The sequence below is a fragment of the Ambystoma mexicanum genome, chromosome 7q (assembly GCF_040938575.1).
Source record: "Ambystoma mexicanum isolate Mex_15411 chromosome 7q, UKY_AmexF1_1, whole genome shotgun sequence".
NCBI lineage: Eukaryota > Metazoa > Chordata > Amphibia > Caudata > Ambystomatidae > Ambystoma > Ambystoma mexicanum.
The window spans coordinates 601,135,435-601,712,150 of NC_090941.1; the positions used below are offsets into that span (position 1 = coordinate 601,135,435).

The window sequence follows — 576,716 nt, forward strand, 5'->3', positions numbered from 1 at the left end:
ACATGTACACTCCTCGCTAAATCCAACCAGCCCGGACACAACTTTGTCCCTGGTTGTCTGCCTTTGAGAGACATGAAAGGTGAAATGCCAATAACAGTGTGTGGAGTCACGCAATAGTTCCAGACCATCTCCCTGAGAACTGTCTGCCACCTTAAACCTGAAGCCATGGCTAACTGTAATCCTCCCTTTAGGAATCTGTTGGCTCTCTCAACAAGACCATTCGCTCTAGGCTGGTATAGTGCTGTCCTGTAGTGTTTGATACCAAACCTATTAAGAAACTCTGTCCGAACAGAATTGTACCCCATTATCTGAAACAAGCTCTGAGGGAATCCCTCCCTGTAAAAAACCTCCTCAAAAAAATGTATCAATTGTGAAGTGGTTGCTTCTCTAATGGCTTTCCACTCAACCCATTTGGAGTGATAATCCACCAGGACAATAAGGTATTTAAAATCCTCTCCCAGTTCCTGTATGGGCCCTATTAAATCCACTGCTAATTTCCTCCATGGCTCTCTTGGAACACTGACAGGTCTTAAGGGAGCTTCCTTAATCATCTTGCTTTTGTCACTTCTCTCACATTCTTTACAGCTCCTCACACACCTCTCTACCTGACCGTCAATCCCTGGCCACCAAAAGAATTGTCTGATATGCCTTTTGGTACCCCCCATACCTAGATGGCCTTGGTGAGCTATGTCCACTAATTTGGGCCTGATGTCACAGGGAGGTACTATCTTCATTCCTTTTCTGAGCTGAGAAGCTGAGACCCATCCTCTGACATGCTCAACTCCTCTTTAATACAGTAAAAAACATCACATTTCTTCTCAATGAGATCTTTTCTGGGCCAACCTGTTTTGGTCCACAATTTGACTTGCCCCAGGGCCTCATCCTTAACATCAGCAGATCGCCATTCCTCTTTGCTTATGGCATTGTGTACCAGTTCGCAAATACCCACAGTACACTCTACACTCACATCCTTGAGACTCTCATTCTGTGCAGGCAGTCTAGAAAGACAATCAGCGACAACATTTTCTCCCCCAGGTATATACACCATTCTAAAATCATATTCCAGCAAGTCAATCATCCACCAAGATATCCTAGGTGAACCTTTAGCCCACTCTGCACTGCCCAATAACTGAACTAACGGCTTATGATCTGTCTTTACAACAAACGACTGGCCCCATAGAAAAAATTTAAAATGAGCAACAGCCCATGATACAGCTAGGGCCTCTCTCTCCACCACGGAATAATTGCTCTCCGCCCCCCACAGTGGTCGGGAGGCAAAAGCTATGACATGCTCAATGTTACCATCATACTGAAAAAGAGCGGCACCAAGCCCTAACGTGTTTGTGTCCACAGCCAGCACAGTTTGTCTGCCAGAAGCAAACCCTCCTAATGAAGGTGCTTTCACAATACTATCTTTAATCTTACTAAAGGCATTTTGACATTCTTCCGACCAAACATATTTGGTGCCCTTTTTCAATAGATCTCTCAAAGGAGACGACATTGCAGAGAAACCATCAACAAACTTGTGATAGTACTCCGCCAATCCCATGAACGAGCGTAATTGTTCTTTATCAAGGGGTTGGGGAGCACTCACAATGCTATCTACTAAAGACTTTCTGGGAGCAATACCATTGCAGGAGATCTTATGCCCCAAGTAATCCACTTCCGTAACAGCAATTTTGCATTTCTCCCTTTGTACCGTCAAACCTGCATCCCTGAGTCTGACTAACACTGACCTAAGTATCTTATCATGTTCAGGACCATCGTTGGCAAATATCAGAATGTCATCTTGGAATACCGTTACTTTCTCAAGGCCTTTGAGTACCGTTTCCATTACTCTCTGAAATACCGATGCCGCAGAGGCCAAACCAAAGGGCATTCGGTTATACTTGAAAACACCCTTAGGAGTGATGAATGCAGTCAACTGTTGGCACTCTTTAGACAACGGAACCTGATGATAGGCAGCAGAGAGATCAATAATGGAAAATAACTTAGGTTCTCCTAGTGTGGACAAAACTTCTGTCTGAGATATTCGGTAATGGGTGTCTCTCCACCACTATGTTCTGATTGAGGCTGCATAGGTCGACACACAATCTCATTTTACCATTAGCCTTGGTTACCAGGACAACTGGAGACAACCATTCAGTAGCTACAGCTGGTTCAATCACCCCTTTGCCAACCAAGCTATTAAGCTCTTCTTTAAGTTGTGCCCTCATTTTCAGTGGTACTTGGCGTACCTTGTGCACCACTGGCTGGGCATTGTTCTTAAGTCTAATGTGATGCTCAAACTCTTTAAGCCTTGCCAGACTCTCAGAAGACACCTGTGGAAATTCCTTGGTCCAGGAGTCCCCCAACTCAGCAATGGTGACAGGATCTGGTGCACTAGCCTGTACCCTTAAACCCAGCTTCCTCTGCTCCTCCCAGCCTAACAGAGAGGTCCCTTTTTCCGCCACAAGGACCGTGGCATGGCACTTTCTTTCCTTATATGTTATTTCTGCAAGAAATTCACCCAGGATATTTATATCAGAATCTGTATATCCACACACCCTGACATTGGTAGGCCGTATAACAGCATTGCTCTTCCCCAGAACATTTGTCAATGTGTCTTGGGATATAATGGCCCAAGGGGAACAAGTATCAACTTTCATTATGAGCTCAATTCCATCAACTTGAAACTTGAAATCCCATCCTCGTCGCCAATGTTAAGTTTGATGTCCAGACATGAATGAGTTCATAAGTACTTCAATAAGTAGGAGATACACAGACAGCAGGCACACCCTTGAGAGGCAGGCTCCAACTGACCACACTATAATGTACAATAGAACCAAAACACTCTGAATAGAATTTCATTACATCACAATACCTCTACTCTGCTAAGTCTTATTGTAATGTATGCTTGACTAATTAAAGAAGTATAATAAATACACCAGAACACAGAGTAGAGAAAAATAATCATCAGAGGGAAAGGAACGAGTAAGGCCAGGGAGGGGAAAAGAGGATGAGGAAGACAACTTAGCTGGAAGGTCTCGAGGAGAGGGATTGAGACATGGAAACGAGAAGAAAATAACCAAGGCTGATATGCTTCACCACTTGGGTACGGAGAACGATCCATTACAACAGCACAGCTAAGTCAAGTCCAGGGCAGAGAGGCACTGCTCTAAGATAGTTGAAGCAAGAGGGTCTCTCTTGTGAGACCACAAAGGAGGGAAAAAAGCTTAAGTATCTTGGGGTCCAATGCTGTAAATTGTGTTTGACACCTCAGCCTGGTCAGACACTCTAAGGGCGCTCGGTGTGAGCAGCCTTGCAGATGAGCTTAGAAGAACCAACGCGAGAACCTGATGACCCCACACTAACCAGGAATAATGCACAGAACTGTGTTATGTACACTAGATAATTACAGGGATTGTGAGTGACCGTTTAACATGCTGGTGAGGTGACCTTTAATTAAAGGGTGAGAGTGAAGGACTGAGGAGCATATTACTAAAGAAAGTTAACGGCCTGATTGGTTCCACCACTGGTGATTTAGTTAACTCTTACGCCCCCTTTTGTGTGAAACAAATAAAATTACTAAAGAACTTAACATCAGCCTTAAGTCGCCTTTTGATCTCTTAGTCATGGCAATATGTATTTGTTTAAGATGAGTCTTTGTTTTCTTACTTATTTAGTAATACAGGGAAGCGTTTCCGATCTCCCTTTATTCCCCAAGCTCTACTGAGAACACGTTTTTCTGCACTTGCATGCTCTTTCTGTGAAGGTATACTTTCAAAATGGCAGGATCCCCCTACTCCGAAAAAGTCTTTTCAAGCCGCCTGTGTTCTTCTCACAGGCTTTAAACCATACCGTTCTTGATCAAAAATGTTTCTCTTTTCGTTTTGAAGTACTTTACTGGTCTCATGAGGAGTTAGGCTGTAAAGCTGGCGGTAATTGTCCCAGGAGGAATTATCATTACCACTGACGTGATAACGCCACATTACAAGGCCTTGGCCCAGCCCTGATCAGCCTGGCAGAAACACAGTAATTTCGTCTGGAGGAATAACGACCAAATACCATACTGGGTGCTAATTCCACCAGTATTTGGTAGAATTACCATTACTGCATGCTTGCCATGCTGGCATAACCGAATAATAATTCAGCCAAAAATGTGCGTAATTACCATTTGGCGGAAATAACATCACAAAGGAAACAGGAAGCTGTGAATCAGACACAATTAAAACTGTAATCCAATTTAAAATCACTCCTCTATAACTGGCATAACACATCAGGAGGTACATATAAAGGCAAAGTGCCAGAATGCAGCTTAGAAAGCTACAATTCACAGAGGCAGAGCTCACTGTGCTGGCAGATCAGGGGGTAGCCCATGCAGATACGCGCTAGGAGGCCCAGAAGAGGAACGCACAGCACCAGAGCAAAAGTGCCATGTAGGTTGACATATGTGATAAAGTGGCAGCTGTGAGGACATAATAAACAGGTGAAATAACCTGAAATCCAGGGCCCAAACCCTAATAGCCCACCGCCATTGGGAGGCAGCCGGTACTGGAAGAGGTACAGTGGAGACTCTGCAACTAACACCTTGGAAGATGGTGAGCAGAAAACTCCACATGGCGGGCCTGGAGGGCGTAGGAGAGGCAGAGGTCAGAGCAGGCAATGTTAAAACCCTAATAGAATGCCATCCTGTACACTTGCTGTTACCTTCAGATTCTAGGGTAGGCAATGCACGTGCATAATGATATCATCCAACACCACTGGACCATAGATGAGGAGCCATAGCAGGTGATTTACCAAAAATAGGTCTATCACAGGGAAGCATGAAGTCCTTAAGTAGAAAACCACCACCCAGAGACAGATGTATCCAAGCACAGTTGGCAGTAGCCACCACACCCATGTATTCCCAACACATGCTGCCAAAGAGTCCCGACCCAGAATACAAAAAATGCAAATCATCCAAATGCAGGATGTATTTCGAATGGCCCGGCCCCAACCACATTGGCATGACACAGATCACAGATGCAAATATGCATTAGCAGGACGCCCCGTGTACGATTTGATCCCCAGTAAGTAGGTTTCACCCTATGACTGGTCTACCCGCAAATCACAAGTGAAAGGACAACGCAGATCGCTGACAACATGCCACTGGGTGTATATGGGCATCCATACGCACGAAGGGAAAGGTCCACGAGACCATTGGGTAGACAAAATACAAATTCCCAACACATTACAGTCCAAATAAGCATCAAGCCAGACACCACGGTTCTGTGACACTGCATGCAATTCAAACATACCTCATCAGTGACATCCCGGTCCTTCTCACCATGACTTCCATGCAGCTTATTCCAAAATGCGTAAATATTGCACACACAATTCAATTCAAGAAAGCAAACTAGAGCATGTTTAATATCTTCCAAGATAGCCAGGAACCATGGAAGGCCGCAGCACAACTGCAACTCCTGATCGTGCAAGTGACACTACAGCACCCAAAACTGCTGGACCATCCAGTTGTGCATGACCCAGAGTTACAAAGTAAGATCCTTGAGGGAGCAGGTAAGGCTTAAGTAAGTTTTCATGCTATTACAATAGAGGATAAGGAACAGGACAGGAGCTGGAGCCAAGCCCACTTGCTCCCACCACCCAGGCTACATGGCTTCAGCTGACTGGGGTGGAACACTCATTCACACAGCAACACTCCAAACACCAACGGAACATTCTCTCAATGACATAACTCAGACCCTACAAATGCAGAACAGGACATAACACCCAGGAAGTCAAGAAGTAATGTACCCAAAAAATAAAATGTGTAAAATTACAAGCTGCCATCGAGGACCTCACTGTTAGTAAGCACCACCGCAGCCACCTTTGGGGCCACCAGCAAAACTACCACTGTTGTGGCAATCACTGCCAGCACTGAGACGCTTGCAGAAGCAACCTCCATTCAGCTGCCGCCACCACTGCCTTCTGCAAGATTGTGGCGCAAACTGCTACCCATGTTTCTGAGAGAGCCTGTGTGCCAGTCCACTGCGAAGGATACCATCACCTCACTTGCCCACCTCAATGCACCTGTGCCAAGCACAATTTACCACGCTCCTGAAGCTACTAGGATGAGGCTCTTCCAAAATGACTAATTTCATTGTCCTAGCCTCCCCTCCCTGCACATCAGTACATCCCCCTTATTCTCCAGCTGTGCACTTTAGTGACAACATTTCCAGGACACGGATGGCTACACCTCCAGAGGATGATGACAATGCAGGTGAACATCCACTTGGATCGGGCGAAAGACACTGTCGTGACACATCTACCCCAGTTCCACTACACACCCTGGACATTGGGGGTAATTCCGAGTATGGCGGTAGGGGGTTAACGGCACTGGTAAGGATGCCAGTGCCGTTAACCCCCTACTGCCACATTCCAAGGTCCCTTAGCGGGTCCCACCAGGACTAGCTGGTATTACCAGCCGCCCTTATCGGGACCCGTTAAGGGACCATGGAGCTAATAACGGGGCCGCTATTTGCGGGCCCGTTATTAGCTCCATCCCTATTCCCATTGAGCCCTATGGGGGCTCAAATGGGAATGGGGAATGGTTTTCAGTATGGGGACCTACCGGGTCCTGCAAGGTTGGAATGACCCGGTAAGTCCCCATTCTGACTACCCGGACTCGGTTTGTAGGCAGCCATGGTGCTACTAGCACCATGGCTACCTCCAAACTCGGAATGACCCTCAGTATCTGGGAGAGGCTAACATAGATGGAGCAGAGGCAGGAGGGGATGGAACACATCACACAAGAACAACTGGCCACTCGCAAACAATGACAGATGCCATGAAGGGTGGAAACCGCCTTTGACCTGCGTGCAGAGGATTGCACTGCTAGCATAACACTCATGAGCCCAAGGGCGTGGGAGTCGATCGAGATCACCCCAGACAAAGAAAACATCACATGTGCGTTACCCTCACCCACCAGCACATCCGTGGGTGGGTGAAATGGCCAGTTCTGTCCTGCCACCCCCATTGAGGAATCTATGGCAAGTTCACCACCAACACGCTCCCAGTGGCAGGTCCCTCGTTTCACCACTCCAACCCAGGAAGGTAGCAGGAGGAGAAAGAAGTAGAGACTTCCATATGACTGACTGCCTATCATGAGGGCCTTGGCAGAGTAGGGATGTGGGGGTGGGGAGGGCATCAATGTTGGGGTTGGGGGCAAGGGGACGGCAGAGGTGTGTATATGTTAAATAAAGAAGTAAGCAATACAGGCAAGGAATCCAGTGGTCATTTAGTATTGGTGATAGATGTGATTTTAGTAACAGGTGCATATGTATGCAAGTAAGCATAGTTATCCATCAGTTCCTGACAGACAATGCATCCTTCCCTCACATCTTCACGTCCATCCTGAGGTGGCCTGTTGTCTCCTGAAATTTGTTCTCAGACCGGAGTGGGGGCATTGTCCTCATCTGGAGGCATCGGATTAGTCCTCCACATGCAGGTTGCACAGCAATTTACAGGTGACAGTTTTCCGCACTGTTACTGAGCTGTACATGAGTGCCCCACCTGTTTGGTGGAGGCACCTGAACCTTCCCTTAAGCAGTCCAAATGTGCACTTGTACTGGTCCTCGTGTATGCCTTATTGTTGGCCACGCCCTGGGTGTCACAGGGTTCCTCACAGGGGTCACCAACCACAGTAGCTGCCTATACCCTGAGTCACCTGCAACAGGTAGAAAAGAAAGTGCTGGATACGACTGTTGGGTGTTGAAGTGCTCAACACTAAATACTGTGCTTGTTGCCATTAAGTGTTCACGTGTGAATGCCCTCACATTACAACACTTAGGGTGTCTGTGCCTTTAAGTGAGCCTATGCATAACAGTGCAGTTTACTCAACCCCATAGTTAATGGGTTAACCCGTTTGGACCTCACAACAGGCATAACTCGAGCCCCGGTGATTGGCCATTTGCTAGCACACAGATTGTCTGTGCTTTGTGCTGTGCATTGGTGGGTTGTCCTTGCCATGCAATGCCTTGCAAGATGCGACAGGTACCTTGATAAATGCAAGCACTGTGGCAGTTACTTCCATGTATACCTGGCTGCCCTACTATGGCGTTTGCTCACGTCACACCTTGCCTGGGGAACGGGAAGAAACGGCCATGGCTTATTTCATGCATCTTCCACTAGGTATTAGGTGATACGTATTTCCATCGCATTATTTTCTCCTCCCCATCGCTCGCCGTGCCTATTCATTGCCAGTTTGAGTACTTACCCAAACTCCAGGTATCTTGTCTTCTGTGGGTGTTCATGTTCATGTATCCTGGCAGGGGGCTACGATAATGGCATTGTGGGTGGAACCCGGAAAACAGGCACAGCTGTGGCTGATGGTCAGATTGACGTCACAAGTAATCTGAATGTTGATGAAATGGTGCTGCTTGTTGTTGCAATACACTGGCTCTACTGCCTGAGGGGAACCAATGCCACGTGTGTACAGTCCAATGCTGTAATCACATTGGGGAAGTGAAATATACCATGTGTGCGCATGTCTTATGAGTGCATTCACCACTCGTTTCAGCACTTTCAAGAATGTTTGTCAGGACATGCCAAACCGCATTCCAAAAGTCTACTGAAATGTGCTTGTGACACAAAAGGGCAGTAAAGACACCAGCTTCAGCAGGCGTGGCATGGCAGTCCTGATGTTGATCCTGCTCTGGAGGCCTGTCTTAATCAGAGTCAGCAGGTCTGCAATGGCGTCCCAGTTCCAGTGGTACAGTGTGACTATTTGTTCATCAGTCAGGGACCAAGATGAAGGACAGACAGGAGGCATGGGCCGCCTCGGCAGCACACGTCTCGTCTGCTTTTCTGGTGCCTGCATCCTTGCCTGGTGCAGCCATGCATACTGTTAGAAGTCAAAGAACAATAGTTGGTTGTGGATGCCATAATTCTTGTCTGCTAGTGGACGCATGTTGCTTGGAAGTGTATTTCTGGAAGGAGGTTGTGGGCCTTATATACCCTTTTGGTACCAAATGTTGGCACCTGTGGATTACTTTTCATCACCTGGATGTTTTTACCTCCACCTTTTAGGTGCACTGTGCCTTTGTAATAATTACCAACTGTTTGTAGCTAAACTTGACCTTGTAATACTGTGGAATAATGGCGTCTTGTATGGGGCTACTTCCACCAGAGGAATTATCACTGTTTTTTTTACACTAATTCTCCCAGCGCTAATTCCTCCGCCGGAATTACTGCCCAGTTTCTGTTACCTATAATTTGGCGGAATGGTATTCCATTACTTTTTTCCATTAATGCCAAACTCCTAATGAGACCCTAAGTGTTTTAATTAAATATGATTAAAGTCCAGCTATTTTTGCTTGCTTCAGTTTTACCTTGTTTTCACTAAAAGTTATTTTTAATCTCTTCATGTTTCGTGTTCTTCGTGCTTATTCTACTGTTTACCATTTGAAAGTACTTCAATCTCCTCCTAACGCCCCTTCCAGTTGTAAAAATGTCGAACAAAGGGAAAATGCTGTTCCTATTTTTACATTCTATGTCAAAAAGATAGAACAGAGATTGATGTTGACCAATGTGTGAGATGCACCTCCTATGTGTGGCATTTTATCTTTTCTTTTTCATAGTTATTTGACAGCTGACTCAAACTTAAACTGAAATCTACGTTCATTTGCGAAGGAGCCTGTGTTGTGATACATTGCTGCACCAACCATACTGTGTTAGTGCACCAAATGCGATGCACCCTTTCCGCAGGGTTTTTGATTTTCACTGGCACCAGTTTGCATATTGGAGAAAGTCTGCCCTATGCACGTCTCCTAGCGCAGGGTGCTATTCTGTATGTCATTAAAAAAAGAAAAAAGAACAAAAAAATGTCCACCAAGAAAGGGGGAACAAAGTCTGTTCTCCCTTTCCATAACGGCCATTGAAAAAAGTAAAAACAAGTAAACAAACAAAATGGCCACCATGGAACAGGAAAGGGGACTACACGTAGTCCCTTCTCCCTTTCCATGGCGGTCATTAAAAAAAATAGGAAAAAAGTAAACAATGAAAATGGCTGCCATAGAAAGGAAGAAGGGACTACACCTATTTGCTTCTTCTTTTCCATGGCGGTGTGCCGAGGATCGGGAGCAGATGCGCTGGGGACAAAAGTGTTCCCTGTGCATCCGCTCCCGAAAAGGATCCAAAAGGTGAAGGTAAGTGGGGGAGGACAGGGAGGATTATGGGAGGGAGCAAAATGTGTGGATTAGAAGGTGGAGGAAGGGGGGCACCTACCTTGTTCCCCGGCAGAGAAGATGGCAGCCTCCAGCACTTAGGTGGCTCAGAGTGGCAGGATTGCTGTCTAGTAATGCCCCTGTTCAGAGCCTGCCACACCCCCACACACACTGTGTACTAGTCTGTATGATTTCAAACGCTGCCACACCAGTCTAGTCCTTTTAATCATTCTCTGCAGTCCTGTCACGATGAGATTGTGCATCTGTGCATCTTATTTCTCTCGAGTTTTAATAGGGAGACTTTTGCCGCAAGCTTGCTATTACCCACAAATTAATTTGCACAAAAGACCACAAAACAAGTTGCTTATCGTGACAAGTGAAGTTTCTTATCACTGTGGTGTGTGATACACTTTTAAAAACATATTACAGGTATTTTGGAAAGTTGCAGTTGGTTGTCCAGAACTGTGGTGATTATTTGCAGTCATGGTCGCTGTAAATAATGCACTGTAATGCACTTTTCTGCTGTGGTACTGTGAGAACGTGAAACAAATCTGGTTTTAGACAATCTCCTGGGTGGGTGTGGATCACTATACCCACCCTTCGTTCATATCTCAGGGCCTATGTGCACTGTGTTACTCTTATCTTACGCCTAACATACACCTATCTTATTCCTATGGACACAAAACACAAGACACAAAGAATACACATGAATCAATTCAATTATAACAATAGAATACATTTATTTAGCATAACAAGGCATGATGCAAGCATTACCAAAACTATACAAATCTCAACTTTGCACCTTTTATGTTTCTGGTGCAAATCTACCATGCAATAACTATAAGCCTTACAGGCTTCGAATGCAAGCCTGTTATTCTAATGCAGTCTAATGCAAGCGTCAGCATTCCTCTCCAATCCACACCATACTTCACTCTATCTAAGACAATCCCTGTCTGATTTCCCCTTTCCCAAACCCAAAGCTCTTTGTGTGAGTGTGTGTTCCAATCAATCAGTTTAGGCCATAAACCATACTTCCCATTTGCATGTGCCTCTCTCCCCTCTCCAGCTCTGTCTTTGTCAAGTCTCTCCTCTATGCACAACTCTGCAACCAGCCAGTCAGTGTCTGCCTTGGTCTCTCTCTGCCAGATAGATCTCATCAAGGCCTTATCAGAATGCTTCCCCAAGCTCTCGATCTCCCAAAGCCATCAGATTCTGCTGCACCAAGACACCTCTCCCTCATCGAACTCAAACTCCAACATCCAACACCATCTCCAACAACAACTAAAAACAACTCCACATTCAACTCCCCTTTCCCCTGGTTATACTATTCCATGACGTACTCAAATCCCTATGGTTACTTCAAGCATTCCTTCGTTACTCTGTGTGTCAGCATTATATATTCAGGCAGTGCCTGAATGTCTGTGTATGCATGTAGTTTCACTCGCAATCACTCCGTGTTCTTGTTGTGTTCTGTGTCAATGTGACATTGGCCTATCTTTCTCATGGCCTTCTGTCTCTGCCTGTGGTGCAAAACACCATCTATTCCTCCATTCATTCCACTGTTGGCTTCATGAAATCCTCTTTCCGTGCCTGTGTGCAAGACCTCTCCCTCCTGCAAAAGCACACTCTCCCATCTATCCATGTGGCGCAGCCTCCATGGTTATCTCTGTCTCTGCGAAGCTAACAAGCCATGCTGATTAGTCTTCCTTCGCCCTCCACTCGGACAAGGGTTGTGTTAGTTGTCTCTGCCAAGCATGAATACTTGTACTCGGTGTAATTCAAAACAATCTTCGCACACCGTGGCGCTCCTCTGTGTCATTCAGTGTAATGGCTTCATACTGCCATCTAAATGCTTTCTCTATTCTCGAATGTAGTGCCTAACGCAATCAAACAATACCAAGCACTATACTCAAAGCTCAATGCATATTTCTAAGGGCACACTCACAATGCGTGATGTCTCTACAATGCATACATGTGTACATGTAACTACATGTGTAACTACAAACATACTGTGTCATTCTAAATGGCTCTACATGTCATTCCAAATATCACAGTGTGTTATTCTAAAAGCAAGTGGCTAATGCATACAAAGTGGCAGTCTAATATGTGATGTGGATAATATAATGATGCTACTTCTTCATGTACTAATCAGAACTAAACAGGATGCCATGAATAACTGGATTCCTAATAACTGGATTCCTAAAGGGGTAATCATGGATAACAATGAGTAATTATTCTCTAACAGTGAGTATAACAGAGTAATGACAACAATCCAGGGCGCTCCATTTTATCAGATTCTACAGTACCATATGTTAAACCAGGTGCATGAACAGCTTAGAATAACTTTTTAATGTTTGCAAATAAATCCAGAGCTGCACTCCATTGTCCAGAACTATTATTTCAATGAACTGCGTGCTTTTTATTTTAAAACAGTCGCAAACTATTCACAATATCACACTGTGTTTGCACCAACTAAAAGCCACAAACATATTCAGAAATAAAATATAGATACTAAATCATATTATATATACATATATTTATATACAATAGAAACCTCTCTCAGTTGTACAATTGAAATTCTGTTAGCCGTTAAATGCAATACTACACTCGTGGCAGTAGTAAGCACACTCTCGACTAAGAGACCGAAGAGATGGCATTATGCGGAGAGCCCATTTGTGTCAACACCTTATCCAACCACTGCAAGGGCCCATGCAGGTGAATTTCTATCCAACAGGGAGTGCTGGTGACGTCTTGTCGGTGGTACTCTGCTCCCCAGCCCTAAAATAAGCGAATCCAAAAGAATTAGGAAGCCATTAGGGCAAAGACCAAACCATGTCACCGTTGTGTAGTAGAAAATGTGAGTAGATGTGGGGTACAGGTTCAACAAGAGCTTTCATCAGAGAATTCAAGCCAAAACATGGCAAATACAGCACTGTGTGGCAATAACAGGATAACAGTAATGAGCATCAGATCAAGAAACAAGACTGCACTGTCCTGTACACAGACAAAAAAAATACAAAATATGACATACTGTATGATGACTAGTAGGAACAAGTTACTTACCTGTAACTTCTGTTCAGCAGCATGGGTCTTACAAGGATTCACATGCTCATGAATATTCTGCATCATCAGACTGGGAAAACTCTGTAAATATTAAAGCAACCTTAAAGCTACAACTTCTTGTTGCTTCTACAGCCTATTGCTGTCATTCTGGGTCATACTGCCCCAGCCAATGACATTCTTCCTCCCAGGCGCCACCCCTGGTGGCCATGTTCAGATTTGGTCATGCATGTAGCACGTAACGTTGCAGTAGGAACCAAGAAGAGCCAGAGTTGAAGGAGGGAGGGTTCGCATGTGAATCCATGGCGCTAATGACGGGAGGATAGCTCTGTGGCAACACGCGGCTCTTGGAAGCAAGAACACGCTGAGCAAACACAGGTTTGAATCCCGGACCCGCACTTGGAAAAAATAAAAACGAGCGTGTTATAAATAACCTGCCCTTCCACAAAGAAATTAGCGCCTAGATACCTATGGGTTATGTGCACTGTAAATAAATGCACAAATAAATAAAATAAATAAATAAGACCGATGTTGGAGAACAGGAGTTACAGGCAAGTAACTTGTTCCTTCTCCAGCACGGCGTCTTACATGGATTCACATGCTCATGAATACGATTGGACAGCAGTACATATAAACAACCATGGGAGGTGGCTAGGCTCACAGAAGCAATACACTTAACTCTGGAACAGGCTCACATCATGCAAACAGGTTGCGAATCATTGCTTGGCCAACCCGGGACTCTTCCCTGGAATCACTGTCGATACAGTAGAATCTTGTGAAGGTGTGGGTAGACCTCCACATAGCAGCTGTGCAGATGTCAAGCAGAGTAACACCAGAGAGAAATGCTGTAGTTGCTGCAATGGCTCGGGTGGAATGGGCTCTCGGCCAGTTGGTAGCGGTCTGTTGTCCAGATGATGGCAATGCATGATACAGCTGGAGAGCCACTTGAAGATGAAAGCCTTAGACAGGGCCTTCCCATGTCCCACAGGTCCAAAAATGATAAAAAGCTGGGAAGTCTTTTGGAAGTCTTTCGTGTGTGCAACATAGAACTTTAAGGCACACGCATCGTCCAGCAGTTGCAAAGATCTTTCAGCAGGTGGAGAAGGGTTTACAAAGAAAACTGGTACAACCAAAGGTTTGTTTAGATGAAAGTCTGATGGAACCTTTAGCATGAAGGAAGGATGAGTTCGCAGAACCACCTTAGCTGCATGGAACGACAAATATGGACACTTACAGGAGAGAGCCTGCGTTTCCCCAACCCGCCTGGCCGAGGTGATTGCCACTAGCATTTAGCTCACACCTAGGGGCAGGAGCCTTCACTGGAGGGAATGTTCTGAAGGGGCCCTTGAGGAACTCCTTAACAAGCCTGTGCGATCACGGGGAGAGCGTGCCTGGAGCCCTGGTGTACCGGGATATGGCGGTCAGGTGTACTTTGATAGATGCATGGGCAAGGCCAGACTTGGTAAGCGAGAGCAGGTAAGGAAGAAGCTGTGGCACCATTACATGCAGCAAAGAAATCTTCTGTGACTGGCACCACACTGTAATACGCTTGCACTTGTGTTTGTGGCAGGCATGTGTAGAGGGTGCCCTGGCCTTGGCAAAAATGTTCCTGCATTCCAAAGGCAGCAAGTAGTGTCCAAATTCTAGGGCTGCAGGAGCCAGGCTGCAAGGCTCAGAGCCACTGGGTCGTGGTGCAGGATTGACCCATCAGGTCTGGAAGGGGAGGCAGTATGATGGCTAGGACCACTGACAGATGGAGAAGGTGTGAGTACCAGACCTGCCTGGGCCACGCTGGAACAATGAGGATCATCTTGCAGTGGCAACATTTGAGTGTGTTTATAACTCATAGCAACAGAGGAATCGGTGTGAAAGCGTATAGGAAGAGACCCTTCCAAGGGAATGAGAAGGCAGCCTCCAGACGCCTGACCTGAGGATACCTGCTGGCAAACCCCTGGCACTTGGCGCTGGTAACTGTCGCAAAGAGGTCGATTTGAGGGAGACCCCACTCGTTGAAGAGGCGAAACATTTGTGCTTGGTGGAGCTCCCATTCAATGCAGGACCAGAGAGTTCACAGTGATGTTCTGAATGCCTGCCAGGTGAAATGGGACAAGAAACATCCATTGTGCAATGGCCCAATGCCACAGATTCTGCGCCCCCCAAGAGAGAACAAGTTATCACGTCCCGCCCTGCTTCCTGATGTAAAACATGGTAGTGGTGTCCGCCAAGACACGCACCACCTTCCCCTAGAGCTGAGGCTGAAAAGACTTCACAGCCTAGAAAAACGCCTGTAGTTCCAGGACGTTATGTGCGATTCCTTGTCTTCCGGGAGCCAGAGGCCTCTGGCGTATGAATGTCCTGTGTGGGCTCCCCAACCCTCTAGCGCCAGTTGTGACTGTCGCCTGATAAGCGGGAATCTGAAAGGGAGCACCCTGTGAGAGATGCAGTCAAGAGACCACTATTGCAGGGCCCGATTGAGTGATCGATTGAGAGTGATTTTGTCATTCTATGCGCTAGTGACTTGCTGCCATCTGGCATCCAGAGACTCTTGAAGGGGTCTCATCCGTAGTCTGCAAAGGGGAACTATTTGGATGCGGGAGGACATCATCCCCAGCAGGGACTTGATACATCGGACTGTTGTAACGGAAGCTGTCGATAGCCCTTCGATCTCTCCCCGGATGGCCTTCACTCTCTCTTTACTCTCTCTTCACAGACTCTCTTGCAACGCAGGTGTGCTGCCACCGGAGCCAAGTACTTGGTGAACAACCTTGGGGCCGATTTCAGGCCGAATGGCAGGGCTTTGAACTAGTAATGTCTTCCCTGAATGACAACATGCAGGAACATCTGGTGTTTGCGATGAATGGAATGCGGATGTGGAAGTAAGCATCCTCCAAGTCGAGGGTCGACATGAAATCTCCTTCCTCGAGTTGATCGAGCACATGCTGCAGCGTGAGACCATCCTGAATTTTTGAGACTTGAGTAATTTGTTGAGGTGTTGCAAGTCTAGAATGGGTCTCCACCCTCCTGGCTTCTTTCGTACCAGAAAGTATCTGGAGTACACTCGGGAGCCCCGGAGGCACTGAGGGATGGGCTCTATTGCCCCTTTGTTTGGAATGGCTTGAAGATCTTCAGTAGCAGCGCTACGTGCTGTTTTTGTCTGGGGAAGGGAGAAGAGGGAGGGCTTTTATCCTGGAATACCAGAGTTTGACCCCGTTGAAGGATATCAAGCACCCATTTGTCTGTGGAGATGTTGCGTCAATGGTTGACAAATTGTCATAATCGGCCACACACTGGGGTGTGGAAGTGAGGGCGCAGGCCCTGCACTGGGTCAGGCTTGTCTTGGTGTCTGCGTTCTAAATGCTGGAGCATAACAACGCTGCTTGCCACCTCTGTAAGCCTGGTAACGTCCCCCTATTTGCCTCCTGGGTGGTTGAATGGGAGGGCTTGCGATAGGGGGAGGTAAACCCTTTGGAGGACCTCAAAACTTTCCCTTTTGAGGAGCGAAAGGACAGCCCCCTCTGCTGGGGAGTGCCCAATGAATGTGCCGTTTCTGTGTCTGTTTTTATGGCCTGTAGGGTGTTGTTGACTGCCTTCCCAAAGAGGTAGTCACCATCGAATGGCATGTCTATGCCTTTTGTCTATACATTCACGCAGATGTTTGTGGCCTTGAGCCAACCTTGGGGGCAGAGGGCCACTTCACGACCCATCTGACGAAATCCTGAATCTGCAATGTCCAGGGCGATAGTAACTGCAAGGCTACGTCTCCGTTGTGGAATAACTCTAGGGCCTCAGCCTTCTTGTCCTCATGGAGGAAGTTGAGGATAGGTCCCAACTTATACCAAAGCTCACTGTCATATCTCGAGAGAATGGCTAAGGCGTTGGCGGCCATGATAGTAGACGCTGCCATCATGATGATGCGCTTCCCAGTCGCATCCAGCTTCTTACCCTCCTAACTAGGAGGAAGATGGGCTAGAGGACCTTTTCCTAGCCACTGCTGAGACCACCAAGTCTGGTGATGTTTGAGATATAAGGCAATTCTGGATGTGTCCTTGACTCAGTAGTACTTCTCCAAACGATCCCTTTTTGCCGGGGTCGTGTCAGGGGTCTTCATGACCAACAGACCATCCTCCCAGATGTCATCCAGAAGGAGGACTTCCCGCTCGAAAAGGAAAACTTCCTTTTTCTTCTCCTGAGGAGTGAGGTTGAATAGCTTTGCTGCCTGTGAGATCATTGAATGTAACGAACCGATCTCGTCTGGTGGAGAATCCCTGGAGCGCACCTCGACGTCAGGAGGATCCCCATCTGCGGAAACGTAGTCATTGAACTCAGTTGCACCTCGGTCATCTGGCCTAAGCCCCGCCCACCTTCTTAGCCCTGCCTCTTCCCTTCTGCTCTCAACTCTTAGATCAAGGGCGTCTCTCGCTTGGGCGTCCGAAGCAAAGGGCAGATGAAGAAAAGGGCAATTCCTGTTTGGAGCTGTATGCACCAGGAGGACCCAGGGCCCGAACCCCTGCTCAGACAGCAAGTAAGCATGCACCAACATGTATTTTCTCCCTCTGTCCCCACAGACCATCCCCACCATTAGGCAACGCCAACTTCTCCGGTACTGGGGTGAGGACAGGTGCTCCGTGGCACAGTAAGTTGTGCATTTGTAAAAGTTGTATTCTCGCGCCGCAGCGCGTGTGTGCCTGCTCCCCCTTCCTTTTGTCCCGGTTGCTTCCTTGTTTGTTGTCCCTCCCCATCCCTCCCTCACACCGCGCTCCCATTGGTTGGCTGGCCCTTTAAATCGACCACCCAAGGCACCCCCTGCCTTGGCAGCCCCCTCGGCCAAGGACCAGGGGCTAAGGACAGCTCAACTGGTGCCTGCCGGTGTCTGCCATAGTAGCACCTCACATGTAGCAGTCGACCTGCTGCGACTGATCAGGTAAGTCGAATCTGGGTGTGTTGTATTGTGCTGTGCTAAAAGACGTAGCCCACAAATTGGCACGCACAACTTGGCCGCATGCGCTCCCATGCCTCTCTAGCCGTGTGCGCTCCCTCGCACCATAGGTCCCTGCATCCTGTTCCATTTCCTCCATTCTGTGTTTCCCTTCCTTCCTCTCGCATCTCAGCCCTTCCCTCTTCGATCTATTGTGTACTATTCTGACACTGTCTCGTGCTACACATTTTTTCTGGCATTACATTTGCATTGCCTGCATTATTCTTCTAGGTTTCTGTTATGTTCTGTGCCTTGTTGACTGTACTGACTTTATGTTTGCTCTGTATGGTTCATGATATTGTGTTGCTATCCACGGTTTGTGGCATCACATTTCCATTGCCTGCATTCTTCACTTCTAGGTTCCCTGCTGACCTCTGTGTTTTGCTTTTGGTCCTGTATTGCATCTGCATTTCGTACTTCCAGGTTCCCGGTTCTGCTTTGCCTTGGTTCTGTACTACATCTGCATTTTCTACTTCCAGGTTCCCTGTTGTGCTCTTTTCTTTCTAATGGTTATGTACTGCATCTGATTTGTAAGTCTGTTCTGGTTCTTTGTTGTGCCCCCCCCTTCGTATCCCCCTTGTGCCTCCCTCTTCTCTGCCCCCCTGTGCGACCTCCCCTACCCCATCCCCTGCCTCGGCTCCCCTCTCCCTACCCCCCTCATTCCTCCCTGCATCCCCTATGGTGCTCTATGTCTCGCTGCTTTTCTATCGACTATCCTATCCCTCTCACTAAGTCTGGTAGAAAGAAGCCCAAAAGGGACATCCTTGTCTCCAACCCAGGACTCCCTTATCGCTCATACCTATACCAGTGCTTCCTCCAGACAGACCCTTACCGACATGTTCTTTGTCGTTTCTTCGCCAGACCTATGGACCCACCATATGGTCTCTGTTCTCTCTCCTTTTTCCTCTTCTTCCATTAATGGTGGCACCTGATGGGAGCCCGTCCTGGCACCCTTCCACCCCACTAAAACCATCATTAATGTCAACTTAAATGGCACTGTTTTGGTCCAGGGCCCTCAGGCCAATCTCCACCTCTTTGATAGATGCTTCCTGCGCCTCATCAACTTCCTTTCCTATCCGGCTATCCCTTCTTAGCCCTCTCTGGGTCCTCTGCTGCCACCTCTTCGGCACCCCCTTATGCTTCTCTGGCCACCCTGTTGCCTCCTTCCTCTGCCACCCCTCTGGCATGCTCGTCTTCCTCTCTGACTACCCTGCCTTCTCTTTCTTCCTCCTCTGCCCATCCTCAGGCACCTCCAACACTTCCGCAGGGTGTACCTCTGGCCTGTACCCCTCTCCGAAGTCCTTCAAATGTGGCAACCTGCTCCACATCACTACTCTCAACTCTCGTGCAGCTGTCAAACACTCCTCTTACATCTGCCGTCTCCTGGAAGAGCTTGAGTTGAATGTGCTCGGTCTCACCGAGACTTGGTTCATGGCCAGCTCTGTCACGAGTTTCGACACTCTCCTTCCCGATGACTACAAGATCCTCTCCGAACCCAGAACCAACCGTCCTGGGGGGTTTATGGGGGTAGCCTTGATTTTCCCAGAGTGGATCCCTGTTTCCATCATTCCAATGCAGCACTACTCCTCCTTTGAATGCCTGGTCTGCAGGCTCTCTATCTCTCCTGGCCTCTCCCCCACTGTGGCCACTATCTACAGGCCGCCCTTTTCCTCTCTGAGTGGGCTGACCTCTTCTCCTTGCCTCTACCTCTCAACTTCTCCTCCACTGAGACTTGAACATCCACCTGGACCCTACCAGCCCTTCTTCAGGATCAGGAGATATATATATGGGATACATTACTCACCGTAATCGTATTTCTGATGCTTGTATCTGCTTAGATTCACATGCTGTGCATAGGCCGACATCTAGTGGAAGCTGCGGAGTATTACAGTTTGTTTTTCGAAAATCGAAAAAGGGCGTCGACACAAGGCGTGCCAGTAATACTATCCCTAGTGTGACGTCCACTGTACCCATGATCCCTCACGCGTCTAGGATCCCCAGATTGTGTTTTTCCTGACATGAGGTAGCATGAGGAGTAGCGCGAGTACAGATAGTCCAAGCAGATAGACAGAAAGGTAAGACTACAAGCAACCATGCGCCTTCTCTCGGAGGGGAGGAAGGGTGGGTCGCATGTGAATCTAAGCAGATACAAGCATCAGAAATACGATTACGGTGAGTAATGTATCCCTTCTGAGGCTTGTGGAATCTGCTTAGATCACATGCTGTGCATAGATTAGCGAGCAGTACCAGAAGAAGGAGGTGGGATGTGAGAAGGGTCATGAGCAAACAGGTGTCTTAGAACCGCTTGTCCCACTTGTGTATCTGTCTTGGAATGAGTGTCAATGCAGTAATGCTGAGTAAAAGTGTGAATAGAGCTCCAAGTAGCTGCTTTGCAAATGGTGTTGAGGGGAACATTTGCAATGAAAGCCAGAGTGGCCCCAATGCCTCTAGTAGAGTGGGCCCTTGGTGTAAACGGCAGAGTCTTTTTAGAAAGAGAGTAACACAGCTGTATACAGTTGATAATCCACTTAGAGATAGCGCCCTTAGAGACGCGATCCCCCTCTCTGCCTGTAGCTACGGAGACAAACAGTTGATCTGTTTTCCTTAGCGGTCTGGTTTTATTTACATAGTATAAGACCGCCCTACGCACATCTAGGGTGTGTAGTTTCACCTCAGCCGAGCTTTGTGGGTTTTGGAAGAAAGCCGGAAGCTCGATGGACTGGTTTACATGGAACTTGGATATGAATTTTGGTGAGAACCTAGGGTGTGTGCGTAAAACCAGTTTGTCCTTGTGGATAGTAAAGAAAGGATCTTGCACTGACAGAGCCTGAATTTCACTGACCCTTCTTATGGAGGTAATGGCTACTAAGAAGGCCGTTTTATAAGTCAGGTGTTTGAGACTACTTTTATGCATGGGTTCGAAGGGGGGGCCCATGAGCTTAGCTAGCACCACGTTGAGGTCCCATCCTGGCGGTGGGTTCGAAATAGGAGGGTGAAGTCTCTTTACTCCTTCCATGAAGGCTTTAACCACTGGTACTTTCCACCACGAGACCCTGTTATGGGATGTGGTATAAGCCGAGAGGGCTGCCAGGTGTACTTTCAGAGAGTTAAAAACCAACCCTGCATCCAGCAGGTGGAGCATGTATGTTACAACGTTGGAAGGAGTGCAATCAACCGGGTTGATTTGTTTATTCTGGCACCAGATAACGAATCTTTTCCACTTGTCAAAGTAACAGTGTCTTGTATTTGGTTTCCTGGACTCTTTTAGAATGTCCATACACCTCTGTGGTAATTTGAGATGTCCAAACTCTATGACTTCAGGAGCCATGCTGCTAGGTTCATAGAGTTGGGTTCCTGATGCAGTGTTTGACCTTGTTGCTGGGACAGCAGGTTGTACCAGGCTGGGAGTCTGATGGGCTCGCACACCGCCATCCTGCGTAGGTGTGGAAACCATGGTTGTCTCGCCCACATGGGAGCAACTAGGATGAGCGTCATTGATTCCTTGTTCATCTTGTACACCACCTTCCTGATGAGAGGAGTTGGTGGAAAAGCGTACGCAAACATCCCTGACCAGTTCATCCACAGGGCATTCCCCTGGGAGTCCGTTTGGGGGAACCTGGATGCAAATCCTGGGCAATGTTTGTTTTCGCTTGTGGCGAATAGGTCTATAGTGGGGAAACCCCACTGAGAGAAGAGATCTTCTACTACGTCTCTGTGAAGGACCCATTCGTGTTCTTCTGGGAGGGGGTCTCTGCTTAGAGCATCCGCTAGGGAATTGAGCTCCCCTGGAACATGTTGCGATGACAGGAAGATGTTCCGTCTGAGTGCCCATATCCATATTTTCTGGGCAAGCTTGGACAGATTTGGCGAACGAGTCCCTCCTTGCTTGTTCAGATAGAACATGGCTGTCGTGCTGTCCGTCCTGATCTGCACCGACAAGTTCAGTAGATGGGGCTCGAACGCCTGCAGCGCTCGGAATACTGCCAGAAGCTCTAGCAGATTGATGTCGTTCTTGGCTACTGAGTGAGACCAGAGACCCTGAGCTGTGTGGTGGAGATGGTGAGCTCCCCACCCAGTCAGGCATGCATCTGTAGTAACCACTGCCTGTACTTCGGGATCGTAAAAGGGTTTCCCCTTTGCGAGATTCTCTCTTGTCCACCAGTGTAGGCTCTGTACGAGTGTTGGCGAAACGACCACTAGATCGTCCCACTGACCACTTGCCTGAGACCACTGTTTCGCCAACCATTCCTGCATGGGACGCATGCGCAGACGCGCGTGGGGGACCAGGTAAATGCATGACGCCATCATGCCCAGTAACCGCATAGCTTTGCGTACTGTTATCTGTTGACCTGACTGATAATGCGGAATTTGCAGAAGTATATTCCGAATTCTTTCTTCCGAAGGGAAGGTCAATTCTCTCTGAGTATCTAGGATAGCTCCTAGAAACTGTTTTGAGGTGCTTGGCACCAGACTTGACTTCTTCTCGTTGATAGAGAAGCCTAATTCGTGGAGGAGGTCGATAGTCCTCTGAATGTTTGATCTGCAGATTCCTGGGGTTTCCCCCGTTATGAGCCAGTCGTCTAGATAAGGGTACACTGGGATTGCCTCCCTGCGTAGGTGTGCAGCTGCCACCGCCAGTACCTTGGTGAATACCCTTGGTGCTGAAGCTATCCCGAAGGGCAGTACCTTGAATTGGTAGTGGCGACTGTCCACCTTGAAGCGCAAGTATTTTCTGTGCGCCGGGAGCATGGAAATATGAAAATAGGCATCTTTCATATCCAAGGTTGCCATGTAATCCCCCTTTTTTAGGAGTGGGATTACCTCTTGTAGCGTGGTCATACGGAATTTTTGGGGCTTGACATACTTGTTGGCAGGCCGTAAGTCCAATACTGGGCGCATTGTTAAATCTTTCTTTGGCACAAGGAAGTAAGTTGAATAGATACCCTTGTTTACCTGGTGTCCTGGGACGAGTTCTATCGCGTCCTTTAGGAGCAGATTGTAGATTTCCTCGAGGAGGATCTTTTGATGTTCTAAAGAGTGGACTTTTTGTCTTGGAGGGTGGTTTCGGGGACGTTGCAGTAGTTCTATACAGTACCCCTTGGATACCGTCGACAGCACCCATCTGTCGGATGTTATCCCTTCCCATGCCTGGGTGAAGCTGGATATTCGTCCCCCTACTGGGGTTGCATGGGAAGGGACCCTGAAATGAGCGTCACTGCTTTGGTGGAGGCGTGCCGCCTCCTTTACTGGGGCTGCCTCTGCCTCTACCACGTCCTCTTCTACTAGCCCTACCATACCCCTGGGTAGACTGTTGTGAGTTGGTGTTCCACTGTGTACCCTGGGTGTGGGAATAGCTATTTCCTCTATTGGAATTTTGGCCGCGGGGGCGACGAAAATTGCCGTTCCCTCTTTGGTTAGGTGGTTTTGTAGTTAACTGGCCAAGGGATTTGAGGGTGTCGAATTCCTCCTTAGCGTTTTTTAGTGCGTCCTCGACTGCCTTTCCAAACAGGAGATCACTTTCCACTGGTTTGTCTAAGAGTGCAGCTTGTGTTTCTGCTCTGAATCCCGACTGCCTCAACCAAGCATGTCTTTTGATGACAGTCCCCTCTGCTATAATTCTACCCGCATTGTCTGCGGCGTCTAAAGTTGCTTTTAAAATGCAGCCTGAGACGTTTCTTCCCTCTGCACAAATGCGAGATAGCTGGCTCTTAAGGGGTTCGGGAGCGGAATCTATTAGTGCTGCCACTTCTTCCCACTGATGGCAGTTGTAGCTGGCCAACAGTGTGGTGGAATTCGCGATTCTGGTTTGGTAGGCTGCCGTGGAAGCTACTTTTCTACCAAAACCATAGAGTTTCTTACTTTCCTTGTCGGGGGGAGCCTCCGAGGAAGATAATGGGGTTCCAGCTCTCTTGCGGGTGTTAGTTACGACTAGAGAGTCTGGCTTAAGTTGGCCTCTAATATATAGAGGGTCCGACTGGGCTGCTTTAAACAGCTTCTCTACTCTCGGGTTTACAGGTCTTGTCAGGTTTGGGTTGACAAGGGATGGTGCTATTCTGCGTTGAATAGATTTCAGGATGGGAATGGTCTGGGCTACTGTCTTCCTTTCCCCTATTAGTTCCTCCGCGAAGTCCCTCTCTTCTTGGACACCTTGTGTGTCTATGTGGAAGTGGTTAGCTGCCCGAGAGAGCAGTTCATTCAGGAGGGGCTGATTATCTATTGGGGAATCAGACACTGGGGCTTCCCTTTCGACTGGTGAGTCCATTCTGAAAATATCTGGGCTATTTTCTGGCTCATCCTCGTCTTCGTCCTCCCCGTAATAATCTGACACTGCGAGATCTTCCGGTGTCTCAAAATCCTGGCCCTCTATAAGGGAAGAGTCTCCTTGGCCTGTAGGGAAAAGGCAAGAATAGGGTTGGACCTCGAAGGGGTCTGAAGCCTTTACTGGTGTCTCGACCCGGGGCCTTTTATTTGAAGGGATAGGGTCCCTTGAACCTGAGGGAGAAGATTCCTGAGGGTTTAAAGCTAGTAGTTGGTCAGGGTGTCTTTCGAAGAAATTTGCTAAGGAGGACATCCTTGACATTACTCTGTCAATGTCCTCGCATGACCAGAGTTTTGAGCTTGGGGTGACCTTGCTGGAACTCTCTATGGACTGTCCCTGAGAAGACTTGGACGGGGAAGTCAGTTCTATTGTTGTGGGGGATTGCAAGGGTTGTTTCCTTTGTTGCTTACCCCCTTCCCCGTGGGTGGAAGTGTGTTTACCCTTTCCCTTATCTTTCGACGCCTGGCGTCGAGGATCGGAGGTGGAATCCCTGTGTTTCGAACTAGGCTTCGAAACTGGGCCCTCCTCACTCCCAAGTGATGTACCCTTTCCCTGGGGTGCAGGCTGGGGATGGAAGCCGTGTTCGTCTCCGGACGAGTGATCTTCCGTGATGTTAATGGGCGAGGCACTATGTGCAAGTGTGGAGGCTTGCCTGACGTCGTGCGGCGACCTCGACCGGGACCGCCCAGAGGACGTCCTTTCGGACCGCTCCTTCTGTGCCTCTTTCCGAGGTTTCGACGACGTCGAATCTCGGGTGGGTTTTTTGTGTTTAGCGTGTGTATGTGTAACGCTCTTGTCGCCGGGGGACTTCCCCATAGTCGCCGGGACGGACGACCTTCCGAGGCCGGGGACGTGCGTTAGGCTGTCTTTCGACGCCTTGGTGCCCTCGCCGTCCGAAAGTCCGGCGTCGCTGCCGTCGCTGAAGGTACCCTCCGCCTCCATAGCTGCTAGCTTGGCGTGGTGGGCCCAACGCTTGGTGGAGCGGTCCTTAAGAGTTTTGGTTTTAAACCTGCTACAGGCCCTGCAACCCGCCTCGGGGTGGTCTCTGGGCAGGCAAAGGTTGCACGTAGCGTGCTTATCTACCCAAGGGTATTTCTTATTACACTTGGGGCAAAACTGAAAGGGCGTACCCTCCATACGCGCCTGTGGGCAGCGGGCAAGTGTGTGTAGGTAAGAAGGTGTCTATAACCGAGTGTGGAAGTGTACCACCCCCCACTCTCCCTACTTGTAGGGCCGAGGCCAGCGGCCCAGGCCCGAGCCGAGGCGGAAGCCTCAAGGCCCAATCCGTCGGGTTTCGACGTTGATCTCCTCCCCGGTTCGGCGTCGAGATGCTGGTCGACGTAAGGGTGACAAAACGGGGCAAATTAGAATTAGTTTTAAGTGTAAATATGGCAAAGCCAGGGAACTCCGATGAAGTGCTTCCGACCAGAATGGCGGAAAAAAACAATCTGGGGATCCTAGACGCGTGAGGGATCATGGGTACAGTGGACGTCACACTAGGGATAGTATTACTGGCACGCCCTGTGTCGACGCCCTTTTTCGATTTTCGAAAAACAAACTGTAATACTCCGCAGCTTCCACTAGATGTCGGCCTATGCACAGCATGTGATCTAAGCAGATTCCACAAGCCTCAGAAATATATATATATATCTCTCCTTCCCTCTGGCCCGACTCACTCTGCAAGGCACACCCTGGATGTTTTGATCTCCTCAGACCTCCCTTTCTCTAACCCTCTCACCACTCCTCTCTCTTGGAGTGATCACGTTCTCCTTTCTTCCCACCTCTCTCTTCCTCGCAGGTCAAGCCGACTCCAGCACTGCCACCTACCTTCTCGGTCATCTGACCCATGAAGCGTGTGTCAGTTGATGCTTTCGCCGCTACTTTCTCTCCTCCTGCACCTTTGGCTGACTCACACCATGACACAGCCCTCTATAACCTCTCTATCTCTAACACTCTGGATGTCCTTGCCCCTGTCATGAGGATCCGCTTGAAGCCCAAATCCAAGTGCAACTCTTGGTACGATTCTGACCTCGGCGCCCTTAAACCAAGTGTAGGGCGGCGGAGAGGAAGTGGAGGGCATTGGGCGCACCCCCTGAAAAACTGGCCTGCCGCCTACTCCAAAGGCAGTACAGACCCTCCGTACTCTCTAAGAAGAGAGCCTACATCCAAGCCTGCATCTCTGCAGCATCTAACAACTCGGCCGAACATTTCAAAATGTGCAAGGAGCTGACTTATCCTGCTGCAGTCTCTCCCTCTCCTGTTCCCTCCGAGGCCCTCTGCACGGTCTTGGCCTCTCATTTCACTACTAAAACTCTGGACATCCTGTCCACCCTCTCTTCCTCTACCTCCTCTTCCTTTTCTTCTACCACTCCTGGCACTTCTGACGCAGTCTCTCCTCCTCTGTCTCAGGAGGATAGCTCAGCTGCAATGTGCTCGCCTTGGAAGCAAGACACGGAGCAACACAGGTTCGATCCCCGGGTCCACGCTTAGCAACCTCTGGGTATTAAGCGGATAGGATAAATAACCTATCATATCCTCCTTTCTCCCACTTTCCCCTGTTCACCCGTGACGATGTTTCTAGACAAGTCAGATCTATGAAAGTCTCATCAAAGAAGGCTCTCCCCTGCTCATCCAGAACCAACAAGGACCACATTGACACCCTTGCTCCAGCCTTGGCCGATTTCTGCAATCATTTCTTTGCCACAGGAATGTTCCCCTCCCTCCTTAAGCACTCTCTTGTGCACCCCTTTCTAAAGAAGCACTTGGCCGATCCTTCCTCTCCGGCTAACTATCGCCTGATCTCAATCACTCCTTTCCTGGACAAACTCTTGGAAAAGCTGGCCATCCACAAGCTTAATCTACATACTGAATCTGCTGGTTGCCTCCATGACCACCAGTCTGGCTTCAGAGCTGCCAAAAGCACAGAAACTGGTCTCCTGAACACCTGTGAAGACTTGCTCTCGAATCTCGACTCTAATCTCCCTTCTGTCCTCCTTCTCCTCGATCTATCTTCTGCTTTTGACACGGTCAAGCATGCCATCCTGCTCAACCGCCTACACGACAACCTTGTTATTATTGATCAGGCCCTGGCCTGTTGACCTCCTTTCTCACTGACCAACCCTCTCAGGTGCAACTGGGGTCTTTCCTCTCTTCTATCTCTTTCTAACCTCTCTCCCTGGCTCTTCAACCACTACCTGGCACCTCTTGTCCACCGCATCGCTACATTCTGCTCCAAATTTCAATGTTATGCAGATGACACTCAGCTCTCTTTCAGGCTCCCCTCAGCCACCTCTGCTTCTTCTCTCATACCAGACTATCTGGCCGCAATTCATGAATGGTGTGCCACCAACGATCTCTGCCTTGATGCCAGCAAGACTGAGATCCTCCACATTGGGACACCTGCTTCTCCTCTTCTTTTTTTTTTTTTTCTCTCCCTCTCTCCCTCCCTCCCTCCCTCCCTCTCCCTCCCTCTCTCCCTCCCTCTCTCCCCCTCCCCCCACTCTAGGCCCTCTTCCTGCTCCTTCCTGTGAGGCTAAGAACCTTGGTGTCATCTTCGACTCCACCCTCTCCTCACATCTCTGACGTCTCGAATCAGCTGCACCTCCTCAGAGGCATTCTTCCTTTTCTCACTTTCCCCTAGAAGCTCACAGTCTCCAGATCTCTGGTCCTCTTTAGGCTGGACTATTTGAACAGCCGAAATCCTCCTGCCTCTACTCTACAACTTATCCAGAAGAGGACTGCAAGACTTGTCCTTGGCCTCAAGCCCAGGGATCATATCTCTCCAGCTCTGAAATCTCTTCACTGGCTCCCCGTGGCTGCAAGGATCAACTTCAAGACCCTCTGCAACATCCACAAGGCTTTCTGGGTCCTGGGACCGCTCTACCTCCAACTTTCTCTTCCAAAAACATCCTCCTTCTCGAGCACTCCGCTCATCCACCTCCAACTCTTTCCGAGGGTCAGACGCTTCTCCAAGCAGAGACTTGGGGGCAGATCTATCTCCTCGGCTGGAGCCTCCCTCTGGAACAGCCTCCCTGCCTCTCTCAAACTTGAGCAGAACCACCTCTGCTTCCAGAAGCAACTCAAGACCTTCCTTTTCTCTTCCACTTTGTCTCTCTCTTGCTGATGCACCTGACTGCTCCGTGCACTGGTCACCTGGCCCAGGCTTCTGCATGTCCAGTTGCTCTTGAACTGCCTCTGGCGGTGACGACAAGTGTCTCTAAGACCTGGGCTCTGCAGCCCCAGTGACTGTCGATGAAGAAGTCAGAGCATAAGACGACTTAGCTTTTTTTGGTATCTTACGCTGGAAAGTGTCCTCAAAAGATCTCGACCTCTTCTTGTCAGAAGGAGCACGCTCATTGGGCCTACCGACCCTGGAAGAGGCATGACTGCGGACGGAGGCTGAGTCAGAGACCTTCCCTTCCTCAATCCATGCCACTAACCTTCGATGGCGATCCTTTCGAGTCTTCAATAAAAATGTTTTTCAGGTCGCAATGAAGACCGCCATGGTGTGAAGAAGGCCCAAGCTTGGGCCTGTGGCCACCCATGGTCCAGAGATCTGGCGATGGAAGGATCTTGTCCGGCAACGGGTCCCAGCCGCCGGTAATCACAACGTGAGTGAAGATGAAGAAAACATGTAGATGATGTCTCATAAAAATAGGATGAAAAGTTATCTATATTTCGAGGAGCGAAACACAAGGGCTCCCAACACGAAAACATGCAGTAAAAATCTGAAGATGGTCACCAGGGGTGGAGCTAAGTAGGAAGAATGTCATTGGCTGGGGCAGTATGACCCCAATGTGACAGCAATAGGCTACAGACGCAATGAGCAGTTTGAGCTTTAAGTGAAACTGCTTTAATATTTACAGAGGATTCCCAGCCTGAAGACAGGGAATATTCATGAGCATGTAAATCCATGTAAGACCCCATGCTGGACAATGTATCCTACACGCAACTACATTCTCTTTTCTGTATTCTCCACTACCCTTTGTACGGTTGTTAGGTGGGAAGTCCTCTTTTTCGTTTGGGCTTTTAGGTGGCCCTTCAGTTCCACCTATAAGCAAAAACTATTACATTAGAGTACAGACAGAGGGGAGAAATGGTATATAAGGAGGATTACAAAGGTTGTAGGTGTTTTTGGGCTATTTGGCCATCCATTGACTTCCCATTGCCATGCTAATTCCTATGGCCATTCCCACCCAGTTCTTGCCCTTCTCCGCCCAGAACACCACCTCATGGGAACTCTGAGCTAAGTTTCTCAAGCCCTACCATCAAACTGAATGGAAATGCTCGCCAGTGTTTTCTCAAAGCAGTCTTCGGAAACACAATGACTTACTTGGAGTTGCAAACGAGCTACTGGTGTAATACCATGTTTAATTAGGATGCCTTTATCCACTCTATTTATAGGCCCTATGTGTATCCTTCCCAGAAGTCCTGTTAAAAACAAGCATTGTCAAAGCCAACAGTTTTGACTTGTGTATAGGTATTAGGCATTTGCCAGTCACTCCTATTAAATGCCCAGGTACTCGCACCATTTTGCACCTGCTGCCATCAATGGCCAGTTAATACCACTACGGTAGTGCCTGGTAAGTGCCTTTCCCATGCCTACACAAAAGCCCATACTGTTGGGATTGCAAATGCTTGCTTTTTTACCTGTGACTAGGCCCAGCCAAGACCCCATAAAGCAGTGCCACGCTTTAGCAAATGAATATCGGAAGACAAATTTACAGGCGGGGTTGAATGAGAGGCAGGTTGGACACGTTTTCTGTCCGTAGCTACATTCTGTATTGAATCGACTCAGTTAGAAGAGCACTAATACATTGGCAAGGGGGTGAGGGAGACGAACGCTGACAGCTGTGTTCCTGTCGATGCTGCTAGCCCACTGAAAAGCTTCAGAAACAAAGCCGTGTTGCCTAAATAGGCTTCCATTACACCTTCAAATAAGAGCGTGAAAAACATGCTTCTGAGTTCATGTTTTTAGCACTATTTCGATTACTCTTGGGAATGTCGGTTTGGGGTAATTACAACGTGACTGATTTGAACACGTGATAATGCTGTACATAGGGAATCCTTGCTCTTAAAGCGTTCATCGAAAACGGAAATAGCACTGCAATTGTGCTTTTTGGGGAATGTCATCTTACGATACTGTTAAATTCCACACAATGGCACCGTTGCACATCGTGTGTAATTTGACAGTTTCGTAAGATGACATTTGCAAAGCTGCATAATGATTCCCAGACATTTATCCCCTGGAATCCTTCCAATGGAAGCGCGGGTCACCCCTGCAGCCCCCAATCCCATTCTACCAGACAAAGGGAGCGGGGGACACCCCTGCAGCCGACCTCTCCATGTATGGTATAATATATACGTTTTCAAGATATGCAAAAACAATGTCAGATATAACTTGATATCGGGATGCGATGATTTCGTCGTGCCCATGTCTGCAGTAATCATTATTCGCCGGAATGTCCGGTTTCCCTCTGGAAAGCGGTCATGAGAGCCCCAAGGTGTCTCTGGTACTCATATCAGCAGCTCGCCTGACTTTCACATTTTTTTTCCAACACTGGCTCTTTGATTTCGACAAATCACCATATAATTGTCAGCATTTTTCTTAAATGCTGTACTAGGCACCATGACTCTTGTAGGAGTGGCGCTTTCCCTATCCTCCGCTCCTATGACGTGTTATACGTTTTAACAGGATGAAAGGCTGAGACTGCCCTGCCATAATTCCAAGATATGCATGCAGACTACAAAAAGATGCCTGGAAATCTACACACAGGTTCACTAATGGGTCCCAACTTTTGATTTTCCCTACAGGGCAGAAGAAATCTCTCTCAGCCCACCCCTCCCTGCACCCAGCCCACATAAGAGCAAGCAACTGAGCAAAGCAAGGACCCCACATTTTCTGAAGAAAGGGTTTTAATTAATGTGCCCAAACTGCATTTTGCATCACGTTTTTCAGAAGAAATTGGAAAAAAGCTGTGGGAGTTCAAGGCAGTTCTGAACATATGATCCCCACAACAGTCACTCAATCCTCGGAGCTACCATTCCAACTTTGCTCCTCAACATCCATGACTCAAATTTCAAAATACTCAACATTGGATTTGGATGCCCTGTTAGTAGACAAGATTACTACTATTACTACTACTTTACTAACATGTAGTTCTTGTAATTGACGTAAGTGAAATGTATTTCATCATCAGCACATTCGTTTAGAATATAGTTGGAAACTGAGAACATCAGTATGGATGCAACATAAGATTCCTCCCCACCTTACTAAACAATGGGCTTCATTGCCTCCATGTAGAATGTATCTATGTATGTAGCTGTCCCCATGAAATGTATCCACTTTATTGGCAGAAGTAAGTTTTCTCTTCTGCCGCATAACAGTAAGGATGCAAAGTAACTGCTGAGCAAGCTATTAATGCACATACACCAATGTTGGTCACCTAATCTCACTATTGTGTTCAGACTATTACTTCTTCAGCAGAGCTCTCAAATCATGTTCTGTAACTTTTAGCTCATTAGAGCATGCCATTTTGCCACATAAATGCACAAAAGTACCAGAAGGTAATATCAAGGAAATGTTGTGATCATTTCACCACCTGATATGTAGCAATTTACGACCTCTGAATCGGATATAGTAGTTCTTACAAGCATGCACCTCACCTGTCTGAAATCCCCTTTTGACACAGGCATGAATCTTTTGAACCATAATGTGCATAACATTTCCACTCCAAATAATCAACAGTAACATGAATGCCATTTTGTTTGGTAATGGTAACATGATCTGTCATGGTCCGCTATTCCCAATGTTACTGTAACTGTTGCTATGCAGTTTATGGACTGTAATGCTATTAGAGTTGAACGAATGCTATTAGAGTTGAACGAGAGAGCCCAAGGAGATGGCTAGCTAGGACTTGCTTCCTTCTTTGACCAGAAACTTCCCCAAAAATGTAACTTCTTCCATTGTTCGTCTCCCCATCTTACCACACTGGATACTCCCCTCTAATGTCCTTAATGTTAAGTGTTAGATTTACTGTCTTCAACTATTCCTGTGTGGCTCTCCAACTTGGAATTTCATATCTTCTCTGATACTAACTTTATGAATGTATCAGAAATGGATGGGGTGCGGGAGGCAATTGATTCAGAGACCATGGAAACCGCTCACAAGGAGAAAGATTAGGAGAGAGAAAAAGGGTAGATAGAGAACACGTATTAGAGGAGAGGCAGGAAGAGAGGAGAGGCAGGAAGAGAGGTGAGGCAGAAAGTGAGGAGGAGAGAGGACAGTAGGAGACAGAATGGGGTAGGGTGAATGGCTTTTTCAATAATAATGGTTAAAAAAACTGATTGAGAGTGAAGAGGGCAAAGGAGAGGCAGAACACAGGTAAAGGAGAAATATCACATATTGTCCTTTGTTTAACAAAAGAAATCTGCAGTTTTAAGCCAACCATTTACTTCACTTAGCTACGTACTTATGCCAAACAATAGCAAGCACTGAAGGCTTGGTAATAAAATAAGCGCTGTGATGGGTCAGAACGAGGATGCAGACACAATGATGACATTTCCAAAATTATTAAGAATAAGACTAAGGGCTCTCTTTCCCCATCTCTATGTTCGACTTCCCTACCTATGTAAATAACTAAGCTTCTCGTCAGTCGTCAGGAAATGTCCAAATGAATAAGTCAGCTGTTCAAAACTAATACTAACTGACCCTACCACTATTTTAACAAACTAAGATCAGGAGAATGGCTCCTTTCTCCCGATTGCTGTTTCTTGCATTAATCTCCTTTTACTTTCTTATTAATATGCAATTTTCAGATAGTCTCTGGTCACCTTCTGTATTAATTCTTCTCTCTTACAAGGCTTTTGGCTTTTCCCTCCTCTGTAGGGATTGCTTTCCATACTTCCCTTCTTGATCTTTGTTGCATCCTTTGGTCCAGATAAAGGGGCCCAGGCTAGCCTTGTGAAGTACTTTGCTTCCCGTTAAGTATAGTTACCCATTTCTGGTTTGGTATCTCTCGTGTCTTGTGCCCCTTTTATCTTATGGACTTTGCTTTCTGTGTGATAATAGATCACTCTTTTCTGGTTTGTATCCCCTCTTCCTAGGGTAGTGTTACCCAACCTTTACTGATATCTCAATCTCTCTCGATCTCTCTCTCTCGAGAGAGAGAGAGAGAGAGACTCTCTCGATCTCGATCTCTCTCTCTCAGTTGTGTTACTCTTTCTCACATTAGTACAGTTAAAGTTCCATCAACTTTTCTTTTAAGGTTTCATCATTTATACTGGGATGAGTCTCTCGGATTACATAATGAGTCCTCGGTGGCCATCGATCCTCCCGCTCTCCCCGCTACCACCAATATTGCAGGGCAATGTCTCTGGAGCCTGTAGTTGCCTAAGAACTTCTCTTTCATTCTGTTTCTCTCTTGGTTCGCTCTCAGTAGCGCCCTCTTCTATCCACGCTCTCTCGCTGTCTATATCCCTTCTGGCAACTTGACCGTTAGATGACTCTTCAGCATTGTAGTATCATCATTGTTATGCAGGCCAGCCTCCCTACCATGACTTTCACGTGGTCACACCACCACCAAGTATTGGCTTCCTGTTTCCTTGGCTTCTCAGGATCTGCATCCACAGAGCAGTTCTGAATGTTGCGGGCTCTGCATCTCTCTTTAGTTCTGCCACCTTCAGGTGTTGCGCTTCCAGGAGCCCTCACCTACCTGCGTATGCGTTCCTCTTGCTCACTTCCTTGAGTGTATACTCCTTCTTTAACCTCTGTGTCGCAGTCAATTGGAGGTTTTTCTTTAAAGGGATAGATTCTCTTTCTGGCTTATAATGGTACAAGTTGGTTTTCTCTTCCGTCAAGTCTTGTAATTTAATATGGTTTTGCACATCGTATAGTCTCATGTATGCCATCATCGGGAATGGCAGAGTGAGTTTCTCAGCGGAATGGCCCGGCCCCTAAGGGGGAGTCTCTCCCAGTGAGGTGCCATTTGTCCAATCCCCTAGGGAGGTCTTGTGAAGTGGTCTCACCTCTCTAGCCTCAAAGGGGGAGGCTTCCCTTTAGGGAGAAGGGACGAATTCGGTCGATTCTTCACAGGGCACACACAAACTATTTAAAGGTTCGCTGATGCTTTGTTTTATCGGAAGTAATGATATAAACACTGCTAATCATATAAGTTAGGTTGCTACGGAGGGGCGTGGCCTGGAGCTCATGCTGTAAGGCTGTTTGCATTGAGCTCCAGTGTTCATCCTACAAAGATCCTTGAAACAGCGATTAATAGCCTGTTTTCTGGTTGCTAGCCTGCTGAAACGGTTGCCTCGCAGCCTCTACCGCCTCGATTGAGTGGAGTGGAGCACGTTTGTGACTGCGGAGGTGTTGGGAGACCGACTGGAGGCCGGACGAACGGATCGGAAAAGAAAAGCAAGATGACGGCTTGTGCGCATAGCTCCACTGCGCTGGAGCTGCTCTGAGAAAGAACTGCGGAACGATAGCGAGACACTAGCGGTTGCTGAGAAGACTGCGGCATGCTGGAGTGACTGCGTGAGTCGTTCTTCCGGGCTTGCATAGCTTTTGGTGCTGGCGAGACTGGACTCTATGAACTGGCGGGATACAACTCAGTGTACCGCCTCGAGATTCCCCTGAGAGGGGGCTCTGGACCCTACCCCAGAGTTTGGTGAAACTAGCCACTAGAACGAGCTGCGCTGAGGAGTCGATTCGTAGATCAAGTGGGAACAGGTTCACAGATACCAAAGCATTGAGGACGAGAGACTGCACCATAAAGGAGCACGGTGGGCGAATTAGAACAAAGACCAGTCACTGGCCGGGCGACAGCGGGCGCCCCTCCCCCTGCACTGGAGACATATGAGAGCACTACCAGCCCAACCCTATTTCTGCAGTCGGCATGCACCCGCCTGAAGTTCAGGGGCTCCTGCTATATGATAAGTGGACTCAACTGACAGACGGAATTTTAATCTAAGGCATACCTGCTTGCTGGGGAGTCGAAAATGGACTGCCTCTACTGGAACACTCAAAAGGGCACAGAGAAGAAGAGGTAGACTACAGGATCACCGGTATATGCACACTAGAAACGGAATATGCAGCGATTGAGCCTGCAGTGACAAACTTCTCCCGCTACATTGTGCAGTATCCAGACCTTCCTTGCTAGTGCATACGGCAGGGCTTCCAAGCCGACACTGTTGCAGGTCGGCTGCAGGGTGGTGACAGTGTATGGCCAAGATAAAGACACTGCAGCCCGGCGGTCCAATCAAGTAAGTGGCCGCACCGCCTGCCTCTGAATAGACATTAGGATGGGCCCTAAATGCGACACCTGATAAGCTCTTCAATACCTATAAAGCACACTAGGCCAACGTCTTGGCACTGGTGCACAGTGTCCTAAACAGGACCAGACAAACTTGCGCCACCCCGACAACTATCAGCGCGTGTGCTGCCTACATTAAGGCCCACACATCAACAGACCTCTCTGGGCCTGACTCCTCGTAACCTAGCCTGTTACAAAGAAGCACATGGAAATTAGTGGATCCCATACTTCTCCATGCAGAAACTAGTTTACACTGCGGAAACATTGCTCCATGAATGCCTGGCCTGACCCTGCAGATAAACAGGTCAAGGTGACATGTGTCATCATACCCCAACCAATCGCACAAGATTGAGGCAAACACTTAATTAATTGAATTGCAAGACTAGAAGTGATAAGCACCACTGCGCCAGTTGAATCACCCCGACAGACAGTAGGCCCCACACCACGTTTACACAGACCGGCGGGCCCAACAGAAAGTGCAATTGCAACCTAAGAAGAAACCCTCCAAGTGCAGTATCTAGGCGACAACACGCAGCAATCCTACGGGACAGACAGTATGCCCTCTTCCAAGAACAAGCAGAAAGGCAACATAATGGACTCTTTTGCAGGACTCAGGAAGACAAGCGCCAACAGCAATAGAGAGGGTGCAGGAACAGCAGATAAAGAAGTTTGCTCTGACCCACAGGAAGACAAGGTGCTTGCGGCGATTGCAGCACTTTGAACCTCTCTAGAATACAAGATAGATAAGGTCAAAATAGATGTACAACTATGCCACGATGTGCGGTCCCTGGCAGAGCGGGTCACGAATGCTGAGGCAAAGCTGAAGGAAACAACTGATATTACCACAGACCTAACTGCCAGGATGAAGACCCTGGAAACTAAAAACCGCTTCCTGGAGCAGAGGGCCAGAGATGCGGAGGGTCGTTCCCGCAGGAACAACGCCAGAGTTCTTGGCATACCAGAAGACATAGAAGGCAGAGATCCTACAAACTATATCGAAAATCTGTTCCTACATGAGGTGGGCCCAAGCAAACTCACACAAGGATTTACAGTCGAGAGGGCACATAGATCCCTTCAAAAGAAGCTCCCACCTGGGTCACATCCACATCCAATTATACTGAAATACTGAATTTACAAGATTGTGAGGTACTACTACAGTTCTCCAGAGAGGGTGGTGTGATTGAACGTGGTGGCTCGAAAGTAGCCCTCTACCCGGATTATACACCTCTAGTACAGGACAACAGAACCAATTGATTTCCGTCAAAGACAGGCTGCGGAAGAAACAGATAAGATATATGCTCACGTATCCTGCGAGACTCAAATTGATACATGCAGGCAGATCATGGTTCTTCGAGAGCCCTGAGGCAGTAACGATGTGGCTGGAACACAACGACATGGATACATATGAAGACCCGGCATACCAGGGGACAGCGACTGTAACCACCTAGACGCAACAACTGGCAAACATTTCATCCCACTGTAAAGGAACTTCTGGACATTGAGAGGAGGATGCCTACAACTACACTACAACTCGTGTCAATGTACCAATGATGCCATAGAAGCAGCAGCCGGTACACCGGAGCTGGGGAGCCAGACCACTGAGCTCTGATGGAACCCACCCCAATCCATACAGACAAATCGGCAGGGAGTACCTGTCGAGTTTCTTGGCTGGTGTCTGCCTGCGGAAGCATGCGCCAGTAGGCCCGAGCAGACCTTATCTGTTGGGCATAGTTGGAACCCCATGTTCCCTGGGTTGTTGTCTAAGTTTAGCCAACCAATGAGATTCCTAATACCTCCAGTTCTCCATAATGTATGAAACTTAAGGGTATGCGAAAATGGTCACTGTTTGAAATATGCACAACACCTCTTGCAATTCCACATCTATGTGCACCCTGGAACACTGGACACGAAAAAACCACCACCTGCAAGATAGCACAGTGAGATTTTACACTGGCTTGTTATCGGCAGGGCACAGTTTCAAATCCCCAGTAGGTGAGATGTTTAAAACATACACACAAAAAAAAGCTGCATCCTGGAACGGTAACCGGGACACAAAGTAAGGGAAAAAAGACGAATGGTGCCAAAAAGTAATGGAATGTTGTACCCTTTAGTTCCCGCCCACTTTGAACCCTGCCCCTAATGTCTTTTATGAGACAGTGTACAGCCCTGTGTAAATCATTAGGAATACCAACAGTCTTTGCATTTGCAAAGAATGTAAATAAGCTATCAAAAGCTTGTTTCATTTTAATTACATAATGCTAAACATAATGCTAATGTACACTTTCCATTTGCAAAGCATCTAAAAATATTTAGATATGTGAATGCAAAGTGTACATTTGTATAATGTTTCGCATTATGCAATGAAGGGAAGTGTCCTGAAAATTAGTGTGCCACACCCTACCATCCCCTATGGGCAAGCCGCCCCTGTTGCTCACAAAAGGGAGAATTACAAAATGTGTCCCCTTGCACAGGGAAATTTAGACTGTATTGTTGGCTGTCAGCCACCACTGTGGCCAGAGTAAAGAGAAATGCTTCTAATTTATCTTGTACATGCATACGATTGATGTGCCAAAGAGGCTACTATTAAACACCAGAAACGTAAGAATAGGTATTATGGCAAAATAAATTGAGGGGAGGAAAACTGAAATGGAGGTGTGTGTGTGTGTATAGAATTGACATTTAGGTTTACTGCCTTCACATAGTCATTAATGAGCACACATCTTGCTCTTCTTTTCCATTAGGTATTCTCAATGGATTCATAACGTTTGATTGCATGCTAACTACACAGAGTAACATGTGACGAGTCAATATAAATTAAAACGACTGACCAAGCAAATACATTCTGCCAAAAAACTGCAAAGTTGGATGTCTCCACTGTATTTGATAGTTACACACTAGTGTTTGCAGAATATGTGCAGCGATGACCATGGCAAAGTTCTGCCTTACCTTCAACAACATTATCCCCAATGCCTTCAGCATCAGCACACCTGGAATTCATTACATGTTCTATTAAGTGTTTCATTAAATGTTCGGTGTCTCATGCGGTAAGCCTAAGTGGCTCTAGGCCTCTAGGGTTCAGGCATGTAATTGACACAGAGGCAGGGGAGGCCCGGCACCGTCTTTCCCTTCATATCCCACTCTGCTTCTCTTATCCTCTCATCACCTTTTCCCCTTTTCCTTTGCCACATAAAGCATGACCTGGTTCACCCTAGGTGGGGCGCAATACACCACTATCCGGACAAGTCTCAGTGATAAAAGAACACTGAGGTGGTGATGGGCACAGTATAAAATCTTATTAAACTAACACTCCCCAATACAATTAACAAGCCAAAAGCAACAGTATAGTCATGACTATTAAAAGGCCTGCACAACAGTTGAGCCCTTAATGTAGACTTAGAAAAAAGACAAACACTGTCAAAGCCCTGCTGCACCAGATTTCCTTAGTTCCCTTTTCCAACGTTAATGTATGGGGCCTTGTAAAATACACAGGCAACAATATTTACTCATTTAACTGATAGTTTGTCGCAATATTCTGTTCCAAGTCTGTACAGACAAAACACTATTGTGGCACCTTCAATACAAGGTGCATATTACAAAGAGAATGCAGCTATATGATTTTCTTTGCTGAAGCAACAGCAAAAATAAAATATCAAATGGCCTCAGGAGCTCAAGGAATATCTTGTGGCAACATGAACAGAACCATGATGAAGGCGAAACAAATCAAACATGTTGCTACTTATTAGTGTTTTATCTTATGCCAATTTCCCAACCAAAAACTCATCAAACTAATTTTTAAAATAGTTTTTCATACAGGTGCTACCTATCTCGCCTTCCGTATCGACAACTGTGTCATCCCAGTTCTTTCCTCTGTCAAAACGCTCAGACTCCACATTGATGCTACACTATCCATGGACAAACAAGTTAGCGCCATTGTCTCGGCCTCCGCATTGAGTACTAAACTCATCAATGCTATAAAGCCTTTTCTAACTAAGGACAACTGCCTCTCTATTGCCAGAGCCAGTATAGGAGCCAAATTGGACTACTGCAATGCCCTCCTAGCCGGCACCTCCAAAAAAATACTAGCTAGACTCCAAATCACCTAAATCAACGGTCTTAGAGCAGCTTTTAGTATACCCAAAAGAGAACACATTACACAAGCAAGAAAAACGTCTCACTGGCTCCCAGTTAAAGACTATCACTTTCAAAATACTCTCTACCACCCACAAATGCATCAATTTCTCTGCACCCCCATACCCATCAGACACACTATCCAGAACACTATCAACTAGGCCCATCAGACTAGGATACACCAACCAACTCGCAGTGCCCCGAATTAACAGGGCCAAGGCAGGAGGAACAGGCTTCCCTCATCTTGCCCCTAAGCTATGGAACACGCTCCCTACCGCCCTCAGAGCCGAAACATCTCTCAATGCCTTCCGAAAAAACCTTATTCACGTCCTATATCTTGGATTGTTATGCCTGTATGCTAATTTCTATTATGTCTTTGTATTCACCTAGGCTATTTTTCTTCCACTGTAACGAGCGCATCATGTCGATTGCACTCTTCAGTATGTTTTTATGTAACTAAGCTGAGTAACCACTGTAACCAGCGCCACAATGCTTACGGGCTGCTGTGCGCTTAACAAATGTGAATAAATAAATAAATACAGCCTTTAATAGCTCACAATTGTAGTATTAGTACTAGCAGTAATACTACCACTAGATGTGTGACTAATTCTATGACCATTTGCAAAAGTAGTACTGTAGTGCTGGTAGCAGAAGTACTACTGGTAATACTGCAATTAACACTGCTACTACTTCTACTACTAATGATCTGAGATAATTCCGGTGATAGATTGTGTGTACGGAATACGGGTTTCGAAATGTTACATGTTTTGCATGAGGGCTAGCGATGTGCCCTGCTCTTGTCAATGCATTCTTGTAACAGTTACGTATGCCCAAGTGTGTAGCAGCAGAGATTGTCCGGTGCCGATGTAGTGCAAGCAACAATTCTGGTCAAGCAGCATAGTTCACACAAGAATGTGCATGGATGGAAAGGTGTGGATACAATAGGTTTGTGATTGGCAGATAGCGTAAGGCAAAATGCGTGAAGACCAATAATGTGATCTGGTCATGGGGCTCCATTTATTTTGCGATTTCAAGAGGCAATACTAGGCATTCAAAGCTCAAGCCATGATGAGACTTACTTGTTTAGGTTACCGTTCCATGGGCTAGGGAAGGGATTTACCAGTATTTTTTCATAGTGTCTATTGATGGCAGGTGTCCTCTTTATCATAGCTCTGCATTGTTGATCCTCAATGACAGGGAGGTGGAAGAGCATCTTTTGGGAGTCTTCCAGACATTGAGGCAAGCCTGTACTCAAATTCCAATTCAGTAGACAATTCCAGAGTTTTACATTTAGGGCTTGTGAGGGTATCCCCTGCCTTACTCTGAGGACCACTGGGGTGGTGACTCAGGGACTGACTGGCTGGCTTCCTTAGCCAATAGATGATGGGTCTGGGTGTTGCCTGGGGAGATCCCTGGTCACCCTCCTTGGTCCCAGTAGTTTGGCAGAGGTTTGTCACTATCGACCCACCAACGCTCCTCAATATCCTCCCTAGTGGCCCAGGGTCTCAAGAGGAGGACCAGTGTTCTCAGAAAACAATACTGAAACAGTTTCTGGGCCCCAAATTGCCCCATGCCTCCAAACAGGCTTATACGTTGCTCGGGCCAATGCCCTGCACGACTATGACCTTCACAAGCATAACCATACAAATCTGCTCCTAATAAAGTCTGCTTACCGTCTGGATTTGCTTGTAAAAACACGCATTTGTTTTTTCTTTTTAAACTTTTCTTTATTGGCAAGAAGCAGTAGCTGGCGCGTGACATATTACATCAACATCTCTTATTACATAATAAGGTATAGATAACAGTGCAAAGACTCAACAGAAGACCACACAAATTCATAAGAACAAATTAATTACCACATGGTCCATCGCAAGTCGGCTTATTCAGCCGCCATCTCAGGAGACGAGGAGAGGACAGAAGCTCCAAGTCTGCCCTGGCGTTCAAATAACTACAAAACTCTGTCCATACGTTTTTGGGGCGAGCATTAACAGGCAGCGTGTTAATATAGTCCTCCTCACAGATTTGTGTCCAAGTATGGGCCTTTAGCCACATCTCCAGTGAAGGGGGGGGGGGGGCGTCTCTTCCAACACTGCAAAATGCATTTCTTGGCCACCATCGCCCCTATATTCAGGAATTTAGCGGCCCGTCTAGCCTCGGCCCCCTCCCACAGCCCAAACAGAAGAGCAAGGGGGTCAGGGTCAATCCGGAACCCCACCATCTCAGAAAGGGCCTGTAGCACAGCCTCCCAAAACGGAGCCAGTGCCTCACAGGACCAGAACATGTGGGCATGGTCCGCATCACGAGGTCTACATCTCGGGCAAGGGTGAGGGTGGTCTTGAGCAAATTTACCCACCACGTGAGGAGTATAATACAGGCGGTTAAGTAATTTGAATTGCATGCATCTGAACCTAGAGTTGAGGGAGACCTTGCGTGTGTGTATGCACATTTTGGCACATATACCATCAGTAATGTCCAACCCCAGTTCCCGCTCCAAGCATCTCGGACCGCAAGGGGAGGGTCCACAGCATGTGTTATCAACATTTTATAGGGAGCGGACACTATGCCCCTACCCCCGGCAGAATTAGCAATGTAGCAGATCTCGGGGGACTCAGGAGGTTCTTGCGGATACGAAGGCCACATGCCTTGGACTGCCGCTCCGAGTCTAAAGTACTGGAGCAACTCCAGTGAGGACTTGGAGTGACCCGGCCTCCACGTCTGCGGGGTGATGAATTTCCCATCAGGGAACAAGTCAGAGAATGAGTGATATCCCAGGTCTAGCCAGTGGCGCAAAAGGAGCTTATCCTGTGTGAGAGCAAGGCTCGGGAATGACCACAAGGGTAGCCATTTGTAGAACGGGGGGGGGGGGGTCTGAGTGGGGTAGTAGAACCTGTTTCCATGCCCTGATGGTGGCGGCCACTAGGTCGGCCGGGGCGTCCGAGTGATACGAGTGAAAAAGGATCAGGGACATAACATTTACCTCCTCTGTCGCAAGGATCTCAAGCTTAACATGTGGGGGAGAGGGGGGTCCTGATGACAGTATCAGTGTGTAGCGTGTTGAGCCTGAGCGGCCGTCCAGTACAATGTAAGATCCGGTGCGTTGAATCCCCCCTCTCATAGGGTAATGTCATATGCTGCCACTTCCTGCGTACGGCACCGGAGTGCCATAGAAAGCGGGCGAACCCCTCATGCAGGTCCGCGAAATATTGTTTCCCAGGCCAGATCGGAACATTAGCAAATATGTAAAGTAGTTTCGGAACTATGATCATTTTGATTAACGATAGTCTCCCAGATAGTGAGAGGGGGAGGTTGGACCATCTCCTCATCTTGGCCTCAGCATATTGCGCGGCGGCCACGTAATTATCGGCCAGTAGCAAGGGTTTTTGAGAGGGATACATGGACCCCCAGGAGCCCACTTAAGTGGGAATTCGCCTGCCGGATGGGGAGTTGCGGGCGTGAGGGGGAAGATCTCCGATTTGTTATAATTTATAGTGAAGCCCGAGAATGTGCCAATTTTGATGATTTCACAAATTATTGGGTCAAGATGGACCGAGGGGTCCCTAATGTAGAGAAGTACATCTTCCGCATAAAGTGATATACTCTCGGGGGCATCTCGAAGTCGTATCCCTTTGCGAGTATGGTTGTCCCTTACACTATCCGCCATGGGCTCAATAGCCATCGCAAAAAGAAGGGGAGAGAATGGGCATCCCTGACGTGTTCCTCTGTGGAGGGTAAAGGAAGCTGACAGATGAGAGTTAACCAGAACCTTGGCCACAGGGTTGGTGTATAGTAGCTTGATATAGGACAGCATGCGCAGGCCGATTCCCATCTTCTCAAGCACTGCCCAAAGGTATTGCCATGAAACCATGTCAAAAGCCTTTTGGGCATCAAGTGTCACAGCAACCGCGTTGGCTTTGGGGTCAATTCTGGAGATAACATTGAACAGTCGCCGAATGTTTAAGGCAGTGGAGCGGGCAGGGACAAAACCACTCTGGTCAGGGTGAATCAGGTATTTCATGATGGGGAGGAACCTATTTGCAATGATCTTGGCAAATATTTTGGTGTCGGTATTCATGAGGGACAGGGGCCTATAGGAGCCGCATTCGTCAAGAGGCTTACCCGACTTGGGAAGCACAGTGATAACAGCCTCGCGCAAGGACCGCGGGAGGGTAGCGAGGCGTAGCGACTCATCCCACACCTCGTACAGGCGCGGGGCCAGCAAGGCGACATGCTCTTGGTAGAATTCCATCTGGGCCAGGAGCTTTCCCTTAAGGGAGGGTAGAGATGACCGCTGCAATTTCATCCAGGGTGATGGGTGAGTCTAGTTGCTCTTTAGTGGCCAGAGATATAATGGACATGCGGATACGGTCAAGGAGCATATCCAGATCATGTGGGCTGTGTTCGCACTGCTGGGCGTAGAGGTCTGCATAGAAATCTGCAAATGTTTCAAGGATGGGTTGGTCGGACCAATGCCGAACTCCATCCTTGTCGATAATGCTTTCAATGCGGGCTCTGCCCCCTTCAATCCGGGAAAGGCGGGCTAGGGTTCGGCCAGGTCTTTCTCCTTCGCCATACTTCAGAACCGAAGCAGGTCGGGCAAGATATCTTATCTCGCTGAGGGAGAGGGACTCAAACGTGTCGAGTTCAGTTCGTATCTGCGCTAACTTGGGTGATGAGGGGGCTGAAGCGTACTCACACTCCAGTACCTGGAGTCTGGACTCGGAGCGACGTAAGGAGTTCCTAATGTCTTTCAAGACCCCAGCCTCCCTGGAGATACACATGCCTCTGATGAACACTTTGAATGCCTCCCACCTCACCCCATCTGTTGTGTCATGGCGTTTGTTGTTATCGAAAAACGAGGTGATATCTGCAAGTATGTCAGCCTTGAAGACAATATCGTGTAGCGCCTCCGATTTAAAGCGCCAGTTGGAGTGGCAGGGAAGGGCAGGCTGCAGGGAAATGTCCAAAGTGACCGGGGAGTGATCGGAGAGCGTGCGCAGTAGTATCTGCATGTCGAGTGTTTTGCCAATGAGCCCGCCGAAAGGAGAAAAAGATCGATTCTGGAATGGGCAGAAGAGTAGAATGTGAATTCCCTGGTCAGTGGGTGGAGTGCTCTCCAGGCGTCAATCAGGCCAGCTGGGCACATGTGTGCCTGGAGGCGACGGGCGGCCCTGGACATTATTCTGGGTGCAACGCCTGATCTGTCCAGCTCAGAGTCCATTATGAGATTCATACCCCCCCCCCAGATGATTGGGACCCCAACATATCTCTGGAGCATGACATTGATGTGGTCGAAAAAATCAGGTGTGTCTATACTCGAGGCGTAAGTGTTAACAAGGAGGCACTCTGTGTTAGCAAGCAGACAGTGGAGGATCACGTACCTACCATCTGGATCAATGTGGCTGGTACGCAAGGAGAATTCCACAGATTTATGAATTAAGGTGAGGACACCCCTGGACTGGGAGGAGTAGACCGTGAAATACTTGTTGGGGCCCCATGTCAGGGCGAGAGAGGACGATAGGTGTGCAAGGGCATGTGTTTCCTGCAAGAGGAGTATTTTGACCCCGTGTCTCTGGGCGTATGCGGTAATCCTGCGGGCCTTAGTGAAGTTGCTGAGCCCTCTAATATTCCAAGACATTAGCCCAATAGCCATCATGTAGACCTAGGGGACATCCCAGCAGTGTGTGGCGTTATTTGTTGAATATGAGCTGAGTGTCAATGCACCGAGACGCTGCCTCGCAACCAGAGCTACTACTGCCCTGCCATTTTTGTTATAACATCCCACAACAGTACCCTCCCCCCTCCCTCACTGCCCCCACAACACGGTAGTGGCCAGTAACCCACCCGATGATCCAATGCGAGAGTGCCAAACCCAACAGGGCAACGCTCGCCTGTGCGCCCAACTGGGGCGCAACCAACGACCATAACAAGCCAAATTCGGCATTGCAACTGCAATGGGGGTCGCTGCTGCCATGAACCCGACTTGAGTGGAAGAACGGTGCGATACACCATAGGTAGTACAGCAGTATAACATGTTAAGTTTCTAGGAGACATTGCAACAAGTTACACCTAGCAATGGATATACAAGATTTAGGACTCATGAAATAACAAGGAAAATGCAACTGTCGAGTGCGCCAGTTGTACAGATGGAGGCGCAGACATTGGAGACCAGACAGGGGGCCTCAACCCTCATCCAAAGGCTCGTCCACCGGACCGGGCAAGGGAATATGGGATTCAATTAATTTAACCGCCTCGTCCGGGACAGTGAAAAAGTATAATTTATTGCGATGGGTGAGTTTCAGCCTCGTGGGGAACAACATAGCGTATTCCACTTTCTTCTCTCTGAGCAACTTTTTCACACCGTTGAATTGTCTGCGCTCCATTTGAACATTGACAGAGAAGTCAGGGAAGATTCGGATAGTTTGAGAATCCAGTTTCAACTCACCCCTCTCCCGGGCCAACCGCAGAATGTGATCCCTGTCCCTAAAGCTGAGGACTTTAGCAATAATTGGCCTGGGGAAATCGCCGGGCCTGGGGCGGGGGGCCAGCGCTCGGTGGGCTCGTTCAATCGTGAAGAAAGGGGAGAGCTGAGGATTGCCCAAGAGGTCTCTCAGGAGGTTTTCAACAGCTTGTTCCATTTTGCCTTTGAGGGCCGTCTCTGGGACCTCCACAATGCGTATATTGTTCCTGCGAGATCTGGACTCCAAGTCGTCGCACTTCGCCTTGACTTGCTTCATATCATGCACCAGGTCAGAGACCGTGTTCTGGAGCACGTGGACCTCATCCTCATTGGCCCCGATCCTGGTCTCGGCCTCGACCAGCCTAGTGCCGTGCTGGTCCAGTTTGGTGCGCAATGAGGCTACACTAGCATTGATATCATCTAATTTTTCGTGGAATGACGCAAAGTTTTTGGCCATAGATTCCATCAGTGTTGGAAGATCTGGCTGGGGAGAACTTGAGGGTGCATCGGGATCGTCCTGGGGCAGGGCAGCCACCCCCTGCTCCTGTCTTGAGAGCGCCTTGGCATACTTGTCCATCGCCCCAGCTTTGTTGGCCCCGCGTGATTTGTTGGACATGGTTGGGGATACCGAAACCCCGGAAGGAAGTCTCGCGAGACGTTAGCAACAGTCCTCAGGCTTTGGGGGCCAGAAGGGTCAGGAGGGTCCCCAAATTCCCGTCCAACAATGGGCCGGCCGCTGTATAGGGATTGGGGCAAGGAGTACACCAGCCGGGCGTGCTACAGGGCGCCAACACCACCGTGAAAGATCAGCCCGAGCGACAGGCCGTCCCAGGCGGCAGGGCAATCTGATGGAGGCAAGCAGGGGGTGGTGTTGACAATGGCAAGGCGAAAGCGGACGGGTGCGGATGGGAGAAGCTGACAATGTGCCCCAAGCAGCTGAGCGATAGGGAGTGGATAGTGGTAAAACACCCAGGAGCGAAGCTGAGCACACAGACCACCAGGGGGGTAACAGAGCCTCCCAAGGCTGAAAGGCGCATGGGCTTGAGGCAGCCAGTGGTCTTTGGAAGCTATAGCCCCCGATTTGTGAGTTCCATGAGTGTAAAAGTATCAAGAAGCAGAGGGGGGACTTAACCTCCCGCTGAGTAGGAGGACAAACGCAGTACTGGGGCAGGGCGCCAGCACTTTCGTGCAGAGATGGTCGGTACGTCCACTGGTCAGATATGGCGGCGCAATCAGGGCAAGTATCCAGCAGGCGAAGCGCTCCGGGGGAATAGGGGGGCCCCAGGATCTCAGCATCAAAAGCGTTGGGCACCCCGATCCAAGGCCACTCAGCAGGTGCAGGGTGTGGGTGAGTGAGAGCAGATTAAGCGGGCGCCGGGGGGCAGAAAGGATGTGGGGAGGGCAGGACTCCGCCGGCGGTGACCGCCCAAGTCCAAGGACACCGCAGAGATAAGTAGGGCAGGAGGTCCCCAGGAGCAGGGGAGCCCAAGCCCCAGCAATGCCGGATCACACAGGGTAGGAGCGGCTAGGTCCCGGGCCAGGAGGGCCCAAAAGATGCGATGGGGTCAGTGGGCCCGAGGCAGTTGGAGGTATGGAGTTGTGTGCCAGTGGGGCAGGAGCAGCCGGGAGCTGCCTGATGTGTGCGGGGGCTCATAGAAAGTGCCGTGAGCCAGCTGCGTGCACAGTCAGTATGCAGGGGCACAGCCGGGTTAAACTCCGGGGGCCGGCTCTTCACCTGGAGATGCTGCGTGTCACCGACGCCGCGGAGGCCCCCAGCTCTCACCGAGCCGCTCCGGATAGTTGGAGGCACAGGCAGCAGCGAGCAGGCGCCCAAGCCGCCGCTCGGAGGAGGCAGCCCGCAGGGGGAGCCCAGCCGACCTCAGGGCCCGGAGGGGGGAGGGAGCTCGGAAGGATCCGCAAGGTGAGTCCGGGCGGCGCAGAAGTGTGGCAGGCCACTCCGAAGCCCTGGCGGCGCAGAGCTGATCGATGAATCAGGCTCCAGCAGCAGATAGGAGTAACGCCCCCGCCCACTCAGAGTCCGGGCCCGCGGCAAGCCCGGCCGCCGCTCCCCCACAGGAGGCGTGGGCTGAGGAAGAAGTGCCACTGTAGGGACACCGATGGGCCAGAGGCGCAGTCAGCACGGTGAGGGGGAAATCAGGTCCGGCCTCCGCATTGGCAGCTCATCACGCCGCAAGCTATCGTAGGTCGGTTGCCGGCCACCAGGAAATGACACGCCGCGGCCTCAGCAATCCACGTGTGGCAGGGCCCGCAGTAATGTAAGTGGCTCCGCAGGCCTCAGTTGGCGGGTACTCGGCCTGAGATGTAAAGCGGCCCAGCGTGGCACCGGAGGACCGATTCTCATCCAAACTCGGAGGTAATGTTGACCTCGGATTAATCAACACGGAGCACTCGTTCCTAGCGCAGGATGGTGTAGTAAACCACTGATTCAGGCGGATAATTAGTCGTCAGGTCACAGAGCTAACGAGCTAGCCAGCTATCTTGCAGGCTGCTCAACAGCGCCCCCCATAAAAACACGCATTTGTGAGCATAGATCGAATATTCACACAAAACGGATTACAGCACCATTAGTTGAACACTACATCCAAGAGAAACACTCTGAAAATTATCTGACTTGGGCCATTTTAGAAAAAGTAGTGGTTCCAAAAAGAGGAGGAGCTATGGCGAGTCTACTCCTGAAATGAGAACAAATGTGGATATATAGACTAAATAGCCACCAAATTGGATTAAATGAAGAGATATGCCGGCTAACCCTAGCAAAATTATGAGGGGATATGATCAATGAATGTGCTTAATCAAAAATCCATATCCATTTAGTAGCACCAGCGAACAAATATATAGCCATTAGGCATATAAGGTGGACCATGATCCCCAGTAAGGGACTTGAATTTCTGAGAGGAGAGCATCAGAGAATATGGCCATGTAAATATCACAGCACATTTGTTGTACCAACAAACAACCACATAGTCATTAAGCAGACTAGGTGGATCGTGGTCCTCAGTTTAAGTCAAAAAATGTCTGAACCTATATAAAATCAGGTGACAATTTGACATATGACTAATAGATGAGAAAACAGTGCAACCGACCTGAACAACACTGAATGTATAGCCCCATAAAAACATGGAATTGATTAATATGAATAGGTGCTCTGTTTCAAATACACTAAAGCCGAATAACTACTCGGCTACACCCATTCGATGTGCGATCACAAATGCATAACCGATAAGACAATGGGTTAAACGTTAAAGAAAGAAAGGAACACTGTCCATTTAGATCTGTTACCTGTAATCGCAATAGAATTTTTGGATTGAACATATTGTCCGCTGGAAACTAAAACTACAATCCCCATAATTCTCGTGAAACATGTAGTAAACACGTCATCACGTATGCACATACATATAGAATATTCAAAATGGCACCCACGAGAAGAAAACAACCGCGAAAGGGAGCACAGCTGCGGAACTAGGGTAAGCAGAATATTCTGTGTGTGATATGTTATGAACTTGGGGAGCAACGCTACCTGTAACACTCTATTGCAAAAACGATCGGCACTAATGTGACAGATTGAATAAAAGATTGAACAGTCGAAGTAGACTCGATATGGAATAAAGATTTGTAAGCACTACAATATGCCAGTAAATGGTAGCAAACAGAATACAATCCACAGTTAGGAACTAGTAGTGGAAATAGTAATATAAAGGATGGCATACTGTCCATTTAGAGATGGCTCACGACCAACGATATGCCTGTAATGCGGTAAAACGAAATTAGTAATTATTGCTGAAAACACGTTATTCCTTCTAGATAACGTGACGAGCGATTGAGAACAAATGAACCATTGGGGGACTTCATCGAGACAGTCTCACTGATTTGCCAACACCATATAAACCACGAGGTAAGAGCCTCACAGGGCGCTATGTTAGTCTTTGCTAAACTAAGGAAATGGAGGACTAAAAACATCCCTCTTTATTCCACCGAGACTCTTACTGAAGTCTATATTCCACCTATTATAGACACAAGGAAGAGAATGTAACCCGAACCAATTGGGAACCAAAGTGGAAAGGGAACAACTAAGAAGTTCCACCAATCACTGAAGTTAAGAGATGTACCCAGAGTTTACCGAGAGGCAAGAACCCCCAAAAATCCTGAGGAATAGGATCTATTGGAAGTACCCACATAGACTATATAAGTCTAGCCACTAATAAAGGCCCCCTTTTGTATTATATCTCCCATTTATTACAGATAAGTGGAAGAAGAAAACCACGCCCGGCATAGATACGCTGAGACGCTCCCCCTGAAGAAATGAAGAACAGACAACTGATTTGATCTTTGTCTTTTTATAAATCTAATAAGAGTTTGCACACTATTTGTCCTGAAGAAAGCGGGAAAGGTCACGAGAACCGCTGAAACCGGTTGACAGACAGAAAAATAGACTTGGGAGGGCTGGTCCCAGCTGTGAGAACTATAGAAACACTGAGTGAGATCTCGGTGACAACTAAATAACAGCAAACTCATCTACTGTTATAATCAGATTTCATCAATATCTGTTTGTGTTTTTATAATAAGAACTGAGCAAACATGGATGTTTTAGCAAATAAAGACACACCTACTGGTAGCGATACAAATAAAGTTATATACAATCGACTACCAGTGAGTGCGCAACTTTTGGTATAGTGAAAGTAGTGAGAGAGTTAGGGCAATTTCTCATACTATCCCTCACCCTTGATAGGCGTCACGTACAGCGCCACCTAGTGATAGGAAGAATTGTGTAAGGGACGAATAGTATCTTTAAAGGGACGTGTATTTAGGGGTAAGGAAACTAAGGTTGAGGAATAACTTTTTAATTAAAAGGTTTTGTCTCTTGTGTTACATTGATCGATCAGGTAAGGGACAATGCCCGACTACCACATGACTCCTATTTTGTAATAGACCATACATTCCACAGGGCCATGAAGGGGACACAGTGATCAAATTGTATTCAGTATGTAAAATTAAGGGACAATGTAATGTGGTCCCTAGCACTGAGATGGAGAAGGAGTCTATCCTGTGTCTTTTGCATATGCTGGATTTTCCAGAACAATTACACAGGTAAAGCCAGTTTGGATAGTCGACGCAGGAAAGGACTATAGACAAAACGGCTTCAACCGTTTGAGAAAAGCCCTAAGAAATAGAACATATGTCATCTTTCCATAACAAATGTACTTGCAGTGCTAAGGGGAAGTTTGACAATGAAATAATAAGCAATTGTTCTTTCATTTTTTGAGGTGATCCAATTTAAGGTTTGGTTTTGTCAGTAGAGGTTTAATAAAGGAGATTTTAGGTAGGGTTGGATGGTTCCATGGGTCAAACAAGGTGTTCAGAAACGCAGGGACCAGTAATTCTTCTGGGCAAGAAGACATGATTTCCTTGTAAAGAGCCTGGTGGGATGGGTATGCAGGTGAGCTTCCCTTCATTCCAATTTTTACTTTCATGCTATTTTAAATGTAATTGTACAGCACTTTGGACCCAAGCTTCTTAAAGCACAAAATGTAGGACGTTGAAAAGATGTATTCTTCAAAATTAGCCGAGTGCCCCAAAAGGGACATATTTAGCTTTTCAAGTGAAGTTGACATAGACGAGTCTTTAGTGATCTTTTAGACTTACAAAGGCCACCCTCCTGCCTTAATGGCAGTAAGAGACAATTACAGTTTTGTGAACCTTGGACTGGGAGTGCTTTCCCACCTCCCTGGTTTAATTTGAACTTGGGTAGAACCTGCTAAACAGCCATAGAAGATCGAAGGGATCTGGTGAATTGTAATAATTGAATAAAGATTCCAAAAAAAGAAATGTTCTGTGCAGGATACAGCGATGCTACTGACAGTTTTGTGACAGTTTTTGTGGAATTGAAGAAACCCATGTGTAAGAGGGGGCATTAACTATCATAAAGGCCAGTTGCACAGAGAACACTTCATCATTTGAAAACATTTGGAACTTTGCCGTTTCTTTTTTTTCCCCCTCGGAGCGCTGTGCAGTGAGCCTGTTCCCTTAGGGCTACAGAGGAGGAGCTTGAGGCTGCCTAACTCATCACTCAAAAGCACCTTCTTCCGCGTCAGCGGAGCGGAAGTGGTGCGTAAGTGGTGTTGACGGTGTTGCTGGTAGAGCGGTGTGGCGGGGGCCGCAACCTAGGCCCCCTGAAGACAACGATACTCACCGCCTACAACTCATTTGCCCCTTTTTCCTACGCAGAGAGGAGCTGCACTACGAGGGACATGGGTCGCCTAAAGAGCGACTCAACGGACCCGGGTGCAGAGGAGAGAGTGAAAACCAGACAACAGGTAAGGCAGCGAGTAGCATCCTATCCGGCTCCTGCCGGAAGTCTATCACCGGCCATGGGATGCTCCAACAAAGGCCCGCTGCCTTTGATACAAAGCCGCCTCGGCTTTTTAAGTAAAACCCAGGTCATGGGGTCACCTTTAACATTCACGGCAGACTCTGCAGGAGAGTTACCCATACATGCAGGGGTTAGGGGGTCAGAGTTTGACACATTCCCCCCTCCCCGTAGTAAGTGAGCCAGTGACACCTCCAGCCGCGGACAGGATTCAGACCGACTCAAGTCACTATACTCCAATGAAGGACACGAGGGACAAGCCGAACTTGCATAGGCCACCAGAGGGGAATGACGACCCTCAGGACATTACCCATCTTAGGGGAGACCAGGCAGGAGGGCTGACCTGCCTCTGGGAGGAATTGCATCTGCTGGACTCGACTAATAAGCCGCAAAACCCGGATGCCACGACACCCAAACATATGGCTGGAAAGCCGGCTGGTGGGGAATTGCAATTTCTGGAACCACCGGCACCAAGTGCAGCCATGAATGATCTGATGGCATCGGAAGAACTCTCAACACAACTCAAGGGAAGGATGGATGAGTCCTTTCTGAATGACCAGGTGAGGGGGAGGGCAATAGAAACTCTTAGTACAGAGAAATGCCTGTTAAAGACGCAACTTGCTATCCAAGATAGCTACCTGCCCCCCTCCCCCCCCCCGAGAAGAGAAGGAGCAGGCCCATTCAAAGCCATCCACGAGTAGTACAATACTCTCGGGGTACTGCAAAATAACTCAGGTGCTTCAGACACCCCTAACAACATGGAGGAAAGTGCGGTTGACTCTTGGGAGAAGAGGAGCCGGTCCCTGGAAGGGGAAAGAACGACTGCCTCCCAAAAGAGGCTCAAGGACTCGCTTCACGAAAACCCAAGTAATGCAAGCCTTGCTTCCAAATTAATTCAGGACATCTCAAACCTTACGGGTAAAATTGTAAGGGAAAAAAGGAGAAGCCTTTCATTTATTAAGGATACATTGGCATTATTGGACGTGGAGGACCCAATAGATCCCATTGATTTAAACCCAACACGTTCATGGGGTCAAGTATACCTAAACCCAAGCCCCAGACAGATGGATCACAGAAGCTGCCTCCCCCCAGTAGAGTCAAAGGAGGCCGAGAAGTGGGGGATTGATGACATCAGCCTGGGGAAAATAAGTGACTTGTGCAGTAAGGGTAGGATGGACGATTTTGTCCACACCCAGAATGTGGTGATGGCAGCGTTGAACATCACGCTTGCCCCTTTTCTGAAACTTTACGAAACCACCAATGAAACCCTACAGTCACTTCACACACTTACCCTGAAAACAGACGAGGGGCTGGGGGAAATGGTAAGCTTCACGAAACACCTAGATGCGAGACTGCAGAAGGAGTAAGACCTGTTTCATCAATGGAAGAATCGCCTGTGTGACCTGGTGCGTCAAGAATCGAACGACAAGCAACTCCTGATGGAAAAGATTCTAGAAGACCATAAGTGGATAAGAAAACTCAATCAGCAAGCCCCTCTGATCACAGACCCTAAACAGAACCCCAGAAGAAGTCAAGACCTCGAAGATCAGAGGATCAAGCAACTTGAAATGGAGAAAGAGAAGCAAAGATCGGGGGGCCCTTCAGTACTGGGGAAGGGCATAAAGGCCCCCAGGGTTATTAATTCAGATTTCTTGTTGAGTGTGGATGATGAAGAGCTAAAAGCGAGTTACGCGATTTTCCAAGACCCTACTCAGCAATCCAAGAAAATGATGACTAGCCTGGGGGATACTATACAGAAAGAGGGTATGGAAAAAACACAAAAGAAAACAAAAAAACAGGCAACTAAGCGAAGGGCAAATGGCTCCAGAGGGTATCAAGTAATAATATCGCCATATATATGGTCTCCGTAAATAATATCGGTGGGAAAATGTTGTGGCAATATTATTTGGGTGACAATATATATGGGGACAGGGGCAAAAAAAAAAAAAGTTTGGGGGTTGCGGGGGTGCCCCCCGCATGTTCCATACAATAATGTCGCCACAAAAAACGGCAATTTTCAGCGATATTTTTGCATGGCGAGATTTTTGTGGTGACATTATTACATGGAACCCTCCAGAGCCTTTTTAAGAAACATGAAATTGCCTACAAAGGAGATCTTAGAACCTGTATCAAAAAAACCTAGGAGAGAAATAAACTTGTCCAATGTACAGAAGGAGAAAGTCATAAACAAACCTACCCCAATATGGGTGGACTCGGAAACAGATAATGAGAAAGAACGGGATAGAAGTGACTGCCTAAGCCACCTCATAGAAATAATTGAAACACATAAAGAGGATGAGCTGTGGGATAACATTAGCCTATCAGATTGGCAAGTGATAGATAAGCATTCAGGTCGAGCTCACACAGGAGAAAGAGGAAAATCAAAGGCAGTCCACCACAATAAAAAGACTCTGGAAAAAACAAAGGAAAATGAAGACGGCAAGCAGGCACATCAACTCTCTCAACACCTGAGAGTTGAAAGAGTGAACTGTAAAAGGAGTACACTGGCGAGGAACCAAAAAGATACATCATATCGGAGATCCAAATCTCGTGAACAATGACTAGAAGATAAGCGAGATATAATAAGAGACTCCAAGAACCAAGATCACCGAACAACGAGTTCAGACAAAAGCAGGACCCGTTATAGATCCACAAAAAGTCCAGATCTCCCAAGACAGCTAGAAGCCAGGCGAAGAGCAAGACTCTACATGAGTGCTAGACACTCACAGAACTCGCAACGGCACAAGAACTCAAGACACAGGAATTTCGAGAAGCCTAACATGTACTACCAGCAAAGGGCAAATCGGGAAGAAAAGGGACCACATAGTCAATTCTTTACATTAAAATTGGAACGGATGGGGAGAGATTAAAAAAAGGATCTTGCTGAACAGGAACAGGCTGATGGCAATCCTGAATGACCTGCCCCCGGCTTTAAAGATCGACAGTGATGACGTGGCAATCGTCGAATTCATTGATGAACAAAGAACGGATGCAATCCTATTACATTTGAGAACAAGAAAAATTAAAGAGAGACTGTGGCGTGCAAGGAGCATGCTAGCGGATTGGGGTTTTATGCTCGCCGACCAACAGAAAAATAAGGGATGGCGAAAGGCACGGGCCCCCAGACCTACAGAAGGTAGGTGGGCAATAACCAGGAAAACACTGGAAGGAGGCTCTACCAAGACTCGGCAGGGTGCAAGGTCAAACCAAAAGCCAAAAAGTGACCAACATCAGGTGGCAAAAGAAGAACCCAGTAAGGATCAAGTGAACAAAACAAAAGGTCATCAGAAGCCGACAGACAATCGGTTAGCAAACCTGAGATTTACAGTTGACAAATCAAGCCAGAAGCCTAAAGGGGGAGTTCAGAGTGAGAAGATTCAAAAGAAATGCGAGACGCGTCCCCGTATTCTAAGCACCAGGATGGAGAAAAAAGAGGCAATAGATTGCTGCAAGGGAAGATGGAAACAAATCTTTCCTGGCCTCATTCGCAGGATTCTCAAACTTAGGTGGCCTCTCCACTGGGTACCTACTAAGCATTTACTGTGTTACTGTAGTTGTTTCTGAAATGTGGTAAACTAGGGCTTTTTCTCCCATCGCAGGATTCTCAAACTTAGGTGGCCTCTCCACTGGGTACCTACTAAGCATTTACTGTGTTACTGTAGTTTCTGAAATGTGGTAAACTAGGGCTTTTTCTCCCCTCGCAGGATTCTCAAACTTAGGTGGCCTCTCCACTGGGTACCTACTAAGCATTTACTGTGTTACTGTAGTTGTTTCTGAAATGTGGTAAACTAGGGCTTTTTCTCCCCTCGCAGGATTCTCAAACTTAGGAGGCCTCTTCACTGGGCACCTACTACGCATTTACTGTCTTACTGTAGTTGTTTCTGAAATGTGGTAAAGTAGGGCTTGCCGCTCACTTCCTGTCCGCTTGCTCTCCCTTCCCCCTCACTCCCTCCTATTCCATGGTGCTCTCTATCTCAACTATCTTCTCTAACTGCTTCTCCATTGACTATCCTGCTCTCCTCACTAAATCTGGTAGGAAAAAGTTTAAAAAGGACATCTTGGTCTCCAACCCAGGCATCCCTATCGCTGATACCTACACTAGTGCCTCCTCCAAGGAAACTCTCACTGACATCCTCTTTTTCGTGCCTTCGCCTGACCTATGGACCCTTTATATGGTCTCTGTACTCTCTCCTTTCTCCTCTTCTCCCATTAATGGTGGCACCCATTGGGATGCCCTCTTGGCCCCCTTCCACTCCTCTAAGGCCATCATTAATGTCTACACTAATGGGACCATCTTGGTCCAAGGCCCTCAGGCCAACTTTCACCTCTTCCCACACCTCTTCAACTTCCTTTCCTCTAATGCTGTCCCCCTTCCTCGGTCCTTGGTTACCTTGCCTCCACCCTCCCTCCCTGCCCCCTCTCGTGCTCCTTCACCTCCGCAGGGCGTACCTCTGATCTGTACCCCACCCCGGAAGTCCTTCAAGGTTGGCAACCCTCTCCACATTGCAACTCTTAACTCTCGCTCTGCCATCAAACATTCCTCTGATATCTGTCGCCTTCTTGAGGAAATGGACCTTGACATCCTCGGTCTCAATGAGACATGGTTCACGGCCAGCTCTGTCACCAGCTTTGACACACTCCTACCTGACGGTTACAAGATCCTCTCCGTGCCCAGGCCCAACCGTGCTGGTGGGGGTGTGGCCCTTATCTTCCCTGAGTGGATTCCTGCCACTCCTACACAGACCTACTCCTCTTTTGAATGCCTTGTCTGCTGACACTCTCTCTCTCTCTCTCTCCTAGCCATTCCCTTACCGTGGCTACTATCTATAGGCCACCTGGTCAAATTTCCTCCTTCCTCTCAGAGTGGGCGGACCTCTCCTCACTCCTGTCCTCAACCACTCAACTCCTCATTCTTGGAGACTTCAACATCCACCTGGATGCCTCCTGTCGCCCCTCTGGACTCTTTCGCGACCTCTGTGACTCTCTCTCACTCTCTATTCTCCCGTCTGGGCCGACTCATTCTGCAGGGCCCACCCTCGATGCTCTGATCTCTTCTTACATTCCCCTCTCCGTCCCTCTCTCCACTCCTCTCTCCTGGAGTGATCACTTTCTCCTATCCCCCCACCTCACCTTCCCTACCCCACAGGCAAAGCTACCCTCATCACTGCCACCCTCCTTCTCGGTCATCCGACCCATGAAGCGCTGTCAGTTAAGGCTTTCGCTGCCACCTTCTCACCTCCCTCCCCCTTTGGCTGACTCCCACCCTGACACAGCCCTCTCCACGCTGCACTCTGCTATATCTGATACTCTTATACTCTTGATATCCTTGCCCCTGCCATGAGAATCCGCCTGAAGCCCAAAGCCAAATGTAACTCCTGGTATGACTCGGATCTTGTCACCCTAAAACGCAAGTGCAAGGTGGCAGAGAGGCAATGGCGTGCTTCATGTTCATCCTCTGACAAACTGGCCTGCCGCCTGCTCCAAAGGCACTACCGTCTCTCCGTTCTCACCAAGAAGAGAGCCCTTATCCAACCCCCATCTCTGCGCCATCTAACAATTCGGCCAAACACTTTAAAATCTGCAAGGAGCTGGCCAACCCTGCTGCAGTCTCCATCTCTCCTGTCCCCTCCCAGGCCCTCTGCACGGCACTGGCTTCTCACTTCATCTCTAAAACTCAGGACATCCTGTCCTCACTCTCCTCCTATCACCTCCCTCCCTCTATCCCCTGCTCTGCCTCTGGCCCTTCTGCAGCCACCCCTCCTCCCTCCTTCTCTGCATTTCCCCTTTTCTCTGCTGACGAAAAGTCTGATCTATGAAAGTCTCGTCAAAACAGGTTCACCCCTGTTCCTCCAAAACTATCAAGGACCACATTGACTCCCTGGCTCCTGCCCTGGCTGACTTTTGCAACCACTCCTTCACCTCTGGAGTCTTCCCATCCCCCTTAAGCACTCCCTTGTGCACCCTCTTCTTAAGAAACCCTCTTCCGACCCCTCCTGCCCGGCTAACTATCACCCAATCTCCATAACTCCCTTCCTGGGCAAGCTCCTGGAGAAACTGACCATCTCCCAGCTTAATCTCCATGCTGAATCTGTTGGTAGTCTTCATGACCATCAGTCTGGCTTCAGAGCTGCCAGAAGCATGGAGACTGCTCTCCTGAACATCCATGAGGACCTGCTCTCGAACCTTGACTCCAACACTCTGTGTGTTCTAATTTTGCTCGATCTCTCTTCTGCCTTTGATACGGTCAACCATGCCATCATGCTCAACCGTCTCCGTGATAACCTGGGTATCACCGGTAATGCTCTGGCGTGGCTGACCTCTTTCCTCTCCAATCGACCCTCCCAAGTCCAACTGGGGTCCTTCCTCTCTGACATCTTTTTCTCTACCTGTCGTGTCCCCCAGGGGTCTAACCTCTCTCCCTGACTTTTCAACCAGTATCTGGCACTCCTTTCCCACCGCATCGCCACTCTCTGCCCCAACTTTCAGTGCTATGCGGATGATACCCAGCTAATTTTCAGGCTACCCTCGGCCTCCTCCTCCACCTCCCTCATCTCCGACTGTCTGCTATCCAGGAATGGTGTGCCGCCAATGACCTCTGCCTTAATGCCAGTAAGACTGAGATTCTACTCATCGGCACACCCACTCCCTCCTTCCCTGCAGCTCTCTGGCCGGCCTCTCTTGGCCCTCTTCCTGCTCCTACCTGCAAGGCAAAAAACCTCGGGGTCATCTTCGAAAACACACTCTCCTTCTCTCCTCTCATATCTGACGTCTCTAAGAAGTCACACTACCAACTGCACCTCCTCAGAGGTATTCTTCCTTTCCTCTCCTTCCCCCAGAAGCTCACTGTCTCCCGAGCCCTGGTTCTCTCGAAACTGGACTACTGTAACAGCCTCTATCTAAATCTGCCTGCCTCTACACTCCGCCCTCTGCAACTTATCCAGAACAGGACTGTGAGACTTGTCCTTGGCCTCAAGCCCAGGGACCGTATCTATCCAGGACTGAAATCTCTACACTGGCTCCCAGTGGCTGCGAGGATTAAGTTCAAAACCCTCTGCATTGTCCACAAGACCTTCTGGGGCCTAGGGACCAAATACCTTCAACTCTCTCTTCCTAAATATCTTCCTTCTCGAGCACTTCGCTCATCCGCCTCCAACTCCCTCAGGGTCAGCCGCTTCTCCAAGCAACGAGTCGAGGGTAGATCTCTCTCTACGGCAGGGACCTCCCTCTGGAACAGCCTTCCTGCCTCCCTGAAACTTGAGGAGAACCATCTCCGGTTCCGGAAGCACCTTAAAACCTTCCTCTTTGCTTCTGCTTTCTCTCCCCCTCCCCCTGCTAATTCTTGAACTGAAACTGCACTGAATCTGCAACTGGGCCACTCTCACCGATCTCGGTCCTTGGCCCAGCCACTCTACACTTGCACTGCCTCCCTGGCAACCCCAGCACTGCAGGACTGTCTCTGTATCCCTACAGCCCCCTTCCCAGCACTTGTCTGCACTTACCTTGCACTTGCCACCAGTTGGCCCTATTATTTATCTATTATTGTGCCCTGTACTGTACTTTCCCCCCTCCCTTTTCCCCATGCACTTTTTCCCCTTCCCCCTACCCACCCATGCACTTGCGTGATCTGAATGAAACCTGGCCTAGTAGGATCGTTGTCTGTCTTCCCTCGGTTCCCCCCTCCCTGCCTCGTTGCGCCTTGAAACACTTGTGTATAGGCGCGTTACAAATGCCATTTCATATCATATCATGGAAAACACAGGGATTTGGCCACCTCTATTCCGGTGAAAGTAAATTCCTGGGAAAATTGGAATTAATCTGTTTACAAGAGAGCTGGATTAGAACAACCCCGCTGTGCGAAGGATACCAGGTTTATATTAACCCGGCGCAGAAAGGACCCCTGGAGAGACCACGTGCGGGACTTGTAACATTCGTTAAAGATGACTGCGAATTACAAGTCCTGGACCACCGGACTCCGAACGCTCTTGTACAGATAATCAAAATAGTGAAAAATAGAGGATGGCATGAAAGTAGATTACTACTAATTAATACATACTGGTGCACTAAAGACTCAGAAACCAGAAAATACCTGGCGGACATTATGGCGGCCATTGATGCCTCAATGGCAGAGCACAAGAACCAACGAATCATCATTTGTGTTGATTTGAACCAACTAATCATCATTTGTGGTGATTTGAACATCAAGCTATTGGATAATAATGGCCTGTTGAAAAGAAGAAATACCCTGGTAGCCAATGAAAAACACTGGCTACTCGAAATGGATAACAGAGAGATGTCAATGCTGAATGGTCAAACAACAGGTGATCTCCCAGGGTCCATGACTTGGGCGGCAAATTCAACAAGCGCCTGCATGGATTACTGTTTTGTTGCCAGTAATATCCTAGCATAGATCAACTCCCTAAAAGTAATCCCTCAGAAAGCAAGTGGTCATGCTCTACTTGAAGTGGAACTTTGTTGGAAGACTGAAGAGCAGAAGTATCGAGCAGTCCCAACAATGGAACTAACATGGGGAAGGAATAGGCTAAAAATAAAAGCACAGGCCATTCCTGAACTAGCAACCCGGTTCAAAGATAACCGTGAAACAGTAGACTATGGATGGCTACTAAAGGAGTTTGAAGTCAAGAGTCACACAAATCAAAACAACGATTTGGTAAGGAAACATGCATATAATAAAGACCTGGTGGGAAAAAGGAGGGAACTCCGTGCAGCACTCAGACGCCTCCATAAAAGCACACATCCCAATAAAGAGGAACACTTACGACAACGTAAACAGTCTTATAAGAACTGGTTAAAATCCTCTAGGGTGTGGAGAACACAAGCAGACGCGGAAAAAATGCTGGCGGCAATAAGTACATCGAATACTAGATCCCTATGGGAAATAATTAATAAAGGAGAGGACTTCCAGTCAGCCCTAACATCAAGTCAGGTTTCAAAGGACCAATGGGTAATATTCTACACGGACCTCTCTCAGAAAAAAGAAGCAATTATGATAAAGCAAAGATCTAGAAGCCCGTGGCTCATCGACATTGACAGGGATGACATACTATCAAGGATTAAAAAGCTGAGCTCTTCAAGAGTGGCAGGACCAGATGGTATATCGAACTGTATGCTGAAAGAAAATGGGGAAGAGTGGGCGGATTTCATTTTAGTATTATTTCAACAGATACTAAAAACAAGAACAATCCCGCAATCCTGGAAGGAGGCCCTAATTGTGCCGATCTATAAGAAAGGGGAACGTACAAATCCCAGGAACTACAGGCCAATTGCTCTCCTCGATTCTATAGGAAAGCTGTTCTCTTCTATCATCCTAAGAGATCCTAAGATGGGCAATAAGGACAGGAGTCCTAGACAAACGACAAACAGCATTCAAGAGTGGCGTCGGTACATCATTGAACTTATTCATTTTGAACATGTTAAAACTCTGGGCACTGGAAATATCTGGCCTTCATCGACTTTGAACAAGCCTTTGACGGAATCAGCAGAGAACTGCTTTGGGGCAAGTTAAGAAAATGGAACTGTCCAGACCATTTGCTTGAGGCCATTCAAGAACTCTATACTAACACCTCAATCAAAATACTGGTCTCCAAAGGAGGAGATGTGACAGAAAAAATGTTGACGTCAAAAGGTATAAAGCAAGGTTGTGCCATGGCACCCTTTATGTTTATTCTCTATCTAGCAGACATTAAGGAACACCAGGCACATATTCAAGCTTTTCCACCAGTGTTTCAGGATGAGGCCGTGCCATGGATTTCATATGCCGACGATGTCGTATTCATGGACCAAACCCCTATAGGCCTACAAAGACGCATGGCAGAATTTAAGATCTACCCAAGTAAAAATCACCTGAAGATCAATGTTAAAAAATCAATGATCTTAATAATGCAGTCGGCCCGAGGGCTCAAGGCCTCACAAACAAATGCATTCACTTGGTCACTGGATAACCATCCTCTGGACATAGTTGATTCTACTGTCTATCTCGGGGTCCGAATTAACAAAAATATCAACGAACAGGCTCAACAGAGTTTTATTAGAGAGAAGCTCATAGAACTATCAAACCAAGCCCGTGCCCTTCTTTGGCGTTATGGATCATTTTCAATGATGCCAGTAATCCTATTTTATAAACAAAAGGTTGCGGCGACCTTGACCTATGGAGCCGAATCACTGCTAAATCTCCATTGGAAGAACTGGGCGGTGCTAAAGGGCCTTTTTTGGAGAAGGGTTCTTAGGCTCCCCAACTGTCTCTCAGTATCAACAATAAGGCACAAACTGAGGCTGCAATCACTGGAATAGATAGTGTTGTGGAAGACAATCTCGCTATTTCGGAAGTGAATCCTGGATAAACCTTCGATTTCATTTGAACTGTTGGCTAATAAAGACGTTAGAAATAAGGATCCTAACTTCCAGACCTGGAAACAGAATGGTCTAGAAATCCTAGAGCACCACAATATTAAAACGGATACGTTGAAAGAAAACCCAGAAAAAGTTAAGAAAATCCTTCATAGAAAGGACTGGGAAGAAACGGATATCCTAAAGAGGCAGAATACAAACTGCCACAACATCATTTGGGAACGAAAGGCTCTGAATGATCCTCCACCATATCTGCGAAGATTCCCCTCGCCTAGACCTAGGGATCGTCTGATGAGATGCAGGCTAAACATCTTGCCAACTAGGGAGGTACAATACCTAAGAAAATAAATTCCAGCTGAAGAGGCTAGATGTCGTTTTTGTAATAACCCGGATATCCTGGAATCAATAAAACATTGGATGCTGTCATGTCCAGTATTGACAAGCCAAAGGAGCCAGTTCTTGGGAGAGTGGGTGGTTAACATAAAGACGTCAACAGAAGGGGACTACTGGGAGAGAATACTGACTGTACAAAGAATCCGCTCCACCCTGGAAGCCCTACGATTCATAGAACTAATCCTAAAGGGACTAAGGGAGGACAAGGAAGAACTCAGTAGGCGGCGGGAAGCCGCTTGAGGGGGCTTTGGACGGGAAGAGAAAAAAAGAAAGGGGTAAAAAAAAAAAAGAAAAAGGTGGACCTAATTGTTAAAGGTTGACATTTCTTTTTTCTATTTAACCAATAAAACAATATTAAAAAAAATAATGGCAACATTGCTTTGGAGTCTGTGGAGTTCTTAAAAGATTGAAAGTATGGTTTTAGATGTGCCAACATAGAGTGAATTACAGTAATAATATTTGATCTGACAACTAGCTTTCTAGCTCTCGAAAGTGTGTGGGATTGTGAGAGTTATCTTAATGGGGTTCTGCGGATAGGGGTCGGAGCAGAGGGGTTTGGCAAAAGGAGACAGAATGGTTAGCTATTTAGCAGCAACTTTATGGCAGCATTGTCCACAATTAGGGATTTCCAATACAAATGGTCAGGAAGGATATCACACTATGAGTGAGAAGGGATTATAGTAATTGCACGTGATTAGGTTCTGGACGTCTGAACAGGGAGAGAATAGCAGCTACGCCCTTTGAATAATGTCTTTGTTTATTTTATTTAGTATAGCGCTCCAGACCCAGGGGTAAATGGGAGCATAAGGACATGTTACATAATTACAGTATATATAGCAGTTATACAGTTGTGGCGGTAATATGCCATATATGGTATGTACAGGAAGGCAGTAAGATTTTGCGGTTAAACATTTCAGAGTATGTACAATATATACCGTTACTAATGAGATTAGTCTATCTGAGGATTGCCTTCTCCAGAAGCCAAATAATTACTAGTTTTCTGAACAGTTGGAAGGATTTGGTCAATTTAATATTCAGCGGCAGGGTGTTTCAGAGTTGAGGGGCAAGGACAGTGAAGCTCGAGCCCCCCGCTCTTCTGGCGGTGAATCTAGGCACGGTGAGGCAGAGATTATTGGAGGATCTATTGATTCTTGTGTTTGGTTTTAAAGTGAGTTTGTTGGTGAGGTACTGGGGGGCTAGGTGGTTTAGGGCTTTATAGGTAAGGCATATGGTTTTTAAGTCGATTTTTTGTTGAATGGGTAACCAGTTGCAAGATATTCTTATATGGGAGATGTGCTCTCTCCTGGGAATATTTAAAGCTGCTCTCAGCGCATTATTTTGGAGGATCTGAAGTTAATTGATTATAGCTTGGTTGGCACCAAGGTAGAGGCTGTTGCAGTAGTCAAGCTTCGATTGGATGAGGGCCCTCGCCAGAAGGAGGCAACTGTTCGTAGATAGAAAAGGTCTGCAGGCCCGGATTAGTTTTCCAGTGTAGGCGGTGGCTGAGGCGGTCATATTAACTTGTTTGGAGAGGTTGGTATTGGCCTCGAGGTAGAAGCCTAAGGTTTTCACATTATTCACAACTGGTATGATGATGCCATCTATGATGAGTTGGAGTAAACAGGGCTGAGTTTCTGTAGGTTATTGGGGGATCCGACTAGGGGGAGCTCGGTCTTCTCATCATTCAGGCAGAGGCCGTGTGTGGCCATCCATGCCTGAACGATGGCGAAGATTTTGTTAATCCTGGTGGCGTCTGTGTTGTAGTTGCCAGTGATGGTGAGGAGTATCTTGGTGTCATCTGCGTAGATGGTGTAGGTGACACCCAGATGGTCCAGCTTGTCAAAGAGAGGCTTTGTAAAGATGTTATAGAGGGTGGAGGAGATGCAGGACCCTTGTGGGACACCGCAGGTGATGGGGATGGGGTCTGCTGCAGCCACAGATGAGAAAACCCTCATGGTTCTGTTGGCTAGGAAGGATTGTATCCATGTGACAGAGGGGGAGAAGAGGGCCGCAGAAGAGAGGTGGTTGCAGAGTATTTTGTGGTCAACGAGGTCAAAGGCTGCTGAGAGGTCTAGGAGGAGTAGGATAGCTGCTTTGTTTTTGTCCTTGATGTCATCAATCTGACTTTTGAGGTCAACAAGGGCAGTTTCCGTTCCGTGTTGAGGACGAAAGCCAAATTGACGCAGGCCTAGCAGTTGATTGGACTCTAAGTAATCTTGAATTTGCAAGTAGGCAACTCTGTCGAGGATTTTTAGCAGGAAGGGGACCGTGGTGATAGGCCTGTAGTTGGTGGGAATGGCCGGGTCGAGAGATTGTTTTTTTTTTTAGAAGGGGGAGAAGATTGTTAGGTACAGAATTGGTCGAGAAGGATAGGTTTACTAGTTTGGAGATGAAGGGGGCTAGGTCTCGCGCAGAATCTTTGATGATCTGGGCGGGGCAGCTGTCCCCTTTACAATTAGAAGGTTTAAGGGATGCTATGATTTTTTGGATTTCGGGGATTGTGACCATTTTGAATGTGAAGCCGGAAATGTTGCTGGTCGGGGTGGGTGTACTAGGTATGAAGGCGTTACTGTTTGAGAGCTGTAATCTTTTGGACTCGATTTTGTTTTGAAGACCAGTGATTTTGTTAGCCAGGGCATTTTGGATACTGGTGCACCATGGCTTGTCCTTCACGCAGGTATCGGTCGGAGGGTTCGGATTTTCTAATTCCTTCAGGATGGTGAAGAGTTCTTTAGCAGAGGATTGGGCATTATTTATTCCAACATTGTAGGCTTCTTTTTTGGTACGGATTATCTCCTTCTTATAGTGGGAGGAAATGGTCATTAGATTGGATTTGTTTTCTACCTAGGGGTTGGTTTTCCATAGGGTTTTCATCTTGGCTTTCTTTTTTCTAAGAATTTTGAGTTCCGGTATGTACCAAGGGTTCAAGTGAGCTTTGGGTTTGCCTTTGCGTAGCTTTAGAGGGGCAACGGCATCAATGGCGCTAGTTAGGGCATCATTATAGGTGTTGACTAGAATGTTAAGGTTGGCGGTGGCTGGGAGTGTGTTTAGAAGGGGGAGGATCAGTGGTGTGAGGGTCTCTGCAATGATGTTGCACTTGTTTCTAGTCAGGCAGGTTGGTTCGTGGGGGCGCTGCTTGCGGTTGGGATTGTTTGGGTTGATGTTGAATATTATGAGGAAGTGGTCAGTCCATACAAGAGGTTGTGGGACTTTGCAGGCGATATTGCAGTTATGGGCTGCGACCCAATCAATGGTTCTATCTTTCCGGTGGGTAGCTAGTTTAATGACTTGAGTGAAGTCGTGCTCGGATAAGGCTTAGCCAAGGAGCTGGCTGGAGAGTCGTTAGGGTCATTATACCCTAGGTTAAAGTCTCCTAGAATAATATTTTGGGAGTGGGGCTTGGAATTCTCTGCTATTAGAGTGGTAATGTCTTCCTCGAAGGAGCCGTGGGGCCTGGGGGCCTGTATATTAGTTGCAAAGTAATTGTACTCTTAGGGGTAGTTTGTACTTTGATGGTGAGGGTGCTCACAGGACTTTAGCGGGGGGGGAAGTGATCGGTCTGAGGTCGAATGAGGATTTGAATATGATTGCTACACCTCCTCCACGAGCATTAGGTCTGTCCGCTCTGAGGATGGAGTAGTTGTCGGGAATAGCAAGAGTAAGGTAGGGTCCTGCTGCTTCATGTAGCCATGTTTCTGTAGTAGCAAGGAAGTCGAGTGTACAGTGACCCCATAGTGTCTCATCTGATACTGGTGAGACAGGTTTGTCCACAAGGCTTAGGGCATTGCACCGTTTGTGTGCCAGATTGCAGTGGCTGCCGTGCAGAAAACGTGTCGGAGAACGAGGCGAGAAGCAGTTATCAAGCCGTGGGTCTCAGGAGTGAGAGGGCTCCTTAATCGAGTGGCCGGACAAGAGATACCTTCAGCGAGGAAGGGTGTGGGTCCCAAGGGGCCCAGAAGCAGTAGAAGTCGTGCAACACATGGAAAGAGGATCACAGAAGACGCTGAGTCAAACCTGGGGTTCTAATCCTATGCACGATCACTGCCGGTAACAGTATCCGGCTTAATATTAAATTGCGTAGAAGCAGAAGCGAGTTGAAGTTGTTTGTTGAAGTTTCTAACAAGGGGACAATGGAAAGTAGCACTTGCGTGTGATTAGAAGTGGTGCTTTTACTCCCGTGAATGCAAATGTTGCTGAAAGCCATTGTTAAGCCCTTAAACTATGAAGAAGTGGTCGCGTGTCTCTCATTAAGCAGAATGAATATTGCGGAAAGCATTGTTGAACATTTGAACCTTGTTAAACCTAAGAAGTGCTCGCCTGTGCCTAATTTCGATTTCTAATTGAAGAAGTAATGTGACGAATCAACTTCCAGGGCACCAGTGGTCCAGGGATGAATATCAGTTTCTAACCATCAATCAGCCCCACGCCTCTGGTACACTAGAAGGGATCCAAACAGATTGGAAACACAAGTAAATTATAAACCTCTGTGTCCGATTTTGGTAACGTGGACGGAACGGCAGGCTTATCTCCGCAAGGTCATGGATCGTTGGTTAGTTGCAACACAGCGAAAATACAATTATTACCCAATGATAAAAGGGACTGTCCAGTTAAGAATGTATGAATCTACTTAATTATTATTAGAACAGACAGTTCTAGCACACTACAAAATACATCCCACTCTGAAAAGGAACAAGGGGAACTAACAAAGTTACTCACCGGAATGACTACCTTACTCCTAAATCCATCGTCCCCTTTCCTCCATACTTGTGGGACATTCCGTTCTTCGGGACGGGACCAGAGCACTTTTGTTAAAAAGCATCAAACATTTTATTTTTGTCCTTCTTTAATTTTACGCGGGGCCACCGCAAGTGGCCGTAACCCCACCCTCCTGAGCTCCGCCCCGTACATCACCCTTCAGTCCTTTTCCATCAACAGGTCTGAGACCATTTAAGCAATAATAGAGGATACTTTTTAGGGGACGGAAGGCGGGCGTATGGAGGAAAGGGGACTATGGACTAGGAGTAAGGTAGTCACTACGGTGAGTAACTGTTTACTCCTACATCCCGTCCCCTTTCCTCCATACTTGTGGGAGATTCCCAAGCACACACCATAGGTAGAACAGGTAGATGGAAAAACCCCTTTAGTGGAATAAGTTCTGAAGAACAGCCTGGCCAAATTGGGCATCCTGGAGCTCAGGTAAAGCCGATGGGGAGGCCCAGAAAGCCACCTTGGCGATGGACTCCCAAGGGACCGACTTTTGGAAGGCAACAGTAGCTGCTGTCCCGTCCCGAAGGACGGAATGTCCCACAAGTATGGAGGAAAGGGGACTATGGACTAGGAGTAACGTAGTCACTATGGCGAGTAACTTTGTTAGTTCCCCTTGTTCCTTTACAGGGTGGGTTGTATTTTGAAGTGTGCTCGAACTGTCTGTTGTAAGGAGTCATGAACAGGAGAGTGCAGTTTGATGTGCTCCTGAGCTTGCAGAGCGACCAATGGATTAGAGGCAATGGAGGAAAAGCATAAGCTTTCATGTTGTCCCACAAGTTCTTGAGGGCGTCCCCAGGGAGGACGCTGCAAGCCCTTCCCTGGATGCTTTAAGAGGAAGAATCGTGTTTGAAGAAATTGCAAAGAGGTCCACCTCTGGAGTGCCCCATTCATGGAAAATGTTGGAGAGGACATTGATGTTCATCTCCCACGCGTAACTGCTGCCGACTGGCGACTGAGTGAATCTGCAGCCACATTGATGTGACCCGGGATGTGTACAGCTTGGAGGCAAGAATTGTGCTGGATGGTCCAGTCCCAAATTTGTATGGCAAGATCCACAAGGAGAGGAGATTTGGTGCCGCCCTGCGTGCTGATGTAAAACAACACCACCAAATTGTCCGTGCAAACACGAACTACACTGTTGCTGTAAGGGAGGTATTCAAAATGGCTGCCGTGGTTCGCAGAGGTTGGGCTGCCATTTTGTCAACGCCTAAGGCAAACAGCAGCACAGGAGCAAGTTAGGCAATAGTATCCTCAGGGGAGTCAGGGGCCTTGTGTGCCATCTTAGCCTTGAAACAAGGAAGCTCGGCAGAGCCGGTACTGGAAGGCTTGTGGTGCATGACTGCCTTCTTTACCCCTCAACAGAACTGGTATTACCACAGACGTGTGCGTGGGAAGGCTGAGGGATATACCTTACAGCAAAGACCCTCAATGAGGGACTCTCAGTTCTGTTGGTGTCCGATTTAGCCCCAAGAAAGGAAACCTCAGGTTTAACCCTGGTACGTATAGCCACCTTGAGAGGGGCCTCGAGCCGAGACTCTGTGTGGTTAGCTGCAGATGCGGAAGCCTCAGGGCGATGTAGAGCCACAGAAGAACTGGGCCCAACCTATGCCCCTAAACGGGGAACCTCGGAAGAAGATCCGGTTTGGGCAGACGCGCTGCGGGGGCCCTCGGAGGACTCTCCGGTGGCCTCGCCGAGATGAGACCAAAAGGGAGCACATGGAACTGGAAGTGTTCCTCTCCTAGGGAGAACCGCAGATATTTCCAATGCGGGCTCCAGATCAGAATGTGCATGTATGCGTCCTGGAGGTCTACTACGCTGAGCCAATCGCCGTTCCAAAGAGAGGACTTTATTTGGCAAGGCGTGATCATCTTGAATTTCTCTTCGGGAAGAGATAGATTGAACTGGGAAAGATTGAGGTAGTGCACAGGCCAGCCTGGTTGGGTTTGGGTACTGTGGACAGACAGGAGTAGAAGCCCTCCCCTTGCTCCCTGAGAGGAACAGGATCCACCACTCTGAGATCTAGTAGCTTCCGTACATCGAGTCTGAGGGAGGGTGACCTGATCTGCTGGAAGGGAGGGTAGGTGCAAGCGAAAGCCCGTCCGAGCGATGGGAAAAAAAAAAAACCACTGGATGAGACGAGATTCGTCCTCCCACCAGAGTCTTGTGCGACTGACAAAAAATATAATTTGGAAGATTTGTCAGCAGGGAGACTACCTGTCCCTGTAGAGGAGGCTGATGGGCGAGAGAAAAACCGACCACCTTGCCGTTGTTGCTTTGGGTGGGGCCCGCCAACAGAGCTTCAGTTCGGCGCGCACAGCGACCCTGAAACCAGATGAACCCAGAGAAGGACTGGGTTTGGGACCCTGACCTCTGTGTCTAAGGGGCCTTACCTGGAGCTTTTGCCAGGACCAATAAAGATTTGGCGGTTTGGGTACTAGCCTTAGTCTTTGTGAGTTCCTCATCGGTGGTGGAATGGAAAAATTCCTTGCCATCAAAGGGAAAATCCAGTACCTTGTCCTGCACTTCCTTTGAGAACTTTGTCGCATGGAGCCACGCTTGGCGGGATATGTCAACTCCGACCATAAGGCCTCGACCGGAGGCATCTACGCGGTGTGCCGCAGCTTCCAGTAAAGCCTATGCTAGCACTTTGGCGTCCGACAAACCGGCTTTGAAGTCGTCTAACCTATCCGCATGTTACGCTCACCTGGCTCCCACAGAGGCGTTGATCGGAACTGGACAGCTGCGGTCTCCACCAATGTGACGCGTAGGGCCGAGATGACGGACTGGACTGGCCCACCTAGCTTTGTTTGCTTGGCCCGTAGGAATATTCTTCTTGCTGTTCTTGTCTTCTCCTTAGGTGCCGGAGTGCGGCGGATGCTGGATGCTGCGTGTGCTGCTCTTCGGGCGTGGTTTAAATAGCCACCAAAGTAGTCCCAGGTAAGTATTCCTCCCCAGCCCCGCCCGAGTAAAAAATAGTCCCCAAGTAAAGTAGTCCCTTCCAAGCTTCTTTTGGCTTGGAGCTCTTGCAGCATGGTCTGCATCAAGTAAGTTTTAATCTATGAGCCTGGCGCCTATGGTGCCAGGACTGACTCTCCATTTGAGCCTGGCGCCATAGGTGCCAGGACTGGACCCAAATGGCCCCTAGCAGGGGTTGTTGGGCTTGCTTAGGATAACTTGATGCCTGCTTCCGGGGTTGCTGGACGTGGTCTGGGTCACCGGGGGTAGGCATCATGACAGCACTCCCCCCCAAGGCCCCTCCTAAAGTCGTTCTTCCCTGTGGTTTCGGTTTGTCTGGGAAATTTCGGTGGAATTATTTCACCAATCGAGGTGCATGAACATGGTCACTAGGTTCCCATGACCTTTCCTGTGGTCCGTAACCTTTCCAGTCGATTAAATAAGAGTTTTGACTTTATCAGCTTGGAGTCCAGGATGTTCTTAACTTCAAATTTGGGTTCTCTGTCTCCAAGGATAGGGTCTGGTGGCTTGGTTAGTCTTGTCCCTGGTTGCATTGGCTTCAAAAGTGACACATGAAAGACAGGGTGAATTAGCATATTAGCAGGTAAGTCCAACTTGACAGCCACCGCGTTGATAATGGCCTTAATAGAGTAAGGTCCCAAATTTCTGGGTTTAAAGGTCTGTGTTCCCTTTAGAGGTATATGTTTTGTGGCTAACCATACTTGGTCCCCTATCTGGTATTGTGGAGTATCACTTCTATGCCGATCAGTATCTTTCTTGTATTTTTCTTTCGCCTGTTTTAAATGTGTAGTTGCTTCCTTAAAGGATTGAGTAATCATAGCGTGCAGATGGTCCACTGCGGGCATTTCTAAGTGTTGGGGTGAGTCAAGGTCTGAGGATCGAGGATGGTGCCCGAGGATGGTATAAAAGGGGCTTTGTCCAGTTCCAGAGTGTACTGAATTATTGTATGCATATTCGGCGATCCAAAGAATGTCTTTCCAATTACTCTCAGTCTGATGTAACATACAACGCAGGTATTGTTCGAGAGTCTGGTTGGTCCTCTCCGTTTGACCATCGGTCTGGGGTGGTGACTGGTTGATAACCTCACATCGATTGACCATCGGTCTGGGGGTGGTGACTGGTCGATAACCTCACATCGATTTGCACCAATTGACAGCATTTTTTCCAAAAATGTGAACTGAATTGACTGCCCCGGTCAGAGACCAATATGGACGGAAATCTGTGTATGCGAACAATGTTTTCGAGGAACTCCTTGACCAGGATTGAAGCTGAAGGTAATCCCTTTAAAGGAATAAAGTGGGCAATCTTGGAAAAAAGATCCACAATAACTAGAATGGTGTTAAATCCATTGAATGGGGGTAGATCATTAATAAAGTCTAACGATAAGGTGTGCCATGGTGTAGGCGGAATGTCTAAAGGTTGTAAGAGTCCAGCTGGTTTTTTCTTTTGACTTTTGTTTTGGGCGCAAATGCCACAAGACATCACAAATGATTTAATATCCTTTCGCCAGGTGGGCCACCAGAATTGTCTTTTAATTTTAGATTCAGATTTTGCAATACCTGGGTGCCCCTCCATTAGGGTATCATGATAACGGGAAATGACTAGCTCTTGTAGTTCCTGTGTGGCAGAAATAGCCGTCCTTGGTAATAAGGCAGATCATTGGTGACAGAGTAGTCCTGAAAGGAGCCCCTAGGGGACCCTGACGTCTATGGAGACAAGACGGGTCATCACACACGATAGAGACGCCAGACACGAGGTTGTATTCCCAAAGCTAGGGTTTTATTGCAAAGCAAAAGTCTCATTTGGCCAACTCGGTCTCAACGCCCCGCGACGTGCATCTCTAGACCTCGAGGGACGCAAGAGAGTGAAGTACGTACATCAGTTACATATATACAAAATGCATATCAAACAATCATCTATGACATGGATAACACCCCTCTTCATTGGGTTTCTTTGAACTTGGTGCGATGATGGACATCTCCGACCACTATGACACCTTCAAACATCTATTCTAGTAACAATTTGCAATTTGTGAGTGCGTAGGCATCTTTCGGTTATCGAATAGAACATGGAGCTTCTGTTCTTGGAAGCGAACTACATACAGAGGGGGTTGCGTTCCGGACCTTGCTATCTATCTTGTGCTATTTGTGTCCTGGGAGCCGACATGCTCTTAGCGGGCTCAGCAAAGGGGGGCCGTTAGAAAAGCATAATTCAAGCCTTTAGCGGTATTATTCTAACATATTCTACCACCTAACGAGACTGGCTGGCAGCTGTGAAATGATTAAATGCCCTGCGGCTCTGCTTCAAGGCTACATTAAGGAGGGAGCCGGGCATTCTTCCTGGCGCTGCCTACGTTTGTGTTTCAGCGAAACTCTTGTTATCCTCTCGGCCCTGTGGCCTTGTCCTTCTCATATACAGACAACAATGTTCCACAGTCGAGCAGTGTAAGCGGAAAATATACTGTGAAGCAATAGGAACAGAAAGCAATGAGCAATGGTTAAAAAACAAAATGGCGATTCTTGTTATATCAAAATGGCTGTTCATTAGAAAACTCGAAAACCTATATTCTGTCGTATCGTGCATGAGACGGTTGGCCCACGGCCACCAAAATGCGTTTGCGGTCTCAAATTAGATTTCTAGACTGACAAACCCTCCTTTGGTCGTATGCCAAACGTCTCATCTATTTATTGAAACCTCCTCTGGTGATGATGAGTCTGAAGTACTTATGTCTGAGTCTCGCATGCTATAGTGGTCATCATTGCCTTCATTAATATCTATGGCCACCAACTCTTTCATTACTCTCATCTCATTTGGGTCTGGGCTAGTTCGATCATGAGGTTGTTTTTTCTTCGTTATCATTTTCATACATCCTTCCGTACATCCCTCAGTTACCTCTGCACAAACTATGGGTACACAATGTATACAACAACAACACGTTAGGAATATTCCGAACACCACTACTAGTATTGAGATCAGCTTCCATCCCCAAGATCGTAGTATTCCCCAAAACCAAGATCCTATTTCCCAGCTCCCTTCTCCCGTGGGGAGTTCAGAGCTTAGAACGTGCATTTTCTTTATTGCTTCAAAAATCGTGGGGGAATAGTCATCGACATAAACGCAACATGCTGATCCCACTATTTTGCAAATTCCCCCAAGATCAACCAGGATCACATCGAGAGCCATTCTCTTTTGCAGCGTCATTAACCTGATTCCTCTTTCTTCCAAGGTCATGTTAAATAATATATCTGTTGTGTTTATTGTATTCTTTAGGATTCTGGACAATTGCCTTATATTATAGGAGTTCTCTATCTGTCCTAAGAATGGAATGAATGATTTCGCTACATCAGTTGCTATTAAAACACCTTTGTCAGTCCTCTTGACTCTAGTTCTGGATAATTTGGCCATGGCTGCTGTTTCCAAGAGGTATACTCCTGGGAACAATAGCCCGAGATAACATGTACCTCCCCAGTTTCTGGGCAACCAAGGGTATGCTTTCTCTCCACATATAAAATAAACTGGATCACCTACGTATACTGGTTCTATTTCCCATTTTAGTACCACCGTATTCATACAACCAGTATATGTTCCGACCAAAAAAGATCCTTTCCTTTTCAGGCAAAACGGGACAGTTCTTGGGCTATAATTCACTGTGTAAGATGGGGGAATCGCATCTTTGTTTTTCTGTTCTTACATGAAACGTCATTACAGATGTTTTTTCTGGCGGGGACAATCTATCTCGTCTATTTTGTCGTGTTATCTTTCGTGTGCTTTTCCTCGTGGGCTCTGGGGCTATTACTTGTGCTTTATGAAAAATGGAACAACCCACAGGCTTCATTATTATCTCCTCAAACTCATTCCTGTTGGTTCTGTCTAATTGACCCGTATTACTCTCATTCCACTTCCCATAGAACACTGCACCTAAAGATGCACTACATGCAGAACTTAATGGTAATGGCTGCACATACCACCCTATTCCTTTTCCGGCATGCTGTGGTAAATGGGCACATACCCAGCAGTTTGTTTTCTTCAGGATTGCATGTGCCATGTTCATTATTAGAAGTAAGGTGTTATTTCCAAAACCTTCCCTGTGTTTTTCTTCCATTGGGGGTAGGGTATAAGTGATCACCTGAACCGGGCTTTCAGTAGTGGATATATTAATTATCGGTAAAAACATTTCTAATGGGTATATTGTTTCTACCCACCATAATATTAGGGCTGTCGATATTGGTGCTACCACGCTCATAAAGCACATTATTATCGTTAGTGTCAGCATACAATTTGTTTTACCATGCGTTTTTCTTAAACTTATAGTCTTTATAACTGACTCATTTACAGCAGTGGTGGTGCAGGAGGAGGCTGGAACCGGTCCCGGCATGTTTCTCATCGTCCTTCTTCCTTATCACAGTTCGTTGTGGATATCTCTCTTCGTTGCGCTTGCTCTGATGTCTATAAGTTCAATGGAATTCTCACAGTTCAGTTTTGCCTGTCCTTTTTTTTAGCCTGGATTCGATTATTCGTTTTTAGGTGAGATCACTTGTCCCTTCTTATACTGCTCAGAGGACCTTTGATCAGTTTTCGCCTCAGTATCATGTGCGCCCAGCTTGTCCGCTCTGGTTCCGGACACATGTACTTTTATGATCGCACCGAGGAGCTGGGAGTCTTGAATTGTCCGACTTGCACAATTCTCACGCTTCTCTCCTCTACAACCCTGGTTCCTTCTCCGTCCATGAACTGAACCAGAGGTTAACATAAACACCAAAAGAAAAAGAATGCGGATCACTTTGTCTTCCGAGGCCTCAGGTTGTATCGCCTTGCTCCTGGTATCGTATGATCCGTGAACAGTGCCGGTGCATTTTCAGATTCAGGCTTGAAGTCAGCCTGTGGCGCTTCTGCAGGTGCTGGTGTGCGCCGCGCCAATGATGCAGATTCGGTCTTTGGCGTGCTGGCAAGTGCTGGTGGGCGCCAAAGGAGTACACGATTTGGTTTTGCTGGTAACTGCAAGGCAGATTTCACGTCGGTCAGCAGTGATGTTGATTCTGCTGGGCAACGTTGGGGGCACTCTTTGCCCTTCCCCCTCTTTGGCAATCGTCTGAGGCTTTGTTTTGAGTTTCACTTCACGTTTTGGCAGATCAGGTGGCTGCACACTGGCAACAGTTTCTTTCGTTTCTGCGACCGCTGTCTCTTTCCGGTCATAAGTGTCAGGCAAGTCTTTCAGTGTAGTTGGAATCTTCTTGGCATGGATCCAAGACTTCCTTCCATCCACCCGTATTGCCGTCTGCGTCGCCAAAAGTACTTGATAGGGTCCGCGCCACCTGGGTGCTAATGATGACTTTCTTTCGAAGTTTTTTAGCAGCACCCAGTCTCCTGGCTCCAGCGCGTGCCCCAGACCGGTATACCGCACGGGTAATGCCTCCTGCACCTGCTGATGAATCAAACGCAATTTGTGCATTAAAAGGCCACAATAAGTACTAAGCACAGGATGTTCCATCTCACTGAGTCTTTTTTGGCTGAGGTGCGCACCATACATTTGCCGGCCTCCCCATTATGATCTTGTATGGGGAGAGCCCAGTTTTAGCCTGTACAGACGTACGCATGCATAATAGTGCTATTGGTAATGCATCGACCCAACTCAACTTGCTTCCCGCACAAATCTTGCTAATCTTTGATTTAAGTATCCTGTTGTGCCTCTCCACAAAACCGGCAGAACTTGGATGCCTTGAACTGTGGAATCTCTTATCAATCTGGAGACCTGCACATATCTGGAACACCACTGCACCCACAAAATGTGGTCCATTATCGGACCATAGGACACGGGGCAAGCCAAATCTGGAAAAATACTCCTTCAGCATTACTTTTGCCGTAGTCATCGCTGTGCAGTCTTTTAAAGGCTATGCCTCCACCCACTTACTGAATGCACAGATCACCACCAAGACGTATTTTAAGTTTTGGCACCTTTCCATCTCTATGAAATCAAAATGAACTACCTCAAACGGCATGGAGGGCGGTCCAAAACTTCCTGTTGGTGTCACTGTTCCCTTTCCTACATTGTGTTGTAAACACGTGATACAGTTCTGCACCAACCTTTCTGCATTCTTTTTATGTTTGCATTTTGCCATACTGTAGAAAGGTGCTGTATCATTTTCTTGGCACAGATGTGCGTAGGGCTGTGGGCCATTGTGACCATTGCAGTCACATATGAATTTGGCAACATCCAGTTTCTAGTTCCCTTGTCCACCCATCAACCCTCCAAATCCAACTCCGCAGATCCCTCTGCCCATCCCTGTATTTCATCGGCCGTAGCCTCGGCCTGCATTTCTTTGACAGTCGCAACTCCATCTTCTATCATACAAGGTACTTCCTCTGTCTGAACCGTCATCATCTTGGTATTCAAATCAGTGGCAGTTTGTTTCGCAATCCTGTCTGCAAACGTGTTTCCCTCTCCTATTTTGCATGTTACTTTATGTGCCTCGCATTTCACTATTGCTAGGCGCTTTGGAAACGTGAGTGCAGACAGCAATCGTACAATCAAAGGGCCTTGTTGAAATCTGTCACCATGTGATGTCAGAAACCCTCTCTCAGCCCAGAGTCTTCCAAAGTTATGAACCACTCCAAACGTGTATTGACTATCAGTATATATATTCACATTCAAATTTTCAGAAATATCGCAGGCTCTGGTTACTGCTATTATTTCCGCGGCTTGTACTGAATTATAGGGGATTCTTTTACTTTCTACAACACTCTCTAGGGTAGTGATAGCGTATGGGGAAGTTGTCGTGCCATCTGGTAATTTAAAACATGAGCCGTCACAAAATAACTCCCCATCCGGCTCTTTCTGTGGAATATCACTTAAATCAACTCTCCCCTTGGTTTCTTCCTCAGTGACCATTAAGCAATCGTGGGGGGGAGATTCATTCTTCCCAATTTCTTTTATGGTTAATGGCATTAATTCTGCAGGATTCAAAGCGCTACACCTCATAATTTAGATATGGGTCGCGAACAAGATAATCTCATATCTTGTCAATCTAGCAGAGGTGAGGTGTTGCGTCTGTGTCCTATTTAATAGAAAGTCTATGGCATGTGGCACCATCAGAATTAAAGTGTGCCCCAATACCATGCCTTCCGTTTGTTTCACTGACGCAGCAGCCGCTGCGACAGATCGCAAACATCGTGGTAGTGCGCGCGCTACAGGGTCCAGCGCAGATGAAAAATAGCTGCACGGCCTAGTTCTTCCACCTTGTTCCTGTGTCAAAACCGTCAATGCACATCCTTCACTTTCACACACAAATAGTCTGAAAATGTTCTTATAGTTCTGCGTACCCAGAACTGGAGCCGAGCATAATGCAGTTTTCAATCCATCAAATGCTCTCTGACATTCCTCATCCCACTGCAAAGGCATAACCGCATCTTTTCTAGTCAAATTCACTAATGGTTTCACAATCAACGCAAAATTAACAATCCATTGTCGGCAATATGAAGCCATGCCTATTATGGCTCTGACTCCTTTTTGTGTCTTTGGAATAGGCATACGAGAAATACTTTCTATGCGTTCTGGCGTTACTCTTCTCCCTCCTTTCGAAAGTAGGTAACCCAAGTATACTACCTCCTTTCGATTATACTGAAATTTCTTCAAACTAGCTTTATGGCCATGTGCCGCTAGGTGTAACAATAGTAATACAGTGCCTTCTTTACAAATCTCCTCTGTGTCTGCAGCTAGCAATAAATTGTCTATGTATTGCAAAAGTACACATCCCACGGGTAATTCCAGCATGTCTAGCTGCTCTTTTAATGCTCTACTGTAAATACTTGGACTTTCCGTGTAACCTTGCGGAATCCGTGTAAATGTAAATTATCGTCCTCCTAATGTGAACGCGAACAAGTATCTACTGTCCTTGTCGACTGGAATACTAAAGAATGTATTCTTCAAATCTATTACACTAAAATAGTCTGCTGAAACAGGTATTGTCAATATTGTAGTGACGTCTGGCACTAGAGGAAATTGCAGATGCACTACCTTATTTAATGCGCGTAGATCAATTATGAAACGGTATGGTACCTCATTACCTCTTTTTTTATAAACCGGAAGGATCGGGCTGTTAAATGTACTGCCTGTGATTTCCTCTATTACCCCTAATTTCACCAAATCGGTAACAATACTCTTCAATCCTTTCTCACCTTCAACCGAAATTTTGTATTGGGATATTCGTGGTAGGGTAACACCTTCTTTTAAAATAATCTTTACTGGCTCTATCTTTAAACACCGTTGTCATGCATTGCCCATATACAGGTTGGTACTTTACTTAGTTCCCCTGGTAACGCTTCAGACATGAATTCTGACACAGGGGCATTGTGTGGCCATATCGTTAGAAACACTCCGTCTGCCGTGCAATGTATAACAGAACCTCGTTTTTTCAACAAATTCAATCCCAACAAATTTTCTCCACAATTTTCTGTTAGAAGGAAAGGACAATGTCCGGTAAATGGTCCTATGGTAACTGGGACTGGTTTGGACACTGGGTTTATGACTGGTGTACCTGCGAACCCGACGGAAATATTCTTTTGCCCCGACAGTGGTATATTCGGAACCAAGTGATGGTCTATTGAACACTTCTGTGCTCCTGTATCTACAAGAAAGCGGTGTTCCTCATTCCCGACTCTCATTTCTACATAGGGTCCTCTCTGATTCAGGGGAATAGACACTGGTTCCGACCCCTGTCCTGGGCTGTCCTATTGAGGAAATAACACATCGTCCGATGTGTAATCATTACTATTACTGTAATACGTGTTTGGCTGTGTATCGAAAACATTGCCACTCTTCCCTCTATTTCCCCCATTCTGATTTCCATATTGTTGATTTTGCTGTCCCTGACTCTGGTTTGGGTCATTCTGGTTTTGGCCTTGGTTTTGATTACCTCCATTATTATGATGCTGCTTCATACTATTCCTATTTGGTCCATTCGCTCCTGGGTGTCCTCTATGCTGTCTCCTCTGACCAGACCCATTTCTGTTCTGTAGATGCAGGCATTGCGCTCGCCAATGTCCTTCCTCTTTACAATATGCACACTGATTCGGCTCCACTGTTCCCCCATGCATATTCGAACTACTCCTTACTTGTGCGTTCCCTTGCCCTCTATTATGTCCTACTACTTGCTGCATTAATACCTGTGTTCTAATTAGACATTCCTTCAAGTCTGCCCCCACCTGTTTTAGCAACGATAATTTGTTCACCATCTCCTTCTGCCCCAGCGATGGTAACTGCCGTTGTTTATTATGCAACCCCTTTTCGCCCTTCCCAGGTCTCCCGATATCCCTACTCCTGTACATAGTTCTAGTAAACATTTTGGCAGGTGCACTAAACATTTCGACATAGTCATTATCCAATTCATCTTTTAGCTCAAAAAGTGTATACACATGTTCTCTTACTTCTTCATCCCTCTCCCTACAGCGTGCTAATGCATTCAAATCTAACAATCGCTGCGGTGGTAATTTCCCAATTAGCTGTTTCCATCTCTCCACCAAATATTCACCCATGCATTCCAACACTACCTGTCTTTCGTTGTTTCTACGAAAGACATATATCGAAGCCAATGTTGCCGTCCCATCAATCCTGTCTACATACATCTCTGCCTGTTGCTGCAATTCCACCTTCCTTTCCTTGCTGATTGCGCTGCAGGTTACCCTTGTGCACTGCCGTTGGTCAGTCCCGCCTCCTGTCCCCGTGGTTTCAACTTCAACCCAGGGAGGAACAGACGGTACAGAGTCTGTGTCTAAGGCGGGAGGTGCGGATGGGACAATGGGAACAGCGAGTGTCTGTTGTGGGCCTGGTTGGCTAGTAGGAAGTGTTACGTGCGCGGTCTGTGGCTGTGGGAGGGCTTGAGCTACCGGAGGGGGAGCTTGAGCTACGGGCGGGGTGTGGGCAATAGTTACTGATGTATCTGGTCTTACTTCTGATCTTGGGCCTTGTTTTGTATGGGTCAATATATTTTCTATCAATTCATCTGTCATGTGTAATTCTCCTTGTGGGTATATCTTTTCTATATTCAACTGGTCACTCTTGCCTGCCCTTCTTAGACTCTCAGTCCACTCCTCCTCTTCTTTTTCTTCCGCTACCTCACCTTTTGATTTATGCCTGTGCGCATGCTTTGCTCTGCTTTTAAATCAGAGCACTGCTTCCTTTCTCCAGTCTTTAATAGTTTCAAATGCCGCAGAAAACGCTTTCTTTCTTATCAACACCCTTTCCAAGTTATCTATCCTCGCCATCTCAAAACTACCATTAATCGGCCACTGATGGTCTTGTTGCTTTCTGGTTTGTCTATGCCAAGTCTCACAGAATATTATCGCACAGACTCCATACTTCACATACATCTCATACGCCAGCGTTCCCCCAGGTGGTACAGTTTGGCCATTTTCCAAAGATTGTCTATCGCAGCGGAAAAATCCTGCTAAGGTGGACAATACCCCAGGCATGTTTCAACCTTCCCCTTGGTTAATCAACCTTACCTAGGGCGTTTGATTTTGCAAAGTCAACTCTCAACCAATATCAGGATGCTTTGAATCGGGGAATGACTCACCTGATAAATCAAGTCGTCTGTATACTGACGCACCAAAGGATGTCGTGTCTGCGTTTCTTGGCTTCCGCCTCGTTTCGGGACCCTTGCCTCCTTGTTCTCTAGCCAGGCACGTCGATCAGGGATCAGATGTGTGCAGATCTGCAAAGGAGTCTCTCATCACTTTTACAGGGTGCCCCGAACACCTCTTGATCCCGGCTCGATCATCCCGTTCTCGCGTTCTCTGCCTTTCTCAATTACAACGTTACGCGAAGGAACAAGTGGGGGAGGGTCCCTATTCAGGCGCCATCTTGAAAAGGGCCCCTAGGGGACCCTGACGTCTATGGAAACAAGGCGGGTCACCACACACGATAGAGACACCAGACACAAGGTTGTATTCCCAAAGCTAGGGTTTTATTGCAAAGCAAAAGTCTCAGTTGGCCAACTAGGTCTCAACGCCCCACGACGTGTATCTCTAGACCTCGAGGGACGCAAGAGAGTGAAGTACGTACATCGGTTACATATATACAAAATGCATATCAAACAATCAGCTATGTCATGGTTAACACCCCTCTTCATTGGGTTTCTTTGAACTTGGTGTAATGATGGACATCTCCGACCACTATGACACCTTCAAACATCTATTCTAGTAACAATTTGCAATTTTTGAGTGCGTAGGCATCTTTCGGTTATTGAATAAAACATGGCGCTTCTGTTCTTGGAAGCGAACTACATACAGAGGGGGTTGCATTCCGGACCTTGCTTTCTATCTGGTGCTACTCGTTTCCTGGGAGCCGACATGCTCTTGGCGGGCTCAGCAAAGGGGGGCCGTTAGAAAAGCATAATTCAAGCCTTTAGCAGTATTATTCTAACATATTCTACCATCTAACGAGACTGGCTGGCAGCTGTGAAATGATTAAATGCCCTGCGGCTCTGCTTCAAGGCTACATTAAGGAGGGAGCCGGGCATTCTTCCTGGCACTGCCTACGTTTGTGTTTCAGCGAAGCTCTTGTTATCCTCTCGGCCCTGTGGCCTTGTCCTTCTCATATACAGACAACAATGTTCCACAGTCGAGCAGTGTAAGCAGAAAATACACTGCAAAGCAATAGGAACAGAAAGCAATGAGCAATGGTTAGAAAACAAAATGGCGATTCTTGTTATATCAAAATGGCTGTTCATTAGAAAACTCGAAAACCTATATTCTGTTGTATCATGCATGAGACGGTTGGCCCACGGCCACCAAAATGCATTTGCGGTCTCAAATTAGATTTCTAGACTGACAATCCGGGCCTTTTTTTACCCAGTCCTGCAGGGCTGTAGGATCAAAGAGTTGCTGGATCTTTACCTGAATGTCCTCTAGTGTCTGTAGAGTAGTCATGCCAGGAATTCTTTGCTCGGAAATTATAGGTACTGGTTCTGGGTTCACTTCTGCCTCTCCCATCCCTATTCGGGATAAGGCGTCTGCTTTACCATTCTTACAACCTGGTCGATAGGTTATTACGAAATCAAACTCAGCAAAGAACAATGCCCATCGGAGTTGACGTGACAATTGGGCCTTGGCTGTCTTTAAATACTGTAAGTTCCGGTGATCAGTGATCACAGTAATGGTATGCCCGGCGCCGAGAAGATAGTGCCGCCTAGCCTTGAAGGCAGATTTAATGGCTAATAACTCCTTGTCGGTAACCACATAGTTTAACTCGGGTGCCGAGAACTTTCTGGACCAAAATGCTACTGGATGAAGCTGGTCAGTTTCAGGGTCCTTTTGAGACAGGACAGCTCCCATGGCTAGACTGGATGCATTGGTTTCCACTATGTATGGAAGTTCAGGGCGCGGGTGCTTTAATACAGGTGCAGACGAGAATTTTCGCTTTCAGCTCTTGGAAGGCATTTTCAGCTTCTTCAGTCCACATAAAGCGTTTATTTTTTCGCAAGAGTGCTGTGATGGGATGTACAACATGTGAAAAATCCGGGATGAATCTGCGGTAGAAATTGGCAAGGCCGAGCATGCTTTGTACTCCTTTAACTGAACTTGGTGATGGCCACTTAAGGATTGCGTCCACCTTTCGTGAGTCCATTCGGACTCCCTTTAGGGTCAGGATAAACCCCAGGAATTCAACTTCTGTGGCATGAAAAACGCATTTTTACAGTTTTGCATATAGTTTGTGCTGGCGCAATTTCTCAAGGACTGCTCGGACGTGCTTCACATGGACAGATTCTGAAGAGGAGCATACTAGAATATCATCGATATATACGACAACACAAACGTCAATGAGTTCACGAAGGACATCGTTCATGAAGTATTGGAAGGCTGCTGGTGCATTGCACAACCTGCAAGGCATCACCTGGTATTCGAATAACCCATACTTAGTGCAGAAAGAGTCTTCCATTCGTCGCCTTCTTTTACACGTACCAGATGGTATGCCCCCCCCGGAGATCTAATTTAGTGTATATACAAGCGTCCTTCACTTGGTCTACTAGCTCAGGGATCAGAGGCAATGGGTATCGGTTCTTAACAGTTATCTGGTTCAATGCGCGGTAGTCTATGCACGTTCTGAGGTCACCTTCCTTTTTGGGCAAGAAGAACAAAGCTGAAGATGCAGGGGACTTGGATGGGCAAATAAAGCCATTGGCAAGGTACTGGTCTAAGTATTGTCATAGGTGAAGGTTCTCAGGATCCGTAAGGGCATAGATCCTGCTACAAGGGGGTTGTGCACCGGGTATGAGATCGATTTGACAATCGTACGATCTGTGAGGAGGTAAGGTGTTTGCCTGTTCTTTTTGGAAGACATCCTGGAATTCTTGGTATTCTGGAGGTAGTTGCATGACTGCTGTGGTTACTGTGGCCAAGCCTGCGTTCTGACCTTTCTTTGGGTAACAGGTTTTTGCACAATCCGGGAAGGTTATTCTCTTCTCTCGCCAATCAATACAAGGATTATGTGTTTCCAACCAAGGTATCCTCAGTATTATTTGGAACTGTGGGGCTTTGATTCGATCAAACACAATAGTGTCTCGATGCCCATCCTGACCCAATAGTGTCATCTCTGCGGTGGAATGAGTTACAGGCCCAGAGGCAATTTCAGTTCCATCGACTGTGGTGATGACATCTGAGATGGTTTTTCGGCAGAGAGGTAGATTCATCCTGGAAGCCAATTCATAGTCCACATAGTTTCCTATGGCCCCGCTATCAATGTATGCCCTTACTGCGTGCATACGCGATGGCTGCCCTGGATCTACGAGGACCATTGGTATGATGAAATGCGAGGTCTGAGTATCCTTCTACAAGCTCGGCAAGCGGACCTCTACGCTTGTCGGGCGTGGTCGTTCCCCGAGACTCCATATGGCTTTTATCAGCAGCTCCTACCACCTTCTTGGGTGGCTTTACAGGCAATCCCGTAGAAAATGCCCAGAAGTTCCACAATATAGACACAATTGCATTTGCCGTCTACTTTCGCTTTCTTTCTGAGTTAAGGATCCTTTAACCCCTCAGATTTGCATGGGTGCTGAAGCATCTGCTCCTTTGGGGTTAGCGTGGGTGTTGACCAACACCCGATTCTCAAACTTGGCTCGATCAGCCTTTCTGTTCTGAAGTCTGATCTAACTGGACCACTAAGTCTGTATATTCAGCGCAGTCTTGAGGTGGGTTCACGACTTGAGCCAAGACATCCTTGAGTTCTCCTCGAAGCCCTCGATGAAATAACGTGATTCGTTTTACCTCAGGCCATCCAGTTTCCACTATCAACCTATTAAAGGTTGCGATGTAGGATAGAAGGTCCTGGTTACCCTGTCGTAGGGACAAAAGTTTGTTATCCAGGGCCTGTCCTTGGGAGTGCCGGGCAAATAGTCTTTCCATGCTCGTTTGAAAGCCCTGAAAATCCCGAAGAATTGGGTCATCCTGAGTAACTAGTGGAATTGACCAATCATCTGCACTGCCGCTGAGATATGACAATACAAAGGCTACCTTGGCTTGATCATTTGGGAAGGCTACAGGTGTGCATATAAAGTGCAAGCAGCATTCGTTCATAAACACGGCGAACATTTTGGGATCTCCGGCAAAGCGTTCGGGTGGAGCTAATGGAATATTTCCCGGTAGGTTTTTTTGCACAGGGTTACTCGATAACACAGGAGCTGGATTTCCCCCGGAACCAGGTAGGGGTGCTTGTCCAGCCTGGCTTTGCAATAGTTGCCTAGCAAGGTCATCAGTTGGTTCCTTTGACAAAATCAGTTCTCTCCTAAGAGCATTGGTTTCTTGACGGGCGGAAAGCACTTCAGCCCTCAGTTCCCCTAGTAATTGGGCCAATTGGTCAGTCTCTGGAGGTATCCATAACGCCCGGGTGGGAATTTGTGGGTAGGCTTCGCGTTCTGTTACGCTCACCTGGCTCCTACAGAGGCGTTGATCGGAACTGGACAGCTGCGGTCTCCACCAATGTGACGCGTAGGGCCGAGATGACGGACTGGACTGCCCAGCTAGCTTTGTTTGCTTGGCCCGTAGGAATATTCTTCTTGCTGTTCTTGTCTTCTCCTTAGGTGCCGGAGTGCGGCAGGAACATGCGGGAGGATGCAGTGGAATGTGAAGATGCTGCGAAGGCCGGCGAGTTCAGCGCAGCGCTGCAGCAGGCGAGGCGACGCGCATAAAATAACTTCTTTCTTCCAGCTCGAAGGCGCGATGGATCGGGAATTCAGGTAAAGATCAAGGTATTGCTCTTGTTCTAACCTTTTCTCCTTCTTTCTCCCTTTTTCTAGGAGCTCCAAACTCGAGGCGGGCATGGCAGAAGGCTGGATGCAGACTTGCAGACACGGTGAGCGTTACGTTGCTGGATGCAGAATAACGTGAAGCGTGTGCTGCTCTTTGTGCGTGGTTTAAATAGCCACCAAAGTAGTCCCAGGTAAGTATTCCTCCCCAGCCCCGCCAGAGTAAAAAATAGTCCCTAAGTAAAGTAGTCCCTTCCAAGCCTCTTTTGGCTTGGAGCTCTTGCAGCATGGTCTGCATCAGGTAAGTTTTAATCTATGAGCCTGGCGCCTATGGCGCCAGGACTGACTATCCATATGAGCCTGGCACCATAGGCGCCAGGACTGGACCCAAATAGCCCCTAGCAGGGATTGTTGGGCTTGCTTAGGATAACTTGATGCCTGCTTCCGGGGTTGCTGGACGTGGTCTGGGTGCCCAGGGGTAGGCATCATGACACCGCAGGAATATATTCCTGGAAATTGGCTAGCTCCTTCCACCGCCTCAAATTGGCTGCTGACAGAATGAGCTCGGTGTTAGCTTGACGAAGTTGAAGTGCCGAATTAGAAAAATGTTTTGCCAAAGGCCTCAAGGAGCTTATCCTCTTTGTAGAGGATTTGGGCCGCTGCAGTGGATGATGCAGAGGCCGGCTTGGACTGAAGGGTGGCTGCTGCCACCATCGTTGATGAAGGGAACGAACAAGCTGATAAGGCTATATCTTCCAAGGCATGAAGCTTGTATCGAGCGTCAATACTCTTGTTGAGATGCAGCCCGGTATGGGGTTTATCCCAGACCTTACGGGCCTCAGCCAAGACGTCCTTCTGGAGGAACAGGCCGGTGCGCTCCTGAGGTGACAGAGTAAAGGCTACAGATAGCACCCATTCCTGTGGAGTGGGAGCCTCGGGTACTGGAATATCAAGAAGGCCCATCATATCCAGCACCCGGTAATGGAATACTCTAACTGAGCGGGGCTGTTCATTGCTGTCCTGGTCCTCTTGAGGCTCATCCAGCGAGGCAGGGACAGAAGACTGTTCCACTGCGCTTAGCGCCTCAGGTGTTAAAGTGCTATCCTGCGCCGCCGGTGTCTTCTCTATCAGAGGCAGAAGAGCAAGTTGTAGAGGAGGTCCGGCAGGAAGAGGTGGAGGTTGCACCACCGCGACCTGCGTAAGAATAGCCGGGACAGAAGGCGGTACAGGAGGTTCATGGTACATTTCCCTGAAAGACCTTTAAAATATGCCCTCATGGGAGATCAGAGTGCATGAGCATCTGAAACATCCCAAAAAACACATCCTCAGATGAAGGTCTAGGTGCTGGAGCAGGCAGAGGCCGCTCGTGAGGGGTATACCCCCATGAACGCAATGTTGATGGTTGCCAGGAGGGCCCACCACCAGCCGGATCCACATAGATCAGTGGCACGGAACCAGGAGGGAGCGGGACTGTATAAGGCAGCGGTGTCCAAGCACACCAATCAAATGAAAGGTGGAACAGGTTTTTTGTGGTCTACATAACGTGGAAAAGGCTGCTCAGCCCCAAAGGAAATGCTCCCAGCACCAGACGTCGTGAATGTGGTGTAAGAGAAGTAACCAAAATGGCCACTGTGGACCATGGAGGTTGGGAAGCCATTTTGTCGACACCTGAGGAGAAGTGCGTCACAGGAAAAAGTGAGGCAACTGTCTCCTCAGGGGAGTCAGGGGACTTAAGTAACACTTTAGCCTTGAAACAAGAATCCTCGGGCGAGCCGGTGCTTGCAGGCCTAGGATGTTTACTGAACACTTTAGGAACTGTCCCAGAATTAGCCTCCAGTGGAGGAACCTCGGCAGAGCCAGTACTGGAAGGCCTGTGGTCCGTGACCGCCTTCTTTGCCCCGTCGACAAAACCGGTACCACCACGACCCTGAGCGTGGGACGGTTGAGGAAAGTACCTCACCGACAGGACCCTCAAAGAGGATCCCTCGAATCCATTGGTACTGGATTTAGCCGCAAGAAGAGGAACCTCAGGTTTTAACCCAGGATGTATAGCTCCCTTAAGAGGGGCCTCGAGCTGTGACTTGGTGCGGAAAGCTCCAGAAACGGAGCACTCTGGGCATACACCAGTATCAGTGTGGAAAGCTTCAGAAATTGAGACCTCAGGGCGAACCCCGGTATCCAGAGCCACAGTAGAACTGGGCTAAACCTTAACACCCAAACGGTGAACCTCGGAACAGTGTCGGTTTTGGCAGGTCCACTGCGGGAACCCTCAGAGAAACGTCCAGTGCGCCTATTAGGCCCCGTGTGGGACACCTCAGGTATGCCCCTGGTAACAGAGCTACTCGAACCCCCGCCGGTCCTGGAAGACCCTGGGAAGGAGTCCCCTGGCCGGCCGCCCTAAAAAGTAAAGAAAAAGTAAAAGGACTTTATCAGGCGTTTCTACTTTTCGTCGATGAAGAGCTGAAAATGTGGTGGAGGAACGCGTTGAAACCCCTCCTCCAACTGAAGAAGACGACGGAGTGCCCAGACAGAGAGGGAATCACAATAAAAACATGAGTCCCAGTGATGTTCCAGGCCTAGACACTAAGCAAAGAGAGTGGGGATCCGCCCTCACGAAACATTTGCATGAAGAACAGGACACGAATCCCAGATGCTCCGGCATAGACGGAGGACTAGATGACTGTGGAACCAGAGCAGGAAGGAAGGACAAAGGGAATAAAAAGACAAATTCCCAGTGATGCTAGTGCGTCCAGCCCCGACCGCGTGGAGAAAAGGACTGAAGGGCGATGGTGTGGTGGAGCTCAGGGTTACGGCCACGTGCGGTGGCCCCCGCGTAAATATAAAAGAAGGACAAAAATAAAAATGTTGATGCTTTTTAACAAAAGTGCTCCGGTCCCGTCCCAAAGGACGGAATGTCCCACAAGTGTGTAGGAAAGGGGACGGGATGTAGGAGTAAGACTTTCACAAAGGAAAGGGATGCTGACGGGATGTAGGAGTAAGACTTTCACAAAGGATGGATACTGACGGGAGGGTAGTCAGTAAAGCCATCAGTCTTAACCGTTCAAGGTTATTTGGTTTCAGCACCCGGGGAGCAATGGGTCGTAAATGTCACTAGGGGGCCTTCGGAGAAGGACCAGGGGGACAGAACCACAATGAAACTGGGACAACCGTTTGTGGTGCAGCCGGTTACGGTTCGAGGGCTCGACTGTCTCGAAAATGTCTTTAAAAGATGGGACGCTGGTTGAGGTTTGTGGCACTCCTCCTAGCTTCTCGCAGGGCTCGTGTCGTCCTTTAAGGTGGACGAACCAAAGCTCAGGAGAGTGTTTGCAGGCAACAGCCTTGACCTATGTTCAGAGACTCTCTGGCACTTCCCACCTAGGAAGCTTACTGGCAGAACCTAGTAGGGCACGCTGTGTGCTGGCTGGGTACTGGTTCTGGAGTTTCTGGATGGGTCGTCTGAGTCCAGTATCTCCCTCTGTTCCCTGGGGAATGTTTAGGGGAGGGAGCTTGCTTCCCTCTTGGAAATCATGGCCTTCCTTCACTGGTGGAAGCCATATGGCAGACTGTACCTTCAGCCAGGGTCCAAATGAGTCCTTCTTACTCCTTTCGAAGTCGTCCGATTATCTGACAAGTGAGGTGCTCATCCCTCTTTTAAAGCCAAATGGGCCTGAGTTATTGGTGCAGGCTAAGCCTACCTTAATGAACCAATCTTGGGTCACCACCAACAATCTTCTGTTATGTGTGAGGTTATAACCAGAGTGCTTGGCAACAGGAAAGGTAGGTGGTCCCTCTCTTCCTGTCTGTTGTGGATCAAAGTGTCTCTCTGGTTAATTAAGCTCTCTGTGACTCCTGATCAAAGCGCGGGTCTCCCTTGTAGTTTGTGGCGAGAACAGACTTCGTCTCTATCAAATCACATACTTCTTCCCTCTGAAAGGGGGTTCCCTGCATGGGTTGCCTACTGTAAACAGTTGTCCCAGACATGGCCTTCACTGCCCTTTATACAGAGGGGTGGGAGCTAGCTTCAAGTCGACACATTGCTTATCAAAAAGGTGTTGGGGTTTCCTGCCCTTTGTTAGTTCTGTGAAAAAGCCTCTTCGCAGGCCTGCTTCAATTAACTCTCATCAGTATGCGCTGCCACCACACAGAACTTAATAGGCAGGGGGGATCCATGGATCCTTTCTCATTTTAATTAGCTTGCCCATTGCTGGAGGAAGGTGTAGCCTTCCCCCTTGAGAGATGCTTTGATGTACCTGTCACATTCCAGCTAAATGTGACAGAGAGGACTGCACCTGTAGGCTGTCCCCACCCCACCGGAGAATACTGGACTATGTGTTTGTTGTGCGGCGAGCAAAGGAAAATGTGTGCGGATTAGCCCCATACATTTTCTGAGGTTGATCTCCCATCATTCATTTTAATTAAAAAACTTCTGCTGCTGCGTCTCAATCATCTTCCCACTCTGGCCATTAGAGGTCCGGAGATGGGGCTTGCTGCAACTGAGAAGTATTGTAGAATGTGTGCACTTCCATCAGAGCTGGAAACCGCTCACCACGTATTAACATTTTGCCCTGTGATGAGAGTAAGCCATATTAAAAATCTCGGGGATTTTGTACACAACCCGGATAATATCGAGCAGATAGAGTTCTGGCGCCAGTCTATCAACACCTTAAACCCCAAATTACACATAGCTCTTTTCCAGGTGTGGCGTGAGGGTCTTATTCGTATAGTGTTGTAGGGTTGGTCAAGCAATCAGATGCCCCTCTTAATATGCAATTATAAGAGAGTGATATACAGGTGGGATTTTCTTCTTTCACCACTTGGTATTAACCTGTATAGTTGTAGATATAATACCGGTCATTGAAACCCCTTTTGAATTTGTCAAGGACGTTGTTAATCACATGATGATTTTAGTTGGGGATTAATTTTCCCCTTTCTCTTCTTTTCTTTTCTCTTTTAAATGCTTTTATTTTTCATTTTAAAGGAAGAAATAGATTGTTTGTTCTAGTTTCTATGATAGTTGATTATTTGTACATACTGAATATTTAATTGTGTTTCTGTTATTAATTTTGTGTAGATATGTGTAAAGTTTTTTACGTATGTATAAAACTATCACATTAATAAATTAAAAAAAAATAAAAAACTTCACTCCCCATGTGGATGGTCGAATTCCTCACAGAGGTGAACTAGACTTCTTAATTCACACAAATAATTATTATGCATAGAAGAAGTTGAATCTTTAAACATTGTATTTGCAATTGGAAAGAGCCCAAGCATTGCCCAAGCCAAGAGTATTCCCTTATTAAGATTGAAAGCAGCCTTTCTCAAAGCCAGAAAACGGTCTAACTATTAGTGTGTGCCCAGTAGAAGTTCAGCCTTCGCTAAGATATAAGTGTGCAAGCTTTACCTGAGCCAAGAGAGTGGCACCAAGGTTTCTGGGTAATAATCTGGCTAACAGTTGGCAAAGAGGTGAAGGCCACGTTGGAGAAGGGAAACCTTGTTGCTTGTACACATTACTTGAAGTTGACATAACCTATATTAACAAAGACTGTTGGCGAAGGAGAGAAGTGGGCCCTAAAGGCAATCTTGGGTTGTTGCTGTGCGTGGCAGACAAGAAAGACAAAGAGGCTTCCCCGCTGTTTAGAGGAAGGGTGCCTTGTCTACTTGAACGAGTTCAAGTGCCCGACAGTGAATTTTGTTCTACCTGAAAACTGTTATAATTTACAAAATACTGAAGTTGTAGTTGCAGACAGACAAGAGAGGCAAAGAGGCTGCCCATTTTGAAGAGAGATATTAAGAGGCAGAGTGCCTTGCCTAATGGAAGGTGAAGCAGTGCCTTAATGTGAATCTTGTCAGAAGCTGTCTTGAATCACAAAGTACTGAAGCTTTGGTGGTCTATTTGGTTGTCAGTAGACGCAAGACTTCAGTAGTACAATGAAGTTGAATGCTATGAGGCAAAGGAGAATGCCCTCATAGTAAACTCAAGTAGAAGGGAAGTAGTTGAAGTAGAAGCAGCAGCACTGTGAAGATATCCTGACAAATATACCTATTGTGATTCCTAATCCTGTGAATGAAGATATATTAACTGTTAACCAACACTTGTGTTCCACTAACATTTCTTGAAATTGTATTTCTTATGAACTGTGCCAAGTTCTTGGATAGCTGGAAGTGGTGGCAAAGCAGTGCGGCTGGGAAAACCATTGGTGCTATTTGGAGGAAGTGTAGAGTCTGTATTTCACCAAGAAGAAGATATTTGTTGTTGTTGGAACTTTGGTTAACAACACTTTACCAAGGGGCGTGACTACATGGCCACGTAGGAGGTGGTGTTTCCCGAGAGCTCTTGAAGATCCGGCCATTATCCTGAAATAAAGTGCACTTGAAGCTTGCAGGGAAGCCTCATAGGACACGAAAGGATGTATGAATGCATGGGGCATGCAGCGCATGCCAGCTTATGGACGCCTGACGAACTGGGGGCTGACTGAGCTCATTAGAAGACTGGGGACCCTTTGTTGCGAGACCCCAAGATGGCGGCTTAAGGACAAAGGAAGGCTGGGGCAGCGAGACGTGAGCGGCGAGCTTTCACCCAGCTGGTAGTACTGGATCGCCGTGAGATGAACAGCGGAGCCGGAGCTCTGCACAGCGTGGGCGCGTGTGAAAGCCCCCGTGCGAGCTGCAGATCGGGCTGGAGCAATGAGTCCGGGACACGCGGCGCCCATGTCGGAGCTCCCTGTAACGGAAGACGCGAAAGGGCGAGCTTAAGGAGAGCGCAGGTCAAGCTGTCCGCACAGCGGATTCATGTGTGTGGGGCCCGAGGCGGTTACATAAACAGTGGAGGCCGCGGGCTTTGGGTACATAGAAGAGACAGGGGATGTGAAGCGGATGGCAGCTGAAATTAAGACGCCGCGCACAGCTGATCGAGAGGCGGAATGGATACATTGAACGCTCCATAGAAGGATACAGTTACAAGCAAAGTGCGGACCCGTACAGCGCGAGCTGCAGCAGTGAAACAGACGGACACGAGGAGGTAGGCTGATCGTGTATGCAACAAGGCCCATTGGAATATTTGTGAACATCGCTGTGCTGCCTGCACGATAACAAGCGAATGAAATGGGAATGAGCAAACAGTTGCAGGCGTACTGAAAGAGGAGCGAGATACGCTCACAGGATATGAACACATTGAGTTTGCAAGGGAGGGCACCAACATAATAACTTGGGCTGCTGTGCTGTGCGGTGCTGGTGTGGGGAAGTTAACCCCCAGGAAATTCTAATTCGCCCCAGAAACGGATAAAGGGGAAGAAGCGGGCTGATTACGGACGCAACGCAGCCCATTATCAGTAGCTTGGGAGCCTTGCCATACAGCCTGCACAACAATAAGCGGGCGAGTGATAATGAATAAACAGCTCTAGGCGCATTGACAAAGGAGCGGGACATGTCATAGGGTATAAGCACATGAGGTTTGCATTGCAGAACACCAGAAGTTGGGCAGCAGGACCAGATAGTGCCTGTATGGTGAAGCAAACCCTTTGAAGATCCTGATACACTCCGGGGACGGACGAAAGGGAGGAGGCAGGCTGGGCAGGGACGCAACGCAGAAACGGATCACAACACGCGACACGCAAATAGCCACAGGAAAGATCCGGAGCAACGGGCCGCCACGGAGACATGTGTGAGCTGGGCCCTGATATTTTGGGCAACTTGGCACACCCCAAAAGAGACCTGTACGAGGTAAGCCCACTTGCCCCTGAGGCATTAAGATGTCCAACAAGCCCCTTAGACAAAAACACAAACAGCCCACACTGGACGATTTTGCTAAAACACCACCAGGCGCAGAAGGGGCCAGGAAGAAAGACAAGACCCCTGAAGGGGGTCCGGATCCAATGAGCAACAAGAAGGTCCTAGCGGTGATAGCAGACCTAAAAGTGGCCTGGGAGACTAGACTGGGCCTGGCAATAAATGAACTGAAAGCCGCACTAGAGTTGAAAGTCGGAGAAGTGAAGGACGATGTGAACCTACTACGACAAGACGTAAGATCGCTGGCTGAGCGCACGGGGACCCTGGAAAAAGAGGTGGCCCCGAACACGGCGGCCTGTGCGGCCCATAAGTCGGAAATTCATGCCCTAGTGCAACGTTTAGGCAACCTGGAAAACAGGGCGGAGGAGGCAGAGGAACGCGCTTGGAGAAACAATGTCCGCATTGTCGGGTTGCCAGAAGGGGCTGGGGTAAGAACCCCATGGAATACATTGAGACCATGCTATTGGAGGAGATACCTGGAGGAACCCTGTCCCAGAGGTTCACGGTGGAGAGCGTGCACAGGGTTCTGATGAGAAAGCCGCCGCCGCCAGGAAACCCTCCTAGGCCAGTGATTGCCAAGATCTTAAACTATCGAGACCGGGAAAGGATCCTCGAACACTTTTGGAAGGGTGGTACGATTCAGAGAGGGGCAGCGAGCATAACGGCATACCCGGATTACACCTTGCAGGTACAGCGCAGCCGCATGAACTTTGGGTCGGTGAAGAGAAGATTGTGGGAAGCAGGCCATAAATACATGTTGCTCTACCTAGTGAAATTAAAAGTATTCCACAAGGGCAGGACTTGGTTTTTCGACACCCCAGAGGATGCCATGGGATGGTTGGATGTGCAGAACAGCCCCCAGGACCGGGGGTCGAGGAAGAGGAAGACAGAGATAAGTAATAAGCGGCTGGAGCGCTCTATGTGCTGCAGTTTATGACAATGGGACTTGAATATAGTATTGCATATAACTGGTGGGGAAGTAGGCTTGGAGACACAGTTATAAGTACGATCCGGTAGCACTATAAACCTTGCTATTATTATAAGAGCTGTACGGAGCATGACCTCACACCCCCATAACTGGAAGTTCAGTTAGGTCACTGGTAGTCCGGTGACACCCTGCTGGGTTCTGGGCCTGGGACTCCTAGGGCAGAACCAAATGCGGGAGGGCCTGAGATCCAGGGATGGAGCTGGGTATTTGTTGGGGTCGAGGTTGGGGGGGTGGAGGGAGGGCAGGGGGGTGTGCAGTGGTTTGTTGTAGTTGGGGAGGGTAGTAAATTGGGATGCAAGCCTACACCCCGAGAAAAACTATATGAACCATGGGAGACCTTAAGATAGTCACTTGGAATGTTGGGGGCTCAACAGCTATCTGAAAAGGAACAGGGTTATGCTGTACCTGCATAGGCAGAAGGTGGACATAGCTTTGTTACAAGAAACTCACCTAACGCATGAAAAACTAGAAGAGCTAACGAAGAAGTTGAAAGAGCTATAGTATGGACATCATACTCGTCCTATGCTAGAGGAGTAATTACATGGGTGGCCCCGCATGTCCCGTTCCAGCTGTTGCATTTGGCAGCGGAGTCAGACGGCAGGATGGTGGTCATGAAAGGGCTGGTGGAAAATAGACGGATATGTATCATAAATACGTATGCCTTGAACCAGGACATGGCAGCGTACTTTAAGACCCTATATGGTAAACTCAGTGGCAGTGTGGGGGAGGCGGTAGTATGGGGGGTGATTTCAATTGTGTGCTAAACCCCAAAATAGTCAGATCGGACACTAAGGTAGACCGACCCACTCCGGCTGCGAAGACATTGCAGTCATTATTGGCAGACTTTGGGCTAGACGACGCCATCCACAAAATAGACAATATTCACACTATGCGGCCCCTCAAGGCCTCCATACTAGGCTAGACTACGTGTTTGTCACGCATGAACTAATGACTGAAATAACAAATACAGAATATAAAGCGAGGGTCCTCTCGGACCACTCGCCGCTAATGTTAGTATGGCAATACCGACCCCTGAGGGGAAGGATACCCACATGGCGCTTGCGAGCTGAGGCGTTGAAAGATAACGTATTCAGGGAAGATATGCGAGAAGTTACTTACCAACTGTAACGTTCTTTCGACTGGATGTTCCTCCCACGTATTCCTCATCTTGTGATAATTTGTTTCGCCAGCTTCGCTGCATCGGAAAACATTTTTTCATCAGAGGGCGCTGTGCTCGAGGTCGTGGTGTTGAATGTCCCTCGACGGGCTTCGTACCGTATCGATGTCACCGCTGGTATAAATGGCTCGAGCCGCGCCCGTTGGCTTCAGTTCTGTTTTTTTCAAGGAAATACTCATGGAACATATAGGAGTATGCTATGACTGTTAGGCCCACCGTGAGAGGAAACTGCAAAAAAGTATAAACTATACTGTGGGGTAGGTGGGAGTGATGAGGAATACCTGGGAGGAACATCCAGTCGAAAGAACGTTACAGTTGGTAAGTAACTTGTTCTTCGAATGGATTGTGTCCTCCCACGTATTCCTCACCTTGTGATAGACTCCCATAGCAGTGATCAATCTGGAGGCGGAAGTACTAGTTTTTGTTTTCATGTACAGAGTGAAGTACTGCTCTGGCAAATAAACCCTCATTTGAGGATGCGGTATCCAAACAGTAATGTTTGGTAAAAGTATGTATTGATGCCCATGTTGCAGCTGAGCAAATATCTTTTGCCGGGACTCCCCTCTTCAAAGCCGCAGAAGTGGCCATTCCCCTTGTGGAGTGAGCACGTAGCCCATCCGGTGGGTCTTTCCCCGCTAGTCTGTAGCATTCCAATATAGCAAGAATAATCCAGTGGGATATGGTAATTTACGACCTGTGTATCCCACGAAAAGCTGGTCATCTTGGCGTAATTTTGTCAATCTTGAAATGTAAAAGCTGAGGGCCCTTTTGGGGTCCAGCCTATGTAATCTCTCCTCTTCTTTTCCCAAATGAGGAGGAGGATAAAATGTTGGTAAAACAATTTTCTGCGACAAACGGAAGTCGGAAACTACTTTCGGTAAGAAAGATGGTTTAACTTTCAGAATTACTTTGTCCTTATAAAAAGTGGTATATGGAGGTTTACATGAGAGAGCCTGTAGTTCACTAACCCTGTGGGCTGATGTTAATGCCACCAGAAGGACAGTTTTTAATGTCAGAAGCCCCAATGGGCATGAGTGCAGAGGCTCAAATGGTATACATGTCAAGAATTTAAGAACTAGATAAATCCCAAGTTGGAACATGGAGTGGTATTGGTGGATATACATTTTTAAGTCCTTTCAGGAATTGTATAATTAATGGCATTTTAAAATAAGAAAACTCTTCCGAGGTACGCTTAAAAATGGAAAGCGCAGCTAGGTATCCTTTGATTGTTCCTATCTGAAGCCCCAGATTGGCTAGATGTAACAGGAAAGAAAGCACCACTGGTGTGCCACACTGAAAAAGGTCCACATCTCTATCTATGCACCAGTTACTGAACTTATTCGAACGACACCGGTACAAGGTCTTTGTTGCTGGCCTTCTGGCCGAAAGCAAAATCTCCATAACTTCATCCGGAAGATCCCAATCCTTATATCTCAACCTCTCAGAAACCATGCATGAAGGTTGAGCGTTTTTGACCTCTGGATGGAGAACCAGACCTTCCTCTTGCGAGAGAAGATCCTCTCTTTGTGGAAGACGTACTGGAGGGCAGATGGACATGTCCAGAAGGCATGGGTACCACGTTCTCCTGGCCCAATCCGGGGCAATTAGGATCATGGTTTTCCTGAACTTTCTCAACCTCCTGATTACTTGAGGAATCACGGGGACTGCAGGAAACGCATACAGCAGGGGAAAATCCCAATCCACTACGAACGCGTCTCCCAGAGCTCCTCTCGGAGGAAATTCCCTTGAGCAGTACTGATCGCACTTTCGGTTCACCGAAATTGCGAACAGATCCACCTGAGGGGTTCCCCAAAGGGCGAAGATCTCCAGAAGGACTTCCTGAGCTAACTCCCACTCGTGGGAGACTGTGCTCTGCCTGCTCAGAGAGTCCGCCGCCACGTTCTGCTCTCCGCCTAGGTGAACTGCTGATAGAGCGATTCATTCTCGTATTGCCCAGAACCAGAACTGCATTGCCTCTCTGCACAGAGGTAGTGATCCTACGCCTCCTCTTTTGTTGAGGTAGTACATGGCCACTGTATTGTCCGTCATTATCAGGACATTCTTTCCCTGTACGGAGGGCAGGAAGGCCTTCAGAGCCAGCCTGATTGCCCTGAGCTCCAAAAGGTTGATGTGTAGTTTGGACTCCGATGGAGACCAATGTCCGCTGATTGGCAGATCGTTGGTGTGTGCTCCCCACCCCGTGAGTGAGGTGTCCGTCAGGAACAAGTTACTTACCTGTAACTGTTGTTCTCCAGCATGGGTCTGGCATGGATTCACATGCTCATGAATATTCCCCGTCGTCAGGCTGAGAATCCTCGGTAAAGAAAAAACCAGTATCAGTTTCGTTTCTGATCTGTCTTTCGTAGTAGTAACCAATCACTGATCTCTGCGTCATACGGACCACAGCCAATGACTGCCCTCTACCTAAGCCCGCCTCTGGCAGCCATCTTCAGATTTGGTAGCACGTGAAGTGGCAGTATGACCAAGTGAAGAGCCGCAGAGGGGTAGGCGGGAGGGTTCGCATGTGAATCCATGCCAGACCCATGCTGGAGGACAACAGTTACAGGTAAGTAACTTGTTCCTTCTCCAGCATGGGGTCTGGCATGGATTCACATGCTCATGAATAAAGAATACATAGCAGTACACACATGCACAACCATGGGAGGTGGCAAAGGCTCAACATTAAGCATCACATCAAACTCAACATTAAGCAAATCTTACCTCCTCACCAGGCTCACCTTAGGCGAACAGGTTGCGCAGCACTGCTTGGCCGACCCTGGACTCCTCCCTGGAATCCCGATCGACGCAGTAGAATTTCGTGAAGGTGTGCGTCGACCTCCATGTAGCAGCCCTGCAGATGTCCAGCAAGGGCACACCAGATAGGAACGCCGTGGTAGCTGCGATCGCTCTGGTGGAATGGGCTCTCGGACGGCCAGGCAGGGGTCGGTTTGCCAACCGATGACAGTACATGATACAGCTGGAGAGCCATCTGGAAATGGAAGCCTTCGAGAGAGCCTTCCCCTGATTGACAGGTCCAAAGTTCACAAAGAGTTGTGACGTCTTCCGAAAACCCTTTGTGCGGTCCACGTAGAACTTCAGCGCACTAGCCACATCCAGTGAGTGCAAAGTCCTTTCAGCCGGCGACCAAGGCGACGGGAAGAAAACAGGCAACACCAAGGGTTCGTTGAGGTGGAAGTCCGACGGCACCTTGGGCATGAAGGAGGGGTGCGTCCTGAGCACTACCCTCGTGTCGTGAAAAGTCAAGTACGGGGCCTTGCAGGAAAGGGCCTGGATCTCTCCCACCCGTCGTGCGGAGGTGATGGCCACAAGAAACGCTGTTTTCCACGACAAGAACTTCACCGGAGCCGAGTGCAGAGGCTCAAACGGAGGTCCCATGAGCTTGGTCAGCACCACGTTGAGCTCCCACGCCGGGGCCGGAGCCTTCACCGGCGGGAACGATCTGAACAGTCCCTTCATGAACTCTTTCACCAGACGATGAGACCACAAAGACGTCCGCCCCGTGGTTCTGGTGTATCGGGAGATCGCAGCAAGATGAATCTTGATGGACGCGTACGCCAGTCCAGCTTTGGCCAGCGTCAGTAGGTACGGCAGTACTTGGGGAGCCGTAATCCGCAGAGGGTTAATCTTCTGTGCGTGGCACCAGACAGAGAACCTCTTCCATTTGTGTCCAAAGCATTTAAGAGTTGAGGACGCCCTGACCTTTGCAAGAACCTCTCTGCAGTCGGCCGGTATGTCGTATCCTCCAAACTCTAACGCTGCAGGAGCCAGGCCTGCAAGTTCACCGACTTCGGGTCGTGATGGAGGATAGCGCCTCCTTCCCTGGAGAGCAGATCCGCGTCCACTGGCAGCTTGAATGACGGGGACGCTGACAAGTCCAGAAGGTCCGGGAACCATATCTGCCTCGGCCACGCAGGTGCGACGAGGATCATCCTGCACCGTGACCTCTTGAGCTGGTTGATGAGCCGGATCAGCAATGGCAATGGAGGGAACGCGTATAGAAACAGGCCCTCCCAGGGGAAAGAGAAAGCATCGCCCATGCTCCTCGGCTGGGGAAACCTGCTGGCGAACCTCTGGCACTTGGAGTTTGTCGCCGTCGCAAACAGATCGATCTGGGGTGTGCCCCACCGTCGGAAGAGGCGGTCCACTAGATCCTGTCGTAGTTCCCACTCGTGGCACGAGCGCAGCTCCCTGCTGAGTGAGTCGGCGATGGTGTTTTTTATCCCTGCCAGATGAAACGGCACCAGAAACATCCTTTGGGCGACGGCCCAATGCCACAGATCCTGCACCTCCCTGGACAGGGCTGGGGACCTGGTTCCGCCCTGTTTCCTGATGTAGAACATGGTGGTGGTGTTGTCGGTGAAGATCCTCACCACCTTGCCCTTGAGGGACGGAAGGAAGGACCTGAGGGCCCAAAACACTGCACGGAGCTCCAGGACGTTGATATGGAGGGACTCTCCGTCGGGATCCAAAGGCCTCACGCGTGCAGATTTTCGGTGTGCGCTCCCCACCCTTCCAGGGAGGCATCCGTGGTCACTGTCTCCTGGTGGCTGGGGGTCTGGAAGTCCATGCCCGCCGTCAGATGTGCGCGGGTGCCCCACCACCGGATCGCTCGTCGGAAACTCTCGTCGAGTGTGATCCTCTCCTCGAAGCTGCCCGTCGTCTGGATCCAGCGCGCGTCCAGGAACTCCTGCAACGGGCGCATCCGGAGCCTGCAAAGGGGGATGAGGTAAATGCAAGAAGACATCATTCCGAGGAGGGACTTGATGGCCCTCACTCTGGCCGCGTCCGCAACCAGCATCCGCTGCACCTTGCCCAGAATGGCCCTCGTCCTTTCCTCCGACGGAGAGGCCAGAAGCGACACTGTCGAGCTTCGCTCCCAGAAACAGTGCTTCTTGTGCGGGCACCAGGTGGGACTTGGCGTAGTTTATGGAGAATCCCAGGTCCGTGAGAAGTTGGACGGTTCTTGCCGTGTGCTCCACGGCGAGCTCCCTCGTCTTGGCTCGGATGAGCCAGTCGTCCAGGTAGGGGTAGACATGGATCCCCTCTCGGCACAGCTGCGCCGCCACCGGTGCGAGGCACTTGGTGAACACCCTGGGTGCCGACCTTAGCCCGAAGGGAAGGGCTCTGAACTGATAGTGACGCCCTTGGACCACAAACCTGAGAAACTTTCGGTGTCCCTTTAGGATGGGAATATGAAAGTAGGCATCCTCCAAATCCAAAGACGACAGGAAATCGCCCTCCTCCAGCTGACCCAGGACGTGTTGGAGGGTGACCATCCGGAACTTCTGTGCCTTGATGAATTTGTTCAGTCGCCGTAGGTCCAGGATGGGACGCCATCCTCCCGTCGTCTTCTTCACGAGGAAGTATCTTGAGTAAACTCCGGAGCTCCGAAGCCTCTTTGGGACGAGCTCGATGGCGCCCTTCCTGAGCATCGCCTTTACCTCCAAGAGAAGTTGAGGGACGTGATGTTCTTTCCTGGCCACAGGGTGGACGCGCGGGCACCTTTTTTGAAACTCGAGCGCGTGACCCTGGGCTAGGGCGTCCAGCACCCAACGGTCGGTGGAGATGGACTCCCACACGCTGACGAAGCTCGCCAGCCGGCCTCCCACTGGGGTGCTTCGGTGGGGGCCTGACCCCACGGCCGGTTCAGTCCTGCTTCGACGAGGCTTTGCCGCCTTGACCTCCTTGGCGACGACGGCAGGGTCTGCCTGACTTGCCTCGTCCCCTGTAAGCTTCCTGCGACGACGAACGGGCCGCTTGACGGTAGGCGGAAAATCCGCCGCCGGAACCTTTGAAGGCACCCTGTTTGCCTCCGCCGCTCCGAAAGGGCGGCCGCCGTTGTTGGAGAACCCCAAGAGCCCGGGCCATCTCCGTGTCTGCTTTGATGGCTTGAAGGGAATCGTCCACTGTTTTCCCAAACAGGTTGTTTCCATCGAACGGCATGTCCAAGACTCTGGTCTGCACGTCTTGACGGAAGTCAGTAGCCTTGAGCCATCCACGCCGCCTAAGGCACACGCCGTTGCCCAACTGGTGAAACCCAGTGTCAGCGATGTCCGTCGCAATCGTAATGGCGTGGTCCGACACCACCTCTCCTTCCTGCAAGATCTCCAGGGCATCCGCCCTCTTGTCGTCCGGTAGGAAGTCCAGCAGGGGGGCCAGTTTGTACCACAGCTCCCTGTCGTAGCGGGCTACGATAGCCAAGGCGTTGGCCGCCTTAATCGTCGTCGCTGCAGACGAGATGACCCTGCGTCCCATTGTATCCAATTTCTTTCCCTCGTCGTCCGGCAGGGAAGTCGACGTAGAGGCCGCACCGCCCCCCCCCCCCCCGCTTTCTTCCTGGCCGCCGCGGAGACGACGGAGTCCAGGGTCGGCTGTGCCCAGAGGCACAAGGGGGCCACGTCCGGGACCCGGTACTTCTTCTCGTACCGATCCCTTCTAGCCGGCGTCGTGGATGGGTTCTTGAGGAGGGCGAGGCCCTCATCCCAAATATCGTCCAGTAGAGGCACAGAGAGGACCGTCTTCCTCTTGGCCTCGCGCCGTTGATAAAGGAAACCCTCCTTCTTCTCTTCCGGGCAGAGCTGGAAGAGCTCGGATGCCCTGGCGATCATGGAGTGAAACGATCCAATCTCGTCGGGCGGGGAAGCCCGGGTGGGAGGTGACGACGGCAGATCCTCGTCGTAAACATCGTCGTCCGTACCCGTCGCGGCCGTGTCAGTCCCCGTATCATCCCCACGAGTCGTGGACGGGGAGGAGGGCTGAACAGGGCGTGATGGCTGAAAAGGAGGTGGAGGATGAATCCTTCTTCTCTTAGGGGGAGGGCTCCCAGAAGGGCCTGGGTCCGGGTCCCCGTCGGGAGCGGTTCCTCCGCTGGCGGTAACGGCAGTCTCGTCCTCATCTTCGAGCATAAGGACTGTATAGCCAACAAAATGGACGCCGAGTTGTCTTGCAGCGCTGGTTGAGGGGAGTCCGACGGGCGGTCAGGGGCCCCGTCGGCACCCTCGACGTTATCGTCGTCTCCTACATCGGGATCCCTCCCGACGAGCTGGTCTTCGCCCACGCCGTGGCTTAAGACCTCGATCAGCTCTTCCTCAGAGGTTGAGGCCGAATCCATGACGACCTCCTGCCCCCCCCTTTTTCTTCTCTGTCGGAGGTTTCATGGGGGTCCTGTCGATGGGCATAAAAGAGGACTCCCTCTGCGGTGGCATAGAGATTCTGAGCCCCGAGGTCGCCACCACTGGTGTAGCCTCCACAGGCTGAGCCAGGGCTGCCGCGACTGTCTCGATAGAGGCCTTGGCCGGATGGATTAAGGCTTTCACCACCTTAGGTGCGCTCACCGCCTTCTCCTTGGGGGGAGGGACACTGCCTCGCTCTCACTCAGATAGGGCCTTCGAGGCCTCTCCAGGAGCTTCGCCGGGTACTCGGCCTTCCTCTTACCCGAACCAGAGCGTTGGCTCGTGGTTGATGGCGCCGGGGAGGATGCGCCCTGCCTGGCGCCCGTAGAGCCCGACCGTTCGGCGCTCCCGGTGCCAGCGGACTCGCGGTGCTTGGGCTTGTGTTGGACCCCCGTCGCCGGGGCGTCCTCAAAGGTCTTAGAAGACCGCTCGGATTTCTTCTTCTTCTCGCCTGACGGGCTCTTCCCTTCCAGCCAGTTGGCGAGACGTTGATGGCGGTCCTTCATGGTCCGCTCCGACATATTGCCGCAAAACGCACAGTCCTTCTCCACGTGCGTCTTGTCCTCATGTAGGCAGTAAAGACAAAAGGAGTGTTCGTCCTCAAAGACATTCTGAAGCTGGCATCCAGGGCAGACCCTGAACAGCTTTCCGGGCGTCGAGCTTCCCTTCTCCTGGGCCATGTCCGAGATGGAGTCCTCCAAAAGCGTGGTTCGACGAAATCTTCACCCTTGAGGGGCGAAGACGAATCCGACACGGGTCCCCGTTGATCGGATGAAGAAACGGTGGAGCTTGAAGCTCTTTTTGACCGAAAAATCGAAGTTTTTGAGAAAAAACGTAAAAAAATAGCACTAACGCTCAAGAGCAATAGCACGAGGATCCCAACACTTGAACGTGCGGTAAAAATCTGAAGATGGCTGCCAGAGGCGGGGCTTAGGTAGAGGGCAGTCATTGGCTGTGGTCAGTATGACGCAGAGATCAGTGATTGGTTACTACTACGAAAGACAGATCAGAAACGAAACTGATACTGGTTTTTTCTTTACCGAGGATTCCCAGCCTGACGACGGGGAATATTCATGAGCATGTGAATCCATGCCAGACCCCATGCTGGAGAACTACTGTTATCTCTGGCCATGGTTGCCAAAAGGATTCTCCCTTGAGAATGTTGTCTTTGCAAGCCCACCATGATAGATCCTGAGCAACTGCGCTCGGGACTTGCAGAAGATCTGACATATTCCCAGAGAACTGGGACCACTGTGTTCTTAGGGCCCATTGGAGAGATCTCATTCTCAATCTGGCTTCTGGCACCAGAAAAATGCAGGATGCCATGAGGTTACCATCTACTGGATGTGGCGAGCTCTCATCTCGGGCGGCGAGGCTTTGCCCGAGGAAGTGTCCAAGACTGCTCGGATAAACTGGAGTTTTTGGGATGGTATCATGTAGGACTTCTTGAAATTGAGGGAGAAGCCCAGGTTGTGGAAGAAGTGGCAGGTGATCGACAGGTGTTCCTGAGCTTGTTCTGGGGAACGTTCCCTTATTAGCCAGTCGTCCAGATAGGGGTAGAAGTGAATCCCCCCACCACTGCCATCAACTTGGTGAAAACCCTTGCAGCGGAGGTCAGCCCGAATGGCAGAACTCGAAACTGAAAGTGAGATCCGCCAACTGCGAACCTCAGGTATTTTCTGTGCTTGGGATGCATCGGCACATGAAAATAAGCATCCTGAATGTCCAATGATACCAACCGGTCTTGAAGCTGGAGAGCTTGAAGGATCTGAGAAAGGGTTACCATCAATCCTCCGTCCTTTTTGGGGATGAGAAAGTAGGGGGAGTACCAGCCTTTGTTCCTCTCCACTACAGGTACATGTTCTATTGCACCTTTCTCTAGCAGGGTTATAAATTCTTGCCAAAGGAGCGGGTCTGGAATCTTGGTCGAACTGGCTCCCGGTGGATGATCGGGAGTTCTTTTTAGGAAAGGAAGGCAGTAACCCTGAGCTACTGTTTCCAGTGCCAAAGCATCTGAAGTAATGCCCCGCCATTTTTTCAGATGCTGAGAGATCCTGCCTCCCACTGGTGTTTTGTAAGATAAGACCTCAGAGAGATTTGGAGGCGGCTGTAGGACCGGCTGAGGGCATAGATGCCGTTCCTGAAGATGGCTTTGTCGTCTTTCCTCGTCCACCACGAGTGATATTTCTTCTGCCCCTTTGAAAGGCCTGTCCTCTTCCTCTGCTAACAGAGGAGTAGTATCGAAAAGGACGACCCCTCCAGGATGATGTGCCCGAATAGGGTCTGTGGGGCTGTCGCATAGAGGCACTAAGGGACTTTGCTGCCGCTTTCGAGGTCTGTAGTTTTTCTAGGCTCTCATCAGCCTTACTACCAAACAGCCCTGAGCCATCAAAGGGCATGTTGAGGAGCCTGTTCTGCACATCCGGTGTGAACCCAGACTTCCTCAACCACGCACACCTGCGTAGTACCGTGCTTGAAGCCATGGATCTACTGACAATATCAGCAATATCCAGTCCAGACTGGAGACATTCCCCCATTGCCTCCTTACCGTCATTGACTATATTCAGGAAGCCTTCCCTTTCCTCGCCTTCCAGAATATGGTCAACCACCGCCGAAATACATTCCCACAGGGTATGTGCGAACCTGGACAGGGTACAGGTTACATTGGTAGATTTTAAGGCCATGCTACCCGAAGTAAAAACCTTACGAGCCCAGGCACAAACCTTTTTATCCTCCCTGTCTGGAGGTATGGTTGGGTATGCTGTCTGCCTGGATGTATTAGCTGCCTGAACTACCAAGCTTTCTGGAGTAGGGTGTCTACTCAGGTATTCTGGATCAGAAGACGAAGTTCTGTACTTTTTTGGAAGATTGTTATCTATTGCAGCAATGCTATCTGGTTTCTCCCAGTTTCTCTCTACTGTTCTCTGTAATGCCATATGAAAAGGAAGAATTGGATCTTTCCGAGGGCCTCTGACTATAATATCCATCATGTCATCTTGTTCAAATGTAGGGGAAGCTCTTCCCCCAACCCATATACTCAATCACCCTATTGTACCCCGAGTACGCATGGTCTGCAGGATCAGGTGCAGCAAACTCCAATTCAGGTGATGTGTCCACACCACTGGCAGAATGTAGAGTTTCAGACAGGTCTCTCATTTTAGACTGAGGATCTACCAGTTCTTCTGGAACTTGTCTAGTTCCATATTTTACTCCATGGGGAGTGATTTCCTCTTACTCTGAACAAGATTCCTCAAAAATGGAGGACATGGATTTTAAAAATTTAGATCTTGGTAAAGGTGTAAACCTTCTCTCTTCCTCCTCATAAGTTGTCGTTGGAATCGGATTTTTCTTCGAGGTGGTCATCGAAGGAATCTTCAACACACTCGAGGAAGTCTTCGACAAAGGCGTAGAAAATGAAGAAGGCTTCGACGACGAAGTCGTCTGCGCCGATGGCGTCGAAAAAGTTGTAACCAGCTTCGATAATTTTAATTTTTTATGAGGGATCGGCGAGATACTCGATCCTCGAGGGTCTCTCGACAATTTGTCGACTCGAGACTTATGGGTACTACTCGGTTTGGCCGTTGTAGTTCCCGACTTCCTTGCGTCGTCTAAAAGAGCAACCGGGGTCTGACTTTTCTGCAGTTTCTTCGAGGGGGTCGAGGCCGCATTCTCGAAGACCTGCAACATTTTCTTCCTAAAGCTCTCCCATTTAGATGGGGAATCTGATCTAGTCGGGTATCGAACCAATTCAGATGACGAATCGGACGATGACTACAGAGATCTATGTCTCCTCTTGTGCTTTTTTGAGGAAGACGAAGAAGATCGTGTCGACCTGCTACTAGATCGGGATCTTTTCGAGTGCCTTTTACGACCCTCTGATTCTTTAGAGTCGGATGATTTTTTATATTTTTTTGGCAAGGCTTTCGAAGACCCCTTCGACGCCTCCCACCCCACTGCCAACTTACTTTTCCTCTCATGGAGGGCCTTTTCAGTCATCGATTGACAAGAACCACAGTCGCCCGTTCAGTGGTCTGAGCCCAGACACCATAAACAAATACGATGGGGATCGGTGATGGACATCTTCGATCCACAATCACTACACTTCTTATAACCCGTCTTGGGAGTCGAAGCGGTCGAAGAAGACATTTTGTCGATAGAAAATACTGAAGCGCGCCGTTAACGAGTTGCAAAGCTATCGGAAAAACGGAACTGAAGCCAACGGGCGTGGCTCGAGCCATTTATACCAGCGGTGACGTCGACACGGTACGGAGCCCGTCGAGGGACATTCGACGCCACAACCTCGAGCACAGCGCCCTCTGCCGAAATATTTTTTCCGATGCAGCGAAGCTGGCGAAACGAATTATCACAAGATGAGGAATACGTGGGAGGACACAATCCATTCGAAGCAATTATTAGTTATTTTGAGATAAACAAAAGCAGTGTTAAGACAGCGGGCACACCCTGGGAAGCCTTCAAGGTGGTGGTGAGAGGGATTGCTATAGCCAAGTCTAGGGGACTGCAGAATGGGATCCTGACCGAATTGCAGCAGGCTGAAAAGAAACTAGAAAGGGTGTTAGAAAGGGGTAGTACTACCAAGGAAGATATGGAGAGGGTCCTGAGCCTGCAACAGAAATGTGCTGTATACTGGAAACGATTGTGTAACCTCAACTATAAAAAGTATATAGAGAGACAACATGCAGGAGGGGACAAACCGGGGAAGAGTCCTAGCATGGCTATATAAAAATGAGACCCCTAGGCCCCCATTTAGAACGATACTGAGAGAAGACTGGAGCATAACTGACACGCAAGAAGGGGTCAATCAGGAATTCGCAGAGTATTATAAGTGCCTGTATGGGGACGAGACAGGGAGCAACAGTGACGAGACAAGAGATACATTGAAAGATATCGGGCTACCCCAGATAAGCGCAGAGGAGAGGGAGGAACTAGATGCCCCAATTACCCTAGAGGAATTGGAAGAGTTAGTGAGGCAACTGCCCACGTGCAAAACCCCGGGAACTGATGGCCTCCCAAGCAAATTTTATAAAGCATATAAAACAGAGGTACTCCCCCCGCTGTTGAGATGCTTAATGAAGCTTATGAAGCTGGGCGATTACCGGAATCCCTACGGGAATGGGTCATTATACCACTTCCCAAACCCAATAAGACAGGTAGCGACTGTGGCTCCTATAGGCCTTTGTTGATGTTAAATCAAGACGGCAAAATTCTGACAGCAGTTCTGGCGAATAGACTGAAGTTCATTAATAAGCCAATACACCCAGACCAAACGGGATAGGACCGGGTTATTGAACATGCCAACGGAGATACGGCCGAGATGGCGATAAAATCACTAGATGCGATCAAGGCATGCCCTGGTTAACTGCTGCCCTAGCCAATTATGGTATGGGACCGGGATATCTCCAATGGGTCAAACTGTGCACCACTTGCGAGAGTGAAGACAGGGGCTATAGTTTCTGAAAGATGGCAACTCAGTAGAGGGACCAGACAGGGTTGCCCATGGTGCCCCATGCTGTATATCCTGGCCTTAGAACCCCAGGTGATTTATTTAAGGCAGCAATATGATGCGATAGGAATTGTCGTAGGGGAGACACCACATCTAATCTCATTGTATGCAGATGATATGTTACTATATTTGCGCTACCCAGAAGAGAACCTCCAATATATATTAGAAGCGATGGAGAGATTTGCACAATTATCAGGCATAGCAGTGAACCCAAGTAAGTCCTGCATGTTCCCGTTGGGCAGGTACAGAGGGCATTTGCCGGTTCTACAGATACCGTGGGAGGTTAACACATTCAGATATCTGGGAGTAGATATATATCATATGGTAGAAGCCGAACATAAACATAACACGGAGAGAGCAATTAAGAAATTGGAAAGTAGCATGAAGTTTTGGGCGAAACTCCCCCTGGCAATGATGGGACGAGGGGCGATGCTCAAGATGGTGGCGCTGCCCAGATTGTTGCATTGCTTCGCGAACATCCCATACTTAATACCCAGGAAATGTTTTGTTCGGCTGAGTGGCATTTCCAGAGAATTCTTATGGTACGGGATGAGGAACAGGGTAGCACTGTGGAAGTTACAAAATTCATGTGAGAAAGGAGGCATTCAATTACCAAACTGGGAGGTTTACTACGTACTAAGCTAAATGGCTCTCAGACGAGTCTCCCCTGGAACACAGGCTGTTTCAGGGGGACTGCGCCCCATACTTTCTACATCTTTGATAATACGTTTCCAGCTTGCTGGCCTCGGAAATTTTTTCTGTAGAGGGCGCTGCGCGTCGACGTCCGCCGAGTCGATGTCCTTCGACGGCCACCGTATCGGCGCCGACGTCGCCATGCCCATAAATAGTCACGCGCTGCGTCCGTTGCTCAGTTCCGTTTTGTAGCATAAGAAAAGTCATGCCTGAATTGGTTATTGACCTTGAAGGAGCGTAAGCTGCAACCACAAGGGAAGTTATCACTGCAGGGATGGTTGGGAGGGGCGATAAGGAATATGTCGGAGGAACATCCCGTCGAAAGAACGTTACCAGTTAAGAAGTAACTTGTTCTTCGAAGGGATTGTGTCCTCCGACGTATTCCTTATCTTTGATAGACTCCCATAGCAGTGGCCTGTAATTGGAGGCGGGAGTGAGAGTGTTATGTATCCCTTTAGGAATGGACCAAATGTAATACGGCCTTGCCAAATCTGGTCTCTTGAGGAGCGGAGGAATCCAGATTGTAAAATTTTGTGAATGTATGTGCGGACGACCATGTGGCAGCCGCACATATGTCCCGGACCGGTACCCCTCTTTAGAGAGCCGAAGAGGCTGCGATACCCCTGGTTGAATGAGCCCTGAGATTTTGGGGTGGCTCTTTCCCTGCTAGTCTATAACATTCCAGGATGGCCAAAATAATCCACCTGGAGATGGTTTGTTTTGTTATGGGTAGTCCCAACTTGTGACCTGAGTATCCTACAAACAGTTGGTCTGCTTGCCTGATCCTAGCCATTCTGCTGATGTAAAAGCTGAGAGCTTGCCTAGGGTCCAGCCTATGTAGCCTTTCCTCCTCTTTCCCCTGATGGGGAGGAGGGTAGAACGAATGCAAGGTAATTTTCTGAGTAATATGAAATTCAGAAACCACCTTTGGGAGGAAATTAGGCTTCACCTGTAGGACAACTTTGTCCTTGTGGAAGATTGTATGTTGGGGTTTACAGGAGAGAGCTTGTAGCTCGCTCACCCTCCTAGCAGATGTTAGTGCTACCAATAGGACAGTTTTAAGCGTTAGAAATCTCAGCGCGAAAGAGTGAAGTGGTTCGAATGGAGTGCCCATTAAGAAGTTTAAGACTAAATTTAAGTCCCATAAGGGAACCTGGAATGGTTTTGGAGGGTAAACATTAGTTAGTCCCTTGAGAAATTGTACCACTAGAGGAATTTTGAAATACGATGGTTCCTCCGCAGTGCGCTTGAAGATAGAAAGCGCTGCAAGATAGCCTTTTACAGTGCCTACTTGAAGGCCTGAGTTTGCCAAGTAGAGTAGAAACGATAACACCGTTGGTGTACCACATGAAAAAGGGTCAATATTCTCTTCCCTACACCAGCTGCAAAATTTGTTCCAACGGCAGCAGTATACAGACTTTGTTGCCGGTCTTCTGGCGGAAAGCAACACCTCCATGACGTCATCAGGGAGATCCCCATCCTTGTACCTCAACCTTTCAGAAGCCAAGCGTGAAGGTTGAGGGTTCTGGTGTCAGGATGGAGAACCTGACCTCCCTTCTGCGAGAGAAGATTCTCTTTGAGTGGAAGATGGATTGGAGGATAGATGGACATATCTAGAAGGTCCGGGTACCACGTTCTCCTGGCCCAATCCGGGGCAATTAGGATCATGGTTTTCCGGAATCTTCTCAACCTCCTGATCAATTGAGGAATAACAGGGACTGGAGGGAACGCGTAAAGGAGTGGAAACTCCCAGTCCACTACGAACGCATCTCCTAGAGCTCCTCTCGGGGGAAATTCCCTTGAACAGAACAGATCGCACTTCTTGTTGTTGCTTGTGGCGAACAGATCCACCTGAGGGGTTCCCCAAAGGGTGAAGATCTCTTGAAGGTCTTCCTGAGCTAGCTCCCACTCGTGGGAGACTGTGCTCTGCCTGCTCAGAGCATCCACTGTCAAGTTCTTCTCTCTGGTTAGGTGGACAGCCGATAGAGAGATTCCTTCTTGAATTGCCCAAAACCAGAGCTGCATCGCCTCTCTGCACAGTGGCAGTGATCCTATGCCTCCTCTTTTGTTGAGGTAGTGCATGGCCACCGTGTTGTCCGTCATTATCAGGACATTTCTCCCCTGTACTGATGGCAGGAAAGCTTTCAGCGCTAGTCTGATTGCTCTCAGCTCTAATAGGTTGATGTGTAGTCTGGACTCCGATGGAGACCAACGACCGCTGATGGTCAAGTCGTTGGCATGGGCTCCCCCCCGCCCCCTTGAGTGAGGCATCTGTGACTACTGTTATCTCCGGCCATGGTTGCCAAAACAGTTCTCCTTTCAAGATGTTCTCTGGATAGGCCCACCATTGAAGGTCGCGGGCTACTTTGTCCAGAATCCGAAGGAGATCTGTCATTCTCCCTGAGAATTGCGACCACTGACTTCTCAGTGCCCACTGAAGAGATCTCATTCTCAGGCGAGCCTCTGGCACAAGGAAGATGCAGGATGCCATGAGGCCTAGCAACCTCAAAAAGTCGAAGGCTGGGAGACGTTGGGCATTTTGAAACTTGGTGACCATCTGTAGAATATCTTGAGCCCTCACCTCTGGTGGCGAGGCTTTTCCCAGGGAAGTGTCCAGGACCGCTCCAATGAACTGGAGTCTCTGTGATGGTATCATCTGTGACTTCTTTAAATTGAGGGAGAAGCCCAGTCTGTGAAAGAAGTGGCAGACATAATCTAGCTGGGCCTGGGCCTGTTCCGAAGATACAGCCCTGATCAGCCAGTCGTCCAGGTAGGGGTAGATGTGGATCCCTTCCCTCCTTAGACTCGCCGCCACTACCGACATCAGCTTGGTGAAGACCCTCGGGGCGGAGGTCAGCCCAAATGGCAGAACTCGAAATTGATAATGAGAGTCGCAAATTGCGAACCTCAGATATTTCCTGTGTTTGAGATGGATTGGCACATGGAAATAAGCATCCTGAAGGTCCAGAGATACCAGCCAGTCCTGGAGCTGGAGGGCCTGAAGGATCTGAGAGAGAGTTACCATCTTGAACTTGTCCTTCCTGAGGAACTTGTTCAATTCTCCTAAGTCCAGGATGGGTCTCAGTCCTCCGTCCTTCTTTGGTATGAGAAAGTAGGGGGAGTACCAGCCCTTGTTCCTTTCCGCTACACATACCGGTTCTATGGCACCTTTCTCTAGCAGGTCTATAATTTCCTGCAAGAGGAGCGGATCTGAAACTTTCAGAGAGCCGTTCCCCGGTGGATGACTCTGAGGAATGTGTAGAAAGGGTAGGCAGTAACCTTGGGTAACTGTTTTCAATGCCCAAGCATCTGACGTTATAGCCTGCCATTCCGTCAGATGGTGAGTTAACCTGCCCCCTACAGGTGTATTGTGTGGAAAGGCCTAAGAGTGGTTTGGGGGCGGCTGATGCAGATGCCGAGGGTAAAGAGGCACCTGCTGCTGCTGCGGCCTTAGTACTTTTGACCCGTCCACCTCAGGTGGATCTCCTCTGGCCTCTTTGAGCCAGCTGTCCTCTGCCTTTCCCGAATGCGGAATAACAGCGAAAGGACTTTCCTCTTCCAGAGGTCCCTGAGGGGCGAAAAGAAGGTTGGCGGATAGCAGCTCCTAAAGATTTTGCTGCTGCTTTAGAAGTCTAACTTTTCCAGACTGTCACCAGCCTTTTTCCCGAATAATGAAGAGCCGTCAAAGGGCATATTCAAAAGTCTGGCCTGTACATCTGGAGCAAAGCCCGACTTTCGCAACCACGCATGCCTGCGGATTGTTGTACTTGCCGCCATGGCCCTGCTGATACTGTCAGCGGAATCAATGCCAGTTTGAAGTGATTCGCACATGGCATCCTTGCCATCTTTAATAATGTTAAGGAAGGCTTCCTTTTCCTCTCCTTCGGGTATGCAGTCAGCCGCTGATGAAGCACACTCCCATAGTATGTGACTGAACCTGGCGAGCGTACAGGTGGCGTTGATGGACTTCAACGCCATACTACAGGCAGAGAAAACTTTCTTCGCCATAGAGTCGTACCTCTTGTCATCTCTATCCTGTGGGACAGTAGGGTAAGCGGTCCTACTGCTAGATGAAGTTGCCGCTTGAACCACCAGGCTCTCTGGAGTCGGGTGTTTTGATAAGTATTCAGGGTCAGCAGCCGCTACCCTATACTTGGTTGATAATCTTTTATTGACTGCAGGGATAACTTCGGGAGTTTCCCAATTAGATGCAATTTTCCTTTGTAAGGCTGCATGGAAGGGGACCACCTGGTCCTCCTGTGGGCCTTTGCCTAATATATCTGTTAGGTCATCCTGTTGAAAAACAGGTGAAGGCGCAGACCAACCCATAAACTCAATAATTCTTGCCATCAGGGTTCTATAGGGTGTTTCGGCATGTTCCCTTGGGTCTGGCTTAACAAATTCCACTTCTGGGGAAGTGTCCAGCCCACTTGCCTCATGTAGTGACTCCTGTAGGTCCTTCAGCCTTCTTTCCTCAGAGGTGAAATCCTCTGCAATAGGCAGTGTGGTCCTCTGTAACCCGAATGTTTCCTGGTCAGAATCTTCCCCCTCTTCATAAATTGAAGAAAGTCCAGGGTACTCTGACCTCTGAAATGGAGTAAAAGCCATCTCTAAGGCAGAAGGAGCCAAACTCGTCGTTATTGGACGAGAAAACGCTGATGTCGTCGACGCCGATGTAACAGGCTTCGAAGGCGTCGAAAAAACTGGAAGGGGTCTCGAAGAACTCGAGAGGATCGGGATCCTACTCGAGGGCTTCGATGACGGTCTCGGCGTCGTGCCGGAGGCCCTTGAAATCACCGTTGGCTGTGGAGTGGCCTTGGTCTTCTCTTTCATCAGCTTTGACGTCGACGATGGCGTCGAGTCGATCGACCGATGCATCGAGGAACCCTTCGACAACGGCGTCGATGGCGCCGATCCGTGCGTCGAAGGAATCTCCGACGACGGCGTCGAAGACGGTGCCTTCTTACCCGATGGCTCATGGCGCTCTCGGGTGGAATGTTTCGCCGGGTGCTGCGACTCGCGGCGTTTTGATTTTTGGGGTTTTTCACCTGAGGTATCACCCTCAGCTGTCTTCGAGGGGGTCGAGGCCGCGTTCTCGAAGACGCTTAACATTTTCTTTCTGAATTCCTCCCACACAGCTTGAGAACTGTGTTTAGTGGGACAGGAGACCCTTTCTGGGGACACAGAAGACGAGGAATGGGACCTTCGACGTCTCTTTTTTGAGTGTCTTGATCTCGACGAATGGTGGGAGCTGCTTCGAGATCTAGAATGGGAATGTTTTCGACAGCGAGGAGACGAATGCCTCGACTCAGCCGACGAAACTTTCGAGGAGGTTTTGGTTGACTTACCTCTCTCGAGCTTCCCCTTGCGCTCCTTCAAGGCTTTCGCCGTCATGGACATGCAGTCCTCATACTCCAAACAATGGTGCTCGGATCCCAAGCACCATAAGCAGATCCTGTGTGGATCCGTTATTGACATTTTTTTACTGCAGTCTCGACATTTCTTGAAGCCGGATCGCGGCGTCGTCGGTTTTGATGAAGAAGCCATCGAGAACGATAAGGTATATTCGAGTAGAAATAGATAGTTATCCTGACTGAACTGAGCAACAACGTTCCGAGGCCCCACGATGCGCAGAAAAATGGAACTGAGCAACGGACGCAGCGCGTGGCTATTTATGGGCATGGTGACGTCGGAGCCGATATGGTGGCCGTCAAAGGACATCGACTCGGCGGACGTCGACGCGCAGCACCCTTTACAGAAAAAATTTCCGAGGCCAGCAAGCTGGAAACGTATTATCAAAGATAAGGAATACATCGGAAGACCCAATCCCTTCGAAAATATGGTTACCTATGTCGGAGTTGGAAGGCCGCCCGGGGATGATGAGCCTTGGTTGGGGGATGTGGCAAAGAGCGTGCCGGTTAATGGAAAAGCCATCCCATGCTCCCCACAGATCCCATTGGTCACAGTGGTGGGAAGAAAGAAGCAACTAAGGTTAATGAATAGGAAGCACTGGGAACCAGTGGGGATAGCAACGATGGGGGATGTGTGGCAGGAGGGGAAGGTACTAGATTTTGGGGAATTGGTGGAATGAATGGGGCTGCAGGTGGGCAATATATTATGTATCATGGGGTGGTGCAACGAATCAAAGATACCTGGTCTGAAGTGGTGCTGGCGGAGGATCTGGATATCGCTATAGACACGATATATGACATAGCAGAAGGGGGAAATGAAACGTCTAGACTGTATGAGATGATAATGTCCCAAGTGGGTAAGGAGGTGGTGCAACTCAGACTAGACTGGGAAGAAGTAGTAGGGGCCCCGATGAGTGATGGAATGTGGGAAAGGGCACAAGGATATCATAAAAATGTATCAAGAAATGCTAGGTTACAGCAGATACAATTGTATATAACCCATAGGGCATACCTGACGCCTCACAAGATAGCCAAATTTAAAAACGCTGGACGTCAGGTGTGCCCTAAATGTAATCAAGAAAATGCGGGAATGGTGCATATGTTCTGGGCGTGCCCACTGATAGAGAGATATTGGGGGGAAATAGGGCAAAAATTGGAAGACCAGGGGATCCATATGAAGGTGGATACGGCGTGGGCCTGTTTGATAGGTTTCCCCAGACTACGTAAGCTTAAACATGTAAGCAAGCTTAAAGACCTAGCATATGTCTTAGCAAAGAGAAGGATTGCGATGGGCTGGAAGGCATGCCATAGACTGAACATGGTGGAAAGATCTGCAGAAGTGGGCGGAGGCAGAAACTGTGGTATGGCAGGAAGCGTGTGCGGGGGGGGGGGTAGAAGAAGAAGCCGGAACCCTAAGGGGCTGGAGGAAATTGATTGCTGAACTATTCGGGCCTTCGTATGAGGAAACAAGTGATAGAGACTCACCGAGTACTGCCACAAGAGGGAGACATTGGAAATAAGGGGGAGTAGGCTGGGGCGGGGGGTGGGGGGAGGGAAGGGGCGATAGCTGGATCATAACAATGTAAGCTTGTGATTGACATTATGCATCCACTGTACGTTTGGTTTGAGTGGTTTTTTGTTTTGAATAAAATCAATACAAATTGTTTAAAAAAAAAAAAAAAAAAAACAACACTTTACCTTGACATTGAACTGTCAAGAGCTGAATTGAGACTTTGCTACCTACATGGATTTCCTTATTTTTTTTGATGAACATTGAAGTCGAATACACCTTGAATCTTAGGGAATGGAGATCATCCGGGTTGCTAAAAGGATATCAAGAAACTGTGAATATCATTGCTGAATTGCCATATATTTTCTTTTGTATTTGATGTTTAGTGCGAGGGCCAGACATCTTGGGTTAGAGTGTTTCAGTTTAGTTTTGTTAGGCAGGGAAGTCCTCATTAGAGTAGCAACAGTGAGGCATTTTGATATAATTTTGACCTTAATAAAATTGCATGTTCTGAACAATCATCAAACAGTTGTCCACCTCGCATTGCTGACCCTGCCTATGACTGCACAACGTTTATGTTTTTCCATTATTTTGGTGAACCTTGAAGGTAGTGCAGGCAGAGGGTCTGTGCCAACATGGCTGGAGTGGCCTCCAGCCAGCAATACTACTAGTTTATTTTTCCTTAATTGTTCCACGGTTTGGTGAGTCTTTTGTTTTACTAAAGAATAGTTGAACAGTGATTCTTACCCCAATTGACTTTTTTTGTTATTCTTAAATGACCTTTAATCAATAATTACCAGAATTCACTTCTTATTTCATGACGCTGCAGAGTTTTATATTGACACAAAACATTTTCTCAAAGAAATCAATGTAATAGAAAAAAGTTAATTGTACTTTAATGACACATTTCATGATCAAAAAGAACCATGTTTCTTTACAATTCAGCACCTGGCGTTACAGCATTTACAACTAAGGTCTTAACCTGCTCGGCTACAGGTTAAATCGACTAGTTTAGGCATCTGGGTAGATTTTACTAATGGGAATAAAACCAACAGATGTTTTAAAGTGTAAATCCTTACCTTGACAAAACTCATTCGAATAGTGCACATTTTAGTCAGCTCATAAACCACCTCAAAGCCCTGGTTAACGGACTGAGCTAGCAACTGGGCGAACAGCTGGTTGTTGAAGATTTTCAGGCTGCAGCCAGTGGGAATCTTGCAGACTGTGGCTGGATGGAAGCCATGCTGATAGTTGCAGTTGCGGCTCTGAACAAAAATGCTGCTGTCACTCACGCACTCTGCATAGACCTCTCCACCAACATAATAGAGGTGGACACCTAAGAAAAAAGTATACAAGTAATATTTTAAAGGGTTTAACACTTTGGGGGAGAAAATTAGTAGATGCAACTACATGTCTAAGAAATTCCTTTTGAACACACTAAAATATTGAGATTATTTTAACACAGACTTCATAAAAAGAGTAGTAAACAGATTGGTAACTTGAGGGCTCTCGGATGGTCAGATGCCCAGTCCAACCTTTATATTTTTTCATGTTAATACCAAATAATTTGGAATATAAAAACAAATGCATCTAATATGACAATCAAGACCAGTCAAAGACGTGCAAATAATACTGACATTAGCAGTTTCTAAACGGTACAGCACCACATTATCAGATTCGGAAAATATGCAATAAGACATCTCAGTAAGAGTTGACATAATTAAGTGCACATTTGATGATGAAACCTGAAGATATTTCATTGTGTGCCCAGTCAGTGAAGTAGGAGAAGAATTTGCTCGAAATATCTGTATGTCATACAACATCCTGCTGCCTTTAAACCAGGGTCTTTTGAGCTTTATATATCTTTTTAAATACATAAACCAACAGATCCACATTTTGCAATAAATATTTCACAATAAACTTTCTCAGTTTCTTTAGTTTTAGTGAGGGCCTCGATTCAATATTAGGAAAACTATAAACCAGCATATGGGGGTCCTATCTCTAGCAGTTAACGTACAAGCAAAAATAATTATGTACCACAAGGTTTCTGAAACTCGAAAACCACTATCTATCCTATGGGACTCCATGGGAATGGGGACTTACACAATTCCGCCTCCGGAATTCTCGGGTCACTGGGGTCGTAATCCCCGGTGATTCCGGGAATCACGGAGGCGGAATGGTAATACGAGTTCAGAGGTAACCTGTTGGTTTTTCCGGCACGGTTACCGCCGGACTCGTAATGAGGCCCAATGTGTAGTTCCAGGTTAAATGTGCAAAATTAGAAGAGGAGCTTAACATCTGTTGTTCTGGGGTTTAATCACTGAATTAAAGTAAACACTGTCCTAAAATTTCAATTGACTGAGTAGCTGCTAAGAGCAGAGAGATGCCCTTTTAGTCACTGTTGGTTAGTCAACTGATTAGCCAAGTCTGTGGAACACCAGGTTCTATTTTACTAGTTAATAGTGTGTAACATGTATTCATGTCTGCCTTTTGCTTATATGATTAACTGGGTTATTTTGAACCTTTGAGGCGAGGGGGGGGTTGGTGTAACTGAAAATTACTGACACTCCTCTTTACCACATTTATTATCTGGTAATATTGTATGAAGAGCCTCCCATCTCTTTTAGTGTTTGCTAAATGTTCACTCTGGTCTTAAATACCATACCCTTACAAAAGCTTAAATTTGGACTGAACACATCAGTAGCTTGGATGTACACTCACACGGCACCACAATAGCCATATGTCTACATATTTGAACTGTGAAGCCAGTATTAAGTGCCATAAAATCAACCACAGTGCTCCTAAGCCAACATGCAGTACCACTAATCGAGTTTAAGAGACTGCTTGAGACAAAATCCCTTGCTTTGTTCTGGGGACGTCCAGTGGAGTGACCAAGGAGGCGGGGTGTCTCCACAAGCTAGTGATGATGGTCCTGGGGGTAGTCTGGGGAGGATCCCTATGTCACCCACACTTAGTTGCCACCACTGGACAGTGACATGCTGAAGAGATGTGATATTGGTCAGGGTCAGAAAAGCAGCAAGCTCACACTGAGCAGTCAACCATTAAGGATGCAGCTAGAGACATAGCGCCATTCATTTCTAAATTAATAAATTCCTCCTTCAGAACTAGCACCGTACCCGCTAACCTCAAAGAATCCTGGGTTCTGCCACTCCTAAAAAAACAGACCCTTGACCCAGCCATCCCAACCAATTATAGGCCCATTACTACGGTCCCATTTCTCCTTAAAATCATTGACTGAGTAGTTTACCTCCAGTTCCAAAATTATCTGGAGACAAACCAACTACTAGGATCACGTCAATCTGGCTCTAGACCACTACACGGTACTGAAACGGCCCTAATCGACCTTAAGACACAAATCGACGAGTTGAAGGATAAAGGTAAAACAGCTATGCTCCTCCTCCTTGACATATCGGCGGCCTTCGACCTAGTGGACCACGCAGTGTTTTGCAACCATGTAGCGTCTGCCGCCCATTTCTCAAGTGAAGCTATAAGCATGGGTACAATCCTTCCTAGCCAACCGTATGATGAGAGTGTTCTCCCCATTAGCCTCAGCGGACCCAATACATATCACCTGTGGCGTTCCACAAGGTTCATGTGTCTCCCCCACAATGTACAATATCTTCACTATGCCACTCTTTGACAAACTTGACAGATTGGGGGTAACCTACACCAATTATGCGGACGATACGCAGATCCTCATACCACTATCTGGCAACTTTGTTGAAGACACAGCTCTACTAAACAAGATTTACCTCATCATTCAGGCATGGATGGCCTCTCATGGCCTCTGCCTGAATGATGATAAAACAGAGATACTGATACTGGGTACCGTTTCCAACCTCAAAAAACTCAGCCCCAACTATAGTGCCTGCAATATAATCAAAGTGGCAACGGAGGTAAAAACACTAGGTTTATACCTTGACTCCACTTTATCTCTCAAAAAAGTCAATTCCCTGGCCTCCTCAACAGCCTACACCTGCAAATTAATCAGGTCCTGCAGACCTTACTTGTCCAAAAACAATTGCATCACACTAGTCAATGCCCTAGTAATGTCCAAACTGGATTATTGTAATGCCCTATATGCGGGCGCCAATAAAACTGTCACTAACAAATTGCAAATATTACAGAATAATGCTCTCAGAGCAGCCTTTGATATACCCCGCAGAGCACATATATCTAACATTAGGAAAGACAACCACTGGTTAAAAATTAATGACAGAGTCCTCCTTAAAATGCTATCTCTCACACACAAAGGACTAACCAACACTGCGCCCCCATACATCTCGGCTAGACTGACCAGAAAATCCTCTACCCACCACACCAGAGCCTCTAACCACGGTTCTGTTATTTCGCCGCAGTATTTTTCATCGCAGGTTTTTTCATCGCCATATATTTAATTTTTTAACCCCCCCCCCCAAAAAAAAAAGATGAGTTTTTTTTCGAAATAAAAACGGCGAAGAAAAAACCTGCGATGAAAAATACTGCAGTGAAATGCGTGTATACCCTAACCACTCCCTACTTGAAACTCACAGATTTAGACTAACTAAAGCAGGCGGAGTTAGCTTGCCTGTTAGAGCGGCCTGCGCTTGGAATTCACTCCCCATGGCAATTAGAGCTAATCTACCCTACACTAGCTTCAGAAGTAAGGTGAAAACTTGGCTCTGGAGTAACGACAACTAACCCACTGAACCTGGCCCTCTCATTGTGCATAACCACATCTGACTCTCCCGATTCTAGACCTATGAGAGAGACCCACATTCCTGTATTTCTTGTATATTTGTATATTGGTATTGTATTTATGTTAATAACTCACATAATGCACATTCTGTATGTATCCTCTGTATGTATGCAACCTAAGCCTAAATATTCTTGTAACTGCTGCGCCCAGCTACCCCTGGGTTTTGGAGCGCATTATCAAATAATAAACTAAACCCTCCCCATCACAGGCCCAATGAGATAAAAACTATAACTGCATCAAAAACTATTTTGTGTGAAACATTAGGAAAGCGTAGCGCGGGTCCCACTGCAAATGCAGCTCTGCTCTCATCTGTGAACTCCCATGCGAATGTGCAGAAATCCAAGGTGGCGGACCAGCTTATTAAAGCCATGTTCCTGGTACCACTTTGAACAGGTACTTAGGTATATGCTACACCTGAGGGCAGTAGGCAATTTCTCACCTCCCCATCACCTCACAGCATCAATAAGGTTGCACAAATACAAACCCTACCACCCAGCCCAGCCCAAGGTGAGGACCTGAGGAATTAAAAAAGTGATGTGGAGAAGGGTGTAGGCATTTGCAGAAGGTTGTTGACGGAGGTTGGAGAGAAATGGTGATCCATGAAGGAAGTGGGAAAAGGAGCTTGGAGAGAGTGACACCGTGGTGTATTAGGGTTGAAGCCTGATAATAGGACATGCACAGTGGATGAGAACCTGTTTGCAGTGCTACATTATATACTTTTGAACACGTGTTGCCAGTAATTCACAGAATTCCTTATAGAAATCAGAGATGAACCCGTTTAGGCTTTTTTTCCTGTGATCTATTATTCTTAACTATCTCAGAAATAAAGGGTCTGTATAGCAGGGCAATAGATCTAGACTTTATATTTCCACCTGTTCCAAACTCTTTCTCATATCTTGCTGTTCGTTAACACAATGTTTACCATATAGGTGATCGGGATATGTTGCTTGACCCCATATTTTTGGTTTTTGTGACCCTGAGGCCTTGTTACTGTAAAACTGAAGTTAAACGGCTCTATGTTTTGAGCCATTTTAAGCAATACCTTAACTATGAAAGTGCAAAACAGCACAGAGGAATGCCCCCGTTTCATCCCTCAAACAAACTGTGTAGACAGTGGTTGTACACTGTAAGTAAACTGCATCTGCTACATACATGTTACTCTCAGTTTGAGGCGCGATTACCTTTTTCTCCCAGCTTGTGGGCCTCTTTTAGTCCCTTGTGTTAACTAAATTCAATATCCCCAAATAAGCCACTTACCCCCTTTAAATAAGTAGTGATTGGTCTTTGTGCTACCAGATAAAGGTGGAACACAACCTCCATTTGGATGTCTCAGAAAGAAATCCATCTCAAAAGCATGACCAGTAAGATTTGATTCTGTTTCTTTGCACCAATTCTGCTGTCCTGAATGGATAAAGATTATATTAACAAGAAGGTGACACTTTTGTCTTCGGAGGAAGCAGAAAGTGTGTAGACAGCAAAACATTTCCCTTTCTGCCTAGCTGGGCAGCTGAATCTCCTGCTAGGAAGTGTGAGAAACGTGTCAGTGTCTCCCTAGTTAGTCCCAGGGGATCTGTCATCCATGTGGCCAGGATACAGCCATCGCTACTGGATCCAGTTCCTGGGGGTGGACCAGTGAGGGAGGATCACCTGGATGGGGTGTCCTTGGGGAGTGGGACACTGACGGGTGAGACACGGTATCCCCTTTCTTTCAACACCTTTTCCCCATCCTACCACATAAGATATTCCAAAACACTGCCCCCCCCTTTTCCGACACGAACACTGCGCACAACATGAAATACAACAGACTAACACCAGAGCTGTTTACCCGACATGTCCCAATACAAGTGTCAGGCAAAGTGAGGCAATTGAACAGAATCACACACACCTGATGGCCCTTTCCTTTCCCCCACAAGGATGAAAGGTGGAGAGCGAGAGCATAGGACGAGCAAGGCAGACTGCACGACATGAGAGCTAACCCAGCAGGGCAGTTCAAGAGGAGGTAAAAGAAGGCACATACTGAGAGGGTGACAAGGAGAGAAGTGACCTTGCCCTTTTTGATCAAGGCTGTGAAACCTACGCAGACGGAAGCATAAGACTGCAAACAATAGCCAGCGTGTGTTGCAGAAGGTGTCAGCGGTACACAAGACCCTCCCCCGCTGATTACCAAGCCGGGGAGAGACGCTTGTTTCAGACGTACCAACCTTGACTCCAAAGAGAAAGAAAGCCGTGTTTCATTTCATCTTAGCCGGTGAGTCGAGGGGAGAGTCAATAAGAAACGGAACTGTGTTAGATGGAAAATAGCAAACGGCTAGTTTGAACTTTGAATGGTTTAAAGAAAAAATTGATGAAAGAGGGGGAAAACCAGTAACAGAGGCGTCCGGTACCACATGGGTGCTCACGGAGAAAACTCTGGGCGATTACCTGATGGTAGGGACTACCGTAACCAGAAGGCCTTGGGACGAGGCAAAGAGAGGTCAAAGTGGTCATACAGTGTTCTTGTAAAATCCTCTGTGCCGTCAAAAGTCTTTGACCGACAGAGGATTGTGAAGGAAAGGGAGATGAGTCCTGATTGGTGAAACAAGCCTATGAACTGTGTGTCGTAAAGGTTGGCAAGAGGGAACACTGTGGTGGGATGCTAACAAAAAGGCGCGAAGTCTAAAGTCCCAAAATACAGTCAACTGTTTAGCAAAGGTTGGCACAAGTGAACCCGGCGGAGGGATTCTAACAAAAAGGGGCGAGGTCTGGAGTCCCTATGAACAGTGTGATGACAGAAGTGAACCCGACGAAAGGATGTCCACAGTAAACTGTTTGGGCGAATGTTGGCAAGAGTGAACCCGGCAGAGGGAGACCGACAAAAAGGGGTGAAGCCTGAACTGTTAAAAAAGACATTAAGATTTGTGAATGCAAGAAGCCTAGGGGTCTGAGCCCGAGAGAGGGAGATCCAGGGGTGGACCGTCATCACCCAAAGTTCATTGAGAAAGGAAATGTTTAGTTCATTTTGTTGAATACGACTAGTGAGCGGTCTACGACCGGAAAAGGGGGACCCAGAGGTGAAGCCTTCACCCACAGTATATGTGTGAAACAACTTTGTTTGTGTTTGTTGAAAACCTCAGGCCCTCGAACGCAACAGACTTTTGTTTAAAGAAACTTAACCATCGAAGAACCTGATAGCTGGAACGGAAAGGTTGGCTCGTCCTGGGAAACTCGAGTGTGTGCTGTGCTCAGGAGATCTACCTTGTCCCGTGCTCAAAACATGGGGAAGGAAGACCCCTGCCAATCACATCCTGACTTATTATTTATGAACACTTCTTTCTTTATTGAAAACCCTATCCCACACTCTTTCTGGGAATAGTTGTAACGATTTGGCAATTGGTTATTTTTGTATAGGCCTTTTTACTTTGACAAGACGCCACAAGGACTGCCTTATTTTTCATTTGATGGTCGAAGCTTGCTCCCATCTTGGATGTAGGCTTGAAACATTTACAGGCCGATTCATGTAATTCCTCTCAAAAGTGTCGCACGCGGCTAGGCACAGCGTGCCCGTGCGAATGTCTGCGCCAGCCGCGTGCGATAAAATCAATTTCCGCGCACAGCGTATTCATGGATTCCCACCTCCAAAAGCAGACGTGGCGCAGCGACCCTGCAGCAGTGCCAGTTACGCCCCCAAGAACGCCCTCGCGCAAGGAAAAGCCATCAAGATCGCAAAACCATTGCAAAGGGCTGCGCCAACCCTGTACCAGTTTACCGGACTGGCAAACAGCAAACGCAAAGCAGGGAACGCGTATTACGGATGTCGAGAACACGCGTGCGCGAGAAGTTTCACACGCGACCTGGCCTGGGGGAGCGTGTGCGTGTATTTCAGGAGTGCGCGAGAAGTATTACACGCGAATGGCCTGGGTGCGTGTATTTCAAGGGTGCGCGAGAAGTTCCACACGCGATTGGCCTGGGTGCGTGTATTTCAGGGGCTCGCGGGTGGTTTCGCACGTGATCGGGCCTGGGGGAGCGTGTGCGTGTATTTCAGGGGTGCGCGAGATATTCCACACGCGATTGGCCTGGGCGCGTGTATTTCAGGGGCTCGCGGGTGGTTTCGCACGTGATCGGGCCTGGTGGAGCGTGTGCGTGTATTTCAGGGGTGCGCGAGAAGTATTACACGCGAATGGCCTGGGTGCGTGTATTTCAGGGGTGCGCGAGAAGTTCCACACGCGATTGGCCTGGGCGCGTGTATTTCAGGGGCTCGCGGGTGGTTTCACACGCGATCGGGCCTGGGGGAGCGTGTGCGTGTATTTCAGGGGTGCGCGAGAAGTATTGCACGCGAATGGCCTGGGTGCGTGTATTTCAGGGGTGCGCGAGAAGTTCCACACGCGATTGGCCTGGGCGCGTGTATTTCAGGGGCTTGCGGGTGGTTTCACACGCGATTGGGCCTGGGGGAGCGTGTGCGTGTATTTCAGGGGTGCGCAAGAAGTTCCACACGCGATTGGCCTGGGCGCGTGTATTTCAGGGGCTCGCGGGTGGTTTCACACGCGATCGGGCCTGGGGGAGCGTGTGCGTGTATTTCAGGGGTGCGCAAGAAGTATTACACGCGAATGGCCTGGGTGTGTGTATTTCAGGGGTGCGCGAGAAGTTCCACACGCGATTTGCCTGGGCGCGTGTATTTCAGGGGCTCGCGGGTGGTTTCACACGCGATCGGGCCTGGGGGAGCGGGGTACGTGTATTTCCGGGGCTCGCGGGTGGTTTTACACGCGATCGGGCCTGGCGGAGCGGGGTACGTGTATTTCTGGGGTGCGTGAGAAGTACCACACGCGATTGGGCTGGGTGCGGGTATTCCAGGGCTGCACGGGAAATTTTACACGCTCGCCTACAACACGTATTCATGGAAACGAACGTGGCCAATCCGGAAACACGTACGCCAGCAGGAAGTAGGCGTACGTCCACCCGCACAGCATAAAAGTGCAAACAACAAGCAAGCTCAGACGCCAGGATGAACATACCGTTCCTAGCAGCAGTGGCCGTGGGATACCGCAGGAGGAGGAGGAGGAGGATAGTCCGGGCCAGAATTTTTACACCCAGAACCAGCCTTTTTGGGATGCCTGATGACCATGTGTATGGGAGGTACAGGTTTCCACCTCACATAATACTCGACCTGGTCAGTGAGTTGGAGGATGACCTCACATCAACCACCCTGTGCTCCCAAGCACTCAGTCCCCTGGAGAAGGTCCTCAATGTACTGCACTTCCTGGCCACTGGATCATTTCAGCAGACAAGTGCCACAGTGGGGGGGGGGTGTCACAGGCCATGCAGTCACGCTGCCTACATCAGGTCTTGGCCATCATCACTGCACGCCCATCAGTCCGCTGGCACATATACCTGCCCAGAACACCTGCAGAAAGGCAGGCTGTTGCCCAGGACTTCTACAGGGTGGCACAATTCCCCAAAGTGCTAGGTGCCATTGATTGCACCCATGTGGCTCTACGTCCCCCCAGGGCAACTGAGCACATCTATAGAAACCGCAAGCACTGGCATTCCATCAACGCCCAGGGAATCAGAACCTCAGTATACGCCAACTATCCAGGCTCCAACCACGACAGTTTCATCTACAGAATGTCTACCCTAAACCTGGACATAGAAGCTGGGCGGCATGGCGATACATGGCTGCTCGATGAGTATAAATGCCACTGCGCATGCATGCATGTCAGATACTGAGTAATGTCACTAACCCACTGATGATACCCATCACCACCTCCCCAGGGGACAGTGCCTACCCTCTCAGCACCCACATGACGACGCCAATTCGGAACCCCACCACGCCATCCCAGGTAAGATACAACACAGCCCACATTGCAACCCGGGGCATCGTGGAGCGCACATTCGGAGTGCTCAAGTCACGCTTCCGCTCCCTTGACTGTTCTGGTGGGCAGCTGTTATACGCTTCCCCAGTAGTGTGCAGGATCATAGTGGCAGCATGTGTCTTGAGCAAACGTTGCAACACGCCGGGGCCTGGCCGTGGACATGGTGGTGCCCCCACATCCCCAACCACATGCATGCCCACTGCGCATGGGAGGGGAAAGGGCATGGGGTGAGGCAGCCCGTACGCAGCTCGTGGCTAATTACTTCACATAAAATCACACCCCTGTGGAGTGCACACAGCCCTGGCACATACCAGCTGACAATCAATGATGATTGTTACTGACAATTATGATGTGTCAATGGACAGTCAACTGTCACAACCATACCAGCCTGAGATTGTACATCTGAAAGTGTTCCATTGTGTGTTTCCCAACCTACACAAATAGTACCAATGCTGTGTTCAAAAGACACACTTCTATGCTGCTAAAATCCTTACCCCCTTGCAAGACACAACATGACAACAGTGCCATGTGCCCAACCCCTCCCCAGCACCGCCACCCAACACACCATGGCATGACATGCCATTTGACAGCAAACAAAGTCCTCCCCCAAACATGACACGTGTCAAAAAGTACAGTGTCCCTAATGGAAACTGGCCACACACAATATGCCCACATGAATGTAGAAACAACAACACACATGACCAAATACTTACCACAATACAATCGACATAGCATAAACATGACAGTACTAAGGCAAAGGATACGTGGTCTTACAACATGAGAATGCCAGCACATCCACCACCTCCAACTGTACAGTGTTGTTGCCACGCACATCTGGAAGTCCACTGCTCACAACATGAGCTCCATCTCCAAAGTGGACGGCCTTGTGAAGACATGAGGAATGAACCTGCAAATCAGGAGGGAGACATGGATGCACAAGCACACATCAATACACCATGCAGTGCACAATACAACAACAATATGCACTAGGAATGTATACACAGTATTGACTACAGACTGCCCACACAGCTCATGGGAGTCCAACGTCACTGTGTAATTCACTGTCACTTGGGCACACCCTTTGCAAGCCCATGGAAACGGGAAGCAGGAGGGGTGTGTGTCTCACTGACCCAAGCATCTAACCCAAACTCAGGACAAGCCTGCATGTGCCCAGCCGGAATAAAGTGGATGCCCACGGGAGCCACACAAGGCAACACACTGCAACAAAAAATCAAAAATCAAAAATGGCCATGTGTGGGTCAGGGGGGTGGGGGAGGCCACCCAGGAGGTCCGAGGACAGGGTGCCCACCAACAGCCACCTGCGTGAATTTTGCGAGAAAAAAAACACCTCCATGGGCACATGGCCTGCACGGCTACTAAATAGTGGGAGATTCACTGCTGGATTCGCTCTCCTCAACCTCTGCTGCTGCTGCCACAGGAGGTGGTGGTGCCATGGGAGGCAGCCCACCAATGCCCTAGTTTGGTCCTCTATGGCAGCAAGCATGCGGGCCTGGAAGGCCTCGTTCTGGAGGGATATGGTGCGGAGATCCCCATGCAACACTCGACTTGTTGCCTGGACCTCCACCCGCGTTGCCTGCATCTCTGCTGAGAGCGTACGGGTGACGCGCTCCAGCAGCTGTTCCGTCCTGGTGACAGTGGAAGCCTCAAGGTCCACAAGAGTCTGCCTGAGGTGCCGGACCTCTCCCCTCAGGGCATCCCTCTGTCCCTGGGCATTTATAGAAATTGATTCCCTCAGATTGTCAGGGGCCGCCTGTCTGTCCCTGTTGGACACCAACATGTCCTCCCTGACTGATTGGCAAATGGAGTCTGTTGCCTGCTGTAGTAGCTCCATCTGCCTTTCTGGGGGGACAATGGAAGTGGCCACCCTCTCCATGGCTTGAGCAATCATTTCGGATGATGCTGCCTGTTGGTTGGCCATACCGTAAATGGATTGCTCCCATGCGGTATTGCCTGGTGGCGGACGGCCACCGCGTTGGCGGGCACCACACCTGTCTGGAGCAAGGCGAACTGCGCCTTGCTGTGTCGGCACTGCCTGAGGCTGCATGAATGCATTTCCCCTCTGAACTGCTGGCCCAGGAACAGGATCAGATGTTGCGGAGTGTGGCCCTGCATCCGTAACCACCACAGGCGCACCTACCAACACTGACATCCCCATAGTGGGCTCTACCACTGGTGCAGGTGGGTCGGACAGAACAGTATCCCTTCCATGAACACATACCTGCGAATCCACATAGGCCTCATCCGAATCAACACCTGAAAAGAGTTCTGGGGAGGTACAGCCAGGGACACCCCGGGACAGTATGGCCTACATCAAGAGAGGGTTCTCCCCCACCACCAAACCACGTCCCCCACTGGTGCCTGGTCGTGCTTCAGATCCCTCCTGGGCCTGCACCATCTCCTCTCCCTCAACAGCATCAGGTGCGTCATCCTCTGCAAAAACAAGAAAGACAAAAAATGGAAACAGGCATTAGCACCATGGCACGCTATTAGGCCAGACAAGCTACAGTACCAGTACTTGATTTACACGTCCCACATGACTATAACCCTCCCATGCATGCACTGTCCATGAGTTGGAAGGGGAGGAAAATGTCAGACACTGATGACACCAAGATGGGAGAGCAACACATCAGCTGCATGCTGGCTAGCAGTGCCATCACACATTGGCCTGTGAGTGGCATGTCCAATACACATACATGACACATGCCATCACACAGATGGCATGTACCATGGGCATGTCATATATGTGACAATGGGGCAGAGTGATGCGCAGTAGAACCAGATGAATTCCTACAATCAGCCTGAATGAACACAGCTAAATACGGAACAATCTGGTAGCAAGATGCCACTTCAAGGGCAACTGGCGCAATGTAGTGCAAAACACCTACTGTGGCCAGAAGGGATACTGTAATACCCAAATCCCGGGGCGCAGAATGCATTGGATGAAGCACATGGGTGGGACAAAACACTCAGGCACACACACACACCCTGACCTCGCACTCAACCAGATCCCCTCCCACAAACTACATACACATGGATATCACACACATGCATGTGCACTCACCGGACAATGCCTCGTAATCTGGCAGTTCTCCCACACCTTGGATCTGCTCCTCTGTGACGTAGGTCCCAGCAACATGCTCATGTAGAGTGAGTTCTATGTCCTCTTGTGGAGACCCACCTCCAGTCACCAGAGTTGCGGCATGACTTGAGGCCAGCTTTTTCTTTGCCCTACGCTTAAGGTCGTTCCAGCGCTTGTAGCACTCAACAGCTGTGCGCCTCATAAACCCAAGGGCACTTATGCTGTCCGCGATGGACTGCCAGTGTGCCTGACGTGAGATTGACGTGAGATTGAACATGGAAGGTAATTTGTCGGAAATTATACTGGTGAAAAGAGGAGTGAGGCAGGGCTGTATGGTCACCCCTTTTCTTTTCAATTTTTATCTTTCAGACTTTGACGAGCAGGTTGACTCTGCAGCACTAGCACGTGTCAAAGTTTGCTCTGAAGCAATTAAATGGCTCATGTATGCCAATGACATTGTCCTTCTCGATAGAACACCTGTGGGACTCCAAAAGATGCTGTGTGCTCTAGAATCCTACATGAAGCAAAATTATCTAAAAGTGAATCCAGAAAAATCGAAAATTGTTGTATTCGGAGGAAAGGGGAATGGTGGTGGCGGCTTTTCATGGAAGATAGGCGGTCAAATAATACCAGTGACAGAGGAAATCGTATACTTAGGCTACACCTTGCATGCCAAACCCAGAATGGGCCAAACGTTGTCAGAATTCATATGCAAGACCAATCATCTCACAGCACAATTACAAAGAATTGTTGGGCAATTCTGTAAATTCTCATTATTGCCAGCATTGAGGTTTTACAAAGCAAAGATCATACCAATTCTTCTTTATGGAGTCCAGGCTAAACCATTGGCATGGACTATTGATTGGAATAAAATAGAAGGACAGATTTGGAAAAAGGTTCTAAATCTCCCGAAAAGTTTGTCAATTGCATGCCTAAGGTTTGAGCTGGGACTAAAATATTTAAAATCCCAAATGGACTGGAAATTACTCTCGCTATACAGACTTATAATCGACCCATTACGGAACTCATTATATGAAGATCTCAGAAAACAACCTGAGCAACACTCATCAGTATTACAAGAATTAAAAGATCTGGCACAAGAGATCTTCACTACCTGTGATAGTGATGAAGAGACATTAGTATCAAACCCGTTGAAGACCAAGAAGGCAATAGATACAACTGACTGGATTAAGACTATTGAACAAATGAGATCTTCACCAGTCGCAGCCTCTTTTTCTCCTACTGACAAAAACCTGGGTTATTTGCCAAGACACTTAATAAAATTTCCAGATCCCAAAACAAGGCAGAATTTTCTTAGACGCCGACTCAATTTGATTCATACAGGTGCAGTCTTAGTAAGGAAGGGCCAAGACGACCGATGTAAAATCCTATGCCCGGGATGTAACGACTCAAAACAGCAGACCCTTGAACGTCTACTACGATATTGCAAAGGAACCTGGAACGTCAGAGAAAACCACTTGGGGAGATTTATTTCCAGAATTGACTACCACGAAGGTCTGTCCTCACAGATATTTTGGAACAGACTAATTGCTGGACATGAAACTGCTCTAACGATAAATGTCAGAGTGTTCCAAGAGACTGAGTTTATTCTATCAAAATACTGCTAGAAATGCTAAGGAATTGTTTATTAATTTACTAATGAGTGGTGAGTTAATTTTCTCTTTTTTCGGTTTCATTTTAGTTCTTTTTTCTCTTCTTATTAAAATTGTGTGAAATGTAATTGTGAAAAATCAAATCTGGTTAAAACACAAATACATTAAAAAAAAAAAAAAAAGATGTAGGTTTAGATTAGGTGTTTTGCCACCCTGCATTTATAGTTTAATAAACACCCTTGAACTGTGATCACTTGTGTATGTCTTTAGTGTTGCCACCATGAGTTCCTTACAGAAGTCAGGAAGATTAAAGAGAAAGGTTTCACAGAAGCCTGCTCAAAATAATGAGTTAACTTCCCACTGTCTGGAGTTCAGATGACCCACATCGAAGAGATAACTGATCGGTGGCCTTCATGGCTAACAACTTGCACCAATTAGAAAGCCAGATTTCACTGTAAATGTTGCAACTGTTGACCATAAACTTTACTTCTGTTAAGTATACTTTATCCACATAACAGAAAGTGATTTTTTACCATTCTTGTAAGTGCTATAATTAGTTCCTGGACAAGACAGGCATACCTCCTGAGCTTTGACAGGAACTTCCTAACCATCCATGCAACATCGCTGGCATGGTAGCTCATGTCTGTTGGATGGAGTCCAATTGGGACCTTGAGATAGAATGGCCTGGCAGCTGGTTGATAAATCCCTGTATCTCAGGTTAAGAGGGTGTAAACAATTCAAAAGCCCACATCATAGAAAAGCTACTCAAAGCCCTCTTTCAGGAAGCCCCCAACATCAACCAGATCAGGAAACCAAGGTCACTATTTGGTGCCAGCTGTGTCGATGCTTTCGGCAGCTTGGGGAGTGCTGATCCTGAACCACAGCATCAAGTACACCAGGAGGAGCAAATTCAGCAACCTTGTCCAAGTATTTAGCTGGACCCAAACAACAGGATGTTTTGGAGTGTTGACTGCCCATACAAAATGAAAAAACTTAGAAAGATTATTGAATATTAACTATCCTCAGATCCCTTGCTGTGGAAAACCATCCGTGCAGAACTATGAGTCCTTATGAAGAGGATGTTTTGCACCTCATGAAGAATCCCTTTCAGAGGCCACTCATTGGTCTTACTATGTCCACAAATAGAACCAATCAAGAGCAACCGTCACATGAATCCCAGGATTGGCAACAGACGTATATACTTAGTTGGACGCCCTCAGGAGTTTAATCTTCTTCAAGGAGCATTAATGAAACATCTGCCATGCCCATCAGAGGACGTTCTGATAACATTGGAATCTGCCTGCAATCAACTCCTTTGGGTAAGTTCTCTGACCCATGCCAACTTTGAAGGGCAAAGTTAACTTTGCCAAGTGAACCCAAACTCTTCCAAATGGCAAGCAAGTACCATTCATGCCCAACCTTTGTGCATAGCCTTGTCCTTCTAAAATGCTTTTATGTTATTTTGAGCATTTTTCTAACATTATATATGATTTCTGAACCCTCACAATATACCTTTTTGTTAGGAAGCTAAGAATAAAAAAGATGGCAGTTAACCCTATTTATCACACTTCAATTGTTGTTGCTTGTTTTTAATCTTGTTGTTTTATAGGTAATCCATTATTGCTAGTTACTGAATTTTCGTTGTCTGGATATCATGGGCTAAATTACAAAAAAATGGGAAGTCATTACTGCCCGAAGAGGTTTTACTATCAGGTTATGGGGACAGCTCATTAGATAAACCATGACAAGAAGAGCAGAGGCTCCCACAGCTGTTTACCTTTCTGCCTGTTTCTCTGCCAGTGGAGTCCTCAACTCATCAGCCGAGTGGATGGCAGGTGGAGGCACATTTTCCAAGGGGTGTGCCCCTTGCCAATTTGGCCTCACCAGCAATCTCTTGATATTACGGTTGCAGTAAAGACTAGCCAAAAAACAACTTAAATGTTTTGGGCATTCATCACTGGGAGATACTGGATGGTCTAAACAAGACCTGTAGCATACAAGGGAAGAGAATGTCATGGTAACCGACAACCCATGTGAAGCCGACAAAGAGACCTCCCCACAGAGTGCGGGGAGGGCGGCAGAGTGCCACAATGCTCCCATCACCAGACATTTCCACTCATTGGACCAGTGACCTGCGAGGATGAAAAGGCTGACCAGAAGGTTGGGAAAAAGGGGCCCCTCAGCCCTTTTTACTGCCTTTCTATCTGAAGGAAGAGTTACTGTATTGCAATGTGACCCAATGTTCGTTAACTCTTGAGCGATTATGTTGTTTCATGTACACCCCACATGATCTCCTCAAAGGTTAAACCTAAGCTTAGGTGACATTGTTTGATGTTACATTTCTTTCTTTTGTTAAATTCATCATTGTATTAAGGTGTTGTATGCTAAATGTTATTTAATGTAATGGGCAGATATCTCTTTGGTATATGTTATTCTGTTTCATAAAACCAAATCAATTCTGATTCTAAAAACAAAACTACACTTACTCAGGCTACTTACAATGAGAAGAGCCAAATTTACCTCTGGAATAATTATATTCACCTCTGTAAGTGAACTTCCGAGTCCTGGGAATGTGGAAGAGCACAAGTCCCATGGTTGCCTTAATACTTAGTACTAGGTCAGTCTTAAGGGCATTTAAGTGGCCTTCTGACAACATAATGTGTCATAAACTCCACAGTGCTTCAATGAGATTCCAAATGAAAGACTATTATTCTGGCAAAGAAGGGGTTAAGCCGCTACTCTCTTTTTCACCTGATCCAGGCATGCGACTATTTACCACGAATCAAGCATTACCAAAATGTTGTTAATGAGCTTCAGATCAGTACTAATGCCACCATCCGTATCTTAAATTGTAAACACATTCAAGTCACCTTCCCATCACACCAGTGTCAACACTGCTCATTTCCTGGAAGTCAGTTTTCTATGCAAAGGTTTCACTTCCTAAGATGTGGCTGCAAAACGACATCCCTCCCCTCACCAATATCAGAGTTGAGAGACATGCATGTTCAGATTCATTAACATGGTCTCTAAATCCCTTCACCCTTTCTAAATAGTGTCAAACACAAAATACAAGATATAAGACAACCACTCCACTCTCTTCGACTCAACTCTCTCCCGTTCTCCTCACATCTCTGACGTCTCTAAGAAGTCAAACTATCAGCTGCACCTCCTCAGAGGTATTCTTCCTTCCCTCACTTTCCCCCAGAGGCTCACTGTCTCCAGAGCTCTGGTCCTCTCAAAGCTGCATTACTGCAACAGCCACTAAATCTTCCTGCCTCTATTCTACGTTCTCTATAACTTATTCAGAACAGGACTGCAAGACTTGTCCTTGGCTTCAAGCCCAGGGATCGTATCTCTCCAGCCCTGAAATCTCTTCCTTGGCGCCCATTGGTGACAAGGATCAAGTTCAAGACCCTCTGCATTGTCCACAAGGCTTTCTGGGGCCTGGGACCGCAAAACCTCCAACTCTCTCTTCTTATGCATCTCCCTTCTCGAGCCCTCTGCTCATCCAGCTCCAACTCTCTGAGGGTCAGTCGCTCTTCCAAGGAGCGAGTTGGGGGCAGATCTCTTTCTTGGGCTGGGACCTCCCTCTTGAACAGCCTCCCTGCCTCTCTCAAACTTGAGAACAACCATCTACGGTTCCGGAAGCCACTCAAGACCTTCCTCTTCGCTTCCGCGTTCGCTCTTCCTCTCCCCTGCTGATGACCCGTCTGTTCCATGCACTGGTTCACCTGGCCACCCTATGAGCCTAGGCCCAGGTCCGTGCCTGTCCAGTTGCACCTCGCACTGCCTCTTGGCTTCCCCAGCACTTGTAGTCTGTATCTGTAACCAAACAGTCCCCTCTCCCTGCACTTATTAGCCACCCGTTGGCTGCACTTTCCGATTACCTGCACTGAGCCACCCGCTGGCTGCACTTTTTGATTCCCTTCACTTTTCCCCCCCTCTCCCTTTGCACACCTCCCCTTCCCCTTCCCTGCGCTTGCACGATCTGAATGACACAAGGCCTAGTAAGATCGTTGTTTTGTTCTCCATCTGTTTCCCCCTCCTTTTCTTGTCGCACCTAGAAACACTTGTCTAGTGGTGCGTTATAAATGCTGTATCATATCATCATAGCATCAGCATCCCTTTATTATAAATGCAAGTTCTGTACATGTGATTGAGTGTAATAGATGAGGTAAGGAGTGGGGGGCAGGTTTACAATATGTGGCATGGGATGCTCTGGCCATGAGAGTGGGATGTGATGCGCTAGGGAGATTTTTTCATTTTTATGCCAAATCCCCTTCACCCGTGAGACCCCAGCACTTTCTGCTGAACTTCTGGACCTTTTTCTTCTTCTCCTGAATGAGGGCAGCCTTGGTTCCCCTCATTCATTCTTTTTGCTCTGGCCATGGTAACCCTGTTCATTGTGTTTTTACTTTGGTTTATTGAGTCTTGCGTTCCCCCATACTTTTTTAAAGCATCTGTGTTTCACTTTTGCAATACACAGCACTTTTTGTGCAGTGTTGCTGGGAACCCTTTGGGCTCTTGTTTTTTATATTCTTTTATTTTCCTTACGAACTACTGTTCTCAAGGTGAGGGGGATACTTTGTATCCTTCCTAGCTTTGCCTTTTGTGAGATCAGCACACACCACCCTATGTGGAGTGCTGGGGGGTTGCCTTGTATCCCCTTTCTCACTGCTCCTGTAACATTTCTGTTACAGTGACAGGCATACACTTATGGCTGGTGGTAGTGGATGTGTTCTACTGACTTTTGTAACATTTTTACTCGGAGGCTGTCTCCACAGCTGCGGTTATGCACAGAAGGGTGACCATTGACCCGAAATGGTGGCTTCTTTCTTTTATCGCCATTTATTGTGGGCTTGTCCTTTCTTGGTTCTTCTGCCATTTGTGATGGGAGAGGTCCTGAAGGGAGTTTTATCTTTCTCAGAAACCTTTTGTGTAGCCCGTCGAGGCTCCAGTGTGTCTGCAAGGACAGAAAGCAAGGGAGGATGTGTTACAAAAGGTGAGGATCCTGAGGCAGAGGACAAGTCGACCACTGGAAAAGAAGAACAGAAGACGATGACTAAAGACGCCTGCAGCCACTTTGTGCAACTGCGAAGAGACCACTGCCGCCCTGACCCCGTATTCAAATCAACAGAGGAGCTCCAAAGAGGACAACACCTTCCCTTTGGCTGGCGGGACCAACTAACCATAAGACCACCTGCAGGATGAGTCACCCCGCGAGGTGCTGTGACCTTCCTGGGCTGCAAACCACCAATACCCGGGGACTTACCACCATACTGCAGTGAATCGTCTTCAGTTGAACGAATCCTCCCAGAACTTTGGTGAGCTCCAGTTGGACCTCCAGAGACAAGACGCCCCTCCTCAAAGTCCCCTCACTAGAATGCAGGACCGAAGCATCGAGGCAGATGACCGGGTGGTAAACGTTCATTCTTGGAGCCTGTGAAAAGGCGCCAAAGCTGTAGACCAACATTGGAGCATGAAGAATCCTTTGCTGTGTGTCCTTTCTCCTGTCTGCTGCTGCAGCATCCCTTCCAGAGTCCCTCCTTTTGTCAAAACAAATAAGGAACAGGAGACATGGTCCACTGCTGCTGCACCGGGCAAGAATCCAGCTGCATCTTCTTCGTAACAAATCAGGCACTGTGGGACTTGTGGTAGTACATACCTCAAGTCCTTCTGTCACTCCTTTGCTGCTGGAGTGCTGATTCCAGTGTTTGTGTGTTCACTCATACCGTTCACCCAGGCCTGACGCTTGTGTACCTATAGGGAGCTTTTCTCAAGGTCCCTGAAACCATTTTGACCCACAAAAGCATCTTACTTGTAATTGAAGAATCCTCTGGAACTTTGCCTTTTCTACTGCTGTGCCTTATCTGCTTTACCTCCAATCCGACATTCAAGAACTCATACCTGGATAGGTATAGACTGCTACAGCCTTAAGGCCTCTGAAAAGTAATACAAGTCTCTTAAAGTATTGCCATGCCATTGTTGGTGCGGCTTAACCTTTTTATTCCTACAACAGAACATTTGCTGAGTTGCTAAACCAAGTGATTTTACTTACTTTGAACTGTGTTCATGAATTGTAGAATTATTTACTTATGGTTAAATGAGTTGAAGTATGGCATTTGTTTTCTATTGTGTTGATTAGTTAAAGTAGTACTTACTTACCTGAATATAACCTTACCTTGGGTATATAAAATCAATATCTATTTTACTATAACTACAAGTGTGTAAGAGTTTATTTGGGCCTAACTGAGTTCATTGTACTTAAATACAGCTCACATCTCCCTCCTAAAATAAGCCTGTTTGCGCTGCCATACCACCAAAACCTTGAATAGTACATATTTATACTAGAAGTTGGGGCCTGTATAGCAGGTAGACGTTGGGAAAACTCCCCTAACATTATATGAGAATGCAAAGAGCCTGGGTGGCACGTAGGTACTGACTGAAGAATAAACTGCAAGAGTATTGCTGTACACCAATTATTTCTGCATTAGAATTTTGAGGATTATTTTAACTGAGCGTGGTTGGAGAAAGTTTGGCAAAGATATCACACAATCCCCACACAAGGCAGGGCATTTTTTAAAATTAGGATATGAGCAATACGAGAAGATTTGAGAAATGATGAAGAAAAGACACTAACATCTGTGTGCACACATTTGCAGGCATTTACAAATCCACAGTATTCAATAATTACAACTCAGTCTTCCAGCCCATTTACAATTCTATGAGGTCTGAAATCCAAGGATTTATATATAATAGTATAACAGTTAAAGTCCCCTGGCCTTTAATATGTGTTGTAGTAATGAGCTTCACACAATTCTTAATCAGCCTATCATGCCACTGATCTTATGCGAAAACCTTTTTTTATAATGCTTTGATGCTGATCATGTTTGGTCAGCAATGCTATATAAATTACACATGCAGATATAAACAGGCTTGATATAGGACTAACAAGACTGCGTTGCTCCTATAAATGACATGTCCACTGCATACCATGCCTCAACAACATATAACATTTCCATAACTTTGCAAAAAAAATAAAACAAGTCCTCGACCCACCCTCCCGAAATGGCCAGTGACACAGCCCTACCATCATTATAAGCAATACTTAGAAATAATTCAAAATACCATGGTGTGCAGGGGGAAAGCAGCCGTCTTCACCTGGCACAAATAAGAGATGAAGGAGAATTACTTATATCTGAATCAGTCAAGATGAAAATCTTGCTGCTGGGCAACACTTGGGGTCAACATCATACCATTCAAGTTTTCCTAAATCCTAGGAAAGCATCATGACCGGTACAGACCTGTACCTGTAGTTCATATAAAAATGAAAACAGGTGTGAGGAACACACCTGACCAACTTCTGAGGTTATGGCAAATGGTGCTTAAGTAACACAAAATGTGGGGCCCCCTACGAGACGTGCTGAGGCCCCCCCCACTGCCACCAGTTTCCTCAAAAAAGCATGGGCTATGCCACAGTTGAGGCGAGACTGGACAACCACACATGTGCAATGCCCATGATGATCATTCTGCTGCAAGGGCCCGCCACGCTCTGCACTAGGTGAAAGATGTAAGTATGTTTTTTAATCAAACCTTAAACCTTTCACCTAGCATAGGAACAAGGTGGTGGAGCATGGCCCCTGGCATCTCTGTATGTGGCCAGTAATAGCGCACTTATGAGACCAGAAGAAAACATGCTCATGTTGGCTCTGTCAATATATGCCAGTATCACAACGAAAGAACATACTCCTGTTGGCTTTGCCAGTAAAAATCTCAAGCCACATGAAGAAAACATTATTGCTAGCTGCACACGTTTTCCAACCAGCCATGTAAAAACACCGTTCTTGTTGATTTTGCCCTTACATCAACACAAAAAGCCAGGCCTCAGTAAGAAAACATTGTCCTTGCTGGCTGCACAAACACTCCCCCACCCCAACCATGTAAGAGCAATCATCACGTTGACTTTGTCATTAATGCCAGTAAAAAATAGAAGACTAGCTGCGTAGATGCTCCCTGCAAAGTAATAACCCAACTGCATGTCAGCCAGGCCTTAGGATACCATGGCATTGTAGCAAAAAGCCCAGGTTGGCTGTCCCCAATCCTCCTCTTCATAATACACTCATCTAGTTGTATTTACCCAGAAATGCCAGTAAAACATACGATTTCACTCACTGTAAAAACATATCAATCCTCCAATACCCCTAAGGCCCCAGAATGCACACATTCATACCCACCAGTCACACCGATGCAACTTCTCTCACTTGGTCATTAACATTAGATTTGTATTCATGAGATTTTTAATTAGGGAAGTCTTATTGTTTCGATTAACACAAAAAGGAAGTTGTGTGGCGAGCCCCTGGTAAATGAATACATCAATCATGTCAGTTTAATTACCTCACGGCTTCTCTGCATGGCCCTATCAGATAACTTGCCCCCCCCTGTACTCAGTCTCTCTTGTTTTATCACCCCGTCTCTCTGCCACTCTTTTTAGCTCTCTGTTTTGCTTTTGTGAAAGTATTTAAATTGCATTGTGACAGTATTTAAATTACATTGTGAATCCTAGGCCTTTCTCCCACAATACAGGACTCTCAGGCCTAGGTGTGTTTTCTCCGGTATTTAAATCGCATTGTGAAATCTAGGCCTTTCTCCCACTATACAGGACACTCAGAATTAGGTGCATTTTCTATGGTATTTAAATTGCATTGTGAAACCTAGGCCTTACTCCCACTATACAGGACTCTCAGACCTAGGTATGTTTTTCTCCAGTATTTAAACTACATTGTGAAAGTAGTGCGGTCTATGGTTTTGCCTTCTTTTTTTTTTTTTTAACAAACTTTATTTAGTATTTTATCTCAAGAGCTCTGGTTACAAGCAAGCTGGAGACTGAAAGCATAATATAATACATCCCATGTCTTGTTTTCTTACAGTTTTCATACAATTACTTATGCAGTTGAGTTCTTGAGCGTGATTATTATTTAACAATGAACAATCAAAGGAATGAACAGATATCCCCTCCCCCCCTCCCTCTCCCTGCTTGTTCTCATAAAAGTAAAGTGCGGTTGAGTTTAATATGAAACGCGTCCATCTGTGTGTCTTTGCGGTTCCCGTCTTCGGGATGATTCGTCCTGGCTTTCTTGATCATATTTGTAGAGACTTTATGGTTTTGCCTTTTTAGCAAAGTGTTAATCTAGCAAACTGTTCTACTATTGTCTGACCTCTTGTTGTTTTGTTCAATTGTCTACTATTGTCTCGTCTCTCCTTGTCTTGTCTGCTTGCGCCCCTCCCTGTGTCCTTCCCTAGTGTTCTCTCCCGCCACCACCCCCCCCTCTCCCTCCCTGCCTCTTCCCCTTCTCTCTACCTGCTCTATGGTGCTCTCGGTCTCTCCTATCTTTTCAAACTGCTTCTCCATGGACTATCCTGCTCTCCTCACTAAATCTGGTAGGATGAAGTTAAAAAGGACATCCTGCCTCCAACCCAGGCCTCCCTATCGCTGACACCTATACCAGTGCTTCCTCCAGGCAAACCCTCACTGACATCCTCTTTGTCGTTCCCTCGCCAGACCTATGGACTCTTCATATGGTCTCTGTGCTTACTCATTTCTCTTCTTCTCCCATTAATGGTGGCACCTGTTGGGAGGTCCTCCTGGCCTCCTTCCACTCCTCTAAGGTCATCATTAATGTTTACCTGAATGGTACCGGCTTGGTTCAAGGCCCTCAGGCCAACTTTATCCTCTTTGATAGACACTTCCCGTGCCTAATCAATTTCCTTTCTTCTCCTGCTGTCCCCCCTCTTCCCTCCACGGCTTCCTTGACTCCCCCTGCTGCCTCCTCCTTTGCTACCTTGCCCTCTCCTCCTTCCTTCTCTGCCCCCCCTCGGGCTTCTTCTACACCTCTGCAGGGCATACCTGTGATTTGTACCCCTCCCCGGAAGTCTTTCAAGGACGGCATCCTTCTCCATATTGCCACTCTAGACTCTCACTCAGCTGTCAAACACTCCTCTGACATCTGCAACCTCCTTGAAGAACTTGACCTCAATGTCCTCAGTCTCACCGAGACATGGTTCATGGCCAGCTCTGTAATGAGCTCTGACACTCCTCCTTGCCGGCTACAAGATCCTCTCCGTGCACAGGTCCAATCGTTCCGGAGGGGGTGTAGCCCTGATCGTCCCTGAGTAGATTCCTGCTTCTGTCATTCCTACGCAAGTCTACTCCTCTTGCGAATGCCTCTTCTGCAGGCGCTCTCTCGCTCTCCTAGCCATACCCTTACTGTGGCTACCTTCTATCGGCCACCTTGTCAGATCTCCTCCTTCCTCTCAGAGTGGGCGGACCTCTCCTCTTCCCTCTTCCCTCCTGGCCTCAACCACTAAACTCCTCCTTCTTGGAGACTTTAACATCCACCTGGATGCTTCCTGTCCTTCCTCTGGACTCTTTCGCCACTTATGTAACTCGCTCTCACTCTCGATCCTCCTCTCCGGCCCAACTCACACTGCAGGGCACACTCTGGATGTTCTGATCTCTACAGACCTTCCGTTTTCTCTCCCTCTCACCACTCCTCTCTCCTGGAGTGATCACTTTCTCCTTTCCTCCTAGCTCACTCTCTCCACCCCTCAGGCCAAGCCAACTCCAGCACTGCCACCTACCTTCTCGGTTATCCGACCCATGAAGCATGTGTCAGTTGAGGCTTTCGCTGCCACTCTCTCTCCCCTCCGCCCCCTTCGGCTGACTCACATCCTGACACAGCCCTTTCTATGCTCCACTCTGCTATATCTGATACTCTTGATGTCCTTGCCACTGTCATGAGGATCTGCTTGAAGCCCAAAGCCAAGTGCAACTCCTGGTATGACTCAGACCTCTTCACCCTTAAAGGCAAGTGCAAGGAAATGGCATGCTTCCGGTACATTCTCTGACAAACTGGCCTGCCGCCTGCTCCAAAGGCAATAGCGGCTCTCTGTCTGCTCCAAGAGAGCCCTCATCCAAGACTGCGTCTATGCGGCATCCAGCAACTCAGCCGAACTCTTTAAAATCTGCAAGGAGCTGGCCAATCCTGCTGCAGTCTCTACCTCTCCTGTCCCTTCCCAGGCCCTTTGCACGGCCCTGGCTTCTCATTTCATCTCTAAAACACAGGACATCCTGTCCACTCTCTCTTCCTCTCCTCCTCCTCCCTCTACTTCCCTCTCTTCCTCTGGCCCTTCTGTTGCCACCTCTCCTCCCTTCTTCTCTGCCATTCCACTGTTCTCCCCAGACAAGGTTTCTAGACAAGTCTGATCTATGAACATCTCGTCAAAACAGGTTCTCCCCTGTTCCTCTAAAACCATCAAGGACCACATTGATATCCTGGCTCCTGCTTTGGCCGACTTCTGCAACCACGCCTTCGCCACTGGAGTCTTCCCTTCCCCCCTGAAGCACTCCCTTGTGCACCCTCTTCTAAAGAAACCCACAGCCGACCAATCCTGCCCGGCTAACTATTGCCCGATCTCCATCACTCCTTTCCTGGGCAAACTCTTAGAAAAGCTGGCCATCGCCCAGCTTAATCTTCACACTGAATCTGTTGGTTTTCTCCATGACCATCAGTCTGGCTTGAGAGCTGCCAGAAGCACAGAAACTGCACGCCTGAACATCCATGAAGACCTGCTCTAACACCTTGATTACAATACCCCCCGTGGCCTCATCTTACTTGATCTCTCTTCTGCCTTTGACATGGTCAACCATGCCATCCTGCTCAACCGTCTTCGTGATAACCTGGGTATCACCGATCAGGCCCTGGCCTGGCTGACCTCTTTCCTCTCGGATCGACCGTCCCAGGTTCAACTTGGGTCCTTCCTCTCCTCTATCTCTACCTTTGGTGATCCCCAGGTGCCTAACCTCTCTCCCTGAATGTTCAACCAATACCTGACAATTCTTGGCCTCCGTATTGCCACTCTCTGCCCCAACGTTCAGTGCTATGCGGACAACACTCAGCTCATTTTCAGGCTCCCTTCCGCACCTCTTCTCTCATCTCGGACTGTCTGTCCGCTATCCAGGAGTGGTGTGCCGCCAATGATCTCTGCCTTAATGCCAGTAAGACTGAGATTCTCTTCATCGGCACACCTGCTCCCTCGTTTCCTATCGCTCTCTGGCCGGCCTCTCTTGGCCCTCTTCCTGCTCCCACCTGTGAGGCTAAAAACCTTGTGGTCATCTTCGACTCTACACTCTGCTTCTCTCCTCATATCTCTGACGTCTCTAAGAAGTCACACTATTGGCTGTACCTCCTCAGAGGTATTCTTCCATTCCTCTCCTTCCATTCCTCTCCAGAGCTCTGTTTCTCTCTAGGATTGACTACTGCAACAGCCTCTATCTAAATCTGCCTGCTTCTACTCTCCGCCTTCTGCAACTCATCCAGAACAGGACTGCGAGACTTGTCCTTGGCCTCAAGCCCAGGGATCGTATCTCTCCAGGACTGAAATCTCTGCACTGGCTCCCAGTGGCTGCAAGGATTAAGTTCAAACCCCTCTGCATTGTCCACAAGGTCTTCTGAGGCCTGGGGCCTCAATACCTTCACCTCTCTCATCCTAAAGATCTTCCTTCTCGAGCTCTTCACTCATCCGCCTCCAACTCCCTCAGGGTCAGTCGCTTCTCCAAGCAACGAGTTGTGGTAGATCTCTTTTTTTGGCTCTTGAATAACTTCCCTGAAACTTGAGGAGAACCATCTCCTGTTCCGGAAGCACCTCAAGACCATCCTCTTTGCTTCTGCTTTCTTTCCTATCCTCCTGAACCCCTGAATGAAACTGCACTGGCCACCTGGCTACGCTCTAATCTCGGGCCCAGGTCCCCTTCCCTGTCAGCTGCACACCTGCACTGCCCCCCCCGGACAACCCCTGCACTTGGGGGCTGTTTCCATATCTCTACAGTCCCCACCAGCTCTTGACACTTGATGTCTGCACCAACCCCTGCACTTGCCACAAGCTGGCCGCACTTTCTACCTATTGTTTCTATTTATTGTATTTATTACTGTTGGGCCTATGTACTGCACTGCTCCCCTTTCCCCCCTCCCCTGAACTTGCATGATCTCAATGTCACCTGGCCTAGTAAGATCGTTGTCTGTCTTCCCTTTGTTCCCCCTCCCTTGCCTCGTTGTGCCTTGAAACACTTGTGTGTAGGTGCGTTATAAATGCCATATCATATCACTAGATGCAAGCCGCAAGCAGTGGACAGTAGTTCTTCCCAACACAATCTCATGCCTTTCCTCACAAAATATATGCCAGTATAAAAAAACATTTTCACACTGGCTGCACCCATACATTTCCATGCATGATACACCAGTATATGCCAGTCTTCCCATACAAGAGCATACTCATCTTTGCTTTGCACATAATGCCAGTAATGATACTATAAGAAAACATGTCAAAGCTGGTTCTGCCAGTATATGCCAGCACCCCCATGTAAGAATATACTTCTTTTGTCTTTGCCATTAAAAATGCAATGCCACAATAAGGAAACATGTCCATACTTGCACCAATGTAGGACAGTCTAGATACGCAAGAACACTTTTCATGCTTGCTTAATCATAGATGCTCAGTAAGAAATGTCCAAGGACAAAGCAGCTCCTCATACGTCTGAGGGGAAAAAGCATAGAGAAATAAGGGAGTACTGATAAAACTGGATCAAAAAAAGGGAATAAGGGTGGGGTGAGCCACAAGGAGATCATAGGAGTAGTGGAACTCCTCGCCCCAAACAAAAGACAGGTCCCAATAGGTCTCCCTGTTTTCACATATCCATAGAATGTTGTGCTGTCTGTGAAGCAAGAGATCATGTGAAGGGAGCCACCCCCAGATATAAGGGGAAGAACTTGGGGGTCTAATCTGTGAATATGGTATTTCCTTCTGATGATAGAAGTGTACTCACAAAGCAACCTTCTCCAGCAGAGGTTACTTTAGTGTCCCTTGGATCCTGGGAGCAACAAGTTACTGAAGACTATGCTGTCATACCAGATAATGTAAGGTGATGTAATGTAATGTAATGTAATATTTAATTATTGATTTATTTTTACATTTGTAAAGTGCATCAACCCTGAGGCACCAGGGTGCTGTTGCGTAAACCAGTTACATGATACTTAAAAAATTACAAAATATTATAATATCACAGTGGGGGGAATTCTAATGGGTGAGCAAGTGACTATAACCCTAAGTGGGTTAATCAGATTAGCTGAACAGCCAGGTTTTCAGTGCTTTGCGGGATGTCCAGTATAAGCTCTCTGCTCTTAGTTCTGAGGGGAGTGAGTTCTAGTGGTTGAATGCAACCGTTGGGCAGCTGGACCCTCTTCCTTTCGCTCTTTTGGTTTTGCGTACGGAGAGGAGGTGGGCGTCGATGGCTCTAACAGGTCTGTTGGAGTTGGCTCTTCCAATTTTCTGGGACAGGTATTGCGGGGCAGAATTCCTCAGGCATTTGTGAGCATGGAGAGTGTTTTGAAAATGATTCTCTTTTTTATAGGGAGCCAATGCACTTTTCTTCTGCCGGTGGAAATGTGGTCTCTCTTTGTGATGTTAGGGCAGCCCGCAGGGCATTGTTTTGAATGATCTGGAGTTTATTGATGTTCTTTTTAGAGGTTCCAGCGAAGAGAACAATACAATAGTCAAGTTTTGCTCCTTTGGTGGCTCTAGCGACGGTAACACAGCTTTCAGGGGTTAGGAATTGTCTTGCAGTGTTGATAAGCTTGGCTGTGTATGCGGCTGAGGATGCCACAGAATGTACTTATTTGTGAGGCAGAGGGCCGAGTCTAGGTAGACCCCCAGTGTTTTTACTGCGGCTGAGACCGGGATCTGGATGCCGTCTATGTTGAAGGCGGTGTTTTGGGGGCCAAGTTTCTGTAGCATTGCAGGTGGGCCTGCCAATAAGATCTCGGTTTTGTCATGGTTTAGACAGAGGTAGTTTGAAGCCATCCAGGATTGTATTGTAGAATAAGTTTTGTTGAGCAGATATAAGTCTTTTTCGTAGCAGCCTGACAGGGGTAGGAGAATTTGAGTGTCGTTGGCGTTGTTGGTATAGGAAATGCCTGCTTCATCCAGTATGTCGAACAGTGCTTTTGTGAAGATGCTATAGAGGGAAGGGGAGAAGCAGGAGCCTTATAGGACGCCACATGGGATGGGGGGAGCGCTGGCTGTGTTAGAGAAGACCCTCACAGTTATGTTTTCTAGCAGGTTGCATTGGTGGAAAAGTTTGCTGAGTTGATGAGGTGGTGACAGAGTGGAGTGGTTTACTAAATCGAATGCGGCCGATAGGTCTAACAGAAGAAAGATGGCCGGTTTGCCTTCGTCTCGGAAGGAGTCGAGCTGGATTTTGAGGTCTAATAGTGCAGTTTCGGTACCTTGGCCAGGCCGGAAACCTTATTGGCGAATACCTAAAATGTGGTTGGTTTCAAGTTAGGATTGGATATGATTGTGTGCTGCTCTGTCTAAAATCTTCAGCAAGAAAGGTACTGTGGATATGGGGAGGTAGTTGTTTGGATTGGAGGGGTCAAGTGACGGTTCTCTAAGTAGCGGGCGGACCCAGTGTTCGAGGTAAAGGAGGCATTAATGAATTTGGTGATGAAGGGCACAAGGTGATTGGAGCAGTCTTTGATAGCGGCAGCAGGGCATATGTCGCCCTTGCAGTTTGAGGGTTTAAGGTTATTGATGACGATAGCTGTTTTTGCGTCTGATATTTCTCTGAATTGAAAGGCGGGCACTGGGTACAATGTGGTGAGGGGTGGTGGATTAGAAGGGCTCAATTTGTTCCGTTGTTGTTCAATTTTCTTTTGTAGTAGGTCGATTTGTTTCCCTCATGGTGTTCTGAATGCTTACACACTATGGTTCGTCTTTGTCAATAGGGTTTGGGGCATTGGCCGGTGTCTCTAGTTCTCTAAGGATTTTGAATAATTCCTTAGAGTTCGAATTGGCTTTTCATTTTCTGGAGTGGCATACCTGAGCTTTAGCCGCTGTGATGGTTTGTTTATATTCGATGGCGATTTTGATGAAGGCTGTGTTTGTGGGCTTAGTAGTTTCTTTTCCAGAGTGCTTCTGCTTGTCTTTTCTTACTTTGCATGGTTTGGAGGTCTGAAGTGAAGCAGGGGTAAAGGTGGCAGGAAGGTTTAGCTTTCCGAGGGATGAGAGGAGCTACAGGTTGATGGCATTGGTAAGGGTGCCAACGTATAAATCAGCTATTGCTTGTGGATCAGTTACCTCAGGGTGCATTGTGCTAAAGGGCTTGAGTGAGGGTGCAATGGAATGAGTTCCTGGAACTGCGGACTACGGTGGGAGGGAGCATGGGTGATGGGGCATTGGCTTGTTTAAGGGATGGGAAGGAGAAGGTGATGATATGGTGATTGGACCAGGGTCAACGGGTGTATACAGTGCTCCAGATAAGATTTTGAGGTGGGAGTATTTTACTCCCCGTTTTTAAACTTTAGAGTAAATGTGAATTTAAGAGAGTAAAAATGACTTCTCCTTTGCAAGAGAGTAAAATGTATGTAACATCCAGCCGATGCATGCAAAAACTGTATGAAAATCATTACAGTATGGCAGCTTTCTTTATTGTGCTAGAATAATAATGAAAGTTGTATTCTAAGGTCTGGCCATTTGATCTCTCCTGTATATATTTAAATGTTGAAATCACAAAAACCTAGCCAATTACATAGTAAATCAAAAATTAATTGTATTGTGTGTTTTGAGGTTCGATAGCAGAATTGTCTTTTGATGAATAATGAAAGTCCTCATTTTCTGGAGCTATTACTACCTAATGGTATGCCAATTTTATGATCCAACCGTGTAGAGAGGCAAGGACTCCATGCTAATTTGATATCTAATCTAACGGTCAAATGGTTATTTATGTAGTGCTTTTGGCAAAGCGTTGTACATAGAACATATTCATCACAATTATTGCCAAACCAAAGTCGGTACTCCTTTTATCAACCTCGAAAGGATGAAAAGCTGAGTTGGACTTGCCGGGATTCAAACCTGCAACCTACAGATCACGCACAGATTGCAGCAATGAGTGCTCAACCGGCTGAGCTATCTTATTAGCTAACATCCTTCAGAGGTCAGTTAACGGAGTACCGACTGAGGTATAATAATCCTAGTACCTAGATGTTGGACGAACCATTTATGAAGCATTACATGAAGTTAAATACCTATCTGGATTATCACAGGGACAGGTGTTGCTGACTTTCTATTTCAATTAGTAATGTAACTTTCATTTGTTTGTTTTTTGAACAGCGCTTGCACTTCCTGAAGAGTCAGGTTTTTGATGTTTTAATTGTAGTCTTGAAGATTTGAGAGGCTAGAACACCTGTAATCGGTGTAATAACAATCACTCACCCTTGAGCAAAGACTCTGCTGCCACTGAACATTTTTAGTAATGTACCCCATTGACTGCAAGGTTGAATTGATGTAAACTACACTGTGCATAGTCATCATTTTACACACTGTTCTTATGCACACAGCACCAGAACTCTAAAAAATACAATTGTGCAATACTGGTTTGCTTTCACTGGGAACAAAAAGCCTATTTTGTCACAAAATATTAATTCTCAATGGCAACTTAGTTTTCCATCTTATTAATTATGCAATCCTAAAATTCTAGGAACATTTGCACAGTACTTCTGAGGCTGAATGGAAAGAAACCATTCCTTTTATCACAGTGTGCAGTTTCTTTTTTTAAAGGCTTCAGAGAAATACATTCTGTTTCAGAGGTGGCTTGCAATTACATCCATGTAGATAAGAATCAAAAGAAGCCTTCTGGTTTTTGTCAAGTAACCCGACCTTTGCACTGCCCTATGCTCTAAACCTGTGTCTAAATGTACACAGGAAAATAATAAAGCTGTCGTATTTGCAAGATTTTCATGTGTAAAAAGGCCTAGTACGCACCTTATCTGGAGGCCTAGGTGTATATAATATATAATATGGCATTTGTATAACACCTATTCCAATTGCTATGGCCTCAAAGTGCTGTAGGTGAACGCCCTCGGGAAGCCGAAGTCTGTGGAATGAGAGATTCGTCAGAAGAGCATAGAGAGTTTGTGTGCAATTAAGCCCATATGAAGCAAGGTAGGGGTGGCCAAGACACTGTTTACAACCAATGTAGAGGAGATCCCAAATAAAGCCTGCACTCCAGTCATCCATTTTGAAGTACCAGGAATGTTCACACCGAGATACGTGATTTATGAGGAGCAAATAAACCAGCAGAGAGCCGCAGTGGGGCTCTGCCCAGTACCTATCAGAAGAACACCACCTATTGAAGTACCGATAACCAGACAAACATGGACAGTAAGGTATCCACTAAGAAAACCCTACCAGCAGATAAAACGAAATGAAGATTGCCTCAGTACTGTCTCGGAAGAGACCAAAAAGGCCTTAATGGAAGACGAATGGTGACGTTACAAAGGCCCGGACTGATGCACATATAGAAGAAATGACGACCAGAGAATGACACAAAGAAACGAAAAGCCATGAATAAGGATATAGTGAACCTATCAGATGAGAACGATATTGGAATACAAAGAAGATTAAACTGTAAGCAGGATGATAATACTCGACCAGCTAACGCCTGTACATACGCTTGAAACCGCAAGAAAAGCTAAGGAACCAGTCGGCTTGCTATGCTAAGAAGAATAGAGCAGCAAGCGCCATTGTACATAATCTACCTCAAAACAAAGCACATTGTATAAGTGAAAGTCCACTTTGCACGAAAAAGCAGAACCAACACAGGTTACTAGAGGCCACAAGACAAGATTCATAGTCTGGTGAAATGAGAGGCGGCTGAATTGAAACCTAGCAGATTCAACTTGTGCCAGGAAGAGCCAAGGTCAGACCAATAGAAAGAACGAACAGTAGCTTTGCATAATTGAAACTTAAGCACAGAATATCCTGCCTTTGGAAAGTCGAGATAAGGAGGCGTAGGCAGGTGGCGGGTGAAACTAAAATCAAATATGCATGTGACCAGCCGAGCGGAGAGAGGCACTGTTTTACACCTACGCTTGGCATCCGCCCAGATAGAGATATCAGAACTTTCGAGACAAGAAGATGCAGTTTCAAGGCAAACCACAGGGAACTAATTGACACATAGCCACTAGAGGGATGATTGATTAAAGAAAGGCAGGGTGAATCAAAGGACACCCCGCACCTAGTTGACCGTTCTGCGTGCTGCTAAGCAAAGTGCAGATTTATGTCTGGAGTTGATGCCAACCCAATCACAATGGACCAAATAATCTAGGGTCTTATAGTTAGTAGAACCAATGGGACGTCGTACTTTCAGTGACGTCCACAGTAGTCATGTTGAAGGAAGGGCTTAGATGCCCACCTGACAGTGTTTTACCCAATCCCCTCACTCCGTTACTATATACAGATATAGTACCTATATTTAAGTTACCTTTTCCTAACCAATAGAATTGCATGATAACTTTTGAGTTATTCAAGTAGCGTGTGATTGCAGATGAGTTTGGGTGGGTGGGTGGCCGTGCCTACGGCTATCTTCCATTAGCATGGAGAGTGATACGTACCCGAGTGTCCTGGAAGGATTCCTGTTTCGTATGTTCCTGTCCTGCATTCTGCTGGAGTGCTTTCTCTGCGTTGCTCAGTACTTTGGTTGAGGGTCTCAATGTTGCCCCAGCTTGAATTACAGATTTTGCGAAGTTGATCGAGAATCCCAGCTTCGTGAGTAGTTGGACGGTCTTCTCTATGTGATCGATGGCAAGCTCTCTTGACTCTGCCCGGATGAGCCAGTCGTCCAGGTATGGGTAGACATGGATCCCCTGCAGGCGCAGCCGCGCTGCCACTGACGCTAGGCACTTGGTGAACACCCTGGGTGCAGACTTCAGTCCAAAGGGAAGGGCCTTGAACTAATAGTGCCGCCCTTGGACCACGAATCGCAGGAACTTCCGATGTCCTTTCAGGATGGGGATGTGAAAGTAGGCATCCTCCAAGTCCAGCGACGATAGGAAGTTGCCTTCCTCCAGCTGTCCCAGCACGTGCTGGAGGGTGACCATCCAGAACTTCTAGGACCTGATGTACTTGTTTAGACTACAAAGGTTGAGGATGGGTCGCCAACCGCCAGTCTTTTTCCTTACGAGGAAGTACCGCTGGTATACTCCGGAGCCCCGGAGACTCTTCGGGACGAGTTCGATGGCTCCCTTTTTTAGCATCACTCGTACCTCCAATAACAGTTGCCGGATGTGGTTTTCCTTCCTGGACACAGGTGGAATATGGGGACACTTCCTTAGAAATTCCAGTGTGTGCCCGCGGACCTGAGCACGGTCGGTGGAGATGGACTCCCACACTCTGACGAAGTTCGCCAGCCAGAATTCCACCCGGGTGCGTCGGTGGGGGCCCAATGCTACGGCCAGTTCAGTCCTGTTTGGCTGCGGCCTTGCCGCCTTGGCGTCGATGAGATCCACCTGTCTTGCCGCGTCCTCTGTAGGCCTCTTGCGACGAGCAACGGGCCACCTGGCGGTACGACGAGGAGCTGCCGCCGCCTCAGGCGTTCCGAAAGGGCGGCCATCGCTGTTGAAGAACCCCTAGGGCTCGAGCCGTCTCTCTGTATCCGCCTTGATGGCCTGCATAGGTTGTTCCCGTCGATGGGCATGTCCAGGACCCTGGTCTGAACGTCCTGACGGAAATCGGTTGCTTTGAGCCAGCCGCGCCGATGAAGGCAAACGCTGTTGCCCATCTGGCGAAAACCGGTGTCAGCGATGTCCGTGGCCACTGTGATGGCGTGGTCTGACACCACCTGTAGGATCTCTAGGGCCTCCGCCCTCTTGTCGTCCGGGAGGAAGTCCAGCAGGGGAGCCGTCTTAAACCAGAGCTCCCTGTCAGAGCGTGCCACAATCGCGAGGGCGTTTGCCGCTTTAACCGCCGTTGCCGCCGACGAGATGACTCGTCATCCCATAGCGTCCAGTTTCTTTCCCTCACCATCTGGCGGGGAAGTCAAGGTTGAAGCCGTCGCCCCCGCCGCTTTCTTCTTGGCCGCCGCCGAGACGACCAAATCCAGGGAAGGCTGCGCCCTAAGGCACATGGGGGCGGAATCCGGGACCCGGTACTTCTTCTCGTACAGGTCCCTATTAGCGGGAGCCGTGGACGGGTTCTTCAGGAGCGTGAGCCCCTCGTCGCAGATGTCATCCAACAGTGGAATTGAGAGGACCGTCTTCCTCTTGGCTTCACGCCACTGGTATAGGAAACCTTCCTTCTGTTGCACGGGGCAGAGCTGGAAGAGCTCAGATGCCCTGGCGATCATGGCGTGGACGGAATCTATCTCGTCGGGAGAGGGAAGCCCGAGCGGGTGGTGATGGAAGGTCTATTCCGTTGTCGCCGTCTCCGTTCCTGTATCATCCCTCAGAACGGGGGAAGCAGATGAGGGCTGTAAGGGTCGTGCAGGCTGGAAAGGAGGGGGGGGTGTATTCTCCTCCGCTTGCTTGGCGGACTCTCTAACTGTCCAGGCTACGCTGGATCGTTCGATGGGGGTAAGGGCAACCTTGTCCTTATCTCCGTACACAAGGCCTGAATCGCCATCAAGATAGCCCCCGAGTTGTCTTGTGGCGTCGGCACCGGTTGCGACGGTTGGGGAATAGGATCTCTCCGCTCGACGGTGCGCGGATCCCCGTCGGCACCGCTGTCGCTTTCTTCGTCCGCCTTGTCAGGATCTCTCCGGTAGGACCGGACATCCTCGAACTTCTTGTCCAGGATCTTGGCTACGCCAGCCAGTTCCTCTTCGGAGGCGGAATCTGTCCATAATGGCCACCACCCCACCCCTCTTTTTCCGCCCAGGGTTTCACTGGGGTCACATCGATGCACTGAAAAGAGGATTCCCTCCGCGGTGGCAGGGAAACTCTAGGCCCAGAGGTCGCCTCCACTGGGGTAGCCTCCGTAGGCTTTGCCAGGGCTGCCACAACACCCTCGATAAAGGCCTTAATCGGATGAATCGGGGCCTTCGCGACCTTGGGCGCGCTTGAGGCCTTCATCTTGGGGGGAGGGTCGCCGCCTCGCTCCCCCTCGGTTTTATCCGTCGGGATCAACCAGGGCTTCTCCTGAAGCTTACCCGGGCTCTCTGACTTTCTTTTCCCCGAGCCAGAGCGTTGGCTCGTGATTGATGGCGTCGGTGACAACCGAGAAACCAGACCGTTGGGCGCTCCCGGTGCCCGCAGACTCGCAGTGCTTTGCCTTTTGTTGGGCCTCCGTCGCCAGAGCGCCCTCAAAGGTCTTAGAAGACCGCTCAGACTTTTTCTCACCCTGTGCTGGGCTCTTTCCTTAAAGCCAGTTGGTGAGGCGGGAACGACGATCCCTCATCGTCCACTCGGACATGTTCTTGCAAAAACGCACAGTCCTTCTCCATGTGCGTTTTGTCTTCGTGAAGGCACTAGAGGCATCGGGAATGCTCATCCTCGAAGACATTTTGTAGTCCACATCCAGGGCAACTCCTGAAGAGCTTGGGTCTGGGCATCGTGTTTCCTTTTTCCTGGGCCATGTCCATGCGGGGTAGGCCTTGAAGATCTTTCGGAATCCTCAGATAAGTGAAACTCGACGGAAACTTCGCCATTGAGGGGCGTAGAAAATTCCAAAACAGGTCCCCGTTAATCGGAAGTAGAATCGGTGGCGCTTGAAGCTCGATTGACCAAAAAAATGAGTTTAAACTCTTTGAGAAAAAAAAATAAATAAATAAAAAAATAAATCGCAAAATGCAGTAAAAGCACGAGAGCAATAGCACGAGGACTCCCAACACTTGAACGTGCGGTAAAGATCTGAAGATGGCTGCCTGGGGAGGGGCTTAGGTAGAGGGCAGTCATTGGCTGAGGGATAGTATGACCCAGAGACCAGTGATTGGTTACTAGAAGAAAGACAGTTCAGAAACGAAACTGAAACTGATTTTTTCTTTACTGAGGATTCCCAGCCTGATGACGGGGAATATTCATGAGCATGTGAATCCATGCCAGACCCCATGCTGGAGAAGGATTTTTCTGTCTTCTTAATTCCTGCCTTGTAGACTTTGATCTGACTGGCGTAAGCAGCTCTATTCTGGGGAGATGGGTTGGCCCGCCATCTGTGTTCCAGTGTGTGGTTAAGCGCTTTGAGGGATTTGAGAGAAGGGGTGAACCATCTGGGGGAGGATCTGGTGGTGGTGAGCGGTCTGAGGGCATTTGAGAGCCATAAGTTAAAATAGCTGATAGAGGGCAGACTTCCCTGGAGCGAGAGCTTGGGAAGGGAGGCGAGCAGGGAGTCCACAAGATCTGGAATTACTATGGCCTTGTTTCACAGCGGCAAGCAGGTGGATGGTCCCGGGTTGATCAGCGGAGAAGAGTTGTTGCTGTCGATAGTGAGAAGATGATGGATGCATGGTCCGACCAGATAAGCGGTCGGGGGTGGAGGGGGAGCGTGGAGATCAGATTGGAGGAGTTGAAGATAGATTCTAGGTTATGTCCTAGCGTGTACGTGGCACCTGATATCAGTTGAGTCATGTTGAGGGCTTCCAAGTTGTCCAGGAGTGGTTGTGTCATGGGGTTATGTGGGGCATCAAACCATATTTTGAGATCTCCTAGAATGGTGAAGGAGGGCTGGGTGACCAGGATGGCCGCTAGGGAGTCGCTTAGGGTACCACCGAAGTTTCTGTTATAGCCGGGAGGTCTGTATATGAGTAAGAATCTGTGGGTAAGGGAGTGGGTTATGAGAAATGTCATTAGGAGGGATTAACAGTCTGCGTTGCAGGCTTGTTCCTCGGAGTGCGGCAGGGGCTGAGATCCCCTAGGGAGGCTCCATGGGGTGGGGATCAGTGTAGATCACGGGGTGCAGTGAGTGGAGGAGTGAGGGGGATGATAGGAGAAGGTGATGTGCCTCTGTTGTGAAGGGATGCGATGGGCATTCTTTGAGTGCGTGAGAAGAATGCTCGTAATGTGGAGTTCCTTAGGGGATTGGGGTGTGTGTGGTGTGTGTGGTGTGGTGTGTGTGGTGTGTGTGTGGTGTGTGTGGTGTGTTGCATAGGAGTCCCTCATCTGAGGTGTGGAGTGAGAGGTGGGAAGGAGGGCTGAAGGGGGTGTAGGGCGGTGACTGGGTTCACTGAGAGGGGTTGTTGATGAAGGGAGGCGGACAGAAAGGGAGGGTTTAAGGTTACAGATAAGGCCGGGTTGCTGATTTCTAACAGAGGGCCGAGAGGGCTGAAAGGGATCAGTGCTAGGGGTGTTGAAGGATGGGTTGAAGATTGATTTCACTGGGTTGGGTGAGTTGGGGAGTTTGTAAGGGTTTAGGTCAGAGGTGCAGGCAGGGATCTGGGGGATGATAGGGTGATGTGTGCAGAGATGAGATGGTCCAGGTGGTGCAGATTCTGTGTTTTAAAGGACTTTGGGGTGCCTGTGGTGTGTGTGTGTGTGAAGATTGGCGGAACAGCCGAGAGAGGAGTATTGGCGAGGGTAGCCCGAACAATGCTTTGGGAGTCGAAAACCTTGATGGGGAGGTGGGCAGGGAGGGTGCAATTGTGGGTGTGGGTAGAATGGGAAAGTTACATGGGAGGTCTGTGTGGGGGTGCTAAGGGAGCTGTGTGGGATGTATTGACCCAACCACTATGTTATGCGGCATCACTCTGATAGTATGGTGCAAGTAAACTGCAACAATGGCGGCAAAACCCTTGTGCGCGCCAAAAACCTACAAAAACTGCGTTCTGCAACACACAAAAAGATGGATACACAACCTGCCACCCCATGGTGCATTTGTGGTGGAATAGAGCACACACTGCAGAAAATGTGCCAGTGGGCTCCATGACCAGCAAACAGAGTGCAGAGAGAGAAGCGGTGCTTTGCAAATGAAACTCCAAAATGTGCCTATAAATGACATTTGCCTTGTTGCTAAAAACTACAAAATGCCAATAACACAACACTTCTCAACATTCAAAATCTTGTTTGGTGCTAACATCCATGTAATCTAATGAAGCATTGCAAACAGTCCATGGATCCAGCATGCGTCGAGGAACTCTTGCAGTGGACGCATTTGAAGTCTGCACAGGCGTACCAGATAGATGCAGGAGGACATCATCCCGAGAAGGGATTTGATGGATTTTACCCTGGCTACGTCCATGGCTAGCAGGTGTTGCACTTTGCCCAGGATGGCTTTTGTCCTTTCGTCGGACGGCAAGGCCAACCGTGCCACTGTCGAGCTTGGCTCCTAGAAACAGGGTGACCTGCGAAGGGACCAGGTGGGATTTGGGAAAGTTGATGGAGAACCCCAGGTCCGTGAGTAGCTGGACGGTCTTCGCTGTGAGTTCCACGGTGAGCTCCCCTGTCCTTGCTCGGATGAGCCAGTTATCCAGGTAGGGATAGACGTGGATCCCTTGTAGGCGTAGCAACGCCACCACCGGTGCTAGGTGTAACGCTCACCTGATTCCCGCAGAGGCGCCGGTCTTGACTGGGTGAATGCCGTATCTTCAAAGGTGATGTGTAACACACAGTTGGCTCTTTGGGCTGGACCTCTGTGCACTGTATGTCTGACTCGAAGAGTAAGATGTCTGCAGATAGAAAATATGGGATTAATGAACTGGGGTTATTGGGTGCCTTTCTCCTCTTCCCTTTCTCTTCTCCTGTAGAACCCCAAAGGTTAACGCCCTCACCTTAGGTAAGTGAACGCCGAGCTCTCCATCTGCCTCGGGGCAGGGTGCCGTAACCAGTTTCTTCACTGGATAAGGGTGCAGGCCTCTTGACCTCAGAGGTCTGCTGTCCGTCGTTAACTGCACGAACGGTAAGTTCTGGGCACTTCAAATGTCTTAAAAGTCTTTTGTAATGCTATCTCTTGTTTTGCAGGGTTCCGGCGATGGCGGATGGCGGGCTGATGAGAGTTGAGGATCGAACCCGCGTGAGGAATAGAAGCGCCTGGAAGCACGTAAGTAAGCGCTTGTAGCCTGCTTCACGATGCGCATTAACTGTCCCTTCTATCTTGCAGGTACAAGTTCGGAGCTTTAGAGAAGCTGAAGGGTGCTGGAATACCCACTGGATTCGGCGTGGGAAGGAGTAATGGCACGTGAGTAATAAAGTTGCCCAATGTCTTTAAACGCACCTTCTTTTGTCTTTCAGATGCGGGATGCAGCGCCGAAGGCCTCCGGAGCGTGCAAAGAGCTGGTAAGCTTTTGTCTTTCAGATGCCGGAATGCAGTGTGAAGACCTCCGGAGCATGCGAAGAGTAGGTAAGCCTTTGTCTTTCAGATGCCGGAATGCAGCGCGAGGCGTTGGTGACAGCCGATGGACCAGGTAAGAGATGCGCTGCCACTGAAGACCGTAGTGCTAACCTGTTCTTTCTTTGTCTTTACAGGTGCTGCTGAAGACTGGATTCCAGGATGGTAAGCCTTTGTTCCCTTAGGCCCAGGATCAGAAGCAGAAGACACGATGAGCGTTCTGCTGCAGAGAATGCAGAATAACGCAAAGCAAGATTCATCCATCGGGTGTGGTTTAAATAGCCTCCTGTAGTGCTTAGGTGTCTCCTTCCACAGCCACGCCTAGGTAAGAAAAGAGTTCCTGCTTTCCAGAAGAGTTCCAGTGTTCTGAACCTAGGGAGTGGCTCCTGCCCCACCCAACAGGAAAAGTAGTCCCAAACAGAAGAGGATCAGGGGTTCAACTGGCAGGTAAGTAAGCAGCATGGTCTGCTGCAGGTAAGTCCACCCAAGCATTATGAGCCCGGCGCTTCCAGCGCTGGGACTGGGCATCTTTATGAGCCTGGTGCCACTGGCGCCAGGACAGGGTCCAAAAGGTCCCAATTGGGACTGGCTGGCACTCGGAACCGGGGTTATGGGTCTGCTTCCAAGGGAGTCGGGCAAGTCCTGATCTTTTGGAAGCAGAGATCATGACACTAGGCACTTGGTGAATACCCTGGGTGCCGACTTTTATCCGAACGGGAGGGCCTTGAACTGGTAGTGACGTCCTTGGACCACGAACCTGAGGAACTTCCGGTGTCTTTTTAGAATGGGGATGTGGAAGTAGGCATCCTCCAAGTCCAACGACAACAGGAAATCGTCTTCCTCCAGCCGTCCCAGCACGTGCTGGAGGGTGACCATCCGGAACTTCTGAGCCTTGATGTACTTGTTCAGTCGCCGCAGGTCCAGGATGGGACGCCAACCTCCTTTCTTCTTCTTTACGAGAAAGTATATTGAGTAGACCCCAGAGCCCCGAAGTCTCTTTGGGACGAGCTCGATAGCACCTTTCTTGAGCATCACCCTTACCTCCAGCAACAGTTGGGGTACGTGGTTTTCCTTCCTGGCCACGGGTGGCACGCAAGGGCACTTCTTTAGAAACTTGAGGGCGTGCCCCTGGGTCAGGGTTTCCAGCACCCAACGGTCGGTGGAGATGGACTCCCACATGCTGACTAACTTCGCCAGCCGGCCTCCCACAGGGTGCTTCGGTGGGGGCCCGACGCCACGGTCGGTTCAGTCCTGTTTCGAGGCCGCCTTGACCTCCCTGGCGACGACGGCGGGAACCTCCAGACTTGCCCCGTCCTCTATAGGCCTCCTGCGACGAGGAACGGGCCGCTTGACGGTAGGTAGAGGAGTCGCTGCCAGAATCTTTGGAGGCCCCTTGCTTGCCTCCGGTGTTCCAAAAGGACGGCCGTCGTTGCTGGAGAACTCCCAGGGCCCGGGCTGTCCCCGTGTCCGTTTTGATGGCTTGCAGGGACTCATCGACTGTCTTCCCAAATAGGTTGTTCCCGTCGAAGGGCATGTCCAACACTTGGCTTGTACGTCCTGGCGGAAATCCGTTGCCTTAATCCATCCGCGCCGTCTGAGGCAAACACTGTTGCCCAACTGGCGGAAACCGGTGTCAGTGATGTCCGTCGCCACCGTTATGGCGAGGTCAGACGCCACCTCGCCTTCTTGCAAGATTTCCAGGGCTTCTGCCCTCTTGTCGTCCGGCAGGAAGTCCAACAAGGGAGCGATTTTATACCAACGTTCCCTGTCGTAACGGGCAACGATAGCCAGGGCGTTCGCCGCCTTAATCGTCGTCGCCGCCGACGTGATGACTCGTCGTCCCATCGCGTCGAGCTTCTTTCCCTTGCTGTCTGGCTGTGAAGTCGACGTCGATGCCGATGCCCCCCGGCCTTCTTCCTGGCCTCCGCCGAGACGACTGAATCCAGGGTCGGCTGTGCTCTAAGGCATAGAGGGGCCGCGTCGGGGACCCGGCACTTATTTTTGTATCGGTCCCTTTTTGCCGGCGTCATGGACAGGTTCTTGAGGAGGGAGAGCCCCCCCCGTCCTAGATGTCATCCAGTAGAGGTACCGCGAGGACCGTCTTCCTCTTGGTCTCTCGACGTTGATAGAGGAACCCCTCCTTTTCTTCAGGGCAGAGCTGTAAAAGCTTGGATGCCCTGGAGATCATCGCATGGAAGGATCCAATCTCATCAGGTGCGGAAGCTTGGGTGGGGGGGGAGGCCCACCCCGCCTTCGCCCATGCCTGTCGTGGCCATGTCCGTGTCATCCCCGCGGACTGTGGACGGGGAAGAGGGTTGAGCAGGCCTCGAGGGCTGGAAGGGTGTAGGAGGATGTGTTCTTCTCCTCTTGGGTGGTGAACTTCCCGACGGGCCTGCCCCTGGCTCCTCTGTTGGGCCTGGCTCCGGCTCTTCATTCGGGGGTAAAGGCAATCTAGTCCGTATTTCAGAGCATAAGGATTAAATTGCCATCAAAATGGCCGCCGAGTTGTCCTGCGGCACTGGCTGCGACGGGCACGACGGTTGGTCTAGGGTCCCGTCGGCACTGCCGTCGCTTCCGTCGTCCCCCTCGTCGGAATGCCTCTCGATGGGCTGGTCCTCCTCCATGCCTGCGTCGTGGCTCTCAGGGACTTCGACAAGTTCCTCCTCGGAGGTTGTGTCTGAATCCACGATGGCCACTGCCCCCCCTCTTTCTCCGCCGGGGGCTTCGTGGGGGTTCTTTCGATGGGCTTGAAAGATGCCTCCCTCCGAGGTGGCAGGGAGACTCTAGGCCCCGAGGCTGCTACCACAGGTGCAACCTCCGCAGGCTGCGCCAGGGTTGCCGCAACCTCCTCGATAGAGGCCTTTTCTGGGTGAATCAAGGCCTTAGTCACCGACTGCGTGCTTGTGGCCTTCACCTTGGGGGAGGGCTCCCCGCCTCGCTCCCCATCAGCCGAAATCTTCGAGATCGACCGGGGTCTCTCCAGAAGCTTGGCTGGGTTCTCGGATTTCCTCTTACTCGAGCCAGAGCGTTGGCTCGTGGTCGATGGCGCTGGGGAGGATGCGCCCTGCCTGACAACCGAGGAGCCCGACCGTTCGGCGCTCCCGGTGCCCGCGGACTCGTGGTGCTTAGCCTTCTGTTGGGCCCCCGTTGCCAGGGCGCCCTCACAGGACTTAGAAGACCGCTCAAATTTCTTCTTTTTCTTCTCACCTGACGGGCTCTTTCCCTCCAGCCAGTTGGCGAGACGAAGATGGCGGCCCCTCATGGTCCGCTCCGACATGCCGACATGTTCCCGCAAAACGCACAGTCCTCCTCCACGTGCGTTTTGTCCTCGTGAAGACAGTAGAGGCATAAGGAATGCTCGTCTTCCTTGAACACGTTCTGCAGCTAGCATCCAGGGCAGGCCCTGAACAGCTTCCTTTCTCCTGGGCCATGTCCGGGGTAGGCCTCAGAAACTTCTGGAATCCTCCAAAAGCGTCGTTCGACGCAATCTTCACCCTTGAGGGGCTTAGAAACTTCTGAAACGGGTCCCCGTTGATCGGATGTAAAGACGGTGGAGCTTGAGGCTCAATTTAACCGAAAAATTAGAAATTCTCTTTGAAAAAGTGCGAAAACGCAGCAAAAGCTCGAGAGCTATAGCACGAGGACTCCCAACACTTGAACTTGCGGTAAAAATCTGAGGATGGCTGCCGGAGGCGGGGCTTAGGGAGAGGGCAGTCATTGGCTGTGGGCAGTATGACCCAGAGATCAGTGATTGGTTACTACTAGTAAAGACAGATCAGAAACAAAACTGATACTGATTTTTTTCTGTACTGAGGATTCCCGGCCTGACGATGGGGAATATTCACGAATATGTGAATCCATGCCAGACCCCATGCTGGAGAAATAGGCAGAACAGTGACCCATAGTATATTTGCATTGTCTTGTCCCAATCTCAACCCATCCTATCTGTAAATTCAGAATCATAGTATTGTCAGAACCTTTCTTGCGCTGATTTTCTCTCATTTGTGTTATAAAATCACAAGTCATTAGTGATTTTGAGTAACTAAAGTGAATCCCAGAAAGAAATTGAGTATCTACCAAGTAAAGGGTTACGCCGGCCACGTAACTAGAGATTCATGTGTGGCATCCTCTGTTTCATAGTCATAATATAGTGTAAATAAAGCCCATTTGTCATTTTCAAAGTACATTTCTGTTTTCCATTCTCGCGCCTATTTTCAAAAACGACTCTTACTAAAACGTCTATAACTCCCTCAGTTTTTATGATAGAAACAAAATTTCAACTCCTACTTGTACCCAACATCCATAGCAATTCAGTTATAGCGATAATCGCGCAAGGAAAAGTTGGCCGCTAATTTAAATTCTGAAAGGTTTTACACGTGTGAAATAGCTTTAAATTGTTTCCTACTTGGACTTTGAGATTTCAAATGCTTTCTTTTGACTAAATCATTGTTTGTGATTGTGTGCAACTGTTCAAAGTGGCTTGCATAGGAATTTATCAGAATTTGAGCATTTTTGACCACATTTGGTGTTTTTGCCCAGTCAATTCCCAAGACAATTTCAAAGCCATTCTGATAGCTGAAAAGTCAATTCCGTTTTTCTCTTGTGTTTGAAGGGGGAAGGTGAGAGTGATATTCTGTTTGATTGGTGCTCTTCCTGAATAACTGCTCTCTCCTCACATCTATTTAATTGCCTATTGGGGGGTGCAGGGGTGTTGCAGGGGGAACCTCTAATCATAGTGCTCTCTGTTCTAAACCAATTCAAAAGTATTATTTTCTGTGCTGCATTTGTCTTTGTGCTCATTACTTGATTCATAGAGCATTAAAGATATTATTCAGTGTTCTGTCACCCCATTGGCGATTGTTGTTTACCTATTAAAATATATTGTGATTAAATTCTAAATACATAAATAAATATTTACCTTCGCAAACTAGCTTGGTTCCTGGTTCAGTGTGACTGGTGGGGGGGGGGTCTAAGGAGAAGGGTGTGATTTGAGTGATATATCGTTCAGAATATTGAACTTATAGACATAAATAAATAAGGGCTTCAATTGCGCACTACATGCTGGTCGAGACTTGGGTGTGTGCCAGATTGAAATCACTTACAGCTGTCTGGGGGGTTTGGGGATTTGGAGGGGAGTATTCACTGAGGGCTAGATATGTGGAGGGTGCGGAGGAGGGAGGGAGGGGGTTGGGACAGAGAGATGGGTTGGGCAGATTCCTGGTGCACCATAGTGCCCCTCTAACTTTGGAGCTGCTTGGCATGATGGATAGTCTGCTGCCTCTGCTCTGGTGGCTAGATTCACGATTATGGGCCTGCAGCACTATCAGCACACTCAAAGGCAGTTAGACTAAAAATGGTAGCAAGATTCAAAGCACAGCTTGCTTCCAAACAGTGGCTACATACAAATGCAGCTAGGTTAAGGCAGAGGCAGTATTCAGGGGGCAGTTAGATTCCAGATAGGGGTAGTATTCCAAGTGCAGCTGGAATTAAACCTCTGGCTACACTCAGATGCAGCTAGATTAAAGACGGTGGAAAGATTCAAAGGGCAGCCAGATTCAGGCCAATTGCGATATTCAGTAGGCCGCTTAATTCAAAGCAGTGGCAAAAACTTGTGAAGCTATATTCCCACTCGATCTCTATGCTCCCCCATCCTACCCCCTTCCTCCCCCGGCACGGCCAAGCCAGACGCCGGGTGTCGCACAACCACCCAGCCCATTGCCCGACTCCAACGGCATCAAGCATCTGAAGTCAGCTAACATCTTAAAAGTGCAGCTACCCGGCCCTGGGAACTGGGTCCCACTCGCGGACACAGTTGACCCCCCCCCCCCCAATCGACTCTCTAACCATACTGCATGCACCCCAATTTGCCTCTGAACGATTATCCGTGTCACTGTATAAACGCCAAATTAACCCGGTCAGATGTATGCGAAAACCTCCTAGGCAACTACTCCCAGCGGAATCAAGCATTCGCCCCACTATTCCGACTGTATCTTCCGTGCCGACCAAGCACCCTAAGCCTCTGAACTCCTCCCCTCCCGCCATCACAGTAAGAAATGGCAGACTTGCCATGAGGTGTGCTAGGCCCGAACCCCACTGCCTTCCCAGACCCACAAGCATCAGAAACACCCACCTCGGTTTCAGATTCAGACCAGGTCTCTACATTCACCTGCCTGTCCTCGTGACCCACGAGCTCAGAAATTCGCAGACAGCCAAGCACCCCCAGGCAAAGCACAGCAGTATACTCACCAAATAATCCATACAAGAGAAGCCCTCCCCTATGAACACCAACACAGACAGCTCTAAGCCCAAGTCCAGTCACAGAGCCTCCCTCATTGACAGAGATAAACATACACCTATCCGAGCTGCCAAACTACCTACTTCCACACCATGCCTCTTGATCCCACCCACAAGTACCCCAGGACCCCACCGGCCCTAATTAAATGTGCCCTTATTAACACTAGATCACTCCCGGCCCACGCCCCAGACATCCATGACTTGATAAGGTACCAAAATCTTCATATACTTGCTATAACTGAGACGTGGCTACACCAAGCCTCCGGTCCTCTGCTATCCCTAGCTCTCCCTGATGGCTTCCCCATCCTAAGAAATTATAGAGAAATATCCAGAGTCAGATTTGTCTTTGCTTAAGAAGTTGTATCAGACAGAGGTACACACTTTATGTCCGCCTACATGCAGACAATGTGGAAGGAATGTGGGGTTCCTACATGCTTTCCTTTGCATATTATCCACAAACAAAGGGGCTGGTGGAGAGATTAAACAGAACATTAAAATGAATGATTAGAGCCATTTGAGATCACCATAGAAAGAAGAAGGGCCTTTTTTTTACCATGCCTTGTATCTGCCTACTGAGAGGTGCCTGAAGAAGGGGTTGGCGTTAGCCCCTTTGAACTTCTTTTCAGACACCCTGTCATGGGCCCATTTTTCCCCGGTGAAAGAGAAGTGGGAAACCCTCTCTACATCTCCCACCCTAAATGTTGTGGACTATGTCTTGGGTGTGAGGGAAGGAATCGCTCTCCTGATGGCTGCAACTAATGACAAGCTACAGTCTGGTCAAGCATTGGAAAAACATTAGCATGACCAGAAGGCCTCACAAGACCTATGGCTTTGCAGGACAAATGATCAGGACCTTACAGAGCTGTAGATTGAAAAGGTGAGTGATCTATTTAGTTGACCTGGGATGCCCCAAAGAGGCTCCTTAAGTATCCTAAATAAATTGATTGAAGGCTTTCATCCATAGGGTAGAAATAGGTGCCCTGTCTTTAGCATCAGATAGGGAGGAAGAGTCGTCATTGGGCTTCATTATGAGGTTGGTGGTATCCCGCTGGTAAATCCGGTGGCATACCACCAAAACAGTAATACCATTCCCGGCAGAATACAAGTGTCGAGAATAACGGTAAATTCCCATTGACCATTGCATTGAGTCCTACAGGACTCCATTGGGGGGGTGGGGGGGGCAGGGGGGGTGTTTGCCGGTATTACCTCAAGCTCTTGGCTAATATGTTTAGGCATGCTATTTCTGATATGTGCATCTTTACACTGATACCAGACTTTCTTCTTTTGATGTAGAAATATTGACACATCTTTTTGCGCCAGGTGATAGATTTTTTGCTCTATTATTGTGAATTTTGTAACCATCCGATTGAGATTGAATCCTTGAGTCATCTTGTGGTAGATTGTTTGACTCCTGCTTCAATGCATGAGATTTACTTTGCTGGATTTATAAAACATTTTAAACATGAAAGCCCTGTATACATTTGGGCTATGCGTTTACAAGGAAATAATGTATCTTTAACTCTGGCAGTCACTGGATTTTTATTGTATATATTTCTATCAATATTTTTATGATTTTGGGTGACATTAAGAATTATTATGGTGTTACTGTATAGGCCTCCAGCACTTTATTGCTATTTGCACATCAATCTTCAGAAAGGTAAATGTTGTTCTACTGCGAGATCATGGTTTGCACTGTATTTAATTACTGTATATCATATTGTATTTTGGAATTTGTTGAATTTGTATTTGGAATTGATTGTAGTCTGTGAAAGGTTTGGTCTAAACCATAAAACAATTTAATGCATATTTCTTTTGCTCTTCCATTATTGAAATTTGCTCTGATGGCCTATGGAAACTATTTATACTGGCACTTTGTACTAGTACGGATTTTTAAAATTGCAGCAAATTATTAACATGTTGTTCAGTGTCCAATTATTCATATTTCTTTTGATGCATAAATATCAGTGTTCATTTGCTGATTTCTTGATGTGTCGTCATTTCTTTTGACACACTTCTATAGATAATATCCATGAATCCTCTGGTATATAATCCGACCGCTCCTCCAAATCCAGGATATTTCAGAATGCTCATGGGTGTGAACTATCCAATGGCGGGCTCACTCCTTAGGTTTGCCTGCCTACTCCAATTAGGTTAGAATATTTACGACCGCTCCATCTGCAAGTTCACGAGCCGGCACCGATTTTCACACATGGAAAAAGGAACAGATCATTTTGATGATGAACAATTATATTCATTTTCTTTATGAACAATAAATCATAGATCTACTTTTGACAATTGTTCTAATTATTTGGAGCTTTAAGCTTCTTTTGTTTTGCATATTTATTTATTTATATATATTTATGTAGGTGGTTGTAGACCACCACAAGTGGTCTAGCAGGGACTTCAAAACAATTGTCTTTCAGTGTCAAGGTTGAAGTTTGTTGTTTTTTATTTACCTATATAGCGCGCTCAACCCAGTGGTAGCTAGGCGGTTGGTCTTGTGTGACGGTTACATACATGTAAAGTTACATAAAATACTGAATTTTACAGTTCCATAATATACAGAGTTTACAGAATACAGAGGTTTGAAGTCTGGCCTCATGTTAACTTGCTGACTTCACTGTTGAAGAGGAGAGAATATTTGTACAAGTGGCAACTTACAGCCATGTCACACATCTATGCAAAACACAATAAGCAGACATTATTCAAAAACAATAATGTAATTAAGGAAACTGGGGAAACTGAGTGAGCTAAAGGTAGGCATCCTAGAAGCAGACAGCCTTTACTAGTCAGACATGCTGCCAATGTACACAAACGATATAATGTGGAAGGATGTGTTACCTTCAAGTTACACAATCTTCCAGCACCCTGGGACCCTCCTAAATCTTGTTTGCTAAATTTGCCCGTGTTGCTCTGTGTGAGCTGTAGAATATATACAATTGTTTGTTTGCTGTCCACTACTACTTGAAATTATGCATTTTTCTTACATTTTTGATTTTGCAGAATGCCCCTCATCAAGACTAGTTCATTCCAAGCATGGATTCCTGCTATATGCCCCCATGATGTTCCAGAAGATTTCTGAATGTGTCCAAGCTGCTCCCCAAGCAAGTCCTCGCCTGCTGCTTGCCCCAGGGACCCACATTACCTACCCCAGGTGAGATCTGGAGCTTGTGGCATTGTGGAACCTGGCCCAGCCAGGGTTCCCTCCAAGGTCCCGTAGTCTTCCTATGACTTAGGAATTCTTCTTGCTCTCAGAAACCTTTGCATCCTAAAGCTGAAAATGAGGTGGCATCACCAGAAAATATCCCCGTCTTTCCGTCTATGCAATATATACAAGAGGAAAAGGACAGTCATTTTAAGACGATGAATGGGCGATGGCTAGGGTGAGGTTAATACTGTAAAGCAGGTCAGTAGGAGGTTATCAGGCCTTTCCTAAGTAGAGGGTTGGATGCACAAGCCCTCCATATACACCTCTGGTCACACTTTTGCAACATGCTATTTCGTACATTATTCTCATTACTTTCAGTAGGCTAATAACTGGAAGATGGATTGGCCTTTTGTAGAGCGCAGAGCAGGCCTGCTAGGTTTTATTATACTGAATAAATAGCATTAAAACAGATTACTCCGGAGATTACACCACTTCTTACCCTTTCCGATGTGCCGCCTTGTATTTTCTATCGTTGAGTTTCTGTTTACGTTCGACAGGAGTCCAAGACAAAATCTGCTCTTGTTGTGAGAAGGGTCTGTGAATCCATCTATAAGGACGCTGCGCGATGAAGCTTGGAATGTCTCTCCAACTCGATTGTTAAGTTCATAGTAAGCAACTGAACACCAATGAAGGGGTTCTTCGTAGCACACAGGCCGGAATTCTGCAGAAAGTGAGAAAAGAAATCAGAGTAGCATACATTCGTGGTAACAGAGTTGCTTTTTGGCCAACAAAACAAGTGTTTTTTAAACATGCATGTCGTGTGTCCGATTGAAAGTATCAGCACTGCACTTCTTGAGCTTTGCTTGACTAGTTTTCCACCATACCTGCCCGCCCTCCTGATATGAGAAACAATCTGTCCGTTACTGGCAGTGCTTTATTTCATGCAAGAATAAATAGGAACTGTAAAATTACCAACTGACAATGTATTCCCATGGTCATCCTTCTCTTACCCGCAACTTTTAATCAAACCAGTGTCTTTTTGTTCCATTCCCTTTGTTTCCATCCAATATTTATTTGCTTCCCAGACACAACAAAAACATAACATTTTTGTTGCAATTCCGGAGACTATGGGGGTCATTATATGTTTGCCTGTGGGGGCACGGATTTACCTCCAGCAAGGAGCTGGAGGTAAAACGGGCCCCCACCGGGAGACAAATGGTGGAATTGCTGGAACCAGTCTTACAGGTGCCGGTAATTCAGGCAGTCCCCTCCATGGAGTCCTATTAGACTCCATGGAATGGGGATTTACTGCCCTTGCCGGCACCTGTAATATCCCAGAAAATTCCAGGATACCAGGCGCGGGTAACGGTATGGTCAGTTTTCCGGTGGGATACCGGCATACTTGTAATGACCCCTTATGCAATGTTAGCATGATACGTTATCTTAATTGACACTATTTGTCAGCACAGTTAACCAATGGCTTCCACTTTCATTCCATGTCTTTAAAGCATAATTCAAACTAAAAATAATTCTTCAGAATTCAGCCCATTTCTCCAAGTGCAGGCCTGGACCATTGGTAGTCCAAAGAAGATCTCCTTCATCTCACTTCTGTATATAGTCAAGTGTAGCTGGGCTATGCACATCAGTGAAGACCTTATGGCTTTTCCTTTTCTGCCTGTGCAATCTTTGAAGCTCCTGTGTACATTAATTACAGAGTCAAATGGTCAAACATTATTCCTGCGAAAGAGTGGGTGGGATACAAATTTTGCCATACATGTTCATGGCTACTGCTTGCCTCTAGAACCATGTTTCGGCTTAAGGGTGTGAATCCTTCTAATGTACTGAGACGAGTCCCAAAGCACAGAAGAAGACAATTACCATAAAAGCAATTGTGAGGGTGCTCTGCTAGTACTTAGTCACTGCACTTCTACCGGCCAAAGGAAACCTCAGCACCAGAGATGTCTTCCCTTGACTAGGTGGGCACAGTTGAGTCACAGGTTCTCAAGGACCTCTTGCTACCTAAGCACTGGGGAGCTTCAGCGCTAGCAGCTGATAGAGTGGAAGGACTGTGGTTGCAAGCCAATACAAAGGAACAAGCTACAACAAAAAACAAAGTAAAAAGAAATGCCATCATTCCGAAGGAGTTAATCTCTTGCCTCACTTACCTCAGAAAGACACCCGAGCAATTTCAATTCAAAGTTCCATCCTCAACAATGAGCTCATAGTTAACAATGGGACCTATCCTGTTATCATCAAGACCGGTATCCACCTCAGTCCGTCGACCCCATTAATTTCACTTTTTAAAAAAAATGTTCACAGCCCTATTAGAACAATACTTCTAACTGTAAAACAAATGTTTAGAGTTTTCATTGTTATGAACTTCATCACAGAGAAATTGATGTATGCCAAAGTGCATATATAATTACAAAGAAGTAACAGTGCATAAAACAAGGTGTTAAAAAGCTCATGCATGCCATTGAAGGAATTTTCACTTTACTTGTATGTCCTGTAAAATGTGATTTTATAGTTATTTGCGAGCTTTGTGTTGGTAACATCAGTATTATCCCTGGACCCACTTTCAATTGTGCATACAATGGAAGGTGAAAGTGTCCATATAATTTACCTACATTTGTTTTAGTGCCGGTTCCGTAAGGGGTTATTGCATTACTTCTTTATATAAAAAGAACTGCACAAATTTAAAATCTAAAAAAGTCCACAGAACATCTAGAAATATCTAATAATACAATGCACGATTATAGCTCCCATGCAGCAGGCTCTCCTGTCGTTGGTCTAGCATATGCAAAACACAAGATTCTGTTCTGTGCAATAAAAAGAATGTGAATGTAAAGGTCGGACACAAAATAATATCACACCTGTTAAATATAATATCCAGAACTTATATCTTGTAGTTTATGGAAAGTAACCACATGGGAAACATTATGTAAACTAGCCAGAGGTCAAATCAAATGATAGCTAGGCATTTGTTAAATAAAGGGTGATAACAGACAAGAGTAGTGATAGGTGGGGTAACCACTGAGCAGTACGTTACCTCTGTTTACATAAACCAGGTGGGAGCTCCCGCCAGCAGGGGCCAAATTAGCTTTCAGCCATTCCTCATACCAGTCCAGTCCAGTCTGTCCACTTGCACCGCAGGCTCTGTTCAACCTCCCCCACCCATTTAGCAACCCACTTGGGGTGGAGTTGTATTAACTATTGTAATCCCACTCTGCGTCTTAATTTCCAACTGACAGGAAGAATGGCATTCACTTAGGCGGTTGCTTATTCTTCGATAACGAGGGCCAGTTCCATAACACATGAAACCAAGTAAAACATAAGCTAAAACATCCACAGAAAACGCAAAACGGTGCGTAAAAAGTTACCTCTGTTTGGAACAGAAAGCACAAGCTGGCAGTCATCTCTGGAACCCATGGAGCGACTATTTTGGTTTCCTGGATTTTCGGATGCATTGTAAGGTGGAGGCGGTGTTTCAGCTAAGATAAGAAGACAGAATGTTATACATCAGATAGTATGTCATCAAAATCACATATGCTAGCTTAAGAGGTAAAGACAACAAATACATTTGTTGTTATAACCATTGCGAAATTCGGCCACTACATATACTTTTGCACCCTTAACTAGGTCTCAAGGTGAAGAGAAGCTGACTGATTTAAGAATGGTAAACTTTGAGCTTTGTCCCTTTCTGTGGTATCATTTGAGGTAATTAATTTTCAATACGAAAATGTACACTTTTCTTACGAAAATGTACACTTTAGGAGGTATATAATACATGAGCAGAATGAAGGTACATTTTATATTAAAACCCTACACATACATTTGTGATATTAAAATTGTGTATATTTAGGGGGGGCGCTGTTGAGCAGACGCAAAATGGCTGCTACTCTCTGAACTCCTGTACAAGGCGCCTAACAAAGTCACAATAGAGCCTGTCTAAAGTGCACCGGGACAGGGAAAACTATCAGCGGCAGATCCAAGAATACTCCCTGCACAACTTGTGAAAGTTGTATCAAGCTACATTCAGCAGTCTCCCAGATACACATTCTCTTTGCCACGCCTGGCCTCCCATATTAGGAGACCAGCACAAAACTACACAACTGGCTGAGGGATAAAGACATTGTCTCGACTGGAGACGCGCTGTGAAGACTGACTGGCGGATACCAGCGCACCAGGCGAACCACCTGCTGCTGGGGGTGGGAGAGATGGAGCGATACTGGGGTTGCCCCCCGATCCGCCCGCGGAAGCCGCAGCAACCGTCCAATATTGAAGTAATCCTGGCGAGGAGTGAAGGATCCCAGAACTGATACGACGGACACGGAGGACTCTTCATTACAGGGATAAGACACTGGGGGCATTTGGTGGCACGCTCTGGTTTAGTACGCTTTCTCTCCCTCCCCCCACTACATCCAAACACGCTTATGGGACGTGAGAGCGACTGACCCGGCAGAAGTGCCATATGCGAATACTCAATACGCTGCAGCTATCGCTTGACAACAATGTACGTTTGGCAGGCAGGGAGGAATTTTACAGCTGTAGCGAGCAGATACGGGGGACTCCCCTATACATAAAGCACTGTGAATATTTAGTGGCCCACATTGAAGTTATCCACTTTTTCCCCCCTTTCTCCACTGTCTCCAGAAACGCTTGCAGTACTTGAGTGTCCGTGCCTGCAGGGGGAGTAGCTGTGAAGCCTTAACCTCAATCATAGGCAATGTACCTGTGACTACTTTCCCTATACAAGAGACTGAAGTGGCCACAAACTCCTCACTGGCCCTTAAATGTAAACAGCTACAACGAGAATTGGATAAAACAAGAGTAGGGTCCTGCAGTAACATTACAAGACTGGTAAAGTGTGTGAAGGTCGGAAGACCCAGATTGAAGTGGAGCAACATAGGCAATGTAAACAAATTAATGACGACATTGCATGATCAGGAACTGGATGTACCTACCTTGTACTCCCTCCCTGTGGTCTCCAGCATTCACGTGGCGCAAAAACACACCTGAAACTACGGCAAATCTACCTGTAAATTCTTATCAAATGTAAGCACTGCTCCCAAGTCTATCTGACATTTGTAGAGCACTTCAGTATAGACAGGTGCCGTGGTCTCGCTGCTGCATACAAACCATCATAGGAAGCACCTAGCAAGGCACACACTATATCATGTGTTGAGGAGGGGTGAGACATTTAGGACCGCAGCTATGTCTAAAGGAGGAGGGAGCCAGAAAAATAAAATACACTCGACACGTACACATGTCAAGTAAGTCAGTCTAAAACAGGGGCACCATCTGAAAACCAAAGACCTGCAGTTAATATGGAGGAAGCTTCGGAGGCCCCCAGCCTCAAACAATTCATGGATAACATGCAGGTGGGGTTTGCCTCCCTCACAGGAAAACTTAATGATATAACAACTAATATAGCTACCCTCAATGGCAAGATGGAACATGTCAGTACGTGACTGACGGAAGCAGAATCATGCATCTGTACAGTTGAGGATGATGTACATACTCTCAAATCTCAGATGGTGTCCGATACTACAGACCTGAGAAGAGCCCTAGCCAAATACGACGACCTGGAATCCAGGTCTAGGGGAAGCAACAAACGCATACTGGGCCTCCCTGAGCACTTTGGACATGGCCCCATGGTAACGGCTATAGAAGACTTGCTGAAGGAACTACTGGGAGCCCAGCAGTTATCACCTATGTTCGTTTGGAGCGGGCCCAGAGAACGCCTACTGGAAGGCCCAAACCTGGAGCACTTCCCAAAGCAGTTATAGCGACACTCCTTAACTACCACGACAGGGATGCCATTATCAGACTGGCTAGAGAGAAGGGTCCGCTGAAATACAACAACACACCCCTGCATATATATCCAGACTTCTCGGCAGCGGTAAAACAGGAGCGAAAAACTTTCATGGGAGTCAAGCGCATGCTGCGAAAAAGATCTGTACCATATGCTATGTTTTTTTCCAGCAAGACTTTGCATACAACATCGTGGCAAGACCTTATTCTTCACAATACCGGAGGAGCCAGCCCCTTTCATCAGAGCTCATATACCCATCCAACCACAGTCGGACGAGACTAAAGGAACAGGAACACCCTCTATGTCTACCTGAATGATACAATTGGCACAGAGATGTTAACTACACCTGTTTATAGGATATTTGTTGAAAATAATAATGTTGGTATCGTATATATCCACACTAGTATCAAGAAGCAGAGATAGACTCTATAAACTTCATAGGATGCAGGATCGCAAATCCTCAGTCTACTGCCGGAAGGTGTGCCGCTTTCGGGAGGTTCATATGCAGAGGCAGCAGCCGTCAGGCAAGGTTGCAGCTGTTTTGTTGTAATATTAATGCACAAGTTGGGGTTCAGTGTGGAATTAGAGGGGCTAGGGAGTGGGGTGGCTACGGTACACATACTCCCAATTGGGAGGGCAATTGGGGAGGTGGGAGGAGAGGGATGTTGGGGGATTGAAAAAGTTGGAAATGGTCAGTCAAGCACGAAGTTCAACATTACATCTGCATATATATACATATCCATAATAGTACACAGACTCAATCATATTGGTGGTACACTTGTTATTTGCAACATACTAGGGTAGCTTAATGTCTTAAGCTGGAATGTGCGAGGTCTTGGTAACTTCACTAAGGCAAGAAGGGTAATATCCTATGTTAATCGCCAGAAAGTTCAGATTTTATTCTTGCAATAAACTCATGCAAAGTGAGTAGCAAATATTACGTTTGCAAAGGACTAGGGTCCAAATAGAAATTTTATTAATTATTCTTCGAAATCCAGAGGAGTACGGACGCTGGTTCATAAAGAAATTGCCTTCACTGTGCTACATGTACATTCGACCCGGAGGGTAGATATGTCATAGTTCACTGTAAAATATGCACCAGGGAAACGCTATTTATGAATTCATACAGTCCCAACCTAGATGACTCGGGATACAACCGGGCACTGGCCGACATTTTCATATGCAACCCACTGGACCTGGTGATGTGTGGGGGAGACCTAAATACACTACTTAACTTAGACTTGGATCGCACAGGCTGAGCACACAGATCCTTATCGAAAGCGGTGAATTGTATCACAAAATTGTTGAATAGATTTGCTCTACAAGATATATGGCGGCTACAACACCCGTCCGACCGGAGCTACACATACTACTCCACTGTACATGATTTGTCTTCCAGAAAAGATGTCTTTTTCATATCGGACCACTTGATGGGGCAGACGATAGACTCCAGCATTTTGCCTCATACCTACTCCGACCATTCCCCAATCAAGTTGTCCCAACAATGGGATGACACAGTTCGCACTCGATATCCCTGGAGTTTTAAACCACTAGCTTTACAGGATCTAGCGTTTCGCACTGACCTAGAAAACGACATACGCACGTATTTCTCTCTAAATGAAAATGGGACATTGTCGCAGGCCACACTCTGGCAAGCTTTTAAGGTATACATTAGGGGAATGGCCATGTCACGTGAATTTGGGGTGCTGAAAGATATACACAGGGACTTGGCTAAAAGTGAGAGTGAGCTTCAGAAACAAGAAGCTGAGTATGCAGGAAATCCGGACCATACTAAACTAGCAGCGATTAAAATGCAACTGGAGACATAAACAGTTAGCGGATACGGAAGTGAGGTATTTTGCTAAACCTACCATGGCCAGGCGCTACGGTCAAGGCGAGAGACCGGGAAGAGTACTATCCCCATCTGTTAAGCTAGATAAAGGGCACAGACACAGTGGTGCTCAAAGACAAAAACCACAAACTATGGTACTCTGAATCAGGGATTAATGAGGAATTTACAAAGTTCTATAGGGAGTTATATCAGGCACACAATCCAGGCATTGAGCCGGAGCTTGAGGCATTACTTGATTCTATTCACACTCAAATTGGTGCCCCATTCACAATAAAAGAAATACTCTGGGTAATAAAAGAATTGCTGAAACACAAAGCCCTAGCCCCAAATGGACTTACAGCCAAATGTTATGTGGAATATAGCTTCCACTTGGCACCTTACCTGCTAAAGCTGTGGTCAAAGGCTGCCGAGGATGAACAACTCCCGCAATCCATCCGTGAAGCGGTCATAACGGTCCTGCTTAAACCGAATAAACCACGCGATGAGTGCAGCTCCTACAGACCACTATCACTGATGAATGCTGACACCAAAATGTATGCAAAAATACTAGCTAACAGACTACTACCACACATGCCTGCATTAATACATCAAGACCAAGCTGGTTTTATACCCGGGAGAGCAACGTCACTCAATCTCAGAAGGTTGTTCAATGTCATAGCCTGCATACCCCCCCCCACCCCGAGACCCACACAGTAACTGTAGCCTTAGATGCCCAGAAGGCATTTGATATGGTGTCATGGTCATATCTGTTCACGGTCCTTAGAAGATGCGACCCGTGCAAGGCCTTTATAGACTATGTTAAAATATTGTAAACTAAACCCATAGCTTCGGTCCTAACTAACACAACACAATCAGCCCCATTCAAACTCGGCAGAGGGACGCGCCCAGGGTGTCCTCTACCCTGTTTACTCTTTGACTTAGTCATAGACCCAAGGCAGACCTAATCCAGGCCAGATATGCGAATAAAGGCATATGAATAGCTGTAACCCCAGAGATAATCTTGCTGTATGCAGACGACTACCTGCTCTATGTTAGGGACCCGCAACGTAACTGACCCCTGCTCCCGCCTTCCCTCTTTCTCTCTGGCCAACCTCCCTTGGCCCTGCACGCCCACCTACCAACGAGGCAAAAAATCTGGGGGTCATCTTCAACTCGACTCTCTCCTTCTTGTCACGCATCGCGGACATCTCTTAAAAGTCCCACTACCAACTACACCTTCTCAGAGGTATTCTACCTTTTCTCACATTCTGCCAGAGGTTCACCATCTCCAGAGCCATGGTCCTCTCTGGGCTGGACTCCTGCAACAGCCTCTTTCTCAAACTACAGAACAGCAAGACTTATCCTTGCCCTCAACAAGCCCAGGGACTGCATCTCTCTGGCACTGAAATCCCTTCACTGGCTCCCCGTGGCTGCAAGGATTAAGTTCAAGACCCTTTGCATTGTCCACAAGGCTTTTGGCGACCTGGGCCCACTCTATATGCAACACTCTCCTTCCCGAGCCCTCTGCTCGTCTTCCTCCAACTCTCTGCGGTTGAGCCGCTTCTCCAAGCAGAGACTTGGGGGAGATCTTTATCCACTGCAGGTGCCTCCCTCTGGAACAGCCTCTCTCCACCTTCAGTCGGATCTCCTTAAGTTCCGGAAACTCCTCAAGACTTTCCTCTTCGCCTCCTCCTTCTCTCTCACTCTCCCCTGCTAATCACCTCTTTCTGCTCTCTCGCTCTCTTCCTCTACTTCTGCTCAGTTTAGCTGACTGGTTGCCTGTTGTACCTTCAGAGCCTCACAGGTCCCAAGCTCCCCTCACCAATCTCCTGCACTTGCCTCCAGGCCTTGCACCTGCCGCAGGACTACTACACTTCGGTTCCGACCCATGAGAGTGGTATCTCTCTGCACTTGACCCATATCGTGACTGGGTGAACTTGGTCCCTACTGTTTCCCACGCACTTCCTGCTCTGTGCACCTGCATGATCTGAATGTGCCACGCCTAGTAAGATCATTTGTCTTGTCTTCCTTATGTCTTCCCCTACCATGCATGGTTGCGCTTTGAAACACTTGTGTATAAGCGTATAATAAATAATCAATCAATCAATCAATACATGATGTAGCCCGAATCAGGACATATTCTGGATTTACAATAAATTATGGAAAATCGGAAATGTTCCCTCTTACAGATGCTACACCCCGACCTCTGATACAAACCACGTTTAAGTGGACACCTGATAAGCTGGGATATCTAGGAATAACAGTCTCTAGATCTGAAGACGTGTTATTCACAGAGAACTATGGTGCCCTAATGAAATATGCATATAGGAAAATAATTGCATGGTTGCAGATTTCCCTTTCAATAGCAGGCAGACTCTCGCTTATTAAAATGAAACTAGTACCTAAAGCACTATACACATCTGAAAATGTACCCATCTGGCCAGGCGTCCCCTTCTTTGTAGAACTACACAACACTCTAGCCAGGTTCCTATGGTATTCTGGCGCCGTGCGGAGAAATGGGAATCAATGGCACAGCCATATACTGGGGGCAGGTTCAACGGGCCCAACCTAGAGGTCTACTGGATAGCGTCTCAAGCGCAGTTCGCTTCTTGCTAGTATGATCAAGGAGAAACCCCACCACACTTAGGGTAGAAAAGTCAGCGGAAGAAGGATCAGAAATTAGGTCACTTATAATAGACAGTACATATAGAGATGACTGCCCCTATAACCCTGCCTCTGCCACATTATATGCTTGAAAGCACATCTTTCACAGAACAGAACAGAAGAACCCATACTACCACTGGCTACCACTGTGGGACTATCCACACCTCTCCCCTACACAGGATGCTACTATCCGCAGGCGATGGGAATCCCTGGGATATAAATGTATAGGCGACTTGTTCCCTGGGGAGAAGTTCTTGACAATTGAGGAATTTAAACCAAAACATGGCAACACAAGTGGGGCTGCTACAAAACTATAGATTACGGGCAGCAACTTGGGCTAGATGAGACTCATACCCCACTGAACCACTTGAAAATAAACTGCTGGCCTATATATAAAACTCCAGTGGCTGCAGACACGTGCTTGCCACTATATACAGGGAGATACTGCTCTGAACTACACAAGACGACCCATCGAGAGAGAAATGGGCGAGGGAATTAAATCAAGAAATAAGTGACGTACAATGGGGGAAATGTGTAAGTTTACCACGTCAGTCTCTATGAATGGCCGACTGAAGCTAATGCAGTATAAAATATTACATATGCTACACTACACGCCAAACAGACTCAAGAGAATTTTCACGGATCACACTGGGCTTTGCCCGAGATGTAGGGCAAGGGATGCGGGATATCTACACATATACTACTGGACACATATATACAAAATAATGTCAGAAATAATTGGTATGAACCTGATTATTACTCTGTTGTCTGCATTATTTAGAAAGTGGAAAAACACGTTGGTAAATAAAACTAGGACCTTCCTAAATGTGTGTAATATGGAAGCAAAAAGAGGTATACTTCAGAAATCGAAAGCCAGTTGTCCACCCGTCTACAAAGGATTTAAACGTGGGTAAATAAATATGAAGAGCCATACATATAATTGGGCTTCATTACGAGGTTGCCTGTCCGGTAACAACGGTACCGGTATGCTTGCTGGTACCGTTGTTACTGGAACGGCAAACTCTGAGTTGTGTTCACAGGTGCCTTTCATTCCGCCAGGTCTGCCCTGGCGGAATGAAAGTCACCCGCGAGCACAGCAAGCCTGTAGCACCGGCACAGTTATGAATGGCGCCAGTGCTACAGGCATCCCCATTCCCATTGAGCCCTATAGGGCTGAAATGGGAATGGGGATATACCGGCAGAGGCACCCGCGAAAGGCCAATTACCGGGACCGGCAGGGCCGGAATAACCTGGAAATAGCCCATTCGCGGGTGCTGGATTTTCATGCTGGTATGCAGTGTGGGATGTATTGACCCACACCGCTATGCTATGCGGCATCACACTGATAGTTATGGCGCAAGAAGCTGCAACAATGGCGGCAAAACCCTTGTGCGCGCCAAAAACCTACAAAAACCGCGTTCTGCAACACACAAAAAGATGGATGCACAACCTGCCACCCATGGTGCATGTGTAGTGGAATAGAGCACACACTGCAGAAAATGTGCCAGTGGGCTCCATGACCAGCAAACAGAGTGCAGAGAGAGAAGCAGCGCTTTGATATGATATATATGATATGATATATGGTATTTGTAACGCGCCTATACACAGGTGTTTCAAGGCGCGACGAGGCAGGGAGGGGAGGAACAAGGGGAGACAGACAACGATCCTACTAGGCCAGGTGTCATTCAGATTGCGCAAGTGCAGGGGTGGGGGAAAAGTGCAAGGGGAAGGGGAGGGGGGGAAGTGCAGTACAAGGTAAGTGGCGTAAAGTAATAAATAAATAGGGCCAGCTGGTGGCAAGTGCAAGGTAAGTGCAGAACAAATGCTGGGGAAGGGGGGGGGGCTGTAGGGATACAGAGACAGTCCCGCAGTGCAGAGGGGTTCCAGGGCATCCAGGTCCCAGAGTGGCTGGGCCCAGGACCGAGGCCGTTTAGAGAGGTCCAGTTGCAGGATCAGTGCAGTTTCAGTGAAGAATATTAGTTGTTCAGCAGGGGAGAGGGAGAGAGAAAGCAGAAGCAAAGAGGAAGGTTTTGAGGTGCTTCCGGAACCGGAGATGGTTCTCCTCGAGTTTCAGGGAGGCAGGAAGGCTGTTCCAGAGGGAGGCCCCTGCCGCGGAGAGAGATCTACCCCCAGCTCGTTGCTTCGAGAAGCGGCTGACCCTGAGGGAGTTGGAGGCGGATGAGCGAAGGGCTCGGGAAGGAAGATATTTGGGAAGAGAGAGTTGAAGGTATTTAGGACCCAGGCCCCAGAAGGCCTTGTGGACAATGCAGAGGGTTTTGAACTTTATCCTCGCAGCCACTGGGAGCCAGTGTAGAGATTTCAGTCCTGGAGAGATACGATCCCTGGGCTTGAGGCCAAGGACAAGTCTCGCAGTTCTGTTCTGGAACTCAACTGAAACTCCAAAATGTGCCTATAAATGACATTTTCCTTGTGGCTAAAAACTCCAAAATGCCTATTACACAACACTTCTCAACATTCAAAATCTTGCTTGGCGCTAAAATTCATGTAATCTAATGAAGCATTGCGAACACACAAAGTCCTAATGTGAAGAGCAAAAGATCCTTCAGAAAAAACTGGATTGTCTGTAAACTGACAGCCCCTGCCAAAATCTGTGTGCAGTACCTTCAGCTACCTGTGAATGACAGCAGTCAGAGGAGTGCCTGATGAAACATTAAAGTGATCTAAACTAAAAATCTGCCAGATCAGCAAAACATAAAAGGATTGTGGCTAAAAGGAAGTGTGTTTTTGATCCTACAGGTTAAAGCTAAGAAAGTAATGTATTTATGTTTCATGCAACAAATTTGGTTTTTCCTGGATTTAAAAAGTAAGAATAAATTAGCTTGGCTGAGCTGCAACCCTTTGGAAGTGGAAAAGCAGGTTTCTTCAAGGGGGAGCAGAAACTCACTGGGAGATAATTGTGGGTTAACCCAGACTCTTGTCTACAGAAAGAGAATGAACAATAGCAGACCCTTCAGCCCAGGAAACAGAGGTGTGAGAGGTTTGTATATTGCTCCTGGAAGGAACTTCCCCAAGGAGGGGGATGCACTGGACTCCCAGGAGAGATAAATGGGTGGAGCCAAGCGACCATCTGCTGTTAAGTATGAACAATGTTTAAAAGACTCATAACTTGTGATTCAAAGTGGTGAAAAATATAAAAAAAGGACAGAGTTGTTAATCCAAGTTTTGGCTACACGTGTGAAGAGGCGGTAGAACTGTGTCATGTTCTGGACAGGAATGGCAATATATGTGGTTTTATGTGAAATGTATTAATGCTAAAATTGTGAAAATGTACACACACATCCCTATGTTAAACACACATATTTGTTGAAATTTGCATAACATTTGGAAATTGTGTTCATAGCGGAAAGGACAAAATTCTGTAGAAAGTTGAAACAGGATCCCACCGCTGTGGGGTTTTGAGGAACAGATGCTACATAAAATATGGAATCTTTGTGTGTGATTTGTGTAGAGGTGACCAATGTAGAAATGTATATTATATATATATATATATATATATATATTATAAAATCCGATTTTGGGACCAGTGGCTAAAGGGAGATTTCTAAAGATTGTAAAGCAAACCATAAAATAAAATGTGACATCATCCGGCCTGGATCCAATCACTCAATTGCAAGGCGGAAATGAAGTTTTGATCCAATCCCAGTGCACAGGGCAGGGGAAAGCTTAGCTAAGCCAGCCCATACACACATTTTGTGATGTCATTTGAAAGGATAAATAGAGACAGTGGACAGCACATAGGGACTCACTGATCCACTGACTTTCCCTTTTCTGGCGAAGCACTCTGATCCAGCATTCTACATCCAGCTTTAATATCCTTCCAGATACAGATACAGATCCAGATGCCAAAACTCTTGCCAGCAATAGAGAACTATTGATTTTCAGCAAGGCCCAAATACTCAAACGTATTCTCTCCACCCAGAGAAGCTCTGTGGGGTGAGAAGGCCTTTTGAACTAGTATCCTGAAACTCTCTGGCTTGCTACCACAAGGCTTGCCTGAGGAACTTGCTATCCAGCTGATTGAACTACCCACAAACAAGAAGGGCAGATCCTGTGCAAAATCCAGTGACCGGCCTAGCTGATCCAGTCCCGCGCCTTATGTGCTGTACTTCCTAGACCAGATCCAATCCATGACCAGAACTGACAGTCCCATTTAATTACAAAGGACTGTAAGTATTAATAGGCAGAACAGTGACCCATAGTATATTTGCATTGCCTTGTCCCAATCTCAACCCATCCTATCTGTAAATTCAGAATCTTAGTATTGTCAGAATCTTTCTTGCGCTTATTTTCTCTCATTTGTGTTATAAAATCATAAGTCATTAGTGATTTTGAGTAACTAAAGTGAATCCCAGAAAGAAATTGAGTATCCACCACGTGAAGGGTTACGCCGGCCACGTAACTGTGGAGATTCATGTGTGGCATCCTCCGTTTCATAGTCATTATATAGTGTAAATCAAGCCCATTTGTCATTTTCAAAGTGCATTTCTGTTTTCCATTCTCGCGCCTATTTTCAAAAACGACTTACTAAAACCTCTATAACTCCCTCCGTTTTTATGATCGAAACAAAATTTCAACACCTACTTGTACCTAACATCCGTAGCTATCCATAGAAGCCAGTTATAGCGATAATCGCGCAAGGAAAGGTTTGCCGAATTTGGTGTTTTTGCCTAGTCAATTGCCAAGACAATTTCAAAGCCATTCTGATAGCTGAAATGTCAATTCCGTTTTTCTCTTGTGTTTGAAGGGGGAAGGTGGGAGTGATATTCTGTTTGATTGGTGCTCTTCCTGAATAACTGCTCTCTCCTCACATCTATTTAATTGCCTATTGGGGGGTTGAGGGTGTTGCAGGGGGAACCTCTAACCATAGTGCTATCTGTTCGCAACCAATTCAAAAGTATTATTTTCTGTGCTGAATTTGTCCTTGTGCTCATTACTTGATTCATAGTGCATTAAAGATATTATTCAGTGTTCTGTCACCCCATTGGTGATTGCTGTTTACCTATTAAAATATATAGTGATTATTTTTAAATACAAAAATAAATATTTACCTTTGTAAACTAGTCTGGTTCCTGGTTCTGTGTGACTGGGGGGTCTCAGGAGAAGGGTGTGATATGAGTGGTATATCGTTCAGAATATTGAACTTCTAGACAAAAATAAATAAGGGCTTCAATCGCGCACTACATGCTGGGCGAGACTTGGGTGTGTGCCAGATTGAAATCACTTACAGCTTGGGGGCTCGGTGTCGGGATCCTGAATTAGACATACCACTCGTGACAGTCTAACACAGCGTGCTAGCCGACAGGGTACATACACCTTGTTGTGTTACCATACTGTGCTACACTGTACAAGCACCCCTCAAAATAAATACTCATAGGAATTGGGCCTGTTTGCAAAAGTAAAGTAACCCTGAGATAAGCCAGAAGGCAATAAATATTTCCGGAATGGCGACCCCAGTGGAAATTAATATTGCAAGGGAACACCTACTGCACACATTGTTTGTCAGGGGTGAATGGCTAGAACAGGACGAACAGGTATGGCTGCAGGAAATAAAACAGCAAATCACTGCAATCAATCTGGATACCTGGCAGGACAAGGGTCCATTACATCAAGCACTTAGCGAATTGCATATGGCCCCTAAAATAAAAGAAGAGCAGTGCAAAATTGCCACAATAGCAGCCTACCTGTACCTCCACATAGGAGTTATACAGGAAAAGTATGCAGACCATTCAGATTTAACAAAGAAGCAAGGGGAAGCACTGTAGAAAATCCAGAGCAATCTGGACTCTGCAGAGCAAAGGCTCCAGGATAGCAAAGAATCTGAAACAGAGGCTAGGCAGTATGCCACCAAACTCCAAGAGGATCTGGCTCTCTTACTGCAAAAGAATTCAGAGCAAGATGCCCAGGTACAGGCACTGCAAAAAGAGTGTCAGGAAAGGTTGGACTCTCTACAACAGAGTCAACAGAAACATCAATAGAATTATAATAGAGTCTGTGCAGAACAGCGAGTCACCTTACAAAACCGTCTAGAATCCTTAAAAGAGGAAAATAATAAATTAATCATTAAAGACCTAGGATCCCAAGCAGAGTTTGATGAGGAGCGCCAGAAAGCTGGTGCACTTAAAAAGCAGAGGGGCGACCTGGCTGCGCGGAGGGCCACTCTAAGTCAGGAGAGGGACGCTTAAGCCAGGAAGTCAGCCATTTAAAAACAAAGTTGGAGGAACGAAAGCTGGCCCTTCAGGAGTTTGGGGAAATCAAAACTGATTATGAAAAGCTGTTAGAGCACACCAGGCGGGTGGAGGATGCTTTGGCAAAGAACAATCAGACCAATAACGACCAAACTCAGGAGGTGAGTCTCCTGCAGCAAGAATTGGCCCAATACTCCCAATTCAGGCAGGAAGCATAGAGAGACAATGAGGCTCTCTGTGAAAAGAATGACAGGCTCCACAAACAGATATCCATGCAAGAACAACTCAGAGACCAGTAATGCCTTAATAGAGGAGCAAAACAGTCTGATCTTGGCATGTCATCAGGAAATAGGGGCTGAAAGAGATGAGGTAAGATGGGAAAGAGAAACCCCTGAGCATAACCTGAGGAACCCTAGCATGAGGGAATGTAATCCCTTCAATTCCATGGACTCTGCCACCCTCATGTCCACTGGCTTATATGAACCAAGGGCCACGGGGATGGCAGACTCCAACACAATGGGAAGGATGGGACTGACAGATCAGCGCCTCCCGGAAATGGATGGGCAGGCATCTATGTACAGGTTCCCAAATGCTAGGGCCAGCTTCTCTGATTAGGGAGACTCCAGTGAGGGGAGAATCAGAGAACTGGATCCACAGAAAGATCACCTACCAAGAGATCAGTCAGTCAAATTTGGTGGGGAATTCCATGAAAATAGGCCCACAAAGAGCATCTTAAAAACCTCTTCCCAGCTAGGACAGTGGGGGGGGGGGGGGCGGGGTACTCAGCCAATCCTGGGAGCAAGGGAGAGTCAGAAGACTCTTCTGAGCGCCACAGGTCTCAAGAGATTAGGCCCTCACATTCTGCCAGCCATTCCCAAGCTTGCAGAATCAGGGAGAGCGTAGAGGATCAGACAGCCACCTCAGGTAGCAGTGCCTCTGAGTCAGAGGATGAGTGGACAAGGGTGACCAAAACTAAAAAAGCCAACAAAATTAAAAATAAGAGGGCCCTACTGAAAGATCCCCTGAAGCAAATCAAGGCTATTAGGAGCGTCATAACGCCCTACCATAAAAATGCCAAATATTCCGTTTGGGAGCACCTTGAGTTGTTTGAGCAAATGATGAGACTTTCCACATGAAGGACAGCCAAAGTTGTATTCAGTATGTCAAGAGGACATTTTCACCTGAGTACTCCAGCTTCTTTGCGGGGCTGGAGGATTAGAACCATTGAAGATGGTCCACCTATAGGGCGGCCATCATAAAGCATTTTTCAATACACAGAAACCCTCAAGAGGCCCACAATGCGGCCTACAATCTGCAATGTGGGGAAGACCAGGCCCCACAAGAATTTGTCCAAGAGCTGAAACGTGCCTTTGCGCAGACCACCAGGAGGGTGCACACAGACAGCTGGGAGTTCGTCAATACCTTCTTTCATGCACTCACTAAATACATTATGACCCAGCTGGTGAGGGACTTTCATGAGAAAAGATCACTAGACTGGGTCATTGAACAAGCAACCCGCATTTACGAAGTGCAGAAGCCAGTAGAGAGTAAAAGTGCTAATAAAAGCCCAAAACCAACCAACACCCCTGCTGCCCCTAAGGTGGCGGAGGTGAAGGTTGCCTACATTTTAGATCTGGATGGGGGGCCTAAAAACATTCCTGCGCAGAATCCTACTAACCCAAGACACAGAAGACCCTCGGGCCAATCCCAAACAGGGAGTCAGGGAGGTAAACCCACAAATGGGACCCCCAACTCCTCTGACTACATCCGCCCCGTTACAAGGGCAACAGACCCATCCTGGGCTATGTGTGTACTCCTCCAGCCCAAGGGGTAAGGGGGGAATCCAACCAGGCAGCTGCCAACCCAGGAAACGTCCCTCCTCACTTTCCCCAGGAGGGCAGTAATCCCCCAAATGCTGGGCTGAGTTTCTTTCCCTAGTACCCCCAAACATCAACCCCCAAAACAACCCTTTTCTTTCCCCACTTTCCTGAGCCCAGACAACCCAATCCGGGAGAGGGGAGGCCAAGGCTGGAGGGGTACCAAAACTATCCCAACCAAGGGTCTTATGGGAGAAGGGACAGTTACCCTTCCTGTGATCAACCCAGGGTAGACCAGAGGACCCTGTATTAGCCAGATCGGGTGTCCCAACTAGAGCGCCAGGTCCAGAACTTAGCACAGGATCTGGGTCGCATGTTGAGGGCTCAGCAGAAACCTCAGATGAACATGGCGACTCAGAACCCCTCAAATTAAGGGTCTGGTGCTTCAGAGCAATCATGGGGAGAGAACCCCGGCAACAACCCACCGGTTCCCGGGGAGGAGGCAGAGGGGCAAGGGGGGTGTAAAGCCTTAGAGGAAGCTTCCTTTCCCACCTATGAAAAGCCCCTGGAAACCCAGGAACCGGAACCAGAATCGCCTGCCCCCGAAAGTCTGCCACCTAAGGAATAGAGGGCGGGTAGGAGAAATAAAGAGCCTAGAAAGACCCATTTTGTGGAGGAGGTTCAAATCTTCCAATTTGAAGGAGAGGGGTCCTCAGAGGATTCTGGGGAAAGGATCTTCTCCTTCAGGGATGGGGGAACTCCTCCCAAAGAAAAATGGGTCTCAAGATATCCTGATCAAGACTGGGTAGATGTGGGCCAGAGTTAAAACCACCCATCATCAAACCCCACATCAAACCCCAGAATGACCAGCAAGAAAATCACCTTGTTCAAACCAATTCTGGTGACTGCCTCCAAAGAGGGGGGGGGGTGCCCAGAATCAGAACCCGGGAAGCCCAAAACTCCCCCCATAGCCAATTGCCACATTTTTCTTACAGGTTCCCAAGATCCCAAACAAAATCCTGCCCAAATCACCCCTCTGTCAGATTACAGAGCAAAGAAATTAAACCACCAATTGGCCAAAAATGCGCATTATCTTTGCCCCCTTGAGGAGTTATGTACATTTTTGACACTGGTGGACACTGGATCCCAAGCCACCCTTCTGTCAAAAAGGGCCTTTGATCAGCTGAATTCGGGAAGGGGGAGAAATACCAGATCCCTCTCACAGCTCTTCCTGGACAACTTCAGAACTTCGATGGGAAGGAGATTCCTGTTGAGGGGACTGCAGATTTAGATATTAAAATTGGGCGACACAAGGTGAAGCACCCGGTCCCAGTTGTGACTCCAGAGGGCACACCATGTTTACTAGGTAACGACATCCTGCGTAGATTGTCTCCCCTCATAGATTGTGTAAACAAGGTCCTCTGGACGCAGACTAACCAACCAATAAAATTAAAACATAGTGTCAACCATGTTAGTTTAAATGGCACATGCCACATGGTTGACCAAAAACCTGACCAAATTGATTTCCATTTCCAAAACAACCAAATCCCAGACGTGACAGTAATTGCAATAGGACAACAAAATGGTGATGGGAAGTCCTCTCCATTTCTGAAAATCAACCTTCCTTCCAGTCTAAAGTGCCATTCCACACTGGAAGGGAACACTCTGAAATTCTATACAAATTCACAATCAGAAAATCCCACTGCTATAGTCCAAAATGAAGAGAAATCAGCTCAAAGCTTGGTTGACATTCAGAAAATTGGAGAACAGTTGTTCATCCCTATTCAGTTAAATGAGGGGAAGGACTCTGTTCTCGCCTGAGTGTGCGTGAACAGCGGTAAGAGCTTCATCTGTGAAGCCATGTTCCAAAAAATGCCAAAAGATCCAGCCATTCCCACATTTAAATTGATAGACAAATGGGAAATGGACCTGGAAACACCAAATTCCAAACATCTCCTGCCTAGCAGGTGTATGCTCAAAATTTCCATAGGCAACAAACGCATAGTCAATAATTGTTGGGTCATGCGAGATGTCCCTGCTGCATTTTATTTAGGGAGTGACATTCTCAATCGCTTTGCCATTAGTTTGGACCTAATAAACTTCAAAGCCTGGTCCTGATTAGCGGGTAATCCCATGGACTTTGATGACCCAGTGAAAGCATTTCGGTCAGCTCAACTGCTGCCATATGCAGTTGAAATCCAGATTGGAGAGGAAGTCACCATCCTAGAGCGGACCCGACAATTCTCACTTGAAGTAAAAATTAAAAGAGGACAGAAACTGAAAAATCCTGACGCCTATGTTCATCTCAATGCCCATTTCCAACGGCAAGGGTTGGTGTTAAACCAAACACCACTAGTCAATACAGAACACAACACCATTCCAATAGAGGTGGATAACAGCGACCTTAGGAGTATCACTCTGGGCGCAGGCACCATTATTGGAATGGCGGTTGATGACCAACATTTTTCCATAGATTTAGGTAACAAACTGATAGGACTGATCCCCAATGACTGTTTTGACAGTGATAACGACAATGACACACCACCAGACAGGATCTTCACCCAGCATGGGGGGAATTTCCTGGTGTACTCTTCCTACCCTTATGGTAAGGAATATGTGACCTGTGACTTCAGGGGGGATGAGGTGATCTTTCAAGTCCACCAGGACTGCCTTCCCCACCTGAAGCCATCAGTCCAAGTCAGTACTTTGACCAGGGACTTCTTCACCCAGCTGGAGGAGGCCGCTGAGATAGAAAAACCAGAGGTCTTTCCGGGCTTCAGGCAGATGATTGAAGAGAGAGTCAACCTAGCTGATGCCTGTGAGACTCTGGAGCAAAAACAAAAATTGAAACAAGTTTTCTTAGATTTTCAAGACCTCTTTGCGGTGGACTGATATGACGGTGGTCGCACCGCCATCCACACAACAACAATTCCCACGGACCCTGGCATGCCTCCAGTGTTTGTGAAGCAATATCGGTTGCCTCTCGCTTCAATGGAGTCCCTTACTGAAATAATTAAGAACCTTGAGTCCCGTGGGATAATTTGTCCAGTCCAAAGCACCTTCAATAATCCGGTGCTAGGGATTTTGAAACCAAACGGCCAGTGGCGACTCTGTGCTGACCTAAGGGAGCTCAACAAACGGGTCCATACTTCCCAATGGCCTCTTCTCTACATTGACCAAGGGCTGGCCCAGATCCAGGGGTCAAAGGTATACACTGCCATTGACCTGATCAATGGGTATTGGACTGTACCTGTCAGTAGGGATGACCAATACAAGCTGGCCTTTACCTTTGGGGGGCAGCAGTACACTTGGACCCGGACTTCTTTCGGATACATCAACTCTGGCAATTAATTTAACATCTTTCTGCATAAGGCCATGCCCGCCTGGGTGAAAGGGGTAACCTGGCCTATGTAGATGATGTCCTAATCAAAAGCTCAACTGTGGAGGAACACATAGCAGAGATCCGTTATGTTCTGACACAGTTGAGGGCTGCCGGAGCAAAACTCTCTTTCCAAAAGGCACAGTGGTGCAGGACCCGTGTCAATTTCTTGGGGCATGAGCTAACTCATGAGGGTCTCTGTCCCCAGGAAAAGAAAGTAGAAGCACTCCAGAAAATAAAATACCCCACAACTCTGCGGGAACTAAGGAGCCTCCTTGGACTGACTAATTACAGCAGAAAGTTAATTGAGGATTACGCAGAGACCACGAGACCCCTGATCAATCTGTTGAAGGGGGGGTCAAGTGGGAGTTGGGTCCAGAACAAGCAGAGGCAGTAAGACGACTCAAAAGAAGCCTCTCACAAGTGCCTTGCCTAGCCTACCCTGTCAAAAACAAGGAGTTCTTCTTGGAGACAGGGTTCTCAAATACATGCTTAACTGAAGTATTATATCAAAAGCATGACATGGCCAATAAAGTAATCTCCTATGTGAGTAAAACTTTATCCTCTGTGGAGGAAAAATTCAACGATTGTGAGAAGGCACTCCTGGCAACGGTGTGGGCATTGAAGAATTACCGCCTGTTTATCCAGGGGGAACACATCATAGTGGAGACTCCACACCAGCCTCTGCAATATCTTCAAAGTGACAGAATCCGGGCAGGAAATGGGAGTAATTCCCGAATTACTTCCTTGATTCTGTCAATGCAAGGCTTTCCTGTGGAGGTCTGATATGGGCAAAACAAGAAGAGCCCCTCGCGCAAGGTCTGGCTGACTTGTATGATTGTGCCAGAGAAAACTTTCTCGAGGACAAAAGTCCTAAAATCAAGGACAACATGGAGGCATACCTTAATTCCCCACACAAAGTCTATGAGGAAGACAAGTGTGAGGGAATCCCCACTGTCTATGTGGCCGGGTGCTCCTACCATGTTGACAACAACGGGGAAAAGGAACTTGTGGCTGGCGTAGGGAATGCATGGGTGAATGATGCCCCAGAACCCTCCGCTGGGAGAACTGCACAAACTGGTCATAATCACCGATTCAGATTATGTACGAAGTGTTCGTACCTGGTTAATTGGAAAACCAGCGGCATGCTATGTGCTAATAATAAACCATTAAAACACGGAAAATTAATACAAAATATTGATGATCTGGTCACCTCGAATGGGATGGCCATCTACTGGAAAAAGATCAAGGGTCATTCTAAAGTAGAGGGACCAGACAAAACTGGAAATGACCTAGCTGATCAGCTGGCCAAAACCAGAGCCATACAAGGGGATCTACTTGAGATCGAGTCCCTGTTGGGGGAAATCCAGGTCACTACTATCACTAGGTCCCAGACAAATGCTCACAATGAACTCTCAACTGCACAATGGAGTAAGGAGACCCCAGATGTTGATTTGATTATGGCTCAAAAAGGGGATCCAATAATTGGTAAGTTTTATCAACACATTGAGGACCCTGAGAACTTTCCCCTGACGAATACCGATTACATTGGGAAAGAGGACCTCAGAGTGTTGATGAAATGTCCAAAAATGTTCAGAATCCAAGACGGTTTGTTGGTGAGGAGATCCATACCTGGCCATGACCAGTGGGTGGTCCCTACCTCATTCAGAAGCCTGATGCTAAGTCGCACCCATGATGCGGCCAGAGCCGGTCATCGGGGGTTTCATACGACATTAGAAATCTTGTGAGTGGTTGCATACTGGCCACACATGGGGCAGGACCTCGACCAATACTTGAAGGGGTGTCTTGTGTGTGCACAATTTCAGCCAACATCACCAACACACCGTGCTCCCCTCCAAAAGAGGGGGATCACACTGCCTTGGTCAGATTTGCAAGTCGATTTTATCAGGCCCGTGATTCGCTCCTCTAGGGGGAACAAGTACATGTTGACCGTAACATGCTTGTTCACTAAATGGGTGGAATGTCTCCCGGACCCAAATTGCAAGGCAGAAACAGCAGCTGCCCTGAGGATCAATCACATCTTCTCGCATTTTGGACTACCTCAAAGGATTGAGTCAGACCGAGGTAGCCACTTCACTAGCGAAGTGATGACAAAGATGTGGGAGATACTTGGGGTCAAAAGGAAACTACACATTGCCTATCGGCTGTCCTCTAGTGGTGGAGTTGAGAGGTACAATAAAACTATTGTGAGCATATTAAAAATGTTTGTGGCAGATTTTGGGCCAAGTTGTGACATTCGATTACCCCTTGTCCTGATGGTCATCAGATCTACCCCTTCTTCTGCAACAAAAATGTCTCAATTTGAGCCGATGACTGGACGAAGGATGGAGCTACCCCAGCATCTGCTCTACAGAACCCAAGTGCAGACATTGATAAATGCCTCCACAACTCATGAGTATGATGAGAATCTGAGAAAACACCTTCAACATGCTTTTGCCTAAGCTCAGCGGAATCTGGAAAGATCTGCAGACAGTATGAAGACCCACTATGACCTTAAGACAACTAAAAAGGAATATCAAGTAGGAGACCAGGTCTACTTGTACAATTTCCAAAGGAACCAAGCCAAAGAGCGCAAAATCCTCCCAACCTGGTGGGGTCCTTTTGAAATTGTGGACAGAATCTCACCAGTCGCCTACAGAATCCGCATCCCCAAGGGCAGTTTGACAGAAGGGGAAGACAAGTGGGTCCACATAAACTAGCTGAGGAGTTGCCACCCCAGGCATACTTTGCGGCAGATAGAAGGGCTTACCGGAAACCCAGAAGGGGAAGTTCCGGACACCTAGAAAAATTATGAAATCTTCATTGATTGACCTGATAAAATGAGTAAAGGATCATTGAAACATAGATGGGGAATATTGCCGATTGTTAACCAATGCAAGTGTCTTTCCCACTGCTGACATCCCCCGGAAGATGTGTGGACACAGTAGTGGGAAAATGTCCATAACCACGCTCTGTTCTGTTTTTTTTAGCATTGAATTAAGAATCATCACAAGAATCACCAAGGAAGACAATTCGGGGAGCGGGAGGAAAGACCCAAGGAGCCCGGAGTGCCGCTCCATACTCCCAACCAGAACCAGCAAAGAGAGCGTGTCGCCTTGATCACTGACAGGAGAAGCGACTGGATTTCTCCACATGGACAGAAAAAAAAAAGAAAAAGAACATCCCAATCTCCCGACTTCCACTTGACGGGAGGTCAAAACTAAGTCGGGAGGGGTGGCTCTGTGGGATGTATTGACCCACCCCGCTATGCTATGCGGCATCACACTGATAGTTATGGCACAAAAAAGCTGCAACAATGGCAGCAAAACCCTTGTGCGCACCAAAAACCTACAAAAACTGCATTCTGCAACACACAAAAAGATGGATGCACAACCTGCCAGCCATGGTGCATGTGTGGTGGAATAGAGCACACACTGCAGAAAATGTGCCAGTGCGCTCCATGACCAGCAAACAGAGTGCAGAGAGAGAAGCAGCGCTTTGGCAAATGAAACTCTAAAATGTGCCTATAACACAACACTTCTCAACATTCAAAATCTTGCTTGGTGCTAAAATTCATGTAATCTAATGAAGCACTGTGAATACACAAAGTCCTAATGTGAATAGCATAACATTCTTCAGAAAAACTGGATTGTCTGTAAACTGACAGTCCCTGCCAAAATCTGTGTGCAGTACGTTGGGCTACCTGTGAATGACAGCTGTCAGAGGAGTGCCTGATGAAACTTTAAAATCTGCCAGATCAGCAAAACATAAAAGGATTGTGGCTAAAAGGAATACAGATTTCAGTGTGTTTTTGATCTCACAGGTTAAAGCTAAGAAAGTAATGTATTTATGTTTGATGCAACAAATTTGTTTTTTCCTGGATTTAAAGAGTAAGAATAAATTAGCTTGGCTGAGCAGCAACCCTTTCGAAGTGGACAAGCAGGTTTCTTGCAGGGGGAGCAGAAACTCACTGGGAGATAATAATTGTGGGTTAACCCAGACTCTTGTCTGCAGAAAGAATGAACAATAGCAGACCCTTCAGCCCAGGAAACGGAGGTGTGAGAGGGATGTATATTTCTCCTGGGAGGAACTTCCCCAAGGAGGGGGATGCACTGGACTCCCAGGAGAGATAAAGGGGTGGAGCCAAATGACCATCTGCTGTTAAGAATGAAAAATGAACAATTTTTAAAAGACTCATAACTTGTGATTCAAAGTGGTGAAAAATATAAAAAGGACAGAGTTGTTAATCTAAGTTTTGGCTGCACGTGCGAAGAGGCGGTAGAACTGTGTGACATGTTCTGGACAGGATTGGCAATATATATGTGGATTTATGTGAAATGTATCAATGCTAAAATTGTGAAAATGTACACACACATCCCTATGTTAAACACACCCATTTGTGGAAATCTGCAAAAAATGTGGAAATTGTGTTCATAGCGAAAAGGACAAAATTCTGTAGAAAGTTGAAACAAGATCCCACCGCTGCAGGGTTTTGAGGAACAGATGCTACATAAAATATGGAATCTTTGTGTAGAGGTGACCAATGAAAGAAATGTATATTTAGTATAAAATCCGATTTTGAGACCAGTGGCTAAAGGGAGGTTTCTAAAGATTGTAAAGCCAACCATAAAATGTGACATCATCCGGCCTGGATTCAATCACTCAATTGCAAGGCAGAGAGGAGGTTTTGATCCAATCCCAGTGCACAGGGGCAAGCTTAGCTAAGCCGGCCCATACACCCATTTTGTGATGTCATTTGAAAGGATAAATAGAGACAGCTGACAGCACATAGGGACTCACTGATCCACTGATTTTCCTGATTCCGGCGAAGCACTCTCTCTGATCCAGCATTCTACATTCAGCTTTAATATCCTTCCAGATCCAGATGCCAAGACTCTTGCCAGCAATAGAGAACTATTGATTTTCAGCAAGGCCCAAATACTCAAACTTATTCTCTCCACCCAGAGAAGCGCTGTGGGGTGAGAAGGCCTTTTGAGCTAGTATCCTGAAATTCTCTGGCTTGCTACCACAAGGCTTGCCTGAGGAACTCGCTATGCAGCTGATTGAACTACCCACAAACAAGAAGGGCAGATCCTGTGCAAAATCCGGTGACCGGCCTAGCTGATCCAGTCCCGCGCCTGATGTGCTGTACCTCCTAGACCAGATCCAATCCATGACCAGAACTGACGGTCCCATTTAATTACAAAGGACTGTAAGTATTAATAGGCAGAAGTGATCCATAGTATATTTGCATTGTCTTGTCCCAATCTCAAACCATCCTATCTGTAAATTCAGAATCATAGGATTGTCAGAACCTTTCTTGCGCTGATTTTCTCTCATTTGTGTTATAAAATCATAAGTCATTAGTGATTTTGAGTAACTAAAGTGAATCCGCAATTCAGTTATAGTGATAATCGCGCAAGGAAACGTTGGCCGCGATTTGAAATTCTGAAAGGTTTTACACGTGTGAAATAGCTTTAAATTGTTTCCTACTTGGACTTTGAGATTTCAAATGCTTTCTTTTGACTAAATCATTGTTTGTGATTGTGTGCAACTGTTCAAAGCGGCTCCCATAGGAATTTATCAGAATTTAAGTATTTCTGACCACATTTGGTGTTTTTGCCCAGTCAATTCCAAGACAATTCCAAAGCCATGCTTACAGCTGAAAAGTCAATTCCGTTTTTCTCTTTCTGAATACCTGCTCTCTCCTCACATCTATTTAATTGCCTATTGGTGGGTTGAGGGGTGTTGCAGGGGGAACCTTTAACCATACTGCCATCTGTCCAAACTAATTCAAAAGTATTCTTTTCTGTGCTGCATTTGTTTTTGTGATCATTATTTGATTCCTCATGCATTAAAGATATTATTCTGTGTTCTGTCACCCCATTGGTGATTGTTGTTTACCCATTAAAATATATTGTGATTAATTTTAAATACATAAATAAACATTTACCTTTGCAAACCAGCCTCATTCCTGGTTCAGTGTGACCGGGGTGGGGGGGGGTCTCAGGAGAAGGGTGTGATAGGAGTGGTATATCGTTCAGAATATTGAACTTATAGACAAAAATAAATAAGGGCTTCATTTGCGCACTACATGCTGGACGAGACTTGGGTGTGTGCCAGATTGAAATCACTTACAGAAGGCAGCCTTGCCGGTAAAAGCGGCAAGGCTACCCCCAACCTCGTAATGAGGCCCTTTGTCTCTGCGCATGTCCTGTCCCAGAGATATGTGGGGAGCGTTCAGAGTCTATCTAGCTAAAGACTAAATAACAAGGTGAAATGTATGAACTAAATAATGAACGTACTAACCACATCAATACTTGCATCTGTACTATACCATGCACGGAGTCCATGAATGTTCAATGAACGCACTGGAAATAATTATGCTTTGTACTTACTTTATGATTGCTGATCTGAAATATAAAGTTTAAAACAACAACATTGTTTATATAAACACAAATAGTGTGCTCCTACAACACACACACCTAATACACACACGCTTACTACAAATAACATGTATATGTAGGATAAGTGATCTCACCTGCCCCTGGGACACACACTCCTATGACACGTGTTCCTACGACACGAGCTGCTATAACATGCGCTCCTACAACACATGTTCCAATGAAAAGCACATTATACACGCGCCTACTATACATAACATGTGGATGTACGACATGTACTCTTGCGACACATGTTCTAACCACACACACACTCTTACAATGCACTTACCAAACACTCTTACAACTCACACTCCTACAACATGTGATCCTATGACACATGCAGCTATTACATATACTCCTACTACACACACATGCTCCCATGACTCATGCTGCTGGAAAATCCACTTATACCTACAAACTACCGCCCCATGACGACAGTCCCATTTCTGCTTAAAATTCTGGACAAGATTGCTTATAACCAAATTCAAATATTCTTGGAACAAAATAAGCACTTAGGAGCACGTCAATCAGGCATCCGTCCCCAACATGGTTCTGAGACTGCCCTCATCAATTTGAAGGCACAAATAGATGAACTTCGAGACAAATGTTAATGTTAATGTTAAAGGACATTTGTACTGCGCACTATCACCACCGGAGTGGTCCCCTGGCGCTCTAGCGGCTCTGAAAGAGGAGGGGAGGTTGAGTTAGTGGGAGGAGGCAGGAAAAGTGCAAGAGAGCAGTGATGTGCTGTTGGCGGCCTCAGCCCTGTGGGTCCGTTGGCTGGGCCTGGGGTGTTTGCAGCCGGTAGTCGTCGTGTAATGTTGTGCAAGACTATGCGTGTTTTGTTTTGTTGTTGCAATGTAGTGAAGTTTGTGCGGTTTGTTGTGCTGTAGATTTTGGTTGCGTTTGGTTTGGAGTTTGTGAGGCGTATGCAGAAAGGGAAATTGTTAGTAGGGTTGGTTAGTTTGCGTCTCTATGCTGAATTCAGGCGCTCGGCTTGCGCAGTCTCCCCTGGTGCGGCTCTGTCCTGATCTGGGTCCGACTGGCATACAAGGTTCCTTACTCCTGTGGCCCCCACCTCTAACATGCTCTCTCATAGCTCCCCTTATCCTCCCTTTATACTCCTGTGGCCAGTGCACCTGCCAATGTCATCCTCTCAGGTAGAGTGGTGATTTCCAATATCTCGACAATTCCACACCACTGTGGTACCTGGCGGTAACTAAGGGACAGGCGAAAGTGTTGGTGGGATTGTCTGGGGGAGTTGGCTCAGTCTTCGTGCGTGCCGCCTGTGTTCCAGTCTATCCGGCGTCACCCGTCCGGTGTCACAAAGGCAAAACAGCCTCCTGCTGCTGGACCTTTCGGCTGCATTCGATCTTGTCGACCACAAGGTCCTTTGCAGTCACCTAGATTCAGCTGCACATTTCTCCAAGGGGGGCTATAACTTGGATTGAGCCCTTCCTCAGTGACAGGACTAGGAGGGTGTTCTCCTCTTCGGCAGCTGCTGATCCGATCCCCATTCTATGTGGAGTTCCCCAGGGGTCCTGCGTCTCCCCCACCTTATACAACATAATTACTAAGCCCTTTTTGATGATATGGACCTTCTTGGTATCACCTACACTAACTATGCAGACGATACCCAGATTCTCCTCCCACTTTCCAGGATTACAACAAGGATTTGGCCTTGGTAAATAGGGTGTATCTCATCATCCAGGCATGGATGGCAACCCAGGGTCTATGCCTGAATGATGATAAAACAGAGCTAATCATCCTGGGTACTCACCTGAAACTTAAAAAACTAGGCCAAGACTACACTTCGTTTGAGATTGATGGCAATATCATCATGGTGTCCAAGGAGGTGAAGACACTTGGCTTTTATCTGGATTCCACCCTCTCCTTCGATAAACAGGTGAAATCCATGGCATCAACCACAGCTAACACTTGTAAGCTCATTAGAGAAGGTAAACACTTTCTCTCAGATGACAACTGCATTATTTCAGCTAGAGCCCCGATTCTGTCTAGGCTCGACTATTGCAATGTCCTATACATAGGTGCCAACAAATCGATCATCCACAGAATTCAAATCCTACAAAACAATGCCTTAAGAGCAGCTCTTGGTGTGTCCAAAAATCACACATTTCTAAGACTAGACGCCAACACAACTGGCTGTCTACCCAAAACAAAATCCATGTAAAAGTTGCATTCCTTGTTCACAAAGCTTTGAATAATGCCGCATCCAGCTATCTTCTGGACAGATTCCTAAAGAGAATTTCCACCCGACCGGCAAGAACCACCAATGCCAATAGCCTTATCATACCGCGATTCAGACTGGCCAAGGCTGGGGGAGGTAGCTTCCAGGTCCGAGCGGCCCAATTATGGAATTCATTGCCACAACGTCTACGCAAGGAGCAGCCCTTTCTGAAATTCAGATCCAACTATATCAATCTACTGAAGTCTGCCGACGTTAAGTTGCTCACTAGCTCCTTCTAGACTCTTGATACTTCCTAGTATCAGAAAAAAAAAAAAAATATATATATATATATATATATATATATATATATATATATGATACATTACTCACCGTAATCATATTTCTGATGCTTGTATCTGCTTAGATTCACATGCTGTGCATAGGCCGACATCTAGTGGAAGCTGCGGAGTATTACAGTTTGTTTTTCGAAACTCGAAAATGGGCGTCGACACAGGGCGTGCCAGTAATACTATCCCTAGTGTGACGTCCACTGTACCCAAGATCCCTCACGCGTCTAGGATCCTCAGTTTGTATTTTTTCTGACATGAGGTAGCATGAGGAGTAGCACGAGTACAGATAATCCAAGCAGATAGATAGAAAGGTAAGACTACAAGCAACCATGCGCCTTCTCTCAGAGGGGAGGAAGGGTGCGTCACATGTGAATCTAAGCAGATACAAGCATCAGAAATACGATTACGGTGAGTAATGTATCCCTTCTGAGGCTTGTGGAATCTGCTTAGATCACATGCTGTGCATAGATTAGCGAGCAGTACCTGAAGAAGGAGGTGGGATGTGAGAAGGGTCATGAGCAAATAAGTGTCTTAGAACCGCTTGTCCCACTTGTGTATCTGCTTTGGAATGGGTGTCAATGCAGTAATGCTGAGTAAAAGTGTGAATAGAGCTCCAAGTAGCTGCTTTGCAAATGGTGTCAAGGGGTACATTTGTAATGAAAGCTAGAGTGGCCCCAATGCCTCTAGTAGAGTGGGCTCTTGGCGTGAAAGGCAGAGTTCTTTCAGAGAGTGAGTAACACAGCTGGATACAGTTAATAATCCACTTCGAGATGGCACCTTTAGAGACGCGATCCCCCTCTGCCTGTAGCTACGGAGACAAACAGTTGATCTGTTTTTCTTAGCGGTCTGGTTTTATTTACATAGTAGAGGACCGCCCTACGCACATCTAGGGTGTGTAGTTTCACCTCAGCCGAGCTTTGAGGGTCCTGGAAGAAAGCCGGAAGCTCGATGGACTGGTTTACATGGAATTTTGATATAAACTTAGGTGAGAACCTAGGGTGTGTGCGTAAAACCAGTTTGTCTTTATGGACAGTAAAGAAGGGATCCTGCACTGACAGTGCCTGAATTTCACTGACCCTTCTTATAGAAGTAATAGCTACTAAGAAGGCCGTTTTATAAGTCAGGTGTTTGAGACTGCTTTTATGCATGGGCTCGAAAGGGGGTCCCATGAGCTTGGCTAGCACCACATTAAGGTCCCACCCTGGTGGTGGGTTTGAAATAGGAGGGTGAAGTCTCTTTACTCCTTCCATGAAGGTTTTAACTACTGGTACTTTCCACCACAAGACCTTGCTATGGGAAGTGGTGTATGCCGACAGGGCTGTGTAACGCTCACCTGACTCCCACGGAGGCGCTGGTCTAGTCTGGGTTGCTGTGGCCTCTTCGAGCGTGATGCGCAGAACTCGGAGCACCGACTGAACAGGACCCTCAAATCTTGCTTGTCTGGCCTGTAGGAATATCCTTCTGCAGATGAGAAAGGGGATTAACAGTCTGCAGAATAGTGTGCTTGCTCCTCCCTTCCCCCCTTCGTTCTTCTCTAACTTTCTCCGAAATCCCCGGTTGAAGCTCACCTTATGGTTTGAAAGGATGAACTCTCCATCCTGCTTCTGGTGCAGGGGCGCGTGTTTGTCCAGTTATTTCACTGGTTTTCAGAATGGCGCTGGCAAAATCCACTTGACTTTTCCGAGCGGAACGCCGTAAGTATGACGATTGCAAAAGTTCAAGTGTTGAGCCTCCTTTTCTGTTGCCTTCCTAACCTGTGATCTGTCCTTTATTTCAGGTGCAGAATGAAGGCGATGCGTTGAGGGATTGAATTGCCGATGGTAAACTCAGGTGAGTTAGCGATGGGGGCGATCCCTCTGAATGTCTTTATATTCCTCCAGTAATGTCTTTTGTCCTTTCCCCATAGGGGCCGGGGTGCGGTACCTGCCAACGAAGCGGCGCCGACCCGAAATGAGGAATGGTCCACCAACAGAAGACCGGTAAGTGTTATGGCGGAAAATTAGGCTTTCCTCATATGTTCCTTCTGCTCACCTTTTGTCTCTTCTTCTCTCCCCTAGGCGCAGAGATGTGGCGACCGGTGCAGACAGTCGCGGTGGAGCTAGAAGAACTCCCGAGGACAGGTGTGTGAAGCGCGGCGCTGCAGCGAGCAACGCAGTGTTTTTAAATTAAAGTCTTTTCTCAGGAACGCTAGCGTGAAGGTTCCGGATGCAGGTAAGAAGTTTGATAAAATTCTTGGCTTTCACCTTTCTCTGCTCTTCTTTCCTTACAGGTGTTCCAGGATCGAGGCGGGCGTGGCTGGAGACCAGATGCAGGAGCAGACACGGTGAGCGTTCAGCTGCTTGGATGCAGAAGAACGCGAAGCGTTAGCTACTGTCTGGGCGTGGCTTAAATAGCCCCCAAAGTAGTTCCAGGTAAGTATCCTTCCCTGGCCACGCCCGAGTGGCAAAATAGTCCCAATGAAAAAATAGTCCCTTGCAGGTCTCAGGGAGGCCTGAATCTTGCAGCATGGTCTGCATCAGGTAAGTGCACAAAACACCTTCCTTTATGAGCCTGGCGCCTATGGCGCCAGGACTGATGTCCAACATGAGCCTGGCGCCAATGGCGCCAGGACAGAGTCCAAAGAGCCCCTATAAGGGGCCGCTGGGCTTTTACCCGGGGGCATGATGCCTGCTCCCGGGGGTGCTGGGCCTGGCCTGGTGCTCCGGGGGTAGGCATCATGACAGGCTGCCAGGTGTACTTTCAGTGAGTTAAAAACCAATCCTGCATCTAGCAGGTGGAGCATGTATGTAACAATAGTGGAAGGAGTGCAATCAACAGGGTTGATTTGTCTACTCTGGCACCAGATAACGAACCTCTTCCACTTGTCAAAGTAACAGTGCCTTGTGTTTGGTTTCCTAGATTCCTTTAGGATGTCCATACACCTCTGTGGCAAATTGAGATGTCCAAACTCTATGACCTCAGGAGCCATGCTGCCAGGTTCATTGAGTTGGGTTGCTGGTGCACTGTTTGACCTTTGTGCTGGGATAGTAGGTTGTACCAGGCTGGAAGTTTGATGGGCTCGCACACCGCCATCCTGCGTAGGTGTGGGAACCACGGGGTTCTTGCCCACATGGGAGCAACTAGGACGAGCGTCATCGACTCTCTGTTCATCATGTTCACCACTTTCCTGATGAGAGGAGTTGGTGGAAAAGCGTACGCAAACATCCCTGACCAGTTCATCCACAGGGCGTTCCCCTGGGAGTCTGGTTGGGGGAACCTGGATGCAAATCCTGGGCATTGTCTGTTTTCGCTTGTGGCGAATAAGTCTATAGTGGGGAAACCCCACTGAGAGAAGATATCTTCTACGACCTCTCTGTGTAAAACCCATACCTGTTCCTCTGGGAGGGAGTCTCTGCTCAGAGCATCCGCTAGGGAATTGAGCTCCCCTGGAACATGTTGTGATGACAGGAAGATGTTCCGTCTGAGTGCCCATATCCAGATTTTCTGGGCAAGCTTGGACAGATTTGGCGAAAGAGTCCCTCCTTGCTTGTTCAGGTAGAACATGGCTGTTGTGCTGTCCGTCCGGATTTGCACTGACAGGTTTAGTAGGTGGGGCTCGAACGCTTGAAGCGCTCTGAATACTGCCAGAAGCTCTAGCAGGTTGATGTGGTTCTTGCCCACGGAGGGAGACCAGAGACCCTGAGCTGTGTGGTGGAGATGGTGAGCTCCCCACCCCGTCAGACATGCATCGGTAGTGACTACTGCCTGTACTTCGGGATCGTAAAAGGGTTTCCCCTGTGCGAGATTCTCTCTTGTCCACCAGTGAAGGCTTTGTACTAGTGTTGGCGAAACGACCACTAGATCGTCCCACTGACCACTTGCCTGAGACCACTGTTTCGCCAACCATTCCTGCATGGGACGCATGCGCAGGCGCACGTGGGGGACCAGGTAAATACATGACGCCATCATGCCCAGTAAACACGCATTGCTTTGCGTACCGTTATTTGGTGACCGGACTGATAATGCAGAATTTGCAGTAGTATATTCCGAATTCTTTCCTCTGAAGGAAAGGTCAACCCCTCTTGAGTATCTAGGATTGCTCCTAGGAACTGTTTGGAGGTGCTTGGCACCAGGCTTGACTTTTTCTCGTTGATTGAGAAGCCTAACTCGTGGAGGAGGTCGATAGTCCTTTGAATGTTTGTCCTGCAAAGTACTGGGGTTTCCCCAGTTATGAGCCAGTCGTCCAGATAAGGGTACACCGGGATTGCCTCCCTGCGTAGGTGTGCAGCCGCCACCGCCAGTACCTTGGTGAATACCCTTGGTGCTGAAGCTATCCCGAAGGGCAGTACCTTGAATTGGTAGTGTCGACTGTCCACCTTGGAGCGCAAGTACCTTCTGTGCGCTGGGAACATGGAAATATGAAAATAAGCATCTTTCATATCCAAAGTTGCCATGTAATCCCCCTTTTTTTAGGAGGGGGATTACCTCTTGTAGCGTAGTCATACGAAACTTTTGGGGCTTGACATACTTATTGGCAGGCCGTAAGTCCAATACTGGGCACATTGTCAAATCTTTCTCTGGCACAAGGAAGTAAGTTGAATAAATACCCTTGTTTACCTGGTGTCCCGGGACGAGTTCTATCGCGTCCTTTTCTAGTAGAATGGCGATCTCCTCGAGGAGAATCTTCTGATGTTCTAAAGAGTGTACTCTTTGTCGTGGAGGATGGTTCTGGGGACGCTGCAGTAGTTCTATACAGTACCCTGTGGATACTGTTGACAGCACCCATCTGTCTAATGTGATCCCTTCCCAAGCCTGGGTGAAGTTGGAAATGCGTCCCCCTACTGGGGTTGCGTGAGAAGGGACCCTGAACTGAGCGTCACTGCTTTGGTGGAGGCGTGCCGCCTCCTTGCTGGGGCTGCCTCTGCCTTTACCACAACCTCTCCTATTACCCCTGCCGTAACCCTGGGTAGACTGTTGGCTGTTGTTCCACTGTGTACCCTGCCCCTGGGAATAGTTAGATCCTCTCTGGGAATTGTGGCCGCGTGGGCGACGAAAATTACTATTCCCTCTCTGGTTAGGGGGTTCATTGGTTAACTGGCCAAGGGACTTGAGTGTCTTGTATTCGTCCTTGGCATTCTTCAGTGCGTCTTCGACCGCCTTATCAAACAACAGATCAGCTTCCACCGGTTTGTCCAACAATGATGCCTGGGTTTCTGCCTTAAAACCAGACTGCCGTAACCATGCATGTCTCTTTACAACAGTGCCTTCTGCTATCAATCTGCCTGCGTTGTCTGTGGCGTCAAAGGTTGCTTTCAAAATACAACCAGACACGGCTCTACCCTCTGCGGAAATCCGAGCTAACTGGCCCTTTAAAGGTTCAGGAGCAGAGGCTATGAGTGCCGCGACTTCTTCCCACTGATGGCAGTTGTAGCTGGCCAACAGGGTGGTGGAGTTTGCAATCCTTGCTTGATAGGCGGACGTTGAGGCTACTTTCCTGTCGAAACCATATAGTTTTTTGCTCTCCTTGTCGGGAGGAGCTTCGGACGATGACAAGGGTGTTCCAGCCCTCTTACGAGTGTTAGTGACAACTAGGGAGTCTGGCTTCAGATGTCCTCTTATATAGAGAGGGTCAGACTGGGCTGCCCTGAAAAGGATAGGGATGGGCTGGGCAACAGGCCTCCTTTCTCCCACTAACTCCTCTGCGAAGTCCCTCTCCTCCTGGACACCATGGGTGTCAATATGGAAATGTTCTGCTGCACGTGCGAGAACCTTGTTTTGGAGGGGTTGGTTATCGACAGGGGAGTCGGTAACCGGGGCTTCGTTTTCTACCGGGGAATCTACTCTGTAGGTTTCAGGGTCTTCCTCTTCCTCTTCTTGGTCCTCATCATCCCCATAGTAGCCCGTCCCGGTTTGCTCTTCTACCATGCCAAATTCTTGGTCCTCATCAAAGGAAGCCTCTCATTGATACAGTGAGTATGGTCTTGAGTATGGTTGTACCTCGAAGGGGTCTGTAGACCTCATCGATGTTTCAAACCGGGGCTTCTTACTCGGGGGGATAGGATCATTAGAGCCTGAGGGTGTGGCCCCTTGTGGATCATACGAAAGGAAATGTTCTGGATTTTTATCGTAAAAATCAGCCAAAGAAGACATCCTTGACATGACCCTATCTATGTCTTCACTCGACCATTTTTTGGAACTGGGAATGACTATCTCAGCAAGTCTCGGGGATTTATCTTGAGTAGATTTGCTGGTTTTAGACATATCAGCAGACCTGGTTTTGTCTGTCTGTTTAGGGGGAGTGGTGTGTTTCACAGGTGTGGAAGAGTGGAAAGGCTGCTTCTTCTGCTGTTTTCCCCCCTCCCCGTGAGTGGAAAAATGTTTTCCCTGTCCTTTTGTGGCTCCGGAGGTTTTCGACGCCTGGCGTCGAGGATCGGGGGTAGGGTCCCTGTCTTTCGAGCGTGGGGCCTCGCTGATCTTGACTGCGGTCCCCGACTCCTAGAGCGTGGCCTGGGGGTGGAAGTCGTCTTCGTCCTCCGATGATCGAACTTCTGTTAGCCTAGGGAGCAAGTGAAATGAGTAGGGAGGCGTCCTGCCACTTGTTTTTAGATCTCTTTACCTATACATTTTGGTAAAGGGTGATTATTTAGCATGCAAAAATAGGATTTGACATCAGCTTTGTTACTTAGCTAACTGTCAAAGGATATTCTAAAAAGATGAGCAAAAGAGGCCCTTGGATTGCCACATTTTTTAATTTTCTTTTTAGGAAAAAAGAATTACTTAGTGCTTAGTAGCTGCACAACATCATCTATGCAATTAATTTTACAAGAAGATGTATAGGTGTTTTTTAAGGTACATCGTTCGTCAAAATACATTCATTTTCTCATTTTTAGAAGTGCATTTGAGAAAGGAACAGAAAACAAACATATTTGTGGCAAACAACTTGAAAAATACAAAAAAATATTAATTACGTCTGGAGACAGATCAACTTATGGACGGGATTGGAGGAAATAAAGCCTTCAAACTTATTTAGTCCCGTGACGTTTCGGCTTAGAGCCTTCTTCTTGGGCCTTGACTTGGTCACCCCTGTGTGTGGTAAACGAGAAAAAGTATTAAATAGAAAATACATAAAAATGCGGGGCAAACTTGCTATTAGGTGCATCTCTGTAAAGGGATGAGTCTAGTGCTAATGTGGCCTGCATGCATTAAAATAATTAAAGACCAAGTGGGGGTACAACATTTACAGTTGTCCTGTGGCTTGCTGTAGCTCACTTACTGACCTGGACAAGTGTCCTGGGTTTAGACTGGCTCCACGTGCAGAGTCTCACCCAGTATAAAGACATGGTCAACAACCTTTTAGAAGTCACCACGAATTACAAAAAACTCAGAAAAGATCCCTCCAAGGAAATAAAGACCAAGATACAAGAAGCTACTAAACTTGCTTTTGAACGAGGGTGGATTTCAGAAAAGGAAGAAATATTTCTCAACTCATCAGAGGGCAGAACACCGGCGTTCTACGCCCTACCAAAATACATAAAAATCAACAAAACCCCCCCGGCAGACCCATTGTGTCAGGATGTGGTTCAATCTTAGAACCACTATGCAAATTTGTGGATCATTTTCTGAAACCCCTGAGCCAAGAAACCCCTACGTACTTAAGAGACACCATGGCTACCATCGCCATTTTTGAGGACTTGACATTCCAGTCTACAAGGGACCACCTAGTCACCATGGATATCTCGAGTCTCTATACGAGTATCCCCCAAGATGCAGCATTAGAATGCATCCATCAACACTTGATACACCATATGAGACAAAGCAGAGTCCCAGCGGCTTTCATAGTAGAACTTTTAGAACTGGCTCTCACAAACAATTTCTTTTCATTTGATGAAGACTTTTACTTACAGGTCAGCGGGACCGCTATGGGAGCAGCATTTGCCCCCAGCTTGGCCGTGATCTTTATGTCAGAATATGAACAACAACACATCCTGAATATACACAATCCGTTCCGGGACAAGATTGCACATTGGCACCGCTTCATTGATGACATCATTTTCATATGGCAAGATAATAACACCCCGGTGGAGGAATTCTTGGAATGGGCCAACCAACGAACGGAGGAAATTAAATTCACACTCAGCAAAAGCAACCATATGATCAGCTTCCTAGATTTAGAGATCAGGGTTAAAGACGAAAAACTGATATGTTCCCTCTACAGGAAAGAAACAGACAGGAACACTCTGTTACATTACAGAAGCAACCATCCCAGGAACCTTCGCAATAACCTACCATTTGGACAATTTCTAAGACTCAGGCGAAATTGCACGGAACTGGAACAGTATAAAAAACATGCCAGTATACTGCAACTCAAACTTCACAATAGAGGCTATCCGAAGAAACTTATTCGGAACACCACCAAGCGCGCCCAGTACACTCCTCGGGAGACTTTACTCACCCCGAAAACGCGCAATACAGAAAGTGAACAACTACTGACCTGTGTCACTACCTTTGGGCCCAACACGACCAAACTTAAAACCATCATTAAGAAATTCTGGCCACTGGTACAACTAAGTCTTCCAAATGAACCGATTCCGAGAATGGCCCTCAAAAGAGGTAAAAATGTGAAAGATATGTTAACCCATGCGAGGCTAAACAAGAAATCCCAAAGGACCAAACTTTGGAATATGAGAGAAATACTGGGACACCACCCATGTGGCACATGCAATGTATGTAGATTTACGAGAAAAACAACATCATTCCAGGTAGAGGAAAAAGAGTGGAAAATCAAACACTTCTCTAATTGCAAGACCAGCAATGTGGTATATATCATCGAATGCCCCTGTGGTCTCAGATATGTTGGCCAAACTCAGAGACAGGTCAACAAGAGAATTGGCGAACATCGCTCAAGGATCCGATGTCGGGTCCATACAGCACCACTAGTCTCACATTATATGGAATTTCAACACAGCGCAGATGACATCCGCTGGTGGGTGGCTGACACAGTAGTTAATACCACCAATACCTCTAATGCTCTTATTCATAAAGAACTCTGGTGGATTTTCAAACTTAAAACCATTACAAAGGGCCTTAATGAGGCCACACCAACCATTCATGGGCAGTAGGGATACTCCTTCTTTTCCCCCCTTCTCTAGGCTACCTGGTTCCAAACACACATCACTAAGATGCCAAATAGATACCAATAGGCCCTCTCTACTAAAGCAATGTGACCTTGCAATAACAGATGGGGGCTGGAATCCCTGAATCTAAAACGAACAAGTTGTTTGTGATTATATAATTGTTTTTGTTCACTTGGCCTTCTATCTGAAAATATGGCCCTACCAGGTCTAAGATCATAATTACCTGTGACAGTCTTGAACTCTGCATGTATATTCACAACTATGTCTGCTGTAAAACCGACTGTCTATAATGCCTGTGATAGCCACAATGTACCTTTATTTCATTTTATAAGTATGACAATATGTGCGCTATTTTGCTGAAGAGGGTGATTTCTAGATAAATGTCTGCATAGCTAGTTTGCTTCGACGTGTGAACTTACTAATAACCCGAGAGGACCCCATACACAGACTCCCCTCCAAACCTTACTTCGAGTATGCACCTCGCCACCACAGCAAAAATCTCCATGATTGCGAGTGCTAGGCTCCCGCACGTATACAAGCGGGTGCCATGACAACTTAGAGACAGAATTCTAAATGCGCATGCGCGGTTCTTAGACACTGGTCTCACGCGCATGCGCACTTCCTAAATTATACGCACAGCTCAGTCCCTCCACTGAAGCTACGCGAACAACAGTAGCTGCGGAGCGACACATAACGAACTCGAGCCAACATCAAGCGCCCCAGGTAAAGACACAAAACAATGATAGACTGACGGTGAACAGGAACAGCAGTACCTTACATTCTGCCCTCCTGTCCACTAGTCCTCCACCGAAAAACCAGTCTCCTTCATATGGACTGGACAGCCCGCGCATATCCATTCCCACGAGTCCTTAAATGCTTTCACACTAATCGATTACGATTTCTTTTCTGCTTGTTTCAGGGGCACTAAGCAGTCCCCCGTAGATGGTTCCGACGCAGATCCAAGGGCCCTAGGACTGGGAACACAACCGCGCCTCCTTACCTATACTTCTTTATCTAGGCTGCAGGCACAAGGGCTCCCCCCCTGCTACTACCAGCGCAGAACCACCCATTTGAATGCACTTGGACGTGCGCCAAGGTAATTGGGGCTCCCTCATATGGCATATGTTCTATCAGCCCACATTAGAATATCAATGAGACACACATTGTTGTCTTCTTTTTCTTTTCTCTCTTTTGCCTCTTCAAGCACATTCTTAACCAAAGAAGCTGTGACAGTAGATCCGCCCATATTCTACTATCAATCCCGCTGAGAACGGCGGTCTCACAGCCCAATTGTACACTGTGCTTCCAACCACGTGGAGCCAGTCTAAACCCAGGACACTTGTCCAGGTCAGTAAGTGAGCTACAGCAAGCCACAGGACAACTGTAAATGTTGTACCCCCACTTGGTCTTTAATTATTTTAATGCATGCAGGCCACATTAGCACTAGACTCATCCCTTTACAGAGATGCACCTAATAGCAAGTTTGCCCCGCATTTTTATGTATTTTCTATTTAATACTTTTTCTCGTTTACCACACACAGGGGTGACCAAGTCAAGGCCCAAGAAGAAGGCTCTAAGCCGAAACGTCACGGGACTAAATAAGTTTGAAGGCTTTATTTCCTCCAATCCCGTCCATAAGTTGATCTGTCTCCAGACGTAATTAATATTTTTTTGTATTTTTCAAGTTGTTTGCCACAAATATGTTTGTTTTCTGTTCCTTTCTCAAATGCACTTCTAAAAATGAGAAAATGAATGTATTTTGACGAACGATGTACCTTAAAAAACACCTATACATCTTCTTGTAAAATTAATTGCATAGATGATGTTGTGCAGCTACTAAGCACTAAGTAATTCTTTTTTCCTAAAAAGAAAATTAAAAAATGTGGCAATCCAAGGGCCTCTTTTGCTCATCTTTTTAGAATATCCTTTGACAGTTAGCTAAGTAACAAAGCTGATGTCAAATCCTATTTTTGCATGCTAAATAATCACCCTTTACCAAAATGTATAGGTAAAGAGATCTAAAAACAAGTGGCAGGACGCCTCCCTACTCGTTTCATGTACTATTAGCTCTCAAGTCCTTCCACTTATTCGTGAGCTTACCCTTCAGTTACACAAGCCTAGGGAGCAAGGCACTCTTGGCAAGAGTGGATGATTGCCTGGAGTCATGCGGCAATCTCGATTGAGAACGCCCAGAGGACACCGAATCGGACCGTTCTGTTTGTGCCTCTTTCCGAGAACTCGACGTCGTCGAGTCTCGGTTGGACTTCGTGTGTTTAGTGTGTGTGGTGTGTGAAGCGCTTGTGTCGCCGGGGGTCTTCCCCATAGCCGCCCTGCCGGACGACCTTCCGAGGTCAGGGACTTGCGCTCGGCTGTCTTTCGACACCGTAATGCCCTTGCCGTCCGAAAGTACGGCGTCGCTGCCGTCGCTGAAGGCGCCCTCCGCTGCCATGGCCGCCTGCCTGGCGTGGTGCGCCCAACGCTTCGTCGAACGGTCCTTAAGTGTCTTAGGTTTAAACCTACTACACGCTCTGCAGTTTGCTTCGGGGTGGTCCCTCGGCAAGCAGAGATTGCACGTGGCGTGCCTGTCGACCCAAGGGTATTTGCGATTGCACTTGGGGCAGAAATGAAAAGGGGTACCCCCCATACGCACCTTGAGGCAGCGGGCTGTTAAGTGTGGGAAATGTATAAGGTGTACCTATATACCAAGAGTGTAGAGTATGTACAACCCCCCACTCTCCCTACTTGCAGGGCCGAGGCCAGAGGCCTTCCAAGGCCCGGGCCAAGGCCAGAGGCCTTCCGAGGCCCAAACCGTCGTGCAGCAGCCGAATGTCGATTTCTTCTCCAGCCGGCGTCGAGTGTCGAAGTTCGACGTTGGGATGGGGAAGGATGTAAATAAATTAATATTTTAGCAAAAGTATGGCTAAGGCCAGGGGACTCTGCAAAATGCTTCCGACCAGTATGGGGGAAAAAAACAATCTGAGGATCCTAGACGCGTGAGGGATCTTGGGTACAGTGGACGTCACACTTGGGATAGTATTACTGGCATGCCCTGTGTCGACGCCCATTTTCGAGTTTCGAAAAACAAACTGTAATACTCTGCAGCTTCCACTAGATGTCGGCCTATGCACAGCATGTGATCTAAGCAGATTCCACAAGCCTCAGAAATATATATATATATTCACCATCCTGTTGCCCATTTGTACAACTTCCCTTTAGGCTAGTAACAACCTGTTCGTGCCTGTGACAACCTGCTCGTGCCTGTACATATTCTATCTTGCCTGTATTCTGTTGCTGATCTTCCTCGGACTGAATATATTTTGTTTTTGCTTGGAATCTGTAATTTACCTCCCATGGCCTGTATATATTTTGTTTTTGCTTGTAATCTGTAACCATGTAACCCTAAGCTTTGCATATTCTATAATGCTGCGCCCGCTTACCTTAGGGTCTGGTGCGCATTATAAGTGCACCTCTATAACACATGGTCCTATGACACACATTCTTACAACACATACTCCTACCACACAGGTGCATACAATATGTGCTGCAATCCCATACGCAGAACTCATGAGTTTTACAGTTTGTACAATACAAAATAAACATCTACTGAAAACTCACATCAAAGGCAAGTCATACAAACTGTACACAGAGCGTAGAGTTTTACTGTTTGTACATTACACAATTAGCATCTCCTAAAACCTCACATGAAAGTCAAGTGACAGCTGACTTTGATGTCAGTTTTAAAGTGATGGAATAAATGTATGCTTTCAATATGAAAATGTACACTCTAGGAGGTATAGAATGCATGCACAGAATGGAGGTGCATTTTATATTAAAACCCTACACGTACATTTGTGTTGTGATATTAACATTATGTATATAAAGACTAATATTGCACTTGTATTTATTTATTACATTTGTTATACGTCCAGACCCGGAGGTATCACGGCGTAGTTACAGACAGTTCAGTGATACAATCATTACAATCTTTACATTATTGACAGAGGGGGGTAAGGGGAAGGGTAACACAGAATAAGGTGAGTCAGGTCCATTATGCATAATAGGGATGTTGGGATGGGATATGACACGTGTGAACTACACATAACATGTAGATGTACGTCAAGCGCTCTCACATGCACATAGGACACATGCAACTATGATACGTGCACCTACGGCAGGTGTACCTACGACATGCTCCTATGACACATGCTCCTACGAAACATGCTCCTAAAACGCACTCTTACGACAGACACTCCTACGGCACGTGCTGCTATAACATGCATTCCTACAACAGACAATCCTATAATACATGTTCCGATGACAAGCCCACCTACACATGTACCTACTTCACATAACATGTGTATATATGACACATGCTCTTACGACACATGTTCCAAAGACATACACTCTTACGACATACACTTCTGCAACACGTGCTCATATGACTGACTATGCAGCTACTACACATGCTCCTACCACACACACATGCTCTTACGGCACATGCTCCCATAAGACGCCATTCAGAGATCGAAGGGGGTGGGAGCGGTGAGCGGTGTTCCCATACTTTTAAAAATAAAAAGTATGGGAACAGTGAAACTTAAAAATAAAGTTTCACTGTTCCTATACTTTTATTTTAAAAAGAAACCGTTCTGGAATGGTTTTGTTTTAAAATAAAATTGTAGGAAGAAATTGAAGCTTGCATTTCAGTGCACTCCACTGCACATTATATATATAAATAGCAGGTGTTTTTGTTTGGGGGTTTGGATTGTGTGTGGGAGGGGGCGCAGGGATGGGGTTTGTGGGGGGTGCAGAGCAGACCAGCAGGGATCATAGTTCCACTACTTGGTTTTGTACACTTCGACCACTGATGCCATCTGATGGCACACACTCGTATAACACACTGTTATGATACACACTCCTATAATACATGCTCCTACAATACACACTCCTTCAACACGTGTCCCTTCAACACATGCGCCTACAACACACAAAACACAATCTTACAACACAGAAATGTACAACACATGCACTTACGACACAAACACTTACGCCACGCGCTGCTATGCAACATGTTCCAATGCCACACACACACACATTTATACTACAACACACGCTATTACAACAAACACTCAAAATCAATCATGTAACTGAAATTTGACTTTTTTTATTTTTTTACAAGAGTTAAGGTTAAACCAACAAAAAAAAGTAACGTCTACAAACATCGGAACTAATAACATTAAGGTAACAAAATTATATAATCTATTAATGAAGTAATACAAATATATTAAGATCAAATATCATGGTAACCTTAACCCATACAATATTACCATACAATTATAACAATGTCAAACATAAAAACAAGTAATCACATAACATTCTGAAATCCATCAAAAGTACATTAAATGTAGACCGATAATATATGTTAAAAGAAAGTCTAATACAAAATTACTAAATAATGGCAAACTCAACATATATACACTAGCATAATTCCCCCCAAAAATTGCAGTTAAAAAAATAAACGTAATATTTAAAAAATATATTTAAAATAATATACATAAACATTTGAGTGTCATACTTTACATATACAACAATATCAATTAGCAAGGTGCATGTCATCATTGTAAATAAATACAATTTATGAAAGATTACAAAAAGAAAACATATTAACAACTATTTAAATATCATACACAGTAAAAGTTTAGTAATTTTCTTCTACAAATAACAATATTTAAACATTTGTAATTTCAGTACGCATAAAAAATTCAAACATGTAATGTGTGATGAAGAAATTGAGTAAATAATGCAAATTGTACATATTAACAAAAGCAGCACATATGTAATACACATTTAAACCATAAAGTTTTAAATTTTTATTGAAAACAAATATTCACACAACACATTACATTACTTTCACTATAAAGCATTTCGGAACAAAAACAAAATACAGCAAAACAAAAACAGGGTGAGTTAAGGTTACCATGATATTTTATTTTATGATTTTAATATATTTTTTAAATTTATTAATAAAGTGTATTATGTTGTTACCTTGACATAATTATTTCTGTTATTTGTAGACTTTACATTTTTGTTGATTTAACCCTAATTCTTTTCTAAAAAAAACCCCAAAATCTTCAAATAATAGGTATATTGTATACATGCCCCAATGCACCAACCACATGGTTATCAAAACTATAGTGCACTGATGATACATACCAAGGTTAAAACCAGGTTAACTACATTATGTAGTTGTCCAAACAGCCTTGCAAAATAACGGACTTGGGTCGATTAAGCTATGTATAAAGTCACACTTGCCCTCTAAGACAAAGACAATTGCGTGGAGAAAAAGGCTTGCTTTTGGGCTAATTTGCTAACAATGCCTTGCTGATGTAAGCTCAGAACTGGAGGTGAAATTCCATCTTATGACTCCCAGGTGGCGTTCTGGAATGTGCGACTTGGCTCAAATGGACTATCCTACATATATTTATATTTATGCATGTATATATATGGGATACATTACTCACCGTAATCGTATTTCTGATGCTTGTATCTGCTTAGATTCACATGCTGTGCATAGGCCGACATCTAGTGGAAGCTGCGGAGTATTACAGTTTGTTTTTCGAAAGTCGAAAATGGGCGTCGACACAGGCGTGCCAGTAATACTATCCCTAGTGTGACGTCCACTGTACCCAAGATCCCTCACGCGTGTAGGATCCTCAGATTGTTTTTTTCCGCCATACTGGTCGGAAGCCAAACCCTGTGTTGGAGTATTTGAATCACACTCGCATTCTGTCTTACCCTTAGTTTCTTCGTGAAGGAATGTAACACCACGTTTATCACAATCCGACCAAAGTGTTCTTTAAAATTACATTATTCAATCCATTTCGTTAAAATTCCACCATTAACCAGGTTGAAGTATAGGGGAGCAAAAGAACCTGACACGTTTCGGCACTCCTGGTGGATTGATCAAATATATTATTCAGTGAAAAAATTATAAGTTACTCACCGTAGTGACTAACGTACTCTTAGTCCATAGTCCCCTGTCCTCCATACTGTATGGGCGTCCCTTCCAAAGGACGGGAGACTGAACCTTTTTCACCAGAAAAAACCTTCCCCTCTAAATTTACAGGCGCGCATGGGCGCGGCCCGGGTAGCATGCGCTGCCCTGACTCCGCCCTCCATCGCCACACCTCAGTCTCCATTGACGTGTCGACAATAGATTTAACATTGCCTAATGACACCAGTATTAATAGGGGGGAGGTTGGTGGGACGTATGGAGGAAAGATGACTATGGACTAAGAGTACGTTAGTCACTAGGGTGAGTAACTTATAATTACTCTTACATCCCGTCCTCTTTCCTCCATACTGTATGGGCGATTACAACTGATTGTAGTCCCAGGGTGGAGAGGAGACCCTCCTTAAGCAAATAGGTTTCTGAGAATAGCCTATCCGAAAGCCGCATCAGATCTAGAGCTGGCATCCAAACAGTAATGCTTACAGAAATCCAAGGGAGAGGCCCAAGTGGTCGCCCTGCTTATGACTTGCCAAGGGACATGGCGCTGGAAGGCGATGGCCGTTGCCTTGACCCTGATCGTTTTGGCATACATGTTGGCCAGAAGCGGCTTGTGCTGGCCCTCATACGCTTCTTTGATTGCAGAGACCATCCAGTGGGATATGGAAGCCTTAAGAGGCCCGATAGCCTGATCTTAGAGCCTCCAAAAGTGACAAACAGGGCATCCGATTTGTGGAAGCCCTTGGTCCTGTCCAAGTAGAATTTCAGAGCACGCCTGACATTCAGGCAGTGCAGCACTCTTTGTGCTTCGTCCTTCTATCTCCTCGTTCAGGTGGAAAGCAGACGGAACCTTGGGCAGAAATGCCAGGTGCATCTGCATGACTACCATGTCCTTGTGAAAGGTGGTATATATGGCTCAGAGGCGAACAGCGTCTGGATCTCGCTGACTCTACGAGCCGAGGTATGACCGACCAGTAAGACCGTCTTGATGGTGACCAACCTGATGTCCACAGATGCCATTGGCTCGAATGGTTTGTGTGCCAGTGCGCCCAAGACTATGTTAAGGTCACACACCTGGCGGGTAGAGCCTAGCCAGACCGTCAGATGTTTCTTGGGAATAGGGTTGGAGGAGGAAAAAATGCCTTCCTCTGAGTTCCTGTAAGCCCCAATGGCTGCAAGGTATGTGCGGCAGTTGTCCACCTGTACGCCTGAATGAGCGAGGTGCGCCGAAAAGGAGAGCATGTCGTCCAAAGTGCAAGCCAAGGGGTCAATTCCCTTGGAGTCTGCCCAGTGGCAGAATCTGGTCCATTTGCTTTTGTACTGGGCCCTGGTGCCTTTGCTCCTTGTGCCTGGTATGGTCGCCAGATTGGCCTGTGAGAGGCTAAGGTGCCGAAGCGTTACCTGCTCAGGTACCATGCTGTGAGGTCTAGTTTCACTGGCGTAGGGTGGATGACTCTGCCCCCCCTGCTGTGCCAGAAGATGTCCTGGGCCCGTTGGAAGGTGCATCGGGGGCACCTCAGAGGCTGACTAGCTCCGGAAACCATGGCCTGGCCGGCCACCATGGAGCTATCAGAATAATGAGGAGTCGGTGAGACTCCTTGATCTTGCAAATTACCCTGTGGATCAGAGGATTGGGCGGAAAGACATAGGCTTCCATGCCGTTCCACTGGAGGTGAAATGCGTCGCCCACAGAGCCGGGGACCTGACCTTCCCACGATGCAAACTGGGGACACTTCTTGTTGTGCCAGGTGGCAAAGACATCCACGTGGGGGTGACCCCACCTGTTGAAGATCTCCTGAATAATGAGGTTGTTTAGCTGCCACTCGTAATTGTCCGCTCCAAGCCTGCTGAGCCTGTCTGCTTCCAGGTTGGATTCCCCCGGGAGGTGGACTGCTGAGAGGTGAATGTCGTTTTCCAGGGCCCATTCCCACATGCTGATTGTCAGTCTGCACAGAGGAGGGGATCTGGTGCCTCCCTGCTTGTTGACATAGTACATGCTGGTCGAGTTGTCCTACTGGATGAGGACAACCTTGCCCTTGAGAAGTGGTAGGAATGCTCTGAGCACTAGCCAGATGGCATTCAGCTCCAGCCAATTGATGTGGTATTCCTGCTCCTGTCGAGTCCAGGTGCCGTGAACCAAGAGATCGTCCAGGGTGGCTCCCCAGCCCTCGAGCGAAGAGTCTGTGGGGATGGTGGCCTGTGGAGAGGGCGGCCGAAAGGGCTTGCCCGTCCGTAGGTTGCAGTCCATGGACCACCATGTTAGCTCCGGGTGGAGAGATGGAGGAACGTTGATGATCTCGGATTGCGAGCCCCGATCCAGATTCCATGAGGCCGCGAAGTGCAACTGAATCCTTCTCATCCTTAGTCTTCTGTGCGGCACGGCTAATAGGACCGCTACCAGTAGACCCAGGAGATGTTGGTACCACCATGCCGAGGTCACCTCTTTGCTGAGGAAGTGGGCGGTGGCCGACTTGATGGTCGAGATTTTGTCCTCCGACGGGAAGACCTTCTCGCAGCACGTGTCCCAAATGAGTCCCAGGAACGTCAGTCTCCGTAGGCTGCAGCTGTGACTTCTTGAGGTTGAGCGAGAAGCCCAGATTGTGCAGTGTGTTCATAAGGGCATGGGAAGAGTGGAGAACTGCTTCCGGAGATGTAGCCCTGATGAGCCATTCGTCGAGGTATGGGTAGATGTGGAGGCCCTGCGCTCTGAGGAGGGCTGCCACGGCGTTCATGAGTTTGGTAAAGACCCTGGGGGCCGAGTTGAGGCCAAATGGAAGGACTTTGTATTGAAAATGGTAGACCATGATCCTGACAGAGCGCTGCCAAATCGGGATGAGTAGGTACTCGTCCTTCAGGTCCAGGGAGCACATCCAGTCTCCCTTGTCCAATGTCTCCGCAATAAAAGCTGGCGTAACCATCTTGAATTTTTGCAGGGAGAGGTTGAGGGACACAACTCTCAGGCCTTTCTGGTTCTTTTTCTGAATGGCGAAAATCCTGGAGTAAAAGCCAAAACCTCACTGGGAGGCTGGAACTTCCTCCAGTGCCTGGCTCTCTACGAGCAACTGGATCTCTGCCAAAGGAGTAGCTGTCCCAGCCTCTGGTAGTGGAAGGGAGGAGAGAGGAGAGGCTGGGATAGGAAGTTGTTACCCCATGGATACTACAGAGAGGATCCAGGGGTCAGGGGAATTCTGGCACCAGAACTGTGCATGGAGAGCAAGCCTGCCCCCCACCGGAGACACGTTAACCCGAAGGGGCATGTCATGCCTCCTTTCCCTTGAAGGCTGAAGCTGAGGAGGGGGGACTAGAAAAAGCCCTTACTCCCCCCCCCCTTTTTGTTGTTTGCGCTGGTTCTGAGACGACGAGCGGTCCGACTGCCTGGATCCGCTTCCTGGAAGCCGAGGAACCCTCCATATGTACGACCCTTTTCCGAGTACTGCTGAGATTGGGTGTACAATTTGGGCGTGGTCTTTGAAAGATTGGTAAAGACATTGCCGTTTGTGAGCTGTTTCTCTCTTTGTCCAGCTCCTCGTCCGTAGAGGAGTGGAAAAGGTCCCGCCCACCCGAACCATAGATCAACAATGCGCTCCTGGACATCCGGGTTGAATTTCGTTGCCCGGAGCCAGGCTGTTCTTCTCATGTCCGTGGCAATGCAGATGGCACAGCCTGAGGTATCGATATGAGCCACTGTGGATTCCATGAAGTCATACGCCACCAGCTTGGCTTCAGCTAGCCCCGCCCTAAAACGTGATTGGCACTGGGTGGGGAGTTCCAGGAGGAAGTCCGCAATTTCCCGCCATAACCTTTGGTTGGCGGCAGGCAGCATGGCATCTGCGTTGGCCTGACGAAGGTGCATGGACCCGTTGGAGTAGATTTTCTTGCTGTACGCCTCCAAGATCTTCTCCTCCTTGCCTAGCAGCGCCGCAGAGGAGGAGTCTGAGGATGACTGAGGCTTGGAGTATAGTGATGCCGCAGCGATCACAGAGGAGCGTGGCGGAGGATGGGTCGAGAGCAAGAGTTTATCCCCCTCCATCTGCCTGTACTTGGCGTCCAGGCGTCGATTGACTGGCTGGGCCGAGTGGGGCTTGAGCCAACCCTTCTTGGCCAGGGAGACTACATAGGTTTGCAGTGGAATCCCTGTGCTGATCGACCTTGTGTTGGGGGAGGCCCAGGTACTCTGCCAGGCCAGCAGGATGTTCGTGGAAGGATCCTCCTCCTTATCCGCATCATGCGGATCTGGAGGATCCTAGGGAGGAGGAGGAGGAGGAGGAGGAGGAGGAGATGGCGCCGGAGGCTGGGGTACAGGGACCGCAGCCGGAAGCTGAGGAGGCAGCAGAGGTTGCTGAGTTGGCTGTGGAGGCGGCTGCACCGGAGGCATCTGTGGTGCCGCTAGCATGGCGGGAATGACTTTCCTGATGGCGTCTTTGATGATAACCCCCATCTGAGGAGACCTCATGAGGCCGAGTAACTTCTCGAAGAGCACCTCCTCACTGGCTAAAGAGGTGGCAGGGGGTGCTGACAGGGCTGCTGGGGCCGCTGCACACCCGGTCCATATGGACGCAAAGGAAAGCTGCCCTGCGCAAATGAGGGGTTGACTGTAGGCCACGTACCTGGTTGAAGCCAGTCTCACCTTGACACTCGTTCTTTGCCGAATTCCTGGAAAGGCGTCGGACAGGTGCTTGTTTCTGGCTAGGTGGCCATTTTGTCGAGCTGCCTGCCACATGGTGCTCAGCCCGCTGGGCCCAGCCTCGTCCAAGACTCTTGCTACCCTGCTACTCGTGACTCGGCCCAGTAGGTGTGACACCCTCGACCCGGGGGTCGGTAGAGCTGCGTTTAGGTGCCCCCTCATACGTATTGCCCATATTAGGGCAAAGCCCCTCGGACGTATTGCCGGTATTAGGGCAAAGCCCCTTGGCCATGGTGCCGGTAAAAGGGCGGAGCCACTCGGGTGTAGACCCGGTAAAAGAAGCTTCCGGTCCCTCAACACTGCGCCCTCTTAAACTGTATACACAAATTGACTATGTCTTTGTGGGGTCAATACATCTTCCAGAAATCATAAGCGCAGAATACATGGGCCGCACAATATCGGACCACTCCCCGTAGTGCCTTAAGTACCCTAGATCCCCTATCCCGACATGGCGCCTACCTGTCGGGACACTAACTGATGTAGCTTTCAACAGCTCACTATCAGACTTCCCGACTAGCTTCATCGAGAATAATGTGGGAAGTGTGAGGAGTTGGGGCACCATGAGGGAAGCCATGAAGGTAGTGACCATAGGTGAGGTCATAGATAGGGCTGGTAGCATCCACTGAGCATGTGAGATCCTAAAATCCACAGAAGAGGAAATTAAAACGTTAGAGACCCAACACCCATGCCTATAGTGTATATAAAAAAAACGAATAGAGGCACAATCTAGGTGCCGCGATGGCTGACAGAAACTGTCTAAATTCGATTACACTGCCCAGACTGCCCTAGTGCATATGGAAAGGGACAAACCCGGGAGATTACTAGCATGGCTATGCAGACGTGAACATCCCAGAACACAGACCACCCTGCTACATGATGAATGCGGGACCCTGTGGAGATCCCAATGGGCGATTAAATGAGATATTTACATCTTTCTATACACAACTATACAAGCATGATGCTCCAGTCCCCCAAAAAGACCTGGACGAGCTGTTCTCCCAGATATGCCTCCCAAAGCTCTTGGACAGCCAGCAAGCTTCTGTGAACATACCGATTTCGGTTGAGGAATTGAACGAAGCTATAACTGCCTTACCTACTGGAAAGACCCCAGGTACAGATGGATTCCCCTCGGAATGTTATAAGGCTTATGCTGCTACCCTGACCCCAACACTTCTAAAGGTTTGTACGGAGGCTTACGACACAGGCTCGCTCCCAACTGGTAGGAGGGAGACCCTAGTGATACCCATTCTCAAGCCTGGGAAACCAGCAGACAGGCGTGATTCATACCGACCTCTGGCAATGGTGAACTGTGACAAAGATACTAACAACAGTACTAGCTAGATGCTTCCGCACAGTTATCACAACATTAATACACACAGATCAGACAGGATTTGTCCCTGGGCGCAGCACGGCCCTGAATCTCAGAAGACTCCAACAAATCATAGACTAGACACATACCCGCAAAGAACAGTGTGTGGTGGCATCCCTGGATGCCACTAAGGCATTTGACTTAGTTTACTGGGAGAGACTGCTCACATTGTTGGAGAATTTCAGTCTTGGAACGAAATTCATCCACTGGGTCATGTACACCTCCCCGGGCAAGTAGTTATCAGAAATGTGGAATAACCAACGTGGTAACCGTCAAGGCTGCCCACTCTCGCATATACTATACACACTGGCTGGAACCCATAGCGGCACATCTACGCCAAGAATACTTAGCAGCAGGCATAACAATAGGCAGCTCTAAACACTTAATATAACTTAACGCAGGTGACGCCCTACTTTACCTTTGTGAACCAAGACACAACCTCCCCATTATCCTAGATGTACTTGATAGATTTGCAGAACTATCTGGGATCTCGTTTAATAGACATAAATCCTGCCTTTTCCCTCTGGCTGGCCTCCGAGAAACGCCCTCACTGATTTGGGACTCCTTTGGGAGACTGAATTGTTCAGATACCTAGGTATCCGGATCGTACACACACCCAAAGAAAAACACAATTGCAACACACTCCTGGTACAGGGAGGTCTGGAGAAGTCAATGTCCTTCTGGGGCAAACTGCCGCTATCGGCCATGGGTAGAATTGCCATTATCTAAATGATAGTGCTTCCAATATTCCTTTATGGCTTTACAAATGTCCATGATTACATAGGAGCACACTTTTTTCGCCGTCTGGACTCGATAATTAGAGATTTAGTATGGGACACTTGTCGCCACAGACTGGCCCTCAAAGTGTTCCAACTACCTTACAAAGATGGAGGGATACGGATACCTAACCTCTAACTTTATTACCTTGCTGCCCAATTAAGCTTTGTTACAAAATGACTGGTGGAACCACCCACATCAGAATCAAGGTTCCCGCAACAACTAGTGAACCCGGCCAGACTAAGTGAAATCCTGTGGCTCCCAGCGGGCTGCACGAACACTAGCCCTATGTTGGTCAGAATGGGCAGGTAGATATGGCACAGGACAATTAAGCTCTTAAAAAACACACAACCCATACTCACCTAATGTCCCGATGATCACAGACGTATGCATAAACAGAGTAGACATGGGAACTGCCAGACTCTGGGAGGAATGGGGGTGGGTACATGGGGGGACATGTACGAGGAGGATCCGTTTAGAGATATTGACAACCTGTCACAGCATTCAGGCCTACCCAAGGGCCAATTCTTGCAATACATGAGAGTGAGGAGTGTAGCAAGACGCAAATGGAAAGGGTAGCCTGAGGAACCGGAGAAGACGGGAGTTCTGGCCCTGATGTACTTACTTAAAGATGGCTTGAGACCAGTGACTAGACTATATAGTCTCCTAATAGAAGGAATTAGCGTCAGAGACCATAAACTGAAACTACCATTGGAGGCTGACCAGGGTTCTGCTATCACTGCCCCGGAGTGGGAACGAGCACTTAACTCCCCTAAACAGGTATCCCGGAACGCCAGTTTCAAACTGCTTCAAATGAATGTGCTGCACCGTACGTACATGACCCCCAGCAGGGTAGCTACATTTAAAACAGAAGCTTCTTCCCGGTGCCCCCGATGCCACCAAGAGGAGGCAGACCTTATACATATATTTTGGAACTGCATTAAAGTACAGACCTTTTGGTCCCAAGTTGAAACAGCCTGCAGGGTGGCGGGAATTGTAAGGTACTCCTGGAGCCCCCTGGAGTGCCTGCTGGGAGCTCACCCAAGACAAAGTAAATATAAACATATTGTTAGAGTTATTGACCTGGCATGCAGACCTGTGAAAAGACAAATCGCTATTTTATAGAAATCACCCAAAGGTCCGCAGTACAAACATTGGCTACACAACCTTAAAATCTGGAGTGAGGCAGAGACATGGGCCTGGGCAAAATCAGCACTGACACAAGATGACAACCTTGCTGTCACTTTAGAGGCCTGGAAAGCATTGGTAGACGCTATGTTTCGCTCATCAGACGACAAACCACCATGAAATTTACAACATGATGACATACAACGAATAACAGATTATTATCCTAGGAACACTCTGCTGAGGGTCCCACCCGCCTGTCAACCGACTTTCATTGAATCCTGACCATACCCCCTACCAGGGAATCACCCTATGCCTGCACAGTAAACAAATCTGGCTTTATATGAATGTTGTTTATTGCTTAATTGTCGCACAGGTCTTCTAAGTTACTTTGCTGACGTACATAAATGTAATTAACCATCTACCTGATATCTGAAACTTGCGTTATCTACCAAGCTATACTAACATACACACCACTAAGCAAGTCCAATATTAATAAGGTGGACATGTCTTTGAGGCCCAGGTAAGCACCACTGGGTGATACACCTCCGGTAGAAATTAACCCTGCCAACCCTGCCACTACCCCTGAGAGGGGTAGAAGACTACCCCTCTCCTAATTAGCAGGCAGCCTGAATTTGTATGGAACGTTTGTTTGTTGTTCAGTTAATTGTTCTATTGGCCTTACTGACCGGCTAAGGAAGTAGCTGAGACAAGCTTGTATCACTCCTTTACTATTGTAATTGACTGTAATAATTACACTGTAATTGTGAAAAAGCCAATAAACAAAATTTAAATAAATTTGCACTTTCCATTTTTGACTTCCCCCAGGAATTAATGCGGGAATCGCTGGCATTGGGCAATAAAGAGGGCATATTTTCATTTCTGAAAAGCCGTGGAGCAGTGGGCACCCCCTTCTCTGTCAAATATGTTTAAAACTACTGGACGGGTCTACCCCAAAGTAGCAAAAGAAATACTGCAACATTTTATGCCCAAGTTGTTTCTAATTTAGTACAAATCAGTCCAGCGTGTGTTACATTATGTGAAAAATCATGCGATTACAAAAGTTCCCTCAGACATGTGCGTTTTCGTGTGATGCACTTATAATTAGTCTGCAGACACAGCGCCTGTTCTATGGACATCCAGCGCATGCGTTATGCGATTCCTGCTCAGATGGTGTCCGTGGACGGCTGTCAGGGCCGCCGACAGCCGCGGACGTCATCATGTAACCACAACCGTGCAGCGTGACAGTGGCATCCGCGAACACTGCCTGTGGCCACAGACAGTTTACAAGTGCATTTCCTGCCAATCAAGGGTGTTTCAAGTTGAAACTTTACCCTTAAGCAGCTCCCAGACACATTGTTGGTTGATCTGGCAACTGTTTACAACTTTTCAAGGCCTTTCTGCGACTCAGTACTCCGCAGACAGCAAGACTGGCCAGGGACAGTTCCTCAGAAGGGATCCACCCATTTCCTTTCCTCATTCTCAATCTGGCTATCCAGGGGAGAGCATCTTCCAGCACCTGTTTACCTGTTTTGCAGAACTTTCTTTGTGGACAGCATCATGGCATCTGCTATGGGCACTTCTGCTCCCCAACCATCCCCAACACCACCACCATCACCATCATTATCTGGAGGGCATGGACAGGTCAACAGGCACGATGATGTAGAGGAGAATCAAGAGGCAGACAAAGTTGAGGTAGTGGAAATCCCTACCTCCAGCACCCGGAGTGAGTCCTGGGTGTGGTGGTTCTTTAAGACTGTGGGTGGAGTCCCAAAGGTAGAGGCTACCTGTGTTGAATGCACCGAGTGTGGGGTGAAACTCGGTCGCAGACAACAGGGGCACTTGTCCTTCAGGACCACATCAATGCACCTCCATGTTACATTCTAACCACCCGGTTGCAATAAGAAAGGCTGTTCCTTTCTCAGGGAGGAGCGGTTTATCTTCCTCTGCGCCATCTTCTTCAAACGCTCCTGCCAGCACGCAGGGTACTCCTGTGGGGTAGAGGGTCCGACTGGCTGCCTGGCAGGCCATACAGGATGCTGTAGATCCTTATCTTTCAAGGGTCAGAGTGTTCTGCATGTACTGCGACACACCGCTCTGATGGCGGAGCAGTTTCTCAGTGCTTTTTAGGCAGTTGTCAAAGAGCACGAGAAACAGTGCCCCCTACCTTAAATTGAAGGCACGTCCAACATCTTCCCCTGTCCACCTGTCCCTCCATCTCTGTGGTTGATGCCGATTCCCTCCATTCCCCACGTTAACTTCCCTCTCCTGCAAAAAAACCTGACTTTTATATATTTTTTCGTTTTTGGTTTTACAAAGTGAACTAAAAACATTTGACTGGATTTAAATGATTTCTTCTCACTTTCACTAAAACTGCTTACAAAGCATTTTGAATGTTTTCCAGAAAAATGTGATTACCCACATCAGTTATATGGACTCCATCTTGCCGAAAAATGTTGGCCCTATCGAATTTAATGTTCTCATTATGAAACAATGTCATGCCAACATCTCAAACAAAAGCACAGGCAGCTTTATTGACGTTGTGCCTCGCTTTTTCCATTTACGTATCAAATGAACTGGAACGCATCTACATCTGCCTCTGGGCAATGCGTGAAAAACTATTTTCGAATTACAGAACATTTCCTTTAACTTTCCCAATGTCTCCTTCATTGCAAACTGCAATGAAATTTCCAGCCACGTTCCCCAAACTGTTCCCACCACAATAAACAATAATGTCCAGAGGTTTCAATTCAACCATATTTTCACAAAATGGGATCAAGTACACCCACTTCATGCCTCGCACTCCATATCAGAACACTTCCAATTCAGGGAATCCAAGATTTTTGGCTATTCCACAATGCTCAGCATACATCTTCAAGCAATGGACCCAAGAGTCCCCCAAAATCCAAACACTCTGCCTGCTGGAAGACATTGGGCCTCATTATAAGTTTGCCGGTCCGGAAACAAGGGTGCCGGTAAGCTCACCGGCACCCATGTTTCCAGACCGGCAAACTATAAATCTGTCTACCTGAGCCGCTATGCCCGAGAGGTCTGACCCCGCAGGGCGCAGCGGCCACGGCAGGCAGACTTGTCACGGGAGCACCGGCACCTATGGGACTCTATGGGAATGGGGATTAACAAAATTATCGGCGCCTGACTTCCTGGCCGCCAGACTTGGAATAGCCCGGTGGCACCAGGAAGTCAGGCACCAGTAATTTTGTATGGGTCTGCTGGCCGGACCCGTAATGAGGCCCATTGCCATGGCCATTTTCAATTCACTCACAACTCCTACTAAGAAAACTCCTGCTACCCTCTCCTCCCATACACCACACACAGGAAACCTGATTGGCTAATCCTCCGATGTCTGCAGACACCACGACTGTCCGCACTCTCAGCAGGCACCTTTCCATGCCAGGCAAACCTTAAAAGACCTGGATGTGGCACGTACCGTGCGCGGACTACCGTGGTGTCCATGGACGCTCCGGTCACTGAAAGGGATGGGGGGGGATTAAAGACAATGGCCCTCATTACAAGTTTGCCACTCCGGAATCAACGGCGCCTGTAGAACCGTACGGGCACCGTTTTACGGATCGGCGCATTCTGACCCGCGATGGTGGAAACACCATCTCTGCAAAGCGACCCCCAGGGTACTACCGCACCCAGTAGCACCGTAACAGGAAACAGTTGGACGACTCGGCAGCGCTCCCCCAATTACCGGCAAGGCGCAATACCAGGTACATTACGAGTACCACGTACATGGAAACACCACCACGAATATGGCAGTAATACCATGAACGCTGTGCCTGTAACACCGACACCGCGGACTAGGGGTTAAACAGTGGCCGGTGAGCTGCAACAAGCCCCAGGTGATCATAATTAGGCCAGTTGCACATCATAGGCCACTGGGAGACTACAAAAGGGCCACACCCACACCCAAGCCACCTTCCAACACAACCATGCTGTCAGTCGCCCTAGCAGCAATTGGGATGGGGAACCTGCATGCAGCAGTGGAGATAGAAGCAGCAATGAGGTAGTGGAGGAGGCGGCATAGGCGCAGGAGGCAAATGAGGAACCCGGTGGCCATCCCAAACATCAATGTACAGCAGGAACGACCATGCAGGAGCCAGCAATACCCCGCATCAGGGCCTCACCCTGGAACCTGACCCCCAAGTCAAATACATACATTATACCGGCTTGACAGGGCCACAATACTATCAATTGTCACCCTCATTGAAGAAGACATCAGCAGCCTCATCAACATCCGGACTGCAATCCCACCCCTGCTGAAGGTAGTCTCTGTACTGCACTTTCTTGCCACTGGAACCTATCAACACAATGTTGGGGAGCTGCACGGCCTGTCACAACCCTGTTTTTCCAGAATACTGTTCCAGGTACTGGATGCGGTGCTGCGCCATGTGTCAGACCACATTGCCCTATCCCGTACCCCTGCCCAGGTCAATGCCACCAAAGTGGCCTTCCATGCCCTTGCCCGCTTGCCCAATTGCATAGGCGCATTACACTGTACGCATGTGGAGTTGACTGTCAGACATGCAAATTAGGTGGTGTATCGCAATCGGAAGCAATTTCACCCACTGAACGTGCAGATGGTCTGTGATGCCCAACAACTCATCACGTTTCCCGGGGTCTACACACGACTCAATGGTATTGCCCAACTCCACGTTGCCAGGGTACATGGCACGTGATGCGGGACAAAGGACCTGGCTGTTGGGTACTCACAACTGCCAATGCATGACCCCTGTGTAGTTTGGGGCGGGGTGAATAGACGAGCACCAGAGTCCACGAGCTTACTGCTGCAACTGACAAATGGCACTATGCCATGTCACGGGAATACATAACCTGGCTATCATTAGGAATACCATAGCCATGGAATGGCACAACATGCAATGCCAACATGTGGTTGCGAGCATCTCCCCTGGTGAAGAAAGCGTAGCTACACCTATGTGCACGATGGGTGCACCTCGTGCTGTGCACAGAATTCACCTCATTGGTGTGATCTTCGTCTGCCTGATGCAGATCTGCCCAGCACCTTACAATACATGAGCCAACTACCATAGCTGAACACATGTACATTGCAATGATTGAGACATGTAGTTGCCTACCATCACTTCACAAATGGAACCATCAGACAAAACTGACTCTGTAGGAATGTGTGACCCAATTGTGCAGAATAATACCAGATAGGACATCTGTGTGTTGCACTGATCACTGTGCTGATTTCATACAGAGAGTCTAGACATGCTATCTTATACAAACAGTAATTCCACAAACACTAACATGTCTTCTTACTGTCACTCCCATGCAGGTGATGCAGGATATGCACTCAGGTCATGGCTCATGACGACCATCCAAAGCCACAGAACAGGCTTGAGGAGGCCTACAACCGGGCACACATACGGACATGTGGCGTGATAGAGCGGACCGTTGGACTGCTGAAAGCTAGTTTCCGCTGCCTCAGCCAATCGGGCTGGACATTGCAGTACAGCCCGGTGAAGGTAGGCAAAATTGTGCTGGCATGTGCTATGCTGCACAATCTGTGCATAAGCAGAAACATTTCACTGCCCCCGGACATTGAGCCAGCAGATGAGGATGAAGATGATGACGATGATGATGGGATGGGTGTACAACCAGGCCGGGGTGCCACTGATGGCCTACATGCACGGGGAGCACTCAGACAATTCTTTCTGATCAACTTCAAATGCACATGGTGCACTTCAATTTGTGACACTTAAATGATTACAACACACACGAAAGAAGATTGTCCACTCGTAATTTGCATTTGCACACCAGTGTATTGAATAATTAACAAATGGAACAGGTGCAATTAGGAATAAGGCCCACACGTGACCTCCCACCGCCCCAACTTACCCACCCACCGACCAGGCCCCAACTAACAAACCCCACTATGGACCACCCCCACTTCTCCAACATACCCACCCACTGACCAGGACCGCATCACGACATGTGTGACCTATGCGTCACACCGTATGCCCTATTTCTTCCCACGCTTGGGCTCATGATTGTCCTTTCCAGTTGCTCCAGCCAGCCGCGTTGACCACCTCCTGGGGCTGCTGGCCACAGAGCATGAAGGAGTGCTGCTGGCGGAGGCCAAAGCGGGGTTTGGTGGGGGCAGGCGGCCCATGATGGCCTGCAGGGCCAGTGTCGTCATCTCTGCAATGTTAGATTGGATGATGTTGCCCTCTCTACCCCTTCTCGACAACACCATGTTGGTTGTGGCAAAACGCCCTATTGCGCGTGATAGGCACTGCACAGAGGTCACGTTGCTCTCCCGCTGCAAACAAGCCTCCTCACGTTGGAGCCTTGACTCCTCAAGCTGTCGCTCCACAAGTCCTGTCAGCGTGTCCTGACGCTCTTTAATGCGCGGTTGTTCCTTAAGGGATGGTGTAGGTAAGCTCATTGGACTGTTCCGTCCGGCTGGGCTGAATGTACCGAGCTGTTCAGGTGTGGAGGTGCACCCCTCATTCCCGGACCATGGTGCCTCAGTGGCCTGATGGTCATGTACGCTTTCCACGCCATCAGACTCTTCATGGCTTGGTGGTGCAGCCGGTGCACTTGGAGTGGCATCAGGTGGATTCACCTGCGGTACATGCAGGTCTACAGGTGCTGCAGGGATGGTGGACTCCAGAGGGCGGTGCACGAGCACCGTAGTCGCAGCACGGGTGCCCGATGTGCTAGCAGTGGATTGTTGTTCTGGTCTCAAGACGACGGCACGTGCAGTCCGCCGTGGCGTCGACTGTTGACTCCTGTCACTGTCGGATGATGTTCCTGTGGGGGAATGTAAGGCATGCCGTTAGTGGTGTCACAGGATGTGTATGGGGCAATCACATGCAACACACTCCTCATGCTTCATCTAGTTGCAAGTACATGCATTGATGGGTGCTGCGCTCAGGTGTACGATTCATGGGTTGCACTCAGGTGCATGCCGTCTGGCTGTCCGGGTGGTGGTGTCCCATGGGGTGCTGGGTGTGGTAGGGTTGATGGGGAATGTGCTATGTGGCTCTGTGTGCCTTGCTGGAGAGGGTATGGGGGTGCTGGGTGTGGTAGGATTGATGGGGACTGCTATGTGGCTCTGTGCGCCTTGCTGGGAGGGTATGGGGGTGGTGGGTGTGGTAGGGTTGATGGGGACTGCGCTATGTGGCTATGTGTGCCTTGCTGGGGGCGGGGGACAGGTATACCTTCATTCACATTCATGTCTTTGCACTCTATGTACTAACCAGCGTCGCCAGGTGTGTCTCCTCCGCACTCGGCTCCACCTACCCCCTAAATTCCTTCAAGGTGCAACACGCTTTGCTGTCTGTGGGCTGACAGCAGGTTCCTGACCCGCAGCCGCAGGTCGTCCCACCTCTTGTGGCAGTTATTTACCCTCTGCCCAGTCACCCCCCCCCCCCAGCCGAGTCCTTTGGGCAGCCTCAGCCCATATGACCTTCCTTTTCTGCTGCATGGAGCGCCTCTGGTCTGCGCTGAATAGTTCATCAGCATTATCCACTACGTGCTCAATGAGCACAGTGAGTTCCGCCTCACTGAAGCGGGGCTTCCGTTGCCGACTGACTGGCACCCTTGATGTCATCTTCCTCGTGGTTTTTAGCCAGGCACAGTACCTGTGGTCCTTCCGGACCTAGCCATGCCCACAGCCACTGCAACCTAATATCCAGGCTGCTCACCGGCCGCGCCACGCATTGCTACTCTCTACAGAGTGCCTAAACGCTTCGTAAGTTCCTTTCTCATCGAATCTTCTCTCTCTCAAACATTGGGGGCACAGGCTTTCTGTCGTCTAATATATATTTTCTTTCAGCTCTCCTCCTATTCCGCCAACATCGGGCACATGACGTGCTTACCTTCGGAACCCTCTTGTTACTTCCGCATTTACGTGACTTTCACCTCAGACCTTCGGTAGGTTTGGAGAGCGGGGCCGGGTGAGCATTATCCTCAGGGGTCGATCTGGTCCATTTACTGTTCCTCAGTTTAACAGGCGGCGTGAAGGTCTGCTGGGCTTATCTCTAGGAACTCCAGCTCCCAGGAGTACTCTCTATGCGGCGACTGAACACCTTCAGATCCCGCCTTCTCCGGTACGGGTAATGGGGACCGTAACAGCCTCATTTTCCCCTCTTATGTTGGAATCTTCTTTTCTCAATTCTCTCCTTTTGCGCTCAGACAACCTGCTGCGTTCCATTCTCGCTCGCCTCCCCATACGAGGCAGTACCTAGAGAAGGGGTCACTCCAGCCATATCCGGGTGAGTTCTTCAGCTCCTGGTGAAAATCTCTATTTGGGGGTAGGTTGCTAGACGGCTGGCTAGTCTATCATTCATATTCCTCTCCCCGTGAATTCCAGATAGGAAGGTACAAGCGCTATTCCGCACACCAGCAAGGGATCCAGTGCTACTCCATCTGCCATACGAAAACACCGGAGCCAGCGCACCCTAGCAGCGCTCCATAGGGTTTTCTCCACTATACAAGGGTTTCCCTGGGAGCCCTCTCCCTGTTCATGCCTTTGTGCAGAGCCATGGAGGGGTCCACAGGGGAATTCCTTCTATCTGCACCGAAGATCATAGTACCAGGTAGGTGTCATGGCCACTGGGCAGAGGCCACAGTTTACATCCCCTAAAGGATCAAGTTGGACCCAGTCCTAGCGTATTTGGCGCCAGGCTCATGAGAAAGTGTGCTCTGCACACCATTTTCCTTGGGCACGTACTATCCCATCTCATATTGAGACTCAATGTGCTAATGGGCCGGGGCGTGGCCATAGGAAATCTTGAAGCTGCACGTGCATCATCATCTGGGAGTGGCAGGGTGGAACCATCTAGCAGAGCAAGAGGGTGTGGCCAGGATCAAGCTATTTAAGCCTGCCCCGCCCGAAGGCCAACGATTCGCGTTACTCTGCCCAAGCAGCATAACACTCACTGCCGCCTGAGAAGCATCTTGCCTGTGTTCCAGTGAAACCATCCCGGAGAAGCCTCTTACCTGTTTCCCAGCGACCGCGACACCATCTCGGAGAAGCCTCTTACCCGTTTCCCAGCGACACCATTCACTTTCTGTGCCGACCTGGGGGCTTTCCAAACAATAGCGCACAAGTTGCTTTTGTTCTTTCCTATTTAGGAGGAAGTGGAGCAGACTGGTCGATACCATTAGTGAACCAGGATGATCCTCTGCTCCGAAAACTTCGGGGATTTCCAACGGGAAATGGAAAAATGGTTTGCTAGACATACCCAAGGCCAAGCCTTGGACATCGAACTGTTGTCTCTCAGACAAGGGAGCCCGACTTGCTTACCTATATTGCCACCTTCAATCGCCTCGTGGCGCAGACAAATTGGCCGGAAGAAAAGAGGACCACGCTCTTTTAATCGGGGATTGCGTGGGGAATTAAAAGATGTGTTAGCCCAAGTGGTTAATCCTCCTGAAGAATGTGCAGAGTACATAAATCTGACGGTACAACTAGATCACAGGTTGCAGAATCGAAGAATGGACTGCTCAATGAATGAAGGGAGATCCGTCTATATGCGACCCCGGGACAATCACAATTCAGCCAAAACCCATGAACCAGTCGAACCTATGGAGATCGGAGGATTACGTGCTCCTATATCCAAGGCGAAGCAAGAAAAAAGGAGACAGCAACAACTATGTTTATACTGCGGAAAAGCAGGACATTTCCTTCGAGAGTTCCCCATCAAACCCCCTAAAAGAGTTGTAGGTGCAAAAGACAATGGTGATGAAGAAAAGGAACAAAATTCGGAAACTCCAGCGCCCGGCAAGTGTAGGGGTCCACTTGTCGAGCGAAAAGAAGGAATCTGTACAGGCCTCACACCTGGTCATCCCGATACTTTTGGTCAACAATCAGCAACCCACAAAAGTACATGCCTTGGAGGCATATATTGATAGTGGTGCGGTGGGGAATTATATTGATCAACATCTGGCCGAACGAATAGGTGTAACGCTCACCTGATTCCCACGGAGGCGCAGGTCTGGCTTCGAGTGCTGATGCTTCTTCAATGGTGAAGCGCAGGACTCTGAAGATGGACAGGAAAGGCCCCTCTACTCTGGCTTCTCTGGCTCGCAGGAAGATTCCCCTGTGCGTGAAAAGGGAGTATTACCTACTGACTGAGTTATGCTCAAGCCTCCCACTCTCTTCCAACCATCCACGATACCCTTCCACGATTCCCCGTGAAGTCTCACCTTAGGGTCAGGAAGGATGAGCTCTCCATCCTGCTTCTGATGCAGGGGCGCGTTGAAACCCAGTTACTTCACTGGATTGAGGAGAGTTCAGGTAAGCTTGACTATTCAGGTAAGGCGCTGCAAAAGTTCTGCTGCAAGTTCAAAAGTCCAAGCTTAATAATAATGTTCATTGTCCTGTTGCAGCAAGCGCTAATGCTTATGTCTTTTTCCCCTTAGGGGCCGGGGTTCGGAATGCCGGAGATATGGCGCCGACCCGAAGTGAAACGTGCAGTTCCAGTAAATGACAGGTAAATTCTGGATGAGCGCTCGGGTAATGTCTTTGCATTCACTCATTCAATGTCTTTGTCTTTTTTCCCCATAGGGGCCGGGGTCCGGAAAATGCCTAGAAGCGGCAAGACCCGAAAATGAAATGGGAATGACCCAACAGGTAAGTCTTAGAAGGAAACTGAGCTTTTCCTATTCCTTTCCTTCTCTCACCTTGTTCTTGTCTTTTTCTCTCTAGGCTCTGGGAAGTGGCTGTGGATCCGGATGATCGCTGCTGAAGATGGAGGCATCCAGGATAGGTGAGTGAAATGCAACGCTGCAGCGATCGTAGCGAAATGCTTTTAAAAATGATGTCTTCCTTTTCAGGATCGTCGGTGTGATGTCTCCGTAGTGCTGATTTAGCAGGTAAGGTCTTTTGTCTCCCTTTGCAGGTGACCCAGGATATTGACGGGCGTGGCTGAGGTCCAGATGCAGGAGCTGACACGGTGAGCGTCCAGCTGCGAGGAGCAGAACAACGCGAAGCGTGAGTTGCTGATCGGGTGTGGTTTAAATAGCTTTGGAAGAAGTTCCAAGTGTGTATCCTTCCACCGATCAGGTATGTATCCTTCCCCGACCACACCCGGGTGGAAAGTAGTCCTACAGGTAAAGTAGTTCCATTCAGGCCTCAAGAGGGCCTGGATGTAGCAGCATGGTCTGCATCAGGTAAGTGCACATTAAAACACTTGAACACATGTCTAGCTTTATGAGCCTGGCGCCTAAGGCGCCAGGACAGGGGTCCAACATGAGCCTGGTGCCTATGGCGCCAGGACTGCGTCCAAAGGGCCCCAGCTTGGGCCCGCTGGCACGCCCCTGGGGGAAATGATGCCTGCCTCTGGGGTTGCTGGGTCGGACATGGCTCCTTGGAGGTAGGCATAATGACAGTACCCCCCCTCAAGGCCCCTCCCAAGGTTCTTTCCTCCGGGGGTTTTGGCTTGTTCGGAAATCTCCGGTGAAACCTTTGTACTAATCGAGGTGCGTGGACATGGTTACTTGGCTCCCACGATCTCTCCTGAGGTCCATATCCCTTCCAGTCAACAAGATAGAAGAGTTTCGACTTTACCACCTTGGAGTCTAAAATGTCTTTAACTTTGAATTCCGATTCCCCTTCAATTTGAACTGGATCTGGAGGCTTGGACAATCGGGTTCCTGGTCGTACTGGCTTCAAAAGTGATGCATGAAAAACTGGATGAATATGCATGTTGGACGGTAGATCCAGTTTAAAAGCCACTGGGTTGATTATAGCCTTGATGGGATAAGGTCCTATGAATCTGGGATTGAAGGTTTGCGGGCTCTTGAGGGGTAAATGTTTAGTTGCTAGCCATACCTGGTCTCCTACTTGGTAAGGAGGAATTTTACTTCGGTGCAAATCAGCGTTTTCTTTATACTTTTTCTTGGCTTGCTGTAAATGACTTGCAGCTTCTTTGAAGACTCGGGTTATTGTGGAATGCAGACGATTTACTGCGGGCATTTCCAGGGTCAGAGGTGGATCTAGGTCAGAGGTCCGAGGATAGTGACCATACAAAGTATAAAAAGGGGTTTGTCCGGTTCCAGAATGCACTGAGTTGTTGTATGCATATTCTGCGATCCAAAGAATGTCTTTCCAATTCAACTCAGATTGGTGTAACATGCACCGAAGATATTGCTCGAGAGTCTGATTGGTTCTCTCGGTTTGTCCGTCGGTCTGGGGGTGGTGGCTGGTGGATAACCGCACATCTATTTGTGCTAATCGGCAACACTTCTTCCAAAAATGGGAGATAAATTGACTTTCACGATCCGAGACTAATACGGAAGGGAAACCATGTATGCGAACTATATTCTCCAGGAATTCCTTGGCCAAGGTGGAAGCTGAAGGCAAACCTTTTAAAGGGATAAAGTGAGCCCCATTGACAGGGTGTGCCATGGTGCCGGTGGAATATCCAAGGGTTGAAGTAGGCCGGCTGGCCTTTTCTTTTAAGCTTTGTTTTGGGTGCAAATTCCGCAAGACAGAACAAAAGACTTTATGTCTTTTCTTCAAGAAGGCAACCAGAAGTGGCGTTTGATTTTTTCCTCCGTTTTAGCGATACCAGGGTGTCCTTCCATTAAAGATTCATGATGATGGGCAATAACAAGTTCTTGCAATTCTTTACTTGGCAGAAACAACCGCTCCTGGAAGTAGGGTAAGTCATCCTTAACGGTGTAATGAGGACCCTTTTGACTCCATTCCCATAAGGTTGAAGAGTCTAGAAGTTGTTTTACTTGCGTTTGGATGTCCTCAATAGTTTGCAATGAAGTTAAGCCTAAGATTCTTTGCTCAGGTATGATGGGCACAGGTTCTAAGCTCGAATTAGGTTCTTCCATGCCAATCCGGGATAAGGCGTCCGCTTTTCCATTCTTGCAGCCAGGGCGATAGGTAATTACAAAATCAAATTCCGCAAAGAATAGAGTCCATCGGAGTTGTCGTGAAGATTGAGCTTTGGCCGTCTTTAAATACTGTAAGTTTCTGTGGTCCGTAATTACGGTGATGGTGTGTCTTGCCCCGAGAAGGTAGTGACGCCAAGCCTTGAAAGCAGATTTGATGGCCAGTAACTCTTTATCTGTAATTGCGTAGTTGATTTCAGGAGGAGAAAATTTTCTGGACCAAAAGGCCACTGGATGTAGTTGGTTAGTTTTTGGGTCTCTTTGCGACAGGACAGCTCCCATGGCCGAACTGGATGCGTCGGTTTCCACAATGTACGGGAGATCTGGGTGCGGGTGCTTCAATACAGGTGCAGAGGTGAATTTGGTTTTCAGGTCCTGAAAGGCTTGTTCGGCCTCAAGAGTCCATTCGAAGCGTTTGTTTTTCTTTAGGAGAGCTGTGATGGGTTGGACTGTTCGGGAAAATTCCGGGATGAATCTTCGATAGAAATTGGCAAAGCCGAGCATGCTCTGAACTCCCTTCACCGAGCTAGGAGATGGCCATTTGAGGATGACGTCCACCTTTCGCGAGTCCATTCGGACTCCTTGAGGTGTCAGGATGAATCCGAGAAACTCAACTTCTGTGGTATGAAAAACGCATTTTTCGAGTTTTGCAAATAGTCTGTGCTGGCGCAATTTCTCAAGAACTGCCCTAACATGTTTTCTGTGATCAGATTCTGAAGAAGAGTACACCAGGATGTCGTCAATGTAAACAATGACACAGACATCGATAAGTTCCCGAAGAACATCATTCATAAAGTACTGAAAGGCGGCAGGTGCATTGCACAAACCTAAGGGCATCACCTGATATTCGAAGAGCCCAAACTTGGTGCGGAATGCAGTCTTCCATTCGTCGCCTTCTTTTATACGCACCAGGTGATAAGCTCCTCGGAGATCTAACTTGGTGTACACACAAGCGTCTTTCACCTGGTCGATAAGCTCAGGGATCAAGGGCAGAGGATAACTATTCTTAATCGTTATTTGATTTAGGGTGCAATAGTCTATACACGTTCTAAGGTCGCCCTCTTTTTTCAGCACGAAGAACAGAGCTGAGGAGACAGGAGACTTGGACGGGCGAATAAAACCATTGGCTAGGTACTGATCTAAATACTGACGCAAATGCAGGTTCTCAGGTTCCGTAAGAGCATAAATCCTACTACAAGGTAGTTGAGCATTGGGTACCAGATCGATTTGGCAATCATAAGACCGATGGGGAGGTAACGTGTTAGCCTGTTCCTTCTGAAAAACGTCTTGGAATTCTTGGTATTCTGACGGTAGCTGTACAGGGGTGGAAGTTGCTGAGGCTAGACCCATAGCTGGATTTTTGGGATAACAAGTTGGTTCACAATCAGGAAAACTTATCTTCTTTGCTCGCCAGTCAATTCTGGGATTATGTGTTTCTAACCAAGGAATTCCAAGAATTACTTGAAATTGTGGGGCCTTGATCACATCAAACACGATTGCTTCCCGATGTCCATCCTGACCCATCAGTGTCACTTCAACAGTGGAATGTGTTACAGGCCCTGAGGCTATTTCGGTTCCATCTACTGTAGTAATGACATCTTGGGTTACTTTCGGGCGGAGAGGGAGCTTAATCCTGGAAGCTAATTCACGGTATATGTAATTTCCAATAGCTCCACTGTCGATGTATGCTTTTATAGCATGCAACTGCTGAGGCTGTTTTGGGTCCACGAGCACCATTGGCATGACAAAATGCGAGGTCAAAGTTTGTTTTCAAGCTCGGCAAGCGGACCCCTACGCTTGTCGGGCTAGGTCGTTTCCCGAATCAGGTGTCAATAAATCGTTATCAGTGGCTCCAACCACCTTCTTAGGTGGTTTAACTGGACAATTTCGAAGAAAGTGACCGGAAGTCCCGCAATACAGACAAAGTTGCATTTGCCGCCTTCTCTCTCGTTCCTTCTGCGTTAATGGTCCTTTAACACCGCCGATTTGCATAGGTTCGGATACGTCGGTACGCTTGGAGTTAGCGTGGGTTTTGATCGGTACTCGGGTTTCATACTTGAACCGATCTGCTTTTCTATTTTGAAGTCTGTGATCAAGTTGAACCACCAAGTCTATGTAGTCTGCGCAGACCTGGGTGGATTTACTATCTGAGCTAGAACATCCTTAAGCTCTCCGCGCAGGCCTCGATGAAACAATGTGATCCTTTTGTTTTCTGGCCATCCAGTTTCCACAACCAGTCTATTAAAGGTGGCAATGTAGGGCAGAAGATCCTGATTACCTTGTCGTAAGGATAGCAGTTCGTTATCAAGGGCCTGTCCTTGAGAGTGTCGAGCGAACAATCTTTCCATGCTGGCCTGGAAGCCCTGAAAATTCTGGAGAATGGGATCATCCTGATTTACCAATGGAATAGACCAATCGGCAGCACTGCCACTGAGGTAAGATAGTATAAAGGCTACCTTGGTCTGGTCGTTAGGGAAGGCTCCGGGTCTGCATAGAAAGTGTAAACGACATTGGTTCATAAAGACAGCATATTTCTTGGGATCCCCCGCAAAACGTTCAGGCGGGGCCAAAGGCATGTGTCCAGGTAGATTGATTTGTACCGGGTTATTCAAACCCATTGATGTGGAAATGTCTCCGGAATTAGGTAAAGGAGTGTGCCCTGCCTGGGCCTGTAATAACCTTTTGGCTAGGTCATCTGTTCTTTCCTTGGATAGGATCAGTTCTCTTTTGAGAGTGTTAGTCTCCTGGCGGGCTGAGTGCACCTCTGCCCGTAATTCCCCCAAAAGCTGGGCCAGCTGGTCAGTCTCGGAAGTCTCCATAGCGCCCGGGTGGGAAATTGTGGGTAGGCTTCGCGTTTTGTAACGCTCACCTGATTCCCACGGAGGCGCAGGTCTGGCTTTGAGTGCTGATGCTTCTTCAATGGTGAAGCGCAGGACTCTGAAGATGGACAGGAAAGGCCCCTCTACTCTGGCTTCTCTGGCTCGCAGGAAGATTCCCCTGTGCGTGAAAAGGGAGTATTACCTACTGACTGAGTTATGCTCAAGCCTCCCACTCTCTTCCAACCCTCCACGATACCCTTCCACGATTCCCCGTGAAGTCTCACCTTAGGGTCAGGAAGGATGAGCTCTCCATCCTGCTTCTGATGCAGGGGCGCGTTGAAACCCAGTTACTTCACTGGATTGAGGATTGATGGGAGTTAAGGTAAGCTTGACTATTCAGGTAAGGCGCTGCAAAAGTTCTGCTGCAAGTTCAAAAGTCTAAGCTTAATAATAATGTTCATTGTCTTGTTGCAGCAAGCGCTAATGCTTATGTCTTTTTCCCCTTAGGGGCCGGGGTTCGGAATGCCAGAGATATGGCGCCGACCCGAAGTGAAACGTGCAGTTCCAGTAAATGACAGGTAAGTTCTGGATGAGCGCTCGGGTAATGTCTTTGCATTCACTCATTCAATGTCTTTGTCTTTTTCCCCATAGGAACCGGGGTCCGGAAAATGCCTGGAAGCCGCAAGACCCGAAATGAAATGGGAATGACCCAACAGGTAAGTCTTAGAAGGAAACTGAGCTTTTCCTATTCCTTTCCTTCTCTCACCTTGTTCTTGTCTTTTTCTTTTTAGGCTCTGGGAAGTGGCTGTGGATCCGGATGATCGCTGCTGAAGATGGAGGCGTCCAGGATAGGTGAGTGAAATGCAGCGCTGGAGCGATCGTAGCGAAATGCTTTTAAAAATGATGTCTTCCTTTTCAGGATCGTCGGTGTGATGTCTCCATGTAGTGCTGATTTAGCAGGTAAGGTCTTTTGTCTCCCTTTGCAGGTGACCCAGGATACTGACGGGCGTGGCTGAGGTCCAGATGCAGGAGCTGACACGATGAGCGTCCAGCTGCGAGGAGCAGAACAACGCGAAGCGTGAGTTGCTGATCAGGTGTGGTTTAAATAGCTTTGGAAGAAGTTCCAAGTGTGTATCCTTCCACCGATCAGGTATGTATCCTTCCCTGACCATACCCGGGTGGAAAGTAGTCCCACAGGTAAAGTAGTTCCATTCAGGCCTCAAGAGGGCCTGGATGTAGCAGCATGGTCTGCATCAGGTAAGTGCACATTAAAACACTTGAACACATGTCTAGCTTTATGAGCCTGGCGCCTAAGGCGCCAGGACAGGGGTCCAACATGAGCCTGGCGCCTAAGGCGCCAGGACTGCGTCCAAAAGGCCCGAGCTTGGGCCCGCTGGCACTCCCCTGGGGGAAATGATGCCTGCCTCTGGGGTTGCTGGGTCGGACCTGGCTCCTTGGAGGTAGGCATCATGACAATAGGCTTCCCTCTTCAGCAAAAGCTCAAGTCAGAAAACGTCACAGCGGTAGACGGGTCGCAACTCTCATCCGGCTCTGTGACACAACAGACCGACAAAGTCACGCTGATATGTCAGGGCGGCCATCGAGAAGACATTACCTTCGACCTTATTGGAGCTCCCCAGTTCCAGATGATCTTAGGAATGCCGTGGCTGGAAACACATAACCCAAGGATCGACTGGCGAACAAGAGTGCTGACCTTTCCCCCAGAATGCACCAATATGTGCTTCCACCAAGAAGAGAAGAACCAAGACCTCAAAACTAAATCTATCTTGGGGCTTTCTGACTCCCTAACCCCAGAATATCTGGACTATCAGGATGTGTTCCAGAAGGAACAAGTAAATACCTTACCCCCTCACAGGCCTTACGACTGCCAAATCGATCTGGTGTCGGTAGCACAAATCCCATGCAGTCGAATTTATGCTCTAACTGAGGAAGAAAATCAACATCTGAAATCTTACTTGGACCAGTACCTAGCTAACGGTTTTATCCACCCGTCTAAGTCCGCTGCCTCTTCAGCTCTATTCTTCATACCTAAGAAAGAAGGTGATTTGAGAACTTGTATAGACTATAGAGCACTGAACCAAACCACCGTAAAGAACAAGTATCCCCTACCACTTATCCTGGAATTGCTCGATCAAATCTACACTAAATTGGACCTGCGAGGGGCCTACCATCTTGTGTGGGTTAAAAAAGGGGGACGAATGGAAAACGGCATTCCGAACCAAATACAGGCTTTTCGAATATCAGGTCATGCCCTTCGGATTATGCAATGCACCCGCCGCATTTCAGTTCTTCATGAACGATGTACTTGACGCTCGTGCACATTGACGATATTCTCATTTACTCTTCGTCCAGGGAAGATCACGTCACCCATGTAAGAGCAGTTTTGGAAAAGTTACGTCAACATCGGCTGTTTGCTAAATTGGGAAAGTGCTTTCTCAACGTCATGGAAGTCGAATTTTTGGGCTTCATGCTTACTCCACAAGGTGTTCACAACGATACCCGCAAGGTGGACACAATTCTACAATGGCATCACCAACATCCATCAAAGGAGTGCAAAGCGTACTCGGATTTGCCAACTTTTACCGACGATTTATACCCGGATTTTCGCAGATAGTCCATCCAATCACTTCCTTACTTAAGAAGAATAAAAAATTCCTTTGGTCTCCCGAGGCTGAAAAGGCCTTCCAGGAACTGAAAAAGGCCTTCCCTTCAGCACCATTTCTTCGGCATCCCCATCCTGACCTGCCCTTTGTGGTCGAAACAGACGCTTCTAGTATTGCCATGGGAGCCGTCCTATCACAGAAAGATCATAGTACTGGACAACTGCATCCCATAGCCTTCTGGTCCCGTAAATTCTCTGCGCCAGAGTTAAACTACGCAAATACTGACAAGGAACTATTGGCAATCAAAGGAGCCTTCAAGACATAGAGACACTATCTTTTGAGAGCCAGGCACACGGTCACGGTTATTACTGATCACTGAAATCTACAATATTTAAAGACAGCCAAAGCCCAATCCTCGCGCCAGCTCTGCTAGGCTCTTTTCTTTGCAGAATATGATTTTGTAATTACATACAGACCAGGAGTGCATAATGGGAAAGCCAACGCCCTATCTCGCATGTGAGAAGACAAGGAAGCCTTCGCAACATCGGAGCCTGTGGCCATTATACCCGAAGAACAAATTCAGAACCAAATCGCTGCAACCTCCTGTTTGGAGGAACTGAAAACTGATCTTCGATCTCGGATGAACCCAACCGCACAACAGGAATGGCTAGCTCAAGGAGACCAATACTCTATCAGGGAAGGTTTGCCCTATTTCCGAGAAAGGCTATATATCCAAGACAAAACCTTGCAAAGGCAGATAATGGCAAATTACCACGAATTACTAGTGCAAGGGCATCCTGGGATCGCCAAGACTTGGGCCAAAATCCAAAAGGGCTATTGGTGGCCAACCTGGAGAAGAGACATTGCCCAATATATCGCCACCTGTGGTGTGTGCGCACAAAATACATCTCAGAAACAAAGCCCAGTGGGACTATTACGTCCTTTAACGGTACCACCAGCACCATGGCACACACTGTCGATGGATTTTATTACCGACCTTCCCCCCTGCAACGGGTTCAATACTATTCTAGTTATTGTGGACCTGTTCTCCAAAATGGCCCATTTTATTCCTTTGAAAGGACTTCCAACTGCTTCCGCACTTGCCACTGTGTTTTTGGAGCAAGTTGTTAGACTACATAGCTTCCCGTCGGTGCAAATTTCAGATTGCGGAACTAAATTTGTTTCAGCTCTCTGGAGGAGATGCTGCAGAACAGCCAAGATTGACTTCCGGCTATCCACGAGTCACCATCCCCAAACCGATGGCCAGACTGAAAGGACCAACCAGACCTTAGAGCAATACCTCCGATGCATACTACAACAAACTGAAGAGCCTTGGAAAAACCTTCTTTGGATAACAGAATTCACCTACAATAACTCAGTCCACACTAGCACCGGACAGACCCCGTTTTATACAGTCCAAGGTCGTCACCCTGAAACATCCTTCTTTGATTCTCCTGCCAAAGTGGAAATGCCAGCTATCAAAACCTTTACACGAGACTCACAAACTCTAAAAGAGGCCTCAGAGACACTAACCAAGGCTAAAGAACAACAGACAAAATGTGCGGTATTCGGCAAGTGGGACACCTGATGGTGAGACATGGTATCCCCTTCCCTGTAAAACAGACTCGAGCCGTGTACCTGTCCCAATACTATGGTCAGGCAATTATCAACAATCACTCACACCTGACTTACAATACACTTCCCCATACGGATAAAAGGCAAAGCACACAAGGAAACAGCACTTCCAAGATGGAATTTTAACGAGAGGAGAGAGAGAGTGAAATTGGAGGGTGTCAAAAGGAGGAAAGTTCCCTTGACCTTTTCGACAAGGAACCGTTACTGCGTTACTGCCACGAAACCTTGAGAGAAAGTGTAAGACCAGGAAACCAGGCTAAAGAATCCTGCATTGTATGTCAGAGGTACCCAGGGCCCTCCCTCATCAGTAATCAAGGCAGCGAGAATCTCCAGCCACCGTGGTGCTGTCCTTGGCTCCAAGAACAAAGCCGCTTCAGTGAAAGCAACACAGCCGGTGAGTTGGGGAGACTGATACAAGGCAGGTCTGAAGCCAAAGTTGCAAGCAGCAACATTGTATGGCGAGCGCTGGAGCAAACATTGTTAAAACGCGTGTGAAAAGAGACACGAATGAAGTTAAACTGCTGATGAGTGATTGAACTTTAAAGCGAGCTACAATACCTTTGACAGAGTGGTCCGGCAGCGCATTGGGTGCTCAATCGAAGGCCTCTGTAAAGGTACCTGGCTGAGAAGTGATAAAAATAAATAAAATTGGTCCGAGCCCAGTGGAGGGAGATCAACTGAAAGAGAACAAATAAATGTGAATCGAAGTCAAACCCTGCGGACAGACGAAAGTCTTTGATTTCGATAAAGTAAAGAAAGTATAGAAAATTATATATTTTTGGTCCGAGCCCGACAGAGGGAGATCAATTGAAAGCTTGCTGTTAAAGTGGGACTGAGCCCGGTGGAGGGGGACCCGGGTTGAATAGAAAATCAAGCAAGAAGTTGTATATGAGAATCTTGAGAAGAAAGGAACTTTTGAATGTTTGTCACATCAGGCCCTCTGAAGTAAGAGACTTTGAATGGCAAAGATACTTTGGCATAGAAGGCCCCGGTACTGGGATTTGAACTGCATCCTCGTGCTAGAGAAGCCAGAGACTGTGCTGAGCTCGAGTGTGCCGCCTTGTCCCGTGCTGAAAACGTGGGGAAGGGAGGCCAATGGCTTGACTATCCTGACATATAATTTCTTGAATACTTTTTTTTTGCCTAACATTGTTTCCAACACTATATGTATTTAGAAGTAAGGATTGGCAATAGGTTTATTAGTATAGGTCCCTTTTATTTGGACAAGACACCACTAGGACTGCCTTATTATTATTTGATGGTTGTAGCTTGCTCCGATCTTTAGATTTTGGTTTAGATAGGCGTTTTTCAAACCCAATTGAAGTTCAATAAACACCTGTAAAGACTGGAGGGGGGTTTTCTGTACTCCCGCCCTCTACATGGCAGAGCAGAAGCACAGAAGACGACAGCCAAGATTCTCTATAGGGTAGCAATGGACGAGCAATCAAGGCTTAGCTCTCAGGAGGTGATACAGGCTGGTTCTTAAGTACAGTGTAGTCCCCAAGCCCTGACAAAGGAATGTCCACAACCTATGTTAGTGATAATACAGTTCTTTATATAAAGTTCAGAATATATACACACAAAATAACACACTTTGTGCTCAGGCAATACTAAAATGATAATTATGTACAATATCTATGTGGTACCACAATTCCCTCTTGACTCCTTTAAAAGGCACCAACTGCTGTCAGTTGCAATGACATACAAGTCTAATAGCAATGTGAACCAACACCAGACATAGAAGCGAAACAAGTCGTTAAAGAATTGGCAGAATACTTGTGCCTACCAAAGACACAGTTCTGTTTGAGGATCCCACCACCTGGGCAACCTGTAAATAAGATATACTGACAAGCCGAGTCCACATATTGTTAAGCAGAGTCTTGTTCCCTTCTAAAAATGTTCTACTACCCCAATGTACCTGGTTTAGTAGAGTTCTTTGATGGGTCGACGACGGATCCTTATTGAGTGAACTCCCTTTAAGACAGGAGCCACAAATTGTCGGGATTCCTTGAGGAAACGGTGAACAGTGTCGAGGCAGCAGCTTCGGTCCTTGCGGTGCTCATCAACGATCGGTCGTGGACATCCTGCGAAGATAAGGCGTGCGGTGCACCTCCATGACGAGAGTTTGTTGAGACAATGAAGAACGTACGCCTAGCAAGGGCGTCGGGTCGTCGGCGGTTGACGATCGGGACTCGACCACGACTGGCTTTTGGATCTTCGTCAGCGTCTTTGTGGACTTTGGGTGGCGGGACACCACCAGAGTATTCACCTCAGTTTGTCAACAACCTTGACTTTCTCGGGCGGGATAAAGCGGTCGACGGCGATGAGCAAGGGAGTCCTTGATTTCAAAGTATCTTAGTCAATGGAGCGTTGCGGCTCTGGTCGATGAGGTTACAGCGGTCCTCCGAACCTCGGTCGACGGTGATGGTCGTCTACGGCCTCGACGTTCTGGCGCTTCACTTCAGATTTCTCTGCGGTCCCAGTCTCTGGTCGGCAGCCTTTCGATGACAGACTTCCAGGGAGCGATGGTGAAGGTTAGCTGGTGCACGATGTTCCCTCATAGCTCGGGAATAGGTCTCCTAACTAGGTTCTCTCTTGATCAGTTCTTGGAGACACAACAGTTTTCGGATTGTGTCAAAAGAAAGCAGCAACAAAGCCTTCTTCTTCCAGCTGCGCTTCAAGGTAAGCATCAAGTTTAGACTTCATCTTCTGAACAATTTCAGTAAATGAGAGGTCACCAGCTATACTGTTCTGTCTCTCATTCACACTGCTGAGCCAGGCCCAGGCATCCAATCAGGCTCACAGTGCATTCAAGCCATTCTTCTCCATCCAGACACTCACAACAAGGAATGTGGATTGGGAAAAGCACCCAGCCATTCAGCACTTCACACTGCATTCATACCAGTTTCGGGCAGGGCTGTCTCAGTCATTGTGTCACACACCAGAAGCCAGACACCCATAACATGAAATGTATAGTGGAGTCAAGCAGGGCTGTATCGTGGCGGCAACGCTTTTTAACCTGTACTTGGCCGACATACAAGATGTATTTGTAAATATTGGAGCCAATCCGGTGAAGGTTGGATCAGTTGTGTTAGGATGGTTGGCATACGCCGACGATCTGTTATTACTAGACTACACACCTACCAACCTTCAGACGATGTTAGATGCACTTGTAAATTATTCCACTCTTAATGGCTTAACCATTAACATCGACAAGATCAAAGCAATGTTATTCCCAGCTAAAAATAAAACTTCTAAAAAAATATGCTTGGAAGGTGGGAAGGTGAATAATAAAAGTCTTGAATTAGTACACTCATAAGTATTTGGGAGTACTGATTGATGATAAATTAAGATGGGATTCCCATTAGAAATCTGTCAAATCCTGCTGTCAAATCGAAACTAATGTGCTCAGTGTATTTATAGGTAGAAATGTGGGGTATTCAATCTCTGCCAGTCTGACTATATATATTGCAACAACTAGAACAATTGCTTAATATGTAGTCGAAAATGGGGCCACAAATATAGGAAACAACTTGTGGTCCTAGAAGCAATGTTATTGCGGAAACTCATGAGATTACCTCAGAATGTATCAGTTGAATATTTATATTTGGAATTCAATATGAAAAATATCATGTCAGTCGATGTTTTATGAAAGAGCCTGTAAATTACAGAATGATATGATCATTGTTTCTTATATGTAGGCATACATGTGTCTAGAAGACTTTGTCAATTGGTACAATTGGTAAATTAGGCAACCTCCATGCAAAGTGGACTGTCGGATACTCTCCAATATCTGCAAGTGTGACACTTAGCACATGGTTAAAAAAGAGATTGCGAGAATTTAGCTACAAACAAAATATGATTGAACTTGCATCCAAAGCTCATAATGGTCACTATTGTCAGGTACGAGCCACCCGCACCAATTTACCTAAATATATTACAGCTTATCCTAGCGCAAAGATCTTTCAAACTTACCTATTGATGAAATTCAATGCATCTGTGGCATTAGAAACAATGGGTGCTAGGCTTGGTGTGTTCAGAGAAAGGCGTTACTGTCGTTTATGTGGTGATAACGTAATTGAGTCATTAGAACATTTAATCATTGCTTGTGAAAGTTTAGCAAAACTAAGGGACCAGTTTTTAAAATCTTATAATAATATGTTTGATTTTAATGACATTGAGAATGTATGGTGTAAATTCATGTTGGGCGATGACAATCTTATTTATTTTATTGTGTCTTTTTATCTGAAGATTGTAGACATTTTCATATGCTTGTTGGGCAAGATGTTATGTAATGGCATAAGACATGATTTGAACAGTAATTTTATTGAAGTTGCTGTCTAATATGGAGAATGTAATATGTGTTGTCTGTCCATTTACAAATCTACTTCGCTGTAAGTAAACTAATAAAAACTTTCAAAATGTATACTGGTCATAAACTCCATTCACCCAGGTCCCATCCCAGAGGCGTACCCATAACATAGTCATTGGGAAGGCTCCAGCCAGTCTGGCCTGGACTTCCCCACAATACCATATATGGAACTTCCACCCAACAACCAGTCAGGGGAAGGGATAGAGTCAGGGCTTCCCAGGACTTTGGGAAAACAAGGTAACAGGAAATAGAAAGCAAGAGGCTGCAGGGGACATCTTGTCTCCTATCAGGAATCAACTGATTCCAATGGCACTGCCTGGGTATCCCAAAATGGAGGATACTCAGAGCACCTGTCAAATTCAGCATGGAGCTGCCACCAGCCCATATCCTGCTCTGTGGGCTACACACAGGTGCCCAAAAACATACACGAGGGGTACAGGGTTGTACCCCCACCCATGGGTGCCATAAGGGTATCCCAAAGGTCTGTTCACCACAACCAAAATGAGGAAGAGCTGCACTGCCAGGAGTCCCACATGGACTCCTGTGCGGAAAATAACACAGAACACACATGATAAAAAGGACTTCAGGACAAGGACAGGGGGGGCTCTGTCCCTCCAATGCATTTCCAGCATCACAACACCCTTGAACTGTGATCACATGTGCCGTCTTATTGTCGGATACCATGCCTTCCTTACAACCCCAAAATAAAAATGCTTGGGGCTCATGTGTTACGTGCTGGAAATAGGAACCACGTCCAGTAGGTGTTTCAACCAGTGCGACGCCACCAACAGTTAATGAATCTCCGACCTTGGCAGAAGTTTCAACTCCACATGTTTGTTTTACCGTCTGAGTCTTCAAACACCTACAGCACTGTTACACTCTATTAAAAGAGTCATTATAAATGCTAGAGAGGTTCAGAGAGGAGGCTTCATTTTTTGTGGCATTGTCTTTTTAGAGTTGTCATTTTCTATTGTATGTTTTCCTCACCAGTTGGACATTTGAACATGTCTAACATTGTGCAAGGAAACACTAAGACGTGGTCCCTTCTAATGTTCCATCAGAAAACTTGGGACCATCAATCATGATAAATCATTTGGTGCGAGTTTCCTGGGATGATGCGTATTGGAAATTTCATGAGATGGTCTGGACCATGCTTGGCTGCAGCCTTTTTTTGTCTTATATGTGGTCTTATATCTTCACTGTAGCTGTGAGCGGTGGTTGTGCAGAATCAACCTCCATCCATTAAAGGTGCTGCTAGCAACTGTCCGAGTTCTGAAACACCTGCCGCATTGGAACCATCTATTTGAAGAGTCATTAGAAATGCTACAGAGGGGTTCAGGGAGGAGGCTTCATTTTTTGTGGCATTTTCTTTTTAGAGTTGTCATTTTTGTTATTTTATATTTGCGTCACCAGTAGGACATTTGAATGTGTCTAACATTGTTCAAGAAAACACTAAGATGTTCCCCTTCTAATGTTCCGTCAGAAAGCTTGGGAACATCAATCAAGATAAATCATCTGGTGCAAGTCTTCTGGGATGATGTTGATGATGCGTATTGGAAATTGCAGGAGCACCACAAAATAAAAATGCTTGGAGCTCATGCGTTACGTGCATGGAAATTGGCACCACGTCCAGTAGGTGATTCCACCAGTGTGACGCCACCAACAGTCAATAACCCCTTGACTTTGGTAGCAGTGTCAACTACACATGTTACAGTTTTACTGTCTGCCAATGTCCACGTTATCTATGATCTATGCGCCCAATGAGTAGCTGTGGGAGCTGGTGTAGCTAAGGATTGGGAGAAGTTAATACCTCAATACTAATTTTACTTGGTCTTTGTTTTTTTTTTTTTTTTTTTTAGAGTTTTCTTGTCTTCTTTGGAAGATGATAGCGTTTCTGCCTTTTCTTTCCTGGATTGCTCATGCCAGCTTTCTTTTTCCTCGACCGTGCTGGGTGAGGATATTTAGTATGATGTATTTTCCTTTATCCTTGATCTCAGCGTTTTATCTTCACTGTAGTTGTGAGTAGTGGTTCTGCAGAACACCAACCTCCACCCATTAAAGGTGCTGCCCGCAATAGCCAGTCTTCAAACACCTGCAGCACTGTAACAATCTATTAGAAGAGTCACTAGAAATGCCTGAGAGGTTTAGAGAGAAGGCTGTATTTATTGTGGCATTGTGTTTTTAAGAGTTGTCATTTTAGTTTTTTTTACATTTTCCTTACCAGTTGGACATTTTAACATGTCTAATCATTAGATCAGCAGCAGCGGTGACGATGCTGTGTAGGCCCCCAATCCATCCCCACGCAGGAAGAAAGCCACAGCAATAAAAAAGCCTGTAGACAGTTGGAAATAATTCAAGGTGAGAGAACATTGCTCCAAAGGAGAGGCAGAGGATATTCAGTGCACATTGTACAAGAAAACACTAAGATGTGGTCGTTCTAATGTTCCGCCACAAAGCCTGGGAACATCAATCATGATAAATAATCTGGTGCGGGTCTACTGGGATGATGTGGATGAAGCATATTGGAAATTGGACAAGCACCACAAAATAAAAATGCATGGGGCTCATGTATTATGTGCATGGAAATTGACACGAGGTTCATCACCTGATTCCACCAGTGCAACGCAACCGATACTAAATGAACCCTTCACTTTGGCAGCAGTGTCAACTACACATGTTCCAATTTTACCGGCTCCCAATGTCTGAGTTATGAGAGTCATCTGTGATCTATGCCACCAATAGGTAGCTGTGGGAGGTGCCGCAACTAGGGATTGGGACAAGTTAATAGCCGAATACCAAATTAATTGTTATCTTTAAAAAAAAATGTAAGTGGCAATTTTTTCCCACCTTCTTTACAAAATGAATAAGATTATGGGCCTCATTACGAGTCCGGCGGCACCCGTGCCGGTAAAACCGGCAGGCTGGCCGCTAGACTCGTGATTTTTCCAGCGCCTGGCTTCCCGGAATTACCGGGGTATTACGACCCCGGCGTTTCGGGAAGTCAAGCGCTGGAAAAATGGTTTTCCCCATTCCTATTTGAGTCCCATAGGACTGTGATCTTGGTAATGACCTTTTTCTTTTTTCCAAAAAAAGACCGATTTAGGAAGACTTCTCTGTGACCACACAGAGCAGCCTTTCTAAATCGAACTGACAGCCCCTGCGCACTGAGGAGACGAGCTGCGGGGGTCAGAGGCAAGTGTAAGTGTAGTGTGTGTGTCTGTGTACGCGTGAGTGTGAGAAAACGTGTGTGTATGCTGACGGGGTCTGGGGGCGACAGGGAGCAAAGTGAGGGTGTGGGTGAAACACCCCCGAATGACAAAAACAGTGGTGATGTCCCTTTACCGTTTTTTCTGGGGGCAGCACGAAATCGGCCTTAAAATATTGATCTTTTTAAAATGCAGCCTTCAGAAAACAGGAAAATGACATAGAACCTTTATTTTCTACGCATATTACTTTTCAATAAAAAAGAAAAACATGTCAAGAAATCAATTTATACACGGGTTTGGGGAATTAGAGTCTTTTCAGTCTAAATGTGTAATATATTGCACATCTGTGGTGCAGAAATGTATTATTTAACAATAAACCCTGAGCTGGGGGGCATTACTGCATCAGGTAATGCCCCATAGTCTTTGTTAAGGCCCTCACTTCGGTTGGCAGCTTTCAAGTGATTGGGCTTTTCCACAATGTGGTTATAGCTTTGTGCAGGTGCGTCTTCTCGTTGATCTAGGCGATTGGTCAATAATGTAGGTGCTAACACGTCATTGTGCTTCGGCGTACCTGTGCGTACCGAAAACACATTCTTGTACTCTATATCGCGTAACGGCGGTTATATCCCTCTACCAAGCATCTTTTTCCTGTTTTCTGTCATTGCCTTTTGTCTCTTGGTGGGTGAACCTATTTGTAAGACTTTTAAAAGCAGTACCTTGATTCATCCATTCCTGTGTTACCTTTCTTCTTCCTATACCTTTGTCATTTGTCTTGTACTATTTTTTTTGTTTTTTTATATTAATTGGCAGAAACCTTTTTGTGTTGTATTTTTTACAGTACTTTTCCTCCACGGTCCTGCATTTGAAACAGAGTACACCGAGCAGTGATAATGAGGTGGTGTGGGTGGCTTCAGTTTTACCACTACGGAAGAAGCAATGTGCACAAAATACAATTCTGACAATTGGCAATATTTCCACATAAAGGATCAACACATTAAAAAGGAGATTGAGGGGGTTATGTGTAATTTGTGTTGTAAGGTTTTGCGGAGTGGACCTTCACACAAGCCATTGCAAATCTTTGAAACATGCATGTTAATTCATCTTGTCTGCATTCATTGGGATCAAGTGGATGAATTATATAGGAAGGCTCATGTGAAACATAAGGCCAAAGCACATGGAGCAAGATCAACACAGCAGGATTTATCATCTACGCCACATATTTCCAACACAATCACTAGCTATTTTCCACCAACTAACACCCAACTCAGTCCATTGTGTGTGCACCTGATATTTCTAAATTTATCGTGATGTGCAAAACCTGTCACATCTTGATTGAGGTAGTAGGTGGTACCCTAGATGCTTTGGGCAAGGCTCTTTCAGATCATATAGCCAATTGCCAATGCTAGGTATATTTTTAAGTGTCAATTGCTTTTTTACCCTATTCCTTAGACAATAAAACACAAACAAATGTACTAAATATAAATACCTTTTGTTATATGAATGAATCCTAGTGTTTTTCCCTTCCAGGTTCCTAACTCTTTTTTCCTTATCTAACAAAACGGCCATTTTTAGACAATAAAAACACAAACTGAATATTATATGGATCAAAGACCTTTAAATGATCCTTTCCATGCAGTGTGTGTTAAAAAAAACTACATAGCCTTATGTATTTCATTATAGCCGCTGTTATCCCCTGTGGAAGCTGTGGGTAAAACCCCCATAGTCGTTGCTGCATTTAGCCGTGCATGCATCCTTGGTAGCCGTGGCAATAAAACTGTTTACAAACAAAATAAACATATGTACATATATATGTGGTCTGAAGACTTGTAAAGATTTATTTTAGGATATATTGAGTGCAGTGTTTGTATAGATTTACTGTAACACGTTAATCACTTTCTTTTCATCAACAATACATATAAATGTAAACACTTTTAAAAGTTAAATAAATATACAAACAAAGCTTTTTAAGAACAGGGTTATTTGGGGGGGGAAATGTGGTTGCACAATTTCTTTTCATTTTACTTTCTACATATGTATGATACATTGTTTTCATTAGCCCAATTGTCTGTAGTATTAATGTCAATTATGTATGGAATAACAATATCCTTGAAATTCATGGGAAAAACTTCAGTTGCAGAGACGTTAAGGAGAGAACTTAACGCAACAAAACCCCTGAAATTCAGCTAAAGCCACCTTAACTCCGTGCCCCCTGTTGCGCAGCCTGTGACCACAATAACATCACAGATCACATCACTGATGACATCACAAATTACATTACAACAGTAATGTGCATTAAGCATGGCCTTCAGCCATGGCCAGTGAGCATGGCCAAATATACCTGAACACATGAATGGGTACTAGTCATGGCCTTCAGTTATGGACAGTGGTCAAACCCTTGACCCATGTGCACTGAATATTTTAAAACACTTACAGGCTACCAACTATAGATTTTGGCCTTTACCACTGGATACAGCTTTGAACCGTGCCAACTGTATATTATTATACACCGATCAGGCACTAGCCATGGACTTTAGCACAATACTAGCCAGTGGCCACAATCCTTGGCTGTGCCCATTATATATTCTCACATATAAATGGCCCACTAGCCATGGCCTTTGACCTTGAGCAGTTTGTACATCTTTTGGCCATGACCACTGTATATTTTAAAATAATAAAGTGCAATAAGTTGACCAATTAGCTGGAGATTAGCAAGAGTGTGACAAGTGGACACCTATAAAGTTAGCGTCAGCAGCATTCAGGGTTGCAGATGTGCCTTAAGAGTTACCACAGGGTACATCGGGAATACCCAGGTTGTAGTGGCTTGAAACACATTGCCTATTAATACATGACACACCTTTAGAAAATGTACAGCCCCTGATGAATGTCCGGAGGTGTAAAACCTATTCAGTACAGAAACTTGTACATTTAGGGCAGAGATAAGAGCGTTGGAAAAATTGATCAGTGGATCTATGCTATGTGTCCAGGATTTAAAACATTGTATACAATTAATATCCTGGTTGATGTGTGATATGTAGTTTGTATGATTAGATTTGCACAAACCGCATTGAGCATCATTGTTTTTTTTAATACATCCTGATGTTTAAGAGTATTGATTATGTGTTGTAAATTATGTAATAAAATTGAGAACTAAAAATGTTTATAATCCAATTTGGGTATAGGTTCACATTTATTTCAAAGACCCTACCCAGGTCCCTTACCAAGTACCAGAGCAACTGACACAATTATTGGAGCCTTCCTTTTGTGTAGCAGTATTGGCTTGTCCCAGATGTGCGATTGGCCGTTTGAGAATAATGTGTATGCATTTGGTCACCATGACGAAAAAGGCGCAACCAAATATACAATTACCAAAGAGTCGTCGTAACTACTGCATTTCAATGCGCAGAACATAAAGTTAAGAATGGCTAAAATTAGCACGAACAAGTAGCTATTGAGCAGCCTTTCCACACCAGGACTTTTAACGGTTCAGTGAAAAGCCTTGCTGTAGTATTGCAGCTCGTAGGTCGTAGTAATTGTAACCATTCCTAACTTCAAATGGACATAGGACGTGTATGCCGATTCACTTCCCTTCACTGAAGTCCCTAAGTGATTTTTACTATGATCAACGGCAGGTGATTAGTACTCGTCATATGTGTAACAATAATTTAAAAATGTTAATACCTCACCTGTTATTTGATAAGGACTTCCTGGCGATTCTGGGTAGCTAATGGTACGGGGTGACTGTGGGTATATGTTGTCAGGAGAGGAGGAGAATGGAGTGCATGCTGGTTGCTGGAAGGACTCAGGGTAGGTTGCGTTGTGGGGCATCAAAGGTTCACTGTTGAGGGACGCATTCCGGAACTTGGCCAGAAGGCTGAGCTGGGAGTTGAACTCACTGTGCCTTGGAACTAGAACAGGAGGAAGAACTGAAACAAAGAAGAAGAAAAGTAAATCAATTTTGTTGTTTAGCTTGGACTACAATATAGAAATCATCACACTTTGACCTTAATGTTTCCACTTAACACTTATTATTAAAGAGTAGAAGATCATTAGGACAAGATCACCGGTTGGTTGGAATTATACATTACTGAGAATAATGGATTGATGAAATTAAAGAGTAATTTTAATATTATTTTGTGATGGAAAAAACGATCATGCAAATATCATATAAGGATGACTAATTGACAATTGAAGATACTATATTGTTTGCTGTGTATTTAGTACATTAAATGACTATATGGTAAATATATTTTGTAAAGTTATAAATTTGTAATTTTAGGAGTAGGTATTTAACCTTTATTCAAACCATATAAATATTAGTGAAAAAAAAATGCATTGTTATGAAACGCTTATGCTGCTTGAGAGCTGTTTGAAAACACTTGGCACATGAGAGGGGAAGCAGTAGATAAGGTACAGAGGTTGGCAAAGAGGTGAAGTGAAAACTCAGAACCACGCAGCATAGAAATGGCTACCATCAAGGTGATCAATGATGCCCTTAAAACACTCGATGATGGTCATCCTTGCCTCCCAGCAGAATTCGACAGTAGAACACCAGACGCTCACCAACAATCGACATCATTGCATGGGAATTAGCGAAATCATACTCCGCAGGTTCAAATCATACCTTGCTAATCGCCACCAGTTCGTACAAATGGATTCCTCCAGATCACCAGCTCTGCCTATCACATTTGGAGTCCACAAGGATCCATCCTCTCACCCATGATTTCAATCTTTACATGGAACCGCTAGTAGCCCTCCTCGCTCAACACAGCATCCTCATTCACCAATACGCAGATGACACGCAGCTCTACCTCTCAAGATCTCTTCTATTGAAGACATCCACAGGCACAAGGCATATGATATGATATGATAGGTTATTTATAACATGCTTAATATACAAAGAGGTGTCTATGCGCTGACCCGGGGATCGAACCTGTGTTGCTCCGTGTCGCCTTGATTCCAAGGCAAATACGTTGCCACTGAGCTATCCTACCGAGACTTGCCTCACATTGATCCAGTCATGGATGTCCAGTGCTTATCTGAACCTCAACCCTCCAAGACTGAATTCCTACTGCTGACCAACAACACCGAACACCCCGACATCCAGACCTGGCTCTCTGCTATGAAACTCTAGGGCCTCACAACCCAGCTGGCCACCTGCGCCAAGTCCCTTAGGTTCAACATTGACAGACACATCTCCTTGAAACAGCACATAGCAAGAAAGATACAATTGCCTTGCTATCAACTTTCTCCCCTGCAGAAAATCAAGCCCTTCATCCCAGAAAGCAACTTCAGATCTGCTGTCCAAGCCTTGGTTCTCTCCCACCTGGATGGTGACAATGCCCTCTTGGAAAGCATTCCAGGGACTACCCTGGCACCCCTGAAATGTAGCCTGCATGCTGCTGTATGCCTCATCGAAGGACTCTGCAAATTCGGCCACATCACTCGACCCTCATTAAACTGCACTGACTCCCGATGCAAGCCTGTATCATCTTCAAATCCTGCTGCATCATCTACAGGGCTGTCACACTGAAGCCCGAAAGCTACCTCCCTGTCAAGCTCTGCATCTGCGGAGGCCTACCATCAATCAGAAGTAAGGACATGTGCATACTTTAACTCTGCTGGTGCAGGAATGAAAGAGCCAGAAGACAGGCCTTCTCTGTCTACTCCCCAAGAGTCTGGAACCACCTCTCCATCAACATCGGACTCACCCCCACACTATTACAGTTCCGGAAGGAGCTCAAGACCCTATTCATCAATGAATGGCTCCTCCCTACCACCTAGGTCCTCACACCCTCCACTCCCCCTCCTACCGCAGCCTGGGTGATCTGTTCCCCACTGTCCCCTCCCCTGATTGCTTGTAGATCCCTTGCTACCAAACTGCCCAGCCTTCCCCTCCACTGTTAGCTACCTGCTCCCTTGTCTCTCGATTCCCTCACCATGTTCTACCTCGTATAACTGTAAAGTGCTCTGTTGCTTCCCAAAGCATGTCCATGCTCAATAAATGCCCTAAAAATAATAACCAAAGGTAACTAGCTCTCTTCCTTTCAAATGTTTATGTTCTTCCGTTGACTGTATTATTCCGCTCCTTCACCCTCACCTTCTACTCATATGCAGATAGCACTCAAATCCTCCTCACCCTGTACTAGTAGTCTGAGTCCACAGCCACCATACGGCATCAATGAATGTCTGCTCGAACTCAATAATCAAAAGAAGTTATCACAAACTCAGTTTTATAAAATGTTATAAAAGTAACAAAAAATAGTAGTGCCAGGAAAAGATTATGCAACTCTACCAAAGTCAAAGCAACATGCATACTTTGCACTCCATTACTCTTTTCTCTGCATAATCAAGACACGTCAAAAACTTCCCAAAAACATAAAAATATGTTTATATCAACATTTCGGCAAAGCCCTTTTCTCAAGATACACAGCATTTACACAGTTAAATGCGCTCAACAGAAATACATGTTTGATGCATTTGCTTGTAAATCTTGATATACAAATTTCTCACATTGGGCGCCTAGCACAAGTAGGACTACCATTACTTGCATATTCTCTGCATCCTGTGAGTCTTACCTCCGCATCTGAACAATTAGTGCAATCATTACTCTTTGCTGCATGACTATAAACACATATTCTATTTTTCACCAACAGGAGTATTAGACATTTGGGGACTTCATGGGTTGCACATAGTAGAATGATATTGTTATCACTTTAGGTTAAATTAATGTAGAATAGTGGTTCAGTGGAGGATACTGCCCTGCTCAAGCAATAGGGGTGCTTTGCAGAGCACCACAGATACAAATACTCACAAGCAATCAGGATATGGATCGCCTGGTACAATCTGTATGCTGATTACTTTATTATTTATCTTAGTATGGGAGCAACTTCAGACTCTCCATCTCAGCCAAAGAACTAAGAGATTGAACTCTTTAATAATTTTGTATGCATAGACAGTCACTTAATCCTAGTACATCTACTAATATGCCAATTAAAGAATTATTGGTACACATTCTGCAATATTTCCTAGTGGAATTTTTCTGCTGTAACATGATATTGGCTTAAAATAATTGTTCTGTTTTTTAGGCAGTACACGTCTACTCTTTCTGTTTATAAGGAGCAGTCTTGGGTAATGCTGTTCAATCAGGAAAGTCTATTAAAATGTTATCACATTGTGGGTATGGTAATTCAAGTTGAAGCCTTCCCTTTTTGTTTGTGCAATAAACAGGACGTTTAAATAGGCCCCAACATATATGCTAATTTCTGGTGTGTCGCAGCTTTTTAATCATAGATGGATGCTAATATTCCGAGGGCTATGTTGCAACCAGACTCCTATGGTTCTCATGGACAATTAACCATTTAAATGAGGATAACTGTGGTAATGATGAACCGCAGACCCAATAAATAGTTTTCTCGGGGAGGTGTTTAGACACTAGGTTTATAGCATAATTTCACAAATAAAAGACATTGGGCCTCATTACTACAGTGGCGGTAAGGCAACAACGGCGCCGGTAGTGCTATCGGCGCCATTGTTGCAATGCCGCCACATTACGAGTTCTGCTCACAGGGGCCGCTTTGCACACCTGGTCAGACCAGGCGTGCAGAGCGGCACCCGCGAGCAGAACATGATGGTAGCAACGGTACCATTATGAACGGTACCGCTGCTACCATCCTCCGCGTTCCCATTGAGCCCTATTGGGGCTCAAATGGGAATGTGGACATTCCGGCTCCAGGTCCTGCGAAATTGAAATTACCGGGCCCGCAGGTCAGAATGGCCCGGTAATTCCACTTTCGCGGGACCCAGAGCCGGACCCGAGTTTGGGGGTAGCCATGCCCTTATTTAGGGCATGGCTACCGCCAAACTTGTAATGAGGCCCATTATGTATTTATTTGCGTCAAAGCTGCAAGTCATTCAAGGAGCACACTCGGTTTACATTGTTGACGTCACACGCATTAGTGATGTCAACTTCTGTATGCAACTAGTTTTTTCAAAATGGCGTCCGCAGCTAACGTCCAAAGGGTTTGCCAATGAGGCTCGGTCTCTCCTTAAACGGGACACTGGATTTCTTTTTGTGCTAAATCCAACAGAGAAAGGTAGGTTTTCTTTGGGGACTCAAACTGGTTGTTGGTATATTTCTGCCTGTTCTTCTTGCTTTCCCCTCCTTGTGATTTGTCGAAAAAAGGAACTCTTGTTTCTGTTTGTGGACCTCTGCATGTTAATGGCGCTGCCTTCTTCATAAGAAATGTATGAGCAACGCAAGGACAGTGGGCGAGTGATTTTCATCAGACAAACTTTAAAAGTTACAAAAAAGTTCTTTTAATTTGTAGATCAAGATTTACATGCAAATGCTTTGAACATTTTGACCCTGTGCGAAAAGAACATGCATGAAGTCGAAGAATTAAATGAACAAGACAAGCATGAAATCTAGGCCCATTGGTATAGGACTCTCAATTCTAGACCTGGACACATATTGCCCCAGCTGAGCAACCTCACAGCCTACGGTACGTATATCTTCACACCACTAGTGTTGACACAGGCCGCAGGCACGGCCAAGCACCCATGCACGATACAACACAGCTATGGCCAAGCACATCCGGTCTAGTTCACACGTAGCCATCCAGACAGAAACACCTGACGTACCTCAACACCTCTGCCACTAGCATACAGCGACCACCACCAGAAAGGAAACCAGTATATAGCTGGCCTCAAATAGACTCTCTCAACAATAGCAAACTATCTCTAATCCTCAACAGCACCCACCCATGTGTCTGACCTCTCTTGGGCTGCTTAGGCGAGCCTTGCCGGCCACCCAAGTCTTAGAATGGCAGCATGCACACTTGCACCTCCTAAGCTAAACTCCCTAGAATTTTCCAACCACATCGACTACATTCACCAAGGGCATTCCAACCGAGGAAAAAGCACATTGAGGCCACACAAATGGGGAAAGAGCGCTATATAAATAACCAAATACAATACAACTATTTTATTTTACAGCATTTTAATATGTATTTTTTGAGAAAGGGGCTTTCCCAATACATTGAGAAAAACACAGATTTTGTTATTTAGAGAACAGATACAAAAATCATAATTAGGAATAAATGAAAGAGATTATCTTTGATGTTTTTGACCAGTATGGTGATATTATAGAAGAAATGAGTGATGGAATGCAATGACAAAACAGAAGGTTTGCATTGCCAGATTTCGTAGGTCAGACAGAGGAGGCGGACACAGAGGTATAGTTCATCACTATTTTATTGAAGAAAATAAAGAAAACCTGCTCTAGTCCGTACTTACAAGATGAGTTCCCTATGGTAAAAATAATAAACAAGGTGCTCACCGGGATGTCTCACAACTAAAGTTAGTCCTCCATCCCAAACCTATGATAACCCAACGCTATGCTATTCTATAGGAAAACACTATGCTATTCTATGGGAAAAGAAGATAGAAAGAAGGAACCTAAGCTGTGGCTTAATGAACGGTTACCTCACCCTGGGAAGCAGTAGTGTCTGGTTTCTGACCTTCAACCGCAGAGTTCAACAAAAGTCTCTTGAATAGCAAAATCAGGGAAACAAATGTAAGTTCTTGTAGTATTCAAAATGAATGTCTTTACCCAACCATTGGGTTGTATTCTTTCGCCAAAGATATGCAGAATTCCACTAAGGTTCTTAAAACCCACTGGTCCAAGAGAGTTGCTTCCTGGGCCTTATGGCATCTAACCTCTGATGTTTCTGGATGGATACTGGGCTTTCTCAATATGGTTCTCTCTTGAGCTTCTTGTGGTTTCATACTGGGTTTAGCCCTGGGTGGGCTCTGGTTGATTGTAGCCCTATTTGTGGTTCGATTTTGGTCGCCCAACCTGGGCTATATTCTCAGTTTGCCCCTGGTGGGTTAGAGGCTCCTCTGGCCCGTATTGCTACTGTGGTTTTGTTTTCCCTGTCCTTGGGGAGGTTTATGGATTTGTCTCTTGCAGAATACAGGCTTTTCTAGCCTCTAGGTTTGCGCTGTTTCGGTATGCCACTTACGAGCAATGGGCTTCTCTGGCCCCTTTGTTTGGTTGCTCTCATTTACCTCGTTGTGGGGTATGCTCTTGGTCAGCCAATCTCTGGTTGGCCCATTGGTTTCCTTCACCCATTCCCGGGGTATGTTTTTGGTTGTCTCTTCTCAGGATATGGGCTCCCCTGGCCCCTTCCTTTGTTTGGCTCGCTTCACCCCTTCCTGGGGTGTGCTCTCGGTAAGGCTTTCTCGGGCTATGGACTCTGCTGGCCCCTTTATTCATTTGGCTCTCTTCACCCCTGCCTGGGGTAAGATCTTGGTGAGCCCTTCTCTGGCTTTGGGCTCCACTGGACCCTTTGGTGTTGTGGCTCTGAGCGGTCTTGTCCTCGATTCAGGGCGCCAGTACGCTCACCTTCAGCAGTGTTGGTGTTTCCTGCCTCAGTGGCCACTCTCTGGCTCGAGGTTCCATCTTTGTCGAAGCTACAGCAGTTTACTGCTGTTTCCTGGTTCCACCCACCACAGCGTCTGTTGCGTACTCGCCTCCTCTACACAGCTCTTTGAGCCCACATTACTTGCTCTGCAGTGGCTGCTTTGCTTGTATGCCAGACTTAAGTTCCTGCCGGGGATGGGGGAAGACGCTTGATTGGTGCTGGTTCCCACGAGATGGTGATGGAAAATACAGGTCAGAAACTGGGCCTTCCGCATTAAAGGGCCCGTTCCATAATGGTCCTTTTCACGTCCCATATAACCAATTAACATGTCAGACTTATGGGGAAGGAAAGGTGAGGTGTTATTCTTCTTTGGGCATTCCTCGTCCCCAAATGGGGGGGGGGGGTCTACCTCTGTGGGCTCCTTTCCCATAGGGAGGGTGTTTCATAGTTTGCTCACCTTCCTACTTCCCTAAGGGGGTGGCTCCCCTTTGGAAGGAGGGATGAATTCTTTGAATTCATCACACAAAACGTATCCTCAACTCTGACCCCTTTCCTTTGGCCCTCCCACTCTGACCACTTTCGTTTGGCCCCTCTTCATACACTGTCAAAACCTTGGGATCGTCCACAATGCTTACATATTCTTTGTACCCAAATTCAAGGATGAGGTCAACTTCTGCCCTTTCCCACACCAGGCATCAATCAACAACGCCCTTATCTCTTCCAGACCTGACTACGGAAACATTGCTTACTCCTGCCTTCCTTATTCGTAAACCACACCAGAATGTAGCCTTCCCCTTCACATCATGCCCACATCTGCCGTTTCCTGACTTCTTATTGCCAAGTAAATTGAATTTGAATCAATATGCTATGAATAATTCAAACAAGGGTTCCTGGAGAGGCTGGGACAAGATCAGGAACAATACTGAATACATCCGAGACATCTACATTTGTGACAAGGGGAAACTCCCCAGCATAGGTCATACAACATGAGGGACCTGTTTAACAAAAGGGTAATCAACAAAATCTAAGATAAAGTCAAAGAGATGGTGTTCCTGAAGCATTTCATCGATTCCCGGTCACTGTATCTACAAAAGATTCGCCTGGTTGTTACACAAACCCGCATTGGAAGACGCATTTCAAAAAGCCAATGCACATCAGAGGGCAATGTATTCAAGAGAGTCAGATGGATGGACAAAGAAACCTACTGACACAAAACCTGAATTGAGGCGAAGAGAAGAAAGCCCAGCCCTGATGTGACCAGGCTGCACCCCATCAAAGGTACCCTTAAACCAAGACTACATCTCTTCAATAACACTATGACTACAGCCCTTGATGCCATTGCCCCTTTAAAACTACGTAAAAGTAAACCCAAACACCACCTCAACACTTGGTATACACCACAATTGAACGCCTTGGAGGGCTGAAAAAAGAGAATGTGAGACCACATGGAAAAACGTACCTACTAAGGAAAACATAGTCACTGACATTTCTGCATGTTACAAAGCAGAGATCATCAAAACAAAACAGGAAACATACAATGACAGAATCCAAAATGCCAGTTCCAGCATTAAGGAACTATTTGCAATCCTAAGGGAATTAGAATCACCCATAGCACCAGATGACTCTCACCCAAAAGACAAAGTTTGGTGCACTGGAATCCAAAACGCCCTCGCCAATAATATTACTACTCTCCAAAAGAAAATAGCCTCTAAGAGACTCACAGGCCGATTCATGGAATAATTAGCGCGGCGCAAGTGGCCAAAAACGTGCGAATCGCAGTGGAATAGCGAAAATCGCAGTGCAAGTGCGAAAATCGCACGAAAAGCAGCGCACATCGATTCATGGAAGGCCGTGCGTGAGAAAACCATCGGATGTGCGATAGAAAAGAGCGCGGCGCACGTTGGCGCACAGGCCATCTAACTGCGTGCGCCAGGTCACAGCGAAAATCACACAGGCCACAGCGAAAATCGCACATAGCGCGGCGCACGCAACAAAAGTAGGCGGAACACGGGGCGTAACACTCGGAATGGGGAACAACTTGCCAAAATGTGGGCGTCACGGGGGAAATACAGGGTACAAGTGCGCGGAACGCCCACACGCTCGCCTACAACACGTATTCATGGAATAGAATAGGGCAAAAAAGCGCACGCTCAAACCAGCGCACAGGCACAAACACGACCGCCACAAGAAAGCAGGCGGTAGCGTCTCTGCGCCTGTAAGAAATGTGTGCCAACAAATAGCACCTATATACAGCCATGATGAATGTCCTATACTGTGGCCCTCCAGGACAAATGACGTGCAAAGGGGTACCCACAAACACGGACACCCGCTGACAACAAATACGTGTGCGTGAATACCGGGGTGCGCAGGAAGTCTCACACACGATTTGTCAGGGTACGTGGATTTCAGGGGTGCGCGGGAAGTTCCACACGCGATTTGTCAGGGTACGTGGATTGCCGTGGTGCGCGGTAAGTCTCACATGCGATTTGTCAGGGTACGTGGATTGCAGGGGTGCGCGGGAAGTTCCACACGCGAATTGTCAGGGTACATGGATTTCAGGGGTGCACGGGAAGTTCCACACGCGATTTGTCAGGGTACGTGGATTTCAGGGGTGCGCGGGAAGTTCCACACGCGATTTGGCCATGTACGTGGATTTCAGGGGTGCGCGAGAAGTTCCACACGCGATTTGTCAGGGTACGTGGATTGCAGGGGTGCGCGGGAAGTTCCACACGCGATTTGTCAGGGTACGTGGATTTCAGGGGTGCGCGAGAAGTTCCACACGCGATTTGTCAGGGTACGTGGATTGCAGGGGTGCGCGGGAAGTTCCGCACGCGATTTTGCTGCGTACGTGGATTCAGGGGTGCGCGGGAAGTACCACACGCGATTTGTCAGGGTATGTGGATTGCAGGGGTGCGCGGGAAGTTCCACACGCGATTTGTCAGGGTACGTGGATTTCAGGGGTGCGCAGGAAGTTCCACACGCGATTTGGCTGTGTACGTGGATTTCAGGGGTGCACGGGAAGTACCACACGCGATTTGTCAGGGTACCTGGATTTCAGGGGTGCGCGGGAAGTTCCACACGCGATTTGGCCGTGTACGTGGATTTCAGGGGTGCGCGGGAAGTACCACACGTGATTTGTCAGGGTACGTGGATTTCAGGGGTGCGCGGGAAGTTCCACATGCGATTTTGGCTGGGCACGTGTATGACAGGGGTACGCGGGAAATTCTACTCGCGATTTGGCTGTGTGCTCCCAGGTATTCCCTGTACACCCTCCACGGCCCCTGCAGGCAGCACACACCACAGGGGACTGCCATGCACACCTGCTCATGTCACCCAGCACCCCCACCCCCCAGCATCCAGGGGCACCCTCCACCAGGCCCCCACTCATGTCTCCCACCACCCCCACCCCCCAGCATCCAGGGGCAGCCTCCACCAGGCCCCCACCCATGTCTCCCACCACCCCCACCCCCCAGCATCCAGGGGCAGCCTCCACCAGGCCCCCACCCATGTCTCCCACCACCCCCACCCCCCAGCAGTGCAGGGGCAGCCTCCACCAGGCCCCCACTCATGTACCCTATCACCCCCAACCCCCCAGCAGTGCAGGGGCACCCTCCACCAGGCCCCCACCCATGTCTCCCACCACCCCCACCCCCCAGCCACCAGGGGCAGCCTCCACCAGGCCCCCACTCATGTCTCCCACCACCCCCACCCACCAGCCACCAGGGGCAGCCTCCACCAGGCCCCCACCCATGTCTCCCACCACCCCCATCCCCCAGCCACCAGGGGCACCCTCCACCAGGCCCCCACCCATGTCTCCCACCACCCCAACCCACCAGGGGCACCCTCCACCAGGCCCCCACCCATGTATCCCACCACCCCACCCCCCCAGCAGTGCAGGGTCAGCCTCCACCAGGCCCCCACTCATGTCCCCTATCACCCCCACCCCCAGCAGTGCGGGGGCACCCTCCACCAGGCCCCCACCCATGTCTCCCACCACCCCCACCACCCCAACCCACCAGGGGCACCCTCCACCAGGCCCCCACCCATGTATCCCACCACCCCCACCCCCCCAGCAGTGCAGGGTCAGCCTCCACCAGGCCCCCACTCATGTCCCCTATCACCCCCACCCCCAGCAGTGCGGGGGCACCCTCCACCAGGCCCCCACCCATGTCTCCCACCACCCCCACCCCCCAGCCACCAGGGGCAGCCTCCACCAGGCCCCCACTCATGTCTCCCACCACCCCCACCCCCCAGCCACCAGGGGCAGCCTCCACCAGGCCCCCACCCATGTCTCCCACCACCCCCACCCCCCAGCCACCAGGGGCAGCCTCCACCAGGCCCCCACCCATGTCTCCCACCACCCCACCCCCCAGGAGTGCAGGGGCAGCCTCCACCAGGCCCCCACTCATGTCTCCCACCACCCCCACCCCCCAGCAGTGCATGGGCACCCTCCACCAGGCCCCCACCCATGTCTCCCACCACCCCCACCCACCAGGGGCAGCCTCCACCAGGCCCCCACCCATGTCTCCCACCACCCCCACCCCCCAGCAGTGCAGGGGCAGCCTCCACCAGGCCCCCACTCATGTCCCCTATCACCCCCACCCCCCAGCAGTGCAGGGGCACCCTCCACCAGGCCCCCACCCATGTCTCCCACCACCCCCACCCCCCAGCCACCAGGGGCAGCCTCCACCAGGCCCCCATCCATGTCTCCCACCACCCCCACCCCCCAGCAGTGCAGGGGCAGCCTCCACCAGGCCCCCACCCATGTCTCCCACCACCCCCACCCCCCAGCAGTGCAGGGGCAGCCTCCACCAGGCCCCCACTCATGTCCCCTATCACCCCCACCCCCCAGCAGTGCAGGGGCACCCTCCACCAGGCCCCCACCCATGTCTCCCACCACCCCCACCCCCCAGCCACCAGGGGCAGCCTCCACCAGGCCCCCATCCATGTCTCCCACCACCCCCACCCCCCAGCAGTGCAGGGGCAGCCTCCACCAGGCCCCCACTCATGTCCCCCATCACCCCCAACCCCCAGCAGTGCAGGGGCACCCTCCACCAGGCCCCCCACCCATGTCTCCCACCACCCCCACCCCCCAGCCACCAGGGGCAGCCTCCACCAGGCCCCCACTCATGTCTCCCACCACCCCCACCCCCCAGCCACCAGGGCAGCCTCCACCAGGCCCCCACCCATGTCTCCCACCACCCCCACCCCCCAGCAGTGCAGGGGCAGCCTCCACCAGGCCCCCACCCATGTCTCCCACCCCCCCCCCACCCCCCAGCCACCAGGGGCAGCCTCCACCAGGCCCCCACCCATGTCTCCCACCACCCCCACCCCCCAGACACCAGGGGCAGCCTCCACCAGGCCCCCACCCATGTCTCCCACCACCCCCACCCCCCAGCAGTGCAGGGGCAGCGTCCACCAGGCCCCCACTCATGTCCCCCATCACCCCCACCCCCCAGCAGTGCAGGGGCACCCTCCACCAGGCCCCCACCCATGTCTCCCACCACCCCCACCCCCCAGCCACCAGCCACCAGGGGCAGCCTCCACCAGGCCCCCACTCATGTCTCCCACCACCCCCACCCCCCAGCCACCAGGGGCAGGCTCCACCAGGCCCCCACCCATGTCTCCCACCACCCCCACCCCCCAGCCACCAGGGGCAGCCTCCACCAGGCCCCCACTCATGTCTCCCACCACCCCCACCCCCCAGCCACCAGGGGCAGCCTCCACCAGGCCCCCACCCATGTCTCCCACCACCCCCACCCCCCAGCAGAGCAGGGGCAGCCTCCACCAGGCCCCCACTCATGTCTCCCACCACCCCCACCCCCCAGCAGTGCAGGGGCACCCTCCACCAGGCCCCCACTCATGTCTCCCACCACCCCCACCCCCCAGCCACCAGGGGCACCCTCCACCAGGCCCCCACCCATGTATCCCACCACCCCCACCCCCAGCCACCAGGGGCAGCCTCCACCAGGCCCCCACCCATGTCTCCCACGACCCCCACCCCCCAGCCACCAGGGGCAGCCTCCACCAGGCCCCCACCCATGTCTACCTGCACCCAGGTCCTCACTATCACCAACCATGTGCGTAATGGTCAGCCTCCACAGCCAAAAGGCCCTACCAAGTAACCCATTCACCCACATGGAAATGGAAATTACATGTTACACCCCCAACGTACATAAAGCAAATGAACCCATGTCTGTCACACACAATGGTTGCAAATGAATTTGAAAACACCCAACATGACATGCATGAAACCAATGAGATGATACCACACAGTGAAGTATGAAAACAAAATTGTATTAAAAAAATATGAATGCAAATGAAATGAAACAAACTACAATGCCAATGAAAAAAGAAAAGGTGCATGTCCGTCCAAAAAAATTAAAAACACCAAATCCAAAAAAAATGTACTTCAAAGTCACATTAAAAATGAAATCAATCCGACAGAAAAAAAAATAAATCCAAACACCATTGCTCCATGGAGAAGAAATAAAAAATGAAACAATAAAACAATCCAATGAAGAACTATGTACAAAATATCCAAGGGTCCATGAGCCCAACTGAACAAAGGAAACCTACAAAAAACCCTAACAAAAATGCAACTATATACAAAAAGTGGAGCTGTGTCCGTCGACTCCAAAACGAAACCTAAAACTAAAGAACTATATACAAAGGCGGCGGGCAAGTCCAGCGGCTCACTCCGTAGTGTTCCGGGCCAGGGCATCATCAAACTCTTCGTCTATGTCCCGGAGGCGGTCCTGTTCCATGGCCCCGAGGGTCCGCAGTGACGACGCCATCTGCTCCTCCAACCCCCTGCGGATTGCCTCGAGGCACTCGGCCCGCCTCAGGGCCCTCCGCATGGAGTTCTCCGCCCTGACCATCGTGAGCCGCTCCTCTTCCGCCCGCCGCCGCTCCGCACCCATCTGCTGGCCCAACCGCAGCCACACAGAAGACACTTCCTGTCCTGGGTCCTCCTGCCCTCCGGCCGATGCCTGCCCCTCCGATGTTGATGGCCCCGAGCCATGATGCCTCCCACGTTGACTCTGCTGCTGCCTCCGACGCAACTGCCTCTGCCAGCACGACGGCATCCAGGGTGATGGAATCCACCGACGCCGTTGTGCACGTGCCCTGCCTGATGATGCCGGCACATCCTCCATCTGCTGGGGTACAGTTGCTGTGGTGTCCACCCCTGCTTGACCTCCGACTCCCGACTGTGGCAGGGATGGGATCCCCACCGAGCTGGCTGCATAGGCCAGGGCAGGTCCACAGGGGGCCCTGGTGGCATCTGGGCCGGAAGACGGCAAGGAGAACGACCGGAGTATAGCCTCCACAGAGGAGGAGAGGGCCGCCAGATTGGCCAACACATGCAGGAAACCCCCGAACATGGAAGATCCCAATTGGGCCACGTCGGCACGGTGCTCTTCGTGATGATGTGCGTGCTCCTCCCGGGAAGCACGCACGTCATCACGAATTGCACCCGCGCGCATCGCAACCCCAATCAGGACCTTCTCCATACGGACACGGGTCCCCTCGTCCGCAGGTGGAGGGGAGTCAGGTGACATGGACATCCCCTCTACCTGCGGACGGGCCTGGGACGGGGCATCCCTGCTGGTGCATGGTGGTGCACTCACAGGGTCAGGGACAGCGACATGCACAGGCCCCTCCACGGTGACCTGTGCTGCCTCCTGCCCCTGGCCCTGGACTGCACCACTTGCACCAGCAGGGATGCCCCCACCAGGCCCCATGTGTGCCCCTGTGGCGGCCTCCTCCTCCTCTGTGGAAACCACCAACCTGGATGGCTCCTCACCATCTTCCACCGTAGCAGGCCCCTGTGGGGGCTCACCCACCCCTTCTGCTGCAGCCGTGGGGGCATCCCCGCCGCCTTGCTCCATAATGCCGTCTCCGCCCTCTTCTTCACTAGCCGCTGCGTAGAGGGAGACAAAGAACACAAGCATCAGGGTACTGTACAATGGTCCCCTAGACAGGAAGCAATAGCAGATGAGTACCACTGTCAAAGTACACTTCCATCATGTCCCTCCACAACACATGGGTCAGTCCAGGCAAAACACACACAGTAACAGGCATGGTGCATGCCATGGACATTTCCATACATGTCCAATGGACTCTTGAAACATACAATGATATGGAACTCACATGCATCATGGGTCATGCCTATCACATGCACACACTTCACCTCAGTCACATCCATCTGGCCCCATACACCCCAAACACAGTGGATACAAGGGTAACTAGGCTGCATCAGTCAATCTGTGCATTGTCACACACATGTGTCATGCATCCCTGGCATGCACAAGTCACAGACACGCAGGTCAGGCACACAGACATGGCTACCATATATGTACCTGGCATCAGCACCCATCCCTCACCCCCACCCATGTCCAGGAACAGAGACTGGCATGCTCTCATGTTTAAAATCTGCATAGGGCTCCCCATGTGGCATTTAAACACATGCAACAACCATGTGGTTCACACATCACTGGTCGCACATGCATTACCATGATGTCCCTGCACACATACATGCATACATGGCCTATGTCACACATACAGGCAAGTATCAGAGAACCAGCACACCGCAACATGCCCTGTCTCACACAGCAATGCTTGGACACTTACCGCTCAACTCCAGACGGGTCTCCCTCTCAAGGATCTGGGCGTGGAGCGCTGGGCGTACGCGTTCCAGGACCCTCATCTGGATGGAACTCATGCGGCCCCGGCCCCCCTCCACGAGGCGCCGGGCCTTCACGAGGGTCCTGGACCTCAAGTCCTCCCAGCGCTTCTTGATCTTCTGGACGTCGCGGGTTGCCACCCCCTCTGCGTTGATGGCAACCACACAGTTGGCCCAGATCCTCTCCCGTCCTTCCTTGCTGGCGCGGGACAATCCAAAGAGGGCATCATACTGCCCCAGGACATGCTCCACCAGGACACCAACTTCGGTGGCAGTGAAGCTGGTGCCCCTCTGACCCTCTGGCCTGGGGTTGCCACTGGTGCCAGATGTGGAAGTGCCTGACATGGCAACCCCAGAGGCAGGTGTGGGTGGGCAACTGGGTCCTGGGGCTGGGCTGTGGAGCGATGTAATCCCAGTCGGGAGTCTTCAGTTCCAGCAGGGGTGGACACAGCAACTGGACCCCTGCAGATGGCTGATGTGCAGGCACCAAATGGCAGGGCACGGTGGCAGCAGGCAGGCAGCAGCAGATGGCACGTGGGAGGCTGCTCGGGGCACTGGGGGGCAGTAATTCGGCCTTCTGGGCAGGAGCGTGGTCTTCCATGTGTTTTCGCGTGGCCAGCTTGATACGGAGTGATTTGGCACGTGAAAATCCTGCACGCCAGCGTGAAATTCGAGGAAAGGCCCTTAGCGCGTAAGCGCGTCAGCACGCATATGCGATTCTATTGGACCAAAGGCCCTCAGCGCGTAAGCGCGTCTGTGGCGTGACCCGCACGGGTGTTTCCCACACAGCATGTGATGACGGAGCACACGTGGAAAGACTGCACGTCAGAGTGTCATCGCGTGTAATTGGACAAAAGTGCGCGTACACGCGATTGGCCTATGTACGTGTATTTCAGGGGTGCGCGGGCACTTACACACACAAGTACGTCAGCGCACCTGTATCCCGGGGTGCGCGGGAATTTCCACACGCTATTGGACTGGGTACTGGATTTCAGGGGTGCGCGGGTCACACGCTCGCCTACAACACGCACAACGCATAAATTTGCGCGCTAACAAAATAATAAGCTCAGACCCAGGATGAACATACCGTTCCTAGCAGCAGTGGCCGTGGGCTACCAAAGGAGGAGGAGGAGGATAGTCAGGGCCAGAATATTCACACCCAGAACCAGCCTTTTCGGGATGCCTGATGACCAGGTGTATGGGAGGTACAGGTTTCCACCACACATAATACTGGACCTGGTGAGTGAGTGGGAGGATGACCTCACATCACCCACCCTGTGCTCCCAAGCACTCAGCCCCCTGGAGAAGGTCCTCAATGTACTGCACTTCTTAGCCACTGGATCATTTCAGCGGACAAGTGCCATAGTGGGTGGGGTATCACAGGCCACCCAGTCACGCTGCCTACACCAGGTCTTGAACATCATCACTGCACGCCCATCAGTCCGCAGGCACATATACCTGCCCAGAACACCTGCAGAAAAGTGAGGTGGTCTAGGGGACCTAACATCTACAGCCACAGCCTAGCACTCATCCCTGCAAGGTAAAAGGACCTGAAGCTGAGGCTGCACTTGTGCCATCTGAACCATAAAATAATCTTCTTGCTGAGACGAGAGAAAGGGGATCTGTGGCCTGTGAGGATGCCTTTTATTCCTTTTATTCAATATTCGGTCTAAGGGGCACAGCTTATCCCCATTTAAAGCAGTCTTCATGTCTCCATCAGTAGTAATCTTTGTTGATGATTTTACAATATTGCACTGCACCATTTATGCCCATGCTGTGCAGTCATAAATTGGAGTTTCCTCATGATCACTTTTATCCCTCTTTTTTCTTGATTCCTTGATTACTTGTTCTTGATTCAAACACTATGTTGGGTGTTGCTCTGCACTTAGCTAATGTGGTGGATCAGAGATAGGACGTAGAAAGCTGGACATGTTTTCAAAATAATTTAGGTTTTAGTAAAGAAACACACAATCCCTCACCTATTCCTATTGAAATGAGAGTAATTTCCTGCCAATAACTCAAAATAAAAAGGTTCTCTATGTTGCTTTCACAGTTCCAATGAGTTACAAATGTTCTTATATAAAGGAAATAGAAATGTTCCTCTTGTATTTCTCATACCTGGATTCTTGTTCGAGTTTCAATGAATCATGAAGATTGCCAATATTTCCTCATAGTAGAAAGGGCAAACTCCTGTGCCCCTCTGTCCACGGCTGTGCAATCTTTACAAGTTCCTTTCCAGTATGTAGGATTTCACTGGGAACATATTTTAGTTCAAAGATTTGGTTTGGTTCCTCCCTTCGGGCCTGTTCCACACACTGAGTGGAATAACTTTCAGTGGTCCCACGTGGACCATTAGATTCAGATTCAAATGACGTCTGATATGTGTTTCTAACGTCTGTCTTTGTCTTTAGCTTTCGGTCCAGGCTTCTGCCTCTTGGCTAGGTGTCTGCACAAGAAAGACTACATCCTGCATATAATCCTCTCTCTGGACTTTCTCTTTTTGGCTCTACCCAGCTCTAGGGTATAGGCTTCTCATTCCCCTCTTTTTAGAATTCCTCATTCTCCTTGTTTCCTTTTATTTTTGTATTCTCTTTCTCCAATATCCTCCTTCAGATGTTCCTGATTCTCATTCTCGTTCCTGATTCTCATACCCCCTTATTGGATTTTCTTTCTTCTTCTTTATTAGAACCTTGCGGCCTGTGAGTTACTTGAATGGATCTGTTACTCTGAGTCTCTCACATATGGCTACTCGCCCTCTTCACTCTCCTTATTGCCTTCTGCATACCTGCTGTTCCGCAATCCCCTTGCAAGGGGGAGGCGGTCGCTTGGTATGCAGCATAACCATAAGGCACTGAACGCTGGTCTCGCGGATGCCTTTTTGGGCGCCGTGTTCTCTCAGGCGATCTCCCCCGTTGGTCATGGTTTCGGTCTTGCGCTCAGAGAGACCTTGGGTTTGTGGTTACCTGGTGAGCCTGGGCTTGGCAGTGTTGGCCACCACATGATTTTTGTGATCCTGTCGACGGGTCGTGCCGGCTCTGCACTAGCACCAAAGTCCGCTCTGTGTGGCTTCCTTAAGCCTGGCGAGCTTCACATGGAGGTCATTTAAACGCAAGTATATGTGGGGGGAGTCCCCCGCCTACTACCATAATCCCCCCACATTCATTATAACCTTAATCCACCCCCACATATATTTGCATTTATATTGGGCCTAAAATATTCTATGTTTTACTCCTTTATGTTATCTGCTGCGCAGTATTCAACGTATACCCTTCACATAGGCTCCTCTATCTCTCCAGGTAAGGGCTATTTCCTTTATATGACAATCCAGAATTTGAAGGGCACTGTCCCATTGGTCGTGGAGCTTCTACTTTAAGTAGAGTCAGCAACCAAACTAAGCTTGTGTGAATGTCCCATTACCTTAATACTTTTATCTGTTCCCATGTATGCAGAGAGTGCTAGTCTCCTAAGGGGGAGTGCCCAAATGCCTAGGTAGGGTTTTATATAGCAGAAGAACAAGTTAGTCTCTTACCTGGTAACTTTCTTTCGATGGGATGGTCCGACAACGTATTCCATATCTATGACCGTAATCACCACAGCTGTGCTGCTTCGGAAAATCTTTCGGCGTCTGCGTCCTGCGTCGATGACGTCGATACGCCGTCCTCGAGGACCTCCTCCGACGGCCGACGTCACCGGATGTTATAAGTTGGACGCACGACGCCCGTAGCCTCAGATGTAGTTTTTTCCCAGAACGTGTGGCACCCAACAACTGCCAGTCTGACCACATAAAGCCTTGCGGAAACGTAAGCTGCAATCGCATAAGAAATTCGGTAGCGGGGAAGGCAGGGAGGGAGCGATATGGAATACGTCGTCGGACTTTCCCATCGAAAGAACGTTACCAGGTAAGAGACTAACTTGTTCTTCGAGGGGATTGGGTCCTCCGATGTATTTCATATCTATGAGAGACTCCCAAAGCGGTACCAACGCAAGGAGGTGGGAAAAGAATTTAGAATATAGAATTTAGACTGCCCAATCAAATTGCAGAGTAAAGGAACGCCTTACCAAAGGCCAAATTCTGCCCACGGACAGAATCGAGGGAGTAGTGACGTACAAAAGTATGGACCGAAGCCCAAGTGGCTGCATCACAGATGTTACAAATAGGAACACCGCTCTGCAGGGCAGTAGAGGCAGCCATACCCCTGGTAGAATGGGCCCGCAAGCCTACCGGAGGGTCCTTACCCGCCAAGCGGTAACATTCAGAAATTGCCAAGACAATCCAACGAGACAAAGTCTGCTTAGTAACAGCTTGTCCCAAATGCCTTACAGCGTAACCAATAAAGAGTTGATCGTCCACTCTGACCCTGGACATGCGTGAAATATAAAAGCTTAAAGCTCTCCTAGGAGCCAGCCTATGGAGCCTCTCCTCTTCCTTACCAGGATGCAGAGGAGGATAAAATGCCGGAAGAATGACCTTCTGGCCTAAATGAAATTCCGACACTACCTTCGGAAGAAAGGAAAGACGAACTCTAAGGACAACCCTGTCCTTATGAAACACAGTGAAGGGTGGCTTAACTGAAAGTGCCTGTAACTCACTCACTCTGCGAGTGGAAGTGACCACAACCAAAAATACAGTTTTAAGAGTCAACAGTCTCAAAGGGCAATAATGCAAAGGCTCAAACGGAGCAACCATCAGAAACTTGAGAACAAGGTTCAAATCCCAACCGGGCACCTGGAAAGGTGATGGAGGGAACACATTAGTGAGCCCTTTTAGAAACTGAGAAATTTAAGGAATTTTAAAATACGAACACTCCTCAGACGCTTAAATATGGACAGTGCCGCCAGGTAACCTTTAATGGTACCCACCTGCAAGCCCCTGTGGGCTAAAGAAAGCAAAAAAGACAGAACCACAGGAATGTCACATGAAAAAGGATCCACATTCTTAACCCTGCACCAGTCACAGAACTTTCTCCAACGGCAACGGTACAGGGACTTTTTTGCCGGCCGTCTGGCCGAAAGCAACACCTCCATCACGTCTTCAGGGAGGTCCCAATCCTTATACCTCAACCTTTCAGAAGCCAAGCGTGAAGGTTGATGGATCTGACCTCTCGATTGAGAACCTGACCCCCCCCTCCCGTGAGGGCAGTCTCGGTAGGGAAGACGAGGTGGAGGGCAGATGGACAAGTCGAGAAGGTCCGGGTACCACGTCCTCCGGGCACATGCTGGAGCAATGAGGATCATCCGGGAACCGAACCTCCGTAACCTCTGCAGTACTTGCAGGATGACGGGGACTGGAGGAAACGCGTACAGCAGTGGGAATGACCACTCCACCACGAGCGCATCTCCTAAGGCTCCTCTTGGAGGAAATTCCCACGTCAGAACCTTTCGCACTTCCGGTTGACACTGGAGGCGAAGAGATCCACTTGAGGGGTCCCCCAAAGGGCAAAGATTTCCAGGAGAGTCTCCTGAGCCAACTCCCACTCGTGAGAGATCATGCTCTGCCTGCTCCGAGCATCCGCCGTCTCGTTTTCGTCTCCGGCCAGATGAACTGCCGAGATCGAAATTTCCTGCTGGATTGCCCAGAACCAGAGCTGCATCAACTCCCTGCACAGAGGAAGTGACCCTGCCCCCCCCCCTTTTGTTGCGGTAGTGCATGGCCACTGTGTTGTCCGCCAGGATCAGGACATTCTTACCTCACACAGTCGGCAAAAAGCCTTCAGGGCTAGCCTGACGGCCCTCAGCTCCAAAAGATTGATATGGAGTCTGGACTCCGACGGAGACCAGCGACCGCTGACTGTCAACTCCTTGGCATGAGCTCCCCATCCCATGAGGGATGCGTCCGTCACGATCGTCACCTCCGGCCAGGGTAGCCAAAATGGAGCCCCCTTCATCAGATTGACTTTGACGGCCCACCACAGAAGGTCCTGGGCGACCGAGGGCGGCACCTGAACGGGGTCCGACATCCTGCCAGAGCACTGAGACCACTGGAGCTTGAGTGTCCATTGCAAAGATCTCATCCGCAACCTGGCCTCTGGCACCAGAAGAATGCAGGATGCCATTAGGCCGAGCAATCTCAAGAACTCGAACGCAGGTAGACTCTGGGAATGTTGGAACTTGTGAACCATCTGCTGAATGTGATGAGCCCTCACCTGGGGAGGAAAACACTGCCCCAGGGACTTGTCGAGCACTGCTCCGATGTTCTGGATCCTTTGAGTTGGCGTCAAGTGTGACTTCTTTAGGTTGAGGGAGAAGCCCATCCGAACGGCAGGACCCAAAACTGAAAGTGCAAGTCGCCAACCGCGAACCTCAGGTACTTCTTGTGCTTTGGATGGATCGGCACATGAAAATAAGCATCCTTGAGGTCGAGAGACATCAACCAGTCCTGAAGTTGAAGGGCCTGGAGGACTTGAGAAAGAGTAACCATCTTGAACTTGTCCTTCCTGAGGAGTTTGTTCAAACCATGCAAGTCCATGATGGGTCTCAATCCCCCGTCTTTCTTGGAAATCAAAAAATAAGGGGAATACCATCCCTTGTCCCTCTCTGCTACAGGCACCAGTTCTATGGCGCCTTTCTCCAGCAGAGCTTGAATTTCCTGCACAAGGAGCAGATATGGACTCTTCAAAGAGAGGTTCCCTGGTGGATTGTCGTGAGGCCTCTGCCGGAAAGGAAGACAGTAGCCGTGGGCTATGATCTCCAAAACCCACGCATCTGAAGTAATGGCATGCCATTCGACAAGATGCTGCGCCAGCCTTCCCCCAACCGGCGAACCATGGGACATGGCCTCATGACTGAGTGAAGCGGCTGCAGCGTTGCCTGAGGGCAAAGAGGCAACAGCCCGAGTGGCCTTGGCACCTCAAGTACCTTGTTTTCCACCTCTGGTACTCCTACGGTGGCCCCTTTGACTAGCAGCTCCTCTCGCTTTACCAAAGGATGAGTAATAACGAAAGGAACCTCCCCTCCATTGCTGTCCCCTAGGACGAAAAGGCAGAGGTTGGCGAACTGCAGCGCCCAATGACTTTGCTGCAGCTTTCGAGGTCTGCAACCTCTCAAGGCTCTCGTCAGCCTTGCTGCCAAAAAGATGGACACTATCAAAGGGCATGTTGAGGAGCCGGACCTGCACATCAGGAGCAAACCCCGACTTCCGCAACCACGCAAACCTGCGTATCACGGTGCTCGCCGCCATGGACCGGCTGACACAATCTGCCATGTCCAGACCCAACTGAACGGCCTCACACATGGCATCCTTGCCATCCTGAACCATAGCAAGAAAACCATCCATTTCATCCCCTTCGGGAATATGTTCTGCCTTTAAGGAAACAGTTTCACAGAGTGTGCGTGAAACGTGATAAGGCACATACGGAGTTGACTGCCTGAAGAGCCATACCCCCTGAAGAAAACACTTTCTTCGCCCAGCCATCAAAACGCTTGTCGTCCCTATCAGGAGGGATGGTAGGATACAACGCCTGCTTTGCTGGGGCCGTAGCCGCCTGCACCACTAAACTCTGCAGAGTGGGATGCGTGCCCACTGCCGGGAGACTCTCCGGAGCAGTCCAAGCCGCTGCCACCCTCCTTTGTAGAGCCATATGGAACGGCAGTACCGGGTCAGTTGGCGGACCTTGGTCGAGGATATCCGTAAGGTCATCTTGTATAAAATCCCCTGGTGGGGCAGACCACCCAAAGTACTCGGTGACCCTAGAAATAAGGCACCGGTACGAGGATTCGGCATGGGTGCCAGGCTCAGGCCGACAAAACTCCACCTCCGGAGAGGTGTCCAGACCACTGGCGACATGCAGCGACCGACGCAGGTCCTCAATCTGGCTATGTCCCGAGGCAATCTCGTCTGGCACCGTATCAGGAACCATCGGCTTTGACACCGAACGCGGCGCCGACAGCATCAGCGGCATCGACACAGGCCTCAAGGGCGGAGCCCCGAGCGTGTCCCTCGACATCCTGGGCGCCAATGGCGTTGACGACTTCCTCGGAGGCGGAGCCTCGAGAGAGTCCCTCGATGACCTTGGCGCCACAGGCGTCGACGTCTTCCTCGAAGACATCACAGGCTCACACGGACTCGAGCGCGTCGAGGGCCGGGACCTGGAACGGGCATGCCTAGAACGATTCCCCTTGTCCGAGGGGCACCGCTCCCGCGAATTGTGCTGACCACCCGAAGGCATATGAGCAGTGTCTCTAGTCCGATCACGACCGGTCCCACTCGGATGCGCGGACGGACCAGTGCCCTGCGATTCGAGAATCGTTAGCATTTTATGACCGAAGGAAGCCCATTCCTCTGGCGTCGCATGCTTGGTGGGATAAGCGACCCGCCGACGGGCGGAGTCCTCGGATGAGGACGGGGAAGGCGACTGATGACGGTGCTTCCGGGAGTGCCTCGAAGAGGCAGAGGAGTGGCGGGACCCACTCCGGGACCGAGACCCCCTAGACTTCCGATGACGATTAAGAGAGTCACCCCTCGAATCGTCCGTCGAAAGCCCAGTGGACCTCGACTTCCGGGGCTTGGACACCTTACCGACCGGCAGTTTCTTCTTGCGCTCCTGCAATGCTTTGGACACGCTCACCTTCAGCAGTGTTGGTGTTTCCTGCCTCAGTGGCCACTCTCTGGCTCGAGGTTCCATCTTTGTCGAAGCTACAGCAGTTTACTGCTGTTTCCTGGTTCCACCCACCACAGCGTCTGTTGCGTACTCGCCTCCTCTACACAGCTCTTTGAGCCCACATTACTTGCTCTGCAGTGGCTGCTTTGCTTGTATGCCAGACTTAAGTTCCTGCCGGGGATGGGGGAAGACGCTTGATTGGTGCTGGTTCCCACGAGATGGTGATGGAAAATACAGGTCAGAAACTGGGCCTTCCGCATTAAAGGGCCCGTTCCATAATGGTCCTTTTCACGTCCCATATAACCAATTAACATGTCAGACTTATGGGGAAGGAAAGGTGAGGTGTTATTCTTCTTTGGGCATTCCTCGTCCCCAAATGGGGGGGGGGTCTACCTCTGTGGGCTCCTTTCCCATAGGGAGGGTGTTTCATAGTTTGCTCACCTTCCTACTTCCCTAAGGGGGTGGCTCCCCTTTGGAAGGAGGGATGAATTCTTTGAATTCATCACACAAAACGTATCCTCAACTCTGACCCCTTTCCTTTGGCCCTCCCACTCTGACCACTTTCGTTTGGCCCCTCTTCATACACTGTCAAAACCTTGGGATCGTCCACAATGCTTACATATTCTTTGTACCCAAATTCAAGGATGAGGTCAACTTCTGCCCTTTCCCACACCAGGCATCAATCAACAACGCCCTTATCTCTTCCAGACCTGACTACGGAAACATTGCTTACTCCTGCCTTCCTTATTCGTAAACCACACCAGAATGTAGCCTTCCCCTTCACATCATGCCCACATCTGCCGTTTCCGGACTTCTTATTGCCAAGTAAATTGAATTTGAATCAATATGCTATGAATAATTCAAACAAGGGTTCCTGGAGAGGCTGGGACAAGATCAGGAACAATACTGAATACATCCGAGACATCTACATTTGTGACAAGGGGAAACTCCCCAGCATAGGTCATACAACATGAGGGACCTGTTTAACAAAAGGGTAATCAACAAAATCTAAGATAAAGTCAAAGAGATGGTGTTCCTGAAGCATTTCATCGATTCCCGGTCACTGTATCTACAAAAGATTCGCCTGGTTGTTACACAAACCCGCATTGGAAGACGCATTTCAAAAAGCCAATGCACATCAGAGGGCAATGTATTCAAGAGAGTCAGATGGATGGACAAAGAAACCTACTGACACAAAACCTGAATTGAGGCGAAGAGAAGAAAGCCCAGCCCTGATGTGACCAGGCTGCACCCCATCAAAGGTACCCTTAAACCAAGACTACATCTCTTCAATAACACTATGACTACAGCCCTTGATGCCATTGCCCCTTTAAAACTACGTAAAAGTAAACCCAAACACCACCTCAACACTTGGTATACACCACAATTGAACGCCTTGGAGGGCTGAAAAAAGAGAATGTGAGACCACATGGAAAAACGTACCTACTAAGGAAAACATAGTCACTGACATTTCTGCATGTTACAAAGCAGAGATCATCAAAACAAAACAGGAAACATACAATGACAGAATCCAAAATGCCAGTTCCAGCATTAAGGAACTATTTGCAATCCTAAGGGAATTAGAATCACCCATAGCACCAGATGACTCTCACCCAAAAGACAAAGTTTGGTGCACTGGAATCCAAAACGCCCTCGCCAATAATATTACTACTCTCCAAAAGAAAATAGCCTCTAAGAGACTCACAGGCCGATTCATGGAATAATTAGCGCGGCGCAAGTGGCCAAAAACGTGCGAATCGCAGTGGAATAGCGAAAATCGCAGTGCAAGTGCGAAAATCGCACGAAAAGCAGCGCACATCGATTCATGGAAGGCCGTGCGTGAGAAAACCATCGGATGTGCGATAGAAAAGAGCGCGGCGCACGTTGGCGCACAGGCCATCTAACTGCGTGCGCCAGGTCACAGCGAAAATCACACAGGCCACAGCGAAAATCGCACATAGCGCGGCGCACGCAACAAAAGTAGGCGGAACACGGGGCGTAACACTCGGAATGGGGAACAACTTGCCAAAATGTGGGCGTCACGGGGGAAATACAGGGTACAAGTGCGCGGAACGCCCACACGCTCGCCTACAACACGTATTCATGGAATAGAATAGGGCAAAAAAGCGCACGCTCAAACCAGCGCACAGGCACAAACACGACCGCCACAAGAAAGCAGGCGGTAGCGTCTCTGCGCCTGTAAGAAATGTGTGCCAACAAATAGCACCTATATACAGCCATGATGAATGTCCTATACTGTGGCCCTCCAGGACAAATGACGTGCAAAGGGGTACCCACAAACACGGACACCCGCTGACAACAAATACGTGTGCGTGAATACCGGGGTGCGCAGGAAGTCTCACACACGATTTGTCAGGGTACGTGGATTTCAGGGGTGCGCGGGAAGTTCCACACGCGATTTGTCAGGGTACGTGGATTGCCGTGGTGCGCGGTAAGTCTCACATGCGATTTGTCAGGGTACGTGGATTGCAGGGGTGCGCGGGAAGTTCCACACGCAAATTGTCAGGGTACATGGATTTCAGGGGTGCACGGGAAGTTCCACACGCGATTTGTCAGGGTACGTGGATTTCAGGGGTGCGCGGGAAGTTCCACACGCGATTTGGCCATGCACGTGGATTTCAGGGGTGCGCGAGAAGTTCCACACGCGATTTGTCAGGGTACGTGGATTGCAGGGGTGCGCGGGAAGTTCCACACGCGATTTGTCAGGGTACGTGGATTTCAGGGGTGCGCGAGAAGTTCCACACGCGATTTGTCAGGGTACGTGGATTGCAGGGGTGCGCGGGAAGTTCCGCACGCGATTTTGCTGCGTACGTGGATTCAGGGGTGCGCGGGAAGTACCACACGCGATTTGTCAGGGTATGTGGATTGCAGGGGTGCGCGGGAAGTTCCACACGCGATTTGTCAGGGTACGTGGATTTCAGGGGTGCGCAGGAAGTTCCACACGCGATTTGGCTGTGTACGTGGATTTCAGGGGTGCACGGGAAGTACCACACGCGATTTGTCAGGGTACCTGGATTTCAGGGGTGCGCGGGAAGTTCCACACGCGATTTGGCCGTGTACGTGGATTTCAGGGGTGCGCGGGAAGTACCACACGTGATTTGTCAGGGTACGTGGATTTCAGGGGTGCGCGGGAAGTTCCACATGCGATTTGGCTGTGTGCTCCCAGGTATTCCCTGTACACCCTCCACGGCCCCTGCAGGCAGCACACACCACAGGGGACTGCCATGCACACCTGCTCATGTCACCCAGCACCCCCACCCCCCAGCATCCAGGGGCACCCTCCACCAGGCCCCCACTCATGTCTCCCACCACCCCCACCCCCCAGCATCCAGGGGCAGCCTCCACCAGGCCCCCACCCATGTCTCCCACCACCCCCACCCCCCAGCATCCAGGGGCAGCCTCCACCAGGCCCCCACCCATGTCTCCCACCACCCCCACCCCCCAGCAGTGCAGGGGCAGCCTCCACCAGGCCCCCACTCATGTACCCTATCACCCCCAACCCCCCAGCAGTGCAGGGGCACCCTCCACCAGGCCCCCACCCATGTCTCCCACCACCCCCACCCCCCAGCCACCAGGGGCAGCCTCCACCAGGCCCCCACCCATGTCTCCCACCACCCCCATCCCCCAGCCACCAGGGGCACCCTCCACCAGGCCCCCACCCATGTCTCCCACCACCCCAACCCACCAGGGGCACCCTCCACCAGGCCCCCACCCATGTATCCCACCACCCCACCCCCCCAGCAGTGCAGGGTCAGCCTCCACCAGGCCCCCACTCATGTCCCCTATCACCCCCACCCCCAGCAGTGCGGGGGCACCCTCCACCAGGCCCCCACCCATGTCTCCCACCACCCCCACCACCCCAACCCACCAGGGGCACCCTCCACCAGGCCCCCACCCATGTATCCCACCACCCCCACCCCCCCAGCAGTGCAGGGTCAGCCTCCACCAGGCCCCCACTCATGTCCCCTATCACCCCCACCCCCAGCAGTGCGGGGGCACCCTCCACCAGGCCCCCACCCATGTCTCCCACCACCCCCACCCCCCAGCCACCAGGGGCAGCCTCCACCAGGCCCCCACTCATGTCTCCCACCACCCCCACCCCCCAGCCACCAGGGGCAGCCTCCACCAGGCCCCCACCCATGTCTCCCACCACCCCCACCCCCCAGCCACCAGGGGCAGCCTCCACCAGGCCCCCACCCATGTCTCCCACCACCCCACCCCCCAGGAGTGCAGGGGCAGCCTCCACCAGGCCCCCACTCATGTCTCCCACCACCCCCACCCCCCAGCAGTGCATGGGCACCCTCCACCAGGCCCCCACCCATGTCTCCCACCACCCCCACCCACCAGGGGCAGCCTCCACCAGGCCCCCACCCATGTCTCCCACCACCCCCACCCCCCAGCAGTGCAGGGGCAGCCTCCACCAGGCCCCCACTCATGTCCCCTATCACCCCCACCCCCCAGCAGTGCAGGGGCACCCTCCACCAGGCCCCCACCCATGTCTCCCACCACCCCCACCCCCCAGCCACCAGGGGCAGCCTCCACCAGGCCCCCATCCATGTCTCCCACCACCCCCACCCCCCAGCAGTGCAGGGGCAGCCTCCACCAGGCCCCCACCCATGTCTCCCACCACCCCCACCCCCCAGCAGTGCAGGGGCAGCCTCCACCAGGCCCCCACTCATGTCCCCTATCACCCCCACCCCCCAGCAGTGCAGGGGCACCCTCCACCAGGCCCCCACCCATGTCTCCCACCACCCCCACCCCCCAGCCACCAGGGGCAGCCTCCACCAGGCCCCCATCCATGTCTCCCACCACCCCCACCCCCCAGCAGTGCAGGGGCAGCCTCCACCAGGCCCCCACTCATGTCCCCCATCACCCCCAACCCCCAGCAGTGCAGGGGCACCCTCCACCAGGCCCCCCACCCATGTCTCCCACCACCCCCACCCCCCAGCCACCAGGGGCAGCCTCCACCAGGCCCCCACTCATGTCTCCCACCACCCCCACCCCCCAGCCACCAGGGCAGCCTCCACCAGGCCCCCACCCATGTCTCCCACCACCCCCACCCCCCAGCCACCAGGGGCAGCCTCCACCAGGCCCCCACCCATGTCTCCCACCACCCCCACCCCCCAGCAGTGCAGGGGCAGCCTCCACCAGGCCCCCACCCATGTCTCCCACCCCCCCCCCCACCCCCCAGCCACCAGGGGCAGCCTCCACCAGGCCCCCACCCATGTCTCCCACCACCCCCACCCCCCAGACACCAGGGGCAGCCTCCACCAGGCCCCCACCCATGTCTCCCACCACCCCCACCCCCCAGCAGTGCAGGGGCAGCGTCCACCAGGCCCCCACTCATGTCCCCCATCACCCCCACCCCCCAGCAGTGCAGGGGCACCCTCCACCAGGCCCCCACCCATGTCTCCCACCACCCCCACCCCCCAGCCACCAGCCACCAGGGGCAGCCTCCACCAGGCCCCCACTCATGTCTCCCACCACCCCCACCCCCCAGCCACCAGGGGCAGGCTCCACCAGGCCCCCACCCATGTCTCCCACCACCCCCACCCCCCAGCCACCAGGGGCAGCCTCCACCAGGCCCCCACTCATGTCTCCCACCACCCCCACCCCCCAGCCACCAGGGGCAGCCTCCACCAGGCCCCCACCCATGTCTCCCACCACCCCCACCCCCCAGCAGAGCAGGGGCAGCCTCCACCAGGCCCCCACTCATGTCTCCCACCACCCCCACCCCCCAGCAGTGCAGGGGCACCCTCCACCAGGCCCCCACTCATGTCTCCCACCACCCCCACCCCCCAGCCACCAGGGGCACCCTCCACCAGGCCCCCACCCATGTATCCCACCACCCCCACCCCCAGCCACCAGGGGCAGCCTCCACCAGGCCCCCACCCATGTCTCCCACGACCCCCACCCCCCAGCCACCAGGGGCAGCCTCCACCAGGCCCCCACCCATGTCCACCTGCACCCAGGTCCTCACTATCACCAACCATGTGCGTAATGGTCAGCCTCCACAGCCAAAAGGCCCTACCAAGTAACCCATTCACCCACATGGAAATGGAAATTACATGTTACACCCCCAACGTACATAAAGCAAATGAACCCATGTCTGTCACACACAATGGTTGCAAATGAATTTGAAAACACCCAACATGACATGCATGAAACCAATGAGACGATACCACACAGTGAAGTATGAAAACAAAATTGTATTAAAAAAATATGAATGCAAATGAAATGAAACAAACTACAATGCCAATGAAAAAAGAAAAGGTGCATGTCCGTCCAAAAAAATTAAAAACACCAAATCCAAAAAAAATGTACTTCAAAGTCACATTAAAAATGAAATCAATCCGACAGAAAAAAAAATAAATCCAAACACCATTGCTCCATGGAGAAGAAATAAAAAATGAAACAATAAAACAATCCAATGAAGAACTATGTACAAAATATCCAAGGGTCCATGAGCCCAACTGAACAAAGGAAACCTACAAAAAACCCTAACAAAAATGCAACTATATACAAAAAGTGGAGCTGTGTCCGTCGACTCCAAAACGAAACCTAAAACTAAAGAACTATATACAAAGGCGGCGGGCAAGTCCAGCGGCTCACTCCGTAGTGTTCCGGGCCAGGGCATCATCAAACTCTTCGTCTATGTCCCGGAGGCGGTCCTGTTCCATGGCCCCGAGGGTCCGCAGTGACGACGCCATCTGCTCCTCCAACCCCCTGCGGATTGCCTCGAGGCACTCGGCCCGCCTCAGGGCCCTCCGCATGGAGTTCTCCGCCCTGACCATCGTGAGCCGCTCCTCTTCCGCCCGCCGCCGCTCCGCACCCATCTGCTGGCCCAACCGTAGCCACACAGAAGACACTTCCTGTCCTGGGTCCTCCTGCCCTCCGGCCGATGCCTGCCCCTCCGATGTTGATGGCCCCGAGCCATGATGCCTCCCACGTTGACTCTGCTGCTGCCTCCGACGCAACTGCCTCTGCCAGCACGACGGCATCCAGGGTGATGGAATCCACCGACGCCGTTGTGCACGTGCCCTGCCTGATGATGCCGGCACATCCTCCATCTGCTGGGGTACAGTTGCTGTGGTGTCCACCCCTGCTTGACCTCCGACTCCCGACTGTGGCAGGGATGGGATCCCCACCGAGCTGGCTGCATAGGCCAGGGCAGGTCCACAGGGGGCCCTGGTGGCATCTGGGCCGGAAGACGGCAAGGAGAACGACCGGAGTATAGCCTCCACAGAGGAGGAGAGGGCCGCCAGATTGGCCAACACATGCAGGAAACCCCCGAACATGGAAGATCCCAATTGGGCCACGTCGGCACGGTGCTCTTCGTGATGATGTGCGTGCTCCTCCCGGGAAGCACGCACGTCATCACGAATTGCACCCGCGCGCATCGCAACCCCAATCAGGACCTTCTCCATACGGACACGGGTCCCCTCGTCCGCAGGTGGAGGGGAGTCAGGTGACATGGACATCCCCTCTACCTGCGGACGGGCCTGGGACGGGGCATCCCTGCTGGTGCATGGTGGTGCACTCACATGGTCAGGGACAGCGACATGCACAGGCCCCTCCACGGTGACCTGTGCTGCCTCCTGCCCCTGGCCCTGGACTGCACCACTTGCACCAGCAGGGATGCCCCCACCAGGCCCCATGTGTGCCCCTGTGGCGGCCTCCTCCTCCTCTGTGGAAACCACCAACCTGGATGGCTCCTCACCATCTTCCACCGTAGCAGGCCCCTGTGGGGGCTCACCCACCCCTTCTGCTGCAGCCGTGGGGGCATCCCCGCCGCCTTGCTCCATAGTGCCGTCTCCGCCCTCTTCTTCACTAGCCGCTGCGTAGAGGGAGACAAAGAACACAAGCATCAGGGTACTGTACAATGGTCCCCTAGACAGGAAGCAATAGCAGATGAGTACCACTGTCAAAGTACACTTCCATCATGTCCCTCCACAACACATGGGTCAGTCCAGGCAAAACACACACAGTAACAGGCATGGTGCATGCCATGGACATTTCCATACATCTCCAATGGACTCTTGAAACATACAATGATATGGAACTCACATGCATCATGGGTCATGCCTATCACATGCACACACTTCACCTCAGTCACATCCATCTGGCCCCATACACCCCAAACACAGTGGATACAAGGGTAACTAGGCTGCATCAGTCAATCTGTGCATTGTCACACACATGTGTCATGCATCCCTGGCATGCACAAGTCACAGACACGCAGGTCAGGCACACAGACATGGCTACCATATATGTACCTGGCATCAGCACCCATCCCTCACCCCCACCCATGTCCAGGAACAGAGACTGGCATGCTCTCATGTTTAAAATCTGCATAGGGCTCCCCATGTGGCATTTAAACACATGCAACAACCATGTGGTTCACACATCACTGGTCGCACATGCATTACCATGATGTCCCTGCACACATACATGCATACATGGCCTATGTCACACATACAGGCAAGTATCAGAGAACCAGCACACCGCAACATGCCCTGTCTCACACAGCAATGCTTGGACACTTACCGCTCAACTCCAGACGGGTCTCCCTCTCAAGGATCTGGGCGTGGAGCGCTGGGCGTACGCGTTCCAGGACCCTCATCTGGATGGAACTCATGCGGCCCCGGCCCCCCTCCACGAGGCGCCGGGCCTTCACGAGGGTCCTGGACCTCAAGTCCTCCCAGCGCTTCTTGATCTTCTGGACGTCGCGGGTTGCCACCCCCTCCGCGTTGATGGCAACCACACAGTTGGCCCAGATCCTCTCCCGTCCTTCCTTGCTGGCGCGGGACGATCCAAAGAGGGCACATACTGCCCCAGGACATGCTCCACCAGGACACCAACTTCGGTGGCAGTGAAGCTGGTGCCCCTCTGACCCTCTGGCCTGGGGTTGCCACTGGTGCCAGATGTGGAAGTGCCTGACATGGCAACCCCAGAGGCAGGTGTGGGTGGGCAACTGGGTCCTGGGGCTGGGCTGTGGAGCGATGTAATCCCAGTCGGGAGTCTTCAGTTCCAGCAGGGGTGGACACAGCAACTGGACCCCTGCAGATGGCTGATGTGCAGGCACCAAATGGCAGGGCACGGTGGCAGCAGGCAGGCAGCAGCAGATGGCACGTGGGAGGCTGCTCGGGGCACTGGGGGGCAGTAATTCGGCCTTCTGGGCAGGAGCGTGGTCTTCCATGTGTTTTCGCGTGGCCAGCTTGATACGGAGTGATTTGGCACGTGAAAATCCTGCACGCCAGCGTGAAATTCGAGGAAAGGCCCTTAGCGCGTAAGCGCGTCAGCACGCATATGCGATTCTATTGGACCAAAGGCCCTCAGCGCGTAAGCGCGTCTGTGGCGTGACCCGCACGGGTGTTTCCCACACAGCATGTGATGACGGAGCACACGTGGAAAGACTGCACGTCAGAGTGTCATCGCGTGTAATTGGACAAAAGTGCGCGTACACGCGATTGGCCTATGTACGTGTATTTCAGGGGTGCGCGGGCACTTACACACGCAAGTACGTCAGCGCACCTGTATCCCGGGGTGCGCGGGAATTTCCACACGCTATTGGACTGGGTACTGGATTTCAGGGGTGCGCGGGTCACACGCTCGCCTACAACACGCACAACGCATAAATTTGCGCGCTAACAAAATAACAAGCTCAGACCCAGGATGAACATACCGTTCCTAGCAGCAGTGGCCGTGGGCTACCAAAGGAGGAGGAGGAGGATAGTCAGGGCCAGAATATTCACACCCAGAACCAGCCTTTTCGGGATGCCTGATGATCAGGTGTATGGGAGGTACAGGTTTCCACCACACATAATACTGGACCTGGTGAGTGAGTGGGAGGATGACCTCACATCACCCACCCTGTGCTCCCAAGCACTCAGCCCCCTGGAGAAGGTCCTCAATGTACTGCACTTCTTAGCCACTGGATCATTTCAGCGGACAAGTGCCATAGTGGGTGGGGTATCACAGGCCACCCAGTCACGCTGCCTACACCAGGTCTTGAACATCATCACTGCACGCCCATCAGTCCGCAGGCACATATACCTGCCCAGAACACCTGCAGAAAAGTGAGGTGGTCTAGGGGACCTAACATCTACAGCCACAGCCTAGCACTCATCCCTGCAAGGTAAAAGGACCTGAAGCTGAGGCTGCACTTGTGCCATCTGAACCATAAAATAATCTTCTTGCTGAGACGAGAGAAAGGGGATCTGTGGCCTGTGAGGATGCCTTTTATTCCTTTTATTCAATATTCGGTCTAAGGGGCACAGCTTATCCCCATTTAAAGCAGTCTTCATGTCTCCATCAGTAGTAATCTTTGTTGATGATTTTACAATATTGCACTGCACCATTTATGCCCATGCTCTGCAGTCATAAATTGGAGTTTCCTCATGATCACTTTTATCCCTCTTTTTTCTTGATTCCTTGATTACTTGTTCTTGATTCAAACACTATGTTGGGTGTTGCTCTGCACTTAGCTAATGTGGTGGATCAGAGATAGGACGTAGAAAGCTGGACATGTTTTCAAAATAATTTAGGTTTTAGTAAAGAAACGCACAATCCCTCACCTATTCCTATTGAAATGAGAGTAATTTCCTGCCAATAACTCAAAATAAAAAGGTTCTCTATGTTGCTTTCACAGTTCCAATGAGTTACAAATGTTCTTATATAAAGGAAATAGAAATGTTCCTCTTGTATTTCTCATACCTGGATTCTTGTTCGAGTTTCAATGAATCATGAAGATTGCCAATATTTCCTCATAGTAGAAAGGGCAAACTCCTGTGCCCCTCTGTCCACGGCTGTGCAATCTTTACAAGTTCCTTTCCAGTATGTAGGATTTCACTGGGAACATATTTTAGTTCAAAGATTTGGTTTGGTTCCTCCCTTCGGGCCTGTTCCACACACTGAGTGGAATAACTTTCAGTGGTCCCACGTGGACCATTAGATTCAGATTCAAATGACGTCTGATATGTGTTTCTAACGTCTGTCTTTGTCTTTAGCTTTCGGTCCAGGCTTCTGCCTCTTGGCTAGGTGTCTGCACAAGAAAGACTACATCCTGCATATAATCCTCTCTCTGGACTTTCTCTTTTTGGCTCTACCCAGCTCTAGGGTATAGGCTTCTCATTCCCCTCTTTTTAGAATTCCTCATTCTCCTTGTTTCCTTTTATTTTTGTATTCTCTTTCTCCAATATCCTCCTTCAGATGTTCCTGATTCTCATTCTCGTTCCTGATTCTCATACCCCCTTATTGGATTTTCTTTCTTCTTCTTTATTAGAACCTTGCGGCCTGTGAGTTACTTGAATGGATCTGTTACTCTGAGTCTCTCACATATGGCTACTCGCCCTCTTCACTCTCCTTATTGCCTTCTGCATACCTGCTGTTCCGCAATCCCCTTGCAAGGGGGAGGCGGTCGCTTGGTATGCAGCATAACCATAAGGCACTGAACGCTGGTCTCGCGGATGTCTTTTTGGGCGCCGTGTTCTCTCAGGCGATCTCCCCCGTTGGTCATGGTTTCGGTCTTGCGCTCAGAGAGACCTTGGGTTTGTGGTTACCTGGTGAGCCTGGGCTTGGCAGTGTTGGCCACCACATGATTTTTGTGATCCTGTCGACGGGTCGTGCCGGCTCTGCACTAGCACCAAAGTCCGCTCTGTGTGGCTTCCTTAAGCCTGGCGAGCTTCACATGGAGGTCATTTAAACGCAAGTATATGTGGGGGGAGTCCCCCGCCTACTACCATAATCCCCCCACATTCATTATAACCTTAATCCACCCCCACATATATTTGCATTTATATTGGGCCTAAAATATTCTATGTTTTACTCCTTTATGTTATCTGCTGCGCAGTATTCAACGTATACCCTTCACATAGGCTCCTCTATCTCTCCAGGTAAGGGCTATTTCCTTTATATGACAATCCAGAATTTGAAGGGCACTGTCCCATTGGTCGTGGAGCTTCTACTTTAAGTAGAGTCAGCAACCAAACTAAGCTTGTGTGAATGTCCCATTACCTTAATACTTTTATCTGTTCCCATGTATGCAGAGAGTGCTAGTCTCCTAAGGGGGAGTGCCCAAATGCCTAGGTAGGGTTTTACATAGCAGAAGAACAAGTTAGTCTCTTACCTGGTAACTTTCTTTCGATGGGATGGTCCGACAACGTATTCCATATCTATGACCGTAATCACCACAGCTGTGCTGCTTCGGAAAATCTTTCGGCGTCTGCGTCCTGCGTCGATGACGTCGATACGCCGTCCTCGAGGACCTCCTCCGACGGCCGACGTCACCGGATGTTATAAGTTGGACGCACGACGCCCGTAGCCTCAGATGTAGTTTTTTCCCAGAACGTGTGGCACCCAACAACTGCCAGTCTGACCACATAAAGCCTTGCGGAAACGTAAGCTGCAATCGCATAAGAAATTCGGTAGCGGGGAAGGCAGGGAGGGAGCGATATGGAATACGTCGTCGGACTTTCCCATCGAAAGAACGTTACCAGGTAAGAGACTAACTTGTTCTTCGAGGGGATTGGGTCCTCCGATGTATTTCATATCTATGAGAGACTCCCAAAGCAGTACCAACGCAAGGAGGTGGGAAAAGAATTTAGAATATAGAATTTAGACTGCCCAATCAAATTGCAGAGTAAAGGAACGCCTTACCAAAGGCCAAATCCTGCCCACGGACAGAATCGAGGGAGTAGTGACGTACAAAAGTATGGACCGAAGCCCAAGTGGCTGCATCACAGATGTTACAAATAGGAACACCGCTCTGCAGGGCAGTAGAGGCAGCCATACCCCTGGTAGAATGGGCCCGCAAACCTACCGGAGGGTCCTTACCCGCCAAGCGGTAACATTCAGAAATTGCCAAGACAATCCAACGAGACAAAGTCTGCTTAGTAACAGCTTGTCCCAAATGCCTTACAGCGTAACCAATAAAGAGTTGATCGTCCACTCTGACCCTGGACATGCGTGAAATATAAAAGCTTAAAGCTCTCCTAGGAGCCAGCCTATGGAGCCTCTCCTCTTCCTTACCAGGATGCAGAGGAGGATAAAATGCCGGAAGAATGACCTTCTGGCCTAAATGAAATTCCGACACTACCTTCGGAAGAAAGGAAAGACGAACTCTAAGGAGAACCCTGTCCTTATGAAACACAGTGAAGGGTGGCTTAACTGAAAGTGCCTGTAACTCACTCACTCTGCGAGTGGAAGTGACCACAACCAAAAATACAGTTTTAAGAGTCAACAGTCTCAAAGGGCAATAATGCAAAGGCTCAAACGGAGCAACCATCAGAAACTTGAGAACAAGGTTCAAATCCCAACCGGGCACCTGGAAAGGTGATGGAGGGAACACATTAGTGAGCCCTTTTAGAAACTGAGAAATTTAAGGAATTTTAAAATACGAACACTCCTCAGACGCTTAAATATGGACAGTGCCGCCAGGTAACCTTTAATGGTACCCACCTGCAAGCCCCTGTGGGCTAAAGAAAGCAAAAAAGACAGAACCACAGGAATGTCACATGAAAAAGGATCCACATTCTTAACCCTGCACCAGTCACAGAACTTTCTCCAACGGCAACGGTACAGGGACTTTTTTGCCGGCCGTCTGGCCGAAAGCAACACCTCCATCACGTCTTCAGGGAGGTCCCAATCCTTATACCTCAACCTTTCAGAAGCCAAGCGTGAAGGTTGATGATCTGACCTCTCGATTGAGAACCTGACCCCCCCCTCCCGTGAGGGCAGTCTCGGTAGGGAAGACGAGGTGGAGGGCAGATGGACAAGTCGAGAAGGTCCGGGTACCACGTCCTCCGGGCACATGCTGGAGCAATGAGGATCATCCGGGAACCGAACCTCCGTAACCTCTGCAGTACTTGCAGGATGACGGGGACTGGAGGAAACGCGTACAGCAGTGGGAATGACCACTCCACCACGAGCGCATCTCCTAAGGCTCCTCTTGGAGGAAATTCCCACGTCAGAACCTTTCGCACTTCCGGTTGACACTGGAGGCGAAGAGATCCACTTGAGGGGTCCCCCAAAGGGCAAAGATTTCCAGGAGAGTCTCCTGAGCCAACTCCCACTCGTGAGAGATCATGCTCTGCCTGCTCCGAGCATCCGCCGTCTCGTTTTCGTCTCCGGCCAGATGAACTGCCGAGATCGAAATTTCCTGCTGGATTGCCCAGAACCAGAGCTGCATCAACTCCCTGCACAGAGGAAGTGACCCTGCCCCCCCCCCCTTTTGTTGCGGTAGTGCATGGCCACTGTGTTGTCCGCCAGGATCAGGACATTCTTACCTCACACAGTCGGCAAAAAGCCTTCAGGGCTAGCCTGACGGCCCTCAGCTCCAAAAGATTGATATGGAGTCTGGACTCCGACGGAGACCAGCGACCGCTGACTGTCAACTCCTTGGCATGAGCTCCCCATCCCATGAGGGATGCGTCCGTCACGATCGTCACCTCCGGCCAGGGTAGCCAAAATGGAGCCCCCTTCATCAGATTGACTTTGACGGCCCACCACAGAAGGTCCTGGGCGACCGAGGGCGGCACCTGAACGGGGTCCGACATCCTGCCAGAGCACTGAGACCACTGGAGCTTGAGTGTCCATTGCAAAGATCTCATCCGCAACCTGGCCTCTGGCACCAGAAGAATGCAGGATGCCATTAGGCCGAGCAATCTCAAGAACTCGAACGCAGGTAGACTCTGGGAATGTTGGAACTTGTGAACCATCTGCTGAATGTGATGAGCCCTCACCTGGGGAGGAAAACACTGCCCCAGGGACTTGTCGAGCACTGCTCCGATGTTCTGGATCCTTTGAGTTGGCGTCAAGTGTGACTTCTTTAGGTTGAGGGAGAAGCCCATCCGAACGGCAGGACCCAAAACTGAAAGTGCAAGTCGCCAACCGCGAACCTCAGGTACTTCTTGTGCTTTGGATGGATCGGCACATGAAAATAAGCATCCTTGAGGTCGAGAGACATCAACCAGTCCTGAAGTTGAAGGGCCTGGAGGACTTGAGAAAGAGTAACCATCTTGAACTTGTCCTTCCTGAGGAGTTTGTTCAAACCATGCAAGTCCATGATGGGTCTCAATCCCCCGTCTTTCTTGGAAATCAAAAAATAAGGGGAATACCATCCCTTGTCCCTCTCTGCTACAGGCACCAGTTCTATGGCGCCTTTCTCCAGCAGAGCTTGAATTTCCTGCACAAGGAGCAGATATGGACTCTTCAAAGAGAGGTTCCCTGGTGGATTGTCGTGAGGCCTCTGCCGGAAAGGAAGACAGTAGCCGTGGGCTATGATCTCCAAAACCCACGCATCTGAAGTAATGGCATGCCATTCGACAAGATGCTGCGCCAGCCTTCCCCCAACCGGCGAACCATGGGACATGGCCTCATGACTGAGTGAAGCGGCTGCAGCGTTGCCTGAGGGCAAAGAGGCAACAGCCCGAGAGGCCTTGGCACCTCAAGTACCTTGTTTTCCACCTCTGGTACTCCTACGGTGGCCCCTTTGACTAGCAGCTCCTCTCGCTTTACCAAAGGATGAGTAATAACGAAAGGAACCTCCACTCCATTGCTGTCCCCTAGGACGAAAAGGCAGAGGTTGGCGAACTGCAGCGCCCAATGACTTTGCTGCAGCTTTCGAGGTCTGCAACCTCTCAAGGCTCTCGTCAGCCTTGCTGCCAAAAAGATGGACACTATCAAAGGGCATGTTGAGGAGCCGGACCTGCACATCAGGAGCAAACCCCGACTTCCGCAACCACGCAAACCTGCGTATCACGGTGCTCGCCGCCATGGACCGGCTGACACAATCTGCCATGTCCAGACCCAACTGAACGGCCTCACACATGGCATCCTTGCCATCCTGAACCATAGCAAGAAAACCATCCATTTCATCCCCTTCGGGAATATGTTCTGCCTTTAAGGAAACAGTTTCACAGAGTGTGCGTGAAACGTGATAAGGCACATACGGAGTTGACTGCCTGAAGAGCCATACCCCCTGAAGAAAACACTTTCTTCGCCCAGCCATCAAAACGCTTGTCGTCCCTATCAGGAGGGATGGTAGGATACAACGCCTGCTTTGCTGGGGCCGTAGCCGCCTGCACCACTAAACTCTGCGGAGTGGGATGCGTGCCCACTGCCGGGAGACTCTCCGGAGCAGTCCAAGCCGCTGCCACCCTCCTTTGTAGAGCCATATGGAACGGCAGTACCGGGTCAGTTGGCGGACCTTGGTCGAGGATATCCGTAAGGTCATCTTGTATAAAATCCCCTGGTGGGGCAGACCACCCAAAGTACTCGGTGACCCTAGAAATAAGGCACCGGTACGAGGATTCGGCATGGGTGCCAGGCTCAGGCCGACAAAACTCCACCTCCGGAGAGGTGTCCAGACCACTGGCGACATGCAGCGACCGACGCAGGTCCTCAATCTGGCTATGTCCCGAGGCAATCTCGTCTGGCACCGTATCAGGAACCATCGGCTTTGAGACCGAACACGGCGCCGACAGCATCAGCGGCATCGACACAGGCCTCAAGGGCGGAGCCCCGAGCGTGTCCCTCGACATCCTGGGCGCCAATGGCGTTGACGACTTCCTCGGAGGCGGAGCCTCGAGAGAGTCCCTCGATGACCTTGGCGCCACAGGCGTCGACGTCTTCCTCGAAGACATCACAGGCTCACACGGACTCGAGCGCGTCGAGGGCCGGGACCTGGAACGGGCATGCCTAGAACGATTCCCCTTGTCCGAGGGGCACCGCTCCCGCGAATTGTGCTGACCACCCGAAGGCATATGAGCAGTGTCTCTAGTCCGATCACGACCGGTCCCACTCGGATGCGCGGACGGACCAGTGCCCTGCGATTCGAGAATCGTTAGCATTTTATGACCGAAGGAAGCCCATTCCTCTGGCGTCGCATGCTTGGTGGGATAAGCGACCCGCCGACGGGCGGAGTCCTCGGATGAGGACGGGGAAGGCGACTGATGACGGTGCTTCCGGGAGTGCCTCGAAGAGGCAGAGGAGTGGCGGGACCCACTCCGGGACCGAGACCCCCTAGACTTCCGATGACGATTCAGAGAGTCACCCCTCGAATCGTCCGTCGAAAGCCCAGTGGACCTCGACTTCCGGGGCTTGGACACCTTACCGACCGGCAGTTTCTTCTTGCGCTCCTGCAATGCTTTGGACACAAGCAACTGGCAGTCGACACAATCATCCGTGTCGTGAGCCTCCCCGAGGCACCAGAGACAGGCGTCGTTGCGAGTCAGTCACCAAAATCTTGGACCCGCAGTCCCCACACTTCTTAAAACCCGGACGCGGGGTGGAAGAAGAGGAAGACATCTCGAAAACTTCTCACAAACGAACAGGTTCGAAGAACCGAAAGAACAGAAACGCCAAAGAGTCGAGGTGCGCCGAAATCTCTGAAGCGAACACGTTCGCGGAAAAAACTGAACTGAGGCTACGGGCATCGTGCGTTCTACTTATAACATGCGGTGACGTTGGCCGTCGGAGGAGGTCCTCGAGGACGGCGTATCGACGCAGGACGCAGAAAGATTTTCCCAAGCAGCACAGCTGTGGTGATTACTGTCATAGATGTGGAATACGTCAGAGGACCCAAACCCCTCAAATCACCTCCCTAATCTTACAGGGGGTAGCCCCCCCTTGGTGAGAAGGGACGAATTCCCTGGATTTGTTATACTAAGTTTACCTTCTTTATATTTGTGTTTTACACATTTTATTTTGCTAGGATGTGCTTTGGAGCGGTCATGCATCTGCAGTCTCCTTGTGTGTACATACAAAAGGCAAATTGGTTGCATGTTTTTCCTTCTTTTTTAAGATGGGCTGCTACAATGGATTCTCTCGGGCTCGGTGTTCAGGGTTTGAGGGCACTGAACAACAGGGATTCCCTTGAGGTTTTTCTCACTAACCTATTGGTAGTGATGGCTAAGCAGTCAGACAACACTTAGGAGGTGAAGTGGGTAGTTAAAGATACAGTAAAATGCAAATATAACACTGAATATGGGAATGTGCACAAATAAATGTTAAGAAAATAGTAGTCTATCTTCTGTGAAGGTTAGTAAAATGTTGAGCATTTTAAAAGGTAACTACACTATTCAAGGAAACATCTTTTTAGTGTCGGAAGGTTGACACTACCAGCTAGGATCACGGATCACCAGCAATGAGCAAGTTAAACTGGTCCACCAAGTACCAGGTTTGACTGTCAGTATCCAAGACATTGGTAACAATAGTCTCTCAACCAGGAGTTAGTGTCTCATAGGAATGAACAGGAGAGATGGGTCAGCTTCTGGTTGGCTGAGTTGGATATTGGTCCTGTTGCTGCGGTTACTCCAATGTTAATTATAGGCCAAATGTTAAATATAAACCCTAGTCATGGTTAGGTAAATGATGTTGGTCCTGGCCACTGATTGTGAAAACCTCGTAACTTTGCGTAGTCATATGTCAACATGGCATTTCTTGTCTCCAGTTGGGCAGTGAAGGTGCTGGTTTTGCAAGCTAGAACGACAAGTGAAGACCCACAGGGGGCGATGCTGATACATATAGAGACCACACTGCTGCAGCTGGAGTACAATGCACCTGTCCTGTTTGCTGCCAGAATGGTTCCTGTGCTGGGGAGAAGCAGTCATAACCCAGTACTTTCAATTCAGGCAAAACTCAGACTCCTCAGAGTCCCAACAATTCCTTCCAGTTTCTTGGTTGTTGGGCGATGTCTTTTACTGGTGCTCTGAATGTCAGGTGCTTGTGCCTCATGGTGTCAGGTCTGCAAAGGTTTGATCCCCAAGCAGGGGATGACGCAATAAAATTACATTGCCAGAGCACTAGTCTCTTCCTATCTTGAATATTATAATAGCCTTTACCTTGTGCCAAATAGGTCAACAATTCATCAGTTTAAATTAACCAGAACAGAGCAGGTAGCCGAAAATGTTACAATTGCTAACTTTTGAAACTAGGATAATGCTAGGAAATATCCCTGTCCAATGTTTTCATACTTGGTCCGAAGTACCTTTCACAATACATTAGAACGTACTGTGATGAATCCTGCAGAGTCATCACTAAAACCCAGCCTAAGATCTTCTCCCATGTGGCCAGTGGGAGGCAGACGCTACCTGATCCTGGGGGTGGTATCATGCGGGAGGATCACATGGGAGGAGATGGCTGTCATGGGAAACTGGTGACTCCTTTGGGAGAAACCCAGTATTCATCTTCTTGTGAGGATGAGTGTTCAATGATCCCTGAGTATCTGATGGCCTGTTGTCACTGGACAAGTGTTAGGTAAGTTTTGGAGAGTCCAATTGGTGTGGGACTTTACAAGACTTAATTGCTTGGTATTAGTGACCCAACTCTTAACAAAGGCCTGTACTGCACAAGTCGGTAGTGTGGCTGAGCAGCCAGGCTCATCTTAGAAGGGGTAGTGTGAGCTGTAGAGCAGTACAATGAAATCAGTGGAGACAAGTAGACAAGTTAACACTTACTCACTTTAAATGTTTTATTACAATTATGTATTTATATATACACAAAGCAAATGAACCACACTAGTTTATGCAGCAACTAATAGTAACATCAAGCAGAATTTCAGAATCAAGTTATTCAAGCAACAATAATGCAGATGAGTACATTATTTTTGTACTAAAACATTTCCAGCACACCGAGTGACCTCAGTTAAGGTCAGTAGTAGCACTTACGGATCACCATACAATATTGAATTTGGAGGGGAAAAGTGTTTGAGTAGAATAGAACACGGTCGCACTGTAACAATAGTCTTTTCTCCCAAAAGGATGTAGGCAGTCTTTTATCCCAGCAATAATAGTTTAAAACAATTCAAACCTGCAAGGGAAAAAGTACTGCCAAAGCCAGTAGGGTTCAGAAGGGATGCCTTTAGGCAGCCCGGACAGCCAAAGTCAATTAGACAGTTCTAGTACTGATGCAATCTTCTTAGAAAAAGTTAGTTGAACAATCAGCAGTTCATTGAAGAAAAATCCAGGAGCCCAAGTGAGCCTGCCTGAGGTGCACAAGCGGTTAGGCCTGCACCAGTGAATTGCAGTAATTCAAAAGGATAGAAAGGAGCACTCCCCAAGCTAGGAGGTACTACATTTGGCTAAAGGTGGTTAAACCCAAAGCCCCACAGTACCTTAGAATTGAAGCAGATGTTCCAGCTGACATCATTCTTGATGCAGCGTTGCAGACCCTTGTTCCTGGACCTTGGTGGGGGTGACGAAAGGAAGGACGTCTGGCGGACTTCTGCAGCAGCACTCTTGAGAAGGACTCTGCAGCAATGGATTCCACCAGTTTCAGTGACTCTTTGTGATTTTGGTGCCTTTTTCTCAGTGCCAAAGAGAAACTAATAGTTCCCGTTGGAGTTTCCTTGGTCCCTCGGTCCTGGACTTTGGTGAGGTGACTCTGGCCGAAAGAATTCCTGCTTCTGGAGGTAATTGAAGATGCCCCACGAAGTTATGGCCAGATTAGATCTCGGGAAGACGTTGCACTCGTCGGTGGTCCAGATACCTCAGGTATTGGGCAATTGCAGCCCAGGAAGGTCGTAGCGATACAGGGTTTGGCCCAGAATGAAGCAGGTCTTGAGGATAGTTGGTCCCACCAGCCTAAGGGAGGAAGTCATCCCTGCTGATGGGAAAACAGGTCAGCACAGCTGCAAGGCTACACCAGTGCTTTTGCGGTCCTGGAAGGGGCTGCTGGAGTCTCTCTGCATCTTCCTCTTCGGATATGATGTTCCACTGGTCGACTCTGGCTGTAGTCCCAAAACACTCACCTTATATGCAAAATCCCATTTATTCACTGCACTAAGCTTTCAAACACACAACAGGGATCGTCCTCTAGGACAGCCGCCCGCCCAGTTGGAAATGGTTTCGGTCAGGTATACAAAGGCCAGTGAAGTTTCGGGCTCCTCACTCACTTCCTGCCTTGCCATCCACACTGCAGCCTGGGCGGGCTTCATGGCTGAAACCCGCCAAAGGAAAAACACACATGGACTCAAACCTGATCTAAACGACAGAGTAAAAGCCCTGAAGTAACTAACAAACAAGAAATGGCGATAGAAAAAAAAAAAGACGACATGGGCCATTTTGGTAAAATGGTCAATCTTGGGTGCTGTACTGCAGCTGAGAAATCAGCCTGCAGATACATTGCACAAAAGGTAGTAAAAGCCAACCACTGCCACCAGGCATTCAAGTTAGTTAGTGTAACAAAAGGTTACATGAGAAGTGGGATAAGGAGTTACTATGTAAACCCCCAGCACTCCACATAAGGTGGCGTGTGCTGGACTCTCAAAAGGAAAAAGGTAAGTAAGAAAAAGGTTGTCCTACTATTCTTGGGAACTGTAGTTCACACAAGAAAATGTATTTAAACATTTAGAGGTGTGCAAGGGACTCCTCAGCGTCATTGCACAAAGTGTCAAGTGTGTCAATATAAAAAGCAGATGCCTATGGAGTTTACCAGACTCCATTAAAATATAAGTAACACACAATCTTAGTCAGAGGGAAAAGGCATGAGCGAGTAGCAAAAAAGGCCCACTCACTCAGGAGGTTACAATCAAAAAGGTCCCAGATTCCAGCAAAGGGCTGGGGGCCTCTAAGGTTAAAGGGAATTAGCACAGAAACTGAAAATCCTCCATAACAACAAGTTCCTCTCAAAAGAAAACCCAAAATACCCTGTGTGAAAAGTCATTCAAACAGAAGAAGTTGTACACCTTGGGAGTTCCTAAAACGAATGTGATTTCCTTTAATAACCAGGATTATGTTTTGTGTGGAAGTCTTAAAACTGATGTTAAGTCTCAAATCGAGTCTGTAACATTTCCTAAATCTGATAACATCCAATTCAACAGTTACAAAGACATAAATGTGCATAAAAGAATTAAACCTATTATTGACTTCAGGATTCATAATGCCTGTGGTACTAGGACGAGGAAGAGGGCCCAGGAGTCAATTAGGATTGGAAATGCCATTGAAAGAAACCTGCGGTCTAGTTGTTTTGATATGAGGCACCTGAGCAGGACCTTTAAAAAAGAAGATGAGATTTAGCTACAAAGAGGTGGAAGCAAAAGGAGAAGGAGAGATTTCACTCTCACGGGCCGTGGCTTGGGGTCAGAGAGTGTGCAAAGGGACTGGTGTGCAGAAAGGTGAGAAACCGGTGCCTGTGTGGGGAACGGGAGATCTGGGTAGCCGTGGTCACAGACAAGGCAGAAGGGGAGACTCCCGACGAGAGAGACCTAGACGGCGTCCAAGCCAGAGAGGTCCATGTGATACAGAGCCGCTAACAGGGAGTGCTGCTGTACCATGCCACTCAAGAGAATAACACCAAAGCGGCCCATAATTACCGGTGAGCCTTAGAGAAGGTTCAGGGCACTGTGGCATTTAGTATCGTTGTAAGTTGCAGGGAGAACGAGAGCCACAAGACATAAGAAGGGGGAGGCCACCAGAAGTAAATTTAAGCCTGAATTCAACCCCTAAGTGGCGAACTACAAGCAGGCAAAAGGAACAAATTTCCCTCTTTTGAGTAGTCGAATTGGGAAAACCTGTAACCCATATTGCCAACAGACAATAGGCTGCTTGAAAGAAGTGGAAGTGCAAGAAAGGGAGGTTTTTAACCTACATCGCCAACAGCCAAAAGGCTGCTTGAAAGAAGTGGAAGTGCAAGAAAGGGAACGTTGTAACCTAGATTGCCAACAGCCAAGCGGCTATTTGAAAGAAGTGAATAAATATCCATTTGTGAATAGTCCACTTGGGGAACCTTATAACCTGCAACAACCAAGAGGTAGTCCAGAAGGAGGAAGAAGGCAAAAGAGACAGCTCTCCTTTTATGAGATGTATGATTGGGGAGACCGGTAAGACATATTATCACCAAAGAAATCAACTGTAGAGATAGGAGCTTTTCTTCTTGGCAGGGGAGTGGACCAGGAAAGAACCAGTTAATATAAGTTTGTGATAAAAAGATGTTGAGGAAGATACATTGAACAAGTGGTGTTTTACCAAAGATATTGGTCGCGCTATCCTGACAAAAGCATTTTGTTGTAATGGAACCCTGGCGTGTTTACTCTTGACCAGGGTTCCACATTCTTTACTGTTCGAAGGGCCTCGTGCCTGGGCGGCCATGGGGTCCGTTTCTGAGCAATAAACCTGCATGTTCACCTACCTGTTGGCGTCTGATGTTACTTCACTGGCGACGAGGACGAAAACAAAGCGGACCCTCCAGACCCTTGCTGGTGCATCCTCGAGAGCACCGTGGTGGTCGATGCCGAGCCACATGTGAGCTGAAGCACAGCTCCAGCCCAGCGTGAACCGTGTTCCCTGCCGCGCCCTTCCTTCCAGGCACCGCAGAGCCAGTACCAGCATCCTTGCCCCCGTCCCATGTGGATACAAGGATTTCAGCAAGGGGGCCATTGCACGCACCCAAGAGGCGGTTGCCTGCATAGATTCATGCTTACAATGCGATGTGCAAGGAGAGAAGGTCAGAGAAAAGGACCCAACACTCTGACGGTTCGTGGCAACTAAAAGTTTTCATCTACTGCAACGTTGATTTCTTTTACGACAAAGGTGAAGTGCACGAGCCTAGGTGCCTAAAAGGTGTGTCTTAATGAAAATATCGATTGGAATGTCTTTATTATCTAACACACAGTCATGTTAATTAAAGTGACTGTTTGACATGAATCAGCCCTGTGTATACTGCACCACAGCAGAGTGAACTTAATCCACCCATCTGTTATTTAGATGTATTATCAGTAAGCATTTCCATGAGTTCGCTACTAAGTGTTTATTGTACCAATCATACCACACTACAATTTGAGTTAAAGACCTTTTTGACCCCCTAACATCACACTGGAAAATCTATATTCACCTTAGATTTGAAAATGGGGCTCCTGATGTGTATGTTTAACACTACCTCTCTAACATTTGACATGAGGTGTAAGACACCGCTCTAATCCTGGTTTTTGCCTAGATTTCCGCCACTCTATGACATCTTTTATATTTTTGCCAGAGTTTTGACGTCTGATACCCACGGTCAAATATATCTTGTGCTAGCATATTAGACCAGTACATACATGAATCATTACCTGTACACACTGTAATATGTGGGTTCTGCCATTTCCAATCCTCTCTGTTTTGCAGATATCTGCCTTACAGTGATTTCAACACCATTCCGTTACTATAAAGACACTGTGTTAGTATTTAACACTACTGCTATTCCGATCTCCCCTCTTGATGCGTGGAGACTACGAAGGACTACTCTACCCAGCTACACACATGCGCAGCTACGCACATGCGCACAAGCACTGCTTTCTTTTATTCCTCACTACGTTTCCCCAGGAGTGAGTTCATCAACGTTCTTCTTCCCCTCGTGAACATACACATCGTGCTTAGACCTAGTGATTGTGTAAACCCTCTTTTCCAATCCATGTCACTGACCTGTACATTCTGAGGGGATTAGTGCTATCTATACTTACACATGCATAATGCAGTACCTCACATACGCGCGGTAACCCAGGGATTAGTGTCCTTCGCTGTACGCATGCGCACACTGGGCTTATGAAAACCCATTTGCCGACCGGCGTTTTGCAATACGGTTCCCCTGACCAACTACAGCAAGAGGAGTCTAAACAATCGCAAGGACCGAGCGCTAGCTGAGCACCACTATCAGCAGGTATGTCTCACATCCCACTGTGCACTTTAGTCCGGTATCTTGTATCTCGGTACTCCTAGATCCTTACGACTTTGTGTGGCGCATGGCAAAATTTCCTCCACTTCGCTTACACAGACACGGATGGACCTGATCGAGACTAAGCTCTCTTTTTTTCCGTTCCGTTTCCACGCTTTCACAGATTTTGCAACTGTGTTATGCATGATTTACTTGACAAGAGATGCACCAATATACTCACACCTATGTATATTATTTGGGCACTCAGTCTAGTATTTATTTATTGACTTGCAGATTGATCTGCCAACCTGCCCACTCGATGTCTCATGTACTTTCACCATTACTGCAACAATTACAACTCGCATATTTAATTAGAGACACGAGCTCAGAAAGTTATTAATATATTTTTTCTAAATCAGTAATTATTATCTGTATCGACTTGCAACTATTAAAACACAAGGCTACTAGCCTGTGTTGTCAACTACCCTCCTCTTTACCACTGTGCCTTAGGGGATTGAGTACCATGTCATCTGTGTATGTCCACAGGGTTCCTCCTTTTTTGAACTGCGACTTAGATATCCAGTGCAGTATCCTGAGGATGCCTAACCGACACTGAGAAACGGTAAACCCTCTTATACATCTAACATAGTCAACTAATGAATGATGTACCTGTCTTAAAGCAACCACACTAACTAGGCTGTGGTTTGTTGTTTTTCTATTATTATTAGGTTGACACCGGATCCACTTCTTCTGTATTTAACCCAAACAAAGTGGGAGTGGTACTTCATTCAAGTACCTAATGGGATAAACCATCCAAGATCTTGCGCTGACATGCCAATTTCAACTCTTCAAGTGTCTACCTGATACCACCATAAGTTGGGCTAAGGGTGCCCCTTGACCCTGGCTCAAAAAATTCCCCTGAAGAAGTTCCTATTAATAACTTGAATCATGGAAGGAACGAAACATGTTGGGTTCGTATAGATACAACAGAGTACTATCTAAACTAACACTAATTAATCCTGATGCACTTTATGTATATTTTGACTTAGGCACCGGAACCAGAGACATTACACAATGATGGTCTCTGGATGTAATTATTGTGTGGTTTAATGTTCAGTGAAGAACCATTGTTACAAGTATTTATAAATGTTTACATCTTTGACTTGTCCACTTGATGCCATTAAAGTATCCCAGAGAACAGATACTGATCAATTGCAAATTTTGCACAAAACCCGTTGTTTTGACAATGAATATTTAGCACTGTTTGTGAAGCACTTGCCACTTTTTTAGAGTTTTGTATGTTAGTTTTTATGTGCTTTTATGTAATTACTATTTATATTAAAATGTATCTCTTTTTAACAGAAATGTTGATGAAGTTAGGTTGTATTTTCCTAGAACTTCAATTCTCTAGATTTGCATTGTTCCCATAAGTGTGAGAATCCCTTCAATATCCAGTAAAACTGTGTGTCGATAACCTAAATTAGCTTGGGGCCTCTCTTTTGTTAAAGGTTCATATACGTCAGGTTTAACCCCCCCCGCTATCCTCATTTATACCCGATTTCCCTCCTATTGTTTTTTTAGCCTAAAAGGTGTGCACCAGCTGGATCCAGATACTGTGAAAAAGAAGAACAAGTTACTTACCAACTGCAACATTCTTTCGACTGGATGTTCCTCCCACGTATTCCTCATCTTGTGATAAATCGTTATCTCCAGCTTCGCTGCTTCGGAAAAACAAATTCTCGGCAGAGGGTGCTGTGCTTGAGGTCGTGGCGTCGATTGTCCCTCGACGTACTCCGTACTCTGTCGACGTCACGATGGTATAAGTAGCTCGAGCCGCGCCCGTTGCTTCAGTTCTGTTTTTTCGATGAAATATATACAGGAGGAACACCCAGGCGTGTCCCATGACCGATACATTCTTCGTGAGAGGAAAGTGTAAGAACAAGTAAACTGTACTGTGTGGTTGGATGGGAAGGTCGATGAGGAATACGTGGGAGGAACATCCAGTCGAAAGAACGTTACAGTTGGTAAGTAACTTGTTCTTCGAATGGATTGTGTCCTCCCACGTATTCCTCATCTTGTGATAGGCTCCCATAGCAGTATCAATTTTTGGAGGTGGGAGTACCATTTCAGTTTTCGTGGACAGAAGGCAGAACTGCCTTTGCAAATAAACCCTCGTTAGAGGAGGCAGTGTCAAAACAATAATGTTTAACAAAGGTATGTATTGTTTTCCAGGTTGCAGCTGCACAAATGTCTGCTGCCGGGACTCCCCTCTTTAGAGCCGTAGAAGTAGCCATTCCCCTTGTAGAATGGGCACGAAGCACCTCTGGTGGTTCTTTTCCCGCTAATCTGTAGCATTCAACTATGGCTAATATGATCCAGCGGGAAATGGTCTGTTTTGTTACAGATAAGCCTAATTTTTGACCAGTGTAACCCACAAACAGTTGGTCATCTTGTCTCAATTTAGCCATCCTAGAGATGTAAAAACTAAGAGCCCCCTTGGGATCTAATCTATGTAATCTCTCCTCTTCTTTGCCCAGGTGAGGAGGAGGATAAAACGTTGGAAGTACTATATTTTGTGACAAATGGAAGTCTGAGACTACTTTTGGCAAAAATGAAGGTTTAACTTTAAGGACTACCTTATCTTTATAAAAAATAGTATATGGTGGTTTGCATGAGAGAGCCTGAAGTTCTCTAACCCTGCGGGCCGATGATAGGGCCACAAGGAGGACAGTTTTTAGAGTTAAAAGCCTCAATGGACAGGAGTGCAGAGGCTCAAAAGGTATGCAAGTCAAGAATTTTAATACTAAATTTAAGTCCCAGGCTGGTACATGAAAAGGGACTGGAGGGTATACATTAGTGAGCCACTTAAAGAATTGAATTATTAAAAGTATTTTGAAATATGAAACCTCTTCCGAGGAGCGCTTGAAAATGGACAGCGCAGCAAGGTATCCTTTTATTGTTCCTATCTGGAGCCCCAGATTAGCTAGATGTAGCAGAAAGGAAAGCGCCATTGGGGTGCCACACTGAAAAGGGTCCACATCCTTGTCTTTGCACCAGTTACTAAACCTATTCCAGCGACATCGGTACAAAGACTTTGTTGCTGGTCTTCTGGCTGAAAGCAAGTTTTCCATTACGTCATCCGGAAGATCCCAATCCTTGTATCTCAACCTCTCAGAAACCATGCACGAAGGTTGAGCGTCTTGACCTCTGGATGGAGAACCCGACCTTCCTCTTGCGAGAGAAGATCCTCTCTTTGCGGAAGACGTATTGGAGGGCAGATGGACATGTCTAGAAGGCCGGGAACCACGTCCTCCTGGCCCAATCCGGGGCAATTAGGATCATGGTTTTCCTGAACTTTCTCAACCTCCTGATTACTTGAGGAATCACGGGGACTGGGGGAAACGTGTACAGCAGTGGAAACTTCCACTCCACTACGAATGCGTCTCCCAGAGCTCCTCTTTGAGGAAATTCCCCTGAGCAGTACTGATCGCACTTCCGGTTGATCGCGGTGGCGAACAGATCCACTTGAGGGGTTCCCCAAAGGGCGAAGATCTCCAGAAGGACTTCCTGAGCCAGCTCCCACTCGTGAGAGACCGTGCTCTGCCTGCTCCGAGCATCTGCCGCCGTGTTCTTCTCTCCGGCTAGGTGAACTGCCGACAGAGAGATTCCTTCTCGTATTGCCCAGAACCAGAGCTGCTTTGCCTCTCTGCACAGTGGCAGTGACCCTACACCTCCTCTCTTGTTGAGATAGTACATGGCCACTGTGTTGTCTGTCATTATCAGAACATTCTTTCCCTGTACAGAGGGCAGAAAGGCCTTCAGAGCTAGTCTGATTGCCCTCAGCTCTAATAGGTTGATGTGTAGTTTGGACTCCGATGGAGACCAACGACCGCTGATTGTCAGATCGTTGGTGTGTGCTCCCCACCCCGTGAGTGAGGCGTCCGTCACTACCGTTATCTCCGGCCATGGTTGCCAAAAAGACTCTCCCTTGAGATTGTTGTTGTTGCAAGTCCACCATAGAAGATCCTGAGCAACTGCGCTCGGGACTTGCAGAGGATCCAACATATTCCCTGAGAACTAGGACCACTGAGTTCTGAGTGCCCATTGAAGGGATCTCATTCTCAACCTGGCCTCTGGTACTAGAAAAATGCAGGATGCCATGAGGCCGAGCAACCTGAGAAAACCGAAGGCCGGTAGACGTTGGGCATTCTGGAATTTTGTTACCATCTGCTGGATGTGGAGAGCTCTCACTTCGGGAGGCGAGGCTTGTCCTGATGAAGTGTCCAAGACTGCTCTGATAAACTGTAGTTTCTGGGATGGTATCATGTGGGACTTCTTGAAATTGAGAGGGAAGCCCAGTTTGTGGAGGAAGTGGCAGGTGATCGAAAGATGTTCCTGAGCTTGTTCTGGAGAACTTGCTCTGATCAACCAGTCGTCCAGGTAGGGATATATGTGAATACCTCCTTTCCTGAGACTTGCTGCCACAACCCCCAACAGTTCGGTGAAAACCCTCGGGGCGGAGGTCAACCCGAATGGCAGAACTCGAAACTGATAATGAGAATTGCCAATCGCGAACCTCAGTTACTTTCTGTGCTTTGGATGGATTGGCACATGAAAGTAAGCATCCTGAAGGTCCAATGATATCAACCAATCTTGGAGTTGGAGAGCCTGAAGGATCTGAGAAAGAGTCACCATCTTGAACTCGTCCTTCCTGAGGAACTTGTTCAAGTTTCTCAAGTCCAAGATGGGTCTCAGTCCGCTGTCCTTTTTTGGGATGCGAAAATATGGGGAGTACCAACCCCTGTTCCTCTCCGCTACAGGTACCAGTTCTATGGCACCTTTCTCTAGCAGGGTTAAAATTCCTGCAACAGGAGCGGATCCTGAATTCTGACGGAATTGGCTCCGGTGGATGATTCTGAGGCCTTTTTAGAAAGGGGCGACAGTAACCTTGGGCTACTGTTTTCAGTGCCCAAGCATCTGAGGTAATGCCCCGCCATTCCTTCAGATGTTGAGAGATCCTGCCTCCCACTGGTGTTTTGTGTAACAAGGTCTCAGAGGGATTTGGAGGCGGCTGCAGGAGTGGCTGAGGGTACAGATGCCGCCCCTGAGGCTGATTTTGCACCTCTTCCCCGTGTTCCACGAGGGAAGTTCCTTTTGCCCCTTTGAGAGGCCTGTCCTCTTCCTCTACCAAAAGAGGAGTAGTATCGAAAAGAACGACCCCTCCAGGAAGATGAGCCGGAATAGGGTTTTAGAGGCTGACGCAAAGAGGCGCTAAGTGATTTAGCTGCCGCTTTCGAGGTCTGAAGTTTTTCAAGGCTTTCATCAGCCTTTCTGCCAAAGAGCCTCAAGCCATCAAAGGGCATGTTGAGGAGTCTAGCTTGCACATCCGGTGCAAATCCCGACTTCCTCAACCACGCAAATCTGCGTTGCACAACGCTTGCAGCCATGGATCTGCTGATACTATCAGCAGTATCCAGTCCAGACTGGAGGCATTCCCCCATTGCCTCCTTCCCGTCTTTGACTATATTCAGGAAGCCTTTCCTTTCCTCGCCTTCCGGAATATGATCAGCCGCCGCCGAAATACAGTCCCACAGGGTATGGGTAAACCTGGCTAGGTGTCATGATCTCTGGTTTTCCCAACTCCCTTGGAAGCAGATCCATAACCCAGGTTCCGAGTGCCAACCAGTCCCAATTGGGACCTTTTGGACCCAGTCCTGGCGCCAGTGGCACCAGGCTCATAAATATGCCCAGTCCCAGCGCTGGAAGCGCCGGACTCATAATGCTTGGGTGGACTTACCTGCAGCAGACCATGCTGCTTACTTGCCTGCCAGTTGAGCCTCTGATCCTCTTCTGTTTGGAACTACTTTTCCCGTTGGGTGGGGCAGGAGCCACTCCCTAGATTCAGAACACTGGAACTCTTCTGGAAAGCAGGAACTCTTTTCTTACCTAGGCGTGGCTGTGGAAGGAGACACCTAAGCACTACAGGAGGCTATTTAAACCACACCCGATGGATGAATCTTGCTTTGCGTTATTCTGCATCCTCTGCAGCAGAACGCTCATCGTGTCTTCTGCATCTGATCCTGGGCCTAAGGAAAAAGGCTTACCATCCTGAATCCAGTCTTCAGCAACACCTATAAAGACAAGAAAGAACAGGTTAGCATTACGGGCTTCAGTGACAGCTCTTCACTTACCTGGTCCATCGGCTGTCACCAACGCCTCGCGCTGCATTCCGGCATCTGAAAGACAAAGGCTTACCTACTCTTCGTGCGCTCCGGAGGTCTTCACACTGCATTCCGGCATCTGAAAGACAAAAGCTTACCAACTCTTCGCACGCTCCGGAGGCCTTCGGCGCTGCATCCCGCATCTGAAAGACAAAACAAGGTGCGTTTAAAGACATTGGGGAACTTTAATACTCACGTGCCATTACTCCTTTCCACATCTAACCCAGTGGGTATTCCGGCACCCTGCAGCCGCTCCGAACTTGTACCTGCAAAATAAAAAGACAGTTAGAGCGCATCGTGAAGCAGGCAACAAGCGCTTACTTACGTGCTTCCAGGCGCTTTTATTCATCACACGGGCTCCATCTTCAACTCACTTCAGCCCGTCATCCGCCATCGCCGGAACCCTGCAAAACAAGAAACATCATTACTAAAGACTTTAAAGACATTAGAATTACTCGAAACTTACCGTTCGTGCAGTAAACGACGGACAGCAGTCCTCTGAAGTCAAGAGGCCTGCTCCCCTTATCCAGTGAAGAAACTGGTTACAGCACCCTGCCCCGAGGCAGATGGAGAGCACGGCGTTCACTTACCTAAGGTGAGAGCGTTAACCTTTGGGGTTCTACAGGAGAAGAGAAAGGGAAGAAGAGAGAGACATTCAATAACCCAGTTCCTTAATCCCATATTTTCTATCTGCAGACATCTTACCCTTCAAGTCAGACATACAGTGCACAGAGGTCCAGCCCAAAGAGCCAGCCGTGTGTTACACATCACCTTTGAAGATACGGTATACGCCCAGTCAAGACCGGCGCCTCTACGGGAATCAGGTGAGCGTTACACTAGGGTACAGTTGACATTTGCCGACTTAAGTGCATTACTGCCTGACGTGAAAACTTTACGTGCCCAGGCGTCAATTTTTTTATCCTCTCTATCTGGAGGGATAGTTGGATAAGCAGTTTGTTTTGAAGTGGATGCTGCTTGAATGACTAAACTCTCTGGAGTCGGATGTTTATTCAAATATTCAGGATCCGATCCAGCTGGTTTGTATTTTCTTGGAAAAGTGCTGTCTGCAGCAGCAATGGTTTCTGGTTTCTCCCAGTTTTTCTCCACAGTCCTTTGAAGGGCCCTGTGAAAAGGGAGAACAGGATCCTTCTGAGGTCCCTTGACGATAATATCTGTCATGTCATCTTGTTCAAAAATGGGTGAAGTATTACCCCAACCCATGTATTCAACTACCCTGGTCATAAGACCCCTGTACCCAGCATCTGCATGCTCTGCAGGATCAGGTCTGGCGAACTCTAATTCTGGGGATGTGTCAACTCCACTGGCAGAATGTAGAGTATTACTCAGGTCTCTCATTCTGGATTCCTGGTCAATAAGTTCTTCAGGAACTTGTCTTGTACCATAAGTAACTCCCAAAGGATTAACTTTGTCTTCTTCTTCTGAAGCAGACTCTTCATAAATTGCAGACATAGATTTGAAAAAGTCTGATCTGGGCAAAGGAGTGAATCTCCTTTCTTCCTCTTCCATCTGCTTCGAAGGAAATGGCAAATCTCTCGAAGTTTTCGTGGGTGTCTTCGAAGTTTTCAAAGATGACTTCGATAATGGCGTCGATGACGCATGTGGTTTTGGTGTCGAAATTATCGACGACGAGGGCGTCGACGAAGTCGTCGAAGTCTTCGACGATTTGTGTTTCTTGGCCGGCACTTGAGAGGTGCTAGACTCTCGAAGTTTCTTCGACGGTTTTACGTCGACTCGAGGTTTTTTGCATTCCTCGACGCTACTGGTCTTAGCCATAGTAGCCTTGGACTTCCCTTTGTCGTCCAATGGAGCCACCTTAGGGGTATGGCTTTTTCGAGGGGGTCGAGGCCGCATTCTCGAAAACCTCCATCACCTTTTTGCGGAATTCTTCCCACTTACTGGGAGAATCCGATTTAGTCGGACAACGAATTTCTTCGGTCGACTCTGAAGAAGAAGATGATGAGGGAGATCTATGTCTCCTCTTCATTTTTTTCGATGACGACGAAGAATGTCTTGATCTACTTCTAGATCGAGATCTCTTCGAGTGCCTATGGCGATCCGATCCCTTCGAATCGGTCGATTTCTTATGTTTTTTTGACGAAACCTTTTTTGAGGTCTCCCTCCCCACCGACAGTTTACCTCTCCTCTCACGAAGAGCTTTTTCGGTCATCGATTGGCAGGAGCCGCAGTCGTCGGTTCGGTGACTGGAACCGAGACACCAGAGACAAATCCGGTGGGGATCGGTAATCGACATCTTAGACCCACAATCTGCACACTTTTTAAACCCAGTTCTGGGTGTCGAAGGTGTCGAAGATGATGACATTTTCTTCACAGAAAATAGAAGCGCGCCGTTCTCGATAGCGAAGCGATCGGAAAAACGGAACTGAAGCAACGGGCGCGGCTCGAACTACTTATACCATCGGTGACGTCGACAGAGTACGGAGTACGTCGAGGGACAATCAACGCCACGACCTCGAGCACAGCGCCCTCTGCCGAGAATTTTTTTTCCGAAGCAGCGAAGCTGGAGATAACGATTTATCACAAGATGAGGAATACGTGGGAGGACACAATCCATTAGAAAAAAAGAAATTGTTTGCTGTATGAAAAGCGCGCTGGCTGGGGCTGAGGAGCACAAAGCCTCAATGAGTCCAACTCACTCATTAAAATCAAGCCATTTCTGGGACCAGTGGCTGGGGCTAGAGTGAACAAAGCCTCAATAAGTTCAATTTACACATTAAGTGCAGGTCATTCCTGGGACCATGCAGCAGAGCAAAGCTAGTCCTCCGCCTGCATTCTTATCAGCGCCTGGTGAGCCCCCAGTGCTGTGGGGCCTCTGGGAAGACACATTCAAGGTCTATTTGAGGGCATCTGGCGGCATCACATACGCTTATGAGATGAGGCAGCGCTTTTGCATTATTTAGGCACTGAAGGGCTGAGAGTGTTCAGACATTTGCCTGGCACAGAGGTACTAATCCCCGGCGGTAGGGAAGGAGAAACTGTGCTGAGCTTATACGAGACTGCCCTGAAGAAACTGGAAGGGCATTTCGGGGGAAAAAGCCCAACATGATATTGGAGCAATATCACTTATTTTCCAGGGTACAGGGTTTCGGCGAGTCAATTGATTCCTATGTTACAGCTTTGCACACTCTCATATCCACTTGCAAATTTACGTTGGTACTGAATGAGTAGGAACAAGTTACTTACCTGTAACTGTTGTTCTCCAGCATGGGTCTGGCATGGATTCACATGCTCATGAATATTCCCCGTCGTCAGGCTGGGAATCCTCGGTAAAGAAAAAACCAGTATCAGTTTCGTTTCTGATCTGTCTTTCGTAGTAGTAACCAATCACTGATCTCTGTGTCATACTGGCCACAGCCAATGACTGCCCTCTACCTAAGCCCCGCCTCTGGCAGCCATCTTCAGATTTGTTAGCATGTGAAGTGGCAGTATGACCAAGTGAAGAGCCGCAGAGGGGTAGGCGGGAGGGTTCGCATGTGAATCCATGCCAGACCCATTCTGGAGAACAACAGTTACAGGTAAGTAACTTGTTCCTTCTCCAGCATGGGGTCTGGCATGGATTCGCATGCTCATGAATAAAGAATACATAGCAGTACACACATGCACAACCACGGGAGGTGGCAAAGGCTCAACATTAAGCATCACATCAAACTCAACATTAAGCAAATCTTACCTCCTCACCAGGCTCACCTTAGGCGAACAGGTTGCGCAGCACTGCTTGGCCGACCCTGGACTCCTCCCTGGAATCCCGATCGACGCAGTAGAATTTCGTGAAGGTGTGCGTCGACCTCCACGTAGCAGCCCTGCAGATGTCCAGCAAGGGCACACCAGATAGGAACACCGTGGTAGCTGCGATCGCTCTGGTGGAATGGGCTCTCGGACGGCCAGGCAGGGGTCTGTTTGCCAACCGATGACAGTACATGATACAGCCGGAGAGCCATCTGGAAATGGAAGCCTTCGAGAGAGCCTTCCCCTGATTGACAGGTCCAAAGTTCACAAAGAGTTGTGACTTCTTCCGAAAACCCTTCGTGCGGTCCACGTAGAACTTCAGCGCTCTAGCCACATCCAGCGAGTGCAAAGTCCTTTCAGCCGGCGACGAAGGCGACGGGAAGAAAACAGGCAACACCAAGGGTTCGTTGAGGTGGAAGTCCGACGGCACCTTGGGCATGAAGGAGGGGTGCGTCCTGAGTCCTACCCTTGTGTCGTGAAAAGTCAAGTACGGGGCCTTGCAGGAAAGGGCCTGGATCTCTCCCACCCGTCGTGCGGAGGTGATGGCCACAAGAAACGCTGTTTTCCACGACAAGAACTTCACCGGAGCCGAGTGCAGAGGCTCGAACGGAGGTCCCATGAGCTTGGTCAGCACCACGTTGAGCTCCCACGCCGGGGCCGGAGCCTTCACCGGCGGAAACGATCTGAACAGTCCCTTCATGAACTCTTTCACCAGACGATGAGACCACAAAGACGTCCGCCCCGTGGTTCTGGTGTATCGGGAGATCGCAGCAAGATGAACCTTGATGGACGCGTGCGCCAGTCCAGCTTTGGCCAGCGTCAGTAGGTATGGCAGTACTTGGGGAGCCGTAATCCGCAGAGGGTTAATCTTCTGTGCGTGGCACCAGACAGAGAACCTCTTCCATTTGTGTCCGTAGCATTTAAGAGTTGAGGACGCCCTGGCCTTTGCAAGAACCTCTCTGCAGTCGGCCGGTATGTCGTATCCTCCAAACATGAACGCTGCAGGAGCCAGGCCTGCAAGTTCAGCGACTTCGGGTCGTGATGGAGGATGGCGACTCCTTCCCTGGAGAGCAGATCCGCGTCCACTGGCAGCTTGAATGACGGGGACGCTGACATGTCCAGAAGGTCCGGGAACCATATCTGCCTCGGCCACGCAGGTGCGACGAGGATCATCCTGCACCGTGACCTCTTGAGATGGTTGATGAGCCGGATCAGCAATGGCAATGGAGGGAACGCGTATAGAAACAGGCCCTCCCAGGGGAACGAGAAAGCATCGCCCATGCTCCTCGGCTGGGGAAACCTGCTGGCGTACCTCCGGCACTTGGAGTTCGTCGCCGTCGCAAACAGATCGATCTGGGGTGTGCCCCACCGTCGGAAGAGGCGGTCCACTAGATCCTGTCGTAGTTCCCACTCGTGGCACGAGCGCAGCTCCCTGCTGAGTGAGTCGGCGATGGTGTTTTTTATCCCTGCCAGATGAAACGCCACCAGAAACATCCTTTGGGCGACGGCCCAATGCCACAGATCCTGCGCCTCCCTGGACAGGGCTGGGGACCTGGTTCTGCCCCGTTTCCTGATGTAGAACATGGTGGTGGTGGTGTTGTCGGTGAGGATCCTCACCACCTTGCCCTTGAGGGACGGAAGGAAGGACCTGAGGGCCCAAAACACTGCACGGAGCTCCAGGACGTTGATATGGAGGGACTTCTCCATTGGGAGCCAAAGGCCTCTCGCGTGCAGATTTTCGGTGTGCGCTCCCCACCCTTCCAGGGAGGCATCCATGGTCACTGTCTCCTGGTGGCCGGGGGTCTGGAAGTCCATGCCCGCCGTCAGATGTGCGCGGGTGCCCCACCACCGGATCGCTCGTCGGAAACTCTCGTTGAGTGTGATCCTCTCCTCGAAGCTGCCCGTCGTCTGGATCCAGCGCGCGTCCAGGAACTCCTGCAACGGGCGCATCCGGAGCCTGCACAGGGGGATGAGGTAAATGCAAGAAAACATCATTCCGAGGAGGGACTTGATGGCCCTCACTCTGGCCGCGTCCGCAACCAGCATCCGCTGCACCTTGCTCAGAATGGCCCTCGTCCTTTCCTCCGACGGAGAGGCCAGAAGCAACACTGTGTCGAGCTTCGCTCCCAGAAACAGTGCTTCTTGCGCGGGCACCAGGTGGGACTTGGCGTAGTTTATGGAGAATCCCAGGTCCGTGAGAAGTTGGACGGTCCTTGCCGTGTGCTCCACGGCGAGCTCCCTCGTCTTGGCTCGGATGAACCAGTCGTCCAGGTAGGGGTAGACGTGGATCCTCTCTCGGCACAGCTGTGCCGCCACCGGTGCGAGGCACTTGGTGAACACCCTGGGTGCCGACCTTAGTCCGAAGGGAAGGGCTCTGAACTGATAGTGACGCCCTTGGACCACGAACCTGAGAAACTTTCAGTGTCCCTTTAGGGTGGGAATATGGAAGTAGGCATCCTCCAAATCCAACGACGACAGGAAATCGCCCTCCTCCAGCTGATCCAGGACGTGTTGGAGGGTGTCCATCCGGAACTTCTGTGCCTTGATGAATTTGTTCAGTCGCCGTAGGTCCAGGATGGGACGCCATCCTCCCGTCTTCTTCTTCACGAGGAAGTATCTTGAGTAAACTCTGGAGCCCCGAAGCCTCTTTACCTCCAAGAGAAGTTGAGGGACGTGATGTTCTTTCCTGGCCACAGGGGGGGACGCGCGGGCACCTTTTTTGAAACTCGAGCGCATGACCCTGGGCTAGGGCGTCCAGCACCCAACGGTCGGTGGAGATGGACTCCCACACGCTGACGAAGCTCGCCAGCCGGCCTCCCACCGGGGTGCTTCGGTGGGGGCCCGACCCCACGGCCGGTTCAGTCCTGCTTCGACGAGGCTTTGCCGCCTTGACCTCCTTGGTGACGACGGCGGGGTCCGCCTGACTTGCCTCGTCCCCTGTAAGCTTCCTGCGACGACGAACGGGCCGCTTGACGGCAGGCGGAAAATCCGCCGCCGGAACCTTTGGAGGCACCCTGTTTGCCTCTGCTGCTCCGAAAGGGCGGCCGCCGTTGTTAGAGAACCCCAAGAGCCCGGGCCGTCTCCGTGTCTGCTTTGATGGCTTGAAGGGAATCGTCCACTGTTTTCCCAAACAGGTTGTTTCCATCGAACGGCATGTCCAAGACTCTGGTCTGCACGTCTTGACGGAAGTCAGTAGCCTTGAGCCATCCACGCCGCCTAAGGCACACGCCGTTGCCCAACTGGCGAAACCCAGTGTCAGCGATGTCCGTCGCAATCGTAATGGCGTGGTCCGACGCCACCTCTCCTTCCTGCAAGATCTCCAGGGCATCCGCCCTCTTGTCGTCCGGTAGGAAGTCCAGCAGGGGGGCCAGTTTGTACCACAGCTCCCTGTCGTAGCGGGCTACGATAGCCAAGGCGTTGGCCGCCTTAATCGTCGTCGCTGCAGACGAGATGACCCTGCGTCCCATCGTATCCAATTTCTTTCCCTCGCCGTCCGGCGGGGAAGTCGACGTAGAGGCCGCACCCCCCCCGCTTTCTTCCTGGCCGCCGCAGAGACGACGGAGTCCGGGGTCGGCTGTGCCCGGAGGCACAAGGGGGCCGCGTCCGGGACCCGGTGCTTCTTCTCGTACCGATCCCTTCTAGCCGGCGTCGTGGATGGGTTCTTGAGGAGGGCGAGGCCCTCATCCCAAATATCGTCCAGTAGAGGCACGGAGAGGACCGTCTTCCTCTTGGCCTCGCGCCGTTGATAAAGGAAACCCTCCTTCTTCTTCTCTTCCGGGCAGAGCTGGAAGAGCTTGGATGCCCTGGCGATCATGGAGTGAAACGATCCAATCTCGTCGGGCGGGGAAGCCCGGGTGGGAGGTGACGACGGCAGATCCTCGTCGTAAACCTCGTTGTCCGTACCCGTCGCGGCCGTGTCAGTCCCCGTATCATCCCCACGAGTCGTGGACGGGGAGGAGGGCTGAACAGGGCGCGATGGCTGAAAAGGAGGTGGAGGATGAATCCTTCTTCTCTTAGGGGGGAGGGCTCCCAGAAGGGCCTGGCTCCGGGTCCCCCGTCGGGAGCGGTTCCTCCGCTGGCGGTAACGGCAGTCTCGTCCTTATCTCCGAGCATAAGGACTGTATAGCCAACAAAATGGCCGCCGAGTTGAGGGGAGTCCGACGGGCGGTCAGGGGCCCCGTTGGTCTTCTTCCACGCCCACGCCGTGGCTTAAGACCTCGATCAGCTCTTCCTCAGAGGTTGAGGCCGAATCCACGACGACCTCCTGCCCCCCCTTTTTCTTCTCCTTCGGAGGTTTCACGGGGGTCCTGTCGATGGGCATAAAAGAGGACTCCCTCCGCGGTGGCAGGGAGACGCTGAGCCCCGAGGTCGCCACCACTGGTGTAGCCTCCACAGGCTGAGCCAGGGCCGCCGCGACTGTCTGGATAGAGGCCTTGGCCTGATGGATTAAGGCTTTCACCACCTTAGGTGCGCTCACCGCCTTCTCCTTGGGGGGAGGGACACTGCCTCGCTCTCCCTCCGATGGGGCCTTCGAGCTCGACCGGGGCCTCTCCAGGAGCTTCGCCGGGTGCTCGGCCTTCCTCTTACCCGAACCAGAGCGTTGGCTCGTGGTTGATGGTGCCGGGGAGGATGCGCCCTGCCTGGCGCCCGTAGAGCCCGACCGTTCGGCGCTCCCGGGGCCAGCGGACTCGCGGTGCTTGGCCTTGTGTTGGACCCCCGTCGCCGGGGCGTCCTCAAAGGTCTTAGAAGACTGCTCGGATTTCTTCTTCTCGCCTGACGGGCTCTTCCCTTCCAGCCAGTTGGCGAGACGTTGATGGCGGCCCTTCATGGTCCGCTCCAACATATTGCAGCAAAACGCACAGTCCTTCTCCACGTGCGTCTTGTCCTCATGTAGGAAGTAAAGACAAAAGGAGTGTTCATCTTCCTTAAAGACATTCTGAAGCTGGCATCCAGGGCAGACTCTGAACGAGCTTCCCTTCTCCTGGGCCATGTCCGAGATGGGCCTGAGAAACTTGAGTCCTCCAAAAGCGTGGCTCGACGAAATCTTCACCCTTGAGGGGCGTAGACGAATCCGACACGGGTCCCCGTTGATCGGATGAAGAAACGGTGGAGCTTGAGGCTCTTTTTGACTGAAAAATCGATGTTTTTGAGAAAAAACGTGAAAAAATAGCACTAACGCTCGAGAGCAATAGCACGAGGATCCCAACACTTGAATGTGCGGTAAAAATCTGAAGATGGCTGACAGAGGCGGGGCTTAGGTAGAGGGCAGTCATTGGCTGTGGTCAGTATGACGCAGAGATCAGTGATTGGTTACTACTATGAAAGACAGATCAGAAACAAAACTGATACTGGTTTTTTCTTTACCGAGGATTCCCAGCCTGACAACGGGGAATATTCATGAGCATGTGAATCCATGCCAGACCCCATGCTGGAGAATATAAGAAACCAAATGATGATGAAAACGAGCAATGCTTAAGTGAGAGAGAGGATATGGATGGATAGGGATCCTCCGTTGGACAAAGTAATCAAGATTGCAAGGGCCATTGAAGAGTCCTGTGCCAGTGTACAAGTGGTCACAGAGGAAGCCGGCAGGATGTCTTAAGGGGAGTCAGTGCAGGCTGTGTTAGCACCCGAGAAAAGCGATGGAGACACAAAGTAGAGTTGAAAGGGGGGACTACCACACAAATAAGAACTGGAAAGGGTCATTCGGTGCCAGAGGAAGACAAGCGTGCAGAAAATGCGGATGGACGGGTCACTTCAAGGGTGCCAAAGAGTGTCCGGCCTGGGGAGTGGAGTGCAGGCGATGCAATACCAAGGGACATTAAGCCAGAATGTGCAGGTTTAATGGTGTGGTTGGCAGTGTGCAAGGAAAATAAGTTGTTAGGATGGTGGAGGCGGGGGCGGGGCTACGGAGCCATGCGATAGGACGTGTTTCACGAGATGCTCCTGCTGATCTTGCATGATGTGTACTAGAAACTATGCATAAAGAACGTTGAGGAACGTAATTTTGAGAGAACAGATGTATGAAGGTGCACGGCATACCAGCAATGCGGAACAGAAATGACTGACACCGGGATGCAAGTGCTACGAGAAAAAGAAGAAACACTGTAACTGGCGGCCTGCAGACTTAAAATGACGGAACGCCAAGAACAAAGAGATGTGCCACGAAGATAAGGGGCCAGAGCCGTACCGCCACTTGTGGTGGTGAGGGATGCTGTCTGAATAGCAGGAGCAGACGGGAAGTGCTGCGAATCTCCAGTGCCACACAGTGGTACTGTAAAAAGAGGTTTACGGAGGGTGGGAGCAGACAGAAGAGCAGAGGAGGAGCGTCCACGTGGAATTGGGCCAGGCGGGCCTGTGCGGTACGCTGTGGAGACCAGGAGATCTGCTCGGAATAGTTGTGTAACTGTAGCAGACCCGCTCACTTAGCCGGGGCATGTGAGCGGAACACACGATCAGCTGTTCATGAATATGCAGCATCAGCTGTTCATGAAAAGGAGGCTGCACTTTTGTCAGAACACCCATAGCGAGGGATACAAAGTAACATCAACAGTAACGTTGGAAGAGCAAGGTGTGCTCAGAAGCTACTGGTAATTGATGCAGCAAAGAGCTCAACACAAGTTGGACACAGTAGCTATTTTTTGGACGGGCCCTGCAGAGCATCCCAAACTGCGAGCACTGCTGTAGTGGCATGGTTATGGAGCGGGAGTAAGGAGAGCTTGAAGGTGTGTATTCAGCATGTGTGGTGCACATTAATGCAGGCACAAAACACAAGTGGCCAGAAAGGGACAGTTTGGGTGCAGATTGGTTAAGACCTACAGACGCAGAGAGGCCTCTTTGAGACGGATCGGATGTATATTGCAGGACGGAGTTGAGGCACCTAAACGAGGTACAGCAAGAATACATTACGCCGTGGGACCTGGAATTCTTGGTCCAGTACTAAAGTATCACTGATGCATGAGAACTAGCCACTGGGGCACACTGCGGTTAGTGGACTAATAAGAATATACAAGTACACCACTGCAGCGCCTTGTACTTTAGAGGCGGGCTGGTGATACCGAGTCCGGCTGAAGCGGAGGGAACCGGCAGATGGTGGGGGTGTGTGAGAGGTCTGGCAGTTCAGCAGCCCCCATGGGTGGAGGTCATAGTGGATGACTCGGACTCTCAACACTGTGGTGGCAAAACCGACCTCCTGAAAACACTACAGCCCTAAAGGAGCCACTAAGTAGTGAACCTGGGCAAGGGAAGGTCAAGGGACGGCTGTGGATACTCATTGAGGTGGCTGAGACCTAGAAGTGAGGACAGTGCACACTCGTGGGAAGAAACGTGCAGCGGTCGAGGGAGAAAACAGTGCAAGCAATGGCGGCATCATCAGCGATTGGTGTTCTATACGAACAGCCTGCAGTGGTGGTGGAGGCAGGAAGGACATAGGAGTGTTCATAAAACAGTTAACCACTACCTCTGGCGGGGTCCTGAAGTGCCAACGGCAGAGGGCATACCTTGTACCGGACGCGACTCTGAAGGGTGGCAGACACAGAGTCAGGGACGGACACGCTGACACGAGAGCTGCTAGCTGCTACACCACTACAGACCAGCAGTGTGCTGCACTGCTGATAAAATACAATAGCGCCATGGATATGACAATGGTGTCTAAATCAGCCAAGTCCAAGGGGAAACAGTCATCAATGGACATATTCGCCAAACAAGTGCAGAAGGAAGCTGTGAGGACAACAAGACACACAAGGCGAAGAAGCCCCCCAACGTGGTGACCAACAGATCCTGGAGGCGATAGCAGAGCTGAAATCGTCATTGGAATTTAGAATCGATGCGGTCAGTATCAATGTGAATCTCCTGAGACAGGATGTCCGAGCATTGGCGGAGCATACAGGAGTGCTGGAGAAAGAGGTGAAAGCTAACAAGAGCACTTGCAACGTGAATTCCAAGGACGTTTCTGCACTACAGCAGGTGCAGAACAGGCAGAAGGACGGGCATGCAGAAACAATGTGCGCATTGTTGGGCTCCCGGAAGTGGAGGAAGGCATGGACCTGACCAATTTAATTGAAAACATGTTGCCGCAAGATATAGGAGCCGAGTCGCTTACCCAGGGGTTCACAGTGGAAAGAGTGCACAGGGCTCTGACGAGAAGACCACCAGCCGGAGCCCCGCCACGGCCTATCATCACCAAGATATTGAACTATAAAGACAGAGAGAGGATCCGAGGATGGTGGAGGTGGACAGAAGTGCTGACGTGGTGGTGGGACATGAGAGCTGTGTGGCGCGTGAAGGGGTTCGGTTACATGTTGAAGGGGCAGCCAAGAAAGGGCCGTGGGACATGCTAACTGTAAATGGTGTGCAAATTCAAATGTTAGATTCTGGATCACCATAGATTATGATCTCACCAGAACTATATAAGAAAAGTTATGGAAAGGAAGTATCAACCATCGAAGCCCCCGACATCAACCTCAGTACCTATCAAAGCTCTAGGATATGAGTGGGCTTGATTAGAATTCAAAGGGCGCAGTACGGAAGAGAAGTTGTATGTAGCGCACACGGGTGAGAGCGTCCTGGGATGGAACGAGCAAGCAGCCTTGGAAATAGAAATACATCCTAGTAAGCTTGTTCCTGTGTTGTGTGTGGAGGATGTGGAGCAAATGCGGCCGGAGAAAAGTGTATCAGCGGAATACTTAAGTTGGCCATGTTGCGTGGTTCTTCCCATAAGATTGTACTGAAGAGAGGGGCAGTAACCCTGTATATATTCATTGTCTCCACAGACAGTGAAACCTACCCCCTCAATTGGGACCACAAAATGAAAGTATGTTCTGTGCGTTCCAAAACTATCTACTATGTGTGAAAATGACCTGGTGGTTATTGCCCGGTCAATAGGGATATTTGTTTTATCTCAAAGTGCTCCCGTGATTCCTGTGTGTTTCCGTCTGTGTGTGTGTGTGTGTGTGTTTTTTTTCCCCTCAGATATGCCATTTGTCTTCCATTTTTGCTTGTCATTTAGGTTTAGGAACTGGACCGCTGCGAAAGGTGGGCAGTGGTATCCCCCAACAGCGGGGGCAAGCAGGTGTATTCTGAAGTGATGTACTTCCGAATCAACGCAAGTCCCCCTGCAGAGATGACGCAGATGGGAGTGCCTGACAAAAGAAAAGGGATCTGCGCCAAGCGGGAAAAAGAGCGAGAGCCAGCAGAGGAGTATGAAAGCCCAGTGGGGGGTTGTCTTGTTTTGTTTCTCACGGCCTACCCAGGCCTGTGAGCGTGCCGCTTTTCAAACAGGGGGGGGGGGTTTTGTAAACACATATTCTCCTATTATCACAGAGGCTGGCTACCGCCTTCCAGCGCAGTGTTCTGGGAGCAACCTCAGTGGCGCAGGCGTCGGTGCCATCATTCTGAGGGTAGCCGGGGGTCGAGTGATCCACTCCCTCGTGTTGGTTCCACTCATCCAGGTCTCAGTGTCAGGTACAGGTCATGCCCCATATGAGGTAGGAGGGTGCCGGTACCTTATATTTTAAAACGGGCTGCCCTGGTCTGTTTTCTATTATCTGTTGCCCAGTGTGGGGCCTGGAGGTGAGCGTTACAAAGGACCATTCTAATTACTACATTTTCGTTTGTCCCAACGGTCAGGCCCAAGGAGTACTGTAGAGGTTATTTCGGCTAACTCCATCCATTATAATATTCAATTTTGGATCTGCTGTTATTTTCCATGGACAGTGTGCATGGTGTCTTAGTATCTGAACTCCGTTACTCACGGTTTATGCTGCACCGTGACTGTATAGTAATTCCCAGAGTTATTCCTTATCAGTTCGTTTCACATAAAACACAAACAAAAGTCATGTTGACATATGGCAGGCGGATGGTTTCTTTGATGTGAAGAGGGAAAATCGAGATCAAACTCCTGCCCCCCTCACCCCAGGCACATCAACAAAAAGAACAGCAGGAAGAATAAGGAGCGCACTCATCATTTTGCACCAGGCCCCAGTTCGCCCATGGGTGACAAATATGCTGAAAGACATCCACTTCACCAACACTGCAACCTACATGCTACATTAGCCCCAATGCAGCAGTACCGCCATGCAGAATTTACAAAACACAAGAATTCCGGTTTAAAGGCTTGCAGATGCTCACATGAATTGACCTAACAGCACTATAACTCATCAATTCATGCATTATCAAATGGCACAGTGTAAAGCCATGCTTCAGAGCACCAGCCGCAGTTGGGATTTGTGCTGGCTTCAGCAATACGCCTCGCAAACCCAGGAGCAGCTCAAGGCCTTGCAGTAAGATGAGATTCTTTTCTTTGAACGACAGTGAACTTTGGCAGACAAGCATTTTTAATTCTTCATAAATACGAGTAATTCAGAGCAGAACACCCAGGGCCCATTGTTGTTTCTCTGGGAACGAAAGACATTTTCGCAAGATCCAGACATCATTTGAAACATAATTGTAACAAGAATGGCTCAGCGCTGGCCAATGAACGCTGAGGGCTCAGGGGCGAAAAGCCTGCTCAGCTAAAACTAATGGGAACAAATTCACAATGCAACAATTTTAGAATTAGGTAATGGGGAGGAGCAGCCAAGCCATCCCTCTGACACGAAAGCCAGCCCTATGACACGAAGGTCCAATGATCAGGGCTCCTATAAGGGCACTATATGTCACCAACCACTCAGCAGCCAATCTCAGGATGAGATAGGTTTCTGGGAGTTGGTCCAATTTTGTGATGTCAGCCTGCAGTGTGTTTCAAAACTGGCTTGCAAGCCAGTCTCTCAGTGTGGGCCTGGATCTTCTTTGTGAACAAATCCCTGTTTTTTGTTTGCTGCCCAGAAATAAAACACAGTTTGGAACATGCTGCTGCTTGCCTGGAACTCTGCTGCATTTCTTTGGGCCAAATGGGAGGTGTTGGGGCCTCCCATACCCCGGGACCCCAGAAGCCTGGTGGGGGCGGGGGGGTCCAACTTCTCCCGAACAGATGGGCTGCAGGTTACACAATTGGAACAGTTTACGGTTCCCAAAGGGAGATGAAACACTATTTAATTCATAAGGGTTGATTATAATTAAGTTCCAGTATAGGCATAACCGGGCTAGGTACTCTGGACTGGAAATAACCAACCTGCCACTATACCAACGGGTTGCCAAGCACTGTTCTCTGAAAGGGTGCCTGCATGCCTCATATAATAAATGCAACAGTAGGATTATTGTGGAGGAAACGCTTGCCGTTGTGTTTCATTTCCTTCTTAGGGCTCTGCAGTATATGCGGCAAACATGAGGAAAGGGGATGGAAGTCAGCTGCTGTCACAGGTAGCCCAAACCCAGGAGCACAAGCCTTACTGGAGCCTTGAGAGCCTGTTTGGCAGATAGTGGTGTGTTTTATCAACTGACAGGTTGAGTTGTGGGTTATAAGTCAGGTGACCTCGCCACTAGAGTGGATTAAATGGAATAGGACGAAATGACTGACCTCACCAAAAGACCTAATACACACACCACGAAAAGTTCTAAGTACCAAAAGTTCAAACTTTTCGTGGTGTGTGTTTAGGTGTTTTGGTGAGGTCGGTTAAAAAAAATGTTTTTAAAAAAAGGCTGCAGCATAGTTAGCAGGGTTTGCGGGGAGCACCCCTGCAGCTCTCCTGACAGAAAAAAAGGACGGGGCTGCGGGGGTGTCCCCCGCATCACCCCGCTCACTACACTGTACAGTATAGTGAGCGGGGGAAACCCACGGAAGTGAAAGGGAACCAGTGCCGCAGGGACACAGCGCGAAAGTAGGGTGGTGGCGGTATGTTGGGGGTGTGGGTTGGGGTGTGTTCTGGGTGTGTTGTGGGTGGGGGTGTATGTATGTATTGTTTTGTATTGGATGTTCGCATGGGAAATGTACAAACATTTGTAGTGTGTACATTTCCCATGCAATAATTTCTGTCGCAGATTTTTCCGCCGCAGAAATATCACGGAGATCTGATTAAATCATAGAGCTGGTGGCATTGCAACCAGCGAATGGCACCCAAGCATTTCTCGGGGTAGTGTTTGGATTACAGTTCAAAGGAGCGCTTGTTTATCATTCCAGCCAGACCTGGGTTGTAGGTCCGCCATTAAGGCAAAGTTCTACGCACAATGGGATTTTGTTTGTTTAGTTACAGGCCCAGTGAGGCAGTGTTGGTCTTGTTGTGTTTATGTAAGTGAACCTTTATGTGTATGTTGTAGACTGCAGATACCCTAGGCTGGTAAACAGGAGATCCAGAGATCAGGAGACGTTAATCTGTCCTCACAAGAAGCTGTATACATACTTATATATATTTATTTCTTAATTCATGTCTAGGATACAAATGCAATCTACCCATTATTGATGAATTGATGATATGTATGTATTTATTCATTCATTCATTCATTCATTCATGTCCGGTGTATAAATGCTACCCATTGCTGGTTAACATTTTTTTATTTTTATTCACTTATTCTAGGATGCCATATATATATATATAAAAGCCACTTTTCATTCACAACAAGGGCGGCTTAGCTAATCCAAAAGATTATAGACCTATCGCCCTAATTGAGGCCATAAGCAAGGTCTTTCCCTTACTCTTATTAAGAGATTTTAACGTAGCTATGCAATAAACTGTCACCCTCTCCCATATTCCCAGAATATGGGCACGTGCCTCAACGCTACAGTTTTGGCACATTTATTAAATGGTGCTAAGTATAAGGGTGCAGGACCAATTTATATGGCTTCATTGGATATGTCTTGTGCATTTGATTGTGTTGTACGTTCTATCTTGTGGTCAAAACTGATGAAATGTAATGTCCCCCCAAGTTGGTCCAACGCATTGCACTTTTACATAAAAACTCTTCCATGAAGATTCGCCTAACTCAGAAAGATGCCATGTAAAAACCTGTTCCTTTGGAACTTGGCCTGAAGCAGGGATGTATACTGCCACCCACCCTTTTCAACGCATATGTGAGCGATGTAGATCTGTGGGAGGCTAATGACATCTTTTCTGTGAGGTTGGGTCATCTAAGACTGCATTAGCTTGCATTTGCAGATGACCTGACATTTTTTTATAGGACCCCTTTGGGTTTACAGCACAAGCTGAATTTGTTCCATCAATATGCCGTAATAAATAATTTAAAGGCTAATGGGTCCAAGTCGAAAGTGGTGATGTTCACGAGCAATATGAACCCAAAATCCATGTGGTGGTCTTTGGGTAGTGAGAGAGTGGATTGGGTACTCTCCTTAAGATATTTGGGTTACAATCTTGTGAATACTTCATTTCTAATGTGGAAGGCCACCTAGAAGGCGAAGCGGAGTACATATATTTCCCATATGAAACGTGTATTTTCCAAAATGTGCACATTTTCTATTCTACCTGCTTTGCGCTACTATCATTTAAAGATAGAGCCAGTTTTTTTTTAGTATGGTGTAGATATGTCCAACATAGATTTGGGTGACTATCTGAATGCTTTACCAGGCCAATTATGGAAAAGGGTATTGGGATTGGCTCTCTCAGTACCAAACTCAGTTATTCACCATGATTTGGCCTTAGTTTCCTTACAGGCCATTAGGGAAAATTCTCTAATTTCCCAAACCTAGCGAGTCCTCCAGCAGCTTTGCTGGATTTTTGGGGTTTATTTATTTGTCCTGCTAAGAGTGAGACTCTTTTTCTCCCACTCTTAGACATGATTTGAGATATCCTTTGACTTTGTAATGTGTTTTATGGGTTATGGGGTCTTTTACTCCATAGGGTTTCATGTATTTTTGGTAAGTGTGTTACACAGCACCCTCAGTGCAGTAACACAGGGGTGTCATAGTGACCCGCAAACATAGGCTCCATACCCTGGGACCGACTACTGTCTCCCGGGGCATGTAAAGTCACCAATGACTTTACTAGTCTTAAATTGTGAACAGAACCAGTACAAACCATCATATTGTGGAAGTACTGGTAGGGGTAAATAGATTTCCCCTGGGTCTGTTTTTCGAGGGGGCACTGTGCAGTCCCCCCTCGTCGAGTTTCTGGCTGGTGGCAGTGGTTACCACGCAAAATATTCCACCGGAATATTTCCTATGGGATTTTCCTATTCATTTTAAACGCACCACTTTTTGGTGCAATGTTAAAGATACCGCCGGGTTATTTATTTAATATTTATTCCCCGGTTGGGTCTTTTTACCAGGACTCGGTTTTAAAATGGCGTTTGTGTTCGCCTCTGTAACTCCAACCCAGGTCGAGCCCTTTGTTCCACTTTTTGGCGGGCTTCTACACAGAAGCCTCCAAAAGTGGTGCCACTGTCTGGGTCTACAGAATGTGTGGGAGGGGGGGGGGGGGGGGGTTTAGGCATCCTGGACTGAGTTGCCTCGCCAACTCAAGTCGCACTCTTGTGTGATTGGCCCAGTGGTGAGCGGCCCGGCTCACCACTTAGCATGTTTGAGTGACAGCTAGGACTGATGAATGGGGGTTTTCTGCATAAAAGCCGGGCTTTGGGGACTGGAACTTCAGAAGTCGCCACAGGACCAAAGAATCCGAAGAGGGAGAAGCTGAGCCGACCTGCAACAACGACACCACCGGTGGAGCCCTGCTGAACCGTCTCACCACTTCCCAACGACAGAGAAGACCTTCATCCCGGAGAGTCTTCTTCTTCTGAACTGGTGGGGATAACCAGTTTGCCCTCTTTTTCGCCTGCCTGGATCGTCTCGTGGTCGAATCGCCCGTGCCAAGCACCCCGGCGGCCGGATAGCCACGCTTCACCACTCCCATGAATAAAACGGTAGTACCTTTTAACCGAGAAAATCTGCGACTGGTTTCTTCCCTGGCAGTGCAACGACCTCCAGCTTTCGTCCACGTCGAGATCCTCTCTTCCTCTGGACGAAACACTGACTTGCACCCGCTGCCAGGAACAACTGCCCCCGCTGGAGCTTTTTCACCATTTCAGGTACTGAGTCCCGCCTGGTCTCTCTTGAAACAGACTGTTCAAGGTGTCCCGTAAATCCTTGACTTTCTATCCTGGGGTGACTTGGGACCTGCTAACTAACTTTTCCTGCCTTGATCCAACCCTTTTTGAACTATCTGCAAAGACTCTTTAAAAGTACTATTCAACTGTGTGATCTTGGACACATTTCGCCTTGCTCTCTCCCGGAGTGGGCCTGGCCTATGACTTTCTTGCTCCTCAGTAGACTCTACCTTATCTGACTTGCTCTGGTGCTTTTAAAGTGTTGATATTGTGCATTTTCCTAATTCTGCCTTTTTCCCTCCCTTTTTAACTAACTTATTGGAGTGCCATCTCAGGTTAAGCGCTCACCTCTGTCTGCAAATAAGTGGTGTTTTAACTAAGACTTGTTCAATAAGTGATCAGGGATGTATATATATTAATAATGACTGTGTTTGAACTTGCTTGCCATATTAGTGTTTGTAATATACACTAAGTGTGTTTTTAAATAAATAGTTATATACTTTTATACCCAAGCTCTGGTCAGTGTTTGCTTGTGCTACTGTATTTTAGGACCTATCTTGTATACTCTATATACTGTCTAACTCTTCTTGAGAGAAGTCTGGCTGCTCAGCCACAGGTACCAGGTAAATCTGGGTGGTACAGACTGCTACCAATTGGGTTTACTGCCAACGCCTGTAGTCTTAAGCCTTTTGCAGTGGTGCCTAAGGGAACTGCACAGGTTTCGGCCTAACACAGGCCCGTTATCTATGGAGGCAGCTGTTGAAATATACTAAAATATGCCAACCCCCAGAGAATTCACTTTACAGTGACTTAAACAAAATGGTGAAGGATCGCTCTGTGCACTCGTGCCTGGGAAAAGTTAAATTCAAACTTTTTAGGCATGATTGGCTGCTGACACTTGACTCGCTAAATACATATTCTTTGTACTCACGAGTATGCAGAATTTCCTCACAAAACAGATCAACACCCGGCATATTTAATCAGTTTTCCTTACAACAAACTACATACACAATATATGCGTTTCAGACTCAATCAGCTATCAACGAGAGAACGGAACAAAAACTGGAATTCAACTCATGAAACAGACATGTCGACCTGCCGTAAATGTACTGGTTCATTGGAAACTTTACGGCATTGGGTCACCGAATGTTCGTAGCTAGTTGTGAATAGGAATAAGGTATTTTACAAAAACTGGGATTGCTTTGGTACAGATTTTTCCAGGAATGTATTTATTTTGGTCTAGGCTGACGTGGGCGGGGGGTGTTTCTTTAATTATCGCTTTATGCTGCTTCTAAACTGATACTGAAACTGCACTCCAGTGATTTTTAATTGTCATCTGTTTTAATATGAACTTGGAAGTCCTTTTAATAATAGATAAGTGTTTGTCTTTTTGATATTTTGTGTAAAGTTTATTGCAAACTATATCACAATTAAAAAAATAAAAGAAAGAGAAAGCCACTCTAGCTCTCCGTGACGGTTATGGCCAATGGCTCGTCGGCATACATGACTTAGTGCCAGTTAGGTGAAATTGTCAAGAGCTGGAAGTTATTTAGGTTCTGGTTATAGCCAAGGGGAACCTTGTTAGCCTGATAACAGCAGCTACCAGGAGCTACTTTTGACTCCACAGGCAAATTGTGCTATACATACATAGCTATGTAATATTAACTACGAGGAAAAGTGTATCAAAAAGAATAAAGGACCCACCTAAGAGACATTTAAATCATATTCCATAATATTTAATCAAAAAATGGTTGTTTGCATCTAGAGCACAAGTTAGATTTTCTGCGCACTATGTACTAGCTCCTGGTTCCCCAGAGGTAGCTCCTGCTTAAAGGGTGAGGCCCGATACCCACAAGCTGCTTTTAGCTCCTGGTCAAAAAATCCTAATTTCACCCCCTGCAAGGTGTGTGGGACCTCGGAAAGCCTGAATCTAGAATAGAACAAAGAAGATTGTTGTCAACACCTTAAGCCCACCACACCAGAGTGGGAAAAGTAAAACATGGACTACTAAATTCAGCTTGGGAGGAGAAAGGACCGTCCTTATTATTGTTGTTTCTTGTGGGGGTTCCCAGTTTGCATTTCAGTTGCCCATGCATAGCATCCCCAGAAAAAACAAAAATAAAAAAGCATTGCTAATTAGTTTTGATGGCCATCTTGATCCCAGTTGTCCTATTTGATACCCCATTTCGAAAGAATACCTTGACGAATACCTGCATGAGGTTTAGTCCTAAATTGAATCCAAGATGTCCCCAGCAAAATGCTATCCCTGGGTGCTCCCCTGTGAACTCGCCCTATCTACACCATCATGACCTAGCTTCTAGATGCCCCACTGCTTTCTACAGGATTTCCCACAACATTTTTTGCTCACCACAACTCTACCCAGAAATGCCCCATTATCTCCAGGTAGAGTGATTTTGTTTCACTGTAACTCACTCATGGGTGTTCCCACTGTTGTCTACCCGTGGATCTCTGATGCCATTATCGTGCTATATTACAGTTTTCCCACTGCCGGCTACTCCGAGGTATTAACCACTGCTATCTCGCTCAGCTGTCACTTGCTAGCCTCTGTTGTCTGTTGCAGGATGTCCTCCCCCATTTTGCTCCACATCATCTTACGACAGGCACTTGAAGCAGTCCTCTGATTACAGCAGGGGTGCACAACTAATTTTGACAGAGGGCCGAAAGTACCTTCCATGGGGGCTATAGTGGGCCGAAAAGCAAATGTGGGCGGGGCGGTAGGCAGGGCGTGGCAGGCAGCTTTTTCAACCCCCAATTTGTACTAAACACATGGAAAAAGAATATGTTTTTGAGGGGTAACGATTTTTATTGCATTTCAAACTTACATTTTGTACTACACATTTTCCATTGTTATAATTTATTTCAATTTAGTTATTTTATATCGTCTGTTTAATTAAATTCTATATATTTTATTGACCTATGATTGGACATTCCGTTGTTTTGGACTGCTATAGTTTGCCGCTTGGGTTGCCCAGGAGGAGTATGGCCTTCGTTGAGTCAGGTTTCCTCAAAAAAGCAAAGGATGTACATCTCCTAACTGTGCCTGTTTTAACTTTATTATTGGGTTCACTCTTGGAGTGCAACACTATGCCCCATGGCTCCCACCCCCAACCAAACACTATTCACCATGCCCATGTCCCCCACCCCCAACCAAACAATATGCCCCATGGCTCCCACCCCCAACCAAACACTATGCCCCATGCCCATGTCCCCCACCCCCAACCAAACACTATGCCCCTCACCCCCAACCAAACACTATGCCCCAAACACACTCTGAAGCATGCACCCGAAAACCCCCAGCCCCCAACTCAGCACACACACTCTGAAGCATGCACCGGTACAGACCCAAACCCCCCACACCCCAACTCAGCACACACACTCTCAAGCATGCACCCATACAGACCCAAACCCCCACCCCCCAACTCAGCACACACACTCTCAAGCATGCACCCATACAGACCCAAACCCCCACCCCCCAACTCAGCACACACATTCTCAAGCATGCACCCATACAGACCCAAACCCCCCCAACGCAGCACACACACTCTCAAGCATGCACCAGCACCCATACAGACCCAAACCCCCCACCCTCCCCCCAACTCAGCACACACACTCTCAAGCATGCACCCATACAGACCCAAACCCCCACCCTCCCCCCAACTCAGCACACACACTCTCAAGCATGCACCCATACAGACCCTAACCCCCCCACCCCTCAACTCAGCACACACATTCTCAAGCATGCACCCATACAGACCCAAACCCCCACCCCCATCTCAACATACACAAACACTCAAAAACAAACATTCATACACATCCGACACCCCCCACCCCCTCATCTCAACATACACAACACAAACATTCAAAAATAAACATTCATGCACATCCGACACCCCCCAGGCCCCCATCTCAACATACACAACACAAACATACAGCAGAACAGACCCGACACACAAACACAAACAAACAGACCACTTACCGGACGTGCTGGAAGGCAGGTAAGCTGGAACGCTGGCGAGGTGAGTGGTACTACGGTTGGCGTGGCCAGCAAGGCTGAAATGCCTTCCGGCATCAAGCCTTACTGGCCACGCCAGCCGTAGTTCTGGCCCTCCATTGGTACAGCACACACGCACTACGTAGCTCGTAGGAGCGACGTGGTGCATGCGTGCTGAGCCAATGACGGCCAGTGTTTTGTCAGGCCGGGAAGACAACAAAGGCTTTCCTAATGGAGGGCGGCCGATGGTGCTTGCGGGCCGCCCTCCATTAGGAAAGTGTTTGTGCCTCGCGGGTCGGACAAAACAGCATGGCGGGCCGCAACTGGCCCGCGGGCCGTATATTGTGCACCCATGGATTACAGATTCCTCAAATGACTGACACAAACCAACTAGAAATGGAACTCCACACACAGTACACAGGTACTTTGAACTGCATGAATCAAAGCTATCTTGCATGTTCTCTTTGTCTCCATGAAACCAACACAGCCATTGTTTTCTGCGGGTAACATGTCGCCACGAGAACACTGAAATGGCAAGGGAGAGCAGTATAGAAATCATTAACATAACATAACCTGGATGGAATTAGTTAAGTGGCCATAAAGGGGTGATGAGGTAAGCCGAGAAGGGCCACAGGATTTTTCCCTTACAAGAGATCCATTAGAAACCAAAATCACAGTTTAAACCAAATAAATATACTTGAACAGAAAAGCCTTTTTTTTATTTAGAAACAAATAGAATAATACATTAAGGTATTTTGCTTTTCTTCATTTAAAATGTCTTAATTTTTACTGCTTATATTACTTAATGTAAAGTTATGTTGACCTTTTCGCTGCTTCATTTTCAGCCAGAGTTAACATTCATTTGATATTATTATACTGAATCAATTGAATATGTCGAACTCCCTGAGTGAAACTATCATGTGTCTTAAATCCTCTGAGCAATGGCAGGGTTTAAATTGTTTGCTAAATTTAAAATCCTGGCACTGTTTCAAATTTCCCAGCAATTACACCATCACAAATTTCAAATTGTGAGGACTGTGATGAAGAATAGGAATATGAAAGTTATCCGTAAGTAATGACAAGAATACCTAAATAAATGCTATTGCCAATTACCAAGAAGATGACTGTTAGCCCCTCATGCTTTTCTTGTCTATATCAGTTCCTTGCTTTATTTTAAGATTCTTCTTGGTTTTTGCTGTACTGCAGGCCATTTGTTTTTCAATAAACGAACTAGGTTCCTCTCCTTTCCACAAACATGGCATATTTGTACAGGGTCAAACAGTTGGAAAAGATTAAACAGAGGTAAGTTAAATATGCAGTGTGACGAATCCCCAGATGTCATAACTTCTTCCCTAGGGGCTGCCCCTTCCCATGAGGCCAGGGTGGTGAGGCAGCTACCTGATAGTCCCCCTGGGGGTGGTATTCAGCTGATGGATCTCATGGGGAAGGAAACCCCCTATGGGACTAGTGACGACCTGGGGAGAACAGGGTATTCCCATAACTCACCTTACCTTGATACACCTTCCTACCCTCATCACACCAACACTATCCCTAATATTCGTATACATTTTTGTGGATCAATATAGGAAGTACTGGGATGAGAAGGAGTGCAGGCTCCAGAAAGGAAGAGTATCTTGTAAGTACCTAGACGAAGGAGAAATCAATTGACCCATTGGAAGATCTCCAGGTTGGTACTAAGATGACGAAGAGGCACAGAGCCATGCAGATGGCTTAGCAGAACCAAAGCGATTGTTCTAGTTGCATCAGAGGAGGTATGAAACCAAGAGAAGAGGGACAACCAATGTTGACAAACCTGCCCTGGAGGAACCAGAGATTCGAAGCAGGACGGATCAAAAAAGCCAAGAGAGCACAGACCGGGATGCTTATTCTGAGGCACAGGCGTCCCTGAAGGATCCACCATGGACTGGCCAGCGAAGTTGGAAAAGCAACAGGCAACCAGCCGATCGAGGAAACTGGTACGTCCGGTCAGCTGGAGATGCGCAGCCCGGGGACAGGGGAGTGTTGCCTAGGCACTGCAGCCCCTGGAGAAGCAAGAAAGACCTGAACGGGAAGGCACAGAAGCCCACAAATGACCAGAGGACACCGGTAAGCACCCGGCAGAGCTCTGGCTGGTTGGGACGGTGGGTAGGGCCCCCAAAGGGTAGAAGATTAAAGCAAGATGGATCTGGGAGCCACAACCCATAACGAGCAGCATCCTGATCCATCTTCCTCGTCGTAGTAGCTGGCAGGCAAGTGAACCAGAGAAACATACGGGTCTGGAACTCACACCCACCATACTATAAAACTGAGCTTGAAGAAAGCCAGGAGAAGGGAGTCATTCCCTCCTGGTACTGTGCATTGTAAAAGTCAAACTTAAAGGTCAGGGGAAGAGAGTCATTCCCCCGGACACTGGGAACTTTAACAAGAAGCCAAAGAAAGGCCAGGGGAACAGTCTCAATCCCCCATAGAGTGCTGAGAATCGTGAGAAAGACGGTTATAGGTCAAAGGATCGAATCCAAAGGATCTAAATACAATAGGGTCGAATCAAAAGGACAGAAAACAAAAGTGTCGAATTATATTTTTTTCTTTTTTTTTTGGGGGCCTCCCCCACCACCCCCCCACCCCCGATCTCCCGCAACTGGTGTAAAAATCACTTTTTTGCTATATGGAAACCCAAAAAAGAAATATACATTTAAAAAAAAAAATTCTACCCTTTTGTTTTGGGTCCTATTGCCTCGACCCTATTGCATTCGATCCTTTTGCATTCAAACCTTTGACCGGACACCGAGAAAGACCAGGGGAAGGGAGTCATTCCTCTGGCGGTCTTGTAAAATACAAGAATAGTTGGAAGAGAGATCAGGGGAAGAAAGCCGTTCCCCACCTGGTGTTGTGTACCGTGAAACAAAGCCAAGTAGGTTCCCAGGGAAGGGAGTCTTTCTCCTGGCACTGTGAAAGTATTGAAAACGAGCTACCTGGAGAAGGGAGACCTTCTCTAGGAACCCAATAGTGAGGAAAACTATGGGCAATAAGGTATGATGTTTGAGTTGGAACTTTAAAGTTTGAACTGAGAACTTTACAGCATCTCAAGCTGGAATGTTGTGTTGTATCCTGGAAAGGAACCGAGACCTCGAGAAGGGAGTCATTCTTTCAGACACAGTTCCCACCTGCCAAATGGAACGATAATCCAGTGTCCCGAAGAAGGGAGTCATTCTTCTGGAACAAGAAGGTCCAGTATCTCTTTAGTTTAGCTGTTAGTTAGTGTAATGGATAGAGATAGGTATCTTGACACAAAACAGTGGACTCTTCATTTACTCGGATATTCCTACAGATGCCTTATTTCCTTAATGGAGGCAGTGAAACCCCTCTGAGAGTAAGGGAAACATAGGTTTCCTCTTTATTTTTGAACCAATAAAAGTATATGCCAACAATCATGCCACCTGTGCGTCAGTCTCCTCCTTCTACACCCTTACAGCAGACATCCCCAAAAATAAAGAATGATGTCTTCAGTCTATAGTAATATAGATTTGCGATCCATTTTGCATTAAAGATGAACTGCTCTCACTTATGCTTGCAACAGTATTTTCCCTGCACAACACAGACTTCTCTCCTCACAATGGATTCTCCTGAACGTATCCATAGCATTTTACACAGCCGACTCGTCTAATAACCAGGTCCAGTTTAGAGATTATAAGCAAAACCCTTGCATGGTTCTCCACCCATCTGGTTGACTGGTTAATTGTCTTTTTTGTTATTTGTTATTTTAATTGTGTTTTCTAAAGTAAGGACCCAGGAATAGTGGAGTGCTGCTAATTGAACAGATTGTAATAACAACAGCTTACTGTAAGCCAAACAAATAAAGAAATTGGCAAAATAGGACAGTCTTTAGGTGTTCCTTGGAGGAGGGAAGATCAGTGTTGGAATGAAACGCAAAGGGAAGCAAATTCCAAAACTCGGGACATAGAACAGAGCAATATTGACCTCCAACAGAGTGCAGATTGAATCGAAGAACAGTGAGCAGGTGATCATTTGAAGATGTAAAATTACATTTAAACATGTAACTTATGATCGATGAACTTAAATATAAAGGGGCCAAATTACAAAGACATATGCGAATGAGAACTGTGCAATTAACCAAACTTCGTGCTGAGACTGGATAACAATGAAGTTCCGAAATAAGAGGAGAAGCATGGGTAAACAGGTAGACATTACATACATGCTGCTCGGTTTTGTAACTTGACTGAATCTTCGATGGTCTGCACTTGGCAAACGTGGCCCGGACTCTACATCACGACCACCCCAGCACCACTCATTCACCTTGACGTGGGGCACACCCGGCAGACCCGGCTCAGCTGGAATCTAAGCCCCAACCCTCCCTCCTCATCATCATGCTGTATGTGGTTGCTGGGAACTAGGCAGATTGATTGTTTAACCCCTCTCCCCCTTCATCCCAAAGACGGGGCACAATCACTTTACAGACCATGCCCTCTAGCCGTAACTGAGTTTTGGGCCCGTAAACCTTGTAAAATGCCCTCCCTGCGCTCAGGCCTTTAACTCAAGTCTACAGGGCCCAAAAATCCCATTACAGCCTTCAGGCTAGATCTATAAAGCTTAAGAAGAACTGACAACTGAATGAACATACACTGACATAGCCCTTAAAGGGTCAAAGAAAACCTCTAAAGGTTTCATTTATGTTAAGAATAGGGGCCACATTGTTTTCGATCAAAAGGTGAGCATTTTCGAGATCATTTAAATTAGATTTGGTTCTGATAAAGGCCAATTCTGTTTATAGGTATACTAGCTGATATACCCAGCGTTGCCTGGGATTTTATTTTCTTACAGTAGGGTGACCAGTTTTTGAAAATAAAAAACTGGGACAGGCCACTGACATAGAAGTGGGATTGCAGTTTCAGTGGTAAAACTCTAGTCCTACTTCTATGTGGGTGGCCTGTCCTGTGTAATGTTGCAGGAACAGAACGCTTATTGGCACCCAGAGGAAGGTGGAAGATATGTGGGAGGGGCTGAAAATCGAGCGAGGAGAGCGGACGGGGTCCCAAGACCATTTTAAGTTTAAAAACCCATTTGGGATTTGGGGATTGGCTGGATACCATCACGGTTTTTGGCCAAACAGATGAAAAAAATCATGATATCGGGCCAAAAACCGGGATGGTATCCACCCGATACCCAAATCCCGGGACAGGGTTTTTAAACTTAAAACAGTTTGGGACCCTGGGACAGAGGCGCAAATACCCAGACAGTCCCGGCAAAACTGGGACGTCTGGTCACCCTATCTTATATGTGCTATTTGTTAGAAATAGCATTGGTACCTTTTCGCTTTTCGGAAACGCTCCATACAAAAGGTGACCAGAGAAATTCTCATTTTTCGATTATTTCTTATTTTAAAAATGTTGTCTCATAAAGACTACACAACACAATGTATTGCTCTTCTTGAAAAGTCATTCTGAAATGTGTAACTGTACGTGAGAACAACATGGAGATTTCTGTGCAGCATGATGGGTGGCATGATGCCGACGGTGCCAACAACCATAGACCCAAAGTTCCAATATTACTAAAGTACATCTTTGTTGTAAGGCTGGTTTACAAACAACATTTTTTGTTTCCCTTCCCGGTGAACACTGTTGCTTCAATTAAGTTGTGAATCAATGTTTTAATGCATAGCCGTGTGCTATTAGACAGTCTAGGTGGGTCGGGATTGCGAAGCAGCATGATGGGTGACCCAACTTTCACTCAAAGGTGATGTGGTGGCATTCACGGGGGTCGAGTGAGTTGAGGAGTTCTGTTGGATAGTTTATGGCTTTGTCGGCATCCACCATCGGATCAATTGAGTTGTACTCAGTAACTGTGTCCGAAAGCATATCCTGAATCTGATTCTAGGGGCTGGACCTCGAGTTTTGTTCCTCGTGTCGGGACCGGTCCTTCTTATCACCACATTGATGTTTCGCCGATTTCAGGCAACCGTCTCATGGTGAAGGTGCTGAAATCCGGGGAAAGAGGTGGCATGTACAAATGTCATGTAGCTAGTAATGTCCAGAGGGTGCGAACAGGAAACTATGAAAAATCTGGTGCAGATTGGTGAAACAGTGTGGAATTTTGTAAGGAACAACGCTTTGCCACAAATCCCGCCACAAACAAATGTTCACTTTTATATATTACACGTCCTGTGGTAGCGGCCGTGCAGTTATGTTAAGTTGCTCAACCCATAGGAAGAGCACTTTTTGGGAGGCTTTTAACTTTGAACCCCTTGGATGAATTCTCACGAAACTTTGCAAAAGAAGTACATGCCCCCTCGGATTGATTCTGCAACGTTTGGTGAGGTTTTGTGGAAGGGGGCAAAGTTATAGGGAGGTGCCAAAATGCTTGGTTTTTCCGATACATGCAATGGAAAATATATTTTGCCTATGCATGCTGCCCAAACTGCTAGATGGATTTTCACCAAATTTGCAGCAGGAGTGGCAGATTGGTCCCAAACGCGTGCTTTTGTAAATTTGGTGTAAATCCGTCCAGTCGTTTTTTTTTTTTAAGCGGCCAACAAAAATGTAGGTAAAAAAGAATGAGTGATATCTGGGTTCGGTCGGCAGACACATTTCCCTGTTCGTTCCGCAGACGGGCCTCCGATTGGCCCAGAGCGCAGCGTGAGGTCTGCGGACATCAGACCCACCCACTGATTGGATGGTGAAAAGCGTGGGGTGCGTCATATTTTTGGGCAATACCCGCAATTTCGGATTCATGGACATCGCCCGCGAACACTGCTTTGAAAACATATTAAAAAACACAACATTGCAATTGTCAAACTAATCAAACAATCTCTGGGGAGGTGAGGGGTGAGGAGGATGGGATGGGATATGGCCTTAAAAAGCCCAAAAAACAGGCGTTTTTTCAACTCTGACATCCGTGAACAGTACGGATGCCCGGGGCAGTCAAGTGAAGTTCACGAACATCAGAGATGTTCAGGGACATTTATGCCTATTTATGCCTTACAGGGCTGGTGAAAAGCCATTTTTGGATGGCTTATAACTTTGGCGCCACTCAATGAAACTGCATGAACTACTGGAATCCCATTCTAGACCTGACTCTGAATGGTTCTGCAAAGTGTGCTGCTGTTTTGTCAAGAGGGAACACAATTAGAGGGTGGGAGGGGTCTAAAAATATTTTAAAGGCTTATAAATGTGGTGCCATTTACAAATCTGTACAAAAGTTTGCAAACAGATTTTAGACATTGATATGAATGTTTGGTGGGAGCAAAATTAGACTATATTTTAAAGGCCTATAAATGTGGTGCCGTTTCACAAATGTGGACAAAAGTTGTCAGAAAGATTACAGACCCAACCTTGAATGTTTGTGCAAAGCCTGGATGGATTTTGGCAAGTGGGGGCTACGTTACATGACTATTTTATGTACGTACATTTTGACACTTTTCAAAAAATAAAACAAGGGCGTATTTGCAGCAAACTCGTGCACGAAGCATTGGCAAGGACCTGAAAGCATGGTTTTGAAAATGTGTGCGTGTCTTTTTTTTGTTTAAAGTGTCATAATGTAGGTAAAACAATTGTGAAATTCTTTGGTGACTGAGGTATAGCCTGTGGCCATGGACAGTGGTCAGATTGTCCGGGTCAGTACCCGGACAATCTGGCTACTGGCCATGACCACGAGTAATCAGCAATGGGGTTAAAGTGAGCACGGCCACCAAGGACCGGATATGTGGTAAAGGTTTTCGAAATTGGGATAGGTTTGAATGGGAAAAATAAATTAGCTTGTGGGTACAGGTTGAAGTGCTGGATGAGACTGCAGCAAAAATGCACGAGGAGGGTCAGCAAGAACTTCAAAGCATGGTTTTGCAAATATGTCACGTGTTTAATTTTTTTAAAAGTGTGAAAATGTAAGTGCACAACACAGTGATATAACACTGATATCTGGCCAATGGGCCTGGCTGTCAGCAAGGAGAAATGTGCGCTGTAATTTGCTTATTGGGGCATGCAGCAGCATGACCGAAGCGGTAGATTTTAATGGGAACAAATATTCTGCTTGCAGTTACAGCCTGAAGTGGTGGACTAGATTACAACAAACGTGCGCAAATAGCATTAGCAAGGACCTGAAAGTTTGTTTTTGTAAATAACGTCTTGTATTTTATTTTTCCAAAGTGTAAGAATGTAAGTAAAAAAAATAGGGATATACATTTGGTGTCTGGGTAGTAGGCCTGGCCCTCGGCAAACGCAAATGTGTACTCTGATTTGCTCACTGGGGAATGCAGCATGGCTGAAGCCCATGCCTCATGGATTTGGAGACTGGTCATGGCTGCAAGCCATGAGCACTGGCCATTGGTTACATTATTTATTAGGGTATAGTCGACAGTAAGCTAGGATTCAGGGTAGGTGCAGTGAACAGGGGTGGTTTGATTGGGCTGGGGTCATGGTTGAGCCTTATACCGTAGGCAATTGAACTACGATTTGCGTCCCCAGCATGCGCTGTTGATAACGACAGACATAATTATATGGTGCAAAATATGTTTCTTAAAGGAGGTTTATAGTTCTTTCATATATGTTATGTTAAAGGTATTTGTTGCGCTCACCATCACCAACGGAATTGGTCCCCAGGCGCTCTGGTGGATCTGAAACAAATGGGGAGGGGGGTGTTAGTAGGGTGAAGTGGGACTATGAATGTGAGAGTAGTGGTGTACTCTTGGCAACTTCAGTTCGGTTTTCACTGTGCGCTGAGCTAGGTTGTGATTATCAGATCGAAGTGGGTCCCTGTGTGCTGTTGGTGCGAGTTATGTGTTGTTTGTTGTTGCAGCAGCGTGGTAAAGTATGTGCGGTTTGCTGTGCGGAAAAGTGGTTGTGTTGGATTCTGTGTGAGAAACATATGAGGAAAATTGAATTGTGTTATTTATTTATTTTTTCCTACTTTATAATTTGTTTTCCCCCACATCTTAGGTTGTTCCATAGGATGGCTATTGTGGTTTGTCTATCTGGTTGATGGGTGTGATTGTGGTTTGTCTGTCTGACTGATGGGTGTGATGGGATGGCAGGGTTCTTCTGAGCTATTTGGAAGTTTGTGTACCCGGTTGAGGCAAACATTGTTCACCATCTTGGTATTGGTGCTGTATATTTCACAGGGTTCTGCTCCCTTCACTTATTTCCCTGTTGGTGATCCTTAGCTGCCTATGTTTCCTCTGTGGATTAGAGGTTATGCTTACATGTCATACTTACTCTTCCCTCCGGATTCCTCTATATTCATTCCCAGTGGGATCTTAACCTACCTACAATCCCTTTTGGTATAGTGTTATGCGTGTATATATAGGAAATGAGGAACCACTAATAACTTATATATAGTGATGCAACACCGCAAAATATTTTCACTTATAAAAGCCTATTAAATTGGTGTGGCGGCGCATGGAGGTGGTACCGTAGGAGTACTGTCCAGGTAGTCTGCGACTGAGTGCAATTGCACTAAGTGTATTTCACTTTGGTAGCTTTAGCTTTTGGTACATTCCCAACAGTGGTAAAGAACTGCCACGCCCATGATTCTCTCTGGGTGCTAGAGGTAGGCACTTCCTCTACCTCATCTTCTTGGTCCACTTCATTGTCTTTTGACGTACCGTGCTTTTTGTGTTGTGTAGTCTCCAGCTGGTGGCGGCTCTTGGGGAAGAGGGATGGCAATAGCTGATGCCATTTTTAAGATAAACAGCAGTTTGGCTAATATTCTTCCAAGTATGTGCTCTGTGCGAGATTGTTAATGGATAATGAGTAGGAATAAGTGTAGGAGCTGTGCCAGGGTAAATGTTGTGCTTGAAAGTTCCTAGATGAGCAGAAAATGCAGTTTCGAACTATTTGCAAAGCACGGATCTGTTCGTGAAGTGTGTCTGTGCCTGTGTGGTCACGTGACATTGTCCAAAATGTCCACAATGACGTCAGACGTTAGCGGACGTTGACTGACACAGAAACAGTGGCAAAAGTTGCAAAAAGTGTATAGAAGTGTTCAAAATGATGCTAGAAGGTGGGGAATGGCAGAGTTTTAAGGTGAAACTTTGTAAATTGGACACAAATTTTGCTACATTTCTTACAAATTCGCTAAAAAACGTTAACGGACATTATGGTTAAGTTGCACTAATAAAAACCTAAAAAATTCAATGAAAAAACGTTGTTAAAGGGATGTTATGGTTACAATTAAAACCGAAAACACCCAGAAATTCACCAGTTACAGTAAGCTAAGCAAGCATAACTCACGCCACCACCATGCACTGCTAAAATTAACAACCAGGCCATAAAAAATGACATCACAAATTTCATTGATGACATCACTGATGACATCACATATGAAATTCATTTTAATAAACAATCGCTACAAGGGGTTAAGTTTATAATTTTGGTAACAAGATGTTAGGGTTGATTGGGAGAGCTATCATGAACTACTTAATGTATTAAGGAATGCACATGTACTCGTGTAAACAAAACATATTCTAGTGTTGTTAATAGAGAAACGTAATCATACATACATATAGGCAATGGTTGCAGCGTGCATAGAAGTAGCATTCAGAAAAGTACAATATTTTTAATCCAGTAATTTCTGATAATACAATAATAAATGCTACCTTCTGAGGGTTTTTGGTAATGTTAAACATGAAATAGATAGGTAACAATTGAGAAATTACCACACACTTGTGTTAGTAGAACAAATACATATATAAACGCACAATGCATACAAATTAGAGGCACATATAGGGAAACTAAAGTAAGGAAGAAAGAAACAGCACCAAAAAATGACAATAACATTAGAGTTAATCATCATGTACACAAATTGTGTGTTTGAGGCGTGCTTATTGTCCCGTGCATGTGCACTGTGAGCTCAGATTAAACTATAAGGAAAGTACTTTAACAACATATAAAAAGGTTAATGTGTACATATTTAGCACTTTTTACATTTTAGAAATTCTCATAGTCAGTAAAAACAAAAACCGAACCTAATCATGTCAGTAAACAAAAACAAGTGGCCCAGATATGTGATGTCATCAGTGATGTCATCAATGGCATTTGTGATGTCATCCTACATGTCCTGGGTGTTCGTTTTAGCAGTGCACTGTGATCGCATGAGTTATGGTTGCTTAGCTTACCATAATTGGCAAATTTCTGGGGGTTTTCAGTTTTACTTGTAACCATAACTGCCCTTTAACACAATTTTTTCATTTAATTTCATAGGTTTTTATTAGAGCAACTTAACCATAACACCCCTTTAACAAAGTTTTTGTCAGTGATATATAGATGGATAGACATCCAATTTTGGTCCATCCATTGTTTAGTTAAAGATAGTGCAGAGTTAAGTTTGGTATTATCTTAAATAATGTATGTGGCCTTTTTGTTCAGCTATTGAAAGTTCCACAGGGCTCTGTCATTGGATCACTTATTCTTTCCCTCTATTATTATTATTATCATATATTTGTATAGCGTCAACCTAGCTCGAGAGTAACAGTGTGCAAGTGATCACAAGAATTTAACAAGCCATCAAGTAAACATTAGTAATTATCACAGTACAATATACAGATGGGGTGTTTGTTCATTTTGTTTCTATTGCGCCTTATGCCAAGGTGCTTTACAGAATTGGTATAATAAAGTTGGTACAATAAACTAAATGATGGGAATAAACAACATGATATAATAAAGAGAAAAAATAACAAGAGCCCAAGAATGCCAACAAAGATAGAAACCAATTAGTGAGTGCGAAACAACAGCAAAATTGAAAGTCAAGCAACATGACAAAGAGTTGCAAGACAAAAACCGGACCATCCCCTACCAAATACCATTCAAGGGGAGCAGGTCAACAAGTCAAATACCTTAAGATGTCTATATATGTGCACAAGATAGCCTGCAACTAGGTTCAAAATTGAAAGTCAAGCAACATGACAAAGAGTTGCAAGACAAAAACCGGACCATCCCCTACCAAATACCATTCAAGGGGAGCAGGTCAACAAGTCAAATACCTTAAGATGTCTATATATGTGCACAAGATAGCCTGCAACTAGGTTACACCAGGGTGTTGTTGGAAAAACCAGATCTTCAGTTCTCTCGTAACCTGAAGGAGACTTAGAGCTGCCAGGACTCACACAGGGGTGGAGTTCCAGGGGAACGGAGCATAGAGTGAGAAGGACTATTCCCTAGTTTTCTCCTAGCAAAGTCAGTACAATTTCCAGTCAAGTGAGGGTCATACTGCAAGAAGACTGTGTGCCGCCCAATGTTTTTAGTTTGGCTGTCAGGTAGGTCGGCGTATTGGCGGTAATTTCATTGCAGGTGAGGCACGCGGTTTTGAACTGGATCCTATCTGGGATGGGGAGCCAGTGTTATTTGCAAAGGATCTGGGAGATGTGGTGATATTTTCTATAGCCGGTGATGGGGCGAGTCGAGGCATGGTGAAATGCTTCAGGGTGGGCCAATGAGATGCCAGGATTCTGCGAGGAGGGCATTGCCATTGATGCCGTGCAAAATCACCAGTGTCTGCACCACTGTTTGGAAGTCCTGGGGCAGGAGGAAGTGCTTGCTCTTGCGGAGTAGAGAGATCTGATACCAAGCTGTTTGAGCCTTTATTGAAGGATAGATTACTATCCACAATGAAGCCTAGGGATTTTGCTGACTGGGGGAGGGAAGGTTTGAACCCGTCAAAGTGCATTTCATCCAGCCACCTTTGATTTGTTCCTGCTTGGAAGGTTGGCCCAGGAATATGAATTCGGTCTTGGTGGTGTTAAGTGTTAAGTAGGCACTTGTCATCTACATTTGAATGGTTGCAAGGCATGAGCGAATGCAAGCAATATCTTGTGGGCCCTTGGCCTTTATGTGCAACTTTGTTTCAAATGCATTTTGGTGTATCGCGATGTTGAGATTGTCTGCTCAGGGGTTCCATATAAAAGTTGAAGATGACTGGAGAGAGAATGGAACCCTGAGAGACTCCACAGGTCACAGGGTGTCGTTTGACCTGATGGAGTGCATCTGGACAGCCATTGTCTGTCACAAAGATAGGTTGTGAACCATTTCTGGACCATGCCGGAGAAGCCCATCAAGTGTCCAAGGATGGTGAGTAGTGTGCGATGCTCGACTGTATCAAACGCAGCAGAGAGTTTAAGGAGAACTAGAAGGAATTAGTCACTTTGTCGATAACCTGAAGGTGTTGTGGCGGTTTCTGTGCTGCATTTGGGGTGGAACTCAGATTTTTAATCACAGAGCAGACTGAGCTGCTCAATTGTTATAAGCAGTTGGTGAGCAACTGCCTTCTCAATGAGTTTGCCGGTAAAAGCAGGCTTCTAATCGGCCAGTAATTGGTTAGTTCTTCCAGGTTGAGAATGTTTTTTTTTTTTAATCATAAGTGGGCATTTAAACCCTGCATTAAGGATGTCTGAGAACTTACCCTCACTGAGGGAGGTGTTGACTATCTTAAAAAGAGCATTAAGGGAAGGACACGTATGTTTTCTTTAAAGATGGTGCCTGGGAGGTTTTTGTTGGTGTAAGAGGTTGGTTCTAATGATGCAAGCATATACGAGATGTCCTCAAGTGAGAAGGTAGAGAAGGAGGTCCAGAGTTGAATTGCCTGTGATGGGATATATAGAGGGAAGTCAGAGGATTTGCAATCCTCGATGTGGAGCCTCTAGGTGTCGGATCTTGTGGATAAAGAATGTAACGATTCCCTCATTTTTCTCCTGGGAACCTCTGGGTCTGGGTGGGGTCAAAGCAGTGTTTGACATTATGGTTGTGGTGCAATGAGTAGCATTGGCTTCGGATATTGAGCCTGATGTTTGGAATGTAATGCTGCAAAGCATAAAAGGTCCTCTGGTTTGTGGGCCTTACACCAGCATTTCTTAAGAGCTCTAATGGACCATTTGTTTATAGACTGCTTTTGAGTACACCAGGAGGCAAACGGTTTGTTTCTGGCATGGCTAATCTTTCAGAAATTAAAGTATCTGCCAACTACTCTGAGGTCTGACTAGTGGTTTCTAACAGCGAGGTGATGTTTGCAATGGACGGGAAGTTAGAAAAACTATTAACCAGTGCCTCCACTGGAATGTTTTTGAAGGAGTGATATGCAGCACAGGGTGTTTATTCTGGCCCTTGTAGGATGTCCAGGAGTGGTAGGAGAATGGGATGGCTGCATGGTTTATACAGAGGAGCGCGATGGAGTCTGTGCAGCAGAGGAGAGGGGAAGATGATAATATGAGGACAACGGTAATACCCATAATGTGTGTGAGGGCTAGTACGCTTTGGGGTATGTTACAATATTTCTGCCAGGGACAGGAAGGTGTTTTTCGTTGCTCTACACAGACAATCTATGTGACTTCTTTCAACATCACCTATACACTTATGGCACACAACATTATTTCTTTTCTACCTTTCTCACCCAATCTTAGGCACAAGTTATGGACTCCCCCTGAACTATTTATGATCATGTAGATGTGTAATGTTTCATGCTAAACCAATATAAAACTTAAATGATCCATCTTGTTGACTGTTCTGATTTCAATCCTTCCCCTATCACCAACCCACTATGCCATCCAGCCCTACCCCTGCAAATTTGAATACATCAATAGCAACATGTCCCTCTTCACTTAAAAAGGTGCATCACCATTGCTGCCCAATTCCACCTCTCAATATCCTCAGAATTCAACACCACATCTGTTTTCACTGGATGTAGACCCTCACCTTCATAGCTATTATTAGTAAATTCTACCAAGAAAATAAACTACTCCAGTGTCTTCCTCTTGCGCATCTAGAACACTGCCAGCCAAACTCTACTCCTAATAATCTACAGAATCCATCTATTATGGATGTGTATGGTACCACTCGCAGTATCTTGCTCAGCACTGGTCTCATTTCCTGCAATACCGAGCACCTCATCTCAGTGTTTCAGAGCATCCTACCTACATTAAAGGAATCTCCTTTCTCATTAGGGCTAGACATCAGCAGGTCTGCAAGACCACGTCTCTGGAGTGGTATGTGTTTTCTAATCATGATCATTATTGGTCTGCCTTTGCTCCTCTAAAACAAACAACTACACACAGGATTTACCAGTCTCCAACTTTCTTGCCATCCCCATTTCCAGCAGAGTATCAAGCGGAAACGTTGAATACTGCAGTACAACTGTTCTTACAAGGTATGAAAGCAAAGGCTTTTAGGAAGCATTTTCTTCTAGCGAGGTTAAGCATCCCACTCCTTGCCAGAAGCATGGGCCCACCTCTCTTTGTGGACAAAGTTGAAGAAGAGGAGGTGCAAAGAATAAATGGCAAATGAGGAGTACCACCCACATCTAGATGCATTCTGTTAATAGGTTAATAGGCTTTTATACTGCACCAAATCGCCACAGTAGCAGTTTCACAGCATGTAGGCTTGTCCATGGATTGGCGTACTGTGCCTCCGCCAGGGGTATCCAGACCTTAGTCTGCTGGCGGAAAGAAAATGAGCCAGGAGAAGGCAAGAGAATGGGAAAGTGGGGAAAAATTCCTACAAACACAGGGATACAGGATTCATTTCGGGAATAATATTTTGTGATAGCTTGGGTACGTTAGTGTTTGATAGACTACAGTTCTGCAAAAGGGAGGAAGCAGACATGTCCTCACGTGTTCTGAAAATTGGGTTGTATTTCCAAAGCAGATTTGGAGAATTGTACGTTAGTACACAATGTAATGTTGGATGCATGATGGGCTCAAGTGTGTGCTTGGGCCATCCTGGAAGCTTGGTGGCTTATTTGCCCCAACATCTCTTTGTGTCTTATCGCAGAATCACACTTCAGAATGTTAATCCTGCGACTGCCAGGACTGTGCTAAGAGTGAAATAGTCAAGATCCAGCACAAGTGATTAATTCAACACGTGCAGACCTCATGTGGGCCAGATCCGAATAGCTGACTTCAGCAAAACTTGGACTATCCAATGCCCCCTCTCACAAGCACTGAGAATATCACAAATATGCAGGGGCATAACTATGAATTTATCAAAGAATGCTGCATCACAAATCCAGTTCTTCCAAATTAACACCTTGGTGAGGCATACATTGGTGAGACATGGGTGCGTGAGTCTTTAGCTCAATGCATTTAGTTGGACTACATTTTCTGATATTATCCAAAGGGTGGCATTCTGGAACTGCAGGGTGCTTTACATGCAGGCTCCTTTCAAATCCTAAACTGAAACCAGGAAACAGGCCTTCTCTTCTTACAGCCTATCCCACTGGACCACCATCCTTGCCTCAATCAGGATCGCTCCAATGCTACTGTGGTTCAGGGAGGCACTCAAGACCCTGCTCTTCAGAGAATACTTAGGAGTACCTAGGACCTGCTACTTCTAGGTATATACCAACACTCTAGATAGGGACATCTAACCTCTCGAGTCACGGACCTCAGTAATCCCAGATTACTTGTATAGTGATCAGTTGCTTCCAAAATAGGTCACAAGTATAAATACAAATCCAAAATTCGACTGTTCCTACACCCTGCAACGAGAACCTTCTTTACGTACAAACTCCTTTGAAATCAAGCACTGAATCAAAACTGAAAAACAGGCCCAAAAATGTAAACTTCATTTTTAAGTGCAACCAAATTTCCACAGACCACTTCACTCATTCATTGTCTGTGCTATTGATGGCTAAACATCATCTTGCAGGCTATGTAACTTTAATTGAAGTCATAATACACAGTTCTCAATGAGGGGCAGACTCAAACTACTAATCTGATTAAATAAGATTAGCATACCATAGAAAGGTTATTTACTTGCTATACATCTATGAAGGGTAACGAGTTAAGCATTGTAGTAAGTCAACACTGTTATTGCCAAAAAGAAATCGATCTGTGGTGCCTGCAAACTAAGTGACTTACTCAAAAGACATGCTGATATCCAGGAACATGCGTCATCACTGTGCTTTCTCTGTAACTGAACCTTCGTAGCTGCTGAAATCCTCACACACAGTTGAATTCTGGAAATTAGTTGGACTAATTGTTTATTGCACAAGTGGGTGATTCGACAATGCATTTTAAACAGAATTCTATGTCAAGACACGTCGACTAGTATTATGCTTAACCATTTAATCACTACTTGAGCAGCACACATAACATCACAAGTTTCATTCCCAAAAGTACTTCTATTTCCATGAATAGACTGTCTTTCTCAATGAAACCTGACTGCTCTGCCTCAGCTGTTATGCGCTCTTGTCTTCCAATCAGCACACCAACTCCCTCATTTCTTCGCTGCTTCAGCAGCAGATAAATACACTTTATATTCCTTCTATTGATGTTGCATAGTGAGTTTATAGTGCACGAAGGGTATTTACCGCATACACGGCGCAGCTCGCTTTGCGTTGCAGCCGCGTCGTGTTATATTAGCAGTGCGAAGCTGCAGAGACCTCGTTTGGGGCCCAAACGTGCAGGGCGCCGGAACCTTCTTACAAAGTTCCGGGTGCCTGTGTCGAGTTCCCATCAGGAACAAGCTTCAATAATAGCCGGCTGAGGAACGTACCTCGAACGCCACCTTGCTGGCTATTTCTAGTCATACGGCAAAGCGCAGAAGAGCATTATTGGCTCCACTTGCTGTGTGCAGAACGACACCACCGCCATGGCCAAGATCCCAGGAATTGTCAATTAGCTGGTGATAGTGTGCAGCAGTACTCCGCCGGAGTCTCAATGTGCCCATTGGATGAAGTGAGCTGTAGCCTAGCATGCATTTATGGGCAAGTCATCTCCAGACCCCGAGTTAGCTGAATAGGGTCCTTCCAATGCATGATGGTTGCTCGATAGGCAGAAGTTACAGCAGATGGCGGTTTGGGCAGGGCTGGGGCGGCAAAGCGGACTTTCTTAGTGACTGGTTATCATTTTCTCAGGGCTTTTTCGCCCCATTGAAAAATAGAACGGCACGCAGGGGGAAGATTGCCCTGCTAAGCGCGGAGCCCACACGGCGATAAGAGCCATTACCCACTTATTCCCCTCCCAAATGCCGACATAAGAGCTCACATCACTCCAAGCAGCAAGTGCAGGCCAGCCATTGCGCTCACCGCAAGGATGTACCCTCGAGCCCAGAGGAAGAATACACCGGCTATACGGGCGATGAAGAGTCTGTGGTGTCAGTCTGCTTTGACAGCACGCACAAGCGTAAGAGGGACAAGAGCCCTGCTGATCAATCAGAAGGAGAATTTGATCCCGACCTCCTCGTGCACCCCCGAGCATCCGAGTGGGAGACCCTGCCAAGGTAGGGTGACCAGATTTCCAAAACGAAAACTAGGACGGCCAACAACATAAAAGAGGGACTACCCCATCGCACCCCACCAATTACCGCCCCTCCTCCAACTTGCCCCCACAACCACCACCCAACCATATTTCCAACACTTCTCCTTTGTGTAAACTTTATATGATCTCATTCGTGCGGTTTTGTCTGTGAATCTTGGCATGTTACTTCAAAATAAGCGTTAGGTCTTAATTGATATTACATGGCTTGCTGTACAACAATTTCCAAGCCAGTCTCTGTGGCACAGTCAGTAAATGTTGTGACTTGTACCTGAAAGGTTGGGGGTTTGAGCCAAACCTCCAACTTCAAAATTCTGAAAGTGTTGTGACAAATAATTACGATTTTAATTACCGTAGCCATGCAAACCCCGGACGGGGTTTCTAAAATGAAATAACTCCCGGGACAGAGGGTGATTTCCCCAGACTGTCCAAGGAAAACCAGGACGTCTGTTCCCCCTATGCCAAGGTAGTGACATACCTGAGTAAACGCCTCAAAACGCTGCTTAGCAAGGAAGCACTCAACAAACTAAGAGCAGAGTGCCTTAGGCCCGACCTGCCAGATAAGGTAGCCGACAACCCGGTGATCCATGCAAAAATGTTGGCATTTATGGCAAAGTATGCCAAAAACATTCGTATGGGCATAGATCAATCATGATCCGCCTGTCAAGACAAGCTACTGGACGTAACCGGTCCATTAGCCAAGATCATTGAGATGGCAGAGGAGGTCAGGGAGACAGCTACCCCCATCAACCCGCAGGTGCTGGCAGGGTGGGCCCAGCGAGCAGCTTACATTGTAGACAATGCAAACTGCGTCATCGGAGTAGAGCATACTCGTCAAGATTGACCAGAAGCTGGGAGAACTGGCATCTTCTGAGGCAGTCACTATATCGAAGGGCTACCTGTTTGAAGAAGCATTTGTCAAGGACATGACTAAGTTTGACACACCTTTGCAGCCCTGGATAAAGCGCAAGCTTCCCCCCAGAGAGTCTTTGCGCCCAGGGTTTATGGACAAGCCGGCAGAGTTAGAGGTCGCTCTGCCGGCCGAGGAAGCGGACAAAGGCCTCCATACAGAGGATCCAGGAGGGAGTAGGACTCCAGGAGACCCAACCCGTTCTTCTCCATCAGGGGAAGAGGCAGGGGTCGGGGATGGAGAGGTGCCGGTGGTGCCGCAGCCCCCACATCAGGTGAGAGCGCACGCCCCGATAGCGAGTGCAGTGTTACCAGCGATTGGCTGCAAATTAGCCATGCAATTAAGAGAGCTGGCGAGAGATTACTGGGGACACCTGGGCCTTGTCTGCATTGCAAGGGTTTCAGCTAGAGTTCTTCCAGGAGCCCAGCAAGCGCATCCTGCCCCAGCACCTAGGACTCGCGGTGCAGGACTGAGGGCTGTTAATGATCAAGCTTCTAATAAAAGGAGCAATCTGTCAGGTGACAGACGGGACAGAAGAGTTCGTATGCAACCTCTTCCTGGTGAGGAGGAAGGACAAGGGCAGGCCGGTCATAAATCTCAGAGACCTCAACAAGTTCTTAATTTACAGACATTTCAAGATGCAAGGAATCCATCTATTAGGGGACATCCTTAAAAAGCGAGTATAGATATGAGGGACACCTATATAGTGGTTCCCATTTACGAGGCCCACTGTCACTACCTGCAGTTCAACTGCGAAGGCCAGAAGTGGCAGTTCACCTGTCTTCCGCTTGACCGATCCTTGGCTCTGTGGTGTTTCTCCAAGGTATTGAAGCCAGTGGTGTCAGTCTGATGGCGCAGGATGCCTAGCTACCGAGAGAGCAAGTGGCGGAGGCAGAGGCATTCCCGGAGGATTTGGGGTTCCCAGTGAACTAGAATAAGTCAGAAGTGAACCCCTCTCAGAAGATGGAATTTCTAGGCTTCACAATAGATTCTGTGAAGGGAACCTTGAACGGCAACGACTTCAGAAAGGACCCACAGGCAGTCCTGTACAAAGACCAAATCCCAGAGGGAACCAGCAAGGATAGTGAGGAGGCTCACCTCCTCCATCCAAGTGATTTTCCCAGGGCCTCTGCACTATCGGGTGCTTCAGAGATACGGCACCTTCGAGAAGGGCTGTCATACGAGCAGCAGGTGCTGCTATTGTTGGAGGTGAAGACAGAACTGAGCTGGTGAATCTAGCACACGGAGGAATGGAACGGGAAGGACATTTTCAGGTCCCTCCCAGAGCTCATAACAGAGTCGCACGCCAGCCGCAGAGGCTGGGGAGCATGATGCGGAGCGGTCACGAATGGGGGTCGTTGGTCCTCCGAGGGAAGTTGACTCCATATAAACTGTCTGGAGCTCCTGGCAGGCTCTTTCACGATCAGAAGCCTGAAGAGGGACATGGTGCAGTGTTGCATCCTTCTCAAAAATGGACAATATGTCGGTCGTCTGCTATATCAATTGGCTGGGCTGTACGAGATCCAAGCTTTTAGCAGAGCTAGCAAAGGACTTCTGGCACCTCTGCCTAGACCGGTAGAGGAGCCTCACAGTGGAATACCTCCCAGGCTTGGCCAATCAGGTAGCGAGTTGGAATTCGCAGTATCTCAAGGACGCTGGACGCAGCGATTTTCCGCGACCTGATGAGCCTGAAAGAGCCATGCAAGATGAACCTATTCGCATCCAGGTTGAATCGACAGCTCTATCATTTCTTCAGCTGGAGACCAGACCCGGACACATCCACGACAGGCGCATTCCTTCAGCAGTGGTGTCCAGGCACAGATTACACTTCCCCCCCCTTCGCGACGATTGCCAGGACCTTGGTATATGCGAGGTGACAGATAGCAAGGCTGGTCCTAGTGACGCAGGCCTGGAGGAGTCGAGCCTGGTTCCTCGACCTGCTAGACCTCTCTTACAACATTCCGGTTCTGCTTCCCGAGAGGACGCAGGTTCTCCTAGATCCGACAGAATGGTCTCACCCGCTGGTCCATCAAGGGGCCCTCAGGTTGATAGCCTGGGGGATTTCAGGAGATCCTGGAGATGGCCAGGCCTTTCAAGAGATGATGACAAGCTCATTGGTGAGTCCTGGGCACCTAAGACAACCAGATCATACAAGTCAACATGGCCAAGTGGAGTAGTTGGTGTCTGGTGAGAGGCGTACACACCGCTTCTGCGGATGTGATCCATGTTCTTAATTTCATAGCCGCGCAGTACAGAGAGTACAGGATGATAAATATCAACAGACCGGCCATATCGGCAGAGCACGAACAGTTTCGAGGCGCCCCGATAACTGAGCATGCGCTGGTGGCGAGGTTGCTCAAAGGAGTGAAAGCCATCGGACCTCCAGGGCTGAAGTATTCAAAGATATGGGATGTCGACACAGTCCTCAGGTTCCTGCAGAGATGGCTGGATAATTCGGAACTTGCCATGCTGTTCTCCCTGGTAGCATGCAAGAGTGTTTTGGATGTAGGGGCACTCGAGATAGATGCCAGATCTTTCTTTCCGGAGGGAGTCACCTTCCACGTGAAGCGGAGAACAAAGACAGCCATCAGTTCTGTATCCTTCCCAGCTTTTTTGGCTCAACCAAAGTGGTGCCCAGTCAAGACCTTGAAAGAATACGAAGCGAGGACGGCAACCCTCCAGCTGGCGGGCGATAGTTGAATGTTAATTGCGTTGTGTAAACCATTTCAGGGAGTGTCAGTCGATACCTTAGCTCGCTGGGTGAAATAGATCATGCTCCTATGCGGCATGGATGTGTTTCATAGCACATTCAGTGTGAGGGGCCATGGCCTCCAAAGCTTTCGCTTGTGGAGCGTGCCTGCAAGACATGAGGGCAGTGGATTGGTCTAATGAGTCAACTTTTAAGCCCTTTTATTTTAAGCCGGTGGAGCAGGTAGACTTGTTGGTGGTAAGTAAGCTTTGAACAAGCATAATAGGAGCTGACGTGTTTTGACATAGAATTCAGATTTTCCATACTAATGATACTAATGTTACAGAAAGTCATAATTCTATTAAAGACACGGAGGCGAAGTATTAACCCACCCACGTAATCGCGAGCTTCGAGGTAGGCCCGGCGTAGATGTAGCAAGGTGATACGCAAAGGGCGCACGGGCAATTGGGTTGCGATTACCCACCCAATGGAAGACTGCGTTTCTGTTTGGCCTTTCCCGGTGCAGAGGTGAAGCGGACAGGTTTGTGAACAACTGACCCGAGTCGTGAAGCGCTAGGTCGACAGCAAAGCATGTCACGTTGGATGTGGACAGTTCATTTGGATTGTTTTCGTTGGGACACTTGGGCTTCAGTTTTAAGAGTTTACGAGAGCAGCGTCAGAAAGAGGAAGAGCAGGAAGGACACAGACAGTTTATGAGAGAGTTATTGTGCCGATTTGAGGACAGGGGCACATGTCAGCTGAGGCAGAGCAGTCAAGTTTCATTGATAAAGACTGTCTCTTCAAGGAAATAGAAGTTCTTTTGGGAATGAAACTTGTGATGTTATGTGTGGTGCTCAAGTAGTGATTAAAGGGTTAGGCATAATACTTCGCCTCCGTGTCTTTAATAGAATTATGACTGTAACGTTAGTTTGGAAAATCTGAATGGTTCCTCAAATTTTTTTAGTTTGTCAACAAGCAAAAATGTTTTAACGTATCAAACTTACAGACTTTTTAGAGTATACATTCTTTAAAACTTGACCCATATACGAAACTGTAAGCTGGAGGCTCGCGTTAAGATTATATTACAAACTAGTTTATATATCAATTGCATTGATTTTTGTGACGTTTCCAACCAATTCTCCAAGGAATACGTTCCGTTTGTATTCATACAAACAATTGTGCAACGGTGCTTGCCTAATCACAAAATAGAAAAGTTAAGCAAGATTTTGAAAATGACAAAAAATACAATCTACGAGGAGGTTTAGCACATGCAAATATTTGACATACATATTCACTGTGAACCTGTGAAAACCTGACTGAATTGTAATTTCGGTTGCGCATTTTCGCCCAGCTCTAATAATGTGTTTGTTTCGAAATCAAGTAATGGCAAGGTCCAGAAAAAAAAATGTTCACATGGTTTGCTCTGTCTTTTAATAGCTACAGTTCTGCAAAGTGCCACTCCTTCTGTTGACATTGCCATGGGCATGTGTTTTCTTTAACAAAAATAGCTTACAGACAAATGAAAACAAATAAATGACTGCATTTATTGGCGCCGGCTTGCTGCCTTATCTCTATTCGTCAGCATATAAACGACAATCACCTCATGTAATAAGAGATCTTTATCGCCGTTACAAAAGGCAAGCAAAAAAGTTTCATTACCTGGGGTTTCCACGCGGCGGTAATGGTAGGGATTTATGCAGACTTCTTTCTGCTTTGAACCGAAGGGAAACTCGCACATTTCGAGGGGCTTCAGCTCATGGTGGGATTGTAGGTCGGGCCACCGCCAAACCCGGCAGTAAATCACGTGGGGAAGGCCTTTGCGGTGTGACACTTGTAACCTTCCGTCTAACGACCGTGGAATGGTGACGCACTTGCTCGGCTGCCCTGGGCAACTCAGGGCTCTCTCCAGTTCCTCCATGGCGCCTTTCTTTTTCTTTAGTTTCTTTACCAGAGAGTCAACTGCCTTCTCTGCCCATTTCTCCTCTTCATCTCCTTGCTTCCAACCCAGCAGTCGCTTTACCGCTGGGCTGGTGAAGGAGAACAAAGAGCTTATGGGGGTGCTGGAGTGCATAAAGTGGCTGCCACACGCAGGGGGAAGCCTGCTTAGCGGTATTGTATTCCTTTGTGGTGGTCACGTCACAAATCTTTCAATGCTAAACAAGAGAATATAAATTCACCCAGGATAACGTTTCTTTCATGTTTTTCAAAGAAAATCTTCTGCAGAACTGGAGAAGGCTGGGTATCCGTCTCACAGCTGGGTCGTTACATTTTTCCCATCCAACCAAACGTCGATGAAATTGTGGCGGATCCTAGCAAAGCAATAGACACAGCAATTAAGATAGGCACAAATAATAAACGTGTTGGTGCAATTTGTATGTACATATAGGGCCTGAGTCACAAAGCAATTTTCAATTGGATAAATTTGTAAAATCGAGTCCATAGTCTCTACAGAAAGGCACTGCGCTCATCTGTATTGGCTTCCAGTAGCCCGCAGAATCGTCTTTAAAACATGAATTACTTTTGATCGGTACATGATCTGGGACCACATTTAAATAAAAAAAGCCTCAAGAATCGCATCCCTAGATTAAACCTTAGATTATCACCACATATCTCCTTGACCATCCCATCCTTCAATAAAATGAGAATGGGTGGGAGCTCCACATTCTCAACCCAGGCTCTGAAACTCTTTGCTGTGTCACACTTAGGACATAAAGGAATTAAGTGCCTTCAAAAAAGCTATTACATTTTCACGCTTTCCTTCAAGCGGAGGGAACATTGAGCTCCCTTGAGCAGGATCATCTATGAGTACTCAATATATACCACGAGTCATTGCAGAGCGAATATATACCATGAGCCACTGCAGAGCGGCCCTTTACACTAAACCACTCCTCACCCAAATAGTATAATTTAGAGAAAATGGAGGTCTCTGCTTCTCTCGAGCATTACTCAAGCCACAGGCAGCCACCTCCCTTCCTGGGAGATATGAAAGGAAGTCACTATTCTCTAGTTATCTGAACCTTGAGCTCAGACACCAATTACTCAATACTCACAATCACGCCTTTGTTAATACCTGCCAAGGTACTCACAACACTAATGATCCACCCACATCCCACCATCTTAATGCATGTGTAGATTTGTAAATGCTTCACCAGATTTTTTTTTTATCACAACTGGTTACCTAACTTTATATGACAATATGCCCCGTAGTTTTAACTCGTGCAAAAAAAGCTTTTGCTTAGTTTGGCCCTTCCAATGCTGAAGAACCTTTCTCTTATAGGGGAATGATGAAATGTTTGTTTGTTATCATCCATGCTATTAAATGCTACATCTATCTAGGGGTAAACCACATGTTTTGTGGTGAAAGCACTGGGCTTGCTAGCCCTTTGCAGGCCAAAAGTTCCGTTCGAACTTACGGACCTTCTAGAGGATGGACCTTCTAGAGGATGGTCCTTAGACGGAGACCTTACTGCCTTTTAATGGTACCAGGTAATAATATCCTCAACAAAAGTATCGCCGTAGATATGGCCGTTTGGTTCGCCATAGGCGATATTTTTGTTGGGGATATTATGTGGGGGCAGGGGTTGCGGGGGTGTCCCCCGCAGGGTCCATGTGTGAATTTTGCCGGAAAAATATGGCGATATTTTTGCATCGCAATATTTTTGCGGCGGAATTATCACATGGAACCCTTTTAACCTGGCAGTAGAAGCTCTGGTACTGGAACCTTTGAAAAACATGCCTCCGTCCCTGCAGTTGACGGAGACCAGGCAAAGAAACTCTGCCTGGTGGGTTCAGACCCAGCCTTTCTGTCCATCCAAAACTCGCTTGAGAGCTTCGAGCTACAGGCTGCGGTTGCTAAATTGAAAACATCCACGTTTCCATCACTGCCTCCATACACAGAAAGCAAGAGGTTCACCATAGAAGGAAAACAATGTTTTCGTTTCAGACGGGCATGCACTTAGAGCGGTTCGTTCTTCTTGTGCCCTGGCTCCATGGGAGGAAGGAATCCATTCGAAAATCTTTAATACCTCCTAGTCACAGCCCTTATCTTTGAAGTGACACCAACAAAGTGCCACTTTTCTTTCAAAATGTTATGAACAGACAAAAAGGTTTTTCTTTTTTAGCTTCCATCCTGTTTAAACCAAGCTATAACCAGGGCCGGAAATGTGCCCACAATTTCAGAGTTGTGGGAAACCAATGGATTGTGAATAGCAAGTCTTGGCTCCCCATTACCTCCTCATCCGCCTTCCCAGTGACAGTTTTTTTTTTATCATATCCCAAGCAGTACCCTTCCTATCTTGTCAAATATGAGACATGCATACTGTGCCACAAGCAGGTTTGTTTACAGAACATGTAACAAACGATTCAGATGTAACATGTTCATGTCACGACTGCTGACAAAACATTAGTTTCAAAAACATCTGAACTTGCACCACTAAGCACAATTGTACCAATGTAATATTGAAAAAACGTTTGAGGGGTGACCACATTGCAGCATTGCATATATCAGCTAATGTGACCGCCCTGGGAACACCACAGCTAAGGCCTGGTAGGCTTTACTGATGTTAAAGCAGAATCACAGACTCAAGGTTCTGACTGTGGGTTTTGAACCCCTCCCTGCGTTCTCACATGTAACAGACATGGAGTCAAAAGCGTGGAAACTGTGTGTGCCCTCCACATATATTAGCCCTGCGCATGTATGAAGCATGTAGAGAACCTTTCAGGAGATGCCAGTTGGAGTCAAATAAAAGGCAAAATTATGTCTTAAGACATATAAAAAGGGGAAACAACTTTAGAACAGAACTCAGGCCTATTCCAAGAACCACTTTCCCTGTGGGAATTCTCCAATATGGCTCTCGTCTAACCAAAGCCTGTAGTTTTTCCAGCCTTGCCCTGAAGGAAGATTTGCTTAAAGCATGAGCAACGGTACCTCTGAAAACGGCTCGGTTCGGCCTAATAAAATTGGACCCATACAACAGCTGCCTACTAAAAGAGAGGTCTGTGCCATATCCTCTCAATTCTCTGAGTGCTTGTACTGCCATGCACCCACCCCACAGGGACGAAACACAGAACGCAACGTCACAACTTTGCCTTATAAAATCTAGTATCAAAAGTGTATCACAATCATGTTGTAGCACTTTATTTTTAGCACACCAGTTCCCAAAGTATGCCTAATATCTGTTTTATACTGTCAATGCAGAAGGCCCGAGGATTGTTGGATTAACCGCAGTTTCGGAGAAGCACCGATTCCAAAGCAAGTTTACCCATTCATTCTCTAAAACCCCAGCCAGAGGCACTAAATGTTGTACTCAGTCACTCTCCTCTGGGCTCCTTCAAATGCCTTTAAGCAGAAAGCCGCTCTTCCCTCATCTTCAGATGCATTGCCCTGACATTCTACGTTGCTTAAATGGAACTCTTTCCTGTCCCCTCTTCAATGGGGTTTTGTAATGGTTATTCCAAGGAAATTGACCCCTACCCACCAACCATCTTGCCCTAAATCCCTCCTGCCTATCCCTGCAAGCTTTCATCTTTCCCATTACGTCATGACTTGTTGGCAGCCTTAAGTATCATCCTACTTTGATATGTGTTACTCTGTGAATATTGCTCTTCTTTATATGCTTCAAATAGATCAGTTTGGTTTCCTTGTCCAGTCAACACTGCTTTTCACTTGCCCTTCACTATTTCATTATCTCTGCTTTGCCCTCATCCTTTTGCTATTTAGGATACTACACTTGGTTTCATGATCCCTTATTTTTCCTGTATTGTCAATTGTATGTGGGCAAGTCTAGAATCTTTCTTTTTGTTGAATCTCACATGAACTGCACAATTCTTCAAAGCATCTGGCCACTTAAACCTTGAATTCAATGGTTTCATTTAAATAATAGCATGACATTATTTCCCCTGCCTCTCACCCTCTTTCCTGTCATTGTCCTACCTCTGTTCTATTTCCCAAGCCTCTCTTCCTCTCTCTTCTTTTACACGAAAATGAGTGTGATCTTTGATTTTTTCCCAACTGTCCCTACCTACATTGCCCGGGGTTCTCTTCTAATTCCCATTTCCTTGAAGAGCACTCTTTAATTATCTTTCAAGCAACAAAACTCTGATCCTTATTCGGGTTCTTCCTTATCTCAATTTATGGTTACCTAATTGCACTGGAATCTTACATGTACTTTAATTCCCTTTCAATGTACTCACGTTTGTATAATCTAGCTTGTTTATGTCGAGCATTATGCATTTAATTCAAATAACACTGAGTTTTTATAAGAGTTTCAATGATTTAAGTGTAAGAACTTATAAATGAATCATAACTAGAGCTGCACAGCTCATTTCTAAGCAATGTTGATCCTAAATCGTGATCCATACTGTTATTGGTATCTAAATTCTCCGAGCTCTATTTGAGTCAATTGGCTGTTTGATTGGTCTTAATCTCTTCAATTCTATCACAATGTTCACTGGACAAACTGATGGTAATGGGATAGTGGTCAGTCTCATCCCTAGCGTCAATACTCATATTAAATATTTGCCCAAAGTCAGGGCCACAGGTCATTGACATTTAAAACTGGGCCAATTGACAGCGGTGCTTTTGTCCCACAAATCATTTCTTTTACTTCCATTTGCTGATGCAATTTTTGAATTACTTTTATAAATGAATTTTTATTGTTGCAGTATGCCGGTGGTGTGGCCCCGGCTGTAGGTCAGTTGGGGAAGCGGGGAGAAGTAGCATTATTTTCAATTGGACCATACCTTTTTTTGCCGGCGCTGTGAGATAGACCCATGCATGTGACTGAATAGATGGATGATTGTTCAAACCTGCAAACATTTTAGAAGTCACCCTGCGGTCGGTGGAATCCATAGGGAACAGCGTTGTGGGCCCTCAGTCACGTGGAGTGGCTTTAAAAGGTAGTATTTTTCTCACTGACCTATAGTTACAAGCATGTTTTTCACAGTAAGATTTTTTCATATTCCAGCCATTCCCTTTGATGTGTTGCTTTGTGCAGTGATCCTTGGGTGAAATCTCTCATAAATAGCTGACAGGCACGGCTCATGGTGTAATAATAATCACAGCAGAATGTCTAATTGCTACATTAAACATGTAACTAGGTCATTTTCATCTCTTTTCATATCCACTATTTTCCTACATTGCCCTGGTTTCTCTTTTTTCTAATTCCCATTTCCTTGAAGAGCACTCTTTAATTATATTTCAAGCAACCAAACTCTGATCCTTATTCGAGTTCTTCATATCTCAATTTATGGTTACCTAATTGCACTGGAATCTTACATGTACTTTAATTCCCTTTCAATGTACTACCATTTGTCTGCTCGGTAATTTTCATTAGACTACTTATATCTCTACCTCTCTTATTTCCTTTTGCTGACTGCTACTTTACTTTCAACTTCTACAATGCTTACTTTGTATCATTTCTCAATGTACTATATTTAAATATATCCATTGTCTGGCTCCTCATTAATCATATAGCCTCTCTCATTGCCCCTTATTAAACTCTTTACATTGCAACACAAATGTTATGCTCCGCTACCGAATTCGCTCTGATTTAAACAACACCTATCTGCTTCTCCATCCTGTTTTCCTCTCATTTACCCTGTTGCGACAGTGCCTGCTTACTATCGCCTTTCTCTTCAACTTCCTTATGATTTTCAGAATAGAATATTTCATCTATTTTAGCTAGTGTTTTTAAGTTTGCACAGCATTGTAGCTGAAGTAAACTAAAAGGCCATTTGTTCATAACAAAACAAGGAGAAAATTGGCTTTTAGAGTACGTGGCTGACAAAGTTGGTGCTGTCCCCGCTCAGACTCTATACACGTTTACATGTGCGCTTTGGATAGAAAAAAAGGTGCAATCATGAAATTGTCAGAAACCGTCGTGCAGGTAAGACCGGGTTCGTACAGTCAACCAAATCTCATACCAGGGTAGGAGAGCCCAGCAGTCTTCTAGGGGTAATCCATTTCTACTGAAAGGGTGCCACACTAAGGGGTTGTTTGGGATTTCAGCCACTCTCTTGCTGCAACGGGGTGTTTTGCAACACAGTTGGCAAGAATCACTCCCTGATATAACCTGTGCACCACAGACACCAGCATTTCTTTTACTTTGAATTTCACTCCAGAACCAAGCAATGGGGATCGGCATTTTCAAGTTCATTAAAAGATCAATCTAAAGGCCGTATTATTTGTTATGCTTAGGCAGGCACCCTCAAGAGGCAATCAGCAATCCCAGAAATGCTAGGTCCTGCTCGGTGCTTTTCAGTGCATGGCAGTGAAACTTCTCAGGATAAGGAAGGGAAGCGTGGGGATGATGAAGCTCGGCTGGGGGAGGGGTGGTGATAAAACGCAGGAGTGGCTAAGACGTCAATGTTAAGGAATACAAACTAGGGGAAAACATACACAGTCATGTGCAATAGTAGAAATAACCTCTACTATAATATATGCCCTGCATAGGCTACTCCATCAATGAAACACTTTGTCTATGCTGTGAATCCAGACTAAAATTCCTTGACAGACTCCCATCTCAAGCTTACCCCGGTCTTGTGTTATTAGCAAAGCCAGTACTGTATTTTTTTATTTGACTCTGGGCACTTCTAGTCCAACTTGCATAGTAATTAAATTCAGAAGCAAAGGTGGCAAAGTGTAAAGATAAAAACATTGACAATGGAACAGATTGCCATTTGGCAAGGGTGTAGGAGCCCTGGCTGTTTTGATTTTTATTAAATTAATACATTTATCAGGGCAATTCCCTCTCTGAAAACAGAAATCTGCTAATCCGATTCCCCTTGCATAAGCTCCATGTCAAAATCATAGTGTTTACATGTGTCCTGCTGCATCAATACTCGGATTTGCAGCACCTGCCTACCAGTGGCACACGGCAGGTTCAGAGTTCACAGGTGCCTATTTGACAGCTGCAGTGACCGACAAGTCTCTGCAACGTAGGGGCTGCATTTAAGATATGCACACATTCCAAAACCCTATAAATATGTGCCTACCGTCTGTTGGCAGAATAATCTTCAAACATAAGAAATACCTGAGATAGGGTATGGTTGATGGTATTCTCATAATTATTACAGTCACATCCAATTTGATATCATACATGTGTCCGCTCCTGCGAGTCAGCTCATCTGTGGAAGGTGATGTGTATTCTGGCCAGACCAGCCGAGTCTGCCAAACGACAGGACAGGAACCTGAATGGCCATACCTCTTCTTTGATCTCTTTGTGACGGTAGGTAATGCCCTCTGCCAGAAACAGCCAATCACCCACCCACCCACCGTCAGGCTTCTAACTTATGCCTCGGGGAATTACCTGACAGGTAATGCCCCCTGCTCGGGTTATAGTGCTTAGGTAATGTACATCAGATCTTTACAATATTGCCTTTAGGCATTTTGTATATTTATGTCAACCTCACGTTTGTATAATCTAGCTTGTTTATGTCGAGCATTATGCATTTTATTTAAATACTGAGTTTTTAATAAGAGTTTCAAGAACTTATAAATGAATCATAACTAGAGCTGCACAGCTCATTTTTAAGCAACGTTGGTCCTAAATCGTGGTCCATACTGTTATTGGTATCTAAATTCCCTGAGCTCTATTTGAGTCAATTGGCTGTTTGATTGGTCTTAATCTCTTCAATTCTGTCACCAAGTAATTGTGATGACTGTTCACTGGACAAGCTGAGGGTAATGGGATAGTGTTCACTCTCATCCATAGCGTCAATACTCATATTACAGATGTGCCCAAAGGCAGGGCCACAGGTCATTGACATTTAAAAGTGGGCCAATTGACAGTGGTGCTTTTGTCCCAGAAATTATTTCTTTTACTTCCATTTGCTGATGCAATTTTTCAATTACACATATAAATGAATTTTTATTGTTGCCGTATGCGGGTGGTGTGACCCCGGCTGTAGGTCGGTTGGGGAGTGGGGAGAAGTAGCATCATTTTCAATTGGACCCTACCTCTTTTTTGCCAGCACTGTGAGATAGACCCATGTGTGTGACTGAATAGATGGATAATTGTTCAAACCTGCAAACATTTTAGAAGTCACCCGCGGTCGGTGGAATCCATAGGGAACAGCATTGTGGGCCCTCAGTCACGTGGAGTGGCTTTAAAAGGTAGTATTTTTCTCACTGACCTATAGTTACAAGCATGTTTTTCACAGTAAGATTTTTTCATATTCCAGACATTCCTTTTGATGTGTTGCTTTGTGCAGTGATCCTTGGGTTAAATCTCTTATAACTAGCTGACAGGCACGGCTCATGGTGTAATAATAATCACAGCAGAATGTCTAATTGCCACATTAAACATGTAACTAGGTAATTTTTCATCTCCTTTCATATCCACTATGTTCCTAAAATGGCAACATTCATAATAAAAATGGTGTTTCTAGTTTATGAGCAGTTGAAAATACGTGTACTCTTTTCTAACATGAAAGAAATTAAAACATTACTAGTCTCCTCCGCAATCGAGGGGGCAAACAAAAACTAGATGGTGTGTGCTTTCCACTCTTCTTTCTTCCGGAGGGCTGAAAATAAATGGGTTTTCCCCTTTTAGACATATTAAATTACTCACCGGTGACATAAGGGCAGAGCACTATTGTTGTCAGTGGGAATGGAGAGAGGGGTGTGCGTTAAAGCCAGTGCAGTGTTCTGCAGAGCATGTGACACAGCCAGCAGGAATAGCTTGTGCACTCATTTCATTTTTTATATTAGCAAATCTTCCAAATGGGAGGTCAGTGCTAATCACTATCACTTAGGAGGACAAGTGGCCGAGAGGATCACGAGATGAAAACATTGGATCCATTTCATGCAAGCCGACTTCACATGCGTGTGCAATGCATCAGTGGCTTTGTGGCATAGATAGTGTCCAGGATTCTTTACTGATCCCATTAAGTGATCACATGAACACTTTTATCCCCAGTGCATCCATTTCTTTAATATATGATGTGATATTTTATTTATATCGCGCTCGTACAAAGGTGTTTCAGAGCGCGACCAGGCGAAGGGAGGGCAACATGGGGTAAGCAAAAACAACTATCTTACTAGGCCCAGTGACATTGAGAACGCGCAAGTGCATGGGGAAGGGAAACGTGGGAAAGTGCATGGGGAAGGGAAAAAGGGGGAAAGTGCAGCACATAGGAGAGAACAAAATAAATACAAGTAAATAAATAATTAAATAGGGTGTTAGCGGTGGTAGTGCAGGCTATAAGAGGCAAAAGGTGCTAGGTTAGTCACATAGGGTGTATCAGATAAGTGCAGAGGAAAAGTGGGTGGGGAACTGTATGGGTACAGATACAGAACCCAGTGCAAGGGGTGGCCTAGAGGCAGTGCAGGAGGATGGCAGGGTGAGCAGGTACCTGGGCCCGAAGGACAGAGGGAGGTCAGGTGCACAGTGCCGAGGGAGAGGGCAGATCAGCAGGGGAGAAGCAGGGCAAAGGCAGAAGCGAAGAGGAAGGTCGTGAGGAGCTTCCGGAACCGTAGACGGTTCTCCTCAAGTTTCAAGGTGGCAGGGAGGCAGTTCCAAACGGAGGCCCCAGCCGAAGACCGATCTACCTCCAGCTCCTTTCTTTGAAAAATGACTGACCCTGAGAGAGTTAGAGGTAGAGGTAGAGGAGCGAAGGGCTCGAGAGGGAAGGTATTTACGGAGGGATAGTTGAAGGTATTTTGGACCCAGGCCCCAGAAAGCCTTGTGGACAATGCAAAGGGTTTTAAATGTAATCCTTGCCTCCACTGGGAGCCAATGAAGGGATTTCAGAGCTGGAGAGATACGATCCCAGGGCTTGAGGCCAAGGACAAGTATTGCAGTCCTGTTCTGGATTAGTTGTAAAGGGCGGAGAGTGGAGGCAGGTAGATTTAGAAAGAGGCTGTTACAGTAGTCCAACCTAGAGAGAATAAGAGCTTGGGAGACAGTGAGCTTCTGAGGGAGGGTGAGAAGTGTGACTTTAGAGACATCAGAGATGTGTGGGGAGAAGGAAAGTGTGGAGTCAAAGATGACCCAGAGGTTCTTAGCTTTGCAAGTAGGGGCAGGAGGAAGGCCAAAGGAGGCCGACTAGAGAGTGAGGGGAAAGGATGGAGAGGGTGTACCAATGAGGAGGATCTCAGTCTTGTTGGCATTTAAACAGAGATCGTTGGTGGCACACCAATTTTGAATGGCGATGAGACAGTCAGAGATGAGGGAAAGAGAGGAGGTGGCTGAAGAAAGCCTGAAAATGAGTTGGGTGTCATCAGCCTAGGGAACACCACAGGTAGAGAGGGAGATAGAAGATAGGAAGGACCCAAGTCGTACCTTGGAGGGTCGATCAGAGAGAAAAGAGGTCAGCCGGGCCAGAGCCTGATCGGTGATACCCAGGTTGTCACGGAGAGGATTGAGCAGGGTGGTATGGTGGACTGTGTCGAAAGCAGAGGAGCGATCAAGTAGGATGAGGACAGAGGGAATGTTAGAGTCAAGGTTGGAGAGCAGGTCTTCACGGATATCCAGGAGAGCAGTTTCCGCGCTTCTGGCAGATCTGAAGCTAGATTGGTGGTCGTGTCCAAGTGGATAGCTCACGAGAGAAGCTTTGGCCTCCAACACGCGGTCAGGCTTCACTTTGCAAGTTCGAATCCAGTCACTCAGCCAGGCCCATCTCCAGGAATTTTCATCTGGATGGGCCAGGTTTGTGATCAGGGGGTACTCAACTTCCATTGGGTGTGACTGGAGGAGTACCCTAAACGAAGTGTTGCCATTGATCCAGCAAAACATGTCTTCCCGGATCTCAAAAAATCCATCTACACCCGTCAATTGGTTTAGTCTGTTAGATTGCTTTAAAATATGCAGAAGCCTGGATTCAAACAGAAAGGCAGCTCATAATACTGTACCACCTCAACAGGGAGACCATTGCTGAGCTACTCACCCTGATACAGGATGACATCCAAAGCAGGATTAATATCTGACCTGCCATAGCACCAATGCTGAAGCCTGTGTTGGTGCTGCACTTCCTTGCCACAGGCACCTACCAGCACACTGCAGGCATGCCGCAACCCACCTTTTCTATTTTGCTTGGCCAGGTGCTGATTGCACATATGTGGCATGCACCACAGCACATCTCCCTGCTCACCACTCTGGCACAGATAAATGTCAGCCCACTTCCCCAATGTCATAACAGCCCTGGGCTGCACACATGTGGCCTTGGTGGGCCCAAGTCATCGGAAGAGGTCTACAGAAATAGGAAACAGTACAATTTGATGAATATACAGGTGGCCTGTGATGCATACCTCCCTGTGACATACTGCTGTGCTCATTTCCCAGGTTCCAGCGATGATTCCATCATCCTGGGGAACAGCACACTGCCTTCATGGAAACCCACACAGGGCAATGGCCATGGATCAGGGGTAAGCACAAGCGCCATCATACATCACATGCATGCATCACATGCATGCATCACAAGGGGAATTAGTCCTGGAAAGAGGGGGCGACACCCATTGCATTGAGAATTCAATGCATGCCCTGTCACAGGCCTGTGCATGAAGGGCCTGCCCTCTGATACAACACATTAGAAGCAACACCCCAGAGGACAAGGCCTTGCAGGCCAATGCTGTATCATGATAGTAATGCATGATCCCAAAGCAAGGTCATTGACTTGTGAGTCACAAGTACCACAAAACATAGGGAAACCATACCTACAAAGGCAACAACATAGTTGACCAGTGCATGATGATAGCTCAACACTGACAGGCAGTGATGGCATGTAAGCTACAAAGCATGAATGTAATTTACCTAGAGGTGGAACGCTAACATAAAAAAGTGCACAACATGAACCGTATGCCCCTCAGGGCACATGCATAAGAGACCAACACAGGACTATCACAGACAACTTGTACATTGGGAATCCAGTTACAGTGTATGACTGTTACATCTGGTGGTTTCAGTGATGCCTGAAAGGGTGATTTCCAAAGTGATAAAGCCCAGGCCTCCTCATAGTACATGAGACATTGAATAATGTAGGGATAGACAACCATGGTGTTCCCCAATGCATCACATGTACAGTAAGAAACTGTTGATCAACATGCCAGGACCAAATGCCACACCTGCTCATATTTCTGTTACTGGCACAGCTATGCCCTTTGCAGGCAACTCTGGATACCCACATTTGCTGTGGCTGATGACACCTGTCTGCAATCCATGTACACCACAGGAGGTGGCCTACAACAAGGCACACATTGGAATCAGGATGTGCATCGAGTGAACATTTGGACTACTGAAGGGACATTTCCAGTGTCTCCATCTAACAAGAGGCGCCCTGATGGATAAGCCAGAGAAGGTGGGAAAAATAGTAGTAGTGTGTGCCATGATGCACATGTGCATCAGGCAACGAGTCACACTATCCCCAGATGTCAATATGGTTCCCCCGGAGGACAACACACATGCTGGGGATCAATTGCTTCCATGCAGTGAGTGTTTAGTAGGCAGGGACTGCCATCGTGTGCGGCAAAAGCTCATTGACAATTTTTTTTTTAACAGATTTCAGTGCACTTAAATCACACATTTGTACCTAGGCACATATTACTTCTCTCGTGCCCAATTACAAATCTTAGTCCTCACCTCTGTTCTAGTGCAAATGGTGTCTTATATTTTGGTGAATCAATTGCCCATGACCCCCAACTCCCACAATCTCAAACACCCATTCCCACCCCCCCCAATCCCCAACGCCAATCCCCCTCCCCACCCAACACCCTTGTACCTGTATGAATGTCAAGTCAAATGAAGTCTCCTTTCCATGCCCTCTTGGGCACGGCAGCTTTCTCGGGTTGTGTGCGAGCCACGTTCTTCAGTGAGCAGCAACAGGGCCTGCCAGTTAGTGAGCCCTCCGTGGGGTCGCAGAGGTAGTTGTCTCAGACTCCTGGCCCCCGGTGTGCTGTAGGGTGAGTGCTGGGTGATCTGCATGGTTTCCACACCTGCAGAGAGAAAGCCTCTGTCAGCTCCCTGACCCTCTGACCCACAGCTGGGTTAGCAGCAGTTGCCACAGAGAGGTGTGGCACTGCCAGTCCATGGCCCTAGCAATTCTGTCAGATGAGCCCTGCACCGGAATCCCCCGATTGCCTGGAGATGCTGGAGCTGCAGCTCTGCAAGGTTTTCAATGCGCTCCTGGTGTTGATCGATAGTAATAAGCCTCCACCATATGGCATCCAGGGAATGCTGTGGCACTCTCTAAGTGGTGTGTCAGGGCTGGGGCCTGAGCCACATACCACCTGCATCCACTGGTCCAATGCCGTTGGCATCATTCCCTGTGTCAGAGTCCCAATGCTGGTGGCATTACATCAATGACTCATGTGAGGAGGGGGGAATTAGGGGCTGGGTGCATGGATGCCTGTGTCACCCCATGGGTGGCTGTACTGGCATGTGAATCTTCATTTGTCTCCACAGAGGTGGACAGAGGGGTGGCATCAGCAGCCGTGGGGGGCAGCTCCTGCAGGTTTGCCGGCTGTATTGGCAGCAGGTGCTGGCCCAGCAGTGGCATCACTAATGCTGTTGGAGGGATCCGGAGCCACACTTGTTGGGAGGGTACAGTGTGGCTGCTTCGTGCTGCTGGTCACAGGCGTTTTACTCCTCGGGTTCTTCCTTTGTGTGCAATGGATGCGGAGCGCAGTGGTGGAGGTTGAGGTGCTTGCGCCGGTGGATGCGCCATTTGATGTACTTGGGTCGGATTCATCTCCCTGGGTGGACTGTGCACCTGTTGGGTGATGAATGATATGCAGTCAGCCCTGATGCGTGCTTGTACATGGCATAGTAAGACACCCATGCACTATGATGGATGCTGACCGAGACACATGGTGCTGGTGTGAAGTGTCATGTGTCATCTGTGGATTGCCTGGTAGGTTGAGCAGAGGACATGGGTAGGATAGGTTGTCAGGTAGCATACGCTTCACCTGCAAGGTTGGAGTAGGGTGAGGCGGCATGGAGACTGTCCCCGTCTCGTATGCAGAACCTCATCGGAGGCTGGCTTGCTCAAATGGCATTGACATGTGTCGGGCCAGTCACTGGTGTTGGTGTTTTTTATGTGGTCTGACAGTCATGTGGACATGGTGTCCCACCTCCCCTTGAACATGCATGTTGCTGCTGTGCCGTTGGTCACATTGGCATTTGGTAGCCCATTGGCCTGGAGACTGTGCTCATCTGAGTATGCAGGCAGCCACATGCTTAGGCTAGGGAATTTGGTCATGCATTGTTATTGTAGAGGTGTCATTCATACTCACCTGCCACAAGGATCCTGCTTCTCCCCGTTATTATTCAACATCTACCTGTCTCAACTAATCAAGTTCATCAAAAGACACGGCCTCACCTGCTACAACTACGCTGTCAATACACAATTAGTCTACAAAATACAAGACATTCAAGAAGAAAACACAACATTAGAGAACTGCCTTCGTGAAATATACAAATGGATGAACTCTTAACTACCTCAAACTCAACCGAGGCAAAACAGAAATAATGATCATCACAAAAAACAGAGCAGACAACCACTACATCCCCTGGCCAAGGGAACTCGGTACAACCGCAGCCCCATCGTCGATTGTAAAAAAAACCTGGGAGTCCTGATGGACAACTAACTTATTCTAGAGCCACAAGTAAATGCTCTAATCAAGAAATGCTTCTGTAGTGATACACGAAATTGCAACCTTGCCAATCAGGGCTTTAGATGACAGCATTAGCCGCTGAAAGCCAATAGTGTATTCAAAGTATGTGCTAAAAATGCTGACAGTAGTCTGTTGTAGCACTTCCATTATGCAGTAGTGAGCTACAAGGGATATGCAGGCCTAGTATGAAATAGGTCACATTAAGCATTGTTGATAGACAGGCAGGGAGGGCCCCCAGCTATGTAGCTAATAGGTTTTTGGAGTGTTTGGAACATCATGGCACCTATATAGCGCTTAGATAGCCAGTCTTAAGCGCTATAAACACTAAGCTATGAGTGCATGCCTTTTAGAGCTTGCAGATGGGGTTAATACATCCCTGCTTCCCTTAGAATATTCAGCCTCACTAACGGTAGCCCTGGCTCCAAGCTAATCTTCCTTTTCTCTGGGAAGGTACTGATAAGACATTCCTCAGCCAGCGCAGATGGGAACCAAGGGAGGGGGTAGGAGCGAGCAGGGAGCATCTCAGAGAGAGCTGGGTTTTTTCCATGAACCAGCCTCACAGGGAAAGTTCTGGAACTATGCGTCATGGTGACTGACAGCAAGAGATTATAAAATATCCATGCACACATGGGATCAGGGGGAGATCGCCTGTGGACTTGATTCGTGTACAGTCAGGTGCCCGGAATTGGCTCTCACGGTGTCCTCCAGCCTTGTTTTTCTATGAAAAACCCAGGTCTCCCAGGGCTGAGATTAAGGGACGTAAGACTGTGTTTCTCTATGTTTCTCTATATTTCTTTATGTTTCTCTATGTTTATCTAAGTTCCATGTTTCACTATATTTTGCATTGCTCTTTGTTTTATGCTTTGTAATATTCTCTAACTTGAATCCCAAATGTATATGAAATTCACTGCTTAGAATAAATATGCTAAAACTTTGAGGGTGTCATTTGTCACTAGCATGAGATCACTGCTCAGCACAATAGAACCTGTATTTTGGGCTGAATTGGGTATTTTTGCTCTCAAAGGGCTGGCCCCGAGGAAGATTTTGCCCATATCAAGACATTTGGTGGCAGCGGTGGGATTTGTGAAGAGCAGTGCCGTGCTGACATGACAAATGGTGTGAGAGAACACAGTGTAGAGTGGGGAGCAGGCTGTCGCATTTCCTTGATGGTCTCACTGCAGCTCTGAGACTTCAAAAGGCAGCAATGTTGTGTCGGCTTGCCGTGGCCGATAGCTTGTGTGGTTAAGACTCCCTTCAGTAAATCAGTCGTGACTGACTTATTGCATGGGATTGGTGCCAGGGAGTACAAGGCAATAAACGAGCGGGAAATGGCTTTGTTTAAAGCACTCCGATGAATGGTTAAGAAAGATGTATGCTCAATTAGAAAAAGAATTTTATCATGTGGTTTCCCAAGTTTAAAGTTGTAATTTGGAATGCATAATGAGACGGAGTTCTCATCTCTATTCTGTCATGAGGGCAGGAAAAAAAAAATAATTGCAGGGATTTGACATGCAAATTGTGAATAGTGATTTAACCATTGACTCAGCCCCAGTGTGCTAGCGAGTGGGGGCTGTAATGTTCGGAGGCGAAGGTTCGTTTTTTTTGATGTATGCTTTTGAGTGTTGGCATTCCTGAAGGGGAATGAGCCATGCTTAGGAGAATGAGTAACATCTGTGCTGAGAGCCTAAAGAGTTTTTTCTTTCTTTTGGCAACTGTAAAATTCCATGTGCTAATGGTGGCAAATTCTGTTTAAAGGAAACACACTAAAATGGTTATATTGCATTTTAGGCTGTGCCATGCTTATATTGGGTGAGAGACTCACTTAAAAGGAAAGTGAGTGAATGTTATTTGGATTTTCGATTTTTGTGTACTGATTTGAAATTGCAGAATCAGTTTGCAATGGTTGGGGGGAAAAACAATTTATATTTTTCTAAATTGCCCCTGGAGTATTTTTGACTGTCCCCATGCTATGCCATGGATTTGTGCTGTTGCCTTATAAGTGATGTATGATTTGGAAATAGTGACCTGTTGACTGTGATACATGGGAAAAAAAATGTTGTTGACACATTAAACAGCCCACAAGCAATAGAGTGTGGGTTGTTCTTGCAGAAAAAAAAACGTGCAGGGAGCTGCACTAAATATGGCATTTTTTATTTTTTAAATGCACTGAAATGAGTGGTTATAGTTTGGCAATGGTACAACAGAATGAAACATCTGTGTGTGATAAGATAGCACAAAGATTTAATGGGTTGCGAGTTCTCTTGAAAGATCGCACATTACAAGAAAAGTGCCGCTTTTGAAAACAAGAGTCTTGCTGTGTGTGCAGAGCTTGTGCCTTGAAGCTGTCTTGGGCGAGGTGCAGGAAGGCAAACAAAAGCAGAAACAGTACAAGAAAGAGTTAATCTGGATGAACTGTCTGAAACGAGTACTTCCCATTGAAGCCGCCACAGTGTAAGAGTTATAGAGCAAAAAGAGATAAGCTGCGTGCTCATGGCGCTGCCAGGTGCACACGAAAGATAAACATGCCTGCATTCCTGAGGAAGGGGGAGCAAAAACAGAGAGCTGTTCAAAAAGTAAAGAATTTGCCCAGTAAACTGTGGTGGGGAGCAAAGGCTTTATGCAGGATGGCACACGGGCACATCACATCTGAACATTTACCTATGCATCTGTGAATGGGCCAAGAAAAGACAGCTGCCCATTCCAACAGACATTACTGTGCAAACCGCATTCCCATGTGATGTGATGTGAAGTGAAGTGAAACGCTATTGCTGTGCAAGCTGCATTCCAATGCTCCATGTGATGTGAACTGAAGTAAAGCGCTGTGCACTGGAGAAGAAACCTCTAGGCGCTTTGAGAAGAGAAAATACACATCTGGCAAACTGCAAGCACATTGCCAGGGATGGAGTAACTGACAAAGACATTATGGCATTCCAGATGGAAGCAAAACTGACAAAAGTGCTTAGCCGTTTTGCAAGAGACAACATGCAGAGCGGGGCTTTGAAGTACAACATGAACACTGCACATTAGCCATGATCCAGAAGCCACACGGCTTAGTGCAAGAATGAATGATTTGTTGAAGCAACAAAAGAAACTGACTTAGACTATCGCACTCAAAGGGGTGGTTCAGGAAACAGCAAACACCCTTTGAAAAAATGACAAGTGAAAAAACCAGAGGCTTGAAAAGACACTGCTAAGAAAAGAAAGATAAATAAACAAAGCTGCTCGTACAACTGTAAGCGGTATTGGACTGAAAGACTTTACCTTTGAAAAATGGAGTGATGCCAGCAGGGCAAACTGAATCAAGATCATGAGACACTGGAAGCAAGTTGGCGCCTGGCATTTGTGATCGCTTTGGTGAAAAAGAAAAGCATTGTGCGACCTGGGTACTTACTATATGGCTTTGTAAAAGCACAGATCAGTCTGAGGTACCATTGACCAGCTATGATTGCATTGCACAAATAAGTTTGTGATTAGGCAGTTACACCCCGTATGGTTGAGTGTAAATAAGCCCCCAGAAACATGCAGAAGGGTGATAAATAATTGCAGTAGCAATGATAAAGTGTGTAGTTACCTGATGAGACTTTTTGAAGATGGGGGTGGTATTATGGGAAGGGGTGGAGAATAATGATATTGAACTTTTGATGAAATCCTAACATTTCTGTTTGTATTTTGCCTAGACAAAGCACGACAAGACATTTTACAATATCAGAAAATTAATATGCAGTTTGTGGGTGACACTGATCAAAGAGGGGTCAGACGCATTCTCAGAGAAAGCGAGCCACTGCGACATGCTATTTCAACTTTAACGTGCCCTGCACCGCACTCAATGCTGTAACCTGCGAATAGTGTCCAACAGAGTAATAACTTTTGCTGAACTGGCACGATGCAGACTTGGCTAATTATCAAGTATTTGATGCTACACATTTAAATGACATGTTTTCCCCTTTCTTGTTTAAAGGACTATGGACAATGAATTGTGGACTGTAACATCAGGCACCACATACAGCTGTGTGACACAGCAATTGAATGCTAACACCTTGAAAAATGGTTTTTAAATGCACTGTTGAGATGAATCTGAAAAAACCAAATGGTTTTACTCTTCCAACTGAATGGCTTTAACCAGAGATGTTTTGTTTTTTTTTTTGAAGAAAAAAAAAAATATTCTACATTGCACGTAGGCAGGAGAATGATTTATGAACTGTTGGGGCAGCAGAATTATGCAAGCAGGAGCGTAATTTATTTTGAGATAAGATGGGTGCGCACATCAAAGTCACCTGTGCGTAGGTTAAGATTCTTAATTGAAGTAATGCTGCCAAGTGTATGAGCTATAATTTGAAATGGTAATCTTTGAAACACTGGATACTTTTACAGCCAGCTTAAGGCAGGTAAATGAAACCATGACTGACTTGATGTTTGATTTTATGACACAGAGTGTGACACGGATTTTGTTAAACCAACCAGTTTCATGTTTTTGTGGGGACAGCTGTCTCCAGCACACTAATGCAAAGAGTCACCTTTTGATTGTAGACATTTGGAATAATTCTTTGGAAAAGCGCTACAAATGAGTATCCACATGGAATTGCTAGTGTACTGGCCTGGCACATTGTCAGGCATCTTTTGTCACTGAATGGATACCATTTGTTTAATTTGTCTAATGTGATGTTTTTCTGACCAAGAACTGCAGCGAGTGTTCTCGCCAAGATTTTATGGACTATAACTTGACTAAATGAATTTGTTTAGTGTGATGAAACAGCCACTGCCGGATAGTAGTATGGTGTTTGTGGCTAAAGTTAATATTGTATATGGTAGATATCCCACTTGAAGAAGAGTATTCTCCAAGTCACAATAGGTAGACTGGTAATGCACACCTCCATTATTACAGTGATACACTTAGACATAGATTTATCATGAGGCAATGTTTCCTTAGTACTACCAAGCTGCCACAAATGGAGTCCATTTCTATGGCCCATCACTAGAGTGCGCGTAGCTAGGGAGCTAGATTCATTAATTGCAGGTGCTTTATATGCTTGTGACATAGAAACTGTGCACAATAAGCTAGCCACTATGGGTTCTGATGCCAGCTCTGCTATAGAACTTCTGGCCTAGTGGGGCCCATTGATATGCCCAGCACTGCTACAAGTATTGACAGCCAATTGAAGATGACAGAATTTTAGACATGAAGACATTTTTGTCTGCCATAGGGCAGGTCAACAAGACTGCTAAATACACACAATGCATTGTATGGCAAACATTGTTAAATCAGCAGGTGTTGGCTTTTTACTGGGTGGGGGCAACCATCCTCCACACACTGGCACGCAGAGCTACAGTTACCAGCATACATATGGATTGAATTGCTTGCTTTTTGATTGCATGAATAACACATGCCATGCTTTGATGTAAATTAGTAGAATTGTTTTTATTTAGATAACCTGGTTCCCATGGGTTCACCTTGTTCACGAAATTAGATGGTTTCTGGTTGGGTTCCACCTACCTGGGGGAAGTGTCTAGTCACACAGCCCATAGTCACGCTTGAATGCCCTGGGATCAGGGGGAGGGTAGGCCCTTAGGGTGAAAGGCTGCCAGGGTTTAGAATTGGTAACCATACATAAATGCAATAGTGCATTGTAGATTAGACTACACTGGATTGCCTTGACATTTTAACTGCATGCTGCTTTTTAACTGACAATCAGTTATACAAAATTGATTTAGGTATTTTTGTGTAGGCCATGTTTTGGCTAGAGTAAATGTCCATGTTCACTTGGTGTAGGTATTTTATGTGTAGGCCAGGTTTTGGCAAGGGTATATGTCACTGTTCACTTTGTGTACATTTTTGTGTAGGTAGTGTTTTACCTTGCATGCCACGCTAACTAACCGCTATAAGATAGTTTGCTTAAACCTCTTGCAAAGCCCCAAGGTCTTTATCGCTGCACTAAATACTATATTGATAGGTATTAGTCAGCATTTGTCGCACAAACGTTGAATAGGGGTGGAATGTAGTGATACACGAAATTGCAACCTTGCCAATCAGGGCTTTAGATGACAGCATTAGCCGCTGAAAGCCAATAGTGTATTCAAAGTATGTGCTAAAAATGCTGACAGTAGTCTGTTGTAGCACTTCCATTATGCAGTAGTGAGCTACAAGGGATATGCAGGCCTAGTATGAAATAGGTCACATTAAGCATTGTTGATAGACAGGCAGGGAGGGCCCCCAGCTATGTAGCTAATAGGTTTTTGGAGTGTTTGGAACATCATGGCACCTATATAGCGCTTAGATAGCCAGTCTTAAGCGCTATAAACACTAAGCTATGAGTGCATGCCTTTTAGAGCTTGCAGATGGGGTTAATACATCCCTGCTTCCCTTAGAATATTCAGCCTCACTAACGGTAGCCCTGGCTCCAAGCTAATCTTCCTTTTCTCTGGGAAGGTACTGATAAGACATTCCTCAGCCAGCGCAGATGGGAACCAAGGGAGGGGGTAGGAGCAAGCAGGGAGCATCTCAGAGAGAGCTGGGTTTTTTCCATGAACCAGCCTCACAGGGAAAGTTCTGGAACTATGCGTCATGGTGACTGACAGCAAGAGATTATAAAATATCCATGCACACATGGGATCAGGGGGAGATCGCCTGTGGACTTGATTCGTGTACAGTCAGGTGCCCGGAATTGGCTCTCACGGTGTCCTCCAGCCTTGTTTTTCTATGAAAAACCCAGGTCTCCCAGGGCTGAGATTAAGGGACGTAAGACTGTGTTTCTCTATGTTTCTCTATATTTCTCTATGTTTCTCTATGTTTATCTAAGTTCCATGTTTCACTATATTTTGCATTGCTCTTTGTTTTATGCTTTGTAATATTCTCTAACTTGAATCCCAAATGTATATGAAATTCACTGCTTAGAATAAATATGCTAAAACTTTGAGGGTGTCATTTGTCACTAGCATGAGATCACTGCTCAGCACAATAGAACCTGTATTTTGGGCTGAATTGGGTATTTTTGCTCTCAAAGGGCTGGCCCCGAGGAAGATTTTGCCCATATCAAGACAGCTTCTTTCTCCTGCGAGCGGTAAAAAGGATCCTACCATTCCTGTCATTCGCCAACAAAAAACTCAACGTCGTCGCTCTCGACATGTCCAGAGTAGACTATGCCAATAGCTTATATCTGGGCATGCCTGAAAGACACATACAAAATGCAGCGGCCAGACTGCTCCTCAAACTACCCTGAAGAGAACACATCACACTAGCGCTGAAAGCACTACACTGGCTACCAATAAAACAGCGAATCAAGTTCAAATCAATGTGCATAACGCACAGAGCAATCCACGACCAAGGCGCAGAGTTCCTAAGAGACAAATTAAGCTTACATCGCCCAACAAGGACGCTCAGATCAAGCAGCGACATCCGTTTGGAACGAAAACCCTACAACAAAAGAACATTTTGAGGATCTTCTTTCTCTCACCTCGCCCCAAAATCTTGGAACGAGATACCAAAGAACATACATAGCACAAGAAATCACCTACCATTCAGAAAACTCTTCAAATCCTGGCTCTTCACCCCATAACTAGAAGAATGCCTACGTGGGCATATACACAGCTGAAACAATGCTGAATGAAGAAACCGATCCTCCCGATCCCCCTAAACTATCGCTCATAAACAGAAGTTAAGGAAGAACAATCTACGGCCTATCAACTGACCAACAGAGATAGATATGACAGGACGATACCATAGAATGAACACAGATTGGGATGGATGGGCAAGAAAGATATTTCAATAACACCTTGGCCTACAAACTACAAACTACACGCATGCAACAATGGACCACCAACAGAAAATACATAGCAGCAAGGGAGTGGGTGACCGCTAATTTACGGCACCAATACCAGAGTGGGGGACAAAACACGCCCCTTCCTATTACACTAAGCTCAAAAACAACAAAGCTGGGATTGTGCCATGCCATCACTCACAACAATTAGACGGACAGGAAAGAAAAGTGGAAAATATGGCTACCTATACGACAACCGGATACATAGGACAGGATTTACAAGGACTAAGAAATAGAACCCACTAACCCTATGCTCAAATCTCTGAATACCTAACTCACACGAAAATCCACACAAACCATCTTCTCGATCAGCAAACCGCACGCACTTCACCACACTGTAACAACAAACCAACAACACGTAAACCGCACCAACAGCACACAAGGTCTTGCATCGCTCCGATATTCACACCAAAGCCGAGTGCACGGTGAAAACCGAACTGAAGCTGTCAACAGCACACCACTTCCCTCAACTCCCTCTCCACCCGACTAACCCACCCCACCTTCTTGTTTACAGATCCGCCTGAGCGCCTGGGGACCTATTCCGTATGTGACGGTGCACGGTACAAATACCTTTAACATTAACATGTTGACTGGTTGCTCCAACTTCGGCTCCTGCTATGCTCTCGATGCCTTCCAGGTGGAGGATGTTGCTCGACTTTTCCTCTGATGGTGTGAGAGTGAGTGGCTCCACAGTGTCACCTCCTGTGGCAGTTGTCTCATACCAGTGGATTAACAACAGGGTCCAAACCTTGGCCTTGGGGTCATTCCACCTCTTCTGGTAGTCCTTAATGTCACAGGTTACGGTGCCAACTGCCACCATCTGGTCCCTTGTGGCACCTCGGATGGTATTCTTCCCCTGCCCTGAGGTTTCCCTTTGGCTTGCCCAAAACAGCTCTTCTGCATGGCTGACTACATCAGTGAGGAACTGCAGCTCTGCCTCACTGAATTTCGGCTTCTGCATACGCATTTCGGGGACTTTTGACTTCCCTTGGCCCCAAGTCGTATTTGACACAGGTTTTGCTATCCGATGGCTACAGGAAGAGGATGATTCAGGATGGATTGTATTTTTAAAGTTGGCCACGGCTGGGCAACCCATCTGCAGCTTGACGCTATTTCCAACTGACACAAATTCTGCTGGTGTAATTTCTACCATTTTCCCAGAGGTAATGGTAATCCTGCAGATTTTTGGTGAAAATACTGTGAGCAGTTGATTATTGGCAGAATTACCATTACAGCTGATGGTTTGTGTATGCTTCCATCCACTTGTAGTGTGTCAGAATTCCGCTACACACCATGGTAGTAACAGTAATTCCAACTGGTGGAATTACCACCGTACTTACTGCTGAATGCGTAATGAGGGTATATGTCTGTACATTAACCAAAGGACAGTTTTATGCACACCATAAAGATAAAGGTGCGGTAACGGGAGAGAATTGATAAAGAGTATTGCATGGTTTTTCTTGAAGAAATTCTGAAAACAATGGCTGTGAGACAGGATTCTGTTATGATGCTCATAATTAAACGATAATTCACTGTACAGTACGATCAATCAGGACATATGCAGTGCAAGAGAAGCTATGGTAGGAAATGTTCTCCAGTTATTTCTGGCGGGGAGGGGTTTTGTAGATGTTCCAGTTCATCGTAAATGTGCAGAAAATGACTCAAGATTTCACTGAAGATGTAGTTGCCGCGACTCTAAAAGCCAGTATGTCTTGAAGACATTTTCTTAGAGTTTATGCATCTGATGTTATGAGGATTTTAGTATTATTGTTTTTATGTGCGGGGGGTGTGTGTGTGTGTGTGTGTGCGTGCGTGCGTGCGTGCGAATGTAATTGATAAGGAGGAAGGTTATTAAGAGGTTTCTCTATTAAGGCGATTTAAGAGTAGACTGTACGATTTACATGACTCAATAGTCCGAATCCAGTCTATCCTCCATAATTTACACTTCACAAGTAGTGGATATTGTACTAGCTTGTACGAGGAAGAGTTGAGTCTTTCCAGGGTTTGCTTATAGTCTGCTATCCACTTGTTCAAGATCTGACACAAGGACTTGATCATACAACCTTTGAGTCTGAACTACAGCGACTCCGGTGGAGGTGACAAAATATTAGCGAATATAGATAATGTTTTCCAAGTAATTACAGCAGTCAACAAAAGCAGACCTAATTCAAACCATATTATATCTGCTACAACACTCTTGGATAAAACTAGGTTAGGTTTCCACATGCCTTAGTCAATCTGGAGCCAAGACAAGCAGGACTAGATTCAGCTCCATATATAACGGAGGGTACAATTTTGCCTTTGTAGCACTTGATCAGGGGACGCACGGAAAATGGCCCGTATTTGTGGTCTATTTTGCAGAGCTGGGTCGCATAGGCAGTACCCAAAACTCCATAGTCTTTCATAGATCTGTTCAGGTTGCGATGTCTAATGGCTATTCCCAGGTACAACAAAGAAGACACTCGTTCCAGTTTTTGCTTGCCTAAAATCCACTCAAATGTATTTGGTTTTTTACACCTTGGCTCTAAAATAATAATTTTTGTCTTAAGTGCATTACGTTCTAAGTCTAGTTCTGTTAGGTAGCTACAACGCAGATCCAGTGCTCTCTGGAGACCGAAAGGAGTTATATCCAATAGGACAATATTGTCCACATAGGCGTGGTGCTGAATGTGAGTGATGCCCAAACGAGGGGATAAAAGAGGTGCTCTGGGCCAGCCTAGTGCCCAGGTCTGATATTTAGATGTTAAACATGGCTAGCGCAAATATACAACCCTGTCTCAATCCCCTGTAGGTACAGACTCTTCCAGACATCTTCCCTTTTTGGTAGCAATCACTATTCAGGCTGCTTTGTATAACGTATGTGACTCCGATTTGAGGCATGGCTACAGCAGATATGTGTTTGGTTGTGTTTTAGTGCAAGATTGTAGTGCCAGTCTGCAAAACTATGCAGGATAATGTGGGTGAGGAGCATCTTGGCTATAGCAACACATTGGCCCTCATTAGGAGTCCGGTGGAAACCATGCCGGAAAAAGCAGCAGGTAGCCGCCGGACCCCTAATGAATTACCTCCACCTGACTTGCCGGAATAACTGGGGCATTACAGCCCGAGCGGTCCGGTAAGTCAAGTGGTGGCAATTGTTAATCCCCATAGGACTCAATCGGAACGGGGACCATGGAAGCACCAGCACCGTTAATAACGGTGCTTCCATGAACTAGCGGGTGATTTAGCATTCCAAGCAGTGCATGAGACATACCATGCTGACCAGGGGGGTGGGGGGATATATATATAAATATATATATATATATATATATATATATATATGTGTGTGCGTGTGTGTGTGTGTGTGTGTGTGTGTGTGTAAGAAAGCGTGGCTGCACTACAGTAACTATACGTCAATTATGCAGCAATTGAATGCAGCGTGACACTGAATTGCCAGGAGATTCCTCGTGTCTTCAACTTCTGGGGGAACTCTGTGCTGATAATTAGACTCTGACAGACATGCTTTGGGAAGGTTGTCCGACTGTAATTCCTCGCCAAGGGGGCAGCTGCTTAAGCAGTGGTATAGCTAACAGGGTGGGGAGACCGGCAGGATGCCTCCCATCTGCCTCGCAATGACGGGAACTCACTGCTTATTTTTTTGCTGTGGGTGCCAACTATTCTCCTTTGCAGCTGTTGGCCTCCAGGTCTGGGTTTCTAGAAAGCAGTGTATCTATTCTGAATGGCAATCACTCCATTACTGTCATATTATTGCACTGCTATACTACAAGTTAAGCAGTGAAGTGGAGGATTCACCTCTGCACTAACTTCGCCCATCGGGAATTCCACACCTGCCACCCTCTCGCTGTTCCTACACTGACCCAAAGCTCCAGAAGCCTCACTAAGAGCATATTGCTACCTTGCTCAACACACTCCTACCTGAGTCTCTTCACTCCACAGACCCCAATGTGCTTGCTGACCTGTTATGACTGCAGCCATTGACACAATTGCTTCGTTAGTGGCACGCAAATCCAAACTGTGAGTACAGATACACTAATGGTTCACTCCAGACCTCCAAAAGCTCAGTGTAAGAAAAACGGCTAGCAGATGCCAAATGGAGAAAAAAAAAAAAATTAAAAAAAGAAATCACACACAGAAGCTAAGAAGCTGGTGTTCACTACAGCAGTCAAATACTACAAACAAGGCATTCTTCTTGACAAATCTACCACTTACAGTGTCCGAATTGCCAATGCAAAGTACAAAACCTGGGAGAGCTTCACCATCCTTAGGGAACTTGAAACCCCTTCTAGCTCCCCCACCCCCCCTTGCCACTATCACCAAAGATTAATCATGGTGCACTAATAATCAAAACGCCATGCTTGCCAAAATTGACACCCTTCAAAAAATTATCGACGTCTGCCTGTTATCAAGACCTTCCCATGTTTAGCTTCACCAATGTCTCAGACGCTGAAGTCCAAACCATCTTAAAAGGTCTGAAACCTTCAAGATGCAAAGGGGACGTTTGCCCAGCAGCCCTCATTAAGGACTGCTATGAGGTCCTGGCACCCCTCATCACCTCCTTTATCAATGCCTCCTTCTCCATCTGCGTAGTCTACCTAACCCTAACCCAAGCCCCAACGCTAACCCTAGCCCTGGCCCCAACCATAACCCTAATGTAACCCCTAAACTAACCCAAGCCCCAACCCAAACGCTAACCCTGGCCCCAGCCCTGTTCTAATACTTACCATTACATGTCGATGGCACCACCACATTTTTTTTCAACAAAATGGTCATTCAATGGAATGGCATTTCGACAAAAAAATTCAAAGGTTTGCCATTCGAAACTTTTACATTTGTTGGAATGACCGGATACCTTACAATCACCTGAGCCATCATCGGGTCGAAGCCCGACTATTGTAATGCACTCTATGCATGCACCTCTGAGCACAACATCCGAAAGATGCAGATTATTCAGAGTAACGCAATTCGAGCAGCTTTGAACATCCCCAAACCAGAGCACATCACCTGAGCAAGGAGAAAGGCCCACTGGCTCCCAATTTGTGAGCTGATTCTATTTTAAAACACTGTCAATCATGCATAGATGCCTCTCCAACTATCCATACCCCCCCTACCTAGCACAGAAAATACCGAAAGCAAATTCTTCCAGACCCACTAGATCAGAGGTCGCCAAACAGTCGATCGCGGGCGACTAGTAGGTCGCCTGAGCCTTTTCAGTCGCCCGCGCTGAAGATACCGAAAAATAAACATTTATCCTAAGTTATATTATTTATCCGAACCCTGATCCTCCCAATTGTGGGCGGGGAGCTTGGCTGCTGTGCCACATGGAGCTGCTTGGAAATCCACTGACAAGTGTCAGTATAACGTTATGCTTCTGCAGTCCGCCTGTAGTACCACAGTTGGCCTTGTGCGCCCCCACGACAGTCTTGCTTAAGCAAGCTGCTCTTGTTTGCCAGAGATGTTGGAGGGGCTGGGGCAGGATCAGGATCATTGTGACCACGCAATGTAAATTTCACAGTAGCACTGCCACTCGTCTGGAAATGTTCAAAATAATATTTAAAAAATGGTGCAATTTCTTTTATGTGGCTTCTTTCCAAATTCCACATTGTACATTTCCACTTTAAATCACTTCCATGACACAGGTACACCGACTTTTAGTACAATAAGCGATCCATAGACACGCTGTACAGTAGAAGCCTACCAGGGTAGCTCAGCAGGTTGACAGACCGATGCTGAGATGTTATATATTCAAAACTACAGGTTGTTAATCGTATGACTTTTTGCAATGCCTTATAAAAAAAAGTGCTGTACAATGTGTTTGGCCAGGGTATGGGTTGGGCTGGTTGCTTGCTTATATTCAGGGCTGAGGTGGGGATATTTCTGCCCCTGTAGTGAAAATCAAAAGTTGGCACCCATGAACCCACAGTTTAATTTTCTAAAAACTGCTGTCAGCATAACAGAAGCATTTATTTGTGATCAACCAGTTTGACAAGCATTTAAAATCTTTATAAATATAACTTGTGCTAAAACACAGAGAGGCACACAAATAATGATAATGATGTGTTATTTATATAGCGCCTTAATCCAAAGCGCTTTACAGAGCACATATTTACATGCAATATCACCCAACTGAAATTGGTACTCATTTATCGACCTCAGAAGGATGAAAGGATGAGTTGGCCTTGCCGGGACTTTAACCTGCGACCTGCAGATCACGCTCAGATCGCAGCAGCGAGCGCTCAACCCGCTGAGCTATCATACCAGCAAATAACGGAGTATATGTGGTGTCTGACAAAAAAAAATTTCAAAGAAAACTCGTGAACGCAAGCAACATTTTTCAATTTGGAAATTGCTTTTTTTTTATGGAAGTGTGAAATGCACATTTGGAAAACAATAATGTGCCTAGCATGTAGAAAGCCTGCATAAAACGCAAAGGAAGGGGCACAAAAATTACAGGATATTTGTGTGGAAGTCCAACAAATATCTGTCTTTTTGAGACAGCTACTAATAAATAATAATTCAACAAAGAGGTTTTTGAAGTTCTTAATATATTCGTGAAGGGATTTGTTATTCCATCTGTTTAAAGAGGGGAAATAATGGAGCCAAAATAATATTGGTAAAAATTCCGAGGTTTATAAATATCCCCACCCTGATATCGCCCGCTAGTAGCTCTCCACTGTTGGCCTCCACTACAAGTAGCTCTAGCTAACGTAAAGGTTGGAGACCCCTGCACTAGATCGACCTATGCCCACTGTCTCATCCAACCTAAATTGAAACAGGCTAGAGCTGGAGGATCGTGCTTCCCAACCATCGAAGCCAAACAATGGGGCTTACTCCTGCCAACCTTGTGAGCCGAGCATCCCTACTGTACCTTCCAGAAATCACTAAAAACATTGTTGTTCGTTTCAATGTTGATCCTGAAACTGTACATGCTCTGTTTTGTGTGTAACTCGTTATGTAACAGCGCATTGATGCCTCAGGGCTTAGTGTGCTTTACAAATGGAAAAATAAATACATAAATGTTCTTCCTTTATGGAAGGACTTAATAAGGGTCTAAAAAATATGACCCCTCTAAAAACACTCTCAAAAGAGGAAAAGAGGAAAAAGCATGAAAATAACTGAAGACCTCATTGTTTTAAAAAGAGAAAAAAAGAAACTCGAATGAACTTGGAGGCACAAATACAATCCAATAGATATAACCAAACTGTCTTCCTTTAATCAACATTACAAAAAAATAAAAATAATATTCCTGGGCAAGAAATTAGGATTACCAAAGAAGCTCCTCACAAAAGGAACTACACTGGATTATTCAGGATCCTGTTATATTGGAAAATTAGATCATCTCTTCTCAGTTGTTTTCTAATAACCGCTATGTTCTCCCATGACAAAACTGCAAAGATCTACAGATAACATTTCACAGACGTACGTAAATACCAGCTCTCCTACTCTCTGATTTTGAGCCGGTTACTCTGCCTCAGTTTCTTAAATAAGTGTAACTACTTAAAATACCCGGAAACCCTAAATATCCTGGTTCCCTAAATATTTTCAAATCTTTGGCCCTCAACAATACCTCTGCAGACCCTATGCTAGATATAATCGTTCTGCTGACCATTTCCTCCTCAACGTACCTCCTTCCCCCTGTGCTTCCTCCCGGTTCCGCTCCTTCCAACTCCTTGCTCCTCTTCACTGGAACTCACTCCCCCTCTCAATCCGCTCTTCCACGACCCTTCCCTCATTTCACACTTCCCTTACATCCCTTCTCCTCCACTCTCCTCCTTGAAGGCCTCCCCTGTTCTCTCTTCCTCCCCCCTCTTTCCCTCTTCTAACTCCTCTCTCCCCACTCCCATTTCATTCTCCCTCCCTTCTATTCTTCACTCGTTCTATCCTTCTCTGTTCCCCCTCACCAATCCTACTCCCTCTCCACTTCCCCTCCCCCCTCAGTTAATTGCTTTTTGCACTGTTTTGTTGTCGAATGATTCATTATGTAATTTTGCTCCCAATGTTTATTGTTGTTCACTGTATGAGTTGTTCCATTGTACAGTGCCTTGGTGTAAGGCGCTCTATAAATAAACAAATCAATCAATACTTCTAATTACGGCCAATTTCTAATCCGCCATAAAGGGCCAATCTTCTAGACAAGGGGATGAAATATCAAGTACAGATATTTGTGGAAACCTACGAGATTCTTAATCCACTTCAGTTAGGATTTTGTAACCTGCCATGGCACCAATCTGTCACAACATCTATTCTTGTCAGTCTTAGGTGGAGGGCAGACCAGGATGACACTGGGGCCCTAGTGCTCCTGGTTCTGGCTGCCATCTTTGATACAGTATCCCACAAGTGCCTCGTTCCAAGATTAGCAGATATAGGATGTGGGGGCACAGTTTTAAACTCTCTACATTGCGCACCGGGCGCCAAAAGATGATTATGCTACCACCTTACGCTTAAGAAATGTAATGCCTGTAGTGTGGAGTCTCTCAGGGCTCTGTAGAGCCGGTAGCGTTGAGTCCCTCAGGGCTCTTCACTCTTCCCATTTCATTGGCTACCTACTGACCAGGTCATCAAAGTGAAAATAATTAATGGTCTCCTTATCCTATAATATGGTGATGTTATCAGGAATGGTTAGCAATATACATATTTTCTGTAATGAGCTTCGTAGTTTTTGATCAACTTCGGCTTTTTATCATTGGTCTTTCTTTCCCTCTTTTTGGTTTCAAATACATTTTAAGAAAACTAAGGTAATCAAGACGAAATGAAGAGATGTTTAGAAATTGCACAAATATTTGTGAAGTATTCCGACAGGAACATTTTGTTTTCTATTCCCAGACTCTGTCTGAAATAGGATTTCCCTTATTTACAAATTAGTTCATGCACAGGTGGATGTAGGCAAATAGCCTTAATATGAACCCATTGAAAATAGAAATTCTGTTGATAAGGAGCCAATCCAGTGCCTGGCCTTTCCCTCTCTAGCCGCCGAATTTAGGATGATATCCCCATGCAACACACACGTTAAGAAACATCAACATCCTCATTGATTCCCAATGCAACCTCAAGTCGGAGCTGTACTAAAGGATATTTTACATTGTCTTCTTAGTCATATCTTTCTATTCCTAGGACTTTGATGAGACAACTCCAAAGATTGCAGAATGCAGCTGCCATTCTCTCAATGAGACTCCACACGTATGACCAGGTAACACTTACTCTGGGAGCCTTACATTGGCTGCCGGTGAACTTCAGATCAAGTTCACGTCCATGTGTATGTCGCACAGAGCATGGTATGACATTGGAAGCCCTTTCATCTCGAATGGAAATGTGTTAAGTGCATTCCACAAACTCCATTATAGTTTGCAGCCTCACATCTCTTTGTTGTGCAAAAAACCCGGAAAAAAGCAATTGGGTGATAGCACCTTCTCAGTCTGTGCTTCAAATCTAGGGAACCCCACTTTCTGCTGGAGTTCGGCCCCTAAATGATTCTCTCAGACTCAAAGCTAATGCAGTGTTTTCAACAGGTGAGGTGGGGATGGGAGGTAATATGGGTGGTCAGAGAGAATTGTAAGTGGACTGGAGAGAAAAAGCCAGGGTGGGGAGACAGCCCCACAAAGGACACTGTTTGGAATTGAATACCTATGATGCAGCCACTGGCTACTATGACTGAAGAGGTTACTGCCTGTGACTTAAGAATATAAATCCTATTTTAAACTCCTTTCCAAAAGGCTCAGTACTCAGCAAGCCGAGTTTTATTCCAACAGACCTAAAAATGACAACATATGTAGCATTGTTCTTTAAATGAAATTAAGTCTTTACTGAAATACATTCTAACCGCATTCTTCTGAATCAATACAGATGTGTCAGACTAAATCGGAATAGGCATCGCTGGGATGAAAAAAATGCTGCAATGGATATATTTAATGGCCCTGCGACAAGATCATATGACCCTTCTGGAATGACCTTCAGCTTCAGCAAATGGACATTTGATGCTTAATTCCCTCAGTATGTGCCCTCACTTGGAGCATCTAAAGCAGATACGATGCAAAATTGCATTTTGTGTTTAGCATTTAAGACTGGCAGTTAATGTCCAATTATGATCTGGCCATTGCGATGGGAAACCCAGGAAGCCTGCCACATCAAGAGCACATCCATCCATAGCCTTCAAATTGCTAGCATAAAATACTCACAGAGTAACATGGAGAAACCAAATAAACAGAGTTCACCTATCTAGTAACATGTTACTTTGCCTGGTTGTGGCTCTATCAATACCTCCTAACCACAGCTCGATCTATGGAAGTGGAAGGATTTTCTAGCAGTGATTAAGGTTTCTGGCCCTGGATGTTGAGAAAAGACTGTGCCAGCCAACAGCATGCCCATGCATACCCATCCCTGGTGATGTCATGACAGGGCTTTGTCATACTGCTGTCACTGTGACATTGTACCTTTGCTGATTCTGACAGAGAATGTGAGGTGGGGGCAAGTCCTCTCCTCTGGCTACATCCCACATCTGTCCCCAGTATTGATGTTTGTGCCTTAAACTAGGGTTATTGTAACTGAGACCAGAAAGCCAGCCACATTACGAAATTCACCTCCTTAATCCCCTCCTTCCAGTGTTTGCTATAAAACACAAACACACAGTCACTTTGACACAAAGAATAACTTGCACATGGGGGGGGAATAATTATGCTGCAACTTGATTTGGGCTCCAAGTATCAAATACTCAGGTAAAGCTTGACATAAGACATATTTTCATTTGTCGTATACAACCTCACGAGCCCAGCCACAGCCATAATATGCCAAAACTTAACCATCATACGGTCCGGCACACTTCAAGTAGCAAGGCACAATCTATGATTTTATTTACAGCACTATTGCCTGACATGGTCATGTACTGCCATCATTTGTTAGATGAGACCTCAGATGTTCAGACACGATTTATGCAGTTAAGAGTCCATTTCAGTTCATGAATAATTTGATTTATAGAACAATGTATAGCATGGCATATGAGGCTGTCATTTTTAGGTCTAGATGAAGAAAGCATTACTTGCTTTATGATGGTGGAACCTGAAAGCATGTTGGGGAGGACTGTAAAATAGGGCACAGTTTCATCTTCATATGCCCAGGTGCTTCCATCTTATGCCAGGTGCCATCTCAGATGCCATCAGCAGACATCATATGCCACTTACAAGTAGCCCGTTGCCACAAAGGGCCCGGCTAGTTGGGCTACATGCTTGCCCCCTAAGAGAACACCTGGAAATAAATACACAGACATGAGGGTAATACAAGTATTTTTTATTAAATGTGTAGTGGGTTTGATTTATGTGTGTGCTGTGTGTGTTGGAATCAAACCATCCAGCCCACTATGGGGCCGGATGGAATGATGAAAAAGAAAGAAAAGAAACAAAACAATGGAACAGTACTCCCCTGCCAAGGAGTGGGTTGGGCAGGGGAGAAAAGAACCCAGAAGGATTTCATGAAGACAGTTGAAAGAAGAGTAAAGAGAGAAGCAGGAGAAGAGAAGGAGACAGAGACCTACCTGGGGTGTGAGGGGTGCTGCCTCGAGCTACCCCCAAAGGCCTAAATCCATAAATGGCATAAGGCGTGCATCGGAGAGCCCCCAACCCCCTAGCGACTAAACCAAGGGGCTGAGCTGCTGATGCTAGGGACAGCTTGGCTGCCGCAGGGCCTTGGGGGGTGTTGACCTGGCCGGAGGTCAAACCAGGCGAGCCCAAGAATCACTCAGGGTCTGGGCGGTGTGAGTGGGGCCGCCCAGGCCATAGGCGAACAGCCCAGGCCGGGCCTTGCGTGGGGGGTTGGCCCAGATCATACTGCCCGAACATTCACCCTGTTGGCCCACCTCGTTGGCAGCGATGCAGGCTATTCATAAAAATCCTCCTGGGCTGCATATGTGAGGCGCAGCCCGGGATGTAAAGAGCAGCGATGTCCGCTCCACCCACGAGGGTGGAGCAGTGAATACAAGTCCCGGGTGAAAATGAGGAGGGAGGAAGTCCTGGGCTGCTCCGCTGGGTAGCATGCATGAAAGAAACCACTGGGCCGCCCAGCGGAGCACCACGGGTGAAAGCTCAGACGCCTGCCCACTGCGTCGCAAGGTGCATTGCAGGGGGCCGGGCCATGAACAGGCTGCGCGTACAGCGGTGATCAGTGGCAGCGTACCCATTGCACATCGGATGCCGCCTGAAGCAAAGATGGCAGTGCAGGCCGCGTGGTGACGGCAGGCAGCCCCCACATTAATGGTCACCCTGAAGATGTTAAAGAATGCCGCAGTTGCGGGCGGTGAGCACGGTTGGGCACCCAAGCAAACACAAGGTTTACAAAGTGCCACAGGCAAGGCAAAGATTGCGGGTGATCCGCAAGCCAACAGTCCACCCTGAAGCAAACCATGATGCAATAGGGGATCGGCAGTGACAACAGGTGGACCCTCAACCGCGCAAGGGGCCACGAAGGACAATTAGAAGAGCAGGGACTGCGCAGTGAGTGCGAGTGGCCCCATGTAGTGGACGGGGCTACCCAGAAGAAAGAAGAGTGGGCCAGACTCCCATCTGTCATCCTCGGGACAGGCCCCCACTCAGCTAGCCACCAGGACAGATCCACAAAGGTATTGTGAAGGGGGTGACTGATTGCAACAGTCACCCCATTGTGACAGAGTTGTATGTAGTATATATGTTGTATGTCAATGTATATATATATATGTGTAGTTATATGTATATATTTATTAAACGTTAAGTAGGAGTTGGTTTTTTTAATGGGAATGTTATTTTGTTTTAAAGGTTAAGTAGGGTAAGGACGCTTAGTGTAAGTAATGATTTTAAATAGGAAAAAATGATGTAGAGGGGTGGTATCCTGGCGTGAGGTAGTGGGATAGTGTGGCGGCCTGCCTGAGGCCACCTAGCACGATAGGACCACCCACAGTGGCCAGCGTCTGGCTTCACACTCTATGTGGGTGCTACCCGAGTGTAGGTAAGGGATATGTTGCATTAGACACACCATGAGGTTCCCCGAGTCCCCTACAAGGAAGGGTGCGCTTGCACAGCAGGTCCCCATGTAGTTGGCACTCATGCCAGGGGAATCCTAGGGAATCAAAAAGGGCAAAGAGTTGAGGTATAAGTGTTTTTTCCAAATAAAGAGGGGTCCCCGTTGGTATCCCTATAAAATTCACTCTGGCGTCTGTTGTCAGAAACACCCTGCACCCGTCCTCTTACCTACATCCTGGATAATGTTCGAGCTGATCGAGTCCCAGAGCCTGGCACCTGTACCCAAGATGGCATCCACAGGGATGGCGACAGGCTTGGGGAGGTGCTGCGGCAAAACCGCAAGTAGAGCCACTACATTCAGGTCTTGGGGTTAAGACGCACTTGAACAGACGCTCAACGATTCTGCATTCAGTTTATAAGGTTAGCCTCCTTCGATTACCAGGTAAGTCGTCTAGTTAGAGCCAGCCAGGAGACAATAGCAATATATAGAGTCCACCCCCCCTTGTCACACTATCCGAGACCCTAGCCTTCATCTAGTCCCCTTGTATGAGCAATGTTCCTTACTCTGTTTCTCTCACCCAAGACTCTTGTATAAAGCCTAATACAAATCAATGCATTTGATATCCATGTCAATTGAACACCTTCTCTTCAGTGCCCAGTCCTAACTGGCTCATACGAGTACTATGCCTATCCTGGGTAAAGGGAAGCCATACATTGTATAGATAATTTAGGTTCTCTTTTGTACTTATCAGCCCAACGAGACACTCCTTGGGATCTTGACGGGATAGGGGTGGTGTTATCCATTGGGACCTTCCCTGACCTAGGCCAGGAATGGATGTTCCCTGACTTGGATTAGGGCCAGGAAGCAGTGGCTACCTACAGTCGCATATAGCCAAGTGAGGCCGCCTATGCCTGAACACACAGACATCATGTGAAGGTGTGGCTCTACGTGCCCATGTTCTGACAGGTGACGCTTCATGTGCCCAGCCAAAGTTATAAAGTCCAACGTGCAACCTCATATAGTAAAGTATGGCCTCACCTGACCTGGTGCAGCCATTATTTACCATGTACAGCCTTCTATGCCTACATAGAGACATTGGGCCTCATTCCGAGTTGGGTGCAAAGGGATTACCGGCACTGGTAAGGACACCGGTGCCGGTAAACCCTTTGCACCCTATTCCGAGATCCCTTAGCGGGTCCCTCCTTTAACGCCTGGTCTGACCAGGCGTTATGGACGGACCCGCTAAGGGACTTTGGGGATAACTTTCAATGGGGACTTATCGGTCCCGCCAAGGTCGGACTACACCGGTAAGTCCCCACTGAACCAGACCGGTGCTGGTGCCGTTATTGGAGGCAGTCATGGCGCAAATAGTGCCATGACTGCCTCCAATCTCGGAATGAGGCCCATTGTATGCAAGGAATAGCCTTGTATTCCTAGATGATTTCATTGTACATCTGGTTGAGTCTCACCATCTCAGCAAAAAGCTGCACATGCCGAGGTGCAAACATAATTTGCCGATGTAAAGCATCACATGCCTAGATACAGTCTCACATGTCCAGCTCCTGCTACTATATTCATTGTGAAGCGTAATACAGTATTGTCAGGTATTGCTCTCTTATGGTAGGTACAACCTCTCTTGCCATCATAGAGATATCATGTGCCCAGGTAAATCTTCATATTCTAGGTGTAGGCTCAAATACACAGGTACACTCTACGAGTAGAGCCACAGTGTGCCAGATACAGCAGCCTGACAAGTCCAGGAACTATTGTCATATATCAAATGCAGTCTAACACAAAAAGGTACTTCCATCATATACCAGTTGCAGACTCGTCCCAAGAAAATAACACAGGCCAAGGTATGGTTTTATATTCCCAGGTACTTCCTCAAATGCTAGTTGAAATGTTGCCATGATACAACCATCATATGGCCAATCAGAAACTCATATGCTGAGATACAGGCTCACATGTTCTACAATCATATTCCAGGTGAGGATTCATGTGCCAATGCACAATCTAAGCTAAGCTACAGAAATCAGATGCCAAATTACAGCCATATAGATCCTTGTGCAGCATTATTTGTCCAGGTATTACCAACATATGTCAGGCATAGCCTCACGTGCCCTGCTACCGCTATACCATGCAACATACATATGCAAGGTGTTGCCATTATATGCAACATGCAGCCTCGTATTTCTAAAAGAGTGAAATACAAGTAGAGCCATCGCATAACCATGCAGAACCCTCATATGCCAAGGTACAGCGTAGTCTCACAGTTTCAGCTACTGCTACCAGGTGTCAGGTAAAGCTTCCATACTAATGCCACTCCAACTCATTTAGGGATAAATAACGATGCAAACATAATTAATGGCAAAGAGGAGCAAAGGAGCTGGAAAAACATTTTGTGTTCTCTTTCATCTTTTGCAAAGCATCAAATGCCCCATACTTGGGCCAATAAAGCTGATGTTACTGCGTGACCGAACTGTTAGGGCCGCAATAAAAGGGCTAACAGTAATGCCCCTCTATCACCCCCCCACACACACACAAACACACACGCACGTCTTTACTAATCTACCCTTGCTACTAAACACTACCACTACTACTACATGATACATTCACATCGTTTGGATCCCATGATGGGTGAGAGCAGTAGATGGATTGCGATGGGTGAAACAAAAATGGTTCCAAGTGAATTTAGGGAGAGCACCTAACTCTGCGAGCCGTACAAAGGCAATTATCAGATCTCAGTAAGGCCAGCAGGCACTGATGGTACACAATGCCAATGTAGATAGAACCGGGAACACATGTTTTTTTCTAAATAAAATGATAATTTGATTTGTAAATGCCATCTGTGATCTAAGGGGGCAAAGGAAATGAGAAAATCCAGCCAGAATAAATATGTTTGGGGAAAGAAACGTGTGTTTTCACCAATTTCATCGTGGTTATTTTAGATTTGTTGTAGGTCTTCTGTCATCTGCATACTCTAAGACTTACAGAATGTACTAGCTCAGTGAAGAACATTAAATATGGCTCAGAAAATAACAGACATGTCCCGATTGTCAGAACATTCCAGGGCGTTCATTTAGAAACAAGTTCTGGCAGCATGTCGAAGCACAAATTTTGCTGCTAAATGGTTGGCAACTTGTAAACCTTGAGAACAATGCATTCAGCGCATCCAGGACTTTAAGCGGGCCGGGGCCGGGCCCCGGCAGTCTCCTGAAAAGGCTCCCGAGCCGGGGCCATGCTGGGGCCCACCCCCGACTAGCCCCAGCCAGCCGACACCTCAGGCAGCCGTGTAGAGGCTGCACCGTTACACTAGCTGCCTGCAGGCGTTCAGCACTTCGGTTTAGAAAAAAGAAAGGACATCGCCTTTTCTTTTTTCTAAACCGAAGTACTGACAGCCGCAAGCAGCAGGCGTAACCGTGCAGTGCGGGCTGCCTGATTTATGTACTCGTAACAGGAGGAGGGCTGGACTGCCCAGCTCTCCTTTTGTTTCGAGTAACTAACTAGTTATCACCCAGCATAATGCTGGGTGATGACTAGTTACTCGAAAACAAAAAGGAGAGACTGGGCCCGCCAGCCCTCCTCCTGTTACAAGTACAGACCTTTCATTCAAGGAGCCCGTGGTTAAAGCGGGCTCCTTGAATGAAAGGACTGACTGCTGCGTGCGAGCTGGGGCACACTGGTGTCGCACCTTTTGTTGCGACCAGCCCCTTCTTTTGTTTAAAGGGAGGGGCTGGGCGCATCAAACGTAATATTGCCAGTGTGTCCCAGCTCCAACTTTTACGAGGTGCCCCCCCCTTTAATGGAGGGGGGGGGATCTTGTTAGGGGGCGTGTCCTTAAGCCACACACCCTAACTAGCCCCCCCACCCCCGATTTCCTATCCCACTTAAAGCACTGGGAAAACCTGTCTATTTAACTCCCTACAATTCGGCCAAAACTTCTAGCAAAGAGAAAAAGGGAGTAACAGGTACAAATGTTACTGACACTTTCTTTATTCACGGAACGTTTTGCAATGGGGTTTTGCCATTATAAAACGCTCTGTGAATTAGGCCCAAATGTATCTCACCTAGACTATTAAAGTGATGTTTTCAGACCAGCCTCATAAGGAATATTTTTCACAAGGAGTATCTCTGCTATAGTGCTGCCTGATGTGATAAACACACAAGAGAACCACTATCTACAAAGAATGAATCGACTAAAAGAAAAGGGTATATTTTAAAAAATGAAAATATGTTTTACTTGCCTAAAAATACACCAGCTAAAAATGTGAATGTTTTTATTTGCTTAAAAAATATAGTGCTCCCAAAATATAGTTTCCTCAAATTATGGAGCCGTGAATGTTCCGTTTGCCAATTGGTTTTTTGTGGAAGCGGTGCAAAAGAAGTGTTTGACAATATAAATTACAAAGAATTGTGACACATAGAAACATGTTTTAATTAGTACACATCTTCCCATTGGCTTTGAAAATTAAGGTACCATAGTTATGAAAAGTGTACTATTTATGAAAACTTGCAGCCTTCGGTTTTGTGTCTCGATGCGTGATGTTCATCCAGGAGCACTAAGATATGGCAAATACAATTGCATGCCATTGCTCAATGGGATGGTTCCTGTTCACTATTTACATAGAGCATGGGATGTTGCCCAAGTCCTTTGGCAGCGATGCATCCCTACCGAATTTTAATTAATTCCAGATGGAGGACTGGAAAAGTATTCAGAAATTTTTAGTGGCAGCATTCGATTATGATCTTTTTAAATAGCTGGAATCTCTATGCGCAACAGCATCCTAAAGGATTGCAGGTTCGCAAGAGAATGGAAGTGTGGTTGCCGTCATCGAAAAACAAAAATGTGAACACGAAGAGTCTAGATAGCACATTTCTTTCTTGTACATGCGGTCTCTGAGGAAACAAAGAACAAAGACAGCAAGAGTCAGAGGTTTACGGTGGGCCAAGTCAGCCCTAGGCAGTGCCAGGAGGTGGGAGGAGGAACGAGACGCAGACAAGGGGTATATGGTTGGATCAGAGAGATGAGCCTTGAGGAATCATTGGATAATTCAGGTAGACCAAGGGAACCCTCTTTTGCTCTCTAATATTTCTTGTTCCCAGCTTTGCATGTTAAGTTGAGCCCTGCTTGTACACAACTCTGAATAAAGTACATCATTGACAGTGCTTGGTCTTGGCAGCCTTCTTGATCCCAAGTGCCCATATGACACCACCCCCTAGCACAGTTTTTTCACCCAGTGCACTATCCCAATGATCCAGCATTGCAGGATGTGTAGAAGGTAGGTACACGGGAACTATAAACAACGTAAAGAAATACCTGGTTCCTTCTCCCATCACCCCAGAGCAACCCAAAAGGAAAGCGTAAAATACATGACAAGGAACATACTGTATCCCACTGTAGTGATGTCACAGCATTTGATTATGAATTGGCTTAGTAGGAGAATACATCATTCAAAAAGAGAAAGAGTTGCTGATGGCATACACAGCATATGGATTTATTGCAGTTAGAGGCCAATGTTTTTAGATTCTCATGCGAAATCTTATTGAAACCGGCATGACCACTCTTAATGATATGCACTCAGATCTATGCGTGGTTATAGTGGAAACTGTACGCTCACCATGTTCTAGACTTTTCCACACTCCCACCTCTGTTCTCATTAAATAATCTGCTAATAGTTTCAACTACTTGTGCCCCTACCTCTCTGTAGCTGCATATATCTATCAGGTTGTTCTCCCAACTCAGAATAATGTATAGAGAGTGCTCTATTGACTTCCAATCCTATTCCGTGCTTAAATACCCAAAATAACTAAAAACAGAACTTGGAAAATGTGAAACGAGCTGTGGTAGGACACAGAGTACAGAGGCAGCAGCAGATTATTTGTACATGGAACATTGACTAGAACTCCTAGGCACATCTCAGCATGGCACTATGCCCTCCTCATAAAAGCCTAACCTTGCCAAGCCCAGTTTTAGCTTCAGCCAGTTTGGTAGCCTCTTGGCACATGGTCCTGGAAGAACAAAGAGGTGGGAGAGGTGTGTGGGAGCAAAGGGAGAGGCCAGTGTTAATGGGTGAAGACCAGAAGTACCCATTTTCTGAGTGCTGGTATGTTTGTAGGTAGCTCCTGATAGTGACACTTGGGGGAGTTGTTAATGTTATTTTAAAGGACATTTGTACCACGCACTGTCACCACCGGAGTGGTCCCCTGGCGCTCTGGCGGCTCTGGAAAAGGGAGGGGGTGGGGGTAGAGTTAGTGGGAATAGGTTGGAAAAGTGCAAGAGAGCAGTGATTTGCTGTTGGCAGCCTCAGCCCGGTGGGTCCATTGATGGGCTTGGGGTGTTTAACGATCGGTAGTCGTCGTGTGCTGTTGTGCAAGTGTATGTGCGGTTTGTTTTGTTGTTGCAGTGTAGTGAAGTTTGTGCGGATTGCTGCGTTTTAGGCTTGTGGTTGTGTTTGGTTTGAGTTTGAGCTGTGTAAGCAGAGGGTTGAAATTGTTAGTGGATTGGTTTGTTGGCCTTTCTGTCCTTGAAGTTATGTCTAGGTGTGATGCTTGCTATTATTTATTATTCCACCTGGGTGTGTGGTGCTTGTTAATTCAAAATTCTGTCTATATGTGTCTATAGTTGTATCCAGAGGAGTAGCCCAGAAGTAGGTATGTTGATCAATTTGCTACCACTGAAGTTCCCCTGGGATAGTGGGTGATCTAGATGACGTGGGGTGCGTGGCAAAGTCCTATGTTGGAAGCAGAGCAAGGGGACTGGGGATAGCACGGTGGCAGGATGTAACCACCCACTCAGTGACAAATCCCCCAGAGGAGGTACACCAGCAATTCCCTAGGCTCCCCAGTCTATCACCAACCTAAGTATGTCAGAAAAGTAGGGGACTGCTACTCGCCCCAAAAATGAGATCCCCTGAGAACCTCAAGATGGCCCAGACCCCAATACTATGGGAACGGGAGAGCCAAGGATCCAAGGGAGGTTTGGAAACTGGAACTGTTGATAGCTATAGAAGCCTTTTGTAGACTATGGCGTAGTCCCCTGTCTGGTGACCATGTCAGGGGAATGTCAAAGGGTGCCCAGGCCAGATAGTGCACCTGTAAGGGCTACCCTAGAGACAGGGTCTCCCACCATGGACCGGAAGGATAATTCCAATCCTCCCCTGTAGAACCAAATGGGACAAGTAGGTGGACTCGTTTAAGGGAATCAATGAGCAGTGACCAGTGGAACTAAAAGTGTCGGCGCATTCGGGCCCCTTTGCACGGGTGCGGAAACAGCTCTTAAATCTCCAAAAAGGAGTTCAGGAGTGCAAAGAAACCCATTAAATCAGCCCCACCTCAGAACTGGAAGCCACCATCAGGTGAGGGACATATTGGGCAACGCCTATACCAGCAACCTAAACAGGAAGAAGGAGTTAGAAATGCACAGATATTCGGAGGATGCGGTCCAGCAGACAATGGAGACCCGCCCAGGTACAGACAACTACAACTGCCAAGCACTTTAGATCAAGTCTGCACACCTGAGACTATTCCCCATAAAGAGGCTGCAAGGCAGGGTCAATGCTCTATATGAATTCAAAGCCTCAATCAGTCAGTGTTGTAGTTAGAAGGAAGGAGGATAGAGGCTGGAGCAGGAAAAGGGAGTTTGGAAAGACCATAATAAAGGAGTATTTTACAGAAGTTGACAGGAGAGAAGCTGGAAGGCCAGAGGGGGAGATGGCCCAGTTTGTAGAATGGTGAAGGTAAGGAGGTGGGAGTTAGGTTGAAGTTATATTGGAGGAGGTTGGGAAATGAGCAAGGAGAGGCGTCAATGGAATCCAAGAAGAGGTGAAGGGGTGTCAGGAGATTGGCTGTAAAGTTGCAAAGGAGGAGATAGAATATTTGATGTTGTGGAAGAGGGAAGGCAATTTGTTGGAAAGGAAGTTTGAAGAAGAGATACAGGAGAATAGAAGAGAAACAGGTAGAATTAGGAGTCACAGTGATGGGCAAGGAGATTCACAAGGCGGTGGAGGGGAGATCAAGGTGGTGGAAGAGTAAAGTCTAAAAGAGACTATAGGAGAAGAGACCATGGAGGAGGAGAGTACTAAGGCAGTGGTTGGAGAAGACATTGAGAAAGGTTGTGGTGAAGATTATAATCACTAAAGAGATTCATTATAGACAGGTAGGTGAAGCTCAGAGAAGTAAAGCAGAGAGAATAAGAGACTGAGGAAGAGGAGGAGGTAGGAAGAGACAAACATTGGTTGTTCAAAAAGAGAGCTTAAATAAATGATAAAGAGTTTATGAGGAAACAGATAAGAGAAATAGAAAGAGATGAGATCAAGGAGGTAGCTGAACGAGATACACATTCGGTTGAGGAGAGTGGTGCTGAAGAGGGTTGCAGAAAACCTACCAGAGTTGGAAGAGGAGAATGAAGAAGAGGAGGATGTTTGGGAATTTGAAGAGGAGGAGAGTGTTGCATTTTCAGAGGAGGGGGTTGATGAAGAGCTAGAGGAGGAAATAAAAAGAGGTGATAGTTGTGGGAAGGAGGTAGAGGAGGAGAATTTCAAGAGGGGGAAGGAGCTTGAGAGGGAGATAGAACAAGGAAATCAGCAGGATGATGGAGCTGTAAGCAGAGCACATTAAAAGATATCAGAGGGAGACGGTGGGATACTGTAGAGCATGGGGTGCTATACAGGAGACGAAGACTTAAAGGAAAGCCAGGTACCCACATGGCATCAGGGATATTAGAGGGTCCAAATGACCCTAAGTAGGCGTTAGAGGCAGCGGAGGAACGAGCCGGTGGCAAAGCAGCAAGGATGGAGCTTATCATTGTGAGGGGACTAGGAAAGGAGTGGTTAGAATCCCGGGAAAAATTGGAAACCCCAGCAGTGAGGCAAGGATCCCCATGAGGCCATCAACCGGGTTTGAGTCAACTCTCTCCACATAAAAAACTGAGACGCTCCCTTCAAGTGGCACAGAAATAATTGTTTGGATTTCCCCTAAAAAGGGTCCTGGAATCCCTTTAAATTGCCACTGGGAAGACCAACGGAGCGATTACTGTAGCTTAAAACCCGAGAGCTGAAAGCAAGATGGAATCAGGAACTGACCTCAGGTGGGGGCTAAGGGGCAGCCTATGAACGTTGAAAGGCTTTTTTTTGTTGCCTTGATCCACCCAGATTGTTGTTTGGCCTAAATGTGTACACACTCCAGAATAAAACCTTGTTCAACTTCATATTTGATGCTAGTTATCTGTTGATTCCAAGTGACCTTCACAAGGTGTAGACCATCTGTAGCTATGAAACCAAACCCTCCCAGTTACGAGGGATACACTAATTGGTGCTGCAGGTGAAGGCGAGAGTGGAGGAGGAGCAAAGTGGTTATCAAGGAATAGTGGACACATTAACATCTTGGAGAGTGAAGAGAAGCAGAGAAAATGAGGGAAAAGAGAGGAGACATTAGCAAAAGGAGAGGGAAAAGGTAAGCAAAGGAGAGTGGATACAAGAAGAGCAAAGTTGAAGGAGGGTAGAATTCATCAAGGAGAGTGGAAAAAGAAAGGAGCAAGGAGACAAGCCAAAAAGAGGAGTTCAAGGGGGAAATAAGTCATTAAGAAAGGAGGAATGAGGTGACACCAAAGCAAGAGGAAAAAGTGACAAGGAAGGAACAGCATGTACTGAGAGAAGGAAGACATCAGGAGGAGAAGGGAATTATGGAAGAGGTAGTGGCAACAGGCAACGGGACAGTGGAAAAGAACAGGAGGAGGTTGAGTGAAAGTAATAAAGAGGGCAGACGAAGAGACACTGAGCATTGCAAGTCATTGCGGAAAAAAGGAAGGAGAAAACGTCAGTGGAGGGGAAGGAGGAAAGAGAGCGATAGGAGGACGAAAAAGTGCCTGCGACAAGGGCTTTATCCCTCAAGTGGTAGCAGAGACTGTGGAAGAGTCTGCCAATGGCTACATAGGAGCTGGGATTGCCCATTCCAGGGCCCATACCAATCTTGGCCAAGATCACCAGAAGTTGGTCTACTAGCCCACGATCTAAGGACCTTGCGACCCAAAGGTGGCAGCAAGCTGTACAGAGGAGGGTGCCATCATGACAGACACGACAAAAGACCAACAATGCCAACTGCAAGCGTCAAGAAAGAAGTGCCAGGGAACTTAAACTGCAAAGACTGATTACCTTTGCTTGACAATTGTCTTGGGGACCTTAAGGGTGATAGGGAAGAACAGACGGGCTACAGTCCTATCGCAAGTTGCATATGCATGTTATTAGCTTTTGAGTTTCTCATTAACCTGTTTCCAGTTCCCCTAGTCCCTTGGCACATGTATATTGCAAAATAAATCCCTCCGTTTATCCTTTGGTCACGACAGAAGTGCATGTGTCTGGTGGGAAGGCAAAAGTGGCATAAAGTTATTCAGAATAAACAGTGCATGGCTCTACTGGTGTTAGTGTATAGTGTGCGTGTGTTTTGAAAGTGAGTAGGTTAATGGGGAGGGTATCCTGGACTGTGAATTTGTATCTGGCCGGCTGGTCCTGGCAAGGTTTAGTTGTTTTAGTCCTATCATTGCAACGAAGACGGGTTGTAGCTTAGGCATGGTTAACTTCTTCTTGGCCCAGCCCAGTCCGGTGCTCATGGATATGTCTTGATGTCCAATATCTGTGTCAGAGGGTACATGGGCAAGACCTAACGATTTGAGTCCAGCCATCAGGCCAGCCATAACATCATTGTAATGCTACAATAGAGGACTTGGAATTCTGTGTCTGGTCTGGAGGGTGCCTTAGTGAGACAATCCGACTGCACCCAGGTCCTCGGAATTTGCACTTTTGCGGTTTGGTTGTCCTTGGCCCAGGCTGAACCTGTGTTTGTTGGACTCTAGTGTGTACCATAGAGGGTGCACTGGCTAGATCAACTCAACGTGGTCCAGCCACAGGAGCAAGCATATTGCAACCATTGTGCGCAAGAGGAGGTCTTCAATCCCATGTTTTTGTAGAGGGTGCATGACTGAGACCGTCCAGATTAGGCCTATCTTTCAGAGCACACATACCAGCACCATTTCTTTTATTGTGACTTCATAAATAGCCAAACTTTAGAACTTTTCTGAAAGTCATGTAGTCTTCCATTGTGCAACTTTGCTGGAGTATCACGATCCGTAGGTTAGTTTGTCAGACTAACACTAGAGTCACCATGCTAGATTGGAGGGTTCTGGCAGTTATGTATGGGAGGAACTTTTTCACTGTGATTTCTTGCCCCCCGTTATTGAAGGCACGGTTTTAAGCTGATGACTGCATTTAGCTGGGAGATAATGAAGTTTTGGGAATGCACAGGTGGTGTGTTCTCAACTCTTAGGAGGAGTCTTGGAGCCGAGTTCTGTACCTTTTTTTTAGAAGGCTAAGTGTGTATTCTGTGAGGGCATGGTGAAGGTTGATGTTGTTGGTGTAATCAAGTCTCGAGAGTACTAGGCCAATAACTGCCATGGTTCTATGTCTGAAATTATGTTATGGCATTACATGATGAATAGATCTTAGTTGAAAGAAGAAGCTTTTGACTGTAAGTTTAACTTGTGGCTCAACAGGGAGAGACGTATCCATTAGAAGTCTGAGGTTTATGACAGCCAAGGTCGGCTGGGGGGAAGGTTCCCATTTCTCCTAGCCAAGGAATATTTGTGGAGTGCACTGTTTTGGAGCTGCTACTCGTGGGTTTGCTTTTAGATGAGTTGAGTTGAACAACTGGTTGGTCGTCATCCAAACGGCTATTCCTGAGAGGCAATTGCTGAAATCCAATTGCTTTTGAGTTGAGGTTTGCTTTAGTCTTTAGGCAATATGAGTAATATCTGCATAACTGTAGCAAGTAAGACCTGAGTTGCTGATGATTTCCAAGAGCGGGGTTAAAGTGGAGGTGGTAGGCTGAACCCTTGAGGTACCTCACAGATAATAATGCAGGACAGTGATTTGAAAGGGGGCATGTAGGTAGCCTAAATCCTCTGTGATAAGAGGTCATTCAGCGGAGCACAGATCTCTCCATTCTAGTGTCTGTGAGCCTTTTTAGGTAGATTTCCGTGCTGATGGTGTGGAAGGCTACAGAGGGATGAAAGGGGAGGAGTGGGCTTGATGTGTCGAGTTGGTATTGTTCTTTTGTGTATCATAGATGGATGACAGCGTTGATTCTGTTCCCCTCAATGATCGGAATCCATGTTGTGGCTCCTACATGATGTTGTTAGTCTCCACATAATCCCCAAATTGTTGGTATATTAATTTCTCTAGCATTTCTTCTGTGAAAGGATGTTTTTAGTGGAGATTTGGCATATGCAGATTTGAATTTTTGCAGAAAGGTTTATTGTGTTACGGATAAATTGAGAGGTGTTTGGAAAAGGAGGGCAAGAACTGGTTTTTGTGTTGTTTCTTTGTAGATGCTGAATGGGCATGGACCATCAGAAGATTCAGCTGGGCTGTTGGGAATTTACTGTGGTCACAAATACCACCATAGAAAAGGGTTGGAAGGCTTCCAGAATCCTTTGGAGTGCTCTACTAGGTGCTGGTTTTGTTTTGTAATTGGGCGTCGATAACAGGTCATATGTGTCCAGGCAAGGTGGAATATGCAATGTGCCTGTGAATCTGGCAGATATTGAGTCACAGAATAGTTGTGATGGGATTGGTGTAGTGTTGCAAGCTAATGGTGCCTATCCAGGCTGATATATGCAGGCTGATATTCTCCCCTCAAAGGTGATTTGTTTGATATCAAAAAAGGTTCAAAGCCTCATAAACTTCAACAAATCCTTCCCTCTTCAAAATCGGTGCAAAATCCTATGGAGCTCCCAATACAAAAAAACTATAAACTGCTCTGTACAGTGCATTTGCTTTTAGGGACCAAATACGTACATTTCCAAAATATAAATTTAAGTGAGGTGAACACCTGGCAATACTATTAGTCAGCTGTGCATATATGGAACCACAGAGGCCCCTATGAACTGGGCAGAGAGTGTAGGTGGGCCCATGCGACGACAGATAGCATTAGATGTGGGCTCTCCTTGCAGTCTATATTCTAACGTTTTTACAAGTGGTGGATCTGATCCAGCTAGCTTTCCCTTTTATTTTCCCTCCTCTTGCTCTCTTTTCACTGCTTCCATGAATGTCACTATATCTGACATTGGAATACTCGTATTCAGCTTTTTGCCCCTCGGAACCAGTTCTGCTACCCTAAAACGGTTCACTTCCACTCATTTTTCTATCCTTAAACAGGAGGAACTCATCTCCTGTGGTCCTCCATTCCCTGCAAACACACCTGATATTTCAGTGGGTAGCTTCTGGTTATTCATTTTGTAAGTCTTAGCTTATCAAACCATTGCTAATGGCAAAAGCCATTTGAGCTGAAAAGGGTTGGCACTCTGAAGAGTAAGGTTACAACCTACATTAACATACCGACTGTGAACTTGCTTCTTTGCCAAGAAATTAGTATAGAATGAAGAGCATGGTGCAAGATTGAGGTCTTCGTGATTAACCACATGGTCATAGCAGAGAATAAGAGCACGGGAACCATCAATATGTATTCCAACAGTACCCTGATAGGGAGAAAATGTTGATTATAAAATGGATGACACATTGGAGGTATATGGGTGTGTACTGACCACACGTGACCTTTTTGCCCAGCTCCGACAGCCTTTGATGGTACAGTAACACACTCCATCCTACTAAAACGGTGGGTGTTTGTGGCTGCGGTCGCAAAGTCTATACTGGAATGATTCTGCCTTTTAATGGATGAGCAAGACTGGGATCCTACATATCTGCCAGTGTGAAGACAGGCTAATTAGCCGTCATGTTTCACCCACTTTTTTAAAACTATGGGCCTCATTACGAACACAGAGGCACGGTAAAAACAGCAGTAATTCAGTTACTGCCGAATTACCACACTGTTGAACTCAAGTTGCCAGTAGGGAGGTCGATTGACCAACTAAAAGTTGGAAGTAAAACGTCCTCCCTAAAACCAAAAATCGGAAGAATTAATGCAACAGAATTACCACTGGCAGTAATTCAGTCAAAATTCCCTTGAAGTTTTATGGGCTCCAAAAATTGGGACTTACCCTGCACTAGCACCACTTGTAATCCTGTGGTAAATCCGTGGCACCAAGTGGTGCTAACAGTCATTTAAATTAAACTCGTAACGAGGTCCTATCTTTTTTCTCCTTTTCAATACATTTTATTGCAATTATTTTAAGTAAACATTTTTACAAAATGAGATTTCAAAAGTCTTTGTATAAATATGAAAAAACATGTAAAGAGTAATATCAACAAGAAAAAGCATAATAAGTGATATTGCTAAGGAAATGGATATTGTTGTGTCCGTAGTGGCTACAAGATGGCGCTCTACTTATCAAAGATATCAGTTCCCGTTTCGCACACAAGGAAACATGTAAAAATTGACAAAGGCCTAAGGATTATGCCAAGCAATACTTGTGTTGCCAACGGCTTGTTCTGCTTGGCAAAGTACTTGTCACCCGCTGGCGCCAATGCACTTGGCCCCTTTTTTCCCCTTCTTGGTTTGTAGCTCTCCTGGTGCTGCTGGAAGTGACTCGGAAGAGTTCCTGGTATCCGCATTTGTACTTTTTCCTCTGCCTCCCTAGCAAACTCAAGTCTTTGTTGTTACTGCATCACCACAAGTTCCTAGCATTTCTCGCAAACAGGCCTGGAGGAGGTTTACAGGCAGGGGAAGTACTTAAACTGATGTTTACATCAGCATAGGTGGGCTGAGATTGCAGGGTCCGAGTACTCCAGGGTAACTTCCCCTCTTGTTTTTCCGCTTGTACAAAACTGGAAGGACCCTACCAGTCATGGCCAGTGGCCTGTACCTGGACCCGTACAACCATCATCTAGCACCTCAGTATCCATGAGTTCCTGCCTTTATAGCAGTTGGTGCAGAGGCTCTTGGAACCCACGGATACTCGTTTGTCCCATCTCTCTATACGTTGGCACAGCTGAACGCAGCAGATGATACAGTAAAGGTAGGTTAACACAGAAGGAAGCAACATATGCCATATATTTAATAAGTATGTCTCAAAATATAAGGCTCGTCAATTTCAGTGCCTTTGCTCCATGCCTAAGGTCACTTTAGAACGGCTACTTTGAAATAGGTTTTCACTCATATCTTACCATGTTTGTGGCTCCCCATGATCATTGTGCAATTCATCTTTTAGCACTGGGGGACTGGACAGCCACTTAGCAGGGAGAATTGTTTTTGTGATGTCCACACAAATCGGTGGAGCAAGGGCCCTTAGTGTGCCCATTCTAGTTGATGCTGGCTAAAACATTTGCTGCCAAAAAGGGGCTAAGTGACCGGAACCTAGCAAACATCGACTTTTTAAATTTGTATTTATATGGTGTTTACAGCAAAACTCCAAATAGGCATAAATTAAATACCTGGACAATAAAACAGAAATTGATTAGGGTGGGGGGAACTTATTGGAAAATATAAGCTGGAGGAGATGGTGCCCAAAGAGAATATCAGAAAGAAGAAGGAAAATGGGGAAACCTAACAGGTAAAAGAAGTACCTTCCACAGTTTGTGAGCCTAAAGCTCAAAAGAGTAAAATTTTAAAGTGAGGCAGCACGAAGCAAGCAAAGACAATTACACAGATGCGCAGAGAGGAAAGGGTTTGAAAAAGAGCTGAAGTTAACAGGGAAAAGCAACAAGGTGAGAAGACAGACAGAGTAGACTAATTGTTAACAGGAGAAACGGTCAGGACTATGAATCAATGTTATGGAGGCGTGAAAGGAGAGGAGAGGCGAGAATCTCCTGCTACTATATCGTTGGAAATGGTAGGTACGAGCCAGAGTATACATGTGAAGAGTTAAGGAAATAACAGGATCTAAGATCACATCCAGGTTTCGAGGTGAGGAAGAAAAAGACAGGGTCTAAGCAGGCAAAGGGAGCTGAAGACATGGGTGGAAGCAGGAACTACAACCTCTGTATTTGAGGGGCTTAGATGGGGGAGTTAGAGGACATCTCAGAATTCTCAGCAGGAAGGCATACAGAGAGGGAGCCATGAATTATTGTGCAAACAAGGAAGAAGCGATGAAGAGTTGAGAATAATCAACATAGAATAGACAAGAAAGAACAAAGGAAGAAATAAAAGCAGAGAAAGGTGAACTGTGGATGGGCAGCAATAGAAGACCTAGCAAAGATCCCGAGGGGCACTATACTTGAGAGGAAAAGAAAGGGATTCAACGGCCCAAGTGATCATATAAGAATGACAGGTAAGACGGCAATAAAACCAAGAAATACAATTTTCAAAGATCCCAAAATTAGAAAGCACACTGCGTAGGATAGGTTGATTGACTGTATTGAAATCCAATAGCACTCTGGTTATGTTATCCCGGCTACTTTCAGATTTTCTTCTCAGAGGGCTAGAGAAAGGTCCTGGGTCTGGACTTTCTGGCAACGCTCCTCATATTGTGTATAATTGGTTCATTGATCATTTGTTAGGCGCTTATACAATTAGCAAAACTGTTTCAAAGTGACCACAGGGCGACAGGGTGGGGAGAGGGGAGGTAGACAATGAATTACAACTGAGATAAATAATTGAATTAATAGTGCAAACAAAAAGTGAGTCTAACAGGGAGGGGAGTCAAACCTACTATGCCTTGTGAGTGTTCAGAACGTGCGAGTGCAGGGGGTAGACACTGGTAGATTAGTTGGAAAGGTCTACATTAGCCCCATTGCAAGTAGGACAGCCTGTCTTGGCAGGGGTTGTTACAGCAAAGCAGAAGACATAGGACACCGTTGTTATGGAAGCATTCTAAATATGTAATTCCAGTTAATCCTTTAGGGTACGGATTAACCTTGTTAGCGTGTTCCAGTGTTTAACCACCATAAATCCAGGACGAAGTATAGGGGAGAGGGCTTGATCATGAGGCACCAGAGTCCCATCCAGTGGCAGATGGCGGAGACAGTTGATAATGAGGCTCCTGCATGCCATCCAGTTGCAGATGTCAGACACGGTGGGTGTGGATATAAGATAAGGAAAGGAAGGAAAAAGGATTTGGGGGTCATCAGAAAATAGGCAATAAGAGACGTCAACGGAACAGATTAGTTTGCAAACAGAAGAGGTTTATAGCGTAAAGAGGAGTGGGCCATGAACAACCTCTTGAGGAAAACCCACAAGGTGGGAGATTAGATGCCAGTACTACAGATGATGGAAAGGTCTGGTCATATAGACAGAAGGCAATCCAATCCAAGGCTGTGTTGTGGAGGCTAGAGGCAGTAAGTCGAAGAAAAGGGTGGTAGAAAATGTCAAAAATAGCAGCCAGAACTCCGGGGATTAGAAATGGGGAATGTTTGTATTGGTGGGCAGAGGTGAGAAAGTTGCAGATGTGAGAATGTGATATTTCTGTCAGGTAGCTGTTGTGGGAACCAGATTGGTGTGGGTTGCAGAAGCCATTGGTCTCCAGGTAGGAAGTGATGTGATTAACACAGTGTCCGCGAGTATTTTGAAGGAATGGGGGAGGAAAGAGACGGGTTGATTGTTGGCAGGGATATCAGGGTCAGCAGTGATTTTTGCAGATGGGCAATAGGGTAACAGACATGTAGTGGGAAGATCCCATATGCAAGTGAGAAGTGAGGTGCAAGGGCGGCCATTTCCTTGATAGTTCATGGGAGCACATGATGGGTTGGCAGTCCTGAGAATTGGAGCCCATTCAGTAGGAGTAGTAGGCAAAACTGACGGAAGAGGGAGAAGAATCAGGTAGTGACAGGGAGAGGAGGATAATATGATGGTGAGATGGACTGGAGATAATGTGGAGCAAGAAAGGCCCAGGAGGAGGATAATGGTTTGTGAATGGGCTGGTTGAGAGGGAGTGAAAAAGTGAGCCGGATAGTGGTTTGCAAATGCAGAGGCAAGTGCTAAGTTGCAACCCACAGGAACTTTGCGTGATGACGCTTGCATTTGGTGGAGGGAGGGCAAAGACGGTGGGCCTGACTTCGACTAGATAGGCAACCATGGAGTCAGTGTGAATTTGTGTTTCATGGTTGGAATAGTAAGAGAGCAGGAAAACCGAGACAGAAAAGTGAGGGAATGGTCTGAGGGAGAGGGGTCAATGGAGGGGGATGGAGCGGAAGTAAGATGAGAGAAATACGTCAAGAGATTTCCCAGATTCATGGTAGGGTTGTTTAAGGAGATCACATAGAGAATAATCAGAGAGGGTGGAGTCTAGTTAAAGATGTTGAATTTTGCAGAGATTTGGGAGGTTACAGTTTTCCATGAGTACGATGGGGCCCTCAGTGAGGAGGGTGTCTGGTGTGAGGCTGAAGTCAAGAAAGAAAGACTAGATAGCACAAGGAGGGGTTATAGAAGAGGAGAGTAGTGAGAGGCTATGAAGAGAGCAGTTGAACCAAAACGGGTTCAGATGAAGAGGGGAGACAGTCAAGGGGGAGGGGAAGGGAAGCATATGGGTAGGCAGGGGTGATCAGAATGTCTACTTCAATTCCCTACATTGTCCATCAGTGAGAGTGTTATAAGGGGTGAGCTATGTCTCAGTGACCCCACAAGCGTGGGTGGTATGAGTCGGAGATGTCATTGAGGAATGAATGTTTGCTGCAGAGTGATTCGGCACTCCACAGCCAAAGGACAAGAATGGAAAGGGAGTGCACGTTTAGGGGAGCTGATGTGGGGATTTGCATGGGGGTAGATAAGGTTTGCAAGGGAAGTGTTGGCAGAGTATTTTGTGGAGGGATGGGGAAAGAGTGGGAAGAAGTGGTGGGCAGAAACAGTGGGTAGCCCATGCATAGGAAAGCATTATCAGATACGTTTTAAGCACCACAACGCGGAACATTAAGGCAGCCAAAATACTGCAGTGGCCAACGAAGCACAGAAAGAGCCTGCATTTTGCAGTTCTGTTCAGAATGTTTATTAAGGCAGCCTGCCAACCCAGCTCTTATTGCCTGAAGGACAAACAACCAGCACTGTGCAACCTGCCAGCAGACAAGGCGGAGACAGACAACAAATTAAAGAAACACAATGAGGGCACTGTGGTGAAATGGTGCCCAGAAAGCACCGGGAAATCTGGAGACAGTAGGACTATGGTGTCGAGAGTTGAACAGAATGATACGATAGGTTATTTATAACGTGCTTAATACCCAGAGGTTTCTAAGCGCAGACCCGGGGATCAAACCTGTTTTGCACCGTGTTGTCTTGCTTCCAAGGCAATCACGTTGCCCCTCACCTATCCTCCCGAGACAATGAGAATGAGTGGGAGGGCTGCCCTCAACTGCTGTCGCATTCAGTGTTTGTAGGAGACTCACAAAGCAGTCCTAATGTTATTGCTGAGTCCTTATTCAGCAATGCCCCAATATCGTAGTTCATTAGAGTATTGAACAAAATGATGGGCTTCAACTCTGTTGTACATGCAGCGTCAACGTTATACAAACGGCTGCAGTAATAGCTATTTTACCCTGCAAGTCACAATACCGCTGAATGCTGTAAGCAAAGATAAACTTGGTCAAAGTTTTGCATAAAAAATTAGAATGTCGGCCATATGGTACAACACAACTGTTGTAACAAAAGCTAGCAAAAACCTGTTTGCATTTAGCTTTTGTGCTATTGCCGCAATCTTTTTGTCTTCAGGAGCAATGAAGATTTTGGTAGCCATGTCACTACAATTTGATAGTGATGACCTTGCTATTTGGTGGACAGGAAGCAATGTTTGACAACCCCTTTTTAAACAAGATTGACAAAAGTTGCATTTGTATTTTTGTAAGGTTCTATGGGACCACCCATTATTAGAAAGTTGTGCAGATACTATCAATTAGAAGAAAGGTGACCTTGTTATGTTCCTTGAGCCCTCGTACAACAAAATTCACCATGTTGGGGCTGGGGCAGAGTAAGCAGAACACTAGTCAATTTAAATTACGCAAGGTCTCACAGGTTTGGGGCGAGATTTGAAATGGTGTAGGAAGTTTAGGATATCGCTGTTATGAGAGCCCATTTGGTTGTGCTATTGGCATGTTTTCGGGAAGAATACCTCCCTTGATTATTACTTGATTTAATTGACATGCAATTTTTACAAGAATGTATCCTTCCATTCCAGTCTCTACAAAGAAAACAAAGAAAAACGATACGTGCAGGTCTTCATATCCATAGGTTCATATGGTTTTTTGTGAGTTCCTTATTTTGGAGGTCTCATTTTTGAAAAGACTGTGCAGCTGCCATTTCATAGGCTGGTTTTTCTCCTGCCATAAGGCGACGCCACCAATCCTCTTCATTCCATGTTCCAAGATCTTTGAACAGATGACTCATAGGAATTCCTTAATGTGGTTAATCCCACATAGGATAGTAGGAGATGCCCAATTGTTTCCCGGTGCTCAGCGATCTTAGAAAATCTACATTTGTCATTACTCGACGTACCTCTTATGAATCTGATCTCATTAGTCATGAGGCTGTTCAACCGTATCTGTAGAAAGGTGTTTCTTAATAGCTTACTTGGAAATCTTTCCATGTAAGACCGCAGATCGTTCAACTTTCTTTGATTTCTGGAGGCCAGGGTGGTTGACTAAATCCAATCTCATTCTTCCAATTTCTTTTTTTATCTCGTTGGGATTTTTGATTAAATCATCTCCTCAAGGCTCCCCTGATTTTCCTGAGCCCATTTAGTCAGTGTGGTACTGTCTTTTCCTTCAATTTCTGATTTTATAACTCCAAGAACGTTTCTTCCAGTACTTAGTAGTGTTTTCCTGTATAGCTTCAATGAGTTTCTCCAATTGATGTTAATGATTGCAAAGATAGTTAACAATGTAGTGATACCATTGAAGTTGAGCAAGGCAAGTTCAAAACTCCTCCGGAATCATCGCTAGTGCATCCGATCCATAGGTCAATGATGGAACGACTTTTCCTTTATAGAATTGGATCACTGGGATCAATGAAAATCGCCCATATTTTCTATCGATCGCTTTGGCTTGTGAGGTTAACTTCTTAGCCTTTTCAATTAAGTTAGCTTGCATTGGAGCTTCACATTTGCTATTGCTCAGGATCACTCCTAGGTATTTTAACTCTTTATCTAGTTCTATCTTCTGCCCTTCCAGTTGCCATTGGAATGTCTCCTTTTTCTGGGATGATTTCTCCATAATCATGATCTTGGTCTTCTTTTGTTTATTTCCAGATTGTTCTCATCGATGTAATTCGCCAAGTTAGTTAATTGGCGTTGCAGCCCAATCAGTGTGTAGTCTAGTAAGATTAAATCATCCACTCAAAATAAGCGGGGCACGGTCACCCGCCCCCCATTGTCGGGGGGGAAAGATCTAACATTGGATTTGCAGTCTTTAAAGTCCCATAAGTAAGAGTTAAACAGGGTAGGTGCTAGGGACACCCCTGTTTAACCCCTCTTGCAGTTTGAATTTCTTTTGACAAAGATCCACCCTTGCTCAAACATACTCTCAATGATGTATTGAAGTGGAGAGATTTGATTGGTTCTAAGATATAGTCCGGGCAGTTGCTTTCTGATAGATTTCCCCATAAGTTTTCTCGGTTGACCTGGTCAAATGCTTGGACTAGGTCAACAAACGCAAGGAAAATCCTTGGTCTACCCTCCAAGATTTTTCCTTTCAGCGTGTTTAAGAGGAGGATATTAGGGGACGTTCCCCCATCCTTTACGAAGCTCGATTTTAATGGATCTTCGTTACCGGATACTCTGGCCCAAGCTTGAAAGCTGTCTAACATCAAGGACCCAAAGACCTTACCAATCACGTCCAGTAAGGCTATTGGGTGATAGTTTGTTACTATTTCTCTGGGTCCACTCTTGTAGATAGCAACTACGATTGACGTTGTCCAGCTTGACGGCCTTGACCTAGTTTTCATGCAGTTTCTAATGATTTTATGGATGATATAGCATGTTGTAATAAAGACCTTGCATTCAAGAGCAAACCCTTAATCTGGTCCAACTTCCGATTTCCTAGTTTATCTTCCAAATTTGGCCTTTCATCGATCATATGGCAACCTAAATTTCCATCTCTGGCCAGAGTGTTATTACTCATACTGTCTACAGACCAGGATAACACTCCTCCTGTTACAGGAGCTGCTACGATGTTCTCCTTGGCATTACTTTCCACCAAATTGAGAGCAATCATAGTATAGTTCTCTTTCCCAATCATACGTAGATTACTTGTCAGTTTACCGTTCTTAATAATTAAGTCTCCAGGCTCCTGATTCTCCTCCACTAGTCGACCTGAATCTGGGGTGTATGCTGGCCTGACCATTTGCCCCGCCTCCATCATATTTCCTAGAGTCTCTCTCTTAATGCTCCTTTGTTTGATATCAAAAAAGGTTCAAAGCCTCATAAACTTCAACAAATCCTTCCCTCTTCAAAATTGGTGCAAAAGCCTATGGAGCTCCCAATACAAAAAAACTATAAACTGCTCTGTACAGTGCATTTGCTTTTAGGGGCCAAATAAGTACATTTCCAAAATATAAATTTAAGTGAGGTGAACACCTGGCAATACTATTAGTCAGCTGTGCATATATGGAACCACAGAGGCCCCTATAAACTGGGCAGAGAGTGTAAGTGGGCCCATGCGACGACAGATAGCATTAGATGTGGGCTCTCCTTGCAGTCTATATTCTAACGTTTTTACAAGTGGTGGATCTGATCCAGCTAGCTTTCCCTTTTATTTTCCCTCCTCTTGCTCTCTTTTCACTGCTTCCATGAATGTCACTATATCTGACATTGGAATACTCGTATTCAGCATTTTGCCCCTCGGAACCAGTTCTGCTACCCTAAAACGGTTCACTTCCACTCATTTTTCTATCCTTAAACAGAAGGAACTCATCTCCTGTGGTCCTCCATTCCCTGCAAACACACCTGATATTTCAGTGGGTAGCTTCTGGTTATTCATTTTGTAAGTCTTAGCTTATCAAACCATTGCTAATGGCAAAAGCCATTTGAGCTGAAAAGGGTTGGCACTCTGAAGAGTAAGGTTACAACCTACATTAACATACCGACTGTGAACCTGCTTCTTTGCCAAGAAATTAGTATAGAATGAAGAGCATGGTGCAAGATTGAGGTCTTTGTGATTAACCACATGGTCATAGCAGAGAATAAGAGCACGGGAACCATCAATATGTATTCCAACAGTACCCTGATAGGGAGAAAATGTTGATTACAAAATGGATGACACATTGGAGGTATATGGGTGTGTACTGACCACACGTGACCTTTTTGCCCAGCTCCGACAGCCTTTGATGGTACAGAAACACACTCCATCCTACTAAAACGGTGGGTGTTTGTGGCTGCGGTCGCAAAGTCTATACTGGAATGATTCTGCCTTTTAATGGATGAGCAAGACTGGGATCCTACATATCTGCCAGTGTGAAGACAGGCTAATTAGCCGTCATGTTTCACCCACTTTTTTAAAACTATGGGCCTCATTACGAACACAGAGGCACGGTAAAAACAGCAGTAATTCAGTTACTGCCGAATTACCACACTGTTGAACTCAAGTTGCCAGTAGGGAGGTCGATTGACCAACTAAAAGTTGGAAGTAAAACGTCCTCCCTAAAACCAAAAATCGGAAGAATTAATGCAACAGAATTACCACTGGCAGTAATTCAGTCAAAATTCCCTTGAAGTTTTATGGGCTCCAAAAATTGGGACTTACCCTGCACTAGCACCACTTGTAATCCTGTGGTAAATCCGTGGCACCAAGTGGTGCTAACAGTCATTTAAATTAAACTCGTAACGAGGTCCTATCTTTTTTCTCCTTTTCAATACATTTTATTGCAATTATTTTAAGTAAACATTTTTACAAAATGAGATTTCAGAAGTCTTTGTATAAATATGAAAAAACATGTAAAGAGTAATATCAACAAGAAAAAGCATAATAAGTGATATTGCTAAGGAAATGGATATTGTTGTGTCCGTAGTGGCTACAAGATGGCGCTCTACTTATTAAAGATATCAGTTCCCGTTTCGCACACAAGGAAACATGTAAAAATTGACACAGGCCTAAGGATTATGCCAAGCAATACTTGTGTTGCCAACGGCTTGTTCTGCTTGGCAAAGTACTTGTCACCCGCTGGCGCCAATGCACTTGGCCCCTTTTTTCCCCTTCTTGGTTTGTAGCTCTCCTGGTGCTGCTGGAAGTGACTCGGAAGAGTTCCTGGTATCCGCATTTGTACTTTTTCCTCTGCCTCCCTAGCAAACTCAAGTCCTTGTTGTTACTGCATCACCACAAGTTCCTAGCATTTCTCGCAAACAGGCCTGGAGGAGGTTTACAGGCAGGGGAAGTACTTAAACTGATGTTTACATCAGCATAGGTGGGCTGAGATTGCAGGGTCCGAGTACTCCAGGGTAACTTCCCCTCTTGTTTTTCCGCTTGTACAAAACTGGAAGGACCCTACCAGTCATGGCCAGTGGCCTGTACCTGGACTCGTACTCCCATCATCTAGCACCTCAGTATCCATGAGTTCCTGCCTTTATAGCAGTTGGTGCAGAGGCTCTTGGAACCCACGGATACTCGTTTGTCCCATCTCTCTATACGTTGGCACAGCTGAACGCAGCAGATGATACAGTAAAGGTAGGTTAACACAGAAGGAAGCAACATATGCCATATATTTAATAAGTATGTCTCAAAATATAAGGCTCGTCAATTTCAGTGCCTTTGCTCCATGCCTAAGGTCACTTTTGAACGGCTACTTTGAAATAGGTTTTCACTCATATCTTACCATGTTTGTGGCTCCCCATGATCATTGTGCAATTCATCTTTTAGCACTGGGGGACTGGACAGCCACTTAGCAGGGAGAATTGTTTTTGTGATGTCCACACAAATCGGTGGAGCAAGGGCCCTTAGTGTGCCCATTCTAGTTGATGCTGGCTAAAACATTTGCTGCCAAAAAGGGGCTAAGTGACCGGAACCTAGCAAACATCGACTTTTTAAATTTGTATTTATATGGTGTTTACAGCAAAACTCCAAATAGGCATAAATTAAATACCCGGACAATAAAACAGAAATTGATTAGGGTGGGGGGAACTTATTGGAAAATATAAGCTGGAGGAGATGGTGCCCAAAGAGAATATCAGGAAGAAGAAGGAAAAGGGGGAAACCTAACAGGTAAAAGAAGTACCTTCCACAGTTTGTGAGCCTAAAGCTCAAAAGAGTAAAAATATAAAGTGAGGCAGCACGAAGCAAGCAAAGACAATTACGCAGATGCGCAGAGAGGAAAGGGTTTGAAAAAGAGCTGAAGTTAACAGGGAAAAGCAACAAGGTGAGAAGACAGACAGAGTAGACTAATTGTTAACAGGAGAAACGGTCAGGACTATGAATCAATGTTATGGAGGCGTGAAAGGAGAGGAGAGGCGAGAATCTCCTGCTACTATATCGTTGGAAATGGTAGGTACGAGCCAGAGTATACATGTGAAGAGTTAAGGAAATAACAGGATCTAAGATCACATCCAGGTTTCGAGGTGAGGAAGAAAAAGACAGGGTCTAAGCAGGCAAAGGGAGCTGAAGACATGGGTGGAAGCAGGAACTACAACCTCTGTATTTGAGGGGCTTAGATGGGGGAGTTAGAGGACATCTCAGAATTCTCAGCAGGAAGGCATACAGAGAGGGAGCCATGAATTATTGTGCAAACAAGGAAGAAGCGATGAAGAGTTGAGAATAATCAACATAGAATAGACAAGAAAGAACAAAGGAAGAAATAAAAGCAGAGAAAGGTGAACTGTGGATGGGCAGCAATAGAAGACCTAGCAAAGATCCCGAGGGGCACTATACTTGAGAGGAAAAGAAAGGGATTCAACGGCCCAAGTGATCATATAAGAATGACAGGTAAGACGGCAATAAAACCAAGAAATACAATTTTCAAAGATCCCAAAATTAGAAAGCACACTGCGTAGGATAGGTTGATTGACTGTATTGAAATCCAATAGCACTCTGGTTATGTTATCCCGGCTACTTTCAGATTTTCTTCTCAGAGGGCTAGAGAAAGGTCCTGGGTCTGGACTTTCTGGCAACGCTCCTCATATTGTGTATAATTGGTTCATTGATCATTTGTTAGGCGCTTATACAATTAGCAAAACTGTTTCAAAGTGACCACAGGGCGACAGGGTGGGGAGAGGGGAGGTAGACAATGAATTACAACCGAGATAAATAATTGAATTAATAGTGCAAACAAAAAGTGAGTCTAACAGGGAGGGGAGTCAAACCTACTATGCCTTGTGAGTGTTCAGAACGTGCAAGTGCAGGGGGTAGACACTGGTAGATTAGTTGGAAAGGTCTACATTAGCCCCATTGCAAGTAGGACAGCCTGTCTTGGCAGGGGTTGTTACAGCAAAGCAGAAGACATAGGACACCGTTGTTATGGAAGCATTCTAAATATGTAATTCCAGTTAATCCTTTAGGGTACAGATTAACCTTGTTAGCGTGTTCCAGTGTTTAACCACCATAGTGGATAGATCCAGGACGAAGTATAGGGGAGGGGGCTTGATCATGAGGCACCAGAGTCCCATCCAGTGGCAGATGGCGGAGACAGTTGATAATGAGGCTCCTGCATGCCATCCAGTTGCAGATGTCAGACACGGTGGGTGTGGATATAAGATAAGGAAAGGAAGGAAAAAGGATTTGGGGGTCATCAGAAAATAGGCAATAAGAGACGTCAACGGAACAGATTAGTTTGCAAACAGAAGAGGTTTATAGCGTAAAGAGGAGTGGGCCATGAACAACCTCTTGAGGAAAACCCACAAGGTGGGAGATTAGATGCCAGTACTACAGATGATGGAAAGGTCTGGTCATATAGACAGAAGGCAATCCAATCCAAGGCTGTGTTGTGGAGGCTAGAGGCAGTAAGTCGAAGAAAAGGGTGGTAGAAAATGTCAAAAATAGCAGCCAGAACTCCGGGGATTAGAAATGGGGAATGTTTGTATTGGTGGGCAGAGGTGAGAAAGTTGCAGATGTGAGAATGTGATATTTCTGTCAGGTAGCTGTTGTGGGAACCAGATTGGTGTGGGTTGCAGAAGCCATTGGTCTCCAGGTAGGAAGTGATGTGATTAACACAGTGTCCGCGAGTATTTTGAAGGAATGGGGGAGGAAAGAGACGGGTTGATTGTTGGCAGGGATATCAGGGTCAGCAGTGATTTTTGCAGATGGGCAATAGGGTAACAGACATGTAGTGGGAAGATCCCATATGCAAGTGAGAAGTGAGGTGCAAGGGCGGCCATTTCCTTGATAGTTCATGGGAGCACACGATGGGTTGGCAGTCCTGAGAATTGGAGCCCATTCAGTAGGAGTAGTAGGCAAAACTGACGGAAGAGGGAGAAGAATCAGGTAGTGACAGGGAGACGGGGAGAGGAGGATAATGTGATGGTGAGATGGACTGGAGATAATGTGGAGCAAGAAAGGCCCAGGAGGAGGATAATGGTTTGTGAATGGGCTGGTTGAGAGGGAGTGAAAAAGTGAGCCGGATAGTGGTTTGCAAATGCAGAGGCAAGTGCTAAGTTGCAACCCACAGGAACTTTGCGTGATGACGCTTGCATTTGGTGGAGGGAGGGCAAAGACGGTGGGCCTGACTTCGACTAGATAGGCAACCATGGAGTCAGTGTGAATTTGTGTTTCATGGTTGGAATAGTAAGAGAGCAGGAAAACCGAGACAGAAAAGTGAGGGAATGGTCTGAGGGAGAGGGGTCAATGGAGGGGGATGGAGAGGAAGTAAGATGAGAGAAATACGTCAAGAGATTTCCCAGATTCATGGTAGGGTTGTTTAAGGAGATCACATAGAGAATAATCAGAGAGGGTGGAGTCTAGTTAAAGATGTTGAATTTTGCAGAGATTTGGGAGGTTACAGTTTTCCATGAGTACGATGGGGCCCTCAGTGAGGAGGGTGTCTGGTGTGAGGCTGAAGTCAAGAAAGAAATACTAGATAGCACAAGGAGGGGTTATAGAAGAGGAGAGTAGTGAGAGGCTATGAAGAGAGCAGTTGAACCAAAACGGGTTCAGATGAAGAGGGGAGACAGTCAAGGGGGAGGGGAAGGGAAGCATATGGGTAGGCAGGGGTGATCAGAATGTCTACTTCAATTCCCTACATTGTCCATCAGTGAGAGTGTTATAAGGGGTGAGCTATGTCTCAGTGACCCCACAAGCGTGGGTGGTATGAGTCGGAGATGTCATTGAGGAATGAATTTTTGCTGCAGAGTGATTCGGCACTCCACAGCCAAAGGACAAGAATGGAAAGGGAGTGCACGTTTAGGGGAGCTGATGTGGGGATTTGCATGGGGGTAGATAAGGTTTGCAAGGGAAGTGTTGGCAGAGTATTTTGTGGAGGGATGGGGAAAGAGTGGGAAGAAGTGGTGGGCAGAAACAGTGGGTAGCCCATGCATAGTAAAGCATTATCAGATACGTTTTAAGCACCACAACGCGGAACATTAAGGCAGCCAAAATACTGCAGTGGCCAACGAAGCACAGAAAGAGCCTGCATTTTGCAGTTCTGTTCAGAATGTTTATTAAGGCAGCCTGCCAACCCAGCTCTTATTGCCTGAAGGACAAACAACCAGCACTGTGCAACCTGCCAGCAGACAAGGCGGAGACAGACAACAAATTAATTAAAGAAACACAATGAGGGCACCGTGGTGAAATGGTGTCCAGAAAGCACCGGGAAATCTGGAGACAGTAGGACCATGGTGTCGAGAGTTGAACAGAATGATACGATAGGTTATTTATAACGTGCTTAATACCCAGAGGTTTCTAAGCGCAGACCCGGGCATCAAACCTGTTTTGCACCGTGTTGTCTTGCTTCCACGGCAATCACGTTGCCCCTCACCTATCCTCCCGAGACAATGAGAATGAGTGGGAGGGCTGCCCTCAACTGCTGTCGCATTCAGTGTTTGTAGGAGACTCACAAAGCAGTCCTAATGTTATCGCTGAGTCCTTATTCAGCAATGCCCCAATATCGTAGTTCATTAGAGTATTGAACAAAATGATGGGCTTCAACTCTGTTGTACATGCAGCGTCAACGTTATACAAACGGCTGCAGTAATAGCTATTTTACCCTGCAAGTCACAATACCGCTGAATGCTGTAAGCAAAGATAAACTTGGTCATAGTTTTGCATAAAAAATTAGAATGTCGGCCATATGGTACAACACAACTGTTGTAACAAAAGCTAGCAAAAACCTGTTTGCATTTAGCTTTTGTGCTATTGCCGCAATCTTTTTGTCTTCAGGAGCAATGAAGATTTTGGTAGCCATGTCACTACAATTTGATAGTGATGACCTTGCTATTTGGTGGACAGGAAGCAATGTTTGACATCCCCTTTTTAAACAAGATTGACAAAAGTTGCATTTGTATTTTTGTAAGGTTCTATGGGACCACCCATTATTAGAAAGTTGTGCAGATACTATCAATTAGAAGAAAGGTGACCTTGTTATGTTCCTTGAGCCCTCGTACAACAAAATTCACCATGTTGGGGCTGGGGCAGAGTAAGCAGAACACTAGTCAATTTAAATTACGCAAGGTCTCACAGGTTTGGGGCGAGATTTGAAATGGTGTAGGAAGTTTAGGATATCGCTGTTATGAGAGCCCATTTGGTTGTGCTATTGGCATGTTTTCGGGAAGAATACCTCCCTTGATTATTACTTGATTTAATTGACATGCAATTTTTACAAGAATGTATCCTTCCATTCCAGTCTCTACAAAGAAAACAAAGAAAAACGATACGTGCAGGTCTTCATATCCATAGGTTCATATGGTTTTTGTGAGTTAGTATTTTGGAGGTCTAATTTTTGAAAAGACTGTGCAGCTGCCATTTCATAGGCTGGTTTTTCTCCTGCCATAAGGCGACGCCACCAATCCTCTTCATTCCATGTTCCAAGATCTTTGAACAGATGAGTCATAGGAATTCCTTAATGTGGTTAATCCCACATAGGATAGTAGGAGATGCCCAATTGTTTCCCGGTGCTCAGCGATCTTAGAAAATCTACATTTGTCATTACTCGACGTACCTCTTATGAATCTGATCTCATTAGTCATGAGGCTGTTCAACCGTATCTGTAGAAAGGTGTTTCTTAATAGCTTACTTGGAAATCTTTCCATGTAAGACCGCAGATCGTTCAACTTTCTTTGATTTCTGGAGGCCAGGGTGGTTGACTAAATCCAATCTCATTCTTCCAATTTCTTTTTTTATCTCGTTGGGATTTTTGATTAAATCATCTCCTCAAGGCTCCCCTGATTTTCCTGAGCCCATTTAGTCAGTGTGGTACTGTCTTTTCCTTCAATTTCTGATTTTATAACTCCAAGAACGTTTCTTCCAGTACTTAGTAGTGTTTTCCTGTATAGCTTCAATGAGTTTCTCCAATTGATGTTAATGATTGCAAAGATAGTTAACAATGTAGTGATACCATTGAAGTTGAGCAAGGCAAGTTCAAAACTCCTCCGGAATCATCGCTAGTGCATCCGATCCATAGGTCAATGATGGAACGACTTTTCCTTTATAGAATTGGATCACTGGGATCAATGAAAATCGCCCATATTTTCTATCGATCGCTTTGGCTTGTGAGGTTAACTTCTTAGCCTTTTCAATTAAGTTAGCTTGCATTGGAGCTTCACATTTGCTATTGCTCAGGATCACTCCTAGGTATTTTAACTCTTTATCTAGTTCTATCTTCTGCCCTTCCAGTTGCCATTGGAATGTCTCCTTTTTCTGGGATGATTTCTCCATAATCATGATCTTGGTCTTCTTTTGTTTATTTCCAGATTGTTCTCATCGATGTAATTCACCAAGTTAGTTAATTGGCGTTGCAGCCCAATCAGTGTGTAGTCTAGTAAGATTAAATCATCCACTCAAAATAAGCGGGGCACGGTCACCCGCCCCCCATTGTCGGGGGGAAAGATCTAACATTGTATTTGCAGTCTTTAAAGTCCCATAAGTAAGAGTTAAACAGGGTAGGTGCTAGGGACACCCCTGTTTAACCCCTCTTGCAGTTTGAATTTCTTTTGACAAAGATCCACCCTTGCTCAAACATACTCTCAATGATGTATTGAAGTGGAGAGATTTGATTGGTTCTAAGATATAGTCCGGGCAGTTGCTTTCTGATAGTTTTCCCCATAAGTTTTCTCGGTTGACCTGGTCAAATGCTTGGACTAGGTCAACAAACGCAAGGAAAATCCTTGGTCTACCCTCCAAGATTTTTCCTTTCAGCGTGTTTAAGAGGAGGATATTAGGGGACGTTCCCCCATCCTTTACGAAGCTCGATTTTAATGGATCTTCGTTACCGGATACTCTGGCCCAAGCTTGAAAGCTGTCTAACATCAAGGACCCAAAGACCTTACCAATCACGTCCAGTAAGGCTATTGGGTGATAGTTTGTTACTATTTCTCTGGGTCCACTCTTGTAGATAGGAACTACGGTTGACGTTGTCCAGCTTGACGGACTTGACCTAGTTTTCATGCAGTTTCTAATGATTTTATGGATGATATAGCATGTTGTAATAAAGACCTTGCATTCAAGAGCAAACCCTTAATCTGGTCCAACTTCCGATTTCCTAGTTTATCTTCCAAATTTGGCCTTTCATCGATCATATGGCAACCTAAATTTCCATCTCTGGCCAGAGTGTTATTACTCATACTGTCTACAGACCAGGATAACACTCCTCCTGTTACAGGAGCTGCTACGATGTTCTCCTTGGCATTACTTTCCACCAAATTGAGAGCAATCATAGTATAGTTCTCTTTTCCAATCATACGTAGATTATTACTTGTCAGTTTACCGTTCTTAATAATTAAGTCTCCAGGCTCCTGATTCTCCTCCACTAGTCGACCTGAATCTGGGGTGTATGCTGGCCTGACCATTTGCCCCGCCTCCATCATATTTCCTAGAGTCTCTCTCTTAATGCTCCTTCAGCAGGATGGTTTCCATCTCCAGACAAAATAATTCCATCCTCCAAAACTGACATTGAAATCCTGTCCTCCCCAATAATGGCAGTGCACGGCACGCAAGTCACATCATAGATATGAGAACCCTGCGAGGACTGCACCCCCACCAGGTCCCTGCTCATGCTCAGTCTTCCACTTACCTCCACTCACCTAGTTCACGTTGCACATCAAGCGTGAAGGAAGGCACTAGCAAAGCTCCAAATACAAGAGGCATACTGTCCAGACTTTCCCTTCAGCACTGATGGCACTATCCTGAGAATATTTAAAGATATGGGTTTGCCATCTCTGGCACAGGTAAATTGTATGTCGCTGAGCGACTTGTTTGTTGGTGTCTCCCTACTTTCCTTTGCGTTTTGGGCGGCAAGGTACGGAAGAGTCACTTTTTGACTTATGGAACTGTGGTTAGGAGATTGGCCACATTATGGAACAGCATACCGGATGAGCCGGAAACTACTCCATTGGTGTTGACACTCTCCTCCATAGGACTGAAGAACAACAAATACAGCCATTACACCAATCAAAAAGCCACCAGAAGGATGTATATGAAAATGGCAAAGCAAGGTGAAGGCACCAAATGTTATAGGTGTGGCGATGCATGCCATCTCACAAACGATTACAAGCGCCCTGCGAGACAGGAATAATGCACAAACTGCAGGAAGAACGGGCCCCTCACAAAATGCTGCATCTTCAGAAAAAGGTTGCAGCCTCTTCAAGTGACACGGAGAACAAAGACTCAGAAGGCCCTGTGGTCTTGGCAGTAAGCAACAGGAATAGGAAATCCAATCCCAAGCCATACTGTGATGTTATAGTCAACAGGACCGAGGTATCCATGTTGGTGGACTCATGGTCTGACCACACCATATAGCCACACAGCCTCCTGAAAGCATGCATGGGAACAGAAGGGCTACGACCCAAGCCCTCTGACATCAAACCAACAATATATAGGAACATGATCACGTTCACTGGATTCAACAGATGTGAGCTGACTTTTAAGGGAAGACACACAGGGAGAAGAGTTTATGCCACAAAAATCAGGTGACCCTGTAGTAGGCTGGCACAAGCAAAGGAGTCCACAGATACAATTAGACCCATGCAGAAGAGAACAGGTGTACTCGGTGGACTCCCTTTCCATGACTGACATACTCCACAATCAAAAATAAACATGCGTCAAAGAACTGGGAACGGTGAAGCACTACACACATAGAATACTGCTCAAAAAAGGGCACAGTACCAGTCAATCACAAGGTGCAACCTGTTGCGATGATTGCAGGAAAGAATTACAAACCTTGTTGTGAGATATGGAGGAAGAAAGTACCATAGAGGCCTTTGAAGCAGCGAGCAGGCCTGCCCAGTGATACTTACAAAAAATAAGAGACCAGGAAGCTCCACCTGTGCGCCAATTTGAGAAGTATTAATAAAAATGTAATAATGAGAAACGCGTATTATCAGGCTCCATTTCATGATGGTCCCAAGGACCTGACACCATTGATAACACTGGTAGGAGTGTACCGATTCACCAGGATGCCCTTCTGTCTCTTGTTGGCAGTCTCTGTATATCAACCTCTCATGGACCATTTACTCAAAAACGTCAACAACGTAATCTACTTCCAAGATGATGTCCTTGCTGCTTTGCGACAATAGAGATTAATTCAAAAGAACCTTAAATATGGTCCTTAGCGGACTGAACAGAGCAGGTGTGCGTCCGCACAGTGGGAAACGCTGCTTCATTGTACAGATAGTTGAGTATCTATCCAGTGAACAAATAAGACCAAAAGACCACCTGGTTTTAGCAATTAGACAAGCAGCAGCTCCTAACAACATGAAGAACAAGAATCAACAAGCTATTCATGGGGTCATACAAATACTATTTCAAGTTTGTAAGAAACTTCCCCAGCAAGATGGAACCATTGAGACAATTGTTCAAAAAAGGTGTGCCATTCAACTCGATAGACGAATGCCAGAACTTGTTTGAACTGAATAACAAACACACCATGCATTAAGCTGTTCAAAGATGACCTGGAAACAAGTGTCACCATGAACGCCAGCTCATATGGCATCGGGGCAATCCTTCTCCAATGGAAAGGTCTGGAAGAACACAATGTGGCCTATGCCTCGAAGTCACTCACAGGGTCTGAAACTAACTAGTCTGTCATTGAACAAAAAGAGATGCTAGCCATTTCGTGGCCAGCACAACATTGCTGATGTTGCCTGTGTGGAATGAAATTGAATGTACTTGCTGATCACATTGCACTGGTCAGCATTTTGCATCCTGGAAGCCAAAAGCCCTCAACCCTGAGATTAGCCAGGCTTGCATCCAGGATGTAAGAACAGTACTTTGAGTTGGAACATATCTCAACTTCAGAAAGCAAGGCAGAGTTTTTAAATTACAAATGTATAGTAGCCCTCTCCAGGACCTCAGGAAGGTTTGGGACACGACCATTAGTGAAAGTGTGCGGGTGCGTCATGACGAGGAAGATCTGGAAATTGAAAGGATCAGACGCTTCTCGACCTTGCACTGCCCTGGTGGAAGAAAACTACCAAATTTGCTGCAGCCGTATTGAAAGGTGGCAGACCATATTATGGTACAAGGGAGATTCGTATTGCACACTGCCAAATTCATCTCACCCAGGAGCTTGAGAAAGTGCGTCATTGACAAAGCTCATGAAGGCCATCTGGGGGCCATGCTGACTAAGAGAATCAGGAAAAGCTACTGATGGTCTGCCATGGACACTGAAATCAACCTTCTGGTTAACAACTGCCACGCCTGTGCCAACAGTGACAATTGACTGCACACAAGGCAGGCACCATTGAGAAGGATTAAGATTCCAGAACAGGCTTGGAAGAAAGTAGGGCTGAACTTTATTAGCCAGCTGGATAGAATGTAAGATGACAGCAAGTACGGCATTGTGAACCTGGACTACACGTCCAGGTGGATTATACTGAAATTCATGTCCAATATCACTGCAAGGTCCATTATTGAGTTTATGGAAAACCTATTTAGGAAAGTGAGATGCCTTCCTGAATTAGTTATGGACAAGAGGGTGCAACTCACGTGGCATGACATGCTGACCTTCCTGAAGACCACAACGTCAAACAATGCTGGGCAGCGTTGTACCATCCACAAGCCAATGGCCTAGTGGAGAGGGTGAACCGGTTCTCTAAAGAGAGTCTGCAGTTAGCGGCCGCCTCAGGAATTGATGGTAAGAAGTGGGTTCTGGAGGCTCTATCTGCACACAGCACTCCCAGCTCTATCACAACAGTGTCTCCCTTCTGGATAATGAGGGGCAGAAGAATGAATAATAGATTAGTCCCAAAATGGCTCTTGGATGTCAAAGATGGATTATACAAGGATATTCGTAACAGAGCTAACAAAAAACAGGCAAAGAGAGGTTCAACACCAGCAATGCTACAGTTGCTCCGACCATACAACCTTGTAATGTGGTCAAATTGAACAAACACTTTCAGACCAGCAGCAACTCATGCAAGAATGCAAGGCCCACAAGACAAATGACATTGAGACTCCCCATAGGAGATGCAAAGAATCCTTCTGTATAACCAAAGTACCCGAAGAACACAAAAGGTCACAACGGAACAGAAAGGCTATACTTTATTGATTTTCATACTATACCCAAGGAAATGAGTGGAATGCAGCCCTCTACTGCTCTCTCCTCCCCCATCAGTGCATTACGTGTGTGTGAGACAGGCGTAGTGAGTGAGATGGGGGGGGGAGGAGCATGCACGGAGGAGCGCCGGGAGAGAGGAGCGGAATGGGGAGAAGCAGGACACGGTGAGGATTACTCCGTCATGCTCTCTAAAAACAGAGAAACACTGAAGCAGCGCTTCCTTTCTTACTTGCTGCACAGAGAGATTGCGGAAACCTTCTGGCGAACTACACCCTCCACAAGTTATCAGAAAAAGGCGGTGCTTGCATGGCAGCTTAGCCCTTTGTACCCCCGCCGTTCCCAGCTTAAAACCGGATGAACAATGCTGAAGCAGCGCCAATGATGTGTGCAAAGCGCATTGCCATCACTCTGTCTCGTCGCAAGCCGGAACGGGAAGGCATGAATGAACATGACGCTACAAGTTGCAGTATGGATAATGGTGTGGTCATCGTGGCTACCGTCAACAAGACTATAGTAAGTAACACTGCCCCTTTGAAACTCCATTTAATGAGTGTGAGTCACTCCTACGACCTGAGAAATCCCAAACCCAATAAAGGAAACCACTCTGAAATAACTAAGGGCGCTGACACAGTGCCAGAGAATCCACCAGTGCTGGTAAAATTACCATCAAATTCTGCGAGCTGCCACAAAAAAAAAAAATGACTAGACCACCTAATCACCTTAATTGCCTGCTTGGGTCTGGAATTAACCGAATCCATAATTGAAGCCTTGAAGGCTGAACATAACCCAGTCAACAGGCATAGCAATTTGGGAGAGCCACCCACAACCCAGCGTTAGTGGGAGGAGTTTCCTCCGACAATGATAAGCAAGACAACTTCACTCACACGCCTCGAGTAATTATCTAGGGTCTGGAGAAATATTTGTTCACAATGAGGTGTGTGACCTACTGGATAACAGTTTACTTTGCACATCGGAATTACCCCTTTTAAACTCTACCATGGCCCAACAGGACTCAATAGGGACTGTAGAAACCAACTTAAATCGCTTGAACCAGGAGATTTTACAAAGATCGCACATACATCTGAGTGGGAGCAAGCAGGATGAGGGTAACCCTCACCCAGTACCCAAACTGAACACATACTAACCCCAAAGGCGAGAATTTACAGGGTTCTTTAACATCCACCATGAAATTGCAGGCACATGACTATCTTCTCACTTTCTTGGTCAACCTCAGTGAAAAGATACATAAGGCAACCAACAAACACACTGACATGCTTCAGATCATATGCAAGCACTTTGGAATCAAAGTGCCACTTACTTGCCTACTTCATTACAGAGGAACCTGGCTCTGCAGAACCCAAATCGGAGGCAGCAAATAGAGTAGTTGGAAGACTGCCCCTAAGCAAGTGAACTACCAATACAGGTAAAGACGCACCCCTGAGGGACCAGGAAGCAAACAAACAATCAGATTGGTGCAAGTCCTTTCACCCACGCCTCACTGAGTCACGACACTCCAAACAGACACAGAAGGGCTCTCAAAACTAAAAAACACATGTTAAAATAAAACATCCAAATCATGATCCGATCGCTCCCGTCATGTTCATGAGGATAAACATAATGGAACAGAATCGTCCAAACTGATCAAAGAACCTAAAAGGAAAAAAACTAAACAAGAATAATAAAAGCTCTTTGATTAACTGAGTCTATCTCGACCATAATCGACACCTCTCTTGGTGGAAGATTCCATCTAGTAAAAAACAACAACTAAGAAAATACATCTAAACTACCCACAAAAAAAAAAAATGAAAATAAAAATAAAAAAAATCGGAAATTGTTAAATCTAATTCTATCCATACTGAGAACAATTATAAAGTTATCCCCAACCCCAAGGACATCAGCTACAGGGACATGACATGTAGTTAAAAAAAATTGTGATATTGTCAATCAATTGGAAAACGAGAAGTTAGCCACAGCAATCGTGTATTTCATCGCCAACAAAATCAAGATTACAGTTCTGTGCCATCAACTAGAATTTATGAAGCGGGGGTAACATTGAAGAATGGTTAACATACCCCTCAGAAAAGGATCCTACATTCTGCAACAAAAACAGAAAGTCAAATGTCTCCAAAGCTCTGGTACTCTCTAGACTTGACTACTGCAACAGCCTCTTCCTCAATATTCCTTCATCCTCCCTTAGTTCCCTTCAACTAATCCAAAATAGGACTGCAAGACTTATTCTTGGCTTCAAGCACAGGGACTGCATCTCTCCAGCCCCAATGTGTCTCTGCTGACTCGCTGTTGCTGCTAGGATAAAATTTAAGACCCTCTGCATCATCCACAAGGTTTTCTGGGGCCTGGGACCCCGCTACATCCAACTCTCCCTCCCTAAATACCCACCCCCACTGCTAGAGACCTTCGGTCGGCTAGCTCCAACTCACTGCCAATTAGACGCTTCTCTAAGCAAAGAGTGGGGGGCAGATGTCTCCCTCTGGAATGGTCTCTCTGCCCCTCTCAGGCTTGAGCCGGATCTCCTTATGTTTCGGAATCTCAAGACCCTCCTTTCTCCTCCTCCTTCACGCTCCCCCCTCCCCTGCTAACACCTTCCTCTGCCTCATTGACTGGCTACCTGGTTTCCTCTGAGTACTACAGGCTCCAGGCCCCCCCGCCCAGTCCACCCCTCCCTGCACTTAGCTGCCTTCTGGCCTCCCCTTAGCACTTGCACCTCACCGCTTCACCCCTTTCCCTTCCCAACTTAGCACCTGTTTTGGCCCAGACTGGCACTTCACCCCCCCCACCACACTTCTTATTCTTCACTTGCACAATCCGAATGTCACAAGGCCTAGTACGACCATTATTGTATCTTTCTCCCTTGTCCTCCCCACCTCCTTTTTTCTATTGTGGCAAATTGAAACACCATTTGTTGTGTAGGCGCCTTACAAATATCCAATAAATTAAATAAATAAATAAATAAATAAATAAATAAATAATCGCCCAAAAAACCTGATTTGCCAACCTCAAAATAGGAAGAGGCGGAGCTCACCTCGATCAATGCACAAGGCAACATAAGAACATTGACACAGCATCAGAGTACATCCTGGCAGGATACATCACAGGAAATTGGCTTACAAATTGTTCAAAGGCACTGATTTATAAATATCTACGATCCTCCTAGATGTAACCATACCAAGGAAAACATGAACAACACCGAGTGCTTGTTAAGAACTCATGACCTCACTACTAATATCCCCATTTATATTGTTGGTGACTTCAATGCTAACATTCCCTGAGTTGTGACAGATGAAGCTGAAAAGCAACTGCATATCCCCATTGCCACCTTGAAACAAACCAGTAACAACGCTAAGGGGAAGAAGTGGCTTCAACTGTTAAAAAGCTATGGTTGCGTCATGCTAAACGGTACATGTAGGGGTGACACTGCAGGCGACTACACCAAGATCAGTGCCACTAGCTCCACTAATATTGACTACTAATGTATGCACGCCCGTTATTTCTGGGATTGGAAATTGAACATAAAGGGAGAGCGACCACTTTCCACTTATCTTCACAAGAGTTTCCCACCTGGTAGAAACAGCTTATGACTCAGCTAGCCGCATTGACTGTAACACTAATGCTAACCGTTATTATGGAAATCTGGTACACTCACTCTTGCAAATGTATACCTGAACAGTACCTGCTCCGCTCCACAGTTTCTAACTAAAAGATATGTCACAGGCCACACATACCTTGAGAATTAGTAAGCTGTTATTGCCGAGATTGTCTTTTTTACATTTCGGGAACGCCTTCAGCCCTGGTAGAAATCTCACCAAGATAGAAGGAAACTCAAACATTACCCACAAACAAGAATTTGGTGTGGAGATCCAGAATAGAAAAAGAGCACTAAGGAAGGATCTCAGATGAGCGATACCGAGCACCATTGGGGCCCATTCCACTACCTTCTGCTGCAACAAACTGAAATCTGAGTATCGACACTGGTTGTGCTAACATAGGCACTCAGGGAAACTGACTCGATGGAAATAACTGATTCAGATCACTAAGAGACAGGATTCACGCAGGTTTTGGCAGCTAGTAAATGGCAACAGGGGGAACTCGCAGGGGGTGCCTCCAAAGAAGCATGGGAGCGATACATCTTGGCACATTGGGCCTGAAACACAAAGACCCACACGATAGCCTCTGGCAAGGAGCGAAATAGAGATTTGCCTTAAATAAATAAAACATTTCAAATTACATCAGGAAAAGAAAGAATTCCAGCGTGCCAGGACCAGGTGGCACTTGTAATGCCCGTGTGAAACTCAATGTAGATGAGTGGAGCACCATCCTATAGCTCCTCTTGCAGAACATCAGCCGAACTGGTCATCTACCCGAGTCCTGGACCAAGAGCACCGTAGTTCCCAAAAATATTAACATGGCTCTTACTCAGAGCCACCTAGCTACAGGATCCTAGCCATGCTTGATGCACAGGCAAAAATATTTGCAAGAGTACTAAACGATTGGGCTGAAATCAATCAGATCCTGCCATTTAACCAAAGCGGCTTCAGAAAACCCTATTGGTACCCAGAGTGGGAGCAGCCAATCGGGCTCCACGGATCTCAGCCTGCGTTCCACGGAACCCGCAGGCTGCCTCCCCCATCCCACAGCACAATCTTCCCCCCACCCGCCTGTTTCTTTTTTTTTTTTTATGTATTCCCAACCCTCTCCCCTACCCCACTTATCCGATTGTAGCTGCGGCATCGCCCGCCGCTGCCGCAGCAGCTTCAGTTTATCTCGCTTGTGTGGCCGCCATGGTAATAGAAAGGAGCTCCTTACAGAGCACACCTTCCCATGGTGGCCATTTTGGAAAAGTATTTTCATTCATCGAACGGAACACGTGCGATGATGTTCCGTTCTTTGAATGAAAATACTTTTTTGTTTTAACACCCTGGGTTACTGCTTTGGTAACCCAGAAGGGGGGACATAATAGCATTGGCACACTGTTTCAAGGGCTGGAAATAGGGGTAACATCATTATAGGCCTGGGCTGCTGGGACATTACCCCCGTTCCAGCCCTTGGAACGGGGTGCTAACGCTATATTCTATGACGGATAACATCATTGCCCTGGTCTCTGTGATGGAAAGCGCCTGAAACCTGAGCAACTTACATGTGTGGCATTTGGCGACGTCAGTGGCGCTTTCAACAGTGTCAATAGAGATAAATTGTGGTGCAAACTAAAGGAGTGGGGCTTCCCATCTGGTCTGTTGAATGTCATAAGTGCATTATACTCCCAACACCACAGTTAGAGTGAGAATCGATGACAAGGGCTCTCTCATTGCACCCCTTACTACCTTTCAGGGCCTGAAACAAAGCAGCATTCGGGCCCCTTTGCTGGTTAAGCTTTAAATGCTGGCCGCATCACTCTCTTTGGCCACACCAGCATCTCTTCCCCTCCTACCCCCCCCCCCCAGGGCTTGGAAATACCAAAATAAGCTGATTGATGTACGTGTATGACCTTCTGCTCCTCAATTACACACCAAGAGGACTTCAAGCCCAGCTCACTAAATTATCAACCTATGCAAGATTTTATAATCATAAGATTAATGTAGTGAAAACAAAAATGATGTCCTTCATGACGAGTAAGAACAGAGCTTTGAAAACCAAATATCAATGGCCTTTGGAGGGACGCCAGATTGAACATGTTTGGACGTACAAATATCTAGTAGTCACAAAAGATGACTGCCTCACTTGGAAAGCTAACTTGGCAACTCTGGATGTGGAGATGTGTCAACTACTGGGAGCTATCAAACGGTTTTGGACTAATCACAGCGGCTTTCTATCACTTCCCTTGTCACCATATATAATGCAAAGATGATACAGAAATGGATGTATGGCATCGAGGCGTGGGGCGATAAGAACAAAAGTGTGATACGCAGACTGGAGTCCCCCTGTTTAAAATCCTTATTACAACTCCCAAATAGAATTCTGTTGGACTCCTGCCAAGTGAACTATCTGTGTTCTCCTTAGTGGCCCTTAAAACGATGCAATATGTTATGTATCACCACAAATTGATTAATGCTGGTTTTAACCGTCTACCGCTAGCTGTTTTAGAAGAAGAATCCAAGATTATTAAGTCCCCTCAAAAAATCTACTTTCTCCTATATAATTGAGGTGGGATATTAATGGAAGCACAAACTGAATATTGACATAAATAATATGATATGGCCCAACTACAAAAAATGCTCAAATGCAAATTATTGGAACTTGTCTATAGACAAAACTGGATTGACTTGGCAGCAAAGAGTTGCAGCAGAGACTATGTGGTTTACGGGAACCACAACCTCGACCAGACCTCTTCGCCCCCCCCCCCCCAATTCATTTTTTCAAACAGATCACTTAAAGATAAAATTCAATCTGGTGGATACGCATGAAGTACTGGGGGCTAGACACGGCATTCAAAATGCAGACTATGCCACACCAGCGAAGTTGAATTATCTAAACCTCTCCTCTGTACTTGCCATGAAACACAAGGTCTAAGAATCAATGTGATCCGTGGAACTGGGGACACCAGGTTTTTACACCTGGATAGTGATAGCCTGTGGCTGCAGAACACTGAGGGCAATAATACACAGCTGATCTATCATCTATCCAAATTATGGGTACATAATAAATCTTGGTTGGACATTGGTTAAGATCTATTGTAACTTTTATTTTTAAAGAAAAGCCACATGTATGGCTGGATTACAATTTTTTAAACAAAATTAATGAACAGCGTTTCTCAAATGTTCATGTAAGAAATAAATAATCTTATAAAGTATATCATACTCATGTGAGGAAGATTCATTTAAGGTTGATGCGTGCTTCACATTACTGCATACCACAATACCAACAAAGGTATACAATGAAAACCGGCCAGGTTAATCTGTCATCTGGAATGCCTATGCTAGACCAGGGTGGAAAATGTGCACTCACCACTAGCCATTGGCTAGTGATAGCTAATACCTGGCGAGTAAGTAATGGTGTGCTGTGCATATGTGTACAATAGAGGCGGTGAGTGACCTTTTGTGGCGGGTCAGTAGCTTGCAACGTGAAAGGTTTACCCCTGTGCTAGACCATTGAAAAGTCAGTCATTTTTCCTTCAACTTTATATATAAACCAGGTGTGGAATCATGACTTCTCAGACCTGCTGAGACTAGCCCGCTGTAAAAGAAGCTTCTCCATTCAAGATCACGCCATGGAGAAATACAAACTTCTTCTGCCTATATGTTGAATGATAATTCCTAGAACAGTGGAAGTGTTACGATGCCATGGCCCTCATTATGAGGTTGCCGCCAGCGACCTACCGGCAACCTCGGCTTACCGTTTCTGCCGCCAGATGTCCCGTTAATACCAGTATATTTAGGGTGGTGGAGGGACGATAAGTTCCCATTCCCGTGGAGTCCCGTTGGACTCCACGGGAATGGGAACACTGAAGCACCAGCACTGTTATTAACGGTGCCAGTGCTTCATTGAAAAATCTGCCAGGAGGGGCTTGAACTACAGGTCAGGCCTCTGGTAGTTAACTGCCCCTTCCGGCAGACTTTTAGTTTGTCGGTCCAGAAAAAGGTGCTGGTAACGTTGCAACCAGCACTTTATTTCTGCACTGACAAACTTATAATGAGGACCCATGTCTCCCTGCACCCACCATCCCCAACATCCTTCCTGCCCATGGCCTTACCCCTCTCTGCTGCTTTCCTCGGGATAGGGAGGTTCTATCATGGAAGAATCCGTCAAATTCGTTTTCAACTAATGTTTTTGATCGAATTTTGCCCCAAATATATGTGGGGGTGGGTTTAGGGTAATAACTAATGTAGAGTGAGGTTAGGGGGGCTTGTGGGGGTCTCCCCCCACATATATATCAAGCAAATTCCAAAGGAAAAAATTAGATGAAAACGGATTTGATGGATTGTTTTCAAGCAAATCACATAAAACCCTTTCTAGCTCCCTTTATCCCCCTCTCTCCGATTTCGAATATACATTTGTAGGTTATATAGCTTACTAATGTTTATGTCATATAGCTTACTGTTTGTTTTAGAGAAGTTTACTAGTAGGGGGAGCTGTGCAAACCGGTTGCCTTTGTGTGAGTTGTAGTTCAAGTATGTAATAAAGTTTGTAAAAAAAAAAAAAGAAAAAAAAAGAGAAAACTGATATAGAGGATAAATGAATCATGCTGGTGAAATCTTTGCGATTTTGTTCTGAATTAATTGCTGAGCATGCTACCAAAATCATTGCACTAAATTGTTCCCTGGTCATGGACACCTATAGCATATTGTTTTTCCCAATTAATATGGATCAACTATATTGACTGGGTATGACAAATTCTTTGAGTGGTCATGAACCTGTAATGATGCTTCTGTGTATGAAGACAGGTGGTAAAAGAGGTCTTCTTTGTGAAATATGTATTAAACATACAAAAGCATCCTCAGTTCATGCAGAACAAAAAAAAACTGTACAATAGTGTTCATGATTTAGGCCATCACTCAGTACTAATCCCATGTATGCCAGATCTGTATCTCCCGCCACGCCGAATTAAAAAAAATGTTGTATTCTTTTTTTGTGTGTGCACTTTCTTGAGCTGCATGAATCCCTCTCTTCTATTAGTCACTCCTTTCTCTCTCTTGCCACCTTCTTTGTTTGCTTTCGGTTTCAGTTCCTTCACTTCTTTGCACTTTCTCCCGATCAATTTCCGAAGGCCACAGCTCCATAGGAACAAAGACAGAAGAGTGATAATAAGAATAACTTGTAATAATTCCGTATACAAGAATGTCCCAGATGCAAGACAGAGAATGCTGGGCTGATACATATGTTTTGGGAGTGCCCGGTAGTACAGGGATTCTGGAAAAGGTGGCGGACAAAGTGGCCCAGGGAGGCATAGAATTGGAGGTCCAGGCACCTGAGGCTTGCATGCTTGGCCGTTACAAGAGGAATGTGAAAGATAAACCGCTGAACAAACTCAAGATTTGATATATATGGTGACTAAGCGCAGTATAGCCATGGGGTGGAAAGACACGAAAGAACCGAGTGTAACCAGATGGTGGAGGGAACTGGAAAAATGGTGTGTAGCGGAGACAGGGGTAGGGGAGAAGGCACTCAGAACAAAATGCAGAGGCAGGAATGGATATACAAAGATAGATAGCGTTAACTGTAACACTGTTTGCACATAAAGGAGGGGAAGAGACTGAGTCGACACCAAAGGAGGTTGGTGCATGAAGATAACAATTGTGTGACTGGGTAGGCTTTATAGGCTATGTTGGGGGGGTTATGTAGAATTAGTCAGAGTTGATGTGAATTTATGAGTTTTATATACAGTATGTCGTTGATTAATTGTCATCTATAATCTTTTCCTTATGTGAAGAACAGAACATCAATTCAGGGGACAAATTGCCATATATTGCATAATTTTAAAGACACTTAAATCATTTATTTGTGTATTTAATTTTTATTTGTTCTTGTATGCATATGTAGTGTTGTCTCTTTATATATCATGAATTGAAGGTTTTGTTTTCCTTTGTGATGGTTTTATGTATAGTGAATATTTTAAATTTTATCAATTGTTAAATATATTGAAAAGTTGATGAATTTCAGCTAAATCAATAAAAGAAAATTAAAAAAGATGTACACATGTCAAGAAATGCTGTATACTATGACAGAGTTTGTTGTTATTTGTTGTTTGTGGTTGATAAAACACAATACTTTTTTTTTTACTTGTAATCATTCCTCAGTCAGGGGGGGCGTGGCCAGCAGCCATGCAGTGAGGCTGTACTCCGGTGAGAGCTCCGGCATGATTCGGTTGAAGATAGTAATTGCAAAGTCCTAAAAGACGATGGCGACTGCCAAAATATCCCAGCAGACAACTGAACATACTGGGAGCCTGCGGCGAGGAGGTGAAGGGAGAAGGAAGGCCACAGGCAGAGAAGATGGTGGCTGCAAATGCTACGAGAGCCGCATGAGCTGAGCTGGAGGAAGACATAGAAGAGCGGAGGAAACCTGCCTGGGATCCCCACTGGCTGCGATTGACACTGCCAGGGACAGAGGACGAGAGCGCTGGCAGTGGATGCACTGTGGCGGAAGATGATCGCATATGAGGAGATGCAAGCGGCTGGTAATACGCAGAAAAATACGGCTGAAACACTAGGGGGATACGGGCGAGAAGGAGGCCACGATAGCGCGACCCCTGAGCAGCCACCCCTGAGCAGCCACAACAAAGCAATATAGAACGAGAGGGAGAGCCTGACAGCATCTCAGAATGGTTGGTGAGCGGAACACATGTGACTGGGAAAGCGGGCTTTGTGGAGTGCTCTGGGAACTCAGAAACGGCCACACGTCAATAACTTTGCCTGCAGGGATCACAGTTCCAATAAGGAGTGGGGCGCTGGACTTTGCTGTGTTGGTGACCCCTGCAGTGACTGGACCTGGGTGGTGCCTGCCCAAGGAGGCAGGGGAGCAGGGCATAGAGCGCCGGTGAGGCGCTAATAACATGGTCACTGAGGTCTGGTCCGGGGGCCCACGGCCGTGGAGGGGCCAGGAGCAGATGAGCGGTGGCAAGACTGGGCGTGTCGACTGGAGGCGAGAGGTGGAGCAGTGGGGTGGGAAGCCTGGGTTAAGACGCAGGAGGGTGCGCCGCCTACATTGAGGGTGCTCAAGTGAAGGTGACCGCCAGGGTAGGGAGCACAAAAGTTTGTTCTGGCACCTGCGAGAGCCAGGTACACTGAGGGCCAGGAGGGGAGATCAGGGGCCAGGACGGACCTGGTGAAGGGATTACACAGGGGTAGAAGAGCCCCCACGGCACCCCCCATTACACAAAGTGGCAAAACGAGCAAGGACCCAGCAGGCACTGGCAAGAAGGGTATTCCTGGCACTGAGCAAAAGGATGCTGGGCTGGGGGACGAGAACCTGGGACTGCCGATCTGCAGAGACAACTGGACAACGATGGCTCACATGTCGAGGCCATAGAGACATATACTGTTGTTAGGGACTGTCAAGGAGTGCATAAAACAAACTAAGATGGCAGATAAGCAGTGGAAAACAAGGGCAGACAAGCGGTCATGGAAGCCAACACCAGTAAGGGGGGAATATGGAAATGGAGGCCACCCTGTTGATGGTGAACCCACAGGAAGATGGACCGATCCTGGCGGCCATAGCGGCCCTGAATGCAACGATGGAACATAAAATAGATGCGGTCATAGTGGACGTGGGCCTACTACTACAAGATGTCCAGGGGTCTGGCAGACCGCTTGGGGACAGCCGAACAACAGGTACAGGACAATATGGTGCACATCGCGGGAACCCGGACGAAGGTGGAGAACCTAATCGACAGAGTTCAAGCTCTGGAAAGGCATGCAGAAGGAAGAGCCTGCAGGACAGGAACAATGTGCAAATCCTCGGCCTCCCGGAGGGTGAGAACGGCAGAGATGTGACAGTGTATATCGAAACACTGCTCCTGCAAGAGGTGGGTCCGGGAACGCTGACACAGGAGTTTGCAGTGGAACACGCACAGAGGTTGCTGGCAAGAAGACACACGCCAGCAGCCCCCCGGCCCGCCAAGGCCAATAATAGCAAAGATTATGTATTACAAAGACAGGGAGAGGATACTGGCCTTCTCCAGATAGGGAGGAATCATCACTAGGGGGTCTGCAAAACTAGCCGGAATATACGGCTCTTATGCAACGCAGGCGAGCGACGTTCGGGCCCACCAAAGAATCAATACGAAGAACGGATAAATGGTACATGCTAATATACCCAGCCAAATTGAAAAATCCTACATAAAGGTAAATCGCACTTCTTCGAGAGCGCAGAGCAGGCCGAGGCTTGGATGGACGGACAAGGAATTCAGCAACATCTGAGCAGAGGACACAATGTGCCATAACTCTCTCAGAAAAGGGAGGCAGGGCGAGGCGGCTCGCAACTAAAGATGGCAGATGTTTAACATAAGTGCGGGAGCACATGGGCCTTGGACACCAAGATGGAAGAAAGGTGCCCTGGCGACAGCCGCTGTGGGCAGCTGGCCCAGACTCCAAAGGTTCATTCCTTAGATGCCAGTTTTTGGGTATCAAGCTGCTATCTGTTACCTGGGAGGGGAGAGGAGGGAGAGGGAAATGTGGCTGCACCTGAGCAGGTATATTACTGCTGGGCAGTTAAGGTTAGCAATGTTTGGGGATTGTTGGGCCCCAATGTTTCTGTTTTTAAGTTGGGCTTGTTCACACAGTTGAAAGGGGGGTGTACCGGGGGTGCACTATTGGAATTTTGAAAGGCATCCACGGCAGGATGCAGCCGGGCATGGTACTTTGGGGCAGAGTGTGGCCTGTGGGCAGCTAGGGGGCATGACGAGTGAGAAGGATGGCTAGCGAGGTGAAAATAGTCAACTGGAATGTGAGAGGCCTCAACAGCTACATAAAAAGATTGAGTGTGCATACATATTTGCGCAGGAAGTGGGTTGGAATAGCGCTCCTGCAAGAAAGTCACCTCACCGCAGAGAGACAGAACACGTTGATGAAAAAGTGGGGCGGGAAGCTGGTGGGGGTCTTGGTCTGGGTAGTACCTACTGTCCCTTCTGGCTTTTGGAGACAAAACAGTATGACGAGGGGCGGATGGTATTGTTGCCCGGTTATATAGAAAATCATAAAGTATGCATTGTCAGCCCAACCATGATGCCGGTCCCTTTTTTAGTTCCCTGTACCCATGCTTGTCTGCATATACAGGGGCCCTTTGGATTGGGGGTCGGGGGGGGCGGGTACTTCAACTGCACGCTGAACCCCTCAGTTAGGTCCGTTGACAAATATAGAAAACTGGCGCCTAGCACCCAGGCAGGGTTACTGGGACATCTGAGATTGATAGATATATGTAGGTTAGAGCATGGACAGGCACTTGGTTCCTCGCACTATTCGGGCCTTCATGATGTGCACACGCATATGGACTATTTATTCACCGGGACAGAGACCCAGGGGGAGCTTGAGGGGACAGAATACTTGCCGAAGGTACTTTCAGACCATGCCCCACTGGTGACTGTTCGGCAGAGGACTACACATAGGCCACCGATCCCCGTCTGGAGATTGCATGCCGAAGCACTGCTCAATGACGCATTTAGGGAACACATAGTGGATGGCATAGACAGCTTTTTTGAAAATAATATTGGAAGCGTGGATTGCGTGGGTATACAATGGGAAGCTTTCAAGACGGTGATAAGGGCAGAGGCAACAGGGAGTATGGGTGGCATCAGGAAAGGCTTACTGAGGGATCCCACTGACACTGAGAAGGAGAGATAGATAGCGGAACAGAGGCAAACAGAGGAAGGAGGACACAGGGATGCTGATACAGCTTAGACAGCATTGCATGCCGCACTGGGATAGGCTAGGCAAATTTGATTACGCAAGATATACCGAGAAACTACATGAGAGGGTTGATAAACCAGGGAGATTACTCACGTTGCTGTGTCGTGAACAGGAGGAAGGGGCAATGATCTGCACAATGGAGGACGATAGCGGGATTACGCAGAGGATGCAATCAGAAATAAACGTAGTGTTTGCCAAGTACTATGAGAACTTGTATTGTCATGAGGAGGGGGGGTCATTGTGTTGAAATGGAGGAAGCACTGTCGCAAATCGCGCTGCCTCATCTTGATGTGGTGCAAGCGGAAACGCTAGATGCTCCACTGACAGCAGAGGAATTACAAGAGGTCATTAGGGCGCCAACCACTTGCAAAACATTGGGGGCAGACGGGCTGCCAGGGCAATATTATAAAGAATACTTGGGAGGCGCTGGTGCCCAGACTACTGGAGATGTTCGAGGAAGCCTATGAGAAGGGAGAATTGCTGCAGAGTTTATGGGAATCCATAATTGTACCAATCCCGAAATCTAGGGCGGCGGCTCTGAAATGTGGCTCCTATAGGCCACTCTCAATGATTCATTCGGATTGCAAAATCCTCATGGTGGTCCTAGCAAATAGACTGACTCCAGAAGGTGACAGGGACGCTGGTGCACCCGGATCAAACAGGATATGTCCCAGGCAGGAGCACGTCCTGGAACCAGAGGACACTGGATCACATGATAGACTGCACCAATCGATGGCAAGGAATGCGCGGTGGCCTCCCTGGATTCTGTGAAAGCTTGTCAGGTGGGACTGGTTGTCCCACAACACTGGGGCATTTTGGCATATGACCGGGTTTCCTAAAATGGGTATGTGTGGTCTATACAATGCCAACAGCGAGGGTACGGACAGGGAAACATGTCTCCAACAGCTGGGAACTGAGAAAGGGTACAAGCCAGGGGTGCCTGTTGTCCCCCATGTTGTTCATCCTGGCCCTGGAGCCGCTGGCAGTGTTCCTGAGGGCAGAATATGCAGAAGCAAGCATCACAGTCAAGGGGATGAAATATGTTATATCGTTGTATGTGGATGACATGCTGCTTTATCCAAGTAGGCCGGAGGACAACCTCCCTCTTGTGTTAGATGTCCTAGATAGATACGCAGCTGGTGGAGCACCCGCGCATACTGTATCAACCGGTGAATGTCCCATACGACATTCCTAGTAAGTTCTTCCGGAGAGTGGAGAGTGTCACTAGGGAATTCTTATGGGTGGGGGGGGGGGGGCGGGGTGATGGGAAATCACGATTGCGCTGAGCATGCTCCGGAGGGACTATATCAATGGAGGGATCAAGGTGCCTGATTTTGAGCTATACTATGTATAGGGACAGCTGCAGTTTGTTATTGACTGGCTGGCGGACGAGACATCACTGGACACGCAGCTCCTGCAGCCCTGGGTGGAACCATATTACTTATGAGAGGAACTTTGGGTAGAGGAAGGGAATTTACTGCAGGAATTGCACTTACTAACGCATGGTAGGAAGCTGTGGAGAAGAACTTGGAAATTAATAGGCGTCAGGGACCCCTAATCCCCACACATTCCGTTGCTAGCGATAACAGGTAGGGACCGAGCGGTGAGGAAGTCCATCAGGAAGGGAAGCTAATGGACTTTGAGATGCTACCTCGAGAGAGAGTTGTGTTCACACGTGGCAATTTCTGATGTATATGCGGTTGGCTCAGAAAGTCTTGAGGAAGTGGCCAGAGGTGCGAACCAGTATTGAAAATGATAGGACCCTGGAGACTATATATGATTATATGTCGGAAGGGGGACATGCAGTGTCTCGATTGTATGACGTATTGCTAGACCAGCAGGGCAGCAGACTTACAAGCACGCATGGGATGAGAGACAGACTTGAGCAGGACATATACTGATGTGGAGTGGACGAAGGTCCTTCTTTACACAAGATGGGTCTCAAGGAAAGCTAGGTTCAAGCTTGTGCAGTTGTATCTAACACACTGTGCCTACATGACACCACATAGGATATCTTTGCGCCCAAGAGCAAGCAGATAGGGCTGCCCCAGATGTGATGGGGAGGGGCCGGGAATACTACATGTTTTGGACAACCCTGTGATGAGAACATTCTGGATGTCAGTCACGGACAGGTTGGCCAGGGGAAGAATTGAGATGCATGAGTGGTCACTTGAGGCTTGCTTGCTGGGCTTGTTTCCCCCGGGGGAGGAAAAGGAATGAACCGGAAAAGGCTGCTGCGCACTTGGTAAGAACGAAGGATCTAATCTGTACACAGGCAAAGAGCAGAATATCCATGGCCTGGAAACTGGCAGAGACAACTGTACGACACAGGGCAGAATAATTGATCAGCATGGGGAGGGTAGATTGTCCAACTGATGTAACCCTGTGGAGAGAGCCGGATGCGCTGTGGGCAAGCACTGAGGAGACTGAAAGAATAATGGGAACCATGATTGCTATGTTGGGGCACCCAGGTATAGGCCGCTGTATAAACATTCTGAGAGGCCTCAGTAAACCTGGCGGACTTGCCACCCTATCATGGGAAAGAGATTTGTTTGGGCCACCTGAGGTCGCACCATGATATAAGACCTCCCACACTTGGATAGCTGAAGAACAATTTGTTAACATGCTCAATGAGACAAGTGGTTAATTCATGTGAAGCTTTGGTGCACCCTCGGACATGAGGTGTGGGGGGGTGGGCGGGGAAAGTGTTGACTGTATTTCATAATGTAAAAACCAAAAAAGCAAATTTTAAAAAGAACATTTCATATACAATCATTACCCACTCGAAATGTATATTTATTTTATAGACTTTGGAAGAGTCGACCTTTCTGGGAATCGAACCCACTACTTGCAGATCACAGTAATGAGCGCTCAGCCCACTGAACTATTTTACCAGCTCAAGTGATGATACAGCGATAAGCTGATGATGACCCCTTTACCTCATCTTCCAGATTTGCCTCTTTTTTGGTTATCTCACTGGTCCAATAGAGTGAAAAATTGTTTTTGGCAACTTCCGCTTCTGAACAAGGTGACCTAGAAAAGGAATTCGGTAAGATGGCATTGTGGTTTGAGTCCTAGTGAACACATGGCTCAAGTATTGCAATGTCCTCTGTGCTTGTAAGCCACCAGGGCCAGATTTGTTTACTAGGATCACTGCATGACGCACTCTGAGGCTGCGCTGCACACACCATGCGAAGTGCACTGTATTTAATAAAGGGGAAAAAACAGATGCACTGTGCAGTGCAGACTGTTGACTTTCACCGATGTGCTAAATGAGGAGGCTCGCATTGAGACGAGTCAATAGGCCCTGATTGGTTGCTTTTATAGTGGCAATCATTATGATTGACAGTGTTGAGTGACCGGTAGTTGGCGCTGTGTTTATTTTAACTCAAAAAAATCCCTTTCGTGAGTTAATGCTTAAAATGTGCCCATAAACGGCCTTCAGCTAGGTCCATTTTGTGTAGTGAACGTCAATTTAGAAAAAACATGTTTGTATGCATGTGAAACATTTTTTGGTTCCTTGATTTTTATCATGTCCCCCTGCAGCTTTTATTGCCATTTACTCCAAATATCTTGGGAAAAGCTTTATTTATGTAGAACAAAAGACGAATTTCCCTTGCCAATTCGCATTCACCTGTTTTTGAGCCATTGGAGTGTGGTGTAAAAACGCGAGCACAAACTATACCTGAAATTGCTTTTAAAATATCTGAAGTGCTCCACTTCCCTAATTACGGTATTGTGTGGTATCCTGCATCCCCATGGTAGCTTGTGGGAGGCAGTGTTCGGCAATCTCCGGAGCCACCTCACTTGGATGCCTCGCCCACCCACATGGCTACAGCCATACAAACAGCATAAAAATGGAAAATGAGAAAATACAGCGGCATAGCCCGCCCTCCAAAAGCTCCATTCCTGGGATTGGCCAGTGAGGTCTTTGTAGCTCCGCCCCTGCCCATTCCTGTCATCTGTGGGGGATGCAGAATATCATACACACGTTTATTTTTCTATCGGCAGCCGAGGCTTGTTCATTCATAATGGTGAATTTCCAACTGAAAGACCACCAGTCACCTTGCAAATCTGTTACAGTTAAAGTGAGCAACACAATAAAGCACCCTTTTAAAATAAGTTCACACCTATAACGTCTAATAGTTTGATATCCTAAAACGTAAAGTGTGCTTTCATGTCCTTAGTTTAATGTTCTTAAAAGCATACGTAACAACACTGGAGGTTTGTAACAAATCTCCAAACCAAAGTGAGGGGCATCCAAGTGAGCGTGGCTCCGAAGATTGCCGAACACTGCCTCCCGCAAGCTACCATGGGGATGCAGGATACCATACAACACCAGCAATAATAAATGTCATGGAAAATAAAGCAACGGCATCAAAATCGCAGAGCCTTCTGGCATGTTGCAAAAGACTTGCACTCCTGTCAAAGCACTATTTAGAAAATGATCCACACGTGTGCACTGGCACACATGAAACACAGTCAGGGTCATCACGAGTTGGGTGGTAACCTTTAAATGCGGCGGTAACACTATTACCGCCGCATTTAAGGGTCCACCAAATCACAGGTTTGGCAGTATTTACCCCCAGCTCTGAGCTGGGGGGAAATCCACCCGGAATTTGCCAATTTCCAGCGCTATTAACCGTGCGGTAAAACCGCCACCGGTAAAACCACCACCACCGGTAATCCCGCCGAAAATTCCCCATTGGGTCCAATGGGGAATTCTCGAACGGGCCCGATGGGTATGGGGGAAGTACTGTTCTGCCAAACCCATGATCCAGTGCTAATAGCGTCAGACTGGTTGGCAGTAGCGCTATTAGCGCAGGCGGTATCCCAGCGGGAATACAGCTGGGATACCACCCAACTCGTGATGAGGCCCAGTGTTCTGTACGTCAGAGAACTTAGTTTACTAAATCTATGCCTAGGTCGCGAGGAATACTCCAGTGGGATTAAGAAGCAGGACCATTTGATTCAAACTTGCATCAATGTTCAGATGCCCCTTGCACATGCTAGGATCTGTTTTAAACGGGATGCTTGACCCTGCTTTACCTCCAACCACCAAGCTGTCCCTGTATATTTCCAAAGTAAAAGCCAACCGCACTACATTGAAAATCTTCTGTGGGCTGATGGCCAGTTGATTGCTATGCCTCCTTGTAACCTTAAATGTCCTAGGCCTTTGCTCTTGCAGGCCTCGCTAGTTTGGAATAACTCACCAAATCTGATGATCATTTAGCTCTGGCACAAGTAAGGAAATCCCCCAGAGACTTTTCCCTAGCAGGGGTCCAGAAAGACTACAAACTTGAGATTGCAGTCCGATTGGAAAGCCATACCATCTCTAGACCCCAAAACCCCTGTATTTCACTGCCAACACACTGCTCTTCATCCTGTAGCCGTCACACCTCCCCGTCCCCTTTTTGGCTTTGGTGCATTTCGGTGGCGCAGCCACTAAAATATCACCAACACCAATGCTACAGAGAAGAGAGAGTGTAAAGGAGTGCCAGAAAGCGGACTTTGTGGTTGGCATGACAACTGGAAATGATGTGGCATGAAGGAATGGCAGCACAGGATGGAGAAAGGACAGTATGGTAGGGAACTAAGATCAGCACCAAGGGATGAGGGAAACACTGTAAGGGGAGGAATAACAAATAAATGGCAGAGCAAATGGGGTAAGCAGTGACAGCGCAAAGGGGTGGCGATGGACACTGCAAAGGTGGGCAGTGCGACAGCGCTAGAGGGGGAAGGAGCAACAGCACAAGACGGGAGGAGCAAGGAGCAACAAGGTTACAAATACCCAATTAAGCTAATGGACCCGTTGGGTATAGTGAAGTGCTTTGGCCTGATTATTGTTGGGTGCTAAGCAGTTTCTTGACTTTGGCTCTAAATGACCAAAATGAGGTGTCAGCTCTTATTGTCATGGGAAGCGCATTCCACTGTTTGGCTGCCTATACAGGAAAGCTTACTCCCCCAGCTGTTTTCAGGTTAAACTTAGGTATATTGAGTTGGGGAAGGTAAGGTGATCTGGTGGAGTTCTGCCTCATAAATTTGGCTGATAGGTAGCGTGTGGCAGTCAGGTATAGGCATTTGTGGGTAATGACCAGCGTCCGTAGTTTAATTCTATCCCGGATGGGGAGCCAGTGGGATTCCTTTCTGAGTGTAGAGATGTGGGCCTTGCGCAGGAGATTGAGAGCACAGTGGAGGGCATTATTTTGGATTATCTGTAGTCTATTCAGGTTATAGTTTGTAGAACCAAGGAATAGAGTGTTGCAATAGTCCAACTTGGACAGTATGAGGGCTCGAGCCAGCGTAAGGTGGCTGATGGTGGATAAGAATGGTTTGCAGGCATTTATGAGTTTATTGGTGTAGGCTGTGGCTGAAATGGTGGCATTAATTTGCTTTTTGGAATTTGGAAGCCTGCCCCCCTTTTTTCTTACAGAGGCAAGTGCAGTGAGGCCACCAATAGTGGCAGACCGGAGCGATACAAGGCCACTTACATTACATTACATCACCTCAGACAAAGCACTGATCTGGTCCACATGGTGCACCAGGTGGGCAACCTTCCGCTTCTAAGCGACTCTGCTGCCGCAGAGCACGAAGATGACCTGCCTCTAATGGCAAGCTTTTTTATATCCTCAGTGTTCAAATATTGTACAAGAAGGTCTGGATTATTTTCAAATAAAATCTGCTAAACATTCTTACATAAGAAAACCTGGTTTCCGCAACAATGCTGCATCAGACATCCTATCAACGCAAAAGGATGGACTTTCATTGGTATAGTGAGGAGTGGGCTGGTGAAAGTACAGAATATATGATTGTGGCATTTGCATACGGTAGCTATAGAGGGCATATTCCTGCAGAGAAGTGGTTTGAAAATAAGAGGTAATGAAAAAGACTTGTCGGCTGAAGACTTGGGAGTAGCAATGGGAAGCTCTTCACAGAAAGCGTGGTAGCGGTGTGGAACGGCCCTTCAGAAAGCAAATTCTGGAGTAAATCAGTGATCTCCTGACGGATTTGGAGAGAGGAATCAGTATTTTATGAGCATAACAGCAAATACAGGAGGTGGAGACTCACTAGATCATACCGGCCATAATCATGCAGTGAAATAGGCAGACTAGTCAGTCATGGTTGACATGTTCTACCATTTCAAAAGATTACCTGCCTCTTATTTATGTGTAATGATCTAGGCTGGCAGGATTGTAAGACGCTTACCTGGCAAGTGTGTGGTTCTCGAACACCCAGAACAACAAGATAACGATTCCATAGTCAGTTCTGTACGCTGTGCTCCTCTTAAATGTACACAAAAAAAATCATAATACATCAGCAATACAATTAGGCGCTCTGCCTCTTTAACTGTATATATTAATATCAGGTATACTTATAACTCTGAAAACATGTGTTACGATTGACTTATTAGTTCATTCTAGAAGTGTAGAGCACTTAAATAAGTGCTGAAAATCATTTGTTAATCTGGTGATCGCTTAAAATAAAATATATCTCTATAGAGATAAATAGTAAGTCATTCTTTTGTACAGTAAATTATTCGCAGGGGACCAATTTCGTCCGCACCGCCATGCAACAGGTGGGCCTCTGTGCAAATCTGAACCTTTCAAACACTGAGGGTCATTTTACAAGTCCGGTGAATAAAATAAACTGGCAGGAATAGTAGCTGTGTACTTTTTCTGATCTGCCACATTTTCTATTATTTTGCAGGCGTAGTGGGGGAGCGGAATTAACATATGTGCCTTCTTTTCTCTGCTTCGCCTGGCAAATCACATGCTGGCAGTAATGTACAATGGATTCCTATGCACGGCACCTGCTTTTAGGACTTGCCAAAAGCAGCCGGATTCCATAGGAATGCATTGTAAAAGCCTCCCAATTGCTAAGTGTGGGAGGAATTTACACTTTCCCGAACATGTAGTGGAAGGCTCAAAGATGACTTTGCCTGTGTTACAGATTTTTCTTTACCGCTACGTGTTAGAAAGGTTTAAAAATTACAAGGAGTACATGGAGGGGACCTTTTGTTTTTTATAATGTAATTGTTTCATACAGTACAATACACATTGGGCATCATTACGAGGAAGGCGGCCATGGAATGAACGGCGCCGGTAAGGGACCAACACGTTCATTCCGGGCCGCCTTATTACGAGGTCTACAGCGGTTCCCACTGAGGATGTCTGGTCAGACCAGGCGTCCTTAGCGGGACCCGCTAGCAGACCAGGATGCTAACAACGGGCCTGTCATTAACGGTCCCGTTGTTAGCATTCTCCCCATTCCCATTGAGCCCTATGGGGGCTCAAATGGGAATGGGGATGTACCGGGTCCGGGGAAAGGGAATTACCAGGCCCTCCAAGGTCGGAATGGCCCGGTAAATCCCTATTCCTGGAACCCGGTACCCGGTATGGGGGTAGCCGCTACCTCCATACTCGTAACGAGGCCCATTATATTTTTATAATGTAATTGTTTCATACAGTACAATACACATATATGTATACCATCATCTATGCAAATTGAAACCTGCTTCTGTTTGGTAAAACTATGCATAAATCATGATCCTTGTAACCCACGAGCATGTCCATTTACTCCTATAACTAAGACATTTGCTTGCAACTGCGCCTCGATGCCCCTGGGCTGTAGTGCGCTCTACAAATACAAACATAAATAAAAATAAATGTAAAACAGTGACCCCTACACCCCGCCTTCCCTCGAACCAGCCCTTCAAGCAAGATCATTAAGAAACATAGCTGATCATATATCCATTATAGAGCTATTTCCAGCAAGCTGCCCCATATCTTCTCATGAGTTTTTTCCTGTTGTTTCAGCAATACCCTCTCAAACAAAGACAACTTACACAATTCTCCCGTCTACTCAACATCAGAGGGTGACTTGTCAGATTTCCAATCTTATAATATCAATTTATTGGCAATCGTTGGACCTTTTGTAAGGACGTACAAACGCAAGTGGTCCCTAACATGCAATTTACTGTTTAAAAGAAAATGCACCCCATGTAGTGATAAAGACATGTGCAAAATACAGGGGCAATCGCCTTTACACCACGGGCCTGATTTGCTAAGTGTGTTTCTGTAGATTGTTCCACTGTAAAAGGCTTTTGCAAATCAGGCCCTATGTGATGTGTTTTAAACATAGTAAATGCTTCCCACAATGAACCATGCGGAATCCATTGCATTACCCTGGTCTAAAAGGATGACTTTATAGAGACCATCCTGGGGTCATCTGATGATCATCGAACTACACTAGAAGTCATTCCCACATCATCAGACGTCATCAGGCTGTTAAAGTCACCAGCAAATATCTCAGAATGGTGGATGATGATTTGGGGATGACTTAATGAATATGCTAACATTATCCCCATTTTAGAAAACTCTTTGTTCCTGATGCTTTTAGGATGACCTACTGATCACTTCAAGAGATTGCACGTTTGTCCTTGATTATTTGGGGATGACCTGCTGATTACTTCAAGAGCAGAGCCATGAAACATGTTTGTTCCTGATGATGTGGGGATGACTTACTAATTACTTCAGAACATCAGAGTTTGTAGGATGATATGCGGAACAATACAGATAGTCATTCTGCTTTTGCTTAGTTGTACTTATGCTGAATGATCCCCCATTGTGGCAAGTGTAAAGCTCGAGACTATGTGGGCCAAAGTAGAAGCCAGAGGCCTAAACATAGCACGCACCCGTGAGAATCCTTTGCCATCCCAGTCAAAAGCAAGCACCCATCACCCTCACAATCCCCAATGTGGCATGGATAAAGCCTGAGACTATGTTGGGCCAAAGTGGAAGAAAGAGGCCTAAACATAGCATGCAGCATGGGTGAGAATCCTTTGTCATCCCAGTCAAAAGCAGGAACCCAGCACCCTCACAATCAATACATTTCCATGCTGATTTGTTAGGTAAGAATTGGTGTTGTCCCACTGTGTTAAGCTACACAACACTTATCTGCTTGGTATTAGGTAAGCCCACCTTTTGGTATAAGTCTGAACTACAAAGGTTGGCAGAGTGACTGAGCAGCCAGGCCTATCTCAAGACGGATAACTGTGAGCTGTACAAATGAAATCTGTAAATACAAGTAGCCAAGTAACACTTACACTCAAGGTTTCAGTTATAAATATTTATTTAATTAACATCATTTTTTAAATAAGCGTTCTTTAAAAAGGCAATTCATGTAACAATGCAAATATACTTTTAAATTACTTTTCAGAATCAGAGCAAGTTAGTGGATAATCCTTGGATATGCTTCATACACAATTGCTACACCATGGGGTGACTTCAATCACAAGGACAGTAATGGCATTTATATATCACACTTGCAGATTCTGAGGTTGCAGAAAGGTTTAAGAAAGGAAAAAGGTTAAACAGTTTCTCAGTATATGTGAGGCCAAATAAATCTTCCAATGAAATCTAGACAAGCCTTTCCCAGCAGTAACAGTCTAAAACAAGTTACCACCTATGAGGGACACACCATATCACTCAGTGGGCTAGAAGAGTCTGCAGGGACCCAGGACAGAGTTTGTTAGAAAATCATTTGTAGGGTCACAAGCTGTGAAAACAGAGTTGGAATGAAGCCACTGCAATTCCCAACTGAGAAAAGCAAGGCTACAAGACAGTGAGGTAAGTACCCTAAGTCTAAACAGGACCTCTGGTTTGAAGAAGAGTGGTCCAGCTGGCTTCTGTCCTGCTACATCGTTGCAGACCCCGTATTCCTGAGCCTTAGTCGTGGGGACATCTGTAGTGCTCCTGCGTTGGTACTTTGGAGGTCGTTGACGGCTATGGGCTCTTTTCGGTTCAGCGGCACTTTGCGGGTTTCAGCGCTTAGTAAACAACACTGTTGAGGATCTCTGGTACCGGTTGGGCTTCCTTCACTCCTTGGGTCTGGTTAGGGGACTCTAGCTCTGGTCGTCCTGCTTCTGGAGGGTCCTTAGGAGACTCCTGGAGCTTGTAGCCAGATTTCAGACGTTTCACTCGACTGCGGATTACCCAACCCCTGGCACTTGGTTCTTGCAACAATGAAGAAGTACAGCCAGACAGGGAAGATGGTCCAGTGGAGTTCCATGTCTAGGTTAGTTGGCCCCCCTAACCCAAGGGGAGAAGTCCATTCCGGAGCTTCTCTGTCTGAAAAGGGAGTTTCAGCACAGCAGCAGGGCTTCACCGGGCAATTCAAAGGTCCAGGAGGATGCAGCAAGCTTTGTTCACGGTTTCTTCGTCAGGTGTTTCTCCCAGTGGTCGACTCTGCTTCTAGTCCCAAAACCCTCGACTTTTAAGCAGGTTTCTCCCATTCATGCACAGCCTAGGCTGTCAATCACACATTAGGGTCACTGTCCTGAAAGGACAGCCAGCCATTCAGGACTGGTTGCATTTAGGTATTCCTAGAGACAAAGGACAGGGGAGTTTCGGGACCCTCCCTCACATCCTGTCCTTCCAGACACACTGGAGCCAGAGGCGGGACTCAGGGCTGAAGTGCGCCAACGGCAAGACAAACAAAGGGCTTCAATCTCTTTGACGCACAGAGTAAAACCCTAGAAAGACCTCACAAACAGAAAATGGCAAAAAAAGAAGACAGGGGGCGTGTTGATGAAATTGGCACCCCTGGGTGCTATACTGCAGCTGAGCGTTCAGCCTGCGGTAGAAAAACACAATGGTAGGAACAATTAAACCACTGCCGCTAGTCATTTAAAAGTAGGGAGGGCAACATACAAATGGTAAATGAGAATGTAGGATAAAGGGCTACTAGATAACCCCCAGCACTCCACATAAAATGGTGTGTGCTGGACCCACAAAGAGAAAAGGTAAGTAAAGTCATTTTCACTTTACTATTCTTGGAAACAGTAGTTCACACAAGAAAAGGTATTTTAAACCTTAAGAGAAATCTAAAGGATTTCTCAGTGACACTGCACTGAAGTTGATGTGTGTCACCATACAAAAGTAGATTGATATGGAGTTTGTCAGACTCCCAAAACAGTCAAAACACATAATGCAGTGGGAAAAGGGTCTCACTCACTCCAGGGTTAAAATTAAAGTCCTACAGTCCAGCAAAAGAGCTGGGGGTCTCTAAGGTTGAAGGGAATTAGCACAGAAATAAGAATTCTCCCTAACAGGACTGCACCAATATATGCCAGTATTCACATGCACTCTTTCAGACAATATTCATGTTTGCTTTGCGCAAAATCCAATAATCAACAACCATAACGAAAAGTACCTCCAGGATAAAAAATAAAAAAAAATCAAAAGAAAAAAGGATCCAAAAAAGAAAGAAGCAATAAACAAACGGAACCACAAAATCCCATCAACTACCCACAACCTACCAAATACAAGCAACAACAAACCACAAACAGCAAAGACTAAACCCAAAAGACCATGAAAAACACCAATCGAAAGAGGACGCCCAGTAAGGAACACAACCCACGCATCATGCCTCGCCACAAGAAAGACAAAGAAGCCAGAAAAGACAATAGAAATAATAAGAAATCCCAAACCACTTGCGAAGGCACGGACCAGCATGATCCCACAACCCCAAAAAACACGACAAACATCAGAGATGGCCCAAGGAGACATACAAATAACAGAGCAAAGACAGACTACAATGCTCGCTACCTGTCCACATACGACAATGTGGTAAACAAAAACAGCACAGCAGCAATGTACCGACAGCCAACAAGCTTCACAAATACAGACCCAACCGGGACACCAAACGGATGACAACTAATAAACCATCCCAACCCGGTCTCCACCATGGACAATACCCCAACCAGAACAAGGAGCAAATTGGAAACCATCACACTCACTCTACACCCCCTATATCACCAAGACTGGAACAACAGAGGGGTATCGACCCTATTTACCACCAGGAAATGAACCAACCCCGCCATAAACCTTATCGGTCTACTCGACAAAGAGACTGACCAACAAAGAACCACCCCACCCAAAAGACTCAACTGGGAAAAACCAACCTGGAATGGAAACCCAACCAACAACACACTGGTCAGGACAAGCAATACTAACAACAACACAAAAGGGAAATCTAGCAAACTACATTGCAGCCTCCTCAACATTAGATCCATGGCAAAACACTCAACAGAAACCAATGACCTCCTAAGCGAAGGAGGCACAGACGTGCTCTTCCTTACAGAAACCTGGCTATGAGACAACTATAAAGCCATAGCGAACGAAGCAATATCCGACAATTATAAATTAATACACGCCAACAGAGAAAACCGAAGAGGAGGTGGAATCGCAATTATACACAAAAAACACACCTGAGCAACTCGAATCATCACAACCAACGCAGAAGACTATGAATCCCTCCTAATCAAGATAGAACTCAACGACCAATTCAACATAGTATTCCTACTGATCTACAAACCATCTTCTTACAACCCCAACTTTGCAACAAAACTAGCGGATGAGGCCGCCATGCTATCAACCCACCACGACAATCTAGGTGAAAGAGATCCCACCGATACAACAGAAGACACACTCAACAATTGGATCACCCAGGCCATTGACCAATTAGCACCAGCTAAAACATTCAAAGCAACACCACCAAAAAAACTGCAGCAAAATGGTTCACAGAAGAACTGAAAAAACACCCCGAGACAATTACAAAATGGACAGAACAATACACCAGACAAGACTAAATAAAATACCAAAGACAACTCAAACTGTACAAAGCAAAAGTCCTCAAAAAAGAAATTAAAGAAAACAACACTACTACGCCACAAGAATCGGCAAACAATTCATAGAAAGAACTCCATCACCCCAACACAAACACTTTGTGAAGGTCACTTACACCAGAGCAGGGTCTGTGTAGTAGCCGCACAGCAGTTACTGCCTCTGCGAGCATTGGCCTGCGCAGGTATTATATATGTAGGCACACCAGAGCAGGGTGTGTGTAGTAGCTGCACAGTAGTTAATGCCTCTGCAAGCATTATCCTGTGCAGTTATAATTATATATGTAGTCACACCAGAGCAGGGTGCGTGTAGCAGCTGCACAGCAGTTACTGCCTCTGCGAGCATTATCCTGTGCAGGTATTATTAGATATGTAGTAATTTACACCAGAGCATGGTCTGTGTAGTAGCTGCACAGCAGTTGCTGCGTCTGCGAGCATGGGCCTGCGCAGGTATTATGTACAGGGTTTGTGTAGCAGCTCCGCAGCAGTTACTGCATCTGGGAGCCTTAGCCCGCGCAGGTATTATATATGTAGTCACTTACACCAGAGCAGGGTCTGTGTAGCAGCTGCACAACAGTTACTGCATCTGCGAGCCTTAGCCTGTGCAGGTATTCTATATGTAGTCACTTATACCAGAGCAGGGTCTGTGTAGCAGCTGCACAGCAGTTACTGCATCTGCGAGCCTTATCCTGTGCAGGTATTCTATATGTAGTCACTCATACCAGAGCACGGTCTGTGTAGTAGCTGCACAGCAGTTACTGCGTCTGCGAGCCTTAGCCTGCGTAGGTATTATATATGTAGTCACTTACACCGGAGCGCGGTCTGTGTAGTAAGCTGCACAGCAGTTAATGCGTATGCGAGCATTGGCCTGCGCAGGTATTATTATATATGTAGTCACTTACACCAGAGCAGGGTCTGTGTAGCAGCTGCACAGCAGTTACTGCATCTGCGAGCCTTAGCCTGCGCAGGTATTCTATATGTAGTCACTTACACCAGAGCAGGGTCTGTGCAGTAGCTGCAGAGCAGTTACTGCGTCTGCGAGCATTAGCCTGCGCAGGTATTATTAGATATGTGGTCACTTACACCAGAGCAGGGTCTGTGTAGCACCTGCACAGCAGTTACTGCGTCTGCGAACCTTAGCCTGCGCAGGTATTATATATGTAGTCACTTACACCCGAGCGCGGTCTGTGTAGTAAGCTGCACAGCAGTTACTGCGTATGCGAGCATTGGCCTGCGCAGGTATTATTATATATGTAGTCACTTACACCAGAGCAGGGTCTGTGTAGCAGCTGCATAGCAGTTACTACATCTGCAAGCCTTAGCCTGCGCAGGTATTCTATATGTAGTCACTTACACCAGAGCAGGGTCTGTGTAGCAGCTGCAAAACAGTCACTGCCTCTGCAAGCCTTAGCTTGTGCAAGTATTATTAGATATGTAGTCACTTACACCAGAGCACGGTCTGTGTAGTAGCTGCACAGCAGGTACTGCGTCTGCGAGCATTGGCCTGTGCAGGTATTATGTACAGGATCTGTGTAGTAGCTGCACAGCAGTTACTGCGGCTGCGAGCCTTAGCAGCTATTATATATGTAGTCACTTACACCAGAGCACGGTCCGTGTAGTAAGCTGCACAGTAGTTACTGCGTCTGCGAGCATTGGCCTGTGCAGGTATTATTATATATGTATAGGGTCTGTGTAGTAGCTGCACAGCAGTTACTGCTCTGCAAGCCTTAGCCTGCGCGGGTATTATATATGTAGTCACTTACACCAGAGCAGGGTCTGTTTAGCAGCTGCACAGCAGTTAATGCTTCTGCAAGCCTTAGCCTGCGCAGTTATTCTATATGTAGTCACTTACACCAGAGCAGGGTCTGTGTAGCAGCTGCACAGCAGTTACTGCGTCTACGAGCATTAGCCTGCGCAGGTATTTTTAGATATGTAGTCACTTACACCAGAGCAGGTCTATGTAGTAGCTGCACAGTAATTATTACGTCTGCGAGCATTATCCAGCACAGGTATTATATATATATATATATATATATATAGTCACTTACACCAGAGCAGGGTCCGTGTAGTAGCTGCACAGCAGTTGCTGCGTCTGCGAGCCTTAGCCTGTGCAGGTACTATTATATATGTACAGGGTCTTTGTAGTAGCTGCACAGCAGTTACTGCGTCTGCGAGCATTGCAGAGTCTGAACCCTACCATAAATGAGCCTCGGAGCAGCTACTCTGTCATGCCAACAACAGGCTGCCCCGTGTAATTTCAAAACCAGATGTTTAGAAAATCACGTACTTTAATTTCAACAATTGATAAGTGCAACACAAGAAATTACAGCTTCAACGTGCACTCCTAGAGGTTGCAAAACGGCTCCTCTTAACAATATAACAACAAAGGGGTGAGAACGTCTAAGTTGATGGATGCTAAAAGAAATGTATATAAAATTCACTACAAGAGCTGGATCGCATGCACTCACCTGAGGCTGCCTGGAAAACGGGACATGAGCGTTTCGTAAAGGGTAGTTTTCTAGTTCCAATTCGGGAAACGGACAATAGCAACACTCCGCCTCCACGTCATCACGTGGGCTGCTCTGCGTCACGTGGGTGTCAACGCTACTTCATCATGTGGGCTGCTCTGCATCACGTGGGTTTCAACGTTCAAGTCATCATCATTTTTGCAAGAGCTGGAAGGCAAGTCGTTACCAGAGTGATTCCTCCTTTGCAAAGCACATTTCGTATAGTTGATTGTTATTTGGTTTCTGGTAAATCTTAACATTATCTCATGTTGATTGTCAATATTGAGGAGGGAGTATTTCTGTGTATTTTGGTGGTTTATAATGTGCATCGGGTGAGAGTTATTTCGATGTATTTTTGAGATATGTAGTAACGATGTACATCACAGGGGTGAGGCAATATTGGGGAGGGGGTATTGTGTATTTTGGGGGTACCTGTACAGTTATTTATTTCTCCTGCACAGGGGTGGAGGGGGGGGGAATTTGGCATTCCCTGGGGAGGGGATTGTTGATTCACCCCTTTGCAATGTGTGGAAGGGAAGGCTAAACCAAGGCCTTGTATTGCTTTCATTATCAATCACACATTTAAAGTCCCTATGAGACCCGCTAGTAAAGTTTGCCGATACTTTCTGAAATGACTTTATGTTTTAATGACGTGTATCTGTTATGTCGTTGTGTATCTGTTACGTCGCTGTGACGTTTTCATGTGGGACGTCTACGTGCTTAGGAAGAGGATCGCGGAGGCAGGACCGCACCACGCCGTGCACGGGCAGGTATTCATTTTTTATTGCGCCTTTATAATGCACTTATTCATCTCTGAAAAGTGCCATGTATATGTAACCCTTTAACTGCCATGGGTATTTCCCCCCCAGCGCCAAGGCCTTTTCTGGTGATTTCGGTATGTGGCCAAAAGGGTGAACATTTTTGGGTTTTTTCAAAACAATGCCAATAAAATGATGTACGAAGAAGCCTGTGGTTTTTTCCTTGTAAGAGCTAGGAACAAATGGTTTGCTGTGCTGAGGTCTCCAATTTCCTGGCTTTCAGGAACAGGTTGAGTGGAAACGGAAAAAAATATTTTGATGTGGTTATCAACTGTTTTGTGAGAGGTAGGCGATTTTGGCCATTTTTGCCAATTGGACATGCATGGATGGAATGGAAGAAAAGGGTAGGAAAGCCGAATTGGAGGACAGAAAGGCATATATTTCTGAAAAGTAGACAAAATTCCAAGTTTAGGAAGGGGTGATTTGCATATGTCAGGCAACAACTAGGTAGGGGAAAATGCCATGGATTGGAGGAAAAGCTGGAAAATGACCGAAAAAAAGGTGTGTTGGACATGGCTGGCTTGGTACGGCAATGGCTTCTATGAATTTTGAGAAAAGTAATGCTCCGCTACATTCCCCCGACTCTTCCAGTTAGGAAAGCACACATTTTTTGTAGTGTTTTACAAAACGAGCAATACCACAAGCCAAACACTGAGCCATGGTACACAGGAGTTTTATGCTCACGGCCTGAACAGACGCACTTAGCATGTGTAAATCGGGAAAACCAATGTGGTGAGGAACGGCAAGCGTCCATTTTTTGAAAGAGCACAGGCAGACCTTTTCAAGGGTATGTGACTTGTGCAGGTTACAAAAGTGTATGGTGCCTAAAGCAGCGACTAGATGTAGGTCACATTTGGGAAATGAAAGGGTTGTGTGACAAAGGGCACCAGCAAATGGGGAAAACGTTATGGAAACCACACACACACAACAAATGTTATACCTTCCCGCATTCCCACAGGTGTGCCGATGAAAACGGTACCTCACATGTGTGGGTGCACCTACCTGGGTGCCAAGGGGAAAGCCTAAAACATAGATAACCCCAAGTCTGTTTCAACACCTGAATTTGACACTTTCTCGAGACAAGCGCAACATACAAATATGGGCCTCGGGTATCCATGCCACCAAGGAAAACGGAGAACCCCATGCATTTCCGAAAAGAGGACACCCATGGAATCCAGAGGTATGATTTGCGCACATCGGCCCAGAATTTATTACCCAGACACCCCCGTCTGAAATGTTATTTTCTGCACAAGGAAAAAAGTGAAAATGGTGGAACGCTTTTTAGGGGAGGCTGTGGGGCAAGCCAAAGGGTCGGGGAATTTTCTAATGGGATGGGCCGTTAACCCCCTCATCCGCCCCACCAACAATGGAATGGGTGCCATTTCATGCAGCCTTCCCTGGGACCAGATATCTGCTCCTAGGAATGGACGCCTGAGCCCAGAGAGGAGTGCAGGACAGCCCCCCCCTTATCTGCCCCTGGGGAGGGCAACATGAGATGGGTCGCCCCTTCAATTGGGGTGGGGGTGGTGAGGTGCACCCCCTTCACATTAGAAAATTCCACAGCTGTGTAGGGGGCCCCTCCACCCCAGCTAAAGGGCAGCCTGCCATCTTGAATTATTTTCTTTGTTTACTATACCTGCCTTGGCACAGAGGGGCACATTGGTGTGCCAATCTGGCGCTGGGGTGCCCAAACATTACTGCTCCACCCACTGGGAGGACTGTCCCACAATTTTTGGGGGCCCTCCCCCCCACCCCAAATGGAGGGGGGGTGTACCTCACGCAGCCGTTTGTAGGAGGCCCAGGGAGACCTGCTGAGGTGCCCCCGCCACCCATTTGGTGTGAGGGGGGAGAGCCCCCAAAAATGGTGGGACAGGCCCCCCAGTGGGTGGGGCAGTAAGGTTTGGGCACCCTGACACCAGATTGGCACACCAATGTGCCCCTCTGCGCCAAGGCAAGTTTTGTAAACAAAGAAAAAAATGGAAAATGGTGGAACGCTTTTTGGGGGGGCTCTGAGGCACCCCAAAGGGTTGGGGAATTTTCTAATGTAATGGGGGATGACCCTCTACCCCCCCAAACCAAATGCAGGGGGGCATCTCATTCAGCCCTCCCTGGGGGCAGATGCCCCTTCCTAAAACCAAATATCTGCCCCCAGGGAGGGCTACAAGGGGTGCCCCCATTTCCCCTTGGGGTGAGGGGGAGAGGCCCACTCCCCTTTTCTGTAAAATAAATCCCTGGTGCCTAGTGCCCCCCCACTCCCCCCCAAAAGTCCCTTATTTTTATTTTTGCCCCCTTCCCTGGGGGCAGATGATCAGCCAACTGCCCCCAGGGTTTATTAGATATGTGCCCCATGCTTTGGGGGCTGGGGGGGAGGGCTGCTTACTGTAAGCAGCCCCCCCATCACAAACATTTCCCTGGTGGTCCAGTGGCCATTGATGGTCACAGATCGAGCACTCTGCGCTGATCCGTGACCAGCAATGCGTCAAAAATGGTGTCTTTGGGAAGGGGAGAATCTCCCCTTTCCAAAGACACCATTTGTTCTACAATCCATGGTGGTCTAGTGGGCCCCAGGGCCCCTAACACCTCCCACCGCCCTTCGAAATTATTTTTCTTTTCTTTTTATTTTCACCCCTGGGGGCAGATGATCACTGCCCCCAGGGGTCTCCACAGCCCTGGCGCCTTTCTTTGGGGGAGAGGGGGCAGCTTACCTAGTAAGTAGACCCCCTCCTCCCCGCTCCCAAAACAGATCCCTGGTGGTCTAGTGCGCATTGCTGCCCGCGGATCGAGCTCTGCGCAATGCTGTCACAAAAGATATCGTTGGAAAGGGGAGATCCTCCCCTTTCCAACGATACCTGCCTCGATCTCCGGCTTGAAATACAGCCGGAGATCGAGACATAGGGAGAGGGGCTCTTAGCTTCTCGCTTCACCGCGGCAGCCAAAAATGGCTGCCGCGGTGAATTTACTTTCAATTTCATGTCGGCGTGTGTCACGCACGCCGATGTGAAATTGAAGATAATCCAACCCCCGGGCCATGAAGAGGAACCTCCCCCTCACATAGCCTGGGGGTTGGATTACAGTTTTGTGCGATCCCTGCTTTGCAGGGATCGCACAAAACAGGGTGCCTGAAAGGACGAGCTATCTCGTCCTTGGCACTAATAAGGTTAAAGATGATGATGATGATGATATTTTTATTTACATCAAGCTCATACACAGGTGTTTCACAGCGCGGCAAGGGAGGGGAACGGGGAGAACTAAACACTGATGGGTTTGTTTTTCCTATTCTGATTTTAGTTGCACCAACAGCGATCTTTGTGTGTCTTCTTGGCTGGAATCCCCATCCTCGGCTCCACCCACCCCCAAACAGAAGTGGTTCATGGCCATGCCGCACACGCCGAGGGAATTTCAGGGCAGATTCGGCTGCTGCCATCTTCACCCTTATCCAGTGGTGGAAATGAAAAAAATGTGGTGGGGGTCCCACAAGGGCCAGGGTTGCGGCAGAGTTGAAGGGGCAGTGCCCAAAGAGGCGGGGTGGAGCTGGCAGTTGACCTCCGATCAAAGGAAATGTCCAAAATAATAGTTTACAACGGTGCAATTTCTTTCATGCTGCTTCTTTTCCAAATTATATATCAATTCCACTTCCATGGCACTGGCGATGAGTTACTTCACTATGCAAATAATCGTTTTGATCAGCGTTGCTGAGTAAATATTCTTTAAAATGCACAATTTGCATCCCATTTTATAAACAAACCTCCCCCCTTGGGTACTATTCAAACATGGTCAGAAAAGGAATGAATGGCCGTTGACAACTATGGGCCACATTTTCATTGGTGCACGAGACAATTTTATGGCCCAGTCCGGCCCGCACTTGTACAAGGGAGCAAACCGTACCATCCATCTGTGCACCTAAAATACCAACAGCAGTGTTAGTCTACACTGTGATCTGAGCTCATACAGAAGCAGACTGTTAAAGAATCATTAAAAGGAGCAATTACTCTAACTAATGGTGAAAGAGCAGATAATCTGTGGGGAAATCCTGGTTTAAACCGAGGGATTGTCCTGCAACCTCATTCTTAAAACCTGCTGATTTCTGTTCGCCATAAGCAACGTTTTCTTTTACTTGAACCACACCCGGCACAGCTCCTGCAGCTCCCCTCTGACAGCAGTTGGGTTGCTGCATCTTGTGGGATAGTTTCAATGATAATAGGGGTATTTATTTATTCATGCAATGTTTGACGTCTGCCTGCATATTTATTTTTTTATGCAATGTTTGTCGGATACAAGTATCCGACAAACTGCATAAATAAATGAATAATCCGGGTCCATGTATCCGACAAACATTGCATAAATAAACTGGGCGTGGCTGAGGACTAACTTCCTCTGGTGACGCTGTGCACCCTGCACGGGGTTACCAGAGGAAGTTAGTTTGGTTTTCCTGCAGCTGTGACCTGTATCAAAGTCCTGCTGTGTACACGTAGGGGGGCAGAGCCATTGGAGCGCTCATGGCAGCAATAAGATGTTCCGCCCCCCTACTCTGTGCCGCAGCGGACGCTTTCTTTTCTTTCTTTTTTTTCCAAGTAACCCAGCGCAGAGCATGGGTTTGGGGTTTGCGGCGGCTGTCTGGCCGGATCCCGCGGTCCGGCTACACATCTGGTGCTGGATCTCGGATCCGACGAGAGCCGACCCAATGACCAGTGCTGCCGTTATGTGCCCAACACGGCTTTCACTGTTATAACAGCAATGAGCTCACTACGACGGCATGCTGTTCCCTTCGTATGATTTCTGTAACTTTACTGCCTTTACGAGGTGAGGGGTTATGAATGTTGCAGGGAGATGTGCCTGACTTTACCGCTCAGTGCTGCCAGGCAGTACATTGAGCTGTACCAGCCAGAGTCTGTACCACAAGATGTCTTCCCCCCGCCCATATTTCTTTATTTCTGTATATAACCAACTTCCTTCATTTCCCTGCGACTTCCTTGATTTACCTGTGTTGTCTCACTGACAAGGTGCCAGCATGTTGCTTTGCATACAGTGAAAATGCAAACTCCTATGTAGTCTTTCCAGCAAGATAACCATGAGTATTTAGCCCTATAAAAATAGCCTCACTGTAGGCAGAGGTCTTCAATCTGTGGGGCGTGTGATCCAGGACAGCAAGGAAAGAGAAAATACATGCTCAGTCAGTGCAACGTGATGAGGGCGCGGGAAATAAATGCAGCCTGGACATGCTCGTTCCTGAATTTGGATTGCGTGTCCACGCTGCATTGTTGCTTCCTGCTGGTGACGCCAGCGTCTTATTGCCTGGTAAGGGATGCCGCTTGTCGGCTCAGACCGCCACACCACAGTTGGACGGAGTGCCGGGAAGCAAGCGTTTCATGCCTTTGTCGGTCCCTCTGCTTCCCTCTCCCCCTTTGGACCCACGAAGACTAATGTGTGGGGAAAGGTGAGCAGGGAGGCTGGATCACTGCAATGCTGGTTCCCCCTGGACCCCTCTCCCTCTGTGCCCCCACCTTGCTTGGCCATAGGGGAAGAAGAGGCGAGCGGCGATGGAAGCACGCATTGCCAGTGTTGTATGATATCCAGCTCCCCTACAGCAGATTTCTGGGTTTTCCAGCAATCTGCCGTGGGGTAGCCAGATATCGTACAACACCGGTCCCCGCTGCTTTGGCTGTGCCTCTGCCTCGTCACCCCTCTGGTCCATGGGACAGCGCTGGCCGGATCTCGGGACCTGGCCTGCCTCAGCCATGACCAGGCTTTATCAAGCCCCCAAGCTTTGCAGAGGGAAGCTGGGGGCTCAGTGGCCTAATCTAAGCAGGGCTCCTTTCCCCAGCCGTCACTCGTGCATTTCCTGGCTCTGTTTGCTCATCCCGTTTGTTTTTTCTGTCCTGAAAGGGACACCACAGAAATCAATGGGCCTGAACATCACTGTGGCGGGGAGGGGGTGTGGTCACTGTTGAAAGCATGCATTCTACATGCTGGACACATTATTGTTCAAATGTGCGTTTTACACATTCAAAGGAAAAAAGTAATTTCCAAACTCAAAAATACTGCTGAAACTTGCGTTCACTAGTTTTCTTTGAGGTGTGTGTTTTTTTTTAATTATTATTATTTTTCTTTCTCTCTGTGCACCACACCAATAGAATTTGTGTGCCCCTTGCTTTGTGTTTTATGACAGGTTATATTCATATTCATAAAGATGTTATGTTTACAAATAAATGCTTTCATTGTGCTGACAGCAGTTCTTAGGAAATTAACATGGGTGCCAAACGGAGACAGAAATACCCCAACCCATCCCTTGGCCAAACACATTTTATAGCACTTCCTTTTTTTTTATAAGTAATTGCAAAAAGCCCTATCGATTAACAAGTTTTGCAAATATTTGTATTGTTTTGGTTAAATTCAACCTTAAACACAGTCTCAGTAATGGTCTGTTAACCTGCTGAGCTACCCTCAGAGCCATCTACTATACAGCAAGTCTATGCATCCCATGATATACTAAAATCACTGCATTACCAACAGTACATTGGTTGCACCGCTGCCATAGAAGTGATTTAAAGTGGAATTCATGTATATCATCCTGCTGTGGGTGCCAGGCCTTTGCCTGCATGTGGCACCATATGTTGCAGAGAAGCCAGAGGCCCTCATGTCTAGCATGGCAGCCGCAGCAGTCTGCTGCTACGTCAGCGCTGTCACCCAACTGCAGTATAAGCTACATGGCTATTACTCGATGTTTCCGAAAGTTGGCTCTGTGAGTTAAGAACTACTGTGTCGTATTCTATGTAAGAGATGTAGATGAATGATTTTAATGCCAGCAGGCTGGACTTCACAACTGTTAAGGGTAACCTATAACAAGCTGATGCCCTTTCTCTCGCTCACTCTATTATTTTGTTTTGTCTCTGAGTAGGAGTCACGTTTTCAGGTATGTGCTCTTGACTGCTCTCTACCAGCTGGGGTGGACTGGCCTATAGGGAACTTTTGGAGATTTCCCAGTTGGACCCTGCACCCTAGGTCCCTTTTGTGTGCCGGGGTGGATGTGCGCCGACTGGCAGGGTGTAGTGCGCACATATTGGTACGGTCAATCTGGTACATTTTTATAATATTTTTTTTATTGTACTTTTTCAATTGCAGGAACACAAATTGGCTTAATCATCCCATCCTGGACAGCAAAGTCCCCAGCAGCAATGGCGCCATAAAAAATCCTCACTGTTCTCAAAACGGCTAAAAGCCACAGGTGGGGATTCACAAACTTCTTACTCCATGGAGTACTGTCTGTTATCTACAAAAAGGAGCACAAAAAGTAGAGGGGTTTCTAAGGCCACTGCAGTTTTCGCCTTTTTCAAAAGGGGTGTCTTTAAAGAACTCTCTCAGATGTACTTTGCCCATAAATTGGTTGAATTCCACCCTGAATTCAAAAGGATTATGATGTTTAGATATCACAACGTTAAGTCCTTTGTTGAGTACCTCCTCCTCTTTTTTAGACAAACTTACATCTGAGAGATTTACTATCAACCCCTGTTGCTGCGTGTCTGCATCCGCTCTGATGCCCATTGCCTTTGATTTTCTCCCCTTCCCAAAAAAGACTATTGTTGGTTATGACCTCTACGATTGTTACCTCTGGATCCTCTCCCCTGACTTGGTCAGGTATTCCCCACTGTTACTAGGGGCACTCGTACCTGGGTCACTATACTCATCATACTCCGAAGCCTCATCACTGGAACTATATGAGGTATTGCGGAAACGCACTCTCCGATTTTGATTCTCCAAATTTATAATCTTTATCGGTATAACCGAAAGCCTTCTCATGAGTGAAATTTTGTATATCTTTCTTCATCCTTTTAATACGTTCAGAAATAGTCTCAGTTTTGAACCCCTGCATGTCTTTTAAGTGTTTCTCTAGGCCTTTCTTAAAAGCCTCTGTCGATGTTTTTCTTAATTTCCTCTTCTAAATTCTTTAGATCTATTTCAATCTTTTTCGCTGTTTCTAGTGCAGTTTCTATAATAAGTATCAGCCAATCACGGCCGCACTTATTAGCGATGTAACTCCACTTTAGTTTGAATTCAGGGTTGTCTAAGAATAGACGAGGTTCGTTCCTCACTGTGAGCCCTTGGGGCAAAGCTAGATTCTTTACATATTCTATCATAATTATGGCATGTAACTCTGTGCGTATGAGTCTTTTTCTCATCTGCACGAGTTCATCCCATTGGTCGTCTTTGCCAAGGATATCTAGATCTTTATTAAGGCCTACTATATACTATCTACTATATATACTTGGATATACAAGCGTTGTACACTAATATACCCCAATTGGCAACATTCGAGGTAGTAGAAGAGACCTTACTGAACAGAGAAGATCAACATCCAGTCTCCAACTCTTTCATGAAATGGTGCACAGAAATGGCTCTCACAAATAACTTTTTTCAGTTTATGGGTCAGTTCTATAAACAGATAGAGGGGGCGGCCATGGGGGCGGCCATGGCACCGAATGTGGCTAATTTGTATGTCAATATGTTTGAGGAAACAATACTGTACTCCAACCTTAATCCTTTGCAAGAGAATATCCTATGTTGGCTACTTTACATAGATGACGTGTTTGTCATTTGGAAAGGGAGTGAAGAGGAATCCCAGAGGTTTGTACAATGGTTGAACCAACAGAACAGATACCTAAAGTGTACTAGTAATATCAGTAATTAACCGATACATTATTTAGATATATGTATATATCATGATCAAGGGTTGTTGTTACTGAAACCTTATACTAAGGAAACAGATAGAAATGCTTTATTGCACTATAAGCCACCATGCACAGCATGTGAAAAACAATCTACCTTTCTCCGATTGAAGAAGAACAGCAGTACCAATGCTTCCTATGAAAATGGAGCCAATATTCTTATTGATAAATTGGCTCACAGAGGATATCCCATCCCTCTAGTTAAAAAAGCTGCTAAGAGAGCATTTAACAATAATCGAGAAGCTCTTTTAGACCAACAAATACGCAGAGATGGAGAGCTCTTTTAGACCAACAAAGAGATGGAGAGCTCTTTTAGACCAACAAATACGCAGAGATGGAGAAACAAAAGAGACTCATGACCAAAGAAATCGGGAGCCCTATTGTAGCTTTCAAAAAGAGCACTACTGTGCGTAATTTAGTCATGAGAAATGATGTGAAGAACAAGAAGAGAGTATGTCAACAGACTAATATATGGGGACTCCCACCAGTATCAGGACATCATCCCTGTGGCAATTATACAATGTGTACGCAAAATAGAAAAACCATGACTGTAGATCTGGGTTTTGGGAAAATGTGGAAAATCACAGAACATACAAATTGTGAAATGAGTAATGTTATTTATTTAATCAAATGTCCCTGTCAACGTAGCTACATAGGAAAAACAAACAGAAAATGTAAAACAAGGATGATCGAGCATAGAAGTTGCATTAGGAATGGAATTGAACAAGCACCCATGGTGAAACATTTTATGGAAAAGAAACTAGTAACGAATTTGAATGGGTGATCCTGAAACAAATAGAAGGGGAGTCACAGGAATTGATTAACAAAAAGTTACTCCAATTAGAACAAATTGATTTTTCTGTCCAAAAGCCATATCCACGGTCTAAATGAAGGGGTGGAATGGCACAATGCCTAGGCAACCTGTTTTTTACTTGATCATCGTTGTTGAAAGTAGGACCTTTGGGTAAATGTAATTATGTAATCGTCAGAGTACCCATTTAATATTCTACCGACTGTACATTGGCACATTTGAGATGTAAATAAGAATGAGATCTGTCTATAACAGGGTTGCAAGCGTTTAGAATATATTTATATGTCTGTTTGGTTTAGAATACAGGAACACATCTGCCAGTTTGTCGTAGTTCTCAAATTGACATAAAACTCTGTATGTATATGCAATGTCAGATTCAATCACAATGTACAAATGAGGTATGGGTCCAATGAATATTTTTGAAATGTACAGGTGAGACTCCCCATCCCCCCGGTACCCACACCACCACCCTTTTTTATGTGTATTCATAGAATCACAAGCAGCTAGATAACTTCTACATATATCCAAACAGAAATAGTGCACAGAATCTCCTATGAAAGAGTCCACTCTAAGGAGATGGATATCCTTTCAAAATCAGTGCTGCAGCTGTTGGCATACAGAATTGTTGAATTGAAGTCAGGGCAGCTCTTATTATAGGTCAAGCACCTGCGTATTTGGCTCATTTAACAACCGATACGGGTTGTTTCCCGCACTACATTACCCATAAACGCGTCCGTGCGCGTGCGATGAAGTAAAAACGCCATCGGGCGACGTTGCGTAGACGTTGGCCCACGGCGTGATGACGTCATTACGTCCGCGAGAGCGATCCCGGGATTCTGATTTAAAACAGATGCTAGAGGCATATCCCGGATCGAGCTACCTGCCATTTCGAGACTTACCCAGTGAGTGTTTTATACAATAATTATATTTGTTTCTCCTTCTGGTTAAAAGACCAGTTGGCCTCATGAGGTTTTTGTTACTTTACAGCTACCTAGAATGAAGAGGACAACTCCATGTGGGGAGTGCCTGGTTTGAAAACAACAACTAGCCCTATAGGCTGGGTGCCTTGGAGATTTTCTCTCTTATACCGCTTTACAAGTAAGTGGATGCTTTTAATACAATAAGCACATTAGCGTAAAATTCAATAAGTGGACAAACCACTGAGGAGTTTTTTCGATAATTATATCTTTCAGGAAACAGACAACTTCTTGGAGAAGTGAACTTTTTGAGCAGTAGGAACATACTATGATTTGATGGAGTGACACTTTGATCATATGTTTATAACAATAAGGTAAGCCTCTTTTGATGGAACCAGGATATGATAATACAGTACGCCAGGCCAATATGAGTCTAATGCGAATATGTGTTGTATATTAGGACAGAAGATAGAGGAAACAAGGCATCAATTTCTAAAGTAATTGGAATTTTGCCGTCATGACAACCAATCAAGGTTAGAGAAGACTCCAGGATATTGAACCCTCGAGTTAGAGAGGTATGTAAATTAACAGCATGCTTTTTACCCTTATGGGGATAAGGGTTACACAGCTAGTTTAATCAATGGATTAGGATTGTGACATGAGGGAGTAATATAGTGCCTCCTTTTTTTATTAACAGGGTACATCGTCTTTACAAGAAGACGGAGGCTTGGTAATACAGTTTTATCTTGAATAGAACCGACACAAAATACTTCACACCCCTGAAGAATGTCCTACATTGTGCTAATGGGACAGAAACGTGTACAAGTTGGGAATCTACAAATTCAAAATATGCAATAGCCATTAACATCTAGGGCTAAGGGATCTCAGTGTGATTAGACTACACGGGTTTGACCCAAGATTGAATTCATGAATAGAACCCACTTAGGTTGATTCACTTGTGTTGTTTTAAGGTGGATTGATTGTTTCATGTGATATGATCATTTTTTATGATCTTTTTAATTGACTTCGTATGACTAATAAAATTTGTATTTTTTGAGGATCATAGTATTACTTGACTACTAGATAGGATACCCATATGTGTTTGGCACCTTTAAGGAACTGAACTTCTTTTTGTAGATAACAGACCATAAAAAATCCTGACATCAGTATTAGGACTTTCCGACGGTAAGAAGGTCTTTTTTTAAAACAACTGTATTTTGCTGTGGGTAATTTTAAAGGTATAGTAGGAGTCACAATCGGGGATTTCAAACCTATTTTTGAGGCTGTTCCTTTCTCATTTCTAGTTTGGGGCGGTACTGAAAGTTCACGTCTCATGTGGGAGTTGCATTTACAGTGCACTTGACCCAGTCACGCAGGCAAGTAAGGATTTCTTCTCCCTATGTAATATTGGTTGAGTAGAAGTGCTGAAGATTTATGTCGGCCCTGTGCAATGTGCATCCAGGTGTGGTTTTCGCTGCCCCATGGCCTAGTCCAGGACCACACTTCAACAAAAAATGTGAGCTAGAACTTCACGATCTGAGGGAGTCTTCTGAGACTTGTATCAATGTGGTGTTTTTTTTAAATCCAGGCAGCATTTCTGACCCATTACTGCTTGTTGTTCCCCCAAGCTGTTCACATGGTTTTGTTTTTTGACCCCCCCCCCGCCTTTTCACCTGGTTAGTTTTAAATCTTATGTGGTGTTTAAATCTTTTAAAGCATTTTTGAAAAATAACATGACATAAATTAACGTGGGGGGTTTGCAATGTTTTCAGGGTTGGTCTCCTTTTTTAGATGGATCATTGGTACTAAGTGAAGAAAATATCTTTTTCACTGTACCGATTGGGGGGGGGGGTCGATTTAGAAAGACCGCTCTGTGACCGCTCAGAGCGGTCTTTCTAAATCGAACGATCATACTTGTCAAACCCCAGTCGCACATGAGTGCATGCAGGGGCTGACAGGTGCTGTGAGACCCAGCAGAGTCGTCACAGGAGGCAGAGGTGTGTTTTGGACTGTGTGTGCGCATGTGGGTAAGATGCGTGTGTTGGGGGAGGGAAATTAGGTGTTCGGGGGGCCCCCCTGATTGACAAGTTACCGAGGGGAAGGAGGGGGGCAGTATGTGAATTCCACACTTTAAAGTCAATACAAAAACGGCCAGGAAAAAAATCTGTCTTTTTTGTGTTCAGGCTTTAAAATGCAGACATAACACATAGAAATGGATAGTTTCCTAGTGCCCAAAGGTGGTAGGAATCTCAAACGAAAAGCGGAAGGGGAGGTGGAAACGGACACGAGAAATGCAAAAACACAGAAATATGTCTTTTTTGCATTTTGGGTTCACATGGATCACAGTTGCTGACAAGTTAAGCTGCAGTGTGTGATTTGGGGCGCTACTTTAGCCAGCCTGAAACACTTGAGGCGCATTTGGAAACAAAACCTTAGCATAAAAGACCATGGATTTGTTTGTACGGCAGCTACATGCATATACAAGTAAACAACACTGTTAAAACGTGGCCTCAGTACCTGCAAATGCTTTGGAAGCTTCTTACCACATTATCTGGGCGGGGGGGGGAAAGCCCTTTACAGATGCAGAGAGTAATTCTGCCAACAATTCTCACTGTCAACCGGGTAATGCTTAGTGACGGTGCAGCAGAGAAATGCAAAATTATCTTTGTCCGACACCACAATTTTCCGCCGCATCACTGACCTGTCCTCTTCCATCAGTACAGAATTGATATTGTGCTTGAAATATTTTGTAAACCAATTCAGGGCAGAGCAACTGCATCTATAGTCATTGACATTGTGAACTACTTCCTAAGTTCCCACTGCGTAAAGTGGGAGGCGTGTGTTGGTATTTGCTTGGATGATGCTCCTTCAATGTCTGGTGCTAGAACTGGTGTTTGCCCCCCACACCCCAACTTTCATGGCACACCATTCTGTCTCCATTCATTTGGTTGGGGCACCTTTTCTTCAGATGTCATGTCTCAAACCCCACCCCCCCTGCCCGCCGCCCCCAACATTGTCAGCAAAGTTACTCCACTGCTGACTTGTACTGTTAGCTTACTATGGTGACCTCTTTGAAAAGCTACATTTTTTAAACCTCTCCCTGCAAGGCACAGAAAAGAAACCACATTATTGGCTATGAACGCAAAAAATGTCAGCATTTAAGAAGAAGTTGGAGCAATTGACCGCCTACTGGAGAGTCAATTCAAAACATTGTCCTTGGGTGGATTTTGGCAAAATGCTGTTTCCTCCTTTTATCCAAATGCAGTCAATTTACTGTTACCTTTCAGCACCTCGTACCTTTGCAAGATTGGATTTTCAACTTTTGCAGCCCTGCAGACTAAATAAAGCAAACCACAGGTTATTGCAAAAATTTAACCCAATAGTGATGGATGGCTGGCTGCTGAAAGGCAGGCACACCCTTCACACTAGCTCTCCAGTATGCCACTGTCCAACTTGCAAGTGACTGCATTGATAGTAATCAAGTTTTTGTACTTAAGTGTGTCCTACGTTACTCTTTGAAAAAAAATATCCAAGTCACATCCCCTGTAGCAAAAAATTCTGAATGCTGCGTTTACAAATATTTGCCCTCTAATTAATTTGAGTTATTGCAAGCAATGATTTTGAAAGAATGTTGTTTGGCACCCACACCTCCATTTGGCACCATTGTACGCCAGATAAACATTTTGGAGTCCATGTGGATAGAGGGGCCCAAGCCAGGTACCTTTTTGTTAGGGAGAGCTTGGGGGTCAAACAAGTTTGAAGACCACAAGACCACTGCCTGTAGAGTGACTATCTTGTTATCAAGAAAATGTTTTTGTTTAAAAAGGCAAAAAACCTAATTGCTATCTTCCTGGCACAGCTATATGTTAACATATATTTTGATTGCTAGTTTGGATGAGCACTTATCCTCCCTGGTCCCTAGGGGACAGTGCACGTGTGGGCTTAAACAGCAGAAGCTTAATGCACTAAACAAGCCTTTGCAAAATCCCTGGTTGCTTTAAAGTGGTCCATTATCCACGTGCTTGCTGTGTCCTTGTGTGCGACGTTGCTACGTGTCTGGTACGGTGCATATACAACTTGTACACATGACCGCACCTTCAGTGGGTAGGAGCAAAATCATTCCGGTGCTTTACTGGGAAGGAAAGAGTTGAACGGACCCAGCGATACTCAGGATTGCTTAAGAACATTGCAGTGTCACATAGCCCCTGTGAGAATGTGTCTCTTGTATATAGAGGGCACAATGCTTGTAATTTTCAATAAGTTACCCAGACAGCTGCATGCCAGTGCACAGACACCCGCTGGCATAGATTTCCCTTGTGTGGGGATTGTTGATGTGTGGCTTGTGCGAAGCGTGGGGGACTTTCGCAGCATCTTTAATATTGCTTAATTCTGAAGCAGGGTGCAGAGTGGCACCGTTTGGTTTGGCTAGCATGAAGGCTGGCTAAGTTTTGAAGTGTGTGGCAGACTGTTTGAGCCGTAGCCTCTGGCTGGGGATGGTTGAAACGCCCCGATGAATGAGTTCTTTGATTCCTGCGTTCCTCCTTCTGGTGGCACATGGTGCTTTGGGCTTAGATTTGCTGTTGTGATTCGGGGCACACACAGAGAATGGTTGCAGATATTGGCCATCCAAGCTCTCATGAAGAAGAGAAAGACTCCTCTAACCAACAGTGGACAGATGCCCCCCATCTATTTATTTCTCTTAGCAATGCTTGCAACCTGATCATTGCTTTCACTTAAGTCATTGAACACCAGCCAACAACAAAAAAGTGGCATCCATTAATTGTCCAGCAACTGAATTTGCATTAAAGGAGAGTTTCAACGCTCCCCACACCCCCTCTCACCCCGTTTCAAGAAGGGGAACATTGTTGAGATTTGTGTAATGTACAAAGTGTACAGGGCAGATACTCTTGGAAAGTTCAAGGTCAAAGCACCCCTAAAGAGGTTCTGTAAAGCTGCCCCCCATAAAAAGCAAACTGTCTGGCATTCAAAGACTCATTTTATATTGTAATGCTTTTAAATATTATTTTTTCACTGCCGGAAGTTACAGATGCTATATCCATGAGGCAAAGCTTTTTACACCATTTATTTTAAAGGGCACATAGATGGCTTGTTCACCCCCGTCGGTTCACAGTAGGGCTAGTTGTGCCAGCCTTTATGCGCAGGGGACCGTGCTCTAATTCCCCTCATGACTCATGCTCTACTCATCTACGATTAGTTTGTTCAACACTTTGGGGAAATCGCTACATGATTTAATATATACAAATGTAAGTTTTAGGCACTCTGGATTACTGCATGTTCTAGTTATACTTATGTGACATTCGCTATATAGGTTGATGAGGCACCCGGAGGGATTTTATTGCCCCTTCAATGCGGTTTGTTTGTTTTTCCAACCACTTGACCTCAGCAGTTAATTGAAGATAGTTTGCCTGTAAACCTTATTGAATGCTTGTTAGGGATAGTGATCCCTGTCATTAATTTTGAAAATATCTTTTTTTATCATTGTTTATGATGATCTGGGGTGAATGCTTTTTATGGTTTTTCGTTTTATCTAATGATGGGACCAGATCATTCTCGTTAGATGATGATGAGCTATTTTCTTGCTTGTCTGGATTTTTCAGCAGCCTTGTGTATCGGGACTGGCGCAGTAGCGGGAATTTTCTGACCTGGGCGTGAAAGGAGTGCTGTGAATTGCTTTGCTATTTGAAAGTGGGAGGTCACTTTATTCCCTTAAGGCAGTGGTCTTCAAGCCTTTTTATGCAGAGCCCCCCCTTGAGTAAAATAATTTCTGCTCCCGCCACAAATTCTTATATTTTCTATTAAAAAGTCACCATAATGCTTCAAACCCCCCACCAACTGGCATCCTTTGGGCCCCCCAGTTTGAAGGCCTCTGCCATAAGAGGCCCTAGCTGTTCAGCATACGGACGCCCCACCGATGGGGCGACTCCTTCCCAGTTCCACACAATGACTGTTATATGGATCAGGCTGATTGCTTTCAAACCGTTGGCAAGTAGGGGATAAATGCTCTTACTGGCTTCCCCTCTCTGGCTTTAATGCTGTTGCTGCTCCAATGCCCCCACAATGTTCCACACAAATAGTCCATGCCTTCCTCAGATAGGTGCACCTGACCCTCTACGTAATAGGTTATCTACATGTATCCAGCTGTGGTACTGGATACATGTGAGAAACCATGCCTCTGCAAGTTTATCCATGGCTTGGTTTACTTTTTTGCAGGATTTTTCCACTGCTATGAGCGCTGCACTAGTTCAGCTCTAGTGCATAATTTATTGCACATTAGCGATGCTTATGGGGTGGGGGAGACTTGTGACCCTTCTGGAGGATAGTGCCTGGCTCATATTAGCAAAGGCCTTCCTGCTAAGGTGTAATATTTACTTTTTGTTCCCCCAGTAAAGATCAGTTTGGGCATGGGTTCTGTCACTGCATACCCTATTTCCTGTACATGTTGCTGTCTGCAAGGTGGGGCTCTCTATGGTTGATATTTACATTTAAGAAACTGAAACATGTGTTTTGTCTTTTAAAGGACACACACAAAATGACTGCAGCATTTTAGGTACAAGAGCTCTGCAGTTAAGAACGTATTGCCTCTCCAGAACACACCTCTAAATTTGCGAACAGATGCAACTAGTTAAAGCCACAATGGGTGGAAGTCTTGGAGGAAGTTAACCAAGCACCAAGAGACGCTTCCCTCATAAATCGGATACATCAGACAGGAACATCCATAGCAAGCCCACTATAAATTAATGGTTTTGGGTACAGAGCTGGTTCACAAATACTTAGCACATACTAAATGTACATACATATTTTATTTCTTCTTTTAGACAGTAACTCAAATCATCATGGCACTCTTTGATTCATCCAATTCTCTGTGCATTTGAAAGGATGGGGAATTTGAGCCTTTGCAATTCCTGGTGAAGTTAATTGGAAATTGCTTATGGAGGGTATCGATGAAGTAGAAGAGAAATATGTGAAGAAAAGTATTTCAATGAGTCATGCTTTTCTAGTTAGGTAAGCAATGTGTTTTTTTTGTTGATCTATTTCATGCTTGGGGGAGGAGGGTACATCTGACGTCCCTTTGTGGAGTTGTTCCCCTTTTTCACACATACAGATGAATGCTACACAATGCCCAACTCATATACAGCATCTCTTTCCTCTAGAGTAACTATAGATGGGCTACTGATTTCTCTTATGTTATTGGCGAAGCGCTATGGGTTGAACGCCCTCGGGGACCGTAGTCCAGGTCAGAGTATGTGTGCAGCTAGGACAGAGAATGGATTGCTATTGGCGAATCTCACTCTACCTCCTTAAAGTTAGCTATACAGTCTTTTAGAATGAAAGTAAAATAATATCATCAGGGTATTCATCTGTAGGTGAATTTTTTCCCATAAAGTCAGCCGACACATGTTTCGACCTTAGCCGTCTTCAAGGCCTTGAAATTGAACACTTGGTATGGTGACCAGGTTTGGAAGTTGATTGTGAAAATATCTTGAAACAATTGTCTGGTAGTACTTGATGATTAAAGGGTTGAGTCCCGAGAGACCTGTCAATGGCTGGCGCGTAGTGCTAAAAGTCTTTAGTGGTGCTTGGACATCCTGGATTGGTTCCCCAAATCGAAATTCCTAAACTGTTTTTTTTTTTTTTTTACACCTTAAATGCAATCCTGTAAATGTAGTCCATGGGTTGGGGAACTAATCTAGGATGTCCTAGATAGAGCGAGATTCGCAAATACCAATCCGTTTTCTGTCCTATTCATTCAAGGTCTTTATGCGTAGACCTTGGGGAATTGGTGATGCAGCTCGCCACTATTTATAAATTATAGTGCTCACGGCACAACGGTATGTACCCATACACATTGTTATGTGTGCAGCTACACTGAGTAGTGGGTAGCTGCATAGGGAGGGAGGGAAAGCGCCAAGGAGAGCAAGAATAAGCAAAACTCTAAGGGGACGGATAGGGTCACGCTTAAGGGGAGTCACCCCAGTGTACAGCTCAGGCAAAATGTTTGTTGTATTGGTAGTCACATTATGAAGTTTCAACTTGCCTTTTTCATACACGCAGGCAAGAAACAGTATTAAGACACAGGAAGCATTTGATGAAATAACAAAAAGCTATAATTGAGGCATTAAAAAGAAAGGTAGAGGAGAAAAAGCAGCTACTGGTGGAATCTGGAAAAAGAAGATGCAGTGAGAAAAACAAGAGAATTATATTGTAAAAGCTGATGGGTGAAAACTGACTATTCCAAAATGTATTAATGGCTGTTCAAGAAAGCTGGAATCCCTTTTTGGCAGGGATGGCTAGTGTTCTTCATTCCTTCCTCAGAACCTGCCTATTACTTCACCTGGACAATTGATAGACACAGCATTAAATCGGCAGATGTCTGTGTAATGTTTCAGTTCCCAGAGATGTAGCTTTGTCAATTGTCTGCTACAAATGTTTTGTCGGACATATCTAATTTGCCAAGCTCAACTCTATCACCACGTCTTCTTAACAGTGTGTTCTTGTTACAGTATGAGGGTCATGCCTGTTTGGACCATGAAGTGACACCTACACGTTACCACACACCTGTGCAATCTTTCAGATTACGGTTTTTAAAAAACAATGGAATTGGAACATCCCCACAACCAAATTTGGTTGCTACGTCAGCCACTGCTACTAATCTACAATGTAATTGTAGCTCACATGCTGCTCTGTGAAACTGAAGATGCAAGTGATCTTGTGTGTAGAACTATTATAGTTGATCTGGGGAATTTGTAGGTTGGTGCCAACTTGTAAATGGTACATGTTATTGTGCTATTGGATTTCAGTTGGGGGTCAGCTAATGGTTTCTTGGGTGTGGTGAATGGCCAAACTAATTGCTAGCTGCTCATAGTGATATTGGGTGAAGTGATTGACAGTCTTGTCATGCAGATAGACCTTTTGTTTAATGTTTATTTTAGTGCAGTGATTTGTAATTGTGGGAGTTTATTGGGTGTGATGCCATGTTAGTTAGAGGTTAGCTATGAAATGATGGAGTTTAGAGGTTGGTTCGTGGGGTGGATTTGTAGTTTTGTATACTAAATCAGCAAACCTTAGTTAATGACATTTGAGTGCTCTAGCAAAGATGGCAAGTAACGGCTGCAAATACCATGTTTTCCAGTACAATATCCATAAGTCTAACCCTATAGTAATACCACCCATCTTACACACAAGGAATCAAAACTCTTTTCCTAAATCGTTTGAAAGCAACATCCTCCTGAAGTTGTCTGCAATAACCGTTCACAATTTTAAACCCTTCCTAAAGTTGTCACAGGGTCATCCTGGCGTTATCCCCCCACCTATCCTGAAGTTGTCATGGGGTCATCCTGGAGTAATCCCCACCCATCCCTGAAGTCATCCTGGAGTAATCCGCACCATCCTGAAGTTGTCATGGGGGTCATCCTGGAGTAATACAAGAGCATCACTGGAAGTAATCAGAACTCCTCTTGGAGTAGTTTCTGTGATAACTCTAGAGTCATCTCATTTGAATATTTCAGCCTATACACAAACTTAAGGATGGTTTCGGATGATCTCCCTGAACTAGCCATAGATGACTCTAGGATGGAGTCACCTGATGACTCAAGAATGATTCCAGGAAGATCTTCCTTTTTGACTTGGGTACAGCCAGCATAAAGAAATAAACACATCCTGTTAGTAATGAAGGAGGATTTATCAGGCAAATGATACCTGGAAAAACACCTTTTCCAACCCGCCAGACTTGGAAAATGCCCACCAAAGATGAATAGAGGGATGTTGAAAATACTACATGGGACGACCTGTTTTGTTTGCCCTTTCCGAAGGGTCCTCCAGTGTCCATTTTAATGTAAACACTCTGCTTCTTAGCAGGTGCGGGGACTGCATGCAGCCCCTGCTCGGATGCTCATCAGCTCTGTGATTATTACAATCACAAGCAAGACACGCTAAACACACGCCGAAAAAAACAAGGAAGAGGTTTCCTCATTTCAAGTCCAACGTTATTCGCTCTAATCCCACATCAAGGGGTGGGAAGTCAAGTTGTCGTGCCCCTTTGATCGGAAACCTAGTTGGGGAAGGTGAAAAAAAAAAAGCTTGCAGACGGGCTCCTCCTTAATTCGGAACACAATACCGGCGCCAGTGTGTCTCAGCGTCTGCTCCCTCCCTCCCCCTGCTGCAAATACCCAGCTCTGTAACGTGATGGCCACCAAACTACAAGCAAAGCTCCCCGGGAGCGACGGCGCTCGGCACCTTGGAGGGTTTCCCTTCCACCCCCCACCCTTTTTATCCGTTAATGCGGCTGGAGCCATCAATCTGTCTAGCAGACCGTCCCCTCCTCGGCTGCCCCGGCCACAGAGAGGTTTGGACCGAGAAGGATCACAGAAGGGCGCAGTATATTAACTTTCCGAGTCTGTGCTAACAAGATGGCCCATCTCACTGAATGACTTCTCTCGGGGGTGAGCTGCGTGGCTGCGCCAGCTGTATACCGCCGTGGCTAGAATAGCAAGGGGGTTGTGTATAAAGCTTGCCAAAATGCGGTCTGCCGCTATTTGGCGCTGTAAAAATAATTTGCTATCCCGCCTTTTAAGAAGTGGGACACTCATCTTGGTGGGTCGGCGACTCGGTGTAGTTTAAGTACAACAGGCACCGATTTCTGTGATTCCCTCAAATATTCTGCCCGCCCATTTTATTTCAACCGAAAGGTCAAGTTGCAGACCGGAATTTGAATCCCTTGAGGCACAATTGTGGAATGATGTAAAACTTGTCTGGAAAGGTATCGCACGGCCACCAACAAATCTATTTCTGTCCCGGCTAGGCAAAAGGCCATTCTCCCTCATGCAGGCCCACCGGGATCTCCCGCAGCACAGCAGACCTTTGGTGCCCTCCCCTGCCAGCATGTCACAACAAATGCACGCCTCTGTCTGTGTCTCGCGCAAGGTAACAACATGGCCAGCTCCCCTTGTATGCACGCGGCATGTTCGCATTGCATGCCAAAGGTACAACACAGGGTCGCCGGGAAGTCTCCTGTGTGCGCGTCTTGTTCTCCCGTTTGGAAGTTCACAGATGTTGCATGTTATTATACATCAGTGCATATGAGGTATGCAAAAGGGACTTTAATGTGACACATCTGCTAACCGTGACGTACACGCGCCGATTCCTCGTCAATAAGGAAGAGCCTTGGCTAATCCAGGTCAACGTGTTCCTACGTCACGCGGTATTTGCTCGCAGGATACAGAGAGAAAAAAAAAGGCGGAGTGTGGAGTCTGCAGGAGGCAAAGTCTGTCTTCCCTGTTCATTTTTGGAGGAGGCGTTATTACCCCAACTGGCCGCGGAGCAGGCCGCGGAGTGTGGAGGCAGAGTGTGGAGTCTGCAGGAGGCAAAGTCTGTCTCCCCTGTTCATTTTTGGAGGAGGCATTATTACCCCAACTGGCCGCGGAGTGGGCCGCGGAGTGTGGAGGCAGAGTGTGGAGTCTGCAGGAGGCAAAGTCTGTCTCCCCTGTTCATTTTTGGAGGAGGCTTATTTACCCCAACCGGCCGCGGAGCGGGCCGCGGAGTGTGGAGGCAGAGTGTGGAGTCTGCAGGAGTCCGCGGGATCAGCGGAAAGGCGGATGGACCTGGCAGGTAAGAACTACACAGTGGGAAAGATTCAATTTACAACAGGACTCTTACTCTTACTAGCCCATGTGGAAAAGTGAAAGAAAGGGAAAAACAAATAAAAACACAGCAGATCGATAAATCAGATAAAGTAAAATAACTGCAACATAGGAGTACACCTCACGCTGCCTCTCTGCCAAAAGCGGTGAAAAGTGTAGAGAGGGGGGACTGCAGGATTTTTCCTTTGACCCCCTCACCTCAAATACCAGAGATTGTGAATACAGCAAAGCCGTGGGAAACATCATAACAAAAGAAATTGTACCTGCCGTTCCGATTGAGAAAAGCAGGGCGGAACATCGAGTACTATTGACTGTGTACCCTTACTGGAAAGCAATCAGTGTGGGGGGACTGTGGGAGATTTGTCCTTTGACCCCCACAAACTCTAAGAAACAGCAATTGTTACCCCCTCCCAATACCCCGATAGCAACTTACCTTGATTCGAGGCTGCCGAGCCCAGCTGAAGCGCGTTTGTGCAGGCAGAGAGAGCGGACGTCTGTGCAGAGCAAGAAGCGGGAAGCGGAGAGTGCGGGCGGCGCTTGTTACACGCGTTTCGGCTCCCGCCGAACGCGGAGCAGCATCGGAAGGAGGGAAAGAGGTGGACGACACAGAGGAAGGACTGATAGAACCAAGGCTGCCCGTGGAAGAACAGGGCAAAGCTCGGGAAATGACTACCATAACGGAAGAAGCTAACACAGCATTAACCCTTCAAAAACTGAGAAGAAATACGAGACAAACATCAAAGCTAATGTTAGGAAATGTAAAGAAACAAGATGAGAGCCAGAACAGTGTTAAGGAAGAGGGCCATAATCTGAGCCTGGCGGAAATGCTGGACAACTCATTCCTAAAAGAGAAAGAAATTATTAACGGTCTAAATAATAACACTAACCACACAAACCATGAAATATCGCTACCAATAAATGACAAAATCGGTGATACGCAGAAAGAAGAAATTAGGCAACTAAGTTGCCTCCAACAGGACAACAAAGAGACAAATCCCAAAATTACAAACATGGAGGAAGAAATTAATCCCCAAAGACAGAGGGAAAAAGAGCAATTGGAAAAAACAGAAAAAAAGGAAATAAAAGATCAAATAACATCTACTGAACCAAAGCTTGGCCCAAAAAAGTTACAGCAAGAAAATGATACTAGTAAACAAGATCAGCCAATAGTATCACAGAAAGAAAAAGCAATTATGGCAAAAGAGCAATGGAGAGACTGCGCCAATTAGTCAATGTAGAATGGAACGTTTATCGTTGGATTTAACAGAAATTGAAACATTGATGGAATTACAACAGAAAAATAGGAACAACAAAAAACAAGCTAATTTAGATGAAAGACCAGTATAATTATGTTATGAAACCAATAGTTGGCAAAACCATACTGACTCAAGTTACACAACTAAAAATAAGACACAAAGACCAAATAGAGAAACAAAGTTAAAGAAAACAGACCAGAAGCCTGGGGAAATGTTTGGCGATGGTACACTTAAGGCAGAAAATAAACAAGTCAGTGGCTACATCAATGCTGGATTTACGGAACATGCTGATAGCTGTAACAACACAAACAATGATACCATATATAAAGTTACAATAAGCAAGTCATGAAATAATGAAAGACCACACTATGATACTTAATTCCATATTCACTAAACAGAAGAATCTAGAACTGTTGATACACAAAGTACAAGAACGGCTGAGCATAGAAGCAGAAAATAGCTACATATGGCAACAAAGATTGGCAGAGCTAGCAAGACAAGACAGAATGGACAAAGCAACACTCATGGAATCCCTAATCTCGTTCACAAAAACAACCATAACGAAGAACAACATTGAAGGAAAAAACCAAAAAGAGAGAGATCAAAATTCGGGAGAACCTAAGACAGGCTCCACTAAGACAACAAGAGATAGCATACAGAATATGAAAGAGAATAATCACAATGATGAAACGGAAAACCAGAACGATACTCAACTAATAGACTTGACAACGGAAGAAACTAAGACAAAAATAAACAAAAAATATACAGACCGGACAGAGGAATTAAGAACAGACACTATAGATCCGCAGCCTGAATCAACACAAGGGAATGTGAATTATAGCATTTTCGAACAACAGACTATGAATAATTCAAATAAAACAAAAATAATAACGGCGAAAAAACAGACGAAAAAACGACAGAGAGGATCCAGAGCATTTCTCAGAAATCTTGCTCAAAGTGCTAAAGATAATAGTAAAAAAACACAGCCCCAACAACATAAAGAAACGAGTACAGTGGATGTGACAACAAAAACAAGCGAAGGAAAAATAAAGGAGTAGAAGAATCCACCCAAACCCAAAAAAATAACAAGTAACAGCGATAATAGACAGGCTGTGAATGTTTCATCAAGTGAAGAAGGAAATATGGAATTACTGTTGAACCTCTCCACCTATTCAACAGAAGAACCTGAGAAGGCTAGAAATGAAGACAAAATTGGAGAAGCGCAACAGGAACAACCAAATCCTACATCTATGTTGGTAATTGATTGTTATGAGGAAACTATTACAGAATCATATATATCATTTGAGCTATCCTGCGAAAAAATTTCAGACGAAGATCTGTATACAGGAAATAGCACTGTGAGCACAATAAGAAAAGATAGAGCAGATCTGGGAAAGCAACCTGAAGAAACAAACAAAAACAGAGATGAAAAAGCGGATCGAAGAACGAAACAGGCTAGGTATGAAGGAAGATCAAAGCTCGAACAACTTCAATTTGTTGACCCTTACGTTAAAGAAAGTGTAATTAGATTAAAGTTAGAAGGAAGAACGGAAAAAGAGGCAAATATCGTGATGAATAGAACTAATCTATTACGCCTCTTTAAGGCAATTCCAAAATTGGAAAAATTGAAATCAAAAGATCTGAAACAAATCGAATTTAGAGACGAACAGAGATTGGATAAAATCTGGATATACTGTTACTCAAGAGAATTGGAACGCTTAATAGCATCCTGTGCGGAAGAACTGGAAGATAGAGGATTCAGCTTGGCAAATGAGGATAAAGTGGACGACATGAATGAAATATCCAGGATGACGCAGCATAAGAGTAGGAGAACATATTCGGAAATCAGCAGTGCAGAAAACAATACATATAATGAAGGATGGGACGACACAGAGGAAGCAAGAAGGTATAACGATGAACAAAAAAGAAGGAACTTAAAATAATATGACAATAAAACACTGAACAAATGGAATTTTGAAAAATCACCCTTTTGGCGGGAAATTAGTATGGATAAAAGTAGAAATGAAGAAGTGAGAAAACCGAGACAATAACAACGAACGGCAAACAATATACAAGAAGTAACAATTTGCTCATGGAATACTAGGGGACATACACATCTGTTCCAAACAGATCGACCCGAATTAAATTCAACACAGGTGATATGTTTACAGGAGACATGGCTATCAATCCCCCCAGTATGTGAAGGATTTCTAACATACATGAACCCGGCTATTAACAACATTGGAGGAAGACCATCAGCAGGCCTCATTACTTTAATCAGTCAAGATTTGGCAACTGAAATTACCGAATATCAGAATATTGGAAACTGGGCGCAAAATACTCTAGTCAAAAGAGAAATGAGGATAGATCCGCAGAGGAACAAAGAGCCCATAAGCACCCAATACCTAAACATCACCAATGTATATTGGAATCCAAAGAAAGTTCCAGAAGAAACGATAATTGATTCTATCTTCACTAAGATAGACAGCATTGCCCAGGGATATAAAGATGTAGAATTTATTATATGTGGAGATCTCAACCTGCATATTTTTGATGACAAAAGAGACCTAATAGCAGATCAACTGTTGGAAAATAGAGCACGAAGATGGAAAATAGAGACACACAACAGAAACTTTGAAAGATGGGATGCCCTCAATGCAGTAAAAAAACCGATACCAACTTGGTCAAGAGGGGAAAATAAATCAATCATAGATTACATCTATACTAGTACGGGAATCACCCAAGCAAAAGTCGAAGCAAAAAATCTATTCAGTGAACATAGCGACCACTATATACTAAAGCGTTCTTGGGTAATGAATAAAGAAGAACGACACAAAATAAACATACCCAAGTTGACGCTAGTAAATAGAATGAACCGGTTGAGAATTCCGCAGAATAGACTAACTGAAATAACAGAAACATTAATGAATTCAGAGCAGAAAGATTCCAACAAAATCAATTATGGGTGGCTAACAGACCAATTCCAAATGAAACAGAGATCGAATCAATCACCAAAACCAGAACGGAAATATATCTACAATAAAGAGATTGCAGAAAAGAAAAAAGGGAATCTATTAAAAGAGCACAAAAGGAAACACCATAATCCAAAAAAAGAATAATCGGCCAAGCAAAACAAAAATTCAAAAACTGCCACAAAAACGCCAAAATGATGCAAGACCAAGAAAATGCTGAATCCATGATGGCCACCCTGAAAAATCGTAACACCAGAAATTTGTGGGATCTCTTGAAAGCGAGTAAAAAGGCTGAAAATGCAATGATAGTGGATGTCCCAGAAGCAGCGTGGGTTGACTATTTTACAGCTCTTTATGAAGAACGAACAACAGTAATAAAGGAAATTCAACAACATCCGCCAAAGCAATGGAACTTTATATATGACATTGAAGAGATTACCAAAACAATAAAAAAAACTAAATATATCAAGGGCACCAGGGCCGGATGGCATGTCGAACGCAACATTAAAACAAAATCCAGAAGCTTGGGCACAATTCTGTGGCAAAATTATAGATCTGATCAACTGCACGAAAAACGTGCCCGAGTCCTGGAAATTAGCAACGCTAATCCCTATATACAAACAGGGATCATCAAAAGAACCGAAGAACTATTGACCTCTTGCACTTCTGGATCGGCTAGGGAAAATCTTTGCTAACCTTATACTGACAAGACTAAATATATGGGCAAAACAAACGAAACATCAAGCGGTGCGCCAAACAGGATTTGTGCGCAACGTCGGAACAAATGTGAACCTCATGATTCTAATTCTGATGAAACATGAAGCTGAAAGAACAAAAACAAACACAATAGTAGCATATGTCGATCTGAGCCTGGCATATGATAAAATTAATAGAGATCTGCTGTGGAAGAAATTGGAACAATGGGGATGCCCTAGTGACATCCTAGAACCAATTAAACTTTTGTATACCAACACAAAAATACAAGTAAGAATGAGAGCAGATGGAATAATAACAAGACAAATAAACACCTGGCACGGCTTAAAGCAAGGGTGTCCGCTTGCAGCGGCCCTGTTCAGTTTATTTACGTTGGATTTTGAAGAGGCCATAAATACATCAACCATCAATCCTCCAAAATTAAATGCGACTGCGGTACCTTGTTTGATCTACGCGGATGATATCATTTTATTAGCAAAAACACTGTGTGGATTACAAAAAGCTCTTAACCAAACCTACGAATACATGGAACAAAACGAACTGACAACACTAAGAAAAAAAGAATCATGTATCTAACAAAGAAAAATTCAAATGGGGAAAAAAGCATTCCAATACTACCTCCAAGAAGAAAAATTGATCCAGGTTACCACCTATAAATATCGCGGGATATGGATAAACCAATCATTGTCAGAAGCACCATGGGCAGAACAGCTAAAAGCAAAAACTAGAATGCTAGCCAGACAAGGCCTGTCAATTCATAAGAAATTTGGAAAATTTTCGCTCATACCATCGTTAACTTTTTATAAACAAAAAGTGACAGCGATCCTCGCATATGGGGCAGAAACCATGATTAATCATGATAGAACCAAAAGGATGAAACTGGAAGCGATGTATTGGCGGAAAGTATTGAGTCTACCTCAGAACACGCCTACGATATGGATACGATATGAACTGGGTCTCCAATCATTAGAATCAATAATAGAATGGAAAATAATAGATCTCTATAGAAAAATCAATAGCGAAGAAAGGATACCGGCATTAGAAATTCTAAGAACTTCAAAAGTACACGTCAATAATGTTGCACTGGACAAATGGAAAGAAGCATCCCGGTGTATATGCAACAAAAAAGGGATTACACTGGATACATTGACGAAAATGCCTCAAATCGCAAAAAAGAAACTGAGTCGAACTGATTGGATTGAAACCCAAGAGCAGAAAGATCTATATAAGATGACACTTAAATGTGAGGGAGAGGAAAGAGCACTGAATCAACTGCCAAATTACTTAAAATTATATCCGGATCGAAAAATCAGAGACATGTTCCTGAGATTCAGACTAAACCTACTGCCGAAAAGAGAAGTGTTGGGTAAATGTAGCCAAAATAAAAGTGCACGTAGTGACTGCAGATTCTGTCAGATAATAGGGAAAACCGAAACACTCTATCATGTAATTATGGAGTGCGAGGCACTAAATCAAAAAAGACTGATCTTTAGCGCCAAATACACTAGTGCCATAATCGAAATGGGAAAAGAAGAAAGATGGAGTCAAATCTTAATGGGAAATAATAGAAAGATGGTCGCAACCATAATTCACTTCTGGGAAAACATCATGTCGGACAATAATAACAATAAGGAAGAAGGATAAAAGATAAAAGACATTGGTGTTTGTAATTGGATTTTTTATGAGGAGAATAATGTAGATGGAATGTAAACAATAAATGTAAGGTTTAAGATGTTGTCGTGATCTGGGCAAAATCTTCCTCGGGGCCAGCCCTTTGAGAGCAAAAAATACCCAATTCAGCCCAAAATACAGGTTCTATTGTGCTGAGCAGTGATCTCATGCTAGTGACAAATGACACTTTCAAAGTTTTAGCATATTTATTCTAAGCAGTGAATTTCATATACATTTGGGATTCAAGTTAGAGAATATTACAAAGCATGAAACTTAGAAAAATGCAAAATATAGTGAAACATGGAACTTAAATAAACATAGAGAAATATAGAGAAGCATAGAGAAACACAGTCTTACGTCCCTTTAATCAGCACTGGGAGACCCTGGGCTCTCATAAGCTAGCTGTAAACAAGCCCCGCTCAGAGAAACAGTGCTGCAGGACGCCGTCAGAGCCAATTCCGGGCACTTGTTTCTGCACGAATCAAGTCCACAGGACGATCTCCCCCTCAGTCATGGGAGCATGGATATTTTATAATCTCGTGCTGTCAGTCACCATGACGCACAGTTCCAGAACTTTCCCTGTGCAAAATATGGGCTTGCTCATGGAAAAAACCCAACTCTCTCTGAGATGCTCCCTGCTCGCTCCTACCCCTCCCTTGGAGCCCTCTCTGCGAAAGCACTGGAATGTCCTTATCAGCGTGTGGGCAAGGCCGTACCAGGCCTTCTCAGGGGAACAGGATTTGTTTACAAAGCCATGCAGGGCTACAGTTAGAAAGGCAGAATATTAAGATGGAAGCAGGGATGTATTAACCCCATCTGCAAGCTCTAAAAGGCATGCACTCATAGCTTAGTGTTTATAGCGCTTAAGACTGGCTATCTAAGCGCTATATAGGTGCCATGATGTTCCAAACACTCCAAAAATACCTATTAGCTACAGAGCTAGGGGCCCTCTCCCTGCCTGTCTATCAACAATGCATAATGTGACCTATTTCATACTAGGCCTGCATATTCCTTGTAGCTCACTACTGCATAATGGAAGTGCTACAACAGACTACTGTCAGCATTTTTAGCACATACTTTGAATACACTATTGGCTTTCAGCGGCTAATGCTGTCATCTAAAGCCCTGATTGGCAAGGTTGCAATTTCGTGTATCACTACAGATGTAAACCAAATGCATTTTAATTAAAAAAAAAAAAAAAAAAAATGTGGCTATCCGAAATTGAAGATTGCAATAATAACAAGCGATTGACGAGCTTTGTGTATTTGCTAGCGAGCCGGAAAACGTCTATCTCAGAAAGCCGGTATTCCTCCACTTCGTTGCATTCTCTCTCCAGAAGCATCCCCGACTTCTGTGCACGTTAATGGAACGTTAGTTTTCACCCCTTCACTTTTCTGCCAAATATCTCTTGAGAATGCCCAAATGTGGACTTGCGTACACACTCGACCATCACTTTACGGGATAGGATCTCCCGTCCTAACAGTAGACGACTGACTACTCCTATGATCTTGTCCCTCCAGAGACAGAGGTCCTGCCCAGCAGCGCCTCACTGCCCTCTGCTGTGTGTCTGCATAGGGCTGGGCTTCCATCTACTCCCCCTGTCCCTTCCTGCCTATTTTGAGCAGTTCACTGGCGGGGCAGGAGGGATGGGGACGGGTCACGCCCAGCAGTGTGCGTCTCCAAGAGCATCTAGGTACACGCGGAGGCTGCAGTGGGCAGAATTCCCACTTGCCCTGTCTGCTGGGACAGGGTAGGCCGGGGTCCTCCTACTGCTCCCGAGTGTCAAGTCTTACCTCCTCCTCCCGCCACAGCGGCTCGGTGTTGTCCTTGGCCCCGGTGCTGTCTGCGCGGCTCTCAGTCTGCCTGTCCCCCACGCCTCGGTGCGGCAGCAGGGAGCGGGTAGTGACGGCTGCAGGGGCTGGGGCCGGTGTCAGCCAGGCTGGTGCTGCCAGCCTCCTGCGCCCCCCCTCCTCTTCCCTGCAGCCCTATCAGTGAGCCGCCGCCGCCGACATGGAAGCAGCCCAGGGCTTGTCTGACTCACCCTCCTCTCTCTCTCTGACAGGGGCGTCCGGCGCACCCCGCACCGTGGCGTTACTTAGTGAGCTGCCCGCTGCTCTGCTCCCGGGATTTATAGCAGAGAAGGTGAAAGGAAAGATACAATAAAGTCTTGTGTCAACAGCCGCACACCCAGGACTGCCACACGGCGAGCAGTGGGAGAGTGGCGAGGGCCAGTCCAAAGCTAGCCTGCTTCAGGAGGTACCATAGCGAGATGAGTATCCATTCATAATCACCACTATTGTTTTGAACAATATTGTATAATGCGTGGATTAGCAAAGTGTAAACGAAAATAAGAGATTTATCACACTATGTAATACAATAATTGTATGTGTTTTAAAAGGAAATGGAGAGGAGGAAAATCACACCAAAAAAGTATCCGTCATGATGCCTACCTCCAAGGTGCCAGACAAGACCCAGCTACCCCAGAGGCAGACATCATGTCTTCAAGGGAAGTCACAACAGCCTCAAGTAGGGGCTCTTTGGACTCAGGCTCATAAAAGGGGACTTTGTGTTAAAGGTGCTTAGTGTTAACTTACCTGATGCAGACCATGCTGCAACATCCAGGCCTTCTGAGGCCTGAATGGGACTACTTTATCTTTGGAACTACTTAACCACACGGGTGTGGTCAGGGGAGGAATACATACCTTAGAGGAAGGATACATACCTGGAACTACTTTGAAGGCTATTTAAGCCACGCCCAAGCAGCAACTCACGCTTCGCGTTGTTCTGCATCTAGCAGCTGGACGCTCACCGTGTTTGCTCCTGCATTCTGTCTTCTGCCACTCCTGCCAGCATCCTGGAACACCTGCAAAGAGAGAAGAGAAGAGAAAAGGGTAAAGAAGAGTCCTTACCTGCTAAATCCGCATTCCGGAGACATCTCGCCGGCGGTCCTGAAAAGGAAGACATCCATTTAAAAGCACATCGCATCGATCGCAGCAGCGCCGCATCTCACTCACCTGTACAAGGTACCACCACGTTCTACGGCGACATCTGGACTCGCAGCCACATCACCGTGCCTAGGGAGAAAAAGACAAGAATAAAGGTGAGAGGGGAAAGAAAACAAGGAAACCTTAATTTCCATTACAAAGCTTACCTGTTGGGTTATTCCAACTTTATTTCGGGTCGGTGCCGCATCCTGGCATTTCCGGACCCCGTCCCCTAAGGGGAAAAAAGAGACATCAGCGTTAGTGGGCGCATGAAAAGACGTTCCCCAACGCCCATTAAAGACTTACTTGATTTCTACTGGATTGATCTTTGTTTCAGGTCGGTGCCGCATCCAGGCATTTCCGGACCCCGGCCCCTATGGGGAAAAAATACATCAGCGTTAGTGAGCGCATTGATACAAGGACACTGAGAGAACTCTCATCAAGCTCACCAGAGTCTCATTCTTCGATTCCACAGCTCTTCTCGGAATAGATTCCGCACCTGAAAAAGAGACAACAAACAATTATTATTGCAGAATCATACTCATTAACAGAATCCTTACGGTACTATACCGGGAAAACAAAACTTGAACCCTCTACAATCAAAATCCCAGTGAAGTAACTGGATACAACGCGCCCCTGCATGAGAAGCAGGATGGAGAGCTCAACCTTTCAAACCTTAAGAAAGATATTCCTGCGAGCCAGACAAGCCAGATTCGAAGGTCCGGTCCAGTCCATCTTCCGGGCCCTGCGCTTCACCATAGAAGAAGCAACAACACTCCAAACCAGACCTGCGCCTCCGTGGGAGTCAGGTGAGCATAACAGTATCCTGTTTGCATGCTCTCATGTTACCCATGACCAAAACCAGCTAGTTATTACAATATACCTGTCCAAAAGTATTGGAACGCCATTGAATACATCTTTCATTCCAATTGGCGAGTGATATTAACTTAGATGACGTTTATTCCACTGATTTACGCCAAGCAAGTACTGCGCTTACTTGCCAGAGAAGTACAAGCACCGCCATGCAACTACCAGCCAGAATGATTTGCAAGGGATGGCGGGAATTCCCCGGGCTTGAAGGGCACGGTTGCTGCGAAAGATGACTTCAGCTGACCAAAACACCCTGGTATATGTGTCATCCATGGGGGCAGGGATGGGGGGGAGTAGAATTATCTTCAAGATTGCTAAGACTGGAGACTAATCTCCAACCCTATAATTTCAAGATGGAAGTCATAACAGGGCTCGCCCCCAATATGGCCCGCAACACAGTACATGCAATTAGTTATAATAAGTCCCACATTGCCAGAAGTGGATTTCAGCTGGCCTGGGGGACGCCCTTTCCCGTTTCCGACCTCCCCTCCCAAGGAGAGGAGGCGGAAAGTCAACAGGGGTCCAAAGTGACAAACCACTATGCCAGCTGCCCCTCTATCGCCCCTAGCGTGGGCTGGGTTAGCTGCTTAGCTGGCCTATCCCCCACTATAGCCCACCACTAAATACAATTTGTTCAAATAATTGTCATGATCTCTGCTTCCAAAAGGTCAGGGTTTTCCCAACTCCCTTGGAAGCAGATCCATAACCCAGGTTCCGAGTGCCAACCAGTCCCAATTGGGACCTTTTGGACCCAGTCCTGGCGCCAGTGGCACCAGGCTCATAAATATGCTCAGTCCCAGCGCTGGAAGCGCCGGGCTCATAATGCTTGGGTGGACTTACCTGCAGCAGACCATGCTGCTTACTTGCCTGCCAGTTGAGTCTCTGATCCTCTTCTGTTTGGAACTACTTTTCCTGTTGGGTGGGGCAGGAGCCACTCCCTAGATTCAGAACACTGGAACTCTTCTGGAAAGCAGGAACTCTTTTCTTACCTAGGCGTGGCTGTGGAAGGAGACACCTAAGCACTACAGGAGGCTATTTAAACCACACCCGATGGATGAATCTTGCTTTGCGTTATTCTGCATCCTCAGCAGCAGAACGCTCATCGTGTCTTCTGCATCTGATCCTGGGCCTAAGGAAAAAGGCTTACCATTCTGAATCCAGTCTTCAGCAACACCTATGAAGACAAGAAAGAAAAGGTTAGCATTACGGTCTTCAGTGACAGCTCTTCACTTACCTGGTCCATCGGCTGTCACCAACGCCTCGCGCTGCATTCCGGCATCTGAAAGACAAAGGCTTACCTACTCTTCGTGCGCTCCGGAAGTCTTCACACTGCATTCCGGCACTGAAATACAAAGGCTTACCAACTCTTCGCACGCTCCGGAGGCCTTCGGCGCTGCATCCCGCATCTGAAAGACAAAACAAGGTGCGTTTAAAGACATTGGGGAACTTTAATACTCACGTGCCATTACTCCTTTCCACATCTAACCCAGTGGGTATTCCGGCACCCTGCAGCCGCCCCGAACTTGTACCTGCAAAATAAAAAGACAGTTAGAGCGCATCGTGAAGCAGGCAACAAGCGCTTACTTACGTGCTTCCAGGCGCTTCTATTCATCACACGGGCTCCATCTTCAACTCACTTCAGCCCGCCATCCGCGGAACCCTGCAAAACAAGAGACATCATTACTAAAGACTTTAAAGACATTAGAATTACGCGAAACTTACCGTTCGTGCAGTAAACGACGGACAGCAGTCCTCTGAAGTCAAGAGGCCTGCTCCCCTTATCCAGTGAAGAAACTGGTTACAGCACCCTGCCTCGAGGCAGATGGAGAGCACGGCGTTCACTTACCTAAGGTGAGAGCGTTAACCTTTGGGGTTCTACAGGAGAAGAGAAAGGAAAGAAGAGAGAGAGACATTCAATAACCCAGTTCATTAATCCCACATTTTCTATCTGCAGACATCTTACCCTTCGAGCCAGACATACAGTGCACAGAGGTCCAGCCCAAAGAGCCAGCCGTGTGTTACACATCACCTTTGAAGATACGGTATACGCCCAGTCAAGACCGGCGCCTCTACGGGAATCAGGTGAGCGTTACAGAACGCAAAGCCTACCACAAAACTCCCGTCCAGGCGCTATGGAAACCTCGGATACCGACCAGCTAGCCCAGTTACTTGGGGAACTAAGGGCAGAAGTGCATGCAGCCCGTCAGGAAACGAACGCTCTAAGAAGGGAACTGATTATTTCCAAGGAGCAAACAGATGATCTCGCTAGACAATTGCTACAGTCACAAGCCGGACAGACCCCGTTACCCGCATCTGGGGGAAATCTTCCTTCTACATCCTCTATGAATCCAGTGCAGATCAACCTACCTGGGAATGTACCTCTGGCTCCGCCCGAACGATTTTCTGGTGACCCAAAGAGGTTTGCAGTATTTATCAATCAGTGCCGGTTGCATTTCTTATGCCGGCCAGCAGCCTTTCCAACTGATCAAGCTAAAGTAGCTTTCGTGCTTTCGTACCTTAGTGGCAATGCGGCAGACTGGTCGATCCCTCTAGTAAATCAAGATGATCCGGTCCTCCATGATTTTCAAGCTTTTCAGCTCAGTATGGAAAAACTGTTCGCAAGACATTCACAGGGGCAGGCCTTGGACAATGAGCTTCTTTCGTTGCGACAAGGTAATCAAGACCTTTTGGCTTATATTGTGTCTTTCAACAGACTGATAGTGGAAACTCACTGGCCTGAGGACAAAAGGATTACGCTGTTTTATAGAGGTCTACGCGGAGAGCTCAAAGATGTGTTAGCCCAAGTAGTGAATCCCCCACAAGATTGTTCGGACTATATAGACTTAGTCGTTCAAATAGATCACAGACTGCAGAACAGGAAGGCCGATCGTTCCAAGTTTGATGCTCGAGTATTTTCCAAACCGCCAACTCCTTCCAAAGGAGTAGACTCCGGGGAACCCATGCAAATAGGGGGTCTGAAAGGTCCTCTAACACAAAAGGAGCGGGAAAGGAGAAAACAGTTGCAATTATGCCTCTATTGCGGAAACTCAGGGCACTTTCTTCGAGACTGTCCGGTGAAACCTGCCAAGAAGGCAGTAGGAGCTGCAGTTACCAAAGTTACAAACTCTGAGCAGGGAAACGACCTCGCCCGACAAGAATAGAGGTCCTCTTGCCGAGCGTGAAAACCAGTTCCGTGACCTCGCATTTCGTGATACCTATGGTCCTCATTAGCCCTGATAATCCGGATCGATTACATGCAATTGAAGCTTACGTCGACAGCGGTGCCATCGGCAATTATGTGGATCATGAAATGGTTTTGAGGATGAATCTAACTCTTTGTCCCAAGGCTGTAAAGGACGTCATTACTACGGTGGATGGTACGGAGATAGCCTCCGGGCCAGTAACGCATACCACTCAAGAAGTGACGCTAGTAAGTCAAGATGGACACCATGAGAAGATCGTGTTCGATGTGATCAAGGCCCCTCAGTTTCAGATTATTCTAGGAATACCTTGGTTAGAGAAACACAATCCTCTGATCGATTGGCGAGCAAGAACGGTCCAGTTTCCAGAATGTGTCTCTACTTGTCACCCTCCACCTGGTGTTGCACTGGCAGCAATTTTTTCAGAGACTCCCCAGTTACCTCCCGAATACCTAGAATACCAAGATGTTTTCCGGAAGGAGCAGGCTAACTCTCTACCTCCTCATAGGTCTTATGACTGCCAGATAGACCTGATACCTGGATCTACTCCTCCTTGTAGTAGAATGTATGCCCTCACCGAGCCTGAGAACCTTCACCTTCGACAATACCTGGATCAATACCTGGCAAATGGGTTTATTCGTCCTTCCAAGTCCCCTGCTTCTTCAGCTTTGTTCTTCGTTCCAAAAAAGGAAGGAGACCTTAGAACTTGTATAGATTATCGCTCCCTGAACCAGATCACCGTTAAGAATAGATATCCGTTACCTTTGATCCCTGAACTCCTGGACCAAGTCAGAAAAGCATGCATATATACAAAGCTGGATCTTAGAGGAGCTTACCACTTGGTACGAGTAAAAGAGGGCGATAAATGGAGGACGGCCTTCCGCACCAAGTATGGGCTATTTGAATATCAGGTCATGCCCTTCGGACTTTGTAATGCCCCGGCCGCCTTTCAATATTTTATGAACGATGTCCTCAGAGAGCTCATAGATGTGTGTGATGTTGTTTACATTGACGACATCCTTGTTTATTCTTCATCGGAATCTGAACATCGGAAACATGTGAAAATGGTCCTCGAAAGATTGCGTCAACACAAACTTTTCGCTAAGTTGGAAAAATGTGTTTTCAACGTGACTGAAGTTGAATTCTTGGGATTCATATTATCACCTGGCGGAGTGCGTATGGATTCAAAGAAGGTCAATGCAGTTCTCAAATGGCCATCACCATCCTCCGTAAAAGGTGTGCAAAGCATGTTAGGCTTCGCTAACTTTTACCGCAGGTTTATCCCCGAATTCTCTCGAATAGTCCAGCCCATCACTGCCTTGTTAAAGAAAAACAAACGTTTTGAATGGTCTACCGAGGCGGAACAAGCTTTCCAGGATTTGAAGACTAAATTTATCTCTGCACCAATCTTAAAACACCCTCGCCCCGAACTCCCCTACATCGTGGAAACTGATGCTTCAAGCCTTGCCATGGGGGCAGTTCTATCACAAAAGGACCCGGTAACCAATCAGTTGCATCCCGTGGCATTTTGGTCCCGCAAATTCTTGCCTCCTGAAATCAATTACACGATTACTGACAAGGAACTTCTGGCTATCAAGTCTGCCTTTAAGGCTTGGCGGCATTATCTGCTGGGGGCCCGACACACCGTTACTGTGATTACGGATCACCGAAACCTGCAATATTTGAAAACCGCAAAAGCCCAATCCTCTAGACAACTCCGTTGGGCATTATTCTTTGCCGAGTTTGACTTCATAATTACCTATCGACCTGGTACAAAAAACGGTAAAGCTGATGCCCTTTCTCGGATGGGAGTGGAAGAACACTTGATGAACCCTAAACCTGTACCAATCATTCCCGAACAAAGAATTCTGGGTGTAATCGCCACAGAATCCATAGAGGAAGTTAAGGATAAAGCCAGGCAACTTGTAACTCCAGCAGACATACAGAATTGGCATCTGCAGGGAAAGGACTTTGCAGTAAAGGACAATTTATTGTATTTCCAAGAACGATTATACCTACCCAGCACAGATTTACAGAAAAAAGTAATCTCTTGTTATCACAATTCTTTAATGGAAGGACATCCCGGTATGGCCAAGACCTCAGAAAAGATCAAGCGCTACTTCTGGTGGCCGTCTTGGAAAAAAGATATCAAAGACTTTATAATGTCTTGTGGAGTATGCGCCCAAAACAAGAGTCAAAAGGAAAGACCAGCAGGCCTCTTACGCACTATTGACATCCCACCTCGCCCTTGGCATACGCTTTCTATGGACTTCATCACCGATCTACCTCCATGCTCTGGATACAATACGATTCTAGTAATCGTGGACTTATTCTCCAAGATGGCGCATTCATTCCGCTCAAAGGCTTGCCAACAGCAGCAACTCTGGCCCGAGAATTTCTCGAAAACATCGTCCGACTGCACGGTTTTCCTTCGGTTCTAATTTCGGATCGAGGTAGTCAATTTATTTCTCATTTTTGGCGAAGTTGCTGTCGGTCGGCTCAAATTGATGTGAGACTATCGACCAGTCACCACCCTCAGACCGACGGACAAACCGAGAGGACCAATCAAACTCTGGAACAGTATTTACGCTGCATGCTGCAACAAACTGAAAAAACTTGGAAAGACATCCTTTGGATAGCCGAATATGCCTACAATAACTCTGTCCATTCGGGAACTGGGAAAACCCCGTTTTTTCTTTTGTACGGCAGTCACCCTCGAACCTCGGAGTTGGATCCCCTCCAAGATCTTGAAACACCAGCAGTAGACTACCTGCATTCTACAATCACCCAAGCCTTTAAGGAAGCTGTTTCTCACCTTCAAAGGGCTAAAGAACAATACAAGAAAGGAGCAGATCAACATCGGAAGGAAGCCCCTCAATATCAAGTAGGGGATCAAGTCTGGTTATCCACCAAATATCTACCTCTAAAAGGGCCACGCACATTCAATTATTAAAACCCGTGCAACCTCAAACCCGACTAACCAAATCTCCAAAACCTATCCTAGTTGATGGAGAACTCGAGTTTGAAGTCAAAAGCATTCTGGACTCCAAGATCTCCAAATCTAAACTATTCTACCTAATTGACTGGAAAGGCTACGGCCCTCAAAAGAGATCCTGGGAACCTGCTGAATATGTCCACGCTCCTCGCCTAATCAAAAGATTTCACCGAACATTTCCTGACAAGCCAAAACCCCCGGAGAAGCCCGGTTTGGGAGGGGCCTTGAGGGGGGGGTACTGTCATGATCTCTGCTTCCAAAAGGTCAGGGTTTTCCCAACTCCCTTGGAAGCAGATCCATAACCCAGGTTCCGAGTGCCAACCAGTCCCAATTGGGACCTTTTGGACCCAGTCCTGGCGCCAGTGGCACCAGGCTCATAAATATGCCCAGTCCCAGCGCTGGAAGCGCCGGGCTCATAATGCTTGGGTGGACTTACCTGCAGCAGACCATGCTGCTTACTTGCCTGCCAGTTGAGTCTCTGATCCTATTCTGTTTGGAACTACTTTTCCTGTTGGGTGGGGCAGGAGCCACTCCCTAGATTCAGAACACTGGAACTCTTCTGGAAAGCAGGAACTCTTTTCTTACCTAGGCGTGGCTGTTGAAGGAGACACCTTAGCACTACAGGAGGCTATTTAAACCACACCCGATGGATGAATCTTGCTTTGCGTTATTCTGCATCCTCAGCAGCAGAACGCTCATCGTGTCTTCTGCATCTGATCCTGGGCCTAAGGAAAAAGGCTTACCATTCTGAATCCAGTCTTCAGCAACACCTATAAAGACAAGAAAGAACAGGTTAGCATTACGGTCTTCAGTGACAGCTCTTCACTTACCTGGTCCATCGGTTGTCACCAACGCCTCGCGCTGCATTCCGGCATCTGAAAGACAAAGGCTTACCTACTCTTCGTGCGCTCCGGAAGTCTTCACACTGCATTCCGGCATCTGAAAGACAAAAGCTTACCAACTCTTCGCACGCTCCGGAGGCCTTCGGCGCTGCATCCCGCATCTGAAAGACAAAACAAGGTGCGTTTAAAGACATTAGGGAACTTTAATACTCACGTGCCATTACTCCTTTCCACATCTAACCCAGTGGGTATTCCGGCACCCTGCAGCCGCCCCGAACTTGTACCTGCAAAATAAAAAGACAGTTAGAGCGCATCGTGAAGCAGGCAACAAGCACTTACTTACGTGCTTCCAGGCGCTTCTATTCATCACACGGGCTCCATCTTCAACTCACTTCAGCCCGACATCCGCCATCGCCGGAACCCTGCAAAACAAGAGACATCATTACTAAAGACTTTAAAGACATTAGAATTACTCGAAACTTACCGTTCGTGCAGTAAACGACAGACAGCAGTCCTCTGAAGTCAAGAGGCCTGCTCCCCTTATCCAGTGAAGAAACTGGTTACAGCACCCTGCCTCGAGGCAGATGGAGAGCACGGCGTTCACTTACCTAAGGTGAGAGCGTTAACCTTTGGGGTTCTACAGGAGAAGAGAAAGGGAAGAAGAGAGAGACATTCAATAACCCAGTTCATTAATCCCACATTTTCTATCTGCAGACATCGTACCCTTCGAGCCAGACATACAGTGCACAGAGGTCCAGCCCAAAGAGCCAGCCGTGTATTACACATCACCTTTGAAGATACGGTATACGCCCAGTCAAGACCGGCGCCTCTACGGGAATCAGGTGAGCGTTACAATAATTGACTCACAATTTGATTATTTTGGAAGAAAACTAGTGCCATTGGCGGAGGACAAGACCAAAGTGTTGGCAGTGATTCTGACTTTTCTAGGAATTGAGCTGGACTCCGTGGCCATGACCTCATGCTTGTCGGACAAGGTGAGCAAGCTGGTACAGTTGCTGGAGAGGGCTGGATAGCGGCACATAAAATGATGCTGGTGGACATGCAGAGATTGGTAGGGCATCTCAATTTTGTGTGTCGGGTTGTGGTCCCGGGTCACACGTTATGCATGAATATCGCATGTTCTATGGCGGAGGTGAGGTATCCACATCACAGGGGGAGGGTGTCGGGGGCGGTCAGAGAGGATTGCATGGTATGGCTGAGATCTTTGGAGGAATTTCATGGTGTGTCCATGTGGCTGCAGGGCTACTGAGTGGTGTGAGAAGTGCACGTTTTCTCAGATGCGGCGGGTGCTGGAGGATTTAGCGTTTACTGGATGGGCAGATGGTGCACAGACAGGTGGCCTGAGCAATGGAAGAGAGTGGGGAGGAGCATAGCTTTCTTGGAGTTTTTCCCGTTGCTAGTGGCGCTGGATTTAGGGGGAAGAGGGATACAGAATAACAAGATGAATTTCAACATGGGCAACGAAGCAGTGGTCAACATTGTGAACCAGCAGTGAGCCAGGGACCAGATGGTGCCCATGCTAATGAGGGAATATGTGTTGCGGTGCCTGAAGTGGAATCTGGTGTTTAGGGCAACACACGTGCCAGGGAAGGATAACGGCATCGCTGATGCATTGTCTCATTTTCAATGGCGATATTTCGTGGGCTGGCACCGGAAGCAGCAGTGGAGGTGCACCGGATTGCGGAGGAGCTGTGAGTCCTGCATTTAATGGAGGGTTCACTGGCCCCAGCGTCACTGCTGCATACAAGAGAGCATGGTTGGAGTTTTTAAAGGGGGAGAGTGCAGTTGGAAGGGGATGGAAGATGCGGAAGGGAGAATGTGATCAAATTTACATTTAGCTGTGTGGGCAAGGGTTGGTCCAGGGCAACAATAGCAGGGAAGCTGGTGAGCATTGCCTTTTATGGGAAGTGGTTTTGGGGCTTTCAGCCTAGCGGGGGAGGGGGCAAATGGAAAGTGGGATGTTGAAAGGATGGGCAAGGGAGAAAGGGGAGGGATGGCAGGAGGCCAGTGTCAGCGGCCCTGCTAAGAGGGTTGTCCCAGGTTCTGGAGGATATATGCTGGTTGCCATTGGAAAGACATGTTTTCATCATGTTTTATTTGGCTGATTTTTGGGGCTTTTAGGGTATCAGCTGATACTGAAGGGACTGGGAAGGAGGTCTGCTTTGGAAGGAGGTCTGTCTGTCAGAGGACAGCGTGGCTATAAAAATTGGTAAATCAAAGACGGATCATTTAGGTAGGGGGTTTTGGGTGCATTTTGATGGAGGTAGTAGGTAGCTGTGTCCAGTGAAGGCGGGAGCACTGTGGAGGGAGAGCTGTAGAGGAAGGGAGTTTTTGGTTTTTCAGCACAAAAATGGAGCGGGGTGACAGCTTCTCAAGTTTTGGGGGTAATGAGGAGGGCCCTGTTGGCGTTGAGGGAGAAAGCAGAGGATTTCGGGACTCATTCTTTCAGGATGGGGGCAGCATACTTGCCAACATTCTGTGACCAAAAAGATGTAGGATTTTACAAACCTACATTGTTGGCACCACTGGAGCATTCTAAAATGCACAACCCTTCAAACAACACGACATAGAAAGATGTACAAATGTTTAAAATGTATCAATTACCTAACTTCACAGAAGATAATCACACAGAGCTTGTAGGCAACGTTTGCCACTGCTCTGTAGCAGCAGCCTGGGAGTACATACGTATTCCTGCAGTGCAAGTGGAATACTGAACGACAGACTGATACCCTCCTCCGTCTGATAGGCAGATGCTGTGTTATGGTGATATGCTCTGCCACTTGTCTTCACTGGTGGTTCACTGAAAGTCTGTCCCGGCAAGAGTGCAGGGCAGAGTCACGTAGCGGTCAGGTGAATGGATTTATCTGAGCCAATCACTCAATGTAATCACTTACCCAGAGCAAGGTGCCGAACAAAAATAAAATAAATACAAATACTCGCCCACTGCACAGACAGACAAATTAATGTGTTGCGTGCTTTGTCCTAGGCTCAGTCTCCAGCAGCCTGCCTTATAGTCACATAAATTACTTGCCCCTGTAAAAAGCAGTACGATCTGTCGCCCAAATTTGTAGGCGGTAGGACTGCTTAAAAAGCAGTAGCCTACTGCCTAAATCAGTAGGGTTGGCAAGTATGGGGCAGGGAGCAGGCTGGGTCTGTCTGAAGAGAAAGTGAGGAACGTGGGGCGCTGGAAATCGGCAAAGTACAAAGGATGCATCAGGGATCTAGGAAACGAGGGCTCTTAGAAAACAAAAGGGTGGGTGGGCGGTAGGGGGGTCCTCAGAGAAGGGGCTCACTGTCTTTTTCAGATGTGGTGCGGAGGAGTGGTGAGTTCCCTCAGATCTGGATATGCGGACACTCCATAGTGAAATGGGCAGGGAAAGATGCAGCAAAAAGGGTTTTCGGTACCCAGTTGGGGTGTAGGTATAAAGAGGCGTTGTTGAGGTGGTGGGGGGTTCGAGGACTCGGGTGGGACCAACTGTTGCCTATGCTGATGGGTATGAGAGAGCTTCATGGGGTGCCGGCAGCCCTGGTTTTACATTCATGGGAGAACGGCCTGATTAGGGATACAGGTATGGCATTGTTAAAAAAGATGAAGAGTGACCTTAGTTGGGTGAGGGAGATATGGCCCTGGGTGGTGTTGGTTTGGACTGAGTTGATGCCAAGGAGGGTATGGAGGGGAGCTGTAAGGAGGGGGCGGTGGCACAGACGAGGAAAAAGATTAACAGGGTGATATGGAAGTTCTGCAGGTCCTCTGGGGTGCAGACACTCGCGCACCCAGAGATCAAATATGAAGCTTTTGATTTGTTTTGAGAGGATGGAGTTAATTTGTCACTTATGGGGAACCAGTATTATGTGATGGATGTTAGGTTGGCAGTGGAGGCTATCATAAAAAGTTGTAGGTATGATATGATATGATTGTTTATTTATATACCGCCTATACACAATGTGTTTCAAAGCGCTTCAAGCCAAGGAAGGGAACAAGGGAAAATACAACAACATTCTTACAGGCCATGAACAGTAAGGATGTGAAATAAACTATCGTACTCGGCCTGACGACATTTCAGATAGTGCAAGTGCTAAGACATAGATAAGGAAGGGAGGGGGAGAGTGGGAAGGAAATTGAAACAGACAGGCGACTACCATACTAGGCCTGACGACATTTCTGGTAGAGCCGGAGGAAAACAAAAGGTAAGGGAGAGGGGTGCAGAAAGGGAGGGGAGGAACAAAACAAGTGACTATCGTACTAGGCCTGACAACGTTTCAGATAGTGCTGGAAGGGGGGGTGGGACAGTAAGGGGATAGCAGAGCGACAGACGAGGTTGCTATCATAGTAGATCCAGGGACAATTCTGATAGATTAAGTGCATAGAAGAAAGTAAGGGGAGGAGATGGGAAAGGGGAGAGGGGTGGGGAGGAGAGAACAGAGAGTAAGCAGTCAAAAAGAGTGCAGAAGCAAGAGAGGAGAGTGAATACAATTGCAGAAGTCAGTAGTAACGCATTGTTGCAAGCCAGGATACAAGATGAAGATGGGAACAGCATGATTCAGGGCCACCATGAGTACAAGATGCAAAGGAAGTCCAGCATGAGAGTTGAGAAAGGGTGATGCACCGTGAATCAATGAAGTCCATAAAAGTAAAATCCAGCATCGGCCACAAGACGGTGATGGTGAAACCAGAATGTATCAGGACAGACTCCTGTGTGCAGGAAGGGGGGGGGCACAAGGGAACAACACGGGGGGACCAGAGAGGGTTGGATGGCCTGAAGGGACAGAGGGTGTAAACACATGTTGGTGCATGCTTACCTGCTGTCTTAGCAGGGGATCGGACCCTGGATCCTCCAGGTCCTAACAGCAATAGCCCTTTTTCTTTTACTGCCCTTCACTTCGGACGCCCAGGCGAGAGACGCCCTTCGTCTAAGATTTAAGAGTAGGAAGGAAGAGGCAGGGCTAAGAAGGTGAGGGGTGCTTAGGCCCGGTGACCTAGATCCACTTACACCTGCTCCCAAGCTGCAAAGGTAAAGAGACTGGAGGGCTCCTTAAATAGGGAAAAGAGCGGCAAGCAGGAAGGCACCAGGTGGGCGGGGCTTAGGCCAGGTGACCTAGATCCACTTACACCTGCTCCCCAGCTGCAAAGGAAGAGAGGCTGGAGGGCTCCTTAAGTAGGGAAAAGAGCGGCAAGCAGGAAGGCACCAGGTGGCCGGGGCTTGCTTAGTGGTGAAAAGGAGAGGCAACCAGGAAGGCACCAGGTGGGTGGGGCTTAGGCCAGGTGACCTAGATCCACTTACACCTGCTCCACAGGTAGAAGAGGTGCCAAACCGGATATTAAATTATGCCTCTTATTACAAACGATTTGTATGTATATTGGCCTACGCCAAGTTGCTTGAAAATTGTACGCAAATAACTCTCTGCGGCAAGGTCTTGACCTTAGAAATTGATGTAAGCCGCCATCTTGAATCAAGCCTCCATTTTAGGTTAGAACTGCCATTTCGGGGTTTTGTACAAAGTCACCCGGTGATCTAAAATGGCCGTCTCGTGTGTCCTTGTTCTTGCCTTAACCTCTCCAACCTCTGTAGGGAAGTTAATGTCCAACCTGCCTTCAGGCTACATGTTAGGGTCATGTAGACCTTCTCCTTTGTTGACCTCGGAGCAGGGTATTACTTGAATTAGCAATGTTAAACTACAAGTATACAAGAACAGTAATGCTATCCGAATATAATATGCGTAACATTGTTTGGTCTGTATTAAAGCAATATAAAAAGAGTGTAAATGTTAAATTGAAGAATAATGGAGTGTGTTAGTAAATGTATCGAAAAGTAAACCGCATGCACGAGATATGTAAATTAGGAAAGTGAACCTGGCGCGATCCTAGCCCAGTGCATGATTAACCTGTAAGGGGGCTGGACATCATTTTACAAATTGTATAAAAGCACCGATGTCCAGCTAGGAAATTCCCTCACTGCTCATATTGGACCTGCTGGTGGTCTCTGTGATGTATTGACAGCCAAATAGCTATTTGTGTACTTTGTTGAATACTGTTCAGTTTTGTAATAAAGATTCTGGGAATCTTTATAAGCCCATGTCGGTGTATTTTCCTCTGCTCGGTGTAACAGCCGTAATATTGTATTTTTTCTGATTCCACAGATGGCGCCCGAATAGGGACCCAAAAGATTGACTTCGTCTCGTTGAAGGTTGGCTCGGCTATCGGACCGGGATCGGATGGTGTCAACAGAACCAACCACTCTAAAATGAGAAGTGAATTCCTCGACGAAACTGCACGATCCGATCCCTGGACGGTGAGCTATATCCCGAGACGACGTCTTGACGAGGGTCCATATATTTGAGGTGGGTAAATTTGCCGAAAATCACCAGACACGTGGGTCCTTTGCATTGTCCTTAGTAACCCGATCGGGCCTCCCAGTCCTTTGGTCAGGTGAATTGTGTCCCGATTCTTAATTTAACCCTGACAAATTTGAATTTGGAGCATTGTACTCGCGAGCACAATTATTTAACCAGGTAACACCAGAACTTTAATATGCCTGGGAAATTGTCTGCCTGCTTTAGGGCATTTTTCTGCAATGACAGACAATCTTTGGAAGATAGCCGTCCCGCACCACAGGAGGGGTCGCCGGCATGTACTATGTACTGTAAGAAAGGCTTTGGTAGTATAGCATTTAATGACATTTGGCACAGACAAACCAGACATAATTCTGATCTTCGATGGCCGACCAATGGTAGTTTTGAAATCCCTCGTATAGAATATTTAGAGCTGTATTAGTAAAGAAGAAGGCTAGGCCTGCAGCATTTGACGCGTTGCATAGTTGGAAAATGGAAGCTTTGCAGCAACAAAAGAGTAGAGAGAAACATACGCATCGACATATGACGAGTGTCCAAAAGGCACGGTTATATGATCAAAATAAGCAATTGGAGTCAGTTAGGAACACGGATAAGGCATTTCAATTAGGCATTCAGGAAATCTACCCTTCAAAAGATTTTCATACGTCAGACGAATTGATCAATAAACTTTTGCATGAACGAAGGCCCGATGCCTCCGCGCCACCTCCATATGTTCCTCCTCCTGGCGCTTTGCCCCTTCCTGTTGTAGTTCCCCCTCTCATAGTTCCTCCGGTCCTCCCTGTTGTTCTTCCTGTTGTTCTTCCAGCCGTCGCCCCTTTGCCTGCCCCCTTGCCTTCACCTGTTGCTATTCAGAATGTGCCTACTCTTCCCCTTCCAAGTGATCTTGGATTGCTTGTAGTAGACCAGGGAGCAAGACCAAGGGTTGTGACTCGTAATACTGTGTCGCCAGACAAGAGGAATTCATTGACTGCTTGGGCTAAACATTGTATGGAGAAGGGTGAACAAGCTGATGTTTTTTCCACACTCGAAAATTTAAAAGATATTCCTGAGAAAAATGTTTTTATCGAAGGATTAGGGACTCATTTAAGTATAATGTGGAATAGACTAGATGTAGATTTCCCACAAGGGTTACGGGATTTGAACGCCTTAGCATTGTCCAGAGATACTGTGGAGAAGGTATATGAGCATGTCGAGAGGATTTTTGAGTATAGGAAGGAGTTGGAAGAGTTACAGAACGAGGAAGTAGATGGTGATAGTTTAGGTATTATGTACTTACAGAAACGGTTTTCTCCTCGTCGAGAATTAAAAGGTGAGGAAGCACGAATTTGTACAAAGGACGCGATAAGATAGATTTCGGATATGTCGATAACTCCAGAAGAAGTATATGACACATACAGTCCATATACGTTAGAAATGCAAAAGAAAGTGATACAGGTGATGGTAGAGCACCTGCAAAATGAGTGTGTAAGAAGAAAGATTTGTTGTCCCGCAGAATTGGTAAGTGTTTATAAGAGAGCCTTTTCGATTGATACTTCTTCGACTGCCTTAGCGCTTGACTTGGCTCTGTTGCTTAGTAAGCGTTTGGAGCTGCCTACTTCTCAGTTGCCTATGAGAGAGGTCCCTCCGACAAAGTTGAGATTGCGGCTGATGCTGCACGAGGTATAGTAGCCGGAGAAATTCCTGCACATTACGTTTCACCATTTCTTCACGTCCCGTTTTCAAGACAGGAAGTGAACACCATAAAGCAATCTATTCCTGATATACGAAAAAATCCGACCGGATTCTATAAAGAAATAGAGTCGGTCTTACAGTCGTCGGTATTCACTCTAAGTGATATTGACCTATTATTTCCCGTACTCCTGCCAGTTGATTTGTGGAAGCAGATTAGGACTAAAGATGACATACCTGGGTTGGGAGATACATGGGATAACATGATTAGGCTGGACAGAGAGAGACCAGCTGGCAAACGACCACCACAAGTGATATTAACCTTGCCTGTTAGAATTATTGTAAAATTGAAAACTATGGTTCCAGAAAAAAGAATCATATGGGACAATCTTACGGCCTGTGTCCAAGGAAAGTCAGAGGGTGCTGCCGATTTTTTTTTCAATCGGTTCGAGCAGGTATTCTCGGATTTCAGTGGACAAGATTTTGGCATAGAGTCAGGGAAAAGGTTGTTTGTCGACAAATTTGTACGTGGATTGCTGCCTGACATCCAGTTACAGATTATGTCCTCTGAAAGCGCTTGGCAGGCGAAGTCCCAATCAGAAGTATTGCATATGGCTCAGTATTATGAAAACCGTGTAAACACTGAAAAAGAGAAGCTTGAGAAAAAAGGGTGACTTGAAAACTAAAGTTTTATTGCAGCAGATCGTTAGAAACCCTAGAGGGGGTAATCAATTTAGAGGTCAGTACATTCCACAGGGAAGGGCGCCCTTGGCTCCGGTAACCATTACCAGTGTGCCTACTGCCGGCAGAAAGGCCACTGGCGCGCACAATGCCCGACCTTACAGCAAAGGTCATTTGGGAACATGGGTAGACGATCCAGAGGTCGCCCAGGTGCAGGGGGCCCTGGCAGAGGTCAGTTTGCACCAGAATCACAGCAATCTCCTTTACAAGATAAGCAAGTTTCGAATGTGGATAATAGAAACATTTTTGATCACCCTTCTGCCGCGTACCTCTCTGAAGAACTTCCTTTTGATAATATTTTGTTCCGCTAGGATTGCCCGAAGCAGGATTTGGAACCTACACCTATTCCCGTTCATCAGAAAGGCCCCTACGTTGAGATGGCGGTGGGAAATAGGAAGCATCTATTTTTAGTAGATACGGGAGCACAGAAATGTTCCATTGACCATTCACGGGTTCCAAATATTCCCCTGTCGGGGCAATCCAACGTTTCCGTAGGGTTTTCAGGCACACCTGTAGTTTGTCCGGTCTCTTTGCCGGTACCGATAACACTGGGTCCCTTCACGGAACAGTGTCCATTTTTACTTACCACTAACTGTGGGGAGAACTTGCTGGGGCTAAATTTGTTGAAAGCATTACACGCAGTAATTCAATGTTCTCCCGATGGGATTCGGCTAACAATTTCACCCCAGCAATCACTCGCCTCTCAGTTTTTGACTCAACCTTTACCGCCAGAATTTAGTAATGTTCCAGAATGCTTATGGGCAATCGATGATAATGATGTCGGCATTCTCCAAATTGAACCTGTTAAAATTATTTTGAAACATGGAGTAAAATTGCCTCGCATCCCCCAATATAAGATCTCAGTTGAAGGCGAACAGGCTTTGAAATGTATAGCTTCTGGTTTTGTACATCGTGGAGTAATTGAGGAGATTACGGGTAGCATATGTAACGGCCCCATTTTGCCAGTATACAAAAAAGGTGACAATGCGATTCCCTTTCGTTTTATAATTGATTTACGCGCTATTAACAAAATTGTGGCTCCTCAATTTCCTATTGTACCTGATGTTACAACAATATTAACCATGATTCCGGCTTCTGCCACTCATTTTAGCGTTGTTGATCTTAAAAACGCGTTTTTCAGTATTCCTATACACAAGGATAGTAGGTATTTGTTTGCATTTACCCTAGGTGGACGCTCGTTTACATTCACTCGTGCACCACAAGGGTACACTGAAAGTCCAAGTATTTATAGTAGGGCATTGAAAGAGCAGCTTGATACCCTCGAGTTGCCTACTACTTGTATGTTACTACAGTACGTAGATGACCTCCTCTTGGCCGCTGATTCTGAGAGTGCCTGTAAAGAAGGCACCGTGTTGCTGCTTTGTCATCTAGCAAAACATGACCACAAAGCTTCACTTAAGAAATTCCAATATTGTTGCCAGGAGGTCGCCTATTTAGGCTATCTCCTGTCAAAGGAGGGAAGACGGTCGACACCTGAACGAATAAAGACCATTTCTGGTATGTCTGTCCCAAATACGCAAAAGGAAGTTAGAGCCTTGATAGATATGGCTTGTTATTGTAGATTGTGGATCCTGAATGTTTAGTTAGCGATTAAACCAATGTTGGCTTTGACAAAGAAGGGCATTTCTTTGCCATTGCCATGGACCTTGGAACACCAGACAGCATTTGATTTGCTCAAATCCGCGCTGTGTTCGGCACCGGTTTTAGGAACTCCAAATTATGATAAAGCCTTTGTATTGTTTGTGCATGAACGTGATGGATGTGCTTTGGCTGTGTTAACGCAGGAACATGGAGGGAAAAATAGGCTGTGTGGCTACTATTCCTCCGCCCTTGATCCTGTAGCATGCGCTTTGCCAAGATGTTTGCGCTGTTGCTGCTGCGTCTGTAAAACAGAGTGAGGGAATGGTCCTGGGTCATGCGTTAACCCTAATGGTACCTCACTCTGTAGATATTCTATTGAATGGAACTCAAACGCAACACCTCACTTCTGCACGATTGACAAGATATGAACTGATCTTGTTCGCTCCCCACATTCAAATTCAGAGGTGTTGCGTATTAAATCCGGCTGAACTTTTACCTGTCTCACAAAATATTGTTGATGATGACGATACGTCACACGATTGCCTTTATATGACAGAACAAGAGACTAAAGGCTGAATCGATTTGAAAGACACGCCTTTGAATAGCCCTCAAGGAGAGCTATTTTGTGATGGCTCTTGTTTTAAACTTCCAGACGGTACATCCACGGCTGCTTATGCTGTCACTACTTTAAGCACGGTTGTGGAAACCAAAAGAATTATGCATAACTCTGCGCAGGCCACAGAAATTATAGCGTTAACTCGGGCTTGTGAGCTTTCTGAAGGGCGTACAGTGAATATATATACTGACGGCCAGTATGCCTTTGGGGTGGCCCACAATTTCGGTAGACTTTGGAAAGAACGAGGTTTCTTGACCTTGCACGGAACAAAAATCCAACACGGCACTTTAATAGTGCGATTGCTTTCAGCACTTGCACTCCCTTTTCATTTAGCTATCATAAAATGTTCAGCACATCAAAAAGTTACAGATGATGTAGGAAAAGGGAATGCCTTCGCCGATCAGATAGCTAAACAGACTGCCACTGATTTCAGTTCAGAAATGTACGCTGTAAAAGAAGTTGTAAATGTTTGCACTTTGGGAGAAAGAATTGATGTTGTAAAAGATATTCAAGCAGATGCTACTACAGAGGAAACTAAGAGATGGATCAAGGGTGCAGGAAGATTGGATGATGGGTGTTGGGTAGACAATGTTGAAGGGAAATGGTTACTCCCCGACGCCTACATTACAATGATGGTTATTATGGCTCATGGTCCGACACATGTGTGTGCGAGGAAACTAACGAAAATGCTACACAGTGTATGGGCCAATGATAAGATTTTCAAAATTGCGGAGCATTTTGTCCAGAACTGCATGGTTTGCTTGCAGCACAATGTAGGGAAAGGTACCTCGACTCCTAGAGGAAGTTTCGCTCCACCTTCTGTCCCGTTTGAGGTTATTCATTTTGATTTTATTGAAATGGAACGGTGTAACAATCTTAAATATGAATTGGTCGTTAATTGCGCATTTAGTAAGTGGGTTTAAGTCTACCCGGTTAAAGATGCAACGGCAATAACCACGGCAAAAACTCTGTTGAAAGAGTTTGTTCCTAGGTTCGGGCTGCCGAGAGTCATCTGGTCTGATAATGGGCCACACTTTATTGCCACTGTAGTCCTGCAAATTTGCAAAGGACTACAGATTGACAAACGGTTCCATTCAGCTAGACATGCCCAGAGTGCCGGATTAGTGGAAAGGCACAATGGCATTATAAAGAACAAACTCGCTAAGACGTGTGCTGGCACCAAGCTAAAATGGCCAGACGCCTTACCAATCGTGTTACTATCGATGAGAACGACCCCTCAAACTAAGACTGGGCTCTCTCCCTTTGAGGTGGTAATGGGGAGACCTGCTAATATTTGGGGTATGCCAAAAAGTCGCTCATTACGGGATATAGAAGGTGTGCTTCTTTCAGACTACTGTAACCAGTTGACTAAAAATCTGTTTTCAATTTATCACCAGGTGTGAGAGGCCTTACCTGTACGCTACGAGGGCCCTGGTCACAATCTACGACCAGGGGACTGGATCCTCATGAAGGTTTTTGAGAGGTCAGGTCCTGCTTGTCACCCAGACTGCCGTGCGGGTAGCGGGTCGAAAACGCTGGATCCATGCGACGCACACCAAACGGATCCCACAGCCCGTGCCATACGATACAGAAGACACAGAATCTCTTCCCACTGCTGTAACTCGCGTCCCTGAAACAGCAGCAACCAACAAGGGAGAATCGGAGACCGCTTCAGAATCCGCAGGGCCGGACAAGACGGCCATCTTGTCTCCGCACTCCCCAACAGTGGAACTTCCGGATCAATCCTTTCTTGATCCCATTTCCGTCCGTTCACCACTTCCAGGAGGAAGTTACGACACTTTGTTCTCACCAGAAACGGCAAAATATAATTTGCGCCCAAGGAAATAAATGTACAGCATGGTCTGACTGTGCGACTGGAAAAAAATCATTTGAGGGCTTGTCTTTTTGGCCCGATTGTACGGAAAGATTCTGTCGGCTAAGGGTTGTGGGAAAGACATCAAGAAGATGCGGGACTGGAGTCACCAGCAAACAAACAATTGGTGTTTTTTCGATTGAAGACTACGATGCCTGCACCCGCTACCGCTCGTACTGAACTTTTAGATAAAAAATATAACTAGCAGAGACAATGATCAAGTATGTAAGGGGACCCCCAAGGTGTATTGTTGCCTTCTCGTACTAATTACTGGATTTGTAATGACTTTTGGGTTTGGGTTATGGTATCTGGAAGAAGCATATCCGTTAGAGGACTTTTTACCTATTGAGAATGTATCTGTGATTCCCACTCCTTCTGTGCAATTACATACTTTGTCGCCTAGAGATTCTTTGCATAGACGGAATTATCAGAATAATACCCTTTTATTAATCATGAATGCTACTCATGCAATTTTTAATAAGACCAATTGCTGGATCTGTACACATTTACCGCAACATGGGGATAAAGGGCTTGGTTGGTATATTTAGCCTTTGCCTCTGACAACTGCCTGTTACGCTTCTCTTAGAGCACTATTTTTTGGTCGATGGAATGACAGCATTTCAGGGAACTTTGATGGTACAAATTTAAATAGTTTTGAAAAGAATGTTTTGATGCCCCTGGGATGCTCGCTTTTTGCAAATAGAAGCAAGCCAAACGTTGCTTCTGTTAGGCCCTCTGATAGATTGTCCCGTCCTTTTCAGTTTTTAATCTCTTTCAAAATGGCTCCTATAGGCAATAAGGATGCCACGCCTCCATCTTATTCTGTTAATCACAGCCCCGATTCAGTATCCTTCTGCATACAGAGGAATGGAACACGGTCAATGGGTAATTTTAGAAAGTGCGCCAACGTTGCGAATTTGACTAGTGAAAACAGACCTCTGTACGTAGGCGAACCTGTCTATTTTGTTTGCGGTAATGTGGCATTTCTGTGGTTGCCCAGGGATTGGCAAGGAACCCGTTATTTAGGGATTCTATTACCTGGGGTATTTATTGCCAGTACTACAGAAATTTCAAAGACTCCTCCACAACGAGGTTTAAAAGGGGATATTCCGGCACAAACTTTAGGAGATATTATGAAATCTTTTGTACCATTTTTTTGGGCAAATTACGAATTCAGAAGATATTAGGGGACTAGCAAGAGTATTGGAGAGAACCATCAATCGGACCACTGACAGCGTCTATAATATGACGCTAGAGGAGGGAGCGATAAGATTAGTGGCTCTTCAGAACCGGATGGCATTAGATGTCATCCTGGCAGAGCGAGGAGGAGTATGTAAATTAGTGGGGTCCGCTTGCTGCGTTTACGTTCCAGACTCCTCTCCAACGATCTTTAGGGCGATCCAAAATCTACATGTCCTTAGTTCAGAAGTACATGTTTCTGAGGGAAATTGGGAACTTGGTACATGGTTTTGGGACCTCCTACGGTCATGGGGATGGAAGTTGTTCTCGGCCCAACTGATTATCTTGGGATGTTTTCTGTTTCTTTGTTGTTGTATACAGTGTCTCCCTGGTATATCCTCAGTATTCGGGGGAAGATGCGCGCAAGCAACAAGCGTATTGGGGAATAAAATATACGCCCCAAAGAAGCTCTCCAAATAGTATGTGTTGAAGGAAACTCTGGTATCAGACCTAATGGCAATAGATATGTCCGACAATGATTTGGGGTGTCTGGACGATGACGATGACGCATGGAGTTACTTGCAATCAAATTAGAAATAGTATTAACACTTGGCATAGGCCAAAAGGAGAGTTTGTCAAACCGGATATTAAATTACGCCTCTTATTACAAAAGATTTGTATGTATATTGGCCTACGCCAAGTTGCTTGAAATGGTACGCGAATAACTCTCTGCGGCAAGGTCTTGACCTTAGAAATTGATGTAAGCTGCCATCTTGAATCAAGCCTCCATTTTAGGTTAGAAACCGCCATTTTGGGGTTTTGTACAAAGTCACCCTGTAATCTAAAATGGCCGTCTCGTGTGTCCTTGTTCTTGCCTTAACCTCTCCAACCTCTGTAGGGAAGTTAATGTCCAACCTGCCTTCAGGCTACATGTTAGGGTCATGTAAACTTTGTCCTTTGTTGACCTCGGAGCAGGGGATTACTTGAATTAGCAATGTTAAACTACAAGTATACAAGAACAGTAATGATATCCGAATATAATATGCGTAACATTGTTTGGTCTGTATTAAAGCAATATATAAAGAGTGTAAATGTTAAATTGAAGAATAATGGAGTGTGTTAGTAAATGTATCGAAAAGTAAACCGCATGCACGAGATATGTAAATTAGGAAAGCGAACCTGGCGCGACCCTAGCCCAGTGCATGATTAACCTGTAAGGGGGATGGACATCATTTTACAAATTGTATAAAAGCACCGATGTCCAGCTAGGAAATTCCCTCACTGCTCATATTGGACTTGCTGGTGGTCTCTGTGATGTATTGACGACCAAATAGCTATTTGTGTACTTTGTTGAATACTGTTCAGTTTTGTAATAAAGATTCTGGGAATCTTTATAAGCCTGTGTCGGTGTATTTTCCTCTGCTCGGTGTAACAGCCGTAATATTGTATTTTTTCTGATTCCACAGAGGGTGGGTGTATGGGGGGCAGAAAACACCACAGGGGAGGATTTTTCTGGTGCCGGGGACATGGCCCTTTGGATGATGGTTGGGGGAAGCAAAAAGGGATACTAGCATGGTAAAGGAGGGCGGTGGCGCCGTTTGCACGAATAGGCTAGCCCGGGGGTACAAAGAGGGGGAAGAGGTATTGTAGAAGGAGGGGCGTAGCCTCAGGGAGAAGATGGGGAAGAAACCGGAAATGAAGGTTGAGAGGAATTGAGGGGGAGGGGAGGGAGCAGGGGGCAGGAAGTGATACGTTTTTAATTGTCTAATTAATTAATGGTTTTGGCGATTGTTGGTTGATCTGTTAGTCTGTAAAACCGGGGAGCCAGGTTAGCAGGTTTTTTGTAAACTTAAAGCAACCTTTTCCACTTCAAGCTAGTCTGGGATTTTTGTGCAGTGAGCCCAAAAGAGGGCTACGGGGGTACGTGTAAGCGTTTCCCCGCAGGGGAATTTTGGGCGCTGCACAGACTGGATATAGCGGGCCCCTCTTCCTGGGGTATACATGGGGTAAGAAATGTTCGGGAGCAAGCGACTGTTTATGGTTGCACCAGCGCCTCCCCCCCCCCCCACCCTCCCGCTCCTTTAGTGATTTCTATAGTTGGCTGTCATGGGAGGGTTTTGTATTTTTCTCCTGTTGTTTTCGAGAGGTTGGAGTATGAGGGGGGATTGTGGCTTTGGTGTGACAGACTGGGGCAGATAGATTTGGACAACAGTTATGTGAAAGGGTGCATGTTGTTGCTGATGTGGCAGGTCAGCCTGGCTGCAGGTCATAGATTAGCTCGGAAGAAGATTGGTGTTGAGGATAGTTTGGTGGGGAGGGAGGAGGAGCAAAGGGTTGCCGAGGACATGGCCTTTTGGAGGATGGTTGGGGGAAGAATAAAGGGGTACTAGTGTGGTTAAGCAGGGGGGGTGGCGCTGTTTGCACAAACAGGGTAGCCTGAGGGTACAAAGAGGGGGAAGAGGTATTGAAGGAGGGGCATGGCTACAGGGAGAGGATGGGGGGAGAAACCAGAAATGAAGGTTGAGAGGAATTGAGGGGGAGAGGAGGGAGCAGGGGGCAGGAAGTGATGAATTGTTAATTGTTTAATTAATTCATGGTTTTGGTGATTCTTAATTGATATGTCTGTAAGGCCGGCAAGCCAGGTTTAGCATGTTTTTTGTAAGCTTTGGCCTGTCACATTTAAGCAATCTTTTCCACTTCAAGCGAGTCTGGGATTTTTGTGCAGTGAGCCCAAGGTGAACGTGAAGATACAATAAAGTCTTGTGTCAACAGCCCCACACCCAGGGCTGCCACACGGCCAACGGTGGGAGAGTGGCGAGGGCTAGTCCAAAGCTGGCCTGCTTCAGGAGGTACCATAGCAAGACGGATATCCATTAATAATCAGCACTATTATTTTGAACAATATTTTATTATATATGCATTAGCAAAGTGTAAATGAAAATAAGCGATTTATCACACTTTAGTGTAATGCAATAATTGTATATGTGTTTAAAAGCAAACGGAGAGGTGGAAAACCGCTAAATAAAGTGGTTTCTTTGCATGCTCTCATGTTACCCATGGCCAAAACCAGCTAGTTATTACAATACCTGTCCAAAAAGTCTTTCTGAACGTCATTGAATAAATCTTTCATTCCAAGTGGGGAGTGATGTTAACTTAGATGACATTTATTCCACTCATTTACACAAAGCAGGTATCGTGTTGACTTGCCAGAGAAGTACAAGCACCATCATGCAACTACTAACCAAAGTCCCTGGACTTGAAGTACAAGGTTGGTGCGAAATATGACTCTTCAGCTGACCACAACACCCTGGTGTATGTGTGATGCAGGGGGTGTAGGGGGAGGTAGAATTATCTTTAAGATTGTTCAGATTGGAGACTAAACGCCAACCCTATAATTTCAAAATGGAATACATAGCTAGCCCCACTATGGCCCGCTACACAGTACATAGAATTTGTTCAAATAATTTACTCACAGACAATTTGATTATTTTGGATGAAAATAGACCACTTTATTCAGAGTCAGCGTACGGGCGACCCTAGCAGTGCCTGGACCTTGAGCGGACCTTGTCCTAAGCACATTCTCTGGGTGGCCCTTTGCCATTCCCTGGCTTCAACCAAAACCGGTGAACCCTCACTTCGGTTTATTATCCTTCTGGGTGAACTCTGTCCCTTCTGGTTTTCCGGGTGAATTTAGTCACTTCTGGTTTAAGTCCTTCCGACTCAAACCCGCCTCAGGATGACTTTCTACCAGGACTCGGAACTCCCACACACCTGATGGAGCAAAAAACCCTGGGCCACTGCTTTTGATGAGTCCATTGTCCGTAAGGAAAAGTGCCAGTCAAACTCTCCCTGGCTCCTGCAATGCTGTGGCTAGCATCCGCAGTGTACTTCCTCCTCAGCTATGCTCACCCCGTAACTCTGCACCTGTGATAATAAAAGAGAAACCATTAGCATCCAATATGTATGAACAATCCCACATTTAAAGAGAAAGAGTAATACACAACATGCACAAATAAATCCAAACTACAGCCTGCTTCTTGGAGTGGGTGGGTGTCGCATCCAGGCCACCAAAGACCCTCTCTGGCGTGGCCTGGACTTTTAAAGCAAGCACCCTCGGAACAGAAGCGAGTTGCAGCTGGCCTGGGGGGGGGGGGATGAAGGGGGCCGCCCTTTCCCGTTTCTGGCCTCCCCTCCAAGGAGTGGAGGCGGAATATAAACAGGGGTCCAAAGTGGCAGCCCACTATGCCAGCTGTCCCTCTATCTCTATCTCACCTAGCGTGGGCTGGGTCAGCTGCTTAGTGGGGCTAGCCCACACTATGGCCCACTGCACATTAAATACAATTTGTTCAAATTAGACTCGGACAATTTGATTTTGGAAGAAAACCGATCACTTTATTCAGAGTCGGCTTACAGGCGACCCTAGCAGTGCCCAGGCACCAAGCGGACCAAGTCCTAAGCACATTCTCCAGGTAGCCCTTTGCCATTCCCGGGGTTCAACCAAAACCGTTGAACCCTCCCATCGGTTTATTATTCTTCTGGGTGAATTCGTATCACTTTCGGTTTTCCGCGTGAACTCCGTCCCTTCTGGTTTAAATCCTTCTGGGTCAAACCCACCTCCGGTAGCCTTTCAACCAGGACTCGGAACTCCCATACACCTGTATGGAGCGAGGCTCAGCCCATCGCCATTCCGGGGCATGCACCACTGGGGACTTGTGTCTCTTCCGGTCTTAATTATTTCCTGGTTGCCCTTTGCCATTCCGGTAATTCACATCCGGGTGAGTTGCCATTTAGCCCGCCACTTTTCAATCACCCAAAAAAAGTTATTTTTCTCATTTTTCTCACAATTGGGTAAGATTTTCAGAAGCGTTTTTCTCTGGTAATTGTGTATAGTTGCAATCTATCTCGTCACGCCCTTGCAGTGGAATGCATTTACTTTTGTTATTTGTTTTTATTCCCTGCTTATTTTGAGGCAATGCAATGTTTCTTAACACCGTAATCCAAGAACAGGAGACCTACTAACACACTTTCCCGCACAGAAAAGAAATATCCTGAATGCCTTACCCAGAAGGAAATCCGAAATGCGGCCGACGCTAACCCCTACTGTTGGCATCCCCTGCCATCCTTCGAGGTGCGTCATTTATATCTTCCAAGGATGCTGTCTCCCCTCTTATGTAATTTCCTGGTAACCTCTGAACCCAGGCCCTTATATTCTCCTGCATCTGCTGCAGGGGTAAACCCTTCCGGTGCAAACGCATCACCCGTGCGTGGATCCTAAACATCTGAACCCTTACCTATTACTGGATGTTTTTACCAGCGAGTAAAAGGGTGGCTGATTCCACCCTGAGCTAAACCCTTCTCCTTCACTTTCAACTAACTGTGACACGTTTGCAACTGCAGGGCACTCCTCTCAGCATGTGCCACCGCCCTCCTTCACACCCATCCTCGGTGTTTGCTATTCCAGAGCGGCGTGGTAGTGAAATTCCTGCTTTCTCTGTCCTTCCTATTGGGTACCTAACAAACACCTTTTGTACTATTTCAACCCATTCACTCACAATAACAGGCATCTTCTTACCGCACATTGCACTGAAGCTCGATTGGCATTGGGCACTATTCAAACATCAAATAACACATTGTAGCTGAAATGTTACAACGCCCTGGCCCATCCCTCATTGCCATGCAAACCCGTAGTCTACTAACTTCTTGGTATCAACCTCTGTACCCTAAAGGCGAAGACCTAGCATATTTCTGGCCAGTGCTGCGGAGGGGCGGCACACCCACAGCTAGAAAGCACAGGAAGGTAATCTAAGGGACAAGTTTGACAGTGGGACAGGAAGTAATAAAGCAACACCTTCCCCCTGTCACTCACCGTTGTGCATATGCAACGCGGGCGGGAGGAAGGCAAGTGGCACAACAAAGGAGAAACCAAGGTGCCAACGACCGTCGGCGCCAGCCAGCCGCAAAATAACAAAACCCCCGCAAACACTTGGTAAGGACTCAGGCGAAACTGAGGGGAAAAAAGTAGGCACCAAAGAGGAAGAATTCAGTGTCACTTGGTGCTCCGGACGGAGCACCAGAGCCATTCTGCGCACTCAGAAGGCTTTTCTTTTCCCAGATACCACCCACCCCGAAAACAAAAGGAGAAGAAAGAAAAAACAGGGCAACAAACATGGCCCATGACGTTGTGGGAATCGGCTGGCGGCACGGGCCAGGGGCACAACCCTGAACCTCGTGCCCAAAAGTGTACAATTGTTTATTATTGTGGATTTTGTGATACTGTTCAAAATGTGTTTTTCTACAATGAAGTTCTATGCAATTAAAACCACTGCCTTTTATTGTCAACACTTACACTAAGTTTCAGTCATCATTGGGGTAATCATATAATTGGGGAACGGTCACTGCCTCTTGGCTCCACCGATTATAGAAGCAGAGTCGTGCAGTATCATTAACACGTGTACTGAAGTAGGAAGATGGTTTTCTCACACTCTTGCCGTCCCTCCCGAAAACTGTAGCTGAACCATCCGTTGCAACACTGTTTAGCTTACGCCCTCTGATCCAAGCTCTGCCCTTTAATGAGCCCATGTAGAGAAGCTGAAGGACCCTACCCTCCTGCAGTCCCTGCCAAGCAGTACATTTGAGTGAGCATGCATATCTACGTTGCCATTAAACCGTGGTACCCCATGATAGGTGCTGCTACCCAATAACAGTAGTCTTCGTACTGCACAACGCATTTATGCTCCATTGGCATTTGGCGGTATTAAAACATGAAATTACAACACATTGTAGTTGAAATATTACTACTTTTCCTACATGTGAGTGCTCTCTATGCCGCTCTAATCCGCATCCTTCTGCTCCTGGGACCTCCTTGGAGCGGCCACAGCGATATGTTACAAGTGTTTGCTATGGGAACAAATACCTCTGCCAACTAAGAAAGGGATCAAAATGAAGCGTAATCTGCAGGAGCTAAAATCAGCCCTATGTATCCTATCCTAAGGGCTTCTATGGGCGTCTCTAAGTCCCCTAAAGAATATTCCGCTCACTCAAGTCATTACTCTCTCTTTGCGTCAATTACAGAGGTGTCCATGTCCCAAATTTGTTAGATATCTTTCAATCTCTGCAGTTGCTTCCCCAAAACAAATAGGCATTTGAACGTGCGTTGCTCTGCACTGTCTTGCTTCTAGCACAAACTTGTTTATGTTGCCCTGAGCTATCCCTTGGCCCCGGAACTCTGGAGTTCCCCCACATCCATTTCGAAGCATTCCGTTCCTCGAACATGACACCCCCCCCCCAAAGGAGAAAAGACTTGCCGATCCTTCACTTGCCAGATGTTACTGATACCTGCCAACAGATTAATACCACCAACAATCGGGACATCCCATTATCCCCTTCTAGTTATGAAACCTGAACAAAGATAGGATGTTGTTGGATGGCGCTATGACCCCATAATTTATCATGAGAAGCAGAAGTTTTGAAAAGAAGTTGTCCAATAGGGACTTGTAGATATATATCTCCAAAAGTGCTTTAATTGCAAACTGTATCACAAACAGCCGACACGTGTTTCGGCCCTCACGGCCGTTTTCAAGGCTGTGAAGTATTGAGTACATGGATATTTATTGCATATGTCTGATTCATTATGTCCATTCAAGTGTTATGAAACAAAGGAAACACATTACACTGTCCATATAGCAATAATAAATACATACCCATATAGGTTTGATGGTAGAAGGGGAGATCAAAAGAGGAGAGACAGAACAGAAACCAAACATCAATCAGACTGGCGTGCTGTGTCATTGCAAAGAATAGGCTGAACTGAATCTCATACTCATCAGTTATACGCTGACCACCCATAAGTACTAGCAATCATTTGCAACTTACAAACAAATACTAGTGTCAATTACAGTCTGCACGAATTGTTTAAAGAGATATTGCGAGTAATTGAGGGAAGGGAATATCGCGGCTATTGACGCTATGATGTCATACGCTGGGGGTGTGATGTCACGCTTTGCGTATGACGTCACACACATTGTTTATAATATTTAAACACTTTCAAAATGGCGCGGACGCATGAATACGGCACAGATCACGCGGGATTGACCCAAAGGACCTGTAACCAGGGTGATTGTGGGTTTGGTTGGCAAACGTGGCATAGCACATTTCACATATACTTTTTTGCATCATATTAGGGTCAATTACCAGTTATCATGAGCATAGCTAATTTTGCTTTAAAGTTACTATTAATTTAAATCTGTAGGTATCAGAACCCAGTTTATATGTCAGAAGACCATTATCATTTTGAGAGGGCACAGAGCATTTATCTTTGCACCATAGCAAATGCTAGTGTCAATTACAGTCTGCACGAATTGTTTAAAGAGATATTGCGAGTAATTGAGGGAAGGGAATGCTGATGCTGACCATTGGAAGCAGTGTATGGAGGATTTCCCTGGGCCACCCTCTATTTTTGATTTCTGCCGCTTGGCCTTGCAGTACACCCAAACCACAAGATTGACATTGATAGGTGTTTAGTCTGAGACAACCCTCCCCCTTGAGCATGGTTTCCGCTAACAAGCATGCAGCAGAGGAGACAACACAAGCGCAACCCATGGAGCGGGCTGCGATCATGATCTCAACTGTCATTTGCCGGAACAGGGAAGGCAGCAAAAACCATCAACATCCACAAGGAGCAGACTGGGAAAGGTAGCTGACGCTGACACTGCTTGGCGGTTACCACTGCACACTAAGTGCCATAACAGGATCCAATTTTATAGACAGGCCCAGAGAAGTGGAGGACTGATTAGCAGAGATTAAGCAATAGCAGTCACACATGGGTTGGGTCTGAGTTAGGATTTAGGAGGACCAATCAGAAGGGATGGTCAATGAACCTGTTCAGGAGCCTCAACTGAAACTCTCATTACTTCAGTATCCGATGGGGCTTGGGTATAAAAAGTAACAGAGCCCAGCCAAAGTGTGAAAGTGTAAAGATGATCAAACAGTGTTGAAGTGAATGTATAGAGTGATACGATGGTTGAGGAAGGAGGGAAGAGAAGAGGAAGGAAGTGTCAAAGGATGGACAATCGGCAGACTGAAGGAAGGTGGAAAGTTCAGAATGCTCAGGGAGGAGGAGGTAAGATTTGTCAGGGAGAAGTTGGGGCAGAGGAAGAGACAGAGGAAGAGACAGAGGAAGAGACAGAGGAAGAGAGAAGAGAAGTAAGATTGGAGAAGGTTGGGGTAGAGAGATGGAGAAAAGAAACGAACACTAAAAGCAGGGAAAGTTTCTGTTGTAGGGGTCACAGGTGAAAGGACAAGGTAAGGTGACATCAGAAGGTTGACGGAGAGCGGTTGGGAAGAGGTGGAGCACACCAGAGAAAATGAAACAGAGAAGGGTCAGAGAGGAGGAGGAACAATTAGGCAAAATGGACTCGCCCCAATTCCTGGTCTGTTTGGCAGCGTTGGAGGCACCGATACCCGAATGGCATCTTCACTCCTTCAAGATGGCGCTATCTCAATGGGACTTTCCGTATTCCCTGAAGCCTTTCAGCCTTTCCCAAGATGGCCACTGCTGTGTGCTGCCACAGCAATGGAACGCATTGCATAAACTATTTCAGCACCCAAACAACTCACTCCGCTGCGTTGCTTCGTGCTTCTGGCTCCCACTTCGCCCTGCAATTTCCTTCCTCGTGCTCCTCATCGGAGCCTACCCCTTTGTCCCTGACTCTGGCTTCTTTGGGCAAATTACAGTCTCTCAGACTGTTTTTGCTTCCCTTTGGTTCTGGGTCTCCCGGCTCTCTTACCGGCAGCGCAGAGTCGGGCTCCTCCGCTCTCACTGCAGTTCTCCTTGCTACAGTTCCTATGGCTTCGCTGGGTCAGGCTCCTCCCTTCTCACAACCTTTCATCTTACCTGGCTTTCGGCTCCTCCTGTGCTCTGCTCTCGGCTTTGCTGGGTTGGGCTTCTCCCTTCTCGTAGCCGTTCACTTTACCTGGGTTCTGGCTCCACAGGTGCGCTGTATTCGGCTTCGCAGGATCAGGCTTCTCCCTTCTTGCAGCCATGCATGTCACCCTAAGTTCTGGCTTCCCCGGCACTTGGCCCTCGGGTTCTTGAGTCAGGTGCTTTTCCCTCGCTCTTACTCTCTGCCTTTTCTTTTTTTCATCCTGGGATTCTACTTCTTCTCTATGGTAATCTGTTTCTCCGTTGGTTCTCAATTTCATGCTCACCTCTCCCATTTCTCCACTCTTGCATCAAATTGAGGAAGACTCCCCCGCTGATAATCCTCATCATTTCTGGATTCTACACTTCACTGGACTACAAGATCCTTTACTACCTGGACCGCTGCATTCATTGAGGTTTTATTTGCCGCTGTGATTTTGCCCTTCTTTCTGGGCATGGCCTGGTGATTACTACCCCACTCATGGCATAAGCGAGGCGATGAGTGGTTACCAAGACTTTGTCTTATTTCACCGTTCTACAAGGAAGGCCTCTCTTCTCATGCCAGGTCAGTCTACCTTATCTGAGTTGCATGGTTTGCTATAGTTGTCACAATGTCACACAAGCAGTTGTCGAAGTCATGGAGGCCAAAAGCTAGACAGAGTGCAAAGGAGCCCAAGGATAAACCAGAGGGACTTGATTTGTGATGCAGTCAAGGTACATGTGCTAGAAACAGAGTGCTTTCTTGACCTAGAGCCAGAGATTGGTAGAATACCTAAAGTCACCAAGAGAATGATAGAGCAAGAGAGAGAGCAACTAGGTACCATTGCCTGGCCTCTGATGGGACTGACAAGCCCCCCAATGAAACTGACACTTTCCCATCAAGAGTCTTAATGAGGAGAGTTCATAGACGATCAGAGCTTGAAGTGGAAAAGGCTCATATGGAGGGAGGAGGCTAGGGTGGGTAAGGAACTGAGCTGATTAAGAGAGATTATAACCAAGTTAAACAAGTACCTGAAAACTTGCAGACTCACTGAGGATCAGAGTCCAAGAGCTAGAACCAGTCCAACAGTTGATAGGTACACAGTGGCTATTTTATTTGGAAATTATGTGAAAACACATTATATCTATTTTGCTGTTATCAATAATTCATATTTCATATTTAAGTTATTATTTGAATAGATCTTACCTTACAACCTTTGTTTCTTCAAGTTGGCTTTCTAGTGGTAATCACATTAATACAGTAATAACATTACCCTCAAGACGATTAATACTACCTATTATATAATCCAATCTCGGACTTATTTAAGTTCTCAGTCGGGTTGGATAATTGGCATATCTGAGAAATGATGGCAGATTGAGAAATAGTCAGGTTAAGTTGGTTACTTCACTGATAGACATTTGGTTGGACACAATGTAAAGATGTAGCTGATGTGTGAAAGGATCTCTGTTGCCCATGACATAATTTATGTTCTGACACACATTTTCATGGACAAGGCCTTTATATCAAGGAGACAGTAGTAATGAACAGGTATTTGCTTGTCGGCTTGGAATGCAGTATCAGTTAAGAACACTACTGTTAATGCTCTACCAGACGAAAATATATTTTAGAGTTTAGACAATACTTAACAGGAGTTGGGTGTTTAAGAACTAGATATGTATTGTTTTTCTAACTCGTATACATGGGTTTACCATTTGACTGACTGGCAGGCTCATTATTCATTTATCATTTTCCAAGAGTAAGGTTGGGATTGAGGACACATTATTAATTTTGAATATTTGCATTCAAAGATGTTCTATACAGTAATATGGGATCAGATACAGTGGAATTGGATAATGAGTATAAACTCATTCTTACAATTTTGAATTATCGAAAAATTGGAAATGCGGAAATGTTAGCAGTGCACCCACCCTATATTTTAGGAAGTAAAATTCAGTAATAGTTCTCAATTTTGACTATGCTGCAACCACCTAAGTGAATTCTAGTTTGAATTTCTACTAGCCATGGTCCGCTTAGTCTTGCAAACAAGGGAAAATCAAAAACGTTTATGGCATGCACAATATTGCAGTTCCAATGACCAAATCAAACATTTCAACTGAGTATACCAAGCTCAACATTCCTTCTAAATATGCCGACACTAACCAATTGATGCACTGGGACAAGTGTTTCACCCCTATGCGGTTTTTATCAAGGCTTATGGTATAGTTCCATGAATTAGTTCAACAAAATTGTATGTAATAATTTCAAGAACAATCTCATTTGAATCAGATGTTGATCACAGTATTGCATTTTCATCCCCATCCCCATTCAACAAATAAAAATAATAATGGGAGAAATACAATTCCTAGTAATGTATGAATTTGGTTGTTCTAGTTGGTTGCTTGTAGATGGATTTTTATCATATAAATCCCAAGACTATAATCTGTTTTCAATCACCCTATACTCTTGTGCGAGATATGCTTTTTCACTGCAGTTTCTTTTGGCTCAAATTAATTCACCCATTGGAATGTTGTGGATGGTGCTTCTGCAGTGGCAACATTTGGCATGTAAGGTTGTATTTTATTTTTCAGCACGTCCTGGTGTGCATGTCCTTGTCTTTAATATAAATGCACAAGATATAAATGAACAAGTACAAAAAGTTGATACATTGTTTACTAGATTCTAAGGTTAAACTCAAACCATACTGATTGTCATTTAAATAATTGTTGTAGATTTCTAATTCATCTTCGGTTCCATTCCAAATAATTAGAATGTCTTCAATGTAACAGAGCCTTGTTACTACTTTATTAGAAAAAAATTGATGAATTTTAGCATGTCTGTTTTCAAATTCCCCCACAAACAAGTTGGCTAGTGAGGGTGTACAGGATGTCCCCATGGCTATGCCTCTAGTCGGGTGTTATAGTACATCATTGAAAGTAAACAGATTGCACCTGATTCACAGAGCATTTCCCTATGGGATTGCACCATTATAAAATGCTTCTGTGAATCAAGCCCATTGTGTTTCAATGTGAATTGTTAGAACTCTTTTAACATTTCCACATCTAAATAGTATGAAGCTGATTTATCCGGATAAAAGTAATCCATTCTGGGCAGTGCTAAATCATGGTCAATGGATGTATACAATGCTTTTACATCTGTGGTGGTCAGAAGGAAATTGTCTTTCCACTCTATTTAATGTACATTCTCAAGTACATGCATGGTGTCCATTAAATATTAATTCGACTCGTATACTTCTGGTCTTAACGTGAGATGATGTATTTGGACAAGTTTTCAGTAGACCACCCAATGCCGCTGACTGGGTCTAACCTCTGGTATGTTTTGTAATTCTTTGTGAACCTTTGGCAAAAAATATATAGGTAGGTATTTTAGGATGTGATTTGATAAGATATGCTCTTTCGTCAAATGTCAGTAATAATTTCTGGTGCCGTTTAAGGACTAGTTCTTTCGTTTCCATATGTTTTGTCCCTCTCCCCCAACATAGGCGCCTATCTCTAAAATTGGCCAAGCCCCATACATTAGTAGCTAGGCACTAGACTAGTCCAAGATGGCGGACAGCATCATCTTTGGCCTGAATGCAAACATGTCAGGCACACTAGCATCATGGCAGCATGGGCAACCATGTGAGATGGTCCTAGAGGGCCCTTCACAAGCTGGTAGACATAGCAGGATCTTGCGGCATCGGCTACGGAGAGGAGCTGATCACGCTGAGCCGTAGAAATATTTAGTTAAGTTTGGCTGTAGTGTGCACACTGGATCACACCTGTGGGAAGACCTTTGCTGACATAAAAAATCTAGCTTTGCTTCGTCCTCAGAACTCTGGTGGCCCCAAGATTTTTGAAAAGGCAATATTAAACGAATGTTAGAACAAAAACTACACCAGCGACCGATGCAGTAACACAGTGCGCTTTCAGGTGTATACATTTTGGTTATCCATGAAATAACCGAAAATAAAATAACAAATTAGAAATTACTGAATTTCTTTTGGTTGAAAAATGAGAATGCATTTTTGCAATTTCTTTTCTTTTCATAATGCTGGGGGAGACCCACCATATTCCCCTACTCTCCCCCACCTCCGACCTTAGCTTATACCCTTACCCACCTATTGTTTTAATAAACACACATTTAAAAAAGATTTGCCCAAAAAAACTAATTTTTCCTTTGTTATTTTTGCATTTGGTTATTTCTACAGATACCATACATTTTCATGGCAAATGAACCAGGATATAAGGATTTCCTGCATGTATGGCATTCATGCTATCTATGTATCCCTGCATTCCTGGTGAATTGTTGAAGTACAATGTACTATTTGAGTTAGTGCAGGAAGTAACGATCCTGATTGGTGGGAACACCTCCTTGTAGTCTAGTTGCATTTGGCTCCCCTGTATTGCTAACAGCTGCCCACAGTGGCAAGGAAAACCTACAGGTATGCATTTTACTGGACTATGATCCTTAGCATAGCTATATACATTAGACCTGGCAATCTACAATCCATTTATTTACTTTACAGTTAAACGATGGTCTATACATGGATGACTGCTAAATTTGGCATCAAGTGAGCAAAAGTATGCTTTAACACAAAACAGAAAACCAAAAACATAAAGATTGCGGGGCAGCTTGGTACTGCAAGAAGGCAGGTAAGCAATTGGTTTGCAGGTGCATTTGTGGGGCACAGAGTTGCACAGTCCACACTAAAAGGTGTGAGAAACCTGAGGGTACTCTCACATCTACTCCCCGGGGATCCTTATTATTATTATTTGTTATGCACAACCAAAATGGCCCAGAGGCATACAGGCGCAGATCCAGAACATAGCACTACTCTCAAGAGAATCAATGGCCCTCGACCTCATATAAAGAGGTGGGTTTTCTTTGATCGTCCTACAGTTTTTAACATCGGAAGGTAAGGCGTTCCATTTCATAGGGGCACTTGACCAGAATGCACCCCTTCTCACTAATTCCAAGGTGGTTTTAGGAATTTGTAAGTTCCTATCTCCATTAGAACAAAGTGTGCGTGCTGCCTGTTTAGTTTGTAATCTATTAATGATATAAGGGAGAACATCTCCTGCAAGTTCTTTGAATGTGATAGTTAGCAGACTAAACTCCACTCTTTCCTCAATAGGTAGCCAATGTAGCTTCCATCTTACCTCAGTCACATGTGCAAATTTGCATAGGCCCATGATGGATCTTATGGCGCTGTTCTTCATCACCTACAGTTTTTGTAGTTCGCCCTTATTCACTCCAATCAGGAGTGATACACAGTAATACATTTTAGTTGATATAATGGCTCTAGCAATGGTTTTACAGCCATTTACGGACAGGAAAGGTTGTATATGTGCAAGAGGTCTGATATAGTAGGCTGATGCCAATACCAGATTATTAACATGAGCGGCCATAATCAAGGATTGGTCAAACATTATTGCTAAAATTCTTACTTTTTCTTTGACCGGAATATCGTGATCAGCAATGCAGAAAGATTGGTATTCTGGTGATAGTTTGTTGAGTCTCTTTTTATAACCAACCAACAAGAGCTCTGTCTTTGTTAGGCAAAGCTTGGATGCAGTACCTTTAGGGTGCACTACAACAACTCTGACTACAGGTAATTGGAAACCCAACCTTTGGTATAAGCTTGTAATACAAAGTTTGGTAGCGTGTTGAGTAGCCAGGCCTAACTCAAGAGGGGTCAATGTGAGCTGTAGGGGAGTTACACAGAGATTCACAGTGGCAAGTATTCAAATAAACACTTACACACAAGGTTTCTTGAATAAACAATTATTAATGTATTTATCAGTCAGTTAGAGTAAGCCTTCTTCAGAAGGGAGCAATATAAAAAGCAACACACAAATATACTTCAATACTATACACTCTTAGATTCTAAATCAGTAAAGACCCTTTTGGGATGGCCCACAGACACAACCTACACCCTCAGGTGACTTCAATAGCTAGGGTGCTGGTGACATTAATATCTTAATGTTTGCATTTAGAACACTGTTAGAACATGGAAAAAGGCAAAGGTTATTAGAACAAACAAGAGACCACAAATATTCTTAATCAGGCAAATACTTTTGGATCCCCTAAGCAGAGTCATTCAGTACAGTAGGCTAGGCCAAAGTCAATGGGCAAAGGTCTTATATAGGATGAAGCACCTCCGGTAGGTAAGAGGAAAAGTCTTTGCACAACATTTATTTTGAAGTCTTTGAAGAAAAGAAGAATCAAATGTAGGGCCACAAGCTGTTTAGACTTGTGAGTGGTAGAAGATGCAAGCAACTCTACAATGAGAGGTAAGTTCTCTCAGACTTTTAAAGTACCTTTGTATTGAAGAAAAAGTGCAGCAGATGGCTTCTGTTCCTGAGCAGCTCTGCAGATCTCACTGTTCCTCGGCCTCCGTCGTGGGGACAAGAGGGTGGACTTCTGGGGACTCCTGCACTGCAATGAGATGGTCACTGCTCGCAACTGGCAATCTTTCCAACAAGTGGCACTTCGGTGTTTCAGCTCCTCGCGGCTACCGCAAATAGCAACACTGCGGTTCCCTGCTGTCGAGATGTACTTTACTTGCTTCTGGGGTCCCGCACTCACGGTCAGTCCTGCTTCTTGGGAGTCCGGAGGATCTTCCTGGAGCTCTTGGCCAACTTAAAAGCAATGCACACAATCTGGTGTTCCCCTCCCTGGCTATTCGAGCAGCAACTCTGTGGAAATGCAACCAGCTCCGAGAAGGATGTCCAGGTGGCTTATTTTGGAGTTGATTGATCCAACCAATTCAAGGGGAGAAGTCGTCCTTGCAGGGGATTCTCTGTTGATATGAATTTGGAGTTTCAGCACAGCAGCAGGGCTTCACTGGGCAAACCAACGGTCCAGGAGTTGCAGCAGGCGTCCTCTCCAAGTTCTTCTTCGGTTCCTTCGTCCGGTGGTCGACTCTGCCTTCCAAGCCAAAAGCCAGGGCTTTTATTTAGTTCTCCCATTCATTCCAGCCTAGCTGTCAGTCACCCAGCAGGGTGGCTGTCCTTGCCGAACAGTCAGCTGGCCAATTACTGCAGAGTGCATTTGGGTCTCCTAGGAGACAAAGCACAGGGAGATTTGGGCACCTCCCTTACTACCTGCCCACCCCAGACACCCTGGCGCCAGAGGCGGGCTTCACTTGTGAATCCTCCGAATTGCAAAATGAACAATGGGACCAAACCTGGTTTGGCGCGCAGAGTAAAACTCAAGAAGGACCTTTCCACAAAGAAATGGCGAAAAAAGAAGACCTGGCCCTTTTGACAAAAATGGCATCCTTGGGTGCTTTACTGCAGCTGCAAACGCAGCCCACGGTAAATGCACACCACGGTAGTTAAAACAAAACCACTGCCACCAGCCATTCAGTGAGGAAAGGGTAGTATAAAATTGTTACATGAGAAGCTAGACAAAGGGGATACCAGGTAACCCCTCCAGCACCCTATTGTAAGATAGTGTGTGCTGGGTCTAGAAAGTTACAAATGTAAGTAAAGTCAATTTCACTTTACTGATTTGGGAAACAGTAGTTTATCCCAGAGAAGGTATTTAAACATTTGGGAAATCTGAAAGACTTCCCTGTGCCACTGCACTGAAGGTGCTGTGTGACGCAATGTAAAAGATGCCTATTGAGTTTGTCAGACTCCACAACCAAAAGAAACAGTGTTTAAAATCAAATTAAAATTCATGAGAGATTGGGGGAAAAAGGGTCTCGCTCTCTCCAGGTAAAAAAATCAAGTCTTCAGAATCCAGCAAAGTTATTAGCTAGTTCCCTCCACCTTAGAGAGCTGGGGGTCTCTAAGGTGGAGGGAATTAGCACATTTCTGAGAATTCTCCCTAACAGTCTTCCCATGGTTAAGGGCCATCCCATTAGCATCCATCCATTCTCGTATAAAATTATATGTCAGCCACCCTTTTAGCATCCTGCTCGTAATTCTCTGTAAAAGTGATCAAACACTGAGAATCATCAGCGTAATTCGAGAAGCAAATCTTCTTTTTTTGTAGAGCATTAAAAAACGGAACCGTAAAAAGGTTATATAGGATAGGGGAGAGTGCTGCTCCCTGCGGAATGCCATAACTCACTGCGACGGGATCTGCCTCCACCAGTTTGCTGCAAACACGCATTGTCCTTGTGCCTAAAAATGACTCCATCCAATTTTTTTGCAGCCTTGCTAACATTAGCGATATTCTCCAACCTATTAAGGAGAAAGGGATGTTCCACCAAATCAAATGCCCCTAAGAGATCCAAGGACAGTAGCATAGTCGATCCTTCGTTAATTCTTGCCATCATGTTTGATTTGAATTCTAATAGCACTGACTCCGTACTATATCCTGGGCGGAATCCTGATTGGCCGTCGTTCGGGATTGTATGCTCCTAAATGTGGCCAGCCAGTTGCTCATATGATACTCTGTCCATAATTTTCAAAATCAATGGTGAGTTGGTGATTGTCTGGTAGTTTTGAGCTTCTTTAGGGTCTAGGTCAGATTTTGTTAGTAGGGGGGAAATCCATGATCCCTTCAACCTCGTTTGAACTTTACCCTCTTTAAATGATGTGTTGATCTTGCTAAGAGAGCCAATGAGCAGTTCCGAACAGGCTTTAATAGCAGTAGCTGGAAATTGGTCGCCTTTACAGGTAGACGGCTTCAGTTTGGATAGGATAAGCCGTAGTTCATCCTCAGATATGCTCTTAAAACTAAACTTGGGTACCCCTTGTGGCCACTTACTTAGTTGGTAGTGTAACAGTACAGCGAGGTCTACAGGGGCTGCTTTCTTGGTTTCTTCAATGCCTATTTTTATTTTTTGTAGTTTCTCAATCATAGCTTGTTGAGTTTGTGTACACCATTCCTGATTTTTATCGGGTTCTACTTGGATGACGTCTCGTTTCTCCAGTTCCCTTAGAATTGTGAAGATTTCTTTGGTGTCATATTGGGATTTCTGGATGCGAACCTCATAAGACTGTTTCTTCGCATTTATGATTGCCTTTTTTAATGTGTTTGCCGCTCCTGTATAGATTAGTCTGTCCTCTTCCTCCTTAGTGTTTTTGCATTTATAAAATGCTTTCCTCTTTAGTGTTCTTAACTGTTTGAGGTCCTCAGTAAACCAAGTGTTTTTAGTATGGTTCAGAACCTTCCGATTTTTCTTGGGTGCTATTGCATCGATAGCATTAGCTAAAGATTTCAGAAGCGTGTCTGTCATTTTCTGTGGCTGCAACCTCTTCTTGCAATGTGGGGGTTATCCACTCCCTCATAGCATCTTGTGTCACCCTCTTCATATTTCTAGATATGATCCATTTTTGTTTAATGACCTTGGGTTCTATTTCAGCTATAGTGTCAGCCCTGAGTTCAAAAAAGTAGTGGTCCGACCAAGGGCAAGGCGCTACATTAGGGGTACTAAGTTTCACATTAGGTAAGAAAACCCAGTCCAAGGTATGGCCTTTTACATGTGTGGGAGCATCGATATGTTGAGTAAATCTGATCGCCTTAGTGAACCTGTTTAACTCCCTGGCGGCGGCATCTTTAGGCATCCTCTGTTCAGGTGGCCAGGGAAGGGCCATCGCTTTTAGATCCCGTCCCTGGGGGCAGATAAGTGAGGGAGGATCACCCGAGTGGAGGGCCCTTGGCGATTGGATACCTGAGGGTGAGACATGCTATCCACCTTTCCTGATGGTAACCTACCCTCCCTTCCCTTAGCATCTACAGGCTATTGCCAGTCTTATATCCTTACCCCCTGTAACTCTCCTTGGGAGTACCGAGTAGAATAAAAGGCAACTAGGAGCAATGCAGATTTCCCAATGTAAAAACCACTTTAGTACTGTGACAAAGAAGAGAGGGTTAGAGGTCTGTCGCCATCAAGATCAGGCAGGTCACTATAATAGGTGTATGCATGGTTAGGCAGTTAGTGACTCAAAACACCTGCACCACCTTAACATTCAGAGAGCGTATAAAAGGTGGAGGTGGAAAGGCAGGTGTGAGCAACAAGGAGACCTGAGGAGCAGTAGGAGACAGATGTGTGGAGGCAGCTGTGGTGGTCTAGGGGGGGAGAAGCCAAGATGCCAGCAAGAGACCCGGGGGACTTGTGGGCCCTGAAGCAGAGGGGCATAGTTATTCCCTCGAGCCCAGGAGCCTCCAAAGTATTGGACCAGCAGTAGGAGCTGCTGGAAAACACAGAACCCTGAAGCTGCAGTCTGCGTGTGAGCTCTGGTGTTTGAGGTGCTGGCCTGAGTGGGGGGGGGGTGGGGGGGAGAGAAAGGAAAGAGAAAGGAAAGAGAAAGGAGAGAGAGAGAGAGAGAAAGAGAGAAAAGAAAAAGAAAACAAAACACACACCAGTGGTTGTCCCTGCTTCCAAAGAGAGGAGAAGCCACAGGAACCACCAGAGCAACCAATACAAGGTTGGTGAATGTTAGAGAGAAGGATCAGTGTCAGGAAGCTGCCGACAAACTTCTAGTGAGTAATGATGCACAATTGAAGATGTATTGAGTACCAAACTGAATAGAAACATTGTTTTGAAAGAAGCAAAGGGATAATTGAACATTGAATGTAACGAAGCACCGGACGCTTACAAAAAGGGGCTGTTGAACCCGCAACGTGAAACCAATACATTCTTTATTGACTTTGGGCAAGAGGGGCTGTCTGGACCCAAACTAACAAACTGCATATTGTTAACTTTTCCAACGAGACACCTCAAGAGTGCTTTGAATTGTTGAACCATTGAACATCAGCTGTTGGAACTCATGGTTGCATGACCTGTAATGGGTGGACCGTATGGTCTGACAACTGCTCCTAGACCATTGGGGCTCCTTGCGTCACCTTTATCAACATCAAGACTCAAATTACAAGCACAACAGTTGGCCTCTGGTTGCGTAACCTGTAATTGGTGGACCATGTGGTCTGACAACTGCGCCTAGACCAGAAGCTACCAAAAAAGGTTTGACAAGTGGATTGAGGTGAAAGGAACTATTGGTGAATCTAACCAAAGGAGGGTCAGGTGGATCCTACGTTCTTTCAGGAACCTGTGAATTAATGAGCCTGGGAAGTTGGGAGTTTTCAACTGCTGTGATGGTGACTCTTGGGAGAAGAGGTCCCTAAGAGGTAAAGTTGGAGAACCTTTGTCTTGGGGAAGGCAGTCCCAAGGCTACAGTGGTATGTGAACCTTTTGTTGCATTTTGAACTTGGGAAAGGGAGACCCCTAAATCTTTGTTTTGACGTGAACTATGATATCTGCAAATCCACAGAAGGTAACTTCAGAACTTGTGCAATCCTTGCTGAGAAGAGGTTTTATTGGAATTGTGTTGAACTTGAACCAGAGAACTTTATGGGAACTTGTAGTGACATTTGGTCAACATTTGCTTTGGTACACTGACTTTGGTTGAGAGCATTTCCATACTAGTTCTGTTGTAGTTGTGAGGAGAGCATAGGTTTTTGACACAGACAGATGTTTGCTTTTAGACTTCCCGACATAGACTTTCTTTAGATTTCTTTAGGCAGGGAAATCCCGCCATACCATAGGGTTAGTTAGGCGTTACACCATCCTGATCATTAATACAATTATTGAAATTACATTTTCATTGTCTGTGTCATCTCTGTTGATACCATGTCTGTCTCACATAGGCAACTGTTTGTATTAACTCTAATTAAAGATCTCAGTTTAAAAGTCCTGAAGAAGGCGGCGACATAGAGTTCTCCACAGAAACGTCTATGGAAGAGCATAGTGGGGAAAGTATAACCCCCACCCAAAAGTCTGGAGACGTTGACCACTGCAATTTTTTTTTTAATTTGCATTTTTGAAGCGCTCACACAGCTCGTGGTCATTGAGGCGCTGTTGCATGAACATATCTTAGTTGTATATTTATAACACGCTTAATACCCAGAGGTTTCTAAGCGTGGACCAGGGGATCAAACCTGTGTTGCTTCGTGTCGTCTGATTTCCAAGGTGAGCACGTTGCCGCTGAGCTAGCCTCCTGGGACAATAGAGATTCTAAAATGAAATATTCTGACAATCCAAAAAAGAGCTTTCAAGATTTAGCTCAGGAAGGCTTCTTTGGTAAAATTGGGGCACAGTAAAGATTATAATCATGAGTGCAAAAAATATTATTGAAGAGCAGTCCCCCCTACAAATAAATGTATGAAATGATTTAATTGTGCTTGTTTGTCTGTAAATTGTTCTGTGAAACAGAGATTGATATTTTGGCTTACCCTCAAGGGTAGGTAAGAATGACGCAGAGCCATGATTCAATTGCATAGCCACCCGTTGCAAAAGTTTACTTTATATCGTGAATCAGTATTGCATCCATGTAGAGAGTGGGCTTGCACTTTTGTTTACATACATGAATTGGAAAAAATGCATACAAATAAGTGTTTTTTTCACATTGACGAATGAAAATACAATGACAAAATATATGCAAAAAAACAGAATTAATTAAATTGTTAAATTAAGTCATTGAATTCAACCATTGGACAATTTAAGTCATTGGTTGGAATGCCCTGCTACATTAACTGCATTCATTGTTGGAACTAAATAAGGCATAAAAAACGTACAAATTAAGGAATCACATGTTGGGTAGACTTTTGGTAATTTTGTTGATGGGTTATTGGGGCGGGAGTGACTGGATGCTTGAGACTTGCCTGGCTAAAGCAATTTGACAGTCCCCTGCCATGTGCGCTGGAAACCAGGACAAAGTGACATGGGTATCCTCCTCATACATCCCCTGAATCCAACATCCAATTGATCAGGCTGGAACCTGGCCCACTGAGTCACTGCCCTGGTGATTTCCAGAACAAGGTAGGGCACATTTTCAAATATCCCCCTTTTCCATTGTCTCCTTTTTAGACGCATTTTTAGGGAAGGTGGGGTCTTGATGGTAGCTGCTTCGCCATCTGTCACAAAACTCCAGGGCAGCTCCATCAAAGGGTTTTCTTAAGCCCCCTGTTTGGCACTTTTTCATAGATGGCCTGGTCTTGTGAGGGGTGACGTCTGAGGGGCTGGTGGTTCCTCCCAGGGATCAATCAAACAACCCCCAAAACTGTCATCTGCAATGACATCTGGGCTAATGGCTATGAGCAGATTCTCTCTGGGATGGAGCTCCTCGTGGTAGGTTAAACCACGAGACATCCTGGAGGGATGGGCACTGCTCTCAGGTTCCTCTGTCTCTTCCAGCTCACAGACAGAACAAGTGTCGTCTTGACGCCATCTTCCTGGAACAGTAGGGAAAGGCCTTCTTCTTTACAAAGTATTTTCAGTGGTGTCCAGCTTCCAGGACCAGGGCAACTTTCTGAAATCATTTTGAGGGTCAATTGCCCACAAGCCTGTGATGACATCAGTGTCATTCACCTTTGGCCCGCCCCCAATTGTTATTTAAACAATTCCTCCTAACACCCTGCTTAATTCCAATGCTAATAGTTTGTCCTTGGGAGGTGATGGTCATGTTTTTTAACTATGAACATGGCCATTGTAACACCACGAACAAAGCATTAGCATTGTAATTAAGTTGGTTGGTAGAGTGTTAACAGCTAGATTAGAAGAGCAGCGGCGGCAGTAGCTCAATCTGCAGACACAAAAAGGAGGCCTGTGTCGAGACTGCTAAATGGAATGAGGCGAGATTTATACCCATTCAGCACCGAACAGGGTCCTCCAGCACTGGACAGTCTTGCAAAATATGGGACAGTTGGGCACCCTAGGACTAGGTATTCCAACTTCTGGCCTCTTCCTCCATGGTAGAATTTCCTTGAGAGGTTTCTGGCCTGTTGGGTCAGAGCATTGCTCTTCATGGATCTCCAAATGAACTGAGAGTTTGCCTTCAAGCGCTACAAGAATCAGTTAATTCATTGTCCCAGATTCTAGCTGCTTCTCCAGCCACAGGCATTTCGTGCAGCCTTCCTGGAATAGGCCATGGAATCATGGGTTGGCGCTAGGGTATCGCATTAAGACCTCATTCTTAACTTTCCTGCCTCGTTGATTTTCTTAAGTCTGCTCAAGTGTTTGTCTTCCCAGTGTTTGCCTAATTATGGTTCAAAGTCTCATTTATATATTTATTGTATTTATTTTGCATTTGTAAGGAGCTTATACATTAAGAACCAAAGCGCCCACAGGACAAAAGGGGAGGGAATATGGGAACAAAGGCAAATAGTATTAACTGATGAATAGGAAAGGGGCGGTCCTACTAGGCCTTGTGAGCATTCAGAACATGCAAGTGCAGGGAGAGAGAGAAGGGACGGGGAAGGGGGTGAGTGCTAGGAGTTCCACAGGGAAGTGCCAAGGAGCAATTGTGTGCAACAGTAAGTGCCTGTCAGAAATCGCTCAGTACAGAGTGATCACCTGCCAATAATAAGTGCAGGCCTGTGAGAACACAAGCCAGTGGGTGCCTGGAGACAAGTGTGACTGAGGGGTATTAGCAAGGGAGTGAGAGGGGGAAGGAGGATGTGAAGAGGAAAGTCTTGAGGAGCTTCCAGAATTTGAGGAGATCTGGCTGAAGACGGAGAGGAAGGGGGAAGCTGTTCCAGACGAGGGAGCCAGCTGAGGAGCGGGATCTGCCACCAGCTCGCTGCTTAGAAAAGCATCTGTGGCAGTGGTGCAGGCGTTCCGGGGAATAATACCAGCGGTGGAGGAGCTTCAGTGCGCATTCTGTATTTGTAATGCATCTTGAGGTTGAGTTGATCCTTGTCCATATCTCCACCCATGTCTGATCCTCAATGGGGTGCCTTAGGTCCGCCTCCCATCTGGCCATGTACGAAGGTCTGACCGTCGGCATGTCCTCTTGAAGGAGTCGGTACAGCCTGGTGATCTGTCACGGCGTGAGCCCTCCTGCAGCGCGTGTTTGAGAGGATGTCATTTGTTCTTTTAATTGCTGAGCAATTTTAGATAAAGCTATGGTAGCTCTTTCTCTCTTCCAAGGTTTTGCGTAGCATATCCAACACATCTCTTGGTTCTCTTCCCTAGAGGAATTCAAATGGGGAGTCTCAAGTAGAAGATGGAGGCGTTTTCCTAATGGCAAATAGGGCCCATGATATCATAATATCCCAATTCATCCCATCTGCTTTTACACATTTTTTAACAATGTGTTTTAAAGTTGGATTAAATCGTTCCACCAATCCATCAATTTGGGGATGGTAAATGGAGGTATGTAAAGTTTTAATCTGAAGGATCTCCTTAGCTTCTGCCATAAATGTACTCATAAATGTAGATCCCTTATTGGTCAAAATCTATTTTGGAAATCCAATTTTAGAGACGAAAGGGAGTAAGTGTTTCAAAATCGTCTGTGAAGTATTATTTCTTAAGGGAAAAGCCTCAGGGTAACGGGTTGCATAATCTAGGATTACCATTATATATGAATTCCCTAGCTTTGAGGTTTCTAGAGGACACAGTATATCCATCGCTATCCAGGAAAAATGCATATCTATAATTCGCAAAGGTTGTAAAGGGAACCGGAGGAGGAATTTGAGTACTAGTTTTCTGACATAAGACACACATACTGATAACATTCTTTATATCAGCATACATTCCTCGCCAACAAAATCAGTCCACAATTTGGGCCTGAGTTTTTGCAGTTCCTAGATGTCCTCTGGTTAAATGAGAGAGTGCGCTATCTCTAGAATGATATTCGGATGGCTTTTTGATACCATCATTTGTGACCAGGGTATACCTTCTGGTCCAAAACCTCCCCTATATAATAATCCAGACTTTAGGAAAAAAAAAATCAGTCTTTTCCCTGCCTTCCTCTTCTGACACTACCTGAAGTAAAGGTTGTGCTAGCAAGGGATCATTTCTTTAAGCAAAAGCTAAGTCAGGAATAGTCTCCGCTTCTTCAACAATAGGAATAGGTGTCGTTACTGGGCCCAAAGGAGGTTCTATATTTACTTCCCCAAAACCCAGAGTCCCTCTCCCAGTTTTGTCATTGTTCATAAATTCTTGAGGTTTTGGAAACAGATCTTTCTCCAATATCCCCTGAGCTATTCTTTCTCCAGCTTTAATGTGATAGGGCTTTTTTCCGTTATTTTGCATCAGTACTTTAATATCCCTCCTATAATCAGGGTTAATTACTCCTGCTAGTACATCTAAGCTATAGCGCCAGGCTAGGCCTGACTTGGAGATGAGTCTGATGTAGGTGCCAGGAGTTCGGAGGTGCGGGGGGTTAGAACAATAACCAAGGGTGTGGATATCAATGCTCTGTCTGGGTTGTATTAATTTGCTTCTTCTACTATAGATATCAAGTCCTATAGACTGTTCAGTAGCAATGGTGTGATTGGAGGCTCCTTTACTAAGTTTCCCAAATGTAATGGCTCCCCAACTTGTATCAATTGAGTCGGATCCCATTCTGCCGCCATATATGAGGGGTCAGAAATGCAAGACGGACACAAAGGTATAGTTTTCTAACAAGTTGCAATTTTATTAAATAAAAATGGGTGAGACAAATGCCTATCTTTCCCTGACCTAACAAGAATGTCCCTGCCTAACAACCAAAGACTATAGAAAAATGACCTAGTGCACAAAAAGTATCTGACCCTCACACTAATATACACAATACAGTTATACAGGGTGTGTTTGACCATCTTAGGTTCAACAAAATAATATATCAATTCAAACACACACATTTTAGAGAGTACTACTTGTGACCAGGGTTGGATTCCCTTCCCCTGGATTAATTCAGGAATACCTTGAGAAAAGGTCAAGTTAAATACAATAACAAAGTTCAATCCAGTGTAACATAGAAAGTATTTTTCTTCCAAGTTATCCTTCCTCTTGGCAAAGTAAATATCTTTCTTCCAAATGCTTGTTCATAAATCAAAGCAACTGTTAATTTTCTGCCATCTCCTGCTTGGCAAAACAAAAGTATTTCCCTCAAAACACAAGTTCATAAATCAGGACAACTATTCTTTTCTCAAGGGTCAAGCAATTGTTAGTAAATGATACTACTTCTTCAAGAGAAACACTTTAGTCAGGATAGCTAAATAATCACTTACTGAAATGCAACAGCTCGTCAAGACAAGGTTGATTGAATTAACACTACTTTTCGACCACACCTTTTTAATACAACCACAGAATTGTAAATCATATTCTTCTTTCCTGGTATACTCTCCTGCCAGGACTAACTACAATTGTTCCCTTTCCTGGTGTACTCACCTACCAGGATAATACTCCTACTAGTACAATTATATTCCGTGGTAATGCTTGTTGCAAAACTCTCCACGCCAGGATCATAAATGAGCGGCATGAACAACTGCTTCTCTTTATAGTTTCTTGACTCTTAGCAAAGTGGTTTACATCTCTTCCCAAATTGGCATTCCATAAAAGGATAATGGCTCGCTTTCTGTCTCCGTATTATTCCTTTATTGCCTTTTTACTGAAGGCAATGCAGCTTACAGTTCTCTCCCCTTTGGTCTCTCGAACAAGGAGGGCTTTGCTCCTGCAGCCTTTGTTTTATGCTTTCTCAACCTCTTGGCTGCTGGCAATGCAGGTTACAATTGTCCCCTAATTGGCATCCCTTGTTAGGAGAGTTGCGCCCAGTTTGCCATGATATCAGTCTTCTGTGGCTTAGGCAGTGCAGGTTACAATCACCCCCCAAGTGGTATCCCTTTTCAAGAGGGCTGTGCCAGGTTTGCCTTAATACCACTCTTCTGTGGCTTGTGCAATGCGGGTTACAATTGTTCCATAATTGGTATCTCTTGTTAAGAGAGTTGCGCCCAGTTTGCCTTGATTTCACTCTTCTGTGGCTTTGGCAATGCGGGCTACAATTATCCCCTGTGAGCAACCTGAGGGTATCCTCACACCTACTCCCCTTGGATCCTCTTCTCAGGTGGCCAGGGAAAGACCATTGCGTTCGTATCCTGACCCTGGGGGTGGAGATGCGAGGATCACCTGGGTGGAGGGTCCTTGGGGATTGGGGAGAGGATATCCACAGGCGAGACAGGGTATCCCCCTTTTCCAAATGAGAACCAACATCACCATTCCCCTGCCTTTATAGGCTGTTATAAACCCTCTCCCCTCATTTTCTCTCATTCCTTTCACTATAGTACTGAGATGAGGAAGAGGCGAGTAGGAGTAATGGATACTAACAGATCCTTTCACCACTCTAGTACTGAGATGAGGAAGAGGCCAACAGACTGGTGTCGGGGTCGGGCATGTCCAGAGTGCTTCACTAATTGTGGTCAGGCAGTTGAGCCTGAAGACTCACATCTGCAACCTGTTAAACAGTTGCCAGTGTATTAAGGGTGGTGTAAGAGAGATCACGGAGAGACCAGCAGGGAGGCCTGCAGAGGGAGAAATCCTGCAGAGTACGAGGCAGTCGAGGGTGGTCCTGTCAGGAAACCAGGACGCTAGCAAGAACTGGAAGGAAAGGTGGCACCGGGGCTAGGAAAGGCTGTGCGAACGCCCCAGTATTGGGAGCCTCACTGATCTGTGCCTGCATCAGGAGCTGCATCCCAGAGAGAAAATCCAATACTTGTAAGTCAATGGCAGTGTCCGCAGGATGTGAGCGGAGCTGCCGGCAACCCACAGAGACAGAGAGAGAGAATCGGACGGCGAGCGGGGCTCGCCGTCCAACAAGGATGCATATGCGGAGCTGAGCAAGAGGTGACAGCCACCCGGAGGAGACGCCAGAGAGCGGTGACTGAGGAAAAAGGGATCACTCGAACGGGGTCGCTCCTGGGGGCTGTTGCACGGCAAAAGGAAATGCAGAGGGAGCGAGAAGTAATGTGCAAGACACGGTTTTGACGATTACTACAAAGTGTAAGCAAATAAGAACTGGAAACTATTGAGTATTGAACGGAATGAAAGCTTTTGATGAGCATATGAAAGCTTTTAATAAACTAATGTGCAAGCAACAAGTTGTTGTGAAGAACGAATACCATATATTGCAAGTTAAGAGTAAATCTGATGAAATGCAATTTGAAGCAAGTATAGAACATTGCTGAGGAGTGCGAGAACAATGTGGTGAAGGGAAAAGAACACCACAAAGTGAACTGTGTAACAAAATTCATGGTAGCAAAGTCCATAGACTGGCAAAGAGTGAAACATGATGTGACAAAGCCAAAAGGCTGGCAAACGGAGAGCCAAGTGAGTGTGAACCATACCACAGCTATAAAAGATCCTGTGTGGGCAAGCAAGCCTTGGGTGACCAGTTGCGTGACCTGTAATTGGTGGACCGTGTGGTCCGACAACTGCGCCTAGACTGGGTATACCCTATCTGTGGAAGCTAAAGAAATATACAGAAAGCAATTACAAGTGTCAGAAGGAGATTGATGAAGCGAAGTAGAAGAAAGCAATCTGTATGAAATGCCAATAACTAGTAGGAGTATAAAGCTGACATGGGACTGGTTTGAATATTTAGAAAATGAAATTAAGTACAAGTTGGCAAGATGAGCAAGCTGGTGTCCTGGGGACGGAGAATCCTGAGACTAACTTTGAACTGTGTTGTTTTCTTAGAGAAAGTAAACCAGAGATCTCGTTTTGGAACTGTGTTGATTTCTTAGGGAAAGGAACCCAGAGATCTCATTTTGGAACTGCTGTCTTCTTTGGGGAAGCGAACGCCGCAATTCTTTTTGAACTGTGTTGTCTTGACCTTGGGGAAGGGAACACCAAGACTTTGTGAAAATGTCTTGAACTTGGGGAAGGCGTCCTGGAAAGTAAGCCCAGAGCTGGAAGATGTTCAGAACTTTATTTGGAACACTATTTCTTTTGATGCTGACATCCCTACACATTGTTTAGCTTTAGTTGTGAGGGCAAGTATAGGCTTTTAAGTTGAACTTACTGATTCAGACTATCTTTAGTTTATTTAGGTGGGGAAATCCCACCTTAGCATGGTGCAAGTTAGGCCTTCAACCACACAGACATTTAAGTGCAGACCTTTAATTCCTGAACAAGTTATACAAATTCATAGAAGTTTAGGTGCGGGCGAGGAATAAGGACCTTGACACGAGGTCATGTTACTAATAGTGAAAAAAAGAGTCCAAATTATGAACTCTCCCGCCCCCGCACACTTGATTACTGAATACTCAGCTGAAATGTAGATATAGACTGATCATAACAATTCAAATGCACAGTGTGTAACTGAACCAATATGATTTAATTCAGTTATTGAATAAGATAATACCAAAGCTTCAAATGGTTATTTCAAGTGGCGGACAAACAATCTCATTTGTGCTTGACGCCTTTTCCGGGTCAAGCGCCACCTTCAAGAGCAAGTTGTGCTGTAAATCAAGATCCAAACAAATCTGTTACAACTCATGACAATGAGTCCGCAATTTCAATGGACAACAACACAGTGTATCATAAAGCTCACCAGCCCACAAAGTTTGCAGCTGGTATATTTGTGAACCAACAACCTGTGACGCTAAGGTAGCCCCAAAAAGGAACATTCTAAAAGTATTAACTGATGAACCTCATGCCTTGTGGGAACTAACACCAATGAAATATGTGCAGAGGCTGAAAACACATAATGTGCCTAAAAGCCTACCTAGCCTGAGTCTTCTATGACAAAAGAAGCAAAGTAGGCAAAGTAGTCTTCAAATGGTGCCAACAGCACGTAAAGTGATAGATCTTGTAGTCCGTCCTGATATTCTTCCCCACAGAATCGTAAAATCTTATGTCTGTCACGCTCACACCTGAGAAAATCAATGGTGATGCATGAATAAAGGGTCGATAAAAAGAAGAATTTTGTTTAATTTGTTTCATTTGATTACGTGATATGAATGGGATATTAGCACACGTGGCTAGGATACCGTCACTAAATACAATGTACCCATGATTGGTAACAGAGCCAAGAATTTGATTATGTAGATGGATTGTATAATGTATTATCATATATTTGCAATATAGATGTTGAGAGCACATTCTGGGCACAATGATTTTTATTTATTTTTTCGAAATGACTATACACCCGGGCGGTGTGTATATATTTAATGTAACATTTGATAAGCAGTAGCTCTGGGAAAACGCTTTGGAAATTGGGTGATACTTGTTTGCATGGTAGAATTTCCGTGAGAGGTTTCTGGCCTGTTGGGTCAGAGAATTGCTCTTCATGGATCTCCAAATGAACTGAGAGCTTGCCTTCAAGCGCTACAAGAATCAGTTCATTCATTGTCCCAGATTCCAGCTGCTTCTCCAGCCACAGGCATTTCGTGCAGCCTTCCTGGAATAGGCCATGGAATCATGGGTTGGCGCTAGGGTATCGCATTAAGACCTCATTCTTACCTTTCCTGCCTCGTTGATTTTCTTAAGCCTGCTCAAGTGTTTGTCTTCCCAGTGTTTGCCTAATTATGGTTCAAAGTCTCATTTATATATTTATTGTATTTATTTTGCATTTGTAAGGAGCTTATACATTAAGAACCAAAGCGCCCACAGGGCAAAAGGGGAGGGAACATGGGAACAAAGGCAAATAGTATTAACTGATGAATAGGAAAGGAGCGGTCCTACTAGGCCTTGTGAGCATTCAGAACATGCAAGTGCAGGGAGAGAGAGAAGGGACAGGGAAGGGGGTGAGTGCTAGGAGTTCCACAGGGAAGTGCCAAGGAGCAATTGTGTGCAACAGTAAGTGCCTGTCAGAAATCGCTCAGTACAGAGTGATCACCTGCCAATAATAAGTGCAGGCCTGTGAGAACACAAGCCAGTGGGTGCCTGAAGACAAGTGTGACTGAGGGGTATTAGCAAGGGAGTGAGAGGGGGAAGGAGGATGTGAAGAGGAAAGTCTTGAGGAGCTTCCAGAATTTGAGGAGATCCGGCTGAAGACGGAGAGGAAGGGGGAAGCTGTTCCAGACGAGGGAGCCAGCCGAGGAGCGGGATCTGCCACCAGCTTGCTGCTTAGAAAAGCATCTGTGGCAGTGGTGCAGGCGTTCCGGGGAATAATACCAGCGGTGGAGAAGCTTCAGTGCGAATTCTGTATTTGTAATGCATCTTGAGGTTGAGTTGATCCTTGTCCATATCTCCACCCATGTCTGATCCTCAATGGGGTGCCCTAGGTCCGCCTCCCATCTGGCCATGTACGAAGGTCTGACTGTCGGCATGTCCTCTTGAAGGAGTCGGTACAGCCTGGTGATCTGTCACGGCGTGAGCCCTCCTGCAGCGCGTGTTCGAGAGGATGTCATTTGTTCTTTTAATTGCTGAGCAATTTTAGATAAGGCTATTGTAGCTCTTTCTCTCTTCCAAGGTTTTGCGTAGCATATCCAACACATCTCTTGGTTCTCTTCCATATAGGAATTCAAATGGGGAGACTCGAGTAGAAGACTGAGGCGTTTTCCTAATGGCAAATAGGGCCCATGATATCATAATATCCCAATTCATCCCATCTGCTTTTACACATTTTTTAACAATGTGTTTTAAAGTTGGATTAAATCGTTCCACCAATCCATCAATTTGGGGATGGTAAATGGAGGTATGTAAAGTTTTAATCTGAAGGATCTCCTTAGCTTCTGCCATAAATGTACTCATAAATGTAGATCCCTTATTGGTCAAAATCTCTTTTGGAAATCCAATTTTAGAGACGAAAGGGAGTAAGTGTTTCAAAATCGTCTGTGAAGTATTATTTCTTAAGGGAAAAGCCTCAGGGTAACGGGTTGCATAATCTAGGATTACCATTATATATCAATTCCCTAGCTTTGAGGTTTCTAGAGGACACAGTATATCCATCGCTATCCAGGAAAAATGCATATCTATAATTCGCAAAGATTGTAAAGGGAACTGGAGGAGGAATTTGAGTACTAGTTTTCTGACATAAGACACACATACTGATAACATTCTTTATATCAGCATACATTCCTGGCCAACAAAATCAGTCCACAATTTGGGCCTGAGTTTTTGCAGTTCCTAGATGTCCTCTGGTTAAATGAGCGAGTGCGCTATCTCTAGAATGATATTCGGATGGCTTTTTGATACCATCATTTGTATAAGCAGTAGCTCTGGGAAAACGCTTTGGAAATTGGGTGATACTTGTTTGCATATTATCTTTGTAAGGTATGGAATGAACCAATAAACAGTGACATGCTAGCATTAGCGAATAGTTTCTTGCAGGATAAGTTTATTCGGTGTAGCTTGAGTGACCCTCCAAAGCAGGTACATTACGAGTATGGTAACAGGATGTGCATGGATGGACCAGCTAGTCCCATTCCATTATGGAGACGGGTTGGTTGTAATGTATGGTCTAGATTTCCACGTTACGTAGGATCATGTTGATGTGATGTCGCTTATCCCTCACGTGATCGCCGGCTGACTAAGGGAAGGACAACACTTAAATATGAGGAAATTGCGAGCCAGATACTTGGGTCTATTCCGTACGGGAAATCGATTTGCAAAATACCACGGGTCTTCCCACACAGCAGGTGAACGTTTACTGAATTTCAGATAAATTCTTATCCACTTGGGTTGGGTGTCGAGAGTGAAGTATGGGTTTACATAAGGTGACATTTCTTTTTATCGACCCATTATTCATACTTTACCATTGATTTTCTCAGGTGTGAGCGTGACAGACATATTTTCCGATTCTGTGGGGAAGAATATCGGGACGAACTAGAAAATCTATCACTTTACATGCTGTTGGCACCAGTTGAATTTCTTTGAATTTACTCATACAAGTGGGTAGGGTAAGTAGATGGAGTCCCTCGATCTCAATCTGTATATTTTCACTATACTGAATATATCTTTGAAGTGAGTTTCACTCGATTATTTTCAGAGTCATATGTTTTGAAGGCTACTTTACTTCTTTTGTCATAGGAGACACAGGCCAGGTAGGCTTTTAGGCACATTATTTGTTTTCAGCCTCTGCACATATTTCATGGCTGTTAGTTCCCACAAGGCATGAGGTTCATCAGTTAATACTTTTAGAATGTCCCTTTTTGGGGCCACCTTAACGTCACAGGTTGTTGGATCACGAATATACCAGCTGCAAACTTTGTGGGCTTGCGAGCTTTATGATACACTGTGTTGTTGCCCATTGAAATTACACTCATTGTCATGAGTTATTCCTAAATTTCAACAGATTTGTTTGGATCTTGATTTACAGCATGACTTGCTCTTGAAGAAGGGGTTTGATCCCTGAAACGCGTCGAGCATGAATGGGATTGTTTGGCCTCCACATAGTATAACCATTTGAAGCTTTTGTATTATCTTATTCAATAACTAAATGAAATCATATTGGTTCAGTTACACGCTGCATTTGAATTTTTATGATCAGTCTGTATCTACATTTCAGCTGAGTATTTAAGTTAATAAACGATTTTTATTTGAACTTTCAATCTGTTGTCTGTGTCTTGCTTCATGATGCCTTTGCACCCCTAATTATGATATGATATGGCATTTGTAATGCGCCTATACACAAGTGTTTCAAGGCGCGACGAGGCAAGGGGGGTAAACAAAGAGAGACAGACAACGATCCTACTAGGCCAGGTGTCATTCAGATCGCGCAAGTGCAAGGGTAGAGGGGAAAGGGAGAAGTGCAAGGGGGAAAGTGAGAGGGGAAAGTGCATTACAGGGTCAATAGCATATAGGAAATAACAGGGGCCAACAAGTGGCAGTGCGAGTAAGTGCAGATAAGTGCTGGGAAGGGGGGGGCTGTGGGATACAGACACAATCCCGTAGTGCAGGGGGTGCCAGGGAGGCAGTGCAGGGGAGAGTGGCTGGGCCAAGGACCGAGAACGGCGAGTGGCCCAGTTGCAGATTCAGTGCAGTTTCAGTAACTTTAGCAGGGGAGATGGGGAGAGAAAGCGTAGACGAAGAGGAAGGTTTGGAGGTGCTTCCGGAACCAGAGATGGTTCTCCTCACGTTTCAGGGAGGCAGGCAGGCTGTTCCAGAGGGAAGCCCCTGCAGTGGAGAGAGATCTGCCACCAACTCGTTGTTTGGAGAAGCGGCTGACCCTGAGGGAGTTGGAGGCGGATGAGCAAAGAGCTCGAGAAGGAAGATATTTAGGAAGAGAGAGTTGAAGGTATTTTGGCCCAAGGCCCCAGTAGGCTTTGTGGACAATGCAGAGGGTTTTGAACTTGATCCTCGCAGTCACTGGGAGCCAGTGTAGTGATTGCAGTCCTGGAGAGATACGGTCCCTGGGCTTGAGGCCAAAGACAAGTCTCGCAGTCCTGTTCTGGATCAGTTGCAAAGGGCGGAGAGTAGAGGCAGGCAGATTTAGATAGAGGCTGTTACAGTAGTCCAGCTTCGAGAAAACTGGGGCTCTAGAGACAGCGAGCTTCTGGGGGAAGGAGAGGAAAGGAAGGATACCTCTGAGGAGGTGTAGCTGGTAGTGTGACTTCTTAGAGACATCAGATATGTGAGGAGAGAATACCCTTTGTTAGGAGAGTTGCGCCCAGTTTGCCTCAGTTAATTTCTTTGGTATTCAAAATGATCAATTTCACCTAGTGGTTTCTTTTGGAGCGCCCAGGGTCACCTGCGCTTCAGGCCAACTCACTGGTATGCCTTGGCATCTCTTTCTGACTCACTGGTGTTTCTGCAGGTTTCTTCGGGGCCTCCTACACTTCTGCCAGCTCTGGTTTGACTGCCACAGTCCGTGCAGTCCTTCAGAGGAACTCTGACAGCTCCACGTGATCTCGGGTGCAACTTCTGTATCTGAGCAGTTCACAGTATGTCAGGAGCTTGTCTCCCACATTGCGTAGCTTTCTCCAGAGCTGCTTCCTGCTGCCCATTCTCTGCATGGCCCGTTTCCTCTGCATCTACAGCATTTCCCGCACAACGCCCTGCTTCTGCCACTACTACACTATCCGCTTCTCTCCCCTCCTGCAACTGTGAAACCCATTTATGTATTTAAAGGTCCCGCTCAGGGGCTTTCTGTTAAAACAACTAGACTGCTCCTGATACTTCATCCACTCTGAATCCCTCTTCCTCATCCCAGTATTATGGGCATTATGGGACTTGATGTCTCTAGTTGTTTTTATGTCAAAATTGTCTGTTTGTTTACAATAAGCCATTGTGGCTTCAGGAACAGTAAGAGGATCATCTAGAGAGGTCTAATCACTCCCCCTGACATGAGTCCCCTCCCATGGGGCCCACCCACATAATACCACCCCCAGGGTCAGGATCAGGAAGCGTCTGCCTTTCTCTGGCCACATGAGAGGAGGCCCATGCCGGAATATTAGGGATGATCTCACTAGATCCATCACACAATACACTGGTCAAATGACCATCCCAAACATGTGTCCCTTAGCATAGATAGGCTCAATGAATAGAGTAAGATGCCACCACATGGCAATGCTCCCAAAGGAAACGCCACCCAATGCATATCCAAGCTAAGCTGTGTTCAAACATGGGTGATCCAGGCAATTGCCTGGGGCGCCACATCAGCCCCCCTGACACACCAGCTTGGAGTAGTCTTACAAGGGCTCCCCTTGCTGGTGTGGTGAAGGCTTCCTACCGCAATGGAAAGTGCCCAGCTCCCGTGCTGGAGCGGGGAGTCAATCATTTCAACAGAGCACTGCTGGTATAGCAGCGGCGCTCAGTTAAAATAATGAAATCCCTGCTCCAGCACGGGAGCTTGGCACTTTCCATTGTAATACGGCACAGCAGCTACACCAGCATGGGTCTGCAGTAGACCATACCCTTGAGACCACATGTGTAGGATGTCCCTCCACCATGTATCATGTGGGACTAGCAAGTCCAAATACAAGTATGCCTGACGACTAACAGCATGTCATTGTTCACTCAACAGGTTCACAGGCGACTCAGTAGGAGGAGGATGCAGGCCCATCTACATCCATTGACCGGGCCTACAGGGCAACACCAACAGCCACCACCCCTGCTTCGCCCAGTGATGGGAAGGGGAAAGGACAGGATTGTGACACCTGGGCCCAGCACCGCCACACATGCCAGCGCCAGCATGGCACCCAATTGCATCAATGATGACACAGCTGCAGTTTCTGCACCCCCAGCACCTGCAACTGCCCCCCAACAGCCGGCCACAGTGGTCGTGACAGGGGAGCCAGCTGCTGGCAGGTGTACAGAAGTCACTGGGCACACACCCACTCAACTGGCTCGTGATACCCTCTATCACCTGAGCGGGACACCCAGGCACATGGTCTGCATGGCAAAGAGTTAGAGGGTGACATATATGGCTCAGCCTGCTTCCCCCTCAGCCCTCCCGCTAGCCATCAACCCATACACCATGCACCACAGGATGCCATGTGGAGGAGGCTGGACACTATGGAGCAGCGCAAGGTGTGCCAAGGAAGCCCTTGCAGACATGCAAGTCCAACAACTTCAGGCCATCCATGACTGTGTTCAGGATATCGTGGGAGGATAGCGTGGGTCATGGACCGGGACATACGACAGGCAGCTGTTGCAACTGCCGCCCTGACTGCCGTCAGCAAGGATCTGAAGGAGAGGAGAGCACAGAGGAGGAGAAGAGGAGAGAGAGCAGAGGGGAGGTGAAGGAGAGGAGATAGAGAGGAGGAGGACAGAGGGCGCAGTTGAAGGCGAGGCGAGAGAGTGGAGAGGAGGAGGGTCAGTGCAGAGGAGAGAACAATCGGAGAAGAGAAGTGACGTGGGATTTAGGAGTTGGAGGGCAGGGGTAAGGTAAGGAGGTGAAGCAAGGAGAGAGAGTCGGGCATGGCTACGAGGGCCATGTAGGAGGACGCGATCTGGAGGAGCTCCCGAGATCATGAAATAATCCTGCCGAAATAGTGCATAACAATGTGCCTATGACTGCTGAAAACACACATGTCGGTGTGTGAACGGTCTGACTGCGCTTGGTGAACTTTTGGAAGGCGTGGGAGGAACGGTGGTGGAGTTTTGTGCGAAAAAGATGTGGAGCGCTGGAGACGGAAGACGAAACAAAATAGCCGATCAACGACCGGAACAAAGGAGGGAGCAGGCCGCACGGTGGACGGGCGATAGGAGCGGACTGTGTGCGCATTTGTAACTTGCGCGGAACGCAGGTCCCCTGCGTCATGTCTAATAGAACAGTGAGACCGAAGGCGAGGCAGCCCACGTTGGACAACTTCGCCAAGACGTCCCCTGGTCCGGAAAGTTCCAAGAGAAAGGATAAGTCGCCTGCAGGCGGCATGCCTGTGACGGGTACTAACCAAGAGGTCCTGGCTGCGATTGCGGACCTGAAGGCGGCCTGGCAGGCTAAGCTTGAACTGGCCGTAACTGAGCTGAAAACGGCATTGGACCTTAAGGTCAGTGAGGTGCAGGAGGAGGTGAATTTACTTCGACAGGACGTCAGGTCCCTGGTGGAGCGCACTGAGACCCTCGAGAAAGAGGTGAGCCCGAACACCACGGATTGTGCCTCCCATAAGGCCGAATTACATGCCCTGGTGCAGAGAGTGGGCAACTTGGAGAACAGGGCGGAGGAGGCGGAAGGACGCGTTTGACGGAATAACATTCGCATCGTGGGCCTGCCAGAAGGATCGGAGGGCCTCGATCCCACAGAGTTCATCGAATCTATGCTGTTGCAGGAGATACCCGGAGGAGCCTTATCTCAAGGATTTGCGGTGGAACGTGCGCATAGAGCTCTAACAAGGAGGCCGCCGCCGGGAAACCCACCTAGGCCAGTAATTGCCTAAATCCTTAATTACCGGGACCGGGAGAGGATACTAGAACACTTCCGAAAGGGAGGAACGATTACACGAGGAGCGGCAAACATAACGGCCTACCCGGACTATACCCTGACTGTGCAGCGTAGCCATATGAACTTTGGGACGGTAAAGCAGAGATTGAGAGAGGCGGGCCATAAATACATGTTGCTGTACCCGGCGAAATTGAAAGTTTTTCACAAACACAGGACTTTGTTTTTTGAGACTCCGGAGGACGCCATGGGATGGCTCAACGCGCAGGGATGTCCCCAGGAGCCTGACGTTCGGACGGGAAGAGGAGTTGGAGGAGATAAGTAGTGCACGAGGAGGGCGCTACAAGATGGCGCGGAATAGGTCTATGGGACTTGATTATAGTCATTTGAGCGGCCTTAGGCAGAGAAGGCCAGACTGTTGCACAATATATTATGAGCACTGTGACTATTGCTGTATTTAGGGGAGCCTTGCAGAGCGGATCTCTTTACCCCACTTAGTAACCTTAGTTAAGTGGCCATTAGGGCGACTTCACCCTACTGAGCTCTGGCCATTGGTTGGTGCTTGCAAGGCTAGATGTGGGGGTGCCTGAGTTCCATGGATGGAGCTGGGCAGCAGTTGGGGAGTGTGGTGTTGGGGAAGGGATGGGTAGAGGGTGGGGAGGGAAGTGGGGAGTTTGGGGTGTACATAGTTATGGGGAGTTCGAGTTTGTACATGAGGCTACAAGAAAAAGGCAGAGGGCTGTATCTGTATCGCGTGGGCAGGTGGGATTTGCTGCACGGAAGGGGGGAGGATACTTATGAGCTATGGGGATCTTAAGATCGTAACGTGGAATGTCAGGGGACTTAATAGTTACTTAAAGAGGAACAAGGTCATGATGTATTTGAAAAGACAGAAGATTGATATTGCACTGTTGCAGGAGACGCATCTGACTCGGGAAAAGTTGGAACTGGTGGGGAAGAAGTGGAGAGGTATTGTAGTGGGTTCTCCGTATTCTGCCTACGCTAGGGGAGTGTTGGTCTGGGTAGCACCGCACGTTCCGCTCCAATTTACACAAGAGGTGGTGGATACAGAGGGGAGGATGGTCATATTGAAGGCACTGGTGGAGAATAAAGAGTTGGGCATTGTAAATACGTATGCCCCCAATCAAAACAGGGCGGCATATTTTAGGACTCTGTGTACCAACCTGGGTACGTGTGTGGGTGGGGTGGTTATTTGGGGAGGGGATTTTAATTGTGTGCTGAACCCCAGGGTAGACAGATCTGATGATAAGATTGATAGGCCCACCCCAGCGGCCAGGGCATTGCAGACACTGCTCGACGACTTCGGGCTGGCAGATGTTTGGAGGCTGAAACATCCTAATGAGGAACAGTATTCGCATTACTCAGCCCCGCAACAACTGCATACGAGACTTGATTATTTTTTTGCCACGCCAGATGTGGTGGTAGAGACCACCCAAATAGAATACAAAGCGAGGGTCCTGTCGGACCACTCGCCTCTGGTTCTGGGATGTCAGTACTGCCTCCCCAGAGCGCGGATACCGACGTGGCGCCTCCGGGCTGAGGCGCTCAAGGATCCGGTCTTCAGAGAGGATATCAGGGACGAGATCATACATTATTTCGAAGAGAACGCTGGCAGTGTGGATTCGGCAGGCACGCTCTGGGAAGCCTTTAAGGTGGTATTACGGGGTGCTGCCATTGCTAAATTAAAGGGCCTGCAGGGTGGGGTCCTAACGGAGTTAGGGGAAGCTGAGGATGAACTGGAACGGGAACTCAATAGGGGAGGGGGGATGCGGAGCTAGTACTTAAACTACAGCAGCGGTGTGCAGAACTTTGGGAAAGGCTCTGCCACCTTAACTATAAGAAGTATGCTGAGAGGCAGCATGCAGGTGGGGATAAAACGGGCCGTCTCTTGGTGTGGTTATACAAGAGTGAAACCCCTAGGCCCCCGATTAGGACGATAACCAGAGAGGATGGAGAGGTAGCGAACACCCAATAAGGAGTCAATGAGGCATTCTTAGATTATTACAGGGCACTATATGAGGACAATGGGGGGGCAGCCGAGAGGAGATAAGGGAAACTTTAAGAGATATGGGATTACCTAAGATTAGTGCAGAAGAAACAGAGGAACTGGATGCACTGATTATTTTGGAGGAATTGGAGGAGGTGATGAGGCAGCTGCCCACCAGTAAGACCCCCGGTGCGGACGGACTTCCTAGCGAATTTTATAAAGCATATAGAGAGGAGGTACTCCCCCTCCCCCATGCTAGAAATGCTTAATGAATCGTTGAGGTGGGCCGGTTGCCGGAATCGCTTAGAGAAGCGATAATAATACCGCTCCCTAAGCCCAACAAACCAGGGCATAGCTGCGGCTCCTATAGGCCCTTGTCAATGCTGAACCAGGACGGCAAGATATTGACGGCGGTCCTGGCTAATAGATTGCGGAGAGTTATTAGTAAATTGATACATCCGGACCAAACAGGTTATGTCCCCAACAGGAATATAACCCACAACCATAGGCGACTCCACCGGGTGATTGAAAGGGGGAGCAAGATAGATGCAGTCAAAGCTTTCGACTCAGTCAGGTGGTCGTGGTTGCTGGAGGCCCTGAAGGAATACGGGATGGGGCCGGGCTATGTTAGGTGGGCTAAGTTGCTGTACAGTGAGCCGCTAGCTAGGGTACGTACAGGAGCGGTGATATCCGAGAGGTGGCAACTTAGCAGAGGCACCAGACAAGGGTGCCCCTGGTCCCCGATGTTATATATTCTGGCCCTGGAGCCCCTGGCAGTGTACCTTCGGCAACAATATGACATGATAGGCATTGAGGTAGGGGGAGAGAAACACCTAATATCCCTGTATGCTGACGATTTGCTATTATATTTGAAATATCCAGAGGAAAATCTTCAATATATTCTGGAGGTAATGGAAAGGTATGCAGAACTGTCTGGCATAGCGGTGAACCCCCAAAAATCGAGCATATTCCCATTGGGTAGCTACAGAGGAACACTTCCGGAGCGGTTGCCAGTGTTGCCGATACCATGGGCGGTTGGTTCCTTCCGCTACCTCGGAATAGATGTGTATCACACGGTAGAGGAGGAACATTTGCATAACACTGAGGTGGCTGTGGGAAAAATCCGTATAAGCATGAAGTTTTGGGAGAAGTTGCCGTTGGTGATAATGGGACGGGGGGGCGATGCTCAAAATGGTGGTCCTGCCTAGGCTCTTAGATTTTTTCAGCAATATTCCGTATATGATACCTAAGAAGTTTTTTACCAAGCTGAATAGTATGTGCAGAGACTTCCTATGGCATGGCACCCGGAATAGAGTGGCGCTCTGGTAGTTGCAGAATTTCTATGAAAGGGGGGTTATTAAGCTGCCTAATTTTGAGGCCTAGTATGCAGCTGGTCAGTCAATATGTGGTCAAATGGCTCTCTGATGAGGTAACACCCGGATTTAGGCTGTTTGGACAGGACTGCACTCCGTTTTACCTGAAGGAAATTATTTGGTTGCCTAGGTCAGAAATGAAGGAGCGCCCGGGAATGATGTTGCTGGGGTGGAAGATGTGGCGTAGAGTATGTCGAATGATAGAGGAACCGCACCCGTGTTCCCCGCAGGTGCCGTTGGTTGCTTTGGCAGGGGAAGACAAACAACTAAGGATGATAATCAGGACCTACTGGGAGTCGGTCGGGCTGGTTACATTGGGGGATGTCTGGCAAGAGGGGGCCATTAGGGATTTTGAAGGACTAGGGGAAGAGGCGGGCTTTCATAGGGGCCAGTATGTCACATACCTAAGGCTGGTGCAGAATATTCGTAAAATCTGGCCTGAGATTGTATTGGCGGAGGAACCAGACGCCACTATGGGGACAATATATGACATATCAGAAGGGGGGCATGAGATCTCTAGATTGTATGAGATGGTGATGACCCGGGTTGGGAAGGAACTGACGCATTTGAGGTTGGATTGGGAAACAGAGGTGGGAGCACAGATGGATGATGGGATGTGGGAGCGTGCTATGGGATACCACAAGAAGGTGTCAAGAAATGCTAGATTACAACAAATACAGTTGTATATAACGCACAGAGCTTACATGACCCCGATGAGAATATCGAAGTTTGTAAATGCGGGACGACAAGCGTGCCCAAAATGCGATAAGGAAAATGCTGATATGACACACATGTTTTGGTCTTGCCCAGTGATTGAGAGTTTCTGGGGAGAAGTGGCGCAAAAACTAGCGGACAAAGGGGTCACGCTCATTACAGATACGGCCTGGGCCTGCCTGTTGGGAGGGTTTCCCAGACCACGGAAACTTAAACATGTTGGGAAATTGAAGGACTTGGCATATGTGCTCGCAAAACGAAGGATTGCCATGGGATGGAAGCAGTGCCATAAGCCACGGGTGGAGGTATGGTGGCGGGAATTGCAGAAATGGGCGGAGGCTGAAACGGTGGTATGGCAGGAGGCATGTAGCATGTGTGGGAAGAAAAAGTGAGTACCCTGCTGGCATGGAGAGTATTAATCGCAGGACTGTTTGGAACAATAACGGATTCTGCTGTCTCAGAAGGAGGTGATACCCTGCCACACGCAGCAGATACGGAATGAGAAGGACAAACAAGCTCTTGAGGGGGAGGGATTGGGGGAGCAGTGGTCCTGACTAATTGATGTTCATGTGATTGTTGCAAAAAGCGCTGCCAGTTTGGTTTGTATTGTTTGTTTGTTTTAAAAAATAATAAAAACTGTTTAAAAAAAAAAAGCAAGGAGAGGGAGTCGAGAAGAGGGAGGATAACAAGCAGGAAGTGGACAGGAAAACTAGAAGGACTCTGAATAGGTTAGAAGAATGTATTAGTGACCTCCAAGCTGGTTTCAAGATGGTCATTAGAACTACAGATCAGGATTTCAGATTAGGCACCTTGATTGATAAATATGGCAAATTGGCCTTGGGTATGTTATTTTTCTTATTTGTTGACTATAAAAAGGTCTTTTATGTCATCCCATGTTCAGAGCTGTGGAAAACCCTAACGAGTAAGAACATCCCTAAACCTCTCCTAAGGGCTATCCTTCTAATTTACACAAATAATACAACCACTGTGAGGTGAGGGGTAGAAGGGGAAACCACTAGCCAATTTCCCATAGAAAAAGGGGTCAGACAGGGCTGCATCCTTGCCCCAATACTTTTTTCTGTCTATTTCAACAATGTGTTGAGTAGCCTGTCTGTGGACTATACCGATTCCTCCAAACTCTGTGAATGTAAAATCAATATCCGTTTATTCGCAGATGATGCAGTCCTCATCTCTCATACACCCAGCAGACTCAATAGAATTATGCAGCAATTCAGTGAATTCTGTGATAATCAAGGCCTGACCATCAATCCAGCCAAAACAAAGTACATGAGATGTGGGAAGAAAATGAAAAACTATACCAACTCTGCTTTGCTTCGTCTTTCATTCGGAGGCCTGTGGCTTCATGTAACTCTACTATAGTTTTGCTGTAATTGCTATATGTCTATATTGTGCTATTCTTCTTATAGATTAATGGTATTTGGCTCTTCCAGGTTCCTTATACGATCCCGTAGCTCCATATGGTTAGTTGCAATAAGCTGCTTCAAGCTTGCGCTGCATCTCTTGTTGCCTTGCTTTACTGCGTTTCTGCCTTTGGCTAATGAGAACATATAACAAAGGCTTTCTACAATATGCATATGTATCTGTCCTCTATCTAGAGAACTGTGTAAGCATGCTCTTCGTGTGTGCACGTGTAACTTTGTGCATGGATGCGAGATTGCTTCATGGCTAATGTTGCTATGTTGTGGTGTCTCTAATGACGTCAGCACACTTAGGTATTTGTACTCAGTCGATCATGTCCATTGAGGCGTCTGGATCCATGATTAGTGTTGGGGCACTGGTATCCATTATGACGTTAGCAGGATAGGGTTTGAATGGTTGTCTGAGAGAATATCTGTTTGCATATGTAGTTGTCACTGGCCCTCATGGGGGCTGTCGAAACAGTTACTGGCATCTTGCGTCCCTGACCCTTCGGGCTGTCAGGTTTATGGGGGTCAAGAGGGGCGTTGCAGGTACCCTCTCTTCAAAAGTACATTGGATATGGGAAGAAAATGAAAAACTATACAAACCCACAGATGAAAACAGGAAGTTCAACACTGGAAGAGGTTTCATTCTTTAATAACCTAGGCATTGGGTTTTGACACAATAGCAGTTAGACCATGCACATCAAGAAAGCCAAAGTTACACTTGCCAAATGAGGTATGGCTGTCGGTAACTTCTCAACGAATTCTGGGAATAACACAGTTGTACCAGTGCGGGAGGTGTATAGATCTCAGGTCGTAAATGCAGCGACCTATGGAGAGGAACTCTGGGGGCATAGAACCTTTTTAAGCCTAACCACAATGGAAAATCTCTTCCTCAAAAAAGTGCTTAGGCTGCTAAAGGCACGGCAAACCATCTTATTTATTTCAAACTAGGCCTGACTCCAATAACTGATGGCATAGCACTTAAGCAGTTGCTATACTGCGTGAAGTTGTGGTTGAGGAGTGAGTTGAGAACCTATAAGGAGGGCCTTCTCAATTTAATAGGTTGTGAGGGGCGCTCAAGCTTCCTTGGTTTGTCCATATAAAATCACTACTTCACTTGTTGCAATTAGATCAATTCTGTGTGCAAGCCAAAGGAGTGACAAGCTGCTTCACACTGGCTGGAGGTTGGAATTACCTGAAAGAAAAGTATTCTTATGAACGTGAGAGCTATGTAATATATATTAAGTCACTGATTGAACGCTCTCTTTACATGAAAATGAGACTGAATATCCTCCCACTGACACCTGTAATGAATCCCCGGATATCATCACTTCTCCCCTAGGGGGAACCCCTTCCCATGAGACCAGGGAGGTGAGGCTGCTACCCGATAGTCCCCCTGGGGTGGTACTCAGCGGGTGGTTCTCATGGGAACGGAAGCCCCCTAGGGGATTAGTGATAATTCAGGGCGAATATGTTAAAGGTATTTATACCATGCACCGTCACCAACGGAATTGGTCCCCAGGTGCTCAGGCGGATCTGTAAGACAAAAGGCAGGTGGGTTTAGTTAATTGGGTGAAGAGGGAGTAGGAAAGTAAGAGAAGTGGTGTACTGTTTTGTGGCTTCAGTTCGGTTTTCACTGTGCGCTGAGCTTTGGACCGATGCGAGACCTTGTGTGCGGTTGCTGCGGTTTATGTGTTGTTTGTTTTTGTTGCAATGTGGTGAAGTACATGCGGTTTGCTGGGCGAGAAATGGGTGTGTGGATTTTCAGATGAATTAGTTAGGCAGAGATTTGAGCTTGGGTTAGTAGGTTATATATCCTAGTCGTTATAGATCGTGTTCTATTTATCTAGCATTCCTGTAGGTAAGCTTAATTGTTGTGATTGGCGGTGTGGCACGTTCCCGGCTGTGTTGCTTTTGAACTTGGTGAAATGGGACGGGTGTGTCTAAACCCCTCCCCCCTTCTGGTATTGGTGCTGTAGATTAGCAGTCCCCTACTGCCTTGCTATCTATTCCGTCGGTGGTCTGTTGGTTCTTGTGTGTAATTTGGAGGGCAGGGTGCTACTGATAAATCGTCCTTGTCCTTCCGTCCTGGTCTAGCTGTGTATTCAATCATTAGTTTCGTCCTGTGGTAACTATCTCTCAGTTGGTGAGTTGGTGAGTTTGGTATGTCATAGAAAGTCTTCCTTAGATTCTGTTTGTGCTAGGTTGCTTAGTGGGATACAGGATCGGTTTCTTCACTCATCATCATTTTAGCTATGTATATGCCCCTGTGGGTGTTCTTCTAGTCATGCAGTGAAGAGCCAGGATTTGAGGGGTTTTCTGAATAGTAGGTGATTTCTTGTGTTACGTATGCTCTTTGGTAAGTCGTTCCACGTTTTTGGTGCGAGGTGAGAGGAAGAAGATCCTCAAAATTTCCTTTTGTTGTAGGGTTTTGGTTCCAAGCAGATGTTGTTGCTTGATCTGAGTGTCTTCGTTGGGTGATGTAGGCTTAATTTGTCACTGAGGAACTCTGTGCCTTGGTTGTGGATTGCTCTGTGCGTGATGCACATTGATTTGAATTTGAATCACTGTTTTATTGGTAGCCAATGTAGTGTTTTTAGCGCTGGTGTGATGTGTTCTCTTCGGGGTAGTTTGAGGAGCAATCTGGCCGCTGAATTTTGAATGCGCTGTAGTTTTTTTTAGAAGTCTTTCCGCAATACCCAGGTACAGGCTATTGGCGTAATCGACTCTGGATATGACAAGAGTGATGACGGTAAATGTTTTGTTGGCGAATGACAGGAATGGTAGGATCCTTTTTACTGCTCGCAGGAGAAAAAAGCATTTATTGAGTATATTGTTTACTTGTGGCTCTACAGTAAGTTTATTGTACATCAGGTCACCAGGGTTTTTTACAGTTGACTATGGGGCTAGGGAGTTCCCTTGGCCAAGTGATGTAGTGATTGTCGCCTCCGTTTTTTGTGATGATCATTATTTCTGTTTTGCCTGGGTTGAGTTTGAGGTAGTTCCATTTCATCCAGTTGTATATATCACAAAGGCAGTTCTCTAATGTTGTGTTTTCTTCTTGAATGACTTGTATTTTGTAGACTATTTGTGTATCGTCAGAATATTTGTAGCAAGTGAGGCCGTGCGGTTTGATGATCTTGATTAGTTGAGATAGGTAGATGTTGAATAATAACGGGGAGAAGGATGATCCTTGTGGTGCTCCGCATGTGGATTCTCTTGGGTTGGACTTGAAAGTTTTCAACCATATGGTCTCTGCTCTGTATGTTAAGAAGGATATGATCCACAGTAGGGTGCTGTCGGTAATTCCCAGTCCTTCCAATCTTGTGATGAGGATGTCGTGGTTAACTGTGTCGAATGCCGCAGAGAGGTCTAGAAGTATCAAGGCAGTACTGTTGTCTGTGTCTCTGTTTGCTTTTAGGTCATCCTATATTGAGGAGTGCTGATGCCGTTCCTCTTATGGTCTGAAACCTACTTGTGCCTGCTCTAGTAAGCAGTGCTCTTCTACGAATTCTTGGGTATTTTTGTATATGTACGTTTCAAGCAGTTTAGCTGGACACGGAATGTTGGAGATGGGTCTGTAATTGGAGAGGTCCTTGTTAGGGAGAATTCTCATTATATGGCTAAATTTCCCTCACCTAGTGAGTCCCCCAGTAGCTTTGCTGGATTTCTGGAGTTTATTTTTTCCACCTGGTAAGAGTGTGAACCTTTTTTCCCACTCTTAATGTGTTTTGCCGTGTGCATTTCTACTTTTTGTGTGATCTTGGGCTCTGGAGCACACCACTCCATGAGCCCAACTTTCTGTGTGTTACACAGCACCCTCAGTGCAGTGACACAGGGTTGTCTCTAAAACTTCCCACTGACTCCATTTTTCTGGGGCTGACTACTGTCCCACAGAAACGGGTAAAGTTGCCATTTACTTTACGTAGTCATTTCAAAATACAGACCCAATACACTCCATCTTACATGGAGTATTGGAAGGGGTTAATTCCTACTCCTTTCTGTCTGCGTGTCTTGGAGCTTTGTTTCGCTCCCTTAACACTAAGACTTGGCTGGTGGCAGTGGTATCTACCCTCATTTTTCTACCGCGATTATACTATATAAACGTGGTGCTGTTTTAGGCTATTATATTAGCCTCGAACATAAACCCGCTTGACCAAATACTTTTTATTTTTGGCTTCGGTCGGGTTTAGTCACCATTTCTTTTTGTTAATGTCCTTCTTGTGTTTTACTTTGCACAGCAAACCAGGTTTGCCTTCTTTGTTCGCCGACCTTTGGCGGGCTTCTTTCCAGAAGCCCTCCTTCCTTTGGCGTCTGGGTGTCTAGGTGGGCTGAATGTGAGGGAGGGGTTTAGTAACCCCCTGCACTGTAGACCCAAGTCGCACTTTGTGTCCATTGGCTGAGGTGGTTGTCCGGGCTGGACAACCCCCCTGCTGTGTGATTTACAGCCAGGCTGTGTGAATGGGGGATTTTCGCATTAAAGCCAGGACTCTTGGGCTGGAAGTCAGAGTCGCCACTGGAACTTCAAGAACCGAAGAGAAGCAGAGAAGAAGACAGCTGCAGACACTCCCGAGTCCCGGTGAAGCCCTGCTGCAGTCCTGAGCGATGTACCCTTCAACGACAGAGAAGATCCAGTCCGGAGTCTTCTGCCCTTGAGCCTGGTGGGACCAACAGGCTCACCTCCAACAGCCAGAGGATCCTCTTCTTGGTCGAAAATCGCTTCACATAGCTGTAGTGGTCCGGATAGCCATCTGAAGAGCCCCTCCTGTTTTAAAGGAGCGCACCTTTTATTCACTGTTGCTTTTGCTGCTGCTGGCTTCATCCCTGGGTAGTGCAGATCGCTCCAGATGTCGTCCTTCTTGTCCCCACAACTGAAGCTTCAGGAACCGTGAGTCTGCAGGAACTACCAGGAACAACTGCGGTGGCACCAGCTTTTTCTTACAAATAAGGTACTGTGTCCAGATTCGAGGAATTGGGCTTGCCCTTGTCTTCCTTCCCTCTTTTGCTTCTCTTTTGACAATATCAAAGTACTCCTGGCAATCTCGAATCGTGAACTGTTCTAACCTTGTGATCCTCGACAACAGGACCCCTGTCCCATTGATACTGGTGCAGGCCTATTGACTTTTATCTACGTTTTAGAAAGTGTCTTTTGATTCTAGCTACCTTGACAAAAGTATTGCCTATGATTTTTATCCCCAATGTTCTTGTGTTCATTCATGTGCTAAGTGGGTTTGACTACGGTAACATTTCTTCTCTCTTTTCTTTCGTAAGACCGAACTGTCATTACTGTCAAAAAGTGATTGCGTAACAACCCCCGGTAACGTCTTTGTTTCACAATACCGGTCTGTCAAATCCAAAGGTACTTACCTTGAATTGTTCTGCACGAGGGGAATTGGTTGTGTGTGTGTGGTGTATTTGAAGTGTGGTTTTAATTTAATAGAAGTGAAGTGTTTTGTGAACAGATGGTCTAAAAATAAATGTACTTTTACTTTTTAAGCAGAAACCTTGAGTCAGTGTTTGCTTGAGTCTCAGTAATTGTAGTCCTTTGTGTAATCTCTACTACTGCTCATTTGCTCTTGAGATAAGTCTGGCTGCTCCGCTACTGCTACCACTTTAACAGTGTAGTACAGGCTTATACCAAAGGTGAACTTGTAGTCTTAATTGTGTGTAGTGGTCCCTAAGGGCACTGCACAGGATTCTGCCTAACAGTCCTCTACATTTCCTGCTTTGAGTAGCGGCCTGATATACGCTGAGTTGAAGGATTGTGGCACTTTCCCTGTTGAGATTGAAAGGTTGAAGACATTCCTGTGGTATTCCATGGGTGTTCCTTGTTCGAGGATTGATTTGTATATGTCTGGGGGGGCAAGGATCCGCAGGAGAACCTGTTTTGTTGCTTTGATTTACCAGGTTGACTAAAATCTCCACTGATATTTCGGGGAAGCTTCAGAGTTTGTTTGGGTGTTCCTCGTAAGGGTAGGTGGGTTTGGTAGTCCGATTGCATTTGTATTGCTGTTTTGTATGATTTGTTGGATGGTAATGATTTTGTTTTGGAAGTGATCTGTTAGTTCATTGCATAGTCTCTTCGATGGCATAGGCATATTGTTGCAGCCTGGTGGATTTTTTATTTCATTTATCATTTTAAAGTGGTCTTTTTGGGTGTTTGGTGCTTTGAAGATTCAGTTGTCGTAGGATTTCCTTTTTGCTTTTTGTATTTCCTTTTTGTATGAGCGGATATGTTGAATTTTCTTGTTCTTTCCACGGTCGTTTTTGATCCTCCATTCTAGTTCCAGTTTTCATTTTTTTCTTTTCATGGCGCTTAATAGTGGGGTGAACCATTTTGTCTATCTTTTGAGCGAAGCATTGAAAGGTTTTACTTTGGCGATTTCGTCGATCGTTGTTGTGATCCAGTTGTGGAGTAGAGCAACTTTTTTGTCCAGGTCAGCTTCTACCATAGTTGATGCTTGTGGTTTGCTGAGTTCCAGAAGTTCAGTTAGGTTGGAGTTTTTGATGGTTCTCCAATTTCTTTTCATACCAATCAGTGGTTTATCTTGTTGCTTCTTTATTGCAGTGGTCAGTGTAATTATGAAGGGAATGATGCAGTGGTCTCTCCAGAATATTTGAATTGGTGGCGTCGTGGTAATGAGTGTTTTATTAGCGGCTATTGCGTCAAGTGTATGTCCTACGGTGTGGGTTGCTCTTGAAGGCATCTACAAATGATGCATCATAGGGTGGCGGTCTGTATATCAATATGAATTTCAGGTTTGTTTTGGGGTTTACTGATAGGCGTAGGATTAAGGATTCACATTTATCGATGTTTGATGGGATTTCCAGTTTGATAACCAGGTGTTATTTGTGGATGAATGTCAGTCCACCACCTCTTTTTGTTTTCCTGTTTGCTTGGATGCACTGAAGTTATCAGGCAGACAGTTGTTGAGGGTGATCTTGTAATTGTCATCTAGCCATGTTTCAGTTACAAATAGGATGTCGATACCTCCATCATATAGGAGGTCGTAGATTTTGGTGGCATGTTTGGACATTGCCCTTTCCTTGATTAGATTGAAATTGATCTTTTCAGTGTGTTTTATTTTGTATTTGTTGTTCCTTGTTTTGCTTTGTGGTGGTTGAATTGGGGTGCTTCTGTATTGATGTTGATTGGATGAACATCAGCAAAGGCTGCTTCTTCATTGAAGCGGTCTGCTAGATTGATAGTTGGGCTGTTCAATCGCGGTGCTTCTCTATTGATGCCGATTGGTTGAAGATCAGCGAAGGCTGCTTCTTTATTGAATCGGTCTGTTAGTTCAGTGCTTGGGTTGTTGACTACTAGATCTTCGTCGCCCCATATGGTATGTTGTGGGTATCGAGAGTGCCCTTCTATTCTTGTGATATATGGAGTGAGGGGGTTGAAAATCTTCCCAATCTCTTCTTGGGTACCCGTGTCTTTTTTCTGGCTGTTTGGGGGCATTCTTTGCTTGTCTCGAGATTTCAGTGTTGTTGAGTTATCGAGGCTCTGTGGTTGTCGCGAGGTGCGGTGTAAGATATAATGATTTTTCTCTTACGATGTTTGTTCGGCTGAGAGCGGTATTTGGTGGGTATGTTCTGCATTCAAGTCTGCTTCTACTGGGGGCAGTTGAATTTGTGTATTCATATTCGTTTTTACATGTTCCTGCTCTCAATGCGGCATCCATTTCTGAATATGGTATTCCCATAGCCCACCTAACCCTACTCAGCCTTCCTCTCTAACCCCCAACAACACCATCCCTAGTGTTCCTATCTGTTTCCTTAAAACCAGTAAGGTAGGGAGTACTGGGATGTGGAAGAGTCCAACTGACTCACTAGGAGTCCTCAATTTCAGTACTGAGACAAGGAGGAGGTGCAGAAGCATAGAGAGCAGCTCTGTGAATCATACTGAGCAGTCTAGTCTTTGTGGATGTCCTATTGGCCAGGACGCAAGTGAAGGAGAAGAGGGAAAATCAAACTCAGTAAGGGATCCTTCCTGGAGGAACCAGGAGCTGTGGAGCCAGCGGTCAGGTTCCGATTAAAGCAATCACAGACTGGACTCTTACCTGTCAGCAGAAACGCTTCAGAGAGCTTCACCATGGCCGGGACGTGTCTGGAAGCAAGAAACTGAAGCACCTATGGAGTGAGAGAGCTGGGGAGCGTGTTCTGCTTGGAACGAAAGGTAGGGAAGCAGGAAGCTGCTGCGGGGCCTCCGCAGATCTCAAGTCCAGGAAGAGGTATCTGAACAGGAGCAAGAGACTCAGAAGCAGCCAACAGAGACCGGAGAGCAACCAGAGAAGGGATGGGAAACCGGGAGGCTTGCTGGGGACCCATAGAGACTATACTGCAGTGGGACACGGGTGAGGGACTGGCATCCAATAAGGAGCCTCCTCCAGAATCTTCTTCCTCTTGGTAGTCCCTGGGGGTGTGGAAGAACAGGGCTGCCCATATCACGAGAACAGGAAACCAAAGGGGTCTGGGACCCAACAACAGGAAACCAAAGCTGTCTAGGGCCCGAAAATAAGAAGTCAAAGGGGTATGGGTCCCGAAAGCAAGATACTAAAGGGGTCTGGGACCCAAGACAATAATGTCAATATTACAGGGGTCTAGGACCCAAAAACAAGAATACCTGGCAGATATAAAGCCAAAGGGTTCTGGGACCCGAAAGCAAGATAGTAAAGGGGTCTGGGACCCAAGAGAAAAAAGCTAATACTACAGGGGCCTGGGACCCAACAATAAGAATTCCTGGCAGGATAGTGAACCAGATACAAACTGTTAAGAACCAGGAAAAGTCAATAGGAAATTAGGATCCACAGCCAATATCAAACCACAAACAAAACCTTTGTAAAAATCACAGTGCCTAGCAGGATAGTGGCATGATCCCTGCCCCTAGCCCTCTACACCATGCTGGAGCCAGGCCACGATCCCCCACATGGACCTTAAAGGCCTCTCCTTCTTACCAGAGGCCCACTTGGAGCCAGGCTCACACATAACTCTGAGGACAACTTGGCATTGGACTTGTAATGCATTGTGGGCAATATGGATGCCCCCACATAACCCAGTTCCATGAACTGAGTATGCGGTCTAGCCTTTTCGGTGTGGTTCGGCCCAGGGATACCTGGAGGCTATTTAAACCACGCCCGGGCAGAGAAACACGCTTTGCGTTTCTCTGCACCTGCAGCATGACATTCACCGTGTTCGGATTGGTCTCTTGAAGGCCTTCGCCTTTCCCCCGCATCCGGCGCACCTGCAAGAATGAGAACAGCATTATTATTATACTTACCTTGGGGAGTATCCTTCTTCCATCCGTCGCTCCTCCGGTCCAGTGGGCAGCTTTACTGCGGTGTCTCCTCCATCTCGGCACGCCGCTTCCTGGGGAAAAAACGAACGAAAGAAAAGACATTAGTAAGCATTCTTCGTATACCTGCTCACTCGAATACTGCAAGAAGGGTCAAACGCTTACCTGGACTCGAGCCGCTCAGTGACTTCAGCTCCGGAGCACCCCATCGACCTGCAGAGGGGAAAGACCGTTCAGGTTAGCACAGAAAGGATAAGAAGGCGCCGCACATTGCACTTACTCACCGCACCTTTATTCTCTCAGCCGGCAGCCACGCTGGGACATTGCACTGCCTGTAAGGGACACAGAGAGAGAGACAATTGTTAAAACAAGAAAGAGCGAACTGTGCCGCGCATCGTGCTTTCACTCACCGATTAGTGCTCGGCTCCCCTAAGCAGCACAACACCATCTCCGATCCCTCCAACACCTAAGGGAGAAAGGACACGTTATAAAGGGGACAAGAGACAAGAAAAGGACATTCATTAAGGATCATACAACCTACCTGGTTGGGCTGGAGTTACAACAAGCCCAGTCCATTTGGGCCCGTGCCAGTGAAGCAACTAGGCTGCATAGCGCCCACACCAATCGACGCACCCCTGCACCGAAGGGCAGGACTGAGAGCACACCACACAAGAAAACAAGGTGAGGAGAGGACATAGGGGAAGGTTTGGTCCCCAAGGGAAGAGGGGGTCAGCAACTACAGACAAGAGTCTAAATCCAGAAATCCTGTGTTTCAGGCCCAGTCTCCAGCCGAGCAGATTCCTGGGAAGGGTTCAAGGTCGTAGGAGGTCTAAACAGGCTGAGTGGCATCCCCGTGGATACCAGGTGAACATTACCGATAGTGAACCAGGTAGACTGTGAACTTAGTGAACATTGTGGTATAGACCAGGGGAAGGGAGACATACCCACTGGTGTTTATGGACATTTAAAGGAAGTGATTCAAAATTCCAATGCGAAAGAACGAATGCACTTTTACCAGGAAAGCAAGTTTATTGCATGTTAACTATCGGGAGGGGCTAGTCAGTTCCTTGGAGCTGAAAATAAACCTGATTCTCTCAGAAAGACAATACAGTTACATTTTATAAACCCCGTTAGACAATTTACATAATCACAAATATTTTGTTACAAAGTCATCCCCCAACCCTCCATTGGCTAACTCTAATACAAAGTAATTTAATCTCCCTAGGTCTAAAACCCCATTAGATACATTCACAAAGTAGAACCCTTTGACATGTGATCTTCTACCGTTAGTTATGACATACTCCACAGAATACATTTTTCATTTCTGAATAACTATTATTCAGAGCATGTGACAGAAACCCATTAATCCAAATGGTGATTGTGTAATGCTTTCCATAAACACTTTAAGGCATGTGTAGGGAGAGAAATTAATAAGCATGCTTTTGAAGCAGCAGTAAAAATCCTTAACATCCAGATTCTCTAAGCATCCAATAGTTATAGTTATAATTGTTCTTCTCAGACAAGGGAAGAGATACAATGATATACATGGCATACAATTTGTAGTTATAGCAGCGTTGGGAATGACACGATAAGACAGCATGCATTTCTCACATGCTGCATGCATTGTAATCCTTAACCTCACAATCATAAGTGCTAGAAATCCGAAAACAGGACCCTGTGAGTGTGAAAACATATTTGTGGAATTGTAGATCGATCTTGAAATGTTGATATGAAAGTGTGTGTGTTCGTGGACAACTTCCTGTTGGTTTTACCTAGCTTCTCCCCCTCACACACCTAAGTGGTCTTCTCACTTCTGCCATCACTGCAAATATGTGTAACCCTGTTCAAACCCTGTTCCCATCTCAATGTTGATCTTGTAACAAGTAGCATTTTTCTTTTTTTCATAAAATACATTTGTTTATTTCATTTTCAGTATGATACAATTATCAACAATACAAATCTGAAAAAATAATCAGAGGAACATCAAGAACAAAACATATTATAAACTATAATCAATATTCTACATATGGAGGAAGAAAAGAAAAAGGAAAGAGAAGAAATTAAATAAAATAAAAGAGGGAGCTTTATGTGTACCACTTATTGAAAACATCCCAAATGTCAGAATATTTATCTGTTTTCTTCATGACCCGATACGATAGTCTTTCCCTAAGGGAAAGAATCGGTAAGCCATGTAACCATCTACGGAAGGTCTAAGGTCACTCTTCCAGCATTTAAAAATCTGTTTCTTGGCCACAAGTGCTCTATATGCCCAGAAGAGTAAGCCAATAGACAGCTGAAAACCTACTGGGAATAACCCCAGCACACATAACAGAGGATTACGAGAAATCAAAAGACCCAACATGAGTTCCATACACTGCAAGACATGGTCCCAAAAACTTAATTTTCAGGCAAGACCAAAACATATGCAAAACCGTTCCTACATCCGATTTAGTGTTCCAGCATGTATTATCTTGAAGAAGTTTGCAATGTTTTATTCTCGAAGGGATCTAATCTATACAATGCAAAATCTGCTGTTGATTAAACCTCAGATCAAGATCAAGCTTAAACCTACATGGGCCAGTACAAATACGGTTCTATTCACCATCAGAAATCTCAAGACCCAAGTCTGAGCACCACAAGGTCCTACCATGATCAGAAACCGTGTTAACATCTATGGGAGGGAGGAGTTTATATAGAAATGAGGCTGAAAGAGGGGTGGTCCTGGCCAAATGTATTACAGAGGGAACGTCATGCAAAGAGGCATTCAAAGGCGAAAACAGAGACTCAAAGACTCAGTACACGATAACAGCGTTCCTTCAAAAGGCACAATTTAGATTTGAATCGCAAGAATTCTAAGGTAAGCATTGAAACACCATCATGGACTTTCCCCAATTTCCAAATACCTGCTGCTTGCCAAGAGGCCCAGGATAGTGAGCGGTTATCGATCCGTATAGCTGGATTGTTCCATAGAGAGGAATCCAGGTTCAAGAGATATTTCACGGCAGAAATCTCGCAACTTTTTTTCCACTCCTTTAAAATATGTTTAACAAATGGCAGGGTCTGATACCTAGGGAATTATTTATCCATACCAAGGAGGAAGGCCATATGAATTGGGGGGGGACAGAAGCTTTCTCAATAGTAACAAAATTTGATCAACTAGCAGCGTCATCCCTTAACCAAAAATGTAGGATGCACAATGTAAAGGCTCTATGATATAATGCAACATTGGGGAAACCAAAGACACCCACGTGTACAGGTTTCATGAGAACATCTTAAGGGATCCTCTATCTCTCACCTTCTTCCCATAAGAAATTGCAAAAGACTCTATATTACGATGTAACTCTCCTGACAAAGGAAGAGGGAGCATACTGAACAGATAAAGTAGTTTAGGAAGTAGGGCCACCTTGATCACAAAACGGCCCTACTTCCTAGGAGGATAGCTCAGCGGCAACGTGTTCGCCTTGGAAGCCAGATGACACAAACTAACACAGGTTCGATCCCCGGGTCCGCGCTTAGAAACCTCTGGGTATTTAAGCGCGTTATAAATATTTGTAGGAAGTGAATACCAACAATACATGCTCCTTTGAAATGGTGTGCCTTCAAGTCTTACATTTCAAGATACTCCTTTCCACTTTATTGTTTTGTGGCCATAATGGTGGTTTTGTTTTACTATCTGGCTATGTCAGGGTATCTATGTCATGCTTTGTTACGTCTTTTCACGTTAATGACATATTGCTTTGTGCAAGACGGACAAGAGGCACTCCACATAACACCAAAATAAATAAAAGAGCCATAACACCCAAAGTATAATTTGTCAAGGGCGTAAGTGGGGTCAGCGAATTGACTGAACACAGATAGCAGGTAAAATTGGCTTTCTTAACAAAGTCTTCAACCTCCAAATAATAAAATTCCTCGCCTTTATAGTGCAATCTGAAGTTCAGTTTATAGGTTGGGTACTTCCACCTGCAGCACTTATAGTCAAAAGATAACAGTTCTGGGCGAACAGGCATTGTTGTGTCCCTGCCAATAGCTGCAGGTTGTTGCAGGGTTTCCTTTCGATTTCCAAAGTCAGGTTTACGGGTCTCCCATAATCATTATTCAGCCATCTGCTTTGCTTCCTCACTTGATCCTGGTCCTGGTTTCAGTGGTTCCTGCACCCTTTCTCTGTACTGCTCATCAGTCCCTGAAGGAATCCACCACCCTGTGATGTTGGGTCCTGCTCATCAGGCCCTGAAGGAATCCACCACCCTATGATGTTGGGTCCTGACTTCTGTTACCCTTACTGCCTCACTGTTCTTGCTTCTGCCCTACTCCTCCTCCTCACTGCTGTGCTATGTGCTCTTTCCTCTGTCCCCTTGGGCTTGACCCCTTCAGATTGGGCCATACCTCTTCCCTGCCTTTGGCCAAGCTTTCCCTCCCAAACCTCTCTAATCTGACTAGGTTCTTTCTCTCACGATGCTCTTCTTCAAGCCCCACTGCTATTTCACTCTCTACCTCCTTCAGATATTTCTGTGCCACCTCCTCAGATTCCCTCTCTGACTATTGATTTCCTTTCCCACCGCCTCCAAATCACTCTCCTCCTCCTCCTTATGTTCCTTTACCACCTCCTCCAATCTCACGCATCCTTCTTCAGATCTAATGTTTTTTTTTCAACCTCCTCTCCTATTTCCCCCCTCTGCTCTTTCCAACCACCACCAAACTCTCTATCTTCCTTTGCAACCTCTTTCAAAATCTCCCTTTGGGTCCAACTGTCTCCAAACCGCCACCAACAGCTCGTACAACAAATAGCCATCCTGCTTCCTTACCTATATAGTATGTATGGGGCGGTGACCATGGGATCCTCCCCATACTACCCTTGGGGTCACTCTGCACTAGCATGGGATGACACTCAACCCCCATGTTCACTTCATTAGATGTCCCCAGATTAAGACACAGAACCTTGTCAACCTGCAGATGAAAGCTGGTAATCAGATCCGACACCCCTTTTTGAGCTAATATCCCCTTGCTGCCCTCTTTTAACAGCACAGGGTAGGTCGAGAAGGCTGAATTATGCAGATTAACTCCCAGAGCCCAGCCTCAGTCCAAGAGGAATACTGTCCTCCCACGCCACTAATACCGTCCCCATGTTCTAGTTACCAATGGCAGGGGTACAATACACCACAATATGGGCAGGTCTTGGGTCTGTAGGAGCACTACAATGGGTCCATTAGTACAGCTAATTAGCATAACACAAAAGTAATAAAAAAACATTTTGAAATTCACGGAAAAAATAACAAAATTAACGTTGATGCCAAAACTAATGAAACAAACAAGTTAATTACCTTTGGGCTTTATGTCAACTCTAATGGAAATTACATACATTAACACAAAAAGATGAGCACATCAACCTCCAAATGCCAAACGGTTGTAAGCTTTGCGGGTCAGACTCACGAAATACCGCTTTTCTTTATGGTAGTGGGTGAAGTTAGGTGGGGAGAGGGAACACCGGGAGTACCACCTGGGCTTAGCCATCGAAAATGGGCAAAGACATATGCTGCAAGGCATTCGATGGTTTGGAGGGAAAGCAGTAAGACAAGGGCATTATAACAGACTCCCCTAAAAGAAGGCAACAAAACGTATGAAAAAATAAGCAATGATCACGCTTTTGCTTGACCGGCATGGGGGACATTCACCAAACACATTTATTTTCTTGAACTGCATTTTCGCAAATTAACCATCTTGCACTCTACATGGATTCATTGGTCATTGGTGGGAGTTGGTATGGGCAAGTCACCCACAAATCTTATTTGTATTCTGGCATTGCTCGACTGGTTGTTCGGATGGTCAAGGGTGCAATGTTTGCCATGTGTCCTTATTCCTATATTTATGTAGGTTGAACATCCACAAGTACTTTAGCTCACACGTTCTTGAGGCCACTTTTCAATTCCATCCCCGTCAGATTCTGCAGTTTGTGGATGTTCTGTTACAAACTCATGTGAAGGCTGTGGGACTTCGTCAGCTAATGCACTGTTACAGCTCAGTAAATTAGTTGTAGTTAGTCTAATACAAGGTAAACAAGCGTATACTTTTGTGAAGCAAAGTGCAAAACCTTTTTCTAGCGTGTGCTCAAACATTAATTGCACTCGTTTCACTAGGGCCAAGGGTTTGTTCACAATAAGTGCCTGTGGCCAACTCCTTCTTGCTTGCAGTTTAAGCTCCCAATTCGGGTCCACAGTCATCCATACCCACTGGGAGAACCAATGGATACTGCTTTTGTGACCTGTATTCGCCGGGTAAACTCTCCCCATCTAGCATTCACTCCAATGTCACAGGGGTAAAAGTGGGTTTAGAAGGGGAATACATCTATCCAAGAGATATTACTTAATGCATGTGCAGTTTTGTTGCAAGATATATTTCTTTGAGGGCTCAGCCTACCTGATTAACTTTGGTTTTACTCCCCACACCAAGGTTGATCTTGGATGTGGCAGAGCACAGGGCTCATGCTGTCATTTTGAAGCACCTGCTAAAACAAATTTGGCACTGCAAAAGATACATGGAAATGCATCACAAGTGGAAACAGAAATTTTCTTAATCACAGCATTGTTGCTGAATCTAGGCCCCGGAATCCTCCCATAGTGCTCTCTACACGGGCTTATCTGAAAACTCACTTCTCTTTAAACTTTCAAAGATTAACTCCATCTCCCAGTTTGACAGCTATAGCATGCTCTGTGTCTACAATTTAATTTAACTGGATACTGGCACGCTCATTGCAACACGCAGACAGTGAAAATACGAATTTCTCTACCCCTGCGCTTATACCATTTAAATGCCATGACCGCAGGGTTGCATCTAAAACCTGCCATCTTGTGGATTAGACCACACCTATGCAGGAGCCTACTTGGATCATATCAGCTGCAGCTGGACCTAGAATCGAGCTCCAGGTGTTTTGGAGTTGCGAGGGATCATATGAGTGGCAGTCCAAAACATCTGAAGAGCCAAAGGTAGCACCCCTGACCAAGAACAATCACATTGAGCACGTACCTGCTGTTAACTCTACACATCAACAAAGCAGTTTCATTGGTATCTATAGAAAGCGTGTTCACGCAGAGATAGTCTGATGCATGGCGTGTCAGGTGGAGGGTAGACTGATTAATCCCCAGCAATCCAAGATTCACTCTGTGAAAAATAAATACAATCCCGTTTAAAAAAAAGACATTAGTCTCTTTATGAGTCTGTCAGCCTGTATCACCATGAATCCCTTCTTGGAAAAAGAAGATCCCACTGGGATCAACTAAACCACTGAAGCCAAAGTTTCATTTCAAAACCGAAAACATTATTTGAAAATACGTTTTTAGTATAGCTCTTGATGCCAGATTCCTTGCTCTTCTAAGTACTTCAATAGAAGTTGTTCTCAAAATCCAATTTAGCTGTGAAGCTGCCCTGAGCCATGTGTGAAACCTCGAGCTAGTCCCGGTGTTTTCCTTTTCATGCTGGGACTTGTAGGCCCATACGTACAATGGGCAGAATTAAAACACAAGTCCCAGCATCCAATCGGACAAAAACTTGATTGCCTTGAGGTGTCATGCATGACACAGGTAACTGGACAGACAGCTATGGAATGGTATTCAATGTATCAGTAGGGGTGTGCAAATACAGAAATCGGGTACGTAGTTATCTGCGACATATGGCAGTATGCACTTAAGAGACACATGCGCAGTGACCCGTAAGAACTTGAGACAACCTATTGTGGCTGTACGCAAACATCACAGGGGTAAAATTGACACCAGACAGGATGTCCTTAGTTTAAGACACGGTTCAGACACACATGTACATGGGTTGTAGGGATTTTGGTGCTACCATGCAACTGTTTAAATGGCATCACTCAGAGGAGCAGTGGCCTTGCCAGCAGCACTAGTCAGGTACTCTAGTACAATTAAAATGCACATATGCTGCTAATTTGTGGCCATTTACAGCCACTGAGTGTTCCTATTGAAGGACTCAATCTGATCTGATACTTTCATGACTCCTTTTCCTTATTACGCAGAACTGAAAAGCCTCTCCTCAGATTGCTAATAGAACATCTATTGACGAGGAATTATTATTATTAGGGTTTTTATTGAGTACAAACCTAGCTTCGGGAAGCAATGGAGCACGTTACACTCATAAGGGGAAGAACACAGTGAAGGAAGCAGAGAAACAGAGAGCAGGGAGTTTAAGAGATCGACTAGTTACACTCTGGAAACTAGTAACAAATCAGAATTCTCTCCTTGCTTATTAAAGAAAATGTGTGCTTTCGTCCATGGAAATTTAATGCAAGGGCATTAATGAAAGACTTGTGCGGACCACCAGTGGCCATTATTTTACTGACTACTTCATTCTGCGAGCCCCAAGCATGCGCTCGCAATAATTAAGGGGTGCGTGCTCGACCGCCTATGCTTGGTTTCCGAACCGATCGACCTACGGATTCATGAGTTGTATTCACCTGGATATTGACCCCAGTCCTCAGTATCAACTATCAACCTCACTCCGTTGCACCTCTCTGATCTTTAAGCAACCTAATGCTCAACGAGAGCATACAGAAGCTGGATGTCCTTACCCAGCAAAAACTGTTGCGCTTCCCAAGTCGTATGCAGGGACATTCCACGCACACTGAAATGGCACTTAATTTATGGAAATGTACGAATAGGGTGTGCAATAAATTACCATCTGGCACGGGTGCGAAAGCACTGGATTTTTTTATTTTTATTAAATAATAAAATGATGCAGGTCATTACATCTCTGAAAGGGTAATCTGCTGATCATATTCCCTTTCCATAAACTCCATGTCAAAAGCATAGTGTATATCTATGCCCTGCTGTATCGGTATCCTGATTTCCAGCGTCTACTCTACCAGTGGCACAGAGCAGGTTCAGAGGTCACAGTTGCCCATTTGACAGCTGCAGTGACAGCTAGGTCTCTGCAGCGCAGGGGCTGCATTTAAAATATGCACCTCGGTACCAAAACTATGATGATCATAAATACCCCATGATGGGGGCAGAATAAACTCTCAAAATAAAGCTCTGTCTGAGTTAAGGCAGAGTCCATGGCACTATCTATGATCATTGCAGCCACATCCAGTTTGATATCACACATGTGTCTGCTCCTGTAAGCCAAGTTCAGCTGTGGAAGGATAGCTCGAGGGAAACGCGCTCGCCTTGGAAGCAAGACGACACAGAGCGACACAGGTTCGATCCCTGGGTCCACGCTTAGAAACCTCTGGGTATTAAGCGCATTATAAATAACCAATCATCAATCATGTGTATTCTGACCAGACAGGTTGAGCCTGTCAAATGACAGTTCAGGAACCTGAATGAAAACATAGACTGGGCTTTCCAAGGTTCGAGCTAATCTTCCTAAAAAATATGACAAGATTAAATAATGTAATGACAAAGGTGTGGCTAAGCCCGAAGTCACAGAAAATTCTAATGAGAGATTAGTGTCCTGACCATATTGTGCTCCATTAATTGACAAATATTGAATCAGTAGAGAATAAAAACTTTGCAGTTCCTTATTTATTAAACAAAGATTGAATTAGTGCACTAGCCAAAACGTGTTTTTCGAACTATTCAAGGTTCTCTTCAGGGCTGTTGTATTCAGACATTAAAACAGTTCTTATAATCCCCCCAAAAATGTATGATAAACCATCAATCCCAAAACAGATATTTGACAATTAAAATAGATTTGTTCCAAACAATTTACAATTCAAGTTTCCATTTCGAAACCCAGAAGACAAGGAAAAGGGAAAAAGAAGAGAGGGAGGAAAATAGAAAGAAAAAGAACAAATACTTGTTAGAATCTCACAAACATATTGCCCTAATATTCATTCAATCAATAACTTTATTTCAGCCGTAGGGCCATAAAAGTACATCAGGACACACATAAGTCAACAACAACAACAAATTAAACATTCCATCCATGTTATAAATAAATCCTATACAATGCCCCTTTGGCCTACTTGTGTCCCCAAGAGGGAACGCTTCCATTAGTGACTCCTATACCCATGTGGAAACGGCAGTTATCTGCTCACTTGCCACAGTCGTTTCGCTCAAAGGGAATTTCCCGATGTCCTTTTCCCCAGGGGGACTGTGTTTGCACCAGGTGGGTGTTTTCAAAGTGGGCATGTTTTCCCCAATGTGAGTATTAACTTCGATCATGGTGTTAGCTGAGGGATGGCATCTCCCTATGAAGCCCAGGATACTTGTTCTCAAACTTGGCTCCCTAAAGTCAATTTGGACATAGTCATGGGTTCTTTCCCGCTGATAGGGCAGACTAGTGCACCTTAGAAGCTTTTCTCAGGTTACAAATGGGCAGCCCTGCACGGCCCGAATCCAATTAATGCACTTTTTCGCAAGGGCTTCCCTTGGTTCATGTTAATTTGGAGGGCAATTTATGAACCATGTGTAAATATATTGACCCTCCCCTGCTGGACACTGTAACCTTACTGGAGTTGGCGGTATGATACAATGGCGCATGGCCAGCTCCACTGATCGACTTTCCCATAGTTTCAAAAACTAAAATTACCCTATAGTAGTTTTACATTGACATAAATCATGCTGAGACTAATTGAGAATAAATTACCGTTTATTAAATCATTTCATACAAAGTTCATCAAACTTGGTCTTTCTCTTAGACAAACATTACAAAGGTAAAAATTAGAAGCAATCTCAGTCATTCATCTGCAACATACACTCCGCATTCATAACATACATACACAGCCACAACAACATTAAGCAAAAAGTAAACAGTAGTGTGGCTTATTGTCAATTCTGTTGTGCATTATGTCTCAAAACTAAGACACTTGTCCCTCATAAATCACTGGACGTAACTTATACATCTATACTAGGTATAAGCTGTATTGTGCACCAAGTCAGAAGTACTTGAAGTGCAATTGATGTCAACAATCATCTCCTTCACAGAACAAAAACCTGTCGACTCGAGTTTCGGCTCATGTGGTCCACAGCCAAACAGTGGCACCAGCCTCATCAGGATGAAATGCAATGCTGTAGCAGGGAGAACATCTTGGACACTGTACCCAGAATCCTGGGTGTGTCAGTCAACGGCAAGCTCAGAATTAAGTGCTCGGCATAGGTTGGATCGCCTTGCTTGGCTAATACTAGTGTAGCGTCTCTCTGAATTGGGGATGCGAGTCAGTGCGAACCCTTTGAGGGTGTCCCGGCTAGGCAAATGTACGGGAAGGGACCAGTGCTCTGTATGACACGGTTGCCGTCTGACTTTCCCATAGTGGCATCAGGCCTCCGGCCACCTTCTGCCTTCCTGATGGGAGACTGCAGAGATGGGGGGAGGAAGGGCCTTCTGTGTACTTGGGATGCGGTTGGGCCCCCTTGTGCTATAGGGGCCAGTGGAGCTATATTGAGTGGGGAACTTTCAGTTTTGCAGGTCTTGCTACAGCTACTGATACCTCCCAGCCTGTCAGGGTTTGAATTTGCATTAATTAAAGAGATGACAGGGTGGTACAATCGACAATGTATTTGGGTCCCCCTTTTTGCCCTCCTTGCTAATTGGTACCTCCCCCCTGGTCCCTTCTTTGCCATGTTCCATGTTCCAAGGTTGTATTTGCATACGTGAGCCCCTGGGAGGTCCACACCACCCTGATCAGCGATGGACATTGGTACTGATCCAGAGTTGGAAGAGGATGCTGGGGGGAGATGCAGTGGGGGAAATTGATGCCCAATTAGAACCATCATTGACCCCTATTAGTTCAACCAGCGTCGGGACATTCCCAGGGCCCCTGTTGGTCATCTTGCTGTAAGCCCCCTCCGTCCCCACCCTTCCCTGGTGATCATTGGTTTGCATTCAATCGGGATACTTTTGTCCCTGCTTTCTGCCACCGATGTGAATGGACCTCCCCCAGACCGGTTGCTGCGTGTTCCGGGATGACGGGGGTACCAATGGATTTGAGGTTATCCAGCAGAGACTGGTTGGCGGTCAGGCCAGCTTGGGTTGTGGTTGTCTGGGTGGGGGTCAGAATGATCGCAGTGGCTGCTGAGACTGTTGGGTTGCCGTTAGCCTGGAGTTTTGAGCTTCCTATGGTCAAAGGTAAACAGGGACTCTCTTGTGACAGGGTCTCTTAGCTGCTCTGTTCCTCAAGGCTTTGCTTGACTGACCGCAGCCTTGGCTCTGTCCTCAATATCCTGAATTACAGAGCTACAAGAAGCACCTGTGTTCTTGCTGCCAAATCCTAATTATTCTTGTCGATCTTAGTGATCTGCTCGTAAATTGCTCTGGGTTAAAACGTAGCATCAAGTAACAGTTGAGACTTCAGTACTTTGTAGTTAACGTATTTCATCAGGTATGAGGTTTGCATGATTTGAATGAATGGGTCTCCACTATATTTTTGTCATTAAGGATTTATTTTGTTGAGAATTTTGATTTTCAGACGCTCTTTGCAAAAAGCATCACAGCTGTAATGGTTTGGGATTGGATAGTGTAGACTGGTAAGAGATTCATCACTGTACTAATATGGGAATGAAGATGGTGATGAAATACTGGGAATTGGGTGCATGAATGTGTGCTCTTAAATATTTATTGATAGTCTTTGACTTTTGAATGCGTGTATGATTAAAGAGTTTTTAAATGGATATTCTGCATGTCTCGTGTAACACTGGGTGTTTTTTCAAATCGATTATCAGGTGTTGGTTTCCTCACATGAACATGCACACTTAAGGCATTAGCTAACTGCTTATATGGAAGGTAATGATTAACGAATTTGAGGTTTGTTAATATTAGGGGACAATATGTTTGTGAGCTTCTAACAAGCATTTGTTCTTTTTCTCTCGCGTTTCCCCCTTCTCTTCTTTTTACCCTTTTCTTGTCTTCTGGGGTTCGAAATGGAAACTTGAATTGAAAATTAGTTTGAACCAATCTATTTTAAATGTTGAATATCAGTTTTGGGACTGATGTTTTAATCATAAATGTTTTGGGGGTTATAATAACTGTTGAAATGTATGAATATGACAGCCCTGAAGAGGACCTTCGAAACACATGTTGGCTGTTGCCGAGTACAAACTTTATTTAATAAATAAGGAACAGAGATGTTTTTATTCTCTACTGATTCAATATTTGTCAATTGATGGAGTGTAATGTGGTCAGGGCACTAATCTTTCACAAGAACCTCAATGGCCATACCTCAGCTTTGATCTCTTAGTGAGGCCAGGTGACACCCTCCGCCAGGGACAGCCGCACAGCAGACAGCTGCATAGGGCCCAGGCACCAAAGGAGCACACCCATTCGAAGGGAGTAGCCTCACACGAGGCTACTGCATATCAAAAGGCCTATCATCCCATTGAGAAGGGAAGGGGGCAGGTTAGTGTAGCCATAGAGTGATCCGTAAAGTTTCAGGAGGGTTCTGCCATCTTGATTCTCTCAGGGTAGCCTTTTTCCAATCAC

At 46.9% G+C, this 576,716-nt stretch overlaps 1 protein-coding gene and 1 long non-coding RNA gene across 5 annotated transcripts; one reads left to right on the forward strand and one right to left on the reverse strand.

Moving 5' to 3' along the window:
• Positions 1–10,904: 10,904 nt before the first annotated feature.
• On the reverse strand, positions 10,905–455,715 carry SMAD9 (SMAD family member 9). Of its 2 annotated transcripts, none has more exons than XM_069640626.1 (7): positions 455,578–455,715; positions 354,854–355,503; positions 253,751–253,990; positions 171,119–171,229; positions 168,238–168,459; positions 117,916–118,172; positions 10,905–12,962 (listed from the first exon to the last, which is right to left on the reverse strand). In XM_069640626.1, exons 2-7 carry the CDS (start codon positions 355,263–355,265, stop codon positions 12,819–12,821), a joined length of 1,386 nt encoding a protein of 461 aa, XP_069496727.1. In that variant the 5' UTR covers positions 355,266–355,503; positions 455,578–455,715; the 3' UTR covers positions 10,905–12,818. The 2 variants fall into 2 exon arrangements, with proteins under 2 accessions (XP_069496727.1, XP_069496728.1); XM_069640627.1 differs by lacking the exon at positions 455,578–455,715 and adding an exon at positions 446,632–446,653.
• Positions 455,716–455,772: 57 nt separating this feature from the next.
• LOC138528755 (uncharacterized) lies at positions 455,773–467,940 on the forward strand. Of its 3 annotated transcripts, XR_011284224.1 has the most exons (7): positions 455,773–455,862; positions 456,341–456,386; positions 463,554–463,656; positions 466,953–467,063; positions 467,159–467,256; positions 467,343–467,457; positions 467,580–467,940. It is a non-coding gene; the product is annotated as an uncharacterized lncRNA (long non-coding RNA). The 3 variants fall into 3 exon arrangements; XR_011284223.1 differs by lacking the exon at positions 455,773–455,862 and having other exon boundaries at positions 456,113–456,386; XR_011284225.1 differs by lacking the exons at positions 455,773–455,862; positions 463,554–463,656 and having other exon boundaries at positions 456,113–456,386.
• The last annotated feature ends 108,776 nt before the right edge of the window (positions 467,941–576,716 follow it).

Bases quoted from the DNA above. Each gene is read 5' to 3' on its own strand.
- SMAD9 (XM_069640626.1), bottom strand. From the start codon at position 355,265: ATGCACTCCAGCACCCCCATAAGCTCTTTGTTCTCCTTCACCAGCCCA. The intron at 118,173-168,237 runs GTAAGAAGTGGT...CTTTTTTCTTAG, and splicing joins AAGGCGGCACATCGGAAAGG to GTGTCCACCTCTATTATGTT. The intron at 12,963-117,915 runs GTAAGGATTTAC...CGCTTATTTTAG, and splicing joins TTCGAATGAGTTTTGTCAAG to GGCTGGGGAGCAGAGTACCA.